The sequence below is a fragment of the Aedes aegypti genome, chromosome 2, assembly GCF_002204515.2.
Source record: "Aedes aegypti strain LVP_AGWG chromosome 2, AaegL5.0 Primary Assembly, whole genome shotgun sequence".
Taxonomy (NCBI): domain Eukaryota; kingdom Metazoa; phylum Arthropoda; class Insecta; order Diptera; family Culicidae; genus Aedes; species Aedes aegypti.
The window spans coordinates 439678838-440255553 of record NC_035108.1 but is presented as its reverse complement, the minus strand read 5'-3'; the positions used below and the strand labels follow the sequence as shown (position 1 = coordinate 440255553).

Here is a 576716-nt window from a genome sequence, read left to right as displayed (position 1 = left end):
TCTACTTCTATCGATTTGCAACAATCACTTTCATCTTGTCTTCGAGCTCAGTTATTTGTGTGGAGTTTTAACGCATGCGCATGGTTAGTTTGGTTTGGCTTGTACTCACGGACCCTTTTAGCTTTGATGAATGCCGCCGGCAAAGCAGAAGCGACGGCCGTTGAATGGGTTGGCAAAGTAGAAGTGCCGGACGAAGAATGCGACGGCAAAGTAGAAGTCCAGATTTAGCAAATCGATGATGGTGGTATTGCGACTACCACTCCAAATACAGCAACGAACTGCGACTTTTTGTAATTACCTCTTGTGATGTGATTTCACACTTCACGTCGCTGACGGATGACGCAGTTGACGACGGTGGGGATCGTCGGAGGCTTCACGCTAATAGAAATTGGTGATGGCCGCTCTGTCGGAACAGTTTGATCCCTTCCGGCTTTCCTCTCAAACCGGGACTTTTGAACGCTGAAGCGTGGGGTCGAGAGCAACGTTTAGCGAGCAGATGCGGCGTGCCGAGCTTGGGCCGTAGATCGCTAGACGCAGATCCTTTTTTATTCACAAACGCACACAGGAAACTAAATGACCACACTTAACCTCCTGACTTAGGTTATTGACTTTTCAATTTAAACACACCGCGACACTTAACGATTATTCACGCACTCTCGCCTCTTCCACGGTCCAGGTCAAAATCGACGAATAGAGATTCTGAAAGTCCTCAGATAAGGTGTGATTTTACATCTTCGTGGACGGAAGTACGTAAAATCACCGAAGTAATTTCACGACCTTTTCAAACGACGATCCTCATCAACTACGAATGAGAATCAATTGAAGCGCTATCTCTTTCGCTACCATTCCATCTGAATGACCTGTATCGTTCCATCTATTTTTGGACTCCGATCTATTTATAACGATCGTTAACGTTCGGGCTTGAACTTTGAACCTTAGGCTTATTCGTGTTTCGTGATGTAGTGTGTAAGGCGACAGGGACTTTTATTTGATATAGTATTGGTAGAAGGTGACTTGTATGCAAGTTTTGTATGCGGTTTTGGAAAAGTGCATTTCATTTTGAACTGTGATATTAAATATCGCATATTTTTAAGTGAACTATTGAATTTGTTAATTTTGACATTGAAATAATATATGATTAAATGAAAAATGAATTAACACGAATAATAAATTAACATTGAAGAACATGAAAAAACACTATAATTATACAACAATTTATGTACATCTATATTTATATTGAATAAATCTTTAAATAATATTTACAAAAAAGTGAACATGCTACAATATATAAGAAATATCGTGGCTCATTAGAAATCCATTTTTTTCTGTCCAACTTAAATTTAGGTTCCTAAGTTGGCCTATCACATTTACTTCTTATTAGAGTGGCCAAATCAGGAATCTCCTGGTAATGCTACCAGGTATGCTCTACCCATATTCACATAACGGTCCCATATTCTATGGAATTTCCTCCAAACGTGGAACTGTTATGCGTATATGGGCAGTACAACAAAACGAATTTTAATAAAAATAAAAAAGTGATGATTAAATTTTGTCGAATAAATGAAGGCAGCTCTGTCATGTAAATATGATTTGATACTTCTGGCACATAGTAGACGAAAATGTTTCACGTCCAGATATGTTTATATCGCTGAATCAATTGAAAGGTTAGTTTGGTAGAAAATTTATACACTCGCATTATATGCTATTATTCATCACATAATATATGAACGTATAACGGCACCACTTTTGTACGTAGAAGACCTTTTCGTGACAACTTATACGTAAAATTTTGCACATGCAAAACCTCCAGGTGATTTTGTTAAACGTACATTCTGGTCTAGGTTCTTAGCTACATTTTTCCAAAACAACTTATGTTGTTATTTCCTAAAAAAATCCAAGAAATATTTATTTTCACATTTTTTTTGCATTATTTTTGAAGCTACTCCTCTATTTTCCATTTTCAAAGTGCAACCCTCGTGGAAGAAATCTAGTCCTTTTATGTTCAAGTTTTATCCACAAATAAATTCCGGAATATGTGCTCAGATGCAACTTAAAAATAACTTAACCTTTCAGAAGTCCGAACAAAGATTCTTTTCAATCTTATACTGAGATATTTCACTGAATTCCTTCAAATTGATTTCCCTTCTAATGTAAACATATGTAAACTCTTGAAGCAGGTTATGTAAGAATCATCTATTAGGTGTTTTTGAAATGTTCAAATCTGCAGAGGAAATTTGTTGAAAAACCCCTTAAATATTTAGTATTGCGGTGATTGGTGAAAAGGCGACATTGAAATTATGGGCATTCAATAGGTAGATCTGTTTGAACTGAAAAAAAATCTAGCAGCTACCCTCCGAAGCTTGGATACGAAAAAAAAAATAGTTTGGTGTGGAGCATGCCTAACAATTATTCAGTAACAACCGTAACCATTACCATCAATAATACAATTGTTGAACATTTTACTAACAGAACTACGACTACAATAAATGCTCATGTTCATCTTTCAGGTATGTATAAGCTTCTACAATTCATTTGTGTAAAGGTCATTTCCGAAAGTAATTTGTACTTACAAAGTATTTGATATCTTCTTTTATAGGACAGTGTGAGAATTCACAACTTTCTTAGTACGAGAATTATCTGATGCTTTACAATAAGAAGCACTTCAGTACGACATTGTGGATAAATATGAGCTCATTAACTTTCAAAAAACCGTGCATGAAATTGTACTTCTGTTTGCAGGTTCAAAGTCGAAACTATGTACTTAAAATTATTGTTTTTGTAACATTGAAAAATACTGTTTCATTGCTTGATGTAGTATTGAAACTTCCGTCAGCAGAAAGAATTCGAGCACGTCAACACGTGAATACAATACGCACTGAGCGTTAAGATGTTCACGTCTTCCATGTTGCAATTCCTCCCGATGCTTGGACCCTGACTTCTTCACTGCCCTCCGCAACAAGTAACCACACCGTCACAATTAGTTTTCCGAATGATTCTTGGGTAATCGTGTGGTAAAATGGGCAACATTTTTTTCCCGACACACTTCATCGCTTAAGAAGCTTCCGTCCTCTCTAGGCATCACGACGGCGAACCACACTGACTGTTGGCACGTTGCCTGGTGGCGGTGGCGTCACTGATTACCGGTTGAGGTTACACGGTTGAGTTGCGAGGGTGAGCTCAAGTCAAATACTTAGGCCCGTGTTCCACCCTCTGCCACCTCTTCGTTGAGCAATAGATCGCGCGTGCCTTCTCTACTATTAAATCCCTCCCTCGCACTCCCAGCATCGTCACCAAGGGAGATCAATCCACAAGCTTCCTCAACCGACGACGCCCGGGCACGTATCAATCAAAAGTGAATTCAAAAGTCGTGGTCTATGGCGCACGTGATTGCTGCAAGGATGAGGAAAATCGAACCGAAGCTCGCGCAAGCAACAAACGCTTCCAATCGATCTGCAAACGAAACGATGGCTTTATGATGAAAGAGCATCGCCACTGGGCCGAAAGAAAGAAAGCCTCCTCCCAGCCCAACATCCAGCAGCGCCCCGGAATCCAAACGAATTCGTGATAATTAAATCGATCTGTTTGACTTTCTGTGGGGTAATAGAGCACCGGGAGCAGCCGCCAGACAGTTCGGGTCTCGGTTCGATTTGAGTTTGATAAATCACCCACTTGGAGGCAATTACACTGATTTCTGGACGACCCGAGGGCTCTCGGTGGAAAAACGCTCCCCCAGGGGAAGCCACTTAATCAACTAAAGTCGGAGCGTTTTTTTTTTTATTTCGATGGACTCATTGAAAGCAGCGCACGGTGCGCAAAGTTTACTGTCTTTATTATTTCATAAACTGCATCATGTGAGTTGGGCAAGTTGAGCGAACTGGGTATGGGTTTTTTATTTCGTTAATTAGCGAACGTTTCGTTTTCCTGAGGGAAATAATGGTCCGCAGTATTGATTTGACCAATCGATCATGTATTGGCATTTACGCAGCTAACCAGTGGTATGTACTTATAAATTTGAGAAAAGTTTTGAGAGAGGAAAGGTGAAGTGCTTTTAGTAGTCGTTAAACGAGTTCATTTGTTTGGATAAGGTGTTACAATCGAAACCGCTGGTGGCGATAATGTTTGCAGAATGTGCTTTTATGAGCTAAATTTTAATGATGTGTGTCATTTGCTGTGCAGAACATCAAAATTTATATATATTACGAGGCAAGATAAATTAAACATCAATATTGAAGCAAATGAAAGTAGCGGCCTTTATGTCTCACACAACAATTACGAATCAAATATTATATTCCATTTTTTTTTATTTTCACTGTAAGCGTTTCTTATCTTGAAACTCTCTATCACTATGTTCTTCTTCTTCTGCGTTTGTCAGTTCTGTATTTTCCTTATAGAATGTGCTAGCAATATGATTGCAAGCCGTTGGTCTACTCAAGAAGGAAACAACCAGACTATATCCATTTCATTATTAGTGGTAAACGCGCTGCAATTCACAAAAACCAAGCTGATGGTCGAAGATTGAATCCCGGCAGTCAAGGATCTTTTAATTTAAAGAAAATTTTCCCGAATAACACAGAAAACATCTTTTCGGTCAGCTCTCTGAAAATAATGTTATATTCAGGTGTTGAAGATAAAATCCAATACATCTTCTGCATATCCAATACATATCTGTTAGGCAAGCGCAGAAATCATATTTACGTTATATTTCTGTTCGATTCTTGTATGTATAACTAAGCTAAAACATGACCAAAATTCAGCTGATGTAACTTGGTTATCAAGCTACACATGAAAAAAAAATGGCATACATCTCTGTTATGATTGTAGTGATTATTGTAGGAGAGAAAACCAGTGTTGATTGCTTGGTGGTTTGAATACTAATGAATATTTATTCTTTGTCATCTATCTCTACAGTTGGTCAAGGCTACTAAGATTGACCTAGCTTACTACGATCCTACATTCTCTCCCTTTTATCAATATAGAAAACTTATGCTTAATTTGATTTTAAAGTGTACGATTCATAATCATCTAGGTATTCGGGTTTCCGTTTGATTCTGTTGGTTGATTTTCTAGGTGATGGGACTACCGTGTCAATTGGTCGCTTACGGCGCGTCTCTTGCACGTTTTCTTCATATTGACTTGATTTGGGTATTTCATCTAATGCACCTGGAATAGAATTCCGTATAAGTAAATGTCCCTCAATTAATACACAACATAATGATGTATGATCAGAGCCGTAGCGTGGCTTCATGGCGCCCTTGGTGAACCTCCATTTCAGCGCCCCTCAATCAAAGCTCAGCAAAAAAATAAAAATAAATTCTGAGCGATTTCTACGAGAATTTTTATGAAAATCGTCAAAAGTGTCATAAAATGTTATATAATTTCCTTGAGATCAGAACATATTAAATTATTGACTAAATCTCCTGCAAGAAAAAAATAGTATTCTTTTATATTTTAATGAAAATTTTCTGAGTACTTTCAAGCAGAGTTTTAAAACTTTTCGCTCTGAATAACTGGAAAGAATTTTAGAGCTAATGCCAGAAATACAACTCGAAAGCCATAGCAATCCTTTACCAAATTATGATTCTTAAGGGGACAGGATGCGTCATTGATTTCTGAATTTTCAAAAGCAGTTTTTTCGTTCAAAATCAAGAAAATTTACAGGAAAATGTGTTCACTGTATTCCATTCTTCAACCGAAACACAGTGAACACTTTTTCATCGAATAATGTTTAGTTATGAACAGAAAAACTGCTTTTGAAGTTTCGATGATGACGATGATTACGATGACGGAGCGTTGATCGTTAAACAAAGACCGACCTCATAATAGTAATTGTAAAGGAAAAATTGTTATATTTTCTGAGATGTGATAGGATGGTTTAGATTCTTTAGACATTTATAGAAATATCATTTTTCAGGAAATTCATAGGGAAAGCAAAGAAAATCCACTAGGATTTAAAAGGAAATATTTTTATTTGAAATTTTGCGTAGATTTAGTCAAGACATTATTTAAAAGCTTTATTGCAAAACTGCTGTTTGTAAATCAATTAAAAAATATTTGAAATATAACGAAGAGTTTTCAATTTATTTTCAAGGAATTGCTATTACCATTGAAATCGAAAGCATTCTTCACAGTAAGATATCGAAAAATGGAAATATTCACAAAAAATCTAAAGCTTTTTTCAAGAACCTTTATGGTGGAAGAGAAGGTGAACATGGAAAATGTCAATCATGCATCATTAACAATAATGTTAATGAAGAAGTCTAAATAGTTACATTCAACTTTTCCACCGCATTTTTTTTTTAAACCAAACGAGTTTCATCTAGTGTAAAACATGTTTACGGTTATCTATATATAAATAAAAATGAAATGGTGTTTGTATGTCACGAAATGGCTTACGAACGGGTCAACGGATTTGAATGATTTTTTCTCCGGTTTGTTCGTCAAGGGATCCAACGAGTTTCTGTGTATAAAAATCCCAGGATATTCACAGGGAACGTTGAAAAAACGAGAGTGCACGGAACTGTCATTTTGTATGGGACGATCCATAGCGTTTTTCAACAGACTACTTGATGGCAAGACGAAGTTTGCTGGGAACACTAGTTAAAAATATATTACAAATTCTAGAATTATGTCTGGTGTGAGAATTTTCGTCTAGGTATAGAGCAGTTTACAAAATAATTAGAGTTATGAAAAAAATACGCAACGTTATATCAGAATGACGCCTAGAATTATGTGAAAGACCGATCAAGATAAAGCAAGAGCCTGCTGCTTAGAATCTTGTAATTGATTCTGTGAGAATCTTGCCCAATTTTCTGTTGAAAATCTGCTCATAATTTCGTGGATCCCACTCAGGATAATCTTAGATTCATGTTCAGTATTCTGTGAAAATATTTCTTGTAATTTTACTAAAAAGACGAGTGATCGAAACATACAGTCTAACTTTTAGCATACATACAAATCTGAATGATACAAATCTTTGTTTCTTCTCATTAACAAACTTAATCTATGTGTATTTATTTGAACTTCAAACTTTAAACATATATATAGGAATAAACAATATCTTTTGAAATACTTATTGCATATTTTGTTAAGGCCTTTCAAAACCTGTTTTGTATGTTTCTTTATTATGTCCTATTTTTTTGGAATTGTTACTAATAATAAGCCCTAATCTAATATGCACCTTTGAGAATTTTACCGAGTGATTCACGCATTTTGGCGCCCCCTTTAGGCTGGCGCCCTTGGCGGGTGCCAATCTGGCCAACCGCACGCTACGGCACTGTGTATGATACCGGATTGTTGAAATTCTGCATTTTGTTGTAGAAGCGGATTAAAACAAAATAGTTTCTTCGCGTGATTTACGTGTCTGTTACAAATAACACCAGAATCCATATTTCGCAAATGTAATCTTGTTCCTTCTCGTTGAACAACTTCATATTTTTGTGGACTGAATGTAGGTGTCAGCTTATTCTTTTTAATCATGTTTTTAATCACAACTATATCTCCCACATCGATGTTCGACATTTTCGCTCGTCGTTTCTTATTGGTATAATCTCTTCCTTTTTCTTTAGACGTTTTGTCATTATCCATGGCTTGGCTGATGTTTACTTTCTCTCGATTTCCTGGAAGTCTGTCGCGAATATTCCAGCCGAACATAAGCTCGGATGGAGAATAATTTGTAACTGCATGTGGAGTAGCACGATAAGCATGTAGGAAGTCTTGTAAATCAGTTTTCCAGTCTCGACCCATGGTTACGCTGATTTTTATTGTTTTGAGTAACGTACGATTTTGTCTCTCAACTAAACCATTTTGAAATGGAGCATAAGGTACAGTATGGCATACCGTAATTCCATTTGTGCGACAAAATTCCGAAAATTCTTCCGAAGAAAATGGTTGACCATTGTCACACACAAGATGTTCTGGATAACCAAATCGAGCAAATACTTCACGTAGCTTAGTTATCGTGTTCTTTGCTGTCATTGATGACACAATGACAGTTTCGAGATATCTGAAGAATATGCATTGAGTAAATAAAAATTTATAAGCTTCCTTAAATAATTTACCTGGAAAAATAGTCTGTGATAACCAAAAGATGTATTCCATTTACAACTTCGGTAAAATCAACAGCAACCTTCTTCCATGGCCCGTTTGGAATTTCTATTCTAGAAATCGGTTCTGTATCTGGAGCTGAGACAAGTATACATTCCGTGCAATTATGAACGAAATCATCTACTATTTGATCCATTCGGGGTACTTTGGTTCTCAATTTTCTTTTCATGGATGATATTCCTAGGTGGGGGTTGTGTGCCAGTTGCAATATTTGAGTCTGGAGACATCTTGGTATCACAATTCTTTGATCCTTCATTAATAAGTCACCATCGCTAGTTAGGCTATCAGCTATCTTCTTATACCGGTGTAAGCTCTTAGGCCATCGTCTTGGACCTTTCCATCCAACCATTTGATTATCTCTTGCAGTTCTATGTCTGTTTTTGTGGCGGCAACAATTTGATCAACAGAAATTTATACAGGACAAGAACTATCAGCAACCGCCCTGATGATGCTTTCCGATTCTTCGTCGAAAGAGTTTCCTTGTTCTGGTGCAGATTGACATAATCTAGATAGTGGATCGGCTATATTGCTTTTACCTGGTCGATACATGACTTTGTAATCATAAGCCATTAACCGTAGTTTCCATCTTTCTATTCGTGGAGAAGGCTTAACTCTTTCTCCAAAAATGGCAACTAGTGGCTTATGATCAGTCACTAGCCAGAAGAATTTTCCGTAAAGATAGTAGTGAAACTTTTCACTTGCCCAAATGAGTGCTAATGCTTCTCGTTCTGTTTGTGCATATCTTTGTTCTGTGGCTGTTAAAGTTTTGGAAGCAAAGCAAATAATACGATCTTCTCCTGATGTTCCACGTTGCACTAATACAGCACCAAGTCCTACAGGACTACCATCCGCGATGACAAAAGTTTCATCATTTGGATTGTAGTATCCAAGTAATTCGTCTCTGAGTAAGATCTGTTTTAGCTGATTAAACTTTTCTTGGTGTTCAGATTCCCAAATAAACGGAGTTCCTTTCCTTGTCAGCAGATTAAGAGAATATGTTATAGTTGATAGATGAGGTATACATCGATGAACAAAATTGATTAGTCCCAAAAAACTCCGTAGTTCTTCAGCTGATTTAGGTCTTTCCATTTTAGCAATTGCTTCCAGCTTTGTTCGTGATACAGAAATACCATGTTCAGAAATGTGGTATCCAAGGAAATCGGTTTCTTTAACGCCAGACTCGACTTTGTCTAAATTCAGCAAAACGTTATATTGACGCAGGCGTTCATAAACTAATTTTGTTCGAGACATTAGTTCTCCATCATTTTTTGCAGGTATCAACAATTATCGATGAACACGATAATCCATGGAAAATCGGCGAATATCATATCCATAACTTTTTGAAACAATTCTGGAGCAGCTGATAGCCCAAACATTAGCCGCTTATACCTCATCAACCCGATTGGAGATATAAATGTTGTGATGTAGCGACATTCTTCTTTCAGCATAACTTGATGAAAAGCTTGCTTAATATCAAGCTTTGTAAAAATTTTGTTTCCACCAATTTTCCTCGACATTTGTTCGAGTGTTGGCAAAGGATGCATCTCACGAATTAAAGCTTTATTGGCTTCTTGGAGATCAACAATTATTCGTACTTCACCCGACGATTTGCGTTTTATGAGCTTGGGTGAAACCCATTCGGAAGCTTCGTTCACCCGTTCTATAATATCATGTTTTTCAAGTTCGCTCAATTTCTTTAGTGTTTGCTCATCGAGTGGATATGGAATTCTGCGTAAGCTTTGACGTACTGGTGGAACAGTTTCATCAATTTTTATGCATACTTCAATTCCTAAGTAATTTAATTTTGAATATTTTATTTATTTCATGTTTGATAATAATTTACAAGAATTAATTACATACCTTTCATACAAGGAAACGCTTCGTTGTTAATCTCGTACAGAAACTTCACCAGTCCCAACTTGACGGCTGTGTTCCCGGATAGGAGTGAACACTTGCCATCGCGGATCACGTAAAACTTCGTCTTGAGAATAGTTTCATTGAATTGAACGTCAGTTTGAACTTCTCCAAGCACCGTTAATGGTTTGGTGGATCCGTACCTGTTGAAAATCTTGTTGCTGCCTTTTTTTTACCTCATACGCTTCGAATCCAACACGTTTAAGTATTTGCCAGTCTGCATAGCTCAAGATATCTTCATCAGCACCAGTGTCGATAACGAAAGTCAATAGTACACCGCCAACACTGATTTTAACGGTTCGTTTTCCTCCGAGATGAAACAGGTCAAAAACTTCACTTTCTTTTGGATCTGCAACTTATTCATGTACTTCCCTGACGAATCGCTACTTCTTAATCATTTGGGGAGCTTGTATTGGTCCAGTGTTCTTCTTTTCCAGGAAACAGCATCGTGCAAAATGTCCAACCACTCCACAGCTCCGGCACTTTTCGGATTTCGCCGGACAAGCAGGATCGTTTGATTGATGACGACTATCGCATCGGGTACATCTTGGGCGGTGTTGATTTTAAATACGGGGTTGATATTTCTGGGTGTTGTTTTTCAGGATGGATTCGTCACATGTATCAGTTCGGAGTTTTGTTGGGTCTAGTTTGGGGGTAGCTTCAATTTCCCAGGTAGCGAGTTGTTGATCCACAGACTCAAGTGTTCGGCCAACTGCCAACAATTGATCCAAAGTGTGGTCCTTCTCTAAGCATTTCCGTCGGAGCTGTTGATTTTTCGTTGTTGCAATTACCTGATCTACTATTACGCTATCTGTCTGGTCACCAAAATCGCAGTAGCTTGCTTGTTTCTTCAGACGAATGACAAACGTGTCAAGTTTCTCGCTTGGGCTAGGCAGCATCTGTCGGAACTTCTGTCGTTCGTACGTTTTCGAAACCCTTGGAACAAAATATTCGTCCAGCAATTGCACCGCAGCTCGATAACCATTGCCCAGAATGTGCTCTTCGTCGGTCTGAATCTTAGCGATGATTTTCCGCACATCTGGTCCACCAAACAGCATAAGGGATTTGAACTTCTCTTCATGGTCCTCTATGTCCTTCCATGCTAAATAAGCATTAAAATGCTCTCGCCATTTTTCCCACCGCAACGAAGTTGGACCGTCGGCATCTTCAACAAACGGCGCAACTAGCGGGCTTACCTATATAGAGGAACATGACTTTGTATTTGTAAAATACACCCACGACTGGGTATCACAAATTTCAACAATAATTATGGTGTAACGGAATATTTCACACAGGCTCTTCCTATAATTTGCTCAACCTTATACAATCAAGATCCTTAAGGTGTCTTGCTCGAAATTATAATCATTGCACTATTCTCTGCTCAACCTTTCATTATGAATCACCCTGCATACTTGCCAGATTCCATAACTCTTGGTTTCTTGCTATGAGAATTACCATCAGTCCAGAAAGGGCTTATTGAAATAAGAGTATCAAGGAATGACCTCTTCAATTCCAATAATCACAACCACTCTTCTTTCGACCATGGTTTATAAGTTTCTATTAACGGAGACATTCAATGAAGTGGTCTCGCCACCTGTATTCCGGGTTCTAACAAAATTCACAGTGCATGGTCTCAGAATTGATCTTTTGCTCCGGGTTCCGCAAAATAAAATTTAGCGTACTTCATCCCTAAAAGCAGCATCACAAAATCTCCATCACAGTGACATTTATATTAGAAATCATCCCTAAGAATACCAGGTATCTTTCCCCTTGGGGACAGCCTTGTGATCCGTTATACCGACATCGAGCTTTATACTTACCATTGGCCAAGCCATCGGTGTCGATTTTCCAAATTTTCCTGTCGTCGCCAAATGTAGGAGAGAAAACCAGTGTTGATTGCTTGGTGGTTTGAATACTAATGAATATTTATTCTCTGTCATTATCTCTACAGTTGGTCAAGGCTACTAAGATTGACCTAGCTTACTACGATCCTACAATTATGATGTTATAATGATGCTTTTTCCAGTCAATCGAAAAACAAATTCAGCATCTTAGTTTCTCTTTGGCATCTCAGTTTCTCTTCAAAGGTTGACGCAGAGATTTGTGTTGAGAATCAACCTCTCCAATAACCTGCCCGTCGTATCTAGTAGACAACGAATTTTGACGAATACATGGACCGGGCCCAGAATTTTTTCGAGCTCAACGGTATTACGGTCCACTATCCAATCGCGCTGAGAAAGTTGATCCAGTTATTATACCCGAAGACGCACAAGGATAATTGAATTGGTCAGTCGGTTCATTTTTTTTAAACGAAACTAGCAAGAGTTTGAGAATGTGGCAGATTTTGCAGTGGAACTTCAAGCATTGTCTAAGCATTGTGAGTTCGGAGACTTGCTGGACAAAGCGTTGCGTGACAAATTCATCATTTGTTCAACATTCGCTAAGAACATCGGAGGTCCAATTGGTCGTAATGACTGGGGATAAATTGATCATAATGAAAGAGCTTCAAGTTGAAGTACAGAAGCCTAATGATGAGAGTGTTTACTGGTTGAATGCGGTGATAGTGAGAAAGCAAAGCAGCAAAAGTTTTGGACGAAATTGGCTGGACATTTTCTATCCCGGCTGGAGAGATCGGTTTGTGAACTCAATTAGGAGTTGTGAGAACCAGGTATTAGATATTTATTTATTTATTTTTCGTCAATCAATAGTAGACTACACGTTTACTTAATTCTATGTTGTATTATATCTTAAGGAATTAAAATATTGTCTTAGCTTTGTTCGCGACATGGTCAGATCAATTTCTGTGCAATGCTGATTATAAAGCGACATCATTCGATTCATTGGGCCTAATTTTGCATAGTTAGTTCGATGATTATTTGATGCAAACAAATTCCGATTTCTTAACTGTCTAGCGGGCGTGTAGAAATTCAAACATGATAAAAGATGGGTGGAATCAATACGCTGCGATACAATATCATTGACAAATGAAATCATGGCTATTTCGCGACGCTCATTTAAAGTTTGAATATCGATAAGCATGCATCGAGCCTCGTATGATGGAAGTGGAAACGTTGTCCAGCCTAATTTGCGTAAGGCATATAAAAGAAATTGCTTCTGTACTGATTCAATTCTATCACCATGTGTTTTTATATGCGGAGACCACACAATACTACAATATTCTAGAACTGATCTTACATAAGCAATGTACAAGGTTTTAATCGTATATGGATCCCGAAAATTGTAGCTAAAACGCTTAATAAAGCTCAACATATTGGTTGCTTTATGGATAATCGTATTATAATGATCAGTAAAGGTAAGTTTAGAATCTAATATGACACCTAAATCTCTAATCTTATCGCACTTTTGAACAATTTGATTTCCTAAAGAGACAGTAATCTGTGGTGTATTCCGTTTTCTGCTATATGTGATTAAATTACATTTTTTGACGTTTAATTGAAGTAAGCTTTTGCTACACCATTTATCAAATATACTTATTTCATTCAGATATATGTCGCTATCTTTGTTGCTATTGATTTCCATATAAAGTTTCATATCGTCGGCATAAATCAGAATTTTAAGATGTTTAAGCACATATGAAATATCGTTAACAAATAATATAAATAACAATGGACCTAAATGCGAACCCTGGGGAACTCCTGATGTAACGTGAACAGGTTTAGACATTTTTCCCTCAAATCTAACTATTTGTTGGCGATCTGTTAAATAAGATTCAATCCAGTTGAGGAGTCTCATCGCAATTCCCATTTTATTGAGCTTGAAAATCAACATAGGAATGTCTAGTCTGTCAAATGCCTTACTAAAATCGGTGTAAAGTGATTCGACGTGGTTACCTCTATCCATTGCATTCAAAGTGTAATTTACAAATTCCAGAAGGTTTGTTGTAGTAGAACGACCTTTATAGAAACCATGTTGTGTATTCGTTATTCTATGTTTTATTTGGCTGAACACATTTTTATTTATAATTGATTCAAATAGTTTCGGAATGGATGAAATAATAGCAATTCCACGATAATTTCGAACATCAGATTTTCTACCAGACTTGTAAATGGGTATGAGATACGATCTTTTCCATTCTTTTGGAAATCTGCTCATTTCAAGTGACATGTTGAATAGCCAAAATAATGGTGCTGTAAATTCATTAGCTAAGTTTTTCAGTAAAATAGGTGGGATTCCATCTGGCCCTGATCCTTTGGTGGAATCTAAATTCTTCAGTCCTGTTAAAATGTCCTGTACCAGTATTTGACTTACACCGATATCGCTTGTGAAATCAGGAAAACTAGTAAAATATTCAAAGTCACGATCTTTATCCGAAAAGTTAGTAAAAGTCTCTTGGAAAAAAGTAGCAAAAAGATTGCACATACCATCTGGATTATCTGCTGCTCTATCATCCAATGTCATTTTAGATGGAAAATTGTTGGACTTCATCTTCGATTTAGCATAATTGAAGAAATTCCTAGGGCAAGATTTTAAATCATTTTCTATTTTTGTGTTGTACTCTTCAAGTGCAGCGGATATGGCTTGATTAAGTTGGTTGACAATATACAAATAATTTTCTAAACTTTCTCGAGATTTTTGTTGCCTGTAAATTTTATGAGCCTTTTGCTTACGATTTTTTAAATTAGTTATTTGCTTATTAATCCAAACAGGGTTTTTCGACCCATTTCTACGACGTCTTCGCAATAGAGGAACTTCCATCTGAATAATTTCCGACAAAATTGAATAAAAATCCGTCACTGCACTTTCTAAATCTCCTTGGTTTTTCAAAACGGATTGCCAATCTATTCTATTTAATTTTCGTTTAATTCCGTCATAATTGGCGTTTTTATAATCAAAGAAATTCTCAAAGTCACAGTTGTCAGAATTGTGATTATTGTGAACAAAAATTGAGTACTCAATAGCTGTGTGAAATGCTTCATTTTTCCATAGTGGAGAAACAGATTCATTCACACAGAAATCTTCCATAATGTTTGAGAATAAGAAGTCCAAATAACAGTTTTGCCGGTTTTTCACATGATTTATTTGATTTAAACCTAAAAATGCAGCTTTTTCAAAAATAAATTGTAATGATTCGTTTTCACCGACAACCGGAAGCAGAATGCTTTCGTTTTCGGAATCACGAATAAAATCAGCATTACGCTGATTAAAGTCGCCATAGATATGCACTTTGAATTCTGGAGATAACTGGGATACGATTTCTTCAGCAGTTTGAAAGAAAATTTCATATGATGATTTGCAAGCTTGGTCTGGCGGAAAATACACAGAAGCAAATATATGTGTTTCTCCGGCGATGTGTGCTTTCACCCACACATGTTCAAATTCTTTATGTTTTGATGAAATTATTAATTCTGAATTGAATTTAGTAGATATTGCGATGAGAACTCCACCACCAGACATTCTTTGGGTAAGGACCAAATCTCGGTCGTCTCTGAATACATTAAAACTATTACCAAAAACTTCTTCACTTTTAATTTTTTCATTCCAACTAGTTTCAGTGCCCATAACAACTGAGAAGGATGAAGTTAGAATTCTTTTATAAATTTCGTTCATTTTAGATGCACTCTTCATGCGATTAAAATTTTGGCAATATACTAAAATTTCGGTAGCATTTGCTTCTGAAGAAGTTGATGGTAACACATCCCTTTGCATAACAATATTTGAAAGTTCAGATCTATCATTAGATACATTGTCATTATTTAAAATATTACCAACTGGTTGTTCATCAGCCACGATTGGATCGTCAGGGTCTACGTCTGAAGACTGCGTCAAGTTGATCGAAAACACGTTTTTTCACAGGAGCACGAGGAACAATGCTGCGAAAAGGAGTTTCTTAAGGCAGGACCAAACAACCAGTTGGAACTAGAGGTTGAGCACGAAGGGAATGCATCATCGACAGGATACGGATTCAAAATTTCGCCTCTCTGAAATTTGATCCCACATTGCTTAACTGGAGGCTTGGAAAAAGTCAGCTTTGCTGCTGCGAGTAAATCCTTATCCGAGGGAAGACCAGTAGAAACCGCTCCATTGCTTCTGCGCTTCATGTTGCTATCGTTGTAGTTGAACCATTTTTGTGAGGTATTATTTTCGCGTTCATTTTTACTTCTGGTGTGCTTGGAGGGAGTTTTTGAAAAAATGGTGTTTGTTTTTCGATTGGTACTGTTGTTATGGCCTCTGTGTTTATTCGCTTTCTTCCGTTTTTGGGCCTTTTCCTTAGGTTTTTGCTGTGATGCACGACACTGCTGACGATTGTCATATTCTGTCCAATCAGAGCGCCAAACCTTTTTTGTTCCTAGCAGACGCCAACCTGCAGTGCCATTCGAATTTCTGCCTGGGTTCAAAGTTTCGATTCCTTGATCAGCCAACTCATCTAAAAGGCTAGGGGGTGACTCATCTTCCACGAATCGAACAGCGCCAATGTTGGTTTGTGGTGAGTTAACAGTATCGATTAAAACTTTAACTTCACTCAAAATTTCATTGCCGATCGATTGCATTTCAACTATCGCATCCGTTGTCATGTGTGGCTGACTGGCATTATGATCGTTGCAATGAGCAGCCATCTCAATGGTTAGACTGCTCAGTGACTGGACTTCAGAACAGATCTTTTTTAGTTCGCCGGTTAGATCTGTAGTCAACGTTTCAACAAAATCTTCAATGTGCTGTTTTGAAGATTTCATAGATATGTCTAAAAGCCCGGTCAAATGATTTTTTATTGCGAGTAAATCACTGTTGGGCGTATCAGTTTTTATTGTTGAGTTTTTTTCAGCCACACGCGATAATGCCGACACAGCATTTGAGACGATCGACGATGTGCTGTTGTTAATACTCAGCACCGATTCCTTTAGTTGAAGCTCAATTTGGTCAAATAAATCCTCCATTGCACTGAGCTTTTTTAGATCGGCGGCTACTCGAAGATTGGCGTCAGTTTGTGCCCTAATTGAATCGATTAGCTGCTGCTGTTGATGGAGCACTTTGCGGGTGTCAATTCCGTTTTTCAAATGATGCTGGCAATCGCCGCAGAGAGGTACCATAAATGATAAAATAAAACTCTCCTGATGGCGTTGCACACCAATGCATGCCGCGTGGTAATTTTTACAGCAGAACTCGCACTTCCATAGGAAGCGATCGTCACTGATGTTGCATGATTTAACACTACACTGCATTTTTACCGGTCGCGCGCGATGTTTGTAAACAGCAAAAAAAATTAATTTAAAATAACTACGGAGCGCTTAAAAATGCGTCTACACCCGACGACTGACTCAACTGAATTGATAGGGAACGTGCAGATTAGATCTAGATACGGTAAAATTATTACGAAGAATCTGGATGAACCAAACGAGGGTTTCATGGCTGAGATACACTTGAGAGACGAATTTCTATAGGGCCAAAGAGGTACGCTTTAAAAGAGAAGGTAAGTGACGAGTTAGATCGGCTAGTGCGAGAGAATATTATCAAGCCGGTGAAGAGGAGCGATTGGGCTTTTCCGAGAGTGATAGTCCCGAAAAGTGATGGTAACATTAGGCTATGCGTAGATTGGAAGGTTACGATCAATAATAATGGTTATCGCTATTATGCGAAAATAGATTTGTCTGTCATAGAATACTTGTCAGAAGAATATTTGCGTTTACCGTTCGGTATAACAAGTGCAGCAAGCACTTTCCAAAGAGTTATGGAAGGACTTTTGAAGAATTTGGAAGGGATTATTTAGGACATGAAATCTCGGGGAATGGATTAAGCCCTTGTGAGGAAAAAGTGAAAGCGATAGCTAAAGTACCAACATCAAAAGACGCCGCTCAGCTCAAATCATACCTGGGAATGGTGAAATATTATTCGAAGTTCATGCCTAATCTTTCGATCAGCACCTGATCAGCAAGCTGATAAAAAAAAACGTACAATTTCGTTGGTGCGATAAAGTTTTCCAAAAGTCCAAGAAAATGTTGCTAGATAACAAAGTGTTACAACTATACGATCCTAAGCTTCCGATCGTGGTGATATGTGATTCAAGTGCAGTTGGCATAGGATCGGTACTATGTCACAAGATCGGTGAAGTAGAAAGACCGATATTTTTCATTTCGAGTACTCAGTCTAACGCGGAGAAGAACTATCCTAATTTGCACAGAGAAGCTTTGACTATAGTGTTTGCGACTGCTTTGACTATGTTTGCGAAGTACATCTTTGGGAAGAAAAATAAGGTGGTGACGGACAATAAGCCGTTGGTAACGATTCTCAATTAAAAGAAAGGTATACCGCCGATGGCTGCGGCCAGACTTCAGAAGTATGGGGTTAGGATATGCGAGGACTGCGAAGCCAGACGTGGGGAAAATCATCGTAGACATGGAAACAGCGATTATCAAAATCGTACCAGTGATGGACCAGAACACAACAAGGAACATCGTAGCAGGCCATTGCAACAGAACAACGTAACATGGCAGACCGAAGAGGCGAGGATCGTGTAAGAACTTAAGGAAAAACCAGTGATCTACACCAAGGTGGATAAAGCAACGCGGTCATCATCAAGGACAAGACGGATTATGACGAACAAATGACGAAAAATATAATTGAAGGCCCCTACCCACGTTTGAGAGTGGATCCACTACCCGGACTCATCAAGCTTACGGACAAAATTCTGAAAGACTGTAAGGCGTTTATTGGCTAGGCTCGTTTGAAAGAGGCAAACCCCATTCTGCCACGAATCAAAGGACTTCCAAAAATGCACAAACCAGTTGAAGAAATGCGAGAAATCCTTTCGGCCGATGTATCCCCCCACCCTCATAAAATAGCGAAATGGTTAGTCAAGGAATTCCAGAGTTTGCCGAATTCCATCCCCACTAGGTCAGTTAAAAATACCCAGGAGTTCTCCCAGAAACTATTGAAGTCAGGAAACATCGAGGATGACGAGATGATGGTTTCTTTCAACGTAGCGTTATTTTTCCCTAGCATTCCAGTAAAGGTTTTCTGAAATATTTTCGAAGACCGGTTAGTACCCCAAAGAAGGGATGGAGCATGGAAAGGATAGGTCAGGACATACATGAAGTTGGCAAGATTTTGCATGAACGAGAACTTCTTTCATTTTCGAAGAAACTTCTACGAGCAGACGAAAGGATCCCCCATGGGAATCTCCCTCTTTCCAGTTTTGCGCGAGCTATTCATGGTGAATCTTGTGGAAACTTTAAGGAAACAAGGATTATTACCAGATAAATGGTGGAGATACGTTGACGACATTTTCAGCGTTATCAAGCAGAACGATCTAGCAAGAATTTTGGATACAATCAACAGTGTACACAAGGATATCAAGCTCACCACGAGGAGGAGAGGGATGGAAAACTACAGTTTTTGGATCTACTTGTCACCAGGGAAGAAAGTTCATCGTACAAGTTCGAAATCTATAGGAAGCCTACAAGCATTCAGCGAGTTATCACCTGCACATCGAATCATTCGTTCCAACATAAGATGGCAACGTTTGACCACATGGTCCACAAGATGCAGAATTCTACCTCTCAGCTAAGACGGAAAAACTAAGGTAATGGAATATATTCTCGAGACAGCAAGGATCAACGGATACAATGAAAGGACGATAAGAGCCATCATCAACAAAAAGGAAAGAAAGCATACTCGGAGTATTTTGATACTCGTCCCTATCGTCAAACCCATGAAAGGAGTCTCCAATTACACAGTTGGAATGAAAGACGTCAAATCTCATTTAATTCTTATTTGCAATCAAAACTGACAAAATTTTACATTGCAACAAACTGTGACTTGAGATCAACAACGATGTTGACTTTTACCCAGGGTATTCATCATCAGATCGGTTTCAATTACAACGCTTCACCGTTGAATCCCACCCAGAAATGATCCTCAGCCAAAACTCTTTGCCTGACTCACCGTAGACCCAAAGGAGGCAAATCCACTGCCACCCGGGCAGATAATTAAATATTTGACACCTCGTTCCAGTTATTCATTTACCGAAAAAAAAATCTGGGTGGTAACGGCCGTCTCATCGTTGTCATTACCGCGTGAAACCACAATGCAATATGTGAGCGAATGTCAGGTACCCCGTTCGCGGTTAACAAGGTGACAATTTTGAACATTTTCAACTGCGAATTTTCCCACCTTGGTGCATTTCAATTGAACCGCAACAGCTGTTGCAAGGAATCACCGCAAGCACAACAGCAGCACTGCCAGTGCCACTAACCATCATCGGCGATGTAACGGCTGTGACAACCCGAACTGAATCACATAACAAGATTTTGATACATATCAATCAACAGCAAATATACTTGTTATAATTTTATGTAACAGATATGTAACTACATACGATATATTATCAGCATATAATTTGTACGCTTGGAGAAAAAACACTCTGTTATAATCTTGATATAATTTCAATAGGAATTGTAATAATTCTGTTTTATTTGATGCAAAATAAGTTAGAATTTAACTTATTTTAATTAACAACAATTTATGTTTCATACAAACTGATGATTTGAAAAATTATACCAGAGAAAACAATCTGTTATAACCTTGTAAGTTCCTTCTGGTCGGGAAGGTACCGCTTCTCCGATGCGGAATGACCGTCCTCTTACGGGGGTTTATCCTGGTTCTCTTGGCCCGATGGTGGTGCGGTAGATTCACACCTTGTTGGGTCGCTTTTGGTGCGAAAATGTATCAAATTACGTCTGGTCAGACGGAAAGGTGTTTGCAATTAATATTTTTTGATTAATTGGGAATAATTTATGCATTTCGGTTTGCAAGAGATGCACTTGGATGGATGCGGGAAGAGGTGTACGACAGAGCTCGGACTGCTTTTTATTTTATCTTACAGATGAAATGCAGATTTTACAGAAAGTACAGTTTTTTCTGCTGACACTGTCTAGGTGATGGGGACCATATGCATATTTAAGTAGCTAATTTGAAATATACACCTGCAACAGAGTGGTAAACATACGCTTCAAATGCTGATGTTCTTTTTTCGAAAACTCTCTGCGAATTATAAGTGTTAACAGGCATCGTGTAGCAAATCTGATTGTGATTGAGATTCTCTAAGCAATTCCCCTTACAACTCATCCAATCGTCACAACTACCGTTGTCAATTGCTCTGCTTTGTCCAACAAACCATTCCAACACATCTCATTGCTCCATCGCACTTCAGTTTACGATCTTGATGTAATCCGCCGATATTCGCGGCAGAATTTCTCTATTTTACAACCGAACAAACAGCCCAACGGTAAAGGTCTCCAAGCCAGAAAATAATGATCTACCGCTTTTGTAACAAAACCATAAATATGAACATACAGCTCGTCGCATAACATAACGAGACCAATAATGCCGCTGTAAAGTGTGGACGCCATTGCCATTTTATACCGGGGGGACGGATCAACAAACGGATGGAAGTCGGTAATTTCACTATTTATGGCAAAAAGATGATGTAGCTCTGTGCTCTGCTTTTTTTTTGCTGCTGCCATCTTTTGCTCCTTGGCCAAAGATGCCTCCGATTCTCGTACGAAGACCGACGACGGGCGCAGAAAGTCATGTTTTACGACAGGTGATCAGAAACGGTCCATATCCGAGTGCAATCGATGTTATATGATACCGCTGACTGCCATTGGTTCGGTTAACTCTCGGTACCCGACGACTATTGCTGCGGTGCTTCGAAGTGGACAATAAATAATGAAATAGAAAGTTTTCTGCTTCCTTCCGCAGCGAAGCAATTAAATTCCCTCCGACTCCGACCGACTGACGACTGCAGGTTGGTGCATCTCCGGCGCGTCGCACAGTGGGCAAAATGGCGCTAAAATTCAATTCTTCTCTTTGGTATTATGTCCTCACTGGGAGAGAGACTGCTTCTCAGCTAAGTGTTCTACAAGCCAGTATACTATTATTCTGAACAGGCTGACAATCGAACCCAGACGCCTGCAGCATGGCTTCGCTTTGTTGCCGTGGAATTTACTGCTGGGCCATTCCATTGCGCTGAGCCGGGCACGGGGCGGGTTCAGTTCAAGGTTCACACATTTAAATCTGTATTTTTTTCTGGCAATTTTCTGTATTTCTGTATCCTAGAACAAAATATATGTATTTCAAATCCGTATATGTGGCAACCCTGGTCCGGGTAGTTTGTATTTCGCGACGCTGCTTTTTTCTATTATTTATTATTCAGTTCACACTGCGACCGTGCTTACCGGGAAAGCACGCACACTATAACGAAACTGTCAACTGTTTCTGTTATTGCAGTAAGAAATTGACTGCAGATTGAGATTGATAATAAGGGTTTAGTATGAATGTTACTGTGGAAATTTTGATATAAGAGAATGACAGATGGATATAATGTTGGTGCAATTTTTTTTTTCAGCAACACTATTTTCTTTATTGGATTTATAGAAATGTACTGCATTATGGGAAAAAAATACTTAGTTAGTAAAAAAAGGGGGTGGTTGTGGAGTTCAAATGGCTTCACAATCCTAGCAATCTATTCCTAGGTTATTAGGAGTTCCTGGGCCAATCTGAGTTCCCTCTTGGAAGTAACTACTAGATTAGGCGCCTTCCACAAAGTATGTAACGCTCTAAGGAGAGGAGGGGGGGGGGTATGGTAAAGCGATACAGATCAAATAAAAATTTGATATTTTTCATACGAAAAACATTACGAACCCCCTTCCCGGTTGAAAATTGACAGTTTTAGCGTCGCGTAATTAATGGGCGCTGCTTTTTATAAAGATGGCATACAAATTCTCCGAAATTTTCCTAGAGAAACTTTTAGTATTTTTTCCAAAAACACCAACGTTGCTATATTTCTACAATAATGAGGCATTCCTGAAAAAGTATTTTGGGGGATTGTTCCAAGAAATCATGTTATAATTTTTTTTTTCGTTTTTTAGGAATTCCGTAAGAAATGACTTTAAAATTATATTAATATTGTATACAGTAATACCTCGATATAACGTAACCTCTTTATAACGTAACTCGATATAACGTAATTTTTACCTCGATATAACTTTTTTTTTGACCCCATTTATTTTTACAATTTTTATCAAACACATGGTTTATGAACTGCTGTAAACATTTTTCAAGATTCAAACACCAACCAATACTAAATCAAAGCAATTCAAGCGTTTACCACAGACAAACAGACGTAACACTTATGAAAAATAGCGATCAAAATCATAGCCAAGAGAGCATGTACGCCCAATGCTAAAATTGATGTATTTCGCCAGTAGACCTACAGATGGCGGTAGTGTGTAAACGTCAAACACGAACAAAAACTATGCGAGCGCTGCCGGTGGTGGACTGACCACCTACAATATATTTGAATCGACCGTTAAAAAGGTGGTCGATGGACAACGGTAAGAGTGTGACGTCTGTTTGTCTGTGTGTTTACTATCACTGAATACAGTCATAAATCGATATCGAAATTTCTCGACGGATTCTGAAGATGCCTCCAGATATTCCGACAATAATTGCTCCATGGACTTATTCTAAACTGTCCTGGTATTCATGTATAAACTTAAAACCTATTCTTAAAATAATTCCGACAGGGATATTCCAGAAACTCTACAAGTTGACCCTCCAGATATTCATGTGTTATTTCTCCAGGATACAAAGTGGATTTAACTATGCATTCTACAAACAATTCCACATATGATACCTTATACTTTTCCGGAGTCTAGAAATTTATAAAATATTTCAGCATTTTTTTCATGAATTCTTCCAGCGGCCTTTTTAAAGAACAATCCAGTTTTAATTCTTGGAATGCTCTACAAATTATTTAAAAAACCGTACATGTATTCGTCCAAAAACCTGAAGAACAATTTTCTTGGCATTTCTCCACCAATTTAATTATGATTTTCTGCAGAGCTTTTTACAAATATTTATGCAGAAACCATTCTATGTACTACTTTAGGTTCTTCAAGGATTCTTTGTGAAATGAAATCTTTCATTGATTCCAACACGAATTTCTAAAGAAAGATTCCAATGATTTCATTGGGTTCTTCAAGTAATTCTTGAAGACGATAAGTCTAGAAATTTTTCTATGGATTTATTTTTATTACAAAAATATATTCAGGGATTCCAAAAACTGAGCATTCTCCTCCGGAGATCCTCCAGAAATCTCTCCTAAAATACTACCGAAAATTCACAAAGTATTCGTTCAGAAACGTTCGCATGAAAAATTACTCGAAGATAGTTCTTGTTTTTGACAGTTTTCTAGTGATTTCTTCATGAATTCTAAAAAAAAAACATTTTTCAAAGAATTCTTGGGACATTCATTCTAAAATTCTGTCCAGAAATTACAATCAAAAATTTGCTTTAAGAGTTTTACCACGAGTTCCTCATAACAAAATTCTTGAAATTCCATAACTGCTTCCTAGAAATGTTCATTAACATTAACATTTTTAAAGATTTCTGAAAGATCTCATTTATGAATTTATTGTATAGTTTCTCCGAGTGTTCAAGGATTCCTCCAAAGTTTTTTCCTGAATACATTTCATTAGGAAATACTGAAATAAAAAGGTAAAAGTAAAAAATAAAACAAAAAAAAATATATAAGAAAATTTCATACGGAAAAATATTTAAAAAAAAATATGTGAGATAAACTGAAAATGCCTGCTAGTTCAATAATATCAATGTAAGACCCATTTTCTCACCAAACAATACATGATGAACGAAATTCAGAAAAAAAAATTTGCTTCGATATAACGTAACCTCGATATAACGTAACGAAAATAAAAATCAAGTTACGTTATATCGAGGTATTACTGTACATATATTTAGAATTCCTCTAGACTTGCTTCAACATATTTCTTACCTGAGGTGTTTCTCTACGGATTCTTGATAGACTAAACTGAAGATTTCTTTTAAAAATTCATCTCGATAGTATCAGATACATCTTAGACAAGTCTTAGAGTTTCTTCAGATTTTTTTCAAGATATACTCCAGGGATTACTCAGCATTTCTACTTCAAGGAATCTCTCATGAGTTGAGATGTAAAAAATTCTTCAAAAAAGAATCCTGTAATTTGAATTAATTTGTGAACAAATTTTTTGACATTCTTTTCGACGAATTATTTAAAAAACAACTCTGAGGAATCACTGTTCCGCTCAAGAAAAGAATAAATTTCTTCAAAATAAAAGGTCAAGAAAATTTGCGAGTTTGCTTTGAAATGACATTTCTGGAAATAAATTTCCCACGCATCGAGATATATAATTATTTTTCATTGCAGGTGCATAGTCAAATCAACATTTTGAGGCAACTCTTTAAACAAATAGTTGTGAAGCTTTTCTTGAAGTGTAGTGAACAGTTCTTAAACTAGAACCTTTGTATTTGAAGAATATTGTAGTATGCCTAAAGCACTATTTCTAGATATTTTTTTTCGAATAAATTACTGAAGAATATTTCGAACAATTCTAGTAAAAATGCTATGAGAAATATCTGGATAAATTTCGCCCATCATAAGTATGGAATAGCGTATTGCTACGTTCATACTATTATTATCATCATAATATACTGTAGCACCTTGAAAGGTTACGAGTTTATGAAGTGCCATAACAATATGATTTCAGGATATATTTTTTAAAAAAGGGTCCTGAGCTTCTAAGGTGTTCCATATAAGTTCCATTTTTTTCACTAAGGCTTGTGATTCTAAACTTTGAAATGTTGCAACATACTAATACTTCCTGACAGGAAAATATTCGAAGTGATCCATGATAAAATATCATGAAGTATTCCTTAAGATGCCCTATGCATAATTAATGCCTGAGGAATTTGAGGAACTTTCCAGGAGTTCTTTCAGAAATTCCTTCAAGAATTCTTTCAGGAATTTCTCCAGAAGTTCCTTCAGGAGTTTCCAAAAAATTTCCTTCAGGTATTCTTCCAGGAGTTCATTCGGTTCTTTCAGGAATTCCAGGAGCTTCTCCAAGAGTTCCATCAAACATTCGTCCAGGAGTTCCATAAGGAAGTCCCCGGAGTTCCTTCAGGAATTCCTCCATGTGTTCTTTGAGGGATTCCTACAGAAGTTCCTTCAAATTTCATAAGTTACTTCAGGAAATCCTTCAGGAATTTCTTCAACAGTTCCTCCAAGGAATAGCAAGAGTTTCTCGAGTTTCTCGTCCAGAAGATCCTTAAGGAATTCCTCCAAGAGTTCCTTCAGAAATTCCTCCATGTGTTCCGTTAGGAATTCCACCAGGAGTTCATTCAGGAATTCCTCAAGGAGCTCCTCCAGGAGTTCTTTCAGGAATTCCTCCAAGAGTTCATTCAGGAATCCCTCCAGGAGTTCCTTCAGGAATTTCTCCAGGAGTTCTTTTATGGATTCCTCCAGGAGTTCTTTCAAATTCCAGTAGTACCTTTAGGAAATCATTCTGGAGTTTGTTCAGCAATTCCTCGAAGAGTTCTTTTAAGAATTACAGGAGTTTCTTCAGGAGTTCCTACGCAATTTCATCCAGAACATCCTTAAGGAATTCCTCCAGGAGTTCTTTGAGGATTTTTTCAAGGAGTTCCTTCAGGAATTTCTGCAGGTATTGCTGTTGGAGTTCATTCAGGAATTCCTTCAGGAGTTTCTACAGGAATTTCTCCAGGAATTCCTCCAAGAGTTCCCACAGGAATTTCTCAAGGAGTTCCTTGAGGAATTATTCCAGGAATTCCTATCAGACTTCATTCAGGAATCCCTCCAGAAGTTCCTTCGAATTCCATAAGTTTCTTCAGGAATTCTTTTAGGAATATCTTCAGCAATTCCTCCAGAAGTTCTTTTAGAAATAACAGGAGTTTCATCAGTAGTTCCTACGAAAATTTATCCAGAAGATCCTTAAGAAATTCCTCAAAGTGTTCCTTCAGAAATTCCTTCATGAGTTCCGTTAAGAATTTCACCAGGATTTCTTTCAGGAATTCCTTAAGGAGTTTCTTCAGGAGTTTCTTCAGGAATTCATTCCGGAATTTCTCAAGGAGTTCCTCCAGGCCTTTTTCCAGGAATTCCTATCGGAGTTCATTCAGGAATCCCTCCAGGAGTTTCTTCAAGAATTTCTCCAAGAGTTCTTTCATGGATTGCTCCAGAAGTTCCTTCGAATTCTAGTAGTACCTTCAAGAGTTTCTTCAGCATGGATTCCTCCAGAAGTTCCTTCGAATTCCAGTAGTACCTTCAGGAGTTTATTCAGCAATTCCTCGAAAAGTTCTTTATGGAACTACAGGAGTTTCTCCTCGAAAATTCGTCCAGAAGATCCTTAAGGAATTCCACCAGGATTTCTTTGAGGAAATTCTGTTGGAGTTCATTCAAGAATTCCTCCAGGAATTTCTTCAGGAATTCATCTAGTAGTTCTTTCAGGAAACCCTCCAGGAGTTCCTTGATAAATTGCTCCAGCAGGAGTTCCGTCAGGAATTCCTCCAAGAGTTCATTCAGCAATTTCTCCTTCACGAGTGCCTTCAGGAATTTCTCCAGGAGTTCCTTCAAAAATTCATCCAAGAGTTCCTTTACGAACTTCTCCAGAAATTCTTTCAGGAATACCTGCAGAAGTGTTATTCTTAGTAGATCCTTCAGGAAATCCTGCAGGAAATTCCTTCACGAAAGAGTTCTTTCGGGTACTCTTCCAGGAGTTCATTTAGGGATTCCTCCAGGAGTTTTTTCGAATAATCTTTCAGGAGTTTCTACAGGAGTTCCTTCAAGAGTTCCTATAGGAATTCCTCCAGAAGTTATCTCAGGAGTTCCACCAGGAGTTCCTTCAGGAATTCGTCCGTAGGAATTCTTAAAGGAACTCCTGGTGGAATTTCTGAAGGAACACCTGGAGAAATTCCTGAAGGAACTCCTGGAAGAACTTCTGAAGTAACTCATAGAAGAACTCCTATAGGAAGTCCTGGAGGAATTCTCGAATGAACTTCTGGAGGGATTCCTGGAGGAACTCCTGGAAGAAATTCTTGAAAAAACTCTTGGGCGAATTTCTGAAGAAACTCCAGGAGGAATTCCTGTAGAAGCATCTGGAATATTTCCTAAAGAACTACTGGAGGAATTCCTGATGGAACTCTTGGAGGAATTCATGAAGGAACTCATGAAGGAATTCCTAAAGGAACTTCTAAAGGATTTCTTGAAAGAACTTCTGGAGGATTTCCTGAAGGAACTACAGGAGGAATTCCTAAAGAACTACTGGAGGAATTCCTGAAGGCACTTCTGGAGAAATTCCTGAAGGAACTCCTGGAGGATTTCTTGAAAGAATGTCTGAAGGAGCTCCTAGAAGATATTTTGAAGGGACTTCTGGTGTATTTCCTGAAGGATTTACTGAAGGAATTCCCGAAGGAACTCCTGAAGAAATTCTTGTAGAAACGCTTGGACAAATTCCTGAAGAAACTCCTGCAGGAATTCCTGTAGATACTCCTGAAGGATTTCCTAAAGAACTGCTGGTGGAATTCCTTAAGGAACTCCTGAAGGAATTCCTAAAGGAACTTCTTAAGGAATTCTTGAAAGAACTTCTGGAGGATTTCCTGAAGGAACTACTGGAGGAATTCCTAAAGAACTACTGGAGGAATTCCTGAATGCACTTCTGGAGAAATTCCTGAAGGAACTCCTGGAGGATTTCTTGAAAGAATTCCTGAAGGAACTCCTAGAAGATTTCTTGAAGGGACTTCTGGTGAATTTCCTGAAGAATCTACTGAAGGAATTCCCGAAGGAACTCCTGAAGAAATTCTTGTGGAAACGCTTGGACAAATTCCTGAAGGAACTCCTGGAGAAATTCCTGTAGATACTCCTGAAGGATTTCCTAAAGAACTACTGGTGGAATTCCTTAAGGAACTCCTGGAGGAATTCATGAAGGAACTCCTGATTAGAATTACATATTTCTCAGGAGCACATAAATGTACTGACGAGCCTCCAACCAAACCATCTCTCAGCTCATCGGAATCCTTGTGTGCTGCGCTAGCCGGAGGCTCACGGAAATTCTAAAAGCGCGCGCAAGGCGATGTGCTCCCGGGGAGTCTCGTCTCATGCGCTGCTCGGCGCCACAGCTCGCCATCGGTATCCATGTTGTGAAACAACTGCGTAGTAACGAAGAGCCTCTACAACTATTTTCGCCTCAATATGCAGGTGGCTAGATGGCCTACATGATATGGTAAAAGACTCGCGATCCAAGAGTTACAATTTCGATCCTCGTTGAAAACTTTTTTAATCACTTCAGTTATTGCGCTGACTTTTAAACAGCACATGTGACGGAGCGCATGGGACCGCATTGAGACACACCTCAAGAAAAATGAGGCGCACCAAAGAGGGTCTCACAATGTACAGCGCTTCCGGGTGCTTGCAAGCAATGAGGCTCCTGCACCTAAGGCTACAGCACGTGCGCAGTAACTCTACTCCTGATGGAATTTCTTAAGGAACTCCTGGAGGAATTTATAAATGAATTCCTGGAGGATTTCCTGAAGGATGTCCAAGACGAATTTCTGAAGGAACCCCTGGAGAAACTTCTGGAATTCCTGAAAGAACTCTTGGAGACATGCCTGTAGGAACTCCTGGAGAAAATTCTAGAGGAATTTTTAAAAGAACAACTGGGGAAATTCTAATGGAATTTTTGAAGGAACTCCTGGACAAATTCCTGAAGGAACTCTTGGAGGAATTTCTGAAGGAAAAAAACTCCCGGAGGAATTCCATGCAGAATTTCTAAAGAAATTCCATGGAGGAACTCCTGAACATATTCAAAAATAAATAGGAAAATTTATAATTTGCCAAGAAATTTGTTCCGGGAATTAGCATGATAATTCCCGTAATTAAATCACCACTAAAACATCCTTCAAGAATTTTTTGAAAGAACATCTAGAGATATTCATAAAGGTCATTTATTTGATGAGTGCTTGGAAGAGTTATTAATAATTTTGTGGAGAATACCTGTTTATGACACGAACTCTGGGAATGTTCCTTGGACAATAAAGAAAACCTTAAGAAATTCCTATATGAGCTTCCACAGGAACAACTTGAATAATTTATGAGTTTCTATTAATACACAGATCCTAAGTGAATTCACTAATGGAGTACTGAAGGTTTCTTCGGATGAAACTTTCGAAAAAAATAAACATCTGAGATCATCGGTAGAATCTTTGTGTTGTTTCTAGTAATTCTTTAGACATTTCTTTACGGAATTATTGGAAAAAATGTGAAATATCCTAATATGATTCAGTGGTAGTATACCGCAAGGAACATGATTATAAAAATTGATCCAAAATATTTGCGTACAAATTTCAACCGAAATGCCCACAGCGTAGATGAAACCGATTGCGCACAAATTTTGCATTTTTGTTTGTAATGCCAAATAAGTATAACTGGAAAAAACTTTGATCTAGTTGGATCTATTCAAATAGAAGCACTAGTGCTTATGGAATTATGTAGCAGGCTCTGTACCAGTAAAGTTAAAAAAGTAATCGCAAAACTGCAAAACCTTCTCGGGTGCGTCTTACTATTTTTCACGAACGTTGATAAAATAAATAAAAACAATCTGTCGTCTCTCTTCATATTGGAAATGCACAGAGAACTACATGCTACATACATACAACTACGTACACATGACAGAGAGTACACTGAACGAAAACTCCGGTTACACATTGAATGATTTGTAATTCACATGTTTATAAAACTTCATATTCCTCATTTTGAATGACTATGAAAGAATCACATGATGTATCCACTGTCTGTTGATCAAAAATCATCCAATTCAGAGATGAATTTTAAATCATAATAGAATGGTATTAGCCAGCTAATCGAACAATGATAATACAAATGAATAGCATGAAATTTATGATGGATTTTAATTTCTCCCATGTTTTAAACCGAAAATCATTCAATTACTGTCTGAAGTATCAGACGTAAAGGGGATGGTCATATATCAAATCAATCTTCTAAATCTTAACGTAAACATGGTGACGGCAACGTGGTTTTCCAAGCGTTTCTGGGTGAATTTTACAGGTAGAGTAAAGTGGGGCAAAAGTTCGAGTGGGGTAAAAATTTCTTTTTAAGATTTCCAGCTCAATTCAAAACAAATCTTATGAATGTCATGGTGGTTCGAATGCTATTCAAGTAAGAGACTTTCAATCCAAATATCATAAAAATCGATTAAGATTTGGAAAAGTTATGGCTATTTGTTGTTTTTCGACGTGAATATTGTAATTTTTGGTCAAACTTTCTTTCCATGGAACCAATTGAAGATAAAATCTTTTTCAATATTTTATGTAAGGGCGTTTCTAAGCCTATCATAAGGTTGCTTAAAGATGTATTAGTTTTTGCATAAATGCTTGATAACCATTTTTGGCCCATAGTGGGGCAAAAGTTCAAATCAGCGGGGCAAAAGTTCGACCCATGTATAAAATCACGGAAAAATTTGCAAATTGCCTAAAATCCACATATTATCTTCAAATTTAGTTAAATTTGTCTGATCGTGTGAAAATTGTCACCAAAATTTTACATTTCCACTTAGTTTTGTGAAAAACTGCTATTTCTGAGTATATCACAATTAACCCGGTTTTGGGTAATTTTTTGATGAAAATTTAGTGTGTATTTTTCGTCAAACTCAAGTTTACGGCTGGTGTAAAGTATGCCTGTCATAAAAGGATCGATATTTTGTGTTTTAGCCAGCGAACTTTTGCCCCACACTAGATTCGAACTCTTGCCCCACCGGTGGGGCAATAGTTCGAATAAGACAATCAATTTTGAAACTGTTATAACTAAAAATGGGTAAATATTTTGACACAAGTTTGTTCAGCAAAATTATAGCCAATGTGTTGAAAGTTCACTGTATGGTATTTGTTTTGTTTTACCTGCTATTGTTTTCCTGGAAACTTTGATTATACCACTAAGGTCGAACTTTTGCCCCACCTTACTCTAATTGCACTTGGATTCTTACATTAGCCTCTTTTGTTTCATTTATTTCACACTTCTTAATGGTAAGACCAACCACAGGTCGCTAATGATGATGATGATGATGATATAGGCTGCCATCTATTGTAGCAAGGTATCCACCGGTAGCAATGGCCTATTCTAACAAAACAATTTGTTCAAGATTGTATGACTATTCGTATTCAATCATACTCCTGTCTGAAGGGCCAAAAACGAATGGCGGACCCGTAAGCAGAGACACTTACGCGAAACCCGCAAGGAAAAAGAATCTCCTTCCAAAAGTAAGTTCACACGAACAGTCGTACAATCAAGCCCTTGCTTGTCAGAAAGACCCAATAGATGGGAAGAAGAGCCCGCCCTTTTTCCACGAAATGTTAGCGATAGGAAGTTGACAGTTTCGCTCTTCCTATCCATCTCGCTTCAATCGGGTGCCCTGATGGTCCCACCCAACCCAAAATGCATATAACATTGGAAATATAATCAAATAACACAAGTCATCATGGAAAGATCTCACCGGTTTTTTCCTATCCTTGTTGTATTTTGAAGCTGGTCGTCGCAACGATGTCGTCGAACTATTTCACCATTAGCTATAAAGTATCATTTATGCGAAACTGTTCAAAAACCGAGAAAAAAACCAAACTTCCACTCTTCCGATAAAGCGATACGAAAATCAAATCAACTTGTTGGGCTTCTCAAACTGCACTGCCCGAAAACCGAAAAAAAAACTTCCATTCCGACGAACCGAAAGCCAAAAAAAAACACTTCTGCTATGCGAAAACTGTACCCGCTTGCTGGGCTTCTCCAAATGAAGATCAAACGGTAGAGTTGCCAAAAATCGAACTGGCACTGTATTAAATTTGCAACACTCCAATTGAACACCACTGTACATGCCCAGTTTTCTAATCGTATCGTCATCTTGCTCATACCAGCTTCTCTTTCCCGCTTCCGAAAGATCACTTTAATCAGTTGGTGTGGGGTGTGGGTAACACTCGCAAGCGAAAATTCTCCACACGTTCACCTCTCTCACCACACCACATCCACCCGTCCTACCTTTCACTATCACTACTACTGAGACCGCGTTCACTCACACACCAATCGCTTCCCCCGCGCATGCTTTCGCCAATCATTTTTTTTTTTCACAGCAATTCCACTTTTTTAATTTCTAAATTATTAGCTTTTAATCCATTTTCCAACTGAAATTTAACTTGCACTCGCGACTTTGCTCTTTTCTGCGTTCGGATATGTATTTTTCGTCGATTTTACTTTGATATTTCCACATTTTTTCACAATTTGAGTACCACGTTGAAAATGCACAACCTTCCCTCCAAGCTGCTTGTCACTCTTCAACTGACCAACCACAGGTCGCTAATATGCAAGTATTTTGATTTCATGGAGCTCATACAATGTGTTCGGCAGGTTGGCATTTGTTCCTGAAGACTGGCAAATAATACATTTCAAAAATCTCATTAAAAAATAAATAATAATGTACGGTCACCAACAATATTCTGTAGTTGTTAAGTTTTGATTTGAATTCTTTTAAATTATCAACTGGGATTGTTTAAATGTGTGTATGATAATCATTCATCATCATTCGGCCACATATAAAACACATAAAAGTTATTCAAAACATTACCCGGTCGGGTCCCGGACGAGTCCCGACCCCTGCCCGGCACGGCGAATTTAACTAAGGAAGTCCCCTAGTCGTAAGCATTTTCCATCGGAAATGCTTATTTCAATATATTAAATCAGCGGCCTCTAAATAAGCCCTACTATGGTACCAATTTGCCCACTGTGCGTCGGCCGAACCACAAAGAGATCGATTGGAATAGAGAGTGAAAACTGGTTCACCTGGTTCGGTGTGGTCAGTTCTAATTGAATCATGTTCATCGTCCAACCAAGCTCCGAAGGGAAAGCCCGGGAAAAGGAAGGCCTCTGGCTGCTGCACCAATCCGAACCAAACCAAACCGCCACGAGTGAATTGCTTCTTGATTGCGCGATACGCCAATGCGCCTGCGGTGGAAATTCATTCATTAATCACGGCGACTGCACAGCGCATACCTACCCGAACTGCTGGTCACACACATGTCCCTCTGAATTGCATCTGCTGCGGATGTGCATCTCTTGGCTCACAGTTGCGCGCAGCATCCGAACAGGTTCCAGCGTTTACGCAAGAAGCTCTCCAGCTCCAGATCTGGCACTAGGTTGAGGCTGACTACGAACCGAGCCGTTTGGTTATGGCCCTTACCTGTGTAACTCTAGCACAGCGGTTGTGTTTAGATAATAATTGCTTTTAAATGGTGGCACTTCCCTGAACCAAGATTACGATCATCACCTGCACGCGCACCTCGATCAAGTGGACAAGATGGACCTGGCCGGAGAAGACCGCGTAGTACCTTCATTTAGTAGGTGCCTCCCTGTTATGATGAGATTGCACTCACGCTCGGTAACGACTCCCAGGAAGAATGCAATCAAGGGGTAACACGTGAAGCAGGTTGGTTGGTTGCTGGGTCCTCTGGGGTGGATGCCTTGCGGTTGGTTGGTTCCTCCCAGGCCAGTAGTAGGATGATCGTGTGTGCGAGTGTAATTTGAATTTACGATGACTTCAATTAATTGGCTTTGTCACTAGCTTGATTGCGTTGACGACGATGAAGGTTTGATTGGGAGATGCGATAACGGGGGGAATTACTGATTTGGATCGGTATGTAATCGGTTGTATCACGGTATGTATGTGACCAGTTTTCGTAATATAATAAAAACAGGCTAATTTCCATATGTATGTAGAATATTTTACGCATTTCAATTACACTACGGATCACATTTTTGTCTCAGGCTCCAAAATACCGCTATTTATCTAATTAAGGGTTGCCGTTTTCAAAAATATCATAGCACGTCCAGTTTTTGAGATATTAGTTGTTGATAATGCAAAATTTGACCGTTTCAGTCAACTTGCATGCACGTTAGACAGCTTGTGTGGCAATTTATTCGCTTAATTAACAAACTTCATGTGTATCATGTACTTATCATGAAAGTTCATGATACTGTTGATGCTCAAAAGATTTTTTTACGGTTTAGAAATGTATTGTATTGTGCCATGTAAGAGAAATGAAGAATTTTGTATGAAAATCTTTAACGATTACCAAAGTATTTCTAAATTTACTAATTGTTTCCCACATAACTCTCACAAGATTTCCTAAGCTCACAGCGGATCCTCTCAGGATTTTCACAGTATATCGACAAAATATTTTCTAACTATTTACTCACTATTTCCACAACATTTTGACAGTGTTGTCCTTGGATTCCAATTTGATCATTCCCACAGGAATGCCAGAATCCACAGGAAATTCAGGATCCATACTGAGTAGTTTTTGATCTTTTGACCTTGCCCCTTGCTTCTGTGGGGGCGGGCGATAAGGGCAAGATCAAACATGTCGTAAGTAGTGTTTGATCTGGAAACTCAAAATCCCCAATACCCATACTGAAATTGTAGGATATACACCGGAAATTCTAGAATCCACTCTAGAATCCAAAGATTCACCTTGGAAGCCTACCACTTGCAGTCTTCTTCAGTGTCAGATACTTGTATCCACTCCACAGGAAAAGCATAACAAAAATTCTGAAAAGTATTCAAATAAATCAAAAAGTATTCAAAATCTGTCATGCAGATCTTCATGAATACGCAAAAAAGCACTGTGCAACTAGTTAAAACTCAGCAGAGGGCTATGGAGGAAACTAACAAGAAATCCCCCAGAACTTTATTTCGAACATCATCACAAATCCAACTATGATTCTTGTTGGATTTGTGATGACAAGGTTTTGACTAGGTTTTTCTTGAGAACACGAATCTTTGTAAACTTTGAAGCATTTTTCAATTTCATCAAAAAGAAAAAAAAAATCTATTAACCCTCTAATACCCAACCCCGCCTTTAGACGGGGTACACTTTGGTATTTTGTGTATTTTTTCGTAGCTCGGAAATTAAAATGATTTTTTTTTTGCCCAAACCTTGACTCATAACACGCATATAAGAAAAGTTTTTATGATTTTTGAAACTTTTTTGTATTATTGAAAATTGTTTGAAAAATTGTATTCTTATATAACCTACAAATGCCTGGGATTCATTTAACGTGTATTATAAAAAATCGTAACTTTTATATTTTTCTACGATTAACCTATCACAGAAGAAGAGCCAGATGGTATTGAAATGATTTCAAATCTGTTTTTTCGTTAGTTACACGGAAAATAAAAAACGTTCCAAAAAAATTAAAAAATTCATATTTTCATAAGTATTGTAAAAACTCAAATTTTTATTATTGTCAAAAATCAGTAACTAGAAGAGGCTTCAAGAAAAAATCGAAAAGTATAAAGATGTTCATAAATAAAAATAATAAAAATCAAAAACCAATATTCATAAATTTGCGAAGAAAAATAAATCATTGCCCAAACCGTGTTTAGAATGATTTTAGATAACGAAAAATAATATTTAGATCGAAAACAAAAATTTGGGTAATAGAAGGTTATTTACTCAGGCTTCTCAATCAATAAAACTAAAAAGGAATTCGCTATGGAATGAATAACCCTGAAAACAGTATTTTTTTTAATTTCCTTGTTAGTATCATTTCAAACATTACATTCATTTCTTATATCTAGGTGTTCTGTATTATTAGACAACACTATCATCCTAATTTGGTAAAATCAATTTAAGATTTAATTAACATTTTGTTCACAACATATTACATTTCATTTGCCGTAGCAGTTCAGTTTTTTTTACAGGTGAGTTGATTTCACCTGCTTATAAGAGAAAAATAAACGCTTTGAATATACTTAACCTAACTAAAGCTTAACATATAACGCATTAATCGTGGCAATAGAAGATTGTAACGATTTTTGCCTGAATTGATTTATTATTTTATTTGACATTTGTTTCAATGTTTCAACATTGGATATTCTATGTAACTCATTGGTACTATACCAGGGAGGAAGCCTCAGAATCATTTTCAAAATTTTATTTTGAATTCTCTGCAGAGCTTTTTTCCTGGTATTACAACAGCTAGTCCATATTGGTACAGCATACAACATGGCTTGCCTGAAAATTTGTTTGAATATCAAAAGCTTGTTCTTCAGACAAAGTTTTGATTTTCTATTAATAAGGGGATAGAGACATTTTACATATTTATTACATTTGGCTTGAATGCCCTCAATGCGATTTATGAAAGTTAAATTCTTATCTAGCATGAGCCCTAGATACTTAACTTCATCTGACCAATTTATTGGAATCCCTCTCATCGTGACAACATGATTACTTGATGGTTTTAAATAAAGAGCTTTTGGTTTTTGTGGGAATATTATTAGTTGAGTTTTGGAAGCATTGGGAGAAATCTTCCATTTTTGCAAGTATGAAGAAAAAATATCCAAACTTTTTTGCAATCGACTACAGATGACACGCAGGCTTCGACCTTTGGCGGAGAGGCCTGTGTCATCCGCAAACAAAGATTTTTGACATCCCTGAGGTAACTCAGGTAAGTCAGATGTGAAAATATTGTATAATATTGGTCGCAAAATGCTGCCTTGAGGAACACCAGCTTGGAGTTCTGATAATTAACCTGAAGTGCACGATTTGACAGATAACTTTGAATTATTCTAACAATGTTTGTTGGAAAATTAAAGTTTTTTAATTTTACGATCAAACCTTTATACCAAACACTGTCGAATGCTTTTTCTATGTCTAGAAGAGCAAGACCAGTAGAATAGCCTTCAGATTTGTTGGAACGGATCAAATTTGTTACACGTAAAAGTTGATGAGTGGTCGAATGTCCATGGCGGAATCCGAACTGTTCATTGGCAAAAATTGAATTTTCGTTGATGTGAGCCATCATTCTGTTCAAAATAACCTTTTCAAAAAGTTTACTGATGGAGGAAAGCAAACTGATTGGACGATAGTTAGAAGCTTCTGCAGGATTTTTGTCTGGTTTTAAAATTGGAACAACCTTAGCATTTTTCCATTTGTCAAGAAAATATGCTAATTGAAAACATTTGTTGAATATATAAACTAAAAATGATAAGCTGCTTTCTTGATGAGGATGTAGAAAATTCCATCATCGCCAGGAGCTTTCACATTTTTTTTTTATTTTTTTTATTAATAGTTCTCACTTCTTCCAAATCAGTATCACAGGCATTTTCGAAAACGTTCGTTGATTGAGAATATTGTCGAGGTCCTGAGTAATTGATTGTAAATTGTGCGCACTTTCAAACTGCATAGCAAGTTTTTGAGCTTTTTCGCAATAAGTTAGTAATAATTTGTTTTCCTCTTTCAATGCCGGTATTGGCTGCTGAGGTTTTTTCAAGATTTTAGATAATTTCCAAAAGGGCTTAGAGCCAGAGTCCAATTGAGAAATTTTATTTTCAAAATTTTTGTTTCTTAATTGAGCAAAACGTTTCTTGATTTCTTTCTGCAAATCCTGCCATATAATTTTCATAGCAGGATCGCGAGTACGTTGAAATTACCTTCTCCTCACGTTTTAAAACGGATCAAGAGTTTAAGATCATCGTCTATAATTACGGATCAGAATCAAAATCAGCATGAGTAATCAGTTGTCTACAAAGATGACTAGAGTCGGTTAAGACCAAATCAATCGTAGATGGATTTCTAGAAGAGGAAAAACATATAGGGCTATCAGGGTATTGAATGGAGAAATATCCTGAAGAGCACTAATTAAATAAAATTCTGCCATTGGAATTACTTTGAGAATTATTCCATGACCGATGTTTGGCATTAAAGTCACCAATGACAAAAAATTTTGACTTATTGCGAGTCAATTTTCGCAACTCACTTGAATCAAAGAGCCTGGGCTAGAGGCTGCTTCGATTTGGTGTTCGAAAATTTGTCTAGAGCATTGAACTGATTGCTCATTTCGATACAATTATTCATTTCACCCTTGGAAGAAAGTTCGCATTCCGGGGAAGCGTCCTTTCTTCCATTCTTGCCACGTTTAGTAACAGTTTTAAATCCCTTGTTTTTTTGAAGTAAGTTGTGAATTCAGAGATTCACCCTTCCTTTTGTTAGTTGTAGATACCATGTTTAGTTAATAAACGAAGAAAGACGTGACCTTCGAGAAGTTTTTTCCCAAGACGGTGTTCAAGAAGGATTACCACCGCTAGCTTTCGCCAACGGGTCCAAAGAAAAATCGAAGGCACGGGTCCAAACAAGGATTGTAAAGGGATCAATAGTAGAAAAAATTGTACTGAAAAGTACTGTTTTTGTAGCACTGAAAAATTCTGTTTATGTAGCACTAAAAAGTACTGTTTCATTGCTTTAGGTAGTTTTAAGAAAACTTCCAAGAGCAGAGAGAATTCGCGTACGCACAGCACGAAGGTACGATGCGCACTGTGAAAACAGTCTTATGATTAATGATATCCCTTTGGTATATTTACTGTGAATAATTGTTTTAACAGTATTAAAAAGAGAACAACCTATTGCCCAAAGAGGGGTCCGTAGCCTTGAGGTTACGCTTTCGCTTCATAAGCGGAAGGTCATGGATTCAATTCCCAGCCCCTCCAAAAAATAACCCGTCCAGCCACCAGAAGACGCCGCACGGAGGACCGTGCATAGGGGAGCACATCCATCCTCCGTCAGTATCAGATGGTGACTGAGACAAATTGACCCACTTCGCAGGCAGCTAGCCTCAAACGACTCAGGAACACGGCAAAACGAACCACCGCAAGAGCAATGGACTATGGCTTATGGAAATCGATTGGACCAACAGCAGAGCACTCTCTTACCTGCTCGGTGTGAGAGCAAAAGAGCAGAAGAGAGTGAAAGCAGATGTAAATATAGATTAGTTAAAAATAGAACTGTATCGGTAAGGAAGATACAGATAAAACTGATTCCGGCACAGTAGTGGCCACGAGCACGGAGTGCCTTAATAAAAAAAAAAACCTATTGCCCATATAAAGAAGAGTAATTTCGACCAAACGTCTATTCCGTCAATCGTACCACTTATTCAGGAATGCAACAGAATAAAAATTTTGCTTAGAATATGTTAAAGATTTCATCAGAAATTAAATAATAATCTAACCAGCAATTATTCAATTTGGAATCCTTTCAAGATGTCATCTATTATCCGCAAGGGGTTTGCATGCAACGCGTAATCGAGTAATATCGTAAGTACGATTATGCGTGATTATATCATGGACCGCATTACCATTATCACAACATTTTCCCACTAACCCAATGTCATTTCCAAGACAACTGTGGAGATGCAGAGGTATATTCGGTCTTTGAACCCTCGATTTGTGCTCTTTGAGAATGGTTCGCTAATCCCAAGCTCCATTCATTAAATCTCTGTGCAACTTCGACTGTTCTGGTCGATCACGGAGTGCAACTACGAAGCGGTCATCTATGCTTGAGCTCATTATCCGCAAGGGTTTTACTTACAAATTCTTCATACATTTTTCATATGCTTATTTTTGAAGCTTATAACTTAATTAGCCAGTTCATTCGCCACAATTCAAATTGTATTGCTCTGGAGTGGCCAAATCAGTTGATAATGAATTGATTCTCCGTTTATTGACATGTTCCCTCGAATTCATAAGATTGAGACGTTGCACGGTATGTTTCCGACAAAAAACGGAAATGTCCTCAAAGAGGCCCTGGCGGAATCTGTGTCAGGTGCTCTGGAGTGGTCAAATCCATTGATATTTGGTTTATTTTTCCTTTATTGACATGTGCTTTCGAATTCAAGAAGATTGAGACGTCGCACGGTATGATTTGGACATGAAACAGAAATGTCCCCAAACTCGCCCTGGCGGAACCGGCTACGATGTTCCGGAACGGTCCACTTATTCAAATTATGTTGAAATGATGACAAATTCCGAATTCAGCATTGTTCATTTATGACAAATAACTCAAACCTTTTGAAAGTAAATTGACAGTGGTTTCAAGAAAAGCTTTTGAAAAAGACGCCATCTTTTGTCAGGCACCTGATATATCTGAAAAAAAAAACAAATCTTTCATGTTAACTAGCGCCGCCTGGTGTCAAAACTTTGAATTTGGTGGATTAAATAATGATAACCCTTGAGCCACTGAGCAACTTTACCAAAGACGCCATCTTTCTAAGCAATCAGGCTCCAGAGTTATTTTCAAAGCAATACTTTCATGCACACTAACGCTGCCTGGTGGCGGGATTCCTAATCTAAATAATCACCGCATGTCAGTCCTGGATCTCTTAAACAACACTGTCGAAGACGGTTTTTCTATATTTAATCTAGATCACGAGGTATTTTATGTTGAATATGACACACCAAGGGTGTTGTACAAAGTACAACGCGCGACTACTCGCGTTACAAAAATTCATGCGACAGGCGAAAGGTTAATTAAATTACTAACAAACAGTGGCCAGGTTAGCCCCTAACAAGGGCGCCAGGCTATAGGGGTGCCAAAATACCTCACACATTTTATAAAATTTTTGAAGAGATATATTTTATATCATCAGTCACAGTAATTAACGTCACAGTAATTGAAGCATTTCCAGAATCCTGTCAAAAGTCTCATGCAAAAAACCATGGACAGTATACTCTTGAAACCTCAGTATCTGGTTAGAGGTGTGGTTCTACAGACTTGAATTTTGACATCAGATAAAATTCTGAGCAGGATTTTTTTTAAATCATGTACGATATTCTCATAGAGTCCTGACAGAAGTTTTGAAGAGTTTAAATCAAGATGCTCAAAGAATACTTTTAGAATTATGAGCAAGGTTCAAGAAAAGTTCTTTAACAGTGAACTTTCTCAAAACCGTGGAAAACATACCAATAATGCCTACCGTAACGAGTGCAACGAAGAATGCCACATCTAAAGCAGGAACGATTACGTCCGGTGCCCGGGTTTGCACGCAAAATTTTATTTCGAACATCAATTGAATTGAAAAATCGTTCCAAGGCTCACAAAATGTTGGTCGATGGGACCGTTATCATCAAGTTACGATTCTGAGGATGTGGAAAGTGGAACAGGAACATCTTTCTTTTGGGAACCGCTCTGTTGTAAGACTTGGTGGAATCAGATCCGTACAATTATAATCGCCCACGAGCTTGTGAAGCAAAATCCACGCTAACCGTTAATCATTACTTTTAAGAACAGTATGGAACATCTAACAATGCCGGTTGCTTAATTGGGTCGTGAAACAATTTGGAAACTCTCGGAAATGCCACCAAGAATACCATCGAAGTGATGGCACAAGTGATGGTTTTTCACAAACAAAACGTGACAATTAGATTTTGGAACTCCTTCAGCCTTCCTTAGCCGAGTGGCTAGAGTCCGCAACTACAAGCCATGCTGAAGGTGTCTGGGGTCGATTCCCGGTCGGTCCAGGATCTTTTCGTAATTGAAATTTCCTTGACTTCCCTGGGCAAATAGTATCATCGTACCTGCCACACGATATACGAATGCGTAAATGGCAGCTTTGGCAATGAAAGCTCTCAGTTGATAACTGTGGAAGTGTTCATTAAACACTAAGCTAATGACAGAAGCAAGCTCTGCCCTTGTGAAGACATAACGCCAATAATAAAAAGAAGACTCAGCCGCAAGAGAAGAAAAAAAGCTCAAATTAAAAAAAATATTCAATTTGACTTGATACAAACAAACTATCGTAACGAATGTCATGGGAAGCCAAATATATGAAACGAGTTTACAAGACGACTCTGCATAATAAATTATATTTTGATAACAAGCAGCTCTCTAATTGATAAATGGATTTCATTTGCGTTCGAAACGAGACGGAAGCCACCAAACAACGTTTTTATCAATTCGCTAGGATCGTGCCAAATTTAATAACCCCATCACGGCAACAACGGCGGCAACGGGGCGACAAGGAAGACTAATTCCAATCGATAAGACGATTTACGAGCGCTTCATAGGCTTTAAGGTTCATCCAGATAAACGCGACTACTGGTTTTGCCGGATTTATAGGCCCGTGCGTTATCAGCTGAACCAGATCATAGTCGCAAATTTAGTTGTTTTGAAACTTGTTCCCCTGGAGTTGATGGCCGCGTTATAACCAGACCTTGAAAATGATGTTTTTCACGAACCAATCAAGCTTGGCTTCCCTGTCCTTCGATGAAGGCTTCGTGGAATGATGTTTCAATTCGTGATTGGTTTCGAATTTTCGACCCGGGTGAATGAAAATTACAAATGAATATCAAATTCTACCATTGAAATGGATTGTTTGAATAGAAACATTTGTTTGAATTAAGAGTCAAAATAAACTTTGTCATTATAATAAACAAACCAAAAACTAAGAAATAGTCAACAGGAATTACAAAATAAGTTATTATTGGGATGTCATGAACAAATACCATAATTATGGTTCAACTTGATATATTGCAAAATTTGCTCTTATTCCATCATCACATTGTGATTCACTTTAACCCGAGGATGGCAATATTTCGCCCAAATCCATCAATCTTCCGCCACATCGCGATTATTTCCCTTAATGGATAGTGTCAAAGCTTATAGGTCCGTAACAAGGTCGGAAAGTGAAAGGTTTCCATTTAATCTGCGTTACATAAATTTATGTTTTAAATAATAGCCGACGCACTGACACCTCCTCCTACCTTGGACCCCGTGCTCTTTTTGCCATGGAAGCATCGGCACCTAATTAGCCGCGTGGTTCTGTGTTTCGCGAAATTGACGTTTCCTCACGTTTGATGGCGACCTGTCAATCTTTGTAGCATGACAACGGCGCGGCGGCGGTGGCGGCATTCGTTCCCGTCGACCAGATCTCGATCAAACTTCAACGTCTTAATTGAAACGTATCAGCGAAGCTTCATCATTGGCCGCTGCGGTCACACAAGTGCATCTCCGCCGCACTGTGGGTGATCAGGTGAATGAAAGTCAAAAAAATGACTTGTTCTGAGAGTAATTTCTTGTAAATCATTCCATAGTAAATACCTCAATCAATATGTGCCTGATATATAACAGGAAGATTTTTTAACTTAAGTTGATACAGCATGCCTAAGCAAGAGTTTTTGAGAGAAATTTTCATTCAAAACCAAGCTGATGTGAAATTTGCTAATGAAATTGTTATTGGTTTACGTGTCTCTATTGAAACCATCTATTTTTTGAAGACGAGCTGTTTAATTTTCTATCAGCTAATCACATACATATACAAATTCAAAATAAATCCAAACTTTTTTGTTTACCGTAATGATCGACGGGATGGAGCAAGTGGGGTAGATGTTATCATCATTCATACACGGGTAGAAATCAGAATCCAAAAACAAGATTATGACTCATGATATCATGATTCCAGCGTGTTTTCGTCTTATGAAAATACACCATGATTTGGACTCATGATATCAGATTGCCGTAACGCAACACACGCGTTAGGTTTTTGTAGCTGATTGCTCGGAATCATGATTCAAATGCCAAAAATGCTGAGCTGCGCATCCGTTTATGATCGACAAAATAAAAATAAATAAATAAAAAGAAGCTTACATTGAGATTCGAGCCAAGAACCTTCCGATTGTGAGCCACGTACTCTACCACTCAACCACTACGTCATCTTGAATTTCGAGGGATCAATACGAATAAGATGAAGCAAAGTGCGCCGCTTAGTGTTTTCACACTGGATGTTACGCTTATGAGGAATCATGATTATGACTCCAGGAACCATGATTTATGATCCTGATATTATGACCTAACCAATTTATGAATTTCATGATTTGTAAATCATGGTGTGGGGATCAGATTTTTATCCGTGTAGACATATAAAAACGTATAAACATCAACTGTTTTCGTCATTTAAAACCAAAGTTTTTGAATCTTCGGGTGTTTCTGTTGAAGCACAGCTTGATAAACATACTTTCATAGCTGCCTATTTGCCTGTCCAATACACTTGGCAGCCAGTTAATTTGCTTCAAACTGACTTTTTTAAATTGACTAGCAATAAGTCAAAAAATTTTGTCATGTGTGACTCTAATGCAAAACGTCACTCATGGAGTATTTCACAATTCCAACGGCAGAATTTTTTTGATAAGTGTTCTTTAGGATATTTCTCAATTCAATACCATGGTAGCTCAATTTGATTTTCCTCTTCTAGAAACCTTTCTACGATTGATTCGGTCCTAATCAACTCTAGTCACCTTTGTGGTCAACTGATTACTTACGCTGATTGTGATTCTGATCATGCCCATGTTACATTTCAAATTCACCATGACTTGATTCTCAATCCTATCAGCTCCACTATCAATTATTAATGAGCCATATGAAATATATACCGGAAGTAATCTTGATGTTAACATATCTTTACAAATGTTGACAATGCTCGTATCACAAAAGTCATAAATTTAACATAAGAGGGCAATATAGTTTTGACTACTAGAAACGGCCCATAGTGCTCATCGACCAATCGATTGAATAACCTGGTCATAGGTGGTGAGGACAGAGAAGGAGGCGAAGGTTCGTCGCCTTTATCTGGCGGATGGAATCTCTCTTTCTCTCTCTCAAGCTGCGCGCGGTCGAAGTGCAGCAAAAAAATCCACTAAATGAGCGTGGAAACTGTAGCAACAGTTTGGGCCCGTGTGTCAATCGTTTCATGCGTACGACCGTGTGGGTTTGTTGTTTGCGACAAGTGATTTCCTTCGGTAATGCAAAGCGGCCCGAATCGATCGGCTGATCGTTTCCGGTGTCGGCGGTTGAGAGGTTCGACGTTTGTCGGTTTATGTAGCGTAAACATCTAAGAACAATGATGATGTTAAAAATACAAATTGTTCATAGACTATGTGTTCTTGCATGGGGAAAGACACGAAGAGGATTCTGATAATATGTCACGAAAATCATGAGGAGAAGGAAATGAAAGTTAGGCGTGGACAAAAGAATTAGAAATTATCAAAATCATCAAAAAATCAAACTGTTCAAGAGTTATGATATTTATATGAATTCAAAACGGATAAGTAACCATTTCCATTGTATTCAACAATCCTTCAATATAATAAAATTTTCCCTAGGCCTGGTGGTCTGATCCGTTGGCATCCTGTCAACCAAAGCTAGCATGTGCGACAAATCACTTTACACCGATCCATCCGAATCCAAATCCAAACAGTCTCGCGGAATACAGAACTAGCAAATATCAAAATTAATTTCCTTCATTCTTAATTTAGGGGTCTATTTTGTAATTCGAGTGAATGCACGTGGCTCGTCTGTAGCTGAGGGGTGCGAATTCGAACATTCAGGTCGTTCAAATTGAACACAAACTTTTCCTCGAGTGCTAACCGTTGTTTATTTGCTTGTTTCGCAGGAATAAAATACACACTTAAAATACTTCACACAAAGTTCCATCAGTCCAATACAGACAATAAACCCAATAAATAGACATAATGAGAAAGTTTCTGACAGTATGTTTGTTAGAAACGTATTTTAGAAAAAATTCTTCTGCATAATTTGAACCATGCAGATCTTTTCTTCAGTAGTTGGCGGTCCTTGTCTTACATATGTACATTATATAACAGTTTTCAGCGTGACTAAGTTATGACCAAACACTTCTAGGCATAGTCAGATCATTTTAATGAAAATTTTAGTTTGACAGCAGCCTGGCTGCTTGTTGATTTCCAGTTTGCATCCCCCAGTCAGGTCCGTAGTCATTGTCGATCAAAGTAAGCATGAATATTTAAGATGTAACCCTTCGACTGCCATAGAAATCCAGTCACAAAGAGTGACAACTGTAGAAAAACTCGAGTACCGTAATTCGGGGTGTAGTTGATCAGTGGGGAGAAGTTGATCATTCACGTACCCACTTGTATAAACTGTCAAGAGAGCTATGATTCCATTTCAATTAGCACAACTTATGTGGCGTTGCATTACCTGATGGCTGCTCTTGATGATCCTAACTTCTGTTTGACAATCAAGATAATTATAACATGGAAAAACATACTTTTTAGGAAATGTTTCATGAACTGTTGAAGGGTTCTTCTCCAAAAAATCGACTATTGACAAGGCTATATAAAGACATCATTTAAATAAGCTGTTTTATACACTCCAGATATGTTCTGTGAACCCAGTTTTGAATTTGCATTGTGGATAAACAATCATTTTATGAGTAAAAAATGTATAATTTTGTGCGTGAGTTGCTAATTTCAAAGAAAATTGCATACCTTCAGGCGTTTAATGTGGTGTATTCTGTAATTTACAACATTCAAATTTAAAATTGACCGATTTGTCATTAAGTTGTAAGATTTTTGAGACTTGATCCAGATTCAGTGACCCTAAATTTAGTGAATAGCATACCTCTTTATCTTAGGAAACTTATCGCAATAATTGATCAACTTCACCCCGGAATCAGAAACTTCACTTTTTGATTTAAAAAAAATGTTTTTGTTATGGAGAGAACATTTCGTCGAAATTTCGTTTGTATAATTCAATAGATATCCAACCAGTATATGTTTTAAAAATGTTTGGATGATAAAACATGCATTCTATAAGGAGTTACAGAACAGAATCGCTCTAAAGTGATCAACTTCACCCCATTTTACGGTAACAGAGCCATTGTCGACAGTGACTCCAGTCGAGTCTTTTTGATCGACTCGTCTTATAAAATAGGGCCCTTAGTTTTAATTAAGGGGCTTATTTTGTAAATCAAGCAGTTTCCTGTGACTCGTCTATATAGGTCTATATTCATTGTCGATCAAAGCAAGCATGCATATTTCAGATATCTCCCGTCGACTCTTATAGTAATCCAGGTACATAGAGTGCAGAGGCGCGTCCACATTCAAAACCATGGGTAGGACAAACGTTAGCAAAATCTTCATGTCCAAGGAAGTTCAGAAAACTTTCAAATTTATGGAATCCTTGACAGAAAACTGATTGTGACTGTTTTCATATCAGTCATTACCATAAGACTGAGAAAGCTTCAAGATTATTGGTATGATCAACTTCATTAGTGATTTATTATATCATGAAAATTTATATCCTTTTCCGAACCACTTTACTTATGACAGACTTGACGAAGGCTAGAACAAACTGCTGCGAAATTTAACAGGTCTAGAAAAAAAACTTCAGAGACTATTACGCGTCTATTTCACAGATTAGTAAGGTTTTTTTTCTCAGATTCCTCGAGATAAAGCTTCAGGATTTCTGCTAGCGTTTTCTTCAGAGATTTCTTCTTGCATATGTACTTTCTACGGCTTGTTCAGAGATCCCTCCAAAAATTTCTTTTCAGATTCCTTCAATTATTCTGCAAGGAAATCTTCCATCGGTGTTTGGATTATGGTGAAAGTAATTCTCAGTAATACCTCCAGATATTTGGCGACTAACTCTTTCATGGATTGTCCCAGTTGTTACTTAGGAGATTTTCCAAAGATTGCTACAAGAGTTCTTCCAAGAAAATCCAGAAAGGTCCATTCCAGAGTTTTTGAAGTATTTAGTTCAGGATTTTTTGATTCCAGAAAGATCTCCACGAATTCTAACACCAGTTTCTCTAGTTATTGTTCCTGGCATTTTCGTTTGATTACCTACAATAACTCATCCACATTCACACAGGAATTTCTGTACTAATTCAAAGTTTTATCCTACATACCTTCCAAATAATTTATTTTCTAAAATCTCACTGAATATTTCGTAAAATTTATTTATTTAGGATTTCACACCATATAGTACTTCTGTAATCATTCCAATAATTGCTCCGTTCTGTCCTACACAAATTTCTCTAAGAAATCCTTCCGATAGTTTTCAAGGAATTCCTAGGATAGAACTTGAGGAGTTCCTCCAAGATTTCCTCGAGAGTCTAGAAGTTCTCACAACCTTGTGGGGGTTATTCAAGGGTTACTCTAGAACTAAATCAGGATTCATCAGATATTACTTAAGGATTTAAATTTGGAATTCATCCGGAGTTATATAAAAAAATCTATTAATTTCTGGAAAAAAAATCATGACGCTTTCCTGGAGGCGTGAAATTTAACCGAATTATTTTTACAGGTTTTGGAAATTTCTCAAAAGTTTCGTGGAAGATTTTCTGAAGGAATCATAAAGCAATTTTGAGCGACAAAAAAATGCCTGGATAAAATACTGTTTGAATTCTTGCAAGTGTTCTAAACGAGAATCTTGGAGGAAGTTCTAGATTAAAGGATGGTTGAATCATTGAATAAATTCTTGGATGACTTGCTTGAAAAAATAATCTGAAGAATCTTTGGAGGAAATCGTGATGAAATATCTACGGTAATTACTGTAGCTATCTTCAGTAGATTTCCTCATTTCTAAAACGAGATTTAAGGATCCTTAGAAATTCCATAAATATCACGAAATGAACTCTTGAGGAAATCTTTGGGCAAATACTTCTACTTGAATCAGTTCCTGGAGGAAATAATGTAGTAATTCATATAGAAATACGAGCAGTAATACGTCGTAATGTCATGAGAAATTCCCGAAAAAGTATCTTTCAAATATTCTCAGAGAAATGTCTCGTAAGAATAACAATCTTATCTCCAGGTTCCTATTAGGTCAGGGATTGAATCCTGAAAAAAATGAGAGAATCGCTCACGTATCGCTCTCTGTAACTATCATAACATGCTGCACATTATGAGAGACTGTTTATCGTATACTGCTACAACTTTGATCAGATTGGGGGGATAGTAGTGTATGATAAAACCCCTCTTAACATGTTCCAAGCCTGGGGGACACTATTGCTATTGGAAGTTCGTGGATTGTTTATCGTGCCAGTAAAGAAACATACCTATCCCCAACGGTAAACAAGCGAGTAAAATGGGTTTTATCATCGCTCTCTCTTTGGGGCTCTCGCTCGCTGCTTCCATTTATCAGACTTGTAACACCTTGCGATACAATGACGATCGTGGACCACAACAGATGGGATGTTTTTCTTTGCTTGCTTTGATCGTGCTTCATACTCAAATGAGAGCGAATTCTGCAAAGCCTGGTTCCTTATTAATCCTTTTTTTGATCTCTTTTTGATTCATGTATGGTCCCTTTTTTAATGCAAGTTGTCTCGAAAGTTTCTATTCTCAAGACACTTAGTCGTCATAGGAAAATATGCTGACTACTGATATCAACTCAATTTGATTTACGATTGAATTCGGCACCGCTCAAACGTCAAATTAGTATACTCGTGCATTGGTCCATAGCCAGCAATACTACACTAGTTCTGTGTATAACAAGCGAGCTTTGTTTAAGACGCGTATACTCAGTACACGATGCTACCGGTCTTGGGTTAATCCATAAATTGTTCTAACGATTCTTTATGAATTGCTTGATAATTCTCCCTGCAATCCAGTAATTCGTCAAGAAATACTTCCAAAAATACTGATGGCAATTTATCCAAGAACATCTACGACTGGCAAATTCTGTAGAAATGATGTTACTTCGTGTTGAATCATGGGTAGGACAATCCTTTGACTGTCCTACCCGGGTATTTTTGTGCGTAGGACATGTCCTATACGCTTTCTACAGCTAATATAAAAAATAGACGTGTTATGATATCTTGGTCCTTGAAACAAAAAAATGTTTCGCAGTGTTATTTCTAATGTTGTCTATTAACTATTCAGTGGCCGGAAGGTCACTCAAAAAAAAAATAACGTCACCATCGTGGTTCGAGCTTGGTAAGGCGGCATCCACAATTTACTTAATTTACTTAAATATACTGAAAATGTTTTTAACTTAAGAAAACATTTCACATTGGTAATCTCATCACGCTTCTATACCTGGTACATGTTTAACAAAAGTTGTTTTATTGTTTTTATGAGAACATCGTTTGTAAAGCAAAACATTTCTCGTTTAATTTATGATCTTGCCCTGAAAGCCATTGGCAACCAAGTGTGAAGCATGTTGTTTCTGAGCAAACGAATGGATTCAACCAGTAGAAGCATTAGCCGTAGAATGCTAATGTCGCGACTGTTCGTGTGACCAACATCTAGTTTGCGACGCTCTGACAGCTTGAGTACCGGGTCTATAAGTGTCAAATCGATTTTTTGACTAAAATAAAACATTCTGTACAACATGGCACTAAACATGCAATCAGCAACTTCAACAGTTAATAATAATGAAATAATTATATTTTGTGATAAAAGCGCCACTAGCGTTCTACTAGTTATAATTCTAATATTCAACCCCTCTACCGGCAGCTTCATTTTTACCGCTAAAAATATTCAAATCGCGATAACTTTTTTTGTTTCTCGATATTTTTGCACAATTTTTCCACAAGATCTCAAAAAACTCTTCTAGTTCAAGTATCCGTGTCGATATTTATAATTGGTGATCTAGTTTTGAAGATCTTCCGATGTTCCTCCATATAAATTGTATTTGGCGGCCATTTTGTTTTTGTCAGTTAATCAAAAAAATAAATGTCTGCTGAATAATGCCAGGTAATAAGGAGCTAGTCTGAAAAAATCATACAAATTGATTCAGGATTTTTGGAGAGATGTGAAAATTACAATATGAGCTTTTTAAGGGTTTTCAAGATCTTTTTTTGTCCAGTGTAGTACCAGAAACATAAATGCTTATTACTCAAAGACGGCTGCACCAAATTGCTTCATTTTTTCACAACTTACTCGCATCAATGTATAATTCCATGGATTTAATATTCGAATACGATAAAAATTCTGTAACCTAAGATATTCACATGGGTTATGGCGACGCGTCGGTCCTCCAAGGAATTTTGGAATATCTCCGGATCCAGGTGACCAATTATCAATATCGACACAGATTCTTAAACTAGAAGAATTTTTGAGGGCTTGCGAAAAAAACTGTGCAAACACATCGAGAAACAAGTTTTCTCGATCTGAATATTTTTTTAGCGGTGAAAAATAATGCTGTCGATAGAGGATTTAAACAATGCTTCTATGAAGAGAAGATCCTCCTCTATCTCTCAGTGGTAATAGTTTTTATGTCGGTTCATTTATTTGTTTATAAACAATGAGCTACACACTTGGTTACCGATGGCTTTTAGGGCGAGATTTTATTGTAACATACTATGACCAGTTTTCTCAGTGTATGTCAAGTAACGTATTTATAAATAATTTGAAAAATTTATTTAAAAAAATTGAATAACTTGTAGATAATTACTATAAAATTCTCTCTAAAAATGTTTGAACGAATTCATTGCGAAATTTTGAAGTTATTTAAAAAAAATCAGTGGAACTGTGGAAAACTATTGAAGGGACGTCTGAAAAACTCAATGTAAACGCCCATCTGGAGTGATTCGCACACGAATCACTGGTAAATATTATACACTTCTTGAAGGAAAACGTACAAAAAGTCATAATATGTTCCTTTGAAAACTACTGAAGAATGATGTAAAAACAACGTAGAGAGTGACATTTTGGTCGGTTTTGAGTTGAGTTGAGGAAATTCAACTGTTTCCAAGCGTTCTAACGATATTATCACATGATTATTCTGCTTAAGAGAAAAACAAACTACTACTTGAACTTTAATAATTCACTTTCGCAAAAATAATAAAATACTAAAATAACTAGTAAGGCGATTAAATACCTTTAAGCTCTAATATGTAGCTTATCTTGACAGAAAGGTCTATTTTGTCTGCGACTTACAGACTCCTTCAGCGTCGAGTGTTCGACTTGCTCTGCTTAACAGAGAAGACAGCATAATTCTATGAAGATTGGCTTGATTTTTTGGGTTCCGGGTCATTTGTCTGAATGCCATTTGGCCGAAATTGAAAACCAATAGTGACATGTGTGTGTGAAGTGAAGCGGATAGTAGCGGTTTTCGAATTGCGTTTAGCTGACTATCTGATAGTAACTAAAACGGTTTACGACTTCTCTTGAAAGAACAAAAAAAGGAAAAATATCTTACGGAAATTTAAGCAAGTGTAACGCATATAATCATTACATCAGTATAACTAAAAAGAAATGTCGATGATTTAAAGAAAGTGGAATTCCAAATTAATATATAAGCTGAACTATTGCCAACAGTTTGGTTACACAATTCGAAAGGATAGCCTATGTTTAAAAAAAGTAAAAATCTAAAGAAATCCTTGAAAAAAAAAACATTTGAAATCTAAGAACACCGTTAGTAACCCAGAGACGAATCAACCATCAGCTTAGAATATTGACGCGATGTGTGGAGTTCACAACTTTGTCCTGAATTAACGGGTTGATTTCATCATTCTCTTGGAGCACTGATATAGCGATAAACATGACGTCCCGTCACACATAAAACAAGCAAATTAATCAGGTGATCAATTCGATTTTTTTTGTTCGTAATTCGGCCAAACGACCCGTTCGGTCAAATAGCATTCGGTCAAATGGCGTTCGGCCAAACGACATTCGGCCAAACGGTTTTAGGCCAAACGGCGTTCGGCCAAATGGCCGGACACAATTTTTTTGCGCCTACAATTTGTATAGAATGAAAAATTGCTGAAAGAACTTCAAAGTAGAATTTCTCAAAACTATGTTTTTCCACTGACTGCTTCTAATCTGCTCATTTTCATGTCAATCGTTACCACAAGACAACGACAGCCTTTCATCCTCACATGGCTGGTAACGACTGAGTGTCTCAAAATAGGAAATTAGAAATTTCTTGCCAGAAAAAAGATGATCTCATACTTTTTCCTCAGACTTTTTCCTCTTAAAATCCTCGTGACGACAAAATAACCGAAAAAAAATCGATAGTATATTGGGATTGTATTTGTTTAGCAACCTTTTCAGAAATGTTTGATAAATCTGCAGAAGTAATACTTGAATGAAATACTGGGAAAATAAAAAATAGACTTGTTCGACGAACCCCTAGAGGAACTTTGAATTTCTGGGAGGAAACGTGGATGAATTCTTAAAAAAAACATGAACAAATGGACGAATTCTTGCAGGGTTTCTTAAGAAAAAAAAACCATTAAGCTATTTTTTTCAAACACCTTTGTGGGTTTCCTTAGAAGAAATTCTGTATAAATCTTTGGAAGATCTCTCTGAGTAATTATTGCCGAATTCGATTGAAAGATTAGGAAAAAAGTATCTGTAGGAAATTCTAGGTAAAAAAAATCAAAGTAATACCTGAGGAAATTACTGGAGGTAGTAGCTTTGAAGTTCTCAAGAATTTTCTGGAGCAAATATGGGGATCATTTGCAAAATGGTTGGAAGAATTTCTGGAAAACTTGGTAGAGAAATCACTAGAAAAATTTCTAGAGAGATCCCCGTAGGAGACCCTGAAAGTATTCTTAAAAAAATAACTGAGATAACTCCTGAAGTTTTTACTCGGAGAATCTGAGACGAAATTATTTAAGAGCCTTTTGAACCCGTTATACTCTCTGAAGGTTCATTTGGAGCCTGTACAATTTTGCATCAGGATTCGAAGCAAGGACCATTTTCGGTTAAATAGATACTTTAAAGACCTTCCATTAAAATAGAGACCAAGAGTCTAACAAGAAACCAACTACCAGTCCTGTCTTTAGGATCATTTAATAACCTTTATATTTATTTCCTTTTCAAATCAAATATATTAAACAAGATTACCAAAACTAGACCAAACTGCTTGCCTTTACAATAAGGCAAAGTGAAGTTGTTCCTTATTTCCTCAAATATTTCCAGAAAAAAAATGAATGAATCGTGGGTGGGACAATTCTTTGACTGTCCTACCCAGGTGGATTTGTACGTAGTAAATGTCCTATCCACTTCCCATGCCATTGTATAGAGACTTTAATAATTTTGCAGTGCTCTTCGACAACTGTAGAGCTTTCTGCCGAAACATTAGAAGACTTCAGTGCTAATTTCTGCGAGAACTTTTGTGTAACTTTATTTGGATACCTTAGGTTGATTTTTGTGGAGAATTATCTACATAACGTTTTGAACTCCTATGCGCAGAATGCTGTAGAGTTCAGCGAAGACTTCTGTGCAGATTTCTCTGGAAATTTTGAGAACTCTGAAGAGATCTTTTTGGAGAGCACAAACAAGCCTTGTATCGAGACTGCTGTAGAAACGACTGTTGAATTCATGTCACTGTGCTGATTTTTTAAAACATATTATGACTTCTGTTGACATCTTTTAGGTGAGCATTATAGTGTTTGCTGTTGAAACTAGAAATTGACAAATAGAATCAAAAGCCGTTCAAAAAAACCGGATCTCTAAAAACAAGGAGTATGTGGCTCTATTTAAGCGAGAGTTGGTTCATTTGATCAGCACGGATCAGACAAAAAGTGACCCGAAAAAGTAACGAAACGAATTTTTCCCCTATTCTCCTTCGATCGTTTCTCTGCTCCATTATAATTCTTGACACGTGTCTTGCATTGCGCGCCATGTCACACATGCAAACACAATTTTCTGCTGCTCCGTGAGAGCATAGGCAGACAAATTTTCCCCGTCCACTTGCATACATGCAGATATTTATCTTCTTAGTAGAGCGGGAAAGTGCTCACTTGAACGGCAATGCATATTTTTGCTTCTACCTTGTGGATCGGGTAGGAGGAATCGGCAGAGTATCGTGAGTTTCAGGTGATAAAGAATGAGAGAGCGAGAGATACAAAAGGTAGGAGATATGTTGAGGAGTCAAAAACTTTGGAATCAGTATGTTTTAAGCTGCTACTCAAATTATTGAAGAACCGATTTGCATATAGAGATAGGCATTGTCAAAGTTGGATTTTGAAATTTATAAGAACCAGGTGTATGGAAAAGGGCTTATAGAGAATAGTAGAGAACTACAGATTCATATTATATCACAAAATGATTTTTTTATTTATCAATCACGCTTAGAACTATTTATACAAATGAAGACCATTGATTATTTCCCACGGAATGTAATAAATTTGATATTCTAATTATGTACAATTGGTTGATACGGATACACTAACTGAAACCTCTGCTGGATCTGTGGCTGCTGCACTTGAACCCACCCAACTTGCTGAAGGTATCCGTACTGCTGCACTGGCCACCCAACGCAATAAGACACCGAACCGGGTTGCGGTGCCTGAACTTGATACTGAACAGGCTGGACGCTTTGCACTTGAACACTTTGGGGATGGAACATCCGGTTGAATCTTCGCTGCATCTCGCTATGCCAAAGCGATGGAGTATAGTTTCCAGATATGGCCTCAGGAAGTTCCACCGAGTTAAACTGAACGTCGAACGAACGTCTAAGATTTTGTTTCCAGAGATTGTACGGCGAGGGACGTCCTCGGCACTTCGAACGACAACGGCAGTTATCCATCGAACGGTGACATTCGATGCAAGAATCCGTACTAGGTGACGAACAACGGCTCAGTGCTACTCCACTTTCCAGCGACTCTCCGGGATCACTTGAAGAGTCCTGATCGACTGATTCCGTACTGCTTGTTGAAAATCTGTGATGTCTATAGAGCTTCTGAGAACTGCGACGGGGTTCAAGCGAGTTTTCTAAATCGGCATCATAACCAGGATCTTCTTGGAGTAAAGCACTATTGAACGACATCTTGTTATTTTTCACTTGAACTTGTTTACTTGAATTTTACGATTATACTAATTCTTTCGGGGCAGAGTAGCAGCATTTGTATGTTGAATGTATATACCCATGGGTTATAATGGGTATCAAACGTGGGTATGTACCGAGGCAAGCTAGTCCATGTCGAACAAAACTCTTTCATACGTGGTTCTTACTTAGGTATACAGGACAATATTATGTTGTTGTTACCTAATTCAGTTTCTATTATCACTCTCAACGCTGTCTGTATGATGTTTGAAAAATGTAACGGATAATTTATTTCAAATGACAACTTTTATTGTTATGCGGGAATCATCGAAAGGTTTTAATTAATATCTGGGGCATTGTGACATTTTAAATTTTACAAAACTTATCAACACATATCACACTTTTATTTCTATTATAATACCAATGTGCTTGATTCACTCTGTTCTTAACTCGGTATAATTATAAATAAACTTAAGGTGAAATTTATCAAGCGAAAACAAAGCTCGAAAACAATTCATTTGTAATATTTATTTTGCCGCTAAGTACTTCTAAGTTTCATAAAGTGGAACTTTGGTTGAAACAAAAGGCAAGCAATAGCCGAATAAGGAAGCAAGTTCGTCTGACTCCGACGACAAAGTCTCATATTCCGAACATTTCGTTTTTGTATGGCGATTTGTTTGAAATGTTTCACTGAAATATGTCATCAAATTACAAGGAAATGGCAGTCAATCGCAATTCAATTTTAACATCTACCAATGTATTTTAAATCTCGGGAGTAGTGCTGATTCTCTAATTCAAGGTCAGTAAAACAGCTCAGCAAAATTTATTTAAGAAATTATTTATTTTAATATGATTTATGCGCGAGGTTCGGAATTCAATTCAAGGTGTTCGGAATATGAGACAGAATGAACACAGTGTTCGGCATTTGAATCAAAATTGTGTTCCATATTTTTACGAAAAAACAATACTAAACAAGTATAAGTAAACAATTTTATCAGCACACCCAACATCTAACAGTTAGACTTGACAAAGAAATAAAAATTTTCACAAATGTCAGCTGATTTATGCCTATCAGATGCATTTGAAGTCACTGTTGGCCTTAAGTGTTCGGAATATTAGTCAAAACGGTAGACACGGAAACGTCGAGCGAAGGAACCGGAAGCGAATTGGATAGCGAAGAAGAAACATCATTCGATAGTGAAGTTCACTGCGACAGAGTGGAAGAGCGATCCGTTGGAGAGCATGAAGCGCGCAGACACTATGGGATGAAGAAGACCACGACCAGCAAAAATGCGAAGTGTGGAAGCAGCAAATCGTCCGGTATAGAGCGGCAACAGTCTTTTCGGAACGATAAGAGACTTTCCAAGGATGATTTAGCAGCACGTCAGGTCGTCCCCCGCGAGCTTCCGAAATTCATCGGTAATCCAAAGGAATGGCCCATGTTTCTGTCAACGCAAGAATGCACCTCGACTGTGGATACACCGACGTTGCGTTCAATGCTGTTCGAAGTTTCTTAATGCGACCTGAAAAAAGCCGATGAAAACATCTACAAAAAATGCGACCTGAAACCATAGGAAGGGCGACTCATGCTTTGAAACTGAAGTATGGCAGACATAGCGATGCCAGTCATTAGACCAGAGTCTGGTCACCAGACGCATTGGACAAGCTGGTGGACTTTGTAATGGAAGTGCAAAACATTTGTGCCACCAAAGAAGCTTGTGGTGAAAAGCAATATATGTGCGTTATGAAACTACTGAAGGAGTTTCAGAAGAAGTTGCCGGCACAAATCAAGCTTGACTGGGCGCGATACAAAACAAAGTTGTCTAAAGTGCAGTTGTCTACCTTTGGTCGGTGGATGTACTATATAGCAGATGATGTTAACGTGGTTTTAGAGCCGCAGAACCGTGAAAACAAGGCTCAGGAAGTTCGAAGAGTTTGGAAGGAAAAATACGTGAATACTCACGCAGCAGTTGAAGTCAAGCATAGAAGTCAACAAGCCACCAGGTGGCTGTAATTCAGGAGAAGAACGGATGCACATTACGTGTTGCTCCACAAAAATATGGCTGCTTCGAGCAGTGGCGTGTCCGACAAAGGAGGATTTCCGAAGCAGAATGAGAAGCGAAACGTTAATACGACGGGTCCGAGTTCGTTTCACTATCTGCCTGTGACGTTGTTTGGCGATGGAATACAAGTGAATTGTCACGCCTTTTTAGACGACAGATCACGCAAATCCTAGCGAGGCTAGGCCGTCCACATCCAATTGCAAATCATAACGAAATACAATACAGTAGATGTGTTCTTTAGACAGCTACTGACTAATATCTCAATCAGCAGCTACAACTCTCTTCATTCAAACCAGCTATATATCAACATCACTTATCCAAATATCATACCTCTTGATAAATCTTCCACACTTTTACCTACGACGACGCATACTTCTCAACTGACGATTCTTCTACCTGAGGTACGACACTACCTCTATTCCATCAGAGCTAACACATGTCGATGACATAGTATTTAGCGTTGAAACGGAAGCAGAAGCAGTTTAACTGGCTGAGTCAGTGCGTTTTATCCGCATGCAGAGTGGATTTGAAATCCGCAAATGGATGCCTAACTCACCAATGGTGCTTTCCAAAATGAGCGGAGAAGTTACCTTAGAAAAGAACCTGATCATTACAGCCGAGCTAGCGAGTCAAAAAATCCTCGGAATGTGGTGGGATGGCGATGTTTTCAAATTTAAGATCGGATGGACATGATTCGACTCAGATCTGCTCCAGGGACGTCGTTGCCCTACCAAACGGGAAATTCTTCGGACGCTTATGACCATTTATGATCGTCTAGGCCTCATCGATCACTTATTAATTCTGCTGAAAATCTTACTGCAAAAAGTGTGGCGCACTAACGTTGACTGGGATGAACAAATTCCTGAAAACCTGTTTGACAAGTGGCGTGACTGGTTGCGAATGCAGACAGAGTTGGGGCAGCTGCGTATACCTAGAATCTAGATATTATCGGCAAGTTGTCAAACACTGCTACCGTTGAAATGCACATTTTGTGGATGCAAGCGAAAGTGCCATGACAGCGGTTGTATTCCTGCGATTCGTGGAAGATAGCCTGGTGGAATGTTGTTTACATACAGCTAAGACCCCAGTAGCACCGCTCAAAAACACCTCCATTCCACGTCTGGAGCTTCAAGCTGCAGTTTTTGGCGAAAAGCGTCAACGGCTGCCTCACAATGACGATCACAAAGCGGATATTTTTGACAGACTCACGAAATGTTCTCTGTTGGTTACGTGTCGATTTCAAACAATACAGTGCCTTCGTTGGACCCAGAAATCCTAGATTCTACGGAGGCCTGTGAGTAGAGGTGGGTTCCAACACGTTCAGACGTTGCCGATGACGGAACTAGATGGTAAAATCGACCGAACTTATCAGCGGAAAGCAGTTGGTTTAAAGGACCAGAATTTCTGTTGCAAGCTGAAGAGAATTGGTAATGGCTTTCACAGACCCCCTTCGTCACAGAAGGAGAGATGAGATCGCCTGAGGTAAGCTCTCGTCTTAACCCGAAGAAACTGCCAATAGTGTAAAAATTGAGACGCTGCTCTTCAACCGCCAGAAATGGCAGACCTACCGGCTACCAGATTAGCCGCGTACACTAGGCCATTTTCACATGTAGGGATGGATATTTTGGTCCAATTGAGGTATCTGTGGGTCGAAGGATCGAGAAAAGATGGGGGTTCTACTAACTTGTCTGACGGTAAGGGCCGTACATATAGAGGTGGCTCACTCTTCGACAACCAGTTACTGCATAATGACTCTGAGAAACTTCACTGTACGTAGTGGTACGCCTGTCAGACACTAACCTTCCTGTACTGCTTGGCAATTCAATCCACCTGCTGCGCCCTACATGAGCGGTAGTTGAGAACGGCCCATCCAGTCGGTAAAACAAAACTTGTCAGAAATTCTTCATGCAGGTCGACCAATCGATGAAGAACGGAATGGTTGAGGATGTACTGATTGCACGTCCATTGAAGCATGAATCCTAACTGACGTGTTGCCTTCGTGCATATTCCTCAAGCTACAATTCCTTGCATACCTAGGAATTATTACCAAAGCAGTTTTTTTTCAAAGTTTTCACTCATGTATTTCTTTAGGGAATGCTTCAGTGTTCTTTCCTGAATAATTTTATAGATATTTCTAAGATTAATCTTAAACAGATTGTTTGTAAGCGTTTTGAAAATGCTAAAATTGTGTAATTTTTTTAAATTCGTATAAAAAGCCTAAAATGTTCTTGATTCAAATGAAAACCGCTCTTACATGAAGTGTCATACTCAAGGATGGAAATCTAGTGATCATGACAAAATAAATGATTCATCGCGGTTGTTCTTTATCCTGAGATCATAGCAACAACGATCAAAATTTTGTCGTTAAGCTATCACAACAAACTACGCTCCGCGAATAATGCATCGTTCTGCATGTGCGCTAGCGATTAATTGTTCGCTAGTCTAAATTTCATTATTTTGAGGATTCTTTCGTTTTTTTATTAGTGATTTGGATTCGGATATGCTGTTAATTGATCTTTAATCATGTTGGCATGAGCTCCAAGAAAAATAACAGCTCGCAAACGGCATGATTCGAGTTTGATCGCTACTTGTAACAACATCCGATAAACTCTTTGTCCCACGACAAACAGTGCATCTGATGCTTGATTTATCGGTCCAACGCGCGCGTAGTGAGGTCTTCAAATCATGTTGCTGCAAGAGCGACGGCCCTCTTAGACCGTTCAAATACCGTGTTGTTTGTCGCTAGAGTCAATTTTTATCCATCCTTGGTCATACTAATATTCTTTAGTTATGCATTCGTTTTACTTAACTGATTAACAGAAATTATGATATTTCATTTAGTATGCGGTGGGTTACGCACTATCAAAGTTACCCGCATTATCAAAGTTACCCCGTTTTACGGTACTCCGAATGTTGTTATAGGGATTCATCAAGAAATTCCTGCAAGGATTATTTTAAGAATTCTGCCAGCAGTTTTTTCTGGATTTTTTTCAAAGGATTACAGGGATGGAGAATACCTACATTTCTTTAACGAATGCTAAGCATTACTCTTGAAATTCAATCAGAAAATTCTCAATCGAATCTTCTAGAGTTTCTCCAGAATTTTTCACATGGATCTCCTTCACTAACTTCTCCCGGAATACCACCAAAGATACTTCTTCGACTTCCATCTACTCTGGCGTTACTTTTCAAAAGGACCTATCTATCATTGAGAGTCTCTCTTTGTTTACTTTTTTTTAATCAGTAAATGAGCCTTTTGAAAAGATATGCAAGAATTGTTCATCCAAATTTTGCATTCTAAGGAAAATCTTCTAGGGATTGTTCAATAACCACAGTCCTTACAAATTTCAAAATTTGTGTATGGAATGAAGACGACGAGAGGGAAGGTAGGGGTTTTTTCGAAGAAAACTTGAATATTTATGCATGCTGTATCAAAGAATTATCATTTATATTTTAAACAAGTACTGGTATCCTAACTCTCGATTGCAGTTGATAGACTGCCAACAAATTTATTCTGAATGGTTATATAATTTTTCATATAATCAAAAGTCGGTTTTCTGTTTTGGGGTAACTTTGATAACGGAGCATACAGTCACCCCACAGTTATGGATAGCACACAGATATGGATCAAAGTTGGCTTAAACGGAGAATATCTCATCAAATGGAGTTGCAATTACGCAGCACACATTTTATCTACGTGAACTATAAATCTGTACAGCATTGCAATCAATCATAACATCTTCTAGCATATTTTATTCGTCCGTATGAAATAAAATGTTATCCGTATTCATAGAATCGTTGATTCATAACTGTGGGCCTTTGAAACTCGTAAAACAGTTTTTTTTTTTTTTCCCTCATCTGTAGAGCCTTTTAACCACTGCTTCCATTATTTAGGAATATTGTGGTATGACCCATATTTTATTTGGTGCTCATCAAATATCCTTTCACAATTGAGATGTGATAGACATTGGTTGATGTGTCACACTGTCCCAACTGGGCACAACTCGTTTTATAAAGTCTATTACCCTATTAGGACTACCTTGCCAAATTTCCAAGGGCTCTAATAACCCTTTTCCAAATGTTAACGTTCTTTGATTAAGCAATGCTCCGCAGTTGCAGAGTAAATGCTCAGCAGTTTCGTCTTCAGCTTGACAAAAACGACACTCAGCGGATTGTATTTTTCCTATATTTTTAAGATGATACCTACTTGGGCAGTGACCGGTCATCAGGCCAGTTATTACCCTAAGATTTCCTTTATTAAGATTCAGTATAGCCCGGGCTTTAGCTAGACTGGGTTTTATGAATCTTTTCGCTTGCTTGGATGTATCCGTGGCGTTCCAATTGGATTCTACCATGGACATTTCCCAATTTTTCAGTTTCATCCTGAGAGTGCACTCAGGAATACCACAGAACGGTTCAGGGCCGACAAAGCTCGAAGCTGCACCCTGTCTTGCTAGATTGTCGGCAATTTCATTCCCCTCAATTCCACAATGGCCGGGCACCCAGTACAATGTAACTTCGTTCCTACTGGCCAATTGCTTCAAAGAAAGAATGCATTCCCACACTAACTTTGATCTACATGTGAATGCCTTTAGAGCATTCAAAGCTGCTTGACTGTCTGAGAAAATACAGATCTTTGCAAACCTATAGTTTCTTTTGAGACAAACATTTGTACAGTCAATGATGGCTTGTATTTCAGCTTGGAACACAGTGGGACTGCGCCCCATAGCGATTACCTTGCTGATACCAGGGCCGAAAACTCCAGCTCCGGTATTGTCGCCCATCTTTGACCCGTCGGTATAAAACACAATAGAACCTGCACGTAAACTTGGCCCACCAGAATCCCAAGTATAGCGGCTTGGTTTAACCACTTTAAAGGGAACATCATAGTTGGTCTTCGTTGTCATCCAATCTTCTATTGTTTTGTTATCTGAATTCAAATTGAATTCCTTGATGATTTTCATGTGACCAATCAAATCACCATCTAGTATTTTATTATAACGAATAAACTGCAAGGCATTTTTTGCAGCTTGCAGTTTAATGAATTGATGCAAAGGCAGTATATTAAGAAGGGCATCCAAGGCAACCGATGGTGTACTTTTCATTGCCCCTGTCATTGATATACAAGCAAGTCTCTGCAACTTAGCCAGCTTCTTCTGAGCGGTTACCTCATTTGTCTTGGGCCACCATACCAGTGAAGCATAACTAATTTTTGGTCGGACTATTGCTGAATAAATCCAGTTTACCATATTAGGTCGCAGTCCCCAAGTTTTTCCTAGGGCTTTATTGCAGACCCATAGGGCATTAGTACCCTTACTTATGACCTTGCTCAGATGAGAGTTCCAGTTCAATTTCTTGTCCAAAGTAACACCAAGGTGTTTAACTTCTTCCGAAAATTGAATTTGAATTCCATTCAAAGAAGGCTTTACCTTTTTCCTTCTGGTAAAAGGCACGATAGTAGTTTTTGAAGGGTTTACGTTTAACCCCTCTTTCCTACACCATTTGAGAGTAATGTTTAACGCAGTTTGCAACCGATCGGAAATCGTGTTATCAAACTTTCCACGAACTAAGATGGCCACATCGTCGGCATATCCAATTACCTCAAAACCTTGATCTATTAAATTTCTAAGGAGTTCGTCTACTACAAGAGACCACAGTAAGGGCGATAACACTCCTCCTTGAGGACATCCCTTCGTAGATCTTATAGATATTTGCGCACCTCCTAGATCAGCAGAAATTGTGCGACCCTTGAGCATGGTCATAACCCATTCGATAACACTTTTATCCAAGCCCCTTGCTTCCATGGCTGAACTCATAGAGCTATAGGATGCATTATCGAATGCTCCTTCAATATCGAGAAAAGCAACCACGGCTATTTCTTTGGCTTCAAGAGATTTCTCGATTTTATTTACCAGCGACTGTAGCGCCGTAATGGTAGATTTACCTGATTGATACGCAAATTGGTATTTACAAAGAGGCATTTCTATTAAACTTGTTGACTTGATGAAGTCATCAATTATTTTTTCCATTGTCTTTAAAAGAACAGAGGAAAGGCTTATAGGTCTAAAGGCTTTGGGAGTTGTTTTATCCTTTCTTCCAGCTTTTGGAATGAAGACAACTCGAACCTTTTGCCACGCTCGTAAAACAGTTATGAATCAACGATAAGACGATTCCGAAAGAAACGCCGAAACGTATACTTTCACTAACACACCATTCGTTTACTTCACAGATAAATTGCTTTTATAGTGTTCTGATCCATAAAATGAGTCGATTTGATCCATAATAAGGACCCTCCTGTTCCACTGATCCACATCTCTGGGATGGACAAATTTCTATCGAAATCCACACTTTTTCGTAAGTAACCGTGATTTTTTATGTGTGTTCTCGAAAATAACTTTATTCGCCATTGCCAGGCGGGTGATTTTGTTTTGTACAAGGTCACCATGATTTGTAATCATATTTTATTCCAAAAAACGACCCTAAGCTGATCCATAACTGTGGGGTGACTGTAATTCGAACAAAATTGAATGAATTACGAAACGCTTATAGGGCGTTGCATACCTCTAGGCGTTTAACGCTATATGGAAATTTCTGACTTAGATTACAAAAATGGTCCCAGTTTATATTGAATTTTTAAAAGGTTATTGATTTTTTTAAAGGATAACTCTGAGCCCAAATTTCCCTAACGCTCAACGTCAATATATGCAGTACAGTCACCCCACAGTTATGGATAGCACACAGATATGGATCAGAGTTAGATTAAAACTGGTGTTCAAATCTCATCAAATAGAGTTGCAATTATGCAGAACACATTTTACCTACGTGAACCATTAATCTGCACAGCATCGCAATCAATTATAACATGCTCTGGCATATTTTTTCCGTCCTTAGGAAATGAAATGTCAACCGTATTCCTAGAAGCGTTGATTCATAACTGTGGGGCATTGAAACCCATACCACAGTTATGAATCAGAGATAAGACGATTCCGAAACAAACGCCAAAACGTATGCTTTCACTAGCACACCATTCGTTTATCTCGCAGGTAATTTGCTGTTATAGTGCTTTGATCCATGATATGAGTCGATTCGATCCATAATAGGGATCCTCCTCTCTCACTGATCTACATCTGTGGGGTGGATATCGTTTGGAATTTCTATCGAAATCGACACTTTTTCGTAAATAATAGGGAATTTTGAGATATATTCTTAAAAACAACTATATGCTGCAGAGTTAGGGAGGTAATTTTGTTTTGTAAAGCTTCACCATGTTTTTTAATAATATTTTGTTCTGAAAAATGACCCTTAGTTGATCCATAACTGTGGGGTGACTGTATTGTGTTGTGAGTTCCAATCCTAATGCTCGAAGTTTTTTTTCGTTATTTTTAGGCATCTCAGAACATAAAGTATCTTGGGACCCTAGCCTAATGGTAATGTTTGTAGCTACAAAGAGCCATGCGGAATGTGTCTGGGTTAGATTCCTGGTCAGTTCAGGATCTTTTCGTATAAAAGGAAATTTTAATTCTTTCCTTGGGCATAAAGCATCAACTTGCCAGCCACACGATACACAAGTGCGAAAATGACAACTGTGGCAAAAGAAATCTTAGTTAATAACTGTGGAAGTGCTTGTAGAAAACTAAGCTAAGAAAAAGGCTCTGTCCCAGTAGGATCGTAATGCCGGAAAAATGAAGACAATTTTCAAACATGCGTTACATCGGCAAAACTTGCCAAAACTTGTTAACCGCTAAAGGCCTGAGTGAAAGAAAAAAACTAAAACTCTCAGCGAATACTTAACGGATTCAAATTATTTTTTGTTAGTATATTCGTACACATATCTAGTTTCTAAAAGTTGTTAAAGGATCTCTGGAATGTTCATGTAGTCGGAGTTATTGCGGTGGGTCACTGGGTCAGGTCGGGTGACAAGGATTCGGTGCTTCTGTGCCCCTTGAGGTAGGCAAATTTCAAGTCACAGGTAATTTCCGCAATCGGCTATAGTGCGGCAACTATATCAAGGAGTTTTAAGGAAAATGCTTCAGCGTAAGCCTTCTGATAAACGATTGAATTGGATAACCATGTCTCCTGCATTTGATTCATCCTACAAATGACCATTTTTGAGTCCCCGGAACGCCTCAAATTTATGATAAAGTGGACAATTTGTATGTTACAGTGGCCCAATTTCATATTCGTACGGGACACTGGCGTCACATCAAGTGAGTAAAAAACTATGAAATGATATATTGAGTTTGAAATGCTTTATCTATATTGATGGCTATAGGTGTCATCTATTATTTGACAGCCATAAAATGTTTTCATTTACATTCATCTTTGGGTTAATGGAAAAGTATTGAATTTGTGTCTGAAATTCACCCAATCCCATATTCGTACACCTATCAAAACTTAAACATACAACATTCCAAACTGAATTTCGATGCTCTATTTGATTGTTCAAGTACTATATTACGTTGTTTAGACGTAGTAGAGTACATATGGACAATTTATAAGCGGACATATATGAAACTTAGGTAAAATTTTTAGAAATACAATTTTTTATTGATTTTTGCTATAAAATTCAATAATTCTAACAATAGCGTTAATTTTTGTTGTAGAATTCAATCTAAAAAATATATTCATGAGCACTAAAAGAGTTTTGGTTAAAATATATTAAGTTTACAGAATTCATAAAAAAAAATTATCCTCCTAGAGTATAGACAGCCCTGTCGTCCTGCTTAGTCGCGCTTAGTCGACGACTAAGAAGCTTTTCTCAGACTTTTTATTAACGCCCTTTGGGACATCAGTTGAAAATTCAAGCTGTATCATCGACCTGAATTAATTTAACTTTGTTGCATGTAGATCAGGTGCAACTAAACGCCCTGTGTAACATCAATCGAAATTGTCAAGCAGTATCAACGCCCTGGAGTAATTTGACCTTGTCTCAATTATATTAGTGGCCTTTAACGCCCTGTAGGATATCATTAGGGACAATGGAAATTCGCGAAATTTAGAAAAACCCGCGAAATGCCGCGAATTAAGTAAACATTGAAGAATTTATACGAAAATCACAGTGAAATCCAGATTTTTACTAAGGAAAATGGTTTATTCATCTTGAAGTCGAAGTTCCCCTAAACATGTTATAACCGTTTAGTTAAGCTTGACGTCTTTCTGGCTTGCTACTTTCGTTTTAAATTTTGCATTATCACTCTAATATCAAACTTACAATCTTAATTTGTAAAATTAAAAATATATTTAATTAAATTCCACGAAATTTGCAGATTTCTAGAAAATTTCACTGGAAATGTGTATTTGTGTGTAAAATATGGCCAAAAATATGGGACCGCGACAAAGCCGCGAAATCTTGAATGTATCGCCTTAGTCACACGCGAAATTTCAAGAATTTTGCCGCGAATTTCCATTGTCCCTAGATATCATTAAATAATTACAAGCTATATTAACGCCCTGGAATAGTTTGAACTATGTAGATCAGGAGCATCTTAACGGTCTGAAAACATCCATTCCTAGTTGTATCAACGCCCTGGAGTATTTTAACTTTGTTTAATGTAGATCAAGTGCAACTCAACGCCCTGTATGACATCAATCGATCAAGCTGTATCAACGCCCTGGAATAGTTTGACGGTATTATACACAGATCTTTTCGAAATCGGGAGCATCTTTATGCCCTGTAGAAAATCAATTGAAATGTCTCTGTATCAACGCCCTGTAGTTATTTGACCTTATTATGTATATCAGCTGCATCTTGACGCTCTGTAGGACATCAATCGAAATTTTCAAATTGTTTCAACGCCCTAGGCTAATTTGCGAGATCTGGAGCATCTTTACGCCTTGTAGAAAATCGACCAAAATTTCCGAGCTGTATAAACGCCCTGGAGTATTTTGACTTTGCCCTATGTAGATCAGGTTCAACTCAACGCTCTGTAGGACAACAATTGAAAATTCCAAGTTTTATCAACGCCGTGTAGTAATTTGATATTGTTTCACGTAGATCAGATGCATATTAACTCCCTGTATGAAATAAATCGAGCCATCTGTGTCGACGCCCTGGAGTAGCTTGACGTTATTCCACATAGATCTTTGCGAGATATGGAACATCTCAACGCCCTGTAGAAAATCAATCGAAATTTTCATGCTGTATTAACGTCATGGAGTAATTTGACCTTATTCCATGTAAATCTGGTGCATCTTGACGCTCTGTAGGACATCAATTGTAAATTCCTATCTTTATCAACGCCCTGGCTCTATTCTACACAGCTCCTTGCGAGATCTATAGCATCTGAACGCTCTGTAAAAAATAAATCCAAACCTACGTGCTCCAGGGCGTTGGAGTAATTTAAGCTTATTTCATATATATCAGATACAACTTAACGCCCTGTACGACATTTATTGTAAACTCTAAGCTGGATCAACGTTCTGGATTAATTTGACATTTTTCCATGTAGATGCATGTGACCGCCCTTTAGGGCTTAATTTGATAATTCCAAGCTGTATCAACGCCCTGAAGTAAGAGTCCACAAAGATCTTGGCGAGATCTGAAGCATCTTTACGCCCTATTGCAAATCAATCGAATTTTTCTTGCTGTATCTAACCCCTACGATTATTTGACTTTATCCTATGTAGATCATGCGCACCTCATTGCCCTGTATAACATCAATCGAGATTGTCAAGCTGTATCAACGCTCTGGAGTAATTTGATTTTGCCTCAAATAGATGAGCTGTATCTAAACGCATCATTTAATAAATTCATTGCTGTATCAACGCCCTGGAGTAATTTGTCCTTATCCTTTGTCGATTAAGTGCATCTTAACGCCCTGAAGAACTTCAATTGTAAATTACAGGATGTATCAACACCCAGGAGAAATTTGACAGTATTCCAAATAAATCAGGTGTATTTGAACGTCCTGTATCAAATTAATATTGGTCCAACACCATTTAAATTTGGTAAGCTTTATCAACGCCCTTAAGTAATTTGACTTTATCTCACCTATATCTTTGCAAGATCTAAATGATCTAAAAACACCTTTGGAAAATCAATCGAAATTTTTCATGCTGCTTCAACACACTGAATTTTTTTATCTTGTGTTATGTGAATCAACTGCATTTTAACGTCCTGATTAAGATCAATTGCAAATTCTAATAGGTACATACGACAAATTTGACCTTATCCTATGTAGATAAAGTGCGCCTTGACGCCCTAAATCAATTAAAAATTTCAAGCTGTATCGACGCCCTGGAGTAATTTGACCTTAATTCAAGAAGATTAGGTACATCTTAACGCCCTGAAGGATATCAATTGTAAAATACATGCTTCTAAAACACATTAGAGTAATCTGACATTGTCTTATGTAGATCATTTCTCGCGTTCAGTATCATAAGGGCGTAACTGCAGTGATCGATTTCTCTTCATCGATTTTCTCTTTGGCTGATTACTCGGCCGGATGACTATTTTCAACTACTTTTTTCGATTCAGTAGAAAGCACTCATCATCCTTCTTCATGCTGCATCGCAAAATGTGACGAAAACGGTTTGATTTTCATGTACTAACCTAAAGAGAAAATCGACGAAGAGAAATCGATCAATGCAGATACGCCTGTATGATACTAAGCGCGAGATTTGCATCTTAATACTCTGTATCATTTGAAATTTTCAAGCTGTATCAAGGCACTGGATTTATGTGACCTTACCCTACATAGATCAGCTGCATGTTAACGCCCTGTAAGCTGAAAATTCAAAGCAGTGTCAACGTTCTGGAGTAATTTGACTTTATTATGTGTAGATCGGCTGCATCTTGTCGCCCTGTAGGGCATCTATTAAATATTTCAGACTTTATCAACGCTCTGAAGTATATTGACCTAATTCCATGTAGATCATATGCATATCATTGCTCTGTATGGTATGAATCAAAATTGTCAAGCTGTATAAATCCCTTGGAGTAAATTTTAGATCAGCTGCATCTTTACGCCCTCTATGACAACAATCGAAATTAACCCGAGCTGTATTAACGCACTGGAGTAATTTGATATTATCTCAGTAACACAGAATCATCTTAAGTAACTCTTGAAGTTTGATGAGATACATGAAATTTTTAAGCAGAAAAAAATAATGTACCTAATATGTTCTAAAGACAATCAGTTCGTATTCTTGTTCATTTTGGGCCAATAGTTTTCATGTGATAGTGACGAAAATTCATTATCAAGTACGCATCAAAAACGGTATTTGCTGAAATGAGTTTGAAAACCTACTGTAATGAATAATTAACAAGTCTAATATCCACTAATAGATCCAACGCCAAACTACTATTATAAACGCGTAATATTTTGAAATCATGGGCAATTGTCAAATTTTTTGTACTTTGATATCACTTCAAGATCGACATTTCATTTTAAAATTAAGCGATATATTTGGCTGAAGTTCGAACCTCTTGTTTAATCCAAAAATTAGGTTCAAACTTTCTTGATGTCCTGCTTTAAGAAACCTTGAGCATTTGTCCGTGAACTTAATTTTTCGATTTTATTTCAAAAATTCACCTATTTTCAAAAAATTATAACTTTTTTGTCCATGATTTCTCCATCTTGACCCACTGTGCAAAAGACTTCATTTTTTGTCTACTTTAACATATAAAAAAAAATCAAAAATACGATTTTTGAGAAAATTGATTTTTAAGCTTTATTTTAGATATATAAAAAATTACAACATTTTTTTTACAGTGTATATTTTTTCCAGATAGTCCCAACAATAACCTAAAACTTTGCGGAAGGCACCAAACTGATCAGACAAACCGTTTTTAAGTTATAATTTTTTGAAAATTATCAAGAATTTTTTTCTTAGGCCCTTCTTAAAAGTAAGGCTAGAGTCAAAATGGCGAGCCGATGATGCAAAAAGGCATTTTTGGGCATAAAGAAAGCATGTGCAAAATTTCGTCCAAATCAAAAAATATAAAAATGAAATTTGGGAAAAAAAAGTCGTCATTTTCTGTGGAACCGCTCAGTAATAGTAAATTATGTTATCTTTGACTTCATGTTGATTACTTAATTTACAGTATCATATTTTTATGAAATTTATGGTCATAAATCACGGACAAGTTTTAGAAAGTGAGTGTTTTGGATTAAACTTATGCTTCAAATAATTTTACAAAATTGTGTATGGCGAAAAGTCAACTTTGTTTATCAACACACACTTTGTTAAAATGTTATTGGAAAGAAGTGTGATAACATATTTTGTTATCAATCTGTTATCAATAATGTCTGTCACGGATACAATTATAAACAATGATGTTATCATTCGGTTATCATTGATAACAGAATATCAAATTGATAACAGTGATAATGAAGGTTGCTATCATTTTGATATCATCCAGTTATCCGCCTTTGCCTGGGTAAGGGGTCACCCAAAAATGAAATTCATCATTTGAGGAAGGGCGATGGTCTACGAAAGTGTGAGAGTGCTTTTATTAGATATTAAAAGGCATGATAGAGGGGGTGGGGGGTCTAGAAAACCAGAAAAATGATGAACGTTATATTTGAAACTCTCAGTATTCCCTAAGAAAAAACTGAGTGAGAACAGCTGCAAAAACTTGGCAATGGTATTAGCCGTTTGAAATGAACGATTTTTTAAATTCATGGAAACAACATATTTCGTACACAAAGTAAAAAGTATTAAATCGCTGGTTCTTTCCTCGAGTAAACTGTAAAATGGGATTAAATTTTGGGTAAAAAATCTGGCGGCCGTCTTAATTTTAAGCAAAAGTATGAGTTACTTAGTATGATGATACTCATCATGTTAAAATGAAATAAAAATTGAGTTGAAGCAAATACTCTCCATTAAAAAAAAAACTGTGTGAATTTTGATCATTTGTCCCTGGTTTTGAAGATATTCCGATGTATCTAGAGGGCTCGACATAATCCATATATTTTTTTAAATTTATAGGTGTTTCTCCGTTTGACATTTGAATTGGAATGAGCATTGAACACAAACTAAACACGAGCAAACGCATATTAGTTCTCATGTGTTTAGAATATATATTAATTTGATACAATTTTCGTGTGAGACTCCCCCATTAACGCCTGGGAGTACAACCGCCCTCTGGGCTATAGCAATGCCCTCCTCAAAAGGGAATGACTAAGAAGCTCAAATTTTACGACGACAGGGCTGAGTATAGAAAATGATTATGTCATAATTTCAAAACTCTTCTGAAATGTTATTTTCAAACAATGTAAACCGAGTTTTTGTTCTAAACAACAGTAAAATGTTAGTTTCAAACTTGTCAGCAGAAAGAATTTTAACTAAGAACTTCGTTTTACAACAAAGTACCCTACACTATGCTGTACATACCTTCACATGATTGATGTTATCCCAATATTCAATTATTTTTTAATTCTGATTCTGATTATACTCAAAATATGACCCTATTCTGCGGTTTATTTATTTTATAATAAAAATACAAAAAATTCCGAGTGGGCGGAGAGAATTGATATAATCTTTTCTAGAATATAATGTGTTGTTTTCATCATTTCAAATAACGCATGTATTGCGGTTACGGCAATAATATTTATTCTATCAATCTCTAAGATAATTTTTGGTAGTAAAATATGAAATAAAAATAATAATTGCGCAATTTTTATGTACATCTATTTAAGAGCCAAACTGAAAGTAATTGACTACAATTTTTGGTTTTAGATTTTTTCTAAATGTTACATTAACTAAGATTGTGAAGTATGAGATACCGATATCCACTCGTAAGTACTCTGAAACTGATTATAAGTTTTTGAAACTCGTTCAGTATTCGTAGTAATAATTGTTAATGAAGTGTACCTGGAAAAATTACATTATTTTTCGACTTACTAGATTATTTTTAAATTTTCTTAAGTTCCAAATATGTCCGCTTAGAAGTTTTCCAAATGTACTCTAATACATCTGAACAACGTAATGAAGATATTGAGCAATCATCTAGCACATAAAAAATAGTTTTGGATGATGTATGTTTGATTTTTGTAAGGTGTACGAATATGGGATTGGCTCAATTTTAGACACAAATTCAATACTTTTCCATTATTCTAAAGTTTTGAGCGAATAAATATGATTATGATTGCCAAGTAATAGATGACACCTACGACCTTCGTAATTGATAAAGTATATCGAAGTCCGTAAATCATTTATTAGTTTTAAACCTACTTGATATGGAAACAGTGCCCCGTACGAAAATGAGGTTGAGTCACTGTAACATCTGTGTCAAGCTTATAGAAACGCATTTTAGTGAACTTTTATGTTCGATCTCTACTTTTAGAGAATTGAAACGGTTTAGTACCCAACAAATCTAGAGCCGGTTTTTCATGGCAATAAGTCCGAGTGGCTGCATCCGGTATATTTTAAACGGTGCAAAACTCATCATTTAAAATTTTGAATATTAGATCTTAATGATGTATGCAAATTGAAATGAATGTCATTGCAAATAAATAAAGATAACTTGGCATGTCCCAAAAAATCACCTTTTTTTACCCGACTACAACCAGTGACCAATCGGAATAACTCCGGCTGAGTATTTCCGAATTCCTCCGGGCACTACTAGAAACTAGATATGTGGGCCAGCATACCAATCAAAACATATTTGAATCCGTTAAGTATTCGCTGAGCGATGAGGGTTTTAATATTTTTTCTCTCACTCAGGCCTCTACGGGTTAACGGCGTGACACTGATGACGTCGCGCCGGTACAAAAATGCTCTCACGCTGCCGCCGATAAATAATATTTTGGCGCACAGGTCTACTTTCGACTAAATGTCATTCGACCGAATGTCATTCGACCGAATGTCATTCGACGAAACGTCCTAAAGCCCGCTGAAGGGAGTGAATGAGTGTCCACAAAATGTTTCAGCTCATACAAAATTCGTAGAACATTGATACAAAAACTATTACAATGGGGTGGGTTAGTCTCAAAAATGGCCATTTTCAGCGTTATGAAATTTGTGTATGAACCATTATGATCCTTATCAAAGAAAGGTAGCAATGTTAGTCATCCATTGTTACTACATACAGAAATACACTCTGTTATTCCACGTTACTCACGGGAAGAGCATTGTGTTAGCGGCGGAAAGTAAGCATCTTGAAAATACCTTGAGTTTTTGATGCGATCAGTGTTTTGTCAATTTTGTTGATTCAGGTTCAATTAGCATTAGTTTTCGTTAAAATCCTTCCATTCCAGGCAGAAAGTTGTCCATTTAACATTCCACTGCTCAAATTATGCCCATGTCGTATCAACGTATCCGTGCTCACGAGCATCACGATCAGATCGCACAATGTGACGCTACACAGTACCAAAAAATAATGTGATTTACGTCTTTTGGGATGCACATAAAAGAAGCGAGCCGAATGACGTAAATTTGTGTCGGATTTTAAATACGTTAGTGTCTGATTCGGGAAATGACGATCACAGTTCCATTGTTTTCGTGTCCTTTAACATGTAAAATTACATTTTTTGTTCAATTCATCTTCATAGACGCGTTTTTGTGTCGTTTCATCATTTACATCATGTGTCATTCAGTCATGACCAGAATTACGTCCAGAGTAATTTTCATTATTTTTAAGAGTGTAGATAATCTTTACAGCTCCGGCAAGGCTGTTCTTCTGCATCTTAGGAAAACTTGACTTACATATCTGCTCCCGAGAAGCTCGAGCGGCTCCGTCTTCTGGGCCTAGATGTGTTGCATCTCTTTTAATTGCATGCTATTTAAGCTGATACGCGAGTGATTACGCAATTTATCATGTAAGTCACATCAAACCCATCGTGTCCATCGCGTCCATCGCGGTTGTTTGCGGCTAGGGTACTCTACTTATCTGCTGGCTGATGGCGGCACTACGACAACCTCCGTTACTACCGTGTTGTTGCGATCTCGGCCACAGAAGCACTCGGCAGCAGCCCCATGTGCGACCATTGCATTGTAATTATCTTTACGTTTACATTATGCGCCCTGGTGTTGCAGTAAGCGAGAGGATGCTGAGAGGAGACATGTTGTATTCTTGCACCAACCGACCGCGAGCTTTGCACCAGTTTTTCCTCGGTACGAGATATGTAGGGTAGGTGTACCAATTGGGGGTGCGATATCCCACTTGCTCTTCGATCCAATTTAATAAGGGATGGGACTTTCCGCTTATTCTCGAATTGCTCATTTTAGCAGATCTCATCTTTTTCTTCTTTGCTTTGCATCCTCACTGGGATAAAACCTGCTTCTCAGCTCAGGCTTCAATCAGCACTTCCACAGTTATTAATTAGGAGCTTTCTTTGCCAAAGCTGCCATTTCCGCATTCGTATATCGTGTGGCAGGTACGACGATATTTTATGCTCAGGGAAGTTAAGTAAATTTGCATTACGAAAAGATCCTGGACCGACTGGAAATCGAACCCAGACACCTTCAGCATGGCTTTGCTTTGTAGCCGCGGACTCTAACCACTCGACTAAGTAAGGCCCCAAAAAGCAGCAGATCTTACATTATTGATCAATAACGGCGTCGGCCAAGTTCTTACAGTCACTTGAGTTGGGAAAAGAAAGTTAGTGTGTAATGATTGTTGCTTCTAGAGACCGAGAATACCTCTGCATCTCCACAATCACCACGGGAAGGGTGTTTATTAGTTAGGGAAGAACAGATCCGGAAGTCACTTTTGGTCGATGATGCGATGATAAGGAGGAAATATACGACTGTGACTTAAAAGTTACTTAAAACTAGTTATTGATTCCTTGTTTTTAATTATGAATCGTGGTTTACGGCTAACCAGCCGAGTGGAAGTTTAACAACTACCGAAAAGCTAAACATTACATATAATTTGCAATTGGATTAGATGGACAAATTGATGTGAAGATTTGCGAAAAAGTTACACGTCTTCTCAGTGAGAATCGAACTCACGACTCCCCGATCTCTAGTTGGGGCGCGTTACCACTACGCCATGAGAGGACTCATGAACGCAGAAGTTAACCTGAATTCGATTTCAGCTCAATAATCACGTGGTCCTTTTTCGCAAAGTGCACCTCTTTCGGAAGAATTAGATACCCATCCAAACACAACGCTTTCTATATATATCCAAAAACAATGCGCTCTTGGGCTAGGCATTGGATATATATATAGAAAGCGTTGTGTTTGGATGGGCATCTAATTCTTCCGAAAGAGGTGCACTTTGCGAAAAAGGACCACGTGATTATTGAGCTGAAATCGAATTCAGGTTAACTTCTGCGTTCATGAGTCCTCTCATGGCGTAGTGGTAACGCGCCCCAACTAGAGATCGGGGAGTCGTGAGTTCGATTCTCACTGAGAAGACGTGTAACTTTTTCGCAAATCTTCACATCAATTTGTCCATCTAATCCAATTGCAAATTATATGTAATGTTTAGCTTTTCGGTAGTTGTTAGTTATTGATTATTTTTAGTTATGACGAAAAAAGAATGGTATGCGTATATTAAAATTATATAAATTTGGAATAATGGTTTATGCCGACACTTCTAGTTACTAGTCACTATAGAATTGTGTTATCATAAGTATGAAACAAGCTCACCAGCTGGTAATTCAACCAGAAACTTGCAAGATTATCGTTGAAACAATCTCCCCTACAATGAAATCAAAGAATAAATGTTGTTATATTCTAGTGGTACAATAAATCAAATCTCTTTTTGTTCCCACTATTGCCATAATTGGTACATCTGCCCTAAGTAGTGATGCTGATGACGATGGCGAAGACGATGATGAAAAAGTTTTCTGCTGCTACCGAAGCTTCTGTATGTGAAATCGCGTACGCCCGGTAAGTAGCAGCTCGGTAGCAGCTCCTCGATGAGAGAGATCATGTTTGCTGGTCATAAGGGCTTGCTCTTTTTTCCTCTATGGAAACTTGACTGACTGTTACAAGGGGAGGATGACTACTGCAAATTCCGATGCGTTCCATCATAGATGAACGACATATAGGGCACCGGGGGCTTGTCGGTTGGCTAAGTGCAGACGGTGATTTCATAAATCATAAGTAAGGTTTTCTTTGCAGTTCGAGAGATGGTGAGACAGACTTGCAGTATGAAATGTCTACTAACAGTATATCTCAAACTGAGCCTTCAAGAAAGAAATTCGACAGGATATAGTGTTTGAACAAATCACTTGGTACAGGACTTTAAATTTTGAATTGAAGCAATCATATTTTCCATTAAGAATTCCAGTATTCATCAACATTTTGTAATACCACGGCACTACAACTAGACACGCATACTCACGCCCTCCATCCATCTCACGGCAGCCAATCAACCGTCCAACCAAAGCCCGCTGGTGTAGGCAGAAATGCCCATAGGAAAAGTGAAGCCTCGTCAACCGACTTGACATGGTTTGGTGCAAAATGAAGCAGAAATCTTAATTATAGGAGACGCATTTGCTTCTGTTGCCGCAACAACTATCCCAGTCTGTTGTACTTGGATGCCTGATAGTTGTCTCCTACTAGTTGCGGTGTTGTGGCAAAGAAAAGTGAAAATGAATTATTTAACTCGGTAGCTGTGGAATGTGGTTCGATCGGATGGCTACCGGAAGCTTTGTCGTACCTCCACGTGATGGAAAACGTCGGTTTTGCGGTGAAAATTGAGAGTTTTGCATTCTCTTTAGTAGTATTGAGAGTTCTGTTGATTTTCTTGTCATTCTCGTCCTTCTTGTATGCCTTGTCCTTCTTGTCTTCCTTCTGTCGTGCCATATCGAACATTGCTCTAGACGGTGTTAAGTAGCAAGCCGAGCAACGGTATTCAACATATCCACACAATTTGTTTGCTTCGCGAATGGTATTGTCATTATCAGAAGAATATTTGAAAAGTCGAGAAACTTGTGCACTCACCTGAAATGCGGAACACCAAGAGTCAGATTAGTGAAGAATGCGTTAAGGAGAAAAAAAACTTTATCGATGTGGTCGACGAGTTCGTCTACCTTGGATCCTTACTGGTGGCTGATAGTAACGTTAAGTATGAAATACACCTCCGTAATCATCTGTAAAAAAATAACTGGTGGAAACAAATAGTCATCCCATCAGCATCACCGAATGTATCATGTTCAAACGCTCACTAAACTTTATAGTCCTCTATGAGCATGAAATGGGGACTATGTTCGAGGAAAACCTACAAAACCTACAACGTTGTGTTGCAGCGTAGGAAGATGAAGAGCTCACCCAACTCTACGATCAGAACAGTATTCAGAAGGTTACTTATGCTGGAAGGATGCAATGGGCAGGGCATGTTGCAAGAACGCCAGCAACCCCGCAAAGGTTGGGTTCACTTTGGATCCATGAACTGCGCTTTATGGTGTGAAATTGTTGATTTAGTGTTATCTTTTAAGATGTTAACTAAATAAAAGAAAATTAGCTCTGCTGCCATGTATAATGCAATTCAAAAATATAACATTTCAAAATAAAAAAAATAAAAGAACTGTAATTTTTTATAACTCATAGTAACTAGGCATTGAGCAAGGTCAGCATTCAAGAAACATCCAGTAAACACAGAGTTTCAATTTCCATTCGTTATAAATTACGTCGATGCTTGTTACATGTTTCCTAGCCATATTCCAGTGCAAGTTTATGTCAATTTATCTAACTTACCGCTCTTATCCGTCTCAGCACGAGATCGACCTCGGCGAGGAGGAGGGTAGAAAAGTCTTCCAACAACCAAAGCAGCTCTCCTCCACTCGCATATGTTTATTTATTTTCTTTTCCTCCAGCAGCCTCGGCTGGGCCCAGATTGGATCTGATACGGATAAACCAGCTGCGCCGCCCGGGACTTTGTGGACGGTGTTGGAGTGTCCAACCAACCGGTTCATCGCCATGGCAAGCAGAAACAAACCAACCCCCAACGTCTGTACTGGGAGCACGGTGTTTCTAAACTCTAAAATCGTTTTCAAGGAAAAAATGACTATCGATTCTGCATCCTACCCTCTACGTGAACTTGAAAAATGTTCATAGATGGAAATAAGAAATGAATATAGAGAAACTCGAAATGTTATAGAAATCGAATGAGATTTGGAAAAGTTTTGCTACTTGGAACGCCAGTTCTCCGAATGCCATTTCCCCGAATGACCCGTTTCCCCGAAAAGTGGAGCAGTTCAAATGGGTGCTATAATAGTTTTCAATGGCAAGACAAATTGATGTGATGTTTTTTGCGAAAAAGTTACACGTCTTCTCGGTGAGAATTCAGGTTAACTTCTGCCCCTGAGTCCTCTCGTGGCGTGGGGGCAACGCGCCCTAACTCGAGATCAGGGAGTCGTGAGTTCGATTCTCACCGAGAAGACGTGTAACTTTTTCGCAAAAAACTTCACATCAATTTGTCCATTTAATCCAATTGCGAAGTATATGTAATGTTTAGTTTTTCGGTAGTTGTTGAACATTGTGATTTGAAGTTTTAAACCTTCATATCTGCAAGAACTTTTGATCCATGATTCTAAATCGGTACATAGAGTGATCTTATTTATAGATCCAAACAGATGTTCATCACATTTCTATTGTATACATTTAAACTCCACTGTTTGTTTACAATAACTATTGTTTTAGACTGTGCAGTATATTTTATCGTATGTTGATTACATCTTCGATGATTTGAGGGCTGATACGTATATAGGGGAAATCAGGGTAAAACCGACACTGTGGGTAAGATCGACACCCTTCGATTTTTCATGTTTTGAGCAGATTTTCATGCAGTTTCCACCACGATCTATCTTTACTTGCGAAATGTTGTGTTTCGGATGACATTACAACTGACTCTACTAATAAACTGCCAAAATAAACAACAAAATCACATTGGCTAACAAAGAAGCAACAGCAGTTGCAATAGTTCGCTGTTATTCTTTAACTATTTTGCATGTGAAATTTTTAAAATGTCATTATTTGTTCTGCGTCTACATCATTATTTACTATTCTTACGTTCATACAACATGAAGGAGAATTTAATTTTTGGTTTTTCAACAACTGAAAACGCTAATGAAAAATAAATGTCCACTAAGGTAAGATCGACACTTTCATTTGTGGTAAAAAATACACCTTTCTTTGCTTCATAATCTAACTTCAGTGAAATCTTTCCCGTCGGAAGACTTCCTCTGTAGTTTATGTGAGTCTTTATTTTCGAATTACAGTGAAGTTCATGGATGGCGAACTTGTATTTTGCCTAGCTTCTCTACTGAAAAAGGGTTGGCTCAAAGCTTTGAGCTTTGCTACCAACACAGGCAAAATACAAGAGGCTTCAATGTGCTCTTATGCTGACGGCAATCAACCGAACAGTTCTGTCGATCAATAACTGATATTGGGAATTGACACGCAGTCAGAGAATTTGCCTCTATCATGTGCTCTTCCCGCCAGTCATCACATGATTAAAATTAAAATTTCAATCTTGTCGCTCCATTGTAACGCCTATGCACCTATTCGTTTCCATCATTTGCTTCTATAGACTCCCTTTACCTTTGAGTCGCATGACCGCTACAGCCATAAAACAAAAGTCTTACAGTTCTTCAACTCCTTGATCGCACTTCTCTCCTCATGTAGCGTTGGGGGCTCCACAGCTTGTCCATCGGTGCTGGTGGTTAACCTGTTCTCAGACGCGCCCGTGCTCTCTCCGTTCAACAAATGCTCAAAGTGATCTTTTCACCCGCAGCCATCATGATTTTGTCTGTCAGCAAGCTACCTTCTTGGTCATTGGACATTACGGGAGACGGCGCTGTTGTTCTCCGTTCGCCATTGACAGTTTCGTAAAATCTCCACATATCATTTTGTTCCATATTGATTTGCGTTTCAGTAAGGATATCTTCTTCACAATGCTTTTTCTTTCTGCGGTGACTTCGTTTCTCGGCTGCTCTAGCTTTCTCGTACCGCTACTGTCAATTGTATCGGTATTGAACGATACAGTCAATAGTAGCTATACGTAATACTTGATCACTGCCAATCTTTCGAAAGTATTAAATGTTGATTTGAAATTAATTAATCAATTGCTAAAAACGAAACCGTCCCGAAATTGGAACCCATGCGGCAAATGTTAGCAAAGCATGAATGAAGTCCTGTAGAAGTAAAGTTGAAGTATTGTAAAAAAAAAACAATGCGCATTATCACCTCATCTATAAGTCATTCTGTAACGCGGTGCACCACCAATCACCACTCAACAATCGTAGGGTCGTAGGTAATCCCCAGGTAACCAATAAGCATTTGAATAAGTCGCACTGTGGAATGTTTACAGCATTGCAACTGCTTATTGTTCTAAAGAAGCATCTTCATTGCTTAACTGCCTTGAATGAGCAGAACAACTGCTATTCAAAATCATTCTGCTGTTAATGAGCATTTCAACTGCCCCGCTGTTTTTGAAATGAAGCAACCAAAATGCTGTTAAATTACCGCATGACTGCTTAGAGAGAAGAGTGCAAATGATGTGTTATTTATTTGACAACATATTCCTCCTCCCTCACACAATGATTTTGTGGATTTCGAAGAAACGAAGGTAAAAGAGACTTCTCACTCGCACTTACACAAAATATTATCAGCAACCGTCAACGAGAACAGCGAGAAAAACAAAAACATTAAGGGTGCCGGTGCCATTAGTGGACTACCTAAACTATAAAAAATCATAACAAAATAACGAAAAGCCTTAACAGAGATCTTTTGGCGTCAACAGAAAGATTTCAACCTCTACTATATGGGAAAAATATAAAAAGAGTGATAAAACTAATATTTTAACATAAAATCGCTTGAGCCACTATTGGTACACGTGTTCCAGTAGTTGCGCTAGTGCTCCAGTAGTAGACGTTCGGGAATGATACAAGGAATTTTAAACAAAATGGTAATTTTTTACATAGGTTTAACATTTTTCCCTCAGAACAGCAATTAATATCTTTCGAATGAAGCATAAAGATCATCTATAGGGCTTTTCTTCATTTTTATACATCAATTTTAAAAACTGCTTCCATCCGTTGATCCACTACTGGAACACAACGGCTACTACTGGTGCAAGGGAGCAAATTTTTTGCATAAACTTAATTATTTATTGGACTTTTTGATAAAATAAAAAGCTTAAAATTGGCAAATCGACTAAACTAGAGACGACCTATCCACCAAAAATAGCACATGTCGTTTTTATCGAAAAATGTTCGTTTTATTCCATAGTCCAATCTACTGGTACATTACAACCATTGGTACCGGCACCCTATCTCGTTTTTTCTCACCTTAACCCCTAATATCCAATTTTGGAACCATGAATGTGATTAAATGTTTACCCTTTTATCCTTGTTCTCAGTGATTCACTTGATAAAAACCAGGAAACATAATTGAGTCAATGATCTCGAGAGACGGCCTTTGTCAATTTTTCCTCTGTTGGAGAAGCGGAATTAAAAATGGTTATCACTGGCTTGTATTGAACATTATTACATGCGTGGAAGCTGATCGATGAGAATCAATTTATCTTAACCTGGTTTTTGATAGTGTCGCAGCAATCCTATTATTACATACCTTATAATGCGTATTAAACCAGTGCTTATCATCGAATTGACTGTGGCACATCCTGGACTGCGGAGAACATCATCGTGTTTACTAACTGACCAACCATCGGGTTTATGGGTTTGAATCCCTATCATAAATAAGGAGGCAAAAAAGTATGCAAAGCAGCTACGGATGTATGCGAGAATGAGAGAGTAGAAAAACATTTTTGTTTTTGTTTTGCTCTTCATTGAGCGCGTTACGCTTATTTTGACAGTAAAATGATACGTTTCTGAAGGGTTAGCATTGAAGCAGCCCGATATTTTGCCAAACCCTGCTTTTGGGTTGCACTACCAGCAGCTATATGTCTCCTAAGCATTTAATGACTTGCCTTGTAGGTGCATATAATGCTAGATAAATGCCGTTTTAACTGGTTATTGGTTACATGGGTCAACAAACATGTTAGAATAGGAACAGCAGTGTTTCGAGACGAAGAATATATAGAGAGAAAAAAACAGAGTCCAAATATGGAAGGGGAAAGAGAGGAAAAAATAATTTTCATTTAGTTTGAGCGTTATTTTCCAGACGTTATTATTTTTGACAATACGATAACGAAATTTCTAATGACCTAGCATTTAAGCAGCCGTGTATCGCGCCATACTGCATAAAAACGGATGTCTGGTCAAATGTTTTAATTTTTTTTTCAATGAAGTTTTATAAGCTTTATGTAAACTATTAGTATGCATGAGCCATATACAACAGTTCTGTCGCTGCTATCGTCGAATGCAGACGTGTGCAAATTCGCACAACCGAAAATTGTTTTCGCCTTCAGCTTAGACTGTTAGGTAGTCGTACGCGTATACTGCTTTGTTTGTCGGTCGGTTTATCGGTGGTGCCTATTGTGTCGCAGATAGCATCTAATCCAAAGCAATGAACGAGATGATGCTTAACACTGTGCAGTTTCGATTCCCGTTGGGCAGCCCAAGACCCACTTGGGTTGAGATCGCAAGCTTTTTAAAGCAGTTGGAAACTGATTTACTGTTAATGGAAACAGTTTATAAAACATCTCGCGATCGGTCTCTCTTCATTAAGTTCACTTCTTCCGATGCAATGAAGGAATCATTGAGGAAAAACCTGGAGCCCCGACTGTTCGTATATTCAAGTGGCAAGTCAGTGGAAGTTCGCATGTCAACCGCGGGTACCGATATGCGGTACGTCCGCGTGTTTGATTTGCCGCCAGAAATAAGCGATGAAACCTTATCGCTGGTGCTTAAAGACTTCGGAAAGGTGGAATGCGTGACCAGAGAAAAATTCCCTCCGGAATTAGGTCTTGATCACCTGTACACTGGTGTACGAGGTGTTCACATGGATGTGAAAAAAAGTATCCCACCGTCGATCGATATTGCTGGTTGGAAAGGAAATGTTTTCTACGACGGACTCAAGGAAACATGTTTTTCGTGCCAAGCAGTGGGACATCGGAAAGACTCATGTCCACAGAAGAAAGTTCGGGATACAGCGAAGAAGCAGAAGGAGAAATCGATTTCGTACGCCGGCATTGTAGCTGGCAACGAAATTGAACCGGGTCTGCGGCAAAATGAGGAAGATTTGGATGAAGACGTTATTGAAGTTCTGGAGGAAGATATTGACCATTACACGGACGTGGAAGAATCAAATAAGACGAAGCACAACGATCACAAGAAAACGGATGAATCGGATAAAGAGAAACGTAGAAAAGAAAGCGTGGCAATATTAGAGGAGGTGGCTCAAGCTATCCATGAAGCAATGGTTAACCCACAGACGAAGCAGCGGCGGGCTCAATCAGCAGCATCAGGTTCTGGCTCTAGCTCTGGATCAAACTCAGCACCGAGAAAAAAATGTGCGCGGAAAAATTATTATTGAAGTTGTATTTTGAAACAAATTTTTTTGTTCAGCTCCTCGGCTCCGTAGAGTTTTAATTAAACATTTGAGCCTAATAAAAAAAACAAATTGATAAAAAAAAAAAGCCATATACAACCAACAATCTAATAAGTGAAGTTTATTGAAAAACATAATAATTCCTCTAAACTGTGTAAGAATACTGAAATACAATACATTTTATGAGAAACTTACTAACATACAAAATATTCTAAGTGTAACAACACTGAACATCTGTTGACATTATTCGGCAATTTGAAAAGGGCTCATTAAAATTATGTTTCAAAAATTAATATATGCTTCGAAACAGAATTTGATTAGGCGGTTAACAGGATTTTTCAGAGAAATATGAATGTAAATTCTTAGAGAAATTATTACAATATGATACTGGACAGTGATGCACAATCTGCGAGCAGCACGTTTCCTGCTTTAATTTCGTTTTAGAAATTAAGCTTGTATGTTAAAAACAACTATAGAGATTCAATGGACATTTGTAAGATCTCTCTATGGAATCCCAAAAGTCCGATAAGGCGTAAGAATCCACAGGAACCCACTAGGACTCTGGAGCTGCTCTCAAGAAATCCATAAAATCTTGCCTAGAATTCTCAGGATCTTGTTTAGAGTTCAGATAGAAATTGACACCTTCACAAGATTCCGCGAATAATTTTGAGATTATTAGTTAGAATTTTACGATTCCTCTGATATTGCCCGGGATATTGCTGGAAATTCTTAAGTCTCCGATAGAAATGCTCAGAATTCTATTAAGAATTTCCAAACTACTGCTAGCAATCCCCAAATTATTAGATAATCCTTATGAATTTGTCGGAATTATTAATAAAATACCATAAGTATCTCGCTAGAAATTCACAAAACACCTTAGAAATTGTAGGTGTTCATTGAGAATGACCAGGTTTTGTGCAGAATACTTAACAAAAATTCTTAAGAAACCACTCCTTAAGCATATGCCGAAAATTCGAAGGAACCTCCTTTGAAAACATAGGATCTCGTCTCCAAAAATCTCCAGGATCCTAGCTAGAAATCATTAGGATCTCGTTAGAAACATTATAATATTTCCATGCGGCATGTGTCCTTGATTAATAATCTTGATCGATAGATCAACATACACACTCATACAACATACAAACAGCTAAAATATTCTCAATCGTATTCATTGCACGCTATAATAAGGGGAAACGACCTGTTCCAAATATTACAATAAATGTATTACCTACCGGCAGACTCGAGTGGACTGGTCACACAGTGAGAATGCGTAAGAAAAGATGTTGGTACTTTAGAAGAGATACTTGGCTTAGGGACAAAATGTCGAAAGACAAAACGTCAAATGCCAAAACGTTGAATCCCAAAACGTTGATTTTTTTATTCTTTCACTAATTTTTCGTTTCGGGCCTTTTCCCTCTTTTCGACGTTTTCTCACACAACCGAGCCCTAGCAGTTGGTGAGATTAGGGGAGATATCGACGAAGATGGAGCTCTATAATGCGGTAGGCATACAGCTGACCTGCTGTTCAAATGCCTCAAATAGAAAATGCAATGGTGTTTACAAAGATGTTCAGTGTTTATTGGTATTCATAAATGATGCCAAAATCGGTTCAATTATTGTGCAAAAAATCGGGGTACCAAAAACGGAGCATGCCAAAAATGAAATCCCACTGTATTGGGAAATTTTCGAAGGTTTTTGAGATTTAGCCTTACCAAAGAAAAATAAAGTTGAAAAATTGGAAAATGCGTAACTCCAAATTTGGTTTTGCTAGTATGTATATGTACTTTGACGATCTCGGGTCAAAATTTTGTGTACATTTTGTGTCAGAGGCGCGTCCACGTTCAAAACCATGAGTAGGACAAACATATTTTGTGCACAGTGAAGCCAAGAAAATTTTCTACTCTGGACTGGTAATTGAAAGTTACTATATTTGAGGGACTCAAACGAAAACGCGTGTATGTGACATTTTTGTTGGGTTTTGAGTTGAGTTGAGAAAACTCTACTGTTTCCAAGCGTTAGAACGATATTTTCAGTACATTTTTTCGTTCAACAAAAAAATAAACATAATTCTTAGAAGACTAGCTGTTTTGACTCCCGTACAATTTGCAGTGAATGAAAAGTTGTTGAAAAACTAGGTTTTTGTCACTGACACCCCTTGCTTCTAACCCGCTCATTTTCATACCAGTCGTTGCTACAAGACTTTCGGAAGATTTTCGTCTTTAAATAGTTGGTAGAGAGTGCCTAAAAAATTAGAGATCTCTTGTCAGAAAAAAGATACCAAAAAAAGCCGAAAAAAAACATAATAGGAGCCAGGAGATTAGAGTTCGATTTTCATAGCACCAAAGCAGACATTTCTCTAAGATCTCAGACGTTTTATTTTTAATTCCTCGCTACAAGACAACAAGTATTACTGTATGTTTTTTTTCATAAGTTTTTTTTTATCGAAAATTTATTCAGGTATTTGCTTAAATGTTCAGATATTACACCGGGAATTTCTAAAAGAGTTTATTTAGTGATAATTGGCTTCGTGGGCTTCGTGGGCTTCGTAGCCGTGCGGTTAGTGTCACCAAGGCATCCAGTCGCATCGTGCTAAGGGGTGTGGGTTCGATTCCCGCCTCAGGCCGTAATACTTTTCGACAGGAATGTTTTCCGACTGTGCCACTGGGCGTTGCATGCTAGTCCGTTGTCTAGTGTGGTGCTTCCTTCAAAGAGCAAATAGCCCACTGGGAGCATTTAACGTGTAGTGTCTTTTTTAAAAAAATTTCCGAAAAAAAATTCCCCGCGATTTTTCCTAGAGAATTTTTCTAAAAAAATATTTAAAATACCTCAAGAATACAACCTGAATTTTTCCAAGAAGAAATTGAATTCTTCCAAATATTGTATCAGAAGTCATCTGAATTCCTCCAAAAAATCTTCGAGAAATTTTTCAACAATGTCCCAACTTGTCCAAGATTTTATCCATTGATCCATCGATTGCCCTGGGACGTCCTCTATGATTCCTGTTCTTGAAATACAACTTCTAAAATTCAATCAAAAACTTTTCCAGAAATGTCTACGGATTTTTACTTTATGAATTATCTAAGATTTCAACTAAGGATTTTCATGGAGATACCTTTAGCGGTTGCTCTAGAGATTCTATTTAATATTTCTACAGACTTTCAGTAATTCTTCGAGTATTGAATTTTTTTTAAGATTTGTTTTAGGAATCTCTCCAGGGAAACGTAAAGATTTCGAAAAAAAAATCCGTGATCTAAAAGAAGTCTTAGAGTAAACTCTGATAAAACTTGTGTAAGTTTAATGTAAAAGTAACTCTGAAATAATATCGGAGATGAACCAGCTTTAGGGCGAAAAATCTCCTTGATGAAGGTGATAATAGTAATAACACTGAAATGAATTCTGGACTCTTGATGAAATTTAAAAAGACAATTTGGTAAGACAATAAAAAAACAAGCAAATCTCATGATAGCCGAATTTTCCAAAAAAATTTCTCGAAAACATTGTAAATAATCTTTATAGAAATATGTGTAGAAATGATCGGAGGAATTGTTTGAAAAAATACTGTAGTACACACCGTTATAAAAACTTAAATAAACTTTTTGCATGGCAATTTCCAAAGAGGAGAACTTTAAAGAAATGTTTGGTAAAACTGCAAGATTATTTAATCAATCTTGGAAAATTCTTAGATAAAAAAGATTATCGAAGGAATGTTGGATTTCTTGGTTAAAACGGGTTCTTGCAGGGTTCTTAAGCTGATATTTTTTTCAAACACTCGTATAAACCTTTATTGATTTCCTCGGAAAATACCCCTAAGCGTTCTTTAGAAAATCTCCTAGAGCAGCAACTGGAGAAATTCTAGGCTAGTTTTGGAAAAAAAAATCAAAATGAAATTCGAGGAAAATTGAAGGTAGTAGCTTTGAAGTCCTCAAGTATTTCCTGGATCAAATTTTGGAGATGTTCTTCTGAAAATCGTTTGAAAAACCGCTGGAAGAATTTATGGGAGAATTGGTAGAACAATCTCCTGAACTGGGGAATCTGAGACGAAATTCTTGAAGATCCTGTTGAACTCGTTATAGTCTCTGAAGGTTTCTATGGAGCCTGTACAATTTAGCATCAGGATTCAATACAAAAAGAATATGGGAAAAAGAGAGTTTAGAATTTGTTTCCCAGAATTTTCATTGTAGACATTCTCAATCGTTCTTCTCATGAGCTAAATTTAGGGGTCATGCACAAACCATGTCACGCTTTACTAAGTATAATAATACTATGAAAAATCTTATCGTGTCTTCCATCCTCTATTAAAATAAGTATGCCGTTGATCGAGTTCATATTATATTGAGCAGGTGCTAAATAATTTAATATATTTTTTCCAGCTTTTTTCTAATCTTGTTCTTTTTGTTGAATCGTGGGTAGGACATTCCTTTGACTGTCCTACCCAGCTGTTTTTGTGCGTAGTACATGTCTTATCTGTCCTACCCACTTCCCGCGCCACTGTTTTGTGTGTTGCATTGCATATTAATCTCGGGTCAAAACTTTGTGACATTTTGTGTTTTGCATTGCATTGCTTGAATGAAATTAAAATCTGTGGGGTTCGATTTCAAAATGTGGCCAATCTGTGCAGATGCTGAAGATGATAATAGTTTTATTGTTCTTAAATAAATTACTGACGATCACAATCACCTATTGGAAATAAGAGATAAAAGATCAAAAATTTGTCAGGAGAAGTGTAAGATAAAATCTTGTTGGATATTTTAAGGTCAAAATCATATCTGGCAATTTTTATGATTGGCCAACAAATTTATATGAAAATATGGTCAACAAGCATCGAACCTTCAATATTCATCCACAGATGCTAGCCATTCGGCCATGCCTCACACCTGGAAGAAGAAGGAAATAAGAGCATAATGTTTTTCACTGCCTGACAGTGTTTGGATTTGGATCAGAATAAGCCGATCGAACCATATTCGGAGAGTGTTACAGTTCGCGAACCATAGCAGTTCGTGGCACATCGCATTCGGAGAGCCCTATGAATGTAAACATTCACTCTCTCGTTTGGTACGTGGCACGAGAGCGTTCGAGAGCAGCAACTCTCACAGACTGAAATAGTATCGAGTCGTTCGGCTGATTCATGTTTTGCATAAAATTGGTAATTACTTTCATATTGATTGATAATGCAACTTTTAACAACCTAATTATAATCTATTGGATCACTGAACATCTCTTTGGTTGCAAACATAACGCAGAAAATAGAAAATATTCGCCTCTGTTTCTTGATCAGAATGAGAGTGGGTCAGCGAATGTTACAAGTGTTGACGCACAGTGATCGACGCCAAACAATGAGTGGTGTGTGTCTGTCTTGTTTATATTCATGGCTCGTTATCTACAACGAACGGTAAATGTCATGGGTGTTGCATGAATGTAGGCGAATAAATGGGATGAAATTATGGCTCGTGTGTCAATGATCGTTAAATTTTCCAAAGCCTGCTGCCTGAAACTACTTGTTGCTCGTAGATTGTGTCTCGACCTCACACTGTTCAGTCCAGCAAGTTGCTAACGAAGAACTAATTATGATCTTGTGTACATATTTTCAGATATCAAACTATCGAGTTTTATAAAATTTTTTAACATCTTTTCCATTTTGATTGAAAATTGAGTTCAAAATTTGTTCGTTTCGAGGTATGATTTTGAAATTCCCGTCTCTTCCGGTAAATTTTCAGAAAAGACAATCAAAATACCAAGTGTCAATCTATACGGTTTGATTCTATCTATTCAATTGCAACGATATGTGTATTATTCTTTTAAAAAACCATATAAATATGATACTTCTTCTTTTTCTTCTTCTTCTGCTTCTTGGCATTAAGTCCTCACAGGGACAGAGCCTGCTTCTCTGCGAAGTGTTCAATGAACACTTCCACAGTAATCGAATGAGAGATTTCTTCGCCAAAGTTTCCATTTACGCATTCGTATATCGTGTGGCAAGCGCAATGATTCTCTATGCCCAGAAGTCAAGGAAATTTGCATTACGAAAAGATCCTGGACCGACCGGGAATCGAACACAGACACCTTACATTGGCTTTGTAGCCGCGGACTCTAACCAGGAAGGCCCCTCAATATGATACCAAATATAAAAAAAACACTGTAACTTGTGATTCTGCCAATGAAATGTGTTAGAATGCACATGCGAGATGGGTAGATATCAAATATGTTGAATGTTTTTATGTGAACCTGATGATTGTTTTTCAATGGTAAATGATGTAGTTTTTCAAGGGGTTTTTATTTTATGTTCCTTTTTTCGTTAACAACGATTTCAGACACACCGTGCTTGATCCCATAGCTAGGGTGTGTGCGCCGCGGCGGTTCGGCGCAATGAAAAACACTGCATGATCAAGGAAAAGTGAAAACTAGAGTAAATTGATAAAAACTGTTAGCGTAAGTGATGATGACGATGGCTTGCTTGGACGATGATGCGGGAGAAAAACATGCCTCCGGGTAACGAGCCAAGCGATTGCGCATGCCGGACTGGTTTCTACTGGTCGCCTTCTTGCCCCTTTTTAATGGTTGCGGATCATACCGGAGCGAAGAAGCATACCTCGGCTACATACATCAACCCCGCCATGAGTGGTGAAAGACGAGCTGGGCTGCTGATATGGTCCACTCTGCTCACTTGGGGGAACTGCCGGTCAGGATCGCTGATGTCTTATCAAGTCAATGTGCACGACTTTTCCTCGCTCGATTTGACTTTTATTGAATTCCTTAGGGCTCTTCCCAAGCCGGTCCACGGATACTTTCACAAAACCGTACCAATCGCCTGTGTGAAACACACGGTGAAAGAACAAAACTATCCGAATATAAATAAAACATAAATCCAATTTGGTGGAATTTGATTCAACATTTCATGACAAGTGATGGGCAAGTCACATACGTGGAGAGTCGAAACGAGTGTTTAGCAGCAGCCCGGTATGATTGATGGTTCGGAAAGATCAACATTTGTCGAAAGGAAGGCAACACACAATACAAGGTCCAACTTAGCCACTTTTCGAACGGCCAATCTCCGGGCGATGGCTGGTCGTTGTTGTTTACCGTGTCCGCGTCACTTGAGGGGCCTTCAATCGACGGTCTACCGTCCAAATATGCTCCAGTTTGCTTTATCACCTCTGGGAACAAGACGGTGTCACAAAAAGTCGCCCGTCAACAAAAAATGCGTAACATCTCTCATGTGGTCGCTTGCATGTGTGCGTGCGCCGAAAAACGCCCAAGGTGTCCGCGAGTGTAATCTCATCACAACACCGCCGGAGCGCAAGGTTGCCTCAGCCCCGAATGGATATCCTCCGCAATGCCATCGATGTCGTCCGTCGGGGAGGGTATGCGATATGGATGTTTCCATGTCGATACAAAACGAACGGAATTTTAAACACTCTGAATCCCTCTACCAGTAGCTTCAATTTTTGACGTTAACTATGTCTTACGGCAATATACTGGGTGTCAATTGAAAATCTAAAATTTTGCGACCGTCACGAAATTATGAAAGATTTTGAACGCTAATAACTCAGTCATTTATCGATAGAATTTAAAAATTTTCCCACCAATCGGTCGGAAATGTATACAGCAATTTCCTCGAATGGAGAAAACTATTGAATATCGACAATAAACTATTGAAAATTGGGAAAATGTCGACCCCTTTCTTACGCAACCAATCACGTGCAAGCAGTTTTCCACGCTTCTTTTGCGTTCCGCTTCGCACTATAAAAGCAGACTGATTCCTGCTTCTTCGCTCATTCTTCTTTTTGCCGTCAGACCAAAGACAAATTAAAGACCACCATGTCCCTTGCAGTTGCCCAAAATTTTATGGCTCATATGATAATCTAGAATGCCGTGAAAAGTGTACTGTGATCTGTCAAACTTGGGTACCTTTTGCACTGCCGAGGGACCAAATGCAGTACTAGAAGTGGTACCCAATCTGAGCCCGAGTGTGACGGACCTGGTCAGACTGTGAACATGGTCGGCGAGCAAGTCTCGAGTGCCTTTCGCATTCTCAGCTCAGTTTTCAATGGAACGCGAATGGGACAACAACACGCCGCCACGACTGAAGCCGCTTGTTGAAGCGCCCATCGTCATCGCCACCGCAAACCTCATCGGGCGAGGAGGATTTCTACCAGTGCGCCGTCAAAATGTGCCCGTATTACGCAAATTCAACAATTCAATCGGCACTTTTCAGAGCCAACAAATGTGTTTAAAGAGTTGATTGTGTAATATTCTTTAATTTGTTCGAGATGGCTGAAGAAAATCGACCAAAGCCGCCAAAATGTGTCCGTGTTACGCAAATTCAACAATTCAATCGGCCCCTTCCGGAGCCAACAAATGTGTTTTAAAGAGTTAATTGTGTAATATTCCCTAATGTGTTTACCACATACTTGCTATAATTTCTTAATTCATCTCATAGCAGCATACAATAATTGATTTATTACGAATAATTGACAATACGGCAATTTGAGGATGTTTCCGAGGACGCTGCTGCAGTGCCGTCGGGATGCAATAACAGCATAATGCTAATCTTGTACATCCCTTAAGCCCTCAGTACACTGTTTGTCAAGTGTGCAAATTTTTCCGCACGCATAAACCAACATGCAAACATCGGTCTCAACAATGACAAAACATCTGAAGTGTCAAGTGGATATTGAAGTGTTAGTTTATGCGTGTGGAAAAATTTGCACACTTGGCAAAGAGTGTACTGAGGGCTTTACCCAGACATCAGTTTCATTTAGCCTATTTCCCAGATAAGAAAACGAAGAATTTGAAAGGAGGAGCATCACCTGCTATTTTAAGGGTATAAAGCATCCCTTCTTCGTTGAATTCGGTTTCATTCTGTTTTCGCTTTCGAGCTGGTAAGTAGGGTTGTCGTAAATTAATCGATTATTTCGATTAATCGATTAATCGCCTCACTAATCGATTATTTTTTCATCGATACATGTCTCGCTCAATAATCGAGATAATCGATTAACTGACATCGATTATTGTTTATATTGATTATAGCAAGAAAATAATAAGTTCAAGCTACTGTGATGTTTGCCTCCAAAACATTGTGTTTTGTGCACAAAAATGTCGTGGTGAAAATCTTAAAACCACGAAATATGATTAAAGATCTTCGCAGTTACTTGATTTGATATTCTCTGTGGGTTTATCCAAAGTTGTTTTTCAAGATCGTCGGCGCGAACAATTTTTTGCGCCGTACATAGTTCTATCACAGAGAAGATCTATTGTCTATCGGTAGATCTCTGTTCATGATCTCTGAAAATACATATATGATTTCAAGGGTTGTAATATTCGTATTACCGTAATAATCACGGTTTCCACGAATTTCGTCGAAAGCAGAGTGTTACAGTGATTGTATATTTTGTAATAACAGAGGATTTATCATTGAAAACATATTACAATATTTATAAATTTTATGTTTCATATGGAATAACTGAAAACAGTGTTTCTCAACCAGTAGTCTAGTGGTGATCATTGAAACCGTAATGACATTCTAGGCAAGCGTTTCCCAAACTTTTTTGACTTTCGCCCCCTTGAGACCAATCTTTTTTGGAATCGCCCTCCTGATGTGAAATTTAAACTTACGTTGAAGTTTTGATCAATATCTCATCATAAGTATATTGAAAATTTGTCAAATTTAAAGGGTATAGTTATAGTAGTCAACCAAATGCTTCAATTAAATACTCCAAAAAGAATGTCTTTTACTTGCATATCTATGAAAAGTCATACAATATCTATCAATATGCATCAATTGTTTTGTATCTACAACTGTGTGCAAATGTCGAAACAGTTTTGACCCACATTCTGATTTTTTTTTAATTTTTCTCAAGGTATGAAATTTTGGGGTATACATTTTTAGCAGTTCTGGAAACAGCCCAATCTATATACAAAATATACTAAAAATATAAGTAAACCACAGAGTCTATGAATGGAGAGTTGCGCGAAGAGTGAAACCAAATCTACCTATCGAACTGTCAAACTGTCTACCTATCGAGCAGACCAGCAAAACAGATAGGGGCTGTTTTCGAAGACGAAGAAGAACAACCATTCAAAGAAGTCTCTTCGCGCAACTCTCCATTCATAGACTCTGGTAAACCAACGCTATTTTTAACTCTTCATTCACTGAAAAATAGCATTAAAAATGTTTTTTTTTTTATTGAATGCAATTTAGATGCTGATCGATGTATCTGATGCTTTGATCCACGCAATTGTGAAATCAGGCCTACTTTGAAGTAGGGTGATTTGCGTATGTGGCATTTAGTGGTTTTATCATTGGAATTCTTTTTCATCAAAATCACATAGATTTATTTATGAAATGATTTATACTATAAAAACTGGTTAAAATGCGTGTATCCAAAATAACAAAACGAGTAGTGTAACAAATTTGAACACCAATATTGTTTTTGACTTTGAAATGGATTTCAAATATCGTCAAAAGTTCTCACCAAGGATGGAAAAAAATTGACTCTAGTGACAAACAACGCGGTATTTGAACGGTCTAAGAGGGCCGTTGCTCTTGCAGCAACATGATTTGAAGACCTCAGTACGCGCGCGTTGGACCGATAAATCAAGCATCCGATGCACTGTTAGTCGTGGAATAAAGAGTTTGTCGGATGTTGTTACAAGTAGCGATCAAATTCGAATCATGCCGTCTGCGTGCTGTTATTTTCCTTGAAGCTCATGTCAAAATGATTAAAGATCAATAAACAGCATATCTGAATTCAAATCACTTATTATTATTATTATTATTATCTTTATTAACGAGATTTGCAGCCCGAGGCTGGCTCATCTCGGTTCAAATCACTAATAAAACACGAAACACGAAACACACGAAAGAATCCTCAAAATAATGGAATTTTGACTAGCGAACAATTAATCGCTAGTGCACATGCAGAACGATGCATTATTCGCGATGCGTAGTTTGTTGTGTTTATTTTTGGGAACTGGAGCACAGTATACTAAGGGTTTCATACGCTTGTATGGCTAAAAAAGCATCGAAGACCGTACAAAAATAGTTTCTGCACCGTGGTTGACTAGAATAATAGAAATTGAACAGGGAATCTGCACATAAAGCTTGGGAGTGCGTCGCCATTTTTTGTTGTCGAACTATTTAAAAGTAATTTTTAAATAATTGCGAAAAATAAATAGACAAATATGTATGTGCACCTACAATTTTTTAAAAAAAATTCTCCAGAATTGTTCCCAAATATCGAATAAGGAGTTTTTCCTCCCGGCTATGTATACAGGAATTCCTAAATTATTATATTCGCATGGTTTTCTCTACAGCGTATTCAAAAAATTGCTCCAGGAATTACACTGCGAGGATTTCCCTATGAATATCTATAGTTGAGTAATCCTTGTAAATTTCTCTAGGGATTCCATGAGAACCCTAAAAATTAGATGCGATCATGTTGTTTTCTTAGATATTGCATCAGTAATTCTCTTATGGATTTATTCCAAAATTCTCACGTGATTCTTTTAGCAATTTATTCATTTCATGCAATCTAATAGAAATTTCTGAAAGGATTCCTCTAGGAGGCCCTACGGTAATACCGCTTATATACATTGCTTCAATGTTATCTTTATGAATTCTTAAAGGACTCCTTTGGATATTTTCGGCAAAAAAAGTTGGATAAAAGGATTTTTCAAAGAATTCTTAAAAGATTCTTCTATCAATTTCTCCTCCCTCTAAACATTCAACAAGAAAGCCCACAAGTATTCTTACTCGCACAAACTTACTTCGCAACGGAGTCCTCCATTTGCATGTCCACAATTTGCTTCAAGAATCCTTACAAGAGATACTCAGGAAAATCCACCAAAAATTCATCATGGATTCTTCTTGGTCTTTTCGTGGAGTTTCTCAAGGGATTCCACTTAGAATTCCTTCAGGAGTTCCTCCAAGCATTCCTAAGAGATTTATTATAGTATTTACCAGGGTGTATAATCTTTTGCTGGGATGGTTTGAAGAAATTTCTTAATTATTTTATGAAATAATTCCAGAAAAAAAACCCTGAAAGAAAAGGTTTTTTGACATAATCTCAAGAGATATTTCCAAATGTGTCTTTGTACCAATTGCTAAAGAAATTTTGGGATGTATATCTACAGGTGTTCATCAATCAATTTTAGGTACAATAACTATTATTATTACTAGAGAAACCCAGAAAAAAAAATCAAGAAGAAACATTTTAAAAAACATCTGGAGACTTCATGGAAATCCTGTAAAAATAAAAGGAGAGTATCCTAACAAAAACATTCTGATCTATTCTTGGAGAAATAACTAGCAATATTTTTTTTGTATTTGTATTTTTTTGTTATTTAATTATTTATTTATTTATTTAATCATCCATGAACTCAAGATCATGTATTTTATGTTTTAGTTATTTTTTGTGATATCATGAAGTGTGCCATTAAAAAAAACAAACTAGTCTAGCCGCAATCGTTAAAAATCACTATAAGAAAGAAAAAATGATTGAAATTCAGTCGGCAAGAATTGTAAAATACCTCTAACAAGAAGGGATACAGTCATTCCTGCTAATTTGAATGATATCTCATGCAACCCAACGGGATTCAGTTTTCAATTTGAACTTCTGGCCATCCTAGTCCTAGAACCGGGTTTCTGGTTACCTCTTTGGCTGTTTTATTTAGATTATGCGTGCCGTTTCACAATTTCCATTTCGCTTTACTCCGTTCCATGAGTGAAATGACATTTGAAACATTTTTAATTTGAATATCCAGATTGGCTAGGTATAAATTAAAAAGTGGTCAAACCAACGTACCCGAAAGATCGGGTAAATTTTCTCTTTCTCTTGAGACATCTTTTCTCTTGAGACATTTCTCTTGAGACATCTTTAGAAGAATGTCTGTGATTTTTTGAGAACTTTCTTGTAAAATTTCATAAATAATGTCTTGAAGAATTCCTGACAATATTTTAGGACCTGAAGTATTTCCTGAAGTTCTTGATTAAATTTTTAAACACATCCTGAATGACAAGTCTGCCGGAAACACTTCAGATAATTTCACTGATGCATTTGTTAAAGACTCCTACATATCGTGCGAGGAAAGTGAAGCAGAAGTGGATCGAGCCTCATTCGCGCAAAGGACATAATGCCATAAACTGCACAAAAACCTGAACCCGCATAATAACAAGCTGTTATCAATAAATGTATTATTTAGATGTATGTATAATTTAGGCTCAATTTTTATTATTTTCAATGGAAATCTTAATGAAGCCAAGCAGGGGTTTCCTACAGAACTCTGTAATCATGTATGTTCTGCATTAATCATTAATTGGTCAGTTCTAATAGCAGTTCGGTAATGTCTTGAAATTTGAATTATTTTATTAAACAAATCATCAAAGAATGTAAGAGGGAATGGTTCGCTGCAGATTTTTTACCGCTTAGTTACACGGTATAAATGTAGGCTATAGGTTCAACCAATTTATCTATAGTATACTGAAAATCAGCTTAGTTTGAATAAAGAAAATCAAGGAACAATATACTAAACATTACCTCATACTAATGATTTAAAAATTGGTTTTGTACTAATTTCATAGGAGAAATTTCACGTTTTTGTACTTCCGTATTTTTGGGAACAATTCTGAAAGCTGTTTTTTATTGAATTTCGGTAAAATGGGAGTAAGTTGAGGATAAATCAGTGATTATAGTGATGCAGATATCAGTAACAACTCGTTTTTCAGAAAATAATATCGATTAATTCGATAAATCGATTACTGCTGGCCGATTAATCGTTACCTATAATCGTCATTATTGGACTGTAATCGATTATGAACTAATCGATTAATTGAGATTTTGCGACAACCCTACTGGTAAGAGCTCCTCCAAACCTGCTCAGCTCCTCGCTACCAGAGGCAAGCTGTTTGTACGAGATGGCTGAAAAAAATCGACCAAAGCCGCTTGTTGAAGCGCACATCATCATCCGCACCGCAAATCTCATCGGGCGAGGAGGACGCAACCAGTGCGCCGTCAAAATGTGTCCGTGTTACGCAAATTCAACAATTCAATCGGCCCTTACCAGAGCCAACAAATGTGTTTTAAAGAGTTAATTGTGTAATATTCCCTAATGTGTTTACCACATACTTGCTATAATTTCTTAATTCATCTCATAGCAGCATACAACAATTGATTTATTACGAATAATTGACAATACGGTTATTTGAGGATGTTTCCGAGGACGCTGCTGCTGTGCCGTTGGGATGCAATATATTTTCTATTGTTAAGGAATGATTCAAATATTACGTAACGCAAAATTTTATTTTAAACATATATATTTTCTAAATTCACAAACCATTACATTCTGGATTATAACTAAAGAAAGGTTGCAATTATGACATTTGACTATAATATAAATGCAGCAAATCAAATGGCGTAGTTAACGTCATGCGGTCGTGTCTTGTACACAACCCCCACTGATTTTTTACCTTAAAAAATGTTCAAAATGCTATAACTTTTTTGTTTCCCTAGATAGATCTTAAATTCGAGTTTGGTAAACGACACTGAAGACGGTCTTTTTAATACCGAAATACACGTAGGGTAAATGGGGTCAAAACACGCCTTCTAAGGAAGGAAACGTTTTTAATTCAAAGAACATTACTATAGGCTCTTTTTTAATCATTATCTCTTAGACAATCATGTTTAGGGGAACTGGGTGTAAAATGCGCCATTGGGGTAAAACGCGCCACCCTTGTTTTGAACAAACGATGTGCTTTGGGACGCTGTTTTTCACCCGAGATAATAGAAAATGTATTAAAATGCTTACCTATATATATGTTTAAGTGTTTTCCTGGCAAAAATCGTGAAAAACTCGAAAAAACGATTTTCGCTGTTTTCGTTGTAATTGTGTGTTATTTTCTAGGTCATTTTTCAGGTCGATAAACAACTAAACTTTTGAAACTATCATCGAGAATCAACTTGTGCACTCCCATAGTTTGTATTCCATGCAAAAAAAGTGTTGAATTTATCCTTAAAAAGCGTATTGAAGGACTTAAACTTTAATCAACTCGTGGGGCAAAACGGCCACACCTATTTCATAACACCAAAACAGCCGTTTGAATTCAAATTCCAGCAAACGTAATGCCAAGCTGTAGTTACGTGCCAATTTGAACCTTACAAATGCACATTTTTCAAATCAGCATGTATACTATAATCGAACAATAACATCTGATCTAACGCCCTCATGTATGCAACGTATTTGCAAGCATGATTGCGCATGCGTGCGCGCGAACGAATAACGCCGAGATCAGGTGGCGCGTTTTACCCCGCAAAAAATAAAAATGCAGATAAGCAAGCATTTTATAAAAATTGATTCATTAACTCCAGAAAAATGAAAATGGATGGCTGTTTCTACTATTTGATAGAAAACATGTTTATCTATGGGATAATGATTTAAATAGAGCTTATAATAATGTTCTTCATAGCTAAAAACGCTTCCTTCCTTAGAGGGCGCGTCTTACCACCAGTTACCCTACTATCAAATAGTCGAAACAATTTTTATAAAATGCTTGCTTTTCTGCATTTTTATTTTTTGCGGGGTAAAACGCGCCATCTTCTTTCGGCCTTGGCGTTAGCTGTGCGCGCGCAACAATGCTTGCAATGCGTTGCATACATAAGGGCGTTTAAGGCTCAAGAATCCATCATTCAATCATCAGCAATCCTCAAAAATGAAAAACCAGTTTTTTCGTTCAAATTTCAATCAATCCTTATAAAAATCTATCATCGTATTTCAGATACCAAGTGTAATGCAATGATAGGTTTTCTTGAAAATCGCTTCAATTTTGAGCAAAAAAACTGGTTTTGAAAATTTGTAAAACGATGATGGTTATTTTCCTCTTAATCAGATGTTATTGTTCAATTATAGCTGATTAAAAAAAGTGCATTTGTAAGGTTCAGATTGGCACGTAATTACAGTATGGAATTACGTGTGCTGGAATCTGAATTCACACGGCTGTTTTGGTGTTATGAAATGGGAGTGGCAGTTTTACCCCACGAGTTGATTAATCTCTAAGTCCTTCAATAAGGTTAGGATAAACTTCAACTTGAACTTTAGTCAACTCATGGGGCGAAACGCCCACCTCTATATCATAACACCAGAACAGCCGTTTGAATTCAAATTTAACCAGACGTAATACCACGTTATAGTTACGCATAAATTGGATCCTTACAAATCTCGCATAACTTATGATCTCGCCCTAAAAGCCGTTGTTTCTGAGCATTTAAATGGAGTTACACGTTATTTAACAACAGTATGGTGAAGAAAAGATCATTCTATACACGCCAATGTTGTTGGTTTGGATGCCTAATCATCCATTTGGTCAGAAACAACCAGCTACACACGTGGTTACCAATGGCTTTTAGGGCGTTATCCCAGATTATGCGAGAAATGTACATTTTTCGCATCAGCATGTATACTATTATTGAACAATAACATCTGAACATACGCCCGCATGTATGCATCCCGATACGTTTACGGGGCATTTTACCCCGCAAAACAATACATATGCAGTTAAGGAGATTATAAAACTAAATCAAACTTTGAATGTTCAAGTGCACAAGTCTGGAGTATCTGACAACCGTTTGCGTAGAAAATTGATCAAATTTGTTTGCTTGCTGGTTGCTGGTGGTGATAAAATATATAAATTTTCAACACGGAGCGATGTTTGGTTATCATGACTTGTGCTCTTGAAATATTGAGGTTTGGCTGCGTTCTATAATCATCTTAAGCAAAATTAATGTATAAACCCCAGAAAAGCTAATCCGGGGTAATATTGATCATATTTTAGGATATTTCTTAAATTTTTCATTCGAAAATGCAAATGTCTCAAGTTTTACATTTTGAAAACAAGTACTGGGCACCCACCGCTCGTGACTATATACTGTATTTTGGTTTTCATAAGATTTAAGTAAGTGTAAATAAATGGTTTAAGTGATTTTTTGATTTTGCTAGTATGGAGTAACATTGATCAACTATGTAAACAACTTTCAGTAATATTGAGCAATGACTTGTTTAAATCATGGCCCCTGAAGCCGAATATGAAGACCAAACTCTTACAAGTCATTTGCTTTTTGAGTAATTTCAAAAATAAAATCGCTTTGAGCCGCGCAATACGCCTAAAGGTAGGCTATTTCCTTCGGCGATGCCATTTTAAGTAACAATCGGATTTACCTTGCTCATACCGTAACTCTTGTGAGACATGAACAGAGTTGCTCGATGTCACCATCAATGCTTAAAATTTGCTGATTTGTACAGGCCGACTGCGATACAAATCGGATCATTATATATCACATCAACATCATGCTGTCTACTCCATCACCAGTGCATTGATGGCGATAGACTATGGATATCACTGATGGGTTAAGTTTAGCTTTAAATTGAGCAGATAAAATGGCAATTTATCAGTACCGTAAAACGGGGTAACTTTGATAGTTTTTTCGAAGAAAACTTGAATATTTCTGCATGCTGTTTCAAAGAATTATAATTTATATTTTTAAAACAAGTACTGGCATCCTAGCATTTGATTGCAGTTGATAGATTGCCGAAAGATTTATTTAGAATGGATGTACAATTTTTCATATAATCGAAAGTCGGGTTTCTGTTTTGGGGTAACTTTGATAATGGAGTATGAATCGAACAAAATTGAATGAATAACGAACATTTGTAGGGCATTGCATACCTCTAGGCGTTTAACGTTATATGGAAATTTCTGACTTTGATTACAAAAATGGTCCCAGTTTGTAAAAATGCTATTCGCTAAGAGATTTGAGACCGTAATCAAGTTCTATGATAACTAGGCTGTCAAAGATAAGTGACCAACTATTCAAAACTACATCAAATAGTGATCGTAGAACAGATTGTTTGTAAGCGTTTTGAAAATGCTAAAACTGTGTCAATTTTTAATATTCGTATAAAAAGCCTAAAATGTTCTTGATTCAAATGAAAACCACTCTTACATGAAGTGTCATACTAATATAACTTAATGTTGAATTCGTTTTGCTTAACTGATTAACATAAATTATGATATTTCGTTTAGTATGTGGTGGGTTACGCACTATCAAAGTTACCCGCATTATCAAAGATACCCCGTTTTACGGTACGATATTTTCGACAGTGTTGCGGATAGATTGAAACTATGTGTTGGTCACGGAAAAACATTAATAGCATGGATGATCACTCATTCTGCAGTGATTTTGATCTAGAGTGCGATGTCGCACCACTGCTGTTGGTTGTCAAATCAAAGTGATATTGATAGCTCGCAAGTGATACAGTCACCCCACAGTTATGGATAGCACACAGATATGAATCAAAGTTGGCTTAAATGGAGAATATCTCATCAAATAGAGTTACAATTACGCAGAGCATATTTTATCTACGTGAACCATAAATCTGTACAGCATTGCAATCAATCATAATATCGTCTAGCATATTTTATTCGTCCGTATGAAATAAAATGTTTTCCGTATTCATAGAATCGTTGATTCATAACTGTGGGGCATTGAAACCCGTACCACAGTTATGAATCAACGATAAGACGATTCCGAAAGAAACGCAGAAACGTATACTTTCACTAAGACACCATTCGTTTAGTTCACAGATGAATTACTTTTGTAGTGTTTTGATCCATAATATGAGTCGATTTGATCCATAATAAGGACCCTCCTGTTCCACTGATTCACATCTGTGGGATGGACAACGTTTTAAATTTCTATCGAAATCGACACTTTTTCGCAAATAATCGGGATTTTTTACGTGTATTCTCGAAAACAACTATATTCGGCATTGCCAGGCGGGTAGTTTTGTTTTTACAAGGTCTCCATGATTTTTAATCATATTTTGTTCTTAAAATAACCCTTAGCTGATCCACAACTGTGGGATGACTGTATTGATAGTTTTAGACCATCAGCCATCAGCTGATATGATTGATATTAAGCAACTCTGGACCAGGCTTGATAATTCTCCTCAACATCATCAGAGTTCGGTGACATACTCTAGAGCAGCGTGCTGCCAGTGCCTCTTTGTGAGGGAGCCAAAAAATGCGAAGCAGCGAGGCAACGAAAAATGAGCGAGGAAGATGCAGCACAAAAAATAACCGAGTTAAATTCCATCAAAAAAGGGTGCTCTCACAACTCCCCAAGGACTGTCTGTTCGGGCGGCAGACTCGAGAGTTCGTTTGAAGTGTGAGAGATGGTGAGCATCGCAACGAGAGAGAGATAGTGTCTGAAAAAATCCTCGCATTTTTCTGCACTCTCACTCGAATCGCTTGAGGATCTGTGTTGAAAATTTTGAGTTTATTTTTTTCTCCTCAGAAAAACGGCAAAATCGCCTCCTCTTTGCATCGCAGAGGAGTTTCTATCAAGCCTGCTCTGGACATGAATCTTTGGAAATGTCATCCATAATGATAAAAATAATTGATTCAAAAAGTTGATTTATTCATAAACGAAATGCAATTTTCGCAAAAACCTCAATTTTTATTAGCTTATGAATGTAAGAAAGAGAGGCACCATTCATGCTTTGAAAATATTTTATCAATAAATGATGATTCCAACTTTTTACGAGAAGGATCATACCGATCAATGTTACCCCGGATTACAGTACCGTAAAACGGGGTAACTTTGATAATGCGGGTAACTTTGATAATGCGAGACTCTCAACACACTAGACGAAATAACAAAGTTCCTGTTAATCTGTTAAGCAAAACGAATGCAAAAGTAAAGAGTATTAGTCTGACAGTTCATGTTAAAGCTATTTCCGTTGGAATCAAGTACATTTGAGGGTTTATATGCAAACATGGAAAATTTATAAGATTTTAGCAATTTTGAAATGCTCTCAAACAATCTGTTCTACGATCACTATTTGATGAAGTCATAATGAATTCGTCACTTATACTTGATAGCCTAGTTATAGTAGAACTCCAATTCGGTCTCAAAACTCTTAGCGAATACTATTTTTACAAACTGGGACCATTTTTGTAATCTAAGTCAGAAATTTCCATATAGCGTTATACGCCTAAAGATATGCAACGCCCTACAAATGTTCTGTAATTCATTCAATTTTGTTCGAGTGATGCTTCATTATCAAAGTTACCCCAAAACAGAAAACCGACTTTCGATCATATGAAAAATTATAAAGCCATTAAGAATAAATCTTTTGGAAATCTATCAACTGGAATCGATAGTTATGATACCAGTACTTGTTTTAAAAATATGAATTAAAATTCTTTGAAACAGCATGCATAAATATTCAAGTTTTCTTCGAAAAAACTATCAAAGTTACCCCGTTTTACGGTACCGTAAAACGGGGTAACTTTGATAAGTCGGGTAACTTTGATAGTGCGTAACCCACCACTAACTAAACGAAATATCATAATTTCTGTTAATCAGTTAAGCAAAACGAATGCAAAACTAAAGAATATTAGTATGACACTTCATGAAAGAGCGGTTTTCATTTGAATCAAGAACATATTAGCCTTTTTATGCGAATGTAAAAAAAATACACAATTTTAGCATTTTCGAAACGCTTACAAACAATCTGTTCTACGATCACTATTGGATGTAGTTTTGAATAGTTGGCCACTTATTTTTGACAGCCTAGTTATCATAGAACTTGCAATCGGTCTCAAATCCCTTAGCGAAAAGCATTTTCACAAACTGGGACCATTTTTGTAATCTAAGTCACAAATTTCCATATAACGTTAAACGCCTAGAGGTATGCAATGCCCTACAAATGTTCGTTATTCATTCAATTTTGTTCGAATCTTACTCCATTATCAAAGTTACCCTAAAACAGAAAACCGACTTTCGATTTTATGAAAAATTATATACCCATTCATAATAAATCTTTTGCCAATCTATCGACTGTAATCGATAGCTAGGATGCCAGTACTTGTTTTAAAAATATAAATTGTACATCTTTGAAACAGCATGCAAAAATATTCAAGTTTTCTTCGAAAAAACTATCAAAGTTACCCCGTTTTACGGTACCTGTTACTATTATTTTATAGAAAGCATGTTTGTTTATTCGACCACAATTAAAAAAGGCATAAAATAATTGTTTTCACAAATACTTCCAGTGGAAACATTCGTTCTGCCCGCATCCCGCTGGTGAGATTTCCGAGACTAAACAAACGATAATCTGCGGCTCTTTTTAGCCCCTCGGGTTCCTCGGGCGGTCGAACCTCGTCCCCGTCCTCTCCGTGTCTTTCGGGTCTCCTCAACTCTCGGAAGATCTTCTTCGCTATCTATTCCTTCGTCGGCTGAGATGGTAGCTGTCGTTTGTTTCCTCTTGTGGGTAGAGGGTCAAGAAGGGACTGGCGCGAGCTTGATCGGAGTGGTGGGTCATTCAGGACGCCATGAGCTTGAGATACTCCTGACGACCCAGCTACTTGGCCATCATCCACTATACCAGGCCCGGCTGGTACTGGATCGGCTGGAAGGTCAGCTCTTACGTTAGCTACGGCTGGTCTGACAGGCAATATGATCGGGTTGATGACTATGTTCGGAAGAGGATCGGCATCGGGGATTCCTCCTTGTTCGGCGTATACAGTCACCCCACAGTTATGGATCAACTAAGGGTAATTTTTCACAACAAAATGTGATTTAAAATTATGTTGACGCTGTACAAAACCGGATTACCTCCCAGGCACTGCGGAATATAGTTGTTTTAAGAAATACACCACAACATTTGCGTTCATTTACAAAAAGTGTCGATTTCGATAGAAATTTCAACCGTTGTCCATCCCACAGATGTGGATCAGTGGGAGAGGTGGTTCCTTATTATGGATCAACACACTATAACAGCAATTTATCTGCGATGTAAATGAATGGAGTGTTAGTGATAGTATACTTTTTGGCGTTTCTTTTGGAATCGCCTTATATTTGATTCATAACTGTGGTATGGTTTTCAATACCCCACAGATATGAATCAACGCTTCTGGGAATATGGTAGACATTTTACTTCCTAGGAACAGGGAAAATGCGTAAACGTCCATTGGTAAAATGTACGTAGGTAAAATGTGTTCTGCGTAATTGCAACTTTATTTGATGAGATATTGTCCGTTAAATCCAACTCTGATCCATATCTGTGTGCTATCCATAACTGTGGGGTGACTGTACATCATTGATACGACGATCCCCCCGCAGTACGGCGCAATGGTCCTCAGGGTCGACATGGAAGCCGGGGGGCAGGTTACCAGCCCCAGTGGTATCTCCCCCGTCGTCATTATCGTCGCCACCACCACCCCCACCTGGACCGCTTCGGCGATAGGGTCCCCGTGGGTCTCTGATGGTCTCTCCATCGAGGCATCCCAGGTCCAAAACCGGACGTGCAATATCCTGTATCCAATATCCAATAGACTGTTGACACATTTTATCTGGATCATCCAGATTTTTGTAAAATCTGGAAAAATTCATCTGGAAATTCCAGACAAATCTGGAAGGTTGGCAACGCTGTATCTCACCATAATAATTTATGATCAATTTCGGGCAACTTCACCCACCACCATGCTCCGCCACCTAGCCAATAGGGCTTCAGTTTTGGTGGCGCAATTCCGACCGGATCAATCGCTCTATGAGAGATATTCCGGATCGATGGTTCAAAATGCTTTCTTGGTAACTAGTCGCGAGGAGATGCGTATGACGGATCTGGCGTGCGGGTTAGCCTGTGAACACTACGCAGACGCTAGGCTGGTGCGCTTCGGCGAGCGAAACGCCGATAGAATTAAGGCAGTCCGTGTGGCGACTCATGCTCTTGGTTGGGTACAAGCACCCCCAAGAGACCTGACACCGGATGAGTATGTCGCCGTAAATGAGGTCCTCGGTTCTATCGCGCCCCCGTACGCCACATATCAATCCACCATGGCAGCATATCAGGTCAAGGTCAGAGGCTTGACGCCAATTAATGGAGCAGCCCACCCACGTCGTGCTGCGTATCATGACAGTCAATTACATTACATGCACCCTGACTTTGTTAATGGAGCGCTTCCAAAGAGATGATCAGGTCTTGGTGTGACCTCCGAGCAGAAGCAGACATGCGCGTACCAAATGATTTCGGAATAAACGACATCCCGGAGATAGAGTGGCCAACCATCTGGCAGGGGTTTGATCTAAGCATGAAGATTTGTTGGTTCGAGCTGAGAGCGCGCGTCGAGGAGACAACAGTCCGCAATCGCCAGAACACATATCTGTACGCAGCTGTGGCATCCATCTGCAAAGGTGGTAACTGCACACCAGCATGGTGTGAATCCCGAATTCGTCAGATGACCGAGATGCGTGTTGTCTTCACAGAGTTAATCGATAAAGCACATATAACAGTGGACGATCTGTACAATATGCTGTTTGTTTGGTACTGGGCAGCTGATCGCGCCGGAGTGACTGTTCTAAAGTGGGCGATTGAGCAAATGGGAGCTTCCGGCGCGACGGCACTGATCCTTATATCGGATGTTGTCACGGGGGCCGGACTCCGATGGGCGCACCTAAGCCAGGCCGGCGTCCCCCCTGAAGAGTTCGCATCGTTCGCACGCGCAGCACTGGAGCTAATTAGAAACAGGCTTTCGTACGTGATCCGACCTGTGGTGGATAGCAGTCGCTACGCTTCCATCACCGGAATAAGCAAGGCAATTGCGAATTCCGAGGGGTACGTCACATATTCAGACTATGAAACTAGCCGAGACAAGACTCGTGGGATGGCCGCCAAATCCCGAATGATGCAAGTGTTCGTGAGAACTAATACAAGGAACCAAGCGCGTTCGGCTATGAACGCTGAGGCCTTAATCAGGAACATGTACGGCATGCGAGTCATAACCAACCCAGACGGTACTATGTCAGCTATGCCAATACAGGCCGGAGATAGACAGGAGGAAATCGACAGCTTCACAGCGGCATCTGGAGACGAGTTGCTGACTCTCATACCACTGTGCAACGAAGATCGAGCCTTTTTAACTCTGTGCCAGGCCGTGTTGGTATGTGGGCAGCAAGAGCCCTGGCCGTTGGTGGTTGACGAACATCAACCGTTGCCATACAGAGTCTTGGCGGAGGACTTGTGGAAGCCGCAGCAGTGCTAGGCTACGTCTATGCAGCCGAACCGGACCCATACCGCTTGCCACCGATATTTGACAAGGATATTGCACGTCCGGTTTTCGACCTGGGATGCCTCGATGGAGAGACCATCAGAGAACCACGGGGACCCTATCGCCGAGGCGGTCCAGGTGGGGGTGGTGGTGGCGACGATAATGACGACGGGGGAGATGCCCATGGGGCTGGTAACCTGCCACCCGGCTTCCATGTTGACCCTGAGGACCATTGCGCCGTACTGCGGGGGGATCGTCGTATCAATGATGTATACGCCGAACAAGGATGAATCCCCGGTGACGATCCTCTTCCGAACATAGTCATCAACCCGATCATATTGCCTGTCAGACCAGCCGTAGCTAACGTAAGAGCTGACCTTCCAGCCGATCCAGTACCAGCCGGGCCTGGTATAGTGGATGATGGCCAAGTAGCTGGGTCGTCAGGAGTATCTCAAGCTCAGGGCGTCCTGGATGACCCACCACTCCGATCAAGCTCGCGCCAGTCCCTTCTTGATCCTCTACCCACAAGAGGAAACAAACGACAGCTACCACCTCAGACGAGTCAGCCGAAATAGATAGCGAAGAAGATCTTCCTAGAGTTGAGGAGACCCGAAAGACACGGAGAGGACGGGGACGAGGTTCGATCGCTTGAGGAACCCGAGGGGCTAAAAAGAGCCGCAAATGATCTCCGTTGATATGATTGAATTTTAATATTAACCCTCTAATACCCAAATTTTTATTTTCGATTTAAGTATTATATTTCGTTATCTAAAATCGTTCTAAACACGTTTTGGGCATTCATTTAGTTTTATTCGCAAATTTTTAAATTTTGGTTTTTGATTTTTATAATTTTTATTTTTGAACATCCCTAGCTTTTTTCATTTTTTCTTGAAGCCTTTTCTAGTTGTTGATTTTTGGCAATAATAAAAATTTTAATTGTTACGGTATTTTTAAAAATATTTTATTTTATTTTCCGTTTAACTAACGGAAAAACAGGTTTGAAATGATTTTAATACTACCAGGCTCTTCTTTTGTGATAGGTTAATCGTAGAAAAATATAAAAAGTAAGAGGTTGTTTCCCAGATACAACCGCCAAGTTGACGTTGGATAACGTTAGCTTCTTCTATTTCCTGGCTTGAGACCGTCACGAACTTATGAAAGATTTCTACTAATATAAATCCGATCAATGTTCATACTATTTGTAGCATGTCAATTTTGACCTATTATGGACATTGTGTGTTATTATTTGGTTGGTTCGGTTAACACTTCAACACCGATAGAATCGGTCGATGGAAGAAGCGGTAACTTGTGCTCCCCAAACAAATATTCCGGTCGAACATTAGATCCACGCATGATCCACTAATATTGGTTGGAATATTCTAGACAAATCTGGAAGGTTGGCAACGCTGATCCACACAATAAAACTGGATTAATAAAAGTTTGAAATAAATTTCACGTGAGGTGGTTTTTGCTTCAAACTAGTTCCAAACGCAATTTTTTTTTATGTAAAGAATAGTTGAACTTAGCAAATTTTGCTAAAATGTTGGACTATATCATAAAAATGATATACTGCTTCGCGACTAAAAATGGGTTAACCAACGTACGAAGTTCGATTTTTGACAAACTTCGCCGCTTCGCGAGTCGCTTCGCTATAGTGCGCATCTACCGTTTTGATTCATATTACGGACAGCTTCAAATTCCGGACACTCTCGTTTGTATGGGAAACATTTCACACGAAATGTTTCAATTTTCGCCGTCCAAAAGTTCTCATTTTCGAGGCTCGTTTTGTTAGGTTTTTTCCATAAATATAATTGCAAATTTATAATACCCAACTACCTTAGGCGTCTCTTAAGTGGTTGAACGATTTCAATTGATGATTTGACTGTACCATTAATGATTATCATGAGCTGTCCGTAATTCTAATCAAAGCGTCCGGAATATGAGGCAAAAGTGAGGGAGCGTCCGGAATAAGAATCATGAAAAGGACATACGTTTTTATTTATTTAAAATTATTCAAGCTGCGGACGCGTATTCTTTACCCACCATCCGAAAGTTAAGGGCTTCCGACGCTCGATAACGCTAAAAAATCATACAGAATGATTTATTTTGTATGGTCCAAGCTTGGTTATACTTCACTGTGGCCTTAAGTGTCCGTAATATGAATCAAAACGGTATGCCCTTCACCGTGTGCATTATGCGCACTATTGAGAATCGAGTTGCGACGCTGCGAAGTTGGTTAAAAATCAAACTTCGCACGTTGGTTAACCCATTTTTCAACGCGAAGCAGTATAATATTTCATTAATAGTGCGACCCAATTTTCGGGAATCCAGTACAGTTACCCCACGGTTATGGATCAACTAGGGATCAATATCAAGGATAAAATTTGATTAAAAATTATGGTGACGCTGTTCAAAACAAAGTTACCTCCCTGGCACTGCACAACATAGTCTTTTTCAGGAACACACTTCAAAAATTGCGAATATTTACTAAAAAGTGTCGATTTCTATCAAAATAACAAACGTTTTCCACAGAGGCGTCGCGTGACCTAATTATCAACCTGTGCACTTCTAATTTATGTCGAATTCGTTTTTGAACCTAGGTTGAAACTGGCGCAACCTGTTCTAAACCACAGTTTCAACCCCAACCCGATTCAAGTTCGACCGAACTACAATTTGCTTGACGTTGGTTTATTTATGTGTTGATAACCAACCCAGTTCCTAAAAACGGAAACAACATTAGTGTCATTTTATATATGTCATTATTAGGTGCACCTTGAATTCAAACCATTTTTTTTTCTAAGGTAATAAAATGTATAATCAATCTTTACTAACCTTCGTTTTCAAATATATTTTTTTTCTAGTCTTTCAGTTGATTAAAAACATTTATGATAGCAGATGCTAATCGGGTTGTTTAGTTTTATTTTTTCACTTTTTCAATTTTAACGATTAGTCATCATTATGGGGAAATTATAGAATTGCATATGAAAATAATTCAAATTATGCGGGTCGATTTATAAAGCACTGGATTCTAACTAATATTGCAATATAGAGTTAGTGATCATAACCCACATATTTTTACATAGAATTAATACAAGATCGTTCGCTTCGTGTACTTGGTGCACGCATCAAGAAAATTGCTCGCTTTCAAACCACACCACAAGCGTTATACTGACGATGACGGTACGGAGGGCACGACCGCTTTTGAATTCATTTTCTGATTGTCTTCTGATTGACCATCACAAGTACTACCGCGCTAATATTGTATGCTGGAAGCGAGGTTCTTAACCAGTATTGTACAAAAAAAAAACACGGGCCCTGAGTCTCAAACTTACAGGAACTTCTTACCGTCAGCCGTCTTAAAAATCACACCAGTGCTCCACACCACAAGCGTGGTGATGTTGAAAGCGCGAAAAAAAAAGAGAGCAAGCAAAATGGATCTCTCTCGTGGATTGATTTGTCTCTTATCTCCCCACCGCACGCTCGCACAGATTGATGTGGCAAGACTGTGCACCGGCCAGAGTTGACGCTTTGGCTACTTACACACTGGCATTTGTAGTGCAAAAAACATTCTACCACATATACATAATTGTGTGTACGACGAAAGGCAACGCGTCTCCCGATGAGAGTGCACACGTTGGGTTTCATCGTCACAGCAGCAACGTGTAGGGTGGAACAAAGTGTTGCGTAGCATGCATCGCACTGAGCGCGTAGGGAAAATTAGGGCACAGATCTCGCGCCGCACCAAACAGCTTTTGCATTTAATTTGAATAGCAAAAATATAACAACAAATATTTTGAAAGGTGAAAACTGCGATGATCAATGATAAAGATAATTGAAATAGGATAAATTTTATTGAGAGAATTATAGAATCGTACTTCAATAGACTGGCCCAGCTCAGTATGGGAGAAAAATAAAGTTGTATGATTCCACGGGGCACCCCCCAGGATTATTTCTTGGGGTTAGAGGAAGCCTTTCTGAAAAATTCAGCTCATTTGGTCGTTCTATGAGCTGGCGCATTTGAATTGAAGTTAATATGGGATTTTCAGCTCAAACATATGAGCAACAGCACATCATCTACTGTTCGGTTCAGGAAAATTGATGATCGCGTTCAATTGGACCCAGAATGTCAAAAACACTACTTGATATAATAGCGAAGAATATTGTAGAAGATTGTACCACGATCAAGTTGGTGTTTTAACCATCTGAAGTATATCATGCAATACTGCTTGTATTTCTTCAACATAGCTTGGAGGTAACCACTAAGCGCATCATAGCCACCTATGACGCTGGGCGAGCTGAGGCACATGTCGCATTATATAAGTGACTGTACGGGAGTGCTGATCTAAGCCTAACTTTCAACAACTGAAAAAGTAAAGAAAATGAGATTAAATCCAGATACAACCTTCTGCAATTATGTTCATTAGGGTATCAACTAGTGTATTTGTCACTCTGGGCTTATTTGAACGTGAACAATTAGTATACGGAACGAAACAGTGACATAGGGTCAATTTTCAATACATTTGAGACTAATATCCCATACAAACTTCATAACGATTGCGCCAGCTGGTGGAGCAACCAATTGAGTTGAAATTTTGAGAGAGCGTTTTTCTTACCCAAAGGCTCATATCTAGGGGGTGCCCCGTTAAGTTTTACAACTTTTTTGTTTAAAGGCCAGTCTAGTACTTCAATAATAGTAGAAATTGTAGGTTGTTATGATGAACGATTTGCCACCTGTGCAGTGCACATGTTGCACATGTGGACGCGACGCCTCTGGTTTTCCATCTTACAGATGTGGATCAGTAAGAGAGGATGATTCTTATCAGTGGCGCGGGAAGTGGGTAGGACAGGTAGGACATGTACTACGCACAAAAATACCTGCGTAGGACAGTCAAAGGATTGTCCTACCCATGATTTGACAATAAAAATAAACAAGATCAGCAGAAGCTTGATCAACATCGTACGTATTCGGATGATAGAAAACATGATAAGGGTTTTCATGGTACTCTGATACCTAGTAAAGCGTGACATGGTTTTGTATGACCCCTAAAAGTTCTGGCTTGTTAAAAAAAATGTAAAAAAATGTAATGTAAAAAAGGTAGTTCTTAGTTAATTCCTGAAAAATAATTCGTTCAAATTACTACTGTTATTTTGCGGCATCCTTTATACCAATATTTTGATCAGATTATGAAGATTTTATGAAAGATTGTTTTTCCCGAATTGTTGAAGAGATTCCAGCCAAATATTTGTTGGAGTTTTTGCGCGATGAAACCTTTTAGAACTATCTTCAGTTTCTCCTGAAATCTTTTGCAATTAGCCGAGTTACTCCGGAGCAAAAAAAAAAAACTACACAAATTTACAAATCTTTTGCTGTTTTTCCATATGTTATTATGATGAAGAAATTTGAACAACCTCATTGGTTGCAAAAGCAAGCAGTTTGGTATTTTTGTTGTATTTTTTTTATAAAATTGATTTAAAAAGGACATTAATATCTATATAAATAAAAATGGAATGATGTTTGTATGTCACGAAATAGTTTGAGAACGGGTGATTGGACTTACATGATTCTTTCACTGTTCAATTCGTCCAGAGCTCCGATGTGTTTGTGCGAAGAAAAAAATTAAGAAAGTCTTCGAAATAGTGGGGAAAACGGGAGAAAACTAATCTGACATTTTCTACACGGGACTTGCATAGCGTTTTTCAACAGCCTACTTGATGGCAAGACGAAGTTTGCCGGGACCACTAGTAAAGAATAAATTTTCATTTTAGAGACTTGGTCTCTATTCCAATGCAATTCTCTAGAAAGTCTCAGCTTTTAATGAAAGGTCTCTCAAGTAACTGTTTTAAATAAAATGGTCTGTAAAATTTCATTCTTCCTTATTCTGCTTGCATTAAATCCTGATGTAAAATTGTACAGGCTGAACTAAAAAAAAACTTTCACAAACTATAATGGGATCAACAGGCTCTTCAAACATTTCGTCTCAGAATCCCAGAGGAAAAGCTTCAGAAATTATCATAGTGTTGTTATTCAGAACTAGCTAACCCGATAAACCTTGTTTTGTCACGCGGTAGGCTGTTTGGTAATGCGAAACAAAATTCAACTATAAAGTGTCGGTTTTCTTCCCCTGTTTTCATACTTTTTCCGTGTAGTTCTTTGACTTTTTATGAACACAGACACGTTGGAACCCTTCAAGAAATTATTTGTAAAAGATTCAGGTAAATCCGCTCACTCATTCTCACGCCATTTTGTGACATACAAATACCATTCCATAGATAATATCAGGGTCTTCTACAGGGATACTTGAGAAAAAAAACTATTTTTAACTAGACTATCTTTGAATTTCCCCCAGATATTTTTTCACTAAACTCTCAACCGAATTCTCCAGTTGTTACTCTAGAAGATCTTCCAAAGATTTCAACAAAATTTCTTCCGAGGAAAATGAAAAAAAGCTTAAGAGTGTTTTGGAATTCATCCATGTTTCCTTCCAGAAATCCAAAATTCTTTGAACGGTTCTATTATAGCAATTTTTCCAATAGTTCCTCCGATCATTCTACACAAATTTCTATAGAGATTCTTCTCAATGTTTTGCGAGAAATTTCTTTAGACAATCCCGCGGAATACTATCTAGAGATTCGATTGATTTTTTTCGGTTCTCGTAGCAAATTATCTAGGAAATCTTTAAGGAGTTTCTGAAAAGTCCAGGAGTTATGTCAGAGATCCTTGTTTATTAGAGGGATTTTAAAACTTACCCAAGTTTTATTAGAGGTACTCTGGAAGAAATATCTCGATGATTTATTTTTCAGAGAAAAAAATCCCTGTAGATATTTCTGGAAGAATTCATAAAAAAAAACTTTCAAGACTTATTTGAGAAAATATCAAAGAACTACTGGAGGATTTTTTATGTATAAATCTTAAAAGGAATCTCTAGAGCAATTGTTTCAGGTATGTTAAGAGAAATCTCTAGTTGAACGTCTTCTTAGTCTTGTGGTTACGACTGGCATGAAAATGAGGGGGCTACTAGCAAATGGATGTCAGTGACAAAAACATAGTTTCGAGAAAATCTACTTTGAAGTTATTTTTTAACAATTTTCATTCTATACAAATCATACGGGAGTCAAAAAAAAACAAGCCAGTCTGCTATGAATTATGTTATTTTTTTTCTATGTTGAGCGAAAAAATAACCTGAAAATATTGTTAGAACGCTCCTAAATTTAAAACCTACCAAAATGTCACTTTTATCCCTTTGCGTTATGCCACTCAAATAAAGTAATTATCAATGCCCAGTCCAGAGTTAAAATTTTTCTTAGCTTCACTGTACACAACATATTTGCCATCGTTTGTCCTACCCATGGTTCCAAACGTGGCCGCGCCTCTGATTCTTATTATGGATCAAATCGACCCATATTATGGATCAGAACACTATAACAGCAATTTACATGTGAGGTAATTGAATGGTGTGTCAGTGAAAGCATATGTTTTGGCGTTTTTTTCGGAATCTTCTTACCTTTGATTCATAATCATAACTGTGGTACGGTTTTGAATGCACCACAGTTATGAATCAACCACGGGCCCTCAAAGCATGTCAACCACATATATATGAACCGTGGCCAACATGATTTTGACATTTTAGGGAATCTAACATTTTTGGGAAATCTGACAGTTTTGGGTTCTTCACGTTAACTTATAACGTGGGTTTAAGCTGGGTAAGGTGCATAATGACGATTTGCAAATTTTTGTTTTATATATACTACAAACTACATGTAAATGTGCTAATAATACAAATGTCTGGATTTCGATTCCAGTGTGTCCGGTTATTGAACCCATGATAGAACATCTGTCTGGATTTAAAAACACGACAAGCAATATAAATTCCATGGTTTTGATGAATAAATCATAATAAATACTACAAAATACGTTATATTCATCAAACTTAGATCTCAATTTGTTAGTTTCAAAGTAACACTTTTGAGAAACTGAGCTAGAGCATGTTGTAAATAGTGATTGAGTATATGGCTCGTCTTAAGCGTCCGGATATTGTTGCATCACGGTAATCGAAATTTTGACACCGTGCGGTGTTTGTCAGAGTCTTCAAATATCACACACCCTTACCGCCGGGGCATACTGCTACCAGTCGATCCTCGCACGCAGGATAGCTGCGCACGGAAAGTGAACATCTGGTTATGCATTCGGTTTTGTGGCGGGCAGTTGGGGACGCGGGTGGAGTTGCGTGTCTGTTCCCCCGCGGGCAGAAAAGATGAGGTGTCATGGCGCGGCATTTGGACCTCGGCCAAGCCTGGGTGTAGAAGAACGTCGCAAATTAGAGCAGTGAGGCAATCTCGTTGGCCGTCGGTCGTCGTCGTCGTCGTCGTTTTGTGAGTAGTGCAATAACCACAGCAGATTCTTAACCAGTTCGACAAGCAGCTGCTGCACACGAGGAGTAGATAAGGGGTTTCGTGTCTGCTTAGAAGGTAAGAGGCACACATTTGATTTACCGGGTCACTAGGTGGGTAGACCAGGCAATAGTAGCGTAGCCGTGCTTCGAAACATGGAGGATGGGCGGCTCGTAATGGAAGTTTGGTGTTGAGTCGGATCTTGGCAGATACGCGTAATTTAACTTCGTGTCAATACATGGAATCGGCGGCGGTTCATGGTTAGCTAACTAGATGCCTTGGGATTCAATCTAACAGCAGTATGTGATATTATACACAAACTTCAACATGCAACTTAAAGAAGTAAATTAGACGAACATTTATTTTTGGGACCTTCCTAAGCCGAGTGGTTAGAGCCCGCGGTTACAAAGCAAAGCCATGCTGAAGGTGCGATTCTCGGTCGGTCCAAGATCTTTTCGGAATGGAAATTTCCTTGACTTCCCTGGACATAGAGTATCATCGTACCTGACACACGATATACAAACTGTGTAAGTGCTCATAAGGACACTAAATTGAGAAGCAGGCTCTTTCCCAGTGAGGACGCAATGCCAATAAGAAGAAGAAGAAGAAGAAGACTGTTGGCTTAGTTTAGAGGAATAAAACACAGTCCTGTAGTTTCCAAACTGGTTACGATTGAACTGCTCTCTTCAGCAAATGTCTTTATTATGGTTTGAAGAATGAGTTTTCATTAGGGGATGATAAGTTTGTACTTACATTCCAGTACTAACGTGTTTGGAATATTTTTCCAAATTTCTCCATAGTAATTTTCATATTAACTTAAATCGCCTTTGGGCCACCTTTAAATTTCCACCTAGAAAGCTGAAAATCTCACAGAACACTATTTGTATAGTGAGGATGGTAAGGAAGATATGGGAGATTGGATTTTCAAACTTTTTTTTAATTTTGTACCGCCCTAGTGTACATACTGCGAACTCTACGGAATGCAAACTGACTCCAAAAATATTATCTGTGTCAATACTACTGACTCGCTTCTAAACTATCCTCAACTAAATACCATGAACGATTCATCTGATGGTTGTGTACATGTTCTACCATGTAGAGACAACTGAATTCGGCTGCTTCGCCACTTCTATATATTGCGTATAGTGGTTGCGGCAACAAAGACAAACATTTTTGACCCAAATATTCAACACAAGATTCTTTTTACAGGTGAAAAGACAAGTTTTTGAAGTAAAAGAGCTTTACTGTTATCAAGTATAATCGTAAATATTTGTCTTTGTCAATTTATACTTCTACTTACAACTTATCAAATGCTGTGTGGTTATGATAAAATTCATCGTAATCTGTAAAATAAGGGAAGCGTTTATGACCTCGCATAATTTGATTCAGTTTTACAGATTTTTACTAAATCTACGGTAATAATTAAGAACGCTTCAACTTCCATAGGTATAAAAAGAAACTGTAAAACTTTGATTACACAAGTTGCACGAATGTTTGCGCGAACTGTGTAATATGTGCACAAACTACTAGCAAACATTTTGTAGGAACATATTCGTGCATACAAAAATTTTGGTTCGTCAAACTTGCGTTGCATAGCAATCGTAGAAAGTTGTGAAGTAGGAAAGGAAACCAAATTATTCATTCGTCCTGGTCAGATTGACAATGAAAACATTGGTGTTGGAAGTAAATTTCTTCGAATGCTATTCCAGAGATTACCCCAGGATTTTGTTTTTTGAGAGTCTTCCAGGGATTTTACCACAAATTTATTCAAAATAATCTCTACAGTGATCCATATAACAATTTCGAAAGAGATTCCTTCACTAAAAAGTTTTGAACGCAACCAGGTTTTTGGAGACCGAATCAGATAGGGCTGCAGGACCACCATCAGCAGTTCCTTCATAAATTTTGCCTGGTATTCCACCAGGGATTTCTCGAAGGAGTATTCCAGGGATGCTCCAGAAAAATATCTACAGGGATTCCTCGAGGATCTAGATATTTCGCAATGAGTTTCTCAGAGAGCTGTAATAAGAATACCTCCAGCGATTTCTTCATAGAACTCTCCGGTAATATTTTTAATAAAATTCCTCCAGCATTGTCTCCAAAAATGTTACCTCAGAGATTTCTCTAGAAGTTTTTCCAGAGACTGCTTCAAGCATTCCTCCAGAAAAATATTTACTGGGATTCTTGCAGAGATGTCTCCAAAGATTTCTCTTTTGACAACTTGTTTTAGGATAACTCCAGATATTTCTCCAAAAAATTCTTTTGAAGATGCATTCAGTGTATCCCACAGGCAGTCTTCTCGAAATCCCTCCAGTAATTATTCCGAGGATTTCTTTAGGGATTCTCAACGGATTGCTCCGAAGATTCTACCAGGAACTCCTGTAGGGATTCCACCAGGAGTTTCACCAGGGATACTACATGTGGTGTCCAGCCATTTGGCCGAATGCCGTTCGGCCGAACGCCATTTGGCTGGATGCCGTTTGGCCGAATTACGAACAAACAAATAATCAAAATGATACAACGCTTATGTGTACGATTCATAAATGATCGGTGTTCAGACAGACTGAACCAAATATTTTCTAATGGTTTCAGAAAAACGTATCCCATGTATTCCAAATAGCAAAATATTTGCTTATTTTCTGTAATAATGGAACTGTTTTTTTTGGAAAAATTGCCATTTTCACATTCAAATATCGTGTGGCAGGTACGATTATACTCTATGTCCAAGGACCTAAAGGTAATTTCCATTACGAACAGATTCTGGACCGACCGGAAATCGAACCCAGACACCGTCCAGCTTGGCTTTGCTTTATAGCCGCGGACTCTAACCACTCGGCTAAGAAAAGCCTCTTAAATCTCTAAGGCAGTAATTTACGGATTTTCAGAACTATACAACTATTTTAACATATCCTTCTGGGATTTACCCAGAAGTTTATCTAGAGAACGTTCCAAGAATTACTCTAGAAGTTCTTCCAGAGATTCCACCATTAATTCGTCCAGGAATTTCTTCAGAAAAAGTCCCAAGAATTCTTTTCGGGTTTCCTTCAATATTTTTTTCATATACTCTTTCCAGAAATGATTTTTTATAGAAATCCGTAGATAAATTCCTGGAGAAATACTTGGGAGAAATCCAGGATCAATTCCAAGAAAAAATATAAAGATATCCCTGCAGAATTAACGGACTTTTGGAGGAGCCATAAACTGGGGTAAAGTGTTTCTGGAGTAATCTCTGGAGAATTTCCTGAAGAAATTGCTGGAAATATCTCAGAAGGAAGGAATCCTTGGAGACATCTTTGGAGATATCCCTGGAGGAAATAAATGGAGTTTCCTTGGAAACATTCTGGAAGAATAACTGTAAAGATGTCGCGTGGAGTCTCTAGAAGGACTCTCTAAAGAAATCTCTGTATTAACGGAATGGAGCTTTATCGGAACTGGTATAGAAAATAGTTGTTCCTAAGGGAATCCCTCAAGATTTTTCTTGTTCTGAGAAATTTCTTGAAAAATTATTTAAAGAATCCCTGGAGAAATAGATACTATAAAGATTTAGTGAAAAGTAAACGATCTCTTAACTTTTTATGAAAAATATGGATCCTTTGAGTAGAACTCTGGTCAGTTTTTGTGGTATCGCCATTCTGGGCACAATGGCACAAGGACACCTGGAACCTGTTTCAGAAGGAAATGGTACATATTTTATTCAGTAGTTTATATGCATGTATGGTACGACGGTTCATATTTTACGGATTTCACTGCGGAACACGTTTTTGTCTCCAGCATCAAAATACCTCTATTTACTTAATAAAGGATTGCTTAATCCATTGCCGTTTACAGAAATATCATAGCACGTCTAGTTTTTGAGATATTGCTTGTTGAAAATGCGAAAATTGACTGTTTCAGCCAACTTGCATGCAAGTTTGCCAGCTTGTAAGGCAATTTATTTACTTAATTTGCCACAGAATTCAAACTTTATGTGTATAACAATACTTATCATCAAAGTTTGGAATACTTTTGACCCGGAAAAGTTATTTTTTGATGGTTTAGAAAAATATTGTATTTTGCCATATAAGAGAAACGAAGAATTTAGTATGGAGACTACAAGCATATTGAAAAAATCGGTTTAATCTAAATTTAATCGTGCATTTTCAATCAAAATACATCTAAAATGAAAGTTTAAGTCCTTTTGTGCATGCTAGATGGATAAGATGACAAAAAAGTTTGATAAAATATACTTCAAATTTTAGGTAAACATCGATAAAATCAATGTTTTATACAACTTTGGCGACCTGTAGCTAAAAATTGTGACGTGCTAGGAAAATTCTGAGAACGGCATCAGATTCAGCAACCCCAAATCTACTAGAGACACATAATTTGATCCTTGAGACACGCAAAAATGTCATTTTTGTTGCGCTGTGTTTTCATTCCGATTTACAAGAGCATCAAGAGAACTAACAACTATATTTGGCCGGATTTGGTCGGAGTATTCTGGAACCGGTCCCAGTAGAGTATAATATGGACATTTTCAGACCATCACTTCTCCATGCTTCTAAGCTTGTTGTCCTAGTAAGAACTCCTACAGTTAGAGTCTCCTTTGCTGATTAAACATTTTTGCATGTGTATCTCGTGTGGCAAGTACGAAGATACTCTATGCTCTGTTAAGTCGGAAACATTTTCAATCCAAAAAGATCCTCGGCGAATTGTAACTATTGTCAGCAATCAAATGACCAGTTCAAATGGGGCTGCAGGTCCAGAGACTCTTCCAGAGATGTCACCAGGAATTCATTCGGCGATTCCTCCTGGGATTTTTCGCCATGAGACATTTAAACCGTTTCTGATAGGGCTCCAGGATTACCTTCAGCAATTCCTCCAGAAATTTATTCAAGGATTATTCCAAGAATTTTTGCAGGGATATTACTACAGGGATTTCTTTATTTAGAGATTTTGCAAGGAGTTTCTGCAGGAATGTCTTTAATAATTTCTTTATAAATTCCTCCAGTAAAATCTTCACTGGGATTCTTCCAGGAATTTGTCCAAGGATTCCTCTAGGATTTGTTTCAGGAGTACTCCGGAAGTTTTACGGAGATTTCTCCAGGGATTTTTCAAGCGATTTATCCTTGTATTCCTTCAGATGTTTCTCTAGAAAATCTTTCAGAGACTTCTCCAAGGATTCTTTTAGGAAAATCTCTACAAAGATTCTTGCAAAAATATTGTTAAAGCATCATTCAGGAATTGTTCCTGGAGTTACACTAGGATAATCTCTACAATAACTACTCAATATATTTCTCTAGTGATTTCTCCAGAGTTACCCCCGAAGATTCTTCTACGGATACATACAAAGATATCCCCAATTCGTCGTCTCGAGATTCGTCAAGGAATTACTCCGAAGATTTTTTCCGAGATTATTCCACGATTTGCTCAATATATTTTACCAGGGATTTCATCAGAAATTCCTCCAGGTGTTCTACAACTCACGAATTCCTCAATGCCCTCAAAAATTTCATCCAGGAATTCCACCAGAGTTACTACCAGGAAAATCTCTGCATGGCTTACTCCAAGGATATCTCCAGGTTATCCTACAGGGATTCCTCTAGAATTTCCAGAGATTCTCCCATGAACTCCTGCAGGTAACAATTTCTCCATGAATTACATTGGGAAAATTTATAAAAAAAATCCTTCAGTAAAATCTCTACATCAATTTCTTTTTGGAAAATCTCTTAATGGATCCCTCCGAAGATGTCACCTGGGATTTCTTCAAAAAATTCACAATGGATTTCTTTTCCAAAAAATTACAGGGTTTTCTTCAGAAAAATCTCTACATGGGGTTTTCCCGGGATTTCTCTCGGAGATCCCACCATCAAAATCTCTACAGTTATGCTTCCTGGGATACCTCCAAGAATTCTACAGGGATTCCTCTAAAGATGCCTCCAGGAGTCTTTCAGTGAGTAACATAGATAATCCTTCCTACAGGAGTGTCTCCAGAGACTCCGCCAGGGATTACTCTAGAAAAATCTCTACACGGATTCCCGCAGAGATTACTCCAGCTTTTTCACCGAGGGTTACTCTAGAGATTACTATAGATTTTTTCAAGAGGTTCCTCCATGATTTTATCCAGGAATTCCTCAAAAATTTTTTTCAGAAAACGAGTTCCAGGAAGAACATCTTAAAAAAAATTGGGTTGGAAACCTCAAGGACCTCTTATTCCATTTGATGAAATTCCTGGAGGGATTCATGGGTGAATCTCTGTAGGAATTTATAGAGGAATTCTTAGGGGAATCCCAGGAGGATTTTCGGAGGCCCAGAATGAAAATCTGGAGAAATTTTGAAGGAAATTCCTGAAAAATTACTTTCGGTTTAATCTCCGGAAGAATTCCCAGAGCGATCTTTGGAGGAAATCGCAGAAACAATTCCTAGAAAAATATCGAGAGCGCTGCTTGAGGAATTTCTGGATAAATCACTAGAGAAATGAAGTTATCCTTTAAATTGTCGTAGTGTAAACTGGAGAAAGCTTTGAGGACATCTCTGCGAAATTCCCTATAGAGATTTTCCTAGAGAAAATTTTAGGTGTTTCTGGACGACTATATGAAGAAATTGCTTGAAGAATCTCTGAAGGAGTAATAATTCCTAGAAAAGTTTGCTGAGGAATCCTTTGTGGATTGATGAAGATTTTGTTGGATGAATGGATATCGATATCCTGGATAAAATTCAAAAAATCATGAAGTTCCGACGAAATTTCCAAACGATTTTACCGACATTTCTATTGGTCTTTCTTGAAACTTAACATTCTTAATTCTTAACATTCTAACATTGATGATGGCAAGGGTCTATGAAGGAGTTTGAAGGAGAATTTTAAAATCATTGACATTTTGACGAACAATGAATACAACGACGTGTTGACGTACAATGAATCAAAGACGTGTTTGTTCGGACGATTTTTTTAACGAATATTCGTGCGTTGCGCGCGTAGAGTAATCAAGGCTTAAGGCTGTTACGCGCAATCGGTCATTACTTGTAATCCTAACAAGTCATCAACGAATGATTCACTGGAAACTTTATGAAATCTAGTTTCCCTTTACCGAGTCGGAAATCAACAGCATTACTCGCCATCAGATCTTCTGTATCATTTCCACAAAAAAAACCCTCTCGAGTTGCGTAAAGCTCATTAGAAGCAAAATCAGATCGCTCGGTATCGTATCTCCTCGGAGTCGTTCGCGGCACAAACGGCCACTCAGATGGGGTGCACTCTCGATCGAGGATCGGAAAGAGTTCGACACAAAAAAATACATATGGTGCCGTGGCAGGCAACATGTATGAGCGAAAACATAACGATAAAAAATTACAACACACAAAACCGCATCACAATCAGCGACACCTTATATAGAAGAAGCTGATTTTTATCTCCCCGTCCCCCTGACAAACCCACTCTAAGATGCCTCAACTAGGGCGGTTCAAAATGCTAAAAAGTTTGAAAATCTTTTCTCGCATATCTACCTCAAAATCCTTACAATAAAAATAATGTTCAAATAATCACACCGCTTGATGGTGGTAAGGTGTAAATTGCAGCTTGAGCAGCATATTTACTTGGGAATGATGAATAAAAAAGTTATACCAACCATATACTAAATCTTCGAGCTATTTCATAGAATGCCTATAAGTAGATGAAAAACCGATTTTAGTACTATACCATTTAATTCCACTAAAGTTTGTGTCCTTTGGCAGATACGCGTATTTCGACCTCAACTCGACTAAGTCGAGTCTAGTACACGACACTGAGGACGGCCTTACAGTTGAGGCCGAAATACGCGTATCTGTCAAAGGACACAAACTTTAGTGGAATTAAATGGTATAGTACTAAATTCGTTTTTTTCATCTACTTATACCAACCAAATTGTTGACTGGAATTGTACTGTAAAGTAAGTACTTCACCTTTAACATAATATTTTAAATTGAAAACTTGTTTTATCTGTAATCAAGAGAGGGAGATACTATCTGACAGGTATTCTGAAGAGGTATTCATTAATTTATTTGGTATTATTTTGCTCCAAATTTTTATAACCTATAACTCCTTACCAAAATGGCTGAAAATGTTACAAACTATTTTTATCACAAGAATAGTAAGGTTTTTTCAACCCTTTTTGTAACTTTACCCGCCCTAATACCCCACGATGACTGAGTGAAGCTGCCGAAGACGGTATTTCTAATAGGAGCAAACGGGTCATGATTCCGAGATGACGACGACAACGACGACACATTCGAGCTGAGATCGAGCGTCGTCCAGAGGAGACAAAGCGGCGGAAAATGTAAATAATACATGAAATTGATTGGAAAAGACAGCTGAGTGAGGCAAAATAATGGAACCGAAGGAGAAATTTGATGTATGATTGCTAATTATACGACTTTGAAGATGCATTTTCTCGCTCTCGCTTCGAGTGGTGGTGCAAAATGCAATTCGATCCGAAGACGGAGATTAGAGGCTGACTGTCTGACTGACTGACTGACTGATCAACCGAGACCAGTTCCGTCGATTAGACGGAAAGTGAGACTTCCATCCATACGGGACAAATCCATAAATTTCCCTTTTCAATCAGTGGCAGCCGCAAACCGACGAACGGTAACCATACCGCATACCGAAATTCACCGCATCTTCAGTCTTCACCCATCGCAGTCGCAGCCCGGAGACACTGATCGAGAAAAGTACGAACCCATTGAACACCGATCCCAATCGTCACGGGCAGTGTGCGGAAATTTGATACGCTGGTGCCATAAAACGGAGGGAAAAGTGTTGGAAAAATACGATCTCACCTACTGTGGGTGTAAGGGTATGTGATGTGGGAATTGTTCATGTCGATACGAAACGAAGCGATTCATGAAATTTCTGGCACTGGTAACGGTAAAAAGAAACAAAATATGAAAATATTTCATAAAACTCTATGCAAAATCTTTTATGGCACTGAATTTTGATTTTGTATCGCGGAATTTGGTTTTTGCAATATTTGATCGAAATAAAGGGTGTACGGAATCAAATTGCGCCACACACAAATATTTGGCAAAATTCACAGTTCAACCAATCATCTTACAACCAAACTTACAAGGAGAAAAATAAAACACGTTATGAATATTTTCCCATGTTTGTTTTATTCAATTTCAATTTCATGTCCAAATGCACGAACTTTTCTCTTCGCACTACTCATAAGATCCTGTTCAATACTTGGATCAACATTTTGTTTTTGCGCGGCAGTCCATTTTTCTTCAATCTTCCTCCGATTTCACTTCATTATGATGTTTCCGAAGTGCCTGCTTCATGATGGCCCAGTAATTATTTGAATTGGCCGTAGTTCCGGTGCGTTTGGGGGGTTGAGATGCTTCGGCACGAAATTCACCTCCTTAACCTTGTACCACTCCAAAACCTCTTCCGAGTAATGGCTCGAAGCCATCGTGTGACCTCAGAAGAGGAAGTAGACGCTTACATACGTCTCATCATCCATAACAAGGCAATGTGGTTTCGTCAACATCTGGGTGTAGAGCTTCCATATACGTGTTCTGCAGTTCTTTGCAGTTAATCGCCTTTTGGACTTTGTACGTATGTAGTCCTACACGTTTTCTCGCATCTTGCACGAATGTTTTGGACAGATTCAGTTTTTTTTACCATATCTCGAACTGAACTGCTGGGAATTCTCTTGAAAGCTTGACCTACTCGTTAGTAATCCTTTACATATGGAGATCCATTTTTGCCACTTTTTCCTTTCCGATCAATGATCAAACATTCGTGGTACCGATTTGAAACACGAGACACCGTAGAATGTACCATTTCCAGCTTTCTGCTGATGGCACGATGAGATAGATCCGGATTTTCGATGCACGTGCGCAAAATTTACTTGCGCCGCTGCTATTCTTCCGACTTCATCTTTACAACTATTGCACATCTGCTAGTGAAACTTACGAAGCGTAAACAAATACACATGAACAAATTACACCCAAAATTTCAATAGAAAATACCCAACAGGTAAAAAGTGGCAGCTATTTAAAAGTGATTCTAAAAACTTCTAGACTAGCTTATTGACAAAATGTCTAAAAACAAAACGTTGATTTTTTTCATTCTTCCAGCAAAAGATCATTCTTCCAAAAAAAAATAGTATCCACCAATTTCTCTTTTTTCAACGTTTTGTTCTTCCAACGTTTTGGCATTCAAAGTTTTGGAATTTGACGTTTTGTCACCCAACCTAATAGACTGTTTTTCATCACGTCAGTCTGTCATAAAACGACTTACTTTTATGCACTAAAGAATGCAGTATCGTTATAGTCATTACGCAACTGCAATTGACCCCAGTCACAGGCTTCCTCGGGGACATCCAGTGGTCCCAAAAGTGGTCATTGCAGTCAAATTTCCATTTTAAAGGCTCATCCAAATCAAAGTGATTTTGTTTACGGTAACAGCGACAAACAATCGCCACAATTTCGTTGATCTTTCGCTGCATGTACAGTTTAATCCACAGTGACATTAATTTGCAGCGGAGCGGTTCCATTTGAATTCGAATGTCGGTTTACTTTTGTATTTTTTGATTTGGATGAAATTTTGCACATGCTTTCTTTATGCGCAAAAATGCCTTTTTGCATCATCGGCTCGCCATTTTGACTCTAGCCTTACTTTTGAGAAGGGCCTAAGAAAAAAACCCTTAATAATTTTCAAAAAAAATATAACTTAGAAACGGTTTGTCCGATCAGTTTGGTGCCTTCCGCAAAGTTTTAGGTTATTGTTGGGACTATCTGGAAAAAAATATACACTGTAAAAAAAAGGTTGTAATTTTTTATATATCGAAAATAAAGCTTAAAAATAAATTTTCTCAAAAATCGTATTTTTGTTTTTTTTTTATTTTTTTATATGTTGAAGTAGACAAAAAATGAAGTCTTTTGCACAGTGGGTCAAGATGGAGAAATCATGGACAAAAAAGTTATGATTTTCAAAAAAAAAGGTGAATTTGTTGAAAATGGACATAATAAACTTTTCAAATGTTTCGGTAGCAATTGGAAAAATTTTCTCATATACCTTTTTTGTTGAAAATTTTGCGTACTTTCATAAAATTGGGTCGAAAAGCATTCAAAAAGTTTATTTAGACCATATTGAAAAATCAACCTTTTTTTAAAAAATCATAACTTTTTTGTCCATGATTTCTCCATCTTGACCCACTGTGCAAAAGACTTAATTTTTTGTCTAATTTAACATATAAAAAAAATAAAAAAAATATCAGAAATACGATTTTTGAAAAAAATGATTTTTAAGCTTTATTTTCGATATATAAAAAATTACAACGTTTTTTTTACAGTGTATTTTTTTTCAGATAGTCCCAACAATAACCTAAAACTTTGCGGAAGGCTCCAAACTGATCGGACAAACCGTTTCTAAGTTACATTATAATGACCGAAAATTGAAAATTATATCATAATTTTGTATTAAAATCGCTGTATCTTTAAAATGGTAAAAGTTAGCCTGATTTTTCCGTGTACCTTTTTTATTGTAAATTTTGCGTACTTTCATAAAATCGAGTTTAAAAATATTTAAAAAGTTTATTACGACTATTTTCAAAAAATCACCTATTTTCAAAAAATCATAACTTTTTTGTCCATGATTTCTCCATCTTGACCCACCGTGCAAAAGACTTCATTTTTTGTCTACTTTAACATATATAAAAAAATCAAAAAAAACGATTATTGAGAAAATTGATTTTTAAGCTTTATTTTCTGTATATAAAAAATTACAAAAAAATGTTTACAGTGTATATTTTTTTCCAGATAGTGCCAACAATAACCTAAAACTTTGTGGAAGGCAATCGGACAAACCGTTTCTAAGTTATAATTTTTTGAAAATTATTAGGGATTTTTTTCTTAGGCCCTTCTCAAAAGTAAGGCTAGAGTCAAAATGGCGAGCCGATGATGCAAAAAGGCATTTTTGGGCATAAAGAAAGCATGTGGAAAATTTCATCCAAATCAAAAAATATAAAAATGAAATTCGGGAAAAAAGTCGTCATTTTCTGTGAAACCGCTCAGCGATTTTCGTCGCTTCAGACTAGGTTCCATTTAAGAGTGTTTGGAGCGGCAAAACCGCGTCGCTGAAAAAATCGCGTCGATTTGGGAGTCCTAGACTACAATTGTCCTATTCACGACAAGACATTGAGAATCAGCCATCGCATGATATGTTTTTTTTTTGTCAAAACCGAAATGTCCCTATGCAAGGTTTCCCCGGGGCATAGCACCGACCAAGTCTGTCCAAGACTCATTCTCCATTGTACGACATTTCCCAGAAACTCATTTTCCAGAATGACATTCCCCAGAACGCCGTTCTCCAGAATGGGACATTCTCCGAAAAAAAAAAAGATTCTAGGACTGTTAAATTCTAGGTAAATGGACATCGACAGTATGGGAGAAGAGCACTAGTTTTCGCCCCAACCAGACGATTTTGGCCTACTTTGTATATAACCCGAAATTTGGTACAATTCTTGTATGTCGAAAATAAGAGCTTTTCCCCTACAACAGCATTTAATTGGAACTAATACAAGACGATAATAATGTTCCTATAAGGGCGGTCCATTCCTATATAAAAAAATTAACTTGAAGAAATCCTAATTTAGTTACACACCAGATTGATTCATTTTGATCACGAGAAGCTACTCTGAAAATTAGATATCAGGTAAGTAACTTCAGATTTTTGTTGTCTGATCAACCACCCTAGAGCACACAGGCTTTGATATTTTGTAGCCTTTGTGTTTTGTTGCAAATCTTCTAAAAGAGAAGCGGACTTCTCTTGTGTAATTCGGTTGCATTATTCTTAACCTTCGGGTTGTCGCGCTGTTGTACTTTGTACAACAGTTGTGATTTATATGCTATCATTTTGCAACAAAGATATTTATCGAAACCAAACCAAAATGTATTCCTCAAGAATCTTCTTAAGAACAATACTCGACAGTTTTATTTACAGTATGGCCCTTTATAATACGGTAAAAGCAACAAATGTACATGGAAGTCGCATAATAATTAAGGTACTATGTACGGTTCGAGGAAACCATAGTTTCAAATCGTCATATCTTAAAATCCAGATAATATAGAAACTTGGGGTCTTTATTTAAGTTGTTCTGGAGGTGAAGCGCTATCTGATGGTACCTCATTTAATTCGCAGTTTGACTGCCAGGTGGCACTAGTGGGCATGGAAGTTTTACTTTTGTTTTGCAGATATTTCAGGATCCTGACTATTTAGAAGAAAGTCGTCTTCGGCAAAGTTATTTAGTAAGTTTAGGACTATCATTTTTCGAACTAGTTGATTCAAAATTTTGCCACTAGGCGGCGCTAGTGAGCATGAAACTTTTGTTTGCAGATATCTCAGGAGCCTGACCTCTTAGAAAGATAGTGTCTTCGGCAAAGTAGTTCAGTAGCTCAAGGGCTATCATTATTTGAGCCAAGCAATAGGGTATTTTTCCACCAGGCGGCGCTAGTGAGCATGAAATTTTTTGATACTGCAGGATCTCGACTTTTTAGACAGGCACCTTCGGCAAAGTTGTTCAGAAGCTCAGGGACTATCATAATTTTGCAAAATCACGAACTTTAAGGATTTAACAAAGAAAGAATTTGAGCTACTGAACAACTCTGCTGAAGACATCATCTTTCTAAGTGATCAGGCTCCTTAGATATTTGTGAAACAAATGTTTTATGTTCACTAGCGCCGCCAATTGGCAAAATTTTGAATCAACTAGCTCAAACAATTATAGTCCTTGAGTAACCAAACAACTTTGCCGAAGACGTCATCTTTCTAAGTGCTCAGGATCATGAGATCTGATAAACAAAAGTTTCATGCTCACTAGCGCCACCTAGCGGCAATATCCCGAATTTCTTGGCTATAATAAAAATAGCCCTTAAGCTACTGAACAATTTTGCCGAAGACATCATCTTTCTAAGTGGTCAGACTCCTGGGATATTCGCAAAACCAAGGGTGTTGTACAAAGTACAACGCGCGACTACTCGCGTTACAAAAATTCGCGCGACGACCGAAAGGTTAATAAGCCGAAGACAATAAATCAAATAAGAATAGTCAATGTTCAAAAGAAGGCAGAATATGCTTTGAAAGCATCATAACAATGTACATCAATTTGTTTTGAGAATTTAAAATATTTGGCACTAGTACCAAAAACTTTTTTTTTAAAATACAATCAGAAAGAACAGTTATTATTAAAAAGAAGATAGAATAATATATGAAAATAACAATATACTTAACCCTTTAATATCCAAATTTTAATTTTTCTTCTAGGTATCATTTTTCGCTATCTAAAATCGAACTAAACTTGTTTTGTACATTGATTCATTTGTATTCGCAAATTTTTGATTATTATTTTTTATTTTTGAACATCACTATCTTTTTCATTTTTTTCTTGTAGCCTCTTCTGGGTAGCAATTTTAAACAATAATAAAAATTTGAGTTTTTGCAATACTTTTGAAAACATAAATTATCTATTTTTTTCTAGAACATATTATATTTTATTTACTAACGGAAAAATCGATTTGGAATTATTTTGATTCCACTAGACTTCTCTTCTGTATCAGTTTGGTTGTAGAAAAATATAAAATCGATGTATTTTTGTATTACACGTTAAATTATACCCAGATTATAAAAATATACAGCGTTTGTAACATCGTACCTCTTTATCTCTTGAAGTAAAGTAATTATCGATCGATTTTAGTTTAATAAGGCGTATTTGTTTGATAGTTAAAACGCATGAAAAGACAAAAGTTTTTAACAACTGTCGAAAGGGAATTGTATTTTCATGATTTGTAAGAGCTGTCAGCGCCATTTTGCGCCGAAGGCATTTATAGGGCCTAAACTACCACTTGAGAAAAGAGTAATTCGTAAATAACTTTGTTACCGTAAAATAGGGTGTAATTGATCAGAAGGGTGAAATTGATCATCGTATCGCACGATTTTATTTATTCGTAATGGAGCACAAATATCAATGTAAGTTGCAGTAAATGAACGTTGCTTGTCGTAACTATTGTCGAATTGTGTGTTGTGAAGATTTTTGCGTTAAAGAATGTTTATTACTATGAAAATAAAGTAAAATTTCAAAATCATGCACGGTGCAGTATTGACAAACACCTATGAACTTCTATTTCTAAGCAAGGATTTGAACATGGTATAAACCTGAAAGTTTGTGAGGATGCTTGAGATATATCCCCAAACCAGATTTCATAACCAAAACTCGTACCAATTAGCTCATATGGTTGAAATAATTGAATTTCTGTTAGATATCATTAAATTCCTAAGGAAATTGCATACATTTAGGCGTTTTCCGCGTAATTCTTGAAATTTAACTATTCGTTATTTATATAAATATTGCATTGTTAAGAATTTTACAAGCATATATGGATTCAGGGAACTCAAATTTATCATATAGAGTTGTTTTTGAAACTAACAATAATGGCATTGACAAGTGATCAATTTCACCCCGAAATGAAATCCTCTGATTTTATATTTTAGAGGTATTTGTTAACACTAAAATGACATTTGTTAGAAAATTTCGGTATATAAGTCGATAAGGCTCACCTTCGTGTTTGTTTTCCTGCATTTAGTTGTTTGGCATTTTTAACATTATAGAAAACAGATTGAAAGAACCGTGAAAAATGATCAATTTCACCCGAAATTACGGTACTTCACAAGCATGTTTAGCAAAAACACGGATTTGTTAATGACACACAACTTTGTAGAAAACACAAAAAAATGTTAAAAATCCATGGAAAAAGTTAAAATAAAAATGATTATTAGGGACCATTCACATACAATGGCATATATCTCAAAGAGTATAAGAGATAGAAAAATCGTGTCTTCGACAAAGTTGTTTCAAATGATTCTACAACTTTGCCGAAGACACAATTTGTCTAGCTAAATGTTATGAAAAAATAGTTCTCCTATTACTGTTAAGTAGATTGATCACAAAACTTTTTGCATCGAAAGCTGTGCTTTAATATACCAAGAAACTTCTCTGAACAAACTATCTTGCTAAAATCAACGGTTTGGGTGCTATTTAAAAAGCGCATGAAATTGACAAAATCCAACACAGTGCATAGTACGAATACCACCAGTAAATCATAAGTATAAAACGAGTGAATAAAGAATTATTGAGCAAAATAAAAACCAATACAAAGTATCTAACGCAAAGCTGACAAAGCATTTAAAGACGGCGTTCAAGGAATCACATAAATCTTGACTAAAAATGAGACAAGGGACGCAAACACTCAACTTTTTAATGGTAATTTTGAACAACAACCAATTTTTTTTTGGCTCCAAATCCATAATAATGAATTGACGATCTTATATTTGTTGGATGAATTAAGGCCGGTATTCGAAGCGTCTGGAAAATTATTTTTAATGAAAATCAAAAAGAAAAGCTGATCAGAATCAAATTTATTTTATTTTTTCGTACCTTGAAAATGAATAAAAACTATTCTGGGGAATATTCATGATGAGCTATGAAGAACAAATGTTTCACGACCCATTTTTAGTGGATAAACTATTCTATCTTAATCTGGATCCTCTTCAGATGCCGATTCCGGGAAAATGGCCATATCATGGTCGTTTCTGAACCAATCTTATAATACTTGGCTTCTGATTTTCTTCTTCTTCCTTCAAATTTAATAAAATGTGTGATTTATAACGGATGTGTTTGTTAGAAACACGGCTTTATTTCAATGCATAAGACATGCTTCCGAAATTCAGGATTATTCAGGTGGTGGGACATTTGCCATAAAGTCGTTTGGCGTAAAACCGTTTGACATAAAATCGTTTGGCATAAAATCATTTGGCATAACGGTCGTTTGACATAATGAGTTTGTAACCGAGGATATCTTATGATGACATTCGTTTTTACGTTTCTTTTGAATCTCACTGACGGCATCAGGCTTATTTTGCAATATCATGCTCTTGTATAATCTCATAGATTAGCGACAGTGGGGAAATTAAGGTGAAGATGAATCGAAGCCAAAGATCAAATTTTCAGGAGCACGGATCTGGAGAACCAAACATCCGTTTAAGCTGAAAACTTAATCGATTGGTCACTAGCTGGTGGTGATCAATCGATTAGGTTTTCAGCTCAAACGGATGTTTGGTTCTCCAGATCCGTGCTCTTGAAAATTTGAACTTGTGTTGTGTTTATCAAAAATTTACCCTTCTGTCAAGTATTTGTTGTTCCTTTAAAATATGTTGTAACAAAAAGTATGCTTATTACAACTGTAATTTAAATTTAAATAAATTTTACCTTCTATTAAACAAAGGCAACTCTTTGGAGCTTCATTGTTACGACAATGATTGGTTTTAAAGTTGAAATTGAACTGCATACTAAAATAAGAGTGACAAACGAATACCTCAATCTGCTCAAGTTATCAACAAAAAATAAATCAATCGATTGCTTCTGTTACTCCGATTTAATTTACAGCATTGTTTTGTTTAACTATTCTTCCGATTTTTTTTTTATTTCCAAGTACTTTTGGCGTCCAATCCTTTATTGTATCATTCAGTAATTTTGCCTTATTGTAAACATAGACTGAAAAGGCTATATACTTACCAAAGAGGAGGCTATATGCGTACTTGGCACGACTTTTTCAGACTTGCTGCGGTTCAGATATACGATGCCACAAAATTTGGATGAAAATTAAAAAAAGGTTTCCAGCAAGTCTCGAACGCGGGACATCTGGTTCAGGAGTCAGACACATTACCACTGTACCACCTAGGGTTACATAGCAGAAGCGTGATTATTTGCCAATATTAACCCCTCTACCGGCAGCTTCATTTTTTACCGCAAGATAAAAATTCAAATCGCGATAACTTTTTTGTTTCTCTTTTTGTTTGAGTTTTTGCAACATTTTTTCACAAGTTCTCAAAAAACTTTTCTAGTTTAAGAATCCGTATCAATATTGATGTTTGGTGATCTGTTTTTGAAGATATTCCAATAAAGAAAAATACATTATCTGCGATCTGATGTCTGTTGCTTATGCTGTCAATATCTACAAGATGGCAAAGTTCATCGTAATCAGGCATTCGCTCTCTAGTCCATCCTAGGTTTCTCAGCGCAAATTTTTTTTGGATTGCCTCAAGTCTTTGCACATGTACCGTAATTTCGGGTGAAATTGATCATTTTTCACGGTTTTTCTAGTCTGTTTTCTATAATGTTAACAATGCCAAACAACTAAATGCAGGAAAACAAGTATGCAGGTAAGCCTCATCGACTTATGTACCGAAATTTTCTAACAAATGTCATTTTAGTGTTAACAAATATCTCTAAAATAAAAAATCAGAGGATCTCATTTCGGGGTGAAATTGATCACTTGTCAATGCCATTATTTTTAGTTTTCAAAACAACTCTACATGATAAATTTGAGCTCGCTGAATCCGAATATGGTTGTCAAATGCTTAACAATGCAATATTTATATAAATAACGAATAGTTAAATTTCAAGAATTACGCGGTAAACGCCTAAATGTATGCAATTTCTTAAGGAATTTAATGATATCTAACAGAAATTTAATTATTTCAACCATATGAGCTAATTGCTAAGAGTTTTGGTGATGAAATCTGGTTTGGGGATATATCTCAAGCATCCTCACAAACTTTCAGGTTTATACCATATTCAAATCCTTGCTTATAAATAGAGAGTGTGTGGTCTTCCGATTCCATGGCATGCTCTTGCAGGGCGAGCGATGGAATCAAGACCAATTGTTTTCGGTCCGCGTGGCGCGAGTGCGAAAAAATATTCGCGTTAGTAGTGTGTGGTCTTCCGATTCCATGGCAAGCTCCTGCAGGGCGAGCGACGGAATCAAGACCAATTGTTTTCGGTCCGCGTGGCGCGAGTGCGAAAAAATATTCGCGTTAGTAGTGTGTGGTCTTGCGATTCCATGGCAAGCTCCTGCAGGGCGAGCGACGGAATCAAGACCAATCGTTTTCGGTCCGCGTGGCGCGAGTGCGAAAAAATATTCGCGTTAGTAGTGTGTGGTCTTCCGATTCCATGGCAAGCTCCTGCAGGGCGAGCGACGGAATCAAGACCAATTGTTTTCGGTCCGCGTGGCGCGAGTGCGAAAAAATATTCGCGTTAGTAGTGTGTGGTCTTCCGATTCCATGGCATGCTCTTGCAGGGCGAGCGATGGAATCAAGACCAATCGTTTTCAGTCCGCGTGGCGCGAGTGCGGAAAAAATATTCGCGTTTCTCAGTTAGTATGTATGCTTCAAATAAAGCTGAAAATTGTGGCTGCTCAATCAAGGATGAAGGATCAATTGGTGAGCTCGTTTCATGCTTTTTTAATCTATAAAATATGTATGACCGCACATTCAATCGTTACAACGGTGGGACATAAATATGATTATTCAACAAACTACGAATGGTTCGTCACTGTAAGTGTCGGCATAAACTCTAATTCATATTTTTATGCATAAAATCCTTCCTTTTACCTTTATTTTTATTAAAAAAGGCTTTGAATGGTTTGGTCTGTTTGTCTGTGCTAGTATAGACTTGCAAAACGTTAATTTTATTCAAAACACTTTGAATGGTTCGCCACTGTATGTGTCGGCATAAGAATATTATGTGATGATCCAGCCAATCGATTTATATTTTTTAATTTGAGTAAAATATTGTTACACATGCTTTCGTCATAACAGCTGTAGGAATGTTGCTTTTACCTATTTGTTCAACAAACTTTGAATGGTTCGTCACTTCATGTAACGACATTATTTACTCCTATTTTAAAATTTTCCATGTCAATTGAATATATTATATTCCTAAGCATGTAAACAAATAATCGTTTATCATGGTCTAATCGCTTATCAAAGTGAATCCTGTGACCCAACGATCCTCCCCATTAACAACCATCCCTCCCAGTAACCTTTGTGGAGATGCAGAGGTAAACACGGTCTCCAAATAGCAAAGGTTACACACTAACATTCCTTCCCTCAACCCCACCTGACTGCAAGGACGTGGCCGGCGCCGTTATTGATCATGTATGAATAGAGGCACTGAATTATGCACACTGAAGAAGATTATGGCCAATCCCAGCCGAACTTCTAGTTGATTCTTTGTGCATCTTCACTGACTTTGGTCAATCACGGAATAGCAACCATTGATATGTGTAGTCAGTCTAAGCTAAGCTAAGCTAAGCTATTCAAATCCTTGCTTATAAATAGAAGTTTATAGGTGTTTGTCAATAATGCACAGTGCATGATTTTGAAATTTTACATTATTTTCATAGTAATGAACATTCTTCAACGCAAAAAACTTCACAACACACAATTCGACAATAGTTACGACAAACAACCCAGTAAACACACTATCGTATATGAAGGGATATAAGAGTACAAATGTGGAGGCGATATACGTACATCTCGCATGCAGCCTTATGGCGCATGTGCGTATATCGCCTCCACATTTGTACTCTTATTCGTTATCGTATACGACTTTGTGTTTACTGGGAACGTTCATTTACTGCAGCTTGCATTGACATTTGTGCTCCATTACGAATGAATTAAATCGTGTGATACGATGATCAATTTCACCCTTCTGATCAATTACACCCGATTTAACGGAACACCACACAACGGTCGCAAAATCAAGCATAGTCCTTACGAGGCTGGTGTAGATTGTTAAAATAGCATGAAGATCATCGAAATCTCGGCCAAACCGTCGAGTCAGCGCGAATAGTTGAATTGATTCCTTAACAACTGTGTTGATGTGGTCGTTAAACGTTAATCACTGGTCCATCGTCACACCTAGATCTCGAACAGTTTCTACGAGCCGCAAGATCGTGTGTTCCAAGCTGTAGTCAAATATAATTGGTTGAACTCTTCTTGCGTATGTTATTACAGAGCATTTGCTTGGATTAATGCTCAGCCTATTCACGTCGACGAATCTTTCAGAGATGCGTAGGTCATGTTGAAGCAGAAGACAATCATCAATGATCTTCACTAGCAGGAATATTTTTACATCGTCAGCATAGATCAGCACAATTGCCTTTGTCATGAACGATGGTAGATCATTCATAACCATAACGAAAATCATTGGACCAAGATGACTACCTTGTGGAACTTCCGAATTCACACTAAACGATTCAGACGTATTATTGAGCACTCTTACGAACTGTATTCTGCCTTGTAAGTATGATCCCGAAGTTGGTCACAGCGCGCATAATACTGTCTATTCCCACGACGTCAAAAGCCTTGCTCATATCTGTATATACACAGTCAACTTGGTATCCCTTGGAGACAAAGTCGGTGACCATGGAACTGAACTCACACAGGTTCGTCACAACTGACTTACCTTTGAGAAAGCCATGCTGTGCAGCAGAAACAAGTTCACTGACACGTTCGTAGAGATGGCAGTACACTAATCGTTCGAACTGAATTGCTATTCCCCGGTAGTTCTCAGTGTCTGAACGCGAGCCCTTTTTATGATCCGGAGTTATGTGAGAGATTTTCCAGAGATGTGGAAAATAGCCTGATGAGAGCGATAATTTGAACAGAATGGTTAGTGGTTCACAAAGTTCGTCCTTAAATTTTTTGAGAATCTTCGCTGGCAATTTGTCTGGATCTGCTGTTTTGCTTGAAATTGTTCCAAACAGTGAATATCCGAATACGATGAACTTTCTGTTGCCTGAGATATATCCGGGGATATGGTTACGCGTCGGTCTCCCAAGGAATTTCGGAATATCTCTGGATCCAGATGACCAATGATCAATATTGACACAGATTCTAAAACTAAAAGTGTTTTTTGAGAACTTGTGAAAAAACGGTACGGTGCAAAAATACCGAGAAACAAAAATGTTATCGCGATCTGAATTTTTATCTTGCGGTAAAAAATGAAGCTGCCGGTAGAGGGTTTAATACATGAAAAATGAGTATGTCGTTTTCTAAAGGTGCGGACGAAATCACTTATTATATACTAGTGGGCCCGGCAAACTTCGTCTTGCCATCAAGTAGGCTGTTGAAAAACGCTATGGATCGTCCCATACAAAATGACAGTTCCGTTCACGCTCGTGTTTTCCGACTTTCCCGGTGAATATCCTGGGATTTTTATACACACAAACACGTCGGAACACTTGACGAACAAAATGGAAAAATAATCATTCAAATCGGTTGACCCGTTCGGGAGCTATTTCGTGACATACAAACACCACTCCATTTTTATTTATATAGATAGATGACATTTTGTGTTTCGATCTATTCATTTAAATCACTCATTATGCTAAACAATCATTATGTCAAACGACCATTATACTAAACGACTTATGCCAAACGAGGTACAATCTGTATCCGATGGTCACAGCTCATCTTTGTGGGAGCATCTAAAAGCTTATTTAAATGACCCGTTCAGTACTTCTTGGAGTATAAAAATCGGATTATGTTTAACAAAGTTACAGCATTCCAAATTTGGCCCAATTTTTGACTATCCAAATAATTTTTACGACTCTCTGCACATAGATTCACTAGAATAAATGGTCAGGTCTACCCTCCCTCTTCAGCGGCACGAAGGCATCCTTCACTGACCTGCACAGCGTTTTCCAAACGATTATTAGAGACATCCTAAGGGCTAGATCCCAAGAAGTCGCCAGCGGTTCTCATTGAGTACTCAAAGCATGGTATCTAGAAGGGAGGTAGTCCAATGTGTTAGATTTCCCATTCCGCCATTTTGAAATGCCAAGTGACAGCTGGCGAGTTTGTTTTGGTTGTTTGGATATCAGGTACCGTAAAACGGGGTAACTTTGATAATGCGGGTAACTTTGATAATGCGAGACTCTCAACATACTAAACGAAATAACAAAGTTCCTGTTAATCTGTTAAGCAAAACGAATGCAAAAGTAAAGAGTATTAGTATGACACTTCATGTTAAAGCTATTTCCGTTGGAATCAAGTACATTTGAGGATTTATATGCATATATGGAAAATTTATAAGATTTTAGCAATTTTGAAATGCTCTCAAACAATCTGTTCTACGATCACTATTTGATGAAGTCATAATGAATTCGTCACTTGAACTCGATAGCCTAGTTATAGTAGAACTCGAATTCGGTCTCAAAACTCTTAGCGAATACTATTTTTACAAACTGGGACCATTTTTGTAATCTAAGTCAGAAATTTCCATATAGCGTGAAACGCCTAAAGATATGCAACGCCCTACAAATGTTCTGTAATTCATTCAATTTTGTTCGAGTGATGCTCCATTATCAAAGTTACCCCAAAACAGAAAACCGACTTTCGATTATATGAAAAATTATATATCCATTAAGAATAAATCTTTTGGAAATCTATCAACTGGAATCGATAGTTAGGATACCAGTACTTGTTTTAAAAATATGAATTAAAATACTTTGAAACAGCATGCATAAATATTCAAGTTTTCTTCGAAAAAACTATCAAAGTTACCCCGTTTTACGGTACATGGCGTGACAACGTAGGTGTAGAATGTTTCTTTTACACACATATATGTGTGGTATACGCGGCAAAGTATCTGAATTTCGTTTACTAGGTAATGCACTGATAGAAGAATGACTATAAACTTACGAGTTACAGTTACAAGAACACAACCGACGGGACACCGTGGCACATCCTCTCTTTCGTTGGTGGGCGGCTCTCACCCGCAGAACTATTTGAAATTTCCACATTAACATGCATTACCACCTACTTTTCAAGTAATCTACTTTTCTTCGAAACACCGGAATACTACATTGACGACGGAGATTTGATTCGCGACAAAACAGCTCATTAATTAGTGATGAATTAGTGGGTTGGTGGCTACTACTCAATTTATGATCCCGCCCTAAAAGCCTTTGGTAAACAAGTGCGTAGCTTGTTGTAACTGAGAAAACCAGTGGATGTTCACGTTATTTAACAATGCTACGATGAAGAGAAGATTCTCATCTATCTCCCACCGGTGATATTTTTTATCTTAGATCATAAGTTATGTGAAACTTGGGTATGATTCAACTGGAAACCTCGGAAAACTCTTTTTGACCCATAGCAGAACTGTTGGAAACCATTTGAACTCCGATGGAAAGACACCGCTTGGGTAGATCTGCACACTTATTTTTGTTTCCCAAGCTCGGCTTCGTGAATTTCGGTTTATGCATTTTAACTAATATACAGTTAAAGCGTTTTAAGGATGCTTGTTGATGCTTTATGTTATTTAAAAAACTTTGGTTTTTTACTATTCAGGTATGTGAATTGCGGTTAAAATTGACGGAAATTGAGCATTCATGTAGTTTTACAACATACTGAAACAAAGAAATAACAACACTACGAAGAATATTATTCATAAAACACCCTCCAAATGAAACCAAATATTTTCCCCTTCATTTGGTGCTAACAGTTCCATCATCTATTCTATCAGTGACCATTTTCCTTTTCAAAGATTAAGATACAATAATTCAAAACATTTATATTTGAATCCGGTATACAAACACGGAATAAAATACTCACTTATAGAATAGTTCACTCGCCTGTTAAAGTGATCGCAGGCAGTTCATGCTAGCAAAACCATTTTTGTCAGGAATCCAGCTCCAGTTACTGAAATCTTTGAATTATTTTTATTTAAAACGTAACGATACGAGATTAGGAATCACCGATTCTGCCTCATCAACTTCCGTAAAATTCCGTTGATTTTGATGGAATCACTCGAAATATCGCATACCCCAACTGTGGTGCTGGCTCACGATCGTTCGTATGACTATTCATCCATCACCGGAGATGATCATGCAGAACGCATAACACGATCATTGTCTTACATATAGATTAGTGCACCGGGCAAACGAAGAGGAAACCTCAAATGCCGTCTATCGCCATCGTTTTCCCGTTTTCGCCAATATCTACGACGGAGAAGACATCGACGATGACGAAGACGACGAGTTTGCTCGTTGGACCAGATCCGATGAATTTATGGTCACAATTTAATTTGATTTAATTCGAAAAGCGCGCAATTCCTCTGCTCTTGCCATCCCGGAGGAAAATTTCTCGCTTTCGCTGCTCCAAATTGGCATGAGCTTTTATCTGGCACTGATCGCGAGCAGCGGTTGACCAGAAATAGTGTGCGCCACAGTTGGTCGAGTGGTGGTCAAAGTCTCCTCCGACTCAAGACGTCGACTTCGTCGTAGAATCGATCCCGAACCCACTGTCCACATACATCTCTCTCCCAATTCCAACCTGTCGGTTCATCAAGCCTGCGAGTCCCAGGTGGAAATAATGGGTGCATCGCCATCTCTCGATGCAATGGGTGTTGATGCATTTTTGGCTTCCTGCTGTTGCGGAACGGTCTCCAATCTGTGTGTTTGCGATGAGCAGCGGCAGCATTGGCAGCGCATATTTCGCATGCTGAAGGAAATGCCTCACTTTTTTTACGATCTTGGAAGCCAACGACCGAACCGGGGAGGCAATTCCGCTTCGTTATCTCCGTGCAGCGATCTGATCTGCATTGCTGCACTGAATTTTCCGCACGACGAGCGAAGGATACTTAGGTGCCGAGTCGACTGCAGCACATGGACATGGGGAATCGATGACGATAATGATGTGATTTTCAGCTCTTCAAACGCAAGAAGAGCGAAGCATGTCTTAACACCTTTCTCCACAGGGCAGTAAGGGTATTTGATGGTGTTCCCCGTTCGATATCTTCGGTGCGGTAATGATACCAATTTTGAGCCTTGCGAGAGCTCGTCGGCAACTTGGCAAAGCGTTGACATTCCTTTTTTGATGATGTGACCGAACCGCTTCTTGGGTGCTCGTTTGATCGCTAACAAATGCACGCTTTTCGGTGGAATGCCTGCTGATAGAGTGCGAGGTGGCAATTGGGTGCAAGTTCTCACGTTTTCCGAACTATGGATGGTCGGTGCATTGACGAGATGCGTTGGATGTCTGGACTGGGGTAATCAAATTGGACGTATCTGTTGAATATAAATCCTAATTAAGAATTATTGAAATTGAAGCTTCTGAATATTCTAGCCTCAAACTGTTAATTAAAATTTAACTAAAAACTAAATGGAAAAATCCACCCAACTGTCCAGGGTTTTTAAAAATATCATTCTTTTTATATTGGCTCATTACGCATCATTGTCCCATGTTCAAAAACATATGTGTAGGAAAACGTGATTTTCATTGATTTTCAAAGTCTTTATATGAAAAAATAGCTAAAAAGTGGAAAAAAAATCAAAGTTGTACCGATGGAATATTTTAAAACCTTTCGATTATGAAAATATAACCCAAATACTGAACTCTAACGGGAAAAAATCCGAGATATATTCGATTTACATAATCTGCTGGTTTAGACATAGCGTGATTCTTCCAGCTTTTGCTACCTTCAGGATGCTAGGTTCGCCGTAGTGTGCAGCGAGCTCGTGGTTCATCCTTCGCCGCCACACACCGTTCTCCTGCACACCGCCAAAGAACGTCCTAAGCACCAGACATTTGAAGACTCCGAGTGCTTGCAGGTCCTCCTCGAGCATCGTCCACGTTTCATGCGCGTAAGGGACCACCGGTCCAATCGTTTTGTACATGGTACATTTGGTGCGGAGACGAATCTTTTTTGACTGCAGGTTCTTCTGGAGCCCATAGTAGGCACGACTTCCACAGATGATGCATATCAGTATTTCACGGCAAACATTGTTGTCCGCATTCAGCAAGAATCCGAGGTAAATGAATTCATCTACCACCTCGAAGGTATCCCCGTCTATCGTAACGCTGGTTCCTAGGCGAGCCCTGTCACGTTCGGTTCCACCCACCAGCATGTACTTTGTTGTCGACCCATTCACACCCAGTCCGACTCTTGTTGCTTCGCGTTCTAGGCGGGTGTACATTTATGCTTCCGTTTCTAATGTTCTTCGGATTATATCCATTTCATCAGCAAAGCAAACAAATTGACTAGACCTTGTGAAAATCGTGCATCGGCTGTTAAACCCGGCTCTCCGCATGACACCCTCTAGCGCAATGTTGAACAACAGGCACGAAAGTCCATCACCTTGTCTTAGACCCGCGCGGGACTCGAAGGAACTGGAATGTTCGCCCGAAATCTTTACGTAGTTCTGCACACCGTCCATTGTCGCTCTAATCAGTCTTGTGAGCTTCCCGGGAAAGCTGGTCTCGTCCATGATTCTCCATAGCTCTATGCGGTCAATACTGTCGTATGCCGCTTTAAAATCAACGAACAGGTGATGTGTTGGGACCTGATATTTCCGGACAAGTTTTGGAGGATTTGCCGTACTGTAAAGATCTGGTCCGTCGTTGAGCGGCCATTCACGAAACCTGCTTGATAACTTCTCATGAACTCATTTGTTATTGGTGATAGACGACAGAAGATGATCTGGGATAATACTTTGTAGGCGGCATTTAGAGTAGTAATCGCTCGATAGTTCTCACATTCTAGATTGTCACCTTTTTTGTTGATAGGGCAAATAACCCCATGCTTCCACTCCTTCGGCTGGTGTTCAGTCTCCCAGATTCTGGCTATCAGCCGATGCAGACAAGCAACCAACTTCTCCGGGCCCATCTTAATGACTCCACTCCGATACCATCCTTCCCAACTGCCTTGTTATTCTTGAGCTGGTGAACGGCATCTTTAACTTCCCTCAAAGTGATAGCTGGTTGGTTGCTATTGTTTAACATTCCGACGTAGTCATTTCTTTCGCTGCCCTGAACCTCCGTGCCTGTGCTCTCAGCGCCATTCAAGTGTTCGTCGGCGTGCTGCTTCCACCCTCCGATCGCCTCGCGTCTATCCGACAAAATGTCCCATCTTTATCCCTGCAAATTTCGGCTTGATAGAACTTTCTCGTTTCTTAGGTGCGGTGAAACAGCTTCGCCTTCCATCTTCTCCAGGCAGTGCCTTTTTCCTGGAACAGACGAGTCTTCAGCTTCTGTTTATAACGTTCCACGTTCTGACGAGCACCTTGCTGCAGTATTACTGCCCGCGCTGCGTTCTTCTCCTCTAAAATCATTCTACACTCCTCGTCTAACCATTTGTTCCGTCGACTCCGTTCAGCGTACCCAACAATGTTCTCGCCTGCGACGATTATGGCTGCTTTTATTGCACTCCAGCAGTCCTCGAGAGGAATTTCGGCGAGCGAATCCTCTTCCGGCAACGTTTGTTCGAGATGCTGTGGCGACATTCGGCTGCTTTAGTCGCTCAAGGTCATACCGAGGAGGGCGTCCTGAGGGCCAACCTGAGCGTTTAAATCTCCTATGATGATCTTAATGTGGTGACTTGGGCAGCGATCGTATTCGCATTCAAGCTGCGCGTAAAATGCATCTTAATCATCATCAATGTTTCCGGAGTATGGTATGAACCCTTCTAACAAACCTCCTGCAGCGCCACGATGTTGAACTTGCGGTCCTTTAGAGCATCGGAGAGATGCGGGTGCTTCCGATGAAGTTGAGGGATTTACAGATCCACGTACCGAGTTTCCTATCGTTAGTCCTTATTCGTCGCATTAGTCTATGCCGATTGTTCCGGTCCGTGTTATTCTGTTAATGTTCCTTTGCTTGTTCGGAGGGTCATAGCGCGCAGATTAGCTTAGAGTTCTCCTCCGGCTTTCGGACGACGATCAGCCGCCCCTGACATGGGGAACAGACGCTGTTGTGAGCCGCTTCTAACATGGGTGCAGACGCTCCAGGTTTGCAGAAGTAAAAGCAAAAGCAAAAGCAAATCCCCTTCCCTGCCAGCATACGACCAAAGTTCCCACCGGGGGTTGGTTACCCGATCTTCCCCAAGGTTACTCGTACATTGTTTGATCGAGATTTGTTCTCCATAGTACCTAGAAATTATTTTCCAGGCCTCAGTCAACGGGAAACAAACATAATAAATCTATGAAATCGTTAACCATTAACAGCTTACATGTTGCTTTAGGAAATAAATTACAAAAAAAGGCCCAAAGATCGAACAACCCATTCCAACCTGATGATAGTTAAATCGTGCATGACACAAGTACCGTCGAATGAAAGAATTGAACAAGTTAGCATTGCTTTTTCTTTCCGAGTGATGATTGTTTTGATCGTATTTCACTGATTATTCAGAAAGATTTGAAAACAATCATTATCATCGGCTGAGAAAAAGCAGTGCTAACGTGTTCATTTTTTACATTACTTGAAGCTCATGGTGGTGTTCTTGGCTCACCCACAGCGGATTTATGAATATGCTTCCTAATAACCTATTTTTACAATTTATGTTCGTAAGAGAAAAGGTATCTTTAAACGGGATTGAGTTTTAGAAATACATAGTCATCATATTCTGGAAAGTCTAAATCCGAAATTTTCACACAGGTATGTTTTTTTAAGGAGAACACTCCTCAAAAATAGTGATTTTCAAGAACCTTGAAGCACAAATCTCAATCAAACTATGTTTAAACTTGCTCCAATCATAAAACCGTCTTCGACAAAAGTTCCTAGAATTGAATAAACTACTATGTAGAGGTATTTCCGATAAGTTTTGATGATCCGTTAAGTAGTTATGAATTTTCAAAGCTTGAAAATAGTCCAAAAACAAATAATGGATTTGAAGCACATCTAAATTTTCTTCAAATTGATTGAAATTTTGACCAGAAGTTCATTTCGTCATGAAAAATCAGAATATTGGTTGACTGAGCAACTTCCAGACATTTGAATAGCTCTAATGCCCAGCCATTTGCCATGCCAATATTATACTTCTATGAACTGCTAACCAATGTATTTAGATTCAATAATCGAGAAAAAAATATATTTAAGGCGAAGTAGGCCGTCATTGAAATTTGTACGAGTCGTTGATGATTGTTGCTAATTCATCTCACGATTTTTAATCAAAGAAAATCAGTTGATTTTGCACTGACACACCTGAGAAAGTATCAGCATATTTTATGCATGTTAGCGCGTACAGTGATACTTTTTCAAGTCAATATAAACTATCAAGGCTGAGTATTATCACTTTGAAAGGCAAGCTGAATAGTCATCATTGTTGCCAAAACGAATGACGGGCTAGTTAGCCTTAAAGCTGAAATCATAGAATGAAGCCCCGAAAGATCCTGACATCAATGACATGTGAGAAACGTCGTCCATCAACCACTCGGGTGTCGCCAGGTATGTTTTCGGATATTCTCACATGTGAAGTAGATACTAGATTAATTTCCATTCCTTGAGCAGTAGCGAATGTTACAAATCGTAGGCCATTGTGCTTGGTAACGAAATGAAGGCCTTTTGTTCCAATGACGCGTTGGAAGAAGTCTGCTTTCCCGATCTGCTTACTTACGATACTGATGAATTTTTTAACATATTGTTTAGAGTACACCCCGTATGCCTTATCGAGCTTATCGTTTACTGCAAAACTGGATTGGTATCATTAGACATCGTATTATGCAGATCTCCAAATGTGCAATGAAGGTACCGTGAGCACATATAGGAAAAACGGACGAGAATTGATCATCGATCTCACATGGTGTAGCTCATCGCTGGTGGGCAACATGAACTGGATGGTAAGTAAGGAGTATACACATAGCACTCACTAGGCAATATGCTGTACCATTGGCCGACGGAACTGCGCGGCAATGCCGAGAAACATGGCTATCGTGCAGCAGTGGAAAACGAAGGCCATCGACAAAGATCTTTTCGTCGAAGCAATTCGTGTAGACAGCGATATCCCGGACCTCGATGCAGTGGAGCTGACAGGGACGATGATCAGAGCGTGTGACCTAATGAGAGATGGGACACAAATTATGTCACGCTAAACTTCGACTTTTTCGACCCCCTCCCCCCCCCTTGTTGAGCTGTCTGAGTCTGAGTCCTCTTAACATTTTGTAAAGCTTGTCACACGATGCCTGACCCTCTTCCCCCTTGGAGCGTAACATAATTTGTGTATGACCCCTAATGCCGAGGAAACGGAAGCCATAAAACAACCGGTGTCCCATATACTGGCAAGGCACTCTGCACTCGTCAGCTGCTTGTTATAAGGCCAAGAGACGATATCAGAGAGCGATACATGAAGAAATCCAAGCAGAGCAGCGTATTCCAGAAGGCCAGAGTGGCTTACAAACATAGGTAGAGCTGAACAAGTCTAACTGCTTTATAGAGCTGTACCAAGCAGCTGATGCTTATCCTTGGGGGGATGCCTACCGAGTGAAAAGGCCCCGGGTCCGGACGGAATCTCCAACGTGGCACTTAAAACAGCGGTCCTTGCCTTATCCAGATATTATGCAGAAATGCCTGTACGAAGGTACCAAAAATATGAAAAATTCAGAAACTGATACTGCTACCCTAGCCAGGAAAACCGCCTATATGTTAACTGGATGTAAACACTTGGAACGGGTTATCTCAACAGGGTGATGAAATTCGCAGAGAGCGAGAACGGACTATCAGATAGGCAGTTTGAGTTCCAGAAAAGAAGGTCGACGGTGGACGCAATTCGGACAGTGCTGGCGAGGACCGAGAAAGCATTGAAACAAAAGCATAGAGGAGATCGTTACTGTGCCGTGATCACGATAGATATGTAGAACGCGTTCAACAGCGCTGCACAGAATGCGGGTTTCCGACCTGTGCTAGATTGTGAAGGGTTACTTCCAAAACCGAGTACTGAGGTATGAAACCAACGCCGACCCGAAGGAGTTAAGAATAACGATTGGAGTTTCACAAGATTTCAAACTGGGTTAAACGCTGTGGAATGCGATGTACGACGGAGTCCTATCGCTGGATCTATCCAGTGGGATCGAGATCGATGACGTAGTCCTAACGGTAATAGGTGAGACGCAGGAGGAAGTAGAAATGCTGACAACGGAGGCAATATCCCACCACAAAACGGAGGTGCTTCTAGTTATCAACTGCAAAGCAGTCATGCACGGCGAGATCACTGTCGGGGGCATGTCATGTCATCACAGCGAATGCTGAAACATCTGGGTGTAATGCTGGACGATCGGCTGAACTTCAACAATTACGTCGATTATGCACGTCGAGAAGACGGCAAAGGCGAGGAATGCGCTCACAAGAATTATGTCCAATATAGGTTGTCTCCGAAGCAGTAAGATGTGTCTTCTGGCTGGTGTATTAACACAGCTATTAAGACACGATGCGCCAACCTGGGGCGTGGTGCTACAGACCAAGCCATTTCTGAAGAAGTTAAACAGCGCATACAGGACATCCTGTCCGAAGACATCAACTGCTATCAGCGAAGAGAAACCAGACAGGCGAGGAAGTTGGTTTGAGTTTGTTCGCTGGCTAAGTGGCAGCAAGAATGGGATGCCTCCGAGAAAGAAAGGTGGACTGACCCACAGGCTCTTTCCGAATCTGGGTGACTCCTTGTTCGAAGAAGTGAACTTCCATCTGACATCGTTCCTCTCAGGCTGCTTCAAGCAGTATCTGCATCGATTCGGCCAAGGGTTTTATTTTTTTGTCCTGAGTGTATGGAGGTTGAAGAAAAGCCAGAACATGATGTCTTCGACGGTTTAACATAGTACAAAACATGATGACGGCTGCTTTTGGTGAATACATCAGCGTAGAAGGAGTGGAACAAGGAATCATAAGCGATCCCGGTGTTTGGTATATGAATGTTGTTCAAACATGGTGGTACAAATAATGTGTGGCTTACAGCGCAACTGGCGAGCAGAGCAATGAAACGAGATGTAGAGCGCAACGCTTGACGTTGGGGCACCGATGAACTAACGATGAGCTAACCTCTCACCGGAATCGTCGGATCGACCTCTGCACTCGAAAAGTCAGTCTGTTGAGTCTGTTGAGGAATCCCTCCAACCGGAATTACAGAACCGACCCTGACTCTTGGCCGACCACCATCGAGTCGGAGTAAGGCTAGATCCTCAGCAGGGACTAGCTGTGTAGATCGCGAAACAACAACGGCAAATGGTCGTTGGGGCGGCTGTGAACCAGAAGCTTCCTTCCACCGGAATCGCAGGATCGACCCCGGCATCTGTCCGGATAGCTTCGGTTCGGGAGACATTCCGCCGCCGGGAAAATCTTCGTCGAAGCGGCAGTGAATCGGTAGCCATCCTCCAACTGGAATCGCTAGGCCGACTTCGGTACTCTACCGGTCAACAACGGAGTATGAACAACGCGTAACGCTACCAGTTTTGGGAGATATTCCTATGTCGGGGTAGGTTAGCTTAATCGTCGGTAACTACGTTGAGTAGTATCGATCACGACGAACCACCGGCTTTGGGTCGTCTGGACGGTCGTGAACCGGATGTCATCCCTCAACCGGAATTGCACATGATGTTTCGGAATGGTCTGATTTCGGTTATTTCAAAAGTTAACGAGTTGCACGGTTTTCCAGAACCAGCTCGTAGAAATCTGTCCTAGAGTCCATGCAGGAAAACTTCAATAAATGTTGCTGATATGTATTAAGAAATTTCTATAGATAATCTTGCAGAATTTTGTTCTAGGAATCCTCCAAGAGAATTTAATTATTTGCTTCAAATGTTTCTACAGATTCTCCTGATAATTTACATATAATACTCCTTTATTTCTCTGAGTTAATTGAAAGAATTATACATTAATTTTCAAGTAGATTTCAAGATTGCTTCTACCATGACCATTTGAAAAAAAAATCTCCATTTTTCAAGTTGTTCTTCCGAACTATGGAAATTTGCACAAAGTAATTATTTATTCTTGAGATCCTCCATCAATGTCTTCTAGGAATTCATCAGGAATACTACCCTTTTCAAATTCACAAATTAATTCAGATATTACTTCAAACGCTACAGAAGTTCTAAATTTTTTTTTTTCTGGAATTTATCTAGGAGTTATTCTACAAATATTTCCCGATATTTCTAGAGAGCTCTTCTCTGGATTTTTTCATGGAATAATTTCAGATATTATAATCAAAAATAATACAATATTTTTGTGATTTCTACAAGAATTATGATTAAAAGTGGAGCCAGATGTGAAAACATGTTGTGAGAAGATTAGTAATTTGCAACAGAATTTATGGAGATTTTTATATTTTACATGAAGGACTTAAAGGCGCGATCAAGATTTATTGATGGCAAGCAGTCAGTGGGTGCGAAGTGATCAGCTGAAGGGGATATGGAAGTGACTAGAGTGTCCATCCCGGGATTTCCCGTTTCCCGGGATTTTATTTCTGATATCCCGGGAATCCCGGGATTCCCGAAATGTACGTAGAATTTTATGCAAACCACTAAAATTCAATGAAAAACAATGACATTTTTCATCACTATCAACCTTATTCGATAAAGAAGAAGAGCATTATGAAAAAGAGAATAAACAAGTAATTGTTTTCATTAAAAGCTCAATTTATCAAGTAAGAAACACATATTTTTATTTGTCCAGTTGTTAAGTTTTAATGTTTTTCTTTTCAACATTAGTCGTTTTCATAAGCCTATGCTGAGATAATAAATTGAAAATTACACCTAAACTGCCGCAAGTAAGTACCATATGTAAAACTAGGCATTGAGAAACTTGACTGAGAAGTTTTCAATCTCGTTTTCCATACAAATATTCAAAAATTTCCAGGAGATTGGAACATGTTTCGATTTCAATGATAATGATATATTTTTGTGTCACACGATGCGAAAATCTACGGTGGGACTGACATGCGTTTACATTATGGGATAATTCAACTTGGTGTTTTTTCCTAATTTTACTGAACAAAAAGTGATTTCTCGTTAGTGCAGCTGAAAGATCATTAGAAAATATAATGAAAACTGATATAAACTCAATTATGACCATAATGCAGATGGGGCTGACTTGCGATTCACGGCAGTAAACTTCAAACAATATTTTTAGTAATTAACTTTTAGCATGATACAATACATTCAATGATCTTATTATCATTTCTTTTTTTCTAAAGTTTTTATGAATATCCAAATGTTTGAAGCAAATCGCCTTAAAATTATGACTTAAGTTTTTATCATACATGCTTCCATTCATAAGTGTTATAGAAAATTTGAAAAAATCCATAGCAAACCCGTCATTAGTCAAGCTAAGTTTTGATTTTTGTTAGGTTACTTCATCAGAATAAGAAAGTTTTATCTGAAATGTGATTTGCTTCAATAACCATATTATTTTGAAAAAGTTCATTATCTGTTTATTACATCGAAAAAAAAATGTACCGTAAAACGGGGTAACTTTGATAGTTTTTTCGAAGAAAACTTGAATATTTTTGCATACTGTTTCAAAGAATTATAGTTTATATTTTTAAAACAAGTACTGGCATCCTAGCTATCGATTGCAGTTGAAAGATTGCCAAAAGATTTATTTTGAATGGATATATAATTTTTCATATAATCGAAAGTCGGCTTTCTGTTTTGGGGTAACTTTGATAATGGAGTATAAATCGAACAAAATTGGATGAATTCCGGAACATTTATAGGGCATTACATACCTCTAGGCGTTTAACGTTATATGGAAATTTCTGACTTAGATTACAAAAATGGTCCCAGTTTGTGAAAATGATATTCGCTAAGAGATTTGAGACCATATTCAAGTTCTATGATAACTAGGCTGTCAAAGATAAGTGACCATCTATTCAAAACTTCATCATATAGTGGTCGTAGAACAGATTGTTGGTAAGCGTTCCAAAAATGCTAAAATCGTTTCAATTTTTAAAATTCTTATATGAGGCTTGATTGTTCTCAATTCAAATGAAAACAGCTGTTACATGAAGTGTCATACTAATACTCTTTAGTTTTGCATTCGTTTTGCTTAACCGATTAACAGAAATTATGATATTTGGCTTAGTATGTGGTGGGTCTCGCACTATCAAAGTTACCCGCATTTTCAAAGATACCCCGTTTTACGGTATTGTTAATTTTGTACTTCAATATCAACCAAAACGCTAGTTTTATTGAAAATTCGATAAATCCCGGGATCCCGGGATTTACCGGGACAAGCATAGATTTTTATCCCGAATCCCGGGACGAGCGAAATGGCCGGGTAATGGACACTCTAGAAGTGACAGCTGGTGAGTTGGATAGGTGGCTGGTTTGTGTACTTTGTTCTTCAACCTACCGTTGCTATGGAATTGTTAAGGGTTGTTTACTGCTAGTAATAGCAGTTGAGTGAAAATTTCCTCGCGCATTGCAATTTCAACCAAAACAAAGTCGCCAGCTGTCACTTGTTGTTTCCCTTCTAGATACCTTTTGCGCGATGTTATTCCTGGCATAATGCCTGAAGAAATGTTTAGCATGATTCCCAGATTATTATCAATGTAAATTTTAAATGAAACTCATTAAATAAATGCTTGGATTAATATTATTTTCGTCTTTGAGCAATAGCTGGTGGGTTAATTAATTCGAGATTTTTTTTCACATTTTAGCGATACATCTGGGAGAAGAAGGCCAGCTGATTTGTCTTGCTGACATTATTTTCGACACAATTACTGGCGGTATGGAATGGGAATTTAAAAAGATTGTTTTAGTCAAAACTTTTTTTTTATCATAACTATATTCTGATTCTTATTATACTTGTATTCTGAATCTTGGAAAAGTTTGTAGTTAAGCCTAAAGGAAAAAAAAATCACGATTTTTTGAGAACTCATTTTAAAAATTTTGATATTATATGGGTATTTTTCGGCAAGAGCATATAAATTAATCTAGTGAAATTGAACACATTTATTGGGGAACGGTCTAAACTAAATAGTAATTCTTAAAAATTTCATATAAAATGAAATTATATGAGAAATCTAATTTTATTTTCTTGTTTTAGCTTAAAGCATTCCATTTAGGATTATTCTAGAGTTTTCAAAAGAAGTGGCTTCCTCAGAAGTTCTACCGAAGATTTCTTCAAAAATTGCATTTTGAATTACTGCACATCAAGATAATGTCTCCATTTGATTCATGTGCAAACTTACATGGATTTTTGCAATGGGGTTTGCATATGCAAAGTATGTGCGAAATCAATGAGTTATCGCCAATCTTTATCCTCATTGAAAGAATGATGTCTGCACATATAATCCATAGACCAGGCACATACTTTTCAGGGGATGCATCAATGGAATATATTGATCTACTTTTTTAAGATGTTTAGAATGTTACTAAATACATAAAACACGTGGTACACAATTTTGTTTTGTGAATCAGATACATTTCGAACATTGCTTCGCAGAAACTATAAGCACAGATTGATGCACAGACCATAAGCATGTTTGTTTTACAGTTGTACGTCGCCTCGTTTCATTTGCTCTCGTCAAAGCCTCGTCCTTTTCTGCTAGCTGTTTCTAAAACTCGCCAGAGCATCTTCCAGTTTCCACACCTGTATAGACGTTATGTGTTGATAAATTATCATTTCGAACGATTTTTTTTAAATAATTTATATTCAAAAATACCTTCAAGTTATCAATAGAAAACGATATAATTCTTCTTCGGCGGCCATCCTCGTTTATACCATGTGGTATGAAATACACATGAGTAAATCCTGCACAAACCTTTAATGTGATCCACATATAAAGTATTCATCGAGAATATGGTGAGTATGTAGGGCAGACATTTCTTCATTGATCTTTTGTGTTCTTCACAAATTTCACTTTTGGATTCTTCACAAAGTTCACAAATTTCTCCCCGAATGCCTTCATAAGTATATATGTGAATTATAGTAAAAACTCAATTTTCTTTAATTATTTTGCCAAACGTTTCTATAAGAAGATTCCATTTTCGTCATTTAAATAATTTAATCAAATTTTCAATAAGGATTCTTAGATACATTGCATTACAATTACAATTACATTACATTACATTGTTATTAAAATGTTACTTATAGATACATTATTTCGATGTAAAAGAAAATATTGTTGTAGAGTAAATTTTTACATATTTGATAAATTTTGTTTTTCATGAACATATTATAAATTATTTTCCATGGTTTTTGTCATAATTCATTGAGAAATCTTTTACATTCCGGAAAAAAACCTGGATTAATAATGTTTGGATTATAAATTTTAATTTCCATACTTGCTTACAAAAGTTTTCGGAAGTTATAACGATGTACCTAGGAAAATCATAAAGTTGTATCTAGCGGATTTTTTTTGTTGAGATAAAAATAGAAAAAAAAAACTCTTAAGTTTGTAGTAAAGTTTCTGGAACAATTTTCAGAAAAAAATCTTTAGAGCTTTTGATAAAAATCTTCAAAATTAAATATTGGTGGGATTTAAGAACTTCCGGTGGATTTCCTTGAATGATTATAGTAGAAACTTAGGAATACACTAAACTTATACACTTTCTGGTGGACGTTCTTATAATATTTGTGAAAGAATTATTAGTGGAATTTGGAGAAATATTCAAAGGAATACAAAGAAGAGTTTTTTTTCGTGAAATATATCCGGTAGAATAATTTAAGCAGTACATTGTGGCATTCCTAGAGGTAAGATGTGATATAATTCATGATAGAATATCCATCAGAAATTTCTTAGCATACTATTGGAGAGATTAAACTTTCTAAAAATTCCGGTACAAAATTATGAAAAACTAAAGTAAAAAGGATTATTGTTCTCCTGCAGACACTCCAAATAATATGATATCCTAAAAAAATTCTGGGGGGGGGGCCTGGAGGATTCTGGAGGGGGCCAGGCCCCCCTGGCCCTCCCAGTTCCTACGCCAATGCAACAAACACAGTAGCATCTATCGAAAAAAAAAGTCTCACATGGCCCAGGCATATGGCTGGCCCCAAAATGTGAGTGACGTTGAAGAGCCAAATTGCTGCCAGAGCGAATAGAGCAAGAGGTGACAAAAAGGCGTAGAGGCATCAACAAGCCCTCAGCTCCCTGAAGTAATGCCATGATGCAGTATCAGGGGGGCATCGGACTTGTAGCCCAAGTCAGATAAAAGTGGTGTGGTACAGAGTTCTGCCGAAAACTCTATTAAAAAACACGATATGTGAATGCAAAGCAGGCTCGCAGTTCATAATTGTGGAAGTGTTCATAAGAACACTAAGCTAAGAAGCAGGCTCTGTCTTAGTTGGGACGTAACGGCAGAAAGAAGAAGGAAAGTGGTATAATTGTAGCCATTTAGTAATAACTAATTATCTTTAAAAGAAGAGTATGACACGCAAATATTTGAAGATGGTGCATATCGGTATGATCAAGTATGAAGCAATCTTAGACTTTTCTTCAATACTTATGTATTTTGAAGGAAGAACCTCCCATGTTAATTAGCTTCAGAGGTCATTCCAAATAATTTTCAGTCAACATTGAAGAATGATAAGTTTCCGGTAAACGGTTCTCCCGAGTAATGGTTTTCCGATAAATAGTGATTTTCCGGTAATTTGCATTCCGGGAAATGATTTTCCGGACAATTGCGTAGGAGCTTTTAAATTTTCAACTGTGCAGCGCAGTCTGGTAGACAATTTTTCTTTTATTTTCATCAAGTTGTAGACCAGCTTTGAAGTGTGTTTTGAAGCGTGCTATGAAGCCAACAATGACATAATCTTCACAGTTATGAACCAACGAATCACAATTATCGATTGAAACCCACAGCCCCATTAGCCAGAACCACAATCTGATGATCGTTCCCATTCGGAGCGAATCTTACGCAACAGAAGGAAACCAACGAGACCGACCATCCAGCGAGCATATGATAAAAAACGACCGCCACAAAGTTGATAGCAAAAACATATCAAAATATTTCGTCACATATACGAACTGGCGGGCTTTGCGAATTGTGGCTTTTTTGCCGAGAGTCGCACGCCCAAGTCAAACTCCCTGGGCGCTCGCACAACAAAGCGCAGTCTCGCCATCAATGATCTGCCCCAGTATCAGGGCCCCCCCTCAGTATAAATAATAATAAACAACTGTGCGGCGCAAAAAGAGACCCCGACGACAACGACAACTACGACTGCGATGGTAGAGCAGCGAAAGTGAAGTGACGATATCGATTCGTGGGTTTGTGCGAATGGGAGGCGGTGGAGGGACATTCAGTCATCTACTACCCCATAAAGGAAGCCCAGGTGATTGCAAACGAACCCCTTACGGAGGATCAGGCCAGGCCCAGACTCGCTTATTGGGGAAGATGGGGCAAATGCGCACCTTAAGGATTGTAACGAAAAGCAATTACCCGGACAATTAGAATGTACCTTAAACGAAATTTACGTATGTCCTCAAAAATCATATCATGAAAGTTGCCATGCAATGCAAATGTGTAGATATTAATCTAAACTATTCTGTTATCTTATGCGACTAAATATATGACAACAAAATTGCTTGACAACTGCCACAGATTTATCCGAATTACTTACTAATCAGAGCATTTTGTATGATATTCCCTGCAAAAACAGCGTTACTATGGGGAGAAGCATTCAGAGCGCCTTTTCGCGCTCCATTCGAGCTCCTCTAGTTTATCCACTCAGCCTTCACCCTCCAGGGCCGCGCCTCTCCGCTATTTATCATGCGGGGTGTCTTCTATGGTAGGACCTGACGCTCGAACCTCTTCTAGAGCCACCCTAGCCGCTGCATGCAATCACCGACGATCGCCGCCTCGCCGTTGCACTGCAGTAGAGAATCTATAACGCGCAATCCATTCCATTCTTGGGTGTGGTAGGAGAAGATGAAAAACTTTTACCCGTGTGTTGGTGCCCGACTGAGCTAGCCTAGCCGTATGAACGCTCGGAGTCTCCTTTCGATCGACGGCGCGCGCACGCCTCGGATAGCGGCCGGACGAGTTTTGCTCTCGTTTGTCACTCTGGTCCACCTCGTGCCACGCCTCGTCCTCCTACCTCAAACCAATGCGGCAAGCAGCAGTAACAGTTTCATCCCTTGTTTGCTGTGCTCGGGTGATGGCGTGCATAAATTTGCGGATCACCATTGAAACTCGTCTCGATCTCGGGCGCTGGGCTGTTTGGCTTGCACTCGGCACTTACTCATTCGCATCGGGGGTTGAATAGTGGGATCACCGCAATATCCAACACATACACCGTTCTAAGAGTTTCGCCAAGAAAGATTCAACACAGCACTCATTGGGGTAGATCCCCTGACCGAATGCAACTTCACTTGGTAGGGAGTGAGAGAGTGCGCCCCAAAGAGCAACCGTAGGTAATTGCATGTTATCGATCGTGTGTTCGTTTACGCGAGGCCATCCAGTTGTGGGGCAGAGCCATCGCCCGGTCGTCTATTGGTAAGTGGCAGGCGGCAATCGCTCCACCAGTAGGTAAGTATGTGCACGTGTTTGGCGGACGGTGAGGGCGAGACGAAAGTCCACATGCATGGGTGGGTCACATTCGGACGGAGGATGCTATGGTTATTAGTCTTCTTGGCCCTCGCAACTGTAGCTCGCAACAGCTACTGATTTTGTAATTCTCTCAATAGGTAGATCGATGGATGTATAGCGAATTATGGTCCTCACGTTATGACGAGATGAGAGATGCCGCTTTGGAGAGGTACCATCCGCAAGGAGGCTTGAATACATTGATTGAGGGCTTTGGAGGGACCGAATGAGGGGTAGTCTGTGTATGAGATAACAACAAAGCAGATATTTGCTAATAACAGAAACCATTTTTTCATAAAACAAAATAATTAAATAACTTAGGACTTTTTTATATCAATTGAATGCTTTTGATCCAATGCTTTGTATTATAAGCACATGTGTTCCTACAGTAGCACAAGTGCCAATAAATACAAAAAAAAATGAGTTTTCGTATTTTTTATGCTTTTTCTTCACAAAACCGAGATAAAAAGCTTTCAGATTCGTAAAAACAATGCCACTGGCTTTGCGAGTAGTTTATTCATGTTTCACTAAAAAAAAAGCTAGCTTCATTTCAAACGCTAGGCTCCAAAACAACGAAGTTTATAGCATTAAGAAAAAGTCCACGTGGAGTTTATTCTTGATAAATCGTATGAAGTTTAGAATGAAATCCAACTAGAGTCTTTTTATCAAAAATTGTGGCTGTTACATCCATGAAACCTTTATAAGCTTACTCAATTTATAGAATTCGTCAAAAACGATATCCATTGAACTGAAGCAAATTTTAAAGTTTTTGCTTCCCTATGCATCAACGGTGTCAATTGAGGTGAAAATCATTCTCCCAAAATTTGAGATGATTTGGAAGATATATGGTTGTGCACACGCATAGGCATTTGCATAGGCAAACATTTTGTGTTCAGTTCTCTAACTGCTCGTAAAATTAATCTATGGAAAAGTGAACATAATCTTCTCATGAAAATTGTTCCCAGCTATAACTTTGCCGAAGACCACATTTTCATTGGACGTAAGGATAATTTATTATCATTGATAACAAAGTCTAAATCATGCTGAGATGATCATTCAATTACTTGTAAAGCAACACTGCTTTTTTGCTGTAGAACATAGTGGATTACTTTGATCTATTCTACCCGCCAGGAGCACCACTGTTGCCTGCCAGGCAGTTGGTTAAGCATTCAAAATGCAAACCCAGCCCTGTCGTCGTAAAATTTGAGCTTCTTAGTCGTTCCTTTTTTAGGGGGGCGTTACTATAGCCCAGAGGGCGCTTCTATTCCCAGACGTTGATGATGTCTTCTCATAAGAAATAGCACAAATATTTTAATATACAGAGATCAACTGTGATGGAGGTTATTTGGCTATATGGGTTTTCGACTTTCAGTCTATACAAATCATAAACGGAAATCCAAAAACCATCATTTTAATATATAAATATTACAGATATCACAAATACTTTAAAACACATTCCTAACAAACGAAAACCAGTATGCTTTTGCTCGTATTTAGTTTGTGTTCCATTTCTATTAAAATATGAAACGAAGAGATCAAGTACATGGACTTAAACTTTATTTAGTGGAAAAATTTGCTAATGTAATAAGTGAAAGTTTTGTTGTCCTTGTATAAATTGAATCTACCATAACAATGCGAATATCAAATGTGGAAAAACGAAATGGTGTAAGATTTTTGCACAAGAAAGGCGAAGTCAAAGTTTGATTTTTTTTGCTAGGTTGGCGGTGATATGGATAATGGTTGCTAAGTATCCTTTGATTGCATTGTGTTGCCGCATTTGAAGCCCAGTTAGCCAAGGTTTGCACGTCAAACGCAAACAGCAATACTACTGTGTATGTTATGTGACTATTTCCTAGAGTCTAACAACTAAGACTATTACGATGTGGCCTTTTAAAAGAAATTTCAATCCATGAAATAAACTCAGTCTTTTAGAACCGACCACCACTGTTTGCCTCAAATTCCAAAATTATTCTTGTGTTTGGCATTTTGATTTTAAAACAATATATTGTTATTGCAATTCGTTTAAAAAAATGTGAAAATGAGAAAAAGCATAACTCTGACAATACAACTGAATTGTATGATTTTTTTATTACTTGATATTGAATTATATTTGGTTTTGACTAAGAACAAAATGTTAATCTCAGAATTCTAAACGAAGCGCTAACAGTGAAACATGTTTTTTTTTGATAAAATTTAAGATGGAGTCAAATTCAAAATGGTCGCCAAAATTATTTTAAATTAGACTACACCTTTTCTTAATGCGATACCTCCAAGATTGCTTTATGTTTCAGGGAATATATGAGAAGAAAAATACGTGAAGAAACACATAGAATTTATAAAAAACGGAGCCTTCAGCAAACTGTCAAGCTAAGGTCCGGCAATTTGAATTAAGCAAAACACTCTCCTCCATTTTTTATAAAATTCAAGCGAACTAAGACGCAAACTGTAGTTCAAATTATGTATGCCGATGGTAACCGCGATTCAGTGATAATGGACCGATGCACGAGTTCACTAATTTGACTTTTGAGCGGTGCCGAATTCACTGGTTTCCATGGTCACATAAACAACACGGCACCGCTAAAACGTCAAATAGTGAACCCGTGCATAAGTCCATTACTCAACCATAACTCGAAACATGTTTCTACAGAAATGTGATGCGTATTCTCAGTCATGTCAGACTTGAAAAATTTGTAGGCTTGACTCGAATGCAAAGAAAAGTTTTAAAGTTAAACAAATGTTTGATTATGTTTGAACGTAAAGTTATATATGAATCATGCTTATAGATATATATGATATTTTTTTTTTAAATAATCGAACTATTAAGTTTACAAAATTTTTTTTTATTTTTCTAAAAGCAGGTCATCTAGAACATATGAACTTTTTTTACTTAAAGAAGAGCCAAATATATGGCTTAAAGGGGCTTGAGGGGCCCAGATAGCCGTAGCGGTAAACGCGCAGCTATTCAGCATGACCAAGCTGAGGGTCGTGGGTTCGAATCCCACCGGTCGAGGATCTTTTCGGGTTGGAAATTTTCTCGACTTCCCAGGGCATAGAGTATCTTCGTACCTGCCACACGATATACACATGCAAAAATGATCATTGGCATAGTAAGCTCTCAGTTAATAACTGTGGAAGTGCTCATAAGCTGAGAAGCAGGCTCTGTCCCAGTGGGTACGTAACGCCAGGAAAAGAAGAATTAATTGGCTTAAATTAAAAATAAAATGTCGCTCTTGAGGTAACATCAAAATGAAAAAAGTCAACATTTGCTCTGGATTGCAATATATTTCGCTATGGTTTTATCTCTTGTAGTTATATGTTAGATATATTAGTGAATCTTGGAATTGCCAAGTATCAATTAAAGAAGGGTTTCAAACTAATTTCATCAAATTTACAAACACGAAAATGCTGCTCTTGGTGCGTACTTGTTTATGAAAGTTATCACTTTCACATGAAAATTATTGGTCCAAAATAAACAAGGGTATGAACTGACTGTCCTAAGAACATATAAGTTGAAGATTTTTTCAGCATTAAGCTTTTACATATTTCATCAAACTTCGAGAGCCCCTTAATGATCACGTGCTCTTATCGAAGGATCTCTCGAGATAATTTAACCAACAATTTCTTTCATAATACCGAATATTAGGGATTAAGCGCATACAGCCCTGTAGGCAAATGATTTTATATCGTAATATCAATTTAATTAAGGAACTGGGCTACTTTGCCCTAAATATTGATGTCCCAAATGTCGTTTCATCGAACGTCAGCCCCTTGAATGTCTGTTCTCCGAATATGAGGTTTCACAATTTCCTACATTTCAGAATGGACCAGTCATCTGGTACGCACCCTGTCACTGAGAATTATTCTTGCACCTCCATGAACTGCATCACTTCTCGAAGAGACAGGTCATTCAAAAAAATGGGATTCGAGGAAAAGGGTTATTCTGAAAACTGTCATTCGCGGAAAAGACATTCGAGGAAAAGTAACACGTTTGATAAATAGTGTGGAAAATAATATGCGACAAAATATAGTTATTATAAACAACATATAAAATGTAAAGAACTTACCAATATAATAAATAAATTGCTCGGCATACCCAATATGGTAATCAACATTGATCCTGATTGTATCGCTCGTTCCCGCTAGAGCAAATAGCGCAACTAAAGGAACAAATACTACTCCTCACTTGATATACGTTAATTAAGGTCATAAAGCAAACAAAATTGGTTTTCGACAGGGCGTTAAGATGCAGCTGATCTACGTGAAACAAAGCATAATCACTTCAGGGCGTTGATACAGATTTAAAAAAATGATTGATTTTTACAGAGCGTTACGATTCAATTCATTAATGTGGACTCTGGTGAAATTACTGCTGGATGTTAATGGAGCTTGGAATTCTCAAATAATATCCTACAGGGCATTAAGATGTACCTGATCTTCAAAGAATAAGGTCAAATTACTCCTGGCTGTTGATATTGCTCAGAATGCATGTACATTTTAACATGTAATTGATGTTCTACAGAGTGTGAATATGATCTACATGAGACAAGATCAATTACTATACAGCTTGACAATTTCGATTGATGCCAGCTTGATGATTGATGCAGCTGATAAAGTGATCAATATGGAATAAGGTCAAATTTTTCCAGCGCATTGATACAGCTTGAAATTTTCGAATCATGCCCTACAGATTGTTAAGTTGCACCTGATCTACATAGAATAAGGTCAAATTACTCCAGGACGATAATACAGTTTGTATCATATCTGACCTCAATAAGATAAGCTTGAATTTTTCCAAGGCATTGAACAGGCCTTGATTGGCGTTGATATAGTTTGATCTATTGATGTTATACAAAGCGTTAAGATGATTATCAACTACGTGGAATAAGGCCAAATTACTCTAGGGCATTGCTCCGAAGCTTGGAATTTTTAATTAATGTCCTACAGGGCGTTCAGATGTACCTGATCTACATGGAATGAGGTCTACCCAGACAACCAAAACTCGCATAAAAGTTCACGTAATAACTCGTTAATTCATACAAATTACATCAAACCCGCAAAATACGGTGGATAAAATCGTCGGATTGATGAATTTTCTCACATAAAACGCTTTTTTTCTGAGTTCATTTATACATTTTGTTTCGTCCCGTACATTCGTGCAAAGTAAGTCGAATCAATCCGTAGCAGCTGTCAAATCAACATTTGTTATCATAAGTTAAGTCGCATAAGATCACAGGTTAGTTCGGTAGAAAAATTATACACTCGCATAATATGCTATTGTTCATCACATAATATATGCATGCATATCGCCTCCACTTTTGTACGTAGAAAGCCTTTTCGCGACATCTTATAAGTGAAATTTTGCACATACAAAGCCTCCAGGTATTTTCGTTATACGTACATTTTGGTTGTCTGGAAAATTACTCCAGGGCATTGATACAGCTTGGAATTTTCAAATTTGGGCATTAAGTTGCATCTGATCTACGTAAGACAAGGAAAATAGATATCGAATAATATTAAGTTGATTTACATGACACGAGACCAAATTACTCCAGGACGTTGATACAGCATAGAATTTTTGATTGATGTCCTACAGGACGTTAATATGTACTTGAGAAAAGGTCAAATTACTCCAGGGCGTCAATACAGATTAGAATTTTCAATCGATACAGTGCATTGAAGTGCATCTGATCTACGTAAGACAAGGTCAAATTAGTGGTGGGCGTATATACATCTTGACATTTGTCCCACAGGTTGAAATGCAACTTATTTACAAGGAACAAGGTCAAACCACTCCAGGGCGTTATTAAAATTTGGAATATTCAATTGATGTCCTACAGAGCGTAAAGATGCACTTGGTCTACGTAAAATGAGGTCACATTACTCCAGGACGTTGATAAAGCTTGAATTTTCTATTGATGTCCTACAGGGCGTCGAGATATATTTGATCGATATGGGATTAGGTCAAATTACTCCAAGGCATTGATAGAGCTTGGAATTTCCATTGATGTCATACAGCGCGTCGAGATGTACTTGATTTACATGGGATGCGGTGAAATTAATCCAGGGCATTTATACAGCTTTAAATTGTTAAATAATGTCCTACAGGGCGTTAAGATGCAGCTGATTTACATAGCATGAGTCCATATTACTCCAGGGCGTTGATAATGCTTGGAATATTCAAGTGATGTGATGTGATGGGGCGTAAAGATAGACGAAAAGATGCACTTGGTCTACATAAGAAAGGTCAAGTTACTCCTAGGCATTGATAAAGCTTGAATTTTTAATCAATTTCATACAGGGCGTTAGGATGCTACGGATCTATATGGGACAAAGTAAAATTACTCCAGGGCGGTGATACAGCTTGGAGTTTTCAAGAAGGTCAAATTAGGGCGTTGATAAATTCGTATAAAAATGGCGAAATTACTCTAGGGCGTTGATAAAGCCGTATAGAAATGGTGAAATTACTCTAGGACGTAGATACAGCTCGTAAATTTCGATTGATTTTCTACAGGGCGTTAATATGCTTCTGTTCTATATGAAATGGGGTAAAATTACTCTAGAGCGTTGCTAGGTAAAGGTTAGTAATTTCGATTGATTTCTGATGAGGCGTTAGATTGTTGTTGATTGCGCACATATTTTTTTTATGACGTTGGGTGAAAAATTCTAAAAACAATTCTGAGAAAAGCTTCTTAGTCGTCGACTAAGCGCGACTAAACAGGACGACAGGGCTGTGCAAACCCACTTTATGATTATAAATAGCAATTTATCCTGACGTCCAAACGAAATGTGGTCTTGGGCAAAGTTGTAGCTGAAAGGATTTCTCATGAGTAGAATTTGTTCGCTTTTCCATAAAATATTATGACGACGAGAATGAGGGCTAAACGTTGGCGTTTTCCATAGCAATCTCTATATAAACTTCAAATGGCGTGTGCACAGTCAAATTTCTCCCGAATCACTTTAAACTTAACTTGCTATTTATCATAATATAAATCGTTTAAGCGTAGGGGAGCCAAAATTTAAAAATTTGCATCACTCTAATATCCATTCTATTAACAACTATTTCATTACGAAAAAAAATCAGCATCAAGATATATCTAGTTAGTGATGTAGTGAGTTCATTGGTTAGAATTTTATGAAAAGTAAATGGTGCGATGGTTTTTGTTTGAAAATAAAATAAATTCTTTTTTTTTTCATAAACCTCGCTGGGAAATATGGAAATCCCAGGAAATTCTGGAATCCCGGGAAACAGAAAATCATTTCTCGGGAAACGGAAATCCCGGGAAATCTCAATTCCCGGGAAACGTTCCCGGAAATGGGAACTCTAGCTCCGGGGTCATTTTTTGGTAAAGAAAAAAAATATAAATAGCATTCGTCACATCATTTGACTCTGACCATTACCTAATAAAAAAGAACAGTGCTTAAAATTCTCTGTCGTTACGACGTACAACACCGACGGGGCTGAACAACGCGCTAGAATGTGATCGCCATCCACTGCCTCATCCTGATGACCTCTTTGCGGAACTGGCTTGGGAACGCTACTTCACGCACCTCGACTTATCCGACGCTTAAATGCAGATCGAGGAGGAAGAGGAATCACGAAAATTGCTCACCGTGAACACTCATCGTGGCCTTTTCCAGTACAACCGACTGCCCCCTGGAGTCAAGTCGGCACACGGCGCTTTCCAGTGCATCATCGACAGCATGGTGGCCTGCGTACCTGGAGTCAAGCCATACCTGGATGACATCCTCATCGCTGGTCGCACCAAACAGGAACACGATCGCAATCTCCATGCCGTTCTCGAGCGTATTCGTGAGTATGGTTTTCACTTACGTCTCGAATGATGCCGTTTCGCACTCTCCCAGATCCAGTTCCTCGGACACATCGTGGATAAGGATGGTATTCGGTCCGATGCATCGAAAACGGAAGCATTCCCATGATGCAGCTACCGAAAGATGTCCAGCAGCTACGCTCTTACGTCGGTCGGTTCGTCAAACAGATGAAGAAGCTCCGGGCTCCCCTGGACAATCTGCTCAAGAAGGATTCCCGCTGGAATTGAACCACCGGTTGCCAGCATTCCTTCGATCAGTTCAACGCCATCCTCCTCTCCGATCTGCTGCTTACCCACTACGAGCCTTCCAAGGAGATCATCGTCGCAGCGACCGGTGAGGTGAAGGCAATCGATCATGCCTCTTGTTCACTGACACCAGAAGAGATGAACTACGGCCAAGTAGAAAAGGAAGCATTGGCCCTGATCTTCACGGTCACTCGGTTCCACACAATGCTCTACGGACGCCACTTACTCCTACAGACCGACCACCAACCACCCCTCAAGGTTTTCGGTTCAAAGAAGAGGATTCTGGTATACACATCAAACCGCTTGCAACGCTGGGCCTTGACACTCCTGCTGTACGACTTCGACATCGTTTCGACAACGAACTTCGACTAAGCAGATTTCCTGTCCCGACTGATGTCAGCACAAGGTAGACCAGATGAAGATTACGTGATAGCGGCTGTGCATGTCGAATCCGAAGTAAAAGCAATTCTCGACGATACCATCAGCAACCTTCTAGTCACGCACCAGAAACGCGAAAAGAGCCAGTTCTCCAACAAACGGTGAATTTTCTTCAAGAAGGTTGGCCGGTCCATGTGAAGCAAATTGAAGATCCGGATTTCAAGAAGTACTTCGCTAGACGAGATGGACTTCAAATCGTCGACCACTGCGTCATTTTCGGCGATCGAATCGTCGTGCAACTCAAATTTCGCAAACGGATTATTCAACAGCTGCATCGTGGTAACCCAGGAATGGACCAGATGGAATCTCTGGCCCGCAGCTACATCTACTGGCCTAATGTGGACGATGATGTATCGCAATTCGTTCGTAAGTGCAAAGCGTGGTCCCTCGCGGTGAAGCCGTGGCAACTTGTCCACATCGTCCACATTTTGCTGGCCCAATCGATGGGTACTACTATTTCGTCATCGTGGATGCCTACTCCAAGTGACCCGAAATTTTTCGTATGCGGTCCATCACCACACCTGCGACGTTGGATATGCTACGTGAGACGTTTTCCCGTTTCGGCAACCCGGATACTTTGGTGTTGGACAACGGCACACAATTCACCAGTGTTTAGTTTCAGTAGTATTGCTGTGAAAATGGTATTGCTCATCTTCGGACTGCTCCTTACCACCCACGGCCAAGCAGAGCGATTCGTCGATTCCCTCAAGCGAGGTCTCAAGAAGTATACACTAGAGCACTTGCAAACATTCCTTTCCGTGTACCGTTCAACTCCAAACCGAAAAACACCATAGTCGGTGTTTCCTGCAGAAGCGTTCCTAGGACGACCGGTACGTACTACGTTGGACCTTTTGCAGTAGCCTGATGGCAGTCAAGAACCACAAGCAGAATGACCAGTTCAACCGTCGGCATGGAGCAGTCAAGCGGGACTTCAAAGAAGATGACCTGGTGTATGTTGAACAGCATTCCCGAAACACCAAGTCTTGGATGCCAGGTTGAGTTATCGAGCGGAAAGGTTCCGTTCACTATATTGTGTCGCTGGACACGAAAACGAAGTCAAAGCTGGTAAGATCGCATGTCAACCAAATGCTGATAGAGGAAGTCTGTCGCAATCGCCAGACCGGCTGAAGCAGCATGTCGGATGTTACCGAAGCTCCTATTTCCGCTGATCTTTCGACGCCGGCCTAACCCGAAGTTGATTGTCCTGACGAAGGTGAATCAAGAATAAGTCCTGTGTCACCGATTGAAGATGTAGAAGAAATCCAGCCTGCATCAGCGACCACGCCGTCTGAATCAAGAGGAGAATTCCTGAGACGTTCCGTAAATGAAGCAAGACTTCCCCGATGGCTCTTTTCTTACGACTTTTTTTTACGAGGGAGAGATGTAGCAGGCCTAGCCTAATTTAAAATCATCTTAGTAGGCCGTGCCTGCAAATTAGTAATATGATTGTTAAGAGGAAAATAACCATCATTGTTGTACCGTTTTGACTCATATTCCGAACACTTAAGGCCAACAGTGACTTCAAATGCATCTGCTTGGCATAAATTGGTTGATATTTGTGTACATTTTCATTTCTTCGCAAAGCCTAACTGTTGGCTGTTGGGTGTACCAATAATAATGTTGATTGAATTAGTTTTAGTATTGTTTTTACGTATAAGTATGGAACAACATTTTAATTCAAATACCGAACACTGTGTTCATTCTGTCTCATATTCCGAACACCTTGATTCAAATTCCGAACAGCACGAATAAATCGTATTCAAATGCAAAATTTCGCAAATAAATTTATCTGAGCTTGTTCTACTGGTCTCAAACTAGAGAATCATCACTACTCCTGTGGTATAAATTATATTGGAGACGTTAAAATTGAATTGCAATTAACTTCCATTTCCTTGTTATTTGATGACATATTTCAGCGAAACATTTCAACCAAATCTTCATACAAAAAACGAGTGTTCGGAATATGAGTCTATTCGGAATTTGAGACAAAACGGTACACATTTTCAAAACAATTAAAGCAGGGATAAATGTTACATACTCAATCATTGCTCGGGTACGTTGAGCGGAGTACACGGAATGATTGGTTCTACAAGGAGTGCATAATGATTCAGGAGGAGAAAAGTAAATCGTCGACACTAATGCTGCAGCAATGCACTCGCCAGAATGTAGAACGACAGAAGACAGAAACGTGAAAGTTCTATCAAAAAATCAAAGCATTCCAAAAAAACTTAGTGCCGCGAGGGCAGGAATAAAGATGGGATCATTTTGTTTGACGAACACGAAGTGATCGAAAGGTTGAAGCATCATAATGACGAACATTTCAATGGCACTGAGGACACATGCACGAGCTTCAAGGAAACACGAGCAGTCAACCAGCTCACAATTGGAGGAAAATAAATATCTCAGGCAAATAATTCAGTTCGTTCGAATCCTTCCGGGGACTAAGACAAGCTGATGGACTTTCGTGTTGGTGTTCAACATTGCGCTAGAAGAGGACGGATTTGAAGCCGAGGAACGATTTTTACAAGTTCCAGTCAAGGTCCAGTGATGATGATCGTTTTGTTATACAGTCATCTCTCCCTTACTCGATATTGAAGGGACCATCGAGTTAGGGAGGTATCGAGTTACAGAACATAAAATCAATGCAACTGCGATCCAAGGGACCATCGAGTTAGCCATGAAAATCATCTTTTACTACGGTTCTCTAACTCGATATCGAGATACGGAATATCGAGTAAGGGTTAACTGTATACTGTTTAAATCGTACAGTCAAATTTTCTCGTATTTGAATAATTTTCAACGTCATTTTGACGTTATATTGTTGTTTTGAAGTTTCAGGAAGGCATTTTGTGGAAAGGATTCTTAAATCACAGAATCGTTTAAGGTGATTATCAAACAAAGCCAAACTTTGAATTTTCAAGTGCACAAGACGAGAGAACCTGCCAACAGTTCGCGTTGAAAACCAATCAAGTTGCTTGCTTGCTGGTGGTGACCAATGGGATAGATTTTCAACGAGGAGCGCTGTTTGGTTCTCAAGTCTTGTGCTCTTGAAAATTTAAGGTGTGGCTTCGTTCTATAATCACCTTAAAACTTTGTCAAGAATACTTGTTTGGATGAAAAGGTTCACAAATTGAATGTAGCATGAATACCTTAAAAAAGTGAGTAAGTCTTATAATCAAATTTCGATGCCAGTATGTTGAATTATTTTGAAATCCACCCATTTCCAGTTCAGCATTACTTTCATCGCTTCATCGCTCTGCTCTGCTCTGCTTTCCACAGCAGCGACCGTAAGTAAACGCACCAGAGACCACCCCCATCGGGAGTTGATAAATGGAATTAATATGTTTAATTTCCACAAATAGCGGACTTTCCTGCGCTTGTTGGCCCAAGATGTTGCCGCCATGGCCGTTGCCCTGCTCGAGTGAGAGCGATTGTCGTCGCCGTCGTCGGGAGTAGTGCTCCATTTTCGATGCTCGTTAAAACGCAGTTTGCAGCCACGAAAGGCGCAGAATGCAGTACCGCGTGTGTAGGACTCAGTTAACATTTATCATGTCGTTTGTTTGATCACGTTGCTAAAAACCATACTGTAAACTGGGGGCAAATTGATTGCGTTTTGGCAAATTTGTAGCCGCAGACTCTGACTACTCGGCTAAGGAAAGCCCCTTTTATCTTGTAAAGTAACCTTTATTAAGTCATATAACCACCTTAAAAACTAACAATTTGATAAGACACGCAGGAACCCTGGGAGCAATTCATGGAATATTTTATGTGAAATTCTTGGACATTTTCTTCAATAATCCCTTGAAGAATATTAGAAACAATTTAAAAATTTTGAAAAAGTCATGGAAGAACCACGAGATATCTTCACTAGAAAATTTTTCCAGCAATCTGTAAAGAATTTTCCAAAGAAATTATTAGAAGAATTTTCCGATAAAACTCGTAATGCAATTCAAGAAGAAACTGGGAAAACTCCAGCAGGAACACAGGGGTCATCCATTAATCACGTAAAAGTTTATGGATCAATTCTCACACCCCCTAATTTGTACGCGTCATACAAATTATTTTTAATGTCAATCCAAGAATTCTTACCATGAAGGGTAGGGGATAAAAAAACTGCCAAAAATGTCTAACATAATGAATGAATGACATTATATGAAGAAATCTCCTCATAACTCTGCAAAAAGCTCCTATAAAATTGACAAAGAAATTCTCAGAAGTGTCATCCAAGGAATTCATAGAAAAGACCTAGAACTATACTTGAAGGTATTTCCTTAAGAAAGTTCCGGTAATAATAACTGACGGAATCCCTTGAAAAATCTCTTGGCAAAAACTTGAATAGCTCCTTGAAGGAATTCATGCCGAACTTTCATGCAACGCAGAGCTGCCCAACGCCCCTTTTTTTATTACTATAAAACCTTTGAATGGTTCGAAATATTGTATGGCAACGTATTTTTTTAATCATCTATCTTAAAACATCTTTTCACCGCGAGAAAAAAAAAATGCAAAAATAGTGAAAAAGAGAAAAATAGTGCTAACACACTTTTAAGTAAAAGCCGTATTTCTCCCCCCCCCCTATCATGGCTGGTAGCAGACAACAAAAAAATAGTGACTTTAGTGACTAATATGATTAAAAAAGTGACTAAAAGGTGACTTCAAAACTGTGTGCATTTATCAAAAAAGAATGACTAATAATGAAAATACGTTCTGAATATACATTAACTAATTTCCATATTGTATGAAATTTAGAATGTAGTGGACTGCAGATATTTAGCATATTTCTTAACAGCTTTTTGTCCGGGATAAGACTTGATTGCGAATGGTCAAAAACGTGATGCATTGAAGATTTCACTCTTATTTTTTACGAGACGAATAGGCTTGGCAGGGACTTATATTTCGAATCTCTGATTTTAGTCGTTAGACAACTCGTAGTTTATCAAATCCACAATCCACAATTCATGAAGAACTTACTAGCTGAAATTCGTTGATGATTTTTCAAATGCCTTAGAGGTACAAAAAAAAAAAAATCACTTGAAGCATATTTGGACAAATTTGTGCAATAATTCGAGGAAAAATATTACAAAAGGTTTTCGGGACGCCGGGAGTTTGTGTTTCGCTTTCGCTCGTTTTGCTGGGCAGTGCTTCGAAAAGCCCAAGCAAGACGGTTTGTTTTCGGGACGCCGAGTAGTTTTACAATTCGCTTTGTGTGAGTGCGAAAAGATAACCGTGTTCAGTCGAGGATGGATTACCAACTGGTGAGCTCGTTTCATGCTTATAATGAAATTTTTTTTCATGGCAGCGTTAATTTTATGTAATATTCAAACAAATTTAGTATGGTTCGTCACTACACGTGTCGGCCTGTTTTATATAATTTCTCAATACATATATTTTCTCTCTTTAACATTACTAAAAACATCTTTTGAACGATTTGACATTATGGATGTTGACGTATATTTCAAAACTCCTACCAAAAACTTTTCATCTCGAGACAAAAATGTACAGCGTTACTCTTCTTTAGTTTTCAAATATACTATGTATGGTTCGTCACTACAAGTGTCGGCATCATTCCTGTTCCATATTATTTAAAATATATACATATATTTTTTCTGTTTTCGTCGTTACTAAAAAACTTCTTTTGAATGGTTTGACATAATGAATGTTAACGTATTTTTTAAATCTTCTACCAAAAACTTCTCCAGACAAAAATACAAAACTAGATTTAAGTACAAGTCGTATTTATCCCCCTTGTCCATGGATCGCATCACCGACCAAAGGTGACTCCCAGATCTTTTCGTCCTTCACTAATAAACACCCTTCCCGTGGTGATTGTGGAGATGCAGAGGTATTCTCGATCTCTAGAAGCAACAATCATTACATCCTAACATTCCTTCTCCAGGCCAACTGACTGTAAGGACCGTTATTAATAAATAATATCAGATCTGCTAAAATTGCACTTGGAGAGTAAGCGGAAAATCTCATCCCTTATTCCCTTATTCATTTGGATCCTAGTGCAATTCTTACCAGTTCCGATCAATCACGGAGTAGCAACCATTGACATGTACAGTCAGTCTATGACACATTCCAGCGTAACGCGACACCACGAGGAACCGATTTTCATTATCAAATTAGGCATGTTCTCGGAAATATGCCTTGTGACCATGTGATAAAACAGGTTTTATATCATGCATACTAAATGTACTTGATGTTGTGACATTCATTTTGAAACATAACACTGCATATATGGTAATTAAAATCAGTTGCATTTCGTAACGCGACACCATCGCTGAAATGCACTTTTTTAAACGTCACTCTATAATCGCCTATATCTGCTCTGCTTTAATTTTTACAATCCGGGTTTGTTCTAGGCAATCCTTCTATGTATTGATAAGAATCAGAGTGTGACTTCAAACTGGATGGAAATATTGAATATTTGCAGAAATCATTGATTTCATTTTATGAGCGCCGCGTTACGTTTATCTTTCAACAGGGTTCTGCAAATGGTGTCGCGTTACGCAAAAAGCATTTTTTATTTTTATTGATAAAATCGGTAATGTTGCTTTCGGGTTTCAGAAAAAAATGTATATCTAGTATTGTTATTTTTTTAATACATTCGACATTCTGCCTCACAGTGGAGTAATTTGATCCGACACTGGTTAAAATTAATTTAATGTTTCTGTGAAAACTTTTGAGAATGTCGTGCTTTGTGAAAGCGTAGATGGCACTTGTGGTCACCATATAAATTTGACTAAATTCTTTGCAATAATGTTAAGATATTTCTGTGATTTTTTAAGAATGTTTCCGGTACAGTGCTTTCGGATGGAGGCGCGAATAATCTTGAGCTTTGATACATGTTAGAATGATTGAATTTGATTGTAAAATAAAATTATGTAAACCTTTGAACGATGTATTTTTAAAAGTATACTTTCGGCAAAGTCGACAAGCAGACATTTATGATTGTCGGAACTATCCGAAATTCAATAACACAGTGGAGTTAATGGATCTGATAAATGGGTAAAATTATTAAAAAGATTCAAAAAATTGTTTTGAGAATATTGTTTCAGAAATTTGTAGACGACCATAAGATCTTTCCAATGATGGGACGAAAAATATATAGAGCTGCTGTACAGTAGGGTAATTGCACTTTTTTTGGGTTAAATTTTTTAATCGTTCCTTTGATCTCTTTTGAAGATGATGAGAATATCCGATGTACATTCGATTTTTATAATCTGCTGGTTCAGACATACCATGTGCAAGTGTTTATAATTTACTAATGGTGGTCTGAAGGATACAGAATTTTGTGGCACAGGGGTGTAATTGAACCAGATATTGGGCCAGTAAAATTTCAACGTAGCCATGTAGTATTTTGAGGATCATGTTTTAGCAAAATTGTTAAGGACGTTTATGGTCTTAAAATAGTGATCTGAATATCATGGAATTCTACCGCACAGAAGAGTTATTAAATCAGATTATTAAACGAAACTGTGAATACATTTTAACTCATAAAATTCAGTTCCTCAATTATTCAACCGATTGTTTGAGCTTTCATTGAAAGGAAATAGTTGTACCAGATTTAAGCGTTGGCGCAATTCTTCTGAAACTTTCCACGTTTTAGTGAAAGGTAAATAGGGTAGGTGTACCAGTTATGGACATAGTGAGTCCCTATTTCGCCATACGTGATTACTTTAATGTCTTCAAATTTTGAAAATGTTTGTGTGTTGTAGTAGTTATATTTAACATATATCTTGATGTAAAAACGTTCAAAAAGATTTGAAATGTGATAGTTATTAAAATTTTACATATTGCCAAATAGGGAACTACTATGGCCATAACTGGTGCACTTTCCCTATGTTTCTTTTTTTCTCTTTTGCACAAAGCTCTGGTTTTAGGTCTGGTTTTAAGAATGGTTGGTTAATATTCATAAAAATTATCAATTTATAAAATCATCCAATCAGGGCTGCCATGGGCCACTACAACTCCCTTTGTAAAATCCATAAAACTGGTCGTAAAAATCATCCTAGACCACTGCGCGTTTTTTTTTAACACGTAAAAAATCATAATTATAGAACATATAAAATTAGTAATACACGTATAATTGGGGGCATTTCTTAGCTGAGTGAAGAAGAAGAAGTATAATTTGTATTGAAATTAAACACCACCTTGATCACCGAAGTTTATTGCAAAATTTATCAAATTAATTATTATACAACGTAAAGGATGAATGTCAACATAGATAAATGTCATGACAAGACATCCAGAAGATTTGAAAAAAAAAACTACGTGTCTAAGTTGATTTTTACGAGATGACCATTTTTTACGGTGCTGCAGATCCTCTCAAGAACTTTATAATGGCCACCTATATCCAAGAGCAATCTCAATCATCCGTTATGTTTAGTAATTGATTTCTGATATGTTTTGAAAAAAAGCGCAGTGATCCAGGATGATTTTCACGAAATGACCATGTTTACGGATGTTTCGGATCTTCCGGAGGTCATTATTGTGACCACCTAGGTCCATGAACAATTCAAATAATCCATTGCGTTTTATAATAAGGAGTTCTTGGATTTTTTTCATGAACTGACCATTTTTACGGATATTCCGGATTATCCGCTAGAGAACCACGTTGTTTACCATCGAAGCCAAGATTCCACAACATGTAAGAGACTATTCCTGCACTAAACGGCACCTGTCTGATAAGATTTGGGTCACTTGCCATTAAAAACCAGAGCTACTTGATCAGATTTGAATGAAAAATTAGAGAAAACAGACATACTCACATTTTACAAAAAACGGGGAGGGTTTTAATGGGGTGGCACTAACGCTGAAAGCTAGTATAACTATTTCCATCTACTGAAAATCAAAAATTTCGAAAATCGGTTGTAGAATTGCTGAGAACGAGCATTTTGAAATTTGTAGTTTAATCCTGAAAATTTACTATGAAAATTAACGTAACGCGACACCAAAACTTTGCACCTAGTGTAACTTTTCGAAGAATGGTCCTATTTTAAATCTTTTTTTCGGAAACACGTATCTTGACGAGTAGGAAGAGAATCCAAAATATAAGAGTTCTATAAGAATTATTTATTTTACAATGTCAAAAATAAGGCTGTTTTCGTAACGCGACACCATAATAATGTGACTGTTTGAAAAAATACGTTTCCAAAGAACCAATAATTTGTTTGAAAAAATTAAACCCGCACATAACAATGTCATCTAATACCCTTCTAGTGACCGGATAAGACAATCATATTACACTTGATAAACTATGATACAGGGCTATTATGAAAAAGTTGTTTAATGTCTCAATTTCTCACCACTGTATTTTCAATCAAATTTATGTTTTTATACAATTCAACATATTGTCTTTCATGTTCTGCATAGCTTTGGAAATATTTCAGAGTTTCAATTTTTGATATCCTGGCGTAGATGTGCGTGGAATGTGTCCTATGCTATGCTATGCTATGCTAATACCTTAGGTTTTAACATATATTACGGTTTCCTACGAGATTCACTTTTCCGTGGCAAATGCAATGCTTTACAACGCCTACTTTCTACTTGTAAATTTTGCCAAAATTAAGTTGGAATTAGATTGTTTATACCATTGTTACAAAAGAGTTATTCCTGTTTATGGCAATGTAAAAACCAATTTAAAATAAGATTGTCGCCACTTATTTCTACTCAGGGAATCTACTAATCATTTTCCTCAGAGTAATATTCCCTACGTCGTATATGATAACGATGTGTCTAACTAACTAATAGTAAGAGTGGCTACGGATCATTCTGGTTAGCAAAATGCAAACTGATCGTCGCCAATAGTATTAATGTCCACTTCGAATAAACAATCTATTTGAAATAGGCATCAATGCTATCAACGACGCAGAACGTCCGTTGGATCACATCCGAAATATTAGTGCGTCTATGCCAGATAAATTATGACGCGGCTATAAGCAAAAATGCCAGAATGTGATACCATCACTACAGGCTACGCCTTTGGTTTCGATTGTATGGGCTAATGGATTATGCTCTCTTATCGTGGCAAGGTCGCATAACCAAGGGGAGGGAATTTAACAATAAACAAGTTATTCTTATTGAACTGTAATGATATTTTAAGAAGTATTCTCAAAGTAGTCTACTGATTTGAAAAGAACATATTTTTAAAGTCAAAATTTTGATAGCTTGTTACTATTAAACTTAATCAAATCTTCATTTTAACTAAAGATGCTTTCAAAATCGTCAAACATATTTTTTCACTACATATCTTCAATCTTGGTAACTCAATTTTCGGCACCAATGAAAGAAATTCAAACCAGTGGTCAAATTGACCCCGGATTACAGTACTTACTCTTTCGTTGTCCAATCATAAAAATGGAGCACTTTTAACCAAATTAATTACGTTTCGTGATGGATGCGTAATTGACGGATATTCTCATGCCGTGGTTTGCCCACTGACATACAAAGTTTTGCAATCGTCAATCGATAGATCAATTTTTTTCCCATCAGCTGGCAATAATCGCATCACAGCACGCACTCTCATTCAATAATCCTATCTTCCTACCAACCACAGCCGGATTCCTCTCGGTAAGCCCCAAAGTGCCAGCGTAATATTTTCTCCTTTAAACTGTATCATTATAAGATTTATTTTACCGCTTCTCTCGTCGCCTCTTCCGTCTCATCGGCAAGCCGCTCAACGCTCATTCGGACTAATCATCTTTCCTCTCAATTTGTTAAATCCTTTCAAATTGCTCACTCGCTTTGCCACACTGACGCGACGCTTGGCCGCTTGTTTCATCTTCCTCCCGTTTTCGCCTTGTTTCGCTTCGCCACTTATCTAAAGCCTATTTGAGAGGCAGCCAGCTAATATCGTCATTACGATTTCTAATAAAGCCAATACGCGTTGCTGCTGCTGCTGTCGCTGTCGCTGTTTAAGCCCCTGAGACGACGACTTGTACTCGGACGAGGGCCGAGGTCTTTGTGCAGTTTGAAATTGTAATTGGAAGATCCAGCCGTGTTGACCCTTCTTGTTCCCCGTTCCAGCCTGACCAGCCTCCACACCAGTGCGCCAAATTGTCTTTCTTAAAAAATAATACCATCCGATAGGTAAAGCTGTTGCAGTCAACAGTAGGGGAAGATGGTCCAAAATGACAACATGGGTACCATCGCATTTTACAGAGAAAGAAGGAGGTTTTATTTGCAGCTTGTAACGTATCACAATAGTTTACCGTATTCTCTATTGCCCAATAAAATAATATTCTAGGAAAAAAAATATTCGAAGTCAAATACTATTTTATATGAAGTATTTAAATCAATAGAGTAGAGTGGGGCAAAAGTTGTTTTAAGTTTTCCAGCGCAATTCGAAACAAATGTTATAAATGTCATGGTGGTTCGAATGTATTTAAAGTAAGAGACTTTTATCCCAAATATTATAGAAATTTATTCAAATTTGTAATAAATGTCGGTCAAACTTTCATTGGACGGAACAAAATGACAATATTATCTTATTCGATTTCATTTGAAAGGGCGTTTCTAGGCTTATCATAAGGATGCTTTGAATCTTTAAACTTAGAGAAATTGATTGTCGAAAAAAGTCATAAATATTTAACCTTTACACTTAGTTTTGCGAAAAAAAAAACGTTTTGGACGTTGTTTGATAAAAATAATTTAGAACACGATAGTGCTGTGTAAGAAAACATTTGTACTGTATTATGATGCTTAATAGTATGGAAAGATATGTTTGATGTGAATTGTTCGTAATGGAATAGCATAAGATTATAGTTCGAAGTGATTTTCAGTGTACTGTCACTGTTATCATGAATATTGTAAATTCCATTTAAATGTATACTGTGCCATTTTACTCCATGAGTGCATTTCAAACTACTCTACCCTTCAACGACCAAGTCCAGCAATGTGATCGTCATCATCATCAGCAGCAGCAGTAAGGCAGTAGCTTCTATTCCTTGGAGCAATCGTGTCGTCCCTATAAACCGACAGCCCCCCGCAACGGACCTCTAGACAAAGAGAGGGAACCACGAGCGTCTGGCTCCAGGGCTCCGCGCTTGGCAAAAAATATGAATAATCGTTTTGCGGTTAGTGAAACAGCATTTTATCCACCCCCTGGCTTCCCGAAGGGGCTTGTTTCCGATGTCATTGCGGCGGTGGCGGTCACAGCAGCAACAAAAAACGTCTATGGCGAATTTGATTAGTTCTTCCTTTACGTTGGCCTCTGCGTGCCAATCATCGGTGCTGCACGTTCGACAGTTAGTTAAACGGAGGAAGGAGGTATGGCGAATACTTTGTTGATGGCGTTGATCAATGAGTTCGAAGTTTAATAATCATGTGTAGTCTGAAAACGTTGTATTTCGTTTTTTTTTTGTATTGAGCAACTCATAAAATGTTTCCACAAACTTCCCTTTCTCATTGCCGCAAAAGTTTTCCCCATTCATTGAAGATTTGATATCTGTGAACAGTTAAAAGAAAAACCGTCAGATGACTCTTCTAATACAGTTGTGGAGTGTTTTTATGATGACTTCTGTGAGAAATTGAACCCTGTAAATGGTGTCCCATATCTGACCATCCACTGATATTTCGTCACTTTGCAGCTGAATCCACTCACAACTCTGGCATCACACTAAAAGCAACAAAAGACATCAATGAGCAATTACACACATCATCCCAAGCGACGAACCCCAATTTCCGCTCCAGTAAATGAAAAAAAAAAAAAAAAAATCCAAACACTCTCTAGAAAGCGAGGCGCAAGAAATTCCTCCGTCCACCAACTAGTCATCATAGACGAGCAAAATGATGGCTGTTACACATGTGTTCCAGACGATTAAGTTCATCACAGGTTTTTTTCTACGCTCGCTCGCTTGCTTGCCGCCTTCAATTTTCATCCTTCTGCTTGGAGGCATCCCTGATCGACGGACGGCGGGCACCTCATTCGTATGGCTGCCTTTAAATGGTTCATTTTGCTTCTATATTTTTTCGCTTCAATCATAACGATCTCTCCTCGCCAGTCAGTTAGCAGAGTTGAAATGACCAAAACAGGCCCCCCTCACATCAGTAGCCTCCCATAGAGTGGCGCATACCAAGCAGTGCGTCGTCAACCGCGGCATTCCCCGACCAAAATAACATAAAAAGATTACCTATAACACATTTTTTCAATTTATTTGGATAACATACAAGGTTTTGAACAGTTACATAGTTTGCAATAGTTTTGTTTATTTTTTTTACATCCTTGAAATACATTCCGTATATTCTTGTTTCATTTGATGCAAAATTAGTTATTTTTTTTTTCTTAACTTTAACTGCTAACGATACATCATTAAGGTGATTATAGAACGAAGCCACACCTCAAATTTTCAAGAGCACAAGACTTGAGAACCAAACAGCGCTCCGCGTTGTAAATTTATCCAATTGGTCAAGCAAGTAATTTGATTGATTTTCAACGCGAACTGTCGTCATATTCTCCAGTCTTGTGTATTTGAAAATTCGAAGTTTGGCTTCGTTTTATAATCACCTTAATAACTCCTGGTAATATTGAACATTAAATCAGAGGAACACATTATGTTACAATTTTGTTGCATCCATCTGGTCGGGTCCTCCTGACAAGCAATTGGGAGCTGATATTTTTCCCAAGTCCCTCCACGGCCACGACGAACGTCATACCGCCAGGAGAAGGGTCTTCTGTCAGAGGAAGCATTTTTTTTTGTTAGTTTTGTTTAGTTTCAGTGGCTCATCGCGCTCGTTAGTTGCGTCGTCCAGTCAGTTCGGTGACGTGTGCCGACCGATTTTGGTGAGAAGTCAATTTTCAACTTCCGTTACATGTCATTTTCGTTCGAGTGTTTGAGGTGATTAACGAAACAAATGTTTGCTCCTAATTTCCAGCTCGGGAGGTTCGTTTGCCTTTTTGTGGCACTTGGTAGGTGCCTCTTTCAACAACAACTGGAGCACGATTTGGTTGATTAGCTGGAGATGAAAATGGAACTTTCTTCAAATTGGCTAATGAACTGATGGGGAATGAGACTAGTTTACCTCATTTGGCTTAGAAGAAACAACAGAAATTAGTTTTTTAATTTGCAGATCTATTTTTATGATTCCCAAATGCTGCCACATCGCACACCTGAATGTATCTAATTTTATGAAACTGATATTCCCATTTGCCACGATGTAAAACGCCTATCCGCCTCAACCCGGTTGGCCTCCCATTTGCCAGGGCGGCGTAAGGCACCTACTTATCCTAGCAAAACCAAATTAAACACATTGTGCAGCAGGGTCCATACCATCAGTGCGGTCCCCTTGGGCCCTTCGGGCTGTAACTCCTCGCCATGGAATCCATAAATTGTGTGCAATCACACTACCTATCGCATCGAGAGCACCAGCGCGCTGGGTGTTGGCGGTGCAGGCCCATTGCTACCTACCACACCGACCGAAACTGCAGCCGGTCAGTCCTACTTTCGGACCATGGTCGATGCACACATTCTGCGCACTCGCTTTATAGGACCGCGATAGCGTAGTGCACTCCGTCCGTAACCGGAATTCGACATCTCCCTAAGCAGCCGCCACATTTGCGCTCGCGCACACAAATAGATAGATAGGTTCCTTCGCGCCTCCGACTGCATCATGGTCGTCGTCGGTCAATGCATAACCCACCTACCGAGCACTCGCTTGAAACATATTCGTCGTCCCGAAGAGAGCCGGAGAGAAAGAGTCCGGTTCCGCGATAACAATATCAAATTGACGACGACAAACGAATGGTCGGCCATCGGAACGGAGGGCGAATGTGTGGAGGAGTCCGCGCGAAAAAAGGGAGTTACACAAATATATTTATGGAATAGATTAAAACTGGACCAAAGTGAACGGTCCTCCATAGTCCAAGTCGTCGTCGCCGAAGCGATCTATTCAAGCTTTATGTTATATTTTTTTCGCCTTTCAGGTCCGCCTTCCACCCCGATCACCCTGACTTGGCCGACGATCGATGACGACGACGAGGACGACGACGCGGGCGGTGCCGTTTTCTGCTTTTCTTGGCTTCTTCTTGACGAGGTGAGGTTTGCTGCTGCTGTTGAAGTGCAGCTGGGCGATCGACGACGACGACGAAGCGGCTCGACTTGGTTTGGATCGATCGCGCTTTTGTGGCGCAGTTATTTGCTTACGTTGTGTTCGATGTGTGGATTAGATGGGGGAACGACGCGAGTGGGTGTGTGTATGAATCCACTTTGGACGACGCGAGGCGAGAGTCCAGTTGAATCGTTTTTTAACTTTCTATTTCATTTAGAATCTGCGAGGCGTTTGCGGATCACATTGTTAATTGCTTGTAGTGATAGGTACTCTACTTAGGGCCTTCCTTAGCTTAGTGGTAACGTCTGCGGCTACAAAGCAAAGCCATGCTGAAGGTGTCTAGGTTCGAATCTCGATCAGTCCAGGATCTTTTGATAATGGGAATTCAATGTACCGTCGTGCCTCCCACACGAGAAACGAATGCGGAAATGGAAAGAAAATTCTAATAACTGTGGAACTGCTCGTAGAACATTAAGGTGATTATAGAACGAAGCTACACCTCAAATTTTCAAGAGCACAAGAGTTGAGAACCAAACAGCGCTCTGCGTTGAAAATCTATCCCATTGGTCACCACCAGCAAGCAAGCAATTTGATTGGTTTTCAACGCGAACTGTCGTCAGATTCTCTCGTCTTGTGCACTTGAAAATTCAAAGTTTGGCTTCGTTTTATGATCACCTTAAGCTAAGAAGAAGGTGCTGTCTCAGTGGAGACGTAATGTATGTCATGGAATGCAGAAGAGTCGTGGATGATTTCTTAATAACCGTGGTGAATCGAAATTCGGACGGCACCAATATCTGGAAACTTTGATATTTTTCGATAATTAGAGGTTAAAATTCTGTCTTAATACTACGTTAAAATTCCTTGATAACTCTTAATTTCAACATTGATGATCATTTCAAAATTATTCGTAATAGAATTGCCATTGCCTGACAGTTAATAAAACTAAAAATAAAAAAGATGCTTCTGCCGGACATTGTTTCTCTACAGTGAGAGTCATTTTAGGACGAACGACTTCGAACGCTCTACAACGTTTAGTTGACAATGATTTGCCTTATTTGCGATATCTAGAAAGTGAAAGAGAATAGATAAGTGAAATCAATATACGTTTAAGTACTGTTTAGTCTTAAATATTACTTAAATATGTATTGAACGAATTATAAGATTCTGTCCGGGATTACAAGCAAGTGGCTTTGAATCAGGACATCATTTCAAAGTTCCATGTTTTACATCTGTGAGCGAATGTTCGAGAAGTACACCAAACAAAAAATTGGAAAACTTATTACATTACAACTTATTACTAATTACAACGAGTGCTGTAAAAATTGAGCCCTGCAACGTGTAACGTACAACATTTTTTTGCAATTTCGTAGAAGACCACTTTAGGATATCAGAAATGGTATCGGAATGCAATCACCATTATTTTATAATTTCTGAAAATTGTTATGTAATGATTCATTACGCAACTCAAACAGTTGCGTGATGAGAAAGCGTTGCGTAATGAATAGTTACAGCACTGGTTTCAGTTGCGTAATGACTGTTCCCGCACTGCATACTTCAGTGCAGGAAAGTAGGCCATTTCATGACAGATTGGCGTGATGAAAAACAGCCTATTACGATGAGAAAATTCAAAACACATATTTCCTTAAGAACGTAGCGCTACATTTTTTCAAGTTGAATTTGTATACCGTTTTGTCTCAAATTCCGAACAGACTCATATTCCGAACACTCGGTTTTTGTATGGCGATGTGGTTGAAATGTTTCGCTGAAATATGTCATCAAATTACAGGGAAATGGCAGTCAATTGCAATTCTTTTTTAACGTCTTCCAATCTATTTTATACCTTTGGAGTAGTGATGATTCTCTAGTTCAAGACCAGTAAAACAAGCTCAGATAAAATTATTTGAAAAATTATTCCCTTGAATACCGTTTTGTCTCAAATTCCGAACAGACTCATATTCCGAACACTCGGTTTTTGTATGACGATTTGGTTGAAATGTTTCGCTGAAATATGTCATCAAATAACAAGGAAATGGCAGTCAATTGCAATTGATTTTTAACGTATTCCAATCTTTTTTATACCTCGGGAGTATTGACGATTCTCTAGTTCGAGACCAGTAGAACTAGCTCAGATAATTTTATTTGCGAAATTATTCGTTTGACTGCGATTTATTCGTGCTGTTCGGAATTTGAATCAAGGTGTTCGGAATATGAGACAGAATGAACACAGTGTTCGGTATTTGAATCAAAATGTTGTTCCATACTTTTACGTGAAAACAACACTTAACAAGTTCAAACAAACAATTTTATCGGCACACTCGACAGCTAACAGTTAGGCTTTGTGGAGAAATTAAAATTTTCACAAATATCATCTTATTTATGTCTATCAGATGTATTTGAAGTCACTGTTGTCCTTAAGTGTTCGGAATACGAATCAAAACGGTACGATTTATTCATGCTGTTCGGAATTTGAGTCAAGGTGTTCGGAATATGAGACAGAATGAACACAATGTTCGGCATTTGAATCAAAATGTTGTTCCATACTTTTACGTAAAAACAATACTAAACAAGGTAAAATAAACAATTTTATCGGCACACCCAACAGCTAACAGTTAGACTTTGCGTAGAAATTGTAATTTTCCCAAATATCAGCAAATTTATGTCTATCAGATGCGTTTGAAATCAATGTTGGCCTTAAGTGTTCGGAATATGAGTCAACACGGTATTTCAAAATATCTAACAACTAGTATTACGATTCAAATGCGAACTAACACTCCCTTGCAAAAGTTTGGTTTCTCCCCCTAAAAACATACAAAAATGCCGAAAAGCTAAACATTACATATAATTTGCAATTGGATTAGATGGACAAATTGATGTGAAGATTTGCGAAAATGTTACACGTCTTCTCAGTGAGAATCGAACTCACGACTCCCCGATCTCTAGTTGGGGCGCGTTACCACTACGCCATGAGAGGACTCACGCAGAAGTTAACCTGAATTCGATTTCAGCTCAATAATCACGTGGTCCTTTTTCGCAAAGTGCACCTCTTTCGGAAGAATTAGATGCCCATCCAAACACAACGCTTTCTATATATATCCAATACCTAGCCAGAGAGCGCATTGTTTTTTAGGTATAGGAATAGCACACTACACTCGCCAGCAACTGCGCTGGCGGTAACGCGCCCCATCTAGAGATCGGGGAATCGTGAGTTCGATTCTCACTGAGAAGACGTGTAACATTTTCGCAAATCTTCACATCAATTTGTCCATCTAATCCAATTGCAAATTATATGTAATGTTTAGCTTTTCGGTAGTTGTTAAACTTCCACTCGGCTGGTTAGCCGTAAACCACGATTCATATTTAAAAACAAGTATACAAAAGTGTTTTGTCCATATATCAGTGATTACACGTACAATTGAAACTCTCTATGGTGCATTCGGAAGGTACTTTTCAAAAACCATTTTTCGAATTTTGTATACTAAAGTTTCACCAAAAGTTGTGACATTTTTCAAAAAAACACACTGAAAAACATGCTTTATGGTTTATGTGGGCTTTGTAGCCGTGCGGTTAGCGGCGTCAATCGTTTAGGCGAATTGTGCTACGAGTGTGGGTTCGATTCCCGCCCCAGTCGGAGAAAACTTTTCGTCGGACGAAAAATTCTTCACTGGTCCACTGGTCGTTCCGTGTGTCCGTTGTTTAATGTTTTATGTTCAGTCTGTGCAGCCTTTGGCGGAAGACGGTGTAAACTGTCTTTTTATATTATTTCGTCAGCATTGGGTTGACCAATATTTAAATCAATGTGTCATTAGAACTGGAATCTCATATTCTTTGGATAGCACTCACGAAATTTAGGCGGAAAAATCTGAAAACTATTCAGAATTAATAAAAGAATCATTCAAGTCATCGTGCAAAAGTTTGGGTTCACCCCTCAGTATCGTGTATCGTGCAAAGGTTTGAATTCACCTGAACTTACTTAGAGCACGAAAATTCTGTGAAATCTCAAACCAATCAGGTACGCACCATTGTTTACATTTCAAAAAGCTATGAAATATTAAAATCGGTTGATAAATGGCAGAGATATCGATAATAATTATTTGCGTGCTGATCAGGTGAACCCAAACTTTCGCACGATGACTTGAATGACTATTTCATTGATTTCGAATGGTTTACAGATTTTCCTGCCAAAATTGCGTGAGTGCTCCTCAATGAATAAAAGTTTACGATTCTAATGACGTGTTGATTTAAAATTTTGGCCAACCCAGTGCTGAGAAAGTTGGCCATGTTTTTCAAGTGTGTTTAAAAAAACTGTCACAAAATTATGTAAATTTTAGCATACAAAATTCAAAAATTGTTTTTAGAAAAATTTGCCTTTCGAATGCGCCATAGTGAGTTTCAATGGATCATTAAAATAACAAAAACAGCCGCCATGAAAAACATAGATAGCGTCACCATAGTCTTGTGTGTTTGTCATACCAGCGATGCTGTTACAATGTTGAAACCCATAGACGGTGCCGTTGTTTTGATGCGGTGAGTGCCGAAAAGAGTTACTTTAAATGATCTATTGGACGTGTAGTCACATTTTTTTCATCTAGAGCGATCATTGTCCCATGGCGGCTGCGAACTTTTGCTCCAAAGTCAAGGTAACAATAATTATAACTTCATAGTAACTTGATGAAAATGTTTATGATTATATTTGTGAACAGTTGTCCTAATAAGGTGTCAGGGTTGCCAGGGTTGCTCTTATTATTATAATTTATTTGTTTAACATGCAAACTGAAACAACAATTTCACGCAACAATACTCGGATCGTGGCCTCATCATCCCATCCTCAGTTCTGCCCCAAGCTCACCAGATCGCTGTGCACTTGATCAGCCCACCTAGCTCGCTGCGCTCCACGCCTTCTTGTACCAACTGGATCTGACGCGAACACCATCTTTGCAGGTTCCGGCATTCTTGCAACATGTCCTGCCCATCGTATCTTTCCAGCTTTGGCCACCTTCTGGATACTGGGATCGTCGTAGAGTTGGGCGATTTCGTGTTTTATCCTTCGCCGCCACACACCGTTTTCCTGTACACCGCCAATGATCGTCCTAAGCACCTAGCTACAAATAATGCTTTTTGATGGTTTCGTCTTATATACAATGGTTCAATTCCCAAAAGTTGACAAAGATCTTCGTATGGAGGCAGCAAATGTCTATTGGCCCAAGAAAGAAATCTTAAAGCAAAACTCACAAATTTGGATTGTTTAGATTCAATTCTGGTTATCCAACTATGTGAACTCCATACTATTGAATTGCTGTCCAACACAGAGCGGACAAGCGAATAATATAAGGCTCTCAAACACGCTTTATAAACCCTAGGTTTTTGTTGGCCTTTGCAATTGTTTGGAGGTAATAACAAGGAATGTCAGCTTTTTATCCAGAACTACACCAAAATCCTAAATTTCATATATTCTTGTCAGTAGCTGATAATCAAAACAAAAGGGATATTCAATGTCATTTTTCTTACGACTAAAACTTATCACATAACATTTAGAAACACTAACAATAAGAAGATTTCGATTACACCACACAGTAAACATGTCGATCAATCGTTGAAGCTCGAGACAATCATCAGTAGAACGAATATGGAGGTATAATTTCAAATCATCAGCGTACACTAGCTTACAGACTTGTGGGAGCAAACAGCACACGTCGTTGAAAAATACAGCAAATAATAAAGGTCCTAAATTTCTGCCTTGTGGAACTCCCGAAGTGTTACAAAACATAAACGATTCATCACCAATTTTTAAAGATAGCTTACGGTTTCACAAGTAGGATCGAACCCAAAGAACAATTTTGTATAAGACACCTAGACGATCAAGTTTTGCTAGAAGAATTCGATGATCTATTCTGTCAAACTGCTCAAGGTCGGTGTCAAGGCTGCTTTAAGGTCGGTGTACACTGCGTCGATTTGCGCCCCTCCGTCCATTTCGACCATGCAAAGCGATGTTAACTCAAGCAAGCTCGTGCTCGTGGAATGCCCAGGGAAAAAGGCGTGCTGCTCTGTAGCGTTCTATCTTTCGAAACAACACTTCTCCTATCAAAATCTCAAATAGCTCAGAACCCGCGCACAGTGAAGTTATACCTCTGTAGTTGACAATATCTTTCATGTCACCCTTTCTAAAATCTGGGAACATATACGAGCGTTTCCAGCATTTGAGGACTCTACCACTCCGCAAGGAAAGATTTAACATCATACGTAATGGCAGGCGCAGGGCTCCAGTGCATTTTGTTCAACATTATCGATGGAATACCGTCTGGACCAGGTACAGATGAAGACTTCATTCCACAAATAGTTTCGAAGACATCATTACAGCACTTAAAGAAATAATGTGTTCAGGAACGTCGCGTAAAGCAGTTTTGATTTGTTGATCCGTTGCAGCATCGAGATCAAATACACTAGAGAGATGGTTGGCGAAGAGGTTACATTTTGCTTCGGTTGAGTTGGCAGTAGTTTCCCCAAGAAACATATTAGTTGGCAGACTATGCTCACTACGCTTCTCGTTTATGAATTTCCAGAATGATTTAGGATTCTGTTTAAGCTCTGACTGCTTGACTGCTTCCATTCCTCATGATTAGAGTACAGAAAGCGATTATGGCGGTGGTAGCGGTTGCTAGCAGACACAAAAAGCACTGTTTTATATCATTTCGTTCTCTAGAATATGCTTTCAGAGCAGATGCGCGTGCACGTTTCAAGCGACCTAAGAAGGCACTCAACCAAGATGGTTTGCAACGTGTTTAAATAACAGGGTTGTATTGCTTACATCCAAATCAATATCATTCATGCTTTCTATTTGGTTCCAGTCGATATTCTCGTAAGCGATATTAAGAGAAGCAATATCCGCTTTGTTGAAATTGTATCGACAAACCTCAGCTGCATCCACAAACTTACACGGCAATTAAGTTTTCAATACAGCTGCAAGCGCTGGATGATAAAGATCGGTTGAAACATACGAATCTAGTTCTTCAAATACTGTACAAAGTGTACTAGCATCTTCATTAATAAATAGTATTTTTTAAAATTACCTGACAAAGCAGGGATATCAACTGCTATAGAACATCCAGCAGAACGTCAAAGGTTTCTCGTGAAACTTCCTCGGATCCAGAGAGAGGGTCGTAAGAATTGGGCTTTCGCTAAGTTATCTGGAGTGCGTTTAAATTCAGGTGGGGGCAGTACGATGCCTAGTTTCGGCAGGCCATAGGTAAACATGCAAAAATGTTCAATAGGAAAAGTGTAAATGCTTATAAGAACACTGAGCTGAAAGCTGAGACGCTCTGTCCCAGTTAAGGCAAACGCCAAGAAGAAGGTTGGTTTCGTAGTAAATTTTCTCAAAATTAACTAAGTGCTCAAGTCTAGTAAACCTCCATACTCACAGCCCATCATCAATTCCCGGTTACATCGAAACTAATCTCCTTGATGTTGCAATTATTGCCCTCCGTGCGTGCATGTGCGCTACACATTGCAACAAGATTAGCCATCAGCACGTCGTCAACGCCACATTCAATATCCGGACCACCCCTCTGGCCATTCATCCTCGAACAACCGTTAGCGACGACGGCGGCAGGGGCTTCGGCAGTACGTGTGCGTGTTGTGTTGTGTAGACATACTCCGAACGACCAGAGTTACCGCCCGGATACCCGTTCCGAGCGAGTTTCAACCACCCGGGCAATATGTCATAGAAATTGAAATCATATTTTTACTCTCCTTCGAGATCCAGTTCCTTGTTTGTGTAGCGCCGTTGGCACAGTGGCGGGCCTCCGTAAAATAGTCTGATAAAAGCTCAAAAAAAAGGTCCAAAATGACTGAAAATTTTATTGTTTGCTAATTCTATTGGTGTCAACTCAATACTTTTACAAAAGTGTTTTTAAAGCTTCAATCCTGGTTCATATTGGTACAGGACAAAACATGGCTAACCTGAAAATTTGTTTGAAGATGAAAACTTGTTCTCAAGACAAAGTTCAAAATAAGTGTATATAGATTTTGTATATTTTTACATTTGGTTCGAATGCCCTCAAAGTGATTTTTGAAAGTGTAATTTATAGCATAAACCCTAGATACTCAACTTCATCTGACCAAAGTATTGGAACCCCTCTCATCTTGACAACATGTATACTAAAATGTTTCAAACAAAGAGCTTTTGGTTTATGTGGGAATATTATTAGTTAGTTTTGGAAGCATTAGGAGAAATCTTCCATTTTTGCAAGTATGTAGAAAAAAAATCCAAACTATTTTGCAATCTACTACAGATGACACGCAGCCTTCGTCCTTGGCGGAGAGGCCTATGTCATCCGCAAAAATTGTTGACATCCCTGAGGTAAGTCAGGTAAGTCAAATGTGGTTCATGAACTTTTTGCTCAGACGAACACGTCGGAACCCATGACAAACAAAACGGAGAAAAAAATCATTAAAAGCCGTTGATCCGTTCTCAAGCCAACTCGTGACATACAAAAACCATTTCATTTTTGGTTTATAGTATAATATTATGTCGAATATTGAGATTTTGTCCACCTTTTCGCCACTGTGCGTCGGCCGTAGCTTAACATCATGTCCGGCAGGGCCACCGCCAACGATCTTCGTCGTGGAGCAACCACGATCATGATCAGTCCCGACCGAAGGCTCGTACCGCACTGATCGTTTTGCTGCTGAGGCAAGAAGGCGTCGTCGTCGTCGTCGTTGGCGTTATCGACGGTGAAGGCGAGAGTGAAAGATGATCGCCCGACGATCGTCTCGTCATCCGAATCGTTGCGCGCGAGCATTGGGGAGTGGGAGAACCTGACGCTATGCGATCCTCGAGTCGCGATGGACGGATATCGTCCGTCGTTGTCATCGTCATCATCATCGTCATCTGATTGAATCAAGCGCGGTGGATGTCTCTCTCCCTTGCTCTGAGAGCGTGGGTCCCAATTCGAGCAGACTGGAATAAGAGCAAAAAGTGCTCGAATTCTGATAGCGTGTTGAAGTTGTATCCAAATGTGGAAAGCGATGGCGCTGTGAGTGTTGCTCTCGTTTTCATTGTAGGTTGGTTAATGGTAATAGGTAGATGCGCGGGCTTCCTCGTTTCCAAGTACGGTTGGGACGACTTTTTGCAGGGGGTTCGTTGTCTGTTAGGCAAGTGAGCGATTTGAGCTCTAGCCTACCGAGAGTGGATCCAATTCGATTCTACAGAGAAATATGCTTTTTCTTTATATCTAGTTAACATTAATTATAGTTGCATGATAAAAATTTAAGCAATAGAAGACGTCTTGAAACTATTGCTTCCTATTGGTAAAATTGCTTTCCAAAGTTCTAAATGGGTATGAAGAAACTAATGATGAGATAGAATAATTTAGTCCACAGAGAAATCAAACGATTGATGCAATATTCAAAATCGTTACTATGGCTCAAGTTGGTGTGAAATTTACTAATTAAATTGTAACTGGAATACGTTTCTCTAATAGATAAAGAATCCAAATAATTCTCTAAATATTTTAAATTTGAATGCCCGTTCTTTGAGTTGTAAAGTGGACTAGCTGTTTAATTTGCTTACAACCAATAACATACATATAGCAGTTGTTACTGAAACTTATTTGGAACTTAGATCCAAACTCAAAAGATATTCAAACTTTTTTGTTTATCGTGTTGATCGACTTGGCGGTACATGTGGGGGAGTTGCAATCATCATTCATAGGGGTATAAAACATCAACCTTTTTTCGCCATTTGAAACCAAAGTTTTTGAAACTTTGGGCATTTCTGTTGAAACACAGCTTGGTAAATATACTTTCATAGCTGTCTATTTGCCTTTTAAATGCACTGGACAGGAAGCTAATTTGCTTCAAATTAACTTGCGGAAATTGATTCGCAATAAGTCAGAATTTATTGTCATCGGTGACTTTAATGCAAAACATCGCTCATAGAACAATTCGCTTTTATTTTTACAACTTTTTCCATCAAATATTTAGGATTCAAAGTTCTCAGAAATCACTCAGCGCCTTTTCGAAACAAACCTTAACCAAAGCCAAGCCACTCACCAGACTTCACTTCGCTCTCAATCTGCCTCTCTCACAGCCAACACTCACTGCTCCATTCACCATCGCAAATCAGAGCCCCGTGAGCAGCGAGTAATATTCGCGAAAAAATAATGTGCGCGGTGGGGGTGGCAGAAGCAGTCGCGATGCTTCCTTCTCTCGCAGTGGGGCACCAACAACACCCATAGAGAGCCAGCAGCTTCTCACCGCCGCCACTTAGGCCACTATATGATCATCCACCATGACGAAACCCGAGCGAATCAGCCCGCGAAAGGAAGGTGCAACAAAAACATAAGCATAAGCATAAGCATAAGCATAGATGACCGTACAATTCGTAGTTGCTACTCCGTGATTGACCAGAACAATCGAAGTTGCACAGGGAATTAATGAATGGGGCTTGGGATTAGCTTACCATTCTTCAATGTGCACAAATCGAGAGCTCAAATTTAAAAGTCAATAACGGCGCCGGCCACGTCCTTACGGTCATCGGGGAAGGGAAGGAATGTTAGTGTGACTACCGTTGTTACTAGAGACCGAGATCACCTCTGCATCTCCACGGTTGTCATGGAAAGGATATTGAGTTAGTGGGATAAGGTAGAGATCTGGGAGTCACCAATGTTTGGTGATGCGATCCATGATAGAATCACGCCTAACTGGATTCGCGAAATAATTCGATAATCGCATTGTACGCCGAAAAAGTGTTCGTCACTCGCCCACGCAAAAGCAAGCGACACGATCAATAGATCAAACACTATTAACGATCCGCGGCGCTTTTACATTTCTCTGAGCGAACGACGCGCGACAAGTTTGATCCTGCCCTCATTGCCCGCCCCCGCAGGAGCAAGCGTCAAGGTCGAAGGATCAAACACTACTAACGAACCGATCACTTTTTCACACTTCGCTACCGACGCGCAACATGTTTGATCCTGCCCTCATAACTCGCCCCCACAGGAGCAAGCGTCAAGGTCGAAGGATCAAACACTACTCAATACATGATGGATTTCCATATAGAAGAGAAATTTTTCAATGGTAGTTCAATACCTCCAGCAGTCCTCAATAGCTATTGAATACCAAATTACAGTATTTTTAATTATTTTAAACATTTTTTTTTCCAAAACCATTATCATACCAAAATTAGATATTGGCAACTGAACAAAAGCTAATTATGGTATGATACCAAAATATGGTATGCACAAGTTATTGTGAGTTATTATTTTCTCCTCGGTTAGAGTGACTGTGCTGTATACTAGTTTTTTGTTTAATATATTCCTGTCTACAGCCAAACATTAGCATCTGCAACATACAATTAATATTCAAGAATAATTATGTGCATAAGTATAAGGTAACGTGGGGCAATTGGCAAATCCTAAAGAATTTAAATTGAAATAAATGAGGTCATGTATATTTTTAGCTTGATCCTCAACAAATATAAACAATATGCTGAAATTAATTTTTATGTAAAATTGAAGAAAAAAATACAGAAAAAGTTCTTGGAAAATGTATCCCAACTTTCCACTTGTACCACAAGCGCAGCAAAGCGTTTCTTGAATTATCAGCACGCTATGTTTGTCTATGATAATTACAAACCTTGCTTACTTATAGCTACCTATGTCTGCTCACAACTGCACACTTGTCACATTCGACACTTTTAACAATTTAGAGTTTACTTGAAACGGTGAGATTGTCCTTGAAAAATTATGAAAATAAAAAAATACAGAGTTGTTTTGACACTTTGACACCTCAAATAACTACTTTTGAGTTGTTGGTAATTTTTAGTAATTTTAATTTCCTCCCATACTGCCATCAAATTCACACTTGGTATTCTATTTACTCAATGCCTACTTTTGTCGATTGTTACAAATATGCAATGATGGCCAGTAAAGAGCATAGCATAGCATAGCATAGCATAGACTGACTGTACATGTCAATGGTTGCTACTCCGTGATTGATCGGAACTGGTAAGAATTGCACTACGATCCAAATGAATAAGGGATGGGAGTTTCCGCTTACTCTCGAAGTGCAATTTTAGCAGATCTAATATTATTGATCAATAACGGCGCCGGCCAAGTCCTTACAGTCAGTTGGGATGGGTAAGGAATGTTAGGGTGTAATGATTGTTGCATCTAGAGACCGAGAATACCTCTGCATCTCCACAATCACCACGGGAAGGGTGTTTATTAGTGAGGGAGGGAAAGATCTGGGAGTCACCTTTGGTCGGTGATGCGATCCATGGACAAGGGGGAAATATACGACTTATATTTAAAGCTAGTTTTGTATTTTTGTCTCGAGAAGTTTTTGGAAAAAAATACGTCAACATCTATAATGTCGAGCAGTTCAAAAGACGTTTTTATTAATGACGAAAACTGAAAATTGCATGTATACATTTTAACTTATATGAAACAGGAATAATGCCGACACTTGTAGTGACGAACCACACATAGTTTGTTTGAAAATTACAAATGAGTATTACTGTGCATTTTGTCTCGATATGGTAGAAGTTTTAGAAAATACGTCAACATTCACAATGTCGAACAATTCAAAAGATAATTTTTAATAATGTCAAAAAGAGAAAAATATATGTATATTGAAATTGTATAAGAAAAAAGCATAATGCCGACACTTATAGTGACGAACCATACAATGTTTGTTTTAATATTACATAAAAGTTACGCTTTCAAGAAAAAATGTGTTATCATAAGCATGAAACGAACTCACCAGTTGGTAATCCATTCTCGACTGAACACAAAACTGACACTGACAGCAAAACTTCATGGCGTCCCGAAAACAAACCGTCTTGCTTGGGCCTTTTCAAATACCTACCCAGCAAGACGCTCCAAAACAGGGGAAAAAAATTCTCCGGCGACGAAAACACGCGCGAATCCGTCAGCAAAATCAATCGGACGACGCAAAACCGAACTGTCCTGCTTGGGCTTCACGAAACACTACCCAGCAAGACGCTCCAAAACAGGAAGAAAAAAAAATCTCCGGTAACGAAAACACACGCGAATCCGTCACCAAAATCAATCGGACGACGCAAAACCGAACTGTCCTGCTTGGGCTTCACGAAACACTACCCAGCAAGACGCTCCAAAACAGGAAGAAAAAAAAATCTCCGGCAACGAAAACACACGCGAATCCGTCACCAAAATCAATCGGACGACCGAAAGGAAGGTGCAACAAAAACAGAGAAAAAGTCTCTTCGTCTCTTCCCAGGCGATCAAGCAACAGCGGCCTAGGTTATCAATTCAAGCGCTTGTGCGACGGCTGGCGGTGAACGAAAGGATCTCGCCCGATCGTCGTGGCTCTCTCAGCGGCAATGCGCGCCTCTCTCTTGTGGCGAGTGGGTGAAGAAAATTAAAGCATGAATCTGTATCGCGACGCTCTTGGCGGCGCTTGGGATGCTGCTTGGGGATGGCAGCAATGCCAGATTTTCAGTGCATTGATTACGCAGATTTTAGGGGATATTTCCTGAATTTCAGAAAAGTTTGGGATTATTTTTTTAAGACTTTCTGCATAGATATTGTTTTTAACTTTCCTTCAGAAGTTCTGACAAAACATTTCCGAAGCATAAAAAAATAAATGAAAAATCGAATTTAGTACTGTACCATTTGATTCCACTATAGTTCGTATCTTATGACAGATACGCGTATTTCAAACGGAACTGTAAGTCTGTTTTCAGTGTCGTGTACTGAACTCGAAATTCATCGTATTCATACATTATATAACATATTTCTAAGAATTTCATGGAATAATTTTACAGATTCTCAACAAGATTCCGTCAGGAGGTGTTAAGTTAACAGTCACTCTATATTCACAGCCTGGTGGAAAGACAAACCCAAAAACTGACAACATGATAATCTCACTAATATCACTGGCAACTAAGCAAAATGTCAAAGCCTTCAAGCGACCTTCTTGTTTGAACTGACAAAACAATATTTTTTAATTAGATGAAAAACCGAATTTAGTACTATACCATTTAATTCCACTAGAGTTTGTATCCTTTGACAGATACGCGTATTTCGACCTCAACTGTAAGGCCGTCTTCAGTGTCGTGTACTAGACTCGACTTATTTTTTCTCGATCAACCAATGAGTTTCTGCACTTTGTTTTAAAACCAATAAAGTTTTGTTAAACTGTCCTTTAATGTGGCTTTTTTCTCATTATTCTTTGATATAAATATCTCTACGGTTACAATACTGTCCACCTTTTCAAGCACTATCTGCCTGTCATGCCCAATTGGCTGCGATCGGATAGGCTCGGAAAGTTCTATTCGCCAGACTATGAATAGAGTGACCGTAGTCCAGATATTCTTCAAATACAAACTTCTAGACTTGCATTCCATGACATGATTCGGTGTGGGAAACATAATTCCGTAAAAAAATATGTTTTATTATGGTTATTATGTTTAAATATGACATAACCGTTTTTTTAATGTAACTCTCATTTTTCAAAAGTATTTCATAAGATGCCATTGAAATCTGTCTACAAGTGGTCGACATTCGTTTAGCCGAGGAACAAGCTCTGACTCAAGTACCAAAATACCACTATTTACTTGATTCGAGATCGCTGAATCCATTGCCGTTTAAAAACAATGCCCAGATCTTCGTCGTGAGAGGAATGTGTTCTAATTACTACAACAGGCCCTTCCCATTATTGCCCCATAGTATTGTATCTGGCCATATTAGAGAAACAACGATTTTTTAAGGAGGCTGCAAGCATGTTCAAAACTTTTATTGAATCGATATAAATCAGGAAAATTCAATCAATCTATGTCTCATATATAAGTTTAAGTCCGATTTTGCATGTTCAATGGATTGATTTACCAAAAACTAAAATCAATCATTGCTAAGATTTCATTCAAAAATCGAAAAAAAGTATTTTATACAACTTTAATGACCTGTAGAACATTTCTGTGAGGGGGCAACGGATTCAGCAACCCCAAAATTAGTGAAGAAATGTAATTTGATCATTTATGCACGAGAAAAAGTTACTTTTTTCAATATTTTTTTAATAAATATTGAAATAAAAATCAAATTCTGAGTGTCCTCCCACATGGCTTCCAGACAGCATAAAAGAGTTGGATAGAGAGATCCAAATACAATGTTAAACAAAATATATGTGGAACATACTAGATACACTGAACTCCAACTACCAATGACATGTTGATAAAATTATTTTTTACAAGTTATGCATCCACAAAACAAAACTTGGAGTTCTGTGCTGGCCAGATAGGCATCTATTTTCAAAAAAATAAATTTTAAGTGTTAGAAGTTTTTTGATTAAACAAAATTATCACAGGGAGCATTGGAAGAAAACAAAGCAAAATTGTTTGCTCGAAGAAGTATCACAATTCTCGTTATAAAAGTAGTGCCCATATTTTCTGGGACAACTGATAGTTATAGTATAAACACGAACAAAAAACTGTTTCGATAAAATCATTGGTATTCTTTGACTCATTCAATAAAAAAATGAGTATCTTTGATTTCCGTACCAAAAAAAAGATTTTCGTAGATTCTATCTAGGGACCTTTCTTAGCCAAGTAGTTAGAGTCCGCGGCCACAAAGCAGAGCCATGCTGAAGGCGGCTGGGTTCGATTCCCGGACAGTCCAGGATCTTTTCGTAAAGGAAATTTCCTCGACTTCCTTGGCAAAAAGCAACATCGTACCTGTCACACGATATACGAATGTGAAAATGTCAACTTTGGCAAATAAAGCAAGCTCTGCCCCAGTGTGGTCGTAATTTAAAGAAGAAGAAGAACAATCAACGGAATCCTCTGAACCATATATTTTTCCACGTAATCCATGAATCCGAAGAAACTCCCCATTTCGGTGGATCTGGCATCCCAGTTGGATGGATGCTCGCAATCGCGTCTCTCTCGCGTCCCGTACGATCGCGCGCTCGGTTTTGCCTGAATGATGATCGTGCACGAGCCCCCGTCAATTGCTCTGCTTTTCCATAGCCGCTGCCGCGGTCGCTTTTGCTGCTGCGGGGTCTCAACAGCCGTTTTATGGAAGAGGGTTGCTCGAGATTGTTGCTCTTATTGATTGTTATTCCGTTCGGGGCTTTCGATCTGTATTCATCTCGTGCCCTGCTCGTCGTCATTGATCGTCGCTGTTCGGGGCGGCAAAACATCTCGCAGGCTCTGTTGCGTTTGTCGTCCTCAAGCGGACCGCACATCGCATCGTCTCGTCGTCGCTGTCGGTTTGCATACTCGCGCGCGCTGCTCCTCGCCGATTTTCCTGCTCGGATCTGTCTGTGATCTGTGTGTGAGACCGTTCCTGCATCCAGCAGATGCGTTCTGCTCTGGATTCGCGCAAACCAGGAAGAAATTGATTCCGAACGGTAACGTAAAATGGAAACAAGGGGGATCGTGCGTTGTGTGTTCGGGTCTTAGTCGGTCAGTGTGTTGGGAGTCCGTGTGCGAAACGACGGCATTCTAGGAGGGCATTTAAAAAGTGTTTTTCCTCGTTTGTTTCGTTCTTGTTCTGAACAGTGTGGGGGGAAAAGGGGGAACGAGTGGGGTACCGTATAATTACAACGGAACGACCAGTGACTATAATTTCTTGAACCTTCGGGGACGACAACGGAGCGCGCCCCGTCCGAGACTCACAAGGAGGACTTGTGAGTAGAATTGCGCGCTGGGTTGGTCGGCCGAGAGAACAGACAAGCATAAAGGATGGATATGTGGGGCGATAGGGCTTCGTGAAGTGAACCAGAGTGTGTGACGAAGGGAATATGCACTCGAAAGGAAAGAAGGAAGAACGAAGAACCGAGAAACTGGACCAGTAGTGCGGAATTCCTCTTTCCATTCTTGGCGTGGGAGGGGTGTTCCCATATGTGCGCGTGCGAGAATGTAACTTGGATTGTGCACTCCAGTCGGAAGTGATTTTGTAGCGATTTATCGGATGAGGATGGATACAGAGAATGAATTGAATTGCCTCTTAGAAAAGTGTGTTCGGAGAAAATTTGATAGTTTGATGGATCCAGATCGTACACGTAGTGTGATTTTGATGGAAACTTAAAAAGTGACTTGAATGAAAGTGAAAGTGACGAACCCGATACAGGAGAATAGAATCATCTTCATTGCAATACAATGCACGTGTAACGAGAAAAACTGTTTTCAATCGGAGTGGAATAGTTTGGCTGAAGTTATGAAAGTTTAACAATTGCCAAATTTTAAGTTAGAAGAATTGATGGAACAGGAAAACAAAGTGGCATCGACAATCATCGACTGATATGTCAGAGCTGTCGGAAAAGCAGACGACAAGTTTGATTTTGGATAACAAAAAAATGCCGCCTGCCGTCGGCAGTTTGTATCCTCAACACGATCAAGTAAAGTTTTGTTTGATGCATAGGCTAGTCATATGTACTAAATACGCAGTTTTTTCGAGAACAGTATTTTGCTATAGTAACTGAACCGATTATGGATTAGTAGTTAAGTTTTGTTTAATGCACGCAGTTATGGATTGATATGTGTATCGAAAAAAAAACGCCAAAGCCGTCGTATCACCCAAAAAAAGGTCAATTTCAGCTAGCTATATCTCCGATGATTCTGGAGTTATTTTTTTAATTTTGCTGTGACGATTTACAAATCACTACTAAAAAAGACTGAGAAATATGAAAAAAAAAAAATCGGAAAACTGTTGTTTGATCATTCTACTTTTTCCAGGACACTTTTTCTAATAAAATCCAACACATCAGTATTTTTTTTAATTTTGTTGATAGACGGTTAGTAAACGAGGACCATTTTGTATGAAGGAAATCTTTTGTGTTGTAATTTTCTGTACAAAGTAGGGTCGAAAAATAATTGTTAATGAACTGATTCCTGGCAATTTGCAGTGTTAATGGACTAAGCTTTGTACGTATTCTAAAAGTGCAAAAAAAAACATGTGGAAAGCAAGATGATCATTTCTACCGCCATCTTAGGATTTCCCAAGACGCATACTTTAATGAAGATATATGTAGTAATGCCAACTTGCTGATTTGCATTATTGAACTAGAATTTCATATAAAAGAGGTTCAGTGACAAAACATTCCCTTAGCCTCAGTTTAAGAACTATCTGTAAGTTCAGCTAAAGTGGTAAATCCATAACATTATAGCTTCTTCCGAACGTGTATTTGTATTTTACGAGTTCAATTTTTTTTGAGCTAAAAAGTGTAAATTCGATTTCCGCCTCAGATTGGAACGGGTAAAGTAGTAAATTGTTCGACCACTGGCACGGCACTAACGTATCGGAGTCTTATTTAGAAAAATCCAGAAAGTAACTCGAAAAAAGTGGACATTAGCGAGCACACAATTTGAACATTGATTGAATATTACTGCAGGAATTTGAAAATTACAACCATTTATCCATAGCTCCAGCAAATGGTACCATCTGAGAATCAATCAGTTCTGTTGGATTTGGTAGGAATGTACTCGAATATGCTATAATATTGACCAAGTCACGTCAAATCGGCTATTGTGCTTGGTACAGAATGTGAAACCATAGTGTAACTTCAACATTCGTGTTTGCTCGGAAGAAAAATTGTGGTTTAGAACAGTCCAATCATCAAATGCAAAATTCAGCATCTTCTTTAGCCGAGTGGTTAGAATCCGCGGCTACAAAGCAAAGCCATGCTGAAGGTGTCTGGGTTTGATTCCCGGTCGGCCCAGGATCTTTTCGTAATGGAAATTTCCTTGACTTCCCTGGGCATAGAATATCATCGTACCTGCCACACGATATACGAATGCAAAAATGGCAACTTTGGCAAGGAAAGCTCTCAGTTAAGAACTGTGGAAGTGCTCATTGAACATTAAGCTCAGAAGCAGGCTTTGTCCCAGTAAGGACGTTAATGCCAAGAAGAAGAACGACAATTTGCAGCATGAATAAGAATTATAAACGTTTTAGTGTGTGGAACCAATAAAATGGAAAACATTTTGTGAAAATAATGTGATTACATACTAATAATTAGGCGCAGTATACTGTGAAAGAAATCACCGGATTTCAAATGTAAACAACAAAAATACAGATTAATCTATTATTTTAGCGACAATATCAGTGGAAGCAAACAAGTTTACTGTATTCCTGTAAAATACTAACGAAGAGTTCAGTGACAGAATTATTTTCACCGAACTTCTGTAAAATCAATGAATAGCCGTTTGAGCTCGTTTCAATGTCCGCTCGAATCATATTTGAGTTATAATTTTGTTCAACGATTTCACAGATTGTTCAGTAGCTTTTCGTCGAACGTTCAGCTATTGAGATTACAGTAAAATTTCACTGGAATCCGCCAAACAATGTAAGTGTGTAGATTTAATCATAAAATAATGCCAGCGGAATTTTTATTACACCATCTGTAAGTTTTTATCTTGGTTTGGTGGAAAAATACATGAAAATAAAGAGAAATGACATTTTTGTATTTACTATTGCTTGTGTCATAATTGAACCACATGTGCCTAAAGTAGCACTATTTCAAATTTCTTTCATTAGCTTCACGGGCGTAGACAAATCACAAATATAAATCGTATTTTTACAGTTTATTTTGTGCTTCCTAATAATGAATCAGAAGCTACTGTAGGAACAATAGGTCTACTATAGGTGCAAGGGAATTTAAATTTTAAGCGAAATTATTTATTTCGATAATTTTCTGAGCAAAATCGAGCTGTGAATCCATAGTACTAAAATAATCAGCTCCAGATCACCAACAGATCCAATAGAAGCTCTTGGGCCAAAACACATCCATAATAAAAAAAATCTAGAACTGATCACTGCTGTCGTCATATATTACCGAAAGCTCATGTCATAAAACTGAACGGCTCGACCGAAGTTGAATCAAAGAAAACTGATTATTAGAATCAAATTTAATGCTTCGAATTGTGCGTTGATATGATTTTGGAGAACTGAATTATGAAAAACGATCCGTTCAGAATCAGCTAATAAAAATAGCTGGTTTCATCATCTGAAAATCAGAAAAAAAAATATCTAAAATCTACCACGAGTGCACAAATTTGATGATTGGCAATTAAGTAGAAAAACATACCATACCGTTTACAAAATCCTCTACCAGAGTAGGAACCAACTGTTACTCTCTCGGCAACACTCGTTGGACCAAGTTGAAACCAAAACTGGAGAAGTCCGTTTTTTTGAGAGAGTGAAAAACTAGTGTTACTTCCGTTCCTATGCACATCATTCACGCAAATGTTAGGTATAAAGAACATGATAAGTAGATGTTCCCATTATTTATTAAACAAAAGTCGCTTGTATTTTTCCGTTATAGACTTAACTTTGAGGGCTTCGTGGCGGTGCGGTTAGTGTTACCAAGCATTTAGCCGCATCGAGGCAAGGGATGTGGGTTCGATTCCCGCTTCAGTCCGGAAAACTTTTCGTTAGAAAATATTTCGACTATACCACTGGGTGTTGCATGCTAATCCGTTGTCTAGTGCGGTGCTTCCTTCAAAGGGCAAAATCGTCCAATCGAAGCATTAACGTGTCGGTGTCTCTTTTAAAACCTGAATTCAAATGGTCTTTATTTTTAAACTTGAACTAAAATACAGTCAACTCTCCCTTACTCGATATTAAAGGGACCATCGAGTTAGGGAGGTATCGAGATACTGAACTCATTTTTTTCAAATTTTAAACTTTTCATAATTTAAACAAAATACATTGAAAATAATAATGTGAACGTGAAAAATAATACAATTTCACCAAATTGACCTATGTGACACTTTCTCAATGGTCTGCAGAAGATGAAAATTTTAGCGTCCAGATAAAAAGGAGTTAGCCTTAATATTATGTCTATTTTATCATTGCATTCAAATTCATAAAATTGATTAACTTTTGGAGAACATTTAGAACTTTTCATGAAAATATCGACTAAGAGAGGTAAACTCACATGGGTTAGTGAAACAGATAGCATCGATTTAAGAAACATCGAGTTAGAGAGGTATCAACTTACAGAAGTATCAATGTATGCAAGATTGAAGAGACCGCACATTCCATAGAGTTAGGGAGAATATCGAGATACTTCTCTATACTAGCTCTTTCAACGCAAACGATAGATTAATTATGAAAAAAATCTTAATTTTCACAAATGTGAGGCAACTTAACACAAATGTTAGGCAACGTGTTTGCCATATACTGGCATATGCCAGATTTGCTGGAATTTCTGAGACATACTTTTGGAAACTTGTATTTAGAAGACACAGTGTGTGTTTACTTGACTTTTGTTATACGTACATAACTTTTGGTATAACTTCTGTTATACATCATTCTATATGAATAAATTCAATCGTATAGAATGCATGAAAAGGCTATATACCTACTAAAGTGGAGGCTATATGCGTATTTGGCAGGACTTTTTCAAACATTCTGCGATCAAAAATACGATGCCACAAAATTTGGATGAAAACAAAAAAAAAATTCCAGCAAGCCTCGAACGCGAAAGCTCTCGATCAGGAATGGAAAACCTTCCCGACTAGAGGCTTGTAACAAAAATATAATAAAATTTTATCAGAATATGATATGCATATCATATTATGATATAATTTTGTTAGGCTCCGTTATCCATAGAAGATAATAAAACAGAAATATAACATAATGTGTTTTATTTCCCTTTAAGATATTTTTTTGTTCATTTTTAATACCGTTTTGACTCATATTCCGAACACTTAAGGTCAACAGTAACTTCAATTGCATCTGATTGGAATGAATTGGCTGATATTTAAGTGAATTTTAATTTCTTCGCAAAGTATATCTGTTAGCTGTTGAGTGTACCAATAATAATGTTGATTTAATTCGTTTTAGTATTGTTTTTACGTAAAATTATGGATCAACATTTTGATTCAAATGCCGAACACTGTGTTAATTCTGTCTCATATTCCGAACACCTTGATTCAAATTCCGAACAGCACGAATAAATCTATTCAAATGAATAATTTTGCATATAAATTTATCTGAGCTTGTTCTACTGGTATCAAACTAGAGAATCATCACAACTCCCGCGGTATAAATTATGTTGGAGACGTTGAAATTGCATTGCAATTTACTGCCATTTCCTTGTTTTTTAGTGACATATTTCAGCGAAACATTTCAACCAAATCGCCATACAAAAACTGAGTGTTCGGAATATGAGTCTGTTCGGAATTTGAGACAAAACGGTAACTTTATAACAAAATAAATAGATAGTTATGCATTTCAATAATTTACACAGCAAAAAAATCTTAAATTTACATGGCACGTAAACTTTCATGATTGTCATGTGAATCGATCTATCATTTGATATTAAACGATAAATAATGTAAACTGCCTCATTGCATTCAGGAATGCTTGCAAACTTGAGTGAAACTGAAACATTTCATGATCCTGCATCCAACATTCGCCAATATTGCATGCTTTCTTGCATCTTGAAAGTGAAATTGAAAACAAGATCGCTCAATTTACATGATTCCACGTTGAATATTCTGCCAAAAATAATGCACATGGATGGATCTACGGCGTGTCATTCCATGTGCATTATTTATGATTGAATTTTCAGCGGGAAAATCATGTAAACCGAGCCGTTTTGCAAGCAACATTCTTTGAGAGAAGGCGTTTCGCGTTCAATATTAAGGAATTTGGTAACAATGTTGTATATAATAGATGTGTTTATAGGTTTTATCATTGAATAATACATGAGAGATGGCTTTACATGATCGAAACTAAAATAACGTTACGTGTAAATTTAAGATTTTTTTGGTGTGTACAATATTATCGTTTATCGAACAGTATTATAATTTTGATACTTTGTATCAAACATTATAACTTGGTTCGATATGTTTTTGATAGAATTAAAACACATTTTGTTATGTTTATGTTATTACTCATACACTTTTTGTTATAATTTTAGTTATTTTAACAACATCCTGCATCAAGTTTGTAACAGCCTATGTTCGAGAAAAACTTATAACATAATAACATATGCTGATATAATTTTGTTATGTACCCTTAGTCGGGTAACCATGGTACCACCAAGAGTTACATAATATTTATGTGATTATTTGCCAATATTAATGCATGTTTCACGTATAGCAACACTTGCTTTGTTGTTCTTTGAGGCCCATCGTCAGCAGATACCTAGTTTGGGTGGTAATTTGTACTAAGTTATAACGTGATTTTACGTTGCACTATTTACGACATGTTTTGCTGTCAACACATATTGTAGTTTATGAATCGTATTGAGGATTTATAAACAACTTTTGTTGACATTTATAACGCCATGTATGGCATCTTGTGCGATTCTGGTTTTTGACGTACGAAAAAGTGATTTTGTATGCCCATATTTATACGATTCGTGGTTCACTGGGAACCTTATGATTCTGTGAAATAGAAAACCAAACTGTATCCGAGTACCTACCATTGACTCGTCCTTTTTTCGCAATTCCAAAAAGTACTTTTTCGGAGCATTAAAGTTTTAATTATAAATCTGGTCTCTTCCTATAAGACTTGCGCATTTGGCCGAGCCGGTAATCCTAACTATGGAAGTGTTTTTACAACTAATACAGTTTATTAACAGTTCAAATCGTGTCTACCATTTTGATTCATAGTACGAACACTTACACCCAACAGCGACTGCAATGTTTTAATACAATTCTACATTGAAACGTAACATACAGTGAAACCTCCATGAGTCGATATTGAAGGGACCATCGACTCATGGAAATATCGAGTCATGGAACAGCAATCCTTTGGAAAGCTGCTTCTAGGGACCATCATAGTAACCCATAGTAGTAGTGAAATCATAGTAGTAGTGAAATTTTGTTTTTAGTATGGTTCCATGAGTCGATATCGAGTCATGGAACATCGACTCATGGAGGTATCACTGTATATGGTATAGACTGCTTTTCATCTTAATATGACCACCCATAACTTTTCGCATGAAATAATTGAAAGTAATCTGAATCCAAGTTCTGGTAAGGGACCACAAATGTTAATTAATGAAGGGAAAATTATTTCATCAAAGTTAGTTTTTTTTTGCAAAAAAATCAGAAAGATTTGACCAATTTTGGAGAAGAGTTGTAACATGGTCATATCAAACGATTAAAAACAGTGTTGCCAGCAAAATAAAATGATATCTATCAATAAAAATTATCAAAATATAAAAAAAAAACACTAAATTAGTAGAAAATCGCGAATGAATGTGAATTCAAATGTCCTAAAACAAACTATATCAAAGGTTTGAAATAGTTTTAAATGATCAAATTTTATTTCGGCCTAACAACCCTCTCTGCCTAACGACCCTCTCTGCCTAACGACCCATTGAGCCTAACGGCATTCAGCCTAACGACCTGCACCCAAAAGCATCATATCATCGAAAGGACGGACCTGGTGTAGTGGTAAGAACACACGCCTCTCATGCCGAGGACCTAGGATCCAATCCCATCCCTGAAATAGTCACAAAAAAAAAATCATTCGTTGATCCCAAGATGAACTTGCTCAGGGCTAAAAATCTCAGTTACAGTGGGGGACCGAAATCCATACAGGCTCAAAATCCGTACACTTCGTACAAATAGTAGGCGTTTTGTATGAAGTAGACGGATTAAGATTCATTTCTTAGGTATACGGATTTTGATCCCGCACGGTAATAAAGATAAAAAAAAACATATAAAGAATATTAAAAATACAGTGGATGAATTTTCTTTCCGTCGTCTAATTATTCAACAGCGGTTCAGAATTTTTTGGGTCATAGTAGAAATGATACTAATGTGTTTAAAAGTAAACAAAAATAATATGATTTTTTTTACCATATTCACTTCAATCAAGCATGCTATTGCAGTTTTATGGATCCAAAAGTAAGCTTATAGCAGAAAACTTTGCCGAATGATATATCGGTATTTCCAGTTTTTATTCCATCGATTTTAACAACGTGATTTATCATGATTTTTAATGATCAAAGATTAAATCGCTTAAATTATAGTTGAACTGCCTTCAACAAGTAAAACCATCGAAAAATTGCATAAAATCATGCATTTCTTATACATTTGTAATGTGTTGCATACACGTATTTGAAACAAATTAATCCAAACAAGTTTTCCTTCTCGTTCCGCTGCATGAAATAATAAAATATGTACAAATTTTGTAATTTTTGTCATAATATATGATGATGTTGGGCAACACTAATTTACTTCTGTTGTAAAGAAAATATCGATCAATTTCAATATTGTCAAGAATGTTTCTACCCTGATAGAAATGAAAAAAATGTACAATAGGAATTTTCTCATCTTCTACCTTTATTGTTAACACAGCTCAATCGAGGTGGTGCTGGTGATGGCCGAATACGCTCTTGAGTTAAACATTATGCTTGTAAACACTCAGTTTGATTTTCCTAAGGGCGCACATGACGGTGCTTTAATCACCCTCTCCATTTGAAGAAGCAAATCTCAAGTACCACCCAATATATCGATGCGAAAAATGTATCACTATAATTATGCATATGTAGCGCACAACCCATTAAATTTCCAGTTTAATCAGTTTACTTAAACTAGAGATTTGCTTTTGCAAAGTTTCGATGATAATTGTTAGAGCGAGACAAAAGATAGGGAAAATAACACAGTCTCCCGTGTCACCTTAACGGCAGAGGAACAAGTGTGATAGACTCACACTTAAATCTCAATCAATACGCTCTCTCGTGAGAGCAAACTCATTAGGGATCTGCTTCGCAAATCTCACGCTTGAGATTTTGATGCAAAAATCACTCAATCAACTCAAACCGTAAAAAATGATTTAATCTCAAAACCCGTCAAAAACTCGCGAAACCCGAATGTTGTTGTTTACGTTAGAAAGGATTACTATAATTTAACCAGACTAACAAGAAATTATTGTTGTGTGTGAGTAAACTGTAGAAATACGAGACAATGAGTCAAAAAGGTGAGCCAACTCATCCATGATTTTTTAACTGCTGAGTTGCGTGATTGACAACTCACGCATGAAAAATCTCAAGCGCGAGTTATGAGAAATTGAGTTTTTCACAACACTGCTTACTCCCTTGCTTTTTAATTTCAATGCTTCAGATACAGAGAACAGTTTGAAAGAACTATGCACGCTTAGACAACGGATGCTCCTATAGTCTCTGTGAATCGCCCTCGAGCGGAAATCTTGCAAAGACCATAGCAAAATTGATGATCTATCCACTTGAGCGAGTAATTTAGAAATCGAGGGAAATATCATTGTATATAAATTAAGTATATTTGGGTAAAAATTGTGCAAAATTCTAAGCTCTTAGTGAAAATTGCAATATTTTAACGTAATCATTAAAATATTAAAACAAAATTGTAAAAATCTTATAGGGTAGATGTACCAATAGTGGAGGTACTAAGCACTATTGAACTTCATTTAAACGCCCAAATTCAAGATGCGCAATTAATGTACATGTTAATGTTGTAACGGGAAGTAACGACCGTTGACTTAATGAGAAAAATGATTTCATCGCAGTAATCCACGGCATGTCAGTGAAAAATAATACCTCCACTATTGGTACACTGTTCCCTTAGTTGCGATATATTTTAAATTTGTGTTCCTATAGTTGCGGTATCCGTTGTTTTCTTATGGGATCCTCCACTATAGGAACACTTTACCGCAACTATTGGTACAAGCAAGTGAAGTTTTAGCAATTTTAGTGATATATCACATCGCTCTTTTTAACTATTCCGTGTATCAACAAGCCAAGACGTCGATTGGCAGTGTCGATTTTGTAGTTAATGTAATAAAATCAGTGAAAACGGCACTACCGCAACTATAGGAACACCCACAACTAAGGGAACACTTACCCTACAAATGGAAATGATTACAGTAGAAAATGAAAATATCGAATTTTCGACAGAATTTCGGAAGTGTTTGATAGAATAATAATTTCAGTACCCTAATAGTATAACCAAGAAGATGTTTGAACTACCAAGTGTCTTCGCCTTTTCAAGATCATTCCGGAACAAAGAGCACTATACTTTTGACAGTATCTTTCCAGAAAGCTGTGACAATTTGCTGTACATTACCCTTAGAAGAGTTTTAAAGCAATTGATACAACTTTGATGGTTTTTATTACCGAATAGAAGGACTTTCATTGAAATTTAATAATTCCGATAAAAACATATGGAATTTACTAATAATCATTGAATAATATAATCTCATGTCATAGTATCTCTGTTAGAAATCGAATCGGATTTGAATTTTGAATTTAAATTATTGAATTGTGTTCCATTTTTCTCACTGCTAGAGGGGGGCCCGTGGCATTTGCCCCCTTGGCACCCCCCGAAAATTTCGAACGATTCCTAACACTTGCTTCGTATCCAGAACACTTTGATCCGAATTCCGGACACCTCGTTAAACGCATTATTCCATTTCATTGGGAGAGCATGTTCTGATGCTTTTCAATTGTAGAGCTTCCGACGTATGAAACATTCTCAAACAAGACACATTCAAGGCTGCTCATTTCTATTGCCTAGTTCTAGGTTATTACAGCCTAAAGAGTTACATTGTTTCAAGGGCTGCAATGTCTCCTTCATGGATATTGGCAATATTTGATCAAACAAATTCAGAGTAAATATTCAGCAGTTCAGTTTTCAGTTTAACAAAAACGGCATTCAGAGGATTTTCTTAAATTCGAGTAACCTCTCTCCCGGCAGTATTATTTTTTTCACAAAAAAAAAATGAATCTTTTTTGCTCTTAACCTTGCTCTTCAACCTTTTTAGAGTAATGTCTTTACAAAGCTCGAAGCTTCACTAGATTTAGGGTAGGTTTAGGTTCTATTACAGTCATGAAGATCTTAGTTTGCTTTCATTATCAGCTAAAATCTATGTTGATAAAAGCGCTAGAAGTCACACAATATTTTCCCTTCTTCTTCTTCATGGCATTACGTCCTCCCTGGGACAGAGCCTGCTTCTTAGCTTAATGTTCTTATGAGCACTTCCACTGTTATTAACTAAGAGCTTTCTTTGCCAAAGTTGCCATTTTCGCATTCGTATATCGTGTAGCAGCTACGGTGGTACTTTATGCCCAGGGAAGTCAAGGAAATTTCCATTACGAAAAGATCCTTGATCGATCGGGAATCGAACCCAGACACCTTCAGCCTGGCTTGGCTTTGTAGCCGCGGACTTTTTTCTGATAATTAATAATAACTGAAACAACTTCAATACCCAAATCCTGAAACTCCAGGAATCCATCAAACTATCAAAATCGATTCGAACACAGATAAAATTCTCATTTCCATCAAAACTAATCAAGAGCCCCGATTTCCCACAGAATCAAACCAAATTTGTTCAAGTGACATCAACGCCTCATAAGTGACGAAACTCCTCAGAAAGTGCCTACAGCATAAAAAACCAAACTCAAGACTCCTCCAAACGTCCAAGAACGGTGCGATTTCAATCTCTCTCCCTACTAGAGTGGAGACAGATGACCAACAAGTGACAATCTCCGTCGTCGAAAGTGCAAGTGACCTGCTGCTCCTCGTGCGACACCACCGCCATCATTAGAGAAGCCTAATTAGCACCGTCTTCGTCTTCAGTCGTCAGTCGTCGTCGTGATCTGATAACGCGGGAGAAAAAAACTGAAGAAGCCACGAAACTCTACGCGGCGCGGGGAAAAAAGTACCTTCCAAAGACGGCACAGCAGCCAGTCAAGTGTATGTTTCATGTTTTTTGTTGTGTGGTGGACGGAAAAAAATGAGATCCAACTTTGCGCACGATTAAAGATAATGACAAATGATTACCGGTTCGTCTACTAGTGGAACCATCATCAGCAGCAAGTTGTCCGTGCGTAGATACACCGTAGGTGAGTTTTGCAGGCTAATTGTCGCAACTGTGAGAAGAAAGTGAAACTGTAGCAGCGAAGAGACGATCTTCAAGGTCTCGAGTGCCCTAGGAAGTGCCCACGGTGTCCCACGGTGTGGTTAAGTGAACAAGAAACCCGACGACTCGTTTGTCGATCCGTCGGGAAGACTGAAGTGAAGTGAAGTTATTTACGTGGAAAAACCGGACCTCGGACAAACCCGAATGTGATCCCTATCGATCGAAGAAGAGACGCGATCGGGTTCGGATTAAATTATTAAAAATTAATGGTCGTCGTTGAGACTGCGCTTATGTTAATTGAAGTTCGGAGGGGTGTTTAAAGGCCGAAGATTCGCATCGGTTCGGGTTGTGGCCTTTAAGGAAGCTCGTTAAGACTTTGCACCGTTCTCTTGTTGTTGATCGAAGGAAAACCACTGCACCAGGCCAAGTGCAGTAAAGTGGATCGTTGACTGTTCTTTTTTTTGGATTTGGGGTCCGCGTGGAGGTCCTGCCTTAACTGAAGAGCCTCCACCGAGTGATTACGTAGACACGTTCGGGTTGTTGGTCCTGACCTTTGCGATAGCGGCGGTGTGATCTTTTCGTGCAAAATTCCTTACGTAAAAAAAAATCGCGCGTGAAGCTCGTTGCTCTCGTTCGACAATCAGCTCACGTCTCCGCAGAAATAATATGAAAATATGCGCAAAAAGTCTGCCACTCTTCAACTCGGTCTCGTCGTCTGACTGACCTTTCCCGCGGATCTTCTGGACCAGCCAAGTCAACGGCTCGGACGGCCTCTCGAGTGGATGTGTACCGACATATGTTTGTGTTATAAATAATCTCAAGTGCTCGCGTCGTCCAGCCTCCAAAAACGGAGAGATATCTTCCTGTGCGTGAGATTGACTTTTTAACCACCAACAACAGTGAAGAGATCGGTGAAACATTGAAACACTAAATGACACTTTGTATGTGCTTCAGCCTCGAAACAATTGCGTCCTTCTTTTCGCTTCGAAAGCTCATGTGACATTAAGATTGAACCATCATCGTCATCATCTGAAACCGTGTGTAAGAAGTGAAGTTCCCAAAAAATATATCAAACTCGTGTGGGATTCAACAATCCCTGTGTCTGTAAGTGTATCCACCAGCAAGAAGAAGAGCCCTTTCCGGAATCGGTTTTGGAAGAAACAACGGAGTGATTCTTTGCCGGAGTATCGCGTGTGTGCTTCTTTTTCGAAAAGTCACACTTTCAAGTGGAGGACCCCTGGCAAGAAGATCAGACTAAGGCGAGGGAGAGTGAAGTGGATCATCGTCAAACGGCAGAAGCAACTGGCCGAGCATATCTCTTTTTTTTTTCTTCTGGAAGGTAAGTGAGCGTCGTTGGCAATTTTTCTTTTCCGATGAAGCCTCGGAGTAAATAATTTGAATGCTGGATGAACAAACATGACAAAACACACTGCTATGGGGGAGAGGGCACGCCAAGAGGGAAACAACACACTTGAGGCTTTTCGGACTGACGGGGAGTTCATCATTTTGGATCAGCTCTCTGAATTTCGGCTGTTGGAACGCGGAGGTCCGAGACTTCTGTGTTTAGTTTGATAATATTTTGCTTTGTTGTTGCGGGGCTACTTTTGCACGCTAGTACAAGACAAGTACGTGGCCTAAGAAAACAGTAGCCGGAATTATCTATGCTGGTGGCACGTATTTTGTTGGCTTGGATGTGGGATTCGGCTGTCGGATCAGAGGAACATCTGACGGATTCGATGATGAATGGACGCGTGTTATGCTTTTACTTTCTATTGTATGAGAATAAAGGGCACATAATTCGATTGTCATGATATGATAATGAAATTTCGTACACAATAAATTACCATTGGTACTCGGAATAGAACACATATATGGGCAGCGTTAAATCAGAGCGGACCAAGTGACATTTTTCATATTTTGAGAAAAAGGGGTTTGAAGTCTAAAGCTCTGTAATTTTTGAACTCGTTTAAATTTTGGTTCAATATTTCTACACATCTTTGTGTTACTTTCAAACAATATAATGTGAAGTGACAATCATGAAAAATCATAATCCAAACCTCTGAAAGTTCGATTTTTTGATGGGCTTTGTGTACTTAATCCACTCTGACTGAACAATTTCTAGGATAATAATAATCATTCAATGCTTCAATGGTCAAACTGGGTGCATATCTCTAAGATAAGCAGATTATCAAGACCCTTTGGCACCAGTATCATAATTCTTCAATAATCCATATCGTCAATACCGAAATCAGTAGCATTGCGATAGCTTGAAAATTAAGGTATATCAGGGTCATTGCTTAAAGACCACAAAAATTCAAATATGTGTTCATTCAGAGTGGACCAAGTGAAAATCTTGAGTACCGACCAAAATATACTGGTCCAATAAGCGGGTTCTAGGACATTCCATACATACACCATAGAACTACCATAAACTTCTATCGGGCGCTGAAATTGACACAAAAAAATGCAATAATCAATCAGTTAATGGCTTTTTCACACTTGGTCCACTCTGTCTGCACAGAAATTGATGCAATTTCTGACCACCCATCCAAATATGGTCAATGATCAAAAATCATAATAAAATTCATCGAATCAAGTAAAATTTATAAATTTCTTTGGATGGATGAGTATAAGAACCATTCGGTGTCAAAAAATCTGACAAATCTCTTGAAATGTCTTTCATTTCCTCGCATTCTTCAGCGCACGGATCATTTTCGTTGTTATGGTTATAAGCACTTGGTCCACTCTGACTGCATGCTCTGCCCATAACTGCATATTTGTAACATTCGACAAAAGTAGGCATTGAGTAAATGGGATACAAAGTTTGCATTTTACTGCAGTATGGGAGGAAACTAAAATTTCAAAAAATCATTAAGAATTCAAAAGAGCTTATTTGAGGCTGAAATTTTGTACAACTCATATCGCATATTGGGTGAATAGTCAGAAAATAATTCTGATAGAAATTTCGTTGCTACTACATTATGAGGCTCATGTATAATCTCAATGTGACTGTTATGCGGTTACAATTGCCAATGTGACAAAACAACTTGGTATTTTTTTTCGAATTTTCTAGAACAATCTCACAGATTTCAGTAAGTTGATCGAAAGTATTTGTCATTTGATGACTCTCCATGGTGTTAACTCCAATTTGCCAAAAATGTCGAATGTGACTGTTATGCAGTTATGGGCAGTGCTTTTATCTATTTTTATAGATCATCCAAAGTAAATTTGTTACATATCTCTCGCAGTTTACAGTATTCATCAAATCTGATCAAAGTGAAGTGAAGGTAAGGCACTTTCGCAACTAATGAAAGAATAATCAAATTTTCCTAAGTTTTGTACTTGGTTCCTTCTGACTTAACGCCGACCAATTAACTCTCAAACCCCCAACGTCTGACTTTTCATAAAAAATGAACTTTAAAAAATCATAGCGCAGCCAGTTATGGACCGATTTTGGAGTTTTTGGTCTCAAATGAACCACATACTATTCAAGATTTATTATGTTCCGAAAGAAATGGGATTGGCCACTTGGTTCCGGGGTTATTCCGGATTCAAATGGGGAATATTCGTTCCGGAAGTTATTTTTTCCAAGATTAGCGGTAAGAAAATTATTCATTGTGTACTTTCTATGAATAAATAGATGCCAGAAGGTCGAATGACATTGGTTTTCATTGATTCTGGCCATTTCGGATACCCGATCACTTGGCACCGGTTCCTGAATGTACCCAAAGTGGACATTTTCTTAAACTTCAAGAACAGTAGCGTGCGACGACATAAAATTCGTGTTTTTTTATCCTGAACATCATAGATATAATGCCAAAGACTAATATGAGATTTTGGTCACTTTCGGTTCCCCTGAAAACGGTTCCGAAATGGCCTCAGAGGGTCACTTTCGTAACCGTTCTCACTCATATCGTGTGATGGCTCAAAATCATAGCTATAATGCCAATGACCAATTTAAGGCTATGGCCACATCCGGATACCCTGCAATCGGTTCCGGCAGGGCCTCAGTGGGACACTTTTGTAATCCTACTCACTTATATCATGCGACGGCTCAAAATTCATGAATTTTTATTTTGAATATCCTAGCTATAATATATATATCGTGCGACGGCTCAAAATTTATGAATTTTCATCCTAAACATCACACCAATAATGCCATCGACCAATATGAGGTTCTAGTCACATACGGGTGTTTAGTACGAAATACATATTGTTTATCCAACAGCATCACGCTATACAACAATATAAAGCTTCTGTCCAGATACTTGAAATGGATACTCTTGAAGTCTTAACGAGATTCTAAGGCTGGTTCGAGGTGGAAATTTTCTTGACTTCCCTTGGCATAGAGTATCATCGTACCTACGTCTTGTGAAATCAAAAAATATACATGAAGCGATAGCCTAAAAAGTTTATATTTGTTTCTGTTTAGAAGGATTTTTCAAGATATTCTTGGGAAACTTTCTGTATGTTGTACGGTATTAAGTAGTTTGCTCACGGTTATACCTAGTTGAACCCCTTGAAGACTCGTGAAAACATCTTGAAACAATTCATATTTACCGTATATCTGATGGATATACCTGATAGACAAATTTCAGAAATTCTTGTATTGCGCATATCACTGATAAATTCTTTGTTGAGTTTTTTTATGCAGATCTAGCAGGTAATCAAGACACAATTCTTGATTTTATTATTGATGTTATTTTATGACGAATCCCCAGCGAAACTCATAGAGGTATCCCTAGAGAAAATTTTCCAATACTTTGAAGTAAAAATCTGGAATTTCTGCACCTCTGTCGAAATTCCTTATATTCTTATATTTTTTCGATACTTTTTGTAAAAGAAGTCTTAGAAGAAATTTTGCAATAATATTTAAGAGAATGATAAAAAACTGGTAGAACCGCTAAGGTGTTTCTGGGGAAATTTCTGCTTTAATCACTACCTGAAAAAAAAATTAAGGACGAATCTTAAAAGATTTCCAATTATCTGAGGGATTCTCGCAAATTTATAAGATGAATACCAGAAAAAAATCTCAGATAAATCTCAAGAGGTATATTTGAAATTAATTAAATAATTCTTAGAAGAATCTTTGGAGTTATTGGTAAAGAAATACTTGGGGAAACCACGGGCTTGGTCAAAGGTTCGCCAATAAATCCCTTAAGTGGTTTTCAGGGGAAAATGTTCAAAGGTCTCCTTAGATAAATGCTTAGTTGAAACCTATCAAAATTCCTATAATTATTCTTGTAAGCAGTCGTGAAGCATCCTTTGAAAAAATAAAATAGTCATATTCAGAATCTCTGTGGCATTTTTTTTTAATCCCGTAATGAATTGACGCCCACATAGGAACGCCTGATAGAATATAATTGGCTTTATCATAATATTTTTACGCCCAAAGTGATTCTGAATTGCTCAGAATATTCTGTACAGATTCTACATAAAAACACTGCAAAAAGTTCCCTGGATTTGTGCTTAATGTTGATTCTGAAGAAATTCAGTTAGAATTTCTGCAAACAATCCTGGAATAATTCCTAAACGAATTCTTGAAAGAGTTTTCTCGTTTTTTTTCAACGAAATCTCTCGAAACGTTTAACAAAAAAATGTTGGTAAAACTCATGGCAAAATTTCATATGAATTACCAGCAGAAATTTTTAAAGAAATATTCTTGTGAATTGTTTAAGGTCTCTCGAGAATAAATTTTGATGATTTTTGATTGGTGTATTAAAATGAAATAATACCTGAAGGAATTTCGATTTACAATAAATTTCATGGAACAGTCATTGGAGATTGTTCAGTGCAACCCGTTGAAAAATAATCAAAATACTTCCTAAAACGATTTAAACAAGTCATTGGTATACTTTATTGCAGATACGCTGGAATAATTCCTGTAGTAATTTCTAGAGGATTAATTTTGAAATAAAAATGATACATTTTTTTGTGTCGCCACTACGCCCCTCAAAAAATAAACGAAATTTTTTAAAGGAGACAAAAAAATCATTGTTCTGTTTAACCCTATCATTAATGTTTTGAAATTCAATGAATCCTATGGAACAACGACCTCAATAAAAATCTTAAAACACGAGGCGCGTTTTAAAATTTGTAAAAATAAACTTTCTTTGTATTCTATTTGATTCAACCCCAGTTTGTAACCTGAATATTTTTCCCTGCTTAGGACCTTCCAAGTGATCTCGGACATAAAAAATAGTATTTGCCTCAGTCTAAATAATAAAAAAAATAAAATCTTTGGCTTACTCATTTAACAAAATAATTATTTTGAAAATATTTCAAACGTTGAAATTAAAAAAAAAAAAGAAAATAACTTACAAAACAACTATTTGTAAAGGCCCCTAAAATGTCCCGCAGTCCCCGGGCCCCTTGGCCCACTCTAAACCTAACTTTGAAGTATTAAAAATAAGGGATAATCAAGAGGCCCCTGTGCATTGCTGATCCTAGTTTTCTCCAAAACTTATGCTTGCCATACTCATTATCTTACAAATTGTCAGTTTCATAAAAGCTATGTCGATCTTTTAATGTTATGAGAAATCCACTCTACGATTTTGGGGCCCCCAGGAGCTCGGGACCCGGTGAGAAACGCACCTACCGCACCCCCCTAGCTACGCTACTGAGTTTGGAGAAAGAGGCAGCATGGACGAGAAAGTCAAAACGCGTCGAAAAAATTTAGGGAGAAGTGACTTATCTTAGGAAGTGGTCAACAGTGTTGGATGGAACTTGTTAGTCTGGAGGAATTAATGCTAGGTGAAGTTGTTTGGGAGGAGCTAATTTCAATACTTTGTGAATTTTTGGCCAACTTATGATTCCAAGTTTATCCTTATTTATACCAACATTAAAATAAAAACCACGTAAATCCTCGTAAGCACATGATTGAACAAAGATAAAAGTTCTCATCACTGTGGGATAGAGGAGAATATTCTCTCAATCGTAGAATTGTAAAAAATAACATGAAAACCCATTAGTATTCTCAGTTAAAACAGCTTCACACTTGGTTACCAATGGCTTTCAAAATGAGATCATGAATTATGCGAGAATTATTGGTGGTTTTTTGGCAAAAAAAATAACTCTATGAGAAATTATGCTCCATTGTGTACAGTTAATGCTCCAACAAATTCCTCTGCCATTATTGGTGATTTTTATTGCTTTGTTTTTTTTTTATTTTATAAACCAGCATCAAAGGTTTACAAATGAAATTGAAATTCAACATAGGACTTTGAAAGACATTTTCAAATGTCTTTATTATTTAAACTTCTGCCACCAGATTAAGTGATATACAGTAATACCTCGATATGTTTCAATATTTCCCATGTTCAATTTTGTTATATTTCTCTTTTCATTTTCATTCTTTCATTTTAACGTCCCTATTACTGTAATCTTTAAAGAATTTTAGAATAAATTTCCCAAGAATTCTCTAGATAACTCCATTAAAGTATAGACTATCATTGAGGAATTTCTCAAGGTAAAATTTTTGAACGAATACGTGGTGGGATTTTCGCCATTATTCTTGGAGAATTCTCTGTGGGATCTTGGAAACTTGATAAATTTTTAAATGAATTTATTTTCGTAATTCAAAAATCCGTATAAAAATCTCTAGATGATTTTTTAAAAACTAATTGGAGAACCTACTGGAAAAAAACCTAAAAATCTTGCTCGAAATTCTTGATTTTGCTCCACATTGAATCCTTGAAGAAACTTAAGTAATACAAAGAATGGTTCTTACATGAATATTTAGAGAAAGTTCTGCAGAAATGCATAAAGAAATTGCTGGAGATATTCCAAGAAGATTGTTTTTCAAGGTTTTGTACGAATACCTGTACGAGTTTTTAGGATAATGTCTTAAGCATTTCAAGGATTCTAACTAGACAGTTCTTTGAAAGAGCCGTTGGAAGCATTCGTGCAAAATTGCTGGAATAGTTTATGAATGTCTATACTCCGGAAAAAATGAGGTATCGTAGGTGGAATGGTTTGAAGAATTCATGGTTTAATCAACTTTATATCCTGGAGAAATTACTTGGTGAAATTCGTGTATAAAAGATGTCATAGACATACTCGAAAAAAAAACATTATAGAATTTCAATATCTTTCAATTTAAAATTCCTAGAATCCAGAATTCTTTGGAATAATTCTATAGAAATTTAATTACAATTTTCTGATGAATTATTATTATTTATTTATTTGATAAATGACATTTATACCGAAGGTGCATTGATTCATGAAATTCCTCAAGGAATCCATAGGACGGGAAACCGTTAAGTCTATATTGATCAAATGTTTCTAGAAATTCTTGGAGGAATCTCTGTAAGCACTTAAAAAAACTGGTGGAATCCCTGGAATAGTTTCTGAAAAAAATCTCAGAAGTTTTATATGTAAATATCAGGAGGGTTAACAAGCGAAATACCTGAAAGATCACTGTCGGAATTATTTTAAGAATATGTTTTAAGTGTTATACGCAAATATCAGGAGGGTTTAAGATGCGTCCATGGAGAAATTATTAGAAGAATTTCAGAAAGCTTCCTCGGAATGTTCATAGTTCAAATTCATGAAGAAGTTCCTGGAAAATCATAAAAGTCTTGGACAAATAATTTGAATAATATCTGTAGAAATTCTTAAGGCAATCGCTTAATGTTTCCTGAAATATATCAAATACACGTTAAATGGATCGGCGATGGCAGCGTGGCCAGGCGACACAAAAGTCTAATCTGAGTTTGATCTAAACTTTTTGAAGGCAAAATCTAAATCAATAATTTTTAAAGTTTTTATAGAAAATTGAAGTGAGTATCAGTGAATGCCAATGAATGGGTTTTCACTATGGAATAATAAGTTTGTTCCCTAGTAGCACACATGTTATAATTGAGGCAGAATTACTCTTATATGACCAGATCTGGTCATATAAGAGTTATTCTACCACAATTATAACTTGTGTGCTACTCGGGTTCTTACATCACAGTACTAGCGTGTTTGGAACATATCTCAAAATTTCTCCATAGTAATTTCCATATGAACCTACATTGTCTTCGGGCCACCTTTAAATCACCACAAAGAAAGCTGAAAATTTCACAGAACACTATTTTTATGGTAAGCATGATAAGGAACATATGGGAGATTGGATTCTCGAACATCTTTAAAATTTGAACCGCCCTAATGTGCATCGCCTCCACTTTCGTACGTATAAGGCCTTCTTGCGGCATCTTATACGTGAAACTTTGCACATAAAAGCATCGCATAACGCAAAAGGCGATTTCGTTATACGTACATTCCGGTTGTCAGGATACTATTTTCAATTTTGAAATTGAATGACCACGGCGGCTCATCGGCCATCGCGGTCATTGATTACCCGCTCGATGCCGCCGCCGTAAGTCAAGGGACAAAGGTTCAGTTTTTTTTTTCGCGAGCGGATCACGCTTTTCGAGAGGGTGACAGCGATTCGCGTGCAACAAATTGAATAAAATTTGACAAAAATTGTGCTTCTTTGAAATTGACGGTTTCGAATCGGCCGATCGTTTTTCTAGCGAGATGACTTCACGTTTTGTGCGTTTTTTCGAGGCTCGTCGTCGTCGTCGTCTTCGTAGTCGAAGTTCGGGGGAAAAAGCTATAAAAAGTGGGCTCGATCGCGCGCGCTCACGCGTATGGGACTCGATATCAATCTACGACGCTCGCCGCGGCTCGGAATTGATGGGCCTCTTCGACGTGGGCATTATCGGGCATGCGCCGATTCTGTGATTGTGCGTGGAAAGAGAAAGAGCTACAGTAGGGAGTAGGCGAGGTGACGCGAGAGTGACTCGTGTCAATCAGTAGCTCCGAAATGTCCGAGAGTCGACCGATAAATTAAACGGTTATGTAAATTGCCCCAAGAGAAGCCAACAGTAGCCCCCTGGTGAGGACATAAAATGTGATACTAATTTTAAGGAGAGTGAGATTGCTATCTCGCCTTTGATTGAATATTTGCGAGTTATGTGAACTGTGGGCAAAGCTCCTACTAACGGTTGGCAATTGGAGTTGGGTTGCCGAAAATAGCCAGATTTGAGAGGCGTGCGATGTGATAGGCAATTAGCTTCGAGATAGGGTTGCGTAACGGATGCTTTCAGCTTGATTGAAGCACATCCTGATTGGGGAAGCAAACAATTATTGCTGTACTGCAAGCTTCCATCAGATGAATTGGACATGCATAGGGAAAATGCAATACTGTTGAGGAAGTTTTTGGGAAATGTTTGAATCATTTGTGACACTAGACACAGAAAATTCCGGTACATGGACATATCTCTTCTAGGGCCTTCCCAGTCGGTTGGTTTGATTCCCGGTCGGTTCAGGATCTTTTCGTAATGGGAAACTATTCGTAATGGGACTTCCCTGGGTATACAGTATCATCGTACTGCCACACTATATTCGGATGCTCTCAGTTAATAAATGTGGAAGTGCTCATTCTAGTGCTGAGAAGCAGGCTCTGTCTCAGTGATGACGTAATGCCAAAAAGAAGAAAAACATAGATCTTTTTCATCTTCTTTTTTTCTACTGTTATTTTCCAACTTGGATGAACCTGCTCCTCTACGAGTACTTCCACAGTTATTAACTAAGAGTGGCCACTACAAGGCATTCTATACCCTGGGAAGTCGTTTAACCCGAAAAATCCTTCGAACAGTGGAATTCGAACCTACGGTCCTCAGCATGGTCTTGATGATTACCTGCGTATTTACTACTACTGTTATTTGGGCAACAGCATCACGACTACTTAAGTTTAACCGCGATGAAGCAGCAACGATTTTATAAAAATACACTTTTTCGTGATTACTTTTCTTTGAAACTGTGGCAGAAACAGTCGAATCTCACAAAGGAAAGAATAATATAAGAGTTCTTGGCTTTCAGTATCCATGTCCCTAATCAAATATTTTTTTGTCAAACGTCGGACAGTTAAAAAACTGACACTCCCGAATCTTTACACTATAAAAACTCCCATGAATCTTTTACTGGTATTGGAGAAGAAGAAAAATAATTGAAATGCGTTTTATTAATAGTTTGAATTCGTTCACAACGATACTTATTTTTTTTTCACGAGGCCTTTTGCATGATAGAGACTAACCAATGGTGGCATATTCGATTGATCGGAATCCAAATCCAAGTCATTTTTTTATCATTTTAGTCTTATTATTGATTTGCCTAATTATTACACAAAAAACTGCTTCTGATCTGATCTTTTTCTTTTCCATAGATTTAGCATACAAATAAAACTGATACTACTAGCGTTATAAAATTTAAGAAAAACATTTCAGAAGGAGGAGAATGGAATGTTAATATTCTTTTTGCTATTCCGTTGCAAATTAATCAACTTTTCATTGACAATTTGCCCTACATAATGGCCTTCTTTTCCTACCAAAAAAACAATGCTGAAAAGTGCTTCTTTTCAGCACTGTTTTCGGTGCTGAAAAGTAGCACTTTTCAGTACTGTTTGGGAGGCGTCAGCCAAATATTCCAGTCTATTCTGCCATAGCATCTGATTCTAAAGCTGATGCGCAATACAGATGCAAGACTGGTGATATTGTCGGCGCGATAAAAAGTTAGAATCGATTGCTCACCAGAGTTGGAATTTTCTCAGAATCTATGCGAGATACCCAACTTCGAAAGTGGTGCATTCGACTCGGATGTACACTAATGCACCCTACTTCCGATGCAGGGTATCTTGCACGGATAACGAGACAAATCCATTATCGGCGAACTGCATTTTCTAACGATTGACCGACAATACTGGTTTGAGATCGTCCAGAATTCGTAGAGGTGGCAGCAGAATCCGCTACTGTACGCGTCGTCTTACCTGTTCTGTCCACCAATAGGGAATATAGGTCTGTGAATGAGAAAATTTGTGACATTCGTAGATACTACTATGTCGCAGCCTACGCGATTGAAAAATACTGAAATGATACTACGCGTGGATGTATGCCCACGTGGTTTCTGTTGAAATGTTTGTTTGTGCTTTTGGAAATGATCTAGCTTAAACGGAGTTTTTCGTAATAGCAAAAAATGTTGTATGCAACTCGTTGCAAAACTCGATTTTTTCAGCACTCGTTGTATTTATCCAACTCGGCGAGCCTCGTTGGATAAATGTACAACTCGTGCTGAAAAAATCATCATTTTGCAACTTGTTGCAACTTGGAAATAACTATTGCATAATTGGCCATCGCCATAAAAAGTTTTTTTTCTAACATGTGTTAAACATGAGCATGGGCATAGATAACCGTACAATTTGTGGTACAAACCCAGAACAATAAAATTGCAGAAGGAATCAACAGAACGTGCTTGGGAGTAGTACCATCTTCCGTGGACGATTTCGAAACTTCCAAACAGTACAGAGTCAATAACAGCACCTTCCACGTCCGTACGGTCATCGGGGAGGGGAAGCAATGTTAGAGTGACATCTGTTGTTACTAAAGACCAAGTACCCAGTGAACCACGTATCGTATAAGAATGTGCATCCAAAATCACATATTCATGCGTCCAAAATCAGAATTGCACAAGATGCCATATTAAGCGTTCTCAATGTCAATACAAGTTGTATATAAATCCCCAATACGATTCATAAACGACAATCTGTGTTGACAACAAAACATGTCGTAAATAGTGCAACATAGAATCACGTTATGTTATACAAACTGACAGATCATATATCAATCCAGTAAGCATCGTATGAAATCGCAATAACTTAGCAAAAATTGCTCCCCAAACTTTGTCTATCTGCTGGCGATGGGCCTCAAAGAGCAACAAAGTGTGTGTCGCTTTACATGAAACATGTATTAACATTGGCAAATAATCACCCATCGATAAGTAACCGTTGGTGGTACAGTGGTAAGGTGCCCGATTCCTAATCCAGAGGTTCCGTGATCGAGACTCGCTGGAAACTTTTTTTTTATTTTCGTCCAAATTTTGTGGCATCGTATATCTGATCGCAGAAAGTCCGAATAAGTCGTGCCAAGTACGCATATAGCCTCCACTTTGGTAGGTATATAGCCTTTTCGTGCATTCTATACGATTGAATTGATTCATATAGAATGATGTATAACAAAAGTTATACCAACCAAAATGTTCACCTCTGTACCTTCATGATATTTTTACGAGAAGTGGATTTTGTTAGCGGAAAGGAATCAGAAACTACACAATCTGGATGCACCTTCGTAAGTGATGCGATTCATGTAACCACAATTGATAAAGTCATCTTTTGACATAGATGAGGACTATGTCAAGTTCTAGGCAACTCCAGCTTAAGGGATTTAGCTGTTATAAGGTTTTTGAAATGTTCGAAGTCAACTTATAACGACGAAACACGCATCAATGTACACATGATTGACATGTGTTTCGTTGTGTACAAGTAAACTACAAAAAATCAAATACCTTATAACAGCAACCACTAAAAGCCGAATATACCTCTGCATCTCCACAGTTGTTGTGGGTAAATGGTATAAGGCAAGGATCTGACTAGCGATGCGATCCATGGTATATTTACGCCCAATTGGTTTGCAAAAATATTCAATCTCGGCATTGCACGCCGTTATCCAAATTCTGTCACTAACTTCCGCGGGAGCATGACCCATCCACTACTCGCATTACAGGTAATTCTGAGTTAAGCTCTTTTCAACTCAGTTTTCCATGGAAATGATTGAAAAAATCAATCATTATACAAATATTGCTGTATGAAATAAGTTGCTAGATCAGGAGTACAGATGTGAACGAAATGACCCTTGACTCTACTGAAGGTTCTTTTCCTTATTGGAAATAAAAAAAAATCACTTCATGTCAACATACAGGAGTTTTGGATTTCTGACGGGTCGTGAATACTGATATTGCTAGCCTTATAGATTATCGAACATTTCTGTTCCTACTAAGGAAGGTTCGATGATTCTCGTCTGGAACAAAAAAAAAAGCTAGAAGTTGGTTGAGTCCTGACGATTAATGTGTATCAAGACATCATATTCTTGCATGGGGATAAAGCTGCCTTGATATGGCATAAAAAATAATTTTATGTGTGATGTCGGAACTTTTTTCGCTTCCAATATTGAAATTTACGTTGACTCACGACCAGCTAGTGAGCATGAGCATGAGCATTGATGACCGTACAATTCGTAATTGCTACTCTGTAATTGACAAGAATCATCGAAATTGTACAGGGAACCAACAGATGTAGCTTGGGAGTAGCATACCATCTTCAATGTACATTTTCGAGGGCTCTGAAATTAGTAATGTCAATAACGGCGCCGGCCACGTTCTTACGGTCATCGGGGAAGGGAAGGAATGTTAGTGAGACATCCATTGCTACTAAACTGTCGTGAATCGCAAGTCAGTCCCATCTGCATTTTCGTCAAAATTGAGTTGAGTTTAGTTTTCAACAAATCTTCCAATACTCTTTCAGCTGTACTAATGAAATAATCAGATTTGTTCGAAAAAAATCAGAAAAAACAGCAAATCAAATTGTCCCATAATGAAAAGTAACCGCATATCAGTCCCACTACAGATCTTCGCACCGTGCAACACAAAAATGAAATTAGTTTTGATCATCTTTATATTTTTCTCGGAAAGATGTTGTAGTGAAAAGCAAGTTGTGAAAGTTTCATTGAGATTTGAACACGTTCCTATTCTCTGGAATTTTTTGAATATTCGTATGGAAAACGAGTTAGAAAACTTCACAGCCCATTTTCTCAATGCCTACTTTTTACAGATGGGACTGACTTGCGATTCATGGCAATAAAGACCGAGTATATCTCTGCATCTCCATGGTTGCCACGGGAAGAGGAGTTTTGTTAGTGGAAGGGCTTCAAAGCTACATGATCAGGATTCACCTTGGTAAGTGATGTGATTCATGTAACCTCTGTTTATAAAGTTATCTATCAATCAACATCTTAAACATCGGACTATTCAAAGGTTTGAATCTAGAAACTTTATAAAAAATGAATGAGCGCTTATGTCAACACTTAAAGTGACGAACCATTCATAGTTTGTTCAACAAATTCATAAGAAATATATGTTATGATACAAATGTGTTATTACAAGCATGAAACGAGCTCACCCAATGGTAACCCATCCTCGACTAAACAGTTACGATCGCAGCGTCAACACGTATAAGCAGGAATATAAAATAACTCCGATGGCGCGCGAATGAAGTGCTCAGTAAAAAAAAACACTCCGAGCGCGAAAAATAAATCGGATAGCTTGGGCCTACGCAAAAAAATACGTTGACTCACGACAAGCTAGTTCATATTAAACATCTTACTCTTCAAACAGCTTCCCTGAAAGGATTACATAATTTTGTTTATGAATCCAGGCATACTATGAACCTAAATAATTGGTACACTAGCATCTTCTAGAGTTTTTTTTTTGACAAAAAGTTGACTATGACTGGGAATTTCAGCCTACCAAAAATGAATTGATAAGACACCCTGAGTTTGCATATCGTAAAGATGTTACCCTTTTTGTTATTTGCCACTAAAAATAACCTGTTAGTTTAATCGTTAACAGCGACGCCCGACTTTGGAATCCTTCTGACCAGATATGATCATTGACTTCGATGAATCGTACTAAAGGCATCGTAGTTACAGTGAACAAACTTTCTGATAACTATTTTATAGCGAGGGATTTGTAAAGGAGGTCAATACGTTTTTAAAAATTCAAGGTAAACTTTGAAAGTGATTGACTAGTCGCTCGGATCTGAAGTTGAGAGAAAACTTCCTTCACAAACACACAATCACGACTCTCACGCCAAGGACCTGAGATCGAATCCCATTCCCTATTGCAAATTGAAGGCAATCGCTCTGGCATATCAGGGAGTCTTTTAACACCAACAAACGCCTAGGCTAAACAATGATCGAGTTATGAAATTTTACATAGAAACCTTAAAACGTGAAATTGACCCGACGCATCGAAGTGTATCATTCGCGGTCGTCGTCGTAGAGGTGCTAGCGCGCTGACAATCCTACAAAAAAAAACGTCTCCGCATCCAATCTACCATGAAAATGATCGCCTCAGTTTTTCGCGTGACCAGCGACAAGACAAAACTTTCTAAAACTCAGTGAATTTTTTTGTCAAGCATATTGGTTTCCTTCTATTGATGATTGATTTTATTTGCCATCCGAACAAATTTAGCAAAACCGATTTGGTTGTTAGAGCTGCGACAACGGCGACACTTCGCTATCGCTATCGGCGGTGCCATCGGATTATGTTGCGACCTAAGCGACCGTAAAATATGTGGTGGAAACAAGATCAAAAAAATCAATCAAATTTACCAGGAAAAAATCGTCACGAAAGCCATGGCCCGAGCTCTGCTTCGGTCGTTTGGCGAGTTTTCCTTCTTATGATGCGTGAACTGCGATATCCTTTTCGTGTGTTGCCCCAATCTCCGCAACGCAAACCGGGCGAGGAGTTGTCAAACTACAATCACTTTACTCCAGGGCGTTCGACCGCTTTAGTTTTACGATCCTTTTTTTAGTACAGTTTTTGGGGTTGATGAAGATCGACCGGTGTCGAGTTGGCGGCAGATGGATGGATGGCCTGACGAGATGATGGTTGGGCTCGGTGTGGGGTTGTAATAAAATAAACGGTAGCATGTTGCGTCCAAGGTGACCCAGGAGGGTGGCTCGGATGGCCTCTGGGCACCAGTTCGGTGCTGGCTTGACAGATGATGGACCGAAATGGATCACGATTGAGCTTTGAGAGATCGATGAGTGTTTTAAATTCCTTAGGCCTGAAATGACTTCAGTTAGATTAGCTTATTAGCGCTGTAATCAAAGTTTCGGCATCTACAAAGGTTTGATAAATCAGTTTACCGTACAAATGTTTCAGCAAATCTTACGAAATTTTAATCAACTTACAATCTTTTTTGGACTACAACAGCTGGTCCCTATTGGAACAGCATACGACGTGGCTGGCTTAGTAATTTATTTTAAAAAGCTAAACATTAGGAGAACACCTAATTGAACTTTTAAACTTTACTTCACTCTTGCAAAAGAAAAAAGAATACACTAAAAACCATTATTGAAGCGAGCAAATAGCTTTAAACTCTAATATGTTGCTTATCTTGATAGATAGGCCTATTTCTTCTGCGACGTACAGACTTCTTCAGAGTCGAGTGCTCAACTTGAAGATGGCATCGCATAGATGTGTGAGGATTGATCTTTTTTTCACACATACATGCCACTTTCCGTTGGTAAAAGGCAGAATTTAAAATATGTGCACCCGCAGCAACATTGGAATAGGTACCACCATTTGGTTTGAAAAAAATCTCGCGATTCGTTTGCGAATCCCAAAAGTTAAACTTTTCCAATCCAATGAATTCCAACACTAGCGTAATTGAATGATAAAATTCACTTCATATCTAGGCCTAGGAAGCATTTATCTTAGGGCCGCTATGTTAATTTTCAGCCACCTTTCAAATTAACACATGCTGTAAAGTTTTATCAGTCTCACACCGCCGGGTATCAGAGGTCTAAAATTAGTCACCGGATATTTAACCACGATAAGCATCGCAACGACTCAACCCGGCCTCTCGTCAGCCAACCCGGTAGTGGCCCATAACTCATCGAAGACATTAACCCATGTTTGGACCAATAAAGCTCCCTAGGCAGGTCGCTTTGGCCAGTTGGTGATTGATGGGTCGTCTAAGAGATGCTATCGGTAAAGTAGCGACCGGCCTCCGAACTCCACTCGAGGCAATGATCGCCCTCACTCCTCACTCCTGCTCTGACAAAAATCGATTAAACCCACCACTAATAATGATATCAATGGTTTGCAATCGTCACATTAAGACTCGGGCGTTGGCATTGCGGTTTTTTTTTCGCGAAAAAGCTTTTAAGGCAAACAAATGGACGGTTGATGTTTTATGAGTTGATTGGCGAATGATTGTCTTTTGGCCGGAGAACGAGGACACCTAGCGGTGAGTTTCAAGTTTCAATTGGTGCGCTAAATATATCCGACGATGAGGTTTGGTAACCAAATTCCGAATACGGTTCGAGTGAAAGTCGTAGCCGAGATATAAGTGCAAGGGCAATGGCAAAATCTCCTGCAGCTGGGCGCAGTTTTAGGAGGTTGAGTATCTAGCAAAAAACTAGCCGGAGATGAATCTTGTTAAAGTCTAGGGGGTTTTATGGATGTGCAATCAAAGCTGGGATCGAATGGGGTTGAACTTTGTGGCAGATTTATCATTTTATGGCAGGAATGAAATGCACCGTTTGATACAAATTGGAATCATAAAAGTAGGGAGAGGTTCTCCTGGCGATTCGATGCATTTGATGTGCTAAAAATACGGTGAATTGGTTGTTGACTTGGCGCTAGATTGCAATCTTTTATACTGTTGCTTGTTTTTGGGAGATTATAAATTGATAACTTGTGTTTGGAGGATTTAGTATTGACGAGTAACAGACTGAGTCAGGTGTTTATACTGCTTAGTGATGTTGGACACTGTCCAGTTTTATAGATATTTGACTTTGCAAACTGGAAGAATGCGATTATTTTTTGCGCGATCTGCAAAATCTTTATTAGAGGATCGTTAAATTTGTGGCTATCCAAAGTCGGTCAGTCCCCTAGTCAGTCGAATGGACCTAATTTGGAATCGAAAATTTTATTAGACTCATTTCTATTGAGCAAGTAACGAGCAACCTGTTTGCGACAGTCCGATTGAAAGCAAAGCGCGATGACAAAATTAGTCTCGCAGCGAACCGAAAAAAAAGCCTTCATTTTAACGCTCATAATCAACCAGCTTCCATCTTAACTCCCCAATTCGGTGCGCTCCCATTTCGCAAACCAAATGTCGTCAAGAGCAGAGCTACCTCCATTGCACCGTAATAGGTAGTACAGTAATACCTCGATTTAATGGATCTCGATTTTCGTTAAGTGATGTAGAATATTTCTGTTCATTGATTTTGTTGAACAGGTGTTGTTTTAGAAAATGCCTTCAGAAAGCTCTTCCAACAATATTTTTATCTTTTTTTCTGTTTTGTGTTTATTTATAAAAGTTGTTTATATAAGTATGTTTTTATAACAGAGGTTATTTTTCACTTTGGAATATTATTAACACTTTAATAGTGTGATTAGTCGTCAGGCATTTAAGCGCATCGCATCATGGGGTGTGGGTTCGATACCCGCTATAGCCATTGAAATTTTTTGTCAGGAATGTTTCTCGGCTGTGCCACTGGAGCATGCTTGTCCGTTGTTTAGTTTTAAGTTACAGTCTGTGCAGCTAAAAGGCTTACGACGGTGTCCATGTCTTTTTGAACACTTCCATAATCATGATGGGATAACAGTAGCACTAGGTAATGGTAGGTAATTCCTTGGCTTAACAATATCGATCCTACTGCATGATATGCAATATAAAAATTACAACTTTGGCAAACAGAAAACAACTCTGAAAACAGTCTCTATTTAAGAAATTTACTGAAATTATTTTGGGATTACCTAGAAGAACATTTTGAATGAAAAAAATGTAATTCTGCGCTTGAGCAGGGGTTTTTAGCCTTTTTGACTCACAGAGCACTTTATGAAATAAAATTGTTGCACGGCATACCTGTTCTTCATCACTACCTTGCTTAAAATCCGAATTTTCACAAGCTTGAATCGACTTTATGATAACTATTTGAATCTTGAAGTAAGATTTATATTGGTTGATCTTCTAAGCAATCGCCTATCTCAATGCACGGGATTTTTTTTTTTTTTTTTTGCAAGAAATAATCAAGAAATCATTTGTTTCTGATCGCAGTACGCAGTCGAGAAGAATGGAGCTTGCTATACAAAATGTCTTGACCAATCCGGTATTTTTTTTTTTTTTCGTAGCAACAGCCGAATCCTTTTTTTTTTGGCACTTTTGATTCACTTCGGCAGTGAGGATTTTTGAAAGTTGCGTCGTATTGAAGTACTTCTTAATGCAAAGTTTTAGAAAATTCAGATTAGACCAACCCCTCATGCCAAAGTAAATCATGGAAGTTCTCAGGAAGCTCTACACCCTATTAAGCTTAAATTATTTGTTTTATTTCATTGAAAAAGTTTTTCATTACAGACATTAACTGTGACTTTGAGCCTGCATTTGGATTTTCGTCCGAAATTTTAAGACTCTTGGCTCCAGAAAGGCAGAATTGCTTTGATTGAGGAATTTAAATCTTTTGTTTTTAGTTAGTAGTACTTAATAGGTTTCTGAAGCGATTTTTTTTTCTCCTTTGAGCCTTTATTAATGTGTTTTAATTAAATAACCATCAGTTCAACTCTTACGGAAATATTCATAACATTGATAAAACTCGTGAAATCTCATTATTTTTTATAAAAATTTTGATTATTATAGAAGTTGCGTGTACCTCAGATTTTTTTTCGACAAGCATAAATACTCTAACAAAACTATAACACCCAAAAAACACTAAAGTTTCCAAATATTCTGTACGGGAATATTGAATTTATTTGCCGACAAAATATGTTTAATATTCCACTTACGAAAGCTTAGCCCGAATGCTGAACGTCCTCCTAAATGGGTACATAAATTTTCTATAATAATAGACATGTTGGCACCGTGAGCACAATACTCATACAAAAACATGTTTCGTCATCCATCATAATGATCAGTGTTTTGTTTTCTTGACAATTTCAGGTATGCCTTGATTTGGTGTAATGAACATCGTATTTTAAAGTAAAAAGGTATTACAGTAATGTCCTGATTTTGTCCCCATGCTGCATTTAGGGTTGATAAATCGGGAAAGAGCAAAATTCGAGAAACATAATTTCGACTGGTTTCAAGTTTTATTTTAACTTAGAGACTTAAAAAACATTTTTTACTTCTATTTTCTATGTGCCGTAAACCATGGTAACATTGATCAATTTCTTGAATAATTATTACAAATTTCAAAATGTCGGACATTAGATGATTGTATAGACCAGGCTAATGTCATAATAGGGTCATGAAATGTTCAGTGAAATCTTGTTTTTATTTAATAACATGAAAGAGCATGTTACAGCAACTATAAAAAAAATAAAAAAAAAAAATGATTTTTTGACTTCAACAAAAGAAAAAACATTTAAAAAATGAGTAAACATGTGTCGTTGGCCTAAACTTAAACGTTAGGAACTAATATTGGGACAAGGTTTTAGGACTCTATTGCTCAAGTAATCATTAGCCCGCTAATTCGGCTTTTTGGGCTTATAGGGCTGCTATACAGCTAATATAGGGCATGCCAGCTCTATGATAGCCCTATATTGGCACAGAGGGCGAATTAAAGTGCTATTTGGTTACTTGGGTGACTATGCACCCAATACTGCCAGTATAGACGTGTTTAGTCTCATTAAAATAAATGCAAATTTTAGGCTGACTAAATCGGGCAAGAAAAGATGCTAAAATCGAGGGTAGACAAAACCGATTCATTACTGTAGTACCAATTTTCGAAACAATCGCCAAGTGCTTCGCGGAGCACAATCTGAAAACCGCTGCTCTTATGAATGTTAATTGTAATCTCTGAATGAATTCGAGAAGAATTTGAAAAAAATCTTGCTGGAATATTTGAAGAAATACAAAAAAAAATCCGTGGATGAACTCTTCTTTGGAGGATTCTTTAGCGCAGTGTTTTCCAAACTTTATTGACTTTTGCCCCCTTTAGATCAATATATTTTGGAATCGGTCCCCCTGATGTGTTATTTATATTTTGGTATTGAAGAATCACTAAAGAGATTGAGATCTACATCTTGTCATAAATGTACCAAAATTTGATCAAATTTAGACTGGACTAGAGAATATTTTGGCCTTTTTTTGATCTTTTTGACAGATGTTTCATAAAATATATTTGTGCAAATACTATAGAAGAAAATAATGTAAGTATCTTGTTATTCTGAATGCTTAAAGTACGGTTTTTCTGAAAACACTTGGTCCGGTCTAGGTACGTCAAAAAATATCCTGGACTGGCATATCCATAAAAGAGTCATACAATAACGATCATATTCTTTAACTTTCCATGATCAGCAAATTTATCGTTTTTATTTATTTTCTATCATCAACAAAACGTTCCGACCACTTTAAATTATGATAATCGTCAATTATAAAAAAAAAATCAACTGATTATTAATTTATATATGCAACTATTGAATTATCTTGCGTTTTTTACTGACTTCTGAAACAGTTTTCACTAAATTGTGACCATCGATTAAGTTTTGATCTTTTTTTGCTTTTCAAATGTTATGTAGATTCATTTAAATCACTTTTAAATGAATCTATAAACAATTATTCTTTTGACGTTTTCAGGATACGCATTTGCATCCATTCCAAAACATAAAAGAATTATATGAAAATCTGGAAAAGATCACTGACAAGACATAGAACTGTCAAATCATGTAAAAAGGTGACAACAATTCAAGAGAATTAAGATTTATTCCGCCCCTTCTCTTGAAATTTCGAAATGGGTAATGTCGATGAAATTGTGGGCGAAAACTCAGCTTAACAGCTTTTTTTTTTAAATAAGTGAGAAAAAAATTTTCAGCTATATTTTATCTTTATGGAAATTCTCAGTTGCAAATTTATGCGTTTTTAATTAACATTAGGTACAAACCAGATTTTTTTTTACAATCGTCAATTTTTGCCTTACACACTTGGAAAATGAGCATGCTCAGATGCATACACAAAACGAGATGTGGATAACAATTCTTCAAATGCATGAGAGTATAATCTTCCATTTAAAAAAAATGTCTTCTACAAATGTTACGAGTAGATGTTTTCAATTTCTCACATACTGGCACTTTCGTCTTCCTTCTGGCCGTTTCGCCCCCCTAAGATTCAGTTTTGCATAGTTTCGTCCAACTGAGCATAAACATCGCCCCATGGGAGCGTTTTTGCTTACTTTGGAAATCACTGCTTCAGAGGAATTCTAGAAACAATAAATCGAAATCTTCTGTGAGCCAAATTGGAAGTATAATTGAAAGAATTCAGGGATGTATCTGAAGAGAATAACGCAGAAAAGTTCTTAGAGGAATTGATGGAGAATTTTATAGAACAATCCCTAGAGTAACGCATAGAGCTACAGATTACTTGAATAAAACTTTGAGATGTGTTTTTAAATATCCTTTTGAAATCCTTGGAGGAATCCTTAAAAACAAATAATCGGAGAAGCTTCTAAAGAAAAACCTAGATGAGTTTCTTCAGATATCTCTAGAAAACTGATTATGGAGCAGTTCCGAAATATTTCTAGTGAATTGCGGAGTTACTACGAAATCCATAAAAACTTTTTAAAAATTCCTCTGAGCATTTTATGGCAGAAATTCTGAAAAAAATATTCGAAGAAGCCAACAAAATTGATTACAATATTTCATAGAAATATCACTAGAGAACTCCATTTTAAAAACAAGAACTATGGCTGAAGGATTTCCCATAGAACCACTCCTGAGTGATTATATGATATTGCTGGTGATATTGAAGAAGTTATCTTTGTGCCTTATTAAGTTTAAGAGAATCAATGAAAAAAATCATGTGTTCAAAATATATATAGGAATTCAAAGAAATTCACTGACAGAATACTAACAGAACTTTTGATATTACTGGAAGAATCCGTTGAAAATTTCATAAAGTTCTTAAAGAAATTTATTTAATTTGTGAAACGATTCGTGGATATATCTTTGAAGAAACTTGTGCAAAAATTCTACGTTACATTTTAAGAGATTTTTTTAATTCTTGGAGACATCCCGTGAATTACTGGATTGTTCGCTGACAACAACAAAAAAATGTCTGGAGTAATTTATGAAGTGATTTTTTGACAAATTCCCACAAGAACCATGACAAAATCGAAAAAGGAATTTGTTAAAGTATTCATACTGGAATCCATTTAAAATTATGTGGAAATTAACTGCTGGACAATTCTTTGGGGCATATATCAATGAGAATTCTTAGAATTATCTATAGAGAAACGACTACAAAAAACATAAATCCTTGAAGAGTATTCCACGCAAACTGTTACTAGACATTATCCAGGTGGAATTTTTTGAAGAAGCTGCGATGTAATGATCAGAGAAATTCCTTGTCGAATTCTTCTCTTAGAGGAACCCTTGGTGGTATTTTTGAAACAAAAATGCTCTATGAATCCTGAGAAGGAGTCCGTAAAATCAGTACTGAAGGTGGAAAACCTAATGGAGGAATCTTCGGCAAAAATTCAGATGGAATCTCTGGAACAGTTTGTTTATAAATTATTAGAAGTGTTTGTGGATTTTTTAAAGAAATACCAATTTCATGTAATTATTCGAAGAATACTTAGCGGTAGAACACTTTGAGATATCCTTGAAACAATTATTTTAGAGTCTCGCAGATAAACCCGGGAGAATGTATAGAAGAATCCTTCCTAGGCATTTCAAGATAAACCATCACGAAGAATATCCAAATGAATGAATATGAACACTGAAATAAGTAACAGTGCCATAGAGACAAAAAAGAAAACTGCTCTTCATACAAATTATCTTTAAAAATACTGGATTTAACATTAAGAATATAATTGATGATACATCGAATTATGACTGTATTCAGTAAAGATGGGCAAAACGAATCGGAGCCGTTCAAAAGATCCGGATCACTCAAAACAACGAGTGATCCGTGGCTCTTCTAAGGCGAGAGTCGGTTCATTTGATCAGAACAAATCAGACAAAAAGTATCCCGGAAAAAGAACGAACCGATTAATTTCCCCTATTCTCCTTCGTTCATGTCTCGGCTTTAACGCTTGTAACGTGTCTTGCTTTGCGCGCTACGTCACACATGCAAGTAAAGTTTTATGCTGCACCGTACTCTCAGCGCTCTCAGCATAGCAGACAAAGCTGCCCCGCCCACTTGCATAAAGACAGATGATAGATAGAGAGAAAAAGCGCGCACTCGAATGGCAAAGCACATTTTACTTTTTTCTTTGGTTCATGGGGAAATCGGACTAGTAATCGTGAGATTCTGGAGAAGAATGAGAAAGCGAAAGATACGAAAGTTCGCTTTTTCTTTGCGAGCCGCTGAGCCACTACACCGTGCCAAAGATCCAGTTCACTGACATGAGTGATTCGGATCGGATCTGTTCATTAAAATGAACGCCCATCTCTAGTATCCAGTGTTAGTAAGTCTCAAGAAGCCAAGTAGAAGTTTAATATACATTGAACGCTAATAAAATTCTACTATAGAGTTACTAAGAAGAAAAACAACTTATTTATAATAATTTACGAAATATCTCAAAAGCTTGCGGTGCAATTTGAAAGCTTCAAGTTGAAAGCATTCTCAATCAAGAGAATGTTTTTTAAAACTCTTGGGGAACTGATTTGGAAGAAGTGAAATCTATGATTAGAAAATCAAAAATGTGCCCCTGGCGGGGGTGGGACATTTCGCATAAGGACGTTTTGAATAATGAGAATGTTATGCCTTCTATAAAATGCTACCTGTTCTTGTATGAAACTGTTCTATGCGAAATGTCCAGTATGCATGACGTCCGTATGCGAAACTTCCTTATGCGAAACGTTTTTATGCGAAATGGGTCACTTTAAAAAAAGTCATTTTAAAGTGAATGATGGTCCATATCAACGAAAATTAAATTACCAGTTTAGACCACTAACCAACTTTCACGTATCCACTTATACACACGGGGCCCAGATAGCCGTAGCCAAGACCAAGCTGAGGGTCGTCGGTTCGAATCCCACCGGTCGAGGATATTTTCGGGTTGGAAATGTTCTCGACTTCCCAGGGCATAAAGTATCATCATTGGCTCTCAAATAATAACTGTGGAAGTGATCATAGAAACACTAAGCTGAGAAGTAGGCTCTGTCGCAGTGGGGACGTAATGCCAGAAAGAAGAAGAAGTATCCACTTATTAACAGAAAATCGACACTTTGTCTTAAGATAAAGCTTGAATTTCAATTTAATGTATTCGAATCCTCTGAGCAGAATCTCAATAGAAAACTTAAAAGTAGGTTAGAATACCTTGCACCTTTTACTCCAATCTACTTTTAAGTTTCTCTAATTGTAAGCGTTTTTTTCTCTTATAAGAAGTGGAATTGATAACAAAATGCTAATAAAGGCTTCATTTAGTTTTACCAAATTAGAATGAAAGTGTTGTCTAACACAATACGATATATTGAGTTACGTTATATAGAATTACGTTAAATCGAAGTATGACTGTAAAAGTAGACGACAAGCGACACTCTGCGCGCCGAATCCAATCGCAACCGAAACTAAAAGTTCATCTCCGAGACGAAACACCTTCAACAAAAAAAAAAAAACACAAAACTAGAGTAGTCGAGGCCATTTATTAGATTGGAGATAGCTTGCGTGATTGATTAGTGCGATTTTGCTCTACTAGTTCTGCTGCTCCGGAACGGGATCACCACCCAAAAGCGCACTCGCTCTGACTGCCCTCGACTGACTCGACCCCTGAAAGTAATAAATTGAATAAATCAATCCATCTCCAGCCACTCCTCTCCTCGGACCCCCTCGTCTAATTTCTGCCAGGGCGAATCCCTCCCGCTAGGGGAGCCCGAACCTAGAGCAGCACCGCTCAAGCGCAAACTGCTCGAGCCCAGAGCAGACTATCTCGAGCAAAATCTGCCCCGGGAACGTTAAACTTGATTAATGATTCGCCAATCATGCCCAATAAAACGTTGTCTAATAAAATAGCCATTAATTTCCCATCGCCACCAGCGACGGTGACGATGCGCGTCCCCCCTCCCCCCTGACATAAGCATCATTCAGTATAGACGGTGATGATAAATCAGATCATTTCACCCCTTTGGGGCTTGGGGAGAGCACACCAAACCACGATCCGCAAAAAATATGCAAATTTTCGCCTTTCAATCAAGTTGCGGCGCGGTCACTGCCTGGTCGTCTTCCTTATAGTTTCGGATTTGATGGTCCACAATTTGATGGGACAGCTCAGCTTGATCCGTTCTCGGCTTTGGAAACTGAGATTGAGAGAATTTTGATGGAAGACTCTTGGGACGGAGGGATCGAGTTACAACCGATGGCGGTGCGGTTGCGGTTGTCATATTCTTGAGAACGTGGGATTGCAGAAAGATATTCTGTGGTTCGTCAACCTTGAAAGTTACGAACTGGATGAGCTTCGAATTGCTATGAAGGTTCGAAGAGTGCTTTCAGAAGATTTCGAGTAGGTCTACTCTCTTTGCAAATCAGTTTGCGATTTGTCGTTCAATAAAATGAAGACATATACTTTGCACATGGATTGGATGGACAAATTAAAGTGAAATTTGCGAAGAAGTAACACGTCTTCTCGGCGAGAATTAAACTCGCGACTCTCTTTTCACTAGATAGGTTCAAACTTCGCTCGACTGGTTAGTCGTAAACAATAATTCACGATTAAAAAGTTTTAAAACCTAAGGATAAAATGAAGAGTTTCAAAGTGCTTTAAAACTACTCTTTTGTCTGTGTTGAGCAAACCATGGAAACATCGTCTTATCAACTTCTCAATTTTCTATGATAAAAATTTTCTAAAATTCAACTCATTCGCAGACTGATTCAACCCTTCCATAGACAACCCCATTACGAAACCAAGTGCTCTCCAATAATAAAAAAATCAACTCGAAAAAACTGTCTCAATGCGTACAACCGTTCGTCCGGTCCAAATTTCCAATTCAATCCCACATCCGGGTCCGCTTCGTCGAACAACAACGACAACGACAACTACGACGTCAACGAGCTGAAGGCTTGTCATCATATCGCAAGAGCCCACGGACAACCGCTCATAATGTTGTTCGCCGCGTATCGCTGCGCAAGTGTAGAAGAAAAGATGCGTACCTACCAACATGAATACCTGAGCCTACCTATGTACGACCACGCGCGCTCTTCTCATTCATGTTAACACTGTTCGCCGCAGCTTCTGCCGCACTGTTTTTCTGTGCTATCTGGAGCAACCGACGACAACAATCCCCGCGCAACTTCTTCAGTCAGTCAGTCAGTTGCTGATGAAAGGTTTCACGCAACCTAACAAATCGAAATCATTGTTTTAAGCTGACTTCCGTCGCCTCCCGTCCGTCCCAAAATGCGTCCGCTGCACAGTGGTCCCACTTCGTGGAAATGAGGACCAGAAGTTCAAATCTCTCTTTTAAATTTTGACCGGTCACGCTAGGTTTGGTTGAGATTAAGTACGGAGACGACAATTTTTGGAACAGCATCCAAAAAATTTGGAAAATTCAAAGTAATTTGTTACAGACATGTTACTGACATCTCCACAATAGAATTATGAGAAAAATCGAAACATATACCAATTGAATTGAAACTTTGGGTCAGCTTTGGGCCACTGTTCGTCATCATTCGTCTTTTCGACCGTAGTTGTCGCCGCAAAAAAGGCGGGTGGGAGACAAGCGGACAAGTGGACATTCCCGGGCAGTTTCGGCCGACGACGCGCTCTCTTTTCCCTTTATGTGTATCATGCAGCACACGGCTCGTTGCCGCTTCTTCGTCTACCGTCGTCGGGCCCCGATATTGTGTCGGTCGGTCAGGGGCTGTCATAAAAAGAAATTCGGCCTGATAGTGAAAGGTTTTCTGCTGCTGCTGCTGCGAACTTTCATGAAGATTCCATCCCTCCTTGCTTGTTTCCTTATTTTATGATTGTTCAATAATCAACCAATTTATGGGTGACTGCATTAAGAAGAGCCCGCAGCAGTTGCAGCAACTCTCTTTCGCGCTGCCCAGGGGAATTATCGTCAATCAGAGACTTCTTCGGAGCGAGCTAATTGGATCCGTAACAAGATCGCGTCGTTGCTCTGGATGCTGGGAGGATTGAAGGGGGAGGTAAATATTCGTTCCAGTTTCTTCGCGCATTTCGCGAGGGAGCTTCAAGTTCTGCCAAAACGGTCCTGATTATTGTCGTCCGTCTTTGTCCAGAGCTTACTCACACCGAGTTATTCGCAACCCGACGACGTTCCAATCGGGAAAATCAAAAGTCGGCCTTGCTGCGTTGCCTTATTAGTGCGGTTGATCAACTGCATCGTCAATCAGCGCCGATCAACGAAATTATTCGGTAATCAAGGAATTTAATGCAATTACAACTACTTAGAAAGGAAGTGGACATTTTTCAGCTTCTGAGCAAAAGATTTTTAAGCCTTTGAGCAGAAATTTTTCCAACTTCTAAGCAGAAGCCTTTTCCAGCTTCCGAGCAGCAGCTTTTCCAACTTCTGAGAAGAAGCTTTTCCAGTTTCTAAGCAGAAGATTTTCCAACTTTTAAGCAGAAGCTTTCCTAACTTCTGAGCAGAAGCTCTTCCAGCTTCTGAGCAGAAGCTCTTCCAGCTTCTGAGCAGAAGCTTTTCAGCTTCCGAGCAGAAGCTTTTCTAACTTCTGAGCAGAAGCTTCTTCAGCTTCTGATTAGAAGCTTTTCCAGCTTCTGAGCAGAAGCTTTTCTAACTTTTGAACTGAAGCTTTTCCAGCTTCTGAGCAGAAGCTTTTCCAACTTTTGAGCTGAAGCTTTTCCAGCTTCTGAGCAGAAGCTTTTCCAACGTTAGAGCAGAAGCTTTTCTAGCTTCTGAACAGAAGCTTCTCCAGCCTCTGAGCAGAAGCTCTTCCAGCCTCTGATCAGATGCTTTTCCAGCTTCCGAGCAGAAGCTTTTCGGACCTTTGAGCAGAAGCTTTTCCAGCTTCCGAGCAGAAGCTTTTCCAACTTTTGAGCAAAAACTTTTCCCGCTTCGGAGTACAAGCTTTTCCAGCTTCGGAGAAGAAGCTTTTCAAGCTTCTAAGCAGAAGCTTTTCCAATTTCTGAGCAGAAGCTTTTCCAACTTCTAAGAAGAAGTTTTTTCAACATCTGAGCAGAAGTTTTTCCAGTTTCTGAGCAGAAGCTTTTCAAACTTTTGAGCAGAAGCTTTTCCAGCTTCCGAGCAGAAGCTTTTCCAACTTCTGAGTAAAAGCTTTTCCAGGATCTGAGTAGAAGCTTTTCCAGCTTCTAAGCAGAAGCTTTTCCAGCTCCTGAGCAAAAACTTTTCCAGCTTCTGAGCAGAAGTTTTTCCACTTTTTCTGCTTCCGAGCAGAAGCTTTTCCAACTTCTAAGAAGAAGTTTTTTCAACATCTGAGCAGAAGTTTTTCCAGTTTCTGAGCAGAAGCTTTTCAAACTTTTGAGCAGAAGCTTTTCAAACTTTTGAGCAGAAGCTTTTCGAACTTCTGAGTAGACGTATTTCCAGCTTCTGAGCAAAATCTTTCCAAGCTTTGGAGCAGAGGCTCTTTTATATTTTTAGCAGAAGCTTTTGCAGCTTTTGGGCAGAAGCTTTCGCAGCTTCTGAGCAGAAAGTTTTGCAGTTTCTGAGCAGAAGCTTTTCCGTCTTCTGAGTAGAAGCTTTTGCAGCTTCTCAGTAGAAGCTTTTTCAGTTTCCGAGCAAAGGTTTTTCCAGCTTCTGAACAGAAGCTCTCCCAGCTTCTGACCAGAAACTTTTTCAACCAGAAACTTGTGGGTGAAGGTCTTCCTCTTTTCAGCCTCTGATTAGATGCTTTTTAACTTCTGGGTAGAAATTTTCAAGTATCTGGCAGAAGTTTTTCCAGCTTCTGAGAAAAAGGTTCCCCAGCTCATCTCAACAAACTTTTCGGTTCATCTCATATTGACCTTACGGTTTTTCGCCATTCGAGCAAACAACTTCCACTCAATTTAACCCAGAGCATCTCAACCTCGCAAATTCCACAAAACCCTTCGAATGCTACCACCGGAATGCAGCAGCATCTCACCCCATTCCCCGATCCTCGAATCGCCGTAACCTCCGACATAAATTTGAATACATTTCGCAGACCCCCAATCGAATTTATCAATTTTTCGCCAATCTCCCCGCGGTTTCGCCACAGCCTACAGAGCTCTCTTAGCCGGACCATGTATCTACACAGCAATCCTGAATTGATTTGACGAAACCTCGCAAACGACCTCAACCAACTCGAAGCCCCTCGCGTGTTGGAATGGAATTTGCCAACCCCGCCCTGCCACCATCATCCCCTGTTACGAATTACGTATGGAACTTTATTCAATTTAGAGATAAAGACTAGGGGCCGCCGCCGTCGCATAGCAAAAACGCTCTAAATAAGGTTGCTCTCATGGCGCGCTTAAGGACCCCAGACGAGAAGCTCCGAAGCGCGCGGTAGCAGATTGATTGATGAACACGCGAAAGCACCAAGCCAGAGCCAGAGAGCCCCGGGTAAGGTTCTGTTTTTTTTTTCGGCGCGCGAACATGACCAACCTCGCCGCCGCCGCCCGCTTGCATAGATGTGTAAATGTCCAAACGGTCGTTTGGACAGCGCTATGGACAGAGTGCAGTTCGGGGTGGAGACGACTATGACTACCGCGACCAAGCAGCAGACCGATCCCATTAGATGGATATTGTGTGCGCCCCATAAAGCATCGATCTGACCGAGAAGGCCTTATTGCAGCAGGCGTCGGTATTCGTGTTCCATCGCCACATTCGCGTTAGTCAGACTTCAAGCGCCCGTGCAGTTTAGTTTTGCGAAGTAATTTCTGATCTGCCACCTCCTGGTCCCCCTCGAACAAGCGAACGAAAAAACTATATGAAAAATAAAAGCAAATTCAAGTTGGTATGGGCAGATGTGAATACCAGGTGCAGTCGTGACTGGTTTGACAGTCCCTCTCCGTGACGCGCGCAGGGAGGGACCCCTTCAGCTGCTGTTGGACTCTTTCGATTTTGAAGGTATGCGATATTTAGAATGATACGGAATCCAATGAGGTAAATTTCGATTTAATAAAAACAAATTTGATTTTCTTGAATCTTGCGACAAATAAGCAACAGCGTCGAATCGTTATTTGTTTTGTGGTTTGGTTGGTCAACATGCTGCATAAAACTTAAATTGGAGATTTCACGCAATAGCGTTCTAGAAAACGATGTAGAGCTAATGGATTGTCAATGTTTAGGTGCCCTATTGGATTAATTTGTGTACGACTTACTTTTGGTATGTGTAAGTTCTGTTTCGATATTATTGAGGCTTATTTAACAAACCATTCCGTACAGCAAGTGCAACATTTTTAATAAATAAACAATTAAGGCATATATTCGGCTGTAATTATACTTTTTGATTGTGAAATACCAGAGAGTATACGTTTTGTCTCAAATTCCGACTACTCGGTTTTTGTATGGTAATATGGTTGAATTACAACTTTACATCCCTGAAGAAAGCCTTGTCCAAAGGCGTTGGATTCTAAAGAAATTTAGCGTTTTGATTTTTTTCGTAAGAATGAAAAGCCGTTAATTCAAAAAGACAGACAGAGACAAACAATAACAATTTTGTTTTCTTTAGTTTTCATTAGTTTCTTCTGTACGTTCTTTAATTAAAACGAACTCATTAGGTATGCATAAAAATCAATCACGTGTTCTTTAGTTTGTAAAATTTTTCAAGTTGCTGTTTTTATTAATTCCTTTACGACACTTAACACCTTCAAGGTGCATTAGTGTTAGATTTAAATTCTACAGAAATTACAATTCAATGAAAATACAAAATAAAATTGATTGCATGATGGTTTACACTCGGAAGTTCCCTATACTGCCCATAACTGCATATTTGTAACATTCGACAAAAGTAGGCATTGAGTAAATAGGATACCAAGTTTGTATTTTACTGCAGTATGGGAGGAAACTAAAATTTCAAAAAATCATTAAGAATTCAAAAGAGCTTATTTGAGGCTGAAATTTTGTACAACTCATACCGCATATTGGGTGAATAGACAGAAAATAATTCTGATAGAAATTTCGTTGCTACTACATTATGAGGCTCATGTATAATCTCAATGTGACTGTTATGCGGTTACATTGGCCAGTGTGACAAAACAACTTGGTATTTTTTTCGAATTTTCTAGAACAAACTCACAGATTTTAGTAAGTTGATCGAAAGTATTTATCATTTGATGACTCTCCCCGGTATTAACTCCAATTTGTCAAAAATGTCGAATGTGACTGTTTTGCAGTTATGGGCAGTATAGTCGATGCTGGCTTTGGGCTAAGTGGGACCCGGCTCAGATCTCTTGAAGGGGGTGTTGGGTAAAAAGGTGAAAAAAACACTGAGCATAGGAATGTGTTATGAAAATAATTATTCGGGAAATCGCATCATTTCGTTAATATTGTGTGAATTAAATTGTCTGTATAAAATGCTCGGAAAACATTTTTTTTTCGCCCTATTTGAATAATTCGGTAAACGAAGTGTTTAAACAGTACATTCAACAGCTTGAATCAAACGATCATTCGATGATAGTCTTAGACTATCTTCTTCTGATTGTGCGTTTGCGACAATCAAATCTAAAATGAGAAATATATTGGTCACATAATAATTCATCGATATTTATTTGACAAAAGGTAAGTGAACAACAATACCTTTTTTCAATTTTGTTTCTAATATTTTCATTTTATTAACATGAATGAGAGTTTTTAATGAAGCAATAAAAACTATTGATTCACTAATTCTCATATCAGGGATTTAATCTATTATGCAGATATTTTCCTATTTACCATCAGAAACATATAACTGTTATTAAATAACGCGGAATAAGGTCAAAATTGCGCTGAAAAAGCCCTGTAAAAAAATGAAACTTCAAAATCTGGCACAAAAATGTAAATAAGTACAGTAAAACATAGAAACAACTTAATTTTTCAAAAAAAGAAAAAAAAAGAATGTAGAATAATAATTTTGATTTAAACATATACTTTTCAAATATATGAAAAATTTTGATTTTTTTTTGCAAAATGGTCGATTTTATGTAACTCAAAAATTTGTATTTCGAATATTGTGATTTTTGAGTTTAGTGAAGTTCACTATATCTAAGTTGCAGTGAAAATAACAGGTCATTGCGACTACTAGAAGCCAAGATCTAGACTTCAAAACATGATTATTAGGGTGCGACTTATTTTTCGAAAATAATCAAACTAAAAAAAAATTGAGCTTTTTTTTAAATTGATTCACATAAAAATAGAAATCTCAAAGTTTGAGCCAAAAATATTAAGATTTAGAAATGGTAAAAGTGATTTATAGTTGAATGCGCAAGTTATCAAAATGACGTTCAGCGAAATCTTGATAGCTTTGTTAATTTCTAACAAATTTCAAAGCTTAGCATTATTCTCTTCAAAATTAAATCTATAAATAATTGGTAAAGCATCAAGTTTGTTTACAATCAAAACATATCTTAGTTAAAAGTAGTTTTCCTCAATTTTTCATTTTCGTTTCTAAAAAAATCTTTACTGTTTGTCCATAACTTCATGAATATTTAACCGATTCCAAATATTTTCAAATGCTTTTGAAGCTAAATTGATTGTGCTCAAATTGTACGTACACCACATTAAATTAAAAAATCGTTTAGATTTAATTTTTTAAGGTGATTATAAAACGAAGCCAAACTTCGAATTTTCAAGTGCACAAGACTGGAGAATCTGACAACAGTTCGCGTTGAAAATCAATCAAATTACTTGCTTGCTGTTGGTGACCAATGGGATAAATTTTCAACGCGGAGCGCTGTTCGGTTCTCAAGTCTTGTGCTCTTGAAAATTTGAGGTGTGGCTTCGTTCTATAATCACCTTAAGGCGAAGTAGGCCGTCATTGAAATTTGTACGCGTCATCCATGATTGCGGCTCATTCATCCCACAATTACAAATTGATGAAAATCACTTGGTTTCACACTGACACAGCTTAAAGTATCAGCATACTTTCTGCCTACAAGTACATATGGTGATACTTTTCTAGATTAATATTAGCTATGGCCACTGAGTTTTATAACATTGAAATTGCGCGCTGCAAAGTCAACATGGCTGCCAGAATGAATGACGGTCTACTAAGCCTTAACTAAAGCTTTCGAAAAACAAGATTTGTTTTACGAAAAATAATGTTTTCCATTTTTTCCAATTGAACGTCAATACTAAAGCTGAACCTGTTTTTTTTTTTCATTTAATAAACTTTTATAAAGCTTTCAACAATTTTCCATAACTTTTATTACAAACATATTTTTAAAACTTTGAAAAGAATTATGCTCTATTCAACTCGTAGTTTTAACAATATACCTAAAAAGTTTCAGTAAAATAATTAAAATTTCTTGATAATAAAATACTAACAAAACAAAATAAATGATATTTTTATGAAAACATGTTTCTGGGTAACTTTCCTTCAATAACTATATCAAAACAATTTTAAACTTAATGGTGATAAAACATTTGGAATCGGTTGAATATTCAGGAAGTTATAGAAATTTTAGGAAGAAAGAAAACAAAATATGGAGGAAACTACTGTTAACTAAGAATAGTTTTAGTTTCAGACAGATTTGAAGCTCCACAATTTTTTTTTATAAACTAAAATTTGAAGATAATAATTCCAAGAGCTTCCAACCAACCAATTTTAAGCTGGAAAATAATAAACTCATTAAGCCATCACTGGAGGTCATATTTTATTACTTGAACACATATTCTCCTTGCTTACGCCGCTTTTGAAGCTTTATATTTTTGGCTCAAGCTAGGAGGTTTCTCTTTGTATGTGATTTGAATATGTTCGAGTGCTGTGTTATAATGAGGGACCCCTCGGTCCAAGAATCCTTATCGAGGAAGAAATGCTACATCCGAGGACGAGAACATCGAGTGATCGCTCATTTAACCGATAGAGTAGTGTGAAATACGTCGGCAAATGGATCGGACTGAGCTGAGAATCTATAATGGGATTATTTCCCAAATATATGTTGTGTTATTATTATTATCTTTATTATTGAGACTTTCAGCCTGTGGCTGGTTCGTCTCTATCATTGTGTTGTTTAAGTTAATTATAATAAATATAGTTTGTGTTTAATAAATGTTTAATGGACTTGAAATAAATTGTGAAAGTGTTACTGATGTTTGAAGTGATTAAAACCCAAGAAGTCCCATAACGAATCGGTATACCGACCAATAAATCTATTCACCGGATATCCACTTCAACTACCCAAGGAAGGGCTTATCAAAGGCCACCAAATACAGTCCACTCATCGGGAGGAAAAGGACCAGCTCCCAAACAGAATACATATAAAAAGAGCTTTTGTGATTTTTCGGAAAATAAGCCGCATTCTAAATACCATTTTGTATGAGAAACGGGCACTGCGTTCTTGTTTCTGTCCACTACTGTAGTTTAACTCGAGAGGCACCGTCCACAAATTACGTTTAGCTCTAGGTGGCGTTACGGCTCATATAAAAATTGTCAATTTTTCATACAAAAGCGTTACGAAGTTGGGAGAGAGGATAAAAAATTTCCAAATTTAAGCGTTACGTAATGAATGGACGCTGCCAGAAGAGCTTCAAAATTTGTTATATCAACCTGCATGATTTCAATTGGCTTTTGATATGATCTTGTTTGGAAGGAATGCAAATAATTACGATTTGTAGCACGAAAACTATTTGAAATAGTTTTCTTTATCTTCCCCTTCAAAACATTCTTGTCACAATAATTTTGACCATTTTCGAACAACTCTCATGTACCCTTGCAATGTTTTTTTTTTCGTGGACTTTCTCAAAATTTTGTTAGACTTGTCACACTTTCCACTCTCCATCCTTCGGAGCTTGACATAATTTGTGCATGAACGCATATTATTAATCTTATATTTCTCAGGGGATATAAATACATATGCAAACCCACTTTCAACCAAGTTCCAATAATATATTGGAATATATGTAATTCTTCTATAGATAATGGAAAATTAATAACCGTGCAAACTTAGAATTTGTTGATTTATTTCAACTAAAAGACGCCACTTCAAAACGGACCCTACAAATTTACAAAAAAGACCTGTCATGCCATTAAGCTATAATAAATGACTAGGGAGAAAAAGCTTGTAAGAGATTTTTTTCAGGTAATGCCGATCTTGGGAGCATCGTGAAGTCGTTGATATTTTACGATATAACTGCAAACCTAATCAATTATGTAGGATAGTGAAATACTTATCGTTTTATGACACGGAATGAAGCTGAATATTAGACCTGTTCACTTTTTGGAAAAAGTTATCGGACTCTCTGTGCCACATCAAATTCTGAACTTATTTATCAAAACAAGTTATCTGTCCAAAAATGAGTCAATTTGGTAAAGTTTAAGAGGTGTATCAAATCGATTTTGTGGTTTTTTGGACTTTTTCCCCGAAATGCGTTCCTGAAACCCAGAAAAATCATTGAAAATGATTCGAAAATACCACTAGCATTTTGCTAACACAATAGTCTATCACTTTGTCGGATGCGGTCAGGATCGAACGTGTTACGCGTGGAGTGCAGTGAAAAAGTGTATAGTATTTTACGGAAACCCCAGTGCGGCGACGGAGAAAAACTGCTTCACATCCTGGTAAAATCGTTCTTTATTATTGTTTACTTTACTCACTTATTACCAATTCAAACTAAATACGTGCCAGGGTCGAAAATATAATTTTCGATTCGGGAAGTGTAAAAACATTGCATATATCCATTTGATATCTGGATGTTTTTATGCGGGGCTTACTGTAAATGAAAATGACCTCAGAATGTGTGTGTATTTACTGCCATTCTTGAAATGGGTCGTTGGAATTTCAGTAGAGCTATCACCTTTCATCTCCTGGGCTAAAATTGTCTGCAGATATAAAGATATCGAAGGGTATCAATAAATACATGCATACAATTTTCTTCCATAAAAGCACTGCCGGCCAGTGGGAGGTGGATTGTATCACACACACACACACACACACACAATAGTCTATCACTTTGTCGAAGACACTAGGGTGTTTTGATCGCTTCTTCATTATGCTTTTAACGTAATTAGTCATTTCAGGGAAAAAGTCCAAAAAACCACAAAATCGATTTGATACACCTCTTAAACTTTACCAAATTGTATCATTTTTGGACAGATAACTTGTTTTGATAAATAAGTTCAGAATTTGATGTGGCAAGGGTACCTTAGAAAAAGTGTACAGGTCTACTGAATATATTAGGACGGGGTTGGTGGTCTAATGGGTTCAATCCCAGGCCCATCCCTTTCTTCGTACTTTGTAGTTGTATCTTTCACTTGCTTCTATCTTCCATTCTCCTCAATTCACCACACTCACACCCTATCCGTTCATAGCAAAAGCTAGAACCAGAGACGGACAAGAAACCGTTTGCCTACGCTTTCACTCTATCATCATTCTAGCATGCCTTTCCTTACGCCTGATACATAGACAGTCTGATAACCAAAGAGCAAACCTCTCTGCCATGCCTTTCCTCCAACCCATACACTCCCGCATGAACTGGCGTAGACGCAGTGGTATATAGTCTACGTAGACGCCAGTTTAATGCATCATCAATTCCTCCCTCTCTCCCTCATTGGTCTGCATTCTGACGTGGCAGGCACCATTGTTGCCTAAAAATAAAAGATCACCAGCACTTATACACTGAGGGTGTCTGTTAATCCCAAGCAGTCATCTGGGTGGTTCTTTGTGTAAGTGCAGATGATCTGGCGATACTGGATTAGCAACCACGGGCGGCCAATCAAGCTCAAGCTCAAGCTCAAAGTGAAAACTTATTCTTGAATCATAATAAACGAAGTTTATTTTGCCTCAATCCGACGGAGAAGGAAGGAGATATCCATAAAATTGAATGCTCTTATTTGACTTCATGTGAAATTATAGCCAGTAAACTTCTGCAAAACTCTCAAACAAAATTAGTACAAAATAATTTTCTTTCTTCAGGAACCTTATTCAATAAGGCTTAAGAAATACAGTTCGATAATCATTAGCATCAACATGGATATGATAGTTTTACCAGTGTTACATGTATTATTTAAGGTTTTTTTTGTATAAATTTCCATATAAACCTTTAATGTCTCTGGGCCACCTTTACTTCTTAACCAAAATGGAAGAACATCTGTCGGAGCTCTGTTTTATCATAAGAATTGTAGAAAAGATATGAGAGATGGAGTATATCGTTTTTTATTTGAACCGCCTTAGTGACGTGTCAACGAAGTATAAAAAGATATAACATTAACAAGATCACGGTCCATAAAAAAAAATGAATTTATGTATGTATTAGGAAACCACGAAGAAGGAACGGTCTTAAGCTTAGAAAAATAACCACGTAGTTTATTTGCAGTTCAAAAGGACTGTCTTTTAATTAATATTGCCGTCAAGAGGGCTGGTCACTCAGTACGAATGTTTGAGGAAAGATGTTCAAAATCCAGTTTGTTTACATACAGTTAGTGACATAAGTTTTTAACCAAATGCTTATTTTCCACACAAAATGCCAAAGTTTGGAGATCTGTATCTCAGCTTCTGGTGGTCTGAATTGGTTGAAATTTGGATGACGAGCTATCAAATCCCCATACTTGCACATTTTCTATGGAAAACAGCATTTAACTTTTAACTTTTGTCACTGACTGTGTTTATTTTGTGTAAGTTTGCTATTATACGACAACCCTCATTTAAAAAGTCCGTATGGAAAGTCTTATGGTTATGAGGATGTGATAAATATGGGCGAATATGAAGCTCCGGTTTGTTATCGGCGCTCAGGGGCAGCCCTTCGTACAAAGGTCGTACAAAACCTCAAATTTGCCCTGAATCGCTCGATAATGGTATATTACCTATTTTGGATATCTGATATCATCCCGTTGGAAGTAACTGTCAGATTGAACTATCGGTTTTCTTATGAAATTTGTCCATATTACGTTTTTTCATTAAATCGGACAAAAAGGCACTTATTACCAAAAAATGGTTGTAATGCACAAATTTGTACATAAACCTACAGATACAAATTTGATTTCAATTAGTAATTTCATTTAAGTTATAAACTAGTTATGAAACATGACGCAGATTAGAATGATGAAATAGATAAATTGTAATGAATATTGAAATACTTATTTATGCAACAAGTTCCTGGTCCATGGACCGATGCACGAGTTCACTAGTTTGACGTTTGAGCGGTGCCGAATTCACTAGTTTCCATGGTGACATAAATAACACGGCACCGCTAAAACGTCAAATAGTGAACCCGTGCATAGGTCCATTGGAGGGATGAACAAGTAAGACAGCACAGACAGTAACTGACTACAAATGCTGGACGATCCGATTCCACATCAGAATCGCCAACCTGCGTCGGAACCAGATCGCACAACGGATATAGACTCTAGTGAGTGACTCGCCGTGTAAGCCAAAGTCACTTCACTCGAAACGAGAATTGTCATCTCACGCCAGTCGCAAAATACACCCAAAAGTCAGATGCAATTGTGTGGCATGTAAGGCGAGACGAGTCGGTGAGGTGTCGACTCACTTCCATTTCATTAACATTAGTCGCCTCATGTCACCCGAGGTGAGAACGACGCGTCTCGATTCACACGCCGCGCAAATAAGTATGGCATAAAGAGACTGGGTTATTCGGTTGACGTTCATCAAAACAGTTCTGACAAGTGCTACTTTTCAGCACTAAAAAGAGTGCTAAAAAGTAGCACTTTTCAGTACTGTTTTTCCTGTAGGAAAAGTAGGTCACGGTGTCTCTGGTAGAACAACATTAATATAAAAAAATCAGTATCGCTAAAACATCCACCAAATGAAAGCTTAGGCTTTTCCCTTTCAATTGAGACCTGTTTGGAAATGTTCTATCGGGGGGTCCTGAACATTTTTTTCAAAACAGTACAATGCTGTTTTTTTCAGTACTGGTTTCTAAATTATGGTTCACATAGTCATTTTCTTTCATGCTTATCTAGGTAGCCATGAGAAAATTTACTACGAATAGTTAACCAATTAATAAAAAGGATTTACCATTATACCATTCTATTTAAACCAATTACAAACACGACATATCGATAAAGTAAATACGGTTAATACGGCCTACAAATGCGCACTATTGTACATTACTACAGCTCAAAGATGCTGTCGATCACATGCTTCGGAGTTCTCCGGAACCTTAACATGATTTCATGCAACTTGAAGATCGAAAAGTACGGTTTCACTGGCTTGTTTCCCGTATTTCCTCCAACCACTTACTGTGATTTTACAAAACTCCGGGATATGAAAGCGCCAATGTGGAACTTCCAGCTATGGGGTGAGCAATCCACTTTTTTGAAAAGTTCTCAACCTTTTCTGCAAAATCATCATCCAGACTCCTTTGAAAACAACTTTTATGTACCTGATCAAAATGGTCAAGAGACTTTTCTTAGGATTATGTTAGATTTTTTTTTATTTTTTTTTTTTTTCAAACAAAACTTTATGTCTGACACGTATTGTCTATCACATTCTGTAAAAATTGGGATATTGTATCAAAAATATAAAGAACTTGACAGCAGTTTCTCCCAATCATTTATGAGCTGCACAAGATGGTGTGGTGAGGATTAGCACAGGATGGTTTTCGTTTTTTTCCGTGATTTGGTTTCCCGGGATACGGAAAATTAAATTTTAATTTCCCTGGGGTTCCCAGGATTATGGGAAATTCACAAAAAACGTAAAAATAAAGCAAATCTAACGCGTTTTTGAAATGTTCGTATCCTACCTATAAAGTTTGTTCCACTCAGGATTTGGCCGCATAAAATGAGTGATTTCTCTTGAATTCACCAACGTACAAAATATCTTAGAGCATCATTTTTTTAGTAATTATATTGAGCTTCAAGGGAAACATATTTCTCAACTTCTCAACTGAGTCCACCCATGAATACTTGTCTATTCATTTTCAGTATTTTTAAGCCAGTATCCTGTCATTTTTTAAAGAATATTTCTAGTTCAGACGTTGCTTCCATTATTCTTGCATATTTATTAGATTTACGTCTTAGTTGTTCCAGTCATTAAAACCAATGATGTTTTTCTTCCATAATTGCAGAGCCAAATCATCGAGTTTTGAGTGATTTTTACATGGTATATTTATTGAATCGGGATTCGAAAATTTAGCGGGATTTTGAATAGTTTGAAGATGTGCAATACATTAGAAAAATCTCCTAATAAGGGGCGATCCATTAATTACGTAAGGGTTTATGGGGGGAGGGGGGGGTTTGAGATTTCTTACGCGCCATACAATTTATTTTTAGTTTTCCTACAAAAAATCTTACCATGGGGGGAGGGGGGGTTGAAAAATCCTGAAAATTGTCTTACGTAATTAATGGACCGCCCCTAATCTACCTTTCATCATGCTATAATAATGCTGAAATACATTTTTTCATTGAAAATTGATAATTTACAGAACAGTACGATAAATTCCAATTGCTAGCAAACTTGGATCCCATTTTACTTCCAAAACATGCCGATTTTTCAAAAGCTTCTGACAGTTTCAGCTGGTGAATCCACATTTGCTGTGGCTTAGGCAACTGATGATCCTCACCTGTAATAAAAGAATCAAACAATCAAACTGCTGATGCTTACCCATTCCTCGACATTATTTGGATCAATGTATTATACTTTTTTGTCAATTGGATTGACAACACCTAGTGAAATATGCAAGGAAGGTGGCAGGCAATTTGTTCGTCGGGTGATATATTGAGCAGTTGATAGTAAATACAATTGCAGAACTGCTCCTCCAGTTTATGATCCGAGCCGAGACTTTTCCATTTCGCGGACGCGTATGTAACCAAGTATTCGTGGATGAGCAGCTACATTGGATAGATATTTTTTTGTGTGGTACAGTATGGGCAAGGAAATGTTGAACTATCTCCCATTATTACGCAAAACAGATTGACGATTTTAAAATCTCCAGCAATGAAGCACCTAAAATTATTCAAAAGCAACAGTGTCTTCCAAATTTTCTCAATATTGCCATATTTATCTGAAATGCCAGTAGCAATAGCAAGCAGCAACAGTATTTTTAAGCCAGTATCCTTACAACGGCCTTGAGTCCCGATGACGTCGGAATTATGCTCGACAATCGAGAGGGTAACCTTAAAGGACCCTTCTCCATCGCTTGCAGATTGAACTGCCCAAGCCAACCCCCCTGTTTGGACGTTACATAATCAACTAACCCCTGAACGTTATTACAGTATATTACAGGTTTTAATTCAATTTCTGCATTATCGTTCAAATAAAAGTGCAGATGTGATACCTCTAAAAACCCCTGAACTGATTGGTTAAGTCTGCTGATTTTGAAGGCGATGTTTGGGGCGATTGCAACATCCAAACTCCTTAGACAGCTGCTCAACTGCAACGTTCATGCTCAAATCGCAACGTTGGGGCTCAAATCACATTTTTTTTGAATCAAAAACAAGTCATCAGCGAACAAATGTTTTTTTTTTTATGTGCACATTGGGTGGTAAACCGTGTAGATTCGACAACCAACCAATTCAATTGGCACTTACTTTTTGCATTACTGTGTCTACCACGTTTTGCCTTTAGTTTTGGTGAGATTGTGTTCTCACATCATTACATGATTCGAATGGTAGATTTTAAATTGTATTTATATTTATACAGCGCTATATTCGAAAGTTTAAATTGGTTACTGAACGAATAAACGTGCAAGTTCGACATATTTTTGTAGGACAATAGCAGACTTAAATCCTGTTGTCGTGAAAAATGTGCTGTTCAATAATATCAACCACTATTACTAATAACGGTTGCAGACACATATTCTTTAAACACAATACGCAAATCTTCGAACGATTGTATTCGTGGCTTTTTGGTTTCATGTTTCAGGTCTCCTGACAGAGTGAAGCGTAAATATCTATTTATTAATAGGTGTGAATTTGGGATATATTTATTGTAATTATTAACAGGCATACCACTAATCAGCAAACCAAAATGTTGACCCCAAAACAATGAATTTATAAACATATCACACGACTCAATCACCAATTTTTCGCTATACCACCTTAGAACGCGACAACTTAAGCAATGCAGCGCCGATTTCCCTACTATTGATGCCAATTTAGTTGTTTGTGCAATCTGTGAAACCATTTGTATCGTAATGATCGATGAGTAAATGTTTTCTCAAACGCTTTGTTTATTACTTATCGTAAAAAGCAATATCTTATGAAAATATATTCGAATTTTAAGACGGTAGCATACAACTGAATCTAAATAAGGGTTATTTATTGAAAATCTTTTAAATCTCTAAACATTTTTTTTAAACATTTTAAATACTATTTACAACCATTTTAGTTTTGTATAAATAAATAAATTTTGATTAAATATATACAATTTTACTATTTACTGAATTTATAATCAACTGAACAGCAACACTGCCAAAACAAAAACAAGCTTGTTTTATGTAAATCTGGACAAACATTTGAAAAGGGCACATCGACATTGGTGAACAATGGCTTTGTAAGATGCTGTTGAGCCCAATTCAACTCGATCACGTTCACCAATACTAGTATCAGGAAGAACTAACACTAATCTTTCTGATAGTGGTGTTAGTTTGCATGGGCGAGCTAAAAAGGGATCTCTAGCCCTTTTCAAATGTTTGTCCAGAAATATTTCTCATGGCCTTCTACGGTTCGATTGAGTTTTCATCATATGGTACAAGCGATTCATTGTATCATACTATGGAAGAAGATCACCTATGGTACGTATTTCTTACTAAAATAAAAAAAATGTTCAGGACCCCCCGATAGAACATTTCCAAACCGGTCTCAAATGAAAGGGGAAAGCCTAAGCTTTCATTTGGTGGATGTTTCAGCGATACTGATTTTTTTATATTAATGTTTTCTACCAGAGACACCGTGGGTAGGATGATCAACTTTTAAATGAAAAGTTGATTGATTTGCAACGGAATCGCAAAAATGGAATTTTCACCACTAGGGCAAAGACGGGCAAGAAACAATATTGTACGTCTGAAAGTAGAGATGATTTGCTGCTCCATAATGAGTGGCTCAATTCTTCAGAAACACTTAACATAAAACAGACGAAGTTTTGAAAATTTACCAAAACTTTGAAAGAAGATTGTATGAAACATTCTATTTTTGTTACAAATAACAACTTAAAATGTTAAATTATGTTATCATATCCAAATCAAAAGCTTAAAGTAACACTTTCAAACGAAACCTGTTAAGTTTAAATCGGTTATGATTTCGTTGAGATACAGCTGTTTGAAGTTTGCTAAGTGAATCACAGTTGATGAACATAAAGTCAGTAACATTTTTATGAATATTCCACGCTTACGATGCTGCCAACAATCAAAAACAAAACTGATCAATATCATATTCTGAGAAATCGTCACCCAATGGAATAGAAGTCTATAAAAATACATGAACAAGTGATTTTGAAGACATGAATTTTTGAGGTTTTGTCCGGCCATGCACCACTGTGCGACGTGAAGCTGAGCTGCTGTTCAAACAATAAAAACAGATAATATTTACAAAAATACCAAAGCATAGCATGCTTAAAACGGAATCTCACTGTATTCGAAAACGACATTAAACTATTTGTAAAAAATAATGTGTTTGCCAGTTACACCTTAAAAGGTCAAAATACTGATCGTGCTGATAACGGTAACTTGCAAATGTCACAGTTTCCCTTAGAATTTCTGAATTTATATAATTAAAAAGGCGTCTCTTCAAAACGAGCACTACGACTATTTTAAATTGTCCATGCTGTTTAGTTACAAAAATCGACTGGTGAGCACAGATTTGATGATTTTTTTTTTATTTTGATGAGAGACCGTTCTCTCATCAGTGGAAGAGCAAAGTGAAGCTATTGAAATTCTTTGATTAAACTAAGGAATAAATAATTTAAAATATGGAAAAATGACAACGAAACAAAACTTCAGTTACGTTTCGTTTTGAAAAAAATACTAAAAATCAGGAAACACTTGGAAATTGTGTTACGTTTCGGCACTAACAGTGCTGGGAATTCCGTGCGTCGTTTTGATTCGTTTCCATATAAAAAAACATTTCATATGGCATACCCCTACTCAGTATTGGGTGGTGCTGTGCTCTGGTCGCGATCATCATCCCGCGTGACCGAAAGGAGTGTGCCCCGTTTTTTCCGTGGACTCTGTTCTCTGAGGTGGATTAAAAGGGAGGAGACAGGGGGGCAGATCAGCACCCAGATTTGGTGTTAATTTAATCAAATGTCGCCGCAGGTCATTGAAATGAGTGGCTAAGGCCACTCCGAATGTGCCTGCTGAACTGTAACAGATATGAGTGCCCGAGGGGAGCTACGCGCATGGCTTTTTGCTGGAATAGTTGTTTGAAGCATTATTATACAAGAGATTCCATTGGGGTGATAATGGAACCGTGTGGATCGGTTACGGTTCCAATGCGATGGGACGGGCAAGGTTGAGAAATATTGATACGGGGCTGACCAGCGCTCACTCGTGCCACTGATTTGCATGGGGGGGGATTCCAGATGAAGGGGGTTTTCTGTTTGGCACAAATCCGTGGGCGAAATCACTATGAAGGGTGTTATCTCAGGTGACGTTCTCTTGATCATATAGATTTGCTCAGATTTCTAAGACGTAGTTCAAATGATTAATTTACACCCATAGAACAGCTTCTTCCCTGAGTATAATTTCTCAATTTTTAACATTCCTGAGATAACACTGGTTTATAAGTCAGATGTTAAAGTATTGTACAATAATAGTACCAAACTACTTCCTTGAGGATCACCAGCTCTTACAGGAAGACTTTAAGGCGTGAAGTTCTAATAATTTACCAGAAGTGTACGATTTGGTAGTTAAATTTGGATTACTCTATCATTGTATGTTTGAATTACAGTATTTAAATTTATCCGTCAACCTTTATGTGAAACACTGTCAAATGCTAATTGAATTTTAACACTTCACTTTTTGCAAAAAATAAAATACTAAAATCACTTGTAAGGTGAGCAAATACCTTTAAACTCTAATATGTGTTGCTTAGCTTGACAGATAGGCCTATTTAGTCTGCGACTTACAGATTTCTTCAGTGTCGAGCGCTTTAGTTAGCTTCAGAATTTCCATCAGAAAGAATTCATGTACGCTCAGCACTATAGTGAAATGCGCGATTCTCTCAATTTAGACATTTCCTGCTCGACTTAATTACTCATTGTCTGCAATATCTCCCCGCTTCCATCCTAAACCAAACCCAAAGCAAAGCGCCATCCGAGCGAAATAATAACAACGATTGCACGTTCGAATCTTCGAGGCATCATCATCCGCAGCCACTCATCAATTACACAGCAACCCATAATCCACTTCGCCAAGCGCAAGCACCAAAATCAAAACCGAAAATTCAAAACTAACGAGCTGCCTGCCAGCCTGCCTTTGCCCCTAGAGTTCTTCTGGAAATGATGAATGCTGCTCGCGCAAAGCGGCGCGTAGAGAAGATCCATCTCAACACCCCTCGCCCACCACCCCACTCAAGCAATTGAAATAGCGCACAAGAGTCAAGAGGGCGCCCTCTTCGCCCATTGTGCACGCGCGTCTGAGGTTCGAGTCTCTCGATCGTGGCCCCTTCAGGCACCCGCAACCGCAGCCAAAACTTTGAATGATGAGCACGTGCTGTATTCTTCTAATTTTTCTCCGTGGCTCACGCCGTATCGTGTATACTTTTGATGCTCCCTTACCCGACCATTATGCAATTATCGTCTAATAAGATACACACACTCGGAGGAGGAAATGGGAAATTTTCATTACGACTGACCCGAAGATGGTTCTTCTTGGTGGAGGTGGGGGACATTTGAATTCGGAAGTCGATGCAGTTTTTTGTGGGTGGCAAAAAGCTACGATGAAATCGAGACCCATCACCTTTTGCGTTTTTTTTTCTTCTCTCCTCCGGATACGAGAGGTACCGGTAGAAAAAAAACAGATGAATCGTAAGTTCCAATTTTTCGATCTGCGGCGGCGTGAGTGCGGCGATTTGCCTCGAGCGATAATGATGACACGATGCCGCCAATAGGACACGCCCACGCGAGCGCTTCTTTCTGGGGATTTGCTGTAGCTTTTGCCATTTTTTTGTCATTCAGGAAGAGATTGAATGGCAAGCGGAAACCACCCATTCGAGGTTGCGATTTGCGTCATACCCAAAAGGGAATGTAGATTCATTATTTCGGATTAAAAATTTTTATGAAATTAAGTTTGTTGTTTTTCTGGTGCAAAAAGTAAAAACTGAATTTGTGTATCCGTTCAGATTATTTGAAACAACTCGAAACGTTCCATTTTTCAATCATTACGGAAATATGTTTCTGCCTCAAATTTCGACCAACTTTCCACCAAAGCATGACGTCAAAGTTCAACCCAATTTGATTCATCCTCAAAGCGGTGATCACACATTTCTGACTCATCCTCCGGCCAGTAATAATGCATCCCAGTTTAGCAGCCCATTCGGTCACGCTTTGCATCTGATTGGCAATTATCCCAATCGCCAAATCTCGGCGGCGGCCTGCGGCAACAGCTGCGCTCCAGAGTGTTTGCTCCAGCGAGCTCTCGCGCGTTTACCCAATTACTGATAATCCGCGCGCACTCACAATCCGCATCTTTACGAATGTCATCCCGTAAATTCGGCTCCGTGCACTCCTCTAGGGATGGGAAGCTACATGGGGAGGAAGGGAGGACTTTAAATTTTGCACATCGCGTACTAAACGTTGTCGAAGATGACGACGATGATGATGATGTGTCTGCGCTTTAATGCGATTAGGAACGTCGAAGTCGGTGAAGCAGACTTCGATGGAGGCAATGGGTCATTATCTCGGTCACCGCGCGCATTCATTGATTGCGTGTTAACAAATGCTTAAAACCCGCTCGAAATTGCCATCGTTGGCTTCCTTTTACATCACGAACGATGCGGTTTTTTTTTCTTTTTGGATGTTTGATGGTTAGTCTTTTTGGGCATCGGGCCGTGGAGCGTGTGGAGGAATTCAAGCGTTGCGGTTGGTCGTCGAAGTTTCGAATTTCTTGAAGAGTGTCACTTCGAGAGTTGACAAAACCGATTTAAGGTGGATCAAGCGTGGCGTCCGTCCGGTTATTTATTCGAATGGTTTCAGGTGGAACAGCAGTGGCTGTCAACTGGTTTGCTCAAATACACACCGTGGAACGACACATCTTACGTTAGTCGAGTAGAGGTCGATTTAAACTATTTTGAAACAAATTCATATTTCCCCATAACCTATACAAAACGACATCGGGAAATCAAACACGACATGCTCCGCTGTTTTCTCAACACCACCACAATTAGGGCACGCTGGAGATACAGCAGTATGTCTCGACATAAACTACGTCAGGTGGAAGTTCACTTCTCCAAGGTTTCTTTTGTACCAATCTGACACATTTGGTATTAGCCGATGAGTCCATCTACCATTAATGGAGTTATCTCATTCCTGCTGCCAACCTCTGAGCATTGCCTCTTTACACGCGTTGCGGACTTCTCTGATACCTCTTTGGTTGGCGAATTGAACATCTTGCTTGATGATGAGCCCGATGGGCGTCATCCCGGCTATGATACACACGGCCTTTTGAGATACCGTTCGGTATGTGCACATCCTGTACGTGATTTCCAACCGCTTTAGACCTCTGCTCGTTCAAGCGCCTTTGACCAGATTGATCCTCCATATCTTAGTATGGATGGCGCCACGCTTTCCAGGAGCTTGCGTTTGCTGGCAATTGCAGCAGAGCTGTTAGACATCATCCTCGAAAGCGCCCTTTTAGCCGTAGATGCCCTTTACAGGCATATATATGAAGCAGAGCTTGTCATCGATCATTACATCAAGTTGCCTAAGGGATCGCTAGAACTCTATCTTGCAATCACCTACCGAGGTAAGCGCCCGTTACTAGGACTTGTGGTTGTTGACCACCAGCACTTAAGTCTTATCATGGGCCAATCCTACTTTCCTAGACCTAATCCATTCCTCAATCATGGAGATAGATTGTGCTGCAGTCAACACTACTGAAGTTGTTCAATTTCAGAAGTCACACAAATTTGCAGCACACACCAACTTTCCACGATTTACCGTTTTCGAATCAAATTAAAAAGTCTCTCGGTTACTTACTTTTGACTTTGAACAACCCTCTGAAACTCTATGTAAAATGACTGCATTGCAATAAATCCCTTACAGGCAAAATTTTAAGTTATTTGTAGTTCGTCATCCAAATTTCAGCCAATTCGGACAACCAGAAGCTGAGATACAGCACCCCAAACTTGGGCATTTTGTATGGAAAAACAGCATTTGATTACTAACTTATGTCACTGACTGTACCTCATTGTTGAGAAAACCACTACAGCTCTTACTTATTCTTACTTATCAAGTACATCGTTTGTTCCGAAATGATTAAAGCCTAAAGTTGATTTGAAGATTTTTGAGCACCAAGTTTGAAAGAACATAGATTGACTGTGCAATAAACATAATCACAGAACATGATTATACTGTCTAAAAGAAAACAGTGAGATAGTTGCTAAATCTAGTAGAGTAGTTGATTGTCCGACATTTCCCCGAAAACCATTTCCCCGAATGATTTCTTCCCGAAGGATTTTCTCTTGAAAACCATTTTCCCGAATGAACTGTTTCCCCGAAAGCTTTTTCCAAATGCTCTTTATTAAAAAAAAAAATATCGGTGAAGGTAGCATCCACAAATCACGTAACGCTCTAGTGGGAGGGAGGAGTAGGCTCAAACGTTACGCCTCACACAAAAATTTGAAATTTTTCATACAAAAAGCGTTACGGATGGGGGGTCACAACCCAGACCAGACAACCAGAAGTCGCATAACAATTTACGTAAAAAGTCGTTCACTTGTGTGGATTACATCACACCCGCACAACATGGTGAATGAAATCGTTTCATTGATGAATTTACTCGCATAGAATGCTATTTTCTGAGTTCATTAATGCATTTTGTTTCATTCCGTATAAGCTTTCAAAGGAAATCGAATTATTCTGTAGCAGCTGTCAAATCAACTTTGTTATCATAAAGAAAGTCGTATAAGGTTACAGATTAATTCGTAATAAAAACCATACACCCGCATTGTATGTCAATTTTCATCATATAAATTTTGCACATATATCGCCTCCACTTTTGTACGCATAAGGCTGTTTGACGACATCTTATACGGAATCTTCGCACATATAAGCATCGCATAACGCAAAAGGTGATTTCGTTATATGTACATTTTGCTTGTCTGGGAAATTTCCAATTTAGGCGTTACTTAATAAATGGATGCTGACTAAGACTATATTCAGCAAGCTTGATAATCGCTTCAAACGAATGATTCTCTTATGAATGATTTGAACAGAAAAACGAAAGATGAGATATTTGGAGTGAAAACCGATGACAATTTTTACTGGCAGGTCTTCTTCTTCTTTCTGGCGATACGTCCCAACTGGGACAAAGCCTGCTTCTCAGATTAGTGTTCTTATGAGCACTTCCACAGTTATTAACTGAGAGCTTTCTTTGCCGATTGACCATTTTTGCATGTGTATATCGTGTGGCAGGTACGAAGATACTCTATGCCCTGGTAATCGAGAAAATTTCCTTTACGAAAAGATCCTCGACCAGCGGGATTCGAACCCTCGACCCTCAGCATGGTCATGCTGAATAGCTGCGCGTTTACCGCTACGGCTATCTGGGACTGACAGGTCTGCTTTTGAAAATATGTTAAAAAAGTTAAGTTCGGTATTCCAATTTTATTATGCTAAGAATCGTAATAAAAATACATAAAATGTTTCGAAAGAACATTCAAAAGATGAACAAATCTGACGCTTGATGTTGTTTATTCGAACATAATTCATCTTAATGACATCTAGCTGAACGGGCAAAGGCAGAATAATGAAATAAAGTTTGACGGGTTGAAAACAGTTTGCTGGTTTGATATTGTTCTGGTTGCAGCTGCTACTGATTTCATCATAAATTTGCCCTTCTTATGAAGAACAGCCTTTAAAGATAAATATATCAATATAAATTAACAGAGCTACTGAAACTTTATCAATTTTTTTTTTGGTAATTACATGCTACTAGTTCACTGCCCATAACTGCAAAACAGTCACATTCGACATTTTTGACAAAATGGAGTTAATACCATGGAGAGTCATCAAATGATAAATACTTTCGATCAACTTACTGAAATCTGTGAGATTGTTCTAGAAAATTCGAAAAAAATACCAAGTTGTTTTGTCACATTGGTAATTATAACCGCATAACAGTCACATTGAGATTATAAATGGGCCTAGTAATGTGATAGCAATGAAATTTCAATCAGAATTATTTTCTGACAATTCACCTAGTATGCGATATGAGTTGTACGAAATATCACCCTCAAATAAGCATTTTTGAGTTCCTGGTAATTTTGAGAAATTTTAGTTTCCTCCCATACTGCCATAAAACGCATTCTTGGTATTCCATTTACTCAATGCCTACTTTTGTCGAATGTTACAAATATGCAGTTATGGGCAGTTCAAATGTCATTGTGAGAATGAATACTACGGATTCTAATATTTTGATCCAAGATTTTCAATGCTTTCGATCTACTTAATTATTTAAGACTTAATTACTTAACTTAATTAGGATTTTTTTTCAAATAGGCGATTTTTTTCTGTTTAGTTAGTGATTATTAGCATTTTTAGTATTCATTACTAACATGTTCTCTGTATTTGACGTTTTCGACTAGACGACCCATTTAGGATCGATTTGAAAAAAATGACATTCTGGAAATTTGTTTCTATCCAAGTAATAAAAAAAAAGATTTTTATCTGGAAAACTAATATTGATTGTCAGGGGGAGAAGAAAGACTAGAAGGGAGACTCAAGGTTTAATTATATAATAGATATAATAGATTCTAAGTCTCAATGGCTTCACTGTTGCTAGGCACTAAGTGTAATGAAAATACGTTTAACCTAGCGGACATATGGCAAGAAGACGTTTGGCCAAATAAGGCATCTTTGTGTAATAATGCGAAACAATGTGAAAGAACATCCTATTATTAAAAGAAGGGAAATTTATGACTATCAGCTAAGTGTCACTGAATATTGGAACTGTATAAATATAAAGAACAGCCTATTATTCTAAGAAGGCAAAATTAAGCCGAATATTCATTCGTCCAAATGTTCATAAATCAAATATCTATACTCCAAAGATACCGCTTCAAATGGAACTGCCTATCATGTGCTCGCTTTTTTCATCAAGTCATCACAAAAAATAATCTAAGTTGTTTTGAGCCCAATGCTCGTGGCATATTATTTTGAACATCTGTAACTTTAAACACACAGAGAAACAGACGTCACACTCTCATCGCTGTCCATCGACCAACTTTTTAACGATCGATTCAAATATTGGGTAGGTGGTCAATCGACCACCCGCAGTGCTCGCGTCGTTTTTGTTCGTGTTTGATGTTTACACACTACCGCCACCTGTTGGTCCATCGGCCAACTACAGTGTTTTTAGCATTGGGCGTACATGATTTCGCGACTATGATTTTGATCTAGATTTGTTCTAAGTGTTACGTCTGTTTCTCTGTGTTAAACACATGGATTTTTATAACAAATTAATCAATTTCCGTCTAATCTTACATCAGCTTATACGTTAAACATTTTTTGGCAGCAGGAACATGGATAGCTTTCAGTGATTGTCCGAGTTTTCCCCGAAAACCATTTCCCCGAATGCAATTTCTTCGAATGACGTTTCCCCGAATGTACTATTTCCCCGAAAATTATTTTCCCGAATGTACCATTTCCCCGAAAAAAATCGCTATTCGTGATCCTGCTGCCAAAAAGTATTTAACATGCTAGATGATATAAGACTAGATGAAAATTGATTAGTTTGCTATAATATCCATGTGTTTAAAGTAGCAGATATTCACGGGCATTGGACTCAACACAACTTTTTTTTGTGATAGCCTGATGAAAAAAGCGAGCACATGATAGGCAGTTTCATTGGAAGCGGTATCTTTGGAGTATCGGTATTTGGCTTATGGATATTTGGCCGAATGAACATTCAGCTTTGTTTTACCTTCTTAGAATAATAGGCTGTTCTTTATATTTATACTGTTCCAATATTTAGTGGCACTTAGCTGATAATGATTCAATTTGAATATTCCTTTCTTTTGATAATAAGCTGTTCTTTCACATTGTTTCGCACGATTACGCAGAGATGCCATATTAAGCCAAACGTCGTTATGCCATATATCTGCTAGGTTAAACGTAATTGCATTATACTTAGTGACAGTAGCTACAGTGAGTTCATTTACTACAGCCTCGAGTCTTCCTTCTAAATATATTTAAAAGACAACATGCTTCTTTATTGATTTACTGACAATCAATATAAGTTTACCAAACAGTAATAGCATATAATTATCAGAAAAAAAAACTAAATAGGGAAAATGTACCAGTTATGGCCATAGTGGTTCCCTATTTGGCCATATGTAAAATTTGAATAACTTTCACATTTTTATTCTCTTTGAATGTTTTTACATCAAGATATTTGTTAAATCTAACTACTACAACACACAAACATTTTCAAAATTTGAAGACATTAAAGTAATCACGTATGGCGAAATAGGGAACCACTATGTCCATAACTGGTACACCTACCCTAATGTTTCAAAAGTTCTGTAAATTTTTAATGATATATTTATGTATAAAGGACATCATTCTAATATAAGAAGGGCAAATTTCTGATGAAATCAGTACTGCCGTGAATTGCAAGTCAGTCCCACCTGCATTTTCGTCAAAATTGAGTTGAGTTCACTTATCAACATATCTTCCAATGCTCTTTCAGCTGCACTAATAAGATAATATAATTTGTTCTGTAAAATTAGGAAAAAATACCAAACTGGATTATCCCATATCAGTCCCGCTACAGATATTTGCACCGTATAACACAAAAAGAACCGCGTTTTGATCATCTCTATATTTTTTCAGAAAGATATCGCAGTGAAAAGCAAATTGTGAAAGTTTCCTCTGGAATTTGTTGAATCATTGTATGGAAAACGAGTTTGGAAATTTCAAAATCCATTTTCTCAATGCCTACTTTTTACAGATGGTACTGGCTTGTGATTCACGGCAGAGTATCAGTTGCAAGCAGAACAATAATAATACAGCAAAGCTTCAAAGAACTGTCTACGATGATAAGAAGGCGACACTAGCTTTTAAATTATCAACTATTTTTATGCCACGATTATTAGACCAGTAATATAAGGAATTATTTATAAAATTAAAAAACAAGCCTTTTTTACGTTACAAATTGTAGTTCAAAGAAAATTAACCATCTGCTTTCGTTTAAAGAAACAGAAACTACTAACGCGGAAGTAATGATCGAACGATAGCTTGAACCCGGTGTGCTGAACTGTCAGATGCGTCTCAAATCAACTTAGTGACTCATTTATTATTTCTAAGTTTTCATGCAGTCTTCAGTGCATCTCATTTGTGTCACGTCTTTGAATCCTGCAAACTGTTTGCAACCGGTCAAACTTTATTTCATAATTCTGCCGTTGCCAGTTCAGCCAGATGTTATTCAGATGTTCACTCGACTCGAGAACGTCGAGAAATGTGTTACTTTTTTCGTACGGTTTTTGAAATTTCGAACTGAAAACTTTTTTTGCACGGTACGCATCCCCAGTGCAAAAACAGAATCGGGTGTATTATGTTCGGACAAACGACATAAAGCATCAGCTTTATTCATCTCTTGAATATTCTTTCAAAACCTACCTTCTACATTTTATGCATTTTTATTTACGATTCTTAGGATAATCAAATTTGAATACCAAACTTCATATTTTAACATGTTTTTGAAAGCAGACATGCCAGTAAAAACTGTCATCGATTTCCAATCCATATATTACATTTTTCGATTCAGATCATTCATAAGAGAATCATTCGTTTGAAACGATAAGCAACTGTGCTGAATATAGTCTATTACACCGATAATAAAAAAAATGAATGATAAATGACTTTGGGAAAAGCTTTCGGGGAAACAGTACATTCGGGGAAATAGTTCATTCGGGGAAATGGTTTTCGGGAGAAAATCCTTCGGGAAAATTTGATTCGGGGTAATGGTTTTCGGGGAAATGTCGGACAATCGCTTTCAGTATGTCATTTACAATACGATTTTTTCGGGGAAATGGTACATTCGGAAAAATAATTTTCGGGGAAATAATTCATTCGGGAAAACGTCATTCGAGGAAATTGCATTCGGGGAAATGGTTTTCGGGGAAATGTCGGACAATCGAGCAGTTGATTTTGTCAAATGGATGATTTGACGTATCTAGATCTTCTAAAAAGAATTTTGAATTATACGCAAAACCAGGCTTTGATACTTTTCTATACTATATACGAATATTTGTTTTTGTGTGGCATTTACCTAGTTTTTACCTTGAACAAAGATCTGTAACAAAAAAAAACATCAGATCTATATTATCAACTAAAGAACTCTCAGTTGCTGTTTCATGCTTTAAAATTTAAATTAAATTTAAAAATGCATTTAATAATTCTTGAAATAACTATCCTATACCCGTTGTTTTCAATGTCTCGCAAACAAGCACTTTCGTCCCCTTCTTGGCTTTTTCGCCCCCTAAATTTATTGTTACAAATGTTTGCCCCCTAGGCTTGAAAATCGCCTGCAGGGGGGTGAATTCACCAACTTTGGGAATCACAGGATTAGAGCTTCAAGTTGATGTGGAATTCCTAGAGCGTTTGTGTCAGAAGATACAGAGAAAGTGCTACAAATAGAGCCACAGATCATGTTTGGATATGTATTGTTTAAATGAAACCAGTGAGTGCTTTAGTAGATCTAGTAAATCATGTGACTTGAACTCTTGGGTGGTTTGGCGGACTAGCTATTACGGCGATAGGCTTATACACTGGACGTGTACCATTATCGAACATATACTGCTTCGCATAAGAAAACGGGTTAACCAACGTGCGAAGTTTGATTTTTGAACAACTTCGCCGCGTCGCAAGTCGATTCTCAACAGTGCGCATAATGCACACGGCGGAGGGCATTGATGTGCACTATACCGAAGTGATTTGCGACTAGGCAAAGTTGGTGAAAAATCAAACTTCGCACGTTGGTTCATCCATTTTCAGTCGCGAAGCAATATATTGGAAATTTATGTAATAAATCCAGATACTTGTTCTTATTTCGTGGTCCAAAAAATATCTATGGTTTTGTATATTGAGACTTGAAAGAGTTAGCAAAACCTGTTTGTTTTTATTTAACAATTGAAGGAATAATTTAATAGCAGAAATGGTTTATTCATAAATTCTATAATGCCAAATATGGTTATTACCAACACCCACCCACCTGCTCGTAACGCGGTTTGTATGTGAATGAGCCCAGAGTGCATAAGATCCTTGAATTTATACTGCATATATGGAAGCTAAGTCACTACGACTCATCCATCCTAGAAAGATTAGTCCAATTCACTAAAATCTTCTTAATCTCCAATTTACATGCAAATGACCCATCCCCAATCGTAGATTGCGACACACTGCCAAACGCTTCGAAAGCCGCCTCAAACTCCGGTCGAAGGGATCGTGATACTTCGTGGTCGTCAATGGTTGTTGTGATGTGTCGCAAATTTGGACCGAAAGAGATCCATCCGACTGTGGTTCATTCATAAAAACTGTTGTGCTGTTCGGGGCCAGCCAAGATCTGGGCAGGGGCAAGAGGGAAGCGAACGGGGTTTCCAGGGTTACGCGACATGCTCTTGAAAGCGAAATTACCGCCTCAAATAGCTCTCTTGAATAGAAAGACCCCAATAATACACGTCGAAGTCGCGTCATCGTCGTCATTTCAAGGAGAGTCGTCTTGTTTGCGCATATAAAGTTTGGGTGGGCGCTCATGTACATGTGCTCAAAACATACAACAACCCGGTCATTGGTAATGAGAGTCGTCATCTTGAGCCAAATTTTGCCCTCGTCTCCGGGCCTACGGCCCCCCGAAAATGTCTTCACAGATCGTTCAAAAAGCTGGGAGCGTCTCGAAAGCCATTTGAATTACACTTCGGCGAGGTCCGACACCACCGGGCGCGAGGCAACCCACCCGCGAAACCCGAACGACATTTAATTCCATGTCGGACCACTGGGTAAGAGCCAATTTTCGACACACACGAGCAGAAAGTAAACATAGACCCGCATTGCCACACTTTGGGACCCGGCTAGGCGCTGAATGTAGGGTAAGGTGGAGCCAAAGTTCGTCCTCAGTGAAATTACAGAAAGCGATTAGTGAGTGATTCTCTCAATGTTCTCAGAACTCAATACCTGATCCAAAACGACACCAAGGATCATGTGGAAATCCAGATAATGATTCTTCATATCCTGGATTTCAAGAGAATCTCGTCTATAATTCTGTGTAATCTTGCTTAAGGTCCTATAACTAAATTCTACAAGAGGCTTGACCAAGCGTTTATAACAAATGTAAGATTGTTGCTCAGAATTCGATATCAATCGTTAAATCGTCCTTCTAAATATATCTACCCAACTCGAACTTTCACCCCGCATTACCCTAGCAGTTTTGCGGGCGCGAGCTCTTCAGGCCTCGTTTCGATGATGAGGTGATGAACTGAGCCGCCCACGCGCGCACCTTCGAAGTGTTTCATACCTACCTACCTTCCAGAAGAACAACAAGCGACTTGGGGTCGGTTGGTCGGTCGGTCGGGTACCCTTTTGTGTGATTTGATGGTTCGCTCGGGTTGTCCATCATGCCCGCTGATCGTGGTGCATATGAGCGCACTGGTGCCCAGTATTAAGATGATTGCGATGAATTTGACGCCTCGAGCGGATATGCTATAATGTTTGGAATTCTTGTTGGATTGAATGCGCCGCCGATGCGGTGCAGAGTTGGATTCCTTTCAGCTGGGAGACTGACGGAGTTTGAATAGAAGGCCTTCTAATGTGCGGTTTGCGATTCGTTTTGGATCGAAGAATTGCAGCAATCTTGTTTGAAGACGAAGTATTTGGAATTCCTTTATGGTTGATTCTTTGAAAATGTCAAAATTATTTAACAAGAAATGGCATTTTATATCATATAAAGGCACGTAGATGCTTTAGGAAAATCCAGAAATTATCTACTCACAAGATCTTGTATTACTTGATCGATACCATGGGAGTTCTTTTGGTCAATCTGTAATTTATGCCTAGCGACATTCGTATCATGGTCCAGCGGATTCCTAACGAGCTGCACGGCAAATTCAAAACAAAGAACAAACAAAATAAAAATAAAAACATATTCGAATAGTATTTTACTGATTTATGTTGAATGAGTATCTTTATAATACAAGAAATTATATTGAAACAATGAGGATGATGGATTTCACACGTGCCATGATTCCAAATGCCATTAACCTAAATACAATGTTTGTGCTTTACTTGCATCGCTAATTTCATTTATATCTTTTTTTTTTTCTTACAGGTATGTTTCCGACAATATAATAAGAAGGGTATTTATTATATTTATGATATAATAACTGGATTTTCTAATAAATCAGGTGAAAAAGGTAAGCAGAATATAGTTATCTAGATTTTTGAGAGATCAAATTCGAATCTCATTCGTCTCTGTTTTGTCCTTCTTTTCAACTAAAACCTCCTCCTCTAGCATGAGGAAGATATAATATTACTATTACAAGTTTGATGCGTCCAACAGAACAATCAACTGTAGCAGTCGACTGCTTGTCACAAGAATTAACTTCACGATGTACTCAAATCTCCCTATACTTCCAAAATCTCATCATCTGTAAAACTGATTTTCCCCCACACATTCCCTTAAAGATCTCAAAATCCCCTCTAATTCCCCCCACATTAATTCGAAAAACTCGCTAGACCACTTCGGCTCATTTTTTGGGGCCGGCCGAACCAGATTAAATATTTGCATATTGACTTTTCTCTCAATGAACGTGCGTCGTCGCGCTCGGACCAATCAACCGGCCGAAAGCCCCTAACGATTCCACATACATGAGATGAGACCAAACAAAAAAAAAATGCTTATGAACTTATGTGCGTCACTAGATTTCTCCCCTATCCTAAACGTGTTTTTTATCACATCGCGTAGGCCGTTGTCGTCGTCGTCTCTAGTTCATTATTGGCTGGACACCGTCCGCCTTCCGGGGACCTAATCAACCAATCAGATCGCTCGGGAACATCACATAGACACATCGGGCGACATCGCGTTCAGGTGTTACAGCTAATATGCTAATCAGGCTTGGGCCTCGCATCGCCGTCACGGTTGTCACAGTGCTTTCCAGAGTGTTTTATACGAAAAAAAAAAATCTCCATCAAATCATTGCTCACTTGTCGATTTTTATAGATAAGCTATAAATTAGGATCGTAGGTTAGAATCCCAGTGGTCAAGGATCTTTTCGTGAAGGAAATTATCTCGACTTCCCAGGGCATAGAGTTTTTACTTGCTTGCCACACGATATACACATGCAAAAAATTGTCAATTAGCAAAGAAATCTCTTAATTAATAAAGTCTGTCCCATTTGGGAAGAATAAGGGCTCGTTTTGAAGTTACGTCCTTCTGATGACAGATCTCCACAAATGCTAAGGAAAACAGTATGAGCTTTACCAGTGTTTTTGAAATAATAGATCAATAATAGTTCAGGTTACGCCGTTTTTAAAGCGTAACATACAGTATTGGGCAAAACATTCGCAACTTTTTCGATTTTCCATACAAGGTGACTAACTTTGGTAAGCTAGATCCTAGTTATTTATGGACTGATTTGGATGAAATTTTCACTGAACATCAAAAATGGCTTGAGTTTTAGCATAGAATATTGAATAATTTTTCTAACCACGAGTTTTAAAGTAATATCCATTTAACTAAACTGAAATTTTTGACGAAAAATTTGGAGCAATTAAACTTAAAATCTGATGGCCCTACACAAAAACATATAAAGCTTGCTGAAGATACCATGAAGCTATTCCTTCAATATGTTTAGCTACGTAAATAATAAAAAAAACGTCAAATAATTCACTTCAGTTGAATCGTTACTGCTTTTGAACTCATGATTGAAAATATCACTCAAAAATATATGTTAATATTCAAGTTATTTCTGAAGAACTGTCAAAACTCCATTCGAAACGGTCCACAAATGACACAGATAGGGGAAGGGGTGGTAAAATGAACACCTTAAGGAAATCATATTGTTTCTGATAGAAAAACGAGGAATTTGTATAGTTCTATCGCACAACATCCAAATTAGGGATGTAATCTATAGCAGCGACATGGATTCAGACTAAAATAGCTAAATTTTCACATATTTTCATCGCTATCAAGAAGCGATGCAAATGTTTATTTTACCTGCAGTATGTGGGTAAAATGAACAGCGGTTGGTGGTAAAATGAACACCATACAAAAAACGTGAGCAAAACAAATATTTATGACAATTTTCATTGCCCCACCGGAAACATCCAATAATGATTGTAACCCATTCAAAAAGAATTCTAAAGGCATCAGATTTGGCATCATATCATAACGATAATCACCTCACTGAAAAACCTCAAGTCTTCCGAGCTAAAAGTTACGTCAGTTCTAATTGTCAAACGTGGTTTTCTAAAATCTTATGTTGATATTTTCACTTCAATTGACCTACATATCAACTCGAACACTCGGATTTATGCTCTAAATCGTCCGCGCGTGATGACAATTCATCGAAATTTGTTTTTTCTCTGTAAAAGGCGTGGTGTTCATTTTACCACCCCTTCCCCTATAACCCTTTGAAGTTGATCATTTTATATGCTTAACATTTTCTGAAAACAACACCATAATTTTCATATTTTTTCCATCTCTATATCGCGAGAAATACATAAAAATCAAGGATATAAATTTCGCTCATTGAAAAATGGATAAGCTTACTTTTTACTATAAACAAAAGTGGTTTCGGTTTATCATGCACAGTTTGCTGACGAACTGCAAAGAAGGCTATGGGTAGAGTTTCCAAATTTCCCGGGATTTGATTTCCCGGGAAACGGGAAATAAAATTACCATTTCCCGGGAATTCCCGGGATCCCAGGAAATTATAAAAAGCGTGAAAATTTGGTTAAATTTTCTTTTCAAATTATTCGTATTTCGTGTAGGGTCGGTGTTCCCTTAGTAGACAGTCCCCTATAGTCGCACTAGTGGCTTTTTGCGGCTGTTTTGCTATAAATCGTTGCAAAATATTTTTTGACATGAAGCTGAGGAGCTATTTATTTAAGTACTATTGACACACTATTTGATTTTGTTGAAAAAATGATCGAAATATAGTTTTGCATATTATTTAAGCTCCCTTGTATCTACAGCAAACCTATTGTTCCTATAGTATCAATACCAACAGAAACTCTTTTTTCATAAAATAAAATAATTAAATAAATTAGGACTTTTTCTTATATTAATTGAAAGCTTTTAGTCCACACTTTTAAGGAGAAATATGATAGTTTTGAAAAAAATACGGTTTTGATTTGTATTTAACTTTGTACTATAGCTACATGTGAGTAGCACAAGTGACAATAAATACAAAAATTTGAGTTTTCGTTTTTTTTTTCACAAAACTGAGATAAATTGCTTTCGGTTGACGTAAAAATAATGCCACTGGCTTTATATTTCGATTTTACTCGAATATTTGTTCTTAGTTATGCGGCTTCAAAATTCAATATGTACATGGTACATCGACCCTATATGTATTTTATACCAGTAAATTTATTGGTTATTTCTCTTCTCTGTGATTAAACTGTTCATGTTTCTCTAAAAAATGTTAGCACCATTTCAAACGCTTGGCTTCAAAACAACAAAGTTTATATCATTAACCCGTATAGGCCTGAGTGAAAGCAAAAATTATAAAACCCTCACCGCTCAGCGAATTCTCAATGGATTCAAATGATTTTTTGTCATTATACTAGCACACATATCTAGTTTCTAGAAGTGGACAGAAGAACGCGTAAATATGCCTGTGGTCGGAGTTATTCCGGTGGATCACTGGGTCAGGTCGGGTGATAACGGTACTGTGCGTTTGTGCCCCTGGAGGTAGTCAAATTTCAAGTCACAGATTTTTTCCGGAATCGGTTATAATGTGGCCACTACATGACGGAATTTTAAGAAAATTGCATAAGTGTAAACCTTTTGAGAAACTATTGAATTAGATAACTATGAGTTTTGCATTTGATTTATCCTACAAATGACCATTTTCGGGTCCCGGGACATCTCAAACTTACGATAAACTGCCCAATATGTATCTGAACATCTGTGCCAAGCTTATGGGAATACATTTTAGTGCACAATTATGTTTGATTTCTACTTTTCGAGAATTGAAACGAATTGGTATCCAACAAATCTATAGCCGGTTCTTCCAGGCATTACGCCCGAATGACCAAATCCGGTATATTTTAAACGGTGCAAAACTCTTCATTTATAATGTTAAATGTCAGATCATAATGATTTACGCAAATTAAAATGATTAACATTGCAAATAAATAAAGGTAACTTGGCATGTCCCAAAAAATAGCCCTTTTTACCCGACTTGACCCAGTGACCCACCAGAATAACTCCGGCCACAGGAATATTTCCGAGTTCAACTGGCCACTTCTAGAAACTAGATATGTGGGCCAGTGAACTGGCAAAAAATCATTTGAATCCGTTAAGAATTCTCTGAGCGGCGAGGGTTTCAGCATTTTTGCTTTCACTCAGGCCTATACGGGTTAAGCAAAAATCCACGTGGAGTATATTCTTGATAAATCGTTTAGAATAAAATCCAACTAGAGTCTAAATATTAAAAATTGTGGCTGTTACATCCATGAAACCTTTATAAGTCTACTCAATTCATAGAAAAAGTCCCTCGAAAATTCCTTCATTTTATATAGCATTTTTTTTCGTCAAAAACGATGTCCATTTTATGAAAAACTATTTCATTACGAAAAACAAAAAAATCCGCCCCGAAATAAAACTAGCGACGTAGTGAGTTCATTGGTTAGAATTATATGAAAAGTAAATTGTGCGATAGTTTTTGTTTGGAAATAGATATTGTTCGTTTTGTTGAGGAATAGATTCTCATGCACCTTTTGAACGTGGAAAAATAAATACTCACACGTCAGTTTCTATGGCACTTTAATAGAAGCACGCAACTTGCATTCAATGTACAATTCAACATAATGCGTTACATGTGCGTTACTTGTTGGTTTTGTTAGCTACGACGCCATCCAATATATGGCAAACAAGGTGGGAGAATATTTTGGTGTGACAAAATTATTTAGGAGTGAGTCTATTAGAGGGCGAAATCCTCAATAGTAAATTCTTTTTTTTTTTCATAAACCTCCCTGGGAAATACGGAAATCCCGGGAAATACGGGAATCCCAGGAAATCTCAATTCCCGGGAAATGTTCCCGCGAATGGAAACTCTAGCCATGGGGCAAAAATGGACACTAGGTTACAGTTTGTCAATGCTATGTTGTCTGGATTAAGTTTATTCATGAAAATTATGAATTTTTTCATTGTTATTGGGCTCAAAACCTCAGCTCTTGCGTATGATTTTTTCTCTTTCCATAGTTTTTTTAAAGGCTCAAGCGCTTTCAAGCATTACGGAGCGATTGTCGTCTTGTAGTAAAATGTTTTTATTGTACAACAATATTGACTCAGCTCTCAGGTTTGATTTTTTAATACATACTTAACTTATGAAGTAGCCTAACTGTTGATGGCACAAAATCCGACCTGTGAATCTATACTTTGATCCTTCTCCGATAGGAGCGCGATACTTGGATATCACTTTTCTGTAGTTGCCGTTCGCTTGGCGTTGTTTTGTCGGATTAGGTATATTATTAAACCATAAAGTATATCTAACAGATTTCCAAAAGTATATTCTTTAGACAAGAACAGTGGAAATTATGTGGGGTAAAAAATCACACAATCCAATAGGTTTCGTCATGCTTCACAAATTGTGGGCCTTTGAGATCCAATGAATTAACATTAATTCCAAAATAATAACCGTTTGTCATTGTAGGTATTTATTGACGCTGAACGGTATTCGTATGGAAATGTATGACAAAATTTCAAAGGACAAAGTTCGATAGGACAGAAGGTCGTACGCAAGGGTGTCTACTCGTTTATCAAAATAAAAATCTCTGATTTTGCTGGTTTTAAAAAATAATTCTAGGTTCAATATATACTTTATTTTTACGTGGCTAATAGCATGCTGATGCTATTTCAATTTCTAATGTTCCAATATGAAGGTGTTAATAATACCATAGCTTAGGTTTTATTCAAATGATTTGTCATTGGTATGTATGATGGCGTCTTTAATTTCATTTGTAAGAGCTATGTTCATCATTGTGAATAAAACGGGATTTCCAAGTGTATCAGTAGGCTTTTTCTTAAAAGTTTTTTAGTTCTGCGATCGCATGTAAAAAAAAATGTAAAATAATAAACAAAAGTTGTTTAAATTCCAGATTTCGTTTTTTTTTTTCTTAAATCAAATATTTTCCAATAATTTAAAAAATCGTGCATGAGACACAATTGGTAGCGACTGAGTATCTTGAAAATAGAAAAATTAGAAATCTCTTCCCTGAAAAAGAAACTACAGAGGGATCAAAGAGAGACCAAGAAGAGACCAAACAGGAATAAAAAAAATACGAACCTAACAGGAACCACGAAAAAACAGGATGATCAAACCAGATATTTCTCTGACTTATTTTCTGATATTTTTTTTTTTCTATCTTGATTAACGAGATTTTTAGCCCTGGGCTAGTTCATCTCGGGACCAACGGCTTTACTTCCCTTCCGAAGGAAGTCGTCACTATAACATCTTTGTCATGAGTGACTATCTCGGGGATGGGATTCGATTCCAGGTCCTCGGCGTGAGAGGCGTGAGTTCTAACCACTACACCAGGCCCGTCCCCACATTTCTGATATTTTCTAAAACTTAGTTTTTTAAATTATTCGTTACATAACGACTAATAATCCCTTCAGGTTCAGGATGGATGGATAGATATATTTATATGAGGAATTTTCATATTTCTTCAGAAGTTCATTTAGTGATTATTTCCCATGGAATCCCACCAACAATTTTCCGATAGAATTCCTCTAACATTTTTGTTTTGTAAATCTCATAATAAAACCTGGATTTCTCAAAAAAAAAAAAAAAAACATATAAATACCTCAGCGACTGCATTTACAAATTCCTTGATATATGATCTCAGATAACTTTTAAGAAATCCCTCAGACCTTCAGGATTTGAATCCGTGATTCTCCAATCGAATTTTCTAGAACATCCTCCAAGACTCTCGTTTAAAACATTTTGGAATATTCAACCAGAAACGTCTCCAGATGTCTCAAAGGATTTCTCAGTACTTTCTACAAAATTGTCCTTCAGAATTTCTCTAAGATTTCAACTAGAAATTTCTCTAAAGATATCTGCAGGAATTACTCCAGAGATTGCTCCTAAGATTTCTTTGGAAATTATTCCAATAATTTTAGGAGATTTCTCAAGGAAGTCCCCAGATTTTTTTCAAGCATTCTTCAAGGATTTTCTCATGCATTTCTACAAGTAAAATGTAAATGAAATTTACCAGACAGCTGAGATATTGTTGAAAAAAAAATCGTGAAACATTCCTCAAACAAATGAAAAAATCCCTAAAACAAAAATTGTAGGAATGATCGGAGGGCTTCTTAAAACAATTGAAACAGTTACATAACTCTACACTGGTGTGGAACCTAAAATGAAGATTTGAATATTCCATGGAGATTTTTTAAGAAATTTATTAAAGTTGTTTGAACTCCAGTAACCTTTGGATGATATGCAGGAAAAATTTCAAGAAAACAATCTAGAAAAACTTAATAGTTAATCACAGGTCAAATTTAAGGAGTTATTTGAAATATTCCTCGTAGATTCACTTGAATAACTACTCCAGGAATTTTTGGAACAATTTCTTGAAATAACCGTCTAAGAAATGGCGTAAAAATGCTTGTCGGGTTTCTTGGCAAAAAATCTTTGAACGAATTTTACCAAAAAAATATTTGGAATAAACCTTTGCGAGTTTTCTGGAAGAAACTCTAGAAGAACCTATGGAAGATCCCTTATATTAACAACAGGAGAATTCGGTTGAGAGTTAGTGAAATAATATCTTGAGGAAAATCTAGGATAGTCTCAAAGTACTCACTGAGAAAAATTTTGGAGGCAGTAATGTTGAAGTGCTCAAAGAATTCCTGAAGCAAAATCTGGAGAAATTCGTTTGAGCATCCTTTGAAAAATTGCTGAAAGAACTGGTAGATGAATTTATTGAAGAGTTTCTGGAAAGAACCCTGTTATCGTTCCTGATAGTATTCCAGATGACATAGCAAGATAAGGAAAAAAAATGCAGCTCATATAGCGTTTTGATAGCGGTGCAGCTGAATTTTTTCCGATATAAAGTAGTTTTCTGTCAAATAATGGTAGCTCTGGGTTTTGACGCAAAGATTATTTGACGTGAACATATTCTACCATGAATTACTGCCTCACAATGATTTCTCCGATGGTGATCGAAATTCCCTGAGAATTCCTGATTTTTCCAGTTTGAATAAAATTCCCTGATAATCTTAGGTTTTTTTTTCAGGTAGTAGACTTGTGTCCTTCCGACGTATTATCTTTCAACATTTTGTCCATAAACCTCGTATGCAGCGTTAATTAAGTTAAAATTAATATTGTTACTTGATGCGCTTCAAAAAAAGGCGTATTTTAAATAGTGTTCGTCTGTTATAAAAAAAAAGCTAAAACTGTTTTTCATTGAGCACGATGACATAACATTTAAAGCACTACAACTGTATATTCCAATGATGGAACACTGCAGCAGCTATTCAGAAGAATACTTTGGAATACTACAATACTTTTGGTAAAATTCTTCCCTCTAGTGCGTGGTGTTGCGAACGGAGTTCATTCCTTCGCGTCAGTTTTTCGTACGCTGGGACAGAAGCCTGTTCTCCAGTATTGTGCTCGACAAATACTCGAAACTAAAATATATTTTCATTCAAACTTATCTCAAAACACTTAAAAAAATCACCTACACTTTTAGTTTCGTCCAGATGTCAACAAAGTACGGATACAAAAACAACAATCAACGTGCGCAACACTCATTTGACGTTTCGTCTACTAAATTATCATGCAAACTTGCATCATATAACTTGTACGCAAGTTCCAATCATACTAGCTTGTATGTAGGAAAAAATACAGTGCCGTTCGTTACCAGCGAAACTTTTGAAATGTTTCATAACAGAAGACACGCTACAACAGCATTTAGGACTGTTATAATTTGATATTGAAGCCTTACACCAGTATAAAGGCAGCATGTTCAATGGAGTGTGGTTAGAGCATACATTTAGGAGATTTTGCAGTTATTAGTACAAATCGCATGTCGACGCCGGCTAATGCTAATAAGGCACCGTCCACAAATTACGTAACGCTATAGGGGGAGGGGGGGGATTAGGCTCAAGCGTTACGGCTCATACACAAATTTTAAATTTTTCATACAAAAAGCGTTACGAAGGGGGGAGGGAGGGGGTCAAAAAATTCAATTTTAACGTTACGTAATAAATGGATGCCGCCTAAAGAGTATAATCATCAATCTCTGTAACAATCATGATCCGCTACTTATCATGAGAGCCTTTGAATCGTCTACTGCTACAGCTATGATTGTATTGGATGGATAACAGTGCACAACCCATCTAAACAATATCGACAGTTTGTGGTGTTTCGCGTCACAGAGCTACTAGAAAAAAACAAACGTTGCAGGCTGGACCCGAGTAACACACATGTTATAATTGTGTATTATCAACTTATATATGACTAGTTTTGGTCATATATCAGTTGATAATACACAATTATAACATGTGTGTTGCTGGGGGAGGCAGATACCAACCAAGCAGAATGTGGTGGACGAGGCCACGAAATAGGGCAAAGGTCCTCACTATTTCGAAAGTTGACGATGGTTCAAAGGACCTTCCTTCTTGTAAAAGTACGACAGTCAGAGGCCAGTGGAAAGCGTAGGGGAGTGCACCACCGGAGAACTGGGAAGCGCTCAGATTTACGTTCATACTTCGGCAGTACTGATAATAGAGTTTCTACGATTCTTCAAATGGGAGAGACTTATCAGAACCGTTGCTAACGAACGCCGTTTCTACAGCACTTGGCAACACAAGAGGTCCGGTCCTAGAATTAACGTATGCTGTGAAGCAAGCGAAGAGCTTAAATCGGCTGAAAATATGGTCTGGAAGTTGGTACAATCGGAAATGTTTCCAGAGTCCTCATATTAAGAAAAAAATCAAAACGTTCCCGAAAGTCAGCGGAAAACTGGGTAGAAAAGTAGCCGTATCTTAAAACTGTTGTCCTTTCTTGGTGAAGGAGAATTAATACGGAAGAAAGGACGAATTGCGGCATCATCATACGTTCCGTACGATACCAAATTTTCGGCTGACATACCTAAAAAGCATCACGTTACACAGCTACTGACAAACTGGTATCAGCGAAAGTATGGCCACGCGAACGGATATACGACAAAAATATCACATTGCAGAGCTAAGAGTTGTTGTAGGAAATGCCACGAAGCTCTGCAATTTGTACATGGTGTATCGGTCTGTATCTCAAGTTCCACGAATGGGTCCTTTACCGTTGGCAAGACTAACGAGCATACATATTGAGAGTCTTTACTTTCGTATGGCTAGACTATTTCGGACCTTTGGTTGTTCGCGTTGGATGTAGATTCATTACACGACGAAGAGTTTCTCAAGAGGTTTATTCAGGCCAAGGAACGAATATCCAAGGAGTTAGAGGTGAACGAAACCCTTGCTTCCACCATCACCAACCACAGAACCCAGTGAAAGTTCAACCCTCCATACCGTGTGGGAGAGACTTGCGCGCTCCGTTAAAAATGGTCTCAGCTGTTTACTGACGGATAGACATCCTGATGATATGCCAGCATGAAAGCACTTGGAATGCGGTGAACAGAGGGATAACGCAGATTATGTCATCGCCAGACTATGTCCTACTCCAGGTCGCGATCGGAGTAGGCTACATAGATCCTTCGTCGGGGACTGGACCGAGTAGAGCGGGCGTAGCGTAGTATCGGTAATAGGTCGTCGGGGCACCCGCAAACCGGAAGTCATCCTCCAACCGGAATTGCAGACTGGACCCTAGAAGTTGGCCGAACAACGTCGAGTTGGAGTAGGCTGAGGTCACCACCGGGGTATAACTGAGTAATTCTCAGCAAAAGGTCGTCGGGCGCCTGTGAACCGGAAGCTTCCAACCACCGGTATCGCAGGACCGACCTCTGCATCAGCCCGGATAGCATCGGTTCGCTGTCGAGGAAATTTTCGTCGGAGTAGGACAGATCCACCGCCGGAGACTACTCTGAGTAGTACGTAGCGTATCACCGGCTTCACTCGTCGGAGCGCCAGTGAACTGGAAGCCATCCTCAAACCGGATCGCTGGACCAACTTCGGCACTCCACCAGCCAATATCGAAACATGAAGAAGTGCGTAACCGAAGTAGGCTAGCTCCACCGTCGTCGGGGACTAGGCCGAGAAGCATCGATAGTCACAAATCAGTTTTGGGTCGTCGGAGCACCAGTGAACCGGAAGTCATCCTTCAACCGGAATCGCTAGACCGACCTAGGCATCCAACTGGTCAACCAGGAGAGCTCGAACAGCAGCAGCGGAGAACGAGTCGTCGTAGAGCAACGAAATGCACTTGAGCACCCATTAGAAGTTCAACAGGGCTCTGACGCGAGGCCAACGCAAGGGAAGTGTGCGCCGTCACACAGAAAGCTGTCCAAAGATCCCGGTGAGATCTTCAACCGCCAATTTTCTGAGCTTCAGTGTGGTGGTTCAACCAGTTGCAAGCCCTACAGATGAAATTGATGCTCTTCGTTCCAGTTGGCATGCGATTCAGGTGATGCTGGATAGCTTCTGAAGGCGTTGACTGAAGGAGCACCTTGCTGTTACGTCGACTCAATCCAAATGGTTTGGAGAGTTGTGAAATGTTCTAGTTGGACATTTGGTGATGATAGCTAATGAGAAGGCAGACTATGATGGGAGTCGTTGGTGAGACCTGTTTCCCTGATGTGGTGAGCACAGATTCCATGAAGATTTTTTTCTGAAACAACGGTCTGGGATGCACTGTGGTCATCGTTAGAGGGGTATCGGTCAAAGTCCAGCTCTCGCTCTCGCCGTATCTCCCTCTAATCACATTGCATCGATCGCGCGTCGCGACGATGACGACCGGTAGCCAAAGCTTCAGTTTATTAGAGAGAGAGAGTTGGGAGTCACGTCGTGGGTGGCCGCCGTCGCCACCGGCCAGAAGCTCTATCTTATGCGAGCGTGTGTTAAACTCGAAGCGAAACAGTTCATTTGTTCGTGCATATGTTAAATGGAATTCCTGGGGACTTTTTTCCCCCTTCGCCGTCACCCCTTCTGAATCGGGGAGTCGCTTTATCTTATGGCCTATTAATGCTCAAACCAAGAGGCCACGTCTTCAAGGAGGCTGCGGCTGTTTGCTACCATTATTTCACGAAAGTACAACGCTTTTGAAATCGCTAAATGGCTCAACCGTTCAACCGTTGGTTGGGCAATCGCGTTCAAATCAGCGGGATGCCTCCACGAAACAACTCGCAACGAGAAAGGAGAAATAGTTTCGCCGGGGAGCACTGAGGTCTATGCTAAGGGTAACTACTGGCGCAACATGGTTCGAACATCGAACGCCTGGGGTAAGGGTATGCAATGTTTTCAATGATTCCGACTCTTATTCATCAATTTATGACTAAAACTTCGAAAATCATGAATGAAAACTAACGATATCAGATACTCAGAGCATTAAATAAAACTATCAGTCACTTTTTTACATCCTCATCATGAACTCATGACTCAATTTGCCATTTTTCATCATCAAAGCTTGATCCATAAATGACACGTACATGAACTGTAATCCTGATTCCAGATCCTACTTCAGAACATCATGATTCAACGGCAAGTTGAATTTCCAGAAATTCCAGATCTTGCTTCATGATTTCATTACGATGATACTCTATGCCCAGGGAAGTCGAGAAAATTTCCAACCCGAAAAGATCCTCGACCGGTGGGATTCGAACCCACGACCCTCAGCTTGGTCTTGCTGAATAGCTGCGCGTTCACCGCTACGGCTATCTGGGCCCGGTTTCATGACTATTGGTATTATAATATAAATTTTCATACATATATCGGATACCCTCACGCTAGGACTGTAAAGCTGACAGTCCTCTTCCAGAGGGGCGGACGGCACCAGAAAAAAAATGAAATATTCAATCTAATGACCACCGAATGTGCTCCCGCGGAAATGCACCTCGGCGCACGTCAAGAGTGTCATCGCGCTTCTTTGCTCGCTAGCCACAGAGAGCGAGAGACAGAGGACAGATAGCAAGGCGCATACCTTTTGCCGTGAAGTACATACCCCTGTGTCTTGCTTGGCTGGGGCCCTCCTAATGACATTATTCCAATTATGCAGCAGAATGCTAATGAGACTCGTCTCGCGCTTTTGCAGCGTAGGGGAATGTGGCCCAATACGCACTGATTGGGTGAAATGGGTCGACTCACTGAATCACTCCTATAAGGATTCAATTCGCATTCTTTGCCAAACGATGTCAAAATATTTTTACTTATGAGTTGCTGCTACAAGCCTTGGAGATAAATTCTAAGATTTTTCTTTAACTTATCGATAAAATTCAATCAATTATCACTTTTTTGCTTAGGTCGTAAGCTTTTCGGTTGATTCTTTTAAAGAATAAGCGTTTCCATGCTATGGAGCAAACTCATGGAGAAGCGTGGTTGTTTACTCTTAGTTTTCCATACTAACTGGAGTTCCACCCATTGGGTCATTTGGAACCAGGCCCATTTTTCAACAATATTTTCGACACGAATCAAAACCATCCAAAAGTTCAAATTTTGTAAAAGTTTGCATAGTGATAGCTAGTAAATATTGTAAAGTTGCTGTTATCATTTTAAATGGCCTTAAAATGTTTAACTTACTGCGAGAAAAACACAAATTTTTTCAGTGGAATTTTAATCCACTTGACTCTACTTTTTTGCTCCTCATCCCGCCGGATTTGCTTGCAAGGAGAGACATAATTACAGCCCATACCGGCGCAGTTCGTTTATGGAATTTCGAATCGAATCGGCGATGATGTTCCTCCAAAGACTCCGGAATGTTTTTTTTCCGTTTGTGTGTATTTGCATAATTTGTATTGAATTAAGTATGCTCGCTAATAAATTAATACGTTAAATGAGCATCATTATGCCTTATTTGCGGTGACGCACAGTTTGACGAAAGGGGGGCTTTGGGTCCGAAGCGATGAAGACATGACGCGAGCGAGCTCCAGCTTCGCTTTGAATACAATTGTAAAAACAAAACTTGGCGCGAGGTTCGGTTAAATTAGATTCCGTTGATGTTGCTAGCGACTATGGCTAGCTCATCTCGGTAGAGATGGAGACATCTGGTCAGCAGAGCAAAGCAGATGCAAACGTGAATAGTAGGGAAAAGTGCGGAATCGTGTCCGTGTGTGATACAAATGGCAGTTATGTGAAATTCTCTATTTGGTAGCGTGAGTTCGGAGATGCGAATGATTCATACAAGATGGGGCGAACGTTTCATTCGGTAAGAATTACTAACGATTGAGATGTTACGGTGGAGGTTTTGGTGTTGTGGGTGTGCTGTGAACTCAAAGCTCTCAGGTAAGCTGTCAGGGTCAGCGTTGTTTATTTCGAATTAAGTTAGTTCATAAGAGTTCATTTTTTTATTTTCATTCTACTACGTTCCATAGATCAATTTATAATGACATTCGCAAAAAAAAATCCTGAGGAACTTATTTTATTTTCCTCATTAGTACGCAAAGAAGCTTCTGCTTGGAAGCTCGGAAAGTTTCTACTCGATGTTGGCAAAAAATGTGGTCAGAAGCTGCGAAAGCTTCTGCTAAGAAAATGGGAAAGTTGTTGGTATAGAGATGGGAAAGCTTCTATTCAGAAACTGAGAAAGCTTCTGTTTAGAAACTGAGAAAGCTTCTGCTCAGAAGCTGAGAAATCTTCTGCTCAGAAGCTGAGAAAGCTGCTACTCAAAAACTGATAAAGCTGCTGCTTAGAAGCTGAGAAAGCTTCTGCTAAGAAGCTGGGTAAGCTTCACTTTAGAAACTGCAAGAGCTTCTGCTCAGAAGCTGAGAAAGCTTCTGCTCAGAAGCTGAGAGAGCTTCTGCTCAAAAGTTTAGAAAGCTTCTGCTCAGAAACTGATGAAGCTTCTGCTCAGAAGCTGGGAAAGCTTCTCTTCTGAAGCTGAGAGAGCTTCTCCTCAGAAGCTGAGAAAGCGTCTCCTCAGAAGCTGAGAAAGCTTCTCTTCAGAAGCTGAGAGAGCTTCTCCTCAGAAGCTGAGAAAGCTTCTGTACAGAAGCTGAGAAAGCTTCTGCTCAGAAACTGCAAGAGCTTCTACTCAGAAGCTGAGAAAGCTTCTGCTCAGAAGATAAGAAAGCTTCTGCTCAGAAGATAAGAAAGCTTCTGTTCAGAAGCTGACAAAACTCTTGTTAAGAAACTTTAAAAACTTTTGCTCAGAAGCTGAGAAAGCTTCTGCTAAGAAACTGATAAAGCTGCTGCTCAGAAGCTTAGAAAGTTTCTGCTCTGAAACTGCAAGAGCTTCTGCTCAGAAGCTGCGAGAGCGAGAAGATGGGGAAGCTTCTATTCAGAAGCTGGGAAATCTTCAGTTCAGAAGCTGGGAAAGCTTCTACTTAGAAACTGAGAGAGCTTCTGATCAGAAAATGACAAAACTTATGCTCAGAAGCTACGAGAGTTTCTGTTCAGTAGCTGAGCAAGCTTCTGCTAAGAAGCTGAGAAAATTACGCTATGAAATACTGTCTAGTATGTGAAAATTTCCTCAATTCCTAGATATTGCATTAACATAGTGACGAACATATGCTTTCGTCACATTCCACGCAATCTTCCAGCTGTCACAAAGATAGTTCATTTTCACGCCATGCCAACATCCCAACGCCATATATTGCTGACAGCCGGTAAGTGACACAAGCGACGAACCTTATGCTAACACCACACATGCTATGCATTCCTTCCCCCCACACACACTCTCGCATGTATGCAACGGAGGTATGCCACGCTCTAGCTCAAACTCAACCAGCATAGCGAAAACCACACCGCGATTCCGCCATAATAATAAAGTTTTATGAAAGTGACAACTAACAAATGATGACATTTATTGCGGTACATTTACATTAAATCCGTACGCGAGCGTGAGCCGTTTCCTGGGCCGTCTTGTGGCGTGCCAAAGCCCGCGCGTGGATCATTTCAAACAAAACCCCACCGACGACGACCGAATGCTCGATTCCGTCCGGATGACGAAGCAATGCTGTGTTTTACTCTGGAAATTTAATTGAATTTGAATCTTGCGACTGTTTTCGGTGCCATTCAACACCTCCGCTCGCACAAACGCGTGTGGCATCATCATCGTCCTCCTAGACGACAAACAAATGCTAAGTGCCCTTCCTGTTGCCCCTAAACAGACGCACAATGGGACTATTTCAGAAAAAAAGTTATCAAAACTTCTAAGTGGTGTTAGACGGTTTATCGATGTCATGAGAGGAAATGTTCAAGATATGGTTGGTAGCTTCAGCAAAGCTGAAGAATATTAAATTTCAAGCAACTTTTCTGAAGACACTTAGGTGTATGCTTTGAAATCGTTTTCAAGCAGAAAAATTTTTGAATTTGATTTTCAAGAGAATATTGCTAACAGTTTCAAAATCGGTTAACAAATTAATTTCACTGAAGGTAATTTTCTATAACTTGAAAATTCACCTTCAAGACGCTTGGACCACCTCACAATAATTTTAGCTCAAACTTTGAGGTTTTTCTTATTATGTAAATTTAATTCAGCAGATGACGATGATTTGGTTGTACCATCTATTGAAGCAAGGCATCTGCCTATAGCACTGCAATAATCTGAAAAACGATTTCATCAAAATTGTATTGTTGTTTGTGATCAATCAGTCTCCTGTATGAAGGGCCAAAAACGGTTGTGCGGACCCGCAAGCAGAGACACTTGCACGAAACCCGCGTCAGGGAAAGAGAATCTCCTTCCAAAAGAAAGTTTTCACGAACAACTGTACAATCAAGCCCTCGATTGACGGAATACTCCCAATAGATGGGATCGAAGAGCCCGCCCTCAATCCATTCCCGGTCCAAATCATTTCAATCGGGTGCCCTGATGGTCCCAACCCAAGCCAAAATACATACAATAATAGGAAAATAATGAATTGAAATATAATCCAACATGAAAAGATCCCACCGGTTTTTTTTCCTTGTGTGCTATTCTGTAGCTTTCGTTGAAACCTCTGTTTGCTTGGATAATCAATGACGTGCACACCAAATAACTAAATCTGGCGATTCGTAAAAAACATTTCACTTCTATTCGAACCCTCTTCTTCAAATATCACAATCCCAATGTGCACTTATATTCTTCCAATCAGAATTTAACTTTCCATCCAGTTTACTCTAGATGATAAACGTCACACAACCCCACTTAACGAAGATCCCCTATACCTCTCTATTAACGCGTTGAAAGCACGTTCATGCACGTTGAAGTGCAAGTTTATACTCGAATATCAAGCATGTGCTAGAACAAGGGTGTAAATCGCATGCTCGATTTCTCTTCATCGATCCTCTCTTCTGTAAATGAAGGTGGCACGATGCAAGTTTGTCAGCATTTTTTACCTCAGGACGCAGAAATGCATCGCTGCCTAGCGGTTTGAAGAGAAAAAATGCTGACAAACTTGCATCTTGCCACCTTCATTCACAGAAGAGAGGATCGATGAAGAGAAATCCGTCATGCGATTTACGCCCTTATTCTAGCATACGCTTGATATAATAGTAGAGTAAAATAAGCTTTGTGGATGCATAGTTTAGTGGTATTATATTAGAGTACGTGGTTTTTTAACGCGCGAGGGCGTGTAAGTGATTGTTGTAGAATTTTTCAAGCGTGTGCGACTCTATGTAGGCATCTATCGGTGGATAGCAGCGAACAATGAGCTTTTAATTCGCGACTTGGAATTTGATAAATGAATTCCACAAAGCACTAGAGATACCTCGTGAGGAACTGTATGTGATTTGAATTCAGAAGAGCGCACAAACTTTTGGTTTTGAGTACTTTTGAAAAATAAGCCTCACCACCATTATCCGAACACTCTTTTGAGAACCGTAATCAGCGATATGTTTAAGGTTTGTACCCTTTCAACAAACATAATCTTTAAAGATTTGAGTCAAACAATTGTGTAAGGTCCTCCAATAAGTAATTTGAAGATAGCACTTCAGATCTCATAACGAAACCCCTATGAGACTTTATGATTGAGGTTTACGTCCGAACAATAATAACTTCTACAAAGTGTCGAGATCAACGACATTTAACGGATATCCAAAAACTCCTTCAATTTGCTTTGAAATCAACTGGCATAACCAAAGATTTCTAAGCTATTTAGAAATAATGTTTATACTCAAGCAGATTCAACCAACTGTAATGTAAACATGTTTGGAACTCAACGGCTATCACAGAACTCCGTTGAGCACAGGACTTCGGACCATTAAGCATAACCATAGCGTATATTCTTGGAAGCTAATCAACGAGGAGTATACTCATGCAATCTTATACAATTACTAGCCTACCTAACGTGGCTAGCCACGTTACAACTAAACTTGAAAGCGAAAAGCAATGTTTCTTCTTTCAAAGACATTATCCTATGTTTAACTACAAAATGACAACATGAACGAAGCAATTTCCCAGTTCATAACTATCATAGTGCTCTACGAATAACAAGTTGAGAAACAAACTGCGTCCCAGTTGAGATGTATCGTCAGAAGTAGAGGATAACGGTTATAAGTTTATCAACGTAATCCGACATCGACACACATGGTACTAATAATCGCCTCAATTTAAGCTCTGATCATACTCCATTGATCACGTGGCCTTAATGCTGTTGTAATGTTCTAATCTGAAATATCAACCTTGAATGCTGTTGTAGTGTATCTTCTGCTGGGAAACATTTCAAACGTTCCGGATCGTTCTATGAAATAACACATAATTCTCTAATATTCCGCTGAGAAGCTGTAACAGTTTTCTATTAATCTCGCTTCTAGTATCATACAAGCGTATCTGCAGTGATTGGTTTCTCTTCGTCGATTTTCTCTTTGGATTAGTTCACAAAATACAATAGATTTTGGTGACATTTTACGATGCAACATGACAAAGGACGATGAGTTTTTTCTATTGAATTGAAAAAACCATTCGTATACATTTGCCTTGACAAGTAATTAGCTAAAGAGAAAAACGATTTTAAAGACTACCGAAAAGTTAAACATTACATATAATTTGCAATTGGATTAGATGGACAAATTGATGTGAAGATTTGCGAAAAAGTTACACGTCTTCTCAGTGAGAATCGAACTCACGACTCCCCGATCTCTAGTTAGGGCGCGTTACCACTACGCCATGAGAGGACTCATGAACGCAGAAGTTAACCTGAATTCGATTTCAGCTCAATAATCACGTGGTCCTTTTTCGCAAAGTGCACCTCTTTCGGAAGAATTAGATGCCCATCCAAACACAACGCTTTCTATATATATATATCCAATACCTAGCCCGAGAGCGCATTGTTTTTTAGGTATAGGAATAGCACACTACACTAGCCAGCAACTGCGCTGGCTGAGGTATCTATTGTGCGGGCTTCCAATGGGTCGCGACGTTCTCAAACGACCGGTTACGGAACATGAGTCCGTTGCTCGATAAATACTTGTTTTTAATTATGAATCGTGGTTTACGGCTAACCAGCCGAGTGGAAGTTTAACAACTACCGAAAAGCTAAACATTACATATAATTTGCAATTGAATTAGATGGACAAATTGATGTGAAGATTTGCGATTTTAAAGTTTAAACCATGCTTCCATGAGTCGATATCGAGTCATGGAACATCGACTGAACCAGAAAATATGATTATACTAGAGAAACGCGGAGAGGGTTTTGACTTTGTTTATAAACAACATTTGCAATGGCTATCAATAATTGAGGTCATTCAAACAATATTTTAGTGTGCGTGACTCTCTGTCAGTCGCTATAAGAAACCAAGCTTACCAATGACGTCACTTACGTATCGCTTTTCACTAACACACATTCATTGTCTCTTTTGCATAACATCTTTTTGAGTCTCATTGATTTTGCTCGATTGGAACCACGTTTGACAGTTCATTTGGAACCTTTGGTTTCAGAATTCGCGCTTCTCTATATAAACAAATTCTCTGGACTGAACTACTTGAAGTTGCTTTGTTACGTTTTGATCACCGACAAAAACGAAAACGACAATGATGGAAAATTTGGGAATATTCTACGAATTAAGAAAAACAATGTTCCAGAAAACTATGGAATATTCGGTAAGATACAGTGGCGCAACCAGGGGGGGGATTTGGGGGTCAAAACTCCCCCCAGAGCCGAAAAAAATTAAGGATAACCAAGCATATTTTTGAAACTCATTACTACACATCTTATTCAACTACGCAGCAGTAACTTAGTTTGGTTCATATTATCAGTAAGAGTTTCAGAGGTTTTTACAGTTACATTTTCAAAGGTGTTTTTTTTTCAATTCTCAGACCCTTGAAGAGTCTGATAGAAAAAAAGCTCATAAATAACGACATATCCTTGCGTGTGAGAAGTTTGTCAAATATTTAGATATATCGGGAACCCTTTAACAATTCAATCATGTGCTTTCTTATCTTGTACAATACAGGTACAAAAACCTCGCGTCTTGTACTCAGCACCAGCGAGGTGCTTTTGGCAATGGTCAACGTCAAGTTAACATAAGGGATCGTTCAAATATTACGTAACGCAATAGGGGGAGGGAGGGAGTCTTTCGTAGTGTTACGGTCCATACAAAAATTTCAAATTGTCCATACAATAGTTGTTACGTGGGGGTGGGAGGGGGTCTAAAATTGCCAAATTTTGCGTTACGTAATATTGGAATCATCCCTAAGATGTAGCATCCGAAGCATTACAAATGTTTCAGTTAGCTCAGTATTTAATTATTTTTTAACTATTTTTAAAGCATATCAATTTACGTATAAGTAATTCTTTGGATTTTGGAGATTAAAGTATTAGATCAGGAGTTTCAACAATTACGAGATTTTGCGGCTGTTGATCCTGAATACAGTATTTAATCAATCAGATTACGAAATCATAGAAAAACAAAATTTGATGGTCTTATTGAAAAAATGTTTAATTCGATTTTGACTTATAGACTCGATTCTCTGGTTTGTCGATTTTGTAACATGAGAAAGTTATGCTCCCACTGAAAGTTGAGTATGGCAATGCTGGTTTGCCTTCGACCGGCTGTAACAATAGTTGCAATAATTTATATTTCAAAATTTTGCGCTAAAGGATCATTCGCATTGTTGAAAACTTGAAAACATATTTAAAGAACAACATAGATGGACAACTAAACGATATCACGTATTATATTGTGATGTATTGTAATATTGTTTGATCAATTTTTACTATGCTTGTAGAAATAGTGATGTTTACTTATATCTTCAAGTCGGTTTTTGCTACTAAAAATACCATGTTTATTCAAATTTACAAACCCCCCCCAGAACCAAATCCTGGTTGCGCTACTGGTAAGATAGATGTTATGATGCTCAACAATTTGCAATTGTAATTGATTGCTGTAGTGCTCTTCAATTGTTGTTGTAGTGCTCATTGATTTTTTTTTTCTGGAACATTTGAAAGCGTTACGTTACGTTAAATTCAACTTGGTATAAGTATAATAATCTTCTCAAAAAACACTGGTTACACTTGAATTGTGTTCAAATGAGATATTGGATCCCTTGAATAGTCGTAGAACTAGGTAGACCTTCACTATAAGGGTACTATGCTTGTCCACAAGGTTCTGGAAAGTCATTCGTAACGCTTGTAAATCTGATGACCCGTACTCAAATCAGGCTAAAATGTGTACATGTTAAGGTCTTTCAAGAATTCCTTGGAGTTTGGACAAACAACTCTACATAAGTAAATTAAGGTCAGTTCATCATTTCTAGGTAGAAGAGTATCTCACAATACTGTACAGTTAAAGAGACCTAGTAGAAACCCTATATTTTGAAGAACCGTTTGTAGAGTCAAGATCCCCGTTTTGGTAATCAAGTGAGTACAGTTGTTTTAGTTTATCCAAAAACTTCCTGAAATAAATATCTTCAATCTACTGGTGTGATAAGCAATCTTTTGATGGATTTCATTATGGCACCAATCCCTTACCACAGAGCATTGCATGGATAAGTACTGATATTCTTGGACCCCTAAGAGCTCATTGATAGGTTTTTACACAGACCCTAAGCCATTTACATAAGTAAACGGAGTATCGTTTTGAGTTGTATCGATGTTCTTGATCCTATAAGAACTCCAGGCAGGAGTACAGGCATTGAGATTCACTAGTAGCGTAGCCAACGGGGTGCGATGGGTGCAATCCACACCGGGCTCTGAGTATTTGAGGGCCCCCAAAATTATAGTGGAATGTCTTGTGGCAGTAAAAAATCCGTTTCCAACAAACTAATATGTGTACAATGTATATAATAAAGTTTGTAAGGGACATATATTAGCATTCAGTTTAACTCCTGGAAAAACTTTAGGAATTTTTCAAGTGATTCATCTAGATCTTTTCTAAGGAAAACGTACAAAGACTTCCCCAAGGAAACTTCCTGAAATCGTTATAAAAATTACACTAGCGATTCTCCTAAGAGTTTGGTTTTAAAATCTTTGGCTATTACTTCATCAGAGTAATAACTGGAGAAATGTTCCTACATGAATGTTTCTGTGGAAATTAACAAACATTTATTCTTGAGTTAAAGAAATACCTGAAGAAAATTTTCTGAGAAATCGTAACAGAATTCATGGATAAGCTTTGATGTCATTTTTTTAGTAATATTTCTTGTCATTTTCAGAATCATTATTTCAAAAAAATACTCCACAGATTATCACATGAATTGATTTATTTATGCTTTCAAAGATTATTCTACAGAATCCATTCGAAGTTTTACAATAAATTCAACCAGGGATCCCTAATGTATTTCACCAAAAAAATGAGTTCTTTCAAAGATTTCTTGAATAGTTTTTGAAGCATATTCTCAATGAATTCTTCAATTTAAATTCAATAATTTATTTAGGATTCAAGACCATAAAGGCCAACAGCTGTCATTTTTGTAATTTCTACAAGAGTTTCACTCGAAGATTTCCAGGGATTTTCGCAAAAAAATCCTGCAGGTAATTCTGAAGAGTTTCGTTTGACAAATTTTCAATAATCGTTTTATCAGTTTTTCTGGAGACCCTTGTAAAAATTTATCACGTATATAATCTTTTTAAAAAACGATTTGCTAACACTATTACACTTTCATACTTTGCACTTTATTGATTAATCAATCTAACTAGCTTTACACTGTTCAAGAGTTACCGGCAAAACAGAGGGACCCCGACAGCGACTACCTGTATTCAAAAGTAAAAACTGCTTATTCTGTTATTTGTCACCTCTTGCGTGGAATCAGGTCGGCGTCGTTCGATGCGTCCAAAGTCTAAGCAATCTGCCGACCAGGCTGTTGGCTACGTGCTTGTACTCTTGGTCGTTGGTGTTGACTCGGCGGAATGAGAGGCAGGTCGTCTCGTAACTATATATCCTGGTAAGTGTTACCTTTAGGATGTAATTTGAAAATGACCCCTGTATTTTTTTCAGGGATTCCCTCAAATTATTTAATAAAAATTTCCCTACCATTCTTTTGAAAACGTTGTTATTGGAATCCTGCATGAATTCTCTAGGGAGTTTTTGGAAGATTTTGTTGAGAAATTTCCTAAGGAAACATAAGGAATTTTTAGATAACTTTCGATTGCAAAATGTGGGATTAATTCTGAAGAGGAAATTCAACAGACTACACAATAGAATCTCTGCAGATATGTCTAAACTCTATAGAAGAATCGCTTTTAAAAAAGATCACTTCCTTTAGAAACAAATCTTTAAAGAAACCTCTTATGTAATTTCTAAGGGTATGGTTGGAAAAATGCTGAATGGATTCGAGATCTCCAAAGTATCCCGCACGAAAATCAAGGAGGAATTCTTTGGGAAGTTTGTGAAGTAATTGCTCGATAAACTCCTGAAAAAATATTTGAATTAATAACTGAAAAAAACTTGAAGCAAACACCTGAATGACATCCTCAAAAAATCATTAAGCATAAGCATTATATAAGCATTGATGACCGCACAATTCGTAGTTGCTACTCAGTAATTGACCGGAATAATCAAAATTGTACAGGGAACCAAGAGATGCAGCTTGGCAGTAGCATACCATCTTCAATGTACAATTTCGAGGACTCCAAACTCAGTAATGTCGATAACGGCGCCGGCCACGTCGTTACGGTCATTGGGGAAGGGAAGGAGTGTTAGCGTGACAACAATTGCTACTCGAGATCGAGATCACCTTTGCATCTCCATGGTTTTCACAGGAAGGAATTTTGTTAGTGGGGAAGGATCAAAAGCTACATGATCAGGATTCACCTTGCTAAGTGATTCGATTAATGTAGCCTCAAATTAAAATAAAGTATTTATCAGAGCGTCGACACTTTTAATGTCGAACTATTCAAAGGTTATGGTTTAGTAATCGCGACAAATAAATAAAAAGATATGTACTTTTTTTTATAAAACAGGAATAAGGGCTAATGCCGATACTTACAATGCAGTGACGAACCATCCATAGTTTACTTAACAAATAAATGAAATATTGCCACGATACAAATTTGTGTTTTCATTAGCATGAAACGAACTCACCACGTTATTCAAGTTTGTAATCGCGCCGACAGCAAATTCGCCAAATTGAATTCCGTAGAAAATCGGCTCAGAAACGTAATTTTCAGGAATCTTGAACAAATCTTCTGGGAATCACACAACGTGCGTAACAAAAACCTCAAGCGCCTCAAGCTTGCACAGTCACTTTTCAACGAACATTAAACGATCCAAACTCGACGATTCTTGATACCCTCGAAAAATTTCTTTCCTGAAACGAGAAAAAACTGTCAGACGCAGATAAAACAGCTCCTTGCCTTGTCAAGGCCTACTCTATTCTACATCCTAAAAATAATGATTAAAAACAAAAAGTAATATTTGGCGTAACGTCACCAGGAAATTCCACAGTGATTTTTAGACAGATCCTTTGAGAGATGAATGGTTGAATTCTTTGAGGAATTTTTTTTGGAGCATGCTTTTTGTTCAGCCTCGTTTTAGTCATATTTTTTCATGCATGAGGTCTCTTAAGCTTCACCTAGCCCTGACTTGTCGTATCGGTACAATAATCTTCATTTATTGACCCTGATTCCCAAATAAAAATCTTTTATGATTTTGATTACTTGATTAGTCACATGTCGATTGTATGTTGGCTAAGCGGCGTTCACCTCTATGTTGAAGGGCCCTGAATTTGACTCCGCACCGGTGCCTGAAATCGCCAGCTACGCCACTGGGATCTACATATAAGAACAGTTGTTTATTGATCGCTTTTAATCATGAAAAATAACTCTTAACCTTTCGTATAAGTATACTGAGTTTTAATATTATTTAAGTCTCTAATTATTCATAGAAGCAAACGGAATATTGTGCCCATTCGTACCGATGACCTTGATCCTCCTAGAACTCCAATGAATGTGCTATCTTTCAAGATGACAGTTCTAACGGTTGTAGATCACATGATCTGTATTCCAGGATGCTATTGAATAAAAAACGATCGTTGAACACAAAAGATTGAAGATCCTAATAACATGATTCTGCTGGGCGTGTCCTGGTTACCAAACAATCAGTTAGTACGCTGCAACATCTTGTCGATCTCATGGACTGTCTTTCCGGAAGTTCTTGGATGACTATGATTTTTCGTTGTATTCATCAAGATTCGCAGTTTAATTCTTCATACATTTCTGAGCATGTACCATTAGGGCGTCATCCTTATACAACATCATTGTGAGAGTAAACCTCAAAGTAAACCAGAGCAAAAAAGAATGCTTTTCAAAATTTGTTTAAGAAGGTTATTGTCTTTGGTTAAATTTAGAATGCACTTAAATCTCAAACTTAAGAAGTCCTTTTCTAACATTTAAGAGATGTTCAGAGTCAACTTCTTGGAATATAGATCATAGAATTTACATACGTAATCAGGTGCAGAGTGAACGATTATTCCTGCAGTACGCACTATAACGTACTATTAGAAATTCAATGAAGTATCTTTCATTAAATCTAAATAGATTCATTCTCTAAATTTCTCCATAGTAATTTCCATATAAACCTATATTGTCTTAGGGCCACCTTTAAATCACCACCTAGAAAGCTGAAAATTTCACAGAACACTATTTTTATGGTAAGGATGGTAAGGAGCACATGGGAGATTGGATTTTCAAACGTTTTTAAAATTTGAATTGCCCTAATGTACCATATTCAAAATTGTTCAATGTGTAACAAAACTTGAATGACCGTTATTTGTCACCAAACATGTTTTAGAAATGAATCTATTTAGATTTAATGAAAGATACTTCATTGAATTTCTAATAGTACGTTATAGTGCGTACTGCAGGAATAATCGTTCACTCTGCACCTGATTACGTATGTAAATTCTATGATCTATATTCCAAGAAGTTGACTCTGAACATCTCTTAAATGTTAGAAAAGGACTTCTTAAGTTTGAGATTTTAGTGCATTCTAAATTTAACCAAAGACAACAACATTCTAAAACAAATTTTGAAAAGCATTCTTTTTTGCTCTGGTTTACTTTGAGGTTTACCCTCACAATAATGTTGTATAGGGATGTAGAATTCATTGGTAACATAATCTCTGAAGACACCGGTGCGCTACAACGCATAAGACGCTAAGACTCCTTAGAGTTTTTGATCGTCGATTTGCCTGAAATGATCCCATTGTGCGCCGCCGCGTACTCAGACATTGTATAACAATAATTGAATTATTATAAACCCGAAACATGGCTCGCAGGGAGAACACGAAAAAGTTCGAATCTATCCACCGGCAGAAACGCCTCGGTTGTCTTGTGGTTCGAAAACCGTAGGTTCGGGATTGATGAACTGGAAACAGTGATACTTTCTTGTGCTTTTTTAGATACAAGAAGAAAAAACAAGGCCCGAGCGACGATGGTAAGACACACAACCGGGGAGGAAGCGATCTTTCGTCGGTTGTGGAGTACTTTTGGACGACACCGTTGTTGTGGAGCAAGACAACGACAACAAAAAGTCACGTATTGTGTGGGGGTTTCGTAGCCATTAGAGAAATATTTAGTCTCGCGAAACGTGTGGCACATGCGCCCTGCCATCATCTATTGGACGATGTAGTGTGCTGTGCGATCCTAGAGACGAACGAAACGAGGGGTGGTTCCGCTTCGGAGTGCGCTTCAATTAATTCTCCTCGGAGGATACGATTAGCTTGGAGCTTGGCGCTCCTCCTTGGTGTGGGATTACATAACACGATCCGGGAGGAGTTGACACACGGGCGGCGGTTGACGAACATAATTATATGCAAATAGTGAACTAATAATAATATCACACAGTCTCGATGGGGGGCGAAGGGGAGGTTTGACACCAGGATCAGTTACAGACGACGATGTCGAATTGGTCGTGTCGCAAGAAAGAAATTTAAATAAATCAACGTAAGACCTCGATCGGAGAAGCACTCGGTGATGTAGCGGAATGTGGTTCCGATGCATAGTGTAGGGGAACCCACACGTGATGATTGTCTTTGTTTTTTCGAGGGAGGGTAACTACGAGCTAGGGCTTGGAACAATCAATCGATCGTAGCCTAGAATAGTTGATGGAGGATGCGATAGCTTTCCGATGGCGGGTGTGAATCTTCCTCCGAGACTGAGAGTGTTGTGACATGCATGTGCTGGGAAGATGTTTGATTTTAATGATAGATTGGAGTTTCAACATGTGGTTAGATGATAGGTTTTATGTGCTGAGGAGGAGGACTATGATGAGTGACAAATTTATTCGCATTGTTTTGTGTGATCGTGGTTCAGGCTCCTTCTTCAGATTTAGGTTGAATGTAGCAAGGTGTGTCCGTTGCAAAAAAAGTTGATGATGCGCGGTGAATTTTGATTGAGGATTTATGTCGATGTTGTTTCTAGGAATAACCCAGTGTCTCATTTTTGACAACTTCGAGTAAATTTTTATCATTTTAGAGACCTTTCAGAACGATTTTAGATGAACGTTCAGTTAAGTTGTCATAATTGAAAAAAACATGCCATTTACAAGATTTTTTGAGTAATAACTTATGATTTTTGAAGGCTTTCATCCATACATGGCAGTCAGAAACATTTTCCACGATTGACGGAACTCTTTACTTCTTTACTTATACTTGACACACTGTTTAAACCCTACAAAAAGCGTCGATATCGCACACCCTCCAGCAATACACCATTAAACGCATCGGAACCGTGGGAACCCAACCTAAAAAACCCAAACCACATCCCAATCGAATAAAATATTTCACACCAAACTGTCAACAAGCTCGGCGATATTAGTCTAAATGAGCTGTTGAAAGAAGCGTCCAATAAAATTAATCCCCACGCAACCCCATCAGATATCGACCGGATCCGAAGACCCTAAACGTAGCACTCCCAAACATCTCGACGGGGGGTCACTCAATTTCGAACCGGGCGTCATCCGCTTCCATTAACTCATAATCCACTTGAAAGTAAAAACGATAAAACGAAAGAAAGAGAAGTGGTCTTCGCAGGTGAAGATGAGCGACCTGAGCAGAGAGATGCAACAGCGCAGCGCCCAGACAACGAGAGGTGATAATTACTTGGGCGATTAAGTCCCCCTTGCGAGCACCACCTCGCCACTCGCTTAAGCATCGAGCTTCATCGCATCTGATAGTACAATCGAAACACGGTCACCGGCTGTCTGGCTGAGCTGAGGGTGCTGCAGGGGGGGGGAACACTTTTTTATGGACGTGTCATTTCCGCAGTATAAATAATAAACCGTCTTATTATTAACCTTTCGCATGAGTGCCCCTCCAGAGAGCATCCGACCGAAGGCACTTCATTAACACGGCCAGATTTCGAGAGGGGGAAGAAAAACGGTTTTATTAGCACCACTTCGGACACCATCCGATTCGCGCGCATCAAAAATAAACCTCAGAAAAGCTACCGAATTAATGAATTAATTTATGATAAATTGTTCGAGCGTCTATGCAAATAAACATGGGACTTCTTCGCGAGCGTGCGCGGGCACAGATTTCGTTTTCTGACGAGGAGTTGCTAGATTTGCCGACAATCCACAGCAGACACAGAAGATGGCAATAAGGTGTCAAATTACACAACTACCGGCACCGAATTAGGAGTCTGTTGGGCAGGTCGGTAGCAAAATCGGCGTGGGAAATGTTTCGGAGCGATGGAAAGTGAATCATCTGGTGTGGTTGAGACGGTAGCTAAACGTTTATTATGGGGAGCTTCTTCGCCCGGTCAAGGTTAACGTGTGGGAGGATTGAGAACTCGTGATGGGAGCTTGGGAGTTGAGTCATGATTGATTGGATTAAGAGGGAAATTGAAAGCGAAATTGGCAATGTAGAGATGGAGAGCCAACATTTATGAAACTGTTTAAGGTGAAGATGAATCGATGCCACTCCTCAAGCGCACGAATTTAAGGAATAAAACATCTTTTGAAGCTGAATATTTAATCAATTGGACACCGAGTTTCCAGCTCGAACAGCTTGTCTGATTCTCCAGAATAAAATATATTAACTCAATAAAATCGGCATTAGAAAAAACAAATGAAGGAAGAAAAGGAAGGAAAGGAAGGAAAGGATATATCGCCGAATCCTCTCTAGCTCTTTGATGAGCTTATGATAGTGAATGCAAGTGGATGTTTTTGGGATAAATAGAAAAGTTTCTCGACACACAACCTTTCTACTTTCATGAAGCAGAAAAAAACCCTCAAAATCTAAAACAAAAGAGAGAGTCTATAATTTGTAACCATATCGAATGCTATGTTGAGAAGCAGAATTGATAATTTTCAGCTTCGAATCTGAAGTGTTCGATAATAACTTATAATTTATAGTTTATAAATACCAACTCTAAAAATAGAACTTACGAAAGGTTTCCTCGATCCTGTGGTCATTGGTCATATTTTAAAATCGGTATCAAAAAACTGACCTTTTCGTTGCAATAAGCTCTAGATCATGGCGATCTGTTCATATTTCACAAAGTTTTTTCCTACAATTTCTTCCCAAAGCCGTACACCCTCATTATAGTTGGCACATCTAAGCCACTTTTGTCAATGATTTACCACTCATCTGGGCCACTTCATGGAAGTTTCTCGGAATTCACTCAATCAGCTGCACCAAACCGATTTCAATAACCGTTCTTCGTCAGTCAGTTTCCTCTCGCACTCGGCACTAAATAGACTATAGGTGTGGGCACCCAATTATGCAAATGTGGCCTGACACTCTCCAGCAGAGAGCACCTCTCCACAAACGCAGATCAGAGCGCGGCGCCTTTCATCCTTTTGCCAAGAGCGTTGAAACCAAAATCCAATAATCCATTGATTGATTATTTGCTTGCTCGGCGTGAAGTATGCTCATTAGATAGACTGTTCCTCGGCGCGATCGCGATCAGTTCAAAGTGTTGCACGCCAAAACGGCCCCGCAACCAATTACTACTACCTTGTAACCCCTCGGCTGCTTGAAGCTCACTCAGCATCGGTACTCGAACGCCACCCGATGACGAGAGCAGAATCAACAGCAGTGTGCAGACAAAAGAATGTAATCTTGGAAATTGGGTCAAAAGTAGGAAGATCATTGTCTACCGCTGGCTGCCGATGGGTTTGACGAAATCCGAAATCCGCGAGGTATTCATTAGAGCGCACTTCTCGAGTTCGATTTCTCTTTTTCGCGCTCGCTCGCTCGCTGGTTGTCGCAGCTCTACCGCGCTGCTATTTGATTAGGAAACTCATTCACCCCCGGAGCGGATCAATAGACAACAACAGCAACAGAAACCCTCGTCTGACAGAATAAGTATATGCATGCTGCTGCTCCATTATACTCGCGGCCGCCGCCGGAGAGCATGTATCAATTATCATCTACAATCTTCTGCTATGCTCAGCCTCTCAACCCTCCTGTGCCGCTTGCATGTTCTTCCTTCGCGTATTATCGTTTGTGTTTCAGCATAGAGCATTTCCAGCTCAAAACGCAAATCGCTTTCAAGCTTCTTTAAGCATTGGTTTAAGCATTCATGGCATTGAAATATTTTTTCTTATATCCAATATAAATCAATATTCCTTCCTAATTCATTAAGAAAAAGTGATATATTAAAGGTTAAAATGACCTATGAATGAAACGCTCTCAAAAATCCATTTTTGAACCGTTTTTCGTTCTTTTAGTTTTTTATAAAAGATATTGAACCCTTGAGTAGAACTCTGGGCATTTTTGTGGGTAGGACGAAGATCTGGTGTATTTGGTGGGTTCGCCTCCTTTGGGACCACATTAACGCCATTTGCTTCGTACCAATCCATTACAGGCCTGGCGTAATGGGACGAAGCGAGATTCGGTCAGAACAGCGTGGGAGCACGATGGGAGCGGAGAAAGTGCAGCAAGCGCTTCTGTAAGCACTCCTCTCGTTAAATCTGTCCGTTTATGGAGCCGATTGTAACGAACGTCTTGCTGTACCGTCCGCACTCGCAGATCGCCTGCCACAACAAGTATTTCTTCGCGAATTTGTCCATCTTTCTCTTCCGGAACCTCCATGCGGAACGTTTCGACAAATCACTCGAGGCCAGAGATTTGTTTGGTGTCCACCTTGATGTATGACGAGACAGCCTGGCTTGACCAGCCACTCACGGTACAGCTTCCGCGCACGCAATTTGGCCACCGGGCTTTGCTTGTCAGTCCGGTTTGTCACCTTCTTGACCTTAAAAACACGTAGCCCAGCACGCTTCATGGTCTGCTGAACAAACCACTTCGACGAATTGACCTTTTTGGCCACGTCTCGGGTGGAAAGGTTCTAGTTATTCTTAAAGTATATTAATTCGGGGGCAAATTGATCACTTTTTCACAACTTTTTGTCATGTTATCCTTTGGAATTCAAATATTGTCAAATTTATTTCAGTAAAATAAGTACTTCATTGATCTCTATCAGTTAATGCAGTCGAATTTTTATGAAATAAAACTTACCATTTCATAAAATTGATTTTAATATCAAAAATCGAAAATGAAACATTGGGGCGAAATTGATCACTATATTATAAAATATATTTTAGAATATGAAATTTCTCAACCCACTAAATTTGGGTCTCCTAAATCAGAAAATGATGTCAAAATTCTTACAACTCGTGTATATCATCATATTATAGCAACATTAAACTTTCTGCATAAATCTGCATAAAACGCCTAAATGTATGCAATTTCCCTTGAAATAAGCGAATTATTCAACAATAAACGGTTTTATGAGCAGAAAACTGCTTTTTCAATGCTGTACGATTTTAAACATGAATTCAGCAGTTCACACTGAAGCTTCCACAACATTTTTAACATCCAAAGTTTGCATGCAGGATTAGCACCAGCGGATCCTTCAGTACCGACATTTCCAACAGTATTGCTAACACCTTCAAAAACTGAGCATATTTCTATGCAAAACCGACCTGGAACATTTTCACAACGCGGGACACGGTGGAATGGTGGATTCCAAGTATTTTACCGATCCATCTGTGGGACTGACCAGGATCATCGATCACCGCACCCAAGATTTGCCGGCGTAGCTCTTCGTGTTTCGAATGCACCTTGAAAACTACTTGACAGATCGCGATGAAATTTTGCACACATGCACATTACATTCTTAACTAGTATTACCCAAAATTTCATTAATGTTTACCCACGCGATTAAAAGTTACACTCAGAGGGAGTGACCCATTTCGCATAAAGACGTTTCGCATAAGGACGTTTCGCATAAGGACGTTTGGCATTATGGACGTTTCGCATAAAGCAGTTTCATATCAAAACAGGTAGCATTTGAAAGAAGGCATATAATTCTCTTTATGCCAAATGTCCATTATGCGAAACGTCTACCCATAAAATTATGCGAAACGTCCTTATGCGAACCGTCTTTATGCGAAACGTCCCGCCCCCACACTAAGAACAAAATGTCGATTTTTTTCTGACTCCAATCTTTAGATTTGGTCGTTATATTCCGGAACCGGTTCCGGTAGGGCTTGACGTGGACATTTCCAAACCATCATATAGTCCCACCATGCGATAGCTCAAAATTCATGATTTTTCTTCCAGATCTAAACAGACACCAAGCCAAAAATCAAACACTAAATTCATCTTGTTTCTGGCGTATCACCGCAACGGAGATAGAGCCTGATTCTCCGCTTAGTGTCCTTATGAGAAATTCTACAGTTATTTACTAAGAACTTCCTTTGTTGATTGACCATTTGTGTATATCGTGTGGCAGGTACGAAGATACTCTATGCTCTGGTAAGTCGAAAACATTTCCAATCTTAAAAGTTGCTCGACCGGTGGGATTCGAACCCACGCCCACGGTCTTGCTGAAAAGCTGGGCGTTTACCGCAATGGTTATATGGGCCTCCTATATGAAAAAATAATAATATAAGGAATTGGCATCATTCGACAGTCATAATTCATATTTTTCTATAAGTGAAACGACATTTCATCGCTACCAAATTATAACTTTTGGCAGAAATCGCAATTTTGGGATCAGTTCATGTGTTTCCTCAGGAAAACCTCCAGAGATTCCTTCAAAAATTATTATTGAAATATCTCCAGAGACTCTACCAGAGATTTCTACTGGAGTTCATCCGGAGACCCCATGGTTTTTACCAGAAAATCTCAACCGTAATCCCAGGGATTCTACCACGGCTTTTGCCAGAGATTACTCCAGGAATAACTTTTGTTTGCCATGAGACATTTTAGACCGGTTCCTCTTGGAATTCTTCCGGAGATTCTTCCATTAGTTCCTGTAATTATTTCATGGAATAGAAATAATCCTAACAATTTCTTTTGGTATCACATTAGACAAATATCTACAAAAAATCGTCCTGTAAAATATCTACATTAATCGCATTGGAAAATCTCATGGAATCTCTGAGGAATCATCATGGATTCCTCCAAAGATTCCACCTGGTCTTTCTACAGAAATTTCTCCATGGATTCCACCAAGGATTATTCCTGGGATGTCTTCCTAAAAATCTCTACAGTAGTTCTGCCAAGGATACCTCCAAGGATTCTCCGGAGATTCTTCCGGAGATGATTGCAGGAGTCCTTCAGTAATTAATTAAGATAATCCTTCCTACAGGAGTTTCTCTAGAGACTTCTCCAGGGATTACGCTAGGAAAATCTCTACAGGCATTCTTCAGAAATTTCTACAATTTTTAACTTCAGGAATTCCTCCAAGGATTGCTCCAAAAATAGCTGATGGTTTCCTCTAGAAATGTTTGCAGGGATGAGCTGGTTAAGACTGTAAATTCTAATACAATGTGCTCTTCGTCTACGCAAACTAAATTATAAAAAGCCGTTGAAAAAATGAATGTTGCGTAGCCGAAAAGCATATTTTATATTCCAGGGATGTTTTTCAGGAATTCTTCCAGATATTTCCTCTGGAATCCCGCCATCATGGCAGAATTTTTCCAGGATTTTTACCAGGAGATTACTCTAGATTTTTTCAAGAGTTTCCTCCAGATTTTGCTCCAGGAATTACTCCAGGAGCTTATCCAGTGATTTCTCAAGAAACTTATTCAGGAAAGGAGTTCATAGAGGAATCTCTTATAAAAATAGTGGTGGAAACCCTGGAGTACTTCTTATTAATTTTGATGAAATCCGTAGATAAATTCATGGGTAAATCTCTGTAGGAATTTAAAAAGGAGTTCTTAGAAAAATCCTTCGCGGGTCTATTAGGGCCCAGAACGTATCTCTGGAGAAATTTCAGGGAGGAATACCTGGAAGAATTATTGAAGCTATCTTCCTGGGAATAGAAGGGTCCGTAGCCTTGTGGTTACACTTTCGCTTCATAAGCGGAAGATCATGGGTTTGATTCCCAGCCCCTCCACAAAAAAACCCGTCCAGCCACCAGAAGACTCCGCACGGAGGACCGTGCTTTGGGGGGCACATCCATCCTTTGTCAGTATCAGATGGTGACTGAGACAAACTACACGGATAAAAATCTGATCCCCACGCCATGATTTACAAATCATGAAATTCATAAATTGGTTAGGTCATAATATCAGGATCACAAATCATGGTTCCTGGAGTCATGGAGCGTAACATCCAGTGTGAAAACATTAAGCGGCGCAATTCGCTTCATCACATTTGTATCGATCACTCTCGATTCAAGATGACGAAGCGGTTGAGTGGTAGAGTACGTGGCTCACAGTCGGAAGGTTCTTGGCTCGAATCTCATTGCATGCTATTTTTAACTTTTTTTTTATTTTGTCGATCATAAACCGATGCGTGACTCAGCATTTTTGGCATTTGAATCATGATTCCGAGCAATCAGCTACAAAAACCTAACGCGTGTGTTGCGTTACGGCAATCTGACTCATGATATCATGAGTCCAAATCATGGTGTATTTTCATAAGACGAAAACACGCTGGAATCATGATATCATAAGTCATAATCTTGTTGTGGGATTCTGATTTCTACCCGTGTGATCCTCTTCGAAGGCAGGTAGCCTCAAACGACTCAGGAACACGGAAAAAATGAACCCCTGCAAGAGCAATGGACTATGGCTTATGGAAATCGATTGGACTAACAGCAGAGCACTCTCCTACCTGCTCGGTGTGAGAGTAAAAGAGTAGAAGAGAGTGAAAGTAGATGCAAATATAGATTAGTTGAGAATAGATCTGTATCGGTAAAGTAGTTACAGATGAAATGATTCCGGCACAGTAGTGGCCACGAGCACAGAGTGCCTTCCAAATAAACGTAAGGAAAAAATCTTCCTGGGAGAATTCCTTTAGGAATCATTTGAGGAATCGCTATTTATGAAGCTATTTCTTGTAAAATCCCTTTATGAATTTTCGTTGAAATCATCCAGAAGAATTTCTGGAGCGATCTCAGGAACAATACATGAGGGAATCTTGAGAGGATTACTCGAAGAATGTCTGTGGAAATAGGGTGCATAACCATATGGGCACTTTCATGACTCGCTTTGGCATGGCGGTTTTCTCTTGGCCAAATTGTCTGAAACTTTGCAGTAAGAAGCGTTTCAGTACGACGCATTTTGTGGCCTATTATGAGCTCTGTAGCGTCCGAAAAACCCCATTGCCGAAGTGAACCAATAGTGCCAAGAATGGAATCCGGCTCCGTATATAAAGTAATCATTCAAGTAATTTTCGTAGTGTAAAACTTAGAAAGTCTTGTAGACATCCTGCAAAAAACCCTAAAGAGATTTTTATAAAGGAATCCTTAGAGGTGTTTTTGGAAGATTTTTTGGTGGAAGATCGGGAGAAATCACTTGATGAATCTTTGTAAAAATCTCTGAGGGAGTCTTTGAAGTAATCTCTGTAATAGGGTAACCAATATATTTTTGACCCCTATATATTCTGGACCCCTTGAGCCATTTTCTCGCAAAATTTCCGAAAGACCAACTCAATTCGCGTGCCATTTGGAAATAAATGATCATTCCGCACTTGCATCAACCGTTTGTACATAAAAAATGTGTTTATTTTATCTGAAATTCATTTAATTTAATCGGTTCAACCATGCAATCGTTACAACACGTTACACACAGAAATTAAAGCCGTCAGAATTTTTTCAAATGTAAACAAAAACTCTGAACTAAAAGCGTAGAATTTCTTCAAATTACCATTGTCAATCGATTTATTAGACTATGGGCAAGCATATTATACAACCAGTGTCGAGGACTTTGTCGCCAAACGACAAAAAATGCTGGGGGTCCAAAAAATATAATTTGAGGGTTAAAAATTTATTGGTGTGTCCAAGTTAATAAAAAAACAGTGCATCACAATTCAATTATTTTCGACGTTTTTTTAGATCCTGCATGACCGTATGGGCATTTTTTTCTTATAAATTATAAATATTCAAATTGCATATCACCTTTTATTTGATAGACGCATCTCTAGAAACGATTTCATATATTATACCTACTACAGTCAATTTCCCTTTCTCGATATTCGGTTTCTCGATATCGATTTAGAGTACCATACTAAAAGTTGGTTTTCATGGCTACCTCGATGATCCCTTGGATAGCATTTGCACTAGCTCTGTGTTCTATTAATCGATACCTCCCTAACTCGATGGTCCTTTTAATATAGAGTTTAAATGAAACTTTATGTGAATATTACAATCAACTCTCCGATTGCAATATATACATAAAGTTTCATTTCAATTCGATACAGTCGGTCCGAAAGTGCCATTTTTATTTGCGTTTTGAGCTGGAAATACTCAAATATTTCCACACCAACAAGAGCTTGTATCTTGAAACCGCGAGAACACGGGCGGCTCCTCATGCTAATGAGCAGTTCAAATAATATTTTGTAAACTCGTGTGTGCGCTCTAATATCGCTATTCAAATGTGCGCAAAATGTAACTACTCTGTCTGAGCACATGCGACGACGGCGACGACTATTGAAACAATGGCAGCATCACAGTTATGGTTTGCAATGTCTCGCGTGCCAAGATCCCACGCTCCGTTCTGCAGACGCTAAATATGATCTGATCCGACGCTCATGAAGTCTAAGTATTGCATCAGACGACGAGGACGACGACGACAAAAGTCGCAACAAAACGTCATCATCAACATTATGACTTTTGTGTGCTACACGGTTTGAGGGGCCCCAGCTGGCTACCATAATACTTGACATTCAAATGAGTTATGGTCACATCCATCCATCCGTCCATCCATCGGTCAGCGAAGACGCGGTTTGGGCGTGACGACGCCTTACAGAGGTCCAGTTTTATTGAAAGTTTGCTAAAATTTAATTCGCAAACATGATTTTAGTTGAAAAACGAAGTCTCAAATTCATTTATAATGTCAGATGGTTAAGTACGCATACAAAAATTAACTGGTAAAATATTAAGATTATGTCATTCTGGTCAGATTTTTTTCCAAATTTGGACCACCGTTCGCCCGTGTACTTACTTACTGTTGGTTCAACGAAATGTGGCTTATTTTTCGGATTCAACCCGCTGCTTGCAAAGGGGAAGATGAGCTGACCTTCTTCTGCAGCACCCACTTAAAACTTATCTCGACTCGACCGACTGACCGTGGCCTTTTTGACGGATGACGATGCGTGTGGTTCGTTGGGATAGGGTTGGAAATGTTGCTGATTTCGGTCATTTTTTTTTTCATCGCTCTCGTGTTCAGGAATTCGTTAAATGGCAAGGCTTTTTAGATATCGGGCGTTGGTACGCGGAGTACGTGAACGACCTGACATTTATAGGTGTTCTTTGGTGGAAGAAAGTTGAAACATGTACGTGTAAGAACATGGCACTCATTGTGAACTTATTTTGGGAAATACTTGATACCTTAATGGCAACAGCATCAACAACAACAACTACAGCAACTGGGAATGAGTTTATTGAATGTAGCTGATATGAAAAAGAAGGTTTTACTAACTCCTGAAATAGTGCGTAAGATGGAACGATCTCACCAAGTGAAACAATTTTAAAACAATTTCCCTTATTTTTGAAGATCAGAAAGCAAGATTTTCTATTAATGGAAGAAGTTCATAATTCATGATATGCTACTTCCCCTAACTTAACTCTTCCTGATCGACGCACTGCAGTAAAATTTCCAGTTAAACGTGAACTGCTTCCGTATCTGATGACTGGGTAACAATTGCTTCCGTTACCCAGTCACTGCTTGCGTTGACAGCGATCGTCTATTCATTAAACGGAAACTTCCGCCATAAATTTCATCCATTCGGAGCAGATCACCAGTGTGTGTAATTTTCTGAGAAAAGACTTTCAATAACTCAAATTCCCAGAACCGAACGGCCGACACAAAATGTCAAAACAATAATTCACATCATCTCTTCCGAGGGCCACCCAAAAAAGCAGTGCCATCACTTTCACCCATATTGAAGCCCCAGACCCATAAATAACCCCTCATATTTCCGGCAGCCAACTGTCCCGTCATATTTAATGCCCGAACACAAACTCATACGACACCTGCCGCACCGGGGAACCTTTCGGAAGATGATCCCATCCCCCCGGCAATCAAGCGGCCATATATTTCCCCGGCTAAACGGTCGGCATAAAACTTAATGTTCAAACAATTCCCGCTTCCCTTTCCGTCGCCACCACTTGCAGCTTGCAGCTAGTTAAACACTTTCCTCATCTTGAGACGACGGGTCGGTGGCGCTTCGAAAAAAACACCTCTGTGTAAGCAAGGCGTAAAAATGTGCTAAACTTGTAGTGTAATCTTCATAATTACGGTGGGAAATTTTCAACCCGAGTGCCGCCACCACCGACCGATCGGTTGACTGACTGACTGAAACTCGCTGGAAAGTAAACACTACATGATGACGGTCTTTTTTCTCGAAGGGTGGATGCACCGGTTTTCGTCATTGTGCAGTATTTGCTACCTATGGTTGTTTACCATTTGAAGATTCAGTTAGGCATTGATCTCGCGTAACTTTTCAAAAGGAGAGATTATCTCCTTTTCTTATTCATTTTCTTCTTCTTGGTATTACGTTCTCACTGGGACAGATTCTGCTTATCAGCTTAGTGTTCGATGCGCACTTTCACAGTCATTAACTGAGAGCTTTCTTTGCCAAAGTTGCCATTTTCGCATTCGTATATCGTGTGGAAGGTACGTTGATACTCTATGCCCAGGGAAGTCAAGTAAATTCCCATTACGAAAAGATCCTGGACCGACTGGGAATCGAACGCAGACACATTCAGCATGGCTTTGCTTTGTAGCCGCGGACTCTAACCACTCAGCTAAGGAAGGCCTAAATTCTCTCCTCTCTCGTTCTCTTTTAATTATAACAGTGCGAAACTAAAGTTTTTCACTATGGATCGAAAAACAATATTCTTAGCTAGCGTTCCACATAAAAAAAACGCAACAGAAGAGGAAAATATGGCCCAGTGATGAAAGAGACAGTTAACAAAGAGAGCCTCTCAATGTTAGATAGGTCTTTTTGAAAAGTTACGCGAGAAATCATTTAGTGTTCATTAGACCATGATCTGTCAACAGTATCAGATGCCTCCAAAAATGCGGGAAATATAATAGAAAAAAAAAATCATTTTATTCAAAATTTTAGTTCCCTGAGTTCCTGAGTTCAAAATTTTAGCTTCTAAGTGTAACGAAGATTGGACCACCTACCCTAGTAGCTGTTGTTGTCGGTGGCGCTTCTGTGAAAAACTGCCACACTCCGTTCGTTGTTTGGCCGATTGAGAAACAGGTGGGAGCCAACGAAGAGAACTGTCCAAGATGCAACTGAAGGGACGGAAATTGACGGAGCGACAGAGAGAGTTGGGAAGTTGATAGGTATTGGGTCTTGTTTTGTGACGGATATCGAGCAAAATGACGAACAGTGGGTGAAAAATGATCAAAAACAGGCAAACCTAAGCCCCATCCCCTCTAAGTTTGTCCACAGCGTTCAAATTTATCAAAAAATGCATCGCTTCGAATTAATTGGACACCCAATTGTAAACTGGATGTTGTCAAAGATCATTCAACATTTCGTGAATTTTCCAACAAAACTACTAGTTTACCCAAAATAATTCCATTAAGAAATATATCAATAATTTCATTTGCACATTCCCCGATGCGTTGTTCTGAAGATTTTTCCACGAATTCCTGCAAGAATTATTTCAAAATTCTTCCTTGATTATTTTAAATGATATTTAGTCTAGGAATTCCTATTTAATTTTACGAAAGAAGGGTAAATTGAATTGTTTCCAGTAATTATTTAGAAAATAACCTAAAAAAACTTGAAGACTTTTTTAAGTATTCCCTCGTCTACAATTTCCACAAAAGGCAGCTCAAGGCAATTATTTACATATTCTTCAAGAACCGTTTGAAAATTTTCCCTCTTGAACTTGTTGAAGCAAAACAACTAAAATTTTTTGAGTCATGGGTTATGATTTTTTAATTCAAATATTGGAAAAATATTAAACTACTATTTTTTCGAAAGATATCTTAAATTAAACCTCTAATTCTATTTAACTTTTCTAGTAGGTATATTTTAAAGAATTTTAGCTTTATTTTTCCAGTGTTTATATAAATACTTCTCCAGTAATCAATGTAAGGATTCCTTCTGCAACTAGTCCTGAGATTTCCATTAGAAACAATGTTGGTTTTTTTTTCTCAAAATTTCATGAAAACACAGCCAAGGCTATTAAAAACATTTTGGAAAAAGAATTTGTGAAAGAAATTCCTCGAAATATATCTTCTTGTATGCGATAACATATGAATTCAGAAATTACAGTAAACAATTTTGAATAATTATAGGAGAAATCTCGCTGAACATCACTAATTGACCTATGTAAAAATGAGAGATTCTCTCCTCTCTTTCGATTATAAGATGCTGCTGTGAGGTGAGCGACGGAATCGAGACCAAGCGTGTTCGGTCCGCGTGGTACGAGTGCGTAAAAAGAATCGCGTTTCTCAGTTAGTCCGTATGCAGTAACTAAAGCTGAAAGTGAATTGTGTCTGCTCAATCGAGGATGAAGGATCAATTGGTGAGCTCGTTTCATGCTTTTATTTCAAAACTGAAAAATATGTATGACTGTACATTAAATCGTTACAACGGTTTGAACGGCTCCGATTCTTTTTGCCCATCTCCAGTCTGAAGTACTGAGCATTAAATATTGGTCCTTCAACCCGGAAAGCGTGAAATTATCAAGCTCTTTTGGCGCGTCTTAAGGTCTATGATGCATCGCTCCGTTGACATTGTGACGAGATGGCGAAATGGACCAGGAAGTGTAAAGATCTGGAAGACGGAAGACCGCTCCACTCAAACGATTGTTCCAGACGATTACTTCCTTGGGCACGTGGCGGCAAATATCTGGCAGGATTGGTGTAGATTCCGAGCTCTACACCTAACCTGCCAGATATTCGCCGCCACGTTCCTAAGAGGGTAATCGTCTGGAATAATCGTTTGAGTTGCGCGGTCTTCCGCCCTCCAGATCCTTACACTTCCTGGTCATTTTCGCCATCTCGCTACGATGTCAATGGAGCGACGCATCATAGGCCTTAAGACACACCTAAAGAGCTTGTTAACTTCATTTAAACCTCATCAAGTCATTCGTGGAAGAATACCAGGAAGACCGGGATGCTCACCAAGGCTCGGTTCGTCTGAAGGTCCTGGCAGCCCTCTGGAGGGACGTGAACACCACTCAAGTGGAACTCGAAACACTGGACGAGGAGAGCCTGGACCAATATCTGAAGGTTTGTGTGGTAGCTAGAGTTGATTAATTATGAAATCGTTCAATAAACATCACTCACCAGCAAGCATTGCAGAATTCGCTCTCATTTGAGTACCGTTTTGCTTCGAATTGCCGGACGCTTCGAAAGCCGGACACTATGACTATTTTTACATTTTTAATAATATAAATTCAAATTTTTCTATGATATTCATTTACAACACTGTTCTTTAACTTTAATTGCATGTCATAGTTGTTAATGTATCGCAGTAGGCTGCAGTATGTTAGAAATAAAAATAAAAAAAAAAAACAAAATGCGTTTCGATAGTCCCCACATTTCAGTCCTTGTCAGACTGCACCTTCCAGTTACCGTTGAAGGAAGATTCGATTCAAATTTAATTGAAAACAGTGTTATTGTACCAATTTACGTTTCAAATGAAGAGCCAACTATTGTGTCCTATTGCTGTGAAGTGGAAATAACCGAAAATGCTCGAATTAATGGTTAAATGTGATAAATACTCCGTGTCCGGATTAAGGAGCAAATCATTTGACTGCTTCAAAAGCCGGACGCACACGAATATTTGAAGAAAATTAAGCTTAATTCAGATCATCAGGAGCTGTCGTGTCTTGTTAATCAAAGACAATAAGTTTTGAACATTATAAAGGAGAAATAGTGTTACATTTGTGTCTGGTGCAAGAGTGTTACAATTAATCAAACTAAAGGTGGGGTGATGCATTGTGAATCCAGGCGCAAGCATAAGGTGAGTGAAGCAATTTTGCCAAAACTTTCTAGCAGCTTCAGCGTTGTTTCAGACTTGATACTTTTGTGATAACATATGATAATCTGTTCATAATTATGAAATTTAGAGTTGGTGTGTTGAATTTTGTTAAAATATGTGAATATTTCGTCAAAAAGAAGTGTCCGGAATTCGAAGCAAAAGTGTCCGGAATTCGAACCAACCTATTAATAGTGTTCGGATTTCGAATCAAGACACATCTCATATTTTTGCATATTTAAACGTTTTCTGCATAATAATTCGCTATTTTTATTGCACCCTTTCATTGAATAAACATTTAACTTCACGATCGACCACAGGAAATCAAATAAAAATATGTAATAAATTATAAAAATGGGGCTTGAAGTTAACCCGGTGCTTAAGTGTCCGGATTTCGAGTCAAAACGGTATGAAGCACGATCAAAGCAAACAAAGAAAAACATCCCATCTGTTGCGGTCCACGATCGTTATTGTATCGCAAGGTGTAACAAGTCTGATAAATGGAAGCAGCGAGCGAGAGCTTCAAAGAGAGAGAGCGATGATAAAATTCATTTTTCTCGCTTGTTTACCGTTGGGGATAGGTGTTTTTCTTTACTGGCACGATAAACAATCCACGAACTTCCAATAGCAATAGTGTCCCCCAGGCTTGGAGCATGTTTAGAGGGGTTTTATCATGCACTACTATCCCCCCAATCTGATCAAAGTTGTAGCAGTATACGATAAACAGTCTCTCATAATGTGCAGCATGTTATGATAGTTACAGAGAGCGATACGTGAGAGATTCTCTCAATTTTCTCAGGATTCAATCCCTGCTCACCAGTAGTTCTTACTCTTGTTTGAGTTTGTGAGAATTATTTGAGAGTGTTTGGAATTTTTGAGCGTGCCAAAGTGACAGCGTGACAACAAACGCAAGAAACGACTTGCAGGTTTGACGCGTCGCATCAACGAGAGTCGGTTTAGTGAAGGATTTGATGGCGGATGTGCTGATTTGTACTCAACACAAGTGTGTTCGGCTGATTATGGAATCGGCCAAAAGTAGAGTGTCATAGTGGCTCCGGTGGCTGAGTCCATTTTTTTCCACATAAAAGGATTCATACTTTCCTTAAATAAATCAGCTGTTCCAGACTCACCGTGTGCTTCTCGAACTACCTCATAAGTGCCTTCAACATCGTCGTCAGTATGACTATCCGAGATAAAGCTGCTCGTGTTTTCCGGTCATCTTGATGGATGGCTTAATTACCCGTCTTCCCTTTCCGGAGATGCTCTCAAGCTGATCCAAACCATTGCTGTCAGTGCCAACAACTACCAGGTGGCGTGGAATCTTCTGGTAGATTACAACCAAAACCCTGCTATTTTGAAGCAGTCTTACGTGGACTATCCTTCTGATTTCCCTTCGCTTGAAAGGGAATCTGCGTCGGAGTTACACTCTCTAGCTGGAAAGTTCGAAGCGAATGTCCGAGTTGTTAACAGCTAAGAGAGAAGATCAAGCTCTGCGGCTTAATCCTGATCTATATGCTGAGAAACAGGCTCGATCCGACAGTCAGACGTGATTGGGAAGAGTATTCAACATCGAAGGGGAATGTTAGCTTCAACGACCAAACGACGTTCATCCAACGTAGGGTCACCGTTCTGCAAACAATCAACAAGTCTACCGAAGTTCTGTCCCAAGGTTCCCCCAAGAAGTCTGTTTCTCGTTCAGTCGCCACAAATCCAGGCGAAATACACCGAAATTCAGGTTCTAATCACGGGTATCCGAAAGTCCTCAACCTACGCTCGTCACAAGATTCAATCCACCATCCGCTCTCTTGTCAAGGGATACTCCACTGCCGTCGAATTTTTGGTGCTTCCGCAGGTCACTGTTAAACTACTATTAACATCGATAGATCTTCCTGGGAAGCTCCAGACGGTATCCAGCGTGCGATACAAGGCCCTTCCAACTCGTATTGGGAGGGGAAATCTTGGTCAACCTCTTCAAACCTAGTCAACTCCGTTCAAGGTTGGGTCATATCTGGACGTTCGTCGAATTGTCAACCGAGAACATCCGTCACTACTAACGTAGCCACAACCGCTGATCTCCATCGTCAAATGGAGAAGTGTTGGTTCATCAAAGAAGACAACGCCAAAAAGCACTACTCCGTCGAAGAAGCTGCTTGTGAAGCTCACTTAAGTCGCACGATTTCTAATAAACCTCGTCGACAACGGCCGTACTGCGCTTTGCCGTTTCCACCTCGTAAAGAAGAAATTCTCGAATGAGTTTCTAAAACCGACATGTGGCTAGATAACTGAGGTGCTTGCCGATGATAATTTTTAAAGAATACAAGAATGAACCCATAAATGGACTCCTAAAAACATCTTTCTCCAAGGTATCTCCGGACTAACGCCAACGTTTGGATAAATCCTTGGATGCATTTGACTGAAACAATCCGGAGAAAAAACTTGGGAAACGGATCCAATGAAAATTTTAAGACAGAATCTGAAAAGAATGGCCAAAATAAATGTTCAAAAAAATATTTCGAGGATGTCTCAGCCAAGTGTTAAATCAGTTTTGGAAGATAATCTTGTAAAATCATGGAAAATAATTAGGTCGTGATCGGGAAAAAATCCGTAGAATGTAACAAACAAGAAAATTTTAATTACGCAAGAGTACCGAGTTTCTGAAGATACTTCTGAAAGATTTTCTTGAGAAATCTCTACAGGAGTCTTGATACAAGATCCTGAGGAACTGGCTTCTGTTTCTTGGAGAAATTCTTTGAAGAACTGCAGTGATCTATTTCTCTTCATCGATATTCTCTTCTGCTAATTACTTGGCCGGGTGACTGTTTTCGGCTGCTATTTTTGACTCAGTAGAAAGTATTCATCATCCTTCATCGTGCTGAACCGTGAGTTGTTTAGAAAATCGATTGAATTTTGAAGAATAACGCAAAGAGAAAATCGACAAAGATTCGCCTGTATAATACTCAACGCAAGAGATAACCTAAGATACAATACAACCTACACCAATATTTAATGTAATAAGCATCGAGTCGTTATGGCAAAGATCAAGGGCCCTTTGAAACCAGCTGAAATATGCCCAGACAAGCTGAAATCGATAGTGGAGAGTCTCTTCCCCAAGCACGACCCAACGTCCTGGCTGCCAACGCCGTACGATGAAGCCGTACCAGCAATCGCTGAAGAACGGCATGTGTCTATCGATAAGCTTGTAGAAACGGCGAAACGAGTAGTATCGAAGAAAGTCCCTGGTCCAGATGGAATATCCAGCGTGGCAATGAAAGCTGCCATCCTGGCATATCCGGACATGGTCAGGAAGGTGTTGCAGAAGTACAAGAATGCAGGTTCCTGACTATCTGTGCAAGATCTTGAAGAGCTACTTCCGGAGCAAAACCTGGTGTCCGAATCAAATGAAGGGCAGAAGTCGATGCAAGTGACAGCGGGCGTCCCTCAAGGTTCCATTCTTGGTCCAACTCTTGGGAACGGAATGTACGAAGGAGTCTTGGCACTGCGGCTACCCAGCAACTTGTCAACCAACGTTGATTGGCGAGACGCTGGAAGAAGTGTAGATTTCAGTTATGGAAAAAAATCGACGCAATCGAGAGCCGGATGAGCGGAGTCCAACTGCAGATAGCTCACCACAAAACAGAGGAACTGCTAGTCAGCAACAGCAAAGCGGTTCAGCAGATGGAGGGTAACGTCGGAAGGTATGTCATTGCACCGAAGCGCGTGTTGAAACACCTCGGAGTAATGTTCGACGATCGGCTGAATTTCAACAGCCATGGTTATTACGTATGCGAAAAGTCCGACAAAACAATGAACGCAATACAGAGAATCATACCAAACGTAGGCGGACCAAGCAGCAGTACGAGGCGTCTGCTAGTTAACGTCTCGTCATCGATACTGAGGGGAAAGGCACTAGAAACAGAACGGAACCACGAGAAGCTGAACAGAGCGTTTCATCTGATGGTGGTGCGGAGTCAAACTGCAGATAGCTCACCACAAAACAGAGGAACTGCTAGTCAGCAACAGCAAAGTGGTTCAGCAGATGGAGGGTAACGTCGGAAGGTATGTCATTGCACCGAAGCGCGTGTTGAAACACCTCGGAGTAATGTTCGACGATCGGCTGAATTTCAACAGCCACGGTTATTACGTATGTGAAAAGTCCGACAAGGCAATGAACGCAATAGAGAGAATCATACCAAACGTAGGCGGACCAAGCAGCAGTACGAGGCGTCTGCTAGTAAACGTCTCGTCATCGAAACTTAGAGGGAAAGGCACTAGAAACAGAACGGAACCACGAGAAGCTGAACAGAGCGTTTCATCTGATGGTGGTGCGAGTGCGTATAGAATGATATAGACATCAGAAGCGTGCCAGAAGAAGATGGCCAGATTCGGATTCATGGCGAGGTGGCAGCACGAGTGGGAATGTGCGGAGAAAGGAAGATGGCCACCGGCTCATCTCAAACCTGTCGACGTGGATGAATAAAAAGCATGGAGAGGTGAACTTCTACCTGGCACAGCTCCAGGTCACGCAGAGTCGCCACACTGCCCAATCTACCCAAACATGGAGGAGACACCGCAACATGTTAGTAAAACGTGGCACGCGGTGAACAGAGCAATAACGCATATCATGTCGTCGCTGCAACAGAAATGGCGAGCGTCGGGCCTCGATCGGAGTAGGCTAGATCCTCCGTTGGGGACTAAGACGAGTAGTTCGAGCGTTACGAAGTATCAGTGATGGGTAGTCGGGACACCTGAGAAGCCTTCCTCCACCGGAATCGCAGGTCTGACCTCGGCACCATACCGCCCACCATCCAGTAATAGTAGGCTAGATCCTGAGTCGTCGGAGCACCAAATAGAGGAACTTGTGGTTCGATGAGCCATCCAGGCCATTTTTTAGTCCGAAACCAGTGTTATTCGGATCCTCAGAGTTGTTCCTTTCAGAAATGGGCTGAATCAATATCCAATATCTTTTTTATAACATTTTGCCCACTGTGCCGGTGGTGATGCGGCTGAGATGAAATAAAAAGTGTCATGAATGGGTCGGTTCCCACTCGCCCCGGGAGGTGTCACGCGGAGGGAGCGAGTATCGGAAAATACTTAGCGTCTAATCGGTAATCGGTAGCAGCGGGAAGTGTGATTGACCGAAGTGAGAAAGTCGATGACTTTCGCTACCTACTCTAGCGATGGAATGACTTTGACATAGTGGAAGAACTTTGTTGCAATTTCAAAGGTGGGGAAGTCGTGGGAATAGCACTCAGGTACTGATCGACTTCCCTGGGCATCGAGTAATCGTACCTGCCACAGTTGATAACTATGAAAGTGCTCATTGAATACTAAGCTGAAAAGCAGGCTCTGTTCCAGTAGGGACATAATGCCAAGAAAAAGAAAAAGAGCTGATCGAAGCAATATCAGATCACTTTTCGAACGGTGTTTCATGTTTCCGTTCTCTTCCGCAGAATTACAACCCAATCCCAACTAATTAATCAATCCTTTCGTAGATCTAGCTCACACCGACTCAAATCTCAAAACCATGAACGTCACTAACCTCCCTCTATCTCACCTTGAACATGTCGTTCCAGATATCATCATCTCCAGCTCCAAGTCCGTTCTTCATCGTTGCCAAAAATAAAACACCGAAATCCTTGAAAGAATCAATCAACTTCATCAAGCAAACCACGAGACAAGAACGTAGGACAAAAAAATGGATCAAGCCTAATCATTAGCCCCTCATTCGAGACAATCGCAGCATTCGAACATCGCCTTGTCTCTTCAGCGCCGGACCAAAATCACCATCACGCCAAATCGGGAATAAGGTAAGTGACAAATTCGATGCTGGGGCTTAAAGGAATGGGACTTGTTGGGTTAGTTTTTTTTTTGGCGGTCGTTAGGATGTTGCTGAAATCTCTAGGGGATTACGCGGCAGATCCTATCATCGGATTGGGACATTGGGGTTGAGCAGGATGTGTGTGGGTTTTGCATGGTTGTCTCCACTGACTGACCAGCATCGGTAGATCTTTGGACACGTGATGAGAAGGTCAACGGCTCTCTTGTGCCGATTTGACAAAAGGTCGATGATTCGAGGGGCTGGAAATAGTCAATGAATGGGGATTGATTGATAGACATGGGCAAAAATAGCTTCGGTGTGTCGAAATGGAAAGTCACATCATTCTTCTACTTCTTGGCATTACGTCCCCACTGGGCCTGCTTTTCAGCTAAGTGTTCTTATGAGCACTTCCACAGTTATTACGGAGAGCAAAGTTGCCATATTCGCATTCGCATGAATATCGTGTGACAAGTACGATCAATCGAACCCAGACACCTTCAGCATGGCTTTGCTTTGTAGTCGCGGATACTAACATCTCGGCTAAGGAAGGGCCCAAATTTATAGAAATATGTGTATCAAAAAACGCTCAGACTGTCGTCAGAAGACAATGCGTGATCCCGATCATCCACGTTGAAAATCCAACGGTAATGTTGCAATTTTTCTCCACTAATCAGCCCAACGCTAAAATGGTCGTAATTTTTCGAGACAAACTAACCATGGCAGTCCAATATTCTCCACAAGCTGCCAGAGGGGAGAGATCATTCCAAACAACCGAAGCAACAACGGCAACGGCAACAACTGTATCAACCCGAGCAGCAAGCAACAACACATATTTTACCGTTACAGACTGTGGGCCTGAAGTCCCCAGTCGAAGTCTGTAGTCGTGTGGCGAAAAGGGTACTATTTTTTAAGTGCTCTCCTCCAGCGAGCACAAGCCCGGGCTGCCGGTATCACATGATCTTCACGTACAGCCGCCCGATTTGCCTCCGAGCACTTCATGTTCGAGGTACAACTCCGGTACAAATCTATAGCGAGATTTACGATCCCCACAAAGAGTCCGAATTCCGAGTCATTCGCCGAAGCGCGCGCGCACTCTTTAATGAATGAAAATTCCCTTTCGATGACAGGCTTATATTTACTCTAATTTGTAGCTTCCATTTTAATCGTTATTTTGTACCCCCGCCTCGTCCCCGAAGAACATTCCATACAATAGAGCACTGTTGTTGTAAACGACACACAGCTCGGTTCGGTTGAAGTGTAACACGAAAAACTTGCTGCCTCGCAGCTAAAACTGAGAAACTTTTCCCTTTACGACCAATTTCAACTGAAGATGACAAGTTGAAGATACGGGGGACCCGAACCGAACCACAGCTTCAACTCAACGATCGACTTCTCCTCCCCGGTCCGGTCCATCCGTGTGCTTTGAATTGAAAGTAAAATTAAATTTATGTATCACTTTAAGTTCCTTCCCCTCGGACTCCATTTCCACAACCCCTCCGCCTTCCCCCGAGGCCATGATTCAGTACAACACTTGATGATTGCTCTCGTTTAAAAAAGCAATGTTATTTGCCTTTAAGCGATATATGCTGCAACAAAACATCAAGTCAACCCGAGCTCCGCTCAAAGCAGATCGGAGGAGAAAGACGACGGACCTTTATGACAGCGCGAACCCCGGCCGGATGGCAGGGTTGCCAGTTTGTCAAAATGATTATCATGTAGAATAAAGGAAAATGATAAATTTATAAATTTGACCAAACCTCCCTTGGAATTTTCTTCGGTGAATTTTGAATCAACTTAAAATTTGACACAAATCTGTATACCAAAATGTTCCTGTGAATAATATCTTAAGTAGTATGACAAAGTTGTATGGAGAAAAGAAAAACTCCAAACTTTTTTGCGATCTACTACAGATGACACACAGACTTCGTCGTTTGGCGGAGAGGTCTGTGTCATTCGCAAACAAAGATTTTTGACATCCCTGAGGTAACTCTTCTAAGACATATGTGAAAATATTGTAAAACATTGGTCCAAAACCGCTGCCTTGAGGACCACCAGCTCTTACAGGAAGTCTTTCAGACTTTGAGTTCTGATAATTAACCTGATGTGTACACAAAACTTTGGAATATTCTAACAATGTATGTAGATAAATGAAAGTTAAGAGCCAAGATCCAATTCAAAAATTTTATTTTCAAAATTTTTGGTTTTTAATTGAGAAAAAGGTTTTTCAATTTATTTTTGCAGATTCTGCCATTTAATTTCCATAGCAGGATTGGGAGTGCGTTGAAATCGCTTTCTTCTCACGTTTTTAAGACGGATCAAGAGTTTAAGACCATCGTCTTCAATCACCGATTCGAATTTTACTTCACTTTTGGTATTGCAATGCCTCTTGCTTCATCAGTGAAATGGGCTATCAGGGTATTGAATTGGAATATATCCTGAAGAGCACTTAGCAAACAAAATCCTCCCGTTGGAATTGCTCAGCGAATGATTCTATGAGCGATGTTAAGCATTAAAGTCACAAAGGACAATTTTTTTTTGACTAACTGCGAGTGAATTTCGCAAGTTATTTTGAAGCAAATAAACATGCTGCCCAGAGCATTGAAAAGGCAAATAGGCTGCTATTAAAGTATATTTACCAAGCTGTGTTTCAACAGAAACAACCAAAGTTTGAAAAACTTTGGTTTCAAAATGACAAAAAAGTTGATGTTTTATACGCCTATGAATGATGATAGCAACTCCTTCACATGCCCCGTCCAGTCGATCATTACGATAAACAAAATAATAGGATTTCTTTTGAGATCAGATCCAGGTTTCAACTAAGTTTAAGTAATAACTGCTATATATAAGTTATTAGCTGTTAGAAAATTAAACAGATCGTTCTCTTTACTATTCAAAAAACGAGCAATCCAATGAAAAAAAAATATATTTGGATTGATTTATTCAGACAACCTTGGGTTTATTTTTGCACCAGGACCATGCTTTGCAATTTGCACACAAACTGTGCACAAATAAGCAAACCCACACAAAATCGTGATAGAAAACGAGCTAATTTAACGTCATCCGTAGAATTTTATTTATACTTTGTTCATTGCTTTTCCGTAATTCAGAGGCGCAAATAAGCGACTCACGTTTGACTTCCATAAGGAAACACAATTTGACGACTTTTGGTAAAATCCAAACACCGAATCCATACAAAAACGGAAGTTTGTCAACATTTTCTATGTCCACTAGCAAATCTAAAAGACTCATTTTTCAGGAACAAAAAATTTTGTTGGATCAAAAATTACAAAAAAAATGTAGTTATAAGCTGGAATATGCGAATTGAAAACCAAGAAGCAGCCAGGCTGCTGTCAAACAAAAAATTTCGTAAAAATGATCTGAGTACACCTCAGAATGCCCGGTCATACAATTTATATAAAACAAAGATTTCCAACTGTTGAAAAAAAAGTTGCGTTTGCTTCAAATTATGCAGAAGTCTTTTACAGCTTTTCTCAAACATGATCTAATTGACATAAGGCCATAAACTTTCAGATCAGGTCTGGCTTTGTGTGGTGATGCTTTGTGTGAAGCATTTAAGGAGTGCACTTTGAATGTGGTTTCCTGCGAGACGAACAAACAAACAACGGTCGGAACTCGTGGAAAAGATTGTGTTCAATTTGAACCACCTTAATATTCGAGTCCGCACCCCCCAGGTTTTTAGATATTAAAATGATTTTCTACAAGGCAGCCATTCCATGAAAAACCGATCTAGTGGGTCACCGAATTCCGTGAAAGTTTGCTATTTTGTTCCTTATCCGAAATAAGGATACACGTGTTTTTGGATTTTTTAGGATGACCATTTCCGAAAAAAAGGGTGTTCAGAAAAATTGCAAAATTTTTACTTTTTAGAAACTTAAAACTTTTGAACCGCTTGACCGATTTTTGAATTTCTTTATTGAAATGAAAACTCAAGATTTTGACTTTTCTTAAAATATATAAAATTTCACAAAAAATGTTTTATATATATATATATAAAAAAAAAAAACAAAAATTTTCATTTTTTCGTGGCCTCGGGACAAAAGGGGCTTTTGCTGTTCTCATTTTTTCTTGAAAGTTCAGAAAATTTTACGTTATCTGTCATATTTTCAGCGATGTATGTTTTTAGCTTTTGAGATACTATTTTTTTGAAAATAAGAGTTCTGTCTGATCTTTCGACCTTGACGCTTGCTCCTACGGGGGCCCGCGACAAGGGCAGGATCAAACATGTCGCGCGTCGGTCTAGTAAGTGAAAAAGTGGCGTGATCGGTTAGTTCTTTTTGATCCTTTGACCTTGACGCTTGCTGCTGGGCAGTGCGTCAAGAAAGCCAAGTTTTTTTTCCTTTTCGGGTCGTGCGCCTATTTTTTTCTGAGTGCAAAAGCCGAAAAATATAGCCGAGCAAACGAGTGAGGCTGAGATTGGATTGTGGCTGCACAGTGAAGGATAAAGGATCAATTGGTGAGCTCGTTTCATGCTAATCTATAAAATATGTATGACTGCACATTTAATCGTTACAATTGTGGGACGTAAATATGAATTTCCAACAAACTATGAATTGTTCGTCACTGTGAGTGTCGACACAAACTCTGATTCATGAATTATTAATGTTTCACATTTTTTTTTATTTTCAGGAATACCCCTTTTTACCTTTATTTTTGTAATTAAAAAAAAAAAATTGAATGGTTCGACACTACAAGCGTAGACTTGCGAAAGGTTCACTTTATTCTACAAACTCTGGATGGTTCGCCACTGTAAGTGTCGGCATAAGAATAAGAGTGTTCTATGATGTTCCAACCAATCGAGTTTTTTGTTTCTTTTCAAATAAGTAAAATATAATAACACATGCTTTCGTCCTGACAGCTGTAGGAATGTTACATTTAGGTATTTGTTCAACAATCTTTGAATGGTTCGTCACCTCAAGTGTCGGCATAATTTTCCACTACATATAAATTGTTCATATCAAATGAAAATATTATATTTACAAATAAGCATGTATATATCTCACAAATCATTATTTATCATGGTCTAATCGCTTATCAAAGTGAATCCTGTGACCCAACGATCCTTCCCATTAACAAACATCCCTCCCAGTAACCTTTGTGGAGATGCAGAGGCAAACACGGTCTCCAAATAGCAAAGGTTACACACTAACATTCCTTCCCCCAATCCCACCTGACTGCAAGGACGTGGCCGGCGCCTTTATTGACCCTGTATAAATAGAGGCACTGAATTATGCACATTGAAGAAGATTATGGCCAATCCCAGCCGAACTTCTAGTTGATTCTTTGTGCATTTTCACTGACTTCGGTCAATCACGGAATAGCAACCATTGATATGTGTAGTCAGTCTAAGCTAAGCTAAGCTTTGAGATAATTTTTTTTGAAAATAAAAATATCAGTCATTTTTAATCGGCATACACTGTAGGTCTAAGCGTATAAGATTTTTTATTTGAAAAAAAAAAATCATAACTAACGTAAATTTTCTGAAACTTCAAGGAAAAAAAATAGAACAGCAATAGTTCTTTTTGTCCCGAGGCCTTCAAAACACGAAAAAACGGGATTTTTTATTCTTTGGCAGCATCTATTTATTACGTAACGCTAAAACTGGAAATTTTCGAAACCCCCTCCCCCCCCTCCGTAACGCTTTTTGTATGGAATTTTTTTAAATTTTGTATGAGTCGTAACGCTGGAGCCTACCCCCTCCCCCCCTTCGAGCGTTACGTAATTTGTGGATGCCGCCTTTTCATGTAAAAAAATAAAACAATTTTTGTGATATTTGAATTTTTTCGTGAAAAGTCAACATTTTTAGCTTAGGAAAATCGGTCATGCGATTCAAAAGTTGCTCTTTTTTTTATTAAATATGTAGCAAAATCGCGATTTTTTGGTCAGTCAATTTCGAAAATGATCACCCTTATCAAAATATTCCAAAAACACGTGTATCCTTATTTCGAATAAGGAACAAAATAGCAAATTTTCACGGAATTCGGTGATCCACTGGATCGGGTTTTCTTGGAATGGCTGAATACATACATTTTTCTTGAATTTTGAAAAAAAAATAGCATGTCCTTCATAATCACAGTTTATTTATCGGAGATCGTAGTGCCGTAGCTCGGGGTAGTTACAACTCTTTCCAAACATTCTAAATATTTCGTTCGCAACACATATATTCCATGTTTTCTAGCTTCTGAGTTTCTTATAATGATTAAAAATTATTTTGTTTTCCAAAAAAAAAAATGGTTTGCATCAAGTTATTAAAAAAAGACGAACAGCTCGTCCTCCTTACCATTCAAAGAACCAATTCAGAATATTTAAACAAAATTTTTGGAGTCATTAAACGAAATTAAATAACAATTTTATAAGTGAATTTTACACCTACTTGGACTGGTTCAGCCACAGTGGTGGTAGTGAGTTAAAAAAATAAACAAAAAATCAGAGAGAAACATGATACTAGAAGTAGGTACATTTCCTGAAGATTTTCTGTTAGGATTTCCCGTTGATGAAGAGACAGAATAGAGGTTATGGTTCCCCCATAGGAATTTTCCACTATTCATTGTCCACAAGACTTAGCGGTCATTCATTTAGAAGTGAATGTTTAAACAAAAATTCCATTGAATACGTTTAAGTTAAAAATTTCTGCAGAATTCCTCTGCCGATTTATTCAAGACTCCTGGCAGATGTTTTGTACGGCTTCTGCCAAGCATTATACTTGAAATTATTTAATCGATTCCTCGTTGATTTTCCGGAAGCACTGTTGGAGGGTGGCGAAGGAAATGACAAGTTCATTGCATTTGAATGCAAGGAAAAAACTAGTTGATTGGTACCGTTTTGAATACAAAATCAGTCTAGGATTTAATTTGTTTGTTACCGTATCTGGTGGTCTAGGGGTTGCCTTTTTTATTTACCTAATAATTATATATTTTATGCGATTTCTTCAAAAATTTCTCCAGGGACTGCCCAAGTGTTTTAGAATTTTTCCAGGCATTCCTCCAGAGATTTCTCTAGAGAATGCTCCAGATATTGCTCTAGGGATTGTTCCAGGGATTTCTCCATGGATTTATTTCAGTGATACTTCCATGGATTCCTTCAGAGATTCCTCGAGGAATTCAGGGATTCCTCCAGGGATTGCTCTAGGAATTCCTTCAGGGATTCCATGGATTTCTATAGGTATTAATCAAGGGGTTCCTCCATGGATTCCTCAACGGATTGTTCCAGGGATTCCTCTAGGCATTCCTCCATCGATTTTTTCAGGAATTCCCCAGAGATTTCTTTAGGGATTCCTCCAGGAATTCCTCAAAAGATTCCTCCAGAGATTCTTCCAGCGATTCCACCAGAGATTCTTCCAGGAATTCCTCCACGAATTCTTCCAGGAATTCCTACAGGGATTCCTCTAAGGATTCTTCCAGAAATACATCCAGGGATTCCTACATTTATTCCTCAAGGGATGCCTCTAGGGATTCCTCCAGAGGTTCCTCCAGGTATTCCTTCAGGAATTTATTCAGGGATTCCTTCAGGGATTCCTTCAAAGATTTCTCTAGGGATTCGTCCAGGTATTCCATGGATTTCTATAGGTATTCAGAATAATCCCTCTACGTACTTTTGTGTTTACATTATTGAGAAACTTTTGTTACAATGTTCTCTAGGATATGTCATGCAATTCCTCAAATTATTGTATAGTTAATTTTCCACAAATTAAATTTTATTAATTTATCTTTTTTTTTTGGGAATTTTCGCATCATTCAATCATGACATGCAGATATGTTTCAACAAATTTCTCCAGAATTGAAGCATATATTTTACAGGGACGCCTGAATCAATTCTTCTTCGAAATTTCTAATGAGAACCCCAGAAACTTTTCCTTTAATAGTGCTAAGGCTCTCTCAAGGAAATCAATCGAAGAGTTCTGAAGGAAATACTACAGATATTCTTCCATAAAGTCCCTCATAAGAAGAGATTCTACCAACAATTGCCCCGCCTTCAAACTTTTGGGCTACTGAATCAGGCAATCCTGAAGATTGATGCAAGATTTTGTCTAGAAGTTGTTCGAACAGTTCCTTCCTGATTTTTTTTTTCATAAATTTCTCAAAGTCAGATTTGAAGAAATAAATTCTGAGAAAAAAATCTACTCATTTTCTGCAAGCATCTTCAGAGAAAAACAATTCCTGGAGAAATTTTATAACAGGAAAACCTATACTCGAAGACTGTAAACATATTTTTTGGAGAAATAATAGACAGTATTGGAGAAAATTGTAACATTTCTTAGAAAGTTTTCTATAAAGAATAATGGAAGAAATTTCGAATAAATCGTAAGAAGAATCTTTTGAAAATTTTCAAAGTTGTTCGAGTAATTTACGATGAATTTCTAGTGATATAAGAAGAATATCGCTTGATGAATCCCTGCATACATTTTTGAAGGATTATGAGGATTAGTTATGGAGGACAATACAAAGACGAAAAAAAAAATCCATGGATAACTTGCTACAGAAATTACCGAATTTTAATTCTCAAATTGGTGGACCCCTCGTACGCCAGCTAGCTAAAAAGTTACCAAAAAATCCCATTTGTTGGTAAATCTTATATATTTTTCCGTGTGGTATGTCTCATATTTCCCTCGGAACACATAGCAAACTTAAAAACATCGTATGGAGGAAGGATATAGCTTTCATTTGAAGCTACAAAAATGACGGTCATTTTAAATTTGGCCGCCATCTTGAATTTTATCAGAAAACCCGATTTTTCACCATTAACGCACAGCTCGTTTTGAATTCTGAGATCACCATCAGAAAACTGAGTAAGATAGGCTACAAAAACTAGGTAAGCAATGATATTTACCCTATGAAATGAACGATTATCTTAATTATGTTCAACGATTTTGACGTATATGACGAGTGCAATGAATGCAAATATCATTTTTTGTACAGCAAAGAAACAAGTTTTCAATCGATGATGGTTTCCCAGACAACCAAAATGTACGTATAACGAAATCACCTGGAGGCTCTATATGTGCGAAATTTCACTTATAAGATGTCGCGAAAAGGCCTTCTACGCACAAAAGTGGAGGCGATATGCGTGCATATATTATGTGATGAATAATAACATACAATGCGAGTGTATAAATATTCTACCGAACTAACCTGCAATATTATGCGACTTAACTTATGATAACAAATGATGATTTGACAGCTGCTACGGATTGATCCGACTTACTTTGTACGTGTGTACGGGACGAAACAAAATGTACAAGTGAACTCAGAAAAAAAGTGTTTTATGCGAGGAAACTCATCAATCTGACGAGTTTATCCACGGTGTTTAGCGAGTTTGATGTAATTAGTATGAATAAACGAGTTATAACGTGAACTTTCATGCGATTTCTGGTTGTCTGGGTTCTTCGAGTCGAGTGAAGAATAAGAGTATCAATATAAGTGGAACTATCTGGTGGCCATCTTGGATTTTGACGCCATTTTGATTTTGAGTAGTAGAATGAGTGTGAAAGAATCTTTGTTTTCCGAACATCCGCAAAAAAGTGCTTATATCAAAAGAGGTTGCCCACCTCAAGACGTGTCAGGATGGTTTATTTTAGAAAATGAATGGTAGAATTTGAAAGCTGCAAGAGTGTTGACAACTTTTTCATATTCAGAGGACCCAAAGTTAGTGGATGAAGTGTTTTGTTTAATCTTTAACATGTACTAGTGTATGGTAATCAATCTCGCCCTGGAGCATATATTTCAATTTTTGAGGTTTTTCTATTAATTGTTGATTGTTTGTTGAGTGTTTTATTGAAAAATAAATTATGTAGGCTGAGAAAGATCGGTGAAGTACTTATTTCGTCGTTATAAATTGGACAATATCTGGAATATCAAGGAGAATATAACTTATATGTTAAGTTCAAAAAACATTGATGCATATGTCCCTGGTTCATGAAATCGTCAGTTTTCGGCAAGACATATGGAAAATCGATAGTTTATTGATGGTAAGGCATAATTCGTCAGAACTACCATGAAATCGCTAGATTTGGCCACCCTGTCCCTTAGGTACCGTCCACCGCTTTTGAGAAGAATCGCGTGAAAAAGGAAGCCCCAGAAATCAGAGAACCGTATATAATTAACACAAATCGTTAATTTTCGTGAAAGTTGACAAAATTTTCATCTACCCTGCCTGCGCGAAACTGTCACTCGTCTACACACTCCCAGCGATCCGCAGCGTTGACGAGAGGAGCCGAGGACAGTTCAAGTCGCGTTCAAATTGTGTTACATTTGGTCCATTACCATCATCTGCGCTCCGCTCCGCTCCTAGCGAGCAGTATAAGAGCTTGTTTTAATTTATTTTTATTCGCCCGGGCCGCCACCGGTTCGAAGCGATTCCATTCATTACGTGGAGTGAGGCTCCGTCCGTCGGACCGTTCGACCGTCCTTACCCGGGGTATTGTGATTGGGGACTTGCCGTGTCCTCCGCAAGTCGTGGTCATCATCAACGCGCGATGTGCTCTCCTTTTCGGAGTTGTTTATGGGATGTCCGTGCGCGCGTTGCGATCGACTGCACGGTAAAAAATAAAATATATTATTTCGTCATGTGTGCACTTAAATCCTGCCGCAAATATGATGCACAATATCATTGTTTAATTGTATAAAACTAACCAGGGTCTTGTGATAGAGAGCCGTGACCGATACCTCTCGGTCATTTTACCACTTTGGAATATGTGAGTTCAGTTTCCTGCCAGAAATGGATGTCTCTATTTTACGTTATTTTTTGCTGTGCTCGTTGTCCCAACAGCTCCGGAGCGGTATCGGATGCTGGTGTGATTGCACGAGCACGAACGGCGAGTGCTTTTGACCATCTTTGGACCACATGGGAGAAATGTGTGCACGATCGTGCCACCAAATGGCCGAAGTGAGTTCACTACACACTTGTGGTACAAAGGGTGCAAGGTGGCGGCCTTACGTAATGTGGGGGAAATTGGGAACTGGAGGGAGAATTTCAACTGGTGTGGAATTTGTATTGGAGCTTAAAGTAGCACTTGGAAGATTAAACACATTGTTGCAAAGCTGCTACTATGTCGCTCGTACAAATCTCTCTTAGCGATATCGACTTAATCCACTGAACAACAGCGCAGTTTGACGAGTGTCAGTTCGTTTGTAGTCTGTTTGGATGTCATTAAACTCTATAAAGGATACAAACATGGCCTCAGTTTCGTCATCTTGCTGAAAAAATTCAGCAAGCTTTTGGGACATTATGGCGTCTTGAGGCCTCCTTCAAGCTGATTTTTAAAATTAACTTCTATAACATTCTACGAAGGCATGTGAAGTATAGCTTGTCTGAACGATAAGTTTTTGGACATTTTTTTTGTTAAAACAATCATTTATTTTTAGGTATTCGAGCGAGATGAGAGAGCATTGCTTGAATTATAAAAAAAATCCGTCAAAAATCTCATATTTAATTGAAGTTACAATTTTTCTCAACTCCTAACACTAGAGAGCGATACTACCGCAACTATCATTTTTCATTATATTTATGAATTGAACACGAAATGAACACGAGGAATTTGGATAAGAAGCAAATGATCTAAAGTAGCCTCGAAGCTGAGGATTTCAGAACACAGCTGTACTTTTTCCAGATCTGGGAAACACTTGAGAAAGCTTTGTCGTAATGAGGAAACTTTTGATTTCAAGAGAAAACTGGCAGGGGTAAAAACTGATTTTCCAAATCAGTTTTTGAATATAATTCTTTTGGAATTTCTTAGGGGATCCTTCCATGGATTCTTGCGAAAGGATTACTTCAGTGATTCCAGAAACGTTTCCTTCAGTTATTTCACGTTAGGACACATTGAAATATTTTCCCGAAACGTTCCAGAAAAGTTTCTAGGGATTCCTTTTGGAGATTTTCCACAACTTGCTGATATAACTTCTTCCGTAATTGGCCATGGAGTTCATCCAAAGAATACTTAACCCATACCCAGCGTCCTAAAAATAGGACAGAAGCCCCGCCAGGGTCCTATAAATAGGAACATTCATACCATTTTCATGATAAAGGTAAGTGTAAATTTATTTCACTCCTTGGAAATAGAAGTATGAAACGAGCTCACCAATTAATGATCCATCGCTGTCAGGGGAGCTCCAAATCACTTCAATTCCGTCAACAACAAGCTTGAAGCATACTGGCAAGCTTGCATGGGGTTCACGTAACACTGCCCAGCAAGACGCGAGAAAACAGGAAACAAACTTTTCCGGGGACGAAAAAACGAACCGTCCTGTTTGGGTACTTTAAACTACTTAAAGTTCTTTGTGGATTTATCCAGGAATCGATCCTGTGACTACGCGAAGTATTTTTTCTGAAATTCGTCAAGAAGGACTCCAAGAAATTCTTCATGAAATGCTTCAATAATATTCTCAACGATTTCTTGGAAAATTTCTTCGGAAACTATGTACAATGAACTCCAAAGGTTTCCAAATAAGTGTTTCTAAGAATTACTCCGCAATTCTATTCAAAGACTTTTCTAGATATTCAGGTCAGAAATACCTTCAATTGTTTCTTCAGAGATTCCACCAGGATTTGTTTCAGAAGTTCTCTTAGAAGTTATCCTAGGAGTTGAACCTGGAGAGAATTGAGAGTATCTCTCACTTATCGCTCTCTGTAACAATCATGATCCGCAGCATATCATGAGAGTCTGTTTATCGTCTACTGCTTCAGCTCTGATTGTAGCGGGGGAATAGCAGTGCATTATTTATTAGCCCAAATCTTGGGGTTTGCTTATCATACCAGTAAAGTAAAACACCTACCCCCTATGCAATGCACTATGGGCGAGGGATGCAATCTGGCGGGACAAAATTCATAACTCGGTAACGAAGCACTTCCGGCATTTGTTGTCTTCGGCAATGTTTTTTGTAACAACGAGGCTCGTCTACTGACATGATCGGAGAGTTCATAAATCATCCACATAGGTGGCCTTCATTATTTTTACTGTGACATTCTAGAGGCTACGTTATTGGCAAAGTAAGACCAAATTGGTGAAAAAAGATTTTTTTCTACCGAGTTTGATTTTCTTAAGCCTCAGTCAAATAATATTTTTTGCTGATCAAATTATATCAAACACTAACGCTGATGGAAAAAAATTTAACAATACAACGCCTAAAAATTACGAAAAAATAAAAAAAAAATTGAGCAATTTTGGAACCTTAATATTTTCAAGCTCAAATTTTCAGGCAACATAGAACAATACTAGATTAAACATATGTCAATATTTTATAGAGGTATATTTTGGTGGAAATATTTCATTTTTTGCAATGATAATATTACTTCAATATAGTTCAAATTACATGAGTCGATCTGAAGGGACGATTGACTTCTAGAAATAACGAGTCATGGAAAAAGAAAATTTAAAAAAATTGTTTGAATAATTTAAATGAAATTAAGTTTGGGAACAGTTCCTTCAGTTGATATCGAGTAATGTAGAGGAAAGTCTAGATTAAAACTGGGTACATGTTTGTTTTTCTTCAATAGTTCAAATGATGCAGTATGTAATCAGTCGGACATTGTCCCGAAGATGGGCTACATCGCGCCCGAAACCGGTCGACGAAAAGGTAATTTTTAAAATTTTTTGACGATTTGTAAGAACGATAAGTGTTATGTCTTGTCTCCGTCGCGTCTCGTGAATGTCGTGTAGTTCTTACGTTAGTGCAAACTATAAAAATGAGTAGTGATGCAGTATGCCATGAGAAATTTGATCATGTGTCAGTTAATTGTCGTCATCAAGGCTCAAGGCGAGTAATTTGTTTTATGAATGTGTTACTTTTTGTACAAAAAAATCAAATAATATGTCATATTCCTGTCGATATATCAAAATACTATAATTTCAGAGCGCACGATCTCTTGTTGATTTGTTTTTAAGAGGAAAAAGCGTTGATCGATCCTTGGATATTTTGAAACAGGGGATTCAGATCAAAGGTAGCCATTTGGAGATTCCTTCGGCATTGAGAACTATTAAGTTGTTTAAGCTTAAATTTGTGTATAAATTCTGGTGATTTCCTTAAATGGTAAGTTTCCAAAAACTGTAACAGATGGAATCCGTAGCCTACTCTTGTACTGTATTCAGATATAGTAATTTCGTGAAATAATTGAATGATAATATTTAACTGTTACGTTAATTTTGAACTAAATTTAAATATTTGCACGACATTTGTTTGCTAGATTAGCGCTTTATCATTTATAAGTAAGGATTTGAATTCAAAACCCGTTACAATTTGAGTTATTGAGTCAGCTTAGTTGGTTCAATGCTTGTCTCGCATGAAAGAGTCGTGGGTTTAAATCCAGTCTGTGCGCATGTTTTTTTTTTCATCTTGTTTTATTCATAATTTGTTCACCTTTATACAGGCGCAATTTTGAACAAATTTATGTATCGCTTTACAAAGAATATCTAGAAGAAAATCCTTGAATAATTAACAAAATATATTCCTGACACCTCTGTAACAATTTGTCTAGATATTTCTGATTTTTTCGATAAAACTTTAAGAAGTACCTCTGTTGGGATCGTTGTATTGGTAAGAAATACCTGTGGTAGTGGTACTGTAGGAATTCTGTATCGCTGAAATGATTCTGTTCAGGGGATTCAGATTCAGAGATTCAGATCTAGAGATTCAGATTCAAAGACTCATGTTCAGAGATTCAGATTCAGAGATTCAGATTCAGAGATTCAGATTCAGAGATTCAGATTCAGAGATTCAGATTCAGAGATTCAGATTCAGAGATTCAGATTCAGAGATTCAGATTCAGAGATTCAGATTCAGAGATTCAGATTCAGAGTTTCAGGTTCAGATATTCAGATTCAGAGATTCATATTCGGAGATTCAGAGATCAAGATTCAGAGATCAAGATTCAGAGCATCAAATTCAGGATTTCAGATTCCGATTCAAAGACTCATACTCAGAGATTCATATTCAATTATTTAGATTCAGAGATTCAGATCCAGGAATTCAGATTTAGAGATTCTGATTCAGAGATTCATAATCAAAGATCAATATTTAAAGAATCAGATTCAAATTCAGATTCAAAGATTCATATTCAGAGATTCAAATTCAAAGATTTAGATTCAGAGTTTCAGATTCAGAGATTCAGATTCAGAGATCAAACTGCAGAGAATGATATTCAGAAATTCATATTCAAATGCTCATATTCAGAGATTCAATTATTTCCGACAGTACGGCATCCGACATTTTCAAAGGATCACATGTAACTTTTTGGGATGCTTCTAGGATGAAGTTACTACTCGACTTTCTATTCCATTTGTTCATAAAGCATATTTCGGGAGGATTCTCGTCTGTTAGATGACCAAAAACATCAATATTTGTTTCACGGGTAAATTCAAAACAGCCTTTCCTGCAACAGTGAACCTCAAATGCTCGGTTAATCTGGTTCCCTCGTGCGTAGATCTTCCTCACCTCGTTAGGACCCCAACCGATAGACTTGATGTGACCACAACCAACAACGAGAGGACCCCCTCACTGTCCTGCTTTTCCCCCGATCCCTTCAATGATGGATGATGGGTGATAGATTTGGACATCGTGGCTGACATTGCCGTTTGGCGGGGCTTCGACGCGACCGGAGAAGAGGTTCCAGTTTCTCTCGTCTTCGCACCCAAACCGTCACATCGATCTAAACCTGAAAAACCACCACCAGGCCAGGCTAATTTTAAGTCTGCAAACCGGAACGGAATCGGTGATGGACGAGGGAAGATTTGTGGGTACCCTAGGGTCACGGGGGTTTCATAGACCGGGAATTTTCGGGAAAAAATCTTCATCAAATCTTTACTCACTGGTCGTTTTTCATGCTCAAATCTGAACAAAAGTAAAAAAAAAACGTAGGGCCATGTTGCAATTTTTGCATTTGTATATTTCGTAGTAGGTATAAAGATACTCAAGCCCATGGAAATCAAGGAAATTTCCATTACGAAAAGATCCTTGACCGACCGGGAATCGAAACCAGACCCTTCAGCATGACTTTGCTTGGTAGCCGCTTGACCGTTAGGCTAAGGAAGGCTCCATCAACACGGAATAATATGCTGCAAAAGCCTTTTTCAGTAAATTTAAATTCCATAGGCTCAAGGCATTACGGAGCCAATTTTCATCATCCATATAATTCAAAATTTTTCCCAGACATGCAGCTTAATCATAGGGAACGACTAGCGAGCATAGACTTCATGGATATATTTTTTGATAAAAGCGGTCTAAGAACCCCCGTGACAGTAAGATGACAAGCGGACCCCGACGGCCGAGGGCGAGGGTTGTGTGATTTGATATATATTTTGAAGGCTGTTTGAAAGATTTAATTAATATGAGTTCATTTTCTTCGCATTTCTTGTCGGGGCTTCCTACCATCAGCTAGGCACAAGTAGTCTTCGGCCGGAGGCGTTTCGAGTGGGAAGGTGGGCAACTCCCGAGACAGACAGCGGACGGGCGGCAGGGTTACATCTCGTTCGACGGCCGTTTGACAGGGCTGATCTCGTTTGATGTGATGTTTGCCGATATGAGAACGAAAGTGGGAAACGTTGATGTGATTAGTTCGGTGTGACGGAGCAGCGAAGAAGCCCTCCGCTGGGTTGGGTAACCGAAAACCGGACGGCGAGTCTTCCCTTTTACATGGGAATCTGAATCGGAGTCGTGCGGTTCAAATAAATTAAGACGCAGAAAGCCATTTGTGCATTACAACAAGCGCTCGGTTTGCTGAATTAATCTTGTTTTGATGTGTGCCATAGTTCCGAACTCCGATTATAGACCCCGAAAAGCCGTGTGAGTGCTCGAATGGCGATCGCCTAATTTGGTCGCGAATGCTTGGGATACCTTCCTGCTCAAGTCACTTCCATGTATGAGCGTGTAGGAAGGGGGTGCCGTTGCTCCCTGCTGGACAAAATAAAAGAAAATATCTACTATGCGAAGAAATTATTATAAACATTATGAAACAAAGAGAACCCCTTCAATGTTAGATAGGTCCTTTTGAAAAGTTACGCCTCCTTTTCCTGACGGAAGCCCTGATCACGCTCCTGATTCCATGTGTCGTGGAAATTAATTCGACTGAAAATTCGAAAAAGTGAATGTACTGCAGACCAGGCAGCAGCAGCACCCCAAAAAAGCGATCACTTAACGCACACTTGAAGGGTGGGAATGGAAATACATAAAAGAAGCTCCCAAGCCTGATGGATGGACGCGCGAACGCATCGCGATCCCTTTTTCTGTGCCGCGCGGCGCGATTTCGTCACGTTTATCATTCCGCAGCCCCCCCACCCCCTCTGAAGGCGAACAAAGCTCAGGCTTTTAAGGCTTTTTAGCTGCCACCTGAGGAATGACGCATCCGCGTGACGTACGTACCTTTAAAGTACCTGCCTGCCTACCGAGGCCGCACCGGGGATTATTCAACCTGTTTCGTTCCACAACGAGGCAGGAGGATTCTCATGAGAAACAATCCGAAGCAATAAAGGCATCCGAATTTTTGCTTTTTGAAAGAAGCGAAAAAAAAAATAGTGATATGATGCCTCCCTTTTGTGCGCTTTTAGTGCTTCACCATCGCATCGGTCGGTGCGGTTTCGATGGCGGTGACCCTCGGAGGGAATTGGGAACATCTTCTGCGTCTCTGTCGGTCGGACGGGACTTGATGGCTCGGACCGCCGGCTCCGGCTCTGGTCGATCTTAATTGACAGCTTCATAGATATTCGCACTCGGGGCTCTGACATGGCGAGGTCGTGAAAATGTTTGTTCGGTTTTCTTTTTGCGATCGGGGTTCGGTTGAGAATTTTATTTTTCAGTTTTAAGGATGAGACTGGTAGCGGTAATTCGAGATGTTTTTGAACATGACCGAGGTTTTTGATTGATCTTAATAAGTGACATATTTATGAGTTTTATCTTGAACAAATACTGAAACTGTTTCTCATGCTGAAGATGCCCTGTGAAGAATCCTCTAGAAGAGGGGTTAGAACACACTCCTCTCACGCCGAGGACCTCTCCGGGATAGTCGTATTACGTAAAAGTTGTAGTTACGACTTGCTTAGGAGAAGTAAAGCCTTTGGTTCCGAGATGAACTAGCCCTAGGCTAGAAACCTCGTTAATAAAGTTTAAAAAAATAATCCTTCAAAAACTCAACGAGAATTTGACAATGCTAAAGATTTCTTTATAATCACAGGATAAACAAGCGATGAATAATTTTGAACATCAATATGACATTTTATCGATAAATTTGCGATAACCCAGTTACTTTTATGACAACAACACCACTAGTTCAGTTAGCAACAACTTTATCACAATGAAAGTGACAATAAACCAACATTTATTGCATCTGTGATGACGATAGTTTTTCGAATAACAACGCTGGTCTGAAACTAAAGAGTGATAACTGTTCAACCTTATAATTGAAATGTGATTTCATATGATGTGACACATGATCTGGAATTCTACCGGTGGGTCCGAGATTGTAAACTTGGCTTTTACACATCAGTTTGCCAGAATGGTATGATTTGATGATTAGCACTTGGCACCGTCCACAAATTACTTAAGCATTAGGAATTTTGAAGAATTTTGATGCAAAAAACGTCACGAAAAATGAGGGAAAAAGGTTTTCAAAGTTTGCGTTGCGTACCCAGACAACCAGAAGTGGCATAACAGTTTTCGAATAAAGTCGTTTATATGTACAAATTGCATCACAGCTACCCTACTTTGTTGATAAGATCGTTTGATCGAAGAGTTTGCTCGTAAGGAACGGCATTTCATGAGTTCATATGTTCATTTTGTTTTGTTCCGTATACTCGTTAAGACAAAGTCATATCTGTTTTGTTATCATAAATGAAGTCGCATATGATTGCAGATTAGTTCACAAATAAATCCACATTAGAGCTATTCATAATTGAAAAAATGTCTGGAAATCTACCGGTCAAGCAGTATCCTGAATTCTCATACTAAGAACAATGTCTGGTCAAATTTTCAGCTAATTTGATAAAGATTTCAATATGCTTCAAGTTAAAAATGTGTTTTAGGGCTAATTTCAAGATTTGAAAAATCATAACTAGCATGTGGAAAATCAAAACCACTTGCTATTACCACTATTTGAAAGCTAATTTTATTCTGTTCAAGTTTGTCCAACACGCGAATAAGATTAAATTGAGTTTAAACATCATGATTTGTTCTCCACAGTACCCAAAAATCACAGTTTTCTGAATATATATGGTGGTAAGAACACACATGGACATTAGTTTTTCACAACCTTGTCAACAGGAATCGAACGAAATAAATCTATGAATTCATCAACTATTAACAGCTCACATGTTGCGTTAGGCAATATACACTCCCGTGCATAAGTTTGGGTTCACCCCCTCAAAAACATACAAAAGTGTTCTGTCCATATCTCTGTGATTACACGTCCAATTGAAACTCTCTAAGTCGCATTCGAAAGGCAAAGAGTTATTCTTACTTCGTATGTATTTTTCCAAAAACATTTTTTGAATTTTGTATACTAAATTTTTACTTAAAGTTGTGATATTTTTCAAAAAACACACTGAAAATTCATATTCAATTTCCGTAATCTTATATTCTTTGAAGAGACCCCACAAAATTTTGGCGGAAAAATCTGGAAAGTATTCAAAATCAATGAAACAGTCAGTCAAGTCATCGTGCAAAAGTTTGGGTTCACCAGAACTTACCTAAATCTGTGAAATCTCAAACCGATCATGTACGCACCATTATTTGCGCTCAAAAAAGCTTTAAACTGTTAAAATCGGTTGAAAAATGGCAGAGATATTGACAAAAATGATGTGCATGCGGCTCAGGTGAACCCAAACTTTTGCACGATGACTTGACTGACTGTTTCATTGATTTTGAATACTTTCCAGATTTTTCCGCCAAAATTTCGTGGGGTCTCTTCAAAGAATATAAGATTACGATTCTAATGACACCTTGATTTAAAATTTTGGTCGACCCAATGCTCAGGAAATTGAATATGAATTTTCAGTGTGTTTTTGGAAAAATGTCACAACTTTAAGTAAAAAATTAGTATACAAAATTCAAAAAATGTTTTTGGAAAAATACATACGAAGTAAGAATAACTCTTTGCCTTTCGAATGCGGCTTAAAGAGTTTCAATTGGACGTGTAATCACAGAGATATGGACAGAACACTTTTGTATGTTTTTGAGGGGGTGAACCCAAACTTTTGCACGGGAGTGTATTACAAAAAAAATGCCCAAAGATCGAACACCGCTTCGCTACCTGATGATAGTTAATTCACGCATGACACATGTACCAGCCAATGAATGAATTGAACAAGTTAGCATTTTTTTTTTTTTTTTTAATTTCTTTATTAGTATCATTCCAAACATTACATTCATTTCTTATATCTAGGTGTTCTGTGTTATTAGACAACACTATCATCCTACACTCACAAGACGCGACGCGAGACTGGACACAACACTTATTGTTCTTACAAACATATAATGGATTTAAACATTTACCTTTTTCGTCGACCGGTTTCGGGCTCGATGTTGCCCATCTACAGGACGATGTCCATCGTTGGAACACCGTCCTGTAGATGGGCAACATCGAGCTCGAAACCGGTCGACGAAAAAGGTAAATGTTTAAATCCTTTATATGTTTGTAAGAACAATAAGTGTTGTGTCCAGTCTCGCGTCGCGTCCTGTGAGTGTACTATAGTTCTTACGTTAGCACAAAATCCTAAAAATGACTATCATCCTAATTTGGTAAAACAAATTTAAGATTTAATTAACATTTTGTTAATAACATATAACATTTCATTTGCCGTAGCAGTTCAGTTTTTTTTTTACAGCTGAGTTGATTTCACCTGCTTATAAGAGAAAATAAAAACGTTTTTAATATGATAATAAATCTTCGAGCTGTTTAGTAGAATACCTATAAGTAGATGAAAAAACCGAATTTAGTACTATACCATTTAATTCCACTAGAGTTTGTATCCTTTGACAGATACGCGTATTTCGACCTCAACTGTAAGGCCGTCTTCAGTGTCGTGTACTAGACTTAGTCGAGTCTAGTACACGACACTGAAGACGGCCTTACAGTTGAGGTCGAAATACGCGTATCTGTCAAAGGATACAAACTCTAGTGGAATTAAATGGTATAGTACTAAATTCGGTTTTTTCATCTACTTGTTTTTAATATACTTAACCTAACTTAACCTAAACATATAACGCATTAATCGTGGCAATAGAAGATTGTAACGATTTTTGCCTGAAATTATTTATTATCTTATTTGACATTTGTTCCAATGTTTCAACATTGTATATTCTATGTAACTCATTGGTACTATACCAGGGAGGAAGCCTCAGAATCATTTTCAAAATTTTATTTTGAATTCTCTGCAGAGCTTGCTTCCTGGTATTACAACAGCTAGTCCATATTGGTACAGCATACAACATGGCTGGCCTGAAAATTTGTTTGAATATCAACAGCTTGTTCTTAAGACAAAGTTTTGATTTTCTATTAATAAGGGGATAGAGACATTTTACATATTTATTACATTTGGCTTGAATGCCCTCAATGTGATTTTTGAAAGTTAAATTCTTATCTAGCATGAGCCCTAGATACTTAACTTCATCTGACCAATTTATTGGAACCCCTCTCATCGTGACAACATGTCTACTTGAAGGTTTCAAATAAAGAGCTTTTGGTTTATGTGGGAATATTATTAGTTGAGTTTTGGAAGCAATAGGAGAAATCTTCCATTTTTGCAAGTATGAAGAAAAAATATCCAAACTTTTTTGCAATCGACTACAGATGACACGCAGGCTTCGTCCTTTGGCGGAGAGGCTTGTGTCATCCGCAAATAAAGATTTTTGACATCCCTGAGGTAGCTCAGGTAAGTCAGATGTGAAAATATTGTATAATATTGGTCCCAAAATGCTGCATTGAGGAACACCAGCTCTTACAGGAAGTCTTTCAGATCTGGAGTTCTGATAATTAACCTGAAGTGTACGATTTGACAGATAACTTTGAATTATTCTAACAATGTATGTTGGAAAAATAAAGTTTTTTAATTTTACAATCAAACCTTCATGCCAAACACTGTCGAATGCTTTTTCTATGTCTAGAAGAGCAAAACCAGTAGAATAGCCTTCAGATTTGTTGGAACGGATCAAATTTGTTACACGTAAAAGTTGATGAGTGGTCGAATGTCCATGGCGGAATCCGAACTGTTCATTGGCAAAAATTTAATTATCGTTGATGTGGGTCATCATTCTGTTCAAAATAACCTTTTCAAAAAGTTTACTGATGGAGGAAAGCAAACTGATTGGACGATAGCTAGAAGCTTCTGCAGGATTTTTGTCTAGTTTTTAAATTGGAACAACCTTAGCATTTTTCCATTTGTCAGGAAAATATGCTAATTGAAAACATTTGTTAAATATATCAACTAAAAATGATATGCTACTTTCTGGAAGTTTCTTGATGAGGATGTAGAAAATTCCATCATCGCCAGGAGCTTTCATGTTTTTGAATTTTTTAATAATAGTTCTCACTTCTTCCAAATCAGTCTCCCAGGCATTCTCGAAAACGTTCTCTTGATTGAGAATATTTTCGAACTCCTGAGTAACTTCATTTTCAATTGGACTAGTAAGTCCTAAATTAAAATTGTGCGCACTTTCAAACTGCATAGCAAGTTTTTGAGCTTTTTCGCAATTAGTTAATAATAATTTGTTTTCCTCTTTCAATGCCGGTATTGGCTTCTGAGGTTTTTTCAAGATTTTAGATAATTTCCAAAAGGGCTTAGAGCCAGGGTCCAATTGCGAAATTTTATTTTCAAAATTTTTGTTTCTTAATAGAGCAAAACGTTTCTTGATTTCTTTCTGCAAATCCTGCCATATAATTTTCATTGCAGGATCGCGAGTGCGTTGAAATTGCCTTCTCCTCACGTTTTTAAGATGGATCAAGAGTTTAAGATCATCGTCTATAATCACGGATTCAAATTTTACTTCAAATTTTGGAATTGCAATGCTCCGGGCTTCAACAATGGAATTTTTTAAAGTTTCAAGAGCATTGTCAATATCAAGTTTAGTTTCTAAAGAAATGTTAACATCAAGATTAAAGTCAACATACCCAGTGAACATTTTGGTTGGTATAACTTTTGCTGTACATCATTCTATACGAATCAATTCAATCGTATAGAATGCACGAAAAGGCTATATACCTACCAAAGTGGAGGCTATATGCGTACTTCGCACGACTTTTTCGGACTTTCTGCGATCAGATATACGATGCCACAAAATTTGGAAGAAAATAAAAAAAAAAGTTTCCAGCAAGTCTCTAATACGGAACTTCTGGATCCGGAATCATGCACCTTACCACTGTACCACTATGGGTTACTTGTTTTAAGATCGATTATTTGCCAATCTTAATACATGTTTCATGTACAGCGACACATACTTTGTTGTTCTTTGAGGCCCATCGTCAGCAGATAGACAATGTTTGGGTGGCAATTTTTGCTAAGTTATTGCGATTTCATACGATGCTTACTGGATTGATATATGATTTGTCAAATTATATAACATAACGTGATTCTATGTTGCACTATTTACGACATGTTTTGTTGTCAACACAGATTGTTGTTTATGAATCGTATTGGGGATTTATATACAACTTGTATTGACATTGATAACGCTTAATATGGCATCTTGTGCAATTCTGATTTTGGACGAATGAATATGTGATTTTGGATGCACATTCTTATACGATACGTGGTTCACTGGGTACGTTTTATATATATATTCCAGTCGGCTCGTAAATAATTGAAAGTGGAGCTGATAGGATTGAGAATCGCTTCTTGGGATATTTGAAATGTAACAGGGACATGACCAGAATCAAAATCAGCATGAGTAATCAGTTGGCTACAAAGATGACTAGAGTCGGTTAAGACCAAATCAATTGTAGATGGATTTCTAGAAGAGGAAAAACATGTGGGTCTATCAGGGTATTGAATTGAGAAATATCCTGAAGAGCACTCATCAAATAAAATTCTGCCGTTGGAATTACTTTGAGAATTATTCCATGACAGAAGTTTGGCATTAAAGTCACCAATGACAAAAAATTTTGACTTATTACGAGTCAATTTTCGCAAGTCAGTTTGGAGCAAATTAACTTGCTGCCCAGAGCATTGAAAAGGCAAATAGGCAGCTATGAAAGTATATTTACCAAACTGTGTTTCAACAGAAACACCTAAAGTTTCAAAAACTTTAGTTTCAAATGATGAAAACAGTTGATGTTTTATTCGCCTATGAATGATGATTGCAACTCCCCCACATGCCCCATCAAGTCGATCATTACGATAAACAAAAAAGTTAGGATCTCTTTTGAGTTTAGATCCAGGTTTTAAATACGTTTCGGTAATAATTGCTATATGCACGTTATTAACCGTAAGAAAATTAAACAGCTCGTCTTCTTTACCATTCAGAGAACGAGCATTCCAATTTAAAATATTTAAATTATTATTTGGATCCATTAGACAAACGTAATCCAATAACAATTTGATTTGTAAATTTTACACCTACTTGGACTGCTTCACTCATAGTGGTGGCTTTGAACATTGCATCAACAAGTTAGCATTGCTTTTTGTTTCCGAATGATGATTGTTTGGATCGCATTTCATTGACGATTCAGAACGATTTGAAAACAATCATCATCATCGACTGAGAAAAAGCAGTGCTAACGTGTTCCTTTTATACACCCACCAAAGCTCACGGTGGTGCTCTTGGCTCACCCACAGCGGTTTTATAAAAGTACTTCCTTATTTTCTATTTTTTATAATTATTTTTCGTAAGATAAATTGTATTTTAAATCGGGATTTAGTTTTAGATATGTATAGTCATCATGTTCTGGAAATTAAAAATCGGAAATTTTCATACAGGTGTGTTTTTCAGAGAGAACACTCCCTAAAAATAATGATTTTCAAGAACCTTGAAGCACAAATCTCAACCAAACTATGTTAAAACTTGTTCCAATCATGAAAGTATGTTCGACAAAAGTTAGTAGAATTGAATCAACTACTATGTAGAGGTATTTTCGAATTTTTGGTGTTCCGTTCGATAGTTATGAATTTTTAAAGCTTGAAATTAGCTCAGAAACACATAATTGATTTGAAGCACACCTTAATTATCTCCAAAATAACTGAAATTTTGACCAGAAGTTCATTTTGATATAAAAAATCAAAGTATTGGTTGACTGGGAAATTTCCAGACAAATGAATAGGTCTAATCCACATACTAGCATGTCATGCTGTTTTTCATCATATAAAATATGGACATATATTGACCTCCTCCATTATATAAAATATGGACATATATCGACCTCCTCCTCTTCTGTACGTATAAGGCCTTTTTGCGACATCTTATACGATGTAATCATATAAGCATTGCATAATGTTCAAGACTATTGCGCAATACGTAGATTCTGGCTGTCTTTGTAATAAATGCACATTGACTTATATGAATTCTAACGTGATTTTGTCAGAAGTTGATAAATATTGTTAAAAGCTATACGTTTTCACCGAATCATTTTTGCGTAAAAATACCACAAAATTAAAATTCGTAGGAGTTTTCTGTATGTTGCTAAGGAAATTCTAACTTTAACATGGTAAAATCTCTTACAGAGGGTGGTATTTGGAAGTCCCTTACCGGGTACTCCCCTTGGTTCGGCCGCATTTAATCCGAACACTTTTTAATGTGTACCACGCTAATTTGCACATCGTTCAGATTAAAAATGGTTCTAACGTCATTTACCTCATGGAACGGAGTAAAGTGGAATGGAATGCTGTGGAACGAAGCGCAGAATCAAATCGAAACAGTGGAAGAGGTTACCAGAAACACGTTTCTAGGGTGACTAGATATTCAAATTAAAAATGAACCCCGATGGTTTGCTTTAGGTACCGTTCAAATTAACGGGGGTGTACGGTATAAGATTATGATTCTTGATAAATCGTTCAAGAGATGTGCGAGGTTCAAGTTATGATCATTTGGATACTCCTGATAAGCTTACTGGTGTATTTCCGTAGCGATTCTACCCTGGTAATCAGTAAGTGCTTAAAAAGCATTTATTAAGCCAAATATGCGCCATTTCTGCAGATCATGGAATGCTAGCAAGTCATGTATGTGCCTTAAATGCTAGGGAAATTACGTATCTGGTTGTCAAAAATGATAAGGTCTAGAATGTAACGTCTTACGTAGAACAAAACAAAAATTATCTCTTTCTCTCTTTCATCTTTCATACCTTTCTCTCTCTTTCTTATTGCTGTTCTTTGTCTTTGTTGCACATCGCTTCTATTTTTAATTCTACCATGTTTTGTTGATTTATATCGATATGGGAACAAGGTATAAAATGCGCCGTCGGGGTAAAACGCACCACCCTCAATTTGAACGAACGACGTGTTTTGGAACTTTTTTTTACCCGAGAAATAGAAAATGTGTAAAAAGCTTTTCCATTTTAATTTTAGCAAACATTGTAAAAACGTTAAAAAACGTTTTTTGCTGTTTTTTTTGCAATTTGGTGTGATTTTTGAGGCCATTTTTCAGGTCGTCTTGTGCACTTCCATAGTTTGTAATTAATGCGAAAAAGGTGTTGCATTTATTCCTTAAAAGCGTATTGAAGGACTTAAACTTTAATCAACTCGTGGGGCAAAACAGCCACGGAATTTCATAACACCAAAGCAGCCGTTTGAATTCAAATTCCAGCAAACGTAATGCCACGCTGTAGGTAGGTGCAAATTTGAACCTTACAAAACCACATTTTTTCGAATCAGCATTTGAACAATAACATCTGATCAAACGCCCTTGTGTGTGCAACGTAGCATGATTACGCAAAATAATAATGCTGACAAGCCAATCATTTTTTTTTTTTTGAAAATTGATTTATTACCTTCAGAAAAATGAAAAAAGGATGGCGTTTTTCACGATTTGATAGAAAACATGTTTTTCTTTGAAGAAGAGCTTATGATAAATTTATTTCATAGCTAAAACTCTCGTTATGCCCCCAGTCCCCTACTCGTCGTTTTGTCAATCCATTGGTATTACAAGCTATGACCCTACGTTTGTTGAGTCGCGCTGCAGCGTGATCTATAAATGAAGTGATAATACGCGTTGATTATGAGCAATACTTTAACTTTGCATCTACAGAATTTCATATTTGCGTCACAAAATTTTGAATTGCAGCTCTTTTGCTCGGCCTGCTGTATTAGGGCAGTGAGAAGACTGATTTACGGCTTGTTCAAATGCTTATTGGTTACCATGGTGGTTGCTGAATGTCATTACAAGTGAATTTATTCGTTGATTCAGGTTGCGCTCCATGAGTTTGCATATAAATTGTGCAGAAAAACCTGTTGTGAATATTAGTGAATTCCTTAGTAGGTCCTTGTAAAAATTCTAAAAAGTCAAGCTCATTAGTTTGGGTAAGGCAAAACCTTCAAAAGCTTACAGGTTTGATATTTGACAAGGTTTAGATGCATTGGTTCCTTTACAAAGATTGCTGGATGATTCTTACTGAGTTTCTTCACATTTCTTACAAAGACTTCAAGAATTTCGAATAATTCTCTGATGCCGAAAAAATAGGATACAATCAATGCTGCGTTGTGCTACTTTTGAAGTAATAAATTTGATTGTGCTACTTTTCCCCCAATGACGTTTTCCCGAAAGTCATTTCTCCAAATGATCCGTTTCCCCAAAATCCATTTACCCGAATGACCCGTTTCCCCGAAAAGTGATGTCGTTCATAATAGTGCAAAAACCGTTTTAAGTGACAGGGATGCTGAACTAGAATAAACAATCAAAAGAGGGGAATATCCCTTCATTCTCGACTAATATTGCCAAAAGTGCTGAGAACAGTGAAACTCGAAAGAATCGCCAATCAAATGAAGAAGGGTGCATATCAGCTGGCCAGTTTGTTCACCACCTTCAAATGCAAAAAGTTGTGTCAATTATGAGTGTTGAAAACTTTTCGGGGAATTGGGCTATTCGGAAAAAACGGGATATTTGAGAAACTGGCGTTCGGGGAAAAGTAGCACAACCGATAGATTTCCTAGAACTGACGATTTTGAGGTTTGCAGAAAAGATTGTCCGACATTTCCCCGAAAACCATTTCACCAAATGCAATTTCCCCGCATAAACTACTTCTCCGAAAATTATTTTCTCGAATGTACCATTTCCCCGAAAAAAAACTAGTACTGTAATTTACATACTGAAAACTACTCATGATCCTGTTTCCAAAGGCGTTCAACGTGCCAGCTTACGTAAGATTAAATGGTAATTTGTAAGGTTTGTTATAAAATCCATATGTTTGAAATAAATGGTATTCAAAATGATGTGCCAAGTGCGTTGAACTAAAAAAAAAAATCATTCTTGTGATACCTGACATGAAAGCACATGATAGACAGTTTAATTGGAAGCGGTACGGTTGGATGTTATTATGGACGTTTGGCCGAATGGACGATTGGCTGAGTATTTTCTTCTTAGAATTAAATGTTATTCTTTAGATTTATACTGTTCCAATAATTATTGGTATTAAGCTGATAATATTTCAATTTGAATTGAACCTTCTTCAAATTATAGGCTTTTCTTTCAAATTGTTTCGCATTATTTCGCAAAGATGCATTATTCGTCCAGACGTCTTTTTTCTTCATTATACTTAACGTAACGTAAAGTGAAGTTAGTAAAGTAAAGCTAGTCCATTGAGCTTTCGTACATTAGGCTAGAGATTGAATCTATCAGTTTGCTAGATAAGTATCTTTTTCATGTCTTGATTAGAAACAATTTTACCGAACGCCATTTTCCTAAAAGGATTATCTAGCTGAAAACATCAAATTAAGTGAGCATGTCATTACTGCTCTTCTACGCCTACTACTCGAACGTTCTATGTAAACCTTATGGACCGCGGGACAAATACCGTTTTGTCCCAAATTCCGAACAGACTCATATTCCGAACACTTGGTTTTTGTGTGGCGATTTGGTTGAAATGTTTCGCTGAAATGTGTCACCAAATAACAAGGAAATGGCAGTCAATTGCAATTCAATTTCAACGTCTCCAATATAATTTATTCCGCGAGAGTAGTAATGATTCTCTAGTTTGAGACCAGTAGAACAAGCTCAGATTAATTTATTTGCGAAATGATTCATTTGAATACGATTTACCGTTTTGATTCATATTACGGACAGCTTCAAATTCCGAACACTCTACTTAGTATTGGAAACATTTCACACGAAATGTTTCAATTTTTGCCGATCAAAAGTTCACACTTTCAAGGCTAGTTTTAATGAGCATTTTCCATAGATATCTATTAATTCCCAACTTCCTTAGGCGTCTCTTTAGTTGTTTATCGATTTAATTTGATGATTTGATTTTTCTATTTATGATTTTTTGACCTGTCCGGAATTCGAATCGAAGTGTCCGGAATATGAGGCAAAAGTAAGGAAGCTCCGGTATAAGAATCATGTAAAGTCCACACATTTCTATTTATTTAAAATTATTCATGTTTCGGAATCGAAATCTTCACTCATCATTCGAAAGTTAAAGGGATTGAAGATTCGATAACGTGGAGGAATCATAGGTAGTGATTTATTTTACATGCTTTTTTGTGAGTTGTAGTTCACTGAGGCCTTAAATGTCCGTAATATGAATCAAAACGGTATTCTTGCTGTTCGGAATTTGAATCAAGGTGTTCGGAATATGAGACATAATGAAGACAGTGTTCGGCATTTGAATCAAAACATTGTTCCATACTTTTACGTAAAAACAATACTACAACTAATTAAATCAACATTATTATTGATACACCCAACAGCTAACAGTTACACTTTACAAAGAAATTAAAATTTACACAAATATCAGCCAGTTTATGCCAATCAGATGCATTTGAAGTCACTGTTGGCCTTAAGTGTTCGGAATATGAGTCAAAACGGTATGTGTAGAACGGCAGAATAATGCATACATAAAATGCTAATAATCACTACTTAAATAGAAAAAATACATATTCAAAGAAAAATCATTATCATGAGTAGATCGAAAGTATTAGAAATGTTGGATCAAAACATTAAATTCTGAATATTCGTTTGAACATTAAACTTTGAAGGAATAGCATATTATTACCAGAGGAAAAAGATCTGGTTGAAGTTTCGGTAGCTCTATTTATTTTTATTGGTATATTTAACTTTGAAATACAGCCTTCTAATAAAAGAATGTTAAATCTCTGTTGAAATCAGTGGCAGCTGCAAGCAGATAAATATTTGCATAGCAAAGCTTGAAAGAGCTGCCTACGATTAAAAGAAGGCGAGACTGACTTTTAAATTGTCAACTATTTTTATGCTAAACTATTAAAATAAACACTAGAACATCTACTTTTGTTTTGAGCTTGAGCTTGATTGGCCGCCCGTGGAAGCTACTCCAGTATCGCCAGATCAGCTGCACTTACACAAGGACCCAACCGGATAACTGCTTGGGACTAACAGGCATCCTCAGTGTATAAGTGCTGGTGATCTTCTATTTTTAGACGACAATGATGCCTGCCACGTCAGAATGCAGACCAATGTGGGGAAGCGGGAGAAATCGATGATGTATTATACTGGCTCCCACGTAGACCGTATATACCACTGCATCTACGCCAGTTCATGCGGGAGTGTTTGGATTGGTGGAAAGGCATGGCAGAGAGGTTTGTTTTTTGTGGTTAGTAGACTGCCTATGAATCAGGCGTAAGGAAAGGCATGCGCATGGAAGAATGGAAGCGTTAGGGAAACGGTTTCTTGTCCGTCTCTGGTTCTAGCGTTTGCTATAAACGAATAGTTTGAGTGTGATAGATTCAGAATGGAAGACAGAAGCAAGTGATAGATATACAACTACAAAGTACGAGGAAATGGACGGGCCTGGGATTGCACCCATGACCTTCTGCTTATGAAGCAGAAGCGGTAGCCATCAGACCACCAACCCCGTCTAATACTAGAACATCTACTTTTGTTTTAAGAAACACAAACGCGGAACTAAAGCCTCGACACCATGTGCTGAAGGGGCCCAGATAGCCGTAGCGGTAAACGCGCAGCTATTCAGCACGACCATGCTGAGGGTCGTGGGTTCGAATCCCGCTGGTCGAGGATCTTTTCGTAAAGGAAATTTTCTAGACCTCCCAGGGCATAGAGTATCTTCGTACCTGCCACACGATATACATATGTAAAAATGGTCAATCGGCAAAGAAAGCTCTCAGTTAATAACTGTGGAAGTGCTCATAAGAACACTAATCTGAGAAGCAGGCTTTGTCCCAGTGGGGACGTAACGCCAGAAAGAAGAAGACCATGTGCTGAACTGTCAGATGCTTCCCAAACAAACTTATCGACTAGCTTATCGGCTAATTAATTCTCTTAAGTTTTTATGCAGTAAAGATCAAGATATCCCTTTAAATTCTACAAACTGTTTTCAACCAATCAAACTTTATTTCATAATTCTACCATTGACCGCTCAGCCAAATGTCACTAAGATGAATTATCTCCGGGCTTTAGATTTTTTTCACTTTCGAATAATCTTCAAAAACCAATTCCATATATTTTTATAAAGATTCTTTGCATAATACAATTTAACCTTCATTTCATCAACATACAGTCAGATCTCCTATAATATGCTACCACCCACTTTGGAAATTTGGTAGGTAAGAAACACATACTACGCCTCAGTGACAAACAAAAAAAAAAACAACTTCATCTGATTGACAACAGCTGAGAAACTGCGGTGGGAGGGAAGTGGGTAGCAGCGTATTATAGGAGACCTGACTGTATTTTCAAAAGCAGACCGCCCAATAGAAACTGTCATCGATTTCCAATCCAAATATCTCGTCTGTCGTTTCCCGAATCATTTTGAAGAGTATAAATAGAGTATGAAGCGATTTGAATGCAGCTTATAACACCGATAATAATAAAAAAAATCATAGAAAAGGCAAGGAAAATAGTGCATTTGGAAAAATCGTTTTCGTTAGCAAATCCTTCGCGAAAAAATAATTCGGGGAAATGGATTTCGGAGAAATGGCGGACAATCATCCGAAAAAATCAACAAACTTTCAAGACATTACTATTGAAATTTTTGTGGAATCTATAAAAAAACCATTCCCGGGAACATCGTGGCAAACGTGTCTTTGAAATAATTTACAAATCTTACGTGAGATCCCAGTCTGATTCACGATAAGATTCGAGGAAATCCTTGAAGATTTCTTGACGAGATCCCTGATGCATTCCTAGCGTATAATGAAGAGTTTCCTGGTGGAATCCCAGGAGAATTCAATTCCACACAATAATGATTTTAACGAGATCCTGCTTGAGATCACAAAGCTCTTGCACATCGAGTTCTGGCAACTTTAAAGTAAACTTTGATCTTTTTTGAGCGAATATCCAACATGTAAAAGTAAGCTATTTTTTCATAACTTCGTTTCAGAAAACTAAGCTGATAAAGCAAGCTATGTTCCAATTGGAATGTATTTCAGAGAAAATCCAGCAAACAAAACCTCACAAAACTGAATTCATTCAATAAAAGGTGAACATCATTCACACTACGAAGACAAGCTTCCACATTCACATGCTTCCTCTACACTGACCTGTTTGAGCTTTTGAGTGCTCTGTTTGCAAACAGACAACCCACAAAACTCGAAAAATTACAACCAACTTCACATCAATGAAAATCATTGACCAACAAGCACCGACCACGCACAAGTCGCTCTTACTACCGAAAGTTGCCCAAACCTGCCACCGGGAAGTGGGAAACCCAAGTATACCCGCAAAAATGCTGCAAAAAATAATAGTTAACAGACTCCCAGCAGTGAATGAATTATCGATTTGAAGCGCCCGGAAGTGGCTGTCGAATTGGTTGTAAACAAGTAGCACTCAAACAACCAAATCGAACTGCGAGAGGAGGAGGCGGAGATGTTGGGATGGCCACTTGAGTATGGGCGCTGCCGTATGAATATTTATTAGCGACTTCTGGATGACTAACCGGCGAAGTGATGTCGGAGGGGATGTCGGAGGTCAATTATGTTCGCTTGGGATTCATGTTCAGCTGCGGGGGGTTTTTGGGAAAGAGAAACTTGTGCCTACTCGTCTATTAGATTTTCGTTGGGCAATCGGGAACTCGTGCTTAGCCTACAGGAACAAAGGGAAGCTCATGCTAGCAGAAGATTATGATGATTACAGCCATGACGATTAAGTCGAAATTCTTTCACATTTCTCCGAAAATCGTTCGTCCGAATAGACCATTCGCCAAAAAAGTTCTATGGAACAACTTGAAATTAGGTTTTCTGGAATTACTATGGAAAACTTTAGCATTTTAAAAGCCTATTATTAGTTATACGCCAAGTATATACCTCTTTAGTGCTTTGTTAATTATATTCCATTTGCCATCGTTCAGAATTTTATATAAACATTACATAAGATTGTTACATTTGGCTTGAATGTGGCTCAATGTGATTTTTAAAAGTTAAGTTTTTATCTAGCATGAGCTCAAGAAAATTTACTTCATCTGATCATGATCATCAAATTATTGGAACTGCTCTCATCTTGACAACAAGTTTACTTAAAGGTATCAAAAAAAGAGCTTTTGGTTTATGTGGGAGTATTATAAGTTGAATTTCTTAAGGGGAAAGCTTCCATTTTTGCAAGTACGAAGAAAAAAAAAACAAACTTTTTTGCAATCGACTACAGATGACACGCAGGCTTCGTCCTTTGTCGGAGAGGGTTGTGTGAACTACAAACAAAGATTTTAGACAAGTAGTTTAGAAGTAACTCAGGTGAGTCAGATGTGAACATATTGTACAATATTGGTCCCAAAATGCTGCCTTGACGAACATCAGCCCTTACAGGAAGTCTTTTAGACTTGGAGCTCTGATATTTAACCTGAAATGTATGATTTAACAGATAACTATGGATTATTCTTATAATGTATGTTGGAAAATTAAACCATCACGCTTAACACTGTCGAGTACTTTTTTATGTCTAGAAGAGTAAAAACAGTAGAATAACCTATAGATTTGTCGGGACGAATCAAATTTAATGAAACATTATTTTATCACACAAGCGTTCCTCGCTTGCTAGAGCGTCGATGTCTCCCAAAGATTTTGCAATCAAATCTTGCCCAAGGCGACGAAATCTGCAACATTGATGCACACAATATCTAGAGCACATCTCCTGCATCGTGATTGCCACTGCCAAAAGTCCCCCGAGCGCGTGGCAGTAAAACATTGATCTAACCACATCGCCCGACATGGCACACGACACACACACAAAGTTCTCATGATTGTTCTGCCAAGTTCAGTCGCCGATTTCCACACCACACCAAGAAGCGGCTGGGAAAACTAATCTCTCGTCTGACCGATTGGCCCTTGATGCTGCTGCTGCTGCGGTTCTGAACCGTCATCCACCGTATGTTGTTCTCGTGTACGCCTTTCGCAACGGCGGAAGATGCCCTAGAAAACGGAGCGAAATAAAGGCTTCTGCGCAACACAATCTGCCTTAGATCTGAATGTGCAGTTCGATTCCGGAGTGCATACTCGCTCGTGCTATCTGAACGCCCTCCGGTGGGGAAGGAACGAGGACCGCAACCATTCGGCGGCGGAAAGATGTGGAAATTGAAAACTGAGTGGAAATTTCCTGCCCGCAGCCCGAGCCAATCGATCCGAAAAAGTGTTGGATTAGGGCGGTTCAAAGTTCAAAAAAGTACGAGCAAGAAAATTGGACAGGCTTCAATGCACAGAAAATGCTGAAAGTCTCATCGAACTCTATGTCAATCATAAGGATTAGATTTCTCAATTTTTTCAGCAATTCGAACCACCCTGCTGTTGGAAGATGCAGAAGCTCTGGTGCAGCAGTAAAGGCGGTCCCCGGCCCACAAGTGGAACAATGCAATCAAGCGCGCCTGGTGCTGCGCTGGTAGGTGTAGGTAGGTAAGTGTGGTCGGTCGACGGACAAACTGCCTGATGACCCAGAGGCGATCGGCAGCGCGGTCCTCCGATCAATTTAATGGGAGCCTCAATTCGCGCGGGTCTAAATTGTGCTGGAGGGAACGTGCGGTGGCTGGACTTGACTTTGAGTGGGTGGATATGTTGTTGGATAGGTTGGATAGGTTGTGGTCTTCGTCGTCGGCGCGGAACGGCAGCAACTGTGGCTGATTGCTGCAGATGGGCAGCACTAATGTGCAATCACCAATGTGGTATAGCGCCCAGTGGAAAAATGGGGGGATGTGAAATCACGGGTCTGGTTTTTCTGAGGTGGTTGGTTGGGAGAGGGAAATGTTGGGTGTGGGTTTTGGTGCATATATCAGTGAAATTGGAGTGGAAAACGTTGCTATGATTAGTACCGAACGAGATTTTCAATTAAAGATATTTGATGACAATTTTGTTAAATATAGGTAGTTTTTGTCGAAAGCATGGAAAATATTTTGAAATAATTGTACACGGTGTCTTTGTGGAGTAACTTTATTACAAAAAAAATTGGTAAGTCTGAAATTTCGAACTTAAAACAATTAGACTATGCTCTTTCATTTGCGACCAAAATCAAAATAATCGGGGGGTCCAGAACATTTTTTTTTTATTTTGTGTGAAGTATTCATGGATATGCAAAACTGTCTCAAACGTCATTTTAGTTATTGTCCACGAAAAACCTTGAAAATCGTACTTAAATTGGTCATAATGATGTAAGAAGTTATTGGGAAATATTTTTAATAGGTGAAGATGCATCGATATGAAACCTCGAATTTTCAAGAGCTTGTTTGTAGATTTGTATCTTGAGAACCTGACAACCTTTTGCGTTTAACATTTTATTGATTAGTCGCCACCAGCGAGTGACCAGTGAGTTACCGGTTTTCTGGTTCTCTAGACTTGTGCTTTTGAAAATTCGAGGTTTGGCTTCTATGTATATTCACCCTTAAAAACATTGATAACCGAGTGTGTAGCTCGTTGTTATTAAGCAGATAAACGGAACAAAATAAAAACTGTCACCGCTGGGAGACAGAGGAGGATCTTCTCTTCGTCGTAGCATTGTGAAATATAGTGTAAATCCATTCGTTTGCTCAGTAATAACAAGCTATGGCTTTTGGGACGAGATCATAAACTATGCGAGATTTCTCTTTTTACTCGTAGGGGATGGTACACAAATTATGTCACGCTAAATTTCAATTCTTTCGACCCCCTCCCCCCCTTTAACACACTTTCTGTATGAGTCCTCCGATAATTTTGTAAGGCTTGTCACGCATGGCTTAACCCCTTCCCCCCCCCCCTTGGAGCGTGACGTAATTTGTGCATGACTCCTAGATACAAAAGTGACTTATCCGCCTTTCAAACAACACAATTTCAGTTATTCGAATTAATTAGTAGAGGACTTCGCATGTGATAAACCTTGTTATAAGGCATGTAATATACTTGCCCCATGGTGCTGAAAAATACGCTAATTTGAATGGTATTTGAGAAGTTTCAAATCTCATATTTCTTATTTTCTTAATGGCACAGTGCTTACGAAAAGATCAGAAACTAACATCATGAGGCTAAAATGGGTTTGGGATTTTTGTACTTGATAATAAATCTTCGAGCTGTTTAGTAGAATACCTATAAGTAGATGAAAAAACCGAATTTAGTACTATACCATTTAATTCCACTAGAGTTTGTATCCTTTGACAGATACGCGTATTTCGACCTCAACTGTAAGGCCGTCTTCAGTGTCGTGTACTAGAGTCGAGTCTAGTACACGACACTGAAGACGGCCTTACAGTTGAGGTCGAAATACGCGTATCTGTCAAAGGATACAAACTCTAGTGGAATTAAATGGTATAGTACTAAATTCGGTTTTTTCATCTACTTATTTTTGTACTTGTTTGCAGTACTATAACCCCATATTAACCCCTCTACCGGCAGCTTCATCTTTTCAAAATATTCAAATCGCGATAACTTTTTTGTTTCTCAATATTTTTGAAAAAAAAAATCCACAACTTCTCAAAAAACTCTCTTATTTTCAGAATGTGTATCGGTTTTGAGCATTGGTCATCTATATTCGGAGATATTCCAAAATTCCTTGGGGGACCGACGCATAGCCATAACTCTCGTAATTATCTCTGGCTACAGGTTTTTTCTCATATTCGGTTATTCGCTTTTCAAAACTAAACTTTGATGAAAGTCTATTGTGAAGAAATTAAAAAAAAAATCGGTGTAACTGTTTTTGAGCAATGAGCTTTTATGTTTTTGGTACCACTCTAGCCGTAACGAGATCTTGAAAACTTCTTAAAACATCATATTGAAATTTTATATGGTAGGTGTCGGTCCCCCAAGGAACACGAAATATTTTTAAAACCAGTTGACCAATGGTCAATACCGACATAGATTTCAAAAGTAGAAGAGTTTTTTGAGAAGTTGTGAAAAAATGGTGGAAAAATATAGAGAAACAAAAAAGTTATCGCGATTCAAATATATTTTTGTGCTGAAAAATGAAGCTGCCGGTAGAGGGGTTAAGCTAAATAATAGCAAACAAACTCATGAATATCTCTTCTGCTATCTGTCGAATTGAATTTCTCTCTTCAGCAAATTTCTTTATTATGTGGTGGATGCGGCCCTGTATACAGGGCCGCATCCACCACATAATAAAGAAACGCCCTAAAACATCAGGTTGGGATGGTCATCGAAGAGACGACGCGACTCGTTCGGGGTTCTAACTAGGAATGATTTTATTGATTCTTATTTAGACCTACATGCTATCGCGCGGTGGTGCATACGTGACCCTTTTCGCTACATCAGCATAAATGCGTTCATCGCCCGGGTGGCGTGATCGCCTTTCTGCTGATGTGTTGTTTACTTTAATTTGCGTTTATGGATAAGTCCAACGCGTATACAGGGCCGCATCCACCACACGCCCTATTTTACAATTTTTAAATTTTATTCTACAGTTTAAAATTTAAAACTATTTTCTTTTACAAATATATACTGTAAAGGTAAGATACCCTTTTTTTTTACATTATTTTGTATTATATTTGTTTTAATCTTCGTGGGAATATTCATCCAAAGCTAAACGAAATTTCGTTAGCCTGCTCGAAGGATCCGTTAGTGAGAACAGATATACTAACGGCCTGTGGTCAGTATGAACAATGAATTTTCTTCCATAAAGATACGGTCGAAAATGTCTAATTGCCCATACCAAGGCCAGTAGTTCTTTCTCAATTGTAGGGTAGTTTGTTTCAGCTTGATTTAGCGTTTTACTGGCATATGCAATAGGCTTGCCATTATCGTTTGATAAGACTGCACCTATCGCATAGCCTGACGCGTCAGTATGCAAGTGAAACGTATTTGTTTTGTCAAAATTGGGATAATCTAGTATTGGTGGGTCTACAAAACATTTTTTCAATTCATTGAATGTTTGTTCACATTCATAATTCCAAATAAATTTCTCATTTTTTCTCGTTAGGCGATTCAATGGTGCACAAAGGTTTGCAAAATTCTTTATGTGTTTTCGGTAATAATTAGCGAAAGCTACAAATCTTTTGACTTCTTCAGCATTGGAAGGAGTAGGCCATTTTTTCACTGCCTCAACTTTAGCAGGATCAGGCTTAATTCCTTCTGCTGATATTAAATGTCCTAGGTAAATTAATTCTGTTTTAAAGAAATTACATTTTTTGGGATTCAGTTTTAAATTAATTTCTTAGCTTTTCAAATACGGCAATCAAGTTCCTATTGTGTTCCTCGATTGACTTTCCAAAAACGATAATATCGTCTAAATAGACAAGACATTTCGTTGTGTCAAGCCCCGACATCGCTATCGTCATTAGACGAGAAAATGATGATGGGCTAATTTTAAGACCCATGGGTAGTCTCGTCATTTGATACTGCCCAGATGGTGTCGAGAACGCTGTCACTGGTCTATCCTCCGGTCTTAAAAGACACTGATAGTACCCTTGAGACAGGTCTAAATGTGAAAAGTATTTCGCACCCGCAAGCGCGTCAATTATATCTTCAATGTTTGGTAATGGGAACTTATCATCCTCGACTACAGTGTTCAATTTCCTGTAATCGATAACTAGTCTCCATTTTTTCTTGTCATCAGAACTCTTCTTCGGGACAAGCAAAATTGGGCTGTTCCAGGCGGAAGTTGCCTTTTCAATAATTTTGTCTTTGACCATTTTTTGAATTTGCTCTTCCACTTCAATTTTTTGAGTATGCGGCAATTTATATGCTTTGCTATAGATTGGTTGCGCATCTTTTTTTACTTTGATGACTGGACTGTAAATATCGGTTACTGTTAACTGGTCATTTTCTAAGCAAAATATGTCAGCATATTTGGAACATATTCGACTCGGCCGCATATTCCATGGCGTCTTTGAAAAGACGGTCCTTTTTGCACAATTCCACACTCTGCTTCCAGCGATTGTTTCCTTTGTACAAGTAAGCAGCAATTCGTCTGAATTCCGTTAGTTCGTGTTTCTCCAGTTTCTGAGCAAGAGCGATGTTGTCAAAGTTGTCGAACGCGTATACAGGGCCGCATCCACCACAATTATGTTTTGAAGAATGAGCTTTTACAATGGGATAATAAGTTTGTACTTACATTACAGTACAAGCGTGTTTGGAACATACCTCAAAATTTCTTCATAGTAATTTCCATATAAACCTACATTGTCTTAGGGCCACCTTAAATCACTACCTAGAAAGCTGCGAATTTCACAGAACACTATGTTTATAGTAAGGATAGTAAGGAACATATGTGAGATAGAATTCTCAAACATTTTTTGATTTTGAACCGCCCTAATGTACATAAACACATAGATAGGCAAATTCAAACATATGTGCAAGTCTCTCGAAATCAAAAAAAAAAAATTACTCTGGACCCCCCGACTGATTATTTTGGTTTTAGCAGCAAATGAACGCGATAAACCTAAACTTTATTGTGGAGAAGTTTCAGACTTACCTATTTTTTTGAAATAAACTTGTTCTACGAAACACACCGTGTGTATATTATATTCCTATAGGGTGAACAAGTATAATACGCCCCCCCCCCCTTATATATGGTTCAGGTAGTTCCGGAGTTATTCCGGATTGTCTTGGGGTACCAAAATTGACCAATCATCCCTTGAACGGATTCAAGGATCGCAGGATCCTGATAAGATAGAAGGTTGGTGTTTTTAGCAAAGTTGTTCAGCGAAATGAGGGCTACCTTTGGCCTTTGCCTCTGGTAATTCATCCGCTAGACAAACAAATTTTTCACTGCCAGATAGCCTTCGGTCCCCTGAACAACTTTGTTGAAAACACCAACCGTCTAGCTCATTAGGATCCTGAGATATCTGTTGAAGGGATGATGTAAGCAATTTTGGTACCCCAAGACAATCCAGAATAACTCCGGAACCAACTGAACCATATCTCCAAAACTTTCAGACTTTCAGACTTTTTCATAAACTAGAAGAGTTTTTCGGGATGAGTCCTGTTTAATCTTTCGACCTTCACGCTTGCTCCTTCTGGGGCCGGTGACGAGGGCAGGATCAAACATGTCGCGCGTCGGTCGAGTGAAGTGAAAAAGTGCTACGATCGGTTAGTTCTGTTTGATCTTTCGACCTTGACGCTTGCTCCTTCGGGTGACGAGAGCAGGATCAAACATGTCGAGCGTAGGTCGAGTAGTGAAATGAAAAAGCGCCGTGGATCGTTAGTAGTGTTTGATCGATTGTCCGACATTTCCCCGAAAACCATTTCCCCGAATGCAATTTCCTCGGATGACGTTTTCCAGAATGAACTATTTCCCCGAAAACTATTTTCCCGAATGAACCATTTCCCCGAAAAAATCGTGATGTAATTGACATACAGAAAGCTGTTCATGATCCTGCTGCTAAAAAGTATTAAAAGTGCTAGCTGATGTCAGATTAGATGGTAATTGATTAATTTATTATGAAATCTATGTGTTCAAAAAGCATCATTGTTCAGGCAGTTTCATTGAAGCCGATACCTTTGACTTATGGACATTTTAACGAATGAACATTCGTTTTAGCTTTTCCTTCTTAGAATAATAGGCTGCTCTTTATGTTTATACTATTCCAATGTTAAGTGGCACTTAGCTGATAATATATAAATTTGAATATTCCCTTCTTTTAACAAGGCTGCTCTTTCATATTGTTTCGCTTTATTGCGCAAATATACATTATTCGGCCAATCGTCCTCATGCCTTATGTCCACTAGGTCCAACGTAATTTTATTCATTATACTTAACTACAGTGAGTCCTTTGATCCTTAGAATTTATTATATCTTGCACTACATAGTTAAACCTCAAGTCTTCCTTCTAGATATATATATCAGTTTTCTACATAAATATCTTTTTTATGTTTCTATCCAAACAATTTTGCCGAATGTCAATTTTGCCGAAACTTTCCTAAATGAGTCATCTAGTCGAAAACGTCAAATACAGTGAGCATTTAGTGACTCATTTATTCTTTATATGCAGTGAAAATCTCATTTCGGTCACGGCTATGAATCCGGCAAACTGTTTTCAACCAGTTAAACTTTATTTCATAAATCTGCCGTTTCCCGTTCAGCCAGATAACATTAAGATGACTTATGTTCGGACAAACGACAATAAGCATAAGATTTATGCATCTCTTGAATATTCCTTCGAAAACTACCTTCGACACTTTATGCATTTTGTTACGATTCTTAGCATAATAAAATTTCAATACCGAACTTAATTTTTTAACATATTTTTGAAAGCAGACCTGCCATTGAAAACTGTCATCGATTATCAAACTTCCTGAATATAGGCTATGACACCGATAATCAAGAAAAAATAAATAAAAGTCTTTGGAAAAAGCTTTCGGGGAAACAGTGCATTCGGGGAAACAGTTCATTCGGGGAAATGGTTTTCGGGAGAAAATCCTTCGGGAAAAATCATTCGGGGAAATGTCGGACAATCGCTTGATCTATTGATCGAGTCGCTTGCTCTTGCGTGGGCGAGTGATGAACACTTGTTCGGGGTACAATGCGTTTATCAAATTATATCGCGAATCCGATTAGGCGTGATTATATCATGGATCGCATCACCAACCATTGGTGACTCCCAGATCTTCACCTTATCCCACTAACCCAATATCCTTTTCATGACAACTGTGGAGATGCAGAGGTATACACGGTCTCTAGTAACAACGGTTGTCTAACTAACATTCCTTCCCTTCCCCTATGACGGTAAGGACGTGGCCAGCGCCGTTATTGACTTTTAAAATTTGAGCTCTCGATTTGTGCACATTGAAGAATGGTAAGCTAATCCCAAGCCCCATTCATAAATTCCCTGTGCAACTTCGATTGTTCTGGTCAATCACGGAGTAGCAACTACGAATTGTACGGTCATCTAAGGACTGTTCATTTAAGAAAGTGGACACGTGTTTTTTACAGTTAACTGTTTATTTTCGAACAAATTCATGAGTTTACCTAAAATACATGGAAATCAACGTAATTTCGATCAAATTCACATGAATTTGAACATTTATTGAGCATTGCTGGAGAATGCTCTTACTTTTCTTTTGATACCTCCCATAAATTTCTGCACAACTTTTTTCGGAACTTTTCGAACTGCTTTTAGAACTGCTGACCACATTTTCTTGAAAAAATCGATGGAGCTTGCTTCTCTTCCATCCTTCTTAAGATGCCGTTTGATTATTGCCCAATATGTTTCAATGAGGCGTAGTTCTGAGCAATTTGATGGATTCGATCATTTTTCTACAAATTCGACTTATTCCTTCTTGAGCATCTCCAAAGTAGCTGAAGCATAGTGAGCCGATGCTAGGTCTGGCAATAACAATGGAGGCATGGTATGCTTTCAGTAGATGGGCAGAAGCCATTTTTTAATGCATTCAGTTCTGTAATTTTCGCCGTTGATTGAACCCGTCGTGAAATATGTAGTACTTTCATACCGCAGGAGCAAATTGCTTGCCATACCAAATCATTTTTCCCAAATTTTTCTGTTGGGATGTATCGTACGTCGTCAGGAATATCTGTTTTGGCCACAGCGTTGAAAAAAATCAATTTGGACACTTCGCGATTCAAGCCAAATCTCGGAACGGCAGTTTTTCTGTACACCATTTGTGCAGAAAACTCAATTTTTTTCGTCGCCATATCAATTCGACCCATCGTTTAGAATTTATAATTTTTGTATGTCAACTTTTTTCTGCTGTCAAAATAAACACTTGAGATCACACTGAAACAAAATTTTATTTGTTTTTATGGAATTTTTACACCAAAATGCTAATATTTAGGTGTCCACTTTCTTAAATGAACAGTCCTTATGCTCATGCTCAACTAGAATAGTTTTTCGGGATAACGAAGTTCTTGACAGGTTGCTCAATAATTCCTGTCAAAAACTCTGGTAAGCTTTCAGCACGAAAATAACGGTTAAGAATTACAAACTTTTTGAAACTCTAAAACCTAAAAAAAATGCTGAAATGGGAATATTGTCAAGCAACACTTCTTAAAGCTCTCTGATCCTAACACAGCTAATTCAATAACATTTCGCTCCACTTCAAAACGAATTCCGCACAATGGGCACGATTATTCGGCCCGCATCTCACTGCGCAGAATCTCATTATGTTCAATCATACTATCTGATCTGTCCGTCAGTCGGCTAGCAGCGGAATGCACCGGTTCTCGGTTGGGGGCAGCCATGATTAGAGGCTCATTTTATCACCCCCATGACCACTGTCTCTGTACGGCAGGCACCGACCCAGCAGTAGTAAATTCGCGCTATCTAAATCAGATTCACGATTGGCCGGTGACGTCTATTAGATGCCAGCGGATTTGCGGGATTCCATTTCAGAGTGCCGCACCGATGAGGAAAGTTTAAGTGTCAAGGTGTTTCCCAGCCCGTTGCCTATCCGTAGTATTTTCCAACCCGAGCAGAAACGAATAATTCGTACCTTTCAATGCATGCCATATTTTTGGTATCGAGAAGCTTTTGAAGAGGTTTGAGGTTTTAAGCTACTATCGAAAAATTTGAATTCTATATGGAAATTGATAAAATAATATCCAATATTCAATTTCCAATATTCCAATTATCAGTTTGGTCTATGTAGAATAAGTAAAAGATGTTATTTGAGGTATTCTACCTTGTAGGCAGGACCTTATTCAGGCTGTAGATACTGGAAATTAACTGGTAAAGCTACCTTAGTTTTGGTATTCCCCAGCATTTTCCTTCTGCTCGGGTCGCACTGCACTTGGCTGTTGACATAAATATAATCTGAATAACTCAACTCGCGTCCGACGGGTCTCTCTGTGGACACCGCACCGACGCCTCTGGCATCGTTCGGTCGGTCATGATTAACGCGAGTGGCGTTGTTTCACGACGGGAGTCGCCACTACCGTTCTCGATGGCCAAGCGGATCGAGAGACGAGAGCATGAAAAATGCGGAAATCATACGCGAAGCGAATTTATCGGGATCATGGTGCGATTCACGCCCGCATGCTAATGGGCTAGATGTCAGCTTTCCCACCGTTACGTTCGGTACAGTCGCAGTTGAGTCGCGTCTCGAAATATTGAGATCACCATGTGTTATAGACCCAAACTCGAAAAATAAGTTGTCCTGTCTTTTTTGCACTCCCTCATGTAAGGCATTTTCAAGGATCAGTTATGATCTTAAGAATGTAGAAACATACAGTTTAAAATTTTGATAATTCTGAAAACAACAGTTAAGTATGTAAGATGGTTTATGTCCACTTAGTACAACAAATGGAACCACTGTGCGTCCGCAAGCGATGAACACTATCGATCATTCGGCGGGACCATTTGGCAAAAATTAAAACGACATTTCCTTTTTCGATACCAATCTCGTCATCGGCTCCGTCGTCTGTCGGTCTGTTGGTTCGATCAGATTTGGCCAAATCAGCGCTCCGTGCCGAGCTCCCCGAACTCACTTTCCATAGAGGCATAATCCTCTGCGGAGAAGTCTTCACCCCGATCCGAATCCGAATCTGAAGCGACGTCATGCAGTTGGCCCTATCTTGATATAAATCAAATCACGCTCATTAGAGAAAATAAATCAAATCTCGAAAGGGGGAGCTTCGTCGTCGCGGAGCATTCATCGATCGCACAGTCAATCGGAGTCGCAGTTTCGAGCTGAATGTGAAGAAGCAAGCTCTTTCCCTTCGGCTCGTGTGACATAAACGCTTGCCATCCGTAAAAGGTGATTTTTCCTCACTTTTCTCAATCCCCCTGTCGATCGGCGATTGATTAGAGGAGAAAACGGTCCGATTTCGATTACGCGACGATCGATTTCGGAGCACCGCACGTCATAAATAAAACATTAAACGAGCCTCATTCATAACCGCCAATCGTCTGATTTTTATTTTTGGCTTGAATCGCTTGTCTGGCACCCTAAATCCTCCTTAATTAATTTCCCATTCGGGGTAGAATGGCCCAAGAGCCGACCAAAATGTGCGCCAGCTAATGATCAAACCCCTTGGCGTAGCGATCTAGTTGAATGGTTGAATTTCGCCAATTCTGCGGGGACGTTTTAGGAGCCAATCAGACGAAAAAGTTGTACAACTTTCAATCGACCGACGACGACGACGACGACGACTGATTGTGCGGCAGCTTGTCAATCAATCCGATTCGGAGAGGAGGAGGTTCGTCACTTGTTGCCATCGCGAGATACATTGAAGTCACTCGATGGAGGTGGAGAATGCCGCCCGCGATCGCGAGATTGATCGCCCCTGAAGTCTCGAGGTAATCCAATTTTGACGTCGATTTGAATGAACTTTCGACGGGGAGTTGGGTCGTGTCATTGCGCGCGCCCAGCATGAGTATTCGGGGGGAGATCTGATCGGGTTGATACTGTCGCGTTTGGGGGAATTGGCATGATGATCAACTTTGAGGTTAGGTTATGCAATGGTCTTTTCAAAGTGATGTGATACCTAGTGTGTTGTAATTCAAAAAAAAAAAAAACATTTAGGGAAATGTTACTTCTGAAGGGCAACGAAATTCAACTACTATGTTCGAAATCATCCATACTAATCTTACCTCTTTTGGATAAATTAGTACCGAATTGGCTAGGGCTGGCATTGAACTGCTCGAATGGTCATCTAATAGCTATTTAGAACGTATTCTTTCCACATCATTCTCATCGTTCTGATATAAATTTGCATTAAAAAAAGTGGCCCGAAGTGATCCAATGACCCAATTTTACCTTACAGGATTGTTTCTAGAGCTAAAATGGCCATATTTTTGAGAAAAAAAAAACAGAGAAAAAGGTTAATAAGTTTTGAAAGGTAGGAGACTGATACAATCTTTTCATAAACGGTGCTACGTCTTGTGGAAATATTTCTTTAATAAGAAATCATGCTTCGAGCTACTCACTCCTGTATCACTTTCCATTATCTGGTAATCCATTTTTGGACTCCCGTGATCCTACACCAATTTATAGGATATTTGAATAAGGAATTACGGAACTCTTGAAGGAAACTCAAGAAGAAATTCACTTAAATGCCTTTGAACACTTGAGTTCTATGAAAATATTAAGAAGACATAATGTTTAGAGAAAAATTCTTGCTGAAACCAATTCTTGTACAACAAAGAAAGAAATTGAATTGTTGGGGTTTTCTTCGAGTCGATTGAAAAATGAGAGAAAAGACTTAGTGAAAAAATTTGGTGGCCGTGTTGGATTTTGGTGCCATCTAAATTTTGTGTATAGAATTAGTTTTTTACCTAATTAGCACTTGTTGGATTTTAAGACAACCGTAACGCTTACTTATCTTGTTCTTATGTTGCTGGTGTTACGTCCTTACTGGAACAGAGCCTACTTTTCAGCTTAATTATAAAAACAAACTGGTAGTTAAATTGATTTTTTTATTTAATACACATTTGGCACCAAAATGATTCTTCGGCATATCTTCAAGCTCGGAAATAGCATTCATTCTTTCATTTATTTAGTCTAAACCGTTGATTGAACTGAACAATCAATTAAGGTGATTATAAAATTAAACCAAACCTCAAATTTTCAAGAGCATAAGGCTTGAGAACCAAACAGCGCTCCGCTTTGGAAATTTATCCCATTCCAAATTTGGCTTCGTTTTATAATCACCTTGAACAGCTGAGATAAAATCATTCAACTGCCTAAATCCAAGATGGCGTCGAATTTCAAGATAGCCGCCAAATTTTTAAATCTCAAAATTGATATTTCTGAGTATTGATATTACGCCCACAATGGGACAAAGTCGGCTTCTCAGCTGTTCAATTTCGCTATTTTCCCACATGTACAGTATTGGACAAACATTTGCAACTTTTTCGATTTTCCATACAAAATGGTTTAGAGGATTATAACTGAGTCATTTATGGACCGATTTGAATGATTTTTAACATTTCTTCATAAATAACTTGAATTCCAATATACTTTTTTGAGTGATTTTTCTAATCACGAGCTCAAAAAAAGTAATGAATTGGCTCTAGGGGGGTTTTAGGAAGTAAAACGGAGGAAAAATAAAAAAAAATTCTGGACAAACATTCAAAAAAAATGACACATTATTTGCAAACTTTAGTTTATCTCGTCCACTCCAGGCATATCTTTTTAATCTAAACTTACACCGTCAGTCTGTTAGAAATCAACCGAATTACACCTGAGGTAAATGGAAGAAGTTTCGAGTTCCAAAGTATATTTTATTCTTTTCAAAAATAAGAATCGATTGTGCTTTTCAAATATGATGGTTAAAACAGTCCACACGAGATGAAATTATACTGATAACATTTGAAATCTTCATACTTCTTTGTCTGTTCAAAATTTTGTCATTTTGTTCATTAAAAGTTATATTTGGATGCACGCGTGATAGCGCTCAAGCACTCTTTGCCTATTTTGTCCCTAAATACCTTTTCACATTTTTGTTAACATGCCCTTTAAGCTTTTTTAGGATTTTGTAATCATTGAACGCTAAAAAAAAGCTTTGCCGAGAATCAACGTGCCTTTAATGTCGTAAAATTTGGTTTAATGCTGAGTCAACTAAGCGATTGTAAAAACTTCGGATGTTACATCAATCAGTTGTTAAAAATGTCCCAATATATCTGTATGTATGTTTGAGAAGCACATCGTTCAAAGCCTGCAGTACATTAAACAAAAAAAAAGAGAAAATTAAATTTTTCTTACACTTCTCGGAGGCCTATCAATAAAAAAAACCACAACTTAGAAAAGTATAACTGTTAATCTACTGCTCTGGTGTTTGCAGATTGCAGGGTTTAACTGAAAAATACTTGTGGATAGTCATATATGCGTTCTGCTCTGGGGAGGGGAGTGGTTTGACCCCCTTTGTTACGCCACTGTGCAGAGCCATAATATTCTAAGATAAACAGTTTTAAATTTGTTGTCGAAAATTACACTTAAGTCAAATCGATATTACAGCCAAACCTCTTTTGACGTCCCCTCATTTTACGCCATTAATTCCAAATAACGCTCCCTTTTTTTACGCTCCATAAATTCCAACTTACGCTCCTGCCTGATAACGACTCAGAAGAACCAATGTAGTCGTATTTCTGAAACGGGACCGATGAAGAGATGCCGGAAATCGATGTCTGACGCCATTTTGGAATCCAAGATGGCGTCTTCGAGTTTGTGGAAATCACATAAAACCCATGCAATATGAGTATTTTTGGAACGGGACCGATGAATGCATAAACCGGAAGTCGCCATCTTGGATTCCAAAATGGCGTCAGGCTATGGTTTCCGTCATCCCTTTTGATACCTTTGAGAAAAACCACGGATAAACTCCACCCCTTCGCAAAGCCCCTTGAGAACAAACAAAATGCTTTTTCTCGCTGCTGATTGTTTTGCAAATTCTTTGCTCCCCCTTTTTACGCTTCAAATTTCAAATAACGTTCCCTTTTTTTACGCTCCAATTCTTTTTACGCTCCTCCAGTTGGGCGCGTAATAAGAGGTTTGGCTATACTCTTAAACTAGTTATTGGAAAAATCACTCGAAAATATATGTTAAAATTCAGGTTATGTATAATGTTCTATTAAAATTGTTACACAAAAATCGGTTTATAAATAACTAAGATCTAGCTAACCAAAGTTGGTCATTTTGTATGGAAAATCGAAAAAGTTGCAATTTTTGGACGTTTGGACGTTACGCCAGTAGAAAGAAGAACAAGAAGAATAAGAGTATGTATAATCTGTTTTTAGTGGTAACCTCAAAATTCGACATGTTGAGTGAGAAAAACTCATTCTGTGCATAAAATTAAGGTGAAAGTTCATTGAGCACGTAAACATAATGTTGCCACCCATTCGAGCCACTCGCTAAAGTACCCTCTCGAGCCACCCAACAAGGCAGAGCACAATGTTATGTGCGTCGGCCAAAAATAAATCATCATGTTCCATGTATACTTCCACCCACAGAATTATGTAGGCAGTATTACTAGCACACGTTTCATACAAAAGTATTATTGTCAATATGAATTCATCAACAACTTCATAAAAGCCCAAAATAACAATTTATTTCATTTGGTATTGAAAACATGTTTTTTAACCACAATTATAAGCATTTTTCACACCATGCGTGTGTTGTTAACTTATTTGGCAGTTTTCTCCTCTCTTCTCTCGCTTCTCACGGGCGGAGAAAGTTGCCATCAGAATGCATTTGAATTCTACAGTCAATTGTACTGTATAATATCTTATATTCATTTTAGCTGTTAAATTGCGTCGTACATTGTTTTTCTCACGCATAAAAATGTTTTACAACACTTGTGACATTGTACACCTTTTGAGTTTTACGAAATTGTAAAATACGTGGTTGTAGCAAGTGTATGAGTATAAAAACAATTTTAATTCCAAACATAAAAACTGACATCACTTCCAATCAGTGAGAGTGGCGCATCCGATTCATAAACAATGTTGGCCCAGTGAATCCGCTTTCCAGTGTTGTTTTCGAGCACAAATTGACTAATATAAGTGATTTATTGCTCCCAGGAGCATTGTGCGTGAAAAACCAAAGTATTTCAAGTATTCCATTAGATTTTTTAAGTGCTACGGTGAGTAGAAATACGATTAAAATTGAATTCTAGAACGGGCTCCAAAAAGTCAGCAAACAATGGGTGATATGAATAAAAAACTTTGAACTTTACTACATGTAGCATCTACTCAAAAACAAAATCCACAAAGTTTACTACACTTTCGGTATGAATAAAAAACTTTTCGAACATGTAGTACTTACTACTTTCGAACATGAGCAGTGACTGAAGCTGCACGTTAAGAAATTTCCATTCAGAGTGCAAAGTGATTCTGCACGAAAAGAATAATCTATTCAGAGTGACGCTTAAAATTAATACAATCATGCATATAAAGAAAATGCATGGAATCTAATCGATTACGCGACAATTTGCACAAATTATGAAGGTGCTGTTATTTGACAAGATTTGTAGTGTAATTTTGCGATTAGTCTGGTATTCTCTCTATGTGTATGATTTTATGATGATGGTACATCAAAGAATTTTCTGGGTGGTTTTCGGCCTTCGCCAACGCCGATGATTTTTTAAATACTAGCTTAACATTTATGAAGAGATCTTGAGATTACAGCTATCAAATTTGGAACCACATATTTTCTAGCACCAGTACTGAGATTCTGGTGAAATTGCGGTAGAATTTTGATGCTCCTCGTGTGATTTCTTAACAGCATGTTGAATTCCGATGTTCTTAGTGTTTCTGTGATTTTCTAGTTATTCTGGTGGGGTTTCTGATAGTATCCTTGGAATGTCTAGAACTTAGAATGTAGAGATTTTTATGAGAATTGTAGTGATTCCATTGGTAGTCGTTAGAATTCAATGAGGATCTCCCCTAAAACACCAGGGTTCCCTTTGAAATTAATAAAATTCTTAACGATTCCACAAAAAATCCTATTGAAATCTATAAAATATTTACCGACATTCAAAATGTTTATATTAAAGCTTTACTTTGAAATTCCAACGGAACTGGAGATCAACGGAATCTTAAAGGTTTTTACAATAATTACAAAGATTGATTTTCGGAATTACAAATATTCACACAATAACACAGCGTAACAAAAATGACATGTTTGCGTGTCTCAAGAACCAAATTATGTGTCTCTAGTAGATTTGGGGCTGCTGAATCTGATACCGTTCTCAGAAATGTTCCAGCACGTCACAATTTTTAGCTACAGGTCGCCAAAGTTGTACAAAACACTGCTTTTATTAATGTTTACATGAAATTTAAAGTACAATTTATCATACTTTTTTGTAATCTAATCCACCAAACATGCAAAATAGAACTTGAACTTTCATTTCAGACATAATTTGATTGAAATTGCGCGATTAAATTTCGATTAAACTGAATTTTTCAACATGCTTGCAGTCTCCATACAAAATTCTTCGTTTCTTCTATACGGCAAAATACAACAATTCTCTAAACCATCAAAAAATAACTTTTCCGTATCGAAAATAATACAAACTTTAATGATAAGTATTGTTATACACATAAAGTTTGAATTCAGTGGCAAATTAAGCCAATATATTACCTTACAAGCTGGGAAACTTGCATGCAAGTTGGCTGAAATAGTTATTTTTTGCATTTTCAACAGTCAATATCTCAAAAACTGGACGTGCTATGATATTTCTGAAAACGGCAATGGATTCAGCAACCCTTAATTAAGTGAATAGTGGTATTTTGGTGCTAGAGACAAAAACGTGTTCCGCAGTGTAATTCGCAGGAATCCCACCGCAATCTCATAGATTCTTACAGAAATACCGTCTCAAAGATACCCACAGAATTCCAAGAGATTAATATTCGGAATCCCATTCCCACCCCAATTCTAGAGTTTTTACCAGATTCCTAATATTTCCGCAATATTCCTAGAATGGTATTTAAATTTTCAGAATTATCATAAAAAATCCGACATCCCTATCGGAATCTCAAAGTTCCTACAGGAATTCCGGAATTCAAAAGGAAATCTGATATGTCAGAATTTACACGTTAAATTCAGAATTACTTTATCAATATCTGAATTCCTACCGACATCCTAAAATTCCTAGAAAATAACATAATTATCGTAATGCCAGAATTCACACGGATATTACAAATTGCTACTGCCGGTAATCTTACCGGAATCTCAGAATTGGCGGAGCGAAAGTTTTCGTAACCTCAGATTCCTTTGCAAAACTCAAAATACCTTCCGATATATCAAAACTCATATCGTTTTCCCATGATTTTTACTCAAACATAAATTATTCCATTCAATTCCGCAAACTCAAAGCATGTGTAGCAACCTCTAAAGCTAACTACCAATAGCTTTGTAGTAAATGCTACCTTTATTCATAGCAATGCGTTGTTTGTAGTATGTTCGAAAGGTGTAGAAAGGAAAATGACACAAACATGTTCCAATCGTGTTCCACATATAGCGTTTACTACCGAGAATGTAGTAAACTCAACTTTACTACATTTTATTCATACGGCCCAATATCTCGGTGCGTTAAGAAGAAGTGATTCGGTAGTGCGTGGTATTTTACAACACAAATCACAGCAATAACTACGTGTTTGCATTCAAAAACCGGTAATTTGTGAAAAATACATTATGGAATGCTTTCAGTTAAGAAACCACCCTTCTACAATAAGGTTAGTAACTTCAAATAATCATTTTTTGTGATCGCTCTCGAAAACACTGTGAGAAGCGTGGGAGGAGGGAGGGGAAAGTGAAGGTGCCATATTAGAGGCCATTTTGGTACTCATGGAGATATGTCCTTAAGATGGCGTAAAAATCCAAGGTGGCCGCCAATTTTACTTTCACTTCAATTAGAGACTCCCTCAAATCAACGCGATTTTTTTTTCAGCGACGAAAAATCGCTGCGATTTCATAGTTGTGTCGCTGCAAGCACTCTTGTATGGAACCATCTAGATCGACGCGACGAAAATGTTCGCGAATTTGCGTCACTAGTTTAGACACGCTCATAAAACTCTACATGCAGCGAAACAGCAGATAAAACGTGGCAATTGTTTGTCGCTGTTGCCGTAAAAATCACTTAAATTTGGGGGATCCTTAATACTTATTTTCTCCACTCGATTCGAAGAAAGCACCAACGATTGGGAACTTGTTTCTTTGTTGCACAAAAATGATGTTTGCATTGATTGTACTCGTCAAAAACGTCAAAATAAATAGAATAAACATAATTGCTCACCTAGTTTTGTAGCCTATCTTACTCAGTTTTATTTTCAGCTTTCTGATAGTGATATCAGAATTCAGCGGTGCTCTAATGGTGAAAAAAAATGGCTTTTTAAACAAAATTCAAGATGGCGGCCAAATTCGAAATGCCCGCCAAACATTTTTCAACTTTAAATGAAAGCTACATTCTTCCTCTCCAAGATGCCACTAAGCTTGCTTTGTGTTCCAAGGAAAATATCAGACATATCACTTTAAGAAATACCTATGATTTATCAAAAAATGGGCTTTTCGCAAACTCTTCAGCTGGGTGGCGTACTTGAGTCCACCAATTTGAGAAAACCGAAAGGACCTCCCTTTAGTTTTATCGTATACTAGCGATCAGTGACATAAATTTGGAATTCTAACGATCGGCACGGCGGCCTGGTTTCAGCGAGAATTGCTCAGTCGCAAAAAGAGAATCCTGCATCATTTCCTAAATACTTTCTCTTGGATTTTTTTAATATTCCGGGCTGCTTCTCAGCGTAGTCTTCTTATGAGCACTTCCACAGTTATTAACTGAGAGCTTCCTTTGCCAAAGTTGCCATTTTCCCATTCGTATATCGTGTGGCAGATACGATGATACTCTATGCCCAAGGAAGTCAAGGAAATTTCCATTACGAAAAGATCCTGGACCGATCGGGAATCGAACCCAGACACCTTCAGCATGGCTGTGCTTTGTATCCGATGACTCTAACCACCCGGCTAAGGAAGACCCCGGGCTATGTATCTGGTAAAATTCTTTAGTAGAATTCCTCATAGACTTTCTATTAGAATTCTAATGAATTCAGAAGGTCAGTTTCTAGGACAAACTCTGGGAGTTTCACCGAAACTTCGAATTTCAAAGCACTGGACGAAGGTTCAGATCACATTGAGCGGCAACTCAACACAAACAATACTTGAATAGTTCGAAGCCCTGTTGTCAAACACAGTATATATAATACTGAGCCAAGCAGAATTACAACCTCTTGGTAAGATCTTTGATTGACTGCTACCGACTAAATTATTACATGCCAAATATTAAGCGTGCTGACTCATTTGTTTGATAGCCGTCAGCCCACGTCTTCGCTTAATATTCTTTAAGCACTTTCAAAGTTTTTAGATGGAAACTTTCTTCATCAAATTCTCGTTTTTGTATTCGTTTATTGAGCGGCAATAATAGTGTGTGCCCAAAGTAGTCTTATTAATCCTCCTTACGAAAACATCCTGTAATACTTAACCAATAAACTAAACAAATCTTCTGGTCAATTGTCAGATATGCCATTCAACCGGCACGTGACCGAAAGCTTTCCAAAGTTGCGAAAATTTACGACTTATTCACTATTGGTTAGACTACGGAGAAAGGAAATACACAATGATGTGTCATTCGCAATGAGCACTTTCCAATCCAAACCACCATTCCAATGGATGTCTAATTGGCAGATGTCGTCCGGCGATTATCGTCGTCATCAAATCTGTCATTCAAACCATCCCCCATTGTGTCACATCCCCGCACTATTCACAGCACAATTGAAGCGTCAATTCGGTATCACAATCAAGAAATTACACACCTTCCAGTGTGAGTGAGTGTGTGCAACTTCTTTTTTTCACTCCATTCGCATCAATCGCATATCACACGCCAGCGATCTAATAAAATTCCGAAACATCAGCGCAAAAAAAAGCTGGAAACAAAACACACAAACCATCATCATTATCCCAAGAAACTTGCGCGATCCATTAATAGGCAGTGATTTCAATTAGCGCCCGTTTTGCTCTCAGCTCGCACAAGCACAAACGAAGAGAATGAGCCTCAATCAGAGGAGCTGAGCCGCCACCCTCTCTTTCCCGCATCTCGCCAGGCGCACTCATCGCGTCTCGTACGTGCCCCGCCATAGTTATCGCTCTCTTTCATCTGATCGGGGGCTTCAGCTTCGGGGAGGCAGCAAGAGCAAAATCCATCATTCCAAACAAAACAATCCATTCAACACCTTTCGTAATCGGACAAAACGATGCGATGCGATGCAGCTCGGGTATGAGATGTGCTCGTGCGCGCAAATCTAATCTTTTGCTTCCCTGCCTCGGAGCAAAGCATTACAAAACGTTTTTAATTATAGTAATAAACGAGCCCCAGCCAAACGAAACAATAAGACGAAAAATTTAACCGTCGCGTTTCAAAGAGAGCGAAAAATTCCGCCAGGAAGGGGACTGGCGGGCGGCACAAGGTTTGTGCTTGCATCGCCGAAAAACTCCCACAGTGGGAACCGAACCATCATTATCATCATCCAGTTGCGTTGTTTCTAGTCTAAGATTTTTGCAACCGGAGCACTTGGCAATCGCGCAAACGAGAGACCTCTTCAAGTGCACCGCGCATGTGCAATTGTCGGAATAATTGAAACTTAACATTAGTCCAAGTGGCTTCTCCTCCCCCAAACTTTCCTTAGTGGGATGGATGGGAAAAGACGGTAGTCAAACGATTTGAAGGTTCTCAGGACGTTTCCCAATGCGAGCTCAAGAAGTTACGTTAGTGCGTTGTCTCAGTCAGCCGGCGACGACCTCTAACAGAAGCGGCGCATTGTTTTCAAGAACATTAGGGCTTTGGACAGATGTACTTACGCGCATGTAAGTATGATATGAGCTGAGGATTGCTGAAATTCGGTGGGAGTTTCCCACCGGTCCGCGATTGATTGAGGCATTTATGGTGTATTTCGGTCGATGGAAGGCATTCATATGTGGATGAAGCATTCCGTGGATGGTCGAAAATTGTGAAATTGTGTGGACAATGGAGTGATACGGCGGCCGTTGCGGCATAAGTGAGTTGTAATTTGGCCTAGATTGCGAGTGGAACAGCTGCAGACGGAAGTCACGGAATTTTTGTGCAACAATGGAATTATAGGGAATGGTAATTTTGGAAAGTTAGTGATTATGAAGGAGGTCTAGATAATTTCCAGAGGTTTATTGTCGAACGAAGCTAAAACACATTTCTAACAAAATAAGAATCAATTTGTTCTATTGCATGTTATGAGATTCCTTTTAGTTGAAATAATACCTTATCTGAGTTATTTTTAATATATTTAGAAAATGATTGCTGCTACGAACAGTAAGAAAGGTAAACATCTAAATCCACAATGTTTTTCCAATATGGTAGGATTAAAAACTGTCGCTAAAGTTCCCAAACGAAAAGCGCGTGTCGTTTATTCTGAAAGTGCACTTTCTCAAAGGAAGAAATGGACAAATTTTAAAATGGAAATGGAAATGAGCAATCAATTTTATGCTCAAGACAAATTTTCCGATCATCAGATCGAAGTAGCTCTGAGCCCAGGCTTTTCAATTCAAGTGAGGAAGCAAATGGTACCGCCAATCGTGATTTATATTTCCAAATTTGCTTGGATTGGAAAGTGCTTATTGCGAATGACACATTATTGTGTTTACTTTCTCCGCCTTCTACTAGCTAGTGAAAAAGTCGTTAATTTTCGCAACTCTAGAAAATTTGATATGAAATCAGTACAGATATCCGTCAATTGAACAGTTAGTCTAATGCAATATCTACTACATATGAAACTTCTGAAGAAATTTTGCAAAGCCATATCAATCGGATATGCATCAAAATGTATTCTTAGCTTAGCTTAGACTGACTACACATATCAATGGTTGCTATTCCGTGATTGACCGAAGTCAGTGAAAATGCACAAAGAATCAACTAGAAGATCGGCTGGGATTGGCCATAATCTTCTTCAGTGTGCATAATTCAGTGCCTCTATTTATAGCTGGTCAATAAAGGCGCCGGCCACGTCCTTGCAGTCAGGTGGGATTGGGGGAAGGAATGTTAGTGTGTAACCTTTGATATTTGGAGACCGTGTTTACTGCATCTCCACAAAGGTTACTAGGAGGGATGTTTGTTAATGGGGAGGTTCGTTGGGTCACAGGCAGTCTTGGGAACTGTGACCACAATTCACCACAGTTCATCGATTCTGCCATTCAATCAAAACACAAAGCAGCATCAGCATCAATACCATCAGGCGTTGCGCTGCCAACGGTTCACACACTGCTTGACTGTTTTTGTCTCTCCACTATGACCGTTTTTGGGCAGCCATTCCAAGGAGAATGATTGAAAAAAGTGTTAAATCATTCATCGCTAATATTTCGCTTGTGTTTTCAACTAATTGAAATCTATTAGCTCTAACAGAAAGAGCACAATCATTCCGTTGCGATACATATAAACAAGTTCAATTTCATGCTACCTTTATCGAGCAAAAATGCAAAACCCCGAAAACCGCAAAAATCGTGTCACCACTGTGCTCGAGTCATTTCGCATTCGGGGTTGAAAAACGTTAGGAAGAAGAAGATTACAGTTTTGAAGAGCCGTGACATTTTTTGGTTTTGAACGGTCATGGTTTGCTTTGGATTTTGATAGTCGTGTAGAAAGATGTAAATGTAAAGGCGGTAAATGTTTGCTTCAGTACTTTTCTCATCACTGGTCACAGGATTCACTTTGATAAGCAATTAGACCATGATAAATAATTATTGATGAGATATAAACATGCTCATATGTTTCATTTGATATGAACAATACCTATGTAGAGAAAAATTATGCCGACACTTGACGTGACGAACCTTTCAAAGTTTGTTGAATAAAGTGAACCTTTTGCAAGTCTACACTCGTAGTGTCGAACCATTCGAAGTTTTTTTATAATTACAAAAATAAAGGTAAAGAGAAAAAGGTATTTTGAAAATAAATTTAGACATAAATAATTTATGAATCAGAGTTTATGTCGACACTCACAGTGACGAACCATTCATAGTTTTTTTTTTTTTTGAAAAATCAACGTTGTAACGATTATAGGTGCAGTCATACATATTTTATAGATTAGAAATAGTAGCATGAAACGAGCTCACCAATTGATCCGTCATTCTTGAGCAGCAACAATCCACTTTCAGGTTCACTCGTTTGCTCGGCTATATAAAACCACTCAGAGAAAATAAGCGCGCCACCCGAGAGGGAAAACAACTGACGACTGCTCGGGCTTTCTTGACGCACTGCTCAGGAGCAAGCGTCAACGTCGAAAGATCAAAAAGAACTAATCGAACGCGGCATTTTTTCACTTTACTCGACCGATGCGCGACATGTTTGATCCTGCCCTCATCGCCGGCCCCCGCAGGAGCAAGCGTCAAGGTCGAAGGATCAAACACAACTCAATATGCATCAAAATGTATTATCCAAAAATTCCAACTTCGGTAAATGGATCAAGAACCAAATCAAATGATGGTGGATTCCATGGGTTATATTTTCGATGGATTTCAAAACAGAAGTATCCCTTTCAAAGTAACCCAAGATACTTGAAATAAACTTAAAGAAACTTTGGCATACTTCTTGTGATTTTTCCATTTCATAATGAATGAAATCATTGACGGATTGTCCCTACGATCCTAACAAGATTTTTTTTAAATATAATAGATTTCAGCCATTAATATTCTAAATTTCTAGATTATTTCCAATATTCTTTGGGTCCTTATCAGATTCCTTCCTAGATATTGATCAAATTCTTAGCGAAATTAACGGAAAATGTTTGGAAAGACCATCACCTAGTTCAAACTTGATGAGTTATTCTACGATGAAGGGCTTCATTACAGATCTCCTAGGTGGTTCCATGTGTAGAAATCTGGAAAAAAATTCTTTTACGATACCTTACGGCGTTGGCGAAAATACTTTTTTACAATTAATCGCAATTAATTCTCACAAGCTATTTGAGAGATCTTTGGCAGGATCTAATTGTATTTTTAGAAGGAGTCTTGCCGAAATCGTTTGCTGACTCCAAAAATATTGGTAATAGCTGGGTGCCCATAAAAAATCCTAATGTAGCTGCTCACGAAACATCTACAAAGATATATATTTGATTTTTGGAAAGTTCGTTGCTAGATACTCCCGATAATCTTGTTTGATTTTAATAGTGATTCCAAGGTCTAACTAAATATCTCGAATGGTTTACACAATATATGATTTCTCCGAATATGCTGTTACCCCGAATAATATACATAACACCATAACCCTTAATGGTACAAATTCGAGGTGTGGGTCAATTCATGGAGCTGGAGTTTGGGGATATAGCTTTCAGGTATAATATGAGTTGCTAGCCTGGGGGACCTTCCTTAGTCGAGTGGTTAGAGTCCGCGGCTACAAAGCAAACCCATGCTGAAGGTGTCTGGGTTCAATTCCTGGTCGGTCCAGGATCTTTTCGTAATGGAAATTTCCTTGACTTCCCTGGGCATAGAGTATCTTCGTACTTGCTACACGATATACGATTGCGAAACTGGCAACTTTGGCAAAGAAAGCACTCAGTTAATAACTGTGGAAGTGCTCATAAGAACACTAAGCTGAGAAGCCGGCTCTGTCCCAGTGGGGATGTTAATGCCAAGAAGAAGAAGATGAGATGCTAGCACTCAGGTGTTCATGGAGAATTAATGACTTTCACGAGTTAAATCCTAGGACCGGCTTTTATGAAAAAAAAAACTAAATGTTGATCAACCTGCTATGTATCAGTCAGAACGAAAGATTTTCAAAATATCCTACTCTCTGAACTTATGATCTGATAAGCCTAAGAACAATGTAATCAAATCCATAGTATCTAAGAAATTCACATTTTCATTAAAAACCTCATATATATACTAATTTATTTTTTGTTCTTCTCTTCTTACAGGTATTTATTGCAAAGCTCCATAGATCGTAAGTTATAAATCATAATCCTTAACATACATAACCCTTTTTTGCACGAAACAACTTGTTCAGGCCTGCAGTAAGCTGTTTAAGCACCACACCAGTGGACGCAGCATAGCTCAGGCTGCCGGTCACAAACAGTTCACAACCGCACTTCTGGCAACGTTTGAGTCACCTGGAATCTACTCAATAGTAGTTATTCCTAAATCAAACAAATACGATTCCAAATAGCATTATTATTCAATCAAATTTCTTCTTACTAACGAAATTCGTGAAGTAAGATTTATGTTGGCCAATCTTTCATGAATCCTAAAATGCTCGAAATGTACCTTGAATTTTTCAAGGGCCACAATTCGGAGATCAGTAGATCAATTAATTACAAAAAGAAATTAAAGTAAATGTGATAAATTGGTCTTAAAATCCTTGGGTGAGACATCCTCTCTGGCCCCTCCCCCTATAATAGGTAACGCAAAAAGCATGGATACAAGGGGTCCAAAATTGGCCTCAAATGGATATCTCAACATTGAAATGTGCAAGAAGTTTGATGTCTTCGGCAAAGTTATTCAGCAGATCAAGGGCTATCTGGCGATGAAAAATCTGATTGAGAATTCATCCGCAAGGTGGCACTAATGACAAATGTTATCCAAAGTCTGATTGAGAATTTATCCGCAAGGTGACACTAATAACAAATTTTATCCAATCATCTGTATCTCAAGATCCTTATACGCTAGAAGGTTAGTGTCTTCGGAAAAAAAAAACTATTCATTAGATCAAGATTATCTAAAGGTGAAAAGCCTGATTGAAGTATGTATTTCAAAATTCAAATCAGCTAGAAGGTTGGTGTCTTCGGCAAAGTTGTTCAGCAGATCAAGGGCTATCCAGCGATCTGATTGGAAATACACCCGCTAGCTGACGCTGGTAAAAAGAAATCTTTAATCTTCCCTACCTCTTCCTTTTCAGCTAGAAGGTTGATGTTTTCAGCAAAGATATCCAGCAGATTAAAGGCTATGTAAAGGCACATAAAAAATACAAAATCCTTGCAACTGCGCTTGATGAAACTATAAGGGAAGCCATGATATACATATTTTAATAAGGTTCTATAACTCAATAATAAGATTCTGTTTATTAAGTTATGAAGAGATGATTTTTATTCAATCTATCGGATGATTCCTCAAATAGGTTCAACCGTTGAACAGACCCTTTATTTTTTAGTATATCACTGGAAATTTCATAAATTTGTTTACTAGCTCTATCGATTGGATGAATTCCCAATCAGACTTTTCATAGCCAGATCAGCTGATAAGGATCTTGGGATACAAAATATTGAAAAGATTAAACGGCCTTTCCAAATCTGATCAGCTTTTTTGGTATCAGCTTCACACTTCGTAGCAATTTGTATCGTATTGGTAATTTTTTCTGGTCGGCTAAACATTGGCGCCAATTTTTTCCACCTTCAGATAAACTCCAATCTGCTGAATATCTTTGCTGGAGGCACCAACCTTCTAGCTTATAAGGATCGTGAGTTAGAGAAGATTGAAGATTTATTTTTACTAGCGCAACCTAGTGGAAGAATTCTTAATCAGACTCTTTACCGCAAGTTAGTCTTTGATCTGCTAAACAGCTTTGCCAAAGCCACCAACCTTCTAGCCGAAAAAGCATCTTAAGATACAAACAATTGAAAAAAATTGTTGCTAGCACCATTTATCGGATAAATTCTCATTCGGACTCTTCATTGCCGTATAATCCTAATTCTGCTGAACAGATTAGCTGAAGACACCAACCATCTAACTAATGAGGATCTTGAGATACAGACAGTTGTATAAAATATGATACTAGCGCCACCTAGTGGTTTGATTCTCAATTAGATTTTTATTGCATAACAGTTAAGCCACATTTCATTATTGCATGCAACAATAGGCTACTAGAATGTTCCATAAACGCTCTAAAGCAGGGGTTTTCAGCCTTTTTGGCTCACGGAACACATTCTGAAATAAAATTGTTGCACGGAACACCTGTTCTTCATAACCACTTCGTTTGAATCTGAACTTTTTACACGCCTAAATCGACCCTTAAATAAATGGTGTAAAAACATTGAAAACGATTTTAATATTTTGTTGTTCAAAAATTATGCTGCTAATAGAGGAGTTAATCTATGCTCTAACCATACTGTATTGAGCACGTTACTGAATGATGTAGTAATGTTCTCATTTCAAACAGCCTTATTTTGATTTTATGGCGTTTCTTTTGCTGTGAATTATTTTAAGGTTCCAGAACATCTTATGAATAGCAGAAGATAATGTTAAGGGGGCAGGATCCGTCATTGATTTCGGAATTTTCAAAAGCAGTTTTTTCGTTCAAAATCAAGAAAATTTACAGAAAAATGTGTTCACTGTATTGTGTTCCCCTACCGAAACACAGTGAACACATTTTCATCGAATAATTTTTAGTTTTGAACAGAAAAACTGCTTTTCAAGTTTCGATGATGACGATGATTACGATGACGGAGCGTTGATCGTTAACGAAAAATTCTCGGATATTCTGCTCAATTACTGTTATAGTGTTCCATTGTTTTATCTGTTTTTTTTTTTTAATTCTGGACTCTAATTTAAGAGGACACGGGAGACCGTGTTATTTTCCCTATCTTTCGTCTCACTCTAACAATAATCATCAAAACTTTGTGGAAGCAAATCTCGAGTCTTAATGAACCGATGAAGCTGAAAATTTATCGGGTTGTGCACTACATATATAGAATCATAGTGATACATTTTCGCATCGATATATGGAGTGGTTCTTGAGATTTGCTTCTTGAAATGGATAGGGTGATTATGATGACATCCCGTGCGGCCTTAATAAGAATCCTGCTAATATTATGTTTTTGAAATTCCCTTAGATTGAATCCTTCCCACAGTCTTGTTAAAATAATGCTCTGAATTTGGTGATAATTCACGTTAGGCTGTGGAATCCTGCTGAAGATTCTTTGAGCACTGTCCCAACATTTTGAGAAAATCTTGGTCAAGTTTTCCTAAAGTTCATATCCAGAATTATGTGTGAATCATATCAACTATTCAGGAAGATTGTGTTGGGCCATTTTAGCTTTTTGTTAACATCATTCGTTCGAGTTTGATCAAAGCTCAATTTTGTCTAACAAATGGAGGTGGTAGAGCAATTTTGCTAGTTCTGAAACCTTATAAAATTATTCAAATTATATGAAATTTAGATTTTTTAATCATTCATTCAAATTAATAAGTAATGAGCACTTCCACAGTTATTAACTGAGAGCATTCTTTGCCAAAGTTGCCATTTTCGCATTCGTATATCGTGCGGCATGTACGATTATACATTATGCCCAGGGAATTTGAGGAAATTTCCATTATGAAAAGATCCTGGACCGACCGCGAATCGAACCCAGACACCTTCAGCATGGCTTTGCTTTGTAGCCGCGGACTCTAATCACTCGGCTAAGGTAGGCCCGCTCTCAGAAAGAATACCTTCATTAAATACTTTTTTTTTGTAAGTAATGCCTGTAGGTATATGCGTTTCAAAAACTGTCAATTGAAATTGAAGAAACACTTTGATCAAAATACAAATCCTCATCAAACTTTACTATGAACATAGGAATTTCTCCAACCAAGTAACCGATCCAACCTCCTAACAAGATCGACCGATCATCCCCGTCGCCTTATCTCGCCCAACCGCATCTAAATCTCATCATAATCCAATTCCCGGCTCGATCCATCCAAAATGGTCTATGTCGGAGGCATACAATGACTCCCCTCTTCCACCCCCGGCAATTCACCCGTAAAATTATCCATTTCAAGAGTGTATTTTGTTCATACTTTTTGGGCACGTTTTTCATCTTCATACCCGAACGGAACGCTTTATGCGCCATGATCCAACACGGCATCACCACCGCCGCCGCGTCCACAATATGTGAATATAGTGAACAACAGCCGGGCGGAGAAGGTAGCAACCGTAACAAATCTTGTTCGCTTCAGGAGAAGTCATCAAACGCGCATTATCCCGTGCCCTGTGTGGCATGTGCTAGGCTGATGCTTAGGGTGGGTCAAAAATCAAGAAAGTTTTAAAAGCATATAGCTCAAATCTTCCTAAACGTTCTTACAATGGAAATAGTGTTCTGTGAAATTTTCTGAATTTTCAGTAAACAAATCCATTTTGATAATAAATCTTCGAGTTGTTTGGTGGTATACCTTTAAGTTCATAGCCACCTTCAAATTACCACCGAAAAAGTTGAAACAAGCTATGGAAAATTGGTTTCCACACTTTTCTGAATTTTGGATAGCCCTACTGCTGCCGACGCCGCCAGGCCGCGACTTCACGTAGAATATTAATGGCTTGTAACAAGCCAAACAAGCGGTAAATAGATCAAACCAAATCCACGAAGACACGAAGTCGACATCGGCGACCGCAACGGGAAAAATGCTATCCAGCAGCAACGGCAGAAGCCTTTTTGGGCGGGTGGATGGCATCCCGGCAACCGCCACGCCAGATGATATGTGCGGTGTGATGGATCATCTTGCGGAGAATTTCGATCCACGGAGCTGGGGCTCATTTATCATCGACAAAAGTTAACATTCCAATTTTGGCATTTTTTGATGGTAGGAGATTTGGGGGGGATGACTGGGTACAGTTGGACGCTCTGAAAGGTCACGCTCTCTTGTTAACTTAACCTTTTTAAGATTTCTTTTTTTTAAACATAACATTGTATTTATTTATTTGGTTCTACATCAACTGGTTTGATAAAACCTCACCAACAATATATCGACTTCGACCCACGCACTCCAGATCCTGGTGCATCTGGTCAATCCACCAAGCTCGCTGTGACCCACGCCTTCTTGTGCCGATCGGAGCCGAAGCGAAGACCGTCTTTACACAGGACTGTTGGCCGGCGTGCAACATGTCCTGCCCAGCGTATCCTTGCAGCTTTCGCTATCTTCTGGATACTGGGTTTGCCACGGCTATTGTCACACTCCAGTTTGTCGCCCTTTTCGTAGATGGGGCATATAACGCCTTGCTTCCACTCCTCCGGTAGCTGTTCCGTTTCCAGATTTTGACTATCAGCCGATGCAGACAGGCGGCCAACCTCTCTGGGCCCATCTTGATGAATTCGGCTCCGATACTATCCTTGCCAGCGGCCTTGTTGCTCTTGAGCTGTTGAATTCATCCCTCAATTCTTCCATAGAAGGAACTGGTTGGTTTCCACTGTCCGCTGTGCTGACGTAGCCATCCTGACCTCCTGTCCTCTGCGCCATTCAGGTGTTAATCGTAGTGCTGCTTCCACCTTACGATCACCTCGCGTCTGTCCGTCAAGATGCTCTCATCCTTTTCCCTGAAGCCTTAGCGGGATGCGTTGAGCTTCTAACAGAACTTCCGAGTTTTTTGAGGCAACTCCATCTTTTAGCATTCCACCCCTTCCAGGCAGTGCCATTTATCCCGAAATAGGCGATATTGCTATTTCCGCTTCAGTCTACATTGCTCCTCGTTTTGCCGCGTACCACAATTGCATTCTTCTCCTCCAAAACCTCCTGGCAGTTCTCGTAGAACCAATCGTTTCTTGAACACCGTTTCACGTATCCAACCGGGAGCATTCGGCAACGTAGTTCACGGCAACTTTGACAGTCCTCAAGAGGGCTCTATCGAGCTCGCCCTCGTTCGCCAACGCTGTCTCAAGGAGCTGTGCTTACGTATTGGTGACATCTTGTTGTTTTAGTCGCGCTAGATATTACCGAGGCGGGCGTCGGTACCGTACATCGTTAATGACGAATAGTTTTGGGCGCAGTTTCACCACAATCAGGTAGTGGTTGGAGTCAATGTTAGCACCACGATAGGTTCTGAAGTCGGTTATGTCGGAGAAGTGCCATCCATCGATCAAAACGTGGTCGATATGTGGTTTTGTCTGTTGTGGTGATCTTCAGGTGTAGCGATATGGGAGGCTGTGCTGACGTAGGCCGTTCTCGATCGTCAGCCGGTAAGCGCTGAACTTTCCAATCGTCATCCTCCTGGCCAATCTGAGCCAATGAATAACGAAACCTAAGAAGAGCCAGGAAATAAGAGTTTGATATACATTTCTGTATGAACCTAGACATTTTTGAAAATTCCTCGTCACATTACGACAAGTATCACTGTATATGTTTCTCATGATTTTCTCTAAGAATTTCATCAGAACTTTATTTTGGTATTTGCCCAAATGATCAGATGCTACTTCGAAAATTTCTAAAGGAGTTCATTTAGTGATTATTCTTTACGAGTTTTTCTAGGGAAGTTTTTCCAAGACTTTTCGTAGGAAATTTCTACAAGAACTTTGTTTAGGATACCTCAAGAACACAACCTTGAGTTTTTCAAGGAGAACCACAGATATGAAATTTATCCAAGGATTTTTTTCAGAAATCATCTAAATTCAAAATATTCTTTGAGATTTTTTTTACAAGAAAGCCCTAACTTCTCCAATACGTTATCCAGTGATTTATCCATCGGTTTCTCTGGGACATCTTCCAGGATTCCCGGTCAAAAAATTTCCTTAAATTGAATCAATAACTTCTCCAGGTTTTTCTAGGGATTTCCTTTAAAATTGTTTTTCACGATTAATATGAGATTTTAATAAAGGATTTCTCTAAAGAAACCCTCAAAAATTGCTCCCGAGAGTTCTTCTTTGAAATTTTATTCTACAGAAATTCCTCCAGTAATTCTTTGAAATATCTTGAGTACCGTAATCCGGGGTATCATTAATCAGCGGGGTAACATTGATCGGAATGACTCACCTCATCAAAAGTTCGTATTATCATTTATTGATGAAACATTTCCAAATCATGAATGATTCTTCTCTTTTTTATATTCATGAGCTTATAAAAGTTAGTATTTTTGTGAAAATTGCGTTTACCTTAAGCGTAAATTTGTCAACTTTTCGAAATAATGATTTTAATTGTTAAGGATGACACTATCGAAGATTCATGTCTCACCTAATTTCTACAAACGATATGAGCTAGCAAAATGTGGTCCACACTAAAAATGACATCGCCGAAAATGATTCCGTTGTCAAAACTTTTATAAGTATGCTCAATTAGGCAACATTTCCGAATTATTGTTAGGAATGTAAAATTCCCTTAGGAAATTACCTAACTTCAGGCGTATTCTGTGGTTCGAGGTGTTTTTAATTTTAAAATAACTCAAAAAGTAAATGACTGGAAAGCGTTTGGCATTCATATTCGACTTCAAGGGCCATGATTTAAGTAAGTAACGACATTTTCAGTATTACCGAACGTTGTTTATATAGGTGATCAATGTTACCCCATATCAACTAAATCAAAAAATCGCCTAAAACATTTTTTTTAACATGCTTAATTCATTCAACAAACAAAATATAGTATAAAGTCTCAAGCTATGGGTGGCAGTACTTGTTTTAAAATATAAAACCTGCAACATTTGCATTTTAAACGAAATATTGAAGAAACATTCATAGAAATGATCAATGTTACCCTGGATTACGGTAAACCTTGATTTTTTTTATGTTGGTGAGTGCTTGGCAAAGGCCCAAGCTGTCTGATTTATTTTTTACGTGCGCACCGAGTGTTTTGACGTAGAAGTACGTCTTTCTTCTCTATACAGGAGTGAAATTGGAATTTCAAAACCAAGAGCGTTACGCTGGCATGAAATATTTTAAACGTTTATAACTTTTCGCTGGCCTAACGAAATTTCTTGATTAGCACCTCAATCGAAAGATAAGACATCAAAGCTTCATGTCGTTTACTTACTGAATCCCACATACCTGTCCAAATAGTTTAATAACTGTTTTAAAAGAGAACGTTGATTTCAAGCAAATCTATAAATAGGGGTGGCTAGAGAAAATTTGACGTCATTTGCTTTTCACTCTCCGATTGACTCGCATCTCAGCAGGCGACAGATCGGCTTGCTCTGACCGGGCGTGCTTCTCAGGCACAGACATCTATAGCGAAGGACGCCCCCGTTTGTCTTGTTTCGCTCAAATCAAACTGTCAAGCGAGCGAGAGAAGATGCCGTCCGAAGCCAAAGCCATCACCGCTGTCGCCGCCTAGAAGAAGAAGAGGAAGCAGTCCACAGGTGAATTTGCGGTCGAATTGTAAACACGGTCGGGCGAGTCATTCTCGCTTTGTGCTTCACCGCTTGTTTGCGTTCACCCAGCCATCGTCATCGCCGCCGCAAATTTCATCGGCCGAGGAGCTGTTGACCCGCGCTTCAAAATTTCGACTCGTGATGAAATCATCATTGGTGGTCAAGAAGCAATCCCGTTAGAAGCAAATACCAGAAGCCCCCTGAGTTTTGCTGGTCCGAGAAGTGTTATTTATCCGTAACAACATCGAAGCTAACAAAGCCATCGGTTCTTTTCAGAGCCATCAAATTTGTGGAAAAGAGTTAAAAGAGAAATATTTACGACTTTATTTATAACTTCTAATATTCCTAAATCAATTTCACGGCTTCATACAAAATTTCATTTGTCATGAATTATTTATGACTCAACCATTTGAGATTGTACTCGCGGACGCTGCTGCAGTGCCGTCGGGGTGAGTGTTCAACATTTCACAACGATTGTAAAATAGAGTGGCTTTTCCAACAGCGCCTTTTTTGTTCCATATTTTATGGGAACACTTTAATTAGGAAAATTATCCCATGTAACAATATTGCGACATATTAAGAATGCTTTTGAAAAGACATTCTCATTGAACAATTGTAATAATTTTGGCACCCATGGATCAAAAATTTACCGCCATAATAAAGAAAACTATTGATTATCAATAGCCCGTATTGAATATTTAGGGAATGCCAATCATTCCAACAATTCATGTTCGACCAATTTCTCACGTATTAGTATTCTCCACAATTTTTAAGTAATTCCAAGCCCAACACATTATTAGCACATACCCATTTCCCAGATTGGTCGATCAGAAAGCGAAGAGCACAAAAGGGAGGAGCATCATCTGCTATTCCAAGGTTATAAAACATGCTGCCTTCGTTGGATTCAGTTTCATTCCATTTCCGCTTTCGAGCTGGTAAGAGCTCCTCCGAACTTGCTTTGCGAGAAGTACCTCGCTGCTAGAAGCCTGCTGAGCCGTTAATCCAGAATCTGGTTTGTGAAGTCGCTCAAGATTTCAAGATTGAGCTACGTTTCCAGATTTCAACTTAATCCCTGTGATCCGCTACCCTGTTGCTGTTGTGCACCCATGAAATATTTAGCTGGTTTGTCGAATAAACAGAACTTATTCACATCTTCTCATTCTTCTTCTTCTTGGCATTAATGTCCTCACTGGGACAGAGCACCAATCGATTGGATATCTTTCGAATCTACTCCAACAATGAAAGCTATTGATTATCATGACTAAACTTTTGAAAAATTGGGAAATATCGAAGCATGTCTTATTTTTCATAGAAAAGCACATTTTTCTTGTGTATTCCTGACACAGACATCATTGCGCGATATCTTAGCCACTTTCGTCATTCAAAAGGAAACGCCCCTTTCGGTCTTCTTCTTACTTCTCTTTATTATCTCGTGTTCAGTCGAAGCCAACCAAACTCGACTTCACGCGCGCATCAGTCAATCGTTGACCAGCAACCGGAGAAGGACTCATATCGGAATAAAATTTACACGTTCATCGCTGCTGCTGCTGTTTATTCCCAAGCTAAAAGCTGCGGGTTCCGTGTAATTGCTCATCATGGCCCTTGGCATCCAGCTAGCCCATCGAATTCGTGGAGAATGCGTCCAGAAACCTTGATAATTACCGTCGGAGGAGTGAGCAAACCATCGAATACAAGGACCGACCGCATTTTAATTTAATCGTTTTCGATGATCTTTTGGTGTGTTTCTGTCAAACAAGGGAATGAAAACCCAGTTTGATCGACGGTGACTACCACCAACCGTCCTTTTCAGGACGACAATTTCATTTTAAAAGAGTTGTGAGAATTTTCCACCGTGAAGAGTGACATTTTGATGATTGGATGTGATTGATTCAGATTTTGGTCAGTCATTTGCACGCAACCATAAATGGGAAATAAATTTCCCATTGTGCGGGCGCGAGGCGATCCTCGACAGTGTGTGCATGAGTCGGATAAATTGCGAACGGCACTTGAATGAAGAATCCCTCCCGGTTTGTTTCGCATTTAGAGATGATCGCATAATGCCGTTGTCGCCGTCGCTACCTAAATGATACTAGAGCGATTAGTATCAACTCGTCGAACACAGAGCTAAAACTAATAAGCAACAGCTTTGTTGACGTTTCGATTTGGTAAGACATTGTCGATCGAATGGAAATACGCACACAGAAAAGACTGCGAAAATGCTACCGCCGCCCGACCCCAACGACGGGAACCTATGTTAAACTTTGTTTGCCATTTATCTCCGTTGAAAACTAATCATCCGAAACTATAATTGATAACTAAATTAATTATTTAATCAATTGTGGCCCTGAAAAGGGCAGTTGTTTGAAATTGTGCTTCAATGCAATTTCAGCACGTTCGCCACGGATACGACGAGTATCGAAAGGCTTCGGAACCCACTTAAGCAATCAATCAAAAGTGGATCATGCGTGGACCTTCAAGCGCAATATTTGTTTGTTGAGCAAACGTTATCGCTCATGCTTCTTCTTCCATCGACCGGTTGAAGAGTTAATCGAACCAACCAAATAATAACACAAAATGTTCATAATAGGTCAACAATGGCATGCAACAAATAGTGTGAAAATTGATTAGAAGAGCACTTATTTTCGACCTACAAGAATTCTGTGCCAATTTTCGGATTTTCATACAAAGTAGGCCAAAACCGTATCGAAAATCGGTCGAAAGTTAGTGTTGGGTCGAAAATTGGTGCTGTTCTCTCAGAAATCTTTCATAAGTTCGTGACGGTCTCAAGCCAGGAAATAGAAGATGCTAATGTTATCCAACGTCACTTTGGCGGTCGTATCTCGGAAACAACCTCTTACTTTTTAAGTTCCATCACGCCAAAGGCAGCAATTCTCCCAAGAGGGTTGACTTGAGGAATGAGCTGCAGCGCTTAGGCAATCATCGATTAGTGACGCTTTGAGACGAACTGCGTGAAATACTGGATCATAGCGGCCAAGCCTGCATATTGATGAGTATCAAGCCTAAATGCTCATGCAATGGATATTGCTACAGACCAAAGCACTGGACCGATTCTATCGATTCTAACGATCAAAGCACCCGAGCTATCAAACATCTAATCTACTGGAGGAGTTTGGCGAGCTACAGCTGGAGCCAGAAACCGATCACCCAACCAAGCAACACAAGCAAGCAACGACCAATCAAACAAATTCAATCATCTAGCATTATTCCTGGAACACCAAACAATGGTTCTCGGAACCACAGAACGACACATGGTTCTTTTCAGGACTACCAAAATGAGTCCAAAAAGAGTTTACTTCTGAAACCTTCATCCGATCAATAACAACACAAAACTAGTACACTTACAAATTCATACACTTGACAAATCAAATTATTAATAATCGTAGTTCTACGTCAACCCCGCGGTAATGTAATAGACATTACCCACCCCAATTTTTTTCGGTTGGCTTCGTTTGCTTGGGTCGTGCTTTGCGAAGGCCCAAGCCGTCCGATTCGTTTTTCGCACGGTCGGAGTGTTTTTTTTTCAGTTAGCATTTTATTCGCGCGCCATCAGAGTTATTTTGTATCCCTGATCAAGTGTGTTGACGCTGAGATTGCGACTGTTCAGTCGAGGTGGGTAACCAACTGGTGAGCTCATTTCATTTTTACCATGACATGTATATTTTATGTATTTGTTGCACAAACTATGGATGTTTCGACACTTTAAGTGTTTATCAATGTTTTAAAAAACTTCAAGATTCAAACCTTTGAATAGTTCGATATTTAAGATGTCGACGCATTGATAGATAACTTTTTAAACAGAGGTTACATAAATCGCATCACTTACCAAGGTCGATCCCGATCATCTAGCTTTTAAGCCCTCCCACTAACAAAACTACTTCCCGTGATAAAAATGCAGAGGTATATTTGGTCTTTAGTAACAATGGATGTCACACTAACATTCCTTCCCTTCCCCGATGACCGTAAGGACGTGGTCGGCGCCGTTATTGATATTACTAATATATGAGTCCTCGAAAATGTACATTGAAGATGGTAATATCATATTATGCTACTCCCAAGCCACATCTGTTGGTTCCCTGTACAATTTAGATTATTCTGGTCAATCACGGAGTAGCAACTACGAATTGTACTATCATCAATGCTCATGCTCTTGCTCGTTTGTTTTTTTGAACTAATCCAGGAATATCTCCAGGGAAATGCCAAGGATTTTTTTCTGAAAGATAAATCCGTGAGATATTTTTAAACAAAGTCCTAGAGTAACATTTGATAAAACTTGTGTAAGTTTTGTAGTCTGCCTTAATGACCAAGGATTTCTAAAATAAAACCTGAGGGAGGATTTCTGAAATAACTTCTGAGGAAGTTTTAGAAGGTTTCCTAGATAACTTGCTAAGATAATCGAAAAAAATCAATAAAAACCCCGGAATAGTATTCAGCAGCATTTTCTGAAGAAATTTATTGAAAAGCATTGAACAAAATCTCTATAGAAATTTGTGTGTGAATGATCGGAGGACTCATTGGAAAAAAGATGTTGTATAGACTGCTGTGAAAACTTAAAATAATTTGCTAGGGATGTTTCTGAGATTTTTTTTAAAGAAAAGTTTGATAGAGCAACTTGAAATGAAATGCAGGAAATATTCCTAGAAAAAAATTGATTAATTCAAACAAAGAATTTCTCAAAAAATTTTGGATATCTGGGAGGAAACATGGACGAATTTAAAAAAACACATGAACAACAGCAATTCTAGAAGGGTTTCTTGAAGAAAAATATCAAGCTAAACATATTTTTCAAACACTCAGGAATAATTCTATGTTGATTTACTCGAAAGAAGTTTTAACGAAATGTTTGGAATATCTCCTAAAGTAACAACTGGAGAGTTTGTTTGTAGGATAAGTGAAAAAATATCGGAGATTGATTGCTTTGGCAAAAAAAAAAATCAAAGTAATACCTAAGAAAATTGCTGAAGGTTGTAGCTATGGAGTTCTCAAGGATCTCCTGGAGCAAATTCTGGCGAAAATCTGCTAAACATCCTTTGAAAAATTGCTGGAAGGAAGAATTTTTGGGAGAACTGGTAGAAAAATCACTACATCTTTATATCTATATCATTTTCAAATCTATTTTATTGAATAAATTTCACGAAAACAGAGCACACTGCTTGCCTACCACCCATTCCATGGACAACCGATTTAGTGGTTCACCGAATTCAGTGAAAATTTGCTATTTTGTTCCTCATCCGAAATAAAGATACATGTGTTTTTGGATTTTTTTTATTATTAGGGTGACCATTAGGGTGCGGCTTATTTTTCAAAAGTTCTCAAAACCAAAAGTTCGTGTGTTCTACTGAATTCAAATCACATTAAAAGAGAAACCTCAAAATCTGTGCTAAAAATACTAACATTTAGAGGTGGCGCAAGCGTCATGAAGATGAATTTTCAAGTTGTAAAAAATGACCTTCAGTAAAGTACTCACAACTTTGTTATTTTTCAACCGATTTTAAAACTTTTAGAATCGATACATTCAAAATTAAATTTGTAAAATTTTATAGAACACAACATTTGTCTAAATCTAAAACAAGTTTCAGTAAAAAGTAATTTGTTGAAAATTTTTGCTCATTTTACTAAAAATTTCAACTTTGTTCGACCATTACTTCATGATAACTCATCCGATTCCAAATCTTTTTGCATGCTTTTGAAGCTAATTCAATTGTTTTCAAACCTCTCATACATCACATTTTCTTGACCAAGCTATTCAGCAAAAACTGCACTAAAACATGATTTTTTAACGAAAAATGACAGTTTTTTTTAATTTTTGCCTGTTAAATATTATCTCTAAAGCTGAAACTGTTTTTTCTCTTTTGTTAATTCTTTGGGAAGGACTTTGCAACAATGATTAAATAATATGGAAACAAAAATATGTTTGCATATGTTAAAATATGTATGCACTATGCAACTCGTAATTGAGGCAAGATGCTTTATACATTCAAGTTTTATAGAAAAAATGATATTTCCGGCAAAAAAACTTAAATAATCCAAAGAAATTTGATTTTTTCATTAAAAAATCATGTTTTTGGGTAGTTTTTGTTAAATACCTAAGTCAAAATTATTTTTTAGAAAAATATGTTGCATGAACAGTTTGAAAACAACTAAATTTGCTTCGAAAACATGTAAAAAGATTCGGAATCGATTGAGTATTAATGAAGTTATGGTCAAACAAAAATTATGTTTCTAGTAAAATGAAGAAAAATTTGGATAAAAGTATTTTTAACTAAGACAAGTTTTTATTTTAGACAAGTTTGATGTTCTTAAAAGTTTTCATAAATTTAATTTCAAAGAAAATTATGCTAAAAGTTTCAAAATCGGTTGAAAAATAACAGAGTTGTGAGTACTTTACTGAAGGTCATTTTTTATAACTTGAAAGTTCAGCTTCATGACGCTTGCGCCACCTTTAAAAGTTAATATTTTTGGCTCAGATTTTGAGGTTTCTCTTTTAGTGTGATTTAAATTCAGTAGAGCACACGAATTTTTGGTTTTGAGGACTTTTGAAAAATAAGCCGCACCCTAGTGACCATTTCCGAAACAGGGTGACAAGAAAAATAGCAATTTTGCAAAATTCTTTAAAAAATCATAACTTTTGAACAGCTTGGCCAATTTTCAATTTTCTTGACTAAAATAAAAGCTAAAGTTTTTAAGTTTTCAAAAGAAAATATAAAATTTCACAAAAACTTATTTACACTCCCGTGCATAAGTTTGGGTTCACCCCCTTAAAAACAAGCAAAATTGTTCAGTCCATATCTCTGTAATTACACGTCCAATTGAAACTCTCTAAGCCGCATTCGAAAGGCAATGAGTTATTCTTATTTCGTATGTGTTTTTCCAAAAACATTCTTTGAACTTTGTATACTAAATTTTTACTTAAAGTTGTGACATTTTTCAAAAAACGCGCTGAAAAATCATATCTAATTTCCTCAGCATTGGATCGACCAAAATTTTAAATCAAAGTGTCAATAGAATCGTAATCTTATATTCTTTGAAGAGAACCCATAGTGCAAAAGTTTGGGTTCACCCCTCAGTATGGTGTATCGTGCAAAAGTTTGGGTTCACCTGAACTTACTTAAATCTGTGAAATCTCAAACCAATCATGTACGCGCCATTATTTGTGCTCAAAAAAGCTCTAAACTATTAAAATCGGTTGAAAAATGGCAGAGATATTGACAAAAATGATGTGCGTGCGGCTCAGGTGAACCCAAACTTTTGCACGATTTGCATCATACTGAGGGGTGAACCCAAACTTTTGCACGATGACTTGACTGACTATTTCATTGATTTTGAATACTTTCCAGATTTTTCCGCCAATATTTCGTGGGGTCTCTTCAAAGAATATAAAATTACGATTCTAATGACACTTTGATTTAAAATTTCGGTCGATCCAATGCTGAGGAAATTGGATTTGATTTTTCAGCGTGTTTTTTGTAAAATATAACAACTTTAAGTAAAAATTAAGTATACAAAATTCAAACAATCTTTTTGGAAAAATACATGCGAAGTAAGAATAATTCTTTGCCTTTCGAATGCGGCTTAAAGAATTTCAATTGGACGTGTAATCACAGAGATATGGACAGAACACTTTTGTATGTTTTTTAGGGGGTGAACCCAAACTTTTGCACAGGAGTGTATTATATGAAAAAAAATCTAAAAATTTCGTTTTTTCGTATTTTGAAGGCCTCGGGATAAAAGGGGCTATTGCTGTTCTCATTTTTTCATGAAAGTTCAGAAAATTTTACGTTCACTGTTAAATTTTCAGCGATGTAGTTTTTTTTTGTTTTTGAGACATATTTTTTTGAAAATAAAAGATCAGTCATTTTTCATCGGCACACACTGTAGGCCTCAGGGCATTAGATTCTTCATTTAAAAAAAAAATCATAACTTTTGAACAGCTCAACCGATTTCCAATCTTTTTTTGGGATGAAAGCTTAAGATTTAAACTTAAAAAGAAGTAAAACTCCGATAAAAAAAATGACAAGTAAAAATACAAAAAAATCCTTAAAAAAAATAAAAACATTTATAATTTTTCATGTCAAAAAATTTTCTTTTTCAGATTTTTAATTTTTTTTTTTTTTAAAAAGTTGAAATCTTAAGCTTTTATTCCATAAAAAAAAAGATTGAAAATCGGTTGAGCTGTTCAAAAGTAATGACTTTTTTAAAATAAAAATCTAATGCCCTTAGACCTACAGTATCTGCCGATGAAAAATGACTGATTATTTATTTTCAAACAAATATATCTCAAAAACTAAAAAGCATACATCGCTGAAAATTTGACAGTGAACGTAAAATTTTCTGAACGTTTAAGAAAAAAATGCGAACAGCGATAGCCCCTTTTGTCCCGAGTCCTTCAAAACACGAAGAAAAGGATTTTTTTTCATGTAAAAAACATTTTTTTGTGATTTTGTTTTATTTTTCTTGAAAAGTTAAAATTGAAAATTGGTCAATCGGTTCAAATCTTATAATTTTTAAGAGAATAAAAATTTTGCAAAATAGCAATTTTTCTACTCATCTTATTTTGGAAATGGTTGCCCTAATCAAAAAGTTTAATAACACGGATACACGAAAAAAAAACAAAATAGCAAAATTTCACGGAATTCGGTGACCCAATAGATCGGTTGTTCTTGGAATGGCTGTATACTCATGAACCATATTTGAATATATCTTGTTAGTGAGAAAATCATGAAAGCTCCTATTGATCTAATGCATTGTTTGTTCTGAAGTCTTGGATAATTAGGAGACCCTAGAACCTCAAGTATGTAAGTACATAAATTGACTGTGCTGCACATAGATTCACAGAAAGTGGTAAGATATGCACTGCTTCAAAGTAGTAGATCAACTGACATGAACTCCCGGATTAGTTAACGGTCCTAGAATATTGATGCAGCACGGTATGTTTAAAGAACATGTTTGGGCGTGTACCGCAAATGCTAAACAACTGAAGGCACATCTTTAACCCAAAAGAGTGTGCACCTATCTTTCGTCCTGGATTCAAACATCCAAATATAGGAGCTGGGTCAGTATGATTCATCCGTCACGAAAGGGTTAAGAAAGGTCCAAGAGCACAACTAGGTAACTCGAAAACACCGCTCTTTTCGGGTCGACTCATCATCCAGACGCTCCAAATTACGCACGTAGATCTTTCACGCCCGCGAGCCTTCGCCATCCATCCATCCATTCCATCCATCGTCTCGGCGGCAAGTTAGAAAGTTTGTAAATATTTGTCCGGAGATCGGGAGAAATTGTTTCGCTTTTGGCGCAGAGATGATTGGGTCACGAGAAGTAGCAACTGGTGCGCGTGGTAGCCGCTGGTTGCAACGAGCGATTTGGCGCTGAAGGGTCAACGTGATCCAACTGGAAAGACGGCAAGGTACCTCAACCGATCCACTGTTTTTTGTCGATCAGAATTTCTTTTCACCATATTGGCGCTTGGACCGCACCCAACCAACCAACGGTTGACCGTTGCTCGTAATTAAGGCAAACCACTCAGAGAGGGTAGTAATTTTTTAAGGCTTAATTAGTGCCGGATATCGTTCCGAGATGCGAACTCCGCTAAGTGCGTGGTTGCGAGCGAGATCGATTAATTGAGTCGCGAATCGCCATATGCCAATTTGATAGTGATCTGCGAGCGAGCACGGCCAATGAAGGTGACATCGATCGACGACCGGGTCGATTGCATTTTGTGAGCACACCGGAGTGAGGTTCGGGGGTGGTCACGGACTATACTGACCGAACGAGAACTGGTTTGACGAGCCCAAGCCGGTAGGAACGTTACGCACTGCGCTCCGAGACTTGATGGCATATGGTGATCTCATTCCGGGTGCTCTGATTTGCATCCGAGTGCAGTGCATTAATTTTCTGCGAATTCCTTTGCTGACGATCGCGATCATCTTTCTCATAAATTGGCAAACAGAGTCCCAATCTGCTACCAGTACTCGTACGATCACTCGCGATCAGTTCAATAGCATCCATCTCAGTTGAACGAGTGTTCAACATTTGAAAAGCTGTTTTGCTACGATGTAGTGCTCTACAGCTCACGTGCGCTGCTTGGAATCATCTCCACACACCGTTCACACACATCGATTGCAATTGCTCACGTCGCATTTGCTTGGCCTCTGGGGTCAGCAGCGAAGTCTAATCCCAGCTCCTTGACAGAACTGACCGCGATCGGTGGTTATTAATGTGCGAAACTCGTGCTCGCATTAAAGCGATCTCAACCTCAGATATTGGCATTGAATTAGAATTAAGATCGTCACCTCCGCACGACCGAAGAAGATTCTGATCCTCCCCCGGGTGGATTGAATCTAATAAATTCGTAATTTTCCACGTACCTATGGCCGACGTCTACTGCAGTTGAGTGATTCGTCACGATCTTCCCCGGCGACGATGGATGACACGTTCGATGATTAATTGACTCCTGATCCTCTCCGAGCTCTGCCACAGTGGTAGCAATGACAGGCCAAACATACACGTTCCTAATATTGGAAAATGTAAAAGGTGTGTTGATAGTCAAAAAATGTTAAATTTGTCGATTTCTGCTGGAATTTCCCATCAGATATTGCGTAAAATGAGTTATGACCACTCCCTAGAACTAATGGAACCACTGTGCTCTACTGCGCTCAGGAGTGCAGCAGCACTCAGTGCTAATGATCGTCGTCGTCGCCGCCATTTGTCGGTCGTTTTCGGGCACTTGTGGTTCAATTAGCGACTTGATTGATCTCGCGATCTTGATCGATGTTTATGAGCGCAAAGATGATCGCATTGATGGGCCCCGCAAATTGTTGTTCCGTTGCCGATTGTGTGTGGAGATCATCTCCGTCGTCGTGCTTGACGATTTCCAGCACTACGACTCGTGAGTAATGTGTTTGGAATAATGAGTGATGAGTGTGTGATGAGCCATCATCATAGCGCAATTCCCGCCCGAGTGATGTTTTCATTAAGTCGCGCGATCCTAAGGCTACTTACTGTACTGCTTGCTAGTTGCTAGATGTGGTGTTTCCTTTCCATCACGAAACGACAATGTTGGCAAAGTATGCGCATTTGTCGATCGTGAACGGGTTGCTCGAGTAGTGGATGATTAATTGGGTGGGCCGATTATGACAATTGGAGGAATCTGCCGCTGATGATCACGGTAGTTAGAATTAAATACTTCCTCTGCTTTGAGCGGCTGGCTGCGTCATCTTCTGAGTAAGATGTTTCAGATCTCGGGCATTAAGACTGAAAAACAATCTCTTCTTCTCTATGGCATCTAAGCATTTCAACGGTAAGAAAGTTGTTCTCTTAGTTTTTGAGAAGAATTAAAAGCAGTTCTAAACACATGTTGGTCATCTATTACAAAATCAAAAGTACAGCTGATAGTGTGTTCGGGAAGGGCTGTAAATACAGCGTTCTAACCTTAGGAGTTTTGCTAAATGTTAAATTGAATTAAAAATATGTTTAGATGAGAAGTATCGTTCTGATTCAAATCCCAGACAGTTTCAAATTCCGGACACACTACTTTGTATAGAAATTCACTTAACCAAGGACCTAAGTGCCCGTAATATAAATCAAAACGGAAATAATGAATAAGAAAGTAAGTACGACTCTATACTCGACAGACTTTCAATTTCTGCACATTAAATTCAATTATCAAAAGTATAGCATTCAGTCTCAAACCTCACCCCATAAACATTACTATAACTGTTCAACCACTTGCGGAAGCTTTCATTTCGTGACTCGAGCCACTTTTCCCCCGCTGAACATTTATCACAATACAATTGATTGTTTTTATTAACCATCAATCCTCGGCTTCCGTATTCGAACCCGACGACGCATTCCCCAACGCAAAGCCATTTACCTAAATGCTCGATCACGCTTCTGCCAAAAGCCATCCAATTTCACAATCGTAATCACACTTTTGCACACCATCAGCGCAGCATCCTTCTCTTGCCGAATCCGGAGTGTCATTTGCTTACGACCCGAGACGCTCCTTTGTTGCATCGCAGCAGCGTCTTCCTGGGTGGTCTCTTCTCGGCTGTTTTAAGGACCATTTCGCGGTCCTCGGTCGCCGTATCGCGAGGATTGACCCCACGGCACCCGAAAACCTTCTTTCTCTCGCGCGACCGAAAGCTTACGGTTATGGTTATTGTCGTACTTCTGGCAACCGTTACTGATGCTGCTTCTGCCGCTGCTATTCGCCACTTTTTCGCCAATTTTCGAAGAATGATGACAACGTTGAAGCTCCGAAGGTGCTATCTAAATTGAATTGAAATGAGGTTCGGCTTAATTTCTCCGGGACGCGCATTTTCACCCTCGGCTGGCTCGGCAGGACTTATGTGGGCGACCTCCGCGTTTATTGTTATTAGTTGCCGTCCCACCACCAGCGGTCAACCAGTCATTCAAACCAGCCGCGACTTATTGACGAACGAGAGTCGAGCCGTGGCAAATTCGCGTACAGAATTATCCAATTATAGTAATCGATTCGAATTTTCCACCGTTTTCGTATGTGTCGGATCGAGGGGTATGCGATAGTTCGAACGATTTCGCGTCACTGATGCTTCGAAATGAAATTCCGTGGAATTTCACGGAATCCACCGAGGAAAAATTTTCCCTTTTTGTTTCGTTATGTAAAATTAAAAATATTTCAGCGAAAACTTTTTGGCAAAATATGAAACGAAATCAAATTTCAATCATAAGACCTGTATTATAACTTAGAAACACTTTTTTCTTACTATCTGTTTCTTCGATTTTCCTGAACACTGAAAACACTTATTCGTTTGCTCATATTCAAAGTGTATTATCAAGTTTTGATTCAACAGCACTATTTAGAAAATGGCCATGAACCAAATGGTAAATAATTAGATAAGGAGGAGGTTCTCTATCCTAATTTTTTTTTTTGATTTTGGGGACTGGTTAATTTTCAAAATTGTTTCAATTTCGTTCAAATTTATTGAGTTGAACCATCATTCAAAATTAATTGACCAGTTTTTTTTTCATTGTTGCATTAGGATGTACTTGTTTAAACTATTGTAATCCAAAAATTTCTCTATCTGGGAGGAAAGTCTCTGAAGTTAACCTTGGGAAAACCTCTTTTAATGGTCGAGGAACCCATTAGAGATCCGTAGAAGACATGCTGAAGGATTCTTTGGAGAAATATCTGGAAAAAAAACTCCTAGTAAAAAAAACAATATAATCTTTGGAAATTATCCTGGTGAAATTCTTAAGACATGTCTAAAGGAATAATGATTCATAGTTGAATAAATGGAAGAATATCCAGAAAAATTCGTTGCAAATATTTTTGAAAGAATACCCGAGGTAGTGGCACGGTATGTCTGAACCAGACGATTATAAACATCGAATGTACATCAAGATTTTTTTCTCGCTAGAGTTCAGTATTTGAGTTCTTTTTTCATAATCATTCATATTCCATAGGTGAAATTATGATATTTTGCACTTTTAGCTATTTTTCATACTAAAGCCCATAAAAATACCGTTTTTTGCCGCATTTTCTCCGATAAAATATTTTAAAACCTTCCGATTATAAAAATATAAACCTTATACTGATCTCTAGTGAGGAAAAATCCAATATAAGGTAAAAAGGTGTAATACGCCCCCATTAAGGAAATACTGTTGTATAGCAAAAGCATCACTTCTAAAAATTTTTATGTCAATGTGTTCCTTATTTAATTGGTCGTGCTCTGCACGCAACTGTCTCTTTCCAGGTTGTTTCAAAAAAGTGTACAGGATGTTTTTTGTAAACGGTCCCAATGTTTACGTTTCATAACAACCCGAACAATATGCCCCTCCCATAGAAAAAAGGTCTACAGCGTTGTAGAAATGTTTACAAGGAGAATTCCACCACCCGCTAAGCTTAAAAGGGTCCATTAGCATTCATCTTCTGGTAAAAGTTTTTGTAATAAGTATAATAGTAAAGAATGGGTTTCATTCACCCTGAGGCTTGCTTATCAGAAGTAAAATTTGAAAACCAAAAACCTGATTTTCAATATCTAATTTTCTATTGATTGTTCATACTTTTCAAAAAAAAAAAAAAAATACAAATACAACATCATTTTTTTCGCGAATATTTAAGATATGTGATCATATGTACGTGTAAAAAAGCCTCATTCTCTTGAAAATGAAGAGGGGCGTATTACACCGAGTTACCCTTCATTCGATTTTCATAATCGTCTGGTTCAGGCATAGCATGAGTGGTGTTGTGCAGAGCTGCCAGATGATTTGAAAGAAAATCTGTATCCACCAGGTTAGAAAACCTGTGTCCATACAAAAATTGTTGAAAGAAAATCTGTGTACCATTAAAAGTGAACCTGTGTCAGAATAAAACAATCTGTGTAATACAGTTAAATCTGTACATGTGGCAGCACTGGTGTTGTGGCTAACTACAAGTCAACAATGCGAATGTCCGTGAGTTCAAATGTCACTAAGCTGTATCAACTTATTGTATAACAGTTACCTTTCACCACAATATTGTATACAACAATACACTTGTATAATATTCTATGCAAGGGTGAAGTGGCATTTAATAAGAACACCATCAGTTGTGCGAAATCAGCAGGAAATAAATCGGGAAGTCTAAAACATCTCTCCGTTTAATTATTCCCTACCGGATAATTTCCGCAAAAAAAAAAAAAAAGTGGCGTGCCCATCTCCTGGGGAACGAGCGTAGGAACATTGAGCTACGTCACCGTAGCCTTGTGTGGTTGACAGAACAGCAATGCTGTCACAATGTTAAGGCCGCACGGGACGTCATTATAATCATCCTATCCATTTGAAGAAGCAGATCTCAAGTACAACTCCATATATGGATGTGAAAAATTTATCACTATATTCTATATATGTGGTGCACAATCGATTAAATTTTCAGCTTCATCGGTTCACTAAAACTCGAGATTTGCTTCGGCAAAGTTTTGATGATAATTGTTAGAGTGAGACAAAAGATAGGGAAAATAACACGGTCTCCCGTGTCCCCTTAAATCCCATATATAGTGCCGCCTTTGTTTTGATGCGGCGAACACTGACACAAACTACCTTCAATGATCCATTTGGATTCATTTAGGAAAATTATCTTTCCAAAATTCGGCTCGGAAAACTCTTTCCGGCCCTGGTGAACTCTCTCTCCATAAACAACTTTTAACTTTGCTCCGAAAACTCTCTTCCCGGCAATTGAGATTTATTTTGGAAAACTCTCTTTCCAAAATCCGCTCGGAAAACTCTCTTTCCAGCCCTGGAGAAGTCTCTCTCCATAATCAACTTTTCACATTGCTCGGAAAACTCTCTTTCCAGCCCTGGAGAAGTCTCTCTCCATAATCCACTTTTCACATTGCTCGGAAAACTCTCTTTCCAGCCCTGGAGAAGTCTCTCTCCATAATCAACTTTTCACATTGCTCGGAAAACTCTCTTCCCGGCAATTGGATTCATTTTGAGAAATTCTCTTTTCAAAATCCGCTCGGAAAACTCTCTTTCCGTCCTTGGAGAACTCTCTCTCCATAATCAAGTTTTAACTTTGCTCCGAAAACTCTCTTCCCGGCAATTGAGATTTATTTTGGAAAACTCTCTATCCAAAATGCGCTCGGAAAACTCTCTTTCCGTCCTTGGAGAGCTCTCTCTCCATAATCCACTTTTCACATTGCTCGGAAAACTCCATCCCCGGCAATTTGGATTGATTTTAAAAAAACTCTCTTTCCAAAATACGGCTTGGAAAACTCTCTTTCCGTCCTTGGAGAACTCTCTCTCCATAATCAACTTTTCACATTGCTCGGAAAACTCTCTTCCCGGCAATTGAGATTCATTTTGGAAAACTCTCTTTCCAAAATCCGCTCGGAAAACTCTCTTTCCGTCCTTGGAGAACTCTCTCTCCATAATTGCTCGAAAAACTCTCTTCCCGGCAATTTGGATTGATTTGGAAAACTCTCTTTCCAAAATCCGGCTCGAAAAACTCTCTTTCCGGCCCTGGAGAACTCTCTCTCCATAATCAACATTCAATATTGCTCGGAAAACTCTCTTCCTGGCAATAAAAATACATTCGATGTTTATCTCCTGTAGAGATAAACACAACTTACCATTAACCGACTGCGCTATGTAGTAACCGAAACATAATTGATCGGCCAAACTTGAGCAGAACCAACAAATAAACACACTACAGCGAACAGCGAGTTGTTTTCAAAACTGGCTTCTTTCCCGCACAGTTCTCGTTTCGCCCGTTTCGCCTAATCTGCTTTTCGTTCATTTTCGCTCGTTGTTTGACATCTCTTGTACACGCTTAGCATAAAACAAGTAGAATCGAAAACAATTTACTTTATTTTGTTTATATTTCAATCTATAACAATTCTATTCGTCACAGTGATAACAATGATCCTTTTGAATATTCTAAAACAGAATGCTCGCATTTGAAAGTGAGCGTCAAAACATCAGGTTCACTTTGAACGTCGATTTTGAAAAGCGCGTAATTTAGATCCACTGCCCTAAGGCAACCCATGAAGGAATACCTAAAGGAATCTGTTAAAGAATACGTACAGTAAATTCTGGAGGAATTCGTTCAGAAATTATTGCAGAAATCCCTGAACAAATTTCAAAAGGTACCCTCGGGAAAATCTCTGGTAGAGTTTTCATTGGGCATAGAAGAATTTTTGGAGAAACCTCTGGAGAAAACAATTGATTAATTCATCTATCTATTTTTTCTTCTTAACGAAAACTCTCCGCTTTGCTGCAGTCTCTTCTATATAGATTGAAGGTTTTTTTTAAATAAAAATGAAAGAAATAAATCAGTCAACACCCATCTATGGTCGAGAATACAATTGGAACCAGTATAGTAAACATTCGACACATTGGTTTTCTTTTTTGGAACTTCAAACTCGTTAAGCCCCAAATAAGATTTGACAGCTTCCGCACAAACATTCATAGCAGTTTCCGAGAATTCAAATGAGCAAATTAAGGTACCTATAAGATAACTCACCAATAACAAAGCATACGATGCTAAAGAGTCTAAGCAGTTTGGTAAAAAAGGTGTTAACAGCAAAACCAGCAAGATTTTTTTTTTAGACTCTAGAGAACTAATCTTGATTAAATACTGAACGAAATTCATCTAGAAATATTTGTGTAAATCTATATTTACATTCTATACTTATTCACGAGGTTTTTTAAACCTTGGCTAGTGCATCTCGGGACCCAACGGCTTTACTTCAGTCAAGTTACTCGAGAATGGGATTCGATTTCAGATCCTCAGCGTGAGAGGCACGTGCTCTAACCACTACACTAGGTTCATCCGTAAAAAATCTTAAGAGTGACTGCGGATTTAATTAGGAAAAATAGAAAATCTCGGAGGAATCCTTGTAGACAACTTTAGAATAAGGTGGGGAAAAAGTTTGACATTAGTGGTACAGAGTGAAGTGGAACGAAAGTTTGAGTTGGGCAAAAGTTTCTTTTTAAGATTTTTAGCTTAATTATAAGTTTTAAATGTCAAGATTGTTCGAATGCTGTTGATCCAAGAGACTTTCACTCCAAATTTTATGTAAATTTATTAAGATTTGGAAAAGTTATTGCTATTTGTTGTTTTTAGACATGGAAATTGTAATTTTCGGTCGAACTTTCATTGCATGGAGCCAAATATAGATAAAATCGATCGAAAAATTTGCAAATTGCATCCATATATTATCTTAAAATTTAGCTAAATTTGCTTTATCATGCAAAATAGTAAGGGGCTGTCCATTAACCAGGTGGGCAGATTTTTGGGATTCCAGACCACCCCATACCAATTTGTATGAACCATGGTCTTTGGCCAAAAACTGCTATTGTTATACTGGAAATGTTAATTATACCATTTAAGTCGAACTTTTGCCCCACCTTACTCTAATCCATATTTTTCTAGAAATAGAACCACACAGTACTGCCCATAACTGCATATCAGTCACATTCGACATTTTTGAAAATTTCGAGTTAATACCGGGGAGAGTCATCTAATGACAAATACTTTCGATCAACTTACTGAAATCTGTGAGATTGTTCTAGAAAATTCGAAAAAAATACCAAGTTGTTTTGTCACATTGGCAATTGTAATCGCAAAACAGTCACATTGAGATTATACATGAGCCTCATTATGCAGTACCAACGAAATTTCTATCAGAATATGCGATATGAGTTGTTCAAAATTTCAGCATCAAATAAGCACTTTTGAATTCTCAGTGATTTTTTGAAATTCTAGTTTTCTCCCATACTGCAGTAAAATGCAAACTTGGCATCCCATTTACTCAATGCCTACTTTTGTCGAATGTTACAAATATGAAATTATGGGCAGAGTAGAAGTTCAACATGTTAGCTGCAATGTTGCTGAACAAACTTGTGTTAAAATATTCTCGATACACTATTGTAAATGTTTGCCTTTCTTGCATCATATAACATTGTCTGACAGTTCCAGAAGATTCAATCCATCAATTGTATAACAGTTACCTTGCAACACATTATTGTAAACAACAATACACTTCTGAAAAATTCCATGCAAGAAAAGCGGAGTGTAAATAGGTAAATAGACTTAATTGAAACAAATCATCTAGAAATAAATCGTGAACTGGAACATATCCATCTTCCCTACCGGATCACCTCTGCGGGAACAATTCCCTTATTTGAATAGCATTCGAACCACTATAACATTTAGAACAGCTGTTTTAAATTGGGCTATAAATCTTGAAAAGAAAATTTTCCTCCACTTGAACTTTTGCATCACTTCACTCTAACGTATGTTCTAGATGCTTTAAAAAATCTACAAAGTCTTAATGTCAACGGACAGAATTACTTCAGAAGTTCCTACGCTGCTACCACCAGTAAGTGCCATAGAAATCGTACCAAAGCTGCTTTTGAAGATTGCTTAGGATAGTTTTTGCAGAAGTTTCTACAGGAAGGTCACAACGTCTGAACGATACCTTAAAAAAAAACCCTTGACAAATGTCTTCAAGTTTTGTTTTTTTTTTTTTTTTATTATACTCTTGATATTCCTTCCATTCCAGAACATTATTCTGGGATACCTTCAACAATCCCTTGTTGTCTTTCCTTCAATTTAGTAGGACATTATCTAGGGGTTATTTCAGTTATTTTTTACTCCGTAGAATTTTGAAGGGAATGCATCAACACTTTTTCAAATCTTCCAGGAGTACCTCCATATCTCTGAAAAAGTTCTGCCAAGAATCATTGCAAGCATTCACCCCAATATTTATTTGAAAATCCTCACAAGAAATCCTTCAGAGCTCTTGTCCAAGTTTTTCCTGCGAAACATGGTTTTGTCTCAAGCACCAAAATACCGCTATTTATTTAATTAGGGGTGGCTGAACCCTTTGTCACTTTCAAAAATATCATAGCATGTCTAGTTTTTGAGATATTGTTTGTTGAAAATGCAAAAACTACTATTTCAGCCAACTTCCCAAGTAGCACACGAAACATCTTCCTAAGAGATGCTTTTCAAAAATGGTTTCAATCGCGTATCAATAAAAGCATCTGTAACTTACATGGTTCTAGTTCGGTTGCATATCAATATCAAGGCTCATAAAGTTTCATTTCCATTCCAATGAATATGCATTTCACTTCTTGTTTGACGTTCAACATTTTTGAAACGACAAGATTTGCTGCAAATGTCCTTTGCAAATAGCAATGAAGTCAAGTTTGTCAAGATGTTTCCAGCAACTTTTCAAACAAACTCTTGAAACTTCTCCCAAAATGCCGGTTTTAATGTTATGTTTCAAATAACTTTCATTTAAAGCATCCGCAACTTGCATTCAGTTTTTGTTTTCATACCCACAACTCAAGAAGATTCATCCCAGTTGCGACCAAGTTGCACTAAACTACGTGTATGACAGCTAGAAGTTTGTTTGTTTGAATCGAGTTGCAATATGGTTGAGTTGCACCTTACGTATCATCTAACAACGAAAACATGGTCTAGCAACAGTTTGTTTGTTTGAATGGTGTTTCTCATATGTTGCGCGGAAGTTTTTGCAAAAAGTTTAGATTATTTCAGGCTTGGTCTAATTTCGACAGCAATGAACTTGTATTCCGAAGGGTGCAGTAAAGTTAAAAGCAACAAGCATTGATTAATGGGCCATGTGGTCGCTTTTATAGTGCATTGGCGAAGCAATTGTTCGAAGAGCTGGTAGAGTAGTGGGTAGAGGAGAAGTTTGGTGATCTTGAGGTCGGAAGTTTGGTTCTCGTTCATATTTTTGTTTTCATTTTTTTTTCTCTCGAAAATACTCGCCACAAATAAGCAATTTCGATATAACTTAAATATGTTGCAAACAGACTCCACCTCTTGCGCTTTTTGCGTTGCTGTTCAGTACAATTGAAAGTCATATTTTCAACCATTGACAACTTGGATTAGTTTCAAGAGATTATTTTATTCTTGAGTTGAAACAAACTGTGCTGCTTGGGTTGCATGCGACTCATTGCATCATTCCTAGAACGTTTCAATTTGTATTCCTTGCCAAACGACGTTAAAATATGTTTACTGAAGAGTTACCGCTACAACCCTTGTACATAAACTCATAGATTTTCCTTCAATTCACTTCAACATTTTTTCACTTTTTTTTTTTACTAAGTCGTAAGATTTTCCCACGATTTTGTTAATGAATGAGCGTTTCCATACCACAGAGCAAACTCATGGAGAAGCTTGGTCGCTGACTATACATTCTCCATACTAAATTGCATTCTATCCCATTCATTCGAACCACCTCCTTTTTTGGTACGATTAAGAGGCATAAAAAACCTCAAATTTGGGAATTTTCATGGTGATAGCTAGCGAATATTGTAAAATTAGTGTTGAGGCTTCGAATGGCCTTAAATATGGTTCTTATTACGAGAAAACGACACAATTTCTTAATGTGGCATTTTGGACCGTTTTGCCTATCAGTGTAGTTTATGTATTTAGTGCATATAGTGATAATTTTCCAAAATTGGGAGCTGTAGATTCATCAAATGACGGGCTGTTTAGCCTTAAGGTGAAGTAGCTCGTCATTGAGATCTGTATGCATCTTTGCTCTTTGATTGATTACAGAGTAGCTACTACGAAGTATCTATTCCATCAGTTGATAGTTTGATCGTTTTGATTGCTCTATTGGTACAAGGAACTCCCATGCTTCAAGTTTCGCTTCAATGCTATGAAGATTGTTCGTCAGAAATGGTGTTAAGTAATGAAAAGTATATACTGTAAACTTTAACTCAGTTTTGCTTCGTAAAAGTCTGTACCAAATAAAATTGTGTATAGATGAAATCTCTATACGAAGTCTTACTCGGCATATTTATAAATTTTGTTTCGTTAATAATAGTACTGGTAATTTCGTGTATCGTTTCGTTCCATACAGACATGATAAAATTGCATATCGCATACCCCTAGATCGGATGGCAGGAACCATCGTTGGGATCGTAGTCGTCGTTGGCGGTAGATTTCGGCTAATTTTCGGGCTTCTCGAACCGCTGCAGCAGCGAAGTGGAAAAGCCTGAAGAGAGAGACGATCAAACCGTGGCCATAAAATCGTCTCCGAAGAACGAAAACGCGCATTCCGGGTGATCCTACCCGTCAATTACCATTAACATAAATTAATTGAACATTTTTATAGCAGAAAAACATCATACAAATCGTAAAACGATGAATGAATTGTACCCTTTGCGCACCGAATGGTGAAGGGGGGGAACGAAACCCGACGGGGGAAATATGTGTTCATCATTTACTCGACTCGCCATTTATGATCGGCACAGTCAACGCAATTGGTGGCTCGGAAGCGTTACGTTTCGTTTGGCGTTCCTCCTCAAAAGCGGATCTCAAGCGGAAAAATGGTTAGATTCACCTGTGTGTGTCGGTCGGTCCGCTGCAAAAAAAAAAAAAAAAAAGAAGCACTAACTGAGATTCATTGATGGGAATGTCTGATTCCCCTCTTTCTCTCGATCAACAAACGCGAGCCACAAATCATTCAAGCAATGTTTTCGATTCGCGGGTGCGTGTGCTTGTGTGGTCTTAAAACGGCCTCCACTTGCCTCACACAATGTACTGCCAGCGAAGTTGTCCCCAACTTGGCTCACAATACCCGCAGTATCACATGATCCCCTCCCGTCACCCATTCATCGTCTCGATTAAATTACATGTCTTTTCATAATTCCGGCTAATTGGAATTACACTAATTTAATTCAATTTCTTTTGTGGGGTCTCGGCTACCTTTTGACCCCGTCTGGCTCGGCTGAAAAAGGTTTTCCTTTTTTGGGCACCTTTGTTTCTGGGGGTCTGGGCCGCGAAGCAGAGAATCTTTTCTTGGGTTCGGATGTGTGGCAAAAATTATGTGTTTGGGATTAAATAATCGTATTTTGTGTGCTTTTGATGGGATGGGAAAGCAACTTTTTTGGGGGGGTTTGTTTTGATCTGTGCTTGGCAGTCGGTTTGATTGAAAGGAAATGGTATTATTAGGGGTTGGATGACCGTTCATTAGGCGCTGCTCTAGTTTAAAATATGATTGTTGTTTGAATGTTGATGACATCTAATTGTGATTTTATAATTTGGGATGAATTGGCATGAATTGTGTCACCATCGACACTTTGTTAGATGCCTGAGGTGCATACCTGTTCTTTAGTTTATTAGGAAATATAATGATAGTCATCGTTGGCGCAGCGTAGGAGATAAATTTAGCGACGATGGATTGTTATGTCTGGGGCCCAGATAGCCGTAGCGGTAAACGCGCAGCTATTCAGCAAGACCAAGCTGAGGCTCGTGGGTTCGAATCCCACCGGTCGAGTCGACTTTTTTGCAAAAAAAAAGCTCTCAGCTAATAACTGTGGAAGTGCTCATACGAACACTAAACTGAGAAGCAGGCTCTGTCCCAGTTGGGACGTAACGCCAGAAAGAAGAAGAAGAAGAAAGATTGTTATGTTACTCAATACTGTCCAAAGTTTTATCGGAAATTCAGTTTGCACCGTTAACTGGGGTTCGTCGCTTGGTGAGCAGAAGTCTCTTTTCGATCCACGCTGACACAAGTCCTGCATAACCCTTCTTCTACCAAACCGTCCCCATTCAAGCTGCGTTTATGCTCGTCAGCTTCACTATTTGCTCTTGCATGTACTCATCAGCTCGAAGATAGATTATCATGAACACTTGGTTTATTGAATATCCATTCAATTCATCAGATTTTGCGTGGACTGATAAAGTTTTCATAAAACTGTGGTGAATAGGTGTTTAGATATTGCTTGAAAATTTTCTGTAAGTATTGTTTCAGAAACTTGTCGAGTGATTTCTCCAGGGATTCCTCCTAGAACTCTTCCAGGGATTTCATTCGGAATCCTCGGAGGTTCTTCCAAGAATGCCTTTAGGAAATTTTTGGAAAAATCCTTCTCCAACAATTTTTTAGTTCTTAAGTATTTCTACGGGAATTCCTTTTTCTGACATTTTCTTAGTTTACAACATTCTACTAGGGATATCTGGTTTAAACATTCTTTTAGGAATACCTCTTGGTTTTAGACCAGATATTTTTCAAAGAATTCCGCAAGGCTTCAAGGGATATTTCGTATTTTCAAGAGATTTCACTATGAATTCTTTGAGGAACTCCTCCTGCAATCCTTTATTTGTCCCAGAAAACCTGTGAAAATTTTTGCACAGATTGCTTCATGAATTTCTCCTGAGATTTATTTTCGATTTCCATCAGCTATCCCTAAAGAAATTGAATTTCTGCAGAGAACTTCAACTTGAATTACTGTATGGACTACTCTGTAACTCTATGAAGGAAATCTACTAGGAACTTTATCTTTATGTAAATACCATTTTGTCTCAAATTCCAAACATGACTCATATTCCGAACAGTGACGATCGATTTCAGAGGTAAGAATGGATATTTTCACAACTTTTAAATGTAGAGGACTTCAATCATAGAAGAATTGATCATTCTGCGAAAAAAATGGAATGGCGTCCTTAGAAAAATTACCATAAAAAGTCGAGTGTTGAGAGAGAATAGTATTTCAAAACAAATTTACTATGAATTCTTTGAAGATTTCCTTCTACGATTCTTCATTTATTTTTCAGAAGTCCTGTAACATTTTTTTTTCCTGGGAAATTATTTAGAATATTAAGGGGAAAATTTTTGCTTCATATCAATCATCGATTCATGGATTTATTTCGGAAATTCCTGCTAGGTTTTGTTCAGCTTAACTTGAATTTCTCTATAAATTTAATTATGAAGGAAATCCACTAGAAATGTTATCACTAGTGACGATTTCAAAGGTAAAAATTGATATTCTCACAGCTTTTAAATGTAGAAGACTTGAATCATAGAAGAATTGATCTTTTTGCGAAAGAAAATCGAGTGGTTTTCTTCAAAAAATCATACAAAATCGAATGTTGAGACAGAACAGCATTTCAAAAGGATTTCGCTAGAAATTCTTTGAACATTTCCTCCTGTAATCCTTTATTTTTTGCCAGAAGTCCAGTGAACATTTTTCCACAGATTTTTTTTTAATTTCTACTGAGATTTTTCTAGGAGTTCTTATAGCTGTCCTTAACGAAAACAATTCCTGTTTTTTTCGGAGATTCCTGCTAGTTTTTCCCAGCTTCAACTATGTTGGAGAATACCTCCTTGGAATTTCATCAGAAAATTTTCAATACACTTTTCCGGAAATTGCATCAGAGATTTTTGCAACAAAAACTGTCAAGGATCCGTTAGTTAAATTGTAAAAGTTTTAATCTAGAGAGCTCTATGTAATTCTACTAGGGGTGCCTCTTCGAATTTCACCAGATTTTTTCTAATTTTTTATCAGTGAATTCTTCTTCTGCGAATTTTGCTGGGAACTTATTAAGAACTTTGAGAGGAGATTTTTTGCATAAATTCCTCCTGCTATTCTATCCTTTTTTAAGAAGTCCTGTGAGAATTTTCCTCAGATTTCTTCATGACTTTTTTATAATTTCCAACAGCTGTACTTGAAGAAAACAATTCCTGAAATATCTGCAGAGATTCATGCTAGTTTTTTTATGCTTCAACTTGAACTACTCTATGGAATTTATTTTGGAGAAAATCCCCTAATAATTTTATCAGAAAATTCTCAATAAACTTCGCCGGATGTGCCACCTAACTTTTTTGCAGCAAAAACTTTCAGGGATTCCTCTTTTGAATTCCAAAAGTATTCTTCCAGAGATCTCTCCAGTCATTCCCTACGAGTTTCACCAGTTTTTTTAATGTTTATCAGTGATGTCTTCTTCAATGATTTTTTTCCGGGAACATATATGGAGTTTTTGAAGGAAATTTTTTCTTAATTTCGTCTTGTGATACTACCATATTTTCCAGAGTTCTTATGGGAATGTTTCCACAAATTTCTCCATGATTTTTTCCAAAGATTTTTTTAAAATTTCTTGCAGCTGTCCTTTCAAAAAATAATGCCTGGAATTTCTGCAACGATCTGTTAGTTTTTCCAACTTTTAACAAGAATTACTCCAAAGATTTCATGTTGAAAAAAACCCTGAAAATTTTATCAGAAAATTCACGATCGATTTGTCCGCAAATTTCACCGAAGATCGTTCTTTATATCGACGCCTTACAACGCTTAGCTGGTTGGACACAGCGAGCTCGACAAAATATGCTCTGGTTCAATCAATTCAATTGCGTCGTGGCCTCACCTAGATTGCAAACCACTGATCTTGGCACAGCGCAACTTCAAGGATTCTCCTTGTCTCATCAGCGACTAGGTAACTCATTTGCACTTCCGACCATCGTAAACGAGCCCATTGCCGACCGTTGCAACACACTCACACCCAATGCCCCCTGTGCATACCTCATTAGGACAAGTCCTCTCTTCAAATCATCGCGCGAGGTTCGTGCTTATCTGCTCTGAATGAATCGAAAATCTAAACTAGGGCTCAAGAGCAACGTTACATCAGCCCTATAATGTCGGCCCTGTCGAATCCCATCATCATCATCAGCATCTGACGAAGATCTCGCCCGCAGTGGAAGCCTTGCCGATACCTACCAGCCCGAACGCCCTCTGCCGGCTAATGAAAATTGACATAAAGTTCAAAGCAACAGTAACAACACAGAGAGCGCACCAATCACTCTCCAGAGTGCGGCCAACAAAGGACCTCTCTAGCTGTTGGACGAGATACGAGTGGCCCGATAAGCCGCCGAACCTCTTCGCCTTCCTTTCGGTTCGATCTCGACCGGCGGCTGCTGCTGCTGTTGTTACGACCCGCGCCTCACTATGGGACAGAAACTTTTTTTGGTTGACCAAAACCTCTAACCTCCAAGACTTTCCGCTTACTGTCAGAGTGCACATTTTAGCAGCTCTCAGATTATTGATCAATTACGGCGCCGGCCAAGTCCTTACAGTCAGTTGAGATGGGGAAGGGGTGTAAGCGTGTGATTGTTGCTTCTAGATACCGAAAATACCTCTGCATCTCAACATTCATCACGGGAAGGGTTTTGATTGGTGAGGGAGGAAAAAGATCTGGGAATAACCTTTGGTCGGTGATGTGAACCATGAATATGGTGGAAAATACGACTCTTATTGAAAAAAAATCATTCTTCCCAATAGGGTTGGCTAACAGAACGTCGAATGCCAGAACGTCAAAAGGGCAAAAACGTCAAATTTCAAAATGTCAAATGCCCAAACGACGAAGGGACAAGTCGTCGAAAGGAGAAAATTGGAAGAAAATTATCAATCTTGAAAGAATAATTCTAGAACGGCGCCTTCTCAAAGCGCTAGAGGTTTGGTCAACAAAAAAATGCTTCTGTCCCATAGTGCGCCAATGGCAAGAGGAGCAAGGTTATCGCGCCCAAACCCGACCGTCTTGACGCTATGCTTAACGAGCTCCTCCGAAATGATGATCCGCGATACTGCGGTTCGGGGTGCTTATCCGACACTGGGTTAATCTCAAATTATAATTTCAAGTACAGCTTAATTTCAGGCTGCACCTCGCCGCCGCCGCTGCACTGATCCGGCGAGCTGGGGCGTTTTTGGGTGGCGATGACGGACGGGTGTGTGATCTTGGGACCACTGCACGGCCCCGTGTGGGGGTTATTGAGTTATGAAGGTTAGACCGGCGAGCCGGATTAGATAACAAGCACTCCTCCAGGGGGGGCTTCTTGAGGCTCGGCTAGGCTAGGTGACCCAGGCTTATTAGCAGTGCCCAGATATCGTTTCATTCGTGGTGAGGTACTCGACTGTCCGACATTGGTCTTTTAAGGCGCGTGAGGACTGATTTGGGGTGTGTTTCCTTGGCGCAATTTGTCGGGTGTAATAATGTGGGGTGGGTGAATGCAATTTTGAGATCGATATCTCTGGGGGCGAGGTTCGAGATGATCAAACCTGGTGTTGACCTCAATTTGAGGAATTGAAGTCTACTTTGTAGCATCTTTGTTAAAGGAGTTTATCAACTCTCTAAACGAAGAAAGATAAGAAAGCTTGTAGCTTTCTGAGGTTCTTATACAAAAAAAACAGATATTATCCATTGATTGGTCGATAGACAGTTCTGGTGGTCTCCTTATAAAAAATCCTGTAAAATCTTTTAAGGAATGTTCAAAGGAGGCTCCAAAGAAATTCAAGAAGAACTTGGAAAAGTTCTAAAGGAAATATAAATAGTAGACTCTCTAACGCCCGGTTAGATTTTTAAGATTCTTGCATTAATCGAGTGAAAATCTTTCCACGGATCGACTCCAATATAGTTTCTTGAAAATGTTCTTTGCCTAATTGCCCTCAGTGAACAAACCCAGTCTCCACAGTTTGATTCTCTCATCAAAGCAAACAAGGCAAACTGCCATGCGTCTCTCCAGGGACATCCAGTGAGAATATCCAGTCCAGCCGTGTAGAGTCAAATGGTCCATAATGCCACTTTAAGGATTTGTGTTGTTTTCTCCTAATGAGATCCACATTTTAACGCCATTCGATGTCCTAACAGTAACTTTACAGTATTTGCTAGAAGTGAAATGCCACCATCATGAAAACATTTCCCAAATTGGGCACTTCCATGATTCACTTTGGCATGGGGGGTTTTTCTTGGTCGAATTGTCTGAAACTTTGCAATCATTACGACGCATGTTGTGGTCAAATATGAGCTCTGTAGCTTTCAAAAAACCCCACTGCCGAAGTGAATCAAAAGTGCCAAGAATAGTTCCGGTTCCTGTATCCCCGAGCAGTAGAAGGAATCGTGAAGAACCACTACGTGGATGATTCTCTGGAGAGCTATGCTGCCGTGAATCGCAAGTCAGTTCAATCTGCATTTGCGTCAAAACTGAGTTGAGTTAAGTTTTCAACATATCTTTCAATGCTCTTTCAGCTGCACTAATAAAATAATATGATTTGTTTGGAAAAAAATAGGGAAAAACAGCAAGTCAAATTGTCCCATAATGAAAAGTAATCGCATATCAGTCACACTACAGGCTTTCGCATCGTGGAATACAAAAATGTAACTTGTTTTGATCATCTTTATATTTTTCTCTTAAAGATATCGTAATAAAAACAAAGTTGTGAAAGTTTCATTAAGATTGGAACATGTTTCAATCCTCTGGATATTTTTGAATATCCTTATGGAAAATGAGTTTGAAAATTTCACAGCCCATTTTCTCAATGCCTACTTTTTACAGATGGGACTGACTTGCGATTCACGGCAGTATGAGTCTGGAGAAGAAGCAATCATTCATCTACGGCTCTTTTCCGAATTCCCCGCGTGCCTCAGTCCCTGTAGCACTCGCTGTCCTCTTCGTATTGAAGGCTTATTGTGATCAATCCTCAATCACATAGGCCGCCTCCGATGATATCGTACGATACGCACTCGACACACGCATGGCCATCAGTCTGAAGGTACTGTGAAGCATCTAGAGATTCACCGATGACTACGAGCACCACGTCATCCGCGAAGCCGTCGATTTTCACACACCAGGGGAAGCTCAGCTTTAACACTCCGTCATACATAACGTTCTAGAGTGTCGGGCCAAGAATAGAACCCTGTGGGACGCCCGCCGTGATTGTTGTGCACATTTTCCCAGCGTCATTTTCGTAGACCTCAAAATCTTACAAACATACTCGGGGACATCCAATCTGTGCAGCGATTTGGTGATTGCAGCCCAACTGGCACTGTTGAAGGCATTTTTTTACGTCCAGAGTGACCACACCACAGCACAGATTTCCTCTCCTTTTTTGCTTACGCGCCGTCACCATAGCATCCACGACCAGGGCAGACAATCGTCAGATTCGTCACCATGCGATGACAATATAAAAAAGACATCGTCATCCAGTATAATAACTCTGGCAGGTCGTCGTCTCGTTATCGACGAAAGAATGCACGACGAACTTCAATCCAAAATCGTCAACGAGCAAATTTTTCTTCATTCCGCTTGCTACCCTTACTCTCAAGAAGAAGGCTATTTGCTTGCTTCGCACCAACCAACGAATGCCATCCCATAATTGCTTGTATTGGCAAATGAACCCGCTATTCTCATGATTCTACAGTAGCTCTGTTGATAAGCGCGTGGAGTTGACGATCTAGAGATCGTTTGTTCCGATTTTTCAAAAAAAAATTCTTAATCTGTCGAAGACACGATTCATATTTTTAGTCGGTTCAGTGCTCCCGAACGAAGATTCGCCCGTAACGAATGAATCGTATTTGTTCGTCATGACGCCGAGCCTGTGTGTGATCGGATCTCTGCGGCAAATCGTCATCCGACGCTGGTTGAGTGACGATAACGATGCTTCTTTTAGTTTCGTCGTCGACTTTTTCCATTTGACGGTGACGATTGTCTACCCTGTGGACCACGACCATTTGGATGGCATCAACGGTGGGTCTAAATTTCCGAAAGCCGACTGCATGTCGCACAAGCCGTTTTCTCTCTCCGTGTATTTCGTAAGCAGACATATCGGTCTATATGCTGAAGGATCTCCAGGAGGCTTAGTTTCGGCAGCAGCACCAACACCATCGATCCTGAACATATCCGGGTTTTCTTGGATTACTGTTTTCAGAGCTACGTTGGGAATACCGTCTGGTCCCGGAGCCTTCATGTTTTTAAGGTTTTCTCCACCGCGTTCAGCTCGTCGTTCGTTACCCGGGCTTCTTCTTCATCGTCATCCTGAGCTCCGTACCGTGTGGACGGCCAGATCGTCGGGTCGTCGTCGGGTCGTGGCGTTGTGACAGAGCACATCCAGACAGGCTTTCTTTTTTTTTTTTAAGGTGGAGCAGGGAAAAACCCATTGGAGGTGAACTTTTTTAAAGCTGTTTCCTCCAACAGACACAAAACCTCCTCGTCTTTTCGTTTATTGAGAACAATTGGTCGGCGTTAAGTCAGAGTGGACCAAGTGACATTTTTCATATTTTGAGAAAAACGGGCTCAAAGTCTAACGCTTTGTATTTTTTTATCTCAGTAAAATTATGGTTCAATATTTCTACCCATCCTTGTGTTACTTTCAAACAATATAATGTGAAGTGATAAACATGAAAAATCACAATCCGAAACTCTGATAGAACGATTTTTTGATGGACTATGTGCACTTGGTCCACTCTGACTGAACAGTTTCAAGAAAAAGAACAATCATTTAATGCTTGCGTGGTCAAACTGGGTGCATATCTTTAAGCTGAACATATTATCAAGACCCTTCGACATCAGTATCGTAAATTCTTCAATAATCCATATCTTCAATCTCAAAATCAGTGGCATTACGATACCTTGGAAATTAAGGTTTTGAAGGGTCAGGGCGTTGAAGACCAGAAATATTCAAATATGCGTTCAGTCAGAGTGGACCAAGTGCACATAGTCCATGAAAATCTTGAGTACCGACCAAAATATACTGGTCCAATAAGCGGGTTCTAGGACAGTCCATACATACACCATAGAACTACCATAAACTTCTATCGAACTCTGAAATCGACTCAAAAAATGCAATAATCAATCAGTTTGTTGCTTTTTGACACTTGGTCCACTCAATTTCTGATCACCTACTCAAATACGGTATATGGCCAGATATCAAAATAAGATCCATCGCATTACGACATGTTTATGAGTTTCTATTGATGGATGGGAAGAAGAATTATTCCATGTCAAAAAATCTGGAAAATAACTTGAAATGTCTTGCATTTTCTAGACTTTCTCAGCGCATCGATTGTTTTCGTTGTTATGGTATAGAGCACTTGGTCCACTCTGACTGCATACTTTTATTGATTTTTATTGATCATCCAGAGTAAATTTGTTACTTATCTCTCTCAGTTTTCAACATTCATCAAATCGGATCAAAGTGAAATGGAGATGACGTTATTTTGCATCTAATGGCAGAATAATCCAATTTTCTCAAGTTTTGTACTTGGTCCACTCTGACTTAACGCCGACCAATTCAAGTATAAACAGCTCATTTGGATTACATTCCAGTGAGCAATGAGCTCTTTGAAGGAAGTGTTTTAGTAGTTTTCTGACAATTACTCTACATTAATTAACATGAATGATAGGCGATACGTAACTCAATGTAGAAATCGACGTTGAATGCAGGAAAGCAAATGGCGGCAAGTGGTGACGAATGTTGGTTGGCGGTTTGTGGTGGGCGGTTGACGTTGGGTGGTGGGCGGTGGGTGGTTGGCAGTTGGCGATGGGTGGTTGGTGGATGGCGGTGGGCGGAGCATTTCGTGGCGGTGGCATGCGGGAAAAGAAGAAAAAAAGAAGCAAAGAGCGATTCAGTAAAGACTAGCGTTGCTGGATTTTACTCTTGAGGTATTGCTTGACAGATCTTTTGAACTCAGCAAGAGATCTAGAAGTTTTACAGGTCGTGGGAAGCTGGTTGAACAATTTACTTCCAATAAAAGAGAATTTTTTCCGACCAAAGTCAGTGCTGGGCCGCGGGCGTATGAAATTTCCCGCCTGACGTGAGGCTCGATCTTGTCGATTGACGGTTAAGACTGTGTTGTGATGCAGAGTAGGATCCGTGATTATTTTCCTGATTTGGACTACTATTTATAGTTCATGCAGAGCGTAAATCGGAAGAATTGATTTATCGACAACTGAATACAGAAGATTTGTTGGAAACAGGAACGGTTTGTTGTAAACTATTTTCAGGCATCGATTCTGCAATACTTGCAACTCATTTAAGAGTGACTTGCTGGCTAGCCCCCAATTGGCGATAAGATATTGCAGTCGGGAATGTACTAACGAAAAGTATATCTTCTGCATGCAAGAGAATGGCATAAATGGTGAAACTCTCCGAAGCAATCCGCAAAGCGAGCTTAACGTTTTTTTGAGTGACTTGATGTGGGCTGACCAACTCATTGTTTTATCGATGGTTAATCCTAAGAAACAGTAATCGGATGCTTTTTCGAGAGTGTATTCTCGGATAATAACAGGATCATGACTGGAAATGCGTCGACGTTTAGAGTTAATCACCATATACTTAGTCTTATTCAGATTCAACGAAAGCATATTTTCACTGAAGTACTCCATTAGTAGCTCTATATCCTCTTTTATGTACCTCAGTATGCTGGCACAATCGTTTCCGTTGTATGATAATGACGTTTCATCAGCAAAAAGACGAAGCTTACCATGGAGATTTAGTCTACACAAGTCGTTGATGTACAGCAGAAAAAGTATAGGACCAAGGTTACTACCTTGTGGTACTCCAATTATTATGGGTAATGGAGGACTCTCACAGTCATCCATATAGACATATTGAGTCCGTCCCGCAAGATAACTCTCCAACAACTGCTTGGGCGTTCCTATGATTCCGTGACACTCGAGCTTTTCGATAATTTCGTTGAATACATGATGCAGAATTTCGGCGAAAAAGTCATGGTGAACCTTTACGAATGTAGCGATCGTGTCCTGCAGATTTTTTAATATCCAAACCGTTAATCAGCAAAATAATCTCATTAGGCGTTGAAGGTCGTAGGTACATAGAAGACGAGGCAGTTTGTATCGTATCGAACCGATGGATATTTCGGTTGCTCGGAATAGTAGACGCCAATTGATTGCCAATATTGCAAAAATATTCGTTGAAAGCGGTGCACATTTGTAACGGGTCAGTGATGGTTTGATCATTTTTTCGGATTTTCCTTACCGAATTTTTTGAAGCAGATCTTCCCGAGACATCTTTTATCAATTTCCACGTATTTCTCTGCTGATTCCTGTTTATAATACGCAGCTAACATTCACGTTCGCATTTTGCCTTTTTCGACTGTAACATCTCAGATACGTGAGTCAATAATGTAGAAGCTCTCTCATCGGTGGGGTTCGCACGGGATGTTTTCAATTGTTTATCTTTTACTTTAATTAGTCCTCAGAGTTCAAGAGTCATCCAGGGACAGTTGTTTTTAACTTTAGCTTGGCATGTCACTGTTCTAGTACATTCTTTGAGATGTGATTAATAACGTTCAATCACATATTCCAGAGTTTCATTGGCAGTCATTGTAAGCGGTAAATTAATCATTGATTGGCGAAACAAATCATTCAATCGATTATGGTCTGTAATCTGCTTTGGTTTGGTTTTTTTGGTGGTGTGGCATGACATATCAATGGATGAAACAACAAAAGAATGATCACTCAAATCAGTACAAATAGTATCATTCACTACTTTTTCGGCTAATGTATCTGTACATATGACATGATCAAGTACATTATTACTGGCGGGTCTAGTAGTATTGGTGTTCGTTACTACTAGATTGTACGAAGCAAGAAGACGTATGTATTCCCCAACGATATTGTTGCTAGTCATATTCGTAGGAATGTTTGTATCACTGACAAGAATGCATTTCTGTCCATTTCTTACTGCAGAGAAGAATCGACGAACCTCAAATCCAGGAGGTCGATAAACAGCATGTAAATCAACTGGACTGCTCAACGATTTAAACTGACAATGTATGTGATGAAATCCGTCTATTGTTCTATTCGCAAGAACTTCTACATGCAGGTCAGCACTAGTAAATACAGCCAACCCTCCATGAGACTCATTTCTGCACGAGTAGATTCCAACAAAGCCTTCAATTTGGTATAAATGAGTACGATCAGGCTTAATCCATGTCTCACAGATTACAACCACATCAAACCGCTCACGACTTCTCTCAAGAAGCTCTTTAATACAATCAAATTTGGGTAATACATTGATACCTCGTGCGTTTATTTGCAGAATCTTACAGTTGAGATGAGCAAGTATACTTTTATTTGCAATCCAATCATCTACACAATCATAAGCTCTATTACAATACATGATAAATAAAAATACTAATTGAAGCGTGGAAACAGAGACAGATCTACAATCATCGCTTCGGGTTCGGTTGTTGTTCATCCGGTGACGACGAGTTAGAGGCATAAAGTCGTTTATTGCTCAATCTCTTCAGCGTTTCCAAGTCCTTCATGCTGCGAATCACCTTGACAGTCGAAGATTCGGAGTGCTTGACTAAAACTACACCATAACGTCCGGGCCAGACAAATTTAAAGCCTAGTTGGTCCTGTGCATCCTTCGTTTCGTTCAGCAGCTGGAGTCCGTATGGAGTTAGCTCGTCCCGTATTATTACTTTTCGATTAGGTTCAGCAGTTGAAGGGTTGACATCCGACAGACGCAGCGATCCGTGATTTTTTTTTCTTCGAAAGGAGTTCCTCTTTATGGCATACCGTCTTGAAGCATACTTTGATAGGGGCGGGTCTTGCACTGGAAGGCCTGGCATCTCGATTTGCATTCTTCGGCAGCAAGCGTTTGACATCAAGAATTGCGTCGTCAGGCAATTGACACCTCACCGCAACTGCTACTTTACGCACAATTTCATTAGGATTCTCGTTGTCGACTGCTGGTATTCCAATAATTACGGCGTTTTGTGACACAGTAGAACGATTTATACGGTCCAGATCAAGTTCCAACCTATCAACACGATCACACACAGATTGCTGTTGAAAAGTGAGATTTTCGACATCTGTTTTCAGAGCTTTGTGATCAGATATCGTTGATTGAATCTCGCCAAGCAGAGTGTCCAATTTCTCTGAAAGAAAAGATTGGAACTTCTCCATGTCTCCTACCGTGTTTTTGACTGCATGCATTTCAGCCCGTGTCTCACGTACCTCCTTTAAAACTAATTGTATGTCTCGGTGTATCTGGGAATCAGCTTCAACGGTCGATTTCGTTTGTTGATGCAGCTCACTACATTGCAGGGAGCAGAAATAAGGTTGACTCCGTAGTTTCCGAACAGCGCTTCCGAAGACATTCTTACAATCATAGTGCTCGCATTTGTGGCAGTACCCACATTCGATCACCTTCTTAACATCCTTTTCCTCCTTGCGGCACGTAACACAAATTATGCAATCCTCGAACATGTTGACGACGAGCTCCGTAACCCACTTATATTCACGAGCACTCTTGATAATTTGTGTACTACCAAAACGGATCGTGAAACACCAGCAGAATGAAAGTACCCGGATTACGTCATGAAATATTTCAATATACACATTAGATACAGTGACAATGCCAGAACAATGAATGCATAAAGACTGATTAGAATTTATCGCTGAACAGACCATACAATATGATATTATACATTTTTCCTCGCTGCGATCATCCAGATAATACCACATCCAAGTTACTATGCCATCATCTCGCCTTTCTCGTACAATTATCGGAGTGAGGTTGTTTATTTCCGAAGAAATTAACAATTTTATATTCCTTAGAAACAAGAGGGATATTAGGCTGGCAGTGCTGCCAGAAAAACTGGCAGCTAAACCTGATTTCCCTGTTGAGAGCGGTTTTTACCACCTTGTACGCTGGTCTTCGAACTGCCCTTTCAGCGTCGTTGCGGGCTCTCTGCATCCTTCTCCTAGCCCGAAAGCAGCTTGCACGCAGATCGGCAATCGTCGAGTTCTACCAGTATAGGCTGGACAGCGACCATGTCGCGGTTTACCTTCTCACTACATGGTTGCATCGCACGCTCGTGCTAATGTCGCTGTCAACTCATTCGCAGTATAGTGCTGAGCATTGCGCTCTAACCTCAACGCCTCAACAAACACCTCCTTGTCAAACTGCGATGGTTTTCCACCTACGCTCCTTTGATGGAATCGCACGCGCTTCCAACTGCCGTCCGCAACCAATATTGTACCGAAGCGCTTGATGGTCACTTTGCGTATACTCCTCACTCACTCGCCAGAAAGTTACGTCAATAATTAACTCTCGGCCATCCCGACGGTATGTGCTGGTGGTACCATCGTTGGCAACATCTACGTTTAGTCTAGCTAAGGCCTCCAGTAGACAGCTCCCTCTTGAGTTGGTGAAGCGACTGCCCCATTCTATGGCCCACGCATTGAAATCGCCGGCTATGACGACTGGTCTGCGGTCTGTGAGCTCTTCGGTCAGCTTATCGAGCGTCTCGTTAAACTGATCAACAGACCATTGCGGGGGTGTGAAGCAGCTACAGAAGAAGACTCCGTTAATCTTGGCTATAACAAAGCCTTCATCTGCACGATGTAGCACTTCTTGGAAAGGATATCCTCCCATCGTCCATATTGCTACTGATTTCGCGTTGTCTGCTATCCAATACCTCCCAGCCGGGACACGGTATGTCTCCGATATGATAGCTACATCGCCCTTGAACTCCACTACAGATTGGCTAAGCAAGTGTTGTGCTGTGTCACAGTGGTTGAGGTTAATTTGAATTACCTCCACTGTGGTTTGGTAGCAGTCGCCTTTATGAAACCCAGGCATCGCAGGCTTCCTGTAACTTGGTCGTTACTCTCTCCGTTAGCGCAGATCCTACACTTTGGAGGCTTCCGGCAGGCTTGCGCCTTGTTGCCTTCTTCTCCGCACCTTGCAGAATCTAGCAAGATTACCGTACTCGTGGCATCTATAGCATGCTTCCGGTTTCTAAGAGACACTCAGTGGACATACCGACCAGCCTACTTTTATCTTCTCCGTTTTTAGTAACGGCCGCTTCAATTGGAAGCCTGATTGATGCTGTTAGCATTCCAGATGGCCCCTTTTTTATACGGATCAGCATCTTCACTTCTCCTAGCTCGCACTGCTCCTTCACGAAACGTCCATCAGTTCGCAAACACAACTAATAGCAACGTCAGTTAAGGGGATTTTTTTGTATTTCCGTACAAAGTGGGCCGAAGGGTCTCAGATTTTCATGAAACTTTTTCCACAGGCAGGGCTCATCAATATATGAAAAAAAAAAGTTGAGAAAAATTCAGGGTCACCTATTTTCCCGGAAAACTCAGTTGGATTTTTTTTGCTTTCCTACTACTTACTTTGAAAAATCATAACTCAAGAACGAAGCATCGTAGAAACAAAGTTTTTTTTTATGAAAATGAAAGCAAATTTTCTCAGGAATAAAAAAAATATTAACTGGAAAAAGTTTTCCACAAAATTTTCTACCGTTGAGAATATTCGTAAAGGAAAGCCGGAAAAACTATGCTCCAACTCATGGAAAATATAAAAAAAATATTTTGAAGAAGATAATTTCACGAGCTTTAATCGCTGAAATTTTTGAAATATACTTTTTTTTCGTTTTTGAGTTATGGCCAATTTTGTAAAAAATGTGCAAATGTGCCATTTTGAGCATTTTCTTTGAAAAATCATAACTCAAGAAAGAAGCAGCGTAGAAACAAAGTTTTTTTTTATGAAAATGAAAGCAAATTTTCTCAGGAATAAAAAAAATATTAACTGGAAAAAGTTGTCTACAAAATTTTCCACCGTTGAGAAAATTCGTAAAGAAAACTTTTAAAAATATAATATATATGGCTAGAGATGCTAGTATAAGAAAGTCAGCAGAAATTAATAACGCCAAACAATTTTTCGCCTGGGCTGTGTCGCAACAGGTGAAAGACCAATTTAAAAAAGATTGGGAATTTATATATGCAACTGAAAATGACTATTCAGAGGCTGAAAAATTTCTTCATGAAAGATTTTCTAGCCTTGTTCCAATTCCTGGAACAAAAAAATATCATTCATTCATACCAAAAGACGAACGAAGCATTTTTGCTAGTGAATTCTCAGATGCACATGAAAACCAAGAAAATACAGCATGCTTTGTTCTTAATAATACAAAGAAACGAAAATCTTCTGGTGTTAGCAACCAAAGACAATCTTCCCGGTTGAAAAAATAGATAGTATTAAGATGAAAGTGTAGGTTATATACTGAATAACTGAATAAATAAGATTAAAAAAATAATAATAATAATCTTACTTGTTCCGTAGAAAAGAAAAAATCCCTTTTCAGTGTAATGAAAAATTGAGGCAGAAACAGTTTTTTCAGTTTTTCTTAGCGGTGTAATTTTTCATGAAAAATATCATCCATTCTGACTTATACTTCATTAAAACCGATCCCATATCTTTTTTCAGATGTTTTAGAAAATTTGCAATTGCTTTGATAAAAAATGTTTGTTTTTCCGATGCTTCGATTGAAATATGGGTTTTCAAAGAAAAGGCTTATATGGTCATTTTCCACAAAATTGACTATAACTCAAAAACGAAAAAAAAAGTTCATTTTAAAAATTTCAGCGATTAAAGCTTATGAAATTATCTTCTCAAAAATATTTTTTTTATATTTTCCAACGGTGGAAATTTCGTGGAAAACTTATTCCAGTTAATATATTTTTTTTATTTCTGAGAAAATTTGCTTTCAATTTCATAAAAAAAACTTTGTTTCTATAATGCTTCGTTCTTGAGTTATGATTTTTCAAAGTAAGTAGTGTCAGGGGAACAAAAAAATTCCAACTGAGTTTTCCGGGAAAATAGGTGACCCTGGTTTTTTATCAATTTTTTTTTTTTATTCATATATTGATGAACCCTGCCTGTGGAAAAAGTTTCATGAAAATCTGAGACTTTTCGGCCCAAACCCGTACGGAAATAAAAAAAAAATCCCCTTAAGTCAGAAGGAGTAAAAGAAACGGTTTGTTCGGCGTGGATTGAGCATGAGCATGAGCATGATTGACCGCCCGCAGTTGCTACTCCGTAAGAACAGTAAGAACAATTGTACTTACACAGGGAACCAACAGATGCTCCTCAGGATCAGTAGCATCTTCAATGTATAAGTACTGGTGCTCTCATTATTATAACAAACAATACCGGCGACGGCTGCGTCCGAATGCAGGCCAATTTGGAAATGGGAGGGAAATGATGACGTGTTACTTGTTTTGTGGAAGCCGATGAGTCCTCTGCACTTCCACAAGAAAACACTGGGAGTTTGGATATGGAAAAGGATTCGTTTTGGTAAACGAAAAAGATAAAATTTGAAATGAATACGTGAACACGGATGATCGATACCGATAGTGCGATTACTATGCGAACCGGACACAATTGATCCGGATTCCGTCGCTCGCCCTCAAAGGAGCATGCAACAGATTCAACTGATCAAACACTACTCGGTTTGTTCGGCGTGGATTATATGCAAATTCATGAAGAGAAGAATGCAGCGTGAACGGTCATGTTTCAGCAAGGGACTCAGCATAAAATATTGTAGAGGGAATCGGCAACAGCAGAAAGATCTTTTCAGGAGCAAAAAAATCGCATGGAATAAGCGACGTGCAAGCATATGAAACAGCTCTGCCGGTCTCAAGAAACGCGGAAATCTGTCAGGAAGTAATCGAAAGGTGAGAGCAGCACTTTGATGAACACCTGAATGGTGCTGAGAGTTCAAGTCTAGATCAAGATCAGATCTATAGGAAAATCCTTCAAAAATGTCGTCAATACCAGACCTCAACGCATTACATTTTCATCGATTTCAAGGCGGAAAGAATACGTCATGTTTGCTTTACGTTGGTTTGCACTTATGAGGTGTTTCATGATGCGAATATGTTGCAACGTCGGTTCGAAGAGGAGTATAGTTAGATTCTAGAAGATGGAACGTCCTTTCCGTTCTCAAGAAATGCAGAAGTTCTATCCGAAAGTAATCGAAAGGTGAAAGTAGCACTTCGATGAACACCTGAATGGTACTGAGAGTTCAGGCAACGACCACATAAAGCTATGGAAAATAATGGACGAGATCAGCTTTCCCGGGAAGCTCACAAGACTGATGAGATTTCTGGTTACGTTTGTTGATCCGAAGTCATGTACTCAACGCAGTTCTATAGTAATGCTAGTACACTGTGGACTCTAAACTTTATATATTATGTTTGTTCGAATCTAATTGAGTATGTATCTTCTTCATAAACCACCGTGAGGATCTCAGGTCATATTTGTAGGTTCACAGATCCACATTAAAAGAAGTTTTTTGTAAAACCATAAGTAATAGTTGAACACGAAACGTTTATGAATACGTCAGAAAGTGCAAATCACATGAGTACTTGGGCAACATTAGATGATCGTTGAACACAAAATGGATCACTGTGGTTTGCAACATCTTTAGTATGAATTGCAATGAAAAAGCTCTCGATAATCACCCTAATATATGTGAATAACCCTACTCCAAGAAGTTTGTGAGTTCAAGAAGACATATCTTAGATTACTATGAACGACATAGCTATGTTGAGGATGTACTTTTGGAAATGAATAAGCTTCAACGTTGCAAACTAACAAAACTTGTCCCAATGGATGCTGTATAGTGTATATCCAAATCCAAAATCCATTACCGTAATATTGTGTAGATGAAATTAAGGTTTTAGTGTACAACACCCTCAGATAGTTCTGACACTGAAAATTGAAGAATCACTATCTCATTAATCGCATTAATCGCAGATAAGGACTTCGGTCGATGCCGATGATGGTGATTACTGTGACCTGATAAAGAGGCGCTTCTCGATCCGCAAAAAAAAAACTCGACAATCAGACACGCTCGACTCGCTGCCGGACCCAGCTGGAACACCAGGTTATGATTCATGATCGTTTATGGACGCCTTTCCAGTGCCGCACCGTACCGCTGCAAAAGCCAGAAGGCATCGATCGATTCTACTGCGCTCTTTATGGCTGCTGGCTGCTAGTGCCATCCAATGCGAATCAGACGAGCCTCTTCGGTATTCGACGACGACGACGACGACGACTAAGATGATGATGGTAATTTTCGTTATGCCCGGGATTGCTCCAGGGCCAAAACAACCGGACAAAACCTGACCTTTGCGCGAAGAGCATTCGTTTAATCTTAATTAGTATTATTTCAAAGTAATCGACGTCGGCAGCGGCGAGGACTTACTTGGTCATATGTGCAGGAGGGTGACCCATAATGATCAAACTATCAAAATCTTGTGTTCGTATGGAGAAAACCGATCAAAAGTATGGGAAAACTATTGCAATTCTGTTTCGACCGTAGATTAACTTCTTTAAAGATTTTCTTATCTTCTATTTGTCGTATTCTCTTCTACATCGATTGTAGAATCTTCAAATCTATGATCGAAAATGTTATTGTAACCATTTTCCCATATGTTCGGCCGTTTTTCTCTATACAAACTTCAAGCTTGTTCAGCCTTTCCTTAGAGTTATCGGATTCCGAACAAATTTTCATGTTGTCCTCAAGGGGTCCAAAAGAACACATTAGGGAGGTGATACTCAAGATTTTTACAGTTTGATTTTTCTCACACAAAAATGGGCCACCTTGTTCAGCATATGAAACTCCGAGGAATCGCTACGATTGCGCAGGGCGTTATGTTGTTAATGTGCAGATCATCAACAGCAACTGGCCGGGGAGGAGGATGCGACCACCGGCAAAGGGATAAGGTCAAAATATGGTCAATCCTGGTTGCTCCTCGGTTGCTTGCTAATGGCCAAGCTATTAACGTGGGCGGGACGCTTAATTTGTGATTTCGTGCGACGGTGGCGCATGAAGATCTCCAAATGTCAAGTCGGCATGTGCGCATTACACCACCATTTGATTATTTCCCAAGAATTTCATTATCGAAGTTTGCCAACAGACAAAACCTAATGGAAGCCTTTTTCTTCTCGTCTCATTTTCAGGTAAGCACCGCGCACATCGACTTGGGCTTTCACCTTCATCAACACTAATGGTAGGTCGGTGGGCGGCGATCGGGAACGCGTGCAAACCATCAAGTCATCTTCAATTTCCGCCCGATCGTTCACTCGCACTTGAATTAGGTTTCATCTTCAGTGTACCCTCCCGTAATGGTCATGTACGCTGTCTCCCCTTGGTGGAGAGCTTGTTACAGTAAAGGGATAAGGCAACATGATCACGGCAATAAGTTCACAGCTCTTTTATTAAGCTGGCATCCGATAAGCCACAACCTTGTCTGGTGCGGTTGGGCACTCACTGTTCACCGCCGAGGACCGAGGTTGCCTAATAACACAGCCAATTTGAAGATGATTAAAAACTGCCTTTGAATGACGGGGGAGAGAGCTATTCAGAAGTGGGGCTAGGGACAGATAAACAGGGGTTTTATGTAGAGACTTTTACAACTTCTACAGAACAAGCTGTGCCACCGTTTTGTGGAGACTTCTGCGGACTTCTCTGAATACTAATTGAACATTTCTGTGTGTTTGGGTCGAACCGAACATTGACAAGAGGAAGTGTGTTATGGTGCTTTCGGATTTCAAGGACCGACTCACATGAGATGAAGCTAAGAACTAACTTTATTTCTTACCTAAGGTCTTATATACTACAATTTTCTGCCTGGGTCTTACTGTGCCATGACGCACTTGCATCTGTACCCGGCAATTTTACTTTCTCAGTCTGCTTATCGCAATTCTGTTTTCTTAACTATCAACGACTCACCGTCGCCAAGATTTACGACCGCATCTTTGGGTCGCTCTATTATTATCGATTTTGGGTCTTTATTTTCTTAATGATTATTCGTGTCTGCTTACTTACTTTGTACGTACCCTTACTGTAGGGATGATAAACTAAACATAAAGTGACAAGAAAATGCCATGCGGCGCGCTGATAGTAGTTTTCAAAAGCCCAATGACGCACAAATGATTCATGTACATAATGATTGCTAATTCCGTCTACTGTAACTACATTGATTGATTTAATTAACAGCGCGTTCGTATCACTGTGGAATCTTCTGAGAAAACCTCGGAGTTGATATCTGGATCAACTTCTGTTTCTAATTCTGCAAAAACCTCTGTGGAGACCTGTTGAGACTCCTGGGTATTTTTTTTTTTTGAACCCGGGTAACATTGGTAGCTGAATTTAAGTTTATTCAGCTGAAATGAGGCTTAATAAGTAACATTTTAGCTGAACAAACTGTTGGTCAGCTACCAATGTTACTTGGGAAGACCTCAAATTCAATGTCTGTGGAGACCTTTGTGGAAAACTCAACGGACATCTCTACAGAGACATCTGTGGTGATCCCTGTGTAGATCACTTTGTAGAATACTGTGGACAACCCTGTACTCGCTTACTTTAACTGTACACATTACATCCTCTTTCCACTTTTCTAGTAACTTTGTCTTACTTTTGTACGCACTTTCGCTTTCACTGGAAACTTCTGTATAATCTTATGGGAAGACTTTTATGGAAACCTCTTTAGAATCTTATCCGATTACTTCTGTGGAGACCTCTGCAGAGACTTATGTGGAGTCCTATATTGATACCAATATGAAGACTTGTATAGAGAATTCTGTCGAGTTTTATTATAGCTTTATGTTGAGTTTATAAAGACTTTCACTAGATCTTCTGTGAAGTCTCCTATAGAAACCTGTATAATGTTTTTTGTAGAGATTTATGTCAAGATTTCCAAGGGTATTTATATGGAAACTGTAGCAATTAAAATTCGGCTAAGGGTACTTTGTATCCTGTTCCGTTTATTTGTGGAGACCTCCATGGAAATCATGCGGAGATTGTTATGGAGGCTTCTACAGAGACCTTAATACTTATGATTCTTTCTTGTGATCCCTGTGGAGACTGTTGAGAGACGCATTGTGGAAACTTCTTTGGAGATGAGCTTACTGTGAAGATACTTGATCCTTATGAAAATCCCGTATTCGCAGTGAAAATCTATACTAGGACTCTATGAAAACTCCTACGTAGATCACTGTGGAGGTGAAGATTCCTGTGTTGAGTGTTTTTCAAACGCGAAGAATTGTTTAAGTTTTAGTTTTTTTTCTCTAAAAGTTTCCGAAAAAACATTTTCAAATGTTGCGGTGGTATGTAATTAAGAGCAAAAATACTGTTGCGAAAAGAAAATGACTGAACCTAGATACATTTAGATGACCACCTATAACTATCCAGACAAGTTCTGTGGGAAGCGAGCTTTTCAGTTGTTTTGATAAATTACAAAAAAAAAAACTGTACGCAAAAAACAACTAGAGCAAACAAATTCAAACCGTTTAAAAAAATCCAATTATGAAACGGTGGTATCATTGAATATAGTCTTTTCATGAAATACTGAACGTCGTCCTTGTCCGACATACCAACATAGGTAAACTTTCTGCTTGCTTGGAGATTCGTCTTCGTGCCATCCAATTGTTAATCACTATACAACAACCACCTTTCAATCGCCTAATGTTCTTCGGATTGAATATGATAATCCTTTAACTCATTATAACACAACTCGAATTACAAATTCTTTCATGCATGCTTATAGCGTCTTGCAGCTGACAAAATAATAATAAACAGTTTCGGTTTGGCTGTCTGGATCAACGTTTAGGATATGTCTGTAAAATCCTGGAGTATTGATCTTCAGAACCTTTTAAAATTAATTGATTATTGCTGTCCAAAAATTCCTTGGATTGAACATCTTTAGGTCGTCGAAGATTGTAGATCCAAAAAGATTTACTTTCAAAAGAGTTCTTGGATATTCGTAAACATTCGACAATTGGTATTTGGTTTCATGGGCTTCGTAGCCGTGCGTTTAGTGTCACCAAGCATTCAGCCGTATCGTGCTCAGGAGTGTGGGTTTGATTCTCGCTGCAGACCGGAAAACTGCTAGTCCGTTGTCTAGTGTGGGTCCTGGAGGACTGTACCCCATTACCCCGGGTTCCATTACCCCAAATGTCATTGCCCCGAATTTCAAATCCCCGAACGGCCCATAACCCCGAATGACATTACGCCGAATTCCAATGTTATGCAGATATGTCATTAATTTCATTATGTCGAGAACTGTAAATTCGGAGAAATAGCATTCGGGGTGATGGATATTAATATAAAAAGAAACTTTTCCGAACAAACTTTATCGCTAAAATCAACGGTGTGGGCGCTATTCGAAAAGCGCATGAAATCGACATAATAAAACACAGTGCGATCGGATCCAAAAGTTCATTGCGTGTCGCGCGACTCACGCACCATGTGTTGTTCGATCTTCTGCTTCCTCATACTTCATACATTCTTCCCCAGAATCTCACGAACTTGACCGGACACGAACACGATATTCGACCGATTTCCCCTACCCGAACTGAATGAAAGATGCGGAACGAATATGTCTTACCATGCTGAGAGTGCTGAGAGCACCTACGTATGTGCTTGTATGTGGCGTGGCGTGCAAAGCAAGGCCTTGGCACGTGCCTAAAAAAAGTCGAGATACGAACGAATGAGAGTAGGAAAAGAGCAGGCTATCGCCATGGATGGATACACCATCTTCTATGGTGACAGAGGGACCGGATGGCTTTTCAGATAGATCGGGTGCGGGACATCCTGTCTACTGCGAATCGCTGCAGTTGATATAGGGCATGTACATAGTCTGGAAAAGAGAATCAGTTCGTTCTTTTTACGGGTCATTTTGTATTTATCTAATACGATGTGTGCCGATCGAATGAATCGGCTCTCGTCAAAAAAGATCCACGGATTACTCGATCCTTTGAGTGATTCGGTTCTTTTGATCAGCTCCGATTCATTTTGCCCATCTTTAGTTCCCACCGTTTATTTTATGGAAAACTCAGAGGAAAGAGATTTGTGAAAACTTGAAACTGTTGGAATTTCTGTAGAGATGTGAAGATTTCAGATATGATTTCTGAGGAGACTTCTGTAGATGGATTTCTATGAAGAATTCTGAGGAGACCTGTGAAGATTTCTTTGGAGACCTTTAGGCTCCTGTGAGAAATTCTCAAAAAAAGAGTTTTTTGTAAATGTGAACAGTCAAACATTCATCGTTCACTACCATCACGTTTCCATAAGTGTTTTTGGAAACACACAGCACATTCATATGCATATTATCTAGCTCATGGTGTATATTTGTTTGTTAACGGATTTGTTTTTGTTGGCTCTACCCCATTTGGCATAATGCCATTTGGCATAATGCCGTTTGGCATAATGCCATTTGGCATAATGGCCAATTGGCAAAATGGCCATTTGGCATAACGGCCATTTGGCATAATTTGAAGGATGAATTTCCACAAAAAAATCTCAAAGTTGGACTCGATAAATCCAATGTGTCATCTTTGACTTTAGACAATAGAATTGAATCTCTTCCGAGTTCCGACCAGTGCTTTCCAAGTCACACTTGTAGATGTGAGTACTTATTCCTATCGCTTCATGAAGGAGTAATATGAGGAGTATAAAATTTGGCACCATAGAGTGATCTCGCTTTAATAAATCTTATAATGCTCTCTGAACGTCTGTCTTCTTTTATTTGTGATAATGCCGTAGTTATATTTTTGACCGTGGCTTGGATGTCTTTATTTTTTTCTGCTGGCAACACAGTTATATAAAGCCGTGTAGCTTAGCCTCTGGAAATATTGATTTTTTTATTTCTGAGAGCGTAGAAACCAAATATAAAGAACTGCCAATGTTCTAAAGAAGGACAATCTCAAGAGAGATGCTTTGCCTTTAGGCATTCAACAATTGGCGAATTACTCTAGTAGAAATTATACCTTCTTTCAAAAATAAACTGTTCTTTTTAGTTTGCAGCGTAACGAATCATAGGCACACCAAGATCGAAGTTTGTTACATCGGATTGCGTGTTGATTTTAATTGACCGGATGCTTCGAATCCTGGGCACCAGCCTTAATTCACAAAAAAACATTTTTTTCGGCTATTTTTATGCATGGATAATGTAGAAGAAGTTGCAGTTATGGAGGTTAGACGATAAAACACTTTTTCTTATATCTCTGGGCTAGTTATTTTTAATGTCGGCTGGGTCTAGGATTGAAGCCTTAAAATTCCGACGCCCAGAGAGACAGCCACACACACCTGGGACCCTACATATCGAGTCCATCAACAATTGGGCTGGCACCAAGGACTTTTCTTCCCTTCCGAATGAAGACGCGATCTGGGAGTTAATATCATAGAAAATCCCGATGGCGTCGACGAGAATTGATACCCGACTGACTGGGGTGAGAAGCAATCACTGGGGTGAGAAGCACCACCACATCGACACCGCTACGAGAAAATCGGAATTATGTCCAAAAACACCGAGAAACAGGCCACTTCCCGGCTTTCAAAGCGTCTAGCAATTCGAAGCTGCACGGCATAAAAGTTAATATTAGCCAAAATGCAAATTCAAAAGAACTGTAAAATTGGAACAATACAGCAGCATAGGTACATAACGTATACGTGAAATTCAGAATAATCCAAGTGAGTACTCAGCCGCACATGGAATTTCATAACATATGAGAGTCAAGCCCATTCTTTCATTTGGTCAAATTGTACGCAACGATTATCCCATATACTTGGATCTTCATCTACACGATACCTTTCCAGAGATATGTTCAACCGCAGATGTGACTTTGCATTGCTGATGGTTTTGTCATCAGCCTCAAATGCACACTTCGTGACAACGAGTCTTTCTTAATGTGTTTCCTTGTACTTCACATTATTTCTTCAAACTAATAATCATGGTTAAAATTTCCCCTTCATTCAGTTAACTTTACTTGTCTTAGGGCCAATTTATTCACCATAATTAAGCTGTAAACCACGTTATCCATATAGTTAAACTAGGTTTAAGGCGTAAGCGGTGGTGAAGAAACCGTTTATTAGACAAATATTTCAAGCACCAAAATAAACGTTTTGAAATGTGAGAGAAAAAATAATATTTCGTTTATTTATGCCAAATGGCCGTTATGCCAAATGGCTATTATGCCAAATGGCCATTATGCCAAATGGCATTATGCCAAACGGCATTATGCCAAATGGCTTTATGCCAAATGCGGTAGAGCCGTTTTTGTTTACAAATACATCTGTGAAAACTCCTGAGAAGATCACTTTCTAAAACCCTGTGAGAAACCGTGTACATATTTGCTCGCTCCAATAGTTTTTCCTCTTGTTCGGTAGCTGTTTTTCCATTCTGAGTTCCAGCTTATAGTCAGTGCAGACCATCCAAAATACAGTAAATTGTTTTTTACGTTCACTTTTCTGTGCTCTCTGTTTTTAAACTGTTTTTTATTCTTTCAGTTCATACATATCCCTTCTTTTTTCTTGTCACAATTTGAACACAGTTTCGTGGTTTTATACTTAAAATTGGAACTTACACTCTTTAAAACATTGCTAAGCTGTTGTACACCCCGCTTTTGTAACATTCTTCGAAACCTTTGTTAAACTGATGTGAAGACTTCTGTGGAGACCTCCCACGAAACTTATGTGAACACTTTGGTGGAGGCTTTTGTAGAGACCTCTGTGGAGACCTCTAAGAAGGCTCTTGCGTAGAATTTAACAAAGTTTTATTGAAATTTCTTTGGAATTTGCTATGAAGTCTTCTTCATAAATTATGTTGATTGTTTTTTTACGTAGAACGTTATATTGCTTAAAGTGGAAGGGAATATGAGAGACACGGAAAAATCATTGGATAGCCCAAGTAACCAAACAGCACTTTAATGCACCTGTGTGCTAATAAAGTGCTATTGTAGGGCTGACGTATAAGCCCAAAAAGGTGAATTAGCGAGCTTGTGGTTTCTTGAAAGAGTAGCAGGCGAACGACGAGGTATTGATTAGAATTTGGAAACTAGCAGAGGACCAAATGTAATAACAACAGACTACTGTGGAGACCTCCACAGAGACTTTTGTGGAGGCCGCTGTGTGGACCTCTTTGAAGACACCAGTAGAGAACTTGGTGGGGTGTTTTGTAAAATCTTTTGTAGAAGACTGTGGAGTTTTCTATTGACCTCTATGATGACTTATATGTAGACTTCCGGAAAAACTCCTTAGGAGCTGTAGCATGTGAAATTCGGTTAAGGATATTCCATCTCACATGTTACAAAAAAGCATTGAGAAATCTCTATGGCTGAAGGTATAAAATGGATCATAACCACCTAATTGTACTCCAAATGGCATTGAAATATCAACAAAGCAAAACGGTCGTGCAAAATTCTCAACCCGACAGATTCTAAACGGAAGAAATTTAAAGTAATTTTACAAGGAATGATGCTCAAATTATAAATCGTCTCATTTATGTGTTTGCCGTAGTACTGCTTTCACCTTTCAATGTGAGATGATTCTTTGGTGGTTCATCGGTTGAAGTACCCCTAATCTATTCCGACATATTTTGACTCGCCCCACAATAGATTTTCAGCATACTGTGATACAGTTTTCAAATGTTTCCAAGTTTTCTTTGAGTTTTGGCGCTTAACTTTTCGAGAGTTGCAGAAAACACGCTGTATTATTCTCTTTTTAAACCCTCTGTCAGCAGTATCCTATTTTTACAACAACATGTTTTAACATTCCCATCGCGATAACTTTTTTTATTTTCAATTTTTTTGCACAATGTTTTTGCAAGTTCTCAAAAAACTTTGGTAATTGCTCGTCTGGATCTGGAGATATTCCGAAATTTCTTGGGGGACCGTCGCGCTGCCAAAGCCTATTTTAATACCTCAAGCTACAGATTTTTTCTCGTGTTCGATTTTTCACTTTTCGAAACAATATTTTGATGAATGTCTGTTGTGAAAAATAACGCGATTTGATACTACCGGTTTTTGAGATAGAAGGATCTTGAAAACTTAAAAACATGTTATTGTAATTTTAAGATTTCTTAGAGAAAACTTGACCGATTTGTATGATTTTTTCAGAGAAAGCACCTTATTACCTAACATTGTACAGCTTTTATTTGACTTTTTTATAACAAGACTAGAAACAAAATGGCAGCCAAACAAATTTTATATGGGGAATGTCGGCCTCCCAAGGAACATCGAAATATATTCAAAACCAGATGAATATGCTGATTCTGAAAAAAGAAGAATATATTAAGAACTTGAGAAAAAATGGTGCAAAAATATTGAGGAACAAACAAGTTATAGCAATTTGCCAATTTTGTTATGGTCAAAAATTGTCAAATAGTAGTGGGGTTAAACCCGTTTGTTTTAATTCGATGGCATTCTTTACCATCCGAAAACGTCGAAAGGGACACTTGGGGACTGTTGAAAGGCACAGAACATCGAAAGCAGTAAAATTCCACCAGCTATCTGGAATTGATTTCCAGATTTATTTTTTCACTTCATGTTCGACGAAATCTGCGTTTGGCACATAGTGAATTATTTGTTCTTTCGGAAGAGAATCACTCTTTAGAGAAATTTTCGTTTTATTCCAATACTTTTTTACACGTTTTCTCCCTTCGAAGTTTTATCATTCGACATTATGTCGACTTTTTGCCACCCAACTTTTTTGGTTCGTTCTATATGGCTGTCGCCAATGGCAGTTTCTGTTAGCTTTTCTTAATCCAACATCGCTTCATGTAGAAATTGCATTTAATTCTAGAAGTTAAAATTACAAAACTCCTGTACGATCTTTCAAGGTTTTTATGGATTGAATTTCCAAAAATATTATATTACAATTTATATTCGAATTTTCGAAGGATATTTTAAAATGATTTCCAATAGATACCTATTGGGATTTTTCAGTATTTTCACACCGTTTTACAGAGTTTGAGAGGTAAAATTTTGTATGTGAAAAATACCCAAATGAAAATTCTTCTAATTTATGTTGAAATCCATAGAGGTCGATTTTACGTGCTGAGGGCTCTTTACATCTTTTGACCCAAATATAACATTTCAAATTAAACAAACCAACCATTGAACAGTTCCAAAGTTCTCTTTTTTGCAATATTTCTCCAAAAATACCTGAAGCAAGTTCCTCATTCACCAGAAATAAAAAATAAGAAGCTCCTAATTTTTCTCCTGCATATCACAAATAAGTTTGTGAGAGTTTAATTTTTAAATTACTAGTAAGAGTCAAACCTTTTGCTAGTCCCAGACAATGCAAAGTTTCGTTTTGTATGCAAACTTTACTTGATTCGGAGAAAATTATACAACAAAACGATTATTAAAACACTGAAATGCCCATATCATGATAATTAAAGTGGAAGAATGCGTTTTAGAGATAAACTGTCGAATAACAAAACGTCGAATTTTTTAAACATCTCGAATGCTAAAACTTTAAATCCCAAAACGTCGAAAGGGACAAAGCTTCAAAAGGAAAAAAAAACGTCGAAAAGGACAAGCATAGAGTTGTACGTGATCTCCCAGCTGGATTGGAAGGAGGTATTTTCAGCTGCGGTGATTGATATGCGTCTGAAGATGGCCAAAATAGTGCAGTAGGCCGAAACGTCACGCAAACGATATTGCAATGTTTCATTTGTTAATCGAAAAACATCAATAAAATCGATAGATAGTTGTATCATCCAACCTATGCTTGAGATTATCGTATCAAATATTTGACGATGACAAGTAGTGAAACAGAAATTGGTACTAGAGGTAAGCGTGTTTCCAATCGCTTATGCAACTCAACAGTAAGCAGTGAGACAGAACTCAAATTATTTTGCATTGATGGAAGAACTCATGGTTTAGGATTTAAGTATCAGTTTATTGGAAGACAACACGCTTCAAAAATTCATTAATTTCCCTGCCAGAAATCCTCCATCCCACACCTAACAACGCCTATGCGATCCCTCTAATTTTCTTCCGTCATCTATCGCACCTTTATCAGCAATAAACCAAAGAGAGGAGAAACTACTTCAAGAAGACCTCATTGACTCCCCATCCCATTATATCCCATTGAACACTGTGTGGAACAATATCGACTTCAATCGATCGATTCTTCACCTTTTTCTCCGCGTCATTACTTAGCATCGCCACCACATTGCCGCTTCTATGCATCTTATGTTAGGTTGAGATAGGTAGCAACCACCACACCATGGAAGGAACGTACCCTCATCTGGCCTGCGTGCCGCCTCGAAGGAAAAGCGAGCTTCTTCAATCAGCCACCCCCCGTTCGTCAACGATGCACAGTGGTTCAAAGCTGGATAAAAGTCGAAAAAAATATGTTGATGTCATTCCATGATGTTTTTTTCTGGATTTTTAGCATTAAATAGCTTGAGATTGAAATCGATTTATGTAGTTTTGCAAAAAATCATCGATATTGTTCCATCGAAACTGGTGTTACGATGCTAAATCGCAGCCAAATCAAGCACAACCAGTCTCATTCGAAAGAAAAGATCTTACTTCTCGTTTCCAAGATTATCGTATCGTATTTGACATGTTTAATATACAAATGTTTAGCATGATACTTCTTTAATTTTTTTGCAATTTTCAAATGCTTGTGTAAGATATTTAAGAAACTCTATTGGATGATCTGTTACTTCCCAATGTGTAACAAATATTCCATCGTATTACGTGGACTATGACTTCATTCCCGAGTTTTTGGATGTATTACGATGTTTATACGATTTCATCAAGTAAAATAACAAAATATTCTAATAAATTATCTTCAAAAATTATATAATGTCTATCAATTGAGATTTTCGAACGATTTTCGTGAGAATTGTACCTTTGGCCAACATTCCTATGAATTGCGGCCACTGTGACGGCGGTCCACGACTTATGCTGCTGCCGCAGCCGCACCACACAAAAGATCCGTCATAATTTTCCGCTTATTTAAAAGCGAGCTAATAAAGCTACAAAATAACGAGAAAACTAGCAAAAATCAACCGTCACGAGCCGCTCGCGACCGCAACCGAGAGTCGTCGAGTCGCCGAGTTCCTCGATCGGGACGAATCTTCAACAATGAAGGAGCATCGGAAGGAGAGAAAAAAGCATCATCGATTCGCTTCGAGATACGACGCCGCGAACCCTCGCGAAAAAAAACCATCTTCTGAGATGATAATCACGGAATGCAGCGAGTGCGCGGTGGCAGAAGGCAACCACAGCACGCTTCTTGGCTTGTGGTACACGAGCTGAGCCTAGTTGGAGATTGATGAGATTTCTTTTGAACCAAAGTTGCAGCATCGCATAAACAAGTTTTGGAGCAAAAAATACTTAACTGAAAATTTCAAATTTCTATTACATACTAATTAATGAATATTAAAAAAAAACAATTCTTCACATTTTCGTATCATTTACTACAAAAAAAAAACAAAAAAGCTTATATGAACAGTATAGAAATAAGGTAAGTTCATTGTTCCGATCCTATCCAAACTATCCTCGAACGCATTCGACGAACCCCACAAGAGTAGCGTGATCCGTTTTCGTTCGGTGCGATGCGCTGCTGGTTCGTTATCTGACGTTGGAAATCGCTCTGGAGCAGGAGAGCTCCAGGCGCGCAACGAAAATCTTGCAGAGCGGAAGCGTTCGATTTCACCACCTACTTGCTATATAGGCCTAGGGGCGATCGATCCAATGCGAAGGCTGGCTGAGGCCAAACGGCTGGAAATGGGTTCGTCTTCTCCGATGCGCGGAGGTTATCGCCGTCGAAGGATCTAGTTACCTAAAAAGACGACGACGACGGAGGGCAAGAATTGAATTTAGATGCGAATCGATTGAGTGGAAGCGAACGACGACGATCGGGGTCAATTGGTTGAGATTAAGGAAATTGAATTTCTGAGCAGATGTAGCGCTTTGGAGGAAAATAGTTCATTCTTATTATAGCTTCAGAAAGATAAGAGTCCGAATTGTTGATCAAGTGCTTTGGCTTGCCGCAAGGTGATTTGTAAATTTTGGGTTTCCATCCTAGAAAACTTTCGATCGAACTGGGATTCCTTCCCGCACCAAAATACCGTTGTTTACCTAATTAATGGTTGCTGAATCCATTGCCATTTTTAGAAATATCATAGCACGTCTAGTTTTTGAGATATTGTCGGTTGAAAATGTGAAATTTGACTATTTCAGCCAACTTTGCCAGCTTGTATGGCAATAGATTTGCTTAATTTGCCTCAGAACTTCAAGTGTATAACAATACTTAACAACAAAGTTCATAATACTTCAATACTCAAAAGTTATTTTTTGTTGGTTTAGAGAAGTTATGGATCAAATAGTGTGGAGTCCAACCGATAAAATTCAATAAAAAACTTTATATTTAAGTTGAAATTTGACAACTTTATGGAAAATACGTAATATCATAATGCTATAAGCGAGATTTCGAATAAACCCCTTAAAGTATACTTCAAGATGTGTTTATATAATTGCCTGGTTGTGTGCATCACTCAACATTTGACATAGGAGAACAATCATAATATCTGCCGTGATGTGAACGGGTTCAATATGTAACATATAGAAAAAAAAATAATACTTAGGGATACCTACCTTGGTACCTTGACGGCTACAGCGTAGCATCACGCCATTGCCGGGCGTATTGTAGAGCTCCATCTTCGTCGATCTTGGGCGAAACTTCTCCAGTTGGCTTGAACGTTTAGGATCACCAGGTCCTCTTCCACTGCGCCACACACCATTTCCGAGTTTCCCACCGAGTATTCTCCGCAGCACTTTACGCTCGAAAACACCGAGAGCTTTCCGGTCTGACTCTTTCAACGTCCACGCTTCGTGCCCGTAGAGAGCCACCGGAAGAATCAATATTTTATACAGGCGAATTTTGTTTCCGATTGCAAGCTGCGGGACCTAAGCTGGTTACGTAGTCCGTAAAAGGCCCTATTCGCAGCAGCAACACGTCTTTTCAATTCACGGGAAACGTCGTTGTCATATGTCACAAGTGTTCCAAGGTAAACAAATTCTTCAACAACTTCAAACACATCCCCATCGAGCACTACCTCAGCACCTACACCACCATGCCTGACTCTATCTCTACCTGCTACCATGTACTTCGTTTTGGTAGAATTAATGGCCAGGCTTATCCTCGCTGTCTCCCTCTTCAGAGGCACAAAGGCTCGGAATTTGTCTAGGATCATTCGCAAGCTAAACATCTGGTCCGTTATCAAACGGCCCTTACGAAAACCAGCTTGGTATTCGCCGACGAAGGATTCCTCGAGCGGTCTCAATCTGTTAAACAGGATGCGCGACAGAATTTTGTGCGCCGAATTCAGTAGGGTAATTCCTCTGTAATTGGCACACTCCAGTCTGTGCCCTTTCTTGTAGATAGGGCAGATGAGGCCATCCAATTAGCCGGTGGGCAATTCTTCGTCCTCCCATACCTTCAGAAGTACTCGGTGGATCGACTGGTAAAGCTGCTCGCTTCCGTGCTTGAAAAGCTCAACCGGGATCTCGTCCTTCCCAGCAGTTTGCAGTTCTTCAGCTCGCTGATAGTCTTTTTAAGCTCTCTCATGGTCGGTGGGTCCACAGCTTGATCGTCATCATCAATGTTCATCCTGTTCCTCGCTACATTTCCATTCTCACCGTTCATCAATTGCTGAAAGTGCTCCTTCCACCTGGCAGCCACCGCCGTTTTAACGGTCACCAGATTCCCTTCTCGATCATTACACATGGCGGGCACTGGTACGATATTGTGCCACGCACCATTGACCGTTGCATAGAATCTCCGCATATCATTCTGGTTCATGCTTTCTTGAGCGTCAGCTACCACACTTTCTTCGTGCTGCCTTTTCTTTCTGCGGTGGATTCGCTTTTCTTCGGATCTCGCTGCCCTTTTCTTTATGCGGTGGATTCGCTTTTCTTCAGCTCTCGCTGCCCTGTACCGCTCTCTGTTCTGTCGGATACCGGCCACAAGCACACGGCTTCTGGCGACATTCTTCATGTCTGTCACCCTCTGGCACTCTTCATCGAACCAGTCGTTTCGTCTTCGTCGTTGTTGTCACGGCTTCGTGGATAGGGTCCCACAGGCTGTCGACGTCTCCAGCAACGTTGATTCTTCCCAACTGCTCGTCTAGTTGCTGACGGTACACCCCATCAGTCGACAAGCGTTGTATATTGAAGCGTAGCGTTCTGTGTGTTGCGGAACTCGTGACGCTGCCCGAGCAGAAGAAAATAACTACTAAATACCAAATTGAGGTATTCCATACCAGATAATTTCCAATACTACATACCTGAATGAGGTATGAATTAGCCCTGCATAAGAGGTAAAATACCTCAAATAATATCTCAAGCATATTCTACGAACACCAAACTGATAACTAGATCAGGTATTGTAATACCTCAATAATACTTGATGGATTTTCATATAAAAATGAAATTAATCAATCAATTAATCAATTGTAGTTCAATACCTCCAGCAGACCTCAATAACTGTTTAATACCTCAATGAAGTATTTTTAATTGTTTTAAAGATTTTTTTCAATACCATTATGTGGTAACTTTCACTCGCAGAATCGAAATCAAAAGCGTCTGCTCGACGCAAAATCCGTTTATAAACTGAAGCTATAATGATCAAAGCTCAGCATGATCACGGCGCTGCGTTCTCGAAATGAAGAATCCACTCATACCACCATCCAAGAACCAGCATAGTCGGTCTCGTCATTTTCCATATTCTCTCGCTTCCCATTCAGGCGTTGCATGATAGTATGTGACGCGCCTTGCATTCTCGCACTCACCAATACTATCGAAAAATGCACGTGGTCACATTCTATGAGCGTGATCACGAACCGATGGTGCAAAAGAAACGAAAGAAACCAAACCAAAGATGAGCTTTCGCCAGTTCATATGTCAAATCGAAAGCTCATCCCGAGTAGGCTTGGGCGTGTGCAATGATACACTCAGAGAAGTATTTTATCACAATTCGTACAACACACATTCTGTACACCACAATCGCTCCCTTCTCTACTCTCAACATCATTCAAAAGTATTAAGACCAGCAAAATACTACATGAATTTGATTTACCACAGGATTCGAACTGTTGAAAATTATATACGTTAGTTCTAGGAATACAATTCAAAATGCAATCTTCAAGCAACTTTAATTCCAAACAAAACCAAAAACTAATCAAAATTTATTCCAAATTCCATCCAATTTATCGAAATAATCTAAAATCAACATAAGTCCAATTCAAATCGAATCCAAAACAATCCAAATCCAATTCAATCTAATTCCAAATCCAAACCAACGAAAATCCAATCTAAATCCATTCCAAATTCGATCCATTCCAAATCTTATCTGAATCCAAATCCAATCCATATCCAATCTAAATTCAATCCAAATCCAAATTAAATAGTATCTGAGTCCAATTCAAATACTATTCATAGAAATTATTTCAATTAATTCAATCTAAATCCAACTCAAATCCAATCAAAATTTAATGCACATTCTATCCACTCCAAATCCAATAAAATCCAAGTCCAATCCAAATCGAATTCAAATCCAATCCAAATCCAATCCGAATGCAATCCAAATCAATTTCAAATCCATTTAAAATCAGAACCCATTCCAAATCCAATACAAATATTATGTGAATCCAATTCAAATATAACTCAAATACAATCTAAATCCAACCTAAAAATTTGAAGCAATTTCAATCAAAATTCATTCGACTCTAAATTCAATCCGAATCCAATCCATATCCAATCCAAATCCAATTCAAATCCAATCCACATCCAATCCGAATCCAATCCAAATCGAATTCAATTCCAATCCAAATTCAATACACATCCAATCCAAATTCAATACACATCCAATCCAAATCTAATCCAAATCTAATCCAAATCTAATTCAAATCCAATCCAAATCCAATCCGAATCCAATCCAAATCGAATTCAATTCCAATCCAAATTCAATACACATCCAATCCATATACAATTGAAATGCAATCTAAATCCAACTTAAAAATTTAAAGCATTTTCAATCAAAATTCAATCAACTCTAAATTCAATCCGAATCCAAGTCCAATCCATATCCAAATCCAAATCCAAATCCAAATCCAATCCATATCCAAATCTAAGTCCAAACCAAATCTAATCCGAATCGAATTCCAATCCATATCCAAATCTAATCCGAATTCAATCCAAAACAAATTCAAATCTATTTGAAATCAGAATTCATTCACAAATACAACTCAAATACAATCTAAATCCAACTTAAACCAATAAAAAATACAAGTACTTTCAATCAAAATTCAATCCGAATCCAATCCAAATCGAATTCAAATCCAATCCAAATTCAATCCAAATCTAATTTAAATCCGAATCCATTCCAAATCTAATCCAAATAGTATCTGGATCCAATCGAAATACATTTCAAATACAATCTAAATCCAATTTAAAAATTTAAACCATTTTCAATCAAAATGGATCATTGAAGATAGTTTTTGACAGTGCTCACCGCATCAAAACAAAGGCGCCACTGTATGCGGGATTTAACATTGTGACAGCATTGCTGTTCGGTCAAACACACAAGGCTACGGTGGCGCTATCTATGCTTTACATAGCGGCCGTTTTGGTTGTTTAAATGATCCATTCAATCCACTCCAAATTCAATCCGAATCCAAATCAATCCATGTCCAAATCCAAATTCAAATCGAATTCAGATCCAATCCACATACAATCCGAATCCAATCCAAATCCAAATTTAATCTAAATCCAATACAAATCGAATTTAAATCTAATCAAAATTCAATCCACATCCAATCCAAATCCAAATCTAATCCAAATCCAATTCAAATTCAATCGTCATCTAATCCAAATTTAAATCCAATCCAAATCCAATTTAAATAGTATCTGAGTCCTATTCAAATACTATTCATATAAATTATTTCAATTTATTCAACCTAAAACCACCTAAAATCAATCAAAATTTAATGCACATTCAATCAAATTTCAATCCACTCCAAGTCCATTCCAAAACGAATTCAAATCCAATCCAAATCCAATCCGAATTCAATCCTAATCAAATTTAAAACCATTTAAAATCAGATTCCATTCCAAATCCAATACAAATAGTAATACAACTCAAATGCAATCTAAATCCAACCTAAAAATTTAAAGCATTTTGAATCAAAATTCAATCGACTCCAAATTCAATCCGAATCCAAAACCAATCCATATCGAAATCCAAATCCAAATCCAAATCCAAATCCAATCCAAATCCAAATCCAAATCCAATACAAATCCAATTTAAATCCAATCCACATCCAATCCGAATCCAATCCGAATCCAACCCGATCCAAATCCAATCCAAATCGAACTCAAATCCAATCCAAATTCAAGCCAAATTCAATCCACATCAAATTAACATCCAATCCAAATAGTATCTGAATCCAATCAAAGTACAATTGAAATGCAATCTAAATCCAACTTGAAAATTTAAAACATTTTCAACCAAAATTCAATCGACTCGAAATTCAATCCGAATCCCAATCTAATCCAAATACAATTCAAATCCAATCCACATCCAATCCGAATCCAATCCAAATCCAATCCAATTCAAATTCGAATCCATTCCAAATCCAATCCAAATAGTATTTGAATCCTATCCAAATACAATTGAAATGCAATCTTAATCCAACTTTAAAAATTCAAATCCGATCAACATTTAATGTACATTCAATCAAAATTCAATCCACTCCAAGTCCAATCCAAATTTAAATCAAATCTAATTCAAATCCAATCCAAATTTAAATGGTACCTGAGTCCAGTCCATATACAATTCAATTCAAATCAAATTTTAATTGAATTTGAATGTAAATCATATTCCATTGACTCCAAATCCAGTCTCAAGTATCTCTCCAATCCAATCATTCTTCAGTCATAACACAATCCATTCCAACCAAGTCGTTTCCAAAATATTATTTATTCCGATTAAAATACATATAAAATTTATTCCCAGATCAAAGCTGAACCAATGCGTTATCCAATTTCTCTTTCTAACTTTATACTCATTTCATTGAACAGTAAATCTATTGAAAACTAAATCAAACGTAAATGTAATGTTTATTTCTCTCTATTAGTAAACTAGATGTTCCAAACCGAATTCCACTCATAGTTATCAATGAATGTGGCAAGCGTTCATTGAACAACATGAGAAGACTCAATCCTTCGATCTGAAACAGTGTTTTAAACCTGTAAGATCAGAAAATTCATCAACGGAGACCTAGCACTGCGAGGAACTCATCACCAGAGACCTATCGCTCTGAAAAACTCTTATCGGAGATCTTTCGCTCCGGAAAATCTATGAACAGAGACCTATCGCTCCGTAAATCTCATAATTGGAGACCTGTCGCTCCAGAAATTTTTTTACCAGAGACCTGTCGCTCTGAAAAACTGTCATCGGAGACCTGTCGCTCCGTAAAATTCTTTATCAGAGACCTGTCGCTCTGAAAACTAGCATCGGAGTCCTGTCGCTCCGTAAAATTCTTAATCAGAGGCCTGTCGCTCTGAAAACTAGCATCGGAGACCTGTCGCTCCGTAAAATTCTTAATCAGAGGCCTGTCGCTCTGAAAACTAGCGTCGGAGACCTGTCGCTCCTGACAATTATTTACCAGAGACCTGCCGCTGTGAAAAACTTTCATGTTTGGAGATCTGTCGCTCCAAAAATTCATTTTTTTCCCAAAATTGCTCGCAAAATAATACCTACCGAGATGCGCCATTGTGGTAACTTTCACTCGCAGAATCGAAATCAAAAGCGTCTGCTCGACGCAAAATCCGTTTATAAACTGAAGCTATAATGATCAAAGCTCAGCATGATCACGGCGCTGCGTTCTCGAAATGAAGAATCCACTCATACCACCATCCAAGAACCAGCATAGTCGGTCTCGTCATTTTCCATATTCTCTCGCTTCCCATTCAGGCGTTGCATGATAGTATGTGACGCGCCTTGCATTCTCGCACTCACCAATACTATCGAAAAATGCACGTGGTCACATTCTATGAGCGTGATCACGAACCGATGGTGCAAAAGAAACGAAAGAAACCAAACCAAAGATGAGCTTTCGCCAGTTCATATGTCAAATCGAAAGCTCATCCCGAGTAGGCTTGGGCGTGTGCAATGATACACTCAGAGAAGTATTTTATCACAATTCGTACAACACAAATTCTGTACACCACACATTATAATACCAAATTGAGGTATTGACAACTGAACAATACCTAATTTTGGTATGATACCAAAAAATGGTATGCATAAGTTATTGGGGAGTTATTTGTTCCTCCTCGGGTGGATAACCGCGCCCGAATTCTAACTACAACGAGATAATGATCCGAGTCGATATTAGGGCCTCGGAAGGTCCTGACATCAATGACATCTGAGAAATGTCGCCCATCAAACAGCGCATGGTCGATAGCCACTCGGGTGTCGCCAGGTGTGTTTGCGGATATTCTTTCGAGCGAAGTAGGTACTGCTGATTGCCATCCCTCTAGCAGCAGCGAAGGTTACTAGCTGCAGGCCATTATCATTGGTAACGGAATGAAGGCTTTCCATTCCAATGACGGGTCGGAAGAAATCTTCTTTCCCGATCTGCGCATTTGCGTCGCCGATGACTATCTAGACGTCTTGGTTTGGGCACTCTAAGTGTCATTGGGCTTATCGTTCGTTGGCGCATATATGCTGATCAGGCTGTAGTTGAAGAACTTGCCCTTCATTCTCAACACACACCGGTTTCCACCGAATAATTCGCATTATCTGCTTCCCAATCACTCCACGTTCTGCTCTGTCGCCACCGCTGTAGTAGATGTGGTACTTGAATGAAGTGTTGGCGATGGGGTCCACCGCTCGGAATTCGCGTTCTCCGGTTCTCGGCCAGAGTATTTCCTGGATAGCTGCCACGTTCACGCCGACATTCCGCAGTTCACGAGCCAGGAGCCCAACACGCGCGGGTTCATTCAAAGTTCTCACGTTCCAAGATCCAACTTTCCAATCATTGTCCTTTATTCGTTGCCAGTCTGTTGCCGTAAAATCAATCCGTTTGCTCTACTTTTGCCTTTCTTGGTTGGTGAAGAGTCTTCTATAGGCCACCTAACCAGGGTTGCGCTACCTACATCGTGCTAGAGGGGCTGCCTCCTCGGTGCTGACACGATACAGCATTGTCCGCTTGTTCTTTACATGATGACCACGGTCATAGCCATCACAACCATCCACCTTTATCAGGGCTTTGGACCTGTAGCTCTGGTTCTCAATAGTTTCAACTTAGGGATACAACTATGATATATTAGAAAAGTTTGATGTTATGTACTAAAATTTACTAAAGTCACCTGAAAATTATTTCTACGCTTGTAAACTACATTTCCACTGTACTCACATTGAACATACCTTGATATATTCCAAATTATAGAAATAATTTGAATAAATATGACGAAACACCCATATATGGAGGTTTAAGCCAAAATGCTATAAGTACATTGCATAATTGGCATTAATTTTTGGAAATAGTTTAAATTTTCTACAATATGAAATATAACGAGGAACCTTTAATGTGAGTAAAGTGGGAATGTAGTTTACAAATCAAGGAATGATTTTCAGGTGACTTTAGTAAATTTTAGTACATAACATTAAACTTTTCTAATATATCACAGTTTTATGTTACATATTAAAACCGTTCACATCACGGCTGATATTATGATTGTTCTCCAGGCAATTATATGAACACAACTTGTAGTATACTTTAAGGGGTTTAATAAAAATCTCACTTATAGCGTTATGATATTACGTATTTTGTCATAAAGTTGTCAAGTTTCAACTTAAGTATAGAGTTTTTTACATGTTTTCGGGCTAAAATAATACAAAAAATTAAATTCTGTACATTTATTAATCATATAGAGCGATTTCAAAAAGTTTATATAAGGAAGTATGGAAAATTAATGGAAAAAACGTACCTCAACGTTAAAAACCGAGGTGGAATCCGAAAGGTACATCGTTGGTACACACAAGTTCTGAAAAAAAACCTAGATTTTCAGCAGGACCACCGTTTTTGAAGAAAACGTGAGGTATGTTCAAAATCGGTACGCTATGGTACGCCGTTGATACACTCACGATAGGTATTAGTTTTCATTTTTGTGGAAAGTATCCTGCTGGATAGATTGACATCCCAGAAATGGGTAGTAAACCTGAATTTCAATATTAATTTAATCATAATGAGATTAAATAATTTATTAACATTTGAAGGATTTCTGGGACTTTTCATGAAAATATCGAGTTAGAGAGGTAAACTCACATGGAAAACTCGAACAGATCGCATCGAGTTAGAGAGGTATCGACTTACAGAGATATCAAAGCATGCTAGATTGAAGGGACCCTACATTCCATCGAGTTAGAGAAAATATCGAGAAACAGAATATCGAATAAGGAAGAGTTAACTGTATTTCCAAAACGGTATGTCGTCAAACGGGGTGACTTGCAGTGCTGGGAATGTCAATAGAAGTAGGCTTGCATTTCGCGAAAATTACGTGGTTCTTCCCAGTACAGTAGTTCAAGAACGCGAATCTTATTAAGTAGCCTATGTTGGGTGAATGAATTTTTTAAATCGTTAGTGTCATTGAAGGCTCTAAATGCGGAAATGCAGCGGGAAATAGAAAAATTTTCTACAGTAATTTTGGGTTGCCCTTAGCAACGGGTGTTTTGCAATTTTCATGGCTTTTCGCCTACAGCAGCGTTGGGCGTGAGTTTCAATGGCTTAGCTAACTGTGATTGGCTTTGTTTGGCTACTGTAAAGTGAATTTCAGTTTTTTTCTCAACCCTGGTGACTTGCAATGGCCGGTTGATTTGCAACACATTGTAACTTACAACCATAAGACCTTTTCACTTTTTGATAAAAGTTCTCCGACTCTTCCTGCCACATCAAATTCTGAACTTATTAATCGAAACAAATTATCTGTCCAGAAATGAGTCAATTCGATAAACTTTTAGAGGTGTTTCAAATCGATTTTGCGTTTTTTCGGGCCCCAACATATCATTGAAAATTATTTGAAAGTACCACTAACCTTTTGCTAATAGAACAATCTATCACTTTGCCAAAGACTCTAGGGTCTTTTGAACGCTTCTTCATTATGCTATTGACGTAATTAGTCATAAAATCTCGAAAAAAGCGAAATATTTTCTTGTTTTCCATATAACTTCCGACAAAATTTTTATTATATCTGGTATGCTTGCAAGGAAAGGGGGTGGTGGTTGGTTTGCTGACCCCCCTGCTTCTCCTCTGTTGCAACACCACGTTTTAGTTCTACAACTAACACCGCGTTCGATTTTTCGGACTCTGATCTGACCTTTTCCCAAAAACATCCCATCCTCACATCACGATCCATTGACGGGTCGTTTCACGGCCAGACTGATCCGCAGCTGTCAATGTCCATCAATCGCTCGCAAACCGCCGCCGCTGTTCGAAGCCGATTCCTCAATTGTTCCTCCGAGATTCGGATTTGGCTGACTGGGCAGCAGAAGCGCGACTTGACACATTGATTGAACTACTTTAGTCTACTGTCTACCTCCGCGAGCGCGCGCTGATCTTAGCTTTAGTAGCGCGTGCAAAGTGGAAGTCTCGATCGGTAGAACTTGACCGTGAAGGCTGCCTTGTTGGTCAGCCACACTATTCTATTCAACGCGACGACGGTGACGAGACGCAGTGATGTTGATTGAGAAATTATTTTCAAACTCAATTACCGGTGGACGTGTCAGAGTCGGATTCTTCCCTTGGGGAATCGATCCGTGCAGTTCCACAGTTTAGTGTTGTACAGGGTTTCTTGAACGTTGGTCCACGGACCCCTAGGAGGCTGTGATGACTTTTCAGAGGATCCGTGGAGAATGAGTTTTGTTTTTCTGAAAATTTGCGGCTTAAGGTGAAGATAAAAGCCGAACCCCAAAATTTCAAGAGCACAAATCTGGAGAACCAAACATTCGTTTAAGCTGAGAACTTAATCGATTGGTAACTAGCTGGTGGTGACCAATCGATTGAGTTTTCAGCTCAAACGGGTGTTCGGTTCTCCAGATTTGTGCTCCAGAAAATTTGAAATTTGGCTTCGTTTTATCTTCACCTTAACCCTTGCCAGTTATCGTTTCACCCGTGGAATCCTCTCAAGTCTAGCTCAAGGATGTTCGATGAAACCCTGAATGATTTCTGTGAAATTTTGACTGATCTGACGAGGATTTCGAAGTGTTCCCGCTTACCTTTTGACGAAATCTACCCACGGCCGATAACTGGCTTTTAAGAACGCCCTATCGACATCTTAGTTGCCCATTTGCAAATCTCTAAAATTATTCTTGGCTTGGTGAATGAAAGACTGTTTGGCTGAACTGGGAATATTTTATTGTCTTAGTTTTGACACTTTTCAGCTCGGCAGCAGGGTTTCTAAAAGCTACTGAGTTCATATTTTGCAATAACAATGATTTCAAGAACATCTACGTTCGGCGATCTACGGTATGTTATGTTAAACGGGTTGGGAACCACTAATGCAGAGTACCTTCTCAGACAGATCAGACAGTGGGGGGGGGGGGGCAAAATTGGGGGAAGTAGAATCGCCAACGCACTGTTTTATTTTTCGCCTTCGCCTCACGTCTGGGAATGATCTCCATGATCTCGAATGTTACGACGAATGGCGAACATCGGTAAAGTGCTAGCATTCTTGCCCCTCTTGCCTTCGGTTGCAACTATCATAAACGGGAAACATATCCAACTGAACTGATAGACACATGTTCGCTTCGTGGTGATGTTGATCTGTGTGTTGAGCCCCTGTCGGCAGTTTTTTGCGGGAAGTGCAAATAAAAGCATTTTTCGCTGCGAAAGTTTGTGGGTCCACAGGGAAGGTGTTGATGAAAAGGGTGGTGCCTTATGGATGCGATGGATGCAAATATCTTCATCTTCGGATGGACACTGCTGCAGGAAGTGTTTTGCAGTTGATTTGTTTAGTCGATATATACGGATATTCGAGAAGACGAGGTGTGGGAGGGTTTTGAGTAAACATGACACGAGCTGAGTACAACGATGGAGTTGTAGGTGGGTCATTGCGCCATTGAATGGATGCAATTGAAATTGAAGAATTCGTGGTTTGATTTGTACGCGATTATTTTACGCTGTTATAGTACATCAAAAAGTATCGCCACTTCCGCATATATGTTCATCCCATATCGAACCACTTCAGCTTTTATAAGGTTTGGGGACGGACCTGGTGTAGTGGTTAGAACACACGCCTCTCACGTCGAGGACCTGGGATCGAATCCCATCCCCGAGATAGTCACTAAAAATTTCAGTGACAACTTCCTTCGGAAGGGAAGTAAAGCCGTTGGTCCCGAGATGAACTAGCCCAGGGCTAAAAATCTCGTTAATAAAGACAGAAAAAAAAATTATAAGGTTAAGTCTGACTACCCGAGGAGGAAGAAATAATTCGCAATAACATATGCATACCATATTTTGGTATTATACCAAAATTAGGTATTGTTCAGTAGTCAATACCTCAATTTGGTATTATAATGGTAGTTTTTTTTTCTATCTTTATTAACGAGATTTTTAGCCCTGGGCTAGTTCATCTCGGGACCAACGGCTTTACTTCCCTTCCGAAGGAAGTTGTCACTATAATTTTTAGTGACTATCTCGGGGATGGGATTCGATCCCAGGTCCTCGGCGTGAGAGGCGTGTGTTCTAACCACTACACCAGGTCCGTCCCCAGCGCAAATGTAATGGTAGTGGAAAAACTGAATAAAAAATCAAAAATACTTCATTGAGGTATTTGACAGCTATTGAGGACAGCATGAGTTATTAAAAAATTTCACTTTTATAAGAAAATTCATCACGTATCATTTAGGTATTACAATACCTGATTTAGTTATCAGTTTGGTGTTAGTATAACAAGCATGAGATATTATTTGAGGTATTTTACCTCTTATGCAGGGCTCATTCATACCTCATTCAGGTCCCAGCAAACTTCGTCTTGCCATTAAATAGGCTGTTGAAAAACGCTATGGATCGTCCTATATAAAATAACAGTTCCGTTCACGCTCAATTTTCCAACTTTTCCGGTGAATATCCACGGATTTTTATACACACAAACACGTCGGAACACTTGACGAACAAAACGGAAAAATAATCATTCAAAACCGTTGACCCGTTCGGAAGCCATTTCGTGACATACAAACACCATTCCATTTTTATTTATATAGATAGATGAAATGCCTAATTTTGGTATTCAGTAGCACTTTTCGTCTGCTCGGGTAGTGATTCAACTCAGTTTTAGCTTTTTTTTTCTTTGCGTGCTTGCTGGAATAGAGTCTGATTTTCTAGTTTTTGGTCTTGTTTCTTTTCATTTTCCTGTGCTTCGCTCTATTTTCATACCCAGGCTTTATTCTGCTCATCTTGATCTGATAGATGAAGCGACCTCGTACGCTCACAACAATTATGAACCAGCATTCGCTGTTGATTGAATAATCCGTGGCTGAGAGAGTGGAGAGAAACGTTGGCTCTATCCAAACACACATCTTCCATTTGACAGCTCTAGCTTACTGCGAGGCTCTGCAAACACATCATCATTGCTTTTGGGATGAACTGAGGTTGGTTCCTCCGTCAACGCAAGAGCATGATTTCGCTTTCCTCTTTGCCCTTTTGGGCAAAGAGCTACGAAGAGACAACGAAGAGCTGTCTGGAAATGCTCTTCCCCGAACTGAGAAATGGGAAAACATGCTCTCCCCCTAACTGAGAAAGGGAGAAAATAATCTCTTTCTCTTTTAAGCACTGAGGTTGTCAAAATAAACTCTTCACCACTGTGGGAATGAAAATAACAAAACACAAACGTGTGAACTCTTCATCCCGCAGAGCTCGTACGCTCAGTTTGTGTGTGGGTAAAATCGCTTCTCTTTTGTAGTTGATCATTAAAAGGGGGAGAAAGAGGATAAGTCAAGAGCAAGAAAGAAGCCTGTTCATACCTATTCATATTAAATGTTCTTATGAGCGATTGTTAGCTGTTCTATCAATAGAAGCGTTAACGTTCTAAAAATTTAACTCTATTACAGACGACATTTACACATTTCTGAATGCAAATCAATTTTGACTCCAGAACTTTACCAAGAGGAAATTTAAGGTCGGTTTATATGAAAATTTTACTATTGTGATGTAAAGAAAAAGTTACGTCGGAATTTGAGAAGACATTTCTAGAATAAATGTCCAATTTCCTCGATTGAAACTTTGAGATTTTTTAAAGAATTTAAAGTAAAACATGAGGTTTTTTTTGGTATTCTAAGAGAGTGCTTATACCTCCGAATATAGTGTTTCTAGAAACGCGAGCCATGAGCCCTAAGTAAACTGACTAGACTAAATTGTCTCGTTTATTGAGCATCATTGAATTCTGAGATGATTGTTATTTTCACTTGTTTGGTTTTGTTAGAAAATGACACGCTTAAAAAAATATTTAGGACACGAAAAAAGTTTTTGTGTGCATTTTTTTTTCCTTTTTTGTATTAGATTATTATTCTTGAGACAAAATTTCGTTGAAATGAAAAATGGCTATAATTTTTTAAACTGACTTTAAGTTCGGAACCCATACAACCAGAATATACGTATAACGAAATCACCTTTCACGTTATGCGATGCTCATATGCGCAATGTTTCGCGTATAAGATGTTGCGAAAAGGCCTTATACGTACAATAGTGGAGGCGATATACGTGCATATTTTATATGATGAAAAATAACATGCAATGCGAGTGTGTAAATTTTCTTGCAAACTAGTCTGTACTCTTATACGACTTAATTTATCATAACAAAATTTATTTGACAGCTGCTACGGATTGATCCGACTTACTTTGTACAAGTATACGGAACGAAACGAAATGTGCATATGAACTCAGAAAATAGCGTTTTATGCGAGGAAACTCATCGATCAAAAGATATCATCCACCATGTAGTGCGGGTGTGATGTAATTTGTGTAAATAAACGACTTTGTTTGTAAACTGTTATGCGACTTTTGGTTGTCTGGGAAATGTGACATTTTTTACATGGAATTGTCGATAATTTAAGGTAACTTGATAAGACAAAATTGCCTCGCTGATTGGGTTTCATTGAATCCAATGTTACCTGGGTATGCGCCATCTCTCAGACAACCAGAAGTCGCATAAGTATAAACGTTTTAACTCGTTTACTTGTACAAATATCATCACACCCGCACAAAACTGTGACGGAAATCGTTTGAGTAACGAGTTTCCTCGCATAAAATGATATTTTCTGAGTTCATTTTGTTTCGTTCCGTATACACGTCCAGAGTAAGTCGAATCGATCCGTAGCAGCTGTCAAATGAAATTTGTTATTACAGAAGAGCTCGCAATTATTCACTCGCATTGCATGTCGTCTTTCATCATATATGCACACATGTCGCTTCCACGTTTGTACGTATAAGGCCTTTTCGCGACATCTTATACATTCTGGTTGTCTGGGCTCTAGGACTAGGGGAGATGTACCAGTATTCACCACCCTGAGGAAAAATATGTTCTAAAAAAAAGACCTTTGATTACTGTCAATGCATTTATGTTCCTGGTACAACCCTGGACAAATAATGATCTTGAAAACTCGAAAAAACCTCATATCGTAATTTTTAGATTTCTCCGAGAACACTGAACCGATTTGAACGATTTTTTTCAAAGTAGCTCCTTATTACCTGGCATTGTATAGTACACATTTTATTTTGTTTGATAAATTGACCAAAAACAAAATGGCCGCCAAAGACTTTTTATATGGAGAATGTCGGTCCCCCAAGGAACATCGGAATATCTTCAAAACTAGATCATCAATGATTAATATCGACACGATTTTTTAAACTAGAAGAGTTTTTTGAGGTCTTGTGAAAGAATGGTGCAAAAATCTTAAGAAAAAAAAATGTTGAACATTGGAACAAATGTCAAGTAAAATAATTAATAATTTCATACAAAAATCGATACAATCTTCTATTGCCACGATTAATGCGTTATATATTTAAGTTAAGTTAGGTTAAGTGTATTGAAATCGTGTTTTTTGTTTCTCTTATAAGCAGGTGAAATCAACTCACCTGTAAAAAATCTGAACTGCTACGGCGAATGAAATGTAATATGTTGTTAACAAAATGTTGAAAAAATCTTAAATTTGTTTTACCAATTTGTGATGATAGTGTTGCCTAACACAGAACACCTGGATATAAGAATTTTATTTAATGTTTGGAATGATACGAATAAAGAAATAAAAAAAGGAAATTTAATATTCTACAAACCAAACTTTGAATAAGTTTTCGACGAATATTTGGAGAAACTGCGGTTTTAAATATCTATCAATGAATTATTTGGAATGATCATAGAGGAAGCAATGGATACATAAAAAATAGAATACAATTTTCGAGAAATGAAAAATCTTACAATATTTATAGTAATATTTCAGGAATTTTATGAAAAACCAGGTAGACCTGCTGTAAAATTTCTTAAATCCATTAGATTGTCTTGAGAAACATTGAAAAGAATGACGATCGACGGGGATGAGTTCGAGGTGGTGGACGAATTTGTCTACCTCGGATCATTGATAAGTCGTGCTTACTATAGACTCCACAAGACCTTGCGGTCTGGTAAACTTAACTTCCGTACTGAGTGTACCATGTACAAGACGCTAATAAGACCGGTAGTCCTCTACGGGCATGAGACGTGGACAATGCTCGAAGAGGACCTGCAAGCGCTAGGAGTTTTTGAACGACGTGTGCTTAGGACGATCTTCGGCGGAGTATGTGAGAACGGCGTATGGAGAAGAAGAATGAACCACGAGCTTGCGCAACTCTACGGTGAACTCAGTATCACGAAAGTCGCCAAAGGTGGAAGGGTACGATGGGCGGGACATGTTGTGAGAATGCCGGACAACAATCCCGCAAAAATGGTGTTCAACTCAAATCCGGCCGGTACAAGACGAAGGTGAGCGCAACGAGCTAGGTGGTTTGACCAAGTGGAGCAGGATCTTGGAAGTGTGGGGCGATCGAGAAATTGGAGGTTAGCAGCCATGGACCGAGTTAGTTGGCTTAACATTGTAGCGCAGGTCATGTCTTGAAGGACGTAGAGCCAGCAAAAGAAAAAAGAAGACCTGCTGTAAAATGTCTAAAATCCATTAGATTTTCTTGAGAAACATTGAAAAGAACCTCCAGAATAATTCTTGAAATAGTTTATTTCAGATCTATTTAAGTAATCCCTGGTGAACTTTTTCAATGATCCATTGTAAGAATAGTTTAAGGATGTTATAGTTCCTTCCAGAAAAACTCCCAGTTACACCAAATGAATCGACGAAGATGTGGGGTTAAACGATTCAAAACAAATTGCTCTACATTTTACCCCGGAGAATTCAATCTCGATCGCGTGCTGATCCTACGCCATGCAAGTGCCATTGCATTGCACATTGCGAACGCCTCGGTGAGGATCATTCGTTTCGCGTTGCCATCTCTGGCAACCACTATAAACGATAAAACCCACACTCTGATAGGTAATTTGCTACTCAACTGTTTACTACCCCTCCGTACCCTGACCACCCTTCTCCGGCTTAGGATGAGGCTCTCCATGCTTCAAGGAGTGAAGCTTATAATTTCCTCCCTTCCAAGTCACCGTCTCGCCCTTTGAATGCAAGACACTAGATCGCTAGTTGTTCTGGTTTGCTGCAGGGGCGCAATGCGATTCAATCTCGATCAGATCAAATTGAGCCCTCTCGTCGTCGCCAAAGCACGTCCAATCACGAGACGAAACGAGAAAACAAGCACGCGTAATCGCTTATGCATACTGGCGCTGTCGCTTAGCCGGTCGCAAACGCGCGTAGACACCATACTGCACACTCGACTTCGGGTCTCACTCGCACTCACTCACTCGACCGCCACACCTACCTCAATCATGGCCAATCAAGGACTTTGTAGAGCAACCCTTGCCTGGGACTGGATTCGTGCAAAATTCCAACTCCGAGCGCACGATATCTATCACGCCGTGACAATCGAGCGGCCTAATAGATGTTCCACCGTTAATCTTTGACCCGAGGACGATCAATCACCGCAATTCAGAAACCGGCAGAAGCAGCAGCAGCCAGCAGCCGCAACATCTGTTCAAAATAGTGGCCTTTGCATAATCTCTTCTGGAAACCGTGGCGTCGATCGAGTGGATTCCTCGTTACAATGTCATAAGGCATGAACCCAGCAAGAGACTCATCATCATCAACATCATCATTTAACTCGAGTTGCTGTTGTCTGGCGCGGTGACCACTTTACCTCGACCGAGGAGAATTGACGCAATCCAAGAGACGTTTTGCACTGAATGAATTATCGGATGGTGTCGTCGTCTTACTGCCCGTGTTCCACTTCTGCTGTAGAGGGTTCCGGGGCGGCGGCGTTCGCTGCACTACTAATCGAACGTAATTAATTCACATTGGAAAGAAGATGAGTTCGGCCCGACAAAGACCCAATGTTTGGCCGCGCTAATGAAGTCAGTTATTCAAAAGGTAGCAGAGTGCGAGTTGGTTCCAGCTGTCATAGGTTGAAGTGAATACGACGAGGCTCAAGATTAGGTGTGATGAGTCCCAAGGTAACTGCTAATTAAAGTGGTCATTCAGATATCTGTTGAATTGAAGAAACGGAGAGTGAAACATCCGAAAAACGATCATAGCTAGTCTAACGTTAGTCTTTTTATGACGTTAGATCCTTACTGGAACAGAGCTTGATTGGCTGATCAGTGTTCTTTGAGCACTTCCGCATTTATTACCTGACAGCATTCTTTGCCAATCGACCATTTTTACAGGTTGGATGTACAAATTAACATCAAACCTGTAAAAATGAATCCAGTGCTATACATGGATATAAAGTAGCATACGAATACAAAAATTACGTTTTTGGAATCGTGGAAGCGGAAGATAATATCAACAAGAAAAATAGTCAGCATAAAATATCCTGAAAAATACCAACCGATTTCAACAGCATTGCAGCTTTAGTAACTAAGACGCACCCGTGTCCTTGCAGCAAACTACGTCCACCATAATCCAGCAATCATTCAGGGATTTGGGCTGCACCCGCTGCAGCAAAGTGTCTGCTTCCTCCAATTTAAGCTGTCAACGCTGGCGATCTTATGACTCCACCCATATCTTACGGGAGAGCGTGGAATCGTTACGAGAAGGTCAGCGGCAGAATTCAGCCTTCCTTCATTAGTAAATCGCCCGGCCGCGGTCAGGATGCCAATCAATCATCCGTTGTGTAGACTTTTTTTTTTGCACATAGCAATGTGGCCCACTTCAAACGGAAGTGGAACCAGTTGTGCTTGAGCATTTAATGACATGCGCGCCAAACGGTCGTCGTCGCCACGATAAACGCTAGATTTTAACTGTGCGCTCGGTTACGCCTACTGGAGCACATTCAAGCGCACAGTTAAAGGGGTCCGACGATTGTTTGCACAGTGCAGGTGAATGCATTTAGCCCAGACGACCTTCTCCGGGTCTCCGGGCAAAGGTAGCAATTAGGAAGCCTGAAAGGAAGCGTCAAATCATCGCTTGAAGTCGGCTTGCACTTCCTTGAACCGTCGTCTTTCAGTGCGGGGGAAACTGAATTTCATGTTTCGCCTTTTGCAAAACGTTTATCGGAGAAGTCCATTTGACACACTTTTCCCTCGGCCTTTGTCTAGCAACATTGTTTATCATGCTACAAAATAGTGCTATAGCGCTGTTTCCCGCTTTTATCTTAGTTCTAATATCGGCACATCCAGCCATTCATTCGCCACACAACGCTAATCTCAAATCCGATCACCACCTTCTCTCTTGGTCCAAGCAAAGGGTCCATCGTCATCATCTCTCCTCTGTTGTTTTCCCGCATTACCAAGCAAAAACAGCAAACCCATTTAATAGCTACTTATTACGTTCCCCAGTGCCCTGCCTTGCGTGGAGATCCTGCTGGGAGTCACACACTGGGGCAGAATCGATGAAACGTGGAAATAATCAGTTCGTTGAACAGCCATCAACACTTCCGAGATCGCGCTCTACTTGGTCAATCTACCTAGCTCGTTGAATACCATTTTTGCTCTCACAACGAACCTTTCCAGATTTGGTGATTTTCTAGATACTGGGTTCACCGAAAAGTTGCGCAAGCTCTCGAGTCATTCTTCTTCGCCATACGCCGTTTTGTCCTCTTTGAGCATTGTCTGTAGAAGACGGTTTTATTGATCAACGTCTTGCACATTTACACTACATCGCAATGTTTTGTGAATTCCGTTGCAGGCACGACTTCCATTAAACGACTTCTACAATCCGAGGTACACAAATTCATCCACCACCTTGAACTCACACTTCTGCCGATACGAACCTTATGGAGTTGGATTCTTCCAGACAACAGATACTTCGATTGTACCCCGTTTGGCATAAAGTCGTTTGGCATAAGGTCGTTTGGCATAAAGCCGTTTGGCATAAAGTCGTTTGACATAATGGTTGTTTGGCATAATGGTCGTTTGGCATAATGGTCCTTTGGCATAATGGCCGTTTGGCATAATGATTGACTTAGAATGAATATCGGCATTTTTGAAGCTTCTACCGAGATCAACACCACCGAGTCCATAACAATTTTTTTGGTAGGATCTCAACAAGCGTGGCGTTCGTTCAGAGATTTTCAAGCTATGAATGTCAAAAATGGTTGTGACATTAGAGAGCATTACTAAATAAAACTGGTGACGGGTCTGGTGGAAGATCTTTTTGGAACAATAATTTTCTCTACATCCCAGAACATAGAGTATCTTTGAGCTTGGTGACATATACATATTTAAGAATAGTAAATTGCCAAAAAAGTTCGCAGCTATTCATAAAGGGAACGCCCATATATATTTCGCTGCAGATCAAGCTCTGTCCCAGTTTGGACGTAACACTTGATGAAAATTTCTTGATAAAAGAAGGGAAATTCATTTGCAAAATATTAAAAGCTTCAATCCAAAGATTTATTATTGCATAATAATAATGCAAAATAGGCTATATACGAGAGCATATTATCTTTTGTGTAAAATGTTTAAGGCTCAAACGCAAAAAATCTTCTCATAGCATAACTCAAAGGAACAACACATTTTTAAAGAAAATATTTGTGGCAAAACTTTTCAATGATTCAACATAAATTTTAGTTTTGGAAGTGTACATCAAAAACACCGTCTATTATCGAAATAATGGAAAATTTGTGATTGAGCTAATATTTTTCCAGCTTATCTCGAAAGAAGAGCAACACGTATTGTAAGAATAAATAAAACACCAAAATATAAAAATAATTAACTTTTAGCTTCACTAAATGATAAAATTTAAAACAGTATAAATATGAAGAACAGCCTATTTTTAAAAGAAGGCAAATTTTATGATTAAACCAATCGACGATTGGACGCCAAAAGATATTGCGGCATAAGAAAACGAAAACACATTAACAATTGCGTTCAGATTCATCGAAGTGATTGTGATACTTTTTCCCGAATGTCGTTTCTCTGAATGTCGGTTCCCCGAATACCAGTTCTTGAATGGCCGGTTTCCACAAAAAGTGGTGCAGTTCAAATAGGTGCTATAATAATCTTCAGTGGTTGAATAATGAACGAGGAAGAACGATAAGCAATAACAAAAGGAAGTCATTCTCGGCTATACGCATGTTGTCAAAAATGCTGAGGACGGTAAAACTGCCAATTAAATAAAGAAGGGTGCATATTAGATGGTCAGTTCATTCACCACCCAGAAATGTATAAAGTTACGACAATTATGAGTGCTAAAAACTATTCGGGGAATTAGGCTAGTCGGGGAATTAGGCTAGTCGTGGAAACGGGATATTCGGGGAACTGGCATTCGGGGAACTGGCGTTCGGGGAAACGATATTCGGAGAAAAGTAGCACAACCCATCGATTTCCCTTTTCGCTGCAGTAATCGATTTCCCTTTTCGCTGATAATTTGAGCAGATCAATGTTATCGATTGCCAAAAAAAAACTTAGAAAATATATCTCCAAAGAATAGCCTATGCATAAAAGAAGGAGAAATTTATTGAAATTTTAAATCAACAGTTTTCATACCTATAATTATGATTACATCATATTTAGAAAAAAAAAGAGACTTTGAAAGAAGGGTAAATTTGTGCTTAATATATAAAAATCTTCAGTCCAAAAATTTGTTCCAATAGCGAAACTCAAAAGAAGAATTAATATTTGAAAGAAGGGTAGTTTCTGGATAAATAATAATATTTCTATTGGCAATAACTTTCCTAATATGCTTAAATTTATTCAAGAGTGAATGATTGTTGAATAAAGTGTCATTTTGTACCAATTGACTCCAAAACAAGCCTGATGTCAACAGAAAGATTCCATAGAAATGAAAAACGAAAAATTTAAAAATTCTTGGTTTCAGACTCGTTATGCCAAACGACTGTTATGCCAAACGACCATTATGCCAAACGACTTTATGCCAAATGACCATTATGCCAAACGACTTTATGCCAAACGGCTTTATGCCAAACGACTTTATGCCAAATGACCTACCACCGATACTTCATCCTCGACGTATTTACCTTCAAGGCAACCTTTTCTGCTTCACGTATAGGCCAGGTATACTGCTCAGTAACCACTTGGAACGATCTTCCAACAATGTCCACGTCGTCAGTGAACCATATGAACTAGCTGGATTTATTGAAGATCTTGCCCCACAGGTTAAAGCCCGCCCGCCTCACAAACAAATTCTAGCGCAATGCTGAACCGGAGGCAAGAAAGACAATCGTCTTGCGTATTTCAGACGAGCCCGATAACGTACCCAATATCTTCACACAGCACTGTAGACTCTCCATTAATATCTTGATCAATGTAGTCAGTTTTCCAGGAAAGTCGTTCTCGTCCACAATTTTCCATAGGTCTTCTCGGTCCATAGGGCAGCGTCCATTAATTACTTAACGCTAAAATTGGGAATTGTTGACCAGCTCCCCACCCCCCTTCGTAAAGCTTTTTGTATGAAAATTTTTGGAAATTTTGTTAGAGTCGTAACGCTAGAGCCTACTCCGCCCATAGAGCGTTACGTAATTTGTGGATGCCGCCTAGTATCTTTCGCCTCTTTGGATCACTTTTGGAGGATCTGCCTCAACTTTAAGAATTGGTCTGTCTTGGTGATCTTTCGATAGCTCTCACCTGGGAGAGAGCCACAGATACTACACACGAAATATGAAACAAAGTCTTTTCAAACTGTAAGATAACTTCAGCTTGCCAACGAATCTGTCCAGTATATCCGATGAGTATTTCGCAGATAGAGAGAAGTGATAATGGTCTGCGAATGCCTTGCACCAAGCACGGCGCCTTGTAGCTCCAATCGGGGTATTGAATTGAACTTTAGTGGAGCCACTCGTGCCTGGGAGGCAACAATGCAGTATTTCGTTGATGAAAATCTCGCCGGGACTTTGGACAGCCTTCTGTATGACGACGCACACTTTCCTTGTGCTGGCCTCGCGTCAGTGCCCTGTTGAACTTCTTCTGGACACTCATGTGCACTTCATTGTTCTACGACGACTCTTTCTCCGCTGCTGCTGTTCGAGCTCTCCTGGTAGACCAGTTGGATGCCAAGGTCGATCCAGCGATTCCAGTTGGAGGAGGACTTCCGGTTTTCTGGCGCTCCAACGACCCAAAACTGGTTTGTGACTATCGATGCTACTCGGCCTAGTCCCCGACGGTGGAGCTAGCCGACTCCGGCTACGCGCTTCTTCATGCATCAATGCTGGCCGGTGGAGTGCTAAAGTCGGTCCTGCGCTTCCAGCGGAAGAATGTTTTCAAATTACTCAGCTAGACCCTAGCGGTGGACTCTGCCTACTCCAACTCAACGTTGGTCGGCCAAGTGCCAGGGTTGGTTCTGCAATTCCGGTTGGAAGCGATTTTTAACCAATACTACGCTACGCCCGCTCTACTCGGTCTAGTCCCCAACGGAGGATCTAACCTAATCCGATCGCGACCCGGAGCACCGCACCGCATTCCAAGTGCTTCCATGCTGGCACAGTTCTGCACAATGTTGTCCGGATGTAACACGCTGGCAGTTTCTGGCATCATCTCGCGTCTTATATTCCTGAACCGAGGGCAGTCGGATATAACATGCTCCAGGGTCTCCTCGATATTTGGGCAGGTCGGACAATGTGGAGACTCTGCGTGTCCGAATCAATGCAGATATTTCCGGAAGCATTCATGGTCTGACAAAAACTGAGTCAGGAATAAGTTAACTTCTCCATTATTTCTCGACGTCCACACTGACACGTTAGGAGTTAGTCTGTGCGTCCACCTTCCTTTCTCCGAGTTATTCCACTCCTGTTGCCACCTTGCCATTGTATTCATTCTAATGGTATTCCTCACATTCCTTGTGTTTCTTTGGTGGTAGCATGCTATGTCCTCAGCCAGAGTGATTCAGATGGAGACCATTCCGGCGATAACGCATACTGGCTCCAACGATATAGCACTCGCCACCCGTATTGCAATGAGCCGGAACGAGCTTATCTCGGTTACGTTTGGTTTCCAACGCTGCAGTCCAAGCCGGGACTCTATACCTCAGTATAGACGATGATACGGTCGCCAGAAGACGCCTCGTGCTGGTTCTTGGTCCTCCAATTTTGGGCATGATCCTAGCCACGGTGTTAGCTGCTTTAGCGGCCTTTTCGCAGGCATAGTCTACATGGCTGTTGAAGTTTAGCCTGTCGTCGATCATTACTCCAAGGTGCTTTAGAGAGCGCTTAGATGAGATTTCGTGTCCTCCGACGTTGATCTCGAGCTGTTGAACCGCCTTGCAGTTGCTGACCAGCACCATCTCCGTTTTGAGATGTGCCAACTGCAGCTTGACTCCAGTCATCCACGATTCAATGGTGTCTAGCGATTCCGCCGTCGGCATCTCCATCTCTTCCGCAGTCTCACCAGTTATTGCTAGAATGACATCAACTGCGAACCCGACGATCTCGACTCCATTCGGTAGTGTCAAGGTTAGCAGTCCATCGTACATCATGTTCCACAATGTTGGACCAAGTAGTCTCCCTACTGACACTGTTGAACGCGTTCTTGGCGTCTATTGTTACCACTGCGCAGTATCGATTGGCTCTCCTCTTCTGCTTGGACGCTTTCTCCGCGCACGCGATGGCTGCCCGAATAGCATCCACCGTCGAAGTCTTTTCACGGAATCCGAACTGCCTTTTCGACAATCCGTTCTCGCGTTCCGTGTAGATCGTCAGCCTGCCGAGGATGACCTTATCCAGAAGTTTGCCAAGAGTGTGGAGTTGGATATCAGTACAGCTGTTTACTACCATCGAATAGCTGTAACAGCGTGGAATACGAACAGTTTTTACCTGAAGAAGAACGCTCGTCCAGAGTATCCATTTTCTGCACAAGTCCCCCGTGACCTCTTCGTCCGAATGAATTTTAAACCGCCAAACTTCCTGAAGTAGCATTTTCAAAAATATCAGGAAGTGTGCGACGGGGCCCAACGGATCAAAAATCGTCAACAAGACTCAAGACGTCATCAAGGCCCATCAACAGAAGTGGATCGTAGTTGTTCCACCCTACTTTTGAACATGAACTCGTCCGTCTCAGTGTCCCACCAAATTCCGAGGATCTTTTCGACGGCCATTTCCGACGAGAGGTCCATGTCCTTTTCCACTCCATCTCCTTGCTGTAAAGCCGTGAGAACGACTCTGGAGTAGCACATCGAATTGCGAATCTCAAATCCTCAAATCCTGTGAATGTACGTATTTCACCTCCTCAGCTAGCCGCATCGCCTCGTTTTCTTCGTCGACGCTTGCCAAAATATCATCAACATAGTGGCGTTTCGCTATTGCCTACACTGCGGTTGGATGTCTCGTCTGGAATCGCTCCGCATTTAAATTCTTTACGGATTGCGCGCAACATGGGGTACAGCTGGCACCCAAACTCATGACTTCTAGAGCTCTCCGTCCTTGTCGGTCCAAAAGAATCACTGACAATGCTGATCTTCGGTTCCCATCAAGATCTGATGGAACATCTCGCGGATGTCTCCAGAAATTCCAAAGCGTCCCTGACGCAATTGAAATAGAATGGACAACAGCGAGCAAAGTAGGTCAGGATCTTTCAACAAAGCTGAATTCAGCGAAACGTCAAAGGTTTTAGCTGCTGCATCCCACACAAGTCTGGTTTAACCCAATTTGTTGGGGTTTGTAACCAAGAACATGGACAAATACCAGATGCGGGAACGTGGAATATCGAGTTCCTCTTGTGTTAGCTTTCTCGCGTAGCCTTTCACCACAAGTCGGCAAATTTCTCGTGCAGCTGCTGATATCGGCACAGAGCCATCGCACGATTATCAGGTTAGCGGATGTTGTCATGTCTCTACAGTAGTCCTACTTCGTAGCAATTGCCGAGGAATTTGGTCATTGATTCTAGCAGGATTTCAGCACGCTGATCTTCGGAGGAGAAGAAAAGGTTTGATTTTGCGACATCGAGACTGTCTAGGGCGAAATATGCTTTCATAGCCAGTTCTAACTGGTCATCAGAGTCCTGCGCTTCGGAGCACACTGTGTGGCGTCATTTGTGTCACGGCTCAACTTTCCATATACTGCCCTACCAATACGGGTTTTCACGGCAATAGGGTCCTCGAAGTTGCCCTCTTTGCATTTCTGGACCACTCCGATGGAAACATGCTTCATGCCGATCAGGAATCCTCGGTCGAGATTCATGGTACGAATGGATTGGTAGCCTTTGCAGATGAGTATGGAGCTGCTTCAATTCAGCAGCATCTAGCGTTTGAAGTGGTAGTAAAAGCTTATTGACAGTTCTGACGGATCTGAGAGGGAACAGTCCATCGAAAACATAGTGGGAGAAGGCCTCCTTCGAGCTGCAACTCTTCAGCCAACTCCTCGTCTAACAGAGTCAGCTCTGATACTTCGTCGCAGAAAGTGTACGTTTGAACTGCACGATTCTTCCCGAGAAGTATCACTGGTAGATATCGAAATAGAATGGAACTGGAGGTCGTACGATAGACGTTGCAATCGTTTGTGTGCGTGCCGTTTGCAGGTGCAGGTGTAGCATTCAAACCTGTATCGACTTTCTTGTCATTGTGAAGGAGTTGATGGTTTTTAAGTTAACATCCATCCTTGCCACACGGTTTCGCCTTACATAAGCCTTTGTGAAGGCGAAGACATCTACGGCACAGTCCACTTACTCCCACTGCCGCCCATATCGAATCTCTGGAGAGCTCGTGGAAACGACTGCTTTGCAACCACTGTTGCACCTATCGTTCTATACTTGGCTTGCTTTTGGTACAGGTTTAGCTGAATGAAACGTTGTGGGAGCAGCTGACAACTCAGAGTGGGCGTCTACGAAAGCATTTCCTTTCTTGCCACCGCGGGAGTCGTTTCGGTTTTCTAGAGCAGCAGTTGGAGTCACGATCGTGCTTGCGGCTTCAGCTAGTGAACAAACCCAAAGCTAAAAGGTTCGCCGCATGGAGAGTTTGCCGATAGCGTGCCCAATCTAGCTTGGTAGAGGGCGGGAGCTTAGCGTCGAGCTGATGTAGCAGCGAAATATTGTACAAATATTCCTTTAATCCGCATGCGTCGACGGTCGCACAGAAATTCCGTACGTTGACGGCGTATTCCACAATAGTCTCGATCTTGTCCTCCTTCATCGGTGGCTGGCTGTTGATTTTGGAGATCAGGGAATGATCAATCGACTCTGGCTGGCATGCTTTCCCCTACTTCCTCCATCCAATCTTCCGTTATTCTGTATCCAAGATCTTGGCTATCAACTGGTGAAGACAAGTAGCCAACCTGTCCGAGCTTAGTTTAAAGAGTTCCGCTTCATTACCATTTTTTCCAGCATCTTTGTTGCTCTTGAGCTGTTTGACAGCTGTCTTAACTTCGTTTATTGTGGGAGTTGGCACGTCTCCATCATCCACTGTACCGATGAAACCATTCCTTCTACTGCCATTCAGGTGTTCATCGTAGTGCTACTTTCACCTTTCAATCATTTCACGTTCGACAGCCAAGATACCTGCATCCTAATCTAGGCACAGTTCGGCTCGCGGCACAAACCTTTTGTAGTATGAGTCGAGTTTCTTGTTAAACTACGTCTTTCTTGAGGACGATACAGCTGCTCCATCTCTTCGCGCTCTAACTCTTCAAGGTGGTGCATTTGTTTTTATCACGATCAGATTATTTTGTTGCTTGGTTTGAGGGACCTATAAATACGTACAGATATCCAGTGATGGAAAGTGGTGAACGCTTCATCTGAACTAGAACAAAAACAAAACCAAACGCTCCCGAGCGTCAGAGCGCTGGCTTACTCGCATCTGTCGACTCCCGAGTAACTGAAGCTAAAAGTGATTCGCGAACGTGTTCGGAGCTGCTCAGAGTCATATTGTGCTTTTGAGAAAAAAGCTGCTTACCCTCCGAGATTTATGGTTTTCAAGGGCTTTTGACTACAAACTAGTAGTTTACTATCGATATGATGGTTATACAGTTAATTTGTCTGTCAAAACCATAATAAATCACACCTTGCTCGGTTACTCGCGAGTAAACGCTCGCGAGCTTGTTGCTACTTCTTTTGACATGTTCTCCCGAGCAGACGGGTGCGGGCTTACTCACACCTAGCCAGATCCCGAGTCTGTGATGTTTGTTATGGGTTGGTATACACTCGAGAGCTGCTTCGTGATGCGAACTTTTCCAGCACTGCAGATATCTAGATGGATCAAGCTGAGGGTTGTCGGCTGCAATCCAATCGGTCGAAGATCTTTTTGGCCTGGAATTTTTTTCGACTTTCCACGGCTTAGAGTATCTAGGTACGAAGATATAAGGTAAAAAGGTGAAATACGCCCCCTCTTAAGAAAATACTGTTCTTCAGGCTAGAAAGAAACTCCTCTGCGAGGCAAAGAGGAGGCAATTTTTCCGTTTTTCTGAGAAGAAAAAAATGAACTCAAAATTTTCAAAACAGGTCCTTAAACGATTCAAGTGAGAGTGCAAAAAAAATGCGAGATTTTTTTCGGGTACTCTGTCTCTCTCATTGCGATGCTCACCATAACTCACACTTTAAATCAACTCTTGAGTCTGCCGCCCGAACCGATAGTCCTCGGCGAGTTGTGAGAGCACCCTTTTTTGATGGAATTTTATTCTATTGTGTTTTGTGCTGCATCTTCCTCGCTCATTTTTCGTTGCCTCTCTGCTTAACATTTTTTCGCTCCCTCGCAAAGAGGCAAAGGCAGCTCTAGAGAATGTTACCGAACTCTGATGATGTTGAGGAGAATTATCAAGCCTGCTGTTCTTTCGCAGTAGCAAATGCATCGCTTCTAAAGTTTTATATGTCAAGGTGTTCCTTATTTAGTTCGTCTTGCTCTGCACGCAACTTTCTCTTTCTAAATTGCTTCAAAAAGTGTACGGTCCCAATGTTTACGTTTCAAAACAATCCGGGCAATATGCACCTCCCATAGAAAAAAAAGGTCCACAGCGTTGTAGAAATGTTTCCAAGTAGAATTCCACAACCTGCTAAGCTTAAAAGGGTCAATTAGCATTCGTCTTCCGGTAAAAGTTTTTGTTATAAGTACAATAGTAAGGAATAGGCTTCATTCATCCTAAGGCTTGCTTATCAGCAGCAAAATTTCAAACCAAAAACCCGATTTTCGATTTTTTTTTTTTGAATTTCTGTTGATTGTTCATACTTTTCTAAGAACATATATGCGCAACATCATTCCGAGTTACCCTACACATGCCAAAATGTTCAATTGTTTTAAAAAGTTCTCAGTTAATAACTGTAGTAGTACTCATAACAACACTAAGCTGAGAAGCAGGGCAATTGATCATTTATGCGAATAGCACTTATGGTGAAGATTCATCGAAGCCAAACCTCGAATTTTCAAGAGCACAAATCTAGAGAACCTGACAACTGATCGCGCTGAAAATTTAATCGATTGGTCACCACCAGCGAGTGACCAGTGAGTAAGGTTTTCAGTACAAATGGTTGTCTGGTTCTCTAGATTAGTGCTCTTGAAATTTCAAGGTTTGGCTTCGATGCATCTCAACCTTAAACCTAAGACTTTCCTCCAGAGTATAGGTCTTATTCAAAAGGATCATTTTCATTACAAACCACCAGACATCTACCTTGTCATCGCAGTGATCTAGAGGAATTTTTTACCACAATTGCTCGATTCTGCCCCAGTGTGAGTCGTCTCTATCGATTAGAGCCGCTCGCGAGGCCGCCGACCAACCATTCGCCTGGGAAAACATCCGATTCTGCCGCGCGCGCTTTCGCACACAGCGCGATGAATTGGTCATCAATATTATAGTAATCATCGATTGGATGCGACCACTCAGAAGGAGATCGCGCAATGATAAATGGAAATGACTCTCGAATGGTCGTCGTCGTCGTCGTCGTCTTAGTCTGAACTATGTTGGGGGAAGAGATGACAGCTCAGCGCATTCTTTCCTAACACCACTACTCGCGATCGGTTGCTGTGTATAATTATGATGTGTGCTGACCCAGTGAGATACATCCCGAGAGCAGGGGAGCTCGAACAGTGGGGAATAACTGAAATGTGACAGATTTTGTAACGAAATAAGCACTTTTTTCTAATAAAATATATAATAAATTTGATTCATTCCTAACATTCCCTCTATTTTTAACAAAATTTAAACAAAATATGTAAAATCTTGAATAAAATCATTACTTATTCTTATTACTCATACTGTTATTACTTTCCATTAATGAATAGAAACAAATTTATTTGTTCTCTAAACAGAAAATAAATCTGTCCATGTAGAAGTGATTTCGGAATCTTCATAACAAATTGTGCTATATTTTGTCTTCTACTAAAACAAAGCCTTTGTTATCATAACTGATTTTGTTTCAGTTTTGTTATGAATATTTCCTCGAACTAAGAGTGCTTCTAACAAAAATGTAACAAAATATGTTGCTTGTAACATATTTTAATATAATTTGAATCAAATTTTGTTGTAATCCACTAATCGGGAAAATGCTACCACCAAAGGGGTGTTCTATCCCCATGATAGGCTCAAGATGAGCCTGGGAAGAATTTGCCCGCTGGAGCTTTGAGACAAAACCGAATGACAGCGTCCAGTGGTGGATGGACAATGGACTGGTGGTTTAGCAAATATCTGCTACTCATCATCATCATTATCGTCCGCATCAATGGTAGCAATGGCAAATAGAGAAAGAGCATCATCATTAGCCTCGCCGTTTGGATTGGATGCCAATTATCTCCATAGAGCTAGAGTGTTGGGTGGATGGGAACGCGAATGGTTTGCGTTGCCGATTGACAACAAACAAATGAAGATGGCTAAACAAGGAGCTGTTTTTTTGTTGTTGGGTGTAACAAGTAGCATTGTTTACAATTCCTAACTATTCATTTGAAAAATAAGCAGTATTGTAATTCAAATCAGTTCCTAAAATGTTCAAATCATAAAATCTTGAAATTGAAATAAACATAGATTTAGGAGCCCGCAATTAAAAGTGATTTCGAATTGTGTGAGTTGAAAAATACTGAAAAATTCCTAAATTTTCATGCTTTTTAACACTAAACAGAAAAAAAGTCTAATAATTCATCGAAAAATAGATCGCTTTTGGCCAGGCTTTGGAAAGTTTAACGATCATTGACACACGAGCCATAATTTCATCCCATTTATTCGCCTACATTCATGCAACACCCATGACATTTACCGTTCGTTGAAGATAACGAGCCATGAACATAAACAAGACAGACACACACCACTCATTGTTGACAGACACACACCACTCATTGTTTGGCGCCGATCACTGTGTGTCAACACTTGTAACATTCGCTGGCCCACTCTCATTCTGATCAAGAAACAGAGGCGAATATTTTCCATTTTCTGCGCTATGTTTGCAACCAAAGAGATGTCCAATGATCCAATAGATTATAATTAGGTTGTTAGAGGTTGCATTATCAATAAATATGAAAGTTATTACCAATTTTATGCAAAACATAAATCACCCGAACGACTGGATACTGTTGCAGTCTGTGAGAGCAACGCTCTCGTGCCACGTGCCAAACGAGAGAGTGAATGTTTACATTCATAGGGCTCTCCGAATGCGATGTGCCACGAACTGCTATGGTTCGCGAACTGTAACACTCTCCGAATATGGTTCGATCGGCTTATTCTGATCGAAAGCCAAACACTGCTTTTTGGCTTTTATACGGTTGGTAAGAAATGGAAAATTGCCTAAAAATTTCAAAGTAGTATATGTTTGTTATATTCACTCCTCTGTTTCTGAAGATTGTGCTACTTTTCCTCGAATGTCGTTTCCCCGAACACCGGTTCTCCAAATGATTTTTTCCCGAATGACCCGTTTCCCCGGAAAGTGATGCAGCTCAAAAAGGTGCAAGAATAGTCTTCAGTGCCAGCGTGGTGTGTTGAAAAGAACTATAAGCAATCAAAAGAAGGTGATTTATTGTCATTCTCGACTAAACACATAATGCCAATGATGACGAGGTCGGTGAAATGTGAACGAACTGTCAATAAAACAAAAAAGGGTGCATATTAGATGTACAGTTCGTTTACCACCTTAAAATGAATGAAGTTACCTTATTTATGAGTACTAACAACTTTTCGGGGAAATGGGCTATTCGGGGAAACGGGTCATCTGGGGAACTGACATTCGGGAAACAAGTAGCACAACCGCTTCTGACGACTTCAATTGTCACGGGGATTCCGAGTAGAATCCAAATTCACTTTGACCGTTTATATTGACTTTTGAAGATTTACATCCATATATTTTACGCTTATTTAGCTTTTGATCAATAAGGTAAAATATGTAATGAAAAAACAGCAATCTGCTGTAGTGAATATGATTCATTCATCAACCTTTTTTTTTTTGCATGGAGTTAATAATAATAGGTAATTAGAGTATTATTGTCAGATTTCAATTTGTTCAATATTTGTGAATACATCATGAAATGGATTTAAACATTTAAAAAATCATCAGTTATTAAGCAGAAACCTGTTCAGCATTTTGCAATGCATTGGAAAATAGGCGTGGGCAGGCACCAATCCCGCAGGTCGATTAGCTTTTCCTAGTTGATTGCAACTATCACGACTTTACCCGGTACCGGGCGGTAGGGCTACGTGACCGTGGCCCTCGGCCACATACATCCAGGGAGTCAGGCTCGATCCATGCCACGACTAATTGGTCCACGGTTTGTTGCTTCAATATATGAAGGAATCCCAACCCTAGAGGCCGAACGGTCGATCAAGTAGCGCAACCGAAACGTGCTCGCTTATGGGGTTTCAATGTTTTCGGGGGCACGGACTGCGCGGGATCCACCCATCCCTAATCCAGCACAGAAGTTGTCTCGGGTCAATTGATGCTGTTGCTACTACTCCTGCGGTAGACAGAATTTCACTCGTTGCGATATTTGAACTAAATTGATCGTCAGCTCGAACCGAACGTGGTGTCTTGCGGCGCGGACGAGCCTTAGGGTGGTTCAAATTACTGGAAAACGTTTGAAAATCTAATCTCCCGTTTCTTGTTTGCAATCTTTATAACGAAATGGATGTTTTATGAAACTTTTGGTGGTGATTCAAAGGTGGACTAAAGACAAAGCTACTACGGAGAAATATTTATAAATATGTTCCAAACACGTCAGTACTGTAATGTGAGAACAATCTCATCATATCAATGAAGAAACTCTTTCTACAAGAGGCATCTATATGCTCTTATTTGGCTCCATATAGGAGTATAGTCCAGTTGAATTTGCAAAAACTTCAAAAACAAATTAGCTCAACATGAATTTGCCTTTTCAGCAATTCTCTTTTTTTACGGTTTGGCAAGTAGAGTTCTTTAATTTATAGTAGCATCAACATGTATATGCAAGTTTTACTGGTGTAGTTAACATAGTTTTTCACATAAATTTTCATGTAAACCTTTAACGTCTTTGGGCCAGAGATGGAATGTTCAAACTTGTTCTGAAATTTGGACCGCCCTAGTGAGCCTACATTTTGATTGAATGATGGACGACGGATGGCTGGGCACCGCAAGACGACGCGGATGAATGGCCATCTGACTGACTGGCCGGATGGATGGTTGGATGGATAGATGGATGGATCGGTCTTTGACAGTCAGCGAGTATATGTATCTAATTTCTACTATCAAATTAAATTGAAAGTTTTTTTTTTTTCGGTGGACCTCCCGCTGCTCCTCGGGAGAGGATGGATCTCTTCGATGCCAGAAGCAACCGAATAGATGCCGCAGTCACCAATCTGCCAGGGTTCGAGCCACTATTTGATACCTCGTGATGATGTATCTGCGCTATTGGATGTGACCAACCGTAGGGCGTCGTGAAAGGTAGCAGGATTACACTAGGAGGGAAGTGTTGCCAAATATTTTTCGATTAATGACTCTGAATCGGGAGCAAAGGCCCAAACGCAATGATAGCGGAACCGGTTTGCTAGCATGAATCACGAATGGAAGTGAACCAATACTGAGTCGACAAGCATGTTATAGTTCATGTTGGTGAGCCGGTTCCGCTTTTGCGATGACGTTCCGCTATCATTGCATTTGGGCTTTAACGAGTTTAGCTCTTTAGCTTATCCTTCATCCAACCAACATACATTTAGATATTTCGTATTGTCTTCGGATACAGAAATCCTAATACCCTGATGAGTCAGAAGGTGTCAGTGATATATCCGATTGAGAATTCCTCCTTCTAAGATCTTGATGATCCAAGAGGTTGATGCCTTCGTTAATAATCTTCTTCATAGAAATCGAATTGGTTCATATTTTGGTCCATTGGTGGCGCTTCTGACAAAATTTTAGAACTTTTGTATCTCGAGATACTGATAAGATATAAAGTTGTCATTTTCGGAAAAAAATGTCTAAATGGCAAAGATCTACCCGATAGCAACACGAAACTTGTTCCATCCTGAACCTTCTTCCCTCTGGATCATGCCTACAACATCTGGTGGTTCAAAGTGTTTAAATCTTGAATGACGAACTACTAAAATCTCTAAATCTTATTTCGCGTATTTCGAGGAAAAAACCTCAAGAGAGAATTTCAAGTAAACTTTTGAGCCAATGATTGAAATACGAAACTGCTATCAGAGTAAAACCTTCATAAAAATTGGCAACCCTTCCCGGAGCGGTAGCAGTGTTTGCATATCCTCCTATCACTAGGTTTTTAATTTTCCTCGCATTTGATCTAAACTAGTTTTCTGCCTGAATTAATACGACGTCTCCGCGTTGACCATACGAACGGGACGGGACGGGACGGACCACATACCATCGTGCTTCATCCGAAAGATTGACATTTCATGGTGCTTTTTGTGAACTTTCCGACTCTCACCCGGACCTCGGAGACGGTCTGCCCTGCTTGCTACATGCCTCCATCCCCGACGCCGCCGTACTCCTGTAAGGAGAATTTAATCCACAGCTGTGTGCTCCAATGGAAAGTAAACATCGTTACTAAGTATGAGCCCTGGCGGGGTTTGATCCGACGAGATGGAAAACAAAAACAGAAGCCCCCACACTTCCCGCCCCACCCCGTGTCTTCCAAGAGTGACTTGGTCACATGGGGCGATACGAACCAGGGACCTCCTGCTGCTCAATGATGGCTTTCTGGGCTCGCTTCGGTTCTCCTCCCAAGGCTCCCGCGTGCACGATAGGAATTTAATAGCGCTCTGCCTCCTCCACGAAGCACGGAGGTCCGGTTTTCTAAGAAGCTGTAAAAAATCCGATTCCCAAACATGTTTGTAGTGGAAAAATGGAGTCAAACTTTAATTTCCGTTTTCAGGTAATTGAGAACACTTACTATAATTTTAAATGATTTTTTTTAATGTTCGGACGTTAAATAGGGGCACGTGTTCAAAACACCATAAGTGTTGCTCCAAAACTCAATAGGGTAACGACTCTTTACATCGCCAGCGGCAAAAATTACAGACAACAACCTTTCGAACACTCAGTTTCTCTCATTTACTGCCGAGCAGCGACACTGATGTTTGTATTCTACACTCTTAAAAATAATGAAAATTACTGTGGATGTAATTCTGGTTATGACTGAATGACACATGATGTAAGTGATGGAACGACAGAAAAACGTGTCCTTGAAGATGTATTGAATAAAATATGTAATTTTACATGTTAAAAGACAAGAAAACGATGGGACTGTAATCGATATTTCCCAAATCAGACACTAACGTAATTAAAATTCGACACAAATTTACGTCATTAGGCTCGCTTCTTTTATGTGCATCCAGAAAGACGTAAATCACATCATTTTTTGGTAGTGTGCACTCACTGATCGCACTACGCTGGATTCACAAAGTTGTCAAACTTCAAACCCAAGCGTATGGAAAAATGGTAGTCGAGAGCTGTCAAAACGTATGGAAAATAATGGAAAACGTAAATTACTAGCACTTAGGAAACTGGATTGAAAAATATTGCAATATTCAGTTATTACGGAGAATTACGTCACTTGTAACTTAAATTAACGTCATTTTACTTGCTTAAATATGTCAGGCACGTATGACGTAAATTTCAATGATTTTTTTCTAAGTTTGTAATTAAAATCTGATGGCAATGATTAACCCTTTGGGGCCTGATTTTTTCCAAGAACTATTATACAGTTTTTTGAACGCCTTTCAATAGTTTTGGTGCTCAAAAAGCTAAACATAACAAGAAATGATGACAAATTTTTTTTTTGGGAGGTGCTAGGTCTTCCAAACTGCTCTTGAGTTCATAACTTGAAGTCTATGCTTGTAATAACAACCTTGTTCATCATACAAGGTGATGAACTGTAATCTACCGTATATTCTGAACATTCTGAGTGTTCAGTAAATATTATCAGATCATTTCGAATGTTCTAGATTATCTAACTTGTCGGGATGTTCAGTACATAAGATCTACAACGCGATGAGAGTCAGGATTTTAGTGGTAATAAATTAATAACCACGGAACGAAGCACTTCCGAAACAAGGCAACAAGGTATTCGACAAAGTTTCCAGTCATAATTAGCGACATCTATTGGGAAGCATCCATAAATTATGTCACGTAAAATATACTATTTTCAACCCCCCGACTTTTCACCTTTTGTTTGAGAACAATTTGTGAAAACGTCAGTAGAGTCTAAATGCGTAAACGAGTAGAAACACGTTTTGAATACATGTGTTTGTCGACGAATCTTCTTATTTTTTCTTGGCATATCGTTCCCACTGGGAGGAAGCTGGCTTTTCAGCTTAGTGTTAGTTTAGCACTTCCATATTTATTACCTGAGATCTTTCTCAGCTAATGACCTTTTTGCATGGATATATCGTGTGGCAGGCATGCGCACTCTTTCATGTACACTTGTCCGTTCATCGTGTCCTAGGTCACAGGTTGTGCAGAATCTCATGGCCGGGGTTGAGGCTAAGGTGCGGGCATTTACGTATGGACTGTTAATAAAATATGAGTAAAATGGTAAAATGAAGTTTAATATTTATTTCTCAATCCCTGAAGTTTTGATGGCAATCGGATGAAAACTCGAATTTTGCGAATCAATTTTGTGTGTGGCAATTTCATCGTGGACACCCTTTACTCTATGCCCAAGGCAGTCAAGAATATTTTCATTACGAAAAGATCCTGGACCGACCGGGAATCGAACCCGGAACCCTCAGCATGGTCATGATGAATACCCGCGTCTTTACAGCTTCGGCTATGGGGGCCCTATATAACCTGGTAGATTATATAACTGAACTCTATTTAGTGAAAAAAAAAACACTGCCACAAGGGCAGATTTGAAGTTCTGAGCTCCAGGATAGTTTGGAAAAGCTTTTGGACGGAAATTTCCGTAGATCTACGGAATTGAGCACTTTCTACGGATCCGTAAGATAATTCTACGGAAAATGTATATTTTCTATAGAAAGCTACGGAAATTCTCATTATTCTACGGTAATTTACGGATTTTTCCAACGGAAATCTACGGAATTGCAATGCCGGGGATCTCTCCCCCCCGCTTGTCACTTTTCGTCTACGGAATGATTTCCAAAGAAATCTGGCACCGCTGATTATTTCTAGCGCAAGCAACTACTGCTGTAAATTTCGAGAATTGAGCTTCGGGATAGTCTGAACGTCGTAGAATATCCCAAGACATGAAAAGGCATGTGAAGCAGCGTTTTTCTTGACATAATAGGTATGTATTACCAAGTACGAACATGAATTGTATTTACAAACGGCATTTAAGCTACTTTTATACTAATTATTCTATTTGTCAGACTTCTGCATGTTCAGGATGTTCTAGGTTGCCAAGTAGGACATTGAGGCATACACTTAAAATTTTTCCCTGACAGGGAATTAAATTTGCAAGGACTTTTCCGAAGACAGTAAATTTTATTCATTGGTTCTTTTTATACAGCCATTTTCCGACTGCGATCATAAATGACCGTGCCGGCCCCAAAGGGAAAACTTTGATCATTTTAGCGAGAAAAGTTAATGGAACAAGGGTAGACCTGAAGTTCTGAACTCCAGGGTAAATTGGAGGGCCTGGAATATCACCAACATTCCTTGAAATAGCCAATTGGTCTGTGAGAAGGTTCAGTGAACATGGTAGATTATATAACTTCACTCAGTTTAGAAGGAAATATTACTGGAAAAATAGTAGACCTGAAGTTCTGAAGTCCTGGGGAAATTTTGAAGGATCTGCAATACCTCAATCGTTCCTTGAAACAACATATTGATCCATGAGAAGGTTCAGCGAACAAAGTAGATTATATAACTTCACTCAGTTTAGAAAGAAAAATTACTGGAACAAGGGAAGACCTGTAGTTCTGAACTCCAGGGTAATTTGGAAGGCCTGGAATACTCCAAACGTTCCTTGAAATATATTTTTGATTTGTGAGAAAGCTCAGTGAACATTAAATAACTTCATCGTTTAGTAAGAAAAATTACTAGAACAATTGTAGATCTGAATTTCTGAACTCCGGGGTAATCTGGGTGACTCGGAATACCCCCCCTTGAAACAGCTAATTGTTCCGTGAGAAAATTCAGTGAACATATTAGATTTTATAACTTCACTCAGTTTAGCGAGATAACTTACTTGAACAAGTGCAGACCTGAAGTTCTGAACTCCAGGGTAATTTGGAGGGCCTGGAATATCCCAAACGTTCCTTGAAAGATCCTATTGATCCATGAGATGGTTTAGTGAGCATGTTAGATTATATAACTTCACTCAGTTTAGTGAGATAAATTACTGAAACAAATGTAAACCTGAAGTTACAAACACTAGGGTAATTTGGAGGGCCTAGAATACCCCAAACGTTTCTTGAATTAGCCTATTGATCCGTGACAAGGTTCAGTAAACGTAACAAGTTATATATCCTTACTCAGTTTAGCAAGAAAAAATACTGGAATAAGTGTAGACCTGAAGTTCTGAACTCCAGGGTAATTTGGAGCACCTATAATATCCCAAACGTTCCTTGAAACAGCTTATTGATGCATGAGAAGGTTTAGTGAACAGGAAATATTTTATAAATTCACTCAGTTTAGCGAGATAAATTTCTGTAATAAGTGTAGCCCTGAAGTTCTAAACTCCAGGGTAATTTGGAGGGCCCGGAATACTCCAAACGTTCTTTAAAACATCCTATTGATACGTGCGAAAGTTCAGTGAACATGGTAGATTATATAACTTCACCCAGTTTAGCAATAAATACTACTGGAATAAATGTAGACATGAAATTCAGATTTCCAGGGTAATTTGGAGGGCCTGGAATACCTCAAACATTTCTTGAAGTAGCCTTTTGATCCGTGACAAGGTTCAGTTAACATTGTAGATTATATAACTTCACTCAGTTTAGCGAGAATAACTACTGGAACAAGTGTAGACCTGAAGTTCTGAACTCCAGGGTAATTTGGAGGGCCTTGAATATCCCAAACGTTCCTTGAAATTGCTCTTGAGATTCTCAGAGGTTGGTAGATTCTATTTGAATTTGTAATGTTATTGTTTTTAACCCAAACAATTACTGTTACGGTTGTAGATTTCAAAGATAGTGCTTCAGGACAGTTTGGACGTCCTAGAACATCCCAGGACATAGCAAAGCAAGTGAAATAGTGTTATCGTTAAAAGAGTAATTCAGTATTATCTAGCCTGAACATCATTTATGTTCACAAACAGCATTTCACGCTTCGTAGGTACTTATAGTTCAATTTTCCAAACTTCAGGATGTTCAGGATGTTCTAGGTTGTCAATTAGGTCATAAAGGCATATACTTCATATTTTTCTCTGATAAAAGAGTATATTTGGGACAACTTTGCCGAAGACAGGATATACATTTGTTCATTGGTTCCTTTTTTACAGCCTTTTTTGTACTGCGGTCATATATGACCCCAAAGGGTTAAAATAAGGACTGCAACCCTTTAATGTGATCAACAACACTTTGCGAATACAAATTAGGTCTGATATTTATAGGAATGACAAAACTTGTTGTTTCTATGATAACTACGCTTCGATTATAATAGTCATGCTTCAAAAACATACTTTTTGCAATATTGTCTCACGCACACCTCTAATGCAAGCGGTGAACATGTTTGCTATATTGAAACAAAAACAAAACAAAATGCTCAGAGTGCTGAATTGTTCGCATCTTCTTGATCCGTGCACCTAAGTCGATCTTGGTATCGCCGTCAAACCCGTGGCTACCAAGATATTGGAAGTTTGCATATCAGAGCGCCGTTCAGCTAGGATAGCAATATCATCAGCCAAATCGAGGTCATTTAAGGCCTTCATTGAAATTTGTACTGGTCATCAATGATTGTAGCTAATTCGTCTAACGTTTGCGAATTGAAGAAAACCACTTGGTTGGTTCATCACACTGACGTAGCTGAAAAAGTATCAGCAGACTTTCTGCATGTAAGCGCAAGTAGTGATACTTTTCTGAATCAATATTACTTATGATGACAGAGTCTTATCACTTTGAAATTGCAAGCTGCAAAAGCAACATGGCTCAAGTGCTACATAGTAATAGGCTGCCACAGTAACCCACGGTTTTATTCACGGTCAATAGCGCCTACCAGGATCTCGTCAATTACGATGAAGAACAGTAGCGGTGATAGACAGGGAGAAGAACAGTAGCGGTGACATCCTTACCTCACTCCAGCTACTACCCGGATGGGTTCAGACGAGACCCCGTTGTGCAATACTCTGCATCTAAAAGCATCGTACTGCGCTTCGATGAGGCTGATGATTTTCTCAGGAACTCCCTTGCGTCTCAGGGCACCCCACATATTTTCATGATTGATACGGTCGATAGCTTTTTCGTAGTCAATGAATACCATGTACAGGAACTCTTGGAAGTCATTGACTTGCTCCAGGATGATACGGAGCGTGACAATATGGTTCACACAGGATCGTCCAGCTCGGAATCTTGCTTGCTGCCGACGAAGAGTCGCATCTATCTTTTCCTGGATCCGGTATAGGATCACTTTACATAGAACTCTGAGAACAATACATAGCAACATTATGCCCTACCAATTATCGCATACAGTGAGGTCACCCTTTTTAGAGTACTTTCACTAACACGCCTTGCATCCAGTCGGCTGGATGAGTCACAGTGTCCCAGATATTGCGGAATAGTTGATGCACAGTTGACCGAATATTGCGGGGTCTGCTTTGAGCATCTCAGCTGATATGCGATCGACCCCAGGGGCTTTGTTAGACTTCATACTTTGAATGACAGTTTCTATTAGCTTCGGTGTTGACGCGACTAATACGCCTAACTCTAGGCGGATCATGCTGAGGTGTTGGTAGCCGGGTGCTCAAACCAGCGTTTTAGCTGGTCAGTGGGGTCGGTTAAGGCTCAAGAATCCATCATTCAGTCATCAGCAATCATCAAAACTTAAAAACCAGTTTTTTCGTTCAAATTTATAACAATCCTTATGAAAATCTATCATCGCATTTCAGATAGTAAGTGTAATGTAATGATAGATTTTAATGAGCATTGCTTGAATTTTGAGCAAAAAAACTGGTTTTGAAAATTTGCAAAACGATGATGGTTATTTTCCTCTTAACAGCTATCCAGTCGTGTCTTTCACGGGCATCGCCCTATTCATCTGTGCCTCGCTAAGCGTCGTGAGATATCGTAGAGGAAACGATGGTCGCCGGTTGCTGCGGTTTTCTCACCTTCGTCAGCAAAGGGAATCCGCCTTCGCTCGTTTGTCCCGCCTACATGAGCGCTAACTTCCCTTTCTATAGCCGAATATCGTTGACGGGAAAGTGTCTTTGCTCCTCTAGTTTTCACCTGCTCTATCGCGGCTTTGGCTTCTCTCCGCTCCTCTTTCTTCCTCCAAGTTTCATCGGTGATCCATTGTTTTCTGCGAGTGCGTAGCTCACCCAGATTATTTTCGCTGGTAGTGATGAAGGCAATCTTGAACGCGGTCCATTTCTCTGCCTCCTTCCGAATTATTTGCAGCACGAGTCTCCAGTTCGAAGGACCTTTTCACTGTGGCATTTTCCAGTCCGCGTGTGTTAAATCGACGTTCGACTCTTTCCTTCTGTCGACGAATACGCGCAATACGCAGACGCATTTCGCCAATGAGAAGGTGATGGTCGGATGCGATGTCAGCGCTACGGTTATTCCGCACATCAGAAAGGCACCGTTTCCACTTTCGGCTGATAAAAATGTGGTCGACCTGAATTCCAGTGAAGCCGTCACGGGAGACCCACGTGACCTTGTGAACCGGACAATGGTGGAAGAGCGATCCCCCGATCATCATGTCGTTGTTGCCACAAAACTCTGCCAACAGTTCTCCGTTTTCGTTCATATCTTCGAGACCATGGCGTCCCATGACGGGCTCATTGAATTCGCATTGAAGCCGCCCATGTAGATCATTATGTCACCCTTCGGAATCTTATCCACGACATCATTGAGTTGACTGTAAAAGTTCTCTTTGGCCTGCAATTCGACAGCATCGGTTGGCGCATACCATTGGACTATGGTAAGGTTTCCAAACCATTTTCTAAATCTGGCGACGATTATTCTCTCATTTATAGGATCCCACCTCATCAGCACGGCGTAAGCTTAGGCGCTAAGCTGAAAGCCAACTCCACTGTGCAGAGGAACGTGTTTATCTCGCAGGCCAGAATATATCCAGAATGTTCTCCAAAGTTTGGACAACGGACTTCGCTCTGTCCTGGGATCTTGAGCTTTATGCGATGCGCCTCGTTGGTGAGTTGTGCCAGTTTACCCTGCTGGGCTAGGATTAATACGTTCCATGTTCTAATTCGTGTCCGTTTCGCGCTAAAAGTCGTTGCCGTTAAATCAGTTCGTAATCTCCCTCTGTCGGTTTCTTGAACATTTTTTTTTGAGTTTCGGGGACAGTTTGTTTTTAGCCTAAGGTTCACTATCCTCCATGATAGGGCTGCTATGTAAGGTGCAGTTTCCGGGGAAGAGCATTTCTTATTCAGACGCTGTTTGAGCCGCAACTCCTTGGTGAACAGACGCTCGGTGGACGTAACTCCTCAATCTAGCTGAAGTCAGAAGGACAACATGACTCAGGCTGCACTACCAGCTAAGCACGTAACTCTTAGCTGGCGGTCATTTGTCATCCGTCGACCCGTGAAGGCATGAGGTAGGAACTTGTGAGGACTCCGTCGACTCACCATTTTGCAGCCCAATGATTTTTACCCGTATTTTCATGAATAAAACTTGAAAAATATAAAAAATGCGGTATTTCAATCATGTTTTTTTTCCAATCTGGACCACTTTGTCTAGGTAGGAATCGAAACCCCACTACTGAACCCGCAGTCCGGTTTGTTTAGCGAAAAAGTGACGTTTTAATGTGGCCACATAGCACTGAAGGTGGGGTAAGGGGCAAGCCAGAGGGAATCCGATTTGGGGTCGATCAGCGGGCCGGCACCGTGCATACAGAAGCCATCAGCCGCAAAAGAAATATAAATCAACAATCGTGATGGATTCGATGTCGCTCATTTTATGATCGATGTTGTGCCGCCACTAGAGTCCCCCTGGTAGGTAGGCCCAAGTAAGTACGGGATCGCCCCGGCATCGAATCGCATCACATCTTGGATCGGATCGGATCGGAGCGCGCCAAAGGAGATACCTACCTAGGCCTTTGAAGCGAAGCCAACACCGCCGAAGACGATGACGAAGACGACGACGACGCACGCGGTTTGGTGCGATGGTTAATTATGGATTTGATGGCTACTTATTAGTAGCCATATCTCTTCTGCATAAGTGCAGTGACCAGCGTCCGATGCCCAGTGGTGAGTCATGGACGGCAGCCGACAGTGTGCTTCTATTAGGCTGGCCAGCAGCAGCGTGCCAAATGGGACCGATGATGGAAAGCATACTCAATTTGGTTAATATGTTGTCATAAATTTCGTAAGGGTAGGTGAATTCCGAGGAAAGTATTCAATTACATAGTCGCTGGAGGCTATGAGTGGAATGCGTGTTTTACTAAAGTATGGTAAAGGGGCCCAAGAATGGGTGTTATATTTATGTGATATTTTCCAAAGCTACTTTGAATAAAGGAATGTTGAATTCTCAGTTATACCAAGGATGATGTCATTCTGAGTAATGGGGTAGAATCCCGGTCCTTCTGAAAAAGCTTTTGGAAGTTTCACCTTCAAACACCTTGAAGTTTGATACCCATATTGCCACATTCCCAAGAGCATCTGGAACCTACCATTAAGTGGTCATAACAGCTCCTGAAATCGCTTCCGAAAGCATCATCTTCAAAAATCTCTAAGATTGATATCCAGATTGATTGGCATAGTTCTCATATTTACATATAGTTCCAAACATTGGTCTATATGGCCACTTCCCCAAAAACACTCACAACCTACTTTAGAGTTGTAAGTGCATTCAACTAATCAAAACATGCTTTCAAAAGCACCATTTTGTAATTTGATACGCAGTTTAATATGGTTCCGTAAAATATATACATAATTAGAAACACAATTTTAACAATTTTTTTCAATAATATGAATTTAGGGCAAATTTTGCCTTTTTCTATCATTTTGAATTAAACTGAACCAATGTTGGGGCCCAAATAGCTGTAGCGGTAAATGCAAAGCTATTCAGAAAGACCATTCTGAGAATCGTTGTTTCTAATCCGACCTGTTGAAGATCTTGACATAATGGCAATTTCCTCAACATCAAATTATGACTCCCAAGTAACCAGTAAGCACGATAATGCGGCACGGTAACAGCGTTATATGCGCATATAGGGTAGTCATTTGATGCATGTCAGTTTTATATACGCATATAATGCTTTTATAATGCCCGAAAAGGCGAAATAGCGTGCCATTATAGTGCAAAGATATAACCGTGCTTCTCTGCACCACTAATGTTGATATAAGACCACGTGAGAAACGTCAGTTGTTTTCGCCAGGTTTTTAGGGCGAATATTTTGTGCTTTCGCGTACGCAGCCAGAGAGCTTTCGCGTATGCGGCCAAGCAACTGGTACACGAGGTAAATAAATGAATGAGTAAAAACGGAAACCTCGAATAGCATGCAAAAAATCTAATAAAATGATACAGATAGTACTTCTCCGTATCAGACTTATTCATTTTGGTGGTTTTCATCTTTTTGAGGACTTACTATTGCCACATTTTGATCCTCGTTTTATGATGATGAAATTCCTCATTTTGCGTCTCGAACCTGCGACACCCGTATTGTTGAGTTGTTGAAGTCCTGCACCTTTGCTCCATATATGCGTATATGTATCTGTATCTCAGATCTGAATTACTACGCAGATAGCATTATACTAAACTGATTCATAGATTAATCCTGAGGTGAATGTTGAGTTTTAGGCATATTTTTGGATACCTGCACCCTCCTAAAAATCATGTGATTTAACGTCTTCCAGTTGCACATTGACAAAAGCCAGCCGAATGACGTAAATTTGAGTCATATTTAAAATAACATAGCATCTGATTTGGTAAATGCTGTAAAAATGCGGATTTTTTATAATTAGATTAATCTTACAGTTTCTATCCCATGAGGGTTACTCACACTTTGGCACGGAGGTCTAAGACTGATGTTTCCCGTAACGCAGGTAAATCACCTTTATGAGATGCGTTGCGAAATAAGATCTGGTAACTGAACCCTAGAAACATTATTTTCCATCCCTAGAGTTGTCGTTCTGGTAATTTAAGCATTTACCCCTAATTAATGGTAACAGTCTCTGAATTGAACAGCATTTATTTAACATTATTTTGTTGATAAATGAAAGACTTGAAGACGATCCGAGGCTAATTTTGATTAAAGTAATAAAAAAAAGTTTAAAATCTCTGAATGTACTTACTCTTCAAGGACTGATCAATGCCGGTATTCCGGGAATATGCGATAATCCGTATAAATGAACGAATCTCCTTGTTTAAAATGGTCTTGCTGTTAAAAACTAGCTCCAGGTTTTTCGTTGTTTACTGGAGACAGTTCGGGGGTCGTAACAAGGTCAACCACTTGGTTTTATCGGATTGAAGCAAGTGCTCTTTTGGGCTGAGTATAAGCTATGATCCTTTTCCTGTCCGTTCTATTCATATTTTTTAATCCTGATCATCCATAATTAATTGATAAATGCTTTTGAAATTTCTCATACACATCTCCGATTACACCTCAACAATCTTAATTGTCTCAAAATGTTATGTCAGAAGTCTTTTGCATTCACAAATAACCATAATTAACGTTTAAATTTCTCTCACTATGCCAACTGTCATGTTTCGGTTATCATTGTTTCTCGAAATATCAGAATTTTCAAAATTAATCAAATAAATAAAGAATTATAGAGAGAATTTTTGGAAGCGTTGAATATTACATTGAGAATTTATCATATAACGTCTAGAGAGATGTCTTTAAGGGTCGTGGGTTCGAATCCCACCGGTCGAGGATCTTTTCGGGTTGGAAATTTTCTCGACTTCCCAGGGCATAAAGTATCATCGTACCTGCCACACGATATACACATGCAAAAATGGTCATTGGCATAGTAAGCTCTCAGTTAATAACTGTGGAAGTGCTCATAAGAACACTAAGCTGAGAAGCAGGCTCTGTCCCAGTGGGGACGTAACGCCAGAAAGAAGAAAGAAGAAGAAGATGTCTTTAAAATTCTCTCCAAAAAAAGCATGTAATTTAAGTAACTAACTGTGAAATAGAGGGGGTAAAGCTATATTTTGCTTTCATTAAAACCTGTATAACTATTGTAGCGTAGTTCTAATAGAAATTTCCAAATAAGTGAGTAAACCCCATAAATTCTCCACAAAATTAATTTTTGATGATCAATAAATTATCCACAGATTTCTCATATCAATCAGAATACAAATATTCTATCAAAAGTGATTGACATTTAAAAAATATTAGATTACAACCAGTCATCTTGTACCATTTTGCATAGTTATTTTATTTCCATATTGACTGGTATTCCTTTTCGAAACAATACTAAATATTTTCATTAACTGACAGTTCTGAAACAGTTTTAGAATTTTGGTATTCCTTCAACAGTCTCATTGTAATCATATATAAAATCTCAGAGTTGTCTGTCTGTCAGTAACGTTTTGAAATGTTCCATCGAAATGTTTCACTGCGCACTACAACAGCAATTTAGGATCACTACAACAGTCAATTTAAATCTTAGATCATTACAATTGCAAATTGTGGAGTACCGTAAATTCGGGTGAAATTGATCACCGTGTCACTCGATTTGTTTCTTCCTAATGGAGCACAAATATCAATGTAACATGCAGTGAATGAACGTTGTTTGTCGTAAGTATTGTCAAATTGTGTGTCGTGAAGCTTCTTGCGTTAAAGAATATGTATTTCTATGAAAATAATGAAAAATGTCAATATTATGTACGGTGCAGTATTGACAAACATCAATAAACTTCTAGTTCTAGACAAGGATTTGAACATGGTACAATCCTAAAAGTTTGTGAGGATACTTAAGATATATCCCCAAACAAGATTTCATAACCAAAACTCGTACCAATTCGCTGATTTGGTTGAAATAATTGAATTTCTTGAAATTTAATTATGCATTATTTCTATAAATATTGTATTGTAAAGAATTTAACAAGCATAATCGAATTCAGGAAGCTCAAATTTATTATGTAAAGTTGTTTTGAAAACTAACAAAAATCCCATTGATAAGTGATCAATTTCACCCCGAAATGACATCACCCGATTTTTTATTTTAGAGATATTTTTTAGCACTAAAATTACTTTTGTTACAAAATTTCGGTACTTGAGCCAATGAGGCTCACCTTCGTACTTGTTTTCCTGCATTCAGTTGTTTGGCATTGCCAACATTAAAGAAATCAGACAAGAAAAACCGTGAAAAATGATCAATTTCACCCGAAATTACGGTACTACAAGACCTATTTGACAGGATGTTCTAAAGTTTTCTGGAACATTGTTCTTCCTAATTTGTAGAATAGCCTCGAACTTTTCATCATATTCGATCATTTTTAATTTTAAGAACTTGATTTGTGATCAAAACGTAAACAAACCAGCTTTAAGCAAATTGTAATTCAGTTAAACATGTGATTCAGAACGGGGTTTGCCTCTTCCAACTAAGGTTCAGAAACAAATTAGACATATATAGAAGATATATGAACATTAATGAGGTGAATGTGTGCCAAATATTCGAATATTTTTCTTAATATACAGTGAAAGTCGATGTTCCATGCCTCGACATCGACTCATGGAAGACAACTAAAAATGAAATAATGATTACAATAATGGTCCCTTAAAACAGCTTTCCAAAGCATTCCTGTTCTATGATTCGATATTGGTCCCTTTATTTCAGCTAAGATTTCGAAATATTACAATAAATTATAGAACACTGCAACCGCTATTTAGCGGAATATTCGGTAAAGGTTATTTCTAGTTAATATAAGCTTCTGGAACTTTTGAAATGTTTCGCAACAAGAGGAACATTACAACAGCATTTAAGGCTGTAATTATTTCAGATCAGATCAAAATATTACAACAGCATTACACGGACGTGCTCGATGGTGTATGGGCAGAGCATATAGTTTTTTGGTCATGTTGATGAAAAAATAAGCATTATCCTCAACTTTCAGCTTACATCTCCACTGGAACAGGGTCTGATTCTCAGCATTTGCATATTTAAAAACTAAGAATTGTCTTTGTCCATGTTGTAATTTTGCAGTTGAACATGGACATTATCAATCTTTGAAAGATTATACATAGTTTTTCACTAATGATTCCGAAATTATCTCAGAGTTCCATACTATTCCTCCCGGAAGTCCCGAGCAACGTCAAAGAACCAAACATGGAATCAATTGGGTAAATCTTGAATAAATATCTATATACTCTGTGGAAGAATTGGTTGAAGCATTCAATTTAAAAATAAAAGTTGTAACATTAAAAAAAGTCATGAAAAATGACCACGTGGTTTATGGACGACCCCTTAACAGCTGGTCGTGGATGAGGCTAGGTTTCATATGCATTATCAAATATCAGGACTAATGTTTTATTTCTCTCAGGGAATTTTTTTCCAGATCCGTCAAATCTGTGGCTGTTTGTCGGAAGTAGTTTCAGAACTGTTAAACTCATAAATTTAGGCAACAATTGAGAAAGCAGCGGGTTATAACGTGTCCTCTTGTTTCCTGCCATAGACCTGCATTCTCGATTGTTGCCTAATTCGAGGCGTTTACCAGCTCTAAAACATTTTTCAATACTGTATCGAAGCTTTTGCGGGTCTAGAGAAAGTGTTCTTTTCGCAATACAGCTATAAAACGGTTGACTTTGTTGCTTGATAACTTCTAAAGTTCAATAATATCATTATTGCTAAATATAATTGCTATAGTATATTGACTATGTTTTTTCTATCTTTCAGGTACTTCATCGTAATGCTTTTCATGGCAAGTATATGCAAATCATTTACACATCTTACCCACAAAATAGACTATTCTATACTCCTTAAAGTCTCTCATTACCAGGGTGGAGCCTTCCTTATACTTGTGGTAACAACACTAAGAACTAAGTACACTAATCAAAGGACGTAATGTCAAAAAGAAAAAGATCCAAGGTTACCACGACATCTAAGACCCACTTAGTTAGTCTATCTCATTCTTTAAGTAACTAAAAGTAACGAAGCTACTTCAACTCACACTTCACCAAGTGACACAACAATCCCACCCCAACTCTGCGATTTTTCATCAAACTGACAAATCCGATTAGCAGCAGCAGCACTCACAAAACTCGACCCATCCAAGGCAATCAATCAACCGATCCGATTCAATCACGACTTCTGCGGGCCTAAGTCCAAAATCCTAGATCGGAGACGTCGCAAAATTAAGCCAAAATCTGGTTCGAAGATGATCCTCCTCCACGATTGTTGTTTGTGAAGATCAGCTTTTGTCGTAAAGCTGTAAAGCAATTCAAGGCTGAACCTATCTTCAATTCTGTAAGTTGACAAATGTTTGCTTCATTGGCATGAAATGTGAACTTTGAGCATACGCACCAACCGAAGCACCATCAAAATGAGGATCAATCATCCCGCATCGATCTCTATTCAGTGGAAAAAATTTCACTTTGATGCGGTGCCAACGATTGCCCTTATTACGAATACACAATGAGACAAGCTCCAAGCGCGCGCGCGCTCTGAGTCGTGTCACGCGTCACAGGAAGCTCCGCGCATCAAATCAAAAAGAGCGTACCTTGGCTAACCATGGGCGTCACTATTAATCGGACATATGGGGGGTGCATGGGGAAAAGCTTTATAAAACTCAATTTTGTACTCAATATAGGGTTGACTGGTCAATCTGCCAATAATTTTTAAGATTTTCCAGAAGACGGCCGAACTCTAATTTGGGGATGGCCAGACCCCTCCTTGATCCCTCTTATTTACGCCAATGACGCCAACTAGCGATGAACAGCATCAGCACGGTGACAGTCCACAGGTTCCCCCCTAAACCCAATCCATCAACCGAACTATTGCATCGGCTTTTAATTTCACTCTGATGAGGCAGCCGGCCGAGTTGACGACGAGCGCGTTTCAATTCAACCGTCACGCTGCGGTCACAGAGATGCGGATGTTCAACAGGGCCTTGGCATCCTCCGACTTCTCACTTTTCTCTTGTTAGCATCCCCCCCCCCTCGTTGCCCCCTCCTTTGCTCCGGTGGTCGGAATTCAAGATCTACCCGCCCCCCGACGTGAGCCTCGTAGATTCGCATTGGTCTATTACTACAATCGTCTTCTCGTGTTGATACGGCTCCTGTCCTCCCATCCCCTTTGCATCTTAGTGATGGCATTGTCGCGCGAGTTTCTGTTACATTTTTTCTTCTTCCACCTGGTTGGAATCGGATTCCAATTTAGAGCTGCAGCAGCAATAGGACGGATGATCGCGTGTTCCACTGAATGGTTTATTTTCGACGACGACGACAACCAGCTAGCTGTCTGTCGATAGAAAATATATCATCGGGTTTAGCTGCACAATTCACCTGTTTTTCACTTTCACGAACCCCCCCTGGAGTCCGGGAGACACTTTCAATGAAAAGTTAATTGGCTAAATTGTCGGAGTGGAGTTGCCATGAACGCGCGCGCTTGCGCACACAGACACACGTCCAAAGCCATCCCGGTACTCCCGTCCTGTTGAAGTCATGACGACGACCCAAAGGTCCATGCGAGATTGCAATCTAATGTCGGGATCAGCGCTACAACTTCTTTCTCTCCGGAGTGCCTTTCAATAGGCTATGTTGGGAGAGATTAGGGGGTGGGGGGTTACCCGGCAACAAAATTTATCCTCCCCTTCCTGAGTCAACGAAAATTAATGATTCAATTAAGCTGTAAGACCTCTCGCAGGAGGAGAGGTAAACTAAGAAAGATGAAGTTGATCCACTGCATTCACTGCCATTTTGATCCAGATCAGATCGAACACGGACGGCGGACGATGTGAGAAGCGCTTTGTTGCAACTAGCTCTGAATTTATAACGTTTCAATTTGAGCCGCTGTTTGTTGTGACAGGATAGTGCAGTAAAAGGTGCTCTCCGGGAAAGGCCGCAGATCCTAGCTGGGCGATAAGGGAGCCGAACAGACTCACTTCCTTTTCATTGTGAAGCTTTGTAAAGCGGCACGCTGTGCCAATAAATCGGATGAGAAAGTGAACAGCGAGAAATGTTTAAATGAAAACTGAAACTGAACTGAAACTGAACTGAAACTGAACTGAAACTGAACTGAAACTGAACTGAAACTGAACTGAAACTGAACTGAAACTGAACTGAAACTGAACTGAAACTGAACTGAAACTGAACTGAAACTGAACTGAAACTGAACTGAAACTGAACTGAAACTGAACTGAAACTGAACTGAACTGAACTGAAACTGAACTGAAACTGAACTGAAACTGAACTGAACTGAAACTGAACTGAAACTGAACTGAAACTGAACTGAAACTGAACTGAAACTGAACTGAAACTGAACTGAAACTGAACTGAAACTGAACTGAAACTGAACTGAAACTGAACTGAAACTGAACTGAAACTGAACTGAAACTGAACTGAAACTGAACTGAAACTGAACTGAAACTGAACTGAAACTGAACTGAAACTGAACTGAAACTGAACTGAAACTGAACTGAAACTGAACTGAAACTGAACTGAAACTGAACTGAAACTGAACTGAAACTGAACTGAAACTGAACTGAAACTGAACTGAAACTGAACTGAAACTGAACTGAAACTGAACTGAAACTGAACTGAAACTGAACTGAAACTGAACTGAAACTGAACTGAAACTGAACTGAAACTGAACTGAAACTGAACTGAAACTGAACTGAAACTGAACTGAAACTGAACTGAAACTGAACTGAAACTGAACTGAAACTGAACTGAAAGTGAACCGAAAATGAACTGAAAGTGAACCGAAACTGAACTGAATTCTGAAACTGAAACTTGAATTCCTGAAGGAACTCCGTTGGGATTCCAGGAGGAATTCTAAAGGAGTTCCAAAAAAATTGAAGGACTCTTGAAAAATTCCCGGAGGAACTCTGGAGGATTTCTTGGAGTAACTTCCAAATGGCTCCTAAGAGACTCTGATGTATTTCTGAGGAATAACTGGAAAAATTCTGAAGAATTCCTGGAGAAACTCCGAAAAAAATCCTAGAGGAACAATGACGGAAATTTGAAGAAATTTCCGGTGGAGCTCCAAACGAATTCCCGGAGGTACTCTCAAGCATATCCATGTGGAACTCTGAAGAAATTCTTGGAAGACGTCTCAAAAGTTCATGGGGAAACTCCGAAGGATTTGCAGGAGGAACTGCTGAATATTTTATGAGAAACTCCGGAAAAATTCCTTAAGGAACTATGGAGGACATTACGGAGGAACTCTGCAGTAATTTCTGGAGCATATTTAAAGAAATTCCTGGAAGAACTCCACAGAATTCCTGTAGGATCTATGGAGGATATCCGAATGAATTACCGGTGGGGCTCTGAAGGAATTCCCGACAAAAGTTTTGAAACAAAACAGTGAAGAATTCCTGGAGAAACTCCGATAAAATTCCTGGAGAAACAATGGCGGAAATTTGAAGGAATTACCGTTGGAGCTCCAAAGGAAGTCACGGAGGAACTCCAAAGAAAACCCATGGAAAACTCTGAAGAAATTCTTGGAAGACATCCAAAAATTCATGTGGGAACTCTGAAGGATTTGTTGGAGGAACTGCTGAATAATGTTTTGAGAAACTCCGGAGAAATCCCTAAAGGAACTATGGAGGACATCTCGGAGGAACTCTAGAGAAACTTTTGAAACATATTGAAAGGAATTCCTGGAGGAACTCCGAGGAATTTCTGGAGGATCTATGGAGGATATCCGAATGAATTACCGGTGGAGATCCCGACAAAAGTTTTGAAAGATTTCCTGGAAGAACTTTCAGAGGAACACTGATGGAATTCCCGGTAAAACTCTGAAAATATTCCTGGAGAAACTCCGAAGGAATTCTTGAAGAAAGTTTGAAGCAAATCTTAAAGAATTCCGAAGAAATTCTTGAAGGAATGCCCGGAGTAACTCTGAAAGAATTTTGGCAGAGAGTTTCCCAGTGGAAGTCTGAAAGAATTGCTGGAGGAACTCCGTAGGAATTGCTGGAGAAACTCTGAAAATATTCTTGCAGGAAGCCCCAGAGAACTCTGAAGGAGTTTCTGGAGGAACTCTGAAGGAGTCCCTGGAGGAACTCTTTAGGAATTCCTGGAGGAACTCCGAGGATTTTCTGGAGGAACTTCGAGGAATTCATGAATGAATTACTGGTGAAGCTTTAAAGGAATTCCTGACAAAAGTTTTGAAAGAATTTCTGAAGGAACTTTTAGAGGAACACCGAAGAAATTTCTGGAAAAACTCGGAAAGTATTCCTAGAGAAACTTCGAAGAATTCCTGAAGAAACTTCGAAGCAAATCTTTAAAGAATTCCGAAGAAATTCTTGAAGGAACGCCTAGAGTAACTCTGCATGAATTCTGGCTGAGAATTTCCCAGAGGAAGTCTGGAAGAATTGCTGGAGGAACTCCGTTGGAATTGCTGGAGCAACTCTGAAAATATTATTTTACGAATGCCCTAGGCAACTCTGAAGGAATTTCCGGAGGAACTCTTAAAGAATCCGTGGAAAAACTCCGGATGAATTTCTGGAGGAACTCCGGAGAAATTACTGAAAGAACTATGGAGGACATTCAGGAGGAACTCTGCAGTAATTTCTGGAGCATATTCAAAGAAATTCCTGGAGGAACTCCGAAGAATTTCTGTAGAATCTATGGAGGATATCCGAATGAATTACCGGTGGGGCTCTGAAGAAATCCCGACAAAAGTTTTGAAAGGATTCCCGGATCAACTTCCAGAGGAACACCGAAGGAATTCCTGGAAAAACTCCGAAAGTATTCCTGGAGAAACTCCTATGGAATTCCCGAAGAAACTTCGAAGCAAATCTTAAAGGAATTCCGAAGAAATTCTTGAAGGACTGCCCGAGGCAACTCTGAAGGAATTTGCGGAGGAACTCTGAAGGAATCCCTGGAGGAACTCCGGATGATTTTCTGGGGGACCTCCGGAGGAATTGCTGAAGGAACTATGGAGGACATCCTGGAGGAACTTTGCAGTAATTTCTGGAGCATATTCAAAGGAATTCCTGGAGGAACTCAATGAAAATTATGGAGGAACTCCGAAGAATTACTGTTGGCTCTATGTAGGATATCCAAATGAATTACCGGTGGGGCTCTGAAGGATTCCCCGACAAAAGTTGTGAATTCCTGGAGGAACTCCGGAGAAATTGCTGAAGGAACTCCGGAAGAGTTGCTGGAGGAGTTGTGGAGAAATTCATGGAGGAAATTCAGAAAACAGTCCTAGTGGAACTCTGGAGGAAATGCTAGATAAAAATCAAAAGAATTGCCGAAGAAACTCCGGAGGAAATTCTGGAGCAACTCAGGAGGAATTACCGGTGAAGCTCCGAAAGAATGCTCGGAGGAAATCTGAAGGAACTTCCGGATTAACTCTGAAGGAATTTCCGGAGGAATTATGAAGGAATCTCATGAGGAACTCTGTACAAAACCCTAGAAAAATTTCAAAGGAATTCCTGGAGGAACTCTGGATGCGTTCCTAAAAAAAACTCCGGATGCGTTGATGAAAGAGCTCCAGAGTTATTGCTTGAGGAACTTCGGAGGAAGTCCTGGAGAAACTATGAAGGAGATTCAACAGAATACCCAATGGATCTCAGAATAACCTTTCCAAGAATTACAGGATGAAATCCAGAGCAAGAGGCACACTCTATAGAATTTCTGGAAGAACTCTGTAGGAATTCCTGTTGAAAATTCAGAAGAAGTTCCGAGGAATTGCTGGAAGAAATCCAGAAGAAGAAAAGCCGAAGAATTTCCGAGGTATTACTAGAATTCTGAGGAACTCCCGGTGGAACCCTGAATATAATCCGGGAGGATCTCCAAAGTAGGAATTTCCGAAGAAGTTTTTAAGAAATTCCAGGAGTAACTCTGTACATAATCCTAGGGAAACTCCAAAGGAATTCCTGGATCAATTCTTGGAGAAATACTGGAGGCGTTCCTGGAAAAACTCCGGATGTGTTGCTGAAAGAACTCTGGCGTTATCGCTTGAGGAATTTCGGAGGAAGTCTTGGAGAAACTATGGAGGATATTCTAAATAATTCCAGATGGATCTCCGGAAGAACTTTCCAGGAATAACTGGATGAAATCCAGAGCAAGAGGCACTCTATAGAATTTCTGGAAGAACTCTGTAAGAATTCCTGATGGAAATTCAGAAGAAGTTCCGAGGAATTGCTGAATGGAATCCAGAGAAATTTCTGAAGCCGAAGGATTCCCGAGGTATCACTAGAACTCTAAAAAACTCTTGGAGAAATTCCCAGAGGAACTCCAAAAGAATTAACAGGGTAATCTGATTGAATTCCCGGAGGAACTCCGAAAAAATCCATGAGGAACTCTGATCAATTTCCTGTAGGATTTTCAAAGAAATTCCTGCAGGGACTTCGAAGGAATTGCCAGAGGAATATTTTTTAGAGAAACTCTGGAGAAATTCCTGAGCATCATCATCATCAACAGATTTTACCTACCAGCCTACACCAATGCCCTTTCGTCATTTACTGGGACATTTACATTTCATTTGATTTCATCTATCAGCCTACTCCACTGCTGTTCCGTCAGAGAGCCTACTTAAGATTTTTTTTCTCTCTCTCTATTTATCGTCTTTATCCTGTTTTTCATCCGCCAGTCCACTCCTCTGCCCTTTCGTCAGGAAGCCAAACTGAGGACATTTATTTTCTCTATAATTTGTGCCCTTCCGTTAGGGAGCTTACTGGGGATGTTTTTCTCTATTCCAATGCATATGCTAAATTTATTTGCTTTCACAAAAGTAAACTTGTTTGTTTACTTTCACAAAATTTTCCATCACATTTCCATTATGGTAAAACATACAAAACCCATCATGGCAGTCGTGCAATTGGAAAACTTCTACCGAATGCGCCATTGTAGTATCCGCAGCTCAGCCGCCAGGTGAACTTCACATTCGGCTGATTCCACCATCAGCCGAATTATTTTTCCGCTACTGCAAACATAGCATCTGCACTCCACAACTATCTTCACTAAACTGACTCTTCTTTCACAAGCAAACTCCAAATTTGCCTGCTGTCTGGTTTCGAACTGTCAACCATGCAAGCTGGGATAATCATGGGCAATATCGTGTTAATATTGACCTTATCGAAGCACGCTCAAATATTGCTTTTCATACGAATAAATAATGTTCCTTTCAATCTACAACGCTCGATCCTATAGATATCCGAGGAGAAATTTCTACTGCGAATCCCTAGAAATATTCTCGGAGTAAATACCCGGTTGAATTCTCTGGAAAAAAATTTCAAAAAGGCATTTCGGGATAAAATGGCTGAAATTTCCGTAGGAATTCCTTTACGAATTCCCCAATGGGATTGCTGGAGGAAATCCCTGGAGAAATTGCTTGAGGAAATCGCCGGAGGGATTTCTGGAGGAATTCCTAAAGGAAATCCACGAAATAATTCCTAAAGGAAATCCTAAAAGGATTTTGGGAGGAAATCCCAAGATATATTCTTGGAGCAAATCTACCTGTGAATTTCTAAAGAAAATACATACCCGAAGAGATTCCTGGAGCAAACCCCTGGAATAATTTTTGCAGCAAATCCCCGGCCGAATGTCTGAAAGAAAACCCCAGAGGGATTCCTGGAGGAAATGCAAGGAGGAACTCCTGGTGAAATATGCACCTCGGAGTTACTTCGGTAGAAATCCTGGAAGAGCTGGAGCTTTCCTTAAGCGGACTTCCCCGGAGAAATAATTTGATGATTCCTCTAGGTAGCTCCCTATGAATTCCTGGAGCCTTGTTTTCCGACCTTCCTCTTAAATCACTGTTTTTCACTTCTTAAACTATCAAGTTTCCCTCCAGCTCGGCTGTTTCCGGGAGAAAAATCCGAACTGGTAAACAAACATGTGTTAAACCAGATTTGAAGCAGCTCAAATGATGTTCCAAATCCGACCAAAAAAGGACCAGCCTTTAAAAAATAATTCAGAAAACTAGTATAAAAAAATTCGAACACCATTTGCACCACTGGTGCAAGCTCCAAATTTTACTACAAAAAGGTAAAACAAATGAAAAATTATTTGTGCAGGGTTTTCTCTAATTCAAATCAATGCCATGAAACCCCACCTTAGTCGTAAACTATATTCTGTAGAATCTCAATTATCTGCATAACTTAAACAATCATCACTCCACAGCCACATCACTCATTCTGTTTCACCTTCTGGCGAATCCAGCTAGAATAGTGCGCCACATTGGTGAACACATCAGGGAATTCATCGCGTCTGCAATTACTGTGCCCAAAAGACGAAACCGCCGCCAGGAAGTACCGTCCCTCAAACGGCCCGTTCCGCACGTACTGGAACGGCGCCGATCCCATGTAGTGCGAACAGCTGGAGCTATCGTCATCATGGGAATAGGTGCTGCAAACCTGGCCCCCGGTAGAATCCAGCACAATCCTCTCCTCGGCGTATTTGATCCGGCAGGCTCCGAAATTGGCCAGCTGGACCACGTTGCGGATCATCGGTTTCTCCTTGCGGTTGTTCCGCTTCCACCCGATGATGGTGAACTTTCTATCCTTGGGAAGCTCGGATACACCCGCCGGGGGTAGGCAGATTGGAGTGGCAGTGGTCGGACGCTCCAGCTTGACCAACGCTATGCTGTTGGCGTATTTTGGAGTGTCGTAATTCGGATGTATGGATATGCCCCGGACGGGGATCCTCGTCGATGTGGTTCGAATGGTTTCGCCGTTGATTTCGAAAATGTCGTTTACCGTGTCCAAACGGTAATCGTTCAGTCTTACCGAGCGACTAAAATTAAGAAAGTGATGATTAGGGAGCAAGTTGAGTTAGATTAACGAACTTACATGGACGAAAGTCGTTTCTTCTGAACGCAGTGGGCTGCAGTGACCAGGAAACTAGGATGAATCAGAACTCCGTGACAGACGTCCTCCAGGACGCGAGTGTTCAAGTTGATGTATTCGATGATAGCCAACCAAGGATATTGGTTGAGATATCCCTTGATCTCTTCGGGTGTTCCCGACGGATAGGTGTCCTTGCCACAACTCGCTATATCTAGCAGATTGGCTTGACTGCCAGAATCAGCTATCGATGTTGAACCTGGTGGTTCAACGATCGGTTCTATGTCTATGGTGAAACTGGTCCTAATCGTCACTTTCGATTTGATCCAGCTCATGTAGAAAGTAGCATCCGTGAAAACAACGTAACTATCAGCCTCTACTTTGAGAGTGTCTGGATTCGCCTTGGTATTACTAACGATTCCTCGTAGAACCCAGTGCGATCCCATTCTCATGAACAACCCACCCCCGCTGTCTCCCTGAGCGGCATGGGTTCCATTTCGATGCCCAGCGCAGAATGTTTTCGACTCAAAGTAAAACTTGTTGTAATGATCTGGATCACTCTCCACACACTCCTTGCGTGATACTATTGGAACCGTTGCTTCGTTCAAGTCTTGGGGCAGCTTAAAATCTTCGTTCAGTCCCCATCCAACGATGTATCCAGACTGAGACACTATATTGTTCAACCGAGTATCACCTTGCCACAGGCAAATGGGCTGCACGTAGCTATTGAAGGTAATTTCGTTGTACAGCTTCAGCAACGCGATGTCATTTTCGTATGTGACCTCATCATACTCATCGTGACGTATGATCATGTCAACGTCATGCTGCTGCATATGTCTCTCGGGGGAATCCAGATTACTGACACCGACCTTGATGAACATGCGACTCGCCGGCAACCGCTGTCTTTCATTAGGATCTATCGTACAATGAGCTGCCGTTATCACAAATTGCTCCGTCAAAATCGTCACTCCGCAAGCGTACCCGGTCAAACCTTGCCTGTATCGGTGGAACATGGCTCCGTGCCAAGGCCAAGCCCCGGCCAGCGCCTTGTACCCATTGGCAATCAGCTGTTGCACAACGGTTTTCTTTTCTCCACAATTTCCCACTGAAATAAGATTCCTTTATCAACATTACTCTAGTTTAGAACGCAATTACTAAGGAAACAACGTACCACCTAGGGCTGTATGGACGAAGAACAAACTCAACGCCAGAGCCACTCCAACAAGTGCGAATAGTCTCATGATCGAACGGGAACTGATCGCGCGAACCGGTTGGTCGTGGCACAACAACTTACAGTCCAAACACAGAATTCCGGGGAATTCCCTTCTTGATTTGGAAGCGATAGCGCACCGCGAGATCAAGTGCGAAGCAGAGCTCTAAGCCGACGGAACGCTTGAGCGGTGGGTAATATTTGTCGATCGATGGCTTCGAGTGGTGTGAATTGCGAGACCAGTTCCTCCGGTTGATCAGCAGTGGTAGTGCGATGACACACCGACACGCTGATAAGCACACATCGCTCTCGAGAATCAAGTGTGTGTGACAAAAAAGTTGAGATTTTGAGATCTAACTTCGGGGTTGCTAGTTAGATCGAACAAGTGGGATTTTCTGCATTGAATGGTTAAACATCGATCGTAAACATAGTGCAGCTGCGTTACATATCTTAACAATCGTTTTTGAACATGTTAAGTTGGGGAGATCGAGAAGAAAATCTGAACTTCTTGAAGTACTTCATACAGACTAATGTATATACATTAGAGTGATGTAAAATTTGTTTTTTTGGCTCCCCTATGCTTGAACGATTTTATTTATGGTAAATAGCATCCTCCCAAAGTTTGAAGTGATTTGAAAGAAATTTGACTATGCACAGGATATTTCAAGTTTATATTGAAATTACTATGGAAAACGCTAACGTTTCGTGTTCAGTCCTCTATCTTTTCGTCATAATATTTTATGAAAGAGTGAACAAACTCTTCTGATGTGATATCCTCTCAGCAGCAAATTTGCCGAAGACCACATTTTGATTGGACGTAATGATAAATTGAATTCATTCATCATAAAGTGGGTTTGCATATAGCATGCTTCACCATCTGTTCGACAGGCACTGTTACTTCTAGCGGAAAGAATAGATCAAAGTAATCCAGGCTACTATGTTCTACTGCAAAAAAGCAGTGTTGCTGTGAAAGTAATTGAATGACCATCCCAGCATGATTTAGACTTTGTTATCAATAATTGCAAATTATCCTTACGTCACATCAAAATGGTCTTCGGGAAAGTTGTAGCTGGGAAGATTTCATATGAGAAGAGTTTGTTCAATTTTCCATAGATTATTATGACGAGCAGTTAGAGGACTGAACACAAACGGTTTGCCTTTTCCATAGTAATTATATCAATATAAATTTCAAATGGTCCGTGCACAGTCATTTTTTTTCCTAATCACTTAAAATTTTTGGAGAATAATTTTCATCATAATTAAGCGATTAACAAAATGTGGAAGCTTATGGGAAGTAGGGGAAGGGTTGGTAAAATGAACACCTCAAGGATATCATCTTGTTTCTGATAGAAAAATGAGGAATATGTATAATTCTATCGCACAACATCAAAAATAGGGATGTTATCTAAAGCAGCTAGACAAATTCAGACTAAAATAGTCAAATTTTCACGTATTTTTATCGCCAGCAAAAAACGATGGAAATGTTCATTTTACCTTCACTATGTAGGTAAAAAGAACATCATGCAAAAAACGTGAGCAAAACTAAATTTAAAAAAAATTATTGCATTCCCGAAAACATATCTATAAATGCTTATAACCCATTTAAGTTACGTCAGCTCTAATTTTCAAACGTGGTTTTCTGAAATCTTAGTTACAGGTGATATTTTCACTTCAAATGATTTCCGTATGAACCCGAACACTCTGATTTATGCTCTAAACCGTCCGTGCGTGATAAATGCATTGAAATTCGTTTTTTCTCGGTAAAAGACACGGTGTTTATTTTATCACCACTTCCCCTATGCACTTCAACTTAAAAGTAATCGCCTATCTCGATTCATGGGAAATTTTTTTGCAAGAAATGATCAAGAAAGGCATTGTACTTTGATCGCAGTACGCAGTTGAAAAGAAATGTCATTTCAAATGCAGACGGAACAGCATACTTAGCTTAAGGATTGACGGTAAAAAAAAAACTTTGAGCATCTCAAAATAATCTGCAGTTGTTTCTACAATATTTATTTTATTTCGGAAAAACATTTGTTTCAGATTTAGTGAATTTTTTTCAGACCATCAGTAAATCCCATATCTATTTCGACAAAAAATACTTTAGCTGTTAGGCTATGAAACCTTCTAAACCATTTCGAAAATCTACTTATAGTCAGTCTACGATTACTTGCGGTTCTGTCTGAAATCTCTTTGAATATTCTTCAGTATTCCTTCAGCAAATAATTGTTGGACCAGATATTGAATCATAAATTCATTCATAACTTCTGCATTTTCCAAAGAGTTCCCTCCAAGAGTTCGTTAAGGATCATAAATTTCATAATTCTTCATGATTTCGTCCAGAAAACTGTTCGGGAGTTTCAACTAGAATTAAAAAAAGAAAAGTTTTTATTGTTTTCTGAATAAATGTCTTGTAAAATTCTTGCAAATTTTTTTTCTTAAATCATTCTTGGAAAATCTTCTTAGGAAGTGTTTGGACGAATCTTTGATAAAAGCAGAGAGAAAATGATGCAAGACACTACTGGATTCTACTTCAGGTAGATTCTTCAGAAAAAAATACTTGAATAATCATTTACAAATTGCGTAACAGTTCCTCATAAAACGTCCATGAAGAACTAATCAAATATCTATTTGTTTCAGACTCCGATTATTTAACCTTCCAGTCGTCGCGCGGTTTGCCACCGCCAGAACCACCACGCTGCTGTTGTGAACGAAAAGCGAGGTTTTTTCAACGGTGTTGTACAAAATACAACAGCGCGACGACTGAAGTCTTAAGGAACGTCCACAGGAAAGCGAACAGGGATACAGGTTGAAGCTCCTATTTATTTTGCTTTTTTAAGGAATTCTTTCAAAAGATACTCCAAGGACATCTAAAGCCTATTTAAAACATTTCTCCTGATTTGTCTTTAAGGATTTCTTCCAAAACATTAATTTTCTGAAGACAATACTGTTTTAACCAATCAAGGAAATTCCAATATTTTCCAAATGGCTGGGTTTTTTTTTACTTGGAAAGGTTCAAATCGATCGTATGCTTCAAAAAGATTCATATGTTTGTTTATTCAAGCATTACGACTGCATCAGCCTGAGAAAACAATATACAGATATTCTTAAATTAGAAGAATTAATTAAGGACTTGTGAAAAATGGTTCAAAACTTTCGAGGAACTAAAAAATTATCGCTATTTGAATATTTTTTTTGGCGGTAAAAAATGAAGCTGCCGGTAGAGGGGTAAAGCTCATTCGAAAGACAATAAGTCAATCTTACTTCATAGGTATATTGACAAAAACTTTTTTTGAATCCTGTTTACTTAATTTTTGCTTGAAGTTCTGACATTTTAAAACAAAATACACAGAAAAAAACATTCAAGGCATTGTGCAAAAGTTTGGATTTACCCCTCAGTATGGTGTATAGTGCAAAATTTAGAGGTCATGGTTTTCGGGGGATGAACATGTTTAGCCATGAGTTCTTATTGGAATAAAACACGTTGTAGATCTACATATGAATGTTTTAACATTAAACCTCCTTCGAAAAAATCAGAATTCGATTTATATTCAGCCAGTGATAAACGATAAAAAAAATTGCAATTTCAAAGATATCGTTGATCTTCGAATGGATTCATAGTTTTCCAGTCGGAATTTTGCAGTTTTCGATTAGGTCGTAAATTGTTCTTTCTAGATTGTTATGTTATTGCCAAATTATTGAGCAGTGGCAGTAATTTTCTTGAAATAGATTTTCCTTTTATTGGAATTTATTGGAGAATTGTTATATTCTCACAGGATCAACGCTCGCTGGGGACGAGACCTTACAGGCCACCATGAGTTCCTAATTCTTCTCAAGATTGGCTCTCAGCGCTGCTCAGAAATCCATGCATTTTTATTTACACTTTCAACTACATTTTTTCCTTATTAGACTTACTTTTGTTTGTGGGGGCGTGAGTGTGTAGAGGGGTCCAGCCGGCAGAGGAGAATCTTCCAGGTGGATTATATTAAAAGCACACACTGCCAGGCTTGATAATACTGCTCAACATAATCAGAGTTCGATGACATACTCTAGAGCAGTGTACTGCCTTTGCCTTTTTGCGAGGGAGCGAAAAAATACTAAGCAGATAGGCAACGAAAAATGAGCGAGGAAGATGCAGCACAAAACCCAACAGAGTAAAATTCCTTCAACATAGAATGCTCTCACAACTCCCCGAGGACTATCTTGTTCGGGCGGTACACACAAGAGTTCTTTTGAAGCGTGAGTAAAGGTGAGCATCGCAACTAGTGAGAGAGAGAGTACCCGAAAAGGAGGAGGATCTGTGTTGAAAATTTTGAGTTCAGTTTTCACTCCTCAGAATAACGGCAAATTCGCCTCATCTTTACATCGCAGAGGAGTTTCTGTCAAGTCTGCTATGGGGCCACTCGTATCTTGGCTGTAAACGGCGTAAACCACGAGTTTCACGAATTGGCGTTTCCTTCGTAGAAGGGTAATGCGACCCTGTGAAAATATGTATTCTAAAAAATAGAAATATTTCCTGATGAATGTGTCATGCTCTTTTTTGAAAATCAGACAAACACAAAAACAATCCCAAAAAGTACCTCGTTTAATGACGGGATTGGTTATTGGAAGTTTTTGAGTTTTTCTATAAAGTCTGATAGACGAAAAGCTTCGAAGTAATGTAAAGGATGAACCGTACCAACTGTTCCATTTAAGGAGATATGCAAAATCGTTGGAAGAGGCATTTCTAAGCAAAGTAATACACACTCCATTGTTGTTTGTGGTCCTTTTCCTGGAATGGAGGACAGGTATTTCTCCCGTGTGTCCTGGCTTTAGAGCCTAGGTTTAAGCGCCCTTACTTACTTAACTGGCCTCCCAACCATTTTGCAGCTAACTGTGCTTCTAATATAAATTGTGCCGATTTAAAAATGAATCTAACTGATTTGTACGAAAAAGGCATGTTAATAGTAAGTGAGAACATTTTATAATTTTGGTAACAATCGCAATATATTTGATCAATAACGGGTGAACATTCACCAACCTCTGATCCAAAAAAAAAACAAACCTTTTGCAATTAAATCGACAAAAAAAAATTCTTCTACGATGTTACATTCATCAAATGTGACTTATAATGACTTGAAAATACAACCGTTAAACACATCATATACAGCTGGAAAGGTTTTTAAAATCACATTTTACATACCATTTTTAAAATTGTCCAAACAGCGTTGACTATCACTATCACATCATCATTTTCTTCTACCGTGACTAACCTTAATCTTCCTTCCAGACTTTAACTTACATTTACATCATACAACTTTGTGCCATGAAACAGTGGAAGAGTAACTCTAGCATCGCTCTCGGAAAGTTCAAAAGCCACCTCGTCACTTGGTCTGGTCTAACTTACCGCCGATCAATTGGTCGATGTTGGGTCATAGTGGACAAAGTGACATTATTCATATTTTGAGAAAAATGGGCTTAAAGTCTAAAACTTCGCAATTTTTGAAGTCGAGAAATCTTTGGTTCAATTTTCTTCAAATCTTTCAAACAATGTAATGAAAAGTGATAATCAAGGAAAAAAATAATCCAAACCTCTAGTACAACGATTTTTTGATAGACTAAGTGCAATTGGTTCACTCTAACTAAACATTTTTTTGAAAAAAAAAAAACAATCATTTAATGTTTGCATACTCAAATCTTTAAGATAAAGAGATAACCAGCACCCTTCAACATTAGCATCTATAATTCTTCAGAATTGTCCTTTGGAAATTTGTTCTATTTATTCCAAACTGAATTTGTTACTATGATTCTCTAGACAATCCTCCGGATGTATTTCACGAAGAAATTCCTTAAGATATGTTTCTATGGAATACACATAAGAAGATGCTACTAAGATTTCCACAGATTAGAAAAAAATGGTACTAGATATTCCTTGAGAAGTAGAATGGAAATAAAAAAAAAACAAATTGAACTCGGGAAAAATATTCAAAATAATCCTTGCAAGTAATAAGTAAAAATTTTAGCTCTAGAGCTTTTTGCTGGGGGCCCAAATAGCCGTAGCGGTAAACGCGCAGCTATTCAGCAAGACTGAGGGTCGTGGGTTCGAATCCCACCGGTCGAGGATCTTTTCGGGTTGGAAATTTTCTCGACTTCCCAGGGCATAGAGTATCTTCGTACCTGCCACACGATATACGCATGCAAAAATGGTCATTGGCATAGTAAGCTCTCAGTTAATAACTGTGGAAGTGCTCATAAGAACACTAAGCTGAGAAGCAGGCTCCGTCCCAGTGGGGACGTAACGCCAGAAAAGAAGAAAGAAGAAGAAGAAGCTTTTTGCTAAAATCGTTACATTCTTTTCTGGATTCCTTGCCTAATCTGAGAATCACTTAAGACTCAGGACTTTCTTTTTCTCCACAATCCTGTGGGTATAATACATTCAATTCCATGATTACACTCATAATCGTACTCTTCATCTCATACTCCTCACACGTCTTCGTAATCATTATCTTTTTTTTCTGAAATCCTTAGAAACACCTCGAAATCTCAGTTTAAAAATGCTTAGTATTCTCGCAATTCAATAACTTATTTCTAAAATCTCATAATTTCGCACAAAATCTCATTTTTTTTAAATTTTCCAAATTTTCCTTCAAAATCTTTTAATTTTGTTTGTAGATGAGACTGAAATCCAAATATATACGTATATAGGTGCATATATTATGTGATAAAAATTGGCATACAATGCGAATGTATAAATTTTCTACCGAACTAATCTGTGATCTTATGCGGCTTAACCTATAATAACAAATGTTGATTTGACAGCTGCTTCGGATTGATTCGACTTACTTTGAAAGAATAAACGGGACGAAACAAAATGTATAAAGGAACTCAGAAAATAGCGTTTTATGCAAGGAAACTCATCAATTTGACGATTTCATACACCGTATTTTGAGGGTTTGGCGTAATTTGTATGAATGAACGAGTTATTACGAGAACTTCCATGGACTTCTGGTTGTCTGGGTTATATAGAAAATGTAAGAAGAACCGTAAGGCTTTTATGCATATGTTTGCCAAACTCATCGATTTCTTCGCTTATTCGCTGAAACCCAGTGATTTGTTTACCATCTTAGTGTTTATTTATTCTTGAAATATTTTCCTTCCTACATCCTCAATAAGTTAGAATTGTTGAAGCCTGTCACGTAGTTATTTATGGACCAGGGAGGGTCTGGCTAAAGTCCACGGTCCTTAAAATCGATGGGTACTCATTTCGATAGTTGACATCTAATCCAGAGCGCTAGAGTCGAATTATCGTGACTAGAAAAGCCAAAATAGGCGTAGTAAAAGAGGGAGCTAGTCAGTAAAATCGCGCTAAGGGTCATCAGGTTGGAAATTTTCTCGAGATTCCAGTGCGTGGAATACCTTCGTTCTAGCAACCCGCTATACACAAGCAAAAATGGTTAATTGTAATTAGCACAAAAAGCTCTCAGTTAACAACTGAGGAAGTTCTCATAACTACTAAGTTAGAAACAGGATATGTTCCAGTTGTTACATAAGCGCCAGATAGAAAAGAAGGTATCTCAAAGAGGGTTAATCAACCAGCTAGACAAACCTCGATTATCTAACAACCAGTGCCATCTCAGTCTGATCATTACCATAAGTTTACAACCCATCATAAACAGGAACAAGCAAATAGAAAACCAATCGCACCGGGATACCGTCCCGTCCTGCTTAACGTGGAAAGCATTAGGCGCTTCCAAATAGATTGAAACGTGCAATCAATTCACAACTGGCCAACAAACATCATTGGGCTTTGGTCGGGCGCGCGCGTGCCTCGGTCTGCTCCGTCAGGACCAGTAATCGCAAACCAATTTGATCGTCGTTACCTTCCGCCATGGTCTTTACAAATCATTACGACCTTTTTCCACCTTACCCCACCCAACCCAAATGAATGGAGTGGGACTCGAGCCACGTCACCGGTGATAGTTGTTGTGATGATCATCCACCCTCCCCTCTGCGGACCCCCTCTCCCCAAACTACTAGAGACCCTAGGCACGGGTTAAGAGAGTCTTCAAAAATTGCTTCAAAAACCACACCAGATAATGATCGAACATCACGATTCCATTTTCGCGTCTGATATTTTTCCTGCCTCTCGCATCCCTCACAGTCCACCGCGAATTTCTTCAACCATTCATCCAGCAACCGACATCACGGAAAACAAACATAAAACCCGTGCGCGCGGGAGAAGATCTTCGGACGCCACTTCATAGTGCCACCGCTTCTTCCATGCCTGTAGGGTAAGGTGGGGCAGTAAGGGCGACCTTCGAGGAATAATCAATATTTCCAGAGAAACTATGACAGTTGAAAAGAAACAAACACCCCACAGTTGGACCTCCAACATATTGACCATAAGTTTGCTGAACAAACTTGTGTCAAATTATTAACCCATTTTTAGTTATACAAGTAACAAAATGTATGTCTTAAACAAACTGATAATTCTAATTTACCCAAAACTAACATTTTTTTTTGCAAAACTAAGATAAAACGTTCAATTATGGCGACTTATTTCGCCAAATTTAAAAGTAATGTATTGATTTTAAGTAACTTATAATTAATATAATATAAGTAATATAATTTTTCGTGAATAACTAATATTTCTAAAGCATCTTTTTAACAGGCGTAGGCCCTTACATTAAATGCCGAATGAGATTTTATTTTCAATTTGCTCCATGCAAAGGAGGTTCGACCGAAAAATTTTACGTCGGAAAACTACAAATAGCCATAACTTTTTTAAATCTCAATCGATGTCTATGATTTTTGGTGCTAAGATGCCTCATTTGAATAGCATTTGAAACACCATAACATTTATAATTTTTGTTTTGAATTCAGCTAGAAATCTTGAAAAGAAACTTTCTTCCCTCTTTACTCTACATAAAATTACAAGTTTCTCGTCTAAAACCAATAAATTTCCATCAGTTTTTCCAAAACTCATCAGAATTCTATAATATTTAGAGTTCAAGTTATTTACGTGAATACTATTCGAAGCCCCATTAAATTTATAACATTTGCGTGGAGACAAAAATATACCCCACCTTACTCTACCACGGCATCACGAATGATGAGGACGAGGCGCCTCCTCCTCGCGCCGCTCTGCCCAATTCCAATAACACATCGCGGACAACATTAGCGAAAAACAGAATGATCTCTATTATATGCGCTCAGAGCAGCCACCCGCCGCCAAAGTTACCTGGGGGGTGGTGCTGGGGTCGACTCCGGTGGATCGACACGAGAGCGGACTCCTTTTTGATGGCTGGGTGCACTTCCTTCATGGAGGCGCGCGCGCGCCCGCCACAGAAGAGAGACTTTTCTGCTTCACTGTTCGAGTGGTCTGCAAATAGCTCTAGAGTTGGCACGGGGTGGCGATGCAGACACGGGTACTGCTGGATTCGAGGGTTTCCCAAACTATGGGAATAGATTGGAGCAAAACTACCAATTAGGCTTTATGTTCCAAAAAAGCTTTTTCATGTCCTCAATACAACTGTTTGCAGAATTTGCAAAGAAACTATTGAAACAATCAGTGAAACCTATGTTCTGATTTGTCAACCGTTTGGAGAAACATCCAATAGGTGTTGACAAGAAAACTATGATCCTATGATCTGGTAAAATAGACAAAACCCCTTAATGACCTCATTTTTCTAATAATTGCCAGATAAGTTTAAAAAAGTATTGTTTCTAGAATCAAAAATGTTTGCGTTACAAAATATTGATTGATAAACTTAAATAAAACTTCATTAAAACTGTGGCCCAGAATCTAAGCTTGAAATCCAATTTGTTTTTATGTTTTTATTTATTTATTTTTTGGTAGACAGAGAATTTGAGTCTAATTTTAATAAAATCCAAAATTTATTATTAAATTCTGGAGTTTTCCGAAAAAAGCATATCGAATTCCAGTTCCAACACCAAAAGCAGCAAAAAGAAAAGTTCAAGTTCAAAGCTCTAAAAAGTGCAATTATAATAAGGAGATTTCAAGTACTTCAAATAGTATCGACAAAAATTGTACACTTCTTTATACAACCATCCTTTTTAGGACCACTTTTTAACGACCGAAATTCAGATTAAAGACCGTTTTTAGTAATGATCAATATCATTAAAAGTCTTCCAAATAGAGGGTCATGCTATTCAGCTAAATTGTTCAGTAGATAAAGGGCTAACATGCGGTGGTCATTGAGATGCGGAATTCTGCCAAATAGCGGCGCTAGTGGGCATAAACATTTTGTTTTTTGTAATATCTCAGAATCCAGACACCTTAGAAAGATGGCGTCTTCTGCAAAGTTGTTCAGCAGCTCAAGCCCTATCATTATAAAAGCCATAAGATTCGAGATCTTTCCAACAAGTGTCGCTAAACTTTCGTTTTGTAAATATCTTCACATCTTGACTACTTAGAAAGATGGCGCTTTCAGTAAACTTGACCCGTATGTCAAAGGCTATCATTGTTCGACTCATAAGATTCGAAATTTTACCACCAGGAGGCACCAATGAGCATACAATATTTGTTTCGCGGATATCTCAGGATCCTGACTATGTTAAAATATGGCTTTTTTTGGTAGAGTTGTTTTGTTGATTATAAACTATCATTTTTTAAGCCAGTACATTTGAAAACAAAAGTTTCGTACTCACTGGTGCCGCCTGTTGACAAGATTTTGAATCATTCGACTCATACTCCTAAACTATTTCGAAAAATTGCTTCTGGTATTCTATGGTTTTCTCGAACTATGACAATAAGTCAGAAATTTATTCAACAAATCTGCAAAATGGGAGCCAGTATATTTATCCAGAGATTCTTCAGGATTTTTTTTCCAGAATTTCGCAGGTAAATATTCCAGGAACTTGTCAAGAAATTATTCCAGGAATTTGCCGGAGTGCTATTTCAGAAGTTCCTTCAGAGATTCCACTGAAGACTCCTCTTATAAATTTCTCCAGGAATAACTCAGGGAACCCCTCCAAAATTTCATACAAGGATTAAAAGGAGAAACTAGAATGCCTGCAAGAATACCTTGGAGAATTTCTCCAGGCTTTTTTTCCAGACAAAAATTTTCAAAAAATTCCTCAGGAAAATAATAAATCTTTCGTTCTACAAACATTACTTATGTGAATTTTTCATAAATTGCTCCCGAAAATTCTTCAGGTTTTCCTCTATATATTTCTGTTAGACTTCTTCCTGGAATTCCTCTAGAGTTTATCTAAGAATCCTTTTATAAACAAGCTCGGAAATTTCGTGAAAAATTTTAAAACAATTTTCTCAGCAATTTGAATAGTAAAAATTATTGGAATTCCTCCAGAAATTTTACACATTTTTTTCTGAGAATAACTCCAGAAATTCCTTCACGATTTCCTCAGTAAATGATTTTATAGATTTTCATGACATAACGTCAGAAATTCCACCAGAAATTATTTTAGGAATTCCTCTACATAGATGATTACAGCAGAAGCTACTCAGGAAATGGTTTCCAAAATTAATCCAGGAATACTGGAGTTTTTCTTAGGAATGGCTAAAGGGTATCCCTTAGAAATTTTATCAAGATTCTTAAAGGAATTCCACCAGGCCCGCACACTTCGATCTAAGCAAAGGACGTTTGAGCGGTGCCGAATTCACTCGTTGCCATGGTCACGTAAATAACATGGCACCACTCAAAAGTCAGATACCGTGATGCATCAATACCCGGACGCTTAAACTGGGGCACATATTGAAACTCCGTTTCAAATCATTTTCCATCGAAAAAGATATGAGTTCATTTTTGCTACACATAGTTTTATAATAGAACTTGGTAGAAAAAGTAAATTTTATGTTGGAACTTCTGATATTAACATGAAAATCATCGAAACAATCAGGCTTGTCTTGTCCTTAAATCCGGACACCAGAAGCTATACTTGTCTATAAATCCGGACACTCGTGAATCAAAATCCGGACAGCGCTTTTGCAGCATGGAATATTGCAACAAAATTCTTGGAAAGTTTATCTGCATTTAACCGTATGTCACATTTATAAACTCTACATACAGATCTATGATCTATGATGTTTATGATATTGAAATTCTTGTAAATGTGTGTTTCAATCACTCCAACTCTATACAAACATATACGGCTAGGCGCTTGATGCTAGAACCGCAGATATACTTGAATTGGACTGTTTTTCTGTGTCTAAACCGGCATTCCATTCACTGAAAACACTTAACTGATAATGTTTGAGGGTTTTCTTTTAGATTTACCCTCCAAATATTCACTCTTAGAAGTAAAACACTGTGCTCCAGAATAATGTCCGGATTTAAAGCCACCTGTCGATGATTCCGGACAGTCTCTTTTCCACCGTATCACGCTAATTAATACGAATTTCACGATTGTAGTGCTTATAAATACATATACCATCGTTTATTTCTTTATCAAATTTGATATACTTTGTGAGCTATGAAAATTTAAAACATTAACTTAACACATAAGCACAACTGAATGTTAAGGTACGTTCGTCGTCACTTCTACCGAAAATGATGCACACCGCATAAAACCCCTTGCAGCAGGAACAACTTTTTTGTTCTGATTATTATTAATGTTTAGGCAATGGTAACTAGATTACAACTTATTGTGAAATGATCAGCAAAATTGAAAGTGAATATTATTTTTGAAATTTACCACATATATATGTAATTTAATATTTTATTAACATATTATACCAGAGTGTCCGGATATTGGTACTGTCCGGATTTTGATTCACCACGGTAGTGAACTCGTGCATCGGTCCATAATAAATTATACCGTGGTGAATCAAAATCCGGACGGTACCAATATCCGGACACTCTGATTATATTAGTCAATTAGAGTTAAATTAAATGACAATATGTTGGGTTTTTATTCACTCCGTTGATTATTAACAATGCTTATAACTTTACATTTATGTTAAATCTAGTAACCATCGTAAAACAAATAATAAAAATGAAAACAAATAATTTGTTCGTGTTGAACGTCATTTCTCCGCGTTCTGACTCCAACTCAAGTTTAACGATCGATGACCGCCCGAACATTGTTTGATTGAAGGAACAGTTTGTGAACTATATTTTATAACAAGTTTTAACCATAAGTGTTTAGGGAAAGATATTTCAAAAGTTTGGTGGCTCCAATGTTGGTGAATAAGTCGGGAATACATATTTATCGGTGCTTCTAGAGACTGTCCGGGATTTCGAGCCAGTGTTTTAAGATCCGGACATCTTCCTAATGACCCTGGTTTAATTAGAGTAAGTGAGTTTTGTGCTAGAAAAAATAAGAGAAAACTTAAAAAATACTATTGGAAGCTTTGTGAGTATTCAACATTTAACTCGATGTGAAATAAATAGTGTTAAACTTTCATAATTACAGTTTGATCTGCACCGACTGCAGTTCAAGCCACACGCACCTCGGCTCAGGTAGTCAAGTCACTAATATTACAAACGTGCTATTCTTTTTGACATTATAGGGCAAACGCAGACATCAAGCTTTTTAAATATCTATATTTTATTGTGTTTTGATACGATTTACATCAATATTAAACGAATATTATGTGCTATTACACAGTGTCCGGATTTTGATTCATAAGTGTCCGGATTTAAATACACCGTTTGCATCAGTTGTCCGGATTTATGGACAAGACATGCTCAAGTATTTGAATGGTTTTCATGTTGAAATCATGATTTTTACCAAAAAGTTCATCAGTAGCGTAAAGATTTTGAGTTAAACAAGGTTCGAAATAATATTACATTAAAGGTTTTCTGAAACAACACCTTGATTAAGCATTTAAACATTTGTGTCGACTTAAGCGTCCGGGTATTGCTGCACCACGGTATATAACGTTATAAAACGAAGTTCTTGTAGTAACTCTAGAAAAAAAAAATCTAAACGAATTTCCCTGCAGAAATCCCCGATAAAACTAAAGCAAAACTTTCGGAGTAACTCCTGGGGAAATTGTTAAAGAACTTCAAGAGGATTGTTCAGGAGGATTTCCTACTGAAATTTGCGTAGGAACTTTCCAAAGCAATCCTGAAAGAGCTCCGAAGAGAATCTTCCAAAGAAACTTTTAAAATGCTTGCGGAGGAACAGTTAGAGGAACTTACGATGGAACTTCTAGAGAACCTCCAATTGAGAGAACATCAGAACCGGAGAAATTTCTGAAGTAGCTCCTAGCAGAACTTCTGGACTGAACTTTTAAGGGAATTTCTGGAGGAACTTCTAGCGGAACTTCCTGGAGGAACTCCTGGCAAAACGTCCAGAGTGACACCTAGAGAAGGGTAACTTCCGGAGTAATTTGTTGCAGAAATCAGATAAATTTCCGAACGAATTTCTACAACAGCTTCTGGAGGTATCCTTGGAGGAACTTCCATAAGAACTTCTAGAAACTTCCGGAGGAACTCTCCAAGGAACTTCTAGAGGAACTTCAAGCTGAACAACCAAAGAAGCTCCTGGGATAATTTTCAGAGGAATTTCCAAGGGGCTTCCGGAGGAATTCCAGAATAAAATATCGGAAGAATTTCAGCAGAAACTTTCGAACACTATTTCAAAGGAATTGTGGAACGAATTTCATCAACGAATCATCAACAAAATCGTTATTCATTATTAACCAAAATGATGCACCAGTAGTTGTTTCTGAAGTGTAGTAGGGGAATAGTTTATATTTTTGCTCCCAAATTGACTCTATTTCTAAATATTCAATAATAACATGTTTTTCGGCGTGTTGAGTACTGTTTTTCTTATCTACATCAAGATTTTACCGTTATTTAGTGCTGATCTAGTGTAACATTATAAATATCCGATGCAATCCAAAATAATCATGGTAATATATGGTATTGAATGGTGACAAAAATAATCATTTTAGTTATTTGAGTTGTCTAGTAGATATTTCCGCATTCCTTCTTATAAAGCATCCCCTTATGACGGTAAACTCAAAAATATGCTTTAAATTGTTAAAAAACATCTGCTTTGTAAGTGATATAAACATGGAATAAAGAAAATTTCATTACACGTAGAACTACACCGAACAAACATCGGTGGCAGTCTTGCCCCATAGTGCTGAAAAATACGCTATTTTGGATGATATTTTAGAAGCTCGAGAACTAATACTTTTCGAAGTCATTATGTTTTAAACTGGCACAGTGCTTATGAAAAGAAGATAGACTAAAATCCTGAGGCAAAATCGATTGGTTTTATAACTTTGGACAAAGTTAGAAAACAATTTGCTTAAGGTGGCACACTTGCCCCTAACTCCGCTAGATAAGGATAGGAGAGGATTCGAAATATTGATATGTATCGCTACGTAAATTTTCGTATTCTCTATTTGCAATCAGTTTAAATCAAAAAAATCATAAGTCAGACATGTTCCGTAATTTGCCAGCCCCTGCCCGTAAGCACAATTTTCTACAAAATACAGACCCCAGTCAAACACCCACGTGCCACATCGTTCAAGCGATCCTGTTCCGCGCCCACCTCCCTATCTCCTCGCCACCCTTCACGAAGATCATTTTACTCGCTAAACTGGCAAGCAGCATCGGAATGGAAATCTGGAGCGTAGGGTCGGTCGCCCACGAAGGGGAATTGGACAGCGCACGCTGCAATTGAATATATAATGGAAATCGATAGATTTATGCGCGACGTTTCTAAGCGGGTTCAGAGCCCGTCCCGTTTGCCTCTGTGCGGTCAGACAGAACACCGAGATGGAATTTCCAATTTGTGATTTCACCCCAGCAGCTCATCTATGCTCGTTGCTGCTTATTTCTGGCATCAGGTTAATTGGAACAGGAACAGGGTGAGGAAAGGGAAGAAGTGACGGTGAAGTGATCGCTCAAGATCGCCAACGTTGTGCGGTTTCCTTTGACAAGATCATCCCGGGCGCACTTCACAATATCAAAACTTAATAGCTATTCAAATATTGACTTGGCGACAGTTGGGATTTATTTCCCCGGCGATTGTATGCCACAATTGTCTTCAATGCAGTTTATTGTTCTGCCCGCGGAACTTTCCAAACAAACATTATTTTCTCTCTATTTCTGCCCCTCAGGTTCAAACAGAACACATAATGAATGACTCAATTAATTTTTGCTTCTCTTTTTGTTCCATTGCAGGACCACGCTTCTCTCTGAACCGGGGAATGCCAAGTGAGATCGAGTGCTAAGAGGAAAAAGATGCGAGAAAAAGATCACTCCCCAAGAAAGATGCTCCCCAGTCCCAAGCAAGCAGCGGTCTACCCGTTACTCGGCCTAGGGTCGACCCTCTCGGCTCAGCTGCCGTTCGACTTCTCCACCAGCAACCGATCCTCTTCATCCAATCTGCTCCACCAACAACAGAGCCTGCTCGATCAACCATTAGATCTACGAGTGGAGCGCAAAAAGTCCTCCAACAGCAGCAGTTCAACGTCGGATGAAGACGAATCCCCACGGACGCCGGCCGAAGATGTCGTCAAACCCAGCAGCGTAACGTCCTTCCAAGACAACAATAACAACAACAACCTAAGAGATAACAACACCGATAGCAGCAATAAGAGCCCAAGCCCGATCCATCTTAACAACAACAACAACAGCGTTAAATACACCAACAACAACCACATCAACGTAAAGGACGAGTTCCGAATATCTAACCTAGCAAACCACAGTCCGCCGATCTTCCCTCCGCCGGGGATCAACCCCCTGATGTTGGAAGCGATCGCCAAAGCTGGACTTCCACTGCCCGGATACCGGAACCAATTCCTCCCCGCGCGATCACCCGTTTCGTTCGATCTCCAACGGTTATCTCAGCTGAGGCAATCCAGCAATGGCAACGGCCTTGCCAACAACAATAACAACAACAACGCCAACAGCATCAACCACAATCTACCGCCAGGTGCCGCCACCAAGAACAAAGATCGCTACTCGTGCAAGTTCTGTGGCAAAGTATTCCCCCGTTCCGCGAACCTCACGCGTCACCTGCGGACACATACCGGCGAACAGCCCTACAAGTGCAAATACTGCGAGCGTTCCTTCAGCATATCGAGCAACCTGCAGCGCCACGTGCGAAACATCCACAACAAGGAACGCCCCTTCAAGTGCGCCCTCTGCGAACGCTGTTTCGGTCAGCAGACGAACCTCGATCGGCACCTCAAGAAGCACGAAGCCGACGTCACCAGTCTGGGTCTTGGCCTGGACGAACGTCTCCGAGCTGCGCGACGAAACTCGCGCGGTATCCCGGAGGATTCCTACTTCGAAGAAATTCGTTCCTTCATGGGTAAAGTGACGCAGCTGCCGATCCCGCTGAGGATGCAGCATCACCAGGCGGCGGCAGCAGCTGCCGCAGCTCAACATCCCCAGCTGCACCACCAATCGTCGTTGGCTCAGCAGGTTCAACAGCAGCAGCAGCAGCAACAGCAAGCTCATCAACAGCATCAGCTGGACGCGAGTTCGTCACGTAGTTCGACGCCTTCGGATCCGGGATCGCCGGCGGGAAGTTCCCACAGCGCCCACCTGGAGATCAAGATGGAAACGAACGACGATGACGAGGAGGATGCCGAGCAGGTGCAGGTTACTTGACCGGGTGGGACCACGGTGCCCGGGAGTGTTTGAAGCAATGGGAGGGGAGTTCGGGGGGAGGGGTCCAGCTGGTATGAGGTCGGAATTCGTTGGAAATGATGACTGTAGCTTTGAAGTTGTTAAATGGGAAAATACTTGTTAAGAATGCTTGTAGATTCATTAAATATTTAAAAAACACAAGAAATCAACGAAGAAGATATTTTGAAGAATTTACAAAACGCTCTTAATAAGGTGTTTTCCCGGCGTCCGGCCATTTGACCGAACGCCGTTTATTTGTGATGTTATTGAACCCAAACAGATACTTCAATAATACAGTCATCATTTCGTATCCGACAGCCTCACTTCCAACCAGCACGCACTCAGTCGAAAACGCAATGTTACAATGTACAATCAATCAATTCCTGTTAGCACTCAGTAAGGTTACACGCATCTCTCTTTGTAAATCTCTATTTCCATCCGTTCGCGACTTATTGACAAAAAAAGATGGAACCTACATCACCAGAACAAAACTCGTACTTGTTAGATTACCAGCATAGTCCTCGTAAGCGCACCCTGTACTACGCCTAGCCTAGAATTTGTGTAATCATTTCCAACTTATATTTGTAAAATAGTCTTACTCAGATTCGAGAGCAATCACTCGAACACCTTTTAGTGCTGTTAAGAGTTCTTAGAGTTATTTTTTAGCGAAAACAAAAATCACGACGTGTCCTCATCTCCTAGTAATCGCGTAAAGCACCAAACTCCACTCGATGAGTATACTGCTTGAGAAACCAATAAAGGGGAAAATACTACCGAGCGAGATGAACCACAAAATACTCGTTTTGCCATATGATCTTTGTTTGTAGCCCGTAGGTTTGAGTTTATTGCGAAAAGTTTATTTTTTTTATGTTCAATTGAAGCAACTTTAAAAGTCTATAATAATTCCTGTACAACATTTAGCGAAAAGTGCAGCAGTAAATATGAGCGAGAGCAAATCTTTGCTGTTATGGGCAGAGCCACCAGACGGAATAAATGTTCAACCAAAGCCAAATAAGCGATATTCGTAATAAATTTATTGAAAACAAAATGGAATGAAAAGCGTATAGCAAAATCATCAACGATTTATGTAAAGGTTTGATTTGTTTCTAAAACGAAGATGAACGTTAAAAGTCTACTTGTTGAAGTTTATATTGATTGGTTAGTTGGATTAGACTCGATTGAATAGTTTGTCCCTTGTTAACTCACGTTTTATTTTTTAGTTTAATTCGATTGTTACTCAAAGTAGTGCGTAAGAATCCGTTAGTTGCATAGAATAGAAATCCGAAGAACCGGAACAGGCTACCTTAAAGCTCATCCAACTGGGATTGTGATCTGGATGTTCCGAAGTATAAAGAATTTTTAAAGTATTGTTTTATCTTACCTAAGTCTATTGAGAGAATCGCAAACAGCTACAAAACTCACAGAAAGTGTTCCTTATAGAAACAAAAGAGCTACGTTTTCATGAATGAGCACCGATTACAAGCAAGCAGATTAGTTACCATGTAGAAGAAAAGCAAGAAACTAACTTAGAAAGTATTATTTTTCTTTACAGAAAGAAACAAGCTGAACCACTTAATTTAAACAGGAAAATCGAAAAAAAAAATCTGAATCACCATTGGCAGCAAGTAAAAAATGTCATATAAGCTCTAACATCTAACTATCATATTGAAAATCATTAGAAGAATCAAAAGCAAAACGCTGCACCCACTAGTTGATCTTACTCCACATATCCCCGTTCCAAGACTCCAGCCACAATTGTTCAACTGTTATAATCAAGTTATTAGCAAAAGAATTTAATGACCACCCTTAGTCCGTACTAGACTAGCGCAACCGCGACGTGTGTGAGTGTAAATAGTTACACCTAGCTATTGTAACAGTCGCAATGTGAATTGCGTACGCGTTTTGCCACGGCCGCAAGCGATGTACCATTTTTAATGAAAATAAAGTGATTAATTTGAAAAATGTATGCTTTTGGATTTATCAATTTCGTATATGATGACAACTCTTGTGTAGCCACCTCGCTCGCTGTGCCCCACGCCTTCTTGTTCCTACCGGATTCGTAGCGAACACCATCTTTACAGGGCTGTTGTCCGGCATTCTTGCAACATTTCCTGCCTAGTGTATCCTTCCAGCTTTAGCCACCTTCAGCATACTGGGTTCGCCATGGAGTTGAGCGAGCTCGAGATCCATTCTTCGCCGCCACACACCATTATCCTGCACAGTTCCAGCATATACTTTGTTTTCGACGCATTCACGTTTCAGGCGGGTGAACAAATCTGCCACCGTTTCATATTTCCTCCTAATAATATCCATGTCGTCCGTGATGCAAACAAATTGGCCGGATCTCGTATAAAACGTGCCTCGACTGTTAAGTCCGGCTCTCCGCTATGTACCGCAATATTGAACAACAGGCATGAAAGTTCATCCCCTGTCGTAGTCCCCGCCGCGACTCGAACGAACTGTAGTGTTTGAACGAGATCTTCACGCAGTTTTGCACACTGTCCATCAATCTTATGAACTTCCCGGGAAAGCTACTCTCGTCCATGATTGTCCATAGCTCTACACGGTCAATATTGTCATATGTCGCCTTATAATCGATGAACAGATGGTGCGTAGAGATTCACCACGCACCAAATGTAAACGCTACTAAGATCGGTAGTCCTCTATGGACATGAAGCATGGACCATCAGAGGCGCGTCCACGTTCGAAACCATGGGTAGGACAAACGTTGGCAAATATTTTGTGCACATTGAAGCTGAGAAAACCTTTAACCGTATGGAAATTAAAAACGAAATCTATTAGGATCCAGGAAATACAAACTGTCATTATTATTATTTTATTATTATTTGCCATCATTTCAAGATCCAAGACCTTTTTGGAATTACATGGTTTTCTCCAGGAATTTCATCTCAAATTTATTTAGATAAAATGTTCAGATATTACTCTAAAAATTTCTAAAGGAGTATGACGATTTTTCTTAGGGAATTTCTTCAAGAATATTGTATTGGATGCCTCAAGAATTCAACCTGGATTCACCCAAGGAGAATCACCGAAATGGAATTTCTTCAAAGATTCATCAGAATTCCTCCAAAAATTCCTTGTGAAATTTTTCAAGAAAGTCCCAACCTCTAAGATTTTATCCAATGAATCATGAAACTGCCTTTGTGAAGTAATATAAGATTTCAACTAGAGATTTCTCTAATGATACCTTCAGCAATTCTTCTAAGGTTTCTTCAGAAATTCCTCCAGGAAAATGCAAATGAAATTTTTCTGAAAAATAAACCCATGGTGGGATTTTTTTTGGAAAACTTTTAAAAAATGTATTAATTGGAAGAAATTCTGCAGCAATTCCTAAAATAAATGATTATTTTCGAAGAAACCCTAAAAAAATTGGATTTCTGGGATAAAGCTAAGTATGCTGTTTGTTGTTTAAGTGATTTTCTTGACCATTTCTTGGGAGAAATTTTCCACGCATCGAGATAGGCGATTCCTTTTCTTGTCAGGTGGTAGGTCATTTGGCATAAAGTCGTTTGGCATAAAGCCGTTTGGCATAAAGTCGTTTGGCATAATGGTCATTTGGCATAAAGTCGTTTGGCAAAATGGTCGTTTGGCATAATGAGTCTGGAACCGAAAATTTCTTGAGATGACATTCGTTTTTACGTTTCTATTGGATCTTTCTGATGACATCAGGCTGCAGCCAATTGATACAACATGATACTTTATTCAACAATCATATGCTTTTGAATAAACTAAAGCATATTAGGAAAGTTATAGCCAATAGTATTTTATTAGTAATCCAGAAATTATTCTCCTTTCTAATATTATTTCTTCTTTTGAGTTTCGCTATTGGAATATTTTTTTGCACTAAAGATTTTGATATATTTAGCACAAATTTACCCTTCTTTCAAACGTTTTATGTTTTTTATTCGAAACTAGTGGTCCCGGCAAACTTTGTCTTGCCATCAAGTAGGCTGTTGAAAAACGCTTTTGATCGTCCCATATAAAATGACAGTTTCGTTCGCGCTCGTTTTTTCAACTTTCCCGGTGAATATCCTGGGATTTTTATACACACGAACACGTCGGAACCGCTGACGAACAAAATGGGGGAAGAATTATCCAAATCCGTTGCCCCGTTCGTGAGCCATTTCGTGACATACAAACACCATTCCATTTTTATTTATATAGATATGATGTAACCATAATTATAGATATAAAAACCGTTGATTTAAAATTTAAATAAATTTCACCTTCTTTTAACATAGACTGTTCTTTGTAACTTTACCCGAGGAGGAAAGAATGACTCGGAATAACTTATGCATACCACTTTTAGGTATAATATCACAATAAGGTATTTTTTAGTTATCAATACCTCATTTTGGTATTATAATGGTATTTGAAAAAAAAATGTTTAAAACAATTAAAAATACTTCATTTAGGTATTCAATAGCTATTGAGGACTGCTGGAGGTATTGAAATAATATTGAAAAATTTCACTTTTATATGAAAATCCGTCAAGTATTATTTAGGTATTACAATACCTGATCTAATTATCAGCTGGGTATTTGTAGAATATGCAGAAGGTATTATTTGAGGTATTTTACCTCTTATGCATTGCTCATTCATATCTCATTCAGGTTGTAAGTATTGGAAATTATCTGGTATGGAATACCTCAATTTGGTATTCAGTAGTTATTTTCTTCTGCTCGGGTATTTTTTTCAATATTTTTTGTTTCCAACTAACAAAAAGGCGGTAACCGATAACATTGATCTGCTCAAGTAATCAGCGAAAAGAGAAATCGATTACTGCAGTTACTTCAATGGGTTGTGCTACTCTTTCCCGAATGTTGATTCCCTGAATGGTGTTTCCCGAACGCCAGTTCCCCGAATACCAGTTCCTCGGAAACCTCGTTTCCCCGAAAAGTTTTAAGCACTCATAATTGTCGTAACTTTATACATTTCAGGGTGGTGAACGAACTGGCCATCTAATATGCACCCTTCTTTATTTAATTGGCGGTTCTTTCGAGTTTTACCATCCTCAGCATGTTTGACAACATGTGTATAGGCGAGAATGACAGAATACCGCATTCTTTTGATTGCCTATCGTTATTTCTTATTCATTATCCAGCCACTGAGGACTATTATAGCACCTTTTTAAACTGCACCACTTTTCAGGGAAACCGTTCATTCGGGGATATTCGGAGAAACGCCATTCGGGGAAAAGTTGCACAATCACTTCGATGATTCTGAACGCAATTTATTTATTTTCATTTTATTATGCAACAATAATTTATGGCATCCAATCTTCTATTGGTTTAATCATAAATGTTGCTTTCTTCTAAAAATAGGTTGCTCTTTAGATTTTTACTGTTTTTAATTTTATTATTTAGTAAAGCTAAATGTAAACCATATTTATCTGTTTTATCAATTCTTGCAAGACTTTCTGTTATGATGATAATGATTTCAAAACCAACATATTTCATTTTTGCAAACTCATAATCTTCTTTCGATATATGCTGGAAAAAATATTATTTCAATCACAAATTTCCCCTTCTTTCGATAATAGACGATGTTTTTGATGAACACTTCCAAAATTAAAATTTTAATGGAATCGTTGAAAAGTTTTGCCACAAATATTTTCTTATAAAAAGTGTGTTTTTCATTTGAGGCGAAAAAAAATCTGCTGTCGTATATAGCTCAAGCTCAAAAATACTCTATGTTCTGGGATGTAGAGAAAATTATTTTTCCGAAAAAATCTTCCACCGACCCATCACGAGTTTTATTTAGTAATGCTCTCTAATGTCACAACAATTTTTGACATTCATAGATAGGAAAATCTCTGAACGAACACCACGCTTGTTGAGCACCTACCAAAAAAAAAGTGCTTTGTGCTCGGTGGTGTTGATCTCTGAAAAAGCTTCAAAAATGCCGATATTCATCCTAAATCAATCATTATGCCAAACGGCCATTATGCCAAACGACTTTATGCCAAACGACCTTATGCCAAACGACTTTATGCCAAACGGAGTACAATCTTCTTGTCAGTAGCAAACCGGCCTTAAACCGTGGAGTAATTCTTGAAGAAATGCTCATGTACAGGCGGAGGAATTCTTGCAGGGTTTCTTGAAAAACCCCTCAGCTATTTTTTATTCAAATACTTTCAAATAAACCATCGAGGTTTTCCTCAGGAGAAATTCAGCAGAAATCTTAGGACGATCTCCTAGAGAAACAATTGGAGAATTCAGTTGAAGGATGTTTCCGAAAAAAAAATCTAGTGGAAATTCTAGGATTGTTTTGGAAAAGAAAATCAAGGTAATAGCTGAGGAAGTTACTGGATGTAGTAGCTTTGGAGTTCTCAAGGGATCCTAAAGCAGATTCTAAAAAAAATCTTCTAGGCATCCTTTAAAAATCTTTAAAAGATTTTCTGGGAGAATTGGTAGATAAATCTCTAGTAGAATTTCGGAAGGAATTCCTGAAGGAGACCCTGAAAAGATTCCAAATAAAATCATTATGATAATTTCTTATGCTATTCCTGGGGGAATCTGAGACGAAATTCTTGAAGAGCCTGTTGGACCCGTTATAGTCTCTGAAGGTTTCTCTGCAGTTCGTGCAATTTTGCAGTACCGTGCACCCCCGTTAATTTGAACGGGACCTCATGCAAACCATCGGAATTCATTTTTAATTTGAACATCTAGTCACCCTGGAAACGTGCTTCTGGTTACCTCTTCCACTGTTTTGTTTTGATTCTGCGTTCCGTTCCACAGCGATCCATCTCACTTCACTCCGTTCCATGAGCTAAATGACGTTTGAACCATTTTTAATCTGAACAATGTGTAAATTAGCGAGGTACAGATTAAAAAGTGTTCAGATTAAATGTGGTCAAACCAACGGGGGTACCGGTATTAGGAAAAAAAAGATACTTTAGAGATCTTTTTTTTTAAATAGAGACTTAAGAGACCTCCCATTAAAAATAGAGACTTTTTAGAGACTTGCATTGAAAAGGGACAAAGTCTCGAAAAGAAACCTACAGAACTGTTTCATTTGTTTTTTTTTTTTTTTTTTTGTAACAATTCTTACAATTAGTTTCCCAGAATATTCACTATAGATATTCTTAATCGTTCCTAACACGAGCTTGTATGTATATTGAACAGATGATAAATTGTTTATTCTATTTTTAAAGATTTCTTCTGATCTTGTTTTTTTTTCACTAAATCGTGGGTAGGACAATCCTTTGACTGTCCTACCCAGGTAGTTTTGTGCGTAGTACATGTCCTACCTGTCCTACCCACTTCCCGCGCCACTGTGGACCATGTTGGAAGAGGACCTGCAAGCAATTGGAGTGTTCGAACGAAGGGTGCTTAGGACCATCTTTGCGTTGTGCAGAAGAACGGTGTGTGGAGGCGAAGAATGAACCACGAGCACGCTAGGCTCTACGGCGAACCCAGTATCCTGAAGGATGCGAAAGCCGGAAGGGTTTGCTGTTGCAAGACTACCGGACAACAATCCTGCAAAGATGGTGTTCGCGTTGAATCCGGTTGGTACAAAAAGGCGGGGAGCACAGCGAGCGAGGTGGCATGATCAAGTGCAACAAGATCTGGAGAGCGTGGGCCAAAATCGAAGTTGGAGGGACACAGCTATGGACCGAATAAATTGGCGTTACATAGTTAACGAGATTTTATCCAACTAATTGATTTAACACCAACTAAATAAAAAATAAATAATGGTGCGTAGGGACCTGGTACTCACGGCATTTCTGGAGGATTTGCCGCACGGAAAAGATCTGATCCCTTGTCAAGCGGCCGTCGATGAAACCTACTTGATAACTTCCCCCGAACTCGTTTGCAATAGATGATAGACGACGGAAGAGAATCTGGGACAGCACTTTGTAGGATAAAGATTGCACGATAATTTTCACACTTCAGTTTGTCGCCATTTTTTGTAGATAAAGCGCCTATCTAACGCTTTGCTTCCATTCCTCAGGTAAATGTTCCTGAGGTAAATGTTTCCCAGATTCTGACTTTCAGACAAGCGGCCAACCTGTCCGGGCCCATCTTGATGAGTTCGGCTCCGATACCATCCTTGCCAGCGGCATTGTTGTTTTGAGCTGCTGAATGGCATCCTAAAACTTCCCACTTCGTGGGAGCTGGTTAGTTTCCACTGTCCGCTGTGCTGACGTAGCCATCGCCTACGCTGTCCTGACCTTCTGTGCCTGTGTTCTCTGCGCCATTTAGATGTTCATCGTAGTGCTGCTTCCACCTTTCGATCACCTCGCGTCCGTCCGTCAAAACCCTCCATCCCGGCACATTTAAGCTCGTGGCATGAAGCAGGATGTACTGAGGATGTACGGTATGGAAGCTCCATCTCTTGGCATTCCACCTCTTCCATGCGGCATTTCAGTTGCGCTAAATTGTACCGAGGCGGGCGCCGGTAACGTATATCGTTGATGGCGGATAGTTTTAGGCGCAGTTTCACCATCACCAGGGAGTTAGCGCCACGATAGGTTCTGACGTCGGTTATGTCGGAGAAGTGCCGTCCATCGATTAAAACGTGGTCGATTTGCGATTCTGTCTGCTGTGGCGATCTCCAGGTGTATCGGTATGGAAGGCTGTGCTGGAAATAGGTGCTACGAATGGTTATATTCTTGGAGGCGGCAAAATCTATCAGTCGTAGGCATTTACTCCTTCTTTGTTCTAAATATAGCATGGCGATTCATTCTAGTGTTCTTATACTTTCTACTCGACAAAATATTTGATCGGGCCGGGGATCAGATCAGATTGGAACATCTTTTGGAAGAAGGCCGGCTTCTTATGCAGCCCACAGATGCTCAGGCGGTTCGACCAACATTGACTCCACCCCCAAGTTAGTCAAATCGATTCATTTTAATGCAACCGTTAGACCGACTGTCAAAGTTCATTGCAGCAACACTAAATTTCTTCGCATGTTTTGAATGATCTCGAATAGTCTAGTGGATGTATGATTGTTATTTTTCCGAAATCTGTTACTTTGGGGGAAATATTTCTACTATTTTTGAGCAATAATCATAGTAAGGAAGAGCAGAACTTTTATCAGTTAAGTATAATTCGGAAACTCTTAAATTATGCGGGATCTCTGTCGGGAATTATTCTGAACAGTCATCGATATGGGAATTTCTCCAAATATCCAGAATCTTTGATTGGTTTTCACAAGTTCTTCTACTTCGGAGCTTTTCCGGAAGTCCATGAATAGGGATTCCACCAGAAATTCTTCCAAAGATTTAACCTTGAATTTTATCAATAATTTCTAGTTTATCCACAGATTCAACCAGAAATTCATCCATGGAATATCCTTTCGGCATTTTTCTTGGCATTCTTCCTCAGAAATTCATCAAAGATCCTTTACAAATTATTCAGGATTTCCTCCCCTTATTCCTTCAACGATCAACCCTAAAAGAATTCACAAGTGATTTCTGCAGTAATTCTTCAGGACTTACTCCAAGGCTACCTCCAAGAATTCATCCATAGATTGTTATAACAATTTCTTCAATGATTCCTTCAGGAGTTTCTCTAGAAGTTAGTTACTAGGATTTCATCACGCATTACCCAGGAATCACATTACGAATGCTTTGAAAAACTTGTTCGAGAGATTTTATTTGAGATTTTGCCAGAACTTCCTCCTAGTTTTCCTCATCCAAAATTCCACCAGTAATTTTACTACAGATTTCTCCAGGGATTTATCCAAAAACTCCCAAAAGGATTTCTTCAGTGATTATTCCAATGCTTCTATCAAGAGTTCCAACAAAAAAAAACCTCCAAAGATTCGTTTAAGAATTCCTCCAGTGAAGCTTTAGGAATTCCCAAACAGATTCTTTCAGGATTCATTTCCTGCGATTCTACCAGGAATTCCTCTGGAAATTCTCTAACACATTGCTAAAGGAATTCCTCCCAAGATATTACTACAAGGATTAACCCATCAAACTGATTCTTCTAGTGATTGCACAGATTCCTCCAGAAAACAGTTTGGCGAGTAATTCAAACATTCTTCCAAGAATTGTTTCAAGGATTTCTACTCGATTTTCTCTAGAAATTCCGTCAAAAATTCCTACAGAAATACATGTGCAGATTTGCTTTAGGAGTTCGTACAGTAATTCTATTCAGAATTACTCCAAGGATTCATCGAAGAATTCCTCTAGGGATTCCATCAAGAATTTCTCCAACAATTCCACCAGGAAACCTTCAAGGATTCAACATGAGATAATGCGGAAGAATTCATTAAAACTTCCTTCACAAAATTCCACTAGGAGTTTGTTTAGAGTTCCCGATTGCAATTTTCTGAGACATTATGCTCCGGGGATTCTTCTAAGGAATCTTCCATAAATTCTCTTATAAATACCTCCAGTGTTTCCTTCAAAGATCTTCGCCGGTATCCCTGAAAACACCCTACGAGGCATTTGTCCTGGGATTTTTTTCAGGAATTACTTCAAGAATCTTTCAGAAATTACTCCAAGGATTTTAAAGGAAATCAACCATTAATTTCTTCCAGTATCTCTCGCCGGATTTTTTTTTTTCAAGAAATTACCTTAGAAAACCCTTTAAAAACTCCTTCAGTGATTGCTTTTAAAGTTCTTTCTGAGATGTTAAGGAAAATCTGCAGGGAATTCTCTGGGAATATCTCCAGTGGTTTCTTTGGTGATTCCTCCAAGAATCTCTCAAGAAAATGACCCATGGATTTTCAAAAAAAAAAAAAAGATTTCTGGATGCTTCAAATATTCAACCTGAAGGCATTCAGAGAAATACTTTGTTCAATCCTCTGAGTAAAAAACAGTGGAATCCCTGGATAATTTTTTTTTTGTTTTGTAGAAGCTCCCTGATAGAATACCTAGAGAAGAGAATGGAAGAATTCTTAGTTGAATCCTTCGCAGAATTCCTGGTAGAATCTCTCGCGGAAATATTGTTGGTTTTTCAACTCTTGCGAACTCATTGGAAATGTTTTAGTCAATTCCCTTTCGCTTCTTAGAATTTATTCAGGATTGTCAGAAATTAAACCCTGAAAAATATCTAAGAAGAGAAATCATAGTAAAACTGATAGTTTTAACTGGTGAAAATTCTGGCGAAACTCTGATGATATTATCAGTGTCAACCTGCAAGAGCTCCTAGGAAAATTCTTTAAAAACTTCATCTCTTGAAAAAGTACTGGTGAAATAATTACAGAAACTGGTGAAGTTTTTGAAGGAATAACTGTTGGAATCTTTATATTAGGAAATGGTGGTCGTATCCCTCGAAAAAAAAAACTGTTATAGGATCCTGGAAAATATCTTGGTGGAATCCTTGGAGGATTTTTCTCAAGAATATTTTGGAAAAACCTCTGGATTTTTTTTTAATTCCTGGTAGAATCACAGGAAACATATGAGTGAAGTTCCTGAAAGAACTTCTTCCCTATGGGAATTTCAGCAAAAAACCATCTATCTCGGCGAATTCTAGATGTTATCCCTAGATTAAGCGTAATTTTAGAAGCAATTTCTGGTGGAATAACTGAAGGAATTCTTGGAGAAATCCATGAAGGAATTCTTTTTTTGAATCTCAGGTGAAATTCCTGATAGAGCCACTGGAGAATAAATTGATTACTGGTGCAATCGTAACAAGAAATATCTGGTAAAATCCCCGAAGTAATTCCTAGTAGCCCCCAAGAATCCGTGGAGATATTCCACGAGAAATTCATTGAAAAAATCCGGGAGGAATCCCTTGAGGAATTCAAAGATTTTTCCTCCCGGAATTTTGGGAGGAGTCCCTTCATCAATTCCGCGAGGAATCCCTTGAAAAAATCCGGAAGGTATCTCTTGAAGAATTCCGGTAGTGAAAAATTGTTGATAAAATCTCTGGAGGAGTTCCTGATAACCGTCGATAAGTCTTGAGGATATTTCGGGTGGAATTCCGAGAGAAATCCCTTAAGAAATTTCAAGAATATAGGCTCCCCCAAATCAACGCGATTTTTTTTTTTTCAGCATCAGCGACATTCTCGACATTTTAATACGATTCAAATTCATTTACTGCTCTGTAGTTGTATGATGTTGTTGAATTTCAAAAATATACTTGGCAAACCTTGTATTTTTTCGGCTCTGGTGGGGGTTTTGACCCCCAAACCTCCCCACATGATTGCGCCACTGCCTTAGGTGATTCCGAGAGAAATCACTTAAGAAATTCCGGGAGAATTCACCTAAAAAAATCCTGTAGGATTCTCTTGAAGAGCTCTCTGGTAGAACCTAATATATTCTGGGAGTTATCCGTAGCAAATAGCCTGATGGAACCCATAATAACCGTAGAGAAGTTCCAGAAGAAGCCTTTAAAAGAATAATTGATAGGACCCCTGACAGAACTTCTGATGGAATCCCAGGTGGATTTCATAATAAATTCTTAGAAGTATTCCTAATGGAATCCATATAAGAACTTCTTAATGAATCTTAATGAAATCTATAGAAGAACTTCTGCTGAAATACCTAAAGAAACTTCAAACTTAACCCTGAGAGTAACTTCTGATAAAAGTCCTGCGGAAACTCTTGATAAAACTCCTAAAGTAAACCAGGTATCTCTGAAGGAACTTCTTATGGAAACCCTGGAGGAACTGCTGATAAAATCTTTAGAAGAAATGCTGATGAAATCCTTGCAGCAAATCCTGCTGTGATCTCTACAGCAAATCTTGCTGTAATCCCTATAAGAACTTCGGACCTGGAGGAACTCCGACTGGAATCCCTGAAGGAACTCCTGTTATAATCCCCAGAAGTACTCCTGTTGTAATCCCTAGAAAAACTTCTAATAGAAATTCCTGGAGTTCCTGGTGGAATCTCCAGAGGAACTTCTGATTGAATTCCTATAGGAACTCTTTATGAAATTTCTGGAGGAATTCTTGATAAGATTCCTGAAGGAAGTCCTGATGAAATCTCTGGATGAACGCCTTATCAAATCCCTAAGAGTAATCCTGATGCATTTCCTTGGAATTCCAAGAGAAATCTCTGAAGGAACTTCTGCTGTTATACCTATAGGTACTCCTTGGAGCAATTCCTGAGAAGATTCCGGATGGAATTCCTGGTAGAATCCCCTGAAGAAATTGTGGTGAAATTCCTTGAGGAACTGCTGATGTAATCTTTTGAAGAACTCCTGATATAATCTTTGGATGAATTCTAATTGGAATCTCCGGAGAAACTCTTGATGAAATCCCTACAGGATCTTCAGAAAAGAAGACCTGTAGGAATTTCAGGCGGTATCTCTGGAGGAACTCCTGATGGAATCCCCGGAGGAACTCCTGGTGTAATCCCTAGAAGAACTTCTTTGGAAGAACTCCAATTGGAATCCCGGGAGGAACTCACAATGGAATCCCTGCAGGAAATCCTGATGGAATTCCCGAAGGAGTTCCCAATAAAATCCCCATAATAACTCCTGAAGGAATCCCTTAAGGAACTCCTGATGAAATCCCTAGAAGAAGTCCTGTGGAAAGGGTTAGGGGACTTCTGAAGGAATCTCTAGAAAAACTTTTGATAGAATCCTTGGAGGAAACTAAAGAAACTGCTAATGAAACGCCTGATAAAATCCTTGTGTAGTGCCCAGACGAACTCCTGATGGAATCCCTGAAGGAACTTCTGATGGAAACAGTGAAAGAACACCTGATGGAATCCCTAGAAGAACTTCTGATGAAATCCCAAGAAGAACTCTTGATGGAATCCCTGGAAAAACTTGCAAATGGAATTCCTAGAGGAACTTGTTACGACCTTTAACCACAGAATCTTGACGGACGAACGTGAGATGATTGAACGGTGGAAGCAGCACTAAGATGAACACATGAATGGCACAGAGAAGAAATATCAAGGCAGCGGGAGGAATGGCTTCATCGGTACGGCGGATGATAGAGATACGTGCAAATTTCCACAATAACTGTAGTTAAGAATGCTATCAAACTGCTCAAGAACAACGAAGCATCCGGGAAGGATGGAACTGGACCGAATAACCTTCTCTCGGCATATTAACTCACTGTAGGTTGACTACTTGTCTGTACCGATTGATAATCAGGATATGCGATACAGAACAATGCGACAGTCTTTCATGCTTCCTGTTCAAAATTGCTTTAGAAGGTGTTATAATACGGGCGGGCTTCAATGTGCGGAGCATGATCTTCAAAAAAAACCAACCAGTTCATCTGTTTCGCTGCCGACGTAGCCATTGTCAGAAGGACGTTCCAGGTTGTTACTGAGCAGTATACCAGGATGAAAGGTGAATCAAAAAGGCATGAATTGAAGGTAAATACGTCGAAGACGAAATATCTGCTGGCTGGAGGAACCAAGTGCGATAGAGCTCGTATTGGCAAAAGTGTGATAATCGACGAAGATGAGTTTGGGGTGGTAGATGAATTTGTCTACCTTGGATCATTGATAATGTTAGATAACAAACTGCAGTAGAGAAATTCTTAGACGTCCTTACAACGGACTCCACAAGACCTTGCAGTCTGATAAACTTCACCTTCGTACTAAGTGTATCATGTACAAGGCGCTGATACGACCGGTAGTCCTCTACGGACATGAAACGTGGACAATGCTTGAAGAGATTCTGCGCTAAGCGTATTTGAACGACGTGTGCTTAGGACGATTTGGTAGAGTATGAGAGAACCCTGTATGGAGCAGAGGAATGAACCACGAGTTTGCACAACTCTACGTTGAACCCGATATCCAGAGAGTCGTACAAGCTGGTAGGGTACGATGGGCGGGGCACGTTGTGAGAATGCTGGGCAACAATCTTACAAAAATAGTGTTCTTCTCTAATCCGGGCAGTACAAGATTAAGAGGGGCGCAACGAGCTACGTGGTTTGACCAAGTGGAGCAGAATCTTGCAAGTGTGGGATAGGGTTTTGGTATACCGAAAGTACCGGTATTACCGACCAATTTTTGGTACCGATATACCGGTACTGGAAAGCATTGAGTACCGGTATTTTCGGTACTGATGAAAAATCTAATAATCTTTTGAATCAATATTTTTTTCACAATAAATGGTTGACGACGAACTTCTCAGGTCGATCAAGGCACGTATTATATAAAGGCTTATTCTAATAATCATCTATTCAGCGCTTAGGATGTTTTTTTTTTCATACATAGAAACGTTAGAAGCATGCTCATTGTTAATATCTTGTTTAAGTTAAAAACATGTTTTGAAACATTTGAAAAACACTAAGGGTGAAGTTATTGAACGGAAATTATTCAGCAGATCCTATGGTTACCAACAGGATTATCGAATGATTGATTATCTAATACAAATGATGAAGCTACTGATGATGAATATCAAGTTTTCTGACAACTAGTCACAAATATTTCAGGATATTGAATCATTTGAAGGTGCTTCAGTGATGGCAAAAGGGTTGATAGAAATTGTTCGAAAAAATTTGTATATTACGAGTCTATTCAAAGCGAAATATTTGTTGATACTTCACGATGCATGGACAAAAATTCTAGCAACATCCAGATGGACCCAGAAAGACCTTTTTCCGTGTCTGAAAGTTTTTTTTTGCAAAAATTTGCACACAAAAGACTGTTAAAGATTAAACTTTAAAATCATAGCTTATGGAAAGCAAAGTGATATCACGAAAATAGTTAATAAATAATTCATTTTGAACGATTCTCGGCACAATATATAAAATTCACAATACATCTGAGACTTTTTCGCATTTCCTATAAAACAGTCAACTGTGGATAATTAAAGAATATCTTTGATTGAATGTGATTCATCACGTCAGATTAAACTTGAATTTGAATACATATTTTTAAATATTACTTAAGTTAAAAAGTTAGAACGGTTTACTTATAATTATTTTAAGACAATATTTTGCTAGTATAATTATTTATACAAATGAAGAGTAAGCATCAGAAAACTTGTGTTTATTGATGAGTTTGGAAAAAAATGCAATCTTTTATCGAATCACACAATCTTTATATTTATTGAAAAAAATCTGCCAGTACCGGTATTTTACCGGTACTACCGGTACTGAGAGTTACAGTACCGTAGAACCGGTACTCGTCAAAAGGGGTCGGTACTAGGAACCCTAGTGTGGGACGAGTAACGTTGTGGCGCAGGTCATGTGTTGAGGGACGTAGCGCCATCAAAAGGAAAATCTCTCTCAATGATCGCTTCAATATTCAGTTAGAGTGAATTGACTGTACTGGGTGGTGAAGAGTTGTAAAGGATATAATTAGTTGCAATGAAATAAAACAAAAACGCTCAGATCACAGACCATATTTATTTCTTAGTATTTTTAAATCTATTAGCCTTCGCTTCATACTGTAGCATATCAGAAGGCGCCAAATTTCCATGCAAGCACCACTTTCAACCGCGACCCGTAAAGCACTGTTTCCCAATCCATCGACATCGTCCTCCACAATCAATTCATTTCGTAAAGCATACTCCAACATCACCTCAAGCGACTCAACAGCTTCCTGTTCGATTGCGTACTTCATCGCCGTACACTGTTCTCGATTCCGATGAAGCAGATCTGCTCCATGCGCCAGCAGTGAACGCACAATATGATCGTGGTTGATCTTCACTGCCGTTTCCAAGGCTTTCTTCTGTTGCTCTGTATTACCGAATTCTCGCGCCAGTAGGGGACTATGACATAGCAGGAGCTCAACCACACGAACGTTTCGGTTGAGAATGGCATAGCACAGGACTGCCGCTTCACCGGTTTGGTCAGCCTGGGCAGGATCTGCACCGTTCTCCAGCAGAAACTTTACCGCTTCGTAGTTGTTGGTTGCAACGGCTCCATGCAGCGGAGTATAACCATCGAGGTCCTTGAAGTTGAAGACGTGTGATCTGGTGTAGCGGAACTTGTCGCAGTATTGATACATTAATTGGATAAATTCCACCGGACATGGTTGCGCCAGTGCAGTACGAAAAGGTGTCCTGAGTCTGTTGTCAGGAAGCGAAGGGTTCGCTCCCAAACGAAGGAGCGTTTCTACGGTTCGGGGAGAGAGATTGGAACGGATGTAGTGTAGAATGCTGTACTGGTTGGGTCGGTTCAACAGGTATACAAGAAATTGGTTTTGGGATGACGGTTGTACAATACAGCTACTGGAATCGATCTGGAGGTAGAAGAACTGTTTAGGTCTTGCATTGTCGTTTATTGTTATAACTGCCGTGGCTGCCATTAAGCATTGGAATTTTGATAGATAGCCCTTCAGCCCGATGCTAATACTGTCTGCTATATGATTCGTGTCTGGTGTGTTGATTTTCGTATCATCATCAGCTTGCAAAAGTTGTTCAGCTGACGAATAAATAGTTAAGTCAACTTTGGCATCGATTTGTTCACAGCGAGAGCAAACTTCAATTGAAACGGTAATTTTAGAAACTATTGGTTCTTGTTTCAGAGACCGAATCACTTGGATGAAAGTGTCACACATTTGAACCGTTTCTTGAAACTGGCCTTCATACGCACTTTGCTGGTCATCTGACAACACCAAGCAGAACGATTTTGTGAGATCACTGAAGTGAAACGAGTCTGCGAAATGATCGCCTTTGATCTTCAAAAGTTGAGCTAGTCGATCTACCCATCGTCGAAGAATGTCACGTTTCGAAGCGATGATGGACATGAATTTCGAGTCAATGGTAATGATCATGAGAGTTTTTAACTCATGCAGCAGTTTGACCCACAATCGTAATCCTTTGAAACATGGCAACTGCTCCTCAGATTGAAACAATCTGCTTTCAACATATTCCAGTATTTCTGCATCCTTGTTCATAGCAGCAGCTGTTAAAACACCGTCAACATTCAATATATCTACATATATACGATCGAAATACTCCAGTAACCGTTCGGACCCGTTTCGAACACTACAAATAACTAAATTCTCCTTTAGATCATTTGGAATCGATGCGGTACTAATTGGATTTCGTATCAGTATTCGCTTCAGGATTCGAAAATTTCGTTCGAGGATCATGCTTAACACGTTAATACCATCATCCATCCATACATCCATACATTTTTCGTACAGGAGGACAAAAATTTTCCAATGATGTCGAATGATAGCCGAGGTCATCAAATGAGATATCATCAACGCATCGAACTTCAACTTCCCCAGTAGAAGGTGTACCATCTCCAAACGACCATGCCAGCAACAAGTTTCCATTGCTTCCCGTAGATCGGATTCCAGTATTACGGAGGCCTTCGTTTGATAACATTTCTGGACGATATGTTTGAAAAGCCGCAGATCGTAACGTATGATGGTGAGTCCTAGGTGGTACTCCGAAGCAGGATACTTTTCGGTGAACAGGATATTGACATCATGCTCGGTGAGCTCGCTGATAATGTTGAAGCGATAATCTAGATGAGTGTAAATGAAATCCCGCTCCAATTCAGTTCGGCAAGAGGACATCAGAAGTAACGACGCTGGATCTGATCCCGTGTAGCGTTCAAGAAGTGTTTTCAGCAGTTTGAAGTTGTCCACGTAAACGAGATGTGGTATAATGGCACCGATGCAAGGAGTCATGAGTTGAGGTTGAAGAGCTGAGAATTGTTGAATAGCTTCTTCTACGGAGAAATCAATTTCCAGCAGTAATAGGTTCAGTTTGATTGCATGTTCGACCTTTGAATCTATTAAAGCTTCATCGATTTCGGGGAACTGTAAACTAAGAAGTGCAGCTACCATTCGATTGTGATATTCGTCAAATTGTTCATGAGAGAAAATAACTGGCATTGAGTAGTATCTTGCTCGTAAGAGCTGTCCCAAGGGCATCAAATATCTGCCACTTAACTCAGCTCCCTGTTCAAGGCAAGCGTTGAATTTCAGAAAGTCAAACGATTTCGAGTGTAAGAAATTTAGGAGATTTCCTTGCAATTCAAGCCAGTAAATGCTTTTTGTTTCCGGTATAACTAGTCCATCTAATGTATACTTCGGTGACTGCGTAAATATATTCAGTTCGCTCGAGTGGAATGCTAGTACAAATGCATTGATGAGTTGTTTAAACGTTCCTGAGTTCGTTAGTAGGTCATACGACAGTGAATCATGTGCTAAGCAGTTTCGGTAGGACTTTCCCCAAATCATTGGAACTGATCTAGTCAGAAGACTGAAGTTATCGCCAAAGTAACCGCTAGAATTTAGCATTTCCAATGCTTGCATCTGCCAGTACTCGATAGCTAATCGCTCTTTCAATAAAATATTTTGTTGATTCTTTATTAGCATTTCAATCGTATTGCAATCCCTTCTTAGAAATATTTGCTGAAGATTGAGAATAAGTTTTTGAAAAGCCAAATTCAACTCTCGCTCATCTTGCTGGCGTAGGGCATCCAATTTAAATTGGAATTTGTTAGTGTTCGAGAAAAAGTCTGTGGATGCACTTGATCCTACTATGAATGGCTGTAAAACTTTAGTGATCGTTTTCACTTTCAATCTCAAATCGAATATGTTGTGATAGTATCCTTTGCGAGCTTGCGACAACGATCGATGTAATTTTTCCTCGAGTGTTTCGCAAGTTGATGCATCCAAATCAGTGTCAGACGTAAAGTGGTTGATAATCTGTTTGGTTCTATCGCTGTATCTCCATTGCTCAGTAGTGCCATGGTCCAATTCCAAGTGTTTGTGGATGTAGGACTGCACTACGACCGCATCGAATTCCGCATTGCCCAACGATTGAGTAGATAAAATTTTCCAGTCTGTGAACATTGTGTCGAAGTAACTACCACTGGACGTATCGGTCATTTTAGAATCCAGAAAACGATGTATCGCCGAAATCGACGTATTGGTAAAGGCCATCACTTCAGCAGTGTCTATCACGAAATTACGATGAGAGTGACGGAGCTCTTCAATGTTTTTAACTTTGCAAGCGTAATTCTCCAAAAGATCCTCGAACTCTTTCTTAAGGTGGGTCGTTAAATCATCGGGATTCGTTGTGTTGAGTTCTTTGTTAACAACACTGAGATACTTTTCAATTCTTGCAAACATATCCTCCTGCAAGGAGCGAATCGTGTTACCCCCCGCGTATCTGATCAAGGCGCGAAGATCATCGATCGAACGGCAACGTCTCATCATTCCGTACATATAACGCGTACAATCGTACAAAAGGTAGATACAAATAGCATAAAACGAAACAGCAGCTAAACGAATGAAGTTCCTCAAGCTTTTGTAGTAGAAAATTTGATCGCAATCGCGCACAAACAAATACGACAAAGGTATTCCGTGACTAGAAAAGTCTCTGTATTTGGAATTTAGCATGATCGAGTCAGTCAGAATACTGGGAAGCAAGTCGGTCAACTTCTTTGACATATTTGAAGTATTCGCTGTATTCTTGATTGCTTCTCCGCAAATTTGATTGAATCTCTTGATGGCGGCCACTGTGATCGGCGCATTGCATCTTCGGAAATCCTTATCCTCGATCTCTCGGTAGATTTGAACGCACGACAAAACCTTAGCAACCGAATAAATTTGTTTTACTCGTCGATAAGTTTTACGTAACTTTTTCAACACGTGGGATTTTCCATGGGTTTCGAATTGTGCTGCACTCTTTAACTGAATCAAACGGAAAACGACCGCCAACAGAAACTGCATCACATTTCGCTTGTTGATCATCACTCTGTACACATCATGCATAACAATATCATCATGAATGGATACGAATATCGCCAAGCAAAATACCATTTCTTTCAACGGTAGGCTCCGCAATGCCGGTTTATCCTTGATAAAGACCAAATGATTATGAATCATTCTCATGCGAAACATAACTTGATCGTCTACATCCAAAAAATCGTACCACCGTGGACGACTACGCAGCTCACGTACCCATCGCACAATCAGATCGATCGAATTCAGCCATTCATTTTCAGGTTTCACAGTAACCGAATCACCGCACAGGTTCTTCAATCCGTACGAAGAAAGTTTGTACATCACCAACAGTTCCATCTCTTTGGAAATCGTCACATTTTTCACGTCCAGCTCCAGCAAAGCATTTGAACAGTAACAAAAAGAGTCCCATTCCTGGCACAATCCGGCTGATTCCAAATGCCGAAATGTGGCCACCAGTCCATCGCGTATCACTTGGTAATAGATTTGAGCCGAGTCCCCTACTCGATTCCACTCGGACATGAATAAATCATGCGCCAACTGCGAATCTCCGGCTTGAAAAGCATCTTCTATAGGCGTCATCGATAGATAAAGCGCGTGTCGAAAACCAACGATAGCATCCGCGGAGAGAGTGTTTCTTCCGATTCACCGTTCGTTCTGTACTGCTTCATGGTCACTCGAATGATTACGAAATAGCCGGGCCGGCGAACGAAGCTCGTGTGTGTTTGTGCAGCTGTACAGCGATTCGCGGTTCGCGTAGATCTGTGCAGAAGTATTAGTGAGAATTGGCGAATGATATCATCCTTCGAATAGTATAATTGATTTGCGTTCGCGGTGTTCGCAGATCTATAGAATGTATAGCATTAATACTGTTACCTTTACTTTTTCGACTTTATCAAAGCAAAATTGGTACAATGTAAAGCAAGTTTTATAAGTCTTTAGGTGCACTGAAATTTTGAATTTGATTAAAATCCATCGAAAAAAAAGAAATTTGATTCATCTCTAATGATTTGGTCCTCAGCCGTTGTAGTGCGTGCTGCGGCAAGGGCAATACCGAGCTGAGAGTCGTGGGTTCGAATCCCACCAGTCGAGAATATTATCGGGTTGCAAATTATCACGACTTTCCGGACATCGAAAATTTTCGGTGAATCTATTCCACAGCTTACCAAAGTTTAGTAATTTTGCTTACGAGGCACTGTCAAAAGCTGGTCGGTCATTCACCAATGTGTCAGTATTTTTAAGAATGACAGAACAGTTTTGGTGGTTTCATTTTCCAAACTCATAAAGTCTGTTTAACCTTCAGGCTGTCGCGCTGTTGTACTTTGTACAACAGTTGTGATTTATATGCTATCATTTTGCAACTAAGATATCAATCGACTCCAAACCAACATGTATCTCAAAATCCAGATAATTTAGAAACCCTGGGGTCTTCAGTCCATTGGCGTAGCTAGCATTTCTTTTTTTGGAGGGGGCCTAGCATATACCTGTTTTGATGTATTATTATTATAATCTCTATTGGGAGATTTTCATCCCACGGCTGGTTCATCCCCAATTTACAGATGTTATGTCGGTCGCAATAATCACGATTTTCACAAATTTCATATTTTTAACAGATTTGTATTGATTTTAATAATTTGTGATTTTGTCTCATTTCGCGGCACATTAGTTTCATTAGTAGTTTTAAATATACAAAATCATTCTTTTTGTAACCCTTCAAGAATTCTAACGAAAAAATCACAAGGAATGTCCTTTGTGATTCTTCCACGATTTTTTCATGGATTCAATCATGTTCTTTGAAGAGATTCCTCTTAGAATTCCTACGGAAATTTCTTGAATTATTTTCATAATTTTCAGTGCTTTCATCAAGAACTCTTTTGCCAGTTTTCACGAAGTTCGTCCTGAGCTTTCCACGGAAAATCATACCCAGACTTTTTGATCTCACCAGAAAAATTCTGGAAGAATCTGTATCGAATTACTTAAACAATCTCTTGAAGAATTCGGCCAGAAAATGTATTAGAAATTCTTTTAATCATTTCTTTTGGAAGGTCCTCTACGTACTTATTATATATAAACTGTTAGTTTAAAGTTTCCTCCAGTTGCTCATTAAGAATTTGTTTAGAATTTAAATCAATTACTGAGTACCGTGATGAATCAATACCCGGACGCTTAAGTAGAGACAAATGTTCGAACTCCATTTAAGCAAATAGTTTTCGAATTAAATTGAAGTGTGATGTTTCCACAACAAGCTGTACACCTAATCTTGGTATAAACGATGTGTTTTATGTTAAAAGTTATGAAAATGTAATAAAAAACATTTAAACAATCAATCATGTCTTGTCCTTAAATCCGGACAGCTAACGCATACCATGGTTTTTAATCCGGACACAAATGAATCGAAATCCGGACACCTGTATCGTAACATGAATTATTGGAAAGATATTCAGAAAATTGTATTGTACTCAACTATTTTACTACATTGTGATCATTTGATTAAATATTTGATGCAGGCGTTTGATCTACGAACCTAATAAACATAAAATTTTAGAAAATATGTGGTTCAATCACCTCTACTGGCTTGGGACTCATACGATTGGGTGCTTGGTGTTTATTCAGTATCAAAAATTGAGTCAAACTGATTTTGTTAGCACTTTTTATCACTTGTAACTTTTTAATGATTGTATTTTCTACTTTCCTGTTAAATTTTCTTTCCAATCATTAGTTCACGAAAGTAAAACATAGCACTTTTGAACGATGTCCGGATTTGTAGCCACTTGTCTTCCATTCCGGACAGTCTCTTCTTTCACATTTTAAAGCTTATTTTAATGTTTTGTCACTAGTGTAGTGCTTCACAATATCTAAATATATGTTTCGTACACTATTTTCACTAAAACACTTCTAGAATAATGTAATTTTGACATACAACTGTTAACTTAACATTGTGGTGCGATCGACGAGACTCTTTCTAAAATGACCCGCACTGCAAAAAAAATTACGTCAAACTGAAGCATCAATTTTGTTTTTATTTTTATCAATTATCAGCCAATGCTAACTAAATTATGAATGAAACTAAAATGATTAATAGTCTTGGAAAAAGAAGTTGTGTATAAAATTATGTAAAATATCATATGATTTGTATGGTTAATTAATGATAATTATCAGAGTGTCCGGATATTGGTACCGTCCGGATTTTGATTCACCACGGTATTTCTCTAAAAAAAATAGTACAGAAAAATCACCAAAAAAGGCTTCAAAATCATCAAGCAAGGATTCATTCCACGAATTCCTCAAAACAGTTTGCTCTTGAAGCGCTACAGTGCTATTTGAAAATAATCACAACAAAAATTATTCAGACTTCCCGCAAAAAAATCTTCTGGGAGTTACTTCAAATATTCCTCGTAATATTCCACAAAAATGTTATGAGCAATTAGAAGGAATTCACTTGGGAAATTGTTATTCTCATGATTTCTCAAAGAAGTTCTCAGCATATCTGGAAGGAAGAACAGTTAAAATTGAGTCTCTGAAGAAGGTCCCAAACGGACCGAAACGTTGGACAAAATAAAATAACAGTTTTTTTTTTCAATTTTGTCAGGACTGAAAAGCCTGTTTTACCAAACAACAAAAGCCAATCTATCATCAACGCAGATCTACCTGCATTTTTTTTATATTTCTCTAAAATCAAGGAGCAACATCCCCCATTTCTTCAAATTTCTCGGAATTTTTGTATTATTTTCTTTGCTTTGCTTAACTAAGAAATGTTTCAAAAATTCTAACATTTTTATAAAGTTCCCAGCGGAAACCGTTGAGCGCTGATGCTGTGTAATGTTAACGAGGTTTTCTCAATATAGTTGTACAACATTACATAACGTAACAACTGAAGCGTTTTTTTGTTAATAACAAGAGTCATGTACATAATTCCGGAAGAATTTGCGTCATCTTAAATCGTTTTTGTTTCATTTTTTTTTGTCATCGAAAATTCTGGGGGGGGGTCTGGATGATTCTGGAGGGGGCTAGGCCCCCCTGGACCCCCCTGTTCCTACATCTATGTCAGTCAAATTGTTCTGGAAGTGAAGCGCTATCTGATGGTACCTCATTTAATTTGGATTTTGACCACTAGGTGGTACTAGTGGGCATTGAAGTTTAACTTTTGTTTTGCAGATATGTCAGGGTCCTGATCATTCAGAAGGATGGCGTCTTCGGCAAAGTTGTTCAGTAAGTTAAGGACTATTATTGTTCGAACTAAAAAATTTCAAAATTTTGCCACTAGGCGGCGCTAGTGAGCATTGAATTTTTGTTTTGCGGACACTGCAGGATCTAGACTTTTTAGACAGGCATCTTCGGCTAAGTTGTTCAGAAGCTCAGGGACTATCATTATTTTACCAAATCTCGAACTTCAAGGTTTAAACAAAGAAAGCATTTGAACTGAACAACTCTGCCGAAGACGCCATCTTCTAAGTAATCAGGCTACTGAGATATTTGCAAAACAAACTTTTCATGCTCACTAGCGCCGCCTGGTAACAAAATTTTAATTCAACTAGCACGAACAATGGTAGTCCTTGAGTTACCGAACAACTTTGCCGAAGACGCCTGCTTTCTAAGTGCACAGAAAAATATCCGGTCTCATATCCGGGAACAGCAGACGAGAACTCGTCAACAAGCAAAAATACACCGTGAACTAGATCATGTTTATGCGTAAACATGATGGTAGTTCATGGTGTATTTTTAACAGTTAACGTTTTCCAGAACTCTTTTTTGAGCGTGTGTTCAGGATCCTGGGACCTGCAGAACAAAAGTTTCATGCTCACTAGTGCCGCCTAGTGGCAAAATTCCGAATTTCTTGGCTAAAATCATGATAGCCCTTGAGCTACTGAACATTTTTGCCGAATACGTCATCTTTTTAAGTGGTCAGACTCCTGGGATATTCGCAAAACCAAGGGTGTTGTACAATCAGTGCGCATCGAACCTTCGTGCTGTGCGTACACGAATTCTCTCTGCTCTTGAAAGATTAAAAAAAACTACCTAAAGCAATAAAACAGTACTTTTCAGTACTAAAATTAAAAACGGTACTTTTCAGTGCTACTAAAACAGTACTTTTCAGTACTATTTTTTTTATACTATTGATCCCTTTACGATCCTTGTTAGGACCCGTGCCTTCGATTTTTCGTTGGACCCGTTGGCGAAAGCTAGCGGTGGTAATCCTTCTTGGACACCGTCTTGGGAAAAAAAAAAACCTCTCGAAAGTCACGTCTTTTTTGAGCACGAGCATGAGCATGATTGACCGCCCGCAGATGCGTTATTGCAAGAACAGCTGTACTTATACAGGGAACCAACAGACGCTACTCGGGATCAGTAGCATCCTCAATGTGTATGTACTGATGCTCTCATTATTATAATAAACAATAACGGCGCCGGCTGCGTCCGAATGCAGGTCAATTTAAGGAGTCCTCCGCACTTCCACAAGTAAACACTGGGAGTTTGGATATGGGGGAGGGATTCGTTTTGGTAAACGATAAATATATAATTTGAAATGAATCCGTCTAACCGAATTCGCGATATTACTCAATAAACGCATTGAACGCCGATCAAGTGTTCGTCACTCGCCCCATAGTAGCAAGCGACAAGATCATAGGATCAAACACTACTAACGCATTCTGCGACCCGCGACACGATTCTCTCGAAGGTCACGTTTTCTTTCGTTTATCAACTAAACATGGTATCAACAACTAACAAAAGGAAGGGTGAATCTCCGAATTCACAACTTCCTTCCAAAAAAGTGGGATTTAAAACTGTCACTAAACGTGGCAAGAATGGAAGAAAGGACGCTTCCGCGGAATGCGAACTTTCTTCCAAGGGGGAAATGAATAATTGTATCGAAATGAGCAATCAGTTCGATGCTCTAAACATATTATCCAAACACCAAATCGAAGCAGCTTCTAGCCCAGACTCTTTGATTCAAGTGAGGAAGCAAAGAGTGCCGCCTATCGTGGTCAGTTGTTCCGAATTTGGGGGATTTAGGCAGGAGATCTTGAACTCCATTAGGGGAATCAAGGTTTCCTTCCAAATCGCAAAGAAAGGAGACTGTCGCGTTTTGCCGGAAACTCTTAAAGATCGCGAACTTCTTCTCAGACATCTTGAAGAGAAGAAGCACAAATTTTTTACTTCTGACGACAAAACTGAACGTTTGTTCAAAGTTGTCTATAAGTCTACCTGAAGAGATCAAAAATGGAATAAATGATTTACTTGGATTTTCCCCAGTTCAAGTAATCATTATGAAAAAGAGAACCCAATCTGGCATTGTTCGGAAAGGGCTTTCTCAAGAATATTATTTAGTTCACTTTAACAAAAAATATATATTCCAGTCAAGCCGACTGTAATATATATGAAACATTTATTGACTCTAATCTTAATGTTAACATTTCTTTACAAACAAAACTTGATATTGACAATGCTCTTGAAACTTTAACAAATTCCATTGTTGAAGCCAGGAGCATTGCAATTCCAAAATGTGAAGTAAAATTTGAATCCGTGATTATAGACGATGATCTTAAACTCTTGATCCGTCTTAAAAACGTGAGGAGAAGGCAATTTCAACGCACTCGCGATCCTGCTAAAGGAATTATATGGCAGGATTTGCAGAAAGAAATCAAGAAACGTTCTGCACTTTTAAGAAACAAAAAAAATGAAAATAATATTTCTCAATTGGACTCTGGCTCTAAGCCCTTTTGGAAATTATCTAAAATCTTGAAAAAATCTCAGAATCCAACACCGTCATTGAAAGAGGAAAACAAATTATTTCTAACTAATTGCGAAAAAGCTCAAAAACTTGCTATGCAGTTTGAAAGTGCGCACAATTTTAATTTAGGACTTACTAGGTCAATTGAAAATCAAGTTACTCAGGAGTTTGAAAATATTCTCAATCAAGAGAACGTTTCCGAAAATGCCTGGGAGACTGATTTGGAAGAAGTGAGAACTATTATTAAAAAATTCAAAAATATGAAAGCTCCTGGCGATGATGGAATTTTCTACATCCTCATCAAGAAACTTCCAGAAAGTAGCTTATCATTTTTAGTTGATATATTTAACAAATGTTTTCAATTAGCATATTTTCCTGACAAATGGAAAAATGCTAAGGTTGTTCCAATTTTAAAACAAGATAAAAATCCTGCAGAAGCTTCTAGCTATCGTCCAATCAGTTTGCTTTCCTCCATCAGTAAACTTTTTGAAAAGGTTATTTTGAACAGAATGATGGCCCACATCAACGCAAATTCAATTTTTGCCAATGAACAGTTCGGATTCCGCCATGGACATTCGACCACTTACGTGTAACAAATTTGATCCGTTCCAACAAATCTGAAGGCTATTCTACTGGTCTTGCTTTTCTAGACATAGAAAAAGCATTCGACAGTGTTTGGCATGAAGGTTTGATTGTAAAATTAAAAAACTTTAATTTACCAACATACATTGTTAGAATAATTCAAAGTTATCTGTCAAATCGTACACTTCAGGTTAATTATCAGAACTCCAGATCTGAAAGACATCCTGTAAGAGCTGGTGTTCCCCAAGGCAGCATTTTGGGACCAATATTATACAATATTTACACATCTGACTTACCTGAGTTACCTCAGGGATGTCAAAAATCCTTGTTTGCGGATGACACAGGCCTCTCCGCCAAAGGACGAAGCTTGCGTGTCATCTGTAGTCGATTGCAAACAAGTTTGGATATTTTTTCTTCATACTTGCAAAAATGGAAGATTTCTCCTAATGCTTCCAAAACTCAACTAATAATATGCCCACATAAACCAAAAGCTCTTTATTTGAAACCTTCAAGTAGACATGTTGTCACGATGAGAGGGGTTCCAATAAATTGGTCGGATGAAGTTAAGTATCTAGGGCTCATGCTAGATAAAAATTTAACTTTCAAAAATCACATTGAGGGCATTCAATGTAATAAATATGTAAAATGTCTCTATCCCCTTATTAATAGAAAATCAAAGCTTTGTCTTAAGAACAAGCTTTTGATATTCAAACAAATTTTCAGGCCAGCCATGTTGTATGCTGTACCAATATGGACTAGCTGTTGTAATACCAGGGAGGAAGCCTTGGAGAGAATTCAAAATAAAATTTTGAAAATGATTCTGAAGCTTCCTCCCTGGTATAGTACCAATGAGTTACATAGAATATCCAATGTTGAAACATTGGAACAAATGTCAAATAAAATAATTAATAATTTCAGGCAAAAATCGTTATAATCTTCTATTGTCACGATTAATGCGTTATATGTTTAGGTTAAGTTAGGTTAAGTATATTGAAAACTTTTTTTTCTCTCATAAGCAGGTGAAATCAACTCACCTGTAAAAAATCTGAACTGCTACGGCAATTGAAATGTAATATGTTGTTAACAAAATGTTAATTAAATCTTAAATTTGTTTTACCAAATTAGGATGATAGTGTTGTCTAATAACACAGAACATCTAGATATAAGAAGAAATGAATGTAATATTTGAAATTATACTATTAAAGAAATTTAAAAAAAAAGCTACAAAATCGAATTTAGGATATCTGCATAATACGCCTCAATGTAGGCAATTTCCCATGAAACAAGTACAATATTTGATAATAAACGATTATATCAGCAAAATACAATGCTTGTAATGCTATATGATTTCAAAAATGAGTTCAGTAGTTCACACTCAAGCTTATACAACATTTTTAACACTCAATTTTTGCATGTGAGTTAAACACCAGCGGATTGCTTAGTACGGACATTTCCAACAGATTAGAATTTTAGTTCACATTTTGGTATTGCTTCAACCATAGAATGTGTTAGTTTCGAGAGTACTGTCCATACCAAATTTTGTTTCAAAGATATGTTCCCAAGATTACTATCGATGTATATTTATGTATTCCAGTCAGCTTTTATGTGATTAAAAGTTGTACTGACAGGTTTGAGAATCGCTGGATGTTTGAAATGTAACAGGACCACGGTAAAAATCAAAATCATCATGTGTAATCATGTGTAATAAACACAGTTATGTACCATATTGCATTGATATTTGCAACATATTACGCATCAACAAATTAGAAGAGAATATGATCAGATATGCATAAAAAATATCGAGTTATAAATATCACTTCAAATTATCAAAATTCAAAGCTATTCACTTTCACCTATTCAAATCATTCTACCGACTGTTTTGGTGTGCAAATCATAAGAAACGCGACTGTATGCGCACGGCTATCGACTGCGGCTTCGCACGAGCTTCTTTCGCCCGATGAAGTTAGTATTCATTCGGTTGGCTATCGGGTACTACACGCGCAATATAGAACGAATGCCGAACCGGTCGAATACACACTCCGCGGTATTTATCATTTTGTTTACTCTTCGTTTGTCTATCGTTGTGGAACGATGACGCCCATAGAGTGTGCCTTCGAGGCAGGAGATTTGCAGCTGGCGCATAAATTACTGCAGTCGGAATGGGATCGAATGGGAGATCCGGCCCTATTCTACTACCAAGTGATTCGCGATGGATTGGTGGCCACATTTCGGCATTTGGAATCGTCCGGATTGTGCCAGGAATGGGATTCGTTTTGTTACTGCTCAAATGCTCTGCTGGAGCTGGACGTGAAAAATGTGACGATATCCGAAGAAATGGAACTTCTGGTGATGTGCAAACTTTCATCGTACGGTCTGAAGAATCTGTGCGGTGATTCGGTTACTGTGAAATCTGAAAATGATTGGCTGAATTCGGTCGATCTGATTGTGCGGTGGGTTCGTGAGCTGCGTAGTCGTCCACAGTGGTACGACTTTCTGGATGTAGACGATCGAGTTATGCTTCGCATGCGAATGATTCATAATCATTTATTCTTTGTCAAGGACAAACCGGCACTACGAAACCTACCATTGAAAGAGACGATATTTTGCTTGGCAATCTTCGTAGGCATTCATGACGATTTTCCCGGACATGAGATGTATAGAGTGATGATTAACAAACGAAATATAATGCAGTTTCTTTTGGCGATCGTTTCTCGATTGAAAGATGTAACACATGAAGCTGAATACAGGAAACCTAGGAAATCCAGTGTGTTCAAAAAATTGCGCAAAACCTATCGACGAGTGAAGCAAATGTATTCAGTTTTCAAAGTCGTATCGAGTGTTCAAATTTACCGGGAGATCGACGACGATGACTACCGCAGATGCAATGCATCGATCACAGTGGCCGCCATCAAGCGATTCAATCAGATTTGTGGGGAAGCGATCAAGAACACAGCGGATACTCCAAACATGTCGGTAAAATTGAACAAGTTGTTGCCAGATGTTCTAAATGACTCGATCTTGCTCAACTCTAAGTACAGAAATTTCTCGAGTCACGGCATTCCCTTGTCACATCTGTTTAAGCGCGATTCTGATCAGATATTTTACTACCATAGATTGAGCGATTACATCTATATCATTGCTGTTTCGTTCTACGCCATCTGCATCTACCTTTTGCACGATTGTACTCGCCAAATGTACGGGACAATGAGGAGATGCCGTACGATCGACGATCTTCGTGCAGTGATAAGATACGCAGGTGGTAACACGATTCGCTGCTTACAGGAAAGCATGTTTCAAAAGATTGAAAATTATCTCGAGACCGTTAAAAACTTTTTGAATGAAACGAATCCTGATGATTTAACGGCTGACCGAAAGGAAGAATTTGAAGAACTGTTGGAGAACTATGATTGTAAGGTGAAGATCATTAAAAAGCTGCGCAATTCTCATCGCAATAATCTTATGGATACTGCTGAAGTGATGGCCTTTACCAATGCGTCCGTTACGTCTATACATCGTTTGCTGGATTCCAAGCTGACGGATACGTCCAGTGGAAGCTACTTCGACATCATGTTTACAGATTGGAAAATTTTAGCGACGCGATCTTTTGACAGTATGGAATTCAATGCGGCCGTTATGCAGTCCTACATTCATCAATACTTGGAGTTGGATCATGACTCCACTGAACAGTGGCGATATCGGGAGAGAACTAAACTGATCCTCGATCACTTCACGTCTGACGTAGATCTGGACGCATCGACTCGTGAAGCATTAGAGGAAAACTTACATATTGCATTATCCAAGCCTCGCAATGGATACTACCAAAACATATTCGCTTTGGATTCAAAGGCACAAGCGATCACGCAAACCCTGAAAGCATCCGTAATAGGGCCGAAGATTTCAAAGAACTTCAAATCTAGAAACAGTAAATTCAAAACTCGATTGCAAGCTCTACGCCTCCATGATGAGCAAGAATTGAATCTGGCATTCCAAAAACTCATTCTCAATATACAGGACACTTTCAAAAAAAGGGATTGTGAAACGATCGAAAAGCTAATTAGGAATCACGAAAAAATCGCTCTCAAGGATCGATTAGCCATCGAGTACTGGCAGTTGCAAGCCATGGAAGTGCTCCACTCAAGTGGATATCTTGGCGATAACTTCAGTCTATTTACCCGCTCAATACCGATGATATGGGGAAAATCATACCGAAACTATCTAGCTCACGATTCACTATCATACGATTTGCTGACAGCTTGTGGAATGAATAAAATACTAATTAATGGATTTGTTCTTGCATTCGACTTTTGTGGTGTTAACATTTTTACCTCATCACCGGAGTATACTTTGGATGGGCTGGTCACACCTGAGAAGTTCTACTCTTGCTGGTTAGAACAACAAGATAATCTCCTAGAATGCCTCAAACATTGTGATGTTTCCAAATTTGAAGACTGTGTCGCACGAAAGGCTGAAATCAGTGGTAGATATTTGATGACCTTGGGACAACTTGTAAGACCAAAATATTACGCTCTGCCAGGTATCATAAGCCATGAACAATTCAACTCAGATAACATAGAAGCCGTAACTCCTCTGCTCAGATCTCATTTCCACAACATCAAAGAAATTCTAACTACTTTCAAGATCAACTATGCAGTGAAGCTCAACCTCCTTCAGATTGACAGTACGTTACCAATTGAAGAAGCGGTTCGACAATTTGAACATCTACAACCTAAACTTATGACACCATCCGTTGGAGCCGTTCTACCACATCTCGTGGCTGAAGACAACTATGACCTGTTGGCCACACTCGTTGATCGCTACGTGGGAAATCATCTGAAACCGATTCTTCTGATGTCCATCGGCCGTACCGAAATGGAGCGGAATTTCCTTCAAACTCATTTCGATCTACGGTACAGCGTCATCAGTGAACTAACCGAACATGACTTGAACGGTCTATTCACCGAGGATTATCCAGCGTCAGAATACGAACTTAACATCGCCATTATGCGCAACGATCTGCAACTCTTCAAACACATCATCAAGAACTGTTATGAGACGATGAACTCAGTGCTCGAATCGTATGATCTGCTGGAAGCAATGGAAAGCTGTTGTTGTCACGGTCGGTTCAAAATGGCACAATGCCTATTGGAAAATGGTTTAGAGTGCGAACTTTTTGGGATGTCTGGTTTACTAACCCTGGCTGTTGCTCGACGACGGTGGAAAGTTGTGGATCTCTTGCTTCAGAACGGAGCCTACGCATGGCTGGATGATGGCGTTAACGTACTCAGCATCATCACCGAAGGAAATTTTAGAATTTTGCGACAGATACTGGTAGAACCGATTCCTGATCACTTGAAGGAGAAATTCGTCGACTGGGTTTTCCGGCTAGGATCCACACGATTGTTGCAGTATCTTGATCATATTGGAGTGAATATATGGGAAGTTGAAGGAATCCTAACATCTGCTGCTTTGAATAAGAATGCAAACGTACTGAAGTTTGTGGAAAGGAGATTGTTTCAAGCAACGGGAGAGCCTTCAAGTTATACGGAGCTAAGACTGTGGACTAACATACTGCTGGATTTGAAAACTCTAATGGTAATTTCCATCGATTCAGAATTTTTACCTTCAGTGATATCCCGAAATGATATTGCTCAACGATGGACTACACGATTAAATGAAATTTTGAACATCAGTGATGGTCATTTTGCAAAGCACTTCCACTTTGAAGATCTTTCAGAATTATTCTGTTTTGTGCTGCCGAAGAACTACTTCAAAGTATTCGAGGATCAATTTCATCAAGCGGTTCGGAAGTGTGACTTGTATACCAATTTGATACGATCATTGCCTCAAGATTTATACATCTTTAAAACAACTGTCTCAATTGAGTTTCGCACTCCCAAAGAAAAAATTGACACGAAGGTTGACTTAACGCTGTATTCGTCCACCAAATTGGTTGGAGTACAAAATGATCATGTGACGATCGCCACGCAAGATTCGAATCATATTGCCGATAGTATCAGCATGGGTCTCCGAAGCTATCTTTTAAGGTACCGACATCTGAAAGCCACCACTGCAGAAATAACTATTACCAGCGATGATGCCAACGCACAGCAATTCTTCTTTCTGCTTATCGGTTCCAGCAGCTGTATCGTTCAGCAATCCCCTCGAACTAAATTCAACCTCTCATACCTGTTGAGCAGACCAAACCAACCCAACATCCTACACTACATCCCTCCAAATGCTTCCTTACGGACCGTAGAAACGCTCCTTCAGTTGGGAGCGAATCCTTCACTACCAGACGACAAACTCAGGACACCATTCCGTTCTGCCCTAGCGCAACTATTTCCAGTAGAATTGATCCGACTAATGTATCAGTACTGCGACAATTCAAATTTCTACGAAACGCACGTGTTCAACTTGAAAGACTTCGAAGGTTATACTCCGCTGCATGGAGCCGTCGGGACAAACAACTACGAGGTGGTGAAATATCTGCTGGAGAACGGCGCAGATCCTGCTGAGGCTGATCGAACCGGCGAAGCGGCGGTCCTGTGCTATGCCATTGTTAACCGGAACGTTCGAGTGGTTGAGTTGCTGCTTCTGCACTGTCCACGATTAGTGACAGCTTTCAGCTACACAGAGCAAAGAAAGACGGCCTTGGAAACCGCGGTGAAGATCAACCACGATCACATTGTTCGACTGCTGTTGGATCGTGGATCAAATCTGAATCACCGTAATCAGGACCAATGCACAGCGATCAAGTACGCAATTCAAAACGAAGCTGTCGAATCGCTGCAGGCGATGTTGGAGTTTGCTCTACGGAATGGTTTGGTAGTGGACGAAGACGTCGATGGATTGGGAAACAGTGCGTTACAGTTTGCTGTTGAGTGTGGAGCGTGTATGGAAATTTTGCGACTTTTGGTATGTTACAGCGTCAAGCGAAGGGCTGCAGATTTGCAAAAATTTGGAAATAAATGTGGTTTGTGATTAACATCTTTTATTTTAATTTTACCAGACACGTTCTTCAAAGGCTACAGCTTAACATAAAAACTGTAGAGCTTTATCTGCATCTTTCTTGGATGACACTTCTGCTGTTTGAATAATATAGTTTTCAACAACCAATTCAGTACCAACAGCATAAGGCCTAACTCTAGCTCTACTGCAAACATGTATCTCATTTTGATAGTATTGATGGTCAAGCCCATCCTCGCTGCTTCCGTTTTCCGAAGCACGAAACAGCACACTTGTACGTCTCACATCATACTTGCACAACACGGTAAGGGTATGCGATATGGATTTTTTTCCATGTCGATACGAAACGAAACGATACGCGGAATATCTTGCGCTGATAATGACGAAACGAAACGATATTTGAAAATGTTTCGTGTATCTCGATACGATATCTCACGGAATTTTTCGAAACGAAGCGAAATTTTTGAGTTTGTTTCGCGGAATACACGTTTAAGTTTTTTTTTTCTTGTCAAAAACTGAAAATTTGACAAATAGCTTAAAAAACGTATTTTTAAATCCTCTACCATATAGAAACCTTAGTGTTGCTCAGCGGAATCCTCAGATGTTTTGGTAAGACTCTTGTTTGTTTGAAATCTTCTTAATAACTTTATAAGGTTTCATTTCAACATATCTGACATTCATACAAGGCAATGAGTGGGTTAAATGTTACAACTGAGAAGTGGATCGAAAAGCAGTTACAAACATTTAAAACAATCTCAAAAATATTGAGTTGAGCCCAAAATTAATTTTAATTTTAGAAATGCCTTTCAATTTTTTTAATCATGTGATGTTATGGCAATATATACCATAAAACATGGAATAATGATTTTCATTTTTTTTTTTTTGCTGTACTGTATGCTTTGTGGCATGATTGAATATGATTGGGGACACAAGTGATCATGAAAACACTAAACTGAGAAGTAGACTCTGTCCCAGTTGGAACATAACGCCAGAAAGAAGAAGAAAAATAAGTAGAACAGATGAATCTCTGGTATATTTGCTTTAGTCTTTACTGGAGTATTGAATTAAATTACATTTTAAAGAATCCATCAACACATACCTAAGAAATCAATCAATTGATATATTGCGGCAGCAACTTAACCAGGATTGCCTGTTGGAGTTAATTTAGAAGTTCCTAATAAATAATTTTTTTCTGGAAAAGCCTTGCATAAACTGTGAATGAATTCTTGGAGAGATCACTCTGGAGGATCAAATCTGGATGAATGCAAACTTTTAGAGTAAACCTTGTTGAAAATACTGAAGGTATTTCTATTATTTTGTAGAGCAAATACTAAAAAAATGATCCTATTCCAAAATCTGTGAAGGAATTTCTGGACGATTTCTGGAAGAATTAAGGATTGTTGATATTATCTCATTTTCAGATTCTTTGTTTAAATCAAAATCACATTTTCACTAAATTTTGATAAGTTCGAAAAAAAAAGTTTTGAACCTGGTAGCATAGAGGAAGCGCAAATAAGATTGACAAGTTCACCCATTTTCGTTCAGACAATCCGTCTTTCAATGAGCTAAATTTAATGTTTGGCTTATTTTTTTTCTCGAGATTTAGATGTGCGAAAATCGAAAAAAAATAGTTGCGCTTTTCCATTGTGAAATGCCCTAGGTACCCCACCAAACTTGTATCTAAATCGGGAACCAATTTTGATGATGCATGCCATGCATGAATGAATTTTATAACTGATTTGTGATTTTTCCTTAAAAAATTCATCAAAATCGATCGAAGGATGGCGAAACTAGCGAATTTTGTAACTTTGATGTCGGTATTGAAAAGGTCAAGACCATTGCCAAGCGGCATTTGGCATACTTGTGATGATATATTATCAATATTAAACAATCCGAAAACATCGCATTTTTTTTTTAAATTGGGGGTCGTGAGGAAATTTTGTCACGATATAAGAGGAGAGAGGAATGAATGAATGAATGAATTTTCTTTATTAAAGAGACTTTCAGCCCTTGGCTGGTTCGTCTCTCGGAGAGAGGAGTTGGTGGTGTGGGACAGCGTGAATAAACCTAGATTCATTTTTCGATATAAAATAATGTACGCATCTTCCTTGTTTAAGGTGAATATAAATCGAAGGCTTGCCTCAAAATTTCAAGATTACAAAATCTAATGAACCCGACAGCGGTTCAAGCTGAACACTTGATCGATTGGCCATCGAGTAACCAATCGATAGAGTTTTCAGCTTGAATGGACATCTGGTTCTTTAGATTTGTGCTCTTGTAGATTTCAGGTGTAAAAAAGACACTGACACGTTAATGCTTCCAGTGGGCATTTATGCCCTTTGAAGGAAGCACCACACTAGACAACGGACTAGCATGCAACGCCCAGTGGCACAGTCGGAAAACATTCCTCACGAAAAGTTTACCGGCCTGAGGCGGGAATCGAACCCACACTCCCTAGCACGATGCGGCTAAATGCCTGGTGACACTAACCGCACAGCTACGAAGCTTTGGATTACCCAAATCAACGCGATTTTTTACGGCGACAACGACAAACAATCGCTGCGATTTCGCTGCTACATATAGAGTGTTATGACACAACAACGAACTCGCGGCGATTTTTCGTCGCCGTCGCGGAAAAAATCGCGTTAATTTGGGAGAGTCTTTAAGGCTCCCCCAAATCTACGCGACTTTTTACGGCGACAGCGACAAGAAATTGTCGCGATTTCGTTGTTGTGTCGCTGCAAGCACTTTTCTATGGAACTATCGCGTCGCTGTGGTTTAAACGAGCTCATCAAACAGTACATGCAGCGAAATATCAGCGAAAAAAGTCGCTTAGATCTGGGGGAGTTTTTACTCATGTGGCGCGAATAATTGATGCGTGCTATTAGTTTTCTCTTCTATCCTCCCACTGCACAGTGCTTCGTCCCATGGACAAAAGTCAAAAAATCAACTTTCATATTCGACCGAATCAAGTAGGCCATGATGTTAACATATGTTTTGACCGTGTAGTACGGATACTAAAAAGTTTGTGCGCTTATCAAAACAAACCAAAACACTACGTGTTGACAAGTTTTTTGCATCGTTATATATTATTCATTGTTTTTATGTCAAACCAATCTCTCTTCAATTCACTTTTTCCCATCCTTATCATATTTTCAAAGTAAAAATCGTTATGGACCGTGTTGAAACAAGTAAGTAGGAGTCATTTAATTCAGTTTTATATGATATATTTTAACAATTGAAGCAAAAAATGCTTTTGAGCTGTAAGCTCTTTAATACATAAGGAAATTAAAACTCTTATCTTTTTCTAGCCTTTCTGAAATACAATTTAAAATAAAATATGAAGTATTTTTTTTTTTATTTTGGAAGTGATTCCAGCTGCATATGTTTGCCGATTGTGTGTCATTTTGTGATTTTTAGGTTATGCTACCTCAACCAGCAATAAAGATGCAGAAGCAAATGTATCGAGCAGTGGTATTCTGGCGATCAATCCAATCGAATAATTCATGTTCTAAATATCATGAACAGTTGTTATGGCATTAAATCCTTCTCCCAGATATTTGAGAACAAGCGAAAGATGTTATACAAATTTTCTTGTTGCAAAATAAACAAAAAATGGGCTAAATGTGGAAGATCAAACAAAATTTTCGTGAAGCAAAACTCCGACTGGTTAGCAAAGCCAGTTCAGCTTCCGCGCAATCAGAAAATTGATGATGCAGATTTCTCCAGTTTGGATACAAAGGCTGGCGTAGGAAGGCCTCTCAAACCGTTCAAAAAGCGACATGTTACAAATCTTATCCACAATAATGAACCTGAAGAGCTCACGTTCGCTACCAATGTATCAAATTCTTTGAGTACAGACAAATGCTTTATATATTGATTTAGATCTGTCTAAACGCAATGGTCCTGTTGAAAATGATTAAAACAAAAGAAAATCAAACCCTCTGGTCAAATTTGGCCTCTTTTCTCTTCACTGCTGGATCAAAAGTTTTGATTGTTTGATTAACATTTTAATAAAACATGTGATTTGTAATAAGAGAATAATTATTTTGTTTGTTTTTTTTTTAATACGTTAAATATTAAAGTGTGGCGAAGATTTAACATCAAACAGACGAATTAGAAACTATGAAACGTGATATTCAAGAACAATTCAAAACCAAGATGGGTCTAGTCGTCGATAAGCCAAAACCGAGGTATAAGTCCAGCAATGATGGGAATACTGCATGGAGATTTTTTGTAGATTTGAAAATAAGTTCGGAAATAACTGGAGTACATTTGGATCCCATCAAAAACTTTGAAACAATTCTTCAAGTGATATCGATTTTCACAAATGTTGAGATCTTCTAAGTCAAACACGACAGCTCTACCTGAAGGAGTATTATTGGTACACTAAAGTCTTTTTTTACACGGTTTTTTTTTGCACGCTTTATTTTTACACGGCTTTTTATACACGCCTTTCGGAATTAACACGGTACTTTTTTTGCACAAAATTCGGAAATAACACGGTTTTTTTACTTATTTACACGGATTCTAGAATTACCACGGTTTATTTTAACACAAATTCCAGAATTAGCACGTTTTTTTTTGCACGGAATTTTTTTGCACGGCACGGGGGACTGTGTAAAAAAAAAACCTTAGTGTATTTTATGCCTGTAACTGTGCACAAACTTCTGATTTCGAATTTTCTATCGGTAATTTATCCGAAGAAATAATCCGCAATTCAATATTTTTATAAAAAGTTGGTTATTGAGACACATTTCTGGTTACTCATACTACATATATCGTTTATGCAAACGATTCAAGTATTTTTTCATGCATTTTTATTTTTAACATTTATTCGCAAGTCAGCACTCTTCTATGGTGTCAAATGTAAAACTTGACATATAAGCCACTTATGTCATTACTGATGTAATATGTGTCATTCATTTTCCAAGATTTTTAACATTTTTTGTGTTTTCTACAAAGTTTTTTGTCATGAAAAAACCCGTGTTTTTGCTGAACATATCATCACCCTATCTTTTGAAGTAACAAAGTTGTTCATGAATTACTCTTTTTTTAAGGGGTAGTTTAGGCCTCTATAACTGGCTTCGGCGCAAAATGGCGCAGACAACTCTTACAAATCATGAAAGTACCATATCTTCCCTTTCGGCAGTTGATAAAAACTTTTGTCTATAAGCGGCTTTGCATGGGTTTTTACTATAAAACAAATAAGCCTCATTGAAACGAATTCGACTGATAATTATTTTACTTCAAGAGATAGAGAGGTACAATGTTCTGCAAAAACACGCGTTTCAAGATGTTAAATAACTTTGTAGAAGACATGAAAAATGTTAAAATTCTTGTAAAAGAGTTACGAATTTTTTAATATAATGTACACAAATTTGTATGAAAAAACTCGTTTAAAATCATTTTTGTATATAACTTTTTACTTAAATTTTTAACATTTTTCATAACTTCTACAAAGTTGTTAAACATTTTAAAACGCGTGTTTTTGCTGAACATTGTACTTCTCTATCTCTCAAAGTAAAAGAATTATCAGTCGAATTCGTTTTAATAAGGCTTATTTGTTTGATAGTAAAAACCCATGCAAAGACGCTTATAGACAAAAGTTTTTATCAACTGCCGAAAGGGAAGATATGGTACTTTCATGATTTGTAAGAGTTGTCTGCGCCATTTTGCGCCGAAGCCAGTTATAGAGGCCTAAACTACCCCTTAAAAAAAGAGTAATTCATGAACAACTTTGTTACTTCAAAAGATATGGTGATGATATGTTCAGCAAAAACACGGGTTTTTTCATGACAAAAAACTTTGTAGAAAATACAAAAAATGTTAAAAATCTTGGAAAAAAGTTATGATAAAAAATATGATTTTTAGGGGCCATTCACATACAACGGCATATATCTCAAAAAGTATAAGAGATAGAAAAATCGTGTCTTCGACAAAGTTGTTTCAAATTGCCAATTCTACAACTTTGCCGAAGACACCATATGTCTATCTAAATGTTTTGAAAAAAAAAAGTTTTTCTATATCACTGCTAGGTGGATTGATCACAAAACTTTTTTCGTCAAAAGTTGCGCTTTAATATACCAAGAAACTTCTCCCAACAAACTATATCGCTAAAATCAACGGTTTTGGCGCTATTCAAAAAGCGCATGAAATCTAGAAAATAAAACACAGTGCATTTGGTGCACCTTTGCTGATCAAGTTCACAGTTCAATGCGTGAAGTGTTCACCAGGAATGACCATCATTTCAAATGTACATTGATCTGCAGATGTTTACTGCAATATAAAAATAACCACAGAATCTAAAAGTTGTTTGATTTCCACCACCATCGGGTAGATCATCAGAAAAAAAGTTTCTTCGGGACTCGAACTCGTGCCTTCTGAGTGGTAATCTAGTGTGCTACCACTAGGTCATCTTCACTTCTTGAAGGAATGGTGATAAACTTGAATCAAGTAATGTGCACTTTGTTTGACGGGGTTTGATGGCGAAAATGCCATTTTCTGAACAACTAAAGCGCACCAAGTCCACCTGAGTTGTTCACACAGTAACAGATTAAATTAATTCGATTTTTCATTACGGCTTCTGTGTGGATTGATAAACATGTTAAATAACAAGCAAATGCAAGTATTTACGGTATGTAAATGTCTTTACTTCATGTCTAAATGTGATTTTCAGATAAACAGTACTTAGTGCGGTGTGGCTGGATAAAACTTCAAAGAAAATAGATCAACGCCACTGAAACAATATTTAATTTTAATTAATCAATTGCTGCCCAATTTCACTGGCCTCTGTTTCTATGAGTTGCTTGGAATGGATAAATTGTAAGAATATAGAAGGAAATTGGAAAAACATAGCTTTATATCCGAAAAATGAATTCCCTCTGATGACGTGCGTTGGTTTATGGTTCACTCTGGCTGAACAAAATTACAGTTTTACGTGTCCTTCCAAACAAAATTTATGATCTAAGATTACAAGGGATTGTTCAAATCACTCGATATTTTTATGGTAGAGAGGTTATGATTATTTAAGTCCTTTGATGTGAAAAACTCAATTTGGGAAAAAATGGCACTTGGTGCGGTTTAGCAGAACCCCGACCAGTTATGCATCTAAGATAGGACGATTCCTAAAGAAACGCCAAAACGTATGCTTTCACTAGCACACCATTCGTTTGCCTCGCAGATAAATTGCTGTTTTGATCCATGATATGAGTCGATTTGATAATTAATACGGACCCATTTTTGACTGTAGCTAGAACTAGAAGCGAGCGCTTTGCCTTTTTTTTGTTCGAAATTAAACTCGAATTTCGCAAAATTCCGTTTTATTCCGTTTGTTTTCAATTTTCCGTGGAAATATTTCAACAATTTGGCAAAACGAAACGAAATAGTAAAATACAAATTTCGCCTGTATGAGTTCCGTGGAATTCCGCGGAATTTCGCTTCGAAGCGTATTTGACGGAATCATTCGGTATTTCGCATACCCTTACAACACGGTGAATAAAAGAATAAAGAATTTTTCTTAGCTTCTTCAGTGTATTTTGTTTCGTCCCCTACGTTTGGGCGTATGAAGTCATTCAATCAATCGGTAGGCTTTTCATCGTTCTCTCATACTTTCAGTTTTCCAACATCTACAATGTATTTTTTTACCTGACAGCTATCACCGGACGGCCTACGAGTGATAGATTTTGTCGCTTCTAAGAATATGGCCATTCGTGGCACCTATTTCCAGCACAGCCTCCCGTATCGGACCAAATATCAACGATGTACGGTACCGCCGCCCGCCTCGATACAATCTAGCGCGACTGAAACAACCAGAAGGCGCCAATGCGTACGCGTTGCATCTTGAGGCAGCGTTTCTGGATGAGGGCGAGCTTGAGGACTGCTCAAGAAACGATTGGTTTGACGAGGAGTGACTTAAGGTTTTAGAGGAGAAGAATGCAGCGCGCAACCTACGCACCATCTGTTCATCGATTTCAAGGCGGTATACGACAGTATTGACTGTGTAGAGCTATGGAAGATGTTGGACGAGAACAGCTTTCTCGGGAAGCTCACAAGATTGAAGAAAGCAACGGTGCAAGGTGTGCAAAACTGCGTGAAGATCTCGGGTGAACACTCCAGTCTCGGTGGAAACTACGACAGACCTTCGAGGTGGTTTACGACTTCGTCTACCTCGGATCCTTGCTAACGAATGACAACAATGTTAGTCGGCAAATACGGAGGCGCATCATCAGTGGATGTCGTGCCTACTATGGGCACCAGAAGAAACTGCGGTCAAGAAAGATTCACCCTCGCACCAAATGTACCATGTACAAAACGCTTATAAGACCGGTAGTCCTCTACTGGCATAAGACGTGAACTATGCTCGACGAGGACTGCGAGCTCTTGGGGTTTTCAAACGCCGAGTGCTAAGGACGATCTTCGGCGGCGTGCGTTTCCATCTTCTGGAGTACATAGCTTGCGTTTTGGCCTCTGCGTGCAGTCTTTAACAAGATGATTTGTTCCACCCCAATTCCAATACATTTTGGATCTTTCCGACCCGTTGCAAGTCCCTGCCCGGTGTCCAAACCTTAAGCACTTGAAACCTTTTTCTGCTTGCTTGTTCAACCGTAAAGCGACTCTCAATCGGGATTTCGACCATCCAATCGACACTTTGCCTACCTCCTACATCTTGTTCGCAGTGGTCACCGGTAAACGAATCATTGCTGTCTGTGTGTCTCCATACACCTTCCTCAATCGGATCGCCATTTGCACGTCGCCTAAGTTACACTGTGACTAAAGTGCACCACTCAGCTCTTCTTCTGACGTAATTTCGTCCGGATCCTTGCAGACAAGTACACTCTCCGGGTGTAAAGCCTCCACTTCTGCCTTCTCACCTAGCGATCGAGTCATGCACTCCTGAATAGCCGAACTGTCAATTTTAGGATTCTCCTTCTCCCGAGGTTCAACCGAAGGTTCCGCAATTCCCTCCAATTCCAGATCCTTGGCTGCGTATGTCGTAGCATCGTTAGCCTTGACGAGTACGGTATACCTCTTCGGCAGCATATATGACTAGATTTGTTGGCTGGGTGTCCACGTAATTGTGGAGTTCCTTCGTAAGGCACTTCACCACTATTACTGCACCCTGGATTCTGTGAAGACGCAGTACTTCTGTTGTTGCTGCTATACTGTGCTTACTCCTGTTGCTACTGTTATAACTGTTGCGACTGGTTTTTCTACTGCTGTCATCGTTGATACTGACCTCAGTTAACCACTTCTTGCGGACGAATTCGCCACATTCACTGCGTTATTGTTGTTATCTCCTGTCATGTTTTTTTGTCCCCCCTTTTAACCGTTTTCTCTCCCCATGATAAGTAGTGATAAGTCGCCCTCGTGATCCAATGGTTGTCTATGCAAGCAGTGAGGCCATACTAGGGTTGACAGGGTCCGTTATGGGGTACCATGTTCATATCCTGATCGGCGCTAGTCAGGAAATTGCATCTGAGCCTACTTTTACTGACTGAAGTGGCAAAATTTGAACGTATTTGGAGGCCTTCCTAGGTTTTAACGGGACGGGGGCAACCGTGCCATAACTCCGTTCGCCGTTTCGGAACAGTGTCTTTCATTTTTACTAGGGTAGTGGAATAGCACGGCTGTCAGCTCTATTGCGCCAAGTTACTACATAGTATTCCGTCATTCAGTCCGGGTGCACAACCAGCCAGTATACTATAATCAAGACCTCACTGGAATCGGTCCAAATGTGCCGGATGACACTCCTAATGATGGGCTAGTGCTTTTAAAGGTGCGTGAGTCGCTTGAACAGAACTGTTTCAAGACCTCTTGTTTTTAGAGATTCTACAGAGTCGAGCCTAAAATCCCCGCCACGTTTCCTAAGCAGATTCCGCTTGGGCTGACTGGAGGCCAGAAAACTGGTTTCAGGCCCCGGTCGCTCCCCAAGAGAATCACCGACTATTGGTTTTCCTCCAGAGGCTGCCAACATTAATTCTAAAAAGAGTTCAGATTTTAACCCAACAAAATAGTAAAGTTTTTTCTTTAAACACTTCGGCAGAAAACTCTTCGGGAAACTCGGCACAATGTAATGTAAGGGTTTCTTCAAAGACTCGAAATCCTGCATGAACTTTTTCAGGGACTTATTAATTCATTTCTCTGAAAAATCTTCGGTATAACCTATTGCTCGTTCCGTCAAAAGGCTTTCGGCAGTTGTAAAAAGCATTTTTTCATAAATTTTTAATATTTTTTTCGATGTACTTCTCCGAGAAATTCTCCACGGTTTGCAGTGTTTTTCTCTTAGACTTTACTTTGGTTTTTCTCTAGGAATCTCTCCAAGCATTCTTCCAACACTAATTCCGTAAATATTTCTACACATTTTATTCTGTTATGATATTCCAAGTGATTCTAGGAGTTCTTAAAGAAATGCCCTGAACATTCTTCCAAAGATTTCGCCCTTGAATTGACTCAATCAGGGAGTCCAGGATACCAAACCCGAACAAACGATAAAAATCATACTTTTTCAACAGTCAATGTAGCCAAAACCACCTAATGGAAATCAGGCAATGGCTCTAAAACATGGGTTTCTGAAATGGTTTCACTGGAAATCCCTTGAAAAATTCTTCTTAAAAAATGTCCCTAAATTTCAAAATAAGGAGAATGCTTGGATGCTTGGAAAATTTTTTGCGTGATACTTATTATAACTTTTACGACTCTGCAAAATAAACCACTTCTATCTTCCTATTACGATGAGAAATCGCAAAAAAAAATAAGGTGAAGATGCATTGAAGCCCATTCGTTGCACCTACTTCCAGCACAGCCTTCCATAACGAAAAACCTGGAGATCATCATAGCAGACAGAATCACAAATCGACCACGTTCTGATTGATGGATGGCACTTTTCGGATATTATTGACGTCAGGACCTATCGTGGCGCTAACATCGACTCTGAGCACTATCTGGTAATGGTTATACTGCGCCCAAAACTCTCCGTCGTTAACAATGTACGGTACCGACGGCCGCTCCGGTATGACCTAGAGCAGCTTAAGCATATCGCAACACGTGCGCGCAGCACCTCGAGGCTGCATTACCGAAGGAGGATAGGATAGATGCAGCCCCTCTTGTGGACTGCTGGAGAACAGTGAAAGCAACCATCAACGATGCAGCTGTGAGCAATGTCGGGTACGTGGAACGAAGTCGACGGAACGATTGGTTCGACGAGGAATGTAGGCAGATTCTGGTGGAGAAGAATGCAGCGCGGGCGGTCATGCAAGGGACCCGTCAAAACGTGGAGCGTTATAGACGGAAACGGCAACAGCAGACCCGCCTCTTTCGCCACTGGTCTCAAGAAACACGTAAGTTCTATCAGAAGCTCAACGCATCCCGCAACGGCTTCATGTCACGCAGGAATAAGGATGGGAACATTTTGACGGACGAGCGTGAAGTGATCGAAAGGTGAAAGCAGCACTTCGACGAATACCTGAATGGCGCTGAGAGCACAGGCAATGGCGGTCGAGAGTCGAGACAACGAAGGAAACGCCTAAGTCAATACTGCGGACGATGGAAACCAACCAGCCCGCACTTTGAGGGAGGTTAAGGATGTCATTCATCAGCTAAATAACAGAAAAGCTGCTGGTAAGGATGGTATCAGAGCTGAATTCATTAAGATGGGCCCGGAGAGGTTGGGCATTTGGCTGCACCGGCTGATAGGCACAATCTGGGAAACAGAATAGCTACCGGAAGAGTGGAAGGAAGGGGTTATACGCCCCATCTACAAGAAAGGTGACAACTTTAGAGTGATCATCTTCTGCCGTCTATCACTTGTAGTAAACGAAGTCGTTGGCAAGTTATCAAGCCGGCTACGTTGACGGCCAAATCGCCTACGTTGATCGCCAACGGACCAAATTTTTACTGTACGGCAAATCCTCCAAAAACGTCGTGAATACCAGGTCCCAACGCATCACATTTTCACACCCGCACCGAATGTACTATGCACAAAACGCTCATATAACCGGTAGTTCTCTACGGGCATAAAATGTGAACGATGCTCGAGGAGGACCTTCAAGCACTTGGGGTCTTCAAACGTCGGTTGCTTAGGAAAACGGTGTGTGGCGGCGAAGGATGAACCAGGAGCTCGCCCAACTCTACGGCGAACCCAGTATCCAGAAGGTGACCAAAGCTGGAAGGATACGATGGGCAAGGCATATTGCAAGAATGCCGGACAGCAACCCTACAAAGATGGTGTTCGCTTCGGATCCGGTTGGTACAAGGAGGCATGGAGTGCAGTGAGCTAGGTGGGCGGATCAAGTGCGCATCAATTTGGCGAGCGTAGGGCAGAACCAAGGATGGAGAAATGCGGCCACGAATCGAGTATTGCGGCGTGAAATTGTTGATTAATTAAAAAAAATAAATGAATGAATGCATCCAAGCCAAACCTCGATTTTTCAAGAACATAAATCTATAGAACCTGACAACCGTTCTCGATGAAAATTTGATCGATTGGTTGCCACCAGCAACCAGTGAGTTATATAGTATATAGCTTTATCCTATATTATTTTGAAATGCTGCCATTCAACAATAAAACCAGTGAGCAAGATGGAGTAATAATTAAACTCATCGGCAAAAAAATAGATGGGCGAAAAAAAAATGTGGGATCTCTTGTGCGATCATACTAGTCTGCTTCTTTAGCTTAACTTCGTTCTACGAAGGACTTTGAAGGCTTATCTATCTGAACTTGAGCAATTTAGAGCATTCACTTGTTGGTTAAGATCTTATTTCGGATTAACAGTAAGTATATTACAAAACTACAGTTTGTTAGTGAACTAGTACAAAGATTTATTCATATTATTTGTATCGATCTTGAATGCTTTAATATCACAGATTAAAACTTAACCGTAACACAATCAACCATTTGAAACTCAATAAGGAGACAATTCAACACAAGAAACACACATCAGATGAGCAAACCGAAAACCAAATCATAAACCATCTGAAAGAACACATTCAAATTAAGTACATCTAGGTTAACGGGAATGCTTCGAAATTACACTATTAGTCTGTTAACGTCCAAATGGCATGGTATCTTACGTTTTTCTCTGATTTCTTATAATATGCTGTCAGTTAATATTGTGAAATACCTTGTTGGGTCAAGAGATTCTTGAAAATACTGTTGGTAGCAGTTGAGCATTATTGAAATTATGTCTTTATATCAGCGTGTCTGTGCTTGTGGCATGTTTGTGTTAACTAGTGCATTCAGTAAAATGTTTGTGCCCGGGTTTACAGTGTGCGATGCAGTTACTTCCAAGCTACCGGAAATAGCATCCACTTTTGCAGTTCATTTCGCACGTCGCACGGATTCAGAAGAACCTCCAGCTTGTCCTCGGGGTCATCCTTGATTAGGGTAACACCCCGCTCCAGACAGTCATTGCTGTCGATGTTCCGCACGTGATACGTATCAGTCTCGTAGACCCACCGTTGGGCGGATTTATTGCTTCCACAAGTCACCATCTTGATCTTCCTAGCCTCTTCGATGATTTGTTCTCCATCTACCGAAGTCTTGCGGAAAGAGTCCAAGCAGACGCCTTCATCAGTCATTACGCGACCGTAGTCGTCTATAACAAACTGCTCATCCAACACGTTTATCAAAAGGGAGCACTTCTTGAGGAATGACTGTCCATACGGTTGGTTGATGATCGAATTAGATTTGGGCTTCTGCAGACAGAAGGAAGTGTGTTTGGCGGCCTTCATGGAATCGCCGATTTTCTTCACGTTTTCTGAGAGATATTTGATGAGGAACTTCCATTTCAGCTCTGGGTTCAAATTTTTGACAATCAAATTGATCTTTTTCATGAGAGTGATATACTCCTGGTGGTCAAACGTGCTGAGATCGATTGGTTGAATACGGCCGAAAAATTTGTTGGGTGCGGGGAAGAAGTTCTGCGGCCATATTTTGCGCAAGTACCAGTCGAAGGACTTGCAACTCAGGTGCTTTTTGAGTGCAACGCGAGAGGAGACGTTCTGAAATACGACATCGTTTGTTAGTTTTACTGTAAAGCAAACTAAGCATACATGTAAACATTACCAAACTTTTGAATTCTTCCGTGCCTTTGTTGAATTTGAAGAAAAATTTGGCCCAATCATCCATCCAAACAAGAGCAACTCGCGCCAAGTTTTCATTGAGGATCTTTTGGAAATACAGATACAATATAATTAGTTCACTATATGTTTTCGGAACTTGTATTCCAACTTACTCCACTGACACCACCAGGAAAGGTGTACGGCGAGCTCTTCCTAAACAAGTGTCCCACATGTGAACAAGGAGCAATTTCGATTTCTCCACCGCACTGCCATATACGGAAAGACATCTCCAGATTGTCGCCTCCCCAGATCTTCAACCTTTCATCGTATGCCCCGACATCGAAGAAATACTTCCGGTCAATCGTGAACAACCCTCCGGCCATTGCAGGCGTATGAAACGGCATAGTCGTATCCTTCCGCCTTTCTGCCAGTTCTTCGTCGCTCAAAGTATACCACCGAAAATGCATCTGCCAGTTGAACGCACCCCAATGGAACTCGAAGCTCTTGATGTAGGAAAAGTTGTCATCCGAAATGATGTCTATCACTGGACAAACTACTTTCTTGGGGTTCTCCTGCACCCGTGCCAGCAACGGTTCCAACCAGCCCGGAGAACACTCACAATGGGCATCCAAGAACGTCAGAGTATCTCCCGTTGCAACTCTAGCTCCCATCAATCTAGCAGCTACCAGTCCTTCTCGTTTATTCAACCTCAAAATACTAATCACAACCGGAAGCTTTTGCACGTAATTCTCCAAATCATTTTTCAGAAATCTCCTATCGCTGGCGTCATCTACCAGCAAAATCTCTTTTATCAAATGCCTCGGCGAACGAATAATCACACTCCAAACCGTGCGCAGCAATACCGACCATGCTTCATTGTGGAAGACGATAATAATTGACGTCGTTGGCAACTTGGAAGGATACTCTTTGCTCACACATTTGGACTTTCGCACGTCCGGCAGTGACCGGTTCAAAGCCACCCGATCACTGGCCAATAAGTTATATCGATTGATCTGAAACAACTGCTGCATGAGAAGCAGATCTTTTGCTTGAATTACCACCGGGTCTCCATTCTCGCCAACTCCCGGCACCGGAGCAAAATTATTGGTGTTGAGGAAATCTTTCGATACGTTCCCTACCGAGCCGACTCCAACGTAGTGTCCAACGATTTGTGGTATGCGTGGCCGATCCCTCAGTTTGCTGCTTCTGAAATATCAAATTTACATCAGAATTTGATCATGACTTCTTAAGCCATCAAGAACTCACCTCACACTGCGTTGGTAATTGATAAATTTCTCCACCGAATACTTCGATATCAGGTAAAACAGATAAACCGACAACATAAACGATATGATGATGTAAATGTAGAATATTTTCACTCGTAATCGAAACATGGTTCCTCCTGCTGGCTTCGGATGACTTACGCCTCCCGGGTAGATTGACACTTGAATTTTGGCCACGATGGATAAGTTTGGACAAACACGGATGCTGTTTATCGAATGTTTTCGTTCGTTTCCATTTTCAGCATCGAAAAATGTAACTTTTGAAATGCACTCAATTATCTCGATGAAGTTGAATAATGCCTATCATTTCCTAAAACTAGCTGTCCAAAGAATATCACATCCTACGAAAGAAACGAATAAAACCAGATTTAATCAATGAATAATGTTTTCGTTCCGACTGCTGATGCGCTGTCATTCGGTTATTCGCTTTCCTCCTTTCTTCCTTTACGACTGATAATAAACCAGAGAAATGAGTATTGATGTTCAAGTCTTAAAGTTAATCTTCATTAGTTTATTGAATAAGCCAACAACGCTAATGACGCCAAATATCAACAATTGACCCTAGCATTAACCATTGCAAGCAATCAATGTTAATTAAAAAGATTATTCATTCGAATAGTAACCCAATGTTATGCATTTTACAAATAAGTTTATCACGTTGTTTGCTATCAAATACGAAACATATGAAACATGACCACCACTACACGTCAGTTACGGTCCCGTCACTGAAAAGTATTAAACAGTGCTCCAATTGTTGCATACATTTTGGCGTTTTCCGTGGGTATGGTACACTATAAAATCATTTTATACCAATTCGAGTATGTTTCACACAAACATCACGATGGCAATAATCAACGTAAAATAATCAAGTACGAAACGTGTTCGATACCAAGAAGTGAATCCTATAGTAAAAATCCAATAAATTTAAATGTATAAACTGTCACAGGTATGTCCATATATTTGCCATTTCAATTCCTGAAGGATTTCTCTGTGACAACTTTTAAGAAAAATTCTTAAACTGAACATTTCTCAATGACCCATGTAGCAATAAAGACCTTTCTGTTTTATTTCTCTTCCAACAATAGCTAAGCCACATTCAATATTTCTTCTTCTTCTTGGCATAACGTTCTCACGGGGAGAAAGCCTGTTTCTCAAAGTTATTAACTGAGAGCTTTCTTTGCCAAAGTTGCCATTTTCGCTTTCGTTTATCGTGTGGCAAGTACGATGATACTCTATGCAAAGGGAAGTCAAGGAAATTTCCATTAAGAAAAGAACCTGAACCGACCGGGAATCGAAACCAGACACCTTCATCATAGAGCTTTGCTTTGTAGCCGCGGGCGCTAACCACTCGGCTAAGGAGGGCCCCCAATGCTTCCATCACGCTTTTTTTCGAGACTCTAATAAAAAAAAAATTCTACATCTTCCCAACAATTAAAGGTGTCTGGCGAACGCCAATTTTGAGTTTTCAAAATAGATTTTGCAAAATTTAACCTCACTCTTATTCGTAAATATTTCAAAACCGATTTCAGTGTTTTCAATCACCTCACTAACTATCCAATTTTAGGTTCATAGCCGAATACGTTGATTTCTAGTTCAAAAAAAATATACTAAAGAGGAAAATAACCATCATCGTTTTAAAAAATTTCTAAACCAGTTATTTTTCCTCAAAATCGACGCAATGTACACTCCCGTGCATAAGTTTGGGTTCACCCCCTAAAAAACATGCAAAAGTGTTCTGTCCATATCTCTGTGATTACACGTCCAATTGAAACTCTCTAAGTCGCATTCGAAAGGCAAAGAGTTATTCTTACTTCTTATGTATTTTTTCCAAAAACATTCTTTGAACTTTGTATACTAAATTTTTACTTAAAGTTGTGACATTTTTCAAAAAACACACTGAAAAATCATATTCAATTTCCTCAGGATTGGATCGACCAAAATTTTCAATCAAAGTGTCATCAGAATCGTAAACTTATATTCTTTGAAGAAACGCTACGAAATTTTGGCGGAAAAATCTGAAAAGTATTCAAAATCAATGAAACAGTCAGTCAAGTCATCGTGCAAAAGTTTGGGTTCACCCCTCAGTATGGTGTATCGTGCAAAAGTTTGGGTTCACCTAAACTGATTTAAATCTGTGAAATCTGAAACCAATCATGTACACGCCATTATTTGCGCTCAATAAAGCTTCAAACTATTAAAATCGGTTGAAAAATGGCAGAGATATTGACAAAAATGATGTGCGTGCGGCTCAGGTGAACCCAAACTTTTGCACGATTTGCATCATACTGAGGGGTGAACCCAAACTTTTGCACGATGACTTGACTGACTGTTTTATTGATTTTGAATACTTTCCAGATTTTTCCGCCAAAATTTCGTGGGGTCTCTTCAAAGACTATAATATTACGATTCTAATGACACTTTGATTTAAAATTTTGGTCGACTCAATGCTGAGGAAATTCAATATGGTTTTTCAGTGTGTTTTTTGAAAAATGTCACAACTTTAAGTAAAAAATTAGTATACAAAATTCAAAAAATGTTTTTTGAAAAATACATACAAAGTAAGAATAACTCTTTGCCTTTCGCATGCGGCTTAAAGAGTTTCAATTGGACGTGTAATCACAGAGATATGGACAGAACACTTTTGTATGTTTTTGAGGGGGTGAACCCAAACTTTTGCACGGGAGTGTATATGAAAATCTATTATTGCATTCCACTTGCTGTCTGTAGATTTTCACGAGGATATTTCTAAATTTAAACGAAAAAACTAGTTTTTCCTTTTTGATGATTTCTGGCTGTTCAATGATGGATTCTTGAGCCTTAAATATTCAGAGCCTCAAAAATCATGGGCCTAAGAGGTCCAACGTTAACTAGTTGGTTTGTGTCGAGTACCGGAGATAGTACCGAATTTAAAAAATACGCTAGTATAGGTTAAAGATTTTGCAAAGAATTAATCGCCAATGTTATCTGACATTACCACGAAGAAAATGGAAGTTCAATTAAACATTCAAACTAATAGAGTTATGTGATGTAATAGTAGTTTAAGCAACAAGTTGCAGAATGATGATTTTTACAGCACGAGTCGTACATTTATCCAACGAGGCTTGCCTCTAAGTGAGCTGTCTGAGATCTACTGGTGAATATTCAAAATACTTATCTGAGGATTACACAAAAGGTTTATTATATAATAATGGAATAATTGAAGAATTAAGGAAAATCATCTATGCACCAAAGCGTACTCAATATTTAACGTTCGAGTTTCGGAGGCAGCACGTTTCCGGGTCAGCAATTTTTTTCCTGAAGCTTTTTTATCCAATAGATTTGGCATATCTTATCAAATCATGAGTTATCATGCAGTCTTTTTTTTTTTTTTTTTTGAGGGCTACTTAAGGATAATTCAATTCAAATGAATATTTCCAGTCTCCTAAAAATCTCAAATTTATTTATACTCCAACAATTTATATGGTAGAGCATGTACTTCGTAGAAAATTTCAAAAAAAAAACGACACTTTAATGCTTTCAGTGGGAAATTTGCCTTTTGAAAGAAGCACCACAGAAGACAACAGACTAGCATGCAATCATATAATAGTGTAGGCGGAAAACAATCCTCAAGAAAAGTTTCCCGATCTGAGGCGAGAATCGAACCCACACTTCTTAGCATGGTGCTCCTAAATACCTGATGACAGTAACCACACGGCTACGACGCCATGACCTGGACATTGCTTGAACTGATTAAAACTATTCGCATATCCAGCTAAACTTGTTGTTATTTTGTTGAAATTAAAAGCCAAAATAACTAAGTTTAATAACTAGTTTAGTGACAAGTTTAATAACCACATTTTGCTGACGGGATAACATGACATTGTCAAATTTCGATATTTGAAAGTCAAGCATTTTACAGCTGGAATAACTGTTGTTCGATAGCTTTTGTTACTTAAGCCTGATTTGCTATTGAAAAGGAATCGCTAAAGAAATTTCTCGCCGATTCCTTGCAGAAATTTTCTACAGCGATTCCCATTTGAATTGACATTTATTTTTTTAATAGTATCATTCCAAACATTACATTAGTGGTCTGTGTTAGACAACCTATCATCCTAATTTTTTTTTTTTAGTCGTACAGCATAAATAACAAATTCGAACGTAAAAACTAATCTTCTAGATTCAAAGTGAATTCTAGCTCACCAACATTGATTCTATTATTAACATTATTATCAACATAGTTGATGTATTTAATGAAAATTTTAAGGATTTCACTTCTTCTCGTTGATTCAAAATCGGTCGGATGAGGTCGTCGAATGAAAGTGTTTGCCAACCACTGAGCATCACTGTTGTTCTTCGCTGAAGCAGCAACCAAGCCGGAGCTACTCGGGGACATTCGCAAAATTTATGATGCAGGGTCTCGATGTCCAACACGCAGTGCTGACAATTGGGATCATTTGCTCGGCCAATGATATTCATCAGCCTCCGATGTTCTGTTTTTTCGTTGATCAAAAGGTAGAGATCACTGCGTTGCTTTGAAGACAGCCTTCTCGATGAAATATTGAGCCAAATATTTTTCCAATTCAGCCCCGGCGCATGCCGTTCTACTCCTGGCACAACGGTCTGATTCAAGTAGAAACGATGGATTTGTCCGCTTGTTGGATTTAGTTTTATGTGGTTGGGGAGTGTTGCAAATTGCTGGGAAAGTAGCTTGAGGCATGGGAATTCTGAGGTGGCTGGGATGTTTTGCGTTACGAAAGAATGATAGAAGGGAATTGAATCCATTTCCTGAAGGTGTCGGTTGATTAACAGAGCTTTGCTTTTGATTGCTGGGAGATGCAAATTTAAACCTCCTTCCTCTTTGCTACGAGCTAGCTGATACATCGGAATTCGTGCTGGCAGCCTCCGAAAGAGAAAAGTTCCCATTGAAGCAGCCAGTTTCGCGGTATGCACACATTGTGGTGGAAGTATTGATGACAGATACCGTAATTCGGGGTGTAGTTGATCAGTGGGGAAAAGTTGATCATTCCCGTACCCACATGTATAAGCTGTCAAGAGAGCTATGATCCGATTTCAATTATCACAATTTGTGTTATGTCACATTACCTGATATCTGCTCTTGATGTTTTGAAGTTCGTTTTTATATGCAAGATAATTATACCATGTAAAACAGATTTTCTATGAAATGTTTGATGAACTGTTGAAGGGTTCTTCCCCAAACAATCGACTATTGCCAAGGCTATATAAAAACACCATTTAAATAAACTGTTTCATACATTCCAGGTATATTCTGTGAACTCAGTTTTGAATTTGCATTGAGGATAAAATTTCAATTTCAGAGAAAAAACACGTTGTTTTTGTGAGCGAGTTGCTAATTCAAAGGAAAATTGCATACCTTTAGGCGGTTAATGCGGTGTATTCTGTAATTCACAACTTTTAACTCCAAATTTGACCGATTTATCGTTAAGTTGTAAGATTTTTGAGACTTGATTCAGATTCAGTGACCCCAAATCTTTTGATTAGCATATTGCTTTATTTTACAAAACCTATCGCAGTTATTGATCAACTTCACCCCGGAATAAAAAACTCCACTTTTTGATTTCTAAAAAATATTTTTAATATTATGATAACATTTCGTCAAAATTACGCTTGTATAATTCGATAAACATTCAACCAGTACAGGTTTTAAAAATATTTGCATGATAATACATGGATCCAACTGGGAATTATAGAACAAAATGGCACAAAAGTGATCAACTTCACCCCATTTTACGGTACCACACTTTCGCTGTAATGAAAGTGTTCAGCAACACAACCTTCTGCTGCAGGTTCAGAGTGCGCATGCTGTGCATCCAAATTATTTGGGCTATTTTAGATACCATGCTATCCCAGTTGAGCTTTGACATAAGCTTGACTGATTTGGTGAAAAAAAATCCCAAAACTAACACGAACAAAACACGCTAAGCCTGCTCAACGCAGCGCATGTGTAAAAACTACACAGAATGAGGCAACCAATGCAGGACTCTCTGGCTGAGTGAAAATTCTGTGTAGGGGGAGATCCCCCAGTGCCGGACAGCACCCAATACCGGACAAAGTAAAAAAAATAAGAAACCATAGTCCAATCAAGATGGTGTATTAGAAGGAAAGGAAGCTATTATGGAGACTAATGTTTGCGTAGAATAACACATCCTTGAAATATGCATGCCTTTTTAAAAAAGTAAAAAAATATGAAAATCTTAAAAAAATTGACGTATCGCCTTAATAATGAGCCTATTTAGTAATTATTTTGAATATGAAAAAATACTTTGGATCACGCAAGCATGTTCGAAAATAATCCTTATTTGATAGTATAAATGTATTTTGTACCATAATTGAACAAAATACGGACAAATTACAATTTTGGTTAAGCACCTCCTGTCCCCCAGTTTCGGACAGCTTGATTTGTTATATGCTATCTTTGTAATTATTGTACCAGTGTCTCAAAATACATTCATTTTTCATGGATTCTGTCGATCATGGTATCAAACATGCGATAAAATTAAGAAGAATGAACATTCAGAACAACATCGTAAAATGTGGTATTTTTCATCATATATGAAAGAGGATTTTGATGGACATCTTGTAAACTAAGATAAACTCAAATTGTTCTCGTAAATGTTGCAAATGCATTAAATTGGCAATTATATACTATTCCTATAGTAAACACATTCAATGATGTTCAAATTTACAGAATTTGAGGCATTTCCAAATTGTGTCCGGTATTGGGTGCCGCCTTTCAAGATCGATCAATTTGGTACTAAAATACATCATCAAAATGCAATGCCAAAATTCATATTTATATTTTCAAATTTATTTTTGTACACTATAAAAATGATAATATTTATCATGAATGGGTAACACGAGCTCATAAAACCAATATTTTTCTAATTATGAATTTAGTAGCTTAAGTGTCCGGTACTGGGGGATCTCCCCCTAAGTCGCACTCATGCTGTGTGTAGCCGATGTGTTGGCCTTCGGCTGTGCGGGGATCGATGGAAATGGAACTGTCAATCTCTCCCGCGCGGCAGCAAACAGTTGGCCGTTGGTAAGATGGGGAGTTTTCTGTGATTTTTTCAGGCGAAAAGCCGGAAGATGGTCGCAAATGTGGAAGTTTTTTTTTCCCATTTGCTTCCGCTTCGGCTCCACTCGGTGTGCCACTTGGCACACTTGTAGTCGACTACCTCATTGATGAGGCAGTCCCTAGTCTCGTGTTGCTGAGTGCGGACACCACACCTCGGTTTAACATTGCAATTTCTTGCTCCGTGACCGAAATGCAGCCATCGCTTACACTGAGTAACGTCACGATTCGCTCCACGGTATGTCTTCCAGGTGATGATGGCGTCGTTGACTGCTCTAGCTGCCTTCAGAGCTCCAAAAGTCACGGTTCCTTTCTTGAAGTGCACGAGGTACAGGGCATCTCGATACACTTTTTTCTCGTCGTAGCAATTCATTGGAAATACCGCTAATGACTTGAGATTATAGCGGTTTTCCAACTCCATCTTGATGGTTTCTGGTTCAACGTCACCGAGACCACGGATGATAGCCTTCAATGGTTTTTCCGACAGCTTGACGAAGCTGTAGAACTCAGCTTTCCTCCTGACCAGTTGAAGATCACTTTGATTCCGATGCGACATAGCTTGTACATCGCGCTGATGTTGAGCGCCTTCATGGTTGCTGAGGCCGATGGACTTTACCATCAGTGGAGGGATTTCTCCATGCGCTGCTGTTCTTGTTGCTGCTGCTCATCCGGCACGTCGCCAAAGTCGCTTAAGTAGCTATCGTTGACAGCCGTTCCTCCGGTGCTGTACCGATTTCGCGACAGGATTGTCTCCTGCAGAGGCATTTCGTCAACTTGACGCTGCTTCTTCATGTTGGACTGCTCCGGTATGCTGCCCGTGATGTCAGCCGGTTTCCAGTTTCGAACTTTTTGCTTGCAAAGGATAACAGAACATTACGGATTACGGTATTTCAGTTCGGTTTTTCAGCTATTCATCATCGGAAACATTATGTCAATGATTTTCTACTCGTTGTAGGGAATCAACGAGTAGAAAATCATTAAGTCTCATTAAGTAATTAAGACAAATCGAGAAGATTGGCTGGAAAAAATGGCTGGATTTCTAATATTTGATGAATTTATCTCGTATTGATCCTTTCTAAAACATGTTGAATTTTGTAGAGTGAACTGGAACCAATTTATGAAAAATTGAATATTTTATTTCAGGTCCACTTTATAAATTTATAATTGTACCTAAAAGTTTCAATTAAAATGAAGTCCCAAAAAATGTGGGGTTCATGGTCCCGGACTCTCCCTCGGCTCCCCCGTAAATAAGGTCCTGATTTGGGATAATGGCCTCTAGGATGGTATATCGTTCGGAGAAATGGCGATTGGTGAAGTTCCATTCGGGATTGTGTCATTGATTTGTCTCGTTTTGTCGTATTTATATTATTTACATTTATATTTATATTACTTACGAGTTCGTGTGAACGTCGTGGTGACCAAAGACAACATTTATATAATATGTAATTATCAGAGTAAATCATAAAGAATTAAAATGGAAAAGTTCCTACCAGAAGAATCCTGGACAAATCTCTTATAAATGTGTGGAAATAACGTATATGAACTGCCTGGAAAAATCTTGAAAGACGCTTAAATATTTTTTTTTATATGATTTCTGCAAAAATCTTTGAAAAATATCTGGAATTATTCTAAAAG

At 38.7% G+C, this 576716-nt stretch overlaps 3 protein-coding genes across 4 annotated transcripts; 1 reads left to right on the top strand and 2 right to left on the bottom strand.

Annotated features, from left to right (window-relative positions):
* Positions 1 to 197972: 197972 nt before the first annotated feature.
* Positions 197973 to 519572, top strand: LOC5568005 (MDS1 and EVI1 complex locus protein EVI1). Its single transcript, XM_021847867.1, has 4 exons — positions 197973 to 198245; positions 210153 to 212039; positions 318172 to 318405; positions 516361 to 519572. The coding sequence occupies exon 4, from the start codon at positions 516421 to 516423 to the stop codon at positions 517795 to 517797; it is 1377 nt and encodes a 458-aa protein (XP_021703559.1). The 5' UTR covers positions 197973 to 198245; positions 210153 to 212039; positions 318172 to 318405; positions 516361 to 516420; the 3' UTR covers positions 517798 to 519572.
* On the bottom strand, positions 498312 to 500364 carry LOC5568004 (serine protease 7). Of its 2 annotated transcripts, none has more exons than XM_001657757.2 (3): positions 500213 to 500364; positions 499048 to 500146; positions 498312 to 498991 (listed from the first exon to the last, which is right to left on the bottom strand). In XM_001657757.2, exons 1-3 carry the CDS (start codon positions 500280 to 500282, stop codon positions 498385 to 498387), a joined length of 1776 nt encoding a protein of 591 aa, XP_001657807.1. In that variant the 5' UTR covers positions 500283 to 500364; the 3' UTR covers positions 498312 to 498384. The 2 variants fall into 2 exon arrangements, with proteins under 2 accessions (XP_001657807.1, XP_021703558.1); XM_021847866.1 differs by having other exon boundaries at positions 499048 to 500160; positions 500213 to 500291.
* A 45870-nt stretch (positions 519573 to 565442) lies between the features above and the next one.
* Positions 565443 to 568515, bottom strand: LOC5568003 (polypeptide N-acetylgalactosaminyltransferase 3). Its single transcript, XM_001657761.2, has 4 exons — positions 567972 to 568515; positions 566879 to 567911; positions 566710 to 566811; positions 565443 to 566645 (listed from the first exon to the last, which is right to left on the bottom strand). Exons 1-4 carry the CDS (start codon positions 568097 to 568099, stop codon positions 565923 to 565925), a joined length of 1986 nt encoding a protein of 661 aa, XP_001657811.1. The 5' UTR covers positions 568100 to 568515; the 3' UTR covers positions 565443 to 565922.
* Between the last annotated feature and the right edge of the window lie 8201 nt (positions 568516 to 576716).

What these genes read in the sequence shown, in the direction of transcription:
- LOC5568004 (XM_001657757.2), bottom strand. Translation starts at nt 500,282, where the DNA reads ATGAGACTATTCGCACTTGTTGGAGTGGCTCTGGCGTTGAGTTTGTTC. An exon ending in CGTCCATACAGCCCTAGGTG is followed by an intron (nt 500,147 to 500,212) that starts GTACGTTGTTTC and finishes ATCTTATTTCAG; the next exon opens with TGGGAAATTGTGGAGAAAAG. An exon ending in AAGAAACGACTTTCGTCCAT is followed by an intron (nt 498,992 to 499,047) that starts GTAAGTTCGTTA and finishes TCTTAATTTTAG; the next exon opens with TCGCTCGGTAAGACTGAACG.
- LOC5568005 (XM_021847867.1), top strand. Translation starts at nt 516,421, where the DNA reads ATGCGAGAAAAAGATCACTCCCCAAGAAAGATGCTCCCCAGTCCCAAG.
- LOC5568003 (XM_001657761.2), bottom strand. Translation starts at nt 568,099, where the DNA reads ATGTTTCGATTACGAGTGAAAATATTCTACATTTACATCATCATATCG. An exon ending in AATTACCAACGCAGTGTGAG is followed by an intron (nt 567,912 to 567,971) that starts GTGAGTTCTTGA and finishes TTGATATTTCAG; the next exon opens with AAGCAGCAAACTGAGGGATC. An exon ending in CGGAAGAATTCAAAAGTTTG is followed by an intron (nt 566,646 to 566,709) that starts GTAATGTTTACA and finishes GTCGTATTTCAG; the next exon opens with AACGTCTCCTCTCGCGTTGC.